This window comes from Corythoichthys intestinalis, chromosome 6 (genome assembly GCF_030265065.1).
Source record: "Corythoichthys intestinalis isolate RoL2023-P3 chromosome 6, ASM3026506v1, whole genome shotgun sequence".
NCBI lineage: Eukaryota > Metazoa > Chordata > Actinopteri > Syngnathiformes > Syngnathidae > Corythoichthys > Corythoichthys intestinalis.
Genome location: NC_080400.1, coordinates 44,844,628 through 45,421,343, shown reverse-complemented (window position 1 = coordinate 45,421,343; position 576,716 = coordinate 44,844,628). Strand labels below are relative to the sequence as shown.

The window sequence follows — 576,716 nt, the reverse complement described above, 5'->3', positions numbered from 1 at the left end:
TAGATCATATAACGTTTGCATGTCATTTGATCAGCCACATTAACACACCATTTAAAACAGATTTCTTCTTCCCATTCTCAACCCCCCACCCCCACCCCACACACACTCACCCAAACACACGCACACACAGTGTGGTTCTAGTGCTGTCTCCATCGTAACTTGAGACTGGAGAGGACTTTTCAAAGGAAAGCAGCTCAAAGCTAAGTGAGAGCAGCTGATGTTGCATCATACTTCAAACATTCTTCAATTTAACAATATGTCAAAGGGTATGGAGTGTTCCTTGGGGTGCAAGCATGCATACACGCACACGCACACACGCTCATGCAATCTTTAAGATCACATTTAAGATTAGAAATAACCCTGCCACCTTTACAAATAAATTCCCTCTGTGCATCAAGAGTATTGATTCCGATGAAGGGCTTCACAACGAAATATGACACATTAGTCTTTAAAAAAAAAAAGAATAAATAAGATGCTCTTTCTGTATTGTTAACCAATTCTGTTATCACAGGGATATGTTCTTAAGCAACAGGGGGGAAGATTCTCACCAGTGGTGGACATTGCAGATGTTTCTGGGATCTTCTGAAGCCATCTGTTGCAGTGTTTTCCCACCACATGAAGAGGCAAGGCCAACATCAGTATCAACTGCCCCACTGTGTCACGTGACCCACTTCATGTGACCAAGGATGGCCTGTACAGTGACCGTCACTGCAGCGGTCATCTCAACCGGCTCGGCCCACGCACGCCCGGGCCACTGATCTGAGGCGAAACGAGGAGAGGAGGCAACTGTCAGCAACATCAAACATATGAAACCTCCCACTCGCGAAGCATTTTGCTGGCCCACAGATACTGCACTGTTGGACAGATTCAAGTCAGTTGCACAACTGGACACAATACAACAATTCAAGCTGCCAATTGATGAAATTGTGTGCTATAAAATCCATTTCAGTATTTCTAAGTTTACAAAAATGAATTTGCCTTCTTTTTGGAAGCTTTTTGATCCTTTGGGTTCCGTGAGTACCTACCATTTATAGTTGACCAAAATATTAAAAGCGTTATAACCGACCTGATCTAGAGACTCATTGGCATATGCATGAATGACATATTTATTTGGGGGTTTTAATTGACTTTACTGTTTTAACCAATCTTTTTCAAGGAATGAAAGACTATAGATGTTTAAATGACAGGCAACACCTTTATCATGTGCATCCCAGAGGAAATAAAATCTTGTTTAATGAATTGAAAAACATAGAATTTTAGGTTAAAGGTTAAATAAAAGTCAGTATTTTGAGGAATCGGCCACCATTAGTCCAGACAGAAAGTTTTTCAATGCCGGTACTATTTTAGCCAATCATATGTAAGTATCCCAGATTATCAGTCCTTCCTGATGACATCAATAATTACAGATACACGATAATTTTTGGTCCGATAATTATCGGTCCGATAATAGGAATTATGACGTCATAACAATAAATCCAATAACATTATTGATAGGACCGATAATTTATGTATAATATTTTTGGCACTGTGTTGGCGTATTGGGATGTGTGCGTTTGTTTCCACTCCTGTTTTGCCAGTATAACGTATCAGTGACTGTTTGTGGTTTGGGAAGAGGGAGTTTTACAACAAATCGAGCGCTCCCTTTCTGTGGCGTAACGCTTAAATGACGGCAGTGTGCAGCAAGGCTGGCTAGTAAACAACAAGCATGGCGTCGGTTGTTTGGGATTTTTGCTTTAATTGTTGGTGAAGAACGCTCACTTGCAATTTGTAACACATGCAAAGCCTAAGTTCCACGAGGAGGGGAAAAGTTGTCGAGCTACAACACATCTTAATAAGCCACGTAAAAAATTATTAACATTTACCTGTAAGTATTTCTTTGCTTGAATCCTTGGCTTATGCAAAGTTTTGTTACTGTTCTAGAGGCCTTATTTTTCTATCATTGAGTGATGAACCTTACTATGGCAATTAGCAAATGTTACAGTACAAGTACATAGTACAACTTATTGACAGGCCTTTTGATTATTCATAGGCTTGCTGTCCCGTAATTGCCAGGTTAAGTTGTTTAATGGACCAAGACTACAAGTCTCCTCTCCTCTGGCACCAAGTGTTTTTATTTGATGACAAGGCACAATACATGTTGGGTTTATGTTTTAGTTCAGTGCTCATTGTTCATGGAACACCTCTTCAATGACATTGACTAACTGATTGTGATCGACTCAAATTATATTGATTGGAAAAAAAAAAAATTGGCTCTTTATTTGAAGTCGCGACAGTTCTTGTCTTTGTTTTGTTCATTATAATAATGTTCATGTCATCAGGACAAATCTTGTTAGGTCAAAGGCAAATCTCTATGTTGAATCCACTAGTTTTTTTAACCTCCAGGGGTTCAAACACTGAATTTACATTTAAGAATTATATATTTATAATCAGTTGTCGATATCAGTATCTGCTTTGAGGAGCAGGAAATTATTGATATCGGTTTCAAAATATGGATATCGTGCACCCCTGTCAATAATACACATCGCCTCATGCACTTGCGTTCGACTCTATCAATATTTATGTGAGTGGGTATACAAAATATCACAGAATGGCGGCACTTGATAGTCATGTCATTTTTTTTGTGTTTAAACATTATTTTCTCCATTATCAGATTTCGAATAAACTCGCGATTCGCATATCTTAAATACCACTCAACACGCAACCGTCTTTCAAATGAAACTAATTTATTATACAGTACGTGTTGTCTGTCCCTTTTACATGTTAAATGTTATATTTTGTTTTGTTATGATTTTTCTGCAAATAATTCAATGCAACCTAAATGCATACATTTACAATTATACATTATACATTAAGACTATGTACAGTATTGTACATAGAGATCATTTTTGGTTAAATGTCCTTTGCAAGTTTTAGTTCACCCAGACAGGTTTTTTTAGCCATCAAAAAGCTTCTGAAATCATTTTTGGATGAATACTTCGCCAATCTTCTAGTGCTTAAATCCTGTTTTTCCAGACTGACCCAGCCTGAATGTCAAGATTTGACTCCGTGCAGATTAGGCAAATTACAAAAAACAATTTAAATTTGTGCTCCCTTAGTTCTCATTTGTAAAAATAAAAATATTGATATGTTATATAATTCTTCCCCACATGTAAAACTACCCGTTGAAAGTATTTAAAAGACAAAAAAACTAATTTGACATTCATGTCCATAATAAATATTACAGTTATTTTACTACCTATGTTTATTCAATCAGAACCCACATAAGGTATGTGGTTATGTATTTTTTTTACTCTATTCCCCCTAATCATTTTACAGTATAGCATATTATATTCTGTTTAAATGACAGCAGACAGTATAGCATATTATATTCTGTCTAAATGACAGCAGACAGAAGGCTAGAGAAAGCACTATGATATGAGCAGTATGGGATGGCTTAGGTGGCCCAAATAGTATTTAAAATTTTCATAAAAATATTTGTTATGTTATCTTCCTAAATCCATGGAATATTTTTGAAGATGGGTTTTGACAAAAACATAATTACAGCTTCCTCATCCATAACTATGCTCTTTTACAGCTATCATGCTACGCATACAAGTGACAAAATAATTGCTGATGTTGATAATAAATTTGATTGACTCCATCACATTGGCATACAGTATGCCGTGTATAACATGCATGCATCATTTGTGAAAAGTTAATTAAATGCTGTAGGCAGAGAAAACGTAAATCCATATTAAGTCCTTTTTTCTACACAAAGTATAATGCATTTATTCAATTTATAAGATGTCATTCTTGGAAGCAAATTCTTAAAAAAAAAATCATAGTAGTTGAAATTGAATTGTGATATGCAATTGGTGAGTTTTAATCTATTAACTACATATATACATTTTTTTTTTTACAATTTAAAAAAATAAACATTTATGAATTTATTTATTCAATTTATAGATTATATAGGAAAATAACTTCAACCGGTGGACCATTGCAACCTCTTGTTGGTATCTGTGGAATTAATGTTGATGATCCACACTCTCCACACACTAATCATAATTATGATTACTGTGAAGGTAACATCAAGGCATCTGGGAAAGAAAGATATATAGAAATATACAGTATATACTGTATATCTTCATTTATTTATTTATTTATTTTTGGGCAAATATGAACTGATGTTCAATAGAATAATTCTTTAATCAAACATAAATATTTCCTTCCAATCTCTTTTGTTCAATTGCAGTTTACTGGGTAGATGGTTAATTGTCTTCACATGAAGGAACAAACATACTGTTGAGGAACATTCCCTGCCAAATGGCAACAACAATCGCTTTTAGCATCTCGCGTGTAATTCTGTTTCCTTCTCTGCATCAGCACCGCAGCATCCTCCATATTGTGCGTAATTCTGCCGTGACAATCATGACAGTTATAAATCACTTTTTCTTCCATTAGTTCCCCTTCTAGTGACAGGATGTGAATCTGGGGCCCTCTGGCTAAACATAGAGACTGGCTCAATCAACAGCCTAATTAAGAGCTAGAATGTCTGTGTAGGTTTGTGTGTGTGTGCATGGGTGTGCGCGCGAACACGGGTGTGCGTGTATCTGTGCGTGCACTGCGTGCTGCATTTCCTCTAATGGGACAAGGCTTCTGTTCTAAAATTCTTTCCACCTTGTTTTTAGAATGTTTATGCCAGTACAAAATGTATTATACATTAGTGGCATCGTTATCCCTCCTAATAATTACGGTCTCTCAAAACATCCCAAGCATCCCCAGTGGAGCAAATGTGACCTTTAGCCTCTTAGAAAACAGAGTATTAGCTTCCTTATCAGTGCCACGCTCCTCCTGTCACTTCATCCCTTGGTCAGCGCAATCTTAAATTATAAAAATAACAAAGTTAGCAGTAGGGAGGGGCGTTGGGCTGGCAGACAGCCTCTCCTGTTGCATGCAAACATGGTAACTCGGCCAGTTGTGAGTTTAGTTGGAAACAAAGGCAACGCTGAGGTCTTTCTTATGTGTTTGTCCATGATGGTGTGATTTTCAACTTGCAACATGGGTGAGAAAAAGGTTGTGTTAGTGTGTGCTTGTTCATGCCAAAGTTTTATTACAAATGTGGTGAAATTTAATATTGATAACATTCCATTTAGCGGATGCTGTTAGGGTTCCAATATGTTTAAATCATGATTTTGCATCATAAGAATTACTAATTTGTTCCAAGGTCAAACTATTTATATTGTAAAATATTTTAATCCATTAATCAATTTTCTACATATTATAAATTGCAGGAAAATACATATTTATGGGTAGTATGAACGAGAACTGGGATGGGATTTAATAAGTTGTCTTCATCCTACTCCTTTTGAACCATTTGTTTTGTTTGTTTTGTTAATTGTAATGCAAACCAGTTGAAAAGGGATGAATTGCATGCAATGTTGTTTTTGGCAGCCCTTTTACGTTTTTGTCTTAGTCTTTTGGACAAAAATGCTTCTTTACTAGTCATATTTTAGTCATTTCAAAATGTATTGGTTTTTGTCTATTTTTAGTTGATTAAATCTTGTACAAACTTAATCTAGTTTTAGTCAGTTGTTACTCCAAATGTTTTCATCTGTATTTTTCAAAAGTTTTTGTCCAAAAAAATAAACAAAGGTTTCCAACAAATCCGAATGAACATAGACACACTAGCACATACAGAGAGGAAAGTAAGTATTTGAACACTCAGTGATTTTGCGAGTCCTCCCACTTCGAAATAATGTGCGGGTTTGAAATTTTCATGGTAGGTGCTTGTCACTGTGACACTTTCAAAAGAAATCCAGAAACCACATTGTATTGATTCTGATGAAGGACTTCACAAAGAAATATAAAACAATTTTTAACAAATTATTTGTATTATAGTTCTACAAATAATTATTTGAGCGCCTGAGAAATTCAATGTTAATATTTGGTACAGTAGCCTTTGATTACAATTACAGAAGTCAAACGTTTCCTGTAACTTTTCACCAGTTTTGGACAGACTGCAGCAGGGATTTTGCACCACTGCTCCACACAGATCTTCTTTAGATTAATCAGGTTTCTGGACTGTCACTGAGGAACACGAATTTCTGGACACTGGTTAGGCCCCTCCAGAAACTTATTATGCTTTTTACAAAGCCACTCCTTGGTTGGCTTTTGGTTATAAGAAAACAAATCTTACCATGTGTTTCCAAACAAGCACGATGGAGCGCAGCCTCGCTTGAAACACATCCTAAACTCCGGTGAGGAGAGTAAGCCAGAGCGCAGCACATCTCACATGAGTGACACGACCCAAACACTGCTACAATGCAAGCTGACATACGCCATGTACAATATGAAAATGTCATGCAATGTGAACATAAGACAGAAACTACAGTATGATGCATTTTCATCTCGTTGTCATCTCATCAGACGAAAACTGGCATTCGTCTTATTATGTTCTAAGTTCCCAAGCTACGTTTTTAGCTCGTCACCGTAACGTCGTCATGAAAAAATTGTTCGTTATCGTCACTGATGATGAAAACAACACTGACTGCATGCGAGTCCATATGAATGCAACTGCCCTAAATGAATGAATAAACAAAATAAAATATATAAAATAACACACGTATCCTTGTCAGACTTGCAGGGTGCTGGAGAAAAGGCTGACTACACCCTAAAATGGTCCCCAGTAAGTCATAGGTAACACGCAAAGAGACAGACAAGCATTCGCGCTCAGAATCCCACTGCCACTGAGTGGGAAATCGAGCACATGCCGTCTATGCCAAAGTCAGCAACCCTGTTAAATATATTACTATATATGCAATGTGTTACATTATGCAGTACCTTGAAAGTAGAAATGCAAAAAACAAGTGAAAGTCCATTCATCGTCCATTGTCCTCAAAGGGTCTGATCGGAAGCTTTGTCTCATCTGACATTCACATATGGATATGTTAGTGCCTTTCAATAACCAATATACAGTACATGTTTGGGAATGTAGGAGGAAACCAGAGATTCCAATGAATATCCACAAAAGCACACGCAGAACATGGAATTTCCAGACATTGATGCCTGCATGAATTAAGTTTCCAACACAGGACACAACTGTGATGCAGGCTTGCTAACCACACACAGTTGGACCTTATTTTGGTGTGCTAAGCAAATGTAGACCTGTGCCAAATGAAGGGGTGTTTTAGACCTTACACATTAAAGCATGTATCACAGGGAAAGTGCAGGATGCACCTCTCATGGCGGTCACCACCACTGACTCTTCTGGACCAATAAGCATGCTTCTCACATTCCTTTTAAGATCAGTGTAAGGCCATCACCTTTGTTGGTGCCGCTCGTCCTCTACATTAGTGTTTTTCAACCGGTTTGCCGCGGCACACCAGTGCCATGAGAGATCGTCAGGTGTGCCGCAAAAAATGTCACTTTTTTTTTTCATTGGAAAGAAGGAATAGGTAGAAAGTTCTTGGTTGTGTGCAGATGAGCGAGGTATTGCTGGTGTCGCATTCAAGAACTGCTCGGATTTCTAGCCTTCAGCCACCTTGCTGTCCGCGTCAATGTGGACCCCATTACGTCTACTGCACATCATTTCATTAGACTCGTCAAGTGTCGATATACACGAAGCGTCCTTTCCAATTTATCCATATGTGATGACCAACAATCCTCCGCCTGTGTTTTATTCCAGCACATTGTCGAGGACAGCAAGGTGGCTGATGGCTAGAAATTCGAGCAGTTCTTTAATGCTATCCAACAGCGCCATGGTGCCAAGCAAGCATAAATGTCATCTACAAACGAAACACCCGTCGCTTCAAAACAAGTCAATGGACGATTTTGTTCGCCTTCGTGAAAACACAGAGAAACAGGCATTTTTTTGGGGGGGAAGAAAAACAAAAAAGGCAAATGAGAAAGCCCTCAAAGCCAGTTACCTTGTTGCCAAATCCAAAAGGTCACACACTGTGGCAGAGTCTTTAATACTACCTACCTGCAAAGCCATTGTCAGCGAGATGCTCGGCCCTGATGCAGTTAAAGACATTGCTAAAGTTCCTTTGTATGATAATTCAGAGCTTTTCAAGCCTAACTGCTATGAAAAAATAAAAAACAGAGAGAGACTTAGAGCTGTTGAAAAAGATTCCTGCCAGGATATCGGCTTTGTGTTCATCCAAACGGGCTCAAGTTTCACACTGAGTAAGTATAAATTCTGAGAAATTATTTTATAATTAAGTATACTGTGCAGAAAGTAATTTTGAGACATTTTTGGTTCGTGATGTGCCACGAGATTTTTTCCGATGTAAAAACGTGCCATGACTAGGAAAAGGTTAAAAAACACAGCTCTACATGACAGTAGGAGAAACAGGTAAGATAATGTAAATTTGGCAAGGGACATATGTTCTGTGATAATGACACTTGGAGACCGCCCTGCACCATGTTTGCTAATGTCGAAACGCTGTTTAAGTAAGCAGCATTTAGACAGTTGATGGATTACTTCCAGAATTAAGATCTTATTCTCAAGGCAAACAACACTTCAAATAGGGAATGTTACTTACCAACTACTTGATACTTTGTCTAATAGTACTGTATATATCAAGTAAGGCATCCTGATAACACAATCTGGTGCAAAATATTAAGGGAACAAAATTTATAATCAATTACCCGAACACTACAGAGTAAAACGCTAATTCAGTTTCAATCCCTCTGTTGCCACTGCTAGTGCATGATTTTTCTGAGAATCCAATTCTGTGTCACTTATTTTTCAATATGAAAACTTACCTCGCTAGGGCTCTGGTTTGCCAGTATAAAGTCACACACAGTCATCCTAATTTTAAAATGGCTTCAGAGGGATCTTTTGGAAGCCAGATGTACTGTACAGTAATGTCACTGTGCCCCCTAGTCCACCCATACTATCACCCCACTCTCCCCCTCACTGCTGCTATCATTGTGCCTCCTCTAGCCTTCAGTCTGCTCCTTCCCCATCCCCATCCTTCCTCCTGTATGGGGGAGGAGGAGGTTGGGAATAACACTGGCCTTGAGTGTTCACTCCCAAGCCACAACTTCTCACATGCAGGTGCATGGGCACACACCCTCACACTTTTTAACTCACAACCCACACTACGTATGGTGACAGAAGCAAGACTTTATCACTGCTCACTGCCACAGTCCCTTGGTGTGACCACACGTCAACCGATGACAAACTTAAATGAGAGTTTAATCAAATGCTCTTCCACATAAAAATGGTATGCATCCATTGTACTCCTTCCCTCAACCCCAAAACATGCATAGCAGGTTAAATGAACATTAAAAATTGTCTACTAGGTGTTAATGGAAGTTTGCCAATTGTACCCCGTGATTGGATAGCAACCATTTCATGGTGTGCCCTGCCTCCTGCCAATAGTTGCTGGGATTGATTCAGCACCCTCACGACTACCAGGAGGAGAAGCAGTGCAGATAATCGATGGATGGATTATTTGTATATCATAACCACCAAAATTGGTAGAAACAACATTTGAATAATTCAGTCGGTGTAATTAATTTATACAAAAAAACAAAAACAAAAAAAAAAAACAGCTTCACTATCTAAAATGTCTGACAAAACATATTGAACTTCTCACGATATTGGCGTTGTTGTTTTTCTTGTTGTTTTTTTGTTATTGTTTTTTAAGATGCACCTACAAATGCTTAATTGTCTATTTTTAAAATCTGTATTTTAAACAGGGAAGGGATTTCACCACATACACTTCCCTAGAGTGTCAAACTTACAAGACAATGTTAATTTCACATTGCACATGGCAGTTCCTACTTTATTGTTTGTATGGAAGAGCACTGTGTTGTTTTGAGTAAATTCTGTAGTCTCATCCCGAAATATAGCAAAACATTTGAGCACTTCAGAAATCTAAATTTGGGGGTAATTTTGAAGGACTAGTTTAAAACCAGTTCATATGCTCAGTACCATTTGGCATCATATGCAAAATTTTCTCATCCAATCTGCCCCCCTCCCCCCGCACTCTTTCACACACACTCACGCTCCCCATACACACGACACCTTTCCGTTTCACCCCTCTCTGAACCTGTTCTCTGTTCAACATGAAGAAAGCTAAATAAACAAAGGAGGCAAGTCAATGCCCTGCTACCACCACCACCGCTAACTCGGCTGCCTGCCCACCTACCATCCCACTGCCTTCCTTCTATGTTCCCCAGACCCCCATCCAGTCTCTCTTCAACACTCAGGTTTCACCTCTCAGCTTCCTGCTTCTCACAGTACTGTTGACACACACGCACCCCCCCCCCCACACACACACATGCACCCTCCCTCTGTGTTGCAGCGTGCGTGACTATGTATATAAAATATAGAAAAAGATTCAAAAGAGTCAATAAACAGCCAATAGTTTTATCTAGTTCGTATAAAAATCAGATATGAGGACACTTGCTTAAGGTTTGTTTGAAATAAATGCAAGGGGTTGCAGCGACACTTTATACTTTTGTTAAGAATTTGCAAGCTTATAGAAATGATTTCTTCTTTTAAAGCATGTTCAAAGACAAATCTATCTCTGTATTCATTTTATAATATTTTTGGTGTAAAATTACATTAAAATCATGTGCCTTAGTGGTGCTTTTGGAGCTAAGTCATAACGCCAAAAGTTGAATGTTATTTATTTATTGTTATTTAGTTTTTTAATGATTTTCAAAAAATCATGGTTTATAAACCTGTCATAACAGAAGTCTTATTGTGTTATGGTCCCCTTTTTCTTGCAAAATATTGACATATGATATATTTTGAGTTAATATGGTTTTTGTTTGCTATTGGCGTTTATTTTTGTGAATAGATTTTAGACAGCATTAGATAGAGACGACTAAAATGTGAAAAATTCTCATTTTAAAATGTTGCTTGATGACATATACATACATAGAAGATATACATATATACAAGTCATATTAGTTTTGTCTCACCCTGTTTTAATTCACTTCATAAGAATTCAAAGTGTATCGTTTCAGTCGTTTTAATTTTACATCTGGACTACAGATGGAATATAGAATAGCTTCTTGCTACGTCTGGTGTGACCAGTTCTTTTTGTTTTTGGTATTTATTAACATTTGTGCACATTGTCAATCAATATTTTATAAAATGAATTATCAAAAAAAAAAAAAAAAAAAAAAAACTCAGCCAGTTGGTACAGTTCTGAAATCATCCTCAGCATTTACAAAGCAGAATTTCTCAAAGCAATTTGTACGAATGGCAAAACACCATTAATGAATCAACAGCAACAGTCTGCCTTCTTTCTCAGAATTATTAGTTTATCATGTCAAATGTTATATTCAGTGTCAATGAACATGCTGGTACCATCAGAATACAACTCATTCATTGTGTCATGCATGATGAAACAGTCAAACTACTCTGTCCTGTGGTCGATAGGGACGATCTGATGCAAATGGTGGTTAATTTTTTTTTAGTGAAGACATTTATTGCAAATTGTAAATAAATTACAGTGTAGTTCACAATGTGGGAGCTTAACCACAAGATCACAGAATTCAGATTTTACTTTCTTAAAACTGGAGACACCGTAAATATTTTTCACAGACGTACCTAAACACTTGTAAGTTGGTAGACACAAATAAAGAAAGTGTGCTTTTATGATGTGCAAAAATGCCACACATATTGAAAAGTATCCATAACTTAAATTTTGATCGAAAAAATGTACCAAAGCCCTGAAATGTTAACACAGTCTAATTACAAGTTCTCTTGAAATAGTCAGGTGTATTTTGTCTCGCTAAGTATTTTGCTATCTGAAAATAAAAAGAAAGAATTGCGCCTGTCAGGCAAGTTCACAACCATTTCTTTTAAACTTGGTGGACAAATACACAACAGTGAACGTTAAAGCTGTGGGCATATGATTGCTTTTTGCATTTTTTCTTTGCAACTTGTACATATTCAAATGCAATGCCAATAGTTTATTCATTCAACACAACTATAAGTTGGTGCATTTGTACACATGCATCATGAAGGTATGCTTTTTATTTTTTATTTTTATTTACAAAGTATTTCATATCCGTTGGAATTAAATAGTTTAGAGAAAGCATATTCTGTGAATTTGAAATTAAAGGGAAAAATTACTGTCATTGGTAGCGTTGAAACATGCAGTGTGTCCTTCTCGTTGTGCAGCATCTTATGCAGCATATTGTACTTGCAAATTCACTCTTGATTGTCACACCGCTTTTGATGAATCTTTTCTTTCACAACATCTGCCGACTCAGCCACCTACATTGCTTTGACTTATACTAAAATTTACAACCAAGTGTTTGTATATTGCCCGTACAGATCCCTGTATTTTTTATCCCTCTTTAGAAGTATATGTTAATGTGTCAGATGAATATGTGGTTTTGTGTGGTTAATAGGTGAATAGTTTGTGATAGTGATGCAGGCACAGACCCCAGTGCAATGATGTGTTGAATGACCTGCAATAGGCCTCTACTACACTAACAGATGTATGCAGCTGTCACACTGTTGACGGAAGAAGACAAGTAATCATATGACCCCAAAGTCAGTTTGTCTGTCTGTGGGACTTATGTTTGTTTATTGTTTTCTTCTTGTTGCTCTTGTTTTTTAACCAGATTAACAATGTACAATACTGATTCATTTAATTGCATCCTCATAGATAAATTATAGGGAAAAAATAGAGGGATCTGTACCCATATTACATACTGTACAAACTGTCACATTAATATATATGTGTCAAGGTCTGTGAAGTAATGAAGATTAGGTATTATTTTTAGAGAAACAAAATTCTTGAGAAATTTTGTTTTTTATTCAATGTTGAGTAAATTCAATATTATAGACAAGTTTCCTGAGCGAAACATGGGCAACGCCATCTTTGACATTTTGTGCTACGGACTTCCGTTTTAGACATGCAGAACAACATGAAGTGAGGTTGAAGTAAGCAGTGTGTAGACAAACTACAAAATCAAATCAGATGAACCCACGGAATCTTCTAAAATGGATTCGGCACAATGCAGATGAAGCTCTGGGACTGTCTGCGTTGTGCATTTGTTCTTATCTCTTTGTTGATCGTTTGTGAACAAAATTCTAACACTCTGTGCAGCTTGTGTTAACATGAGGTGTAGATTGATACACCGGCCACTTGAGTGACCAAAATGAGGCAAAATAATAAATAATATTACAGTTGCCGAATGCAGAAGGGCTGACACAGATTTTGTTGTTACAAGGAAATACTACAAGGTATTGTTCATCTGGCTAGCATTTATGCGTTTACATTATTGTGCCATCCTACACACACCGATAAGAAGCAGATAGCATGTGTTGCAGCCACAGCAGTAGAATAGTTTTAGTAAATAATATTAAAGATCATCATAATTACAATCATCATCGTAATTTACAATATGAATCACAACAAGTTGTTTCATTCGTAAGATTTCAACTTTAGTATTTTTTGAGCACTGGACACATGAAAATGCAGGAATAGGAAAAACGTACCTGCCATAACACAATGGCAACATGGCTACATTAACACCCGGTCTTTGTGGTGGCACGCGCTTGGTTCCACATCTGCCTTCATGAACATGTTGTCCTCCCATGTTGTGATGATGGCAGATTAATGTGGTATTTCCAAATTGCCTTTTTTGAGGGATTTTGATGAGTGATGCCACTCAGGTTCTGCTGTTATTTTGGTTAGAGAAAGTGTAAAACGGAAGTTGCGAGCAGAAATGCGGAAGTAAAGCGGAAGTACCTCAGAAACTTGTCTATAAGCTGTATTTATTACATTCATTAAAAAATTTAAATATATATTTTTTAAATTGAGATTTTTTTTTTCCCAAGGCAAAAGAACAAAATAACAAATCTTAGTAAAACACAAATATGTATTGTGTTCGTTGCTGAAATGCTGATCTTAACCTCCAGTAATGTTTTAAGAACCATGGAAGATCTTACGGAATGCCAGAAAATTTATATGTATTAATTACAAATGAATATTTGCTGTTCATTTGATGTCACTGTTGTTGATGGCATAAGCACGCAGTGACAGGCAGAACGATTAAATGGTGTTCCCTGAAGTTCATTCATTCATTCATTGAATAAATGTGTATTCACCACCTGCTGTAATTTAATCAAGCCTGGGCGTCACACTGAGTATATGTAAATTTGTCGATAAAATGGGACGAAATTGTTATTACCACATTACTTATATTTTAGCGATTTTATTTGGGGGGGTCATATGGGGTGAGATTTTTGGAATGCATAATGTGAAAAGTGGCTCTCACTGTAGGTTGGGGAACGCTGGGGACGAGGCAACTGATTAAACGTTCAAATATATGGGCTTTACGCTCTCTTGTGACATCATACTGCCATCTTGTGGATAAAGTAAACATTTTTGGGTTCAATCAGTGTTTTATGTTTGTTTTTCGGCGTATATCGTTTTCTTTTCTATTTCAAAACGTTGATGTAAATTAAACTGTGTTAGTTATTTATTAACGCTGAGTTAATTTAACACAAACAGAGATGATGACTATTGGAATTATCTAACCCCATACACCAATATTCATATTAGTTCATATCTTTTTCTTAAAACAGTAAAATGGAAGTAAAATATCCTTGACAAGTTTCAATAAATGTGTGACACTTGCTTTGTGTTAATTCTTTTTTCCAGTTTCCAAAATAACCAGTTTGGTGGGGTTAAAGTAAAAAAAAAAAAAATACTAATGATGATAATAATAATGCAGTGATACCTCTATTTAGGAACGTCTTTACATACAGATTTTTTAGGTTAAGGCATGCCTCAACGGTCATTATTGCCTCTTGTTAAGAAAGAAATTTCAGGATACAAAAGGCAAAAATACAGTAAAGCTGGTACTCGAGGCTCCCGGAGTTTACTGAGTGTAACATAAGCTGCTCTGCCATTGGCTATTGCCTAGCATTCCTGGCATCCAATTGGCTAAGTGGGATCTCTACTGTATGTGTATGTGTGTATACCAGCGTCCTCTTCATTTGCCCCTTGTGTTCCGACAGCTTTACGTGAGTGTATTCACTTTTATTCTTTATTATTGGTTTTTTACATTATGCACAACTGAGATTTGATGACTATTGTGCAATTGTAACATGTTTTTAAAAGATACAACTTATTTTAAAAGATTCATGACTGAATTTTGGGGGGCTTGGAATTGATTAAGGCATTTACATGGAAAACGCGTCTGAATTACAGAATTTTCAAGTTAACAAACGACTTCTAGATCCAATGAATTTCGTAAGTAGAGGTACCAGTAAAAATAACAATAATAATATTACACAAATGCATTTAAAATGGATTTAACCTACAGCAGGTGAGCAATTGTTTTAGTTTGTCCATTTCAAACTATTAATTGGAGTTGAACTACATGAGCTTTAAAATAGAAATTAAAACCAATTTTCAAACAGGGGTGGCGCGGTGCTATAACTTTTGACCTTAGTTTTCCTTTGTTTCCTCTTAAAAACAAACAAACAAACAAACAAACAAACAAACAAACAAACAAACAAACCATCAAACAAACAAACAAACAAATAAAACAGTAAACATGATGAAAATACAGTAGGTAAATGCACCGTCCAAATGACTGAATGATCATAGTGTCATAAACAGAAATAGACGTCCCAAAACTCAAATTTTACTTACAGCCCAGTGGAACCCCTATGAGAATTTCTTTATTTTCTCATATTACATTTTATTTACTTCTTCATCATTTCCTTTTGAAGCATATTTTTCATGATTCTGTCTGCGGAATGGTTGTTCTCCTCCACAACAGAGGGTAGCAGTGATGTAACAATAACTATCTGTTGCGTCGCATGGCTTAAGCGAAGAAGAAGACTAATGCACGAAGAAGAAATAATTATGGCGGCGCTCGGCAGAGCACGGGGCTTACTTCGAGGATTCTCTTGGTTGCAAAATGTTCAAAGAAGCAAAAACAGGCTAGTTAAATGTAGCACTAGGACTTTTTGCGGCGATCCCCAAGACACTGGTATGTATATATTTACTCTGTATTTTATTACATGTAATTTAATAAACGATGTCAAGCTGACCTTGTGTTGTGTCGCAAGTAGATATTATCCCCATTCCGATTTTTTCTACAAATTATTTTGCACCACCGACCGCTGCTTCTGCCTTATTCTCTGTCGTTAAGTGTACGCAGTCGTTACCTCGTGTTGCATATATTTTTTACAACATTTTTACTTGCTTATCAGAAAATCTCACTGAAAGGGGCAGTTTTGCGTTGATAATGTTTAAGACGGCTAAAAATAAACCCTACTCGTTTTAGGCCATCTTAGGAAACTGATCACCTTGTCTCGTCAGTGCGTGAAGTAATAGTTCCCATATTCTTCTCCTCAGTGCAAAACAATGCAAAACCCCAGTTCACAGATCCAGTTGTGCAGGACATTCTCACCAGGATAACGGGTCTGGACTTGCAGAAGGTTTTCCGACCACTTAAACAAGAACTGAAGCCGCCTGTGTACAAACTCATGACTGATGAACAGCTGGAGCAGGTGCATTCAGTCACAATGAGCCTTATTTTAAGTGATAAGTGATGTGTTACTCAGTCACGGTGGTGTGCTTCCAGGCGGTGAAGTTGGCCACACAGAAGGCTCAGAATCTTTTGCAAATGCCGCCTGTTTTACCTGAAAGGAAGCCCATCAGTGATGTACTGTCTGTGGACAAGATTCTGGAAGGCATGGACACAGCTAAATATGTTTTCACGGACATTACTTACAACATTCCACACAGGGTAAGTACACTCAGCTTCATTAGGAAAACAAAACAATAAAAAGGAACATTATTATTATACATTTCATAAAACTACAATACAATACAATAAAATTCAGAATGATGCTAAATATAAAGAACGATGCTAAATATAAGAAATTGCTCGCCGAATTATATGATGTAAAGCAGTTCCACTTAAATTGCAGCAATCAGTTGTAGAGGTGGGAATCTTTGGGCACCTAACAATTGGATTAGGACAGTACTTCTCAAATAGTGGGGTGCGCCCCCCTGGGGGGGCGCAGAGCGATGCCAGGGGGGGGCGCATGTGTCCTCGGGGAACATGCTTTTTTCTTTTTTTTTTGCCGGACTGGAATAAAGTGTAGTTGCACATCCACTCAGTGGGTGGCAGTGGCGCTCTCATTTTCAGAGTGCGTGCAGTATTTTTGAACTAAGGAAGAGCACTCAGCACACAGAAAACAGATATGAAGAGCAGTGCGCCGCCGCCGTTGTCGAAAGCCGTTTTCCGACCGGACTCACTCATGCAGCGACCCACTGTCTTGTCCGGTTCTCACGACGCCGCCCGAGAAGTGCCATTTTCGGCTTGGGATCGTCACGACGACCGCCCTCACCTACGGTTCTACCACGGCCGCCGAGAATGCGCTTTTTTCGTGCCGTTTTTATTTTAGCTTTGACTTTTAATACAGTGTGTGATGAGGAAAGACTACTGTTTACTGTGTCTAAAAATAATTATAGCGGACTGCCAGAAGCCAAATCAATTAAGACGCCACTTAAAGACATTCGACCCCAATCTCATTGATAAGCCGCTTGATTGTTTTTCAGCGAAAACGTGCCAAATATTGCCAACAATAGTCCTGCTTTGTCAGTGTTATATCAGTAAACCAGTGAGCATTGTTAGCATGCTCATTGCAAAATGACTCCACACCATTGCAAAGGAGGTAATACTGAGTGTGAGCAGCAAAAATAAAAACTGTCCTTCTGTCCAAGGACAATCTTTTTTTCCTTTATTCATTTTTGTTTTTTCGGTCAAATTTTTTGGCGTATTGTCCTCATGAGTGAATGTTTCTAATCAATTTGAATTTGTTATTATTTACGGATTTTATTACATTTTATTTTTCTGTATCAAATGGTCAAAAATGTACCTTGAGTGTATTTTTACAGTTTGAATGTGACTTTTTTTTTTTTTTTTTTTTTAATTCAGGCAAATTGATGCACGTCAAGTCTTGTCTGTTACAAACAAAACAATGTTAATAAAGTTATACTTTATTATAAGTTGATCTATGTTACTTTTTTTCTTTATTAGAAAAAAGGACACAATGTTAGGCAGATGCGTATTTATAATAGTAATTTTATAGACAAATAATACTATTTACAGTGGCGGCAGAGAGTTTGGGGGGGCGCGAAACATATACGTCTTGCATGGGGGGGCGTAACAGAAAATAATTGAGAAGCACTGGATTAGGATTACGATTCAGAGGCTACAATTCGATTATAGATCGATTATTGATGCACCCCCGCGCTTAGCTGCTTCTAATGTTTCGTACATTGGTAACAAAAATTGTACAAAAATCCTCTCAAGCTTAAATAAACAACTATTTCAGTTTCAAGTTAACAGTTCAAAACAGTAAATAAAATACTCAAATCCCCATTCTGTATCAGCAGCTTTAAACTACATTCAATTAATTTAATGTGATGAATCATCTGTTAAAGCTGTTAAAATTGCTCCCGTTATTCCATAATTTCCCTTCTACTTTGGACATGTGAAAGTTTTAAAACTGTTTTAGAGATAGATTCAAGTCAAGATTTTGCCGATTTAGGAGTATTTTAGATAAAAAGTTAATTAGGTTCGCTCGGAAGGTTCCCTACACCAGCCTTTCAGAGAAGTCTACTGCTTTAAGATGGCGGCTGTATACAAACGCCAGCATGTCATTTCGCATCCAGTTCTGTTCACATGTTCTAACGCTGCTGAGTCTGTCATTTTGCATCTAGTTCTATATGCATAAGATATCTATGGTAGCATTATGTGGACGTAGTTTGTAGCGGCTGTCGGCAGCAGTCAGGTATTTTAGTTTTTTTATCTAGCGGCATAAGTTGAGCCAGAGCTGTGAGTTGAGCATTACCCGGGTGATGAAAAGCATGATGTTTACTCTCGGTCCATTCCGTTCCTCACTGCGTCCCGGAGACCGGGCTGACTGAAGTTCCACTTTACTTGACATATTTCAATAATCAGAATTTGGATGTTTGTGAATCGTTCTTGAATCTTCCATGGCCGAATCGCGAATAATCTAAGAATCGAAAATTTTGCACACCTCTAAACATTTGTATTTCTATTTTCTATAAAAAAATTATAGAGATTTCTCAGTGTATTATTTAATCAAAACAAAAGTATTTCAGACATGAACAGAAAATATTATGTTCAATATGGCATTATATTTTTTTCTTTCACCTAGTGTTAATTCTTTATGGAAAAACCTGTTTCTTTTCCCCTCAGGAAAGGTTCATAGTTGTCAGGGAGACAGACGGCACTCTGAGAAAAGCCACCTGGGAAGAAAGAGACCGGCTCATTCAGGTGTACTTCCCTAAGGATGGCCGGAAAATCGCACCACCTCTTCTCTTCAATGACGAGAACCTAAAGGTTAGAAACGGCTGTGTGATATACAGTATCAGTTTGGTTTCAAGTCTCACTGTGGCTCATACTGCCTATTAAGTAGTCATGGGCGAAATGAACTTCGAAGTATGTGTTGAATAATCAGTGCAGCCACAAAACGAAATATGGTCGAAGCCTGGATTAAGTTCTCCGTTTTAGTGATGGAAATTCGTAGGCAGGGAATTTTACAAACATTAGTGATAGTTGTTTTTGTCATGGTTTTTGTATTTTAGGTTTGTTGTGAAGTTACAGCCCTGTGTTGGGTTTTAGGTTTCTGATTCAGCTTCAATAATTAGGCTGTATTATTATAAACCTTAATTTGCAATTGAGCAGCAACAGCACTTTTCCTTGTTTTATTATTGTATAAGTTATTGAAGTATAGTATTGTTATACTGAAAACGTCATTGTAAATGTCCTATTAATAAAAATCGATTGATTTACCTAAACTGAATGTAGCACCTCGACAATATTGTCTCCCCCAATGTTTAGTCTCAGCTATGTTTAAAAAAAGTTTCAGTCAAATTATTATTTTTATTCCAACTTTAATCCATGCGTGCGCATTTACCTTCGCATTTTCCTGAAGCACTGTAGAACCTGACTGATTCAGGAAGTGGTTCGCTGGTTTGGGTTAGACCGCGTGTCATTTGAACCACAAAAGGCGCAGCTACACACTATGGAGTCCCTCGCACATCTTGTGTCGTTTTTCTTTCTACTGGCGATATTTGCATTTTGCACGTTTTAAAGTTGGACCAATGGGCGGAGCCAAAAAGAAGTATTCCCCGGTTTGGGAGTTTTTATTCGACCTCATCCGTAACAACAAGGTTTGTCTCATAAAAGTCAATCGTTTAAATAAAATTTTATTCACAACAGAGGAATTCACTATGGCAAAATTACTCATGGTCCACTCGTGTAGAATAGACATTTAGTGTTTTGATTTTCGTTTTTTTATTTACAACCACTACTACAATGTAACACAAGCACATTCCTTTACCCAATCCTGTGTTTCATGGTGGTCACAATCCTTGGGTGAATAATTTTGTCATATATTTTTCAACGTGATGGTCCTGTGATGGTCCACACGCATGAGCAATTCTACAATTTGACCTCTATATGGGATCATTGGGTAAATGAATATTTATAAATATGTACAGGCATTGTTGGCTGAAAGTGTGCTTCATGGGGCTTCATCCTAACATCCCGACAGACATCTAAGATACTAATTTCTGCCTAGGGTTGTAACAATTTAAAAAAATTCCATCTCTTGCTTTTAAGTTTTAATGCATTCAATTTATCTATTAGATGGTGTTCTCGCAAGACCGTCATGAGGATGTATTGGACCTTTGTCTGGTCCAATTTGAACCTGACTCCTCACAGTATATCAAAGTAAGATGAGTTTCCCTGCTCACTTACTGAGCTCCATCTCCTAGACTACATTAAAGTAAATAATGTTTCTGAGATTGAATTGCTTGCCTTTAACATTTGTGTCAGGTGCATGCTGCCACCTATGAGGATCTGGACAAACATGGGAAATATGAGTTTCTTCATTCTACCCGGCACTTTGGAGGAATGGCTTGGTACCTAGTCAATGCTCGCAGGATTGATGGCCTCATTGTGGACATGTTGAAAAAGGAATTGTGAGTACACTTCGATGTTGTATTATTAATTCCATATAGCGTTTGGGTGATATTTGATTTGGGCCACCAAATGAGTGCATATCATAATAGTTCAAGAAAACTTTAGTTTTAACATTATAGCATCCGACAGCAAGGAACACCGAGATATCAAATAAAGCTAGAAAGCTGTGGTCAGTGACATTTCCTGCCCCTCCCCTTCAAGGAACGGGCACTGGCAGTGCAGTCTCCCTCTCTGTCGAAGACTTTAAAAAACAGACAATTTTGCCATAGTAGAAGTGTTTTGTCTTTTTTTTTCCTTTTTATTTATTTTGAAAAATAATACTTTTAGATTGCAGAAACAGTGCATTTGTTTGGTGAAGGTATCCCACATTATAGACTGCTCGTCTCATCCCCCCCCCCCCCCCCCCCCCCCCACCTTAAACATAAACAAAGGTCGTGGTTTAGAGTAGTCCTGTGGTTGTTTTCCCCAGACCTCTCAACAATAATTACATTATGGTAATACTACAGAGGAGTACAGATTGTGCAATGATTTCTGTTTGAGGAAATGTTTCACTTTTGCCAAGATATGATAGTTTGGATCTTATATCTTTGTTGTGAGGATTCCATCGGATTTTGTAGTCACCAATTACCCGTAGGAATTTAATCTCTCTCTATTTTTACTACTTGGTCACATTTTTTAGCATTTACTAATTTTATTATTTTTGTTTATTAAGGTTTATGACTAATTTTTTTTTATTGTGCCACAATTTTAATTTCCTCAATTCAGAGGTAATCGTATCCAAAATATGCTGCATTTTCTCTCCCGAGTAGTTTCAGTAATAATTTCAGTACATTGTAGACAATGGAGGGTTTTCGTGAAGTCAAATGAAATGAATCCTAGTTTAATCTCCAGGTGTTGCCACGCTTTCAAAACATCAAGTGGAGTAGTATTAATATTTAATTCTGAATATTAAAAATGTGCGACCCATATTAGGTTGCCGTATTTATTGTTTTCGAGGAAATGTGAGTCCTTTACCATTATACACAGTAACACAAACAGTTTTGTGTGATTCAGAGTGCAGGATGCAGTAAGCCTTGTGTCCCTCTTCCACCTGGTCCACCCTCACAGCGAGTCGGCCCTGGAGGCTTCTAGACATCAGGCCACAGATACTGACCTTCTCAAGGTGAGAACACTGACATAATGATTAATCATGGTTAGGTGCATATGTTGTCGTCCTTTCCAGGGTGCTACTTACACTGTATATAATAAAAAAGTAATTTTTTACTGGCATATGAACATTTTGTAAAATCATTTTGGCTTTTCAATTTCGTTTTGGCTAATTTCAGTCTCATCATTTTTAAGTCTTCTCAGTGATGTTAATGTTTGTTTGTTTTTTTTTTTTTGTCAACCAGCATACCAAAACTTTTGGCTGGGACACAAATACAAAGAAAAGAACACTGTTTGGAAACAAAGAGTTATGGCCTTAAGTACGTACCACGGTAAATTGAGCAGATTTACCTCGATAACGATAAATGACAATAAATTCCCCCAAGCGGACTGTAATATAATTTGAAAATCTGAATCAATGAGTGATATACTAATTAACCGTTTCTCGTTGATTTATTTACCAGCTTTCAATTTAACAATTGTACATGTAGTCTAAACATTAAGTATATAAAAATTTCTTGTAAACAATAAGAATTCAAATGAACATTTATAACAGCTTGTATGACTTGAACAATGTACAACATTATATAAATCAATACGACGACTGTGCAAGCAAGCACATACATAAAAATAGGTGTGGCCATTAAACGGTCATATTATAGGCTTCACTGTCGGATTATACTTTATGCTGAATGCTTTACCATCATAAAAGCTATCAGAGAAATCACACGCACGCACACACCCACACACACACACACAGATACAAAATAACGCGACATACTGATTGCTAGATGCAGTTCGTGCCCAATCCCCTCATTTAGTTCAGCCGTTTTGACAAGGTTAGAACCGCTATCCGACTCATCACGTTAATTTGTAGCGTTAGCCGCTCGCATTAGCCCGGGGCCTGGCTACCAGTAACAAGCACAGAAAGCACCCTCTCCTAAAATCGTGACAACCAGGGAGGAAAGCAGGTGAAAGCCCATCTGCGGGCCATCAAGAGCCTACATAATGTCGGGTGAAAGTTTTGGCGAAGCTCCCTTAAGCCTTACTCATCACTTTTGCTTGTAGCGTTAGCTGCTAACGTTAGCCTACCGGGCTTCTGTTTGTTTGATTTCCTGATAACCAAGCGGGATGAAAAGACCATATTTTCATATTTTATTAAATTACCAAATTTACCGACATGGTCAAAATTACGCCGGTCATCGTGAAGAATTTCGGTAACGGTAAATTTTCGGTATACCGACCGGCTCTAGTTCCAATTGCTAAATAGCAAAATCTTCTGCCCAGTGTCAGAAGTTTTGGCCTGTTTTATGCAGTGACAATATCAGCTGACTTTCTGTGGTGTAGATTCATTGTCCGATGTTGCCGTTTAGTGGGTTAACAGACAGGTTTTCTGCAACATACATCATCTCTGTGGAGCAATGTCGACTCTCAACTTTGGATTTATTACTTGTCTTTGTCCTTTGGTATGTGTGACAGGGAATCTGTCTGGAAAAAAATGTAGGAGGATCTTCTAGCTCAGGCTTCTTGCTTGTCTGGCTTGCAAGGTTCTTGTCCGCAGCCTTCTTGGTCAATGATGCCTGGCACTTAAGGCGTACGTGCGGGAACTCCCCAGGATTTCAGTTCTGCACGGGGCGATTAGATTGCGTTAATAATAGATTTTGGGGGGGGGGGGGGGGGGGGGACTGCATAGAAAATAACCAAAAACTGGAAGCAAGTGAATCGAACATGCAAAACCGAAACGGTTCACTGTTAATAGTGAATGTGCTACAGTACCAAATGGATGATCTGTCACTAAGTAGGAATGCTTGTTTCCACATTTAAAAACTATATCTACACAGCAAAATCACGACTGTTAATATAACTCGGGTATAATTAAATGCAGCACTTTTTCTGAGTTTTTATAGTTCTCTAGGAGTTAGTTCCTTTAGAAAGTGTTGATATTTTAACTCATTAATTGTGTTAAATATATGACACTGTCAGTGTTGTTTCATAACAAATTAAAGTAGTTTTAACACAAAATTTAATTGTGGTACTCCTTTTCACTCTGATTGTTTCTTTTTAACATTCTTGGTGATGTTTTATGATGCATGAAACTGCATTTTTAATACTAAATTGTTTTTTGTTTGTGTTTTTGTTTTTTTTTCTTTCAATTGAAGTGTTGATTTTAATTCTTCATTGTGATGTGACACTGTGGCAGTCGCTATCGGTAACAGAGGGTCTTTGCATCGTTAAGTAAGCATAGGAGTCAAGCTCATTTTTTACACACCCTTTATTCAAACGAACACACCCCACCTATTTACAGAAAAAACTATTTCCAGTAGTGGGTTCACTTCACCCACAAGTTTTGGCGCCCGCGAACACACCAATAGCAGCGTCACGTTTAGGGAGGGGAATCGAAATCCGATTCCAATTCCGAACCGGTTCCTAGTGTATCGAGGCCTCGACATCACAATGAAAAAGCCTTAACGATCCCTTTAACGATTCCTAAAGACGCGTTTTGCGTCATCACGTGACGTGACGTGTCTTGTTGTCCAGACATCAAACTAGCATGGCGCCAAGAACCACTCGCTCCAAAGTTTAGCTACACTTCAGGAAAGAGGGTGAAAATGAAAGGTTACGATGGTTTAGCATGAGCACTGCAGCCGTAAACATAGCAATGACAGCACGTAGGTTCAAACGCTCGAAAGTGTGTCTTCACTTCACGAGGAAAAATCACAACAAAGCGACTTGCAGTCATTGCAAGGTGGAGATAACTGTATCGGGAGGGGATACGACTGTACTGTCCTCACCGAGATGCTAAGACTCAGTCCTGGCTATACAGCTAGCTAAACTCCCAAATGACGATGCAGAAGACGTTGGTATAATTTGCTGACTTTATTCAGCAATCACTTGAAGAGTGAAACTAAAAATAGAAATGAAACAAATCAATTTCATCCCCAATAACAAACAGGTTCGCATCAACATAAATCGGCGATGATTAGTTGCTAATACTGTAATAACACAAACGGTTAGCATGCGTTTGCTAGGATTAGCACATCGTTCAAACCAGTACACAACTGGATTTAAGTGTCCAGTCGCTACTGGAAAAACACAAGAACAACAACAACACAAAAGATGATACATACAGGCGTTGCCTCTGTAGATATTTTACAAACATTAACAAAGAACGTAGGCTCGTAGCAGTGTTTCCCTCTCTCACTAACTCGCTCTCTCGCTTAGATGCTTTGTAGCTGCACTTCTTCGCGTGTAAGTGCGCTCTTCTTCACTTGAGCACGTTCTGCAATGGCGCCCCCACTTGAGCATAAAAGCACACTAAAAACTAAAAGGCATGCATTTCAATATAATGGTAAATAATACACTTTAACACATATTGCCAAAGGCAGAACGACCTATATGCCAATATATACCATTTATTTTTCTATTAGAAAAATGTTTCAGTAAAATGTTACACATTCTTGTGTATTTGCCACTTATTTCCACAGCTAACATTGAGACCTTGGGCCTTTTTTGACCTCGTTGTGAGTTTGTAAGGTTGTGACTTCTGATTAAACAAACTCGATGCCAATCAAAACGTTTGTTCTTCTTTTCCCCAAATTAGAATCAATAAGAGAATCGATAAAGAATTGAATCGTTAAGCAATATCAATAAGGGAATCGGAATCGTAAAAATCGTATCAATTCCCATCCCTAGTCACGTTGGTACGGCGATTGACCAAGAGGTGCCAAATTGGCTGAATTGCCATACCCTTGAGGTACTGGTGTTCAATCAACAGAACAATCTACAATTGGTCCCAAGTTCACTTAAGTATCTGTCCAGTCCTGTAATCAGAATGTTGACACACCCACACACACACTGGGAGTTGGAGCAGTGCTGACAGTTGTTTCCTGACACATGCACTTAAACTGGGTATGGCTGATTAACTGTGCTAGGAGTACATTTAACTCTGCCAGGGGTGTCTGTGTTCAACTCACTTAATTGACAATGCACAGAGAGCGATCTTAACACTGCTGGTGTTAAAACAACACCTAAATCAAGTACATATGTGAATATGATCTCTAAATTCCAAAACCTCAGTGTAATGTTTTGCAAAGACGATGTATTTTTTTAGGGCTGTCAAAATTAGTGCGTTAACCGGCAGTAATTAATTTTTTAAATTTATCACGATAAAATATTTGACAAAATTAACACACATGTCCCGCTCAAACAGATTAAAATGACAGCAGTGTAATGTCCGCTTGTTACTTGTTTTTTGGTGTTTGGTGCCCTGTGCTGGCGCTGGGGTCCAAATGATTTTATGGGTGTCACAATGAGTGGGCATGGTGTAATTATTGACATCAACAATGGCGAGCTACTACAGGGATTCCCCTATATTCAACAGATTGTGGCGCACCGCCACACTAAAATGAAAGCCGCCACGCCTGGCAAATGAGATGTATTTTATTTATTTATTTAAATAAATAAAAAAAAAATTTTTAAGGCCGCTTCAAACTAGCGGCAGCCGAGTGGGAGGAGTTCAGCGGACACCTATTCATTGTGTATTGTAGCCTAATGTTTGTAACTATGCAGGCCCCCCCTTAAGAGACGCAAGGGGAACGAGTAGGAAGAATGGGAGGACGAGCGAGATAGCGAGAGATAGCGGTCGCATGTTGTAGCAGCCCGCTGTTATTTTGTTATTGTTTTTCTTTATTATTGTTACCACAATAAAGTGGGTAAGCAAATACAGACTTCTCTCCTTCTTGCCCATATCCGGGGCATTACAATAATTTGGATCGGACTTTTCGGCGAAAGTGAGCGGTGGACGGCCGTCTTGGACGGAAAGCAAACTTTGACTAACTTGCGCTGAGAGACTGCGGAGAGGCGGGGCCCAAAATAAAGCCTTGCTCTATTTTCAGAGCGTTGGTCACAGTAAACGATTTATCAGTTCAAGCAGAGTAAAATGATACATATTCACGGTACAAGAACGTCGTTTCTGTGTCCATCGATTGGTAAGAAAAGGCTGTTTGTACGAGTGACGTGTGGGCGCTCCCGTCAGGGGGGACATTTCACGTGGAGTGGCTATTTTTCGGCACAACACCGGCGCGCCAACTTCAGACAATTACGGCTGACAAAACTTTGATAAATGCGCCCCCCCACCCAAATTTCGCGAGCTCTGGGACACTCGAAAAATGACTCTCATACCTCTCCTTGCTAAGTTAATGGTACCTCGACGTGCCTTTGTGTGGAAATTTAGTTTACGAACAACGGGGAAAAAACTATTCACCTTCTCACCGAATCAAGTAAAACTCTTTACACGGCTATTAGAATTCCCCCAGTGCTCTAAATGGGTCAGTTGACAGAAGGACTGTTATTGTTGTGGTAATGTAGTACTTATGAGGGTCAAATAAAAGGAAAAAGGAGGACTACGACGGTGGTCTGCAACCCGCGGCTCTCGGGCCGCATGCGGCTCTTTAGCGATGCTTCGGAGCTTTTTTTTTTTTTTTTAATGGAAAAAGATGGGGGAGGGAAATATATTTTTTTGTTTTAATAGGATTTCTAGGAGGACAAACATGACACAAACATTCTTTCAATTCATTAATATTGTAATGAAGTTAAACTTGTGGTGGCATAGTACAACAGAGTAGTCACGTGGTGCGTCATTCTCTATAGGATCCACTGCAGGGAAAACAAACATTTAATCATGAAGGCTAATTACGTATTTCTATAGTAGGCTAATATAGCTAGTATTGATAATTATAAGGCTTGTAAAAGGCTTTTAATTTTTTGTGGCTGCAGACATACTGTATCAGTTTTTTTTGTGTTTTTTGGGGGGTCAAATATGGCTCTTTCAACAGTTTGGGTTGCCAACCCTGAGTCACTACGAGATGTAAGTCGTACTATTGCCACGAGAAAAAAACTCGCATTAGTACATCGGGTAACGTAGCTGTAATCAGCTACGCATTTCAGGGATTCCCCTATATTCAACAGATTGTGGCGCACCGCCACACTAAAATGAAAGCCGCCACGCCTGGCAAATGAGATGTATTTTATTTATTTATTTAAATAAAAAAAAATTTTTTTTAAGGCCGCTTCAAACTAGCGGCAGCCGAGTGGGAGGAGTTCAGCGGACACCTATTCATTGTGTATTGTAGCCTAATGTTCGTAACTATGCAGGCCCCCCCTTAAGAGACGCAAGGGGAACGAGTAGGAAGAATGGGAGAACGAGCGAGATAGCGAGAGATAGCGGTCGCATGTTGTAGCAGCCCGCTGTTATTTTGTTATTGTTTTTCTTTATTATTGTTACCACAATAAAGTGGGTAAGCAAATACAGACTTCTCTCCTTCTTGCCCATATCCGGGGCATTACAATAACTTGGATCGGACTTTTCGGCGAAAGTGAGCGGTGGACGGCCGTCTTGGACGGAAAGCAAACTTTGACTAACTTGCGCTGAGAGACTGCGGAGAGGCGGGGCCCAAAATAAAGCCTTGCTCTATTTTCAGAGCGTTGGTCACAGTAAACGATTTATCAGTTCAAGCAGAGTAAAATGATACATATTCACGGTACAAGAACGTCGTTTCTGTGTCCATCGATTGGTAAGAAAAGGCTGTTTGTACGAGTGACGTGTGGGCGCTCCCGTCAGGGGGGACATTTCACGTGGAGTGGCTATTTTTCGGCACAACACCGGCGCGCCAACTTCAGACAATTACGGCTGACAAAACTTTGATAAATGCGCCCCCCCACCCAAATTTCGCGAGCTCTGGGACACTCGAAAAATGACTCTCATACCTCTCCTTGCTAAGTTAATGGTACCTCGACGTGCCTTTGTGTGGAAATTTAGTTTACGAACAACGGGGAAAAAACTATTCACCTTCTCACCGAATCAAGTAAAACTCTTTACACGGCTATTAGAATTCCCCCAGTGCTCTAAATGGGTCAGTTGACAGAAGGACTGTTATTGTTGTGGTAATGTAGTACTTATGAGGGTCAAATAAAAGGAAAAAGGAGGACTACGACGGTGGTCTGCAACCCGCGGCTCTCGGGCCGCATGCGGCTCTTTAGCGATGCTTCGGAGCTTTTTTTTTTTTTTTTTAATGGAAAAAGATGGGGGAGGGAAATATATTTTTTTGTTTTAATAGGATTTCTAGGAGGACAAACATGACACAAACATTCTTTCAATTCATTAATATTGTAATGAAGTTAAACTTGTGGTGGCATAGTACAACAGAGTAGTCACGTGGTGCGTCATTCTCTATAGGATCCACTGCAGGGAAAACAAACATTTAATCATGAAGGCTAATTACGTATTTCTATAGTAGGCTAATATAGCTAGTATCGATAATTATAAGGCTTGTAAAAGGCTTTTAATTTTTTGTGGCTGCAGACATACTGTATCAGTTTTTTTTGTGTTTTTTGGGGGGTCAAATATGGCTCTTTCAACAGTTTGGGTTGCCAACCCTGAGTCACTACGAGATGTAAGTCGTACTATTGCCACGAGAAAAAAACTCGCATTAGTACATCGGGTAACGTAGCTGTAATCAGCTACGCATTTTACATACATGTACTGTAGCTGAGAGGTACAACATTAGCCTGGCTAATGAAATATTTCAAATATATCTTTGTTATGGTTCTTCTTGGGGGAAAAAATGAAGAAAAAAAAATTCGCTGTGGCACGACATGGTGAGGCTGTCCGACTCCGATGCAGCCCACCACCACAGCTTCAAAAAATCCTAGGGGAAACACTGTACTAGTTTATTTTTTGATTGAAAATGTTACAAATTTGAATAAAACGAAAACATTAAGAGGGGTTTTAATATAAAATTTCTATAACTTGTACTAACATTTATCTTTTAAGAACTACAAGTCTTTCTATCCATGGATCGCTTTAAGAGAATGGTAATAATGTTAATGTCATCTTGTTGATTTTTTTGTTATAATAAACAAATACAGTACTTATGTACCGTATGTTGAATGTATATATCTGTCTTGTGACTTATCTTTCCATTCCAGCAATAATTTACAGAAAAATATGGCATATTTTATAGATGGTTTGAATTGCGATTAATTACAATTAATTAATTTTAAAGCTGTAATTGATTTAAATTTTTTAATCATTTGAAAGGCCCTAATTTTTTAAAAATAGTTTGTTTAGGTAAGAAATAACTGCATTTTTTAGACCTGAAAAGGCCAAGCAACATTTTTTCAGGGCTGGAAATTTGTGCCCATTCTGAAAAGTCCTGACATAAGCCACGTTTACATGCTGACTTTTATTCATACCGATTCAAATCATTCCGAATGGAAATTTCACATCAGCTGTTTACATGTCACTTCATCTATTCCGATCCAGCGTTTACATGTGACTGCCTTTATTCCGAAAGGACGTTTGACAACTGCCGTCTGACATGCGCAGATTAATCAAAACAAAGCGTCACGTTGCAAAACATGGAGATCGATCGTCAGATCAGCTGCTGTTTTAACTTTTCGAGTGGAAACAAAACTTCAGAATGATACGCTGTTCATTTAAAAAGTTGTGTGGGTGCGCTGTGCGTGTGCTTGGAAGCCATGTTGCAAGTGACGTTACTTACGTCACCGAGTGACGTCACCACGTCAGTACGGAGCATGCGCAGAAAGAACGCAACCAGACACCATTCCGCTTCCCTGTTTACATGATATAATTTTACTTCTAATCGGTTTGGGAAAAGGAATATTCCACCTCTGTGAATCGGAATGAAATTCCATTCGGTTTGGGCCTGTTCATTCCGAATGAGGTGTTTATATGGAACACATTTATTTGGTTTGAACAAATATTCCGATTGTAATTGGAATATTTGGCTCCATGTAAACGTGGCAATAGACAAACATGGGCATTGTAAAGGAAGCCGGAATATCAAGTCTGGGAAAGGCATCCTTCAAATATGAGAAGGTAGAAACTCTCTCGCTCATCTATAGGGGCCAAAATACATTTTAGGAAATGCTTAAAAAGTGACCTCTCATTGGCTTCTCTGCGAGTAATGTTTACTCCTTGGTAATAATGTCAGTGTCATAGTCTGTAAAATACAGGTATTGTCACAGTGAAGTTTGTATGTATTTGCGGGTTTTCTTTCTTTTACAGAGACGAGATAAACATTTTTAGTATGAGTTTGAATAATGTTAAATAAATATACACACCTGTCTCAACAGATCTATGCCCAGAAGGAATCCCAGAGGTCTGGCTACATCGAGTTGGCCTTGCAGGCATATGAACAGACTGTATCAAACAGCACTGCTTAATAATCGACGGTTACCATTTGGAATTCTACAAATCACCAAAGGAAAATAACTACAAGCGAAAGGACAAGCTAATTAGCGCCCCATTTAAAGGCAAATGGTGTGCAGACCTCCGTCTCTGTCGTATAAAGTGCTCCGTAAATTAACAAGTTCATGGAGAAACAATGCATGCTAGTTATGATAAGAAATCCCAACATATTTGTGTACATAAATTAATTAAACTAAAATCACTGTAATAAAAAAGTCTTTTTACCTCTGACTCTGTCTCCAGGCCTGGCAAAGCCAATATGTCATTACGTGTTCATAATTTCGCAATTGTTACTGCACTTCTGTTAAAGGAATCCAATACATGACTGTTTTGTTGGGCAACCATGTGTCTTATCAAACTAGAAAAAGATTTCAGAGGTGATTGGAAATGGAACTAAGTGAATGACAGTGATGAATAAAGAATGAAATGAAAACATACAGACAGCTAGGATGAATAATATCAATGAAAGTAGAGCTGAAACGAGTACTCGAGCAACTCGAGTTTAAAAACTGATCCGAGTAATTTTATTCACCTCGAGTAATCGTTTATTTTGACAGCTCTCAGCATCACGTTTTGCTAGGACTACTTTTAATGCGGGACAACGCGCTGTCACGTGCGGAGAGGAAGAAGGGAAGAAAAAAAAAAAAATTACCGCAGCCGACAGCCGCCACAAACGACGCCGACGTTGCTAAATACTAGCCCGCACAATGCTACATTGGTAACAGGCAGCGTCTGGCGCGTCTCATTGAGATCACATGTATGTTGAACTAGATGCGCATTGACAGACTCGGCCGCGTCTGGGCAGCGTTTGTAAACAGCCGCCATCTTAAAGCAGTACAGCGCTAAGCGCTAATAAAGAGCGCTAATAAAGAGCGCTAAGCGCTAATAAATAAGATTAACGTTACTGTCGCTACTAGCTCACGGAACGTTAGCCCTGCGGAGGGCTAGGTTTCAATTAATTATGACCACTGTCGATGCGTGGCTAACGTGTCGCGTGGCTAACGTGTCTTACATACAGGCTTTAACATAACATAGCATTGTGGAGTGATGAGGGTGTAAAATAAAAACGTAATCATGCTAACTATCAATTTTAGCTCAGTAGTCATTTCTGGATAAAACACCAAGTAGCACTGGTCCCTAATGTGCTCCAATACAGCCTGTATCATACATTTATTTTGAACACTGCAAAAACTCAAAATCCTATCAGGACTTACAGTTTAGACTAACTTAAAACTTAACTAGAACTTAAAAATGGCTTGACACAATGAGAAATTCAATTGAAACACGTGGGAAAAAAACTTTTAAGTGATGTGTGTTATCAAGCGTAACGGCATTTTTAGGTAAGATATATATATATATATATATATATATATATATATATATATATATATATATATATATATATATATATATATATATATATATATATATTAATAAGATCTAAAAGTTTTTTGAGTGAAAGCAGTGAATTAGTCTTTTTTTTTTTATTCTAGTTACACCTGAGATGCAATTGTTGGCTGTTTTCAACAATATACAACGAAAATAAAGACATTGATTGACTGAAAATGGTTCAAGATTAGATGAAATGTCTTGTTTTCTCATGTATATGTATAATTGCTCTTCACCTAAAAATATATTTGTTTTATCCGATTACTCGATTAATCGATAGAATTTTCAGTCGATTACTCGATTACTAAAATATTCGATAGCTGCAGCCCTAAATGAAAGTGAAGGAGTTCAGGATGAGATGTTATGGATGAGATTAGAATGGTAAGTGATGACTTTTAAGGAATCTGCACTTTGAAGGGAGAAGACCAAGAGACTTTGTAAATGGGTTTGAACACTCGCACGCTGAAATATACAAGAAAAGAGAAGCAGTTTAACAGACTCTCTGTAATCTAAAATACAGTAAGCATTGAACATTTGGACCTTTATACAGTAATTCTCTTACTACGAGGCCTGCACAATATATCGTTTGAACATCAGCATTGCAATGTGCACATGCGCAATAGTCCCATCGCTGGACGTGCAATTGTTTTTTGTTTTTTAATTATATAAACTTTGTTTTTCTTAATAAAAGAAGCAACTGTGTTGTGACATGGCCTCCTGGATCCCTTTGATATACACCAGCCTTCATCATTCACAGATTAACCCATTAGCCTGGATTAATCGTTAGTATGAATACTAGGGATGTCCTGATTTCTTTCTCTCTTTTTGCGTCTGAGTCCAAGTCACCTGATTTTGAGAGTCTGCCTAAACAGTCTTTAGCCCATACCATTTTTTTTTTTTTTTACGCTCACACTGCCGAGAACAGCCTCTCACTTGAACAATGAATAATTGCCACAGTACACTTCAAACTGTACCAAACTTAATGATGATTAATGCATTTGTGCCTTTGATCATAGAACTACCAAGGCATCTCCGACCAGATCAGAGCTACAAACCTGTCAATCATCGTTAACTTTAAATACCAAACACCAAGTGCACTGGTGATCAAGAAAAGCAGTTCGGGGCACTGTTTTTTTTTTTTTTTAGGAGGTATGGTGAGAGGCTGTACGAGCGTGAAGCAGGAAAACTTAATAAAAAAACACTAAATAAATAAATACATAAAAATCCTATTGCTTTCACCCGATCCAATCCTCAGAAAAATGGCTTGATCGGCTCAATTTCCGATCATGTGATTGGATCGGGACATCTCTAATGAATACAATGTGGTCTGAGTCAACCAAAGTCTTCCCAAACAGCTATTCAAGTCTGGTCAAAATTCATCTAATTTTAATATTGCAATATATATTGCAACCCCCCTCCCCCCAAAAAAATTGCAATGTCAGTTTTTCCAATGTCGTTCAGCTCTACTTGCCACTAAATTGACCCTCAAAAACCAATGATGTAATGATTGCATGATGATTTTTCTTCTACTAAACTATCAAACAAAACAAATATGATGGAAGGAATAAGCTTTTAATATAAACACTTTAAATAGGTTGCGTCTTGCAACAGTGGACAGCTTGCAGTTTGGGTTCCTCTTACTGGGCCTTCTTAAACACTTGGTGGCAGACTTTGTCCAACACATGGATCTCCTAAAAGAAAGGTCACCAACCTTTAGACCACAATATAATATATTGCAACAGACCTTTCCCCTTATATAACCCATCAGATCTTTATCCATAATCTTCTGATAACATAGCATCTTTTATTGTTGTTTCCTCATGCATAGATTAACGTGATAAAAAAAATAATGAAATGAATTGAAGACAAATTTTGTTTTTATCTTTTTCATGTTTTGATCCTGATTTTTCTATGACACTGAAGATGACCATAATAACATTTTCATGTTTTTCCTGAGTTTGGAGAGGGGGAGTGGGGTTCTAATTTCTCTGTCTTACCAGATGTAGCAGATCTCCCTCGATCCAGTGTTTCCAACCACGATTTTCTTTTTCTCCCTTCTGAACACACACCAGTTTGTCCCCATCCCAGGTGACCAGGGTCTGTGACATTGCATAAACAAAAAAATATAAGCATCCAAACCCGCCTGTTACTTAGAGCAACAATAAGCGCTCATTCCTGACTTTGCTTACAAAAGCATTACAGGGTCACAAATTAGCCAGCTGTCCTACCATGACTTTCCGGTTGTCAAGACCCTTTGTCTGCTCCTCAAATTCCACCCCAACTGTAAAGTTGACTTCATAGTTTCTGAAGGTGCTCAATGTCTTTGTTTCAAACTTGTCTCCATTTTGAACAAGGACTTTTGTCTGGTGCAGATGGGAAGCGATCTTTCTGGTGGCAAAGTCAATATCTGCATGAATGAAGAAAGATTGATTGTCAGTTTGTTATTCACTTGGTTGAGACAAGTTTATTACTTCAATGTTAGAGTGTTGTGAACACAAACTTATTCTGATTCCATTTATTCACAGTATGCTTTGGAAGCTTAATGTGTAAAAGGTGCTACTTAAGTGTAAATGTTAGTGTATACGTACTCCATCTCTATTGTAAAACTATACAATTGAGTTCTGGGTCATTTTTATTACGATGATCTGTTATTTTTGTTAGATTTGCAAAGGATAATACGGTATGGGAAAAAATACTTTTAAAAGGAATGAATGATTATTGATGGAAAATAACTAAGTTGAGATATAATAACAGTTATAATAACAGGCTAGTCATAGCCTTATCAACCTGCAGCTGCAGTTAATATTTGTGTGCATATGGGTCTGAGTTTAAAGTTCACAAAGAGTTGTTCCTTTGATGAGACTTAACTAAAAGCCAATAAAATGTCATAAAATAGCCTATACCCCATACAAACTTGTATTCCTTTTTGTGTACTACTGTGGCCTATTTTGCACAAAGGAGGAATCCTACAGTGTTGCTTCATGGAATGCAGTCATACTGTAGATTTCAAATATTCAAGTGTTTCGTCGGGTTCAAGGTGTGGGGAAAAGTAGCGGTTTATAGTTAAAAGATTATAGTATCTTCAACACGATGCAACTCTAAAATTCTTTGACTCAGAAATCCTTTGTCTCCCTTATTGCCTGGATAAAATTAAAAATGTTAATGTTTTTATTTAGTCTATTTTATTATTATTTTTAATTATTTTTGACTTGTCCTCTGTCATTCTATTGCCATTCACCAGATTAAGGAAATTGAAGGCAATGACATAAATAAAAGGCCACTTACCCAGGGCTTTCATGACCTCCTCAAAGTTCTCATTGCTCACCATCTCCCACCGTCCATTGTAGTCGGCTGGCATCTTGAGTTTTTGCGTCGAGATAATAGTTATTCCTGGAGTTGGCGGTCACACCCAGAAAGAATTATCCATCCCAAACCTTTTATAGAGACTGTATGTGTGTGTGTTTGTGTGTGTGCGTCATAGGACAGGGTCCGCCTGATAATTGCCTTGAGTCAGTTCAGCTACATTGAGATATAAAGGCCATGGGCACACCATTTTATGACATACACTTCACACGCCACTTGAATCATTGTTAGATTTGCATGTACTTGCTGGTGAGCTTTCTAATCTCCACTCCATATCAGTGACCCTGCAGCTCTATTGATGCATTTTAAGTTTGAATCAACTATAATTTAATTTTCAACCACATTTGCACATAATTACAGCAATGTTTGCAAACACAGGTTGTAATCTTTCTTTGACACAGTAAACTGAAAAACTATAAACATAGGTATACTATAGAAAAACGAGTAACTAGAATGGAGCTGAAACGTGTAGTTATCTGTTCATGATAACTCAGTCATTTTTTTGCTGAGGCAGGGAGCAATGCTGTATTCATCGTCAGATATGAACGTATACAGAACTGAAATGCAGTTACAATTTCACACAGTGATAATGACAGCATAAAAATGACTTCCTGTCCACCTGACAAGGTTCATCTGGGCACATGATGTGGAGAATAATCACCAAAATTGTGTGAAAAATGTCTGAATGGGATTGTTTTTTTTCTTCTTTTTAAACACTTTCATCATTTGAAACTTTTTTTTTTTTTTTTAAACCATTTTCTATTAATTTTAGTAACAGGAGACCGTGACCAGTCAAGTCTTCCCAAAACAAGGCAGAAAATTAAGATTTTTTGGCTGAATGTAGCGAGACCACCTGTTCGGTTTTAAGACGGGCACTCAGCCTCTTCAGTGATGCACCCGGCACAACAACTATTTGTCCAGTTGTTAAAGAAAATGGGCCGCGGTTCAGTTTATTTACGCAACTCAGCCCAACAGTTGCCACAACTGGTCTGTGATTGGCCAAGAGTGGCTTTGGTTAAAAACGTCCTATATCATTGGTTCAATAAAAAGTAAACAAAGCTTCATGTGTGGCTATCTGACAACTTTATTTCCTCGCCGAGATTTTACAACAGTGCTTGCAAACATGCCAAAACTGCGGACATTTTTTAACATTGGATAGGCAAAAGAGCACGAGCAGTCAAGACTCGTTCCACGGTTTCTGCACGCTTTGCTGGTGTGACGTGGACGTGAGCAGCAGCGGTTAAGCAGCCGTAGAACGTAAGCCAGAGAGCGAGAAACATACTGTAAAAGAATGAGGCGAGAAGCAGGTGTGTTGACTTTGAAAAGGTTAGGGTTAATACTTTTGAAAAGATTAATATTGGATTTAGATGCAGTGTTTTTTTAAAATCATTTTCAATCAAGAAAAACGTTAGAGGACTGCTTAACATGACCATTTTACAGATGAGTGGTGGCGAGTTTGTATCAGGGCTTTGACCCTTTGAGGTGTTTGCATATTCCTATGCTTGAGTATTTCTCCCAGATTGTGCAGCTTCCTCCCACATTCCTAAAACACTAATTCTCTCTCAAACATTCCACACTGCACCTCACCCAAAGTTGGATAGGATAAGCTCCAGCTCACCAATTATAATGAGGACAAAACGGATGGATTGATGAGTCGCTATGGCATCATAATGGCACTCTCCATCTGTTGTTCATCCTCCACGAGCCAGGTAGTAACCTGCTCTCTAATGAGCAGATGGACAAACAAATGCAAATTAAACAGCCAACAAATTTTCACCTTTATTAGCGGTTTCACTGTGGAGGAGGGAAGTGATTAACACTACAATAAATAGCAAAATAAAAAATATGGAATGATGGCCTGACGTTTGCATAACATTTCATTCCCAATTGTGTATATAAAGAAAGGTTCTTAGGTTCTTGTTGCCTAAATAAAACACTTGAATACAATGTGCAGAAAGTGAACGTTTTTTGCTAATAGCCGTCTGATTTTTTTTTTTATTCACCTTGGCTCACATTCAGGAATGTAGCGTGTTTTCCCTTTTAACCGCACGATGGCACTGTTGTGATGCATGTGAAAATCCCTTGCGTTTAATGCATACGGACGACAAACTGAACCCTGACTACCAAGTCTAACAGCACTTCATCTTATCCTGTGATCAATGTTCGTATGACACAGAACCATCTGCCAACCTCGGACCAACATGGTGGAAATCTGTTCACTGTGGTCTGCTATTTGGTCTTATTGTAACTTCACTTGTGAGGCGAAAAGACTATTGATATGAAAACTAGTTCTTTTTTTTTTTTTTTTGCCCGAACCCGTCCCACCTGATTTGAAAGCTCTGCTGATACCAAGGCCAGTCTGATACGTCGACAATGTATTGAGAGGGTTAAAAAAAAAATCCCAACATGATTATATATACAGTGTATGTATATTTTATATATATATATATGTATATATATACAGTGACTTGCAAAAGTATTTGGCCCCCTTGAACCTTGCAACCTTTCGCCACATTTCAGGCTTCAAACATAAAGATATAAAATTTTAATTTTTTGTCAAGAATCAACAACAAGTGGGACACAATCGTGAAGTGGAACAAAATCTATTGGATAATTTAAACTTTTTTAACAAATAAAAAACTGAAAAGTGGGGCGTGCAATATTATTCGGCCCCCTTGCGTTAATACTTTGTAGCGCCACCTTTTGCTCCAATTACAGCTGCAAGTCGCTTGGGGTATGTTTCTATCAGTTTTGCACAATGAGAGACTGACATTCCTGCCCATTCTTCCTTGCAAAACAGCTCGAGCTCAGTGAGGTTGGATGGAGAGTGTTTGTGAACAGCAGTCTTCAGCTCTTTCCACAGATCCTCGATTGGATTCAGGTCTGGACTTTGACTTGGCCATTCTAACACCTGGATACGTTTATTTTTGAACCATTCCATTGTAGATTTGGCTTTATGTTTTGGATCATTGTCCTGTTGGAAGATAAATCTCCGTCCCAGTCTCAGGTCTTGTGCAGATACCAACAGGTTTTCTTCCAGAATGTTCCTGTATTTGGCTGCATCCATCTTCCTGTCAATTTTAACCATCTTCCCTGTCCCTGCTGAAGAAAAGCAGGCCCAAACCATGATGCTGCCACCACCATGTTTGACAGTGGGGATGGTGTGTTCAGGGTGATGAGCTGTGTTGCTTTTACGCCAAACATATCGTTTTGCATTGTGGCCAAAAAGTTCAATTTTGGTTTCATCTGACCAGAGCACCTTATTCCACATGTTTGGTGTGTCTCCCAGGTGGCTTGTGGCAAACTTTAAACGAGACTTTTTATGGATATCTTTGAGAAATGGCTTTATTATTGCCACTCTTCCATAAAGGCCAGATTTGTGCAGTGTACGACTGATTGTTGTCCTATGGACAGACTCTCCCACCTCAGCTGTAGATCTCTGCAGTTCATCCAGAGTGATCATGGGCCTCTTGGCTGCATCTCTGATCAGTTTTCTCCTTGTTTGAGAAGAAAGTTTGGAAGGACGGCCGGGTCTTGGTAGATTTGCAGTGGTCTGATGCTCCTTCCATTTCAATATGATGGCTTGCACAGTGCTCCTTGAGATGTTTAAAGCTTGGGAAATCTTTTTGTATCCAAATCCGGCTTTAAACTTCTCCACAACAGTATCTCGGACCTGCCTGGTGTGTTCCTTGGTTTTCATAATGCTCTCTGCACTTTAAACAGAACCCTGAGACTATCACAGAGCAGGTGCATTTATACGGAGACTTGATTACACACAGGTGGATTCTATTTATCATCATCGGTCATTTAGGACAACATTGGATCATTCAGAGATCCTCACTGAACTTCTGGAGTGAGTTTGCTGCACTGAAAGTAAAGGGGCCGAATAATATTGCACGCCCCACTTTTCATTTTTTTTATTTGTTAAAAAAGTTTAAATTATCCAATAAATGTTGTTCCACCTGACGATTGTGTCCCACTTGTTGTTGATTCTTGACAAAAAAATTATATTTCATATCTTTATGTTTGAAGCCTGAAATGTGGCGAAAGGCTGCAAGATTCAAGGGGGCCGAATACTTTTGCAAGGCACTGTATATCAGAGGTTGCGCTAGACTTTTTCGTTGTCTGTCATTTTGACTGACAGGATCATAAAAATCCGGTCATAATCTATTTTTACCCGTCACTTAAATTTTTAAAATGATGATAATGACATTGTGGTGACCCTTTGTTTGGCATATTTCACCTTCCGTACTTGTGTGTCCATTTGGCCGAGCGCGTTACCGGTGTAGGTTCAAGCGCCTACACCGGCTACGACAGTCACGTGACAGAGACACTTAAGAGCCGCGCGCGATCCCCTCACTATCCACTCGCTCTCGCTATATGATTGGCCGAAGAGTCGAAATGCTCTCCCGTGAAATGCCTGTTTAAAAATGTTCCTGTTGTTACTTCTTGCGTTCGCTTATAAGTGCCCATTTAAAACGGAAAAGCGATGGATGATACTACACACAGAGCGTATTATTAACAAATGTTAAAGTTGTATAATCATATAGCGAGAATAAGGAACGTCACTGACAAGCGCAGGCCCCCGCGAGTGGATAGTGAGGGGAATAGGATACTGCGCCTACAGCTAACAAGACTCTTAACATTGCATACCACTTCAACATATTCAATAGTATTTAGTTTTCATTCATTTTAAATTAATACTCTGTCCGAACAAGCTTAACAGAGAATCCACACCGTGCCATCACACATCAAGCAGATGAATATGTAACTTTTTCTCCGCAGTGACAAAAACAGCTGACTCTGGCCCCAGTAGGTAGGTAGCCTACCATATGTAGCATATGGAACAATGAAATTAACAGTTCACCTGCTGTGGCCTGAACGTAGTCTCACACTTTCCTCCAGGTGCGCATGGACTTGAATTGCGTGCCCGCTTGTGCAGTCCCTGTTTTTTCACCTCTTTTATCAACACCATCGTTGTTTTGGGGCTTTTTGAAGAAACTTCGGACACTCAGTTGCCTTGACATTTTTCCGAGTAAGGCCAACGACGTCATGCATCAAGAGAGACAATAGCTAATTAATATGCTCACTCGCCACCCTGTGGTCTGGGGTGTGAATTGCAACCGGTCAAAATGACGGATGGACTTCAGTTTTTTCCGTCACCGTTCTAAACAATTGGTCAACGACGGAAAATATTCGGTTAACGCGACCCCTGCTGTATATATATATATTTATATGGCGGAAAACACTCAGGTGACTTGAAGTTCCGCTCTGAGACCCTTGATTTGACCAAATTTCAAAATTGTCTGATATGCATGTGTGATACATCATTGGAAAGCTCAAAATCAAAATTTTCTGGGGGAAGAAAATTTTTGAACAGGAGGGCATTATTTTAAAAAAAAACAAAAAATTTTTAAACAGCAAAACCCTGTCTGGAGGTGAGAGCACGCGAGAGCAGAATTACAGACACCATGACTTTAACGAGGTATGATCGCATACATACCTTGTTTCGATCCAAAAAGTCCATGTCACCTGTATCACCGAGTGTCAAGACACAGCTGTGAATGGCCACAGCTGGATTTTTTGGGGATTTTATGGGTGAAACATGGTAATATAACAGGGGTCGCGATGCAGAAATTGTAGACATGAAGGAGTGGGCGAGATTTTCTTTTTCATATATTTACCCATTTAAACTTTTTTTTTTTTTTTTTTTTTTCAATTTTTCTTTGTTTGGATCAATTATTTATCATCTAATATATCGGGGAACATGTGACAGTAACAAAAAAATACAATTTAGTGATAGTTATGAGGTAGAAATCCATGACTTTTTTACAGACGCCATTTTTTTCATTGTGACTTCATTTGTTTAAAAGTTTAAAGTATGTGAGTGAATAATTATTTAAAGTCGTTTTTTTTTTTTTTTTTCATGCGTCATGAATCTGCTATGAAAGCATATAGATATATTGTTCAATCAAACAATAGTTTTTTTGGCTTAAAATACAGCAGTTTCTTTTAAAGAGGAGTGCAAGAGCAGAAACTGCTTTTTCAGTGTAGTCAGTGTTTTCCACCATATATACTGTATATATACAGTATATATGGCGGAAAACACTCAGGTGACTTGAAGTTCCGCTCTGAGACCCTTAATTTTGCCAAATTTCAAAACTGTCCAATATGCATGTGTGATACATCATTGGAAAGCTTAAAATCTCAATTTTCTTAAGGAAGAAAAATTTTGGACAGGAGGGAATTTTTAAAAATAGTTAGTTTTTTAAACAGCAAAACCCTATATGGAGGTGAGAGCACGGGAGAGCAAAATTACAGACGCCATGACGTTAATGAGATATTATTGTGTATTTACCTTGTTTCGATCAAAAACCTCCATGTCGCATGTATCACTGAGTGTCAAAACACAGCTGTGAATGGCCACAGCTGGATTTTGGGGGGATTTTATGGGTGAAACATGGTAATATAACAAGGGTCGCGATGCAGAAATCGCAGACATCAAGGAGTGGTAGAGATGTTCTTTTTCATATATTTACCCTTTTAAACATTTTTTTTTCTTTCTTGGATCGATTATTTATCATCTAACATATCGGGGAAAATGCGACAGTAAAAAAAAAATAGAATTTAGCGATAGTTATGCGGTAGATATCCGTGAATTTTTTACAGACGCCATTTTTTCATTATGACGAAATTTGTTTAAAAGTTTAAAATATGCGAGTGAATAATTTTTTGAAGTTTTTTTTAATTTTTTTTTTAAACAAAATATTAGACCAATGAATGATTCTAAGTTAAAAATGACAGACATTTTGAGTAATAAATATAATTACCTACTTTTTATGGCTGGGTTGAAACAAAAACAGTTGCGCAACGTCTGTGAACGGGGTTTTCCAGGCTAAAACGGGCAAATTAAAAATAGTTCAAGGGCTTAAAATACAGCAGTTTCTTTTAAATAGGAGTGCATTGTATGTATAAGTGTGTACAGTATGTGTGTACAGGCCAAAAGTTTGGACACGCCTTGTCATTTGCGCGTTTTCCTTTATTTTCATGACTATTCACATTGTTAATTCTCACTGAAGGTAATAAAACTATGAATGAACATGTGTGGAATTATGTACTGAGCAAAAAAAGGTGAAATAAATAAAACATACAATATTCTAGTATATTTAAAGGGATCCACAGAAAGAAAGACTTTTAGTTCTTGAAAGATAAACGTTTTTATGAGTTAAAATAATTTGACATTGAAACCGCTCTTGATGTTTGTTAGTTCGCTTGTTAGTTTAACTAGTTGGTCGCCTTTGTTGTTGCAGTGACGTCACGTGGTTATGCTGCCGGGCTTCCAGAGTATTACTCTAGCAACTTAAACATGTCATCTGTTCAACCCATTGAATTTGAACCTGAGAGGAACATTAATGAGCATGACAGCACTGTCGATAATTCACAAAACGAGCAGCAAAAGCAAAATGAACAGGAAAGATGGGATGAGACGAGAGTAAGAAAAAAAATGGTGAAAAAAAAAAAAAGCCAAAAAGTGCTACACCGGCTAAACTTCTTACAAGAGGCAAATTTGACACCCAGAGTGCTACTGTGCGCTTTGATTGTTTTGTTTAGATGCATTCATACAGAACATACTAAAGATACCTTAAGAAAATACTTAAACAAAGTAATATCAAATAAGGGTGGTTTAAATATGCTACGTGACTAATGTGGTCAGCAGACCAATAATCTGCTTTAAAACTACCACAAGAAAAACAACAACACTATTTTAATAGTATGAGAAGGAAACACATGCAAAAAGTATTTTGAGGAAATGAAAAGGTAATAAAAGACAAATAAAAAGAATAAAACACAAATAGTAAGTACTCGCCGCTTTTAACCAATGAGCGCATGTGTTGGATGTCTAGCCGTGTAGAAGGAACTGGAAGCCAGTAGGATTCGTCCAGTGACAGAGACAATCTACGTCATCACCCCGAATGTCCAAACCTGTACTAAATATTATAGATTTTAAAATCAATGGCAATATTTTATGTTTCTAATAAAATATTTTAGTACAAGAGAACAATTGTGGCTTATTAGAGTTTATACGTCTTTAAGTCCGAGGTTCCCTTTAAAGTAGCCACCCTTTGCTTTGATTACGTTTTTGCACACTTGCCATTCTATTGATGATCTTCATGAGAGAGTCACATAAATCGTTTTTGACTTCACAGGTATGCCTATTCAGGGTTGATTAGTGGAATTTATTGCTTTATTGATGGAGTTGGGACCTTAATTTGTGTTACATTGAAAGATGTGTGTCCAAACTTTGGGCCTGCACTGTATACAGTATATATATATATATATATATTTTTTTTTTTGCAAAACAGTTGTGCACCACAAAATAAGATTGCAAACAAATTACATGATGATGTATTTCCTCTCTGGAAATTTCTGGTATATGCTATCTTGTAGTATTAAATTGTTGTGATAAACACACAGAGGTGGGTAGAGTAGCCAAAAAACTACTCATTTAAGAGTAGCGGTACTTCGAAATAGTATTACTCAAGTATAAGTAGTCATCTAAAAACTTTACTCATGTACAAGTAAAAGAATATTTTGTGAAAAGAATACTAAATTAATAAGTAACTGCTTACAATGTCTGATTTTCTGCCCCTGCTTCAAATACATACAGTGTATCACAAAAGTGAATACACCCCTCGCATTTCTGAAGATATTTAAGTATATCTTTTCATGGGACAAAACTGATAAAATGGAACTTTGACACAATAAAAAGTAGTCCGTATGCAGCTTATATAATAGAGTTTATTTTAATAAAATCCCGCAAACAGTTTGCGAAGACATGTCAACAAAGCACGTGGATTACCGGAACCATGTCCTATGGTCTGACGAGACGGGCGGGCTTTCTTGTGTACCGTCTTCAGAAAAGGTTTCCCCCTAGGGTGACAGCCATGCACACCAATTTGATGTAGAGTACGGCGTATGGTCTGAGCACTAACAGGCTGACCCCCCCCACCACCACCACCTCTTTAATCTGCAGCAATACTGACAGCACTCCTGTAACGAGTCACTTTTGTTGCCAGGGGTTCAGATATTAATGGCTATATTTTGAGTTATTTTAAGGGGAAAATAAATTAACTCTATTATATAAGCTGCACACAGACTACTTTTCATTGTGTCAAAGTTTCATTTGTCATCGTTGCCCCATGAAAATATATACTTAAATATCTGCAGAAATGCGAGGGGTGTACTCACTTTTGTGGTACCCTGTATATACCGTACTTCTATAATACATTAACTCCTTGATACAAATATGCAAGTGTATATAAAGGTCTTTTTCTTATGCAAGCAACATGGAACAAAAATATCTCAAATTTGTTCATTTGTAATTAGAGTGTTCTTATAATGCATATACGGTTTCATTTTTAATTTTATCAGACAGGCTCCGAACAGCACTTCACGCACGGTCCTGCACTTCATAACCTTTTGTACCCCCCCATGTTGTGGTCTCCTGGGATTTTATCTTTTGAACATTTGATCTTATTTAATCAGTCAAAAGAGATGCTATGTACCTTTAATATCCAGTGTGATTGGATAAAATTCACTTCTTCAAAGCTGTGCATGACAAACACTTACATGTTTGTATCTCCTTTCAGATCCGACAGTGGCCTTGTCATATCTATCTCCTTCTTGTTTCGAAACATCAAAAAGCTCCATGAATCACTGTTCTCCAAGGAGACAAATGGGTGAGAGGCCTGCTCTTTGTTGTGATGGCGTACCCATAGACTCTCAGCAGTGTTTCAGTATAAATTTGTCACGTATTTTAATCCCACTCATGGACACTACTGGTGCACTACTTGGTTTTCCTGTATACTTTGATGTCCCCACGAGAATAGAACGAAGAGCCTCAGTGTCTTCATTCAGTTTAATGGCACTGCCTTTTATCTTCCTTATAGTAGCTAGTTTGAGGGAAAATGCACAGCATTATTATGCAGCAGTGCTAGATGGTGGTGGATATAGCATATGTGCTACAAATGCGAGCACAAAAGCTTTCTGCCACTTTACAGGCAGCTTCATAATTTAAGACAGAAGAGAAAAGATGAACTGAGGCTTTTTAACATTTGTCACCACGCCGTGGTAAAACATTGTCCCCGTATTGCACTGAAAGTCTTCAATGGATTTCAGTTCCTGGTACACCTACTGACCACAAAAAAACAGATAATGTATTGCTGTTCTTCTTCGGTGCAAATGGAGAGTGGTGCAGCCATAATTCCCAAAAATTCAAAAGTGCACTAAGGTGAGAATACAGAAACCTACCATGAGCAAGGAAGGTGGCTCTATCTAGAAGCCAACCTTGTATGCAGAGGTGGGTAGTAACGTGTTACATATACTCCGTTAAATTTACTTGAGTAACTTTTTAGAAATATGTACTTTTACTAAGCCTTGCTTTTACTTGTGTAGATTTGTGAAGAAAAAAAAAAACACTACTTTTACTCCCCTACTTTCGGCTACACAAGAGTCGTTACATTTTTCCTCTTTATTCATCATATTAGATTTATTTATTTTTTGCCAGCAATGCCAAGAGTAGCTCTACCAATTTTACCAATGAGAAACCTCAACAATAATCACATGACTCCATTACACTAATCTGATGCAAGTTTGCCGTTCTATGATCAGGATAACCTGTTCAATGGCGTGGTGTCTTACCGTAAAAAACGAAGGATTTGACATAGAGCACTGCCCTCAACATGACTCGAAAGTACGGATTTGAACCTCTCTCTCAGTTTTTATTTGGCACCAATTGACCACCGAAAACCGAAGATAATGATCCTTTTAATTTCAAAATAGTAATTATGAAGGAACTCTTCACTATTCAAACTCGGAACTACTTTCGCCACGAGAGGGCGCTCATGCTATTTGGATGAATAATGCTTCATTTCTGCCTTTTTTTCTCCTGCCGGAATTCAGCGATTTTTTTTTTTTTTGTATTTATGTAATGGGTTATTGTACAGTATCATTACAACAACAGTTCATATCGATAAGAAAAAAATACCATCGTTAAAACTTAAATAGGCAGTTACTCACAATGTTACTCATTGCTTAACTACTCTTTTCACTGGATTCGTGTACCTGAGTTTTTTGGTCGACTACTTTTACATGAGTAATATTATTTTGAAGTAACATTACAAACGTTTTGGCTACTATACCCACCTCTATGTATTCCTACACCAAGAAACTGAGCTTATAGTGATCACTGCTTGCTGAGCTGAACATTGCCCAAATCCTCTCAGCACAGTATGCAGTACTGTTGTCTGCATATTGTATCACATTTGCATAGTGTAAGTATAGGATCCACAACGAAAAGCCCTTCAGAATCAGACGCGCTCTTCTTCGTCCTCCTCACGCCCGCCGGTCAGCGGGGAAATAAACACTCTTGATGTTATATGTAATGTGGAAACGAAAATTTACTAACTTTAAATGTTATATCAACAAAACAAAGAAAATATAGATGTCGAAAATTGTTTTGGCTCTCTGCGTCCTGCCTGAGAGCATCTGTCTTACACAGCTCCTACCGCACACATAGTACGTCGCCAAACGTGACATCACAGGCCTGTTCCCATGAAATCAAATAAACAACTCACCATGAGCAGGAATAATTACCTAAACATTATTTAGGCTCCTACAGTAAGCATTTTTGTTACTTTACTTGCAGGAATCAGAAAAAAGTTACATGGAATAGTATTTGATTTTTGTGTGGTGTGTGGTTTAGGTGCCCTAAATACCCCTATATTCTGTCCATCCTCTCTTCTCACTGCTTATAAGCAGCACAAATCAATCCTATGTTCCACCTCTCTAGGTGCCATTCTATTCCCCTAGGATAAATGTTGCCATTCTAACCTCCACTAATGCCTGTAATGTGCCCTCACCTAACTGTTCTATCCTGAGAGTAACAACATCCCCATAATCATATAAAAACACACCCAATATAAACACTCACATATAATAGGTGTCCCCCCCCTTACACACACACTTTTTGAGGAAGTTTGAGATGGCGTAAGCAGTGAAATGCTAAATATTTTATGTTTTCTTCTTGGTAATTCTATTTGGTCGCAATGAGGCATCGTTTTTTTTTCTTCTTTTTTTTCCTCCCTACAGCAGCCATGGGACTGATTGCAGGAACCTGGGAAGAGTTTCTCTATTTTTGTGCTTCTCTGCTCTGAAATTGGCCTGGATAGTGATGCATTATGCATGGGGTTTCCTATGTGGAGCAGGAAAGGGCTGTAGGTCCTTAGGGATCTGCCAAGGAAAGGGTGCCCAGATTCACGTTCTGCTGTGTGCAGGGGGCATGCACGTCCATGAGAAAAGGATGAGGCATTACGTTACTGTTTTGCTTTAACTGTCATGATTTGGTTTTGGGAGGCTTTGGAGGAGAATGATATTTTCGTATTCTAGAAAAGGTGAAATGAGGAAAATACACAATTATTTTCTGGTGTTCAGATTCATTATTTGATGAATATAAACCGATACCTATTAATGCTGTATCAAAAATTCTTATATCTGTATAGAGCAGTTACACTTTATACAAAATAAACTATATGGACCCAACTACCACTATATCATAGTACTCTGTTATACAAAATGTTTTTTTTTTTGTTTGTTTGTTATATAACAGTAATGTTTCAATATTCAGCGATATGCAACTATAACTAATAACTATTTATTTATAGCATTAGAAATGCAGCGACACAAAGTCAACTGAAGTGCTAACAATTATTTTTTTCAATCAGTGATTTGCGTTGATGTTCTTAATATTTGCGATCCAGAAACATGACTACATGTCTGCATTGATTCCTTTATGATTTCCGATGTGTGGGTGTCACAATGAAAGTGATGCAAGCACTGCCTTGATATTGGATGTTCGTGATAACAGTGTCTCAAGACTGAAGACACATCTGCATTAATCTGATTTAAGATTTTACCGACTAGAATTGATGCTCCTATTGTGATAGAAAGATACAATAAGGAAACTAAAAATATGATTTTAATATTATCGTTGCAATTTAAAATGGTTTATAAACAAAGAGTACCATTAGGTAACCAAACATGCGCTGTTCTCGGTAACGAGTGCCACATGTGATCAAACATATTTTTGTTAAGATGCTTTACAGCAGCACATTTTCTTTTCTCAAATAATGATAATTTTCCCCAAATGTCCCCTAAATTGTACTTGGTGTCTGCTGGGTCCCTTAGATGAGACTGTAAACAGAAAAAAATAAATAAATAAACAACTTACCGTTATGTTAAATATTGAGCATATCAGTAACCCAGCAGACAGCATTATTGCTTTGAAGGTTCAAGTTTCATCAGACAAAATGTATGCAATAAAGAAGGTCCAAATAGGTTGTGACTTTTTTTTTTTCCCTCAGGCAACGTTTCATGTAATGATTAAAATATGTGATTCAGCCACATCTTTTTTGTTTGTTCTGTTTTGGTTAATGTCAGTACTTTGTGTTCAACCATATAAAACATTTGTGCGCAAATAAACAATAAATAAAAAAAATAAATTAAAATAATAATAAAAATACTTGATCCACTTCAGCCACCCATCACAAATATCTAAAATGTTTACTCATTTTCACACTTTAAAGACCAAATGTGAAGTAAGGGTGGCCAACCATGTTTTTGAATAATATCAATGGCTAAACAATTATAAGCATATTTTCGTTATTTTTTTTTTTATACGCAACCCTTCCAGATTCTTTGTTTAACCCATAGAAACGCCCTTGACAAGGACAATGCTTTTCTTCGACAATCTTCGGAAATCTTCGGAAATTACGTCACACCGAAAATGCGAGGGAAGTCCGCCATACACACAGTATTGTTGCATTGCTTCTCAGTAAGATGCCACAGCGGTGTGTGGCGATGTATTGTTCTCGATCTAAAGAAAAGTTGTATGAGTGGCCAAAGCATAGCAGGGCACGTAAATGGACATCTTTCGTTCGCACGAAGCGAATGAATTTCACGTCATCATCGAGTAGTGTTCTCTGCTATAAACACTTCGAAGATGTCTGCTTCCTCAACCGGTCTGCTTATGATCAAGGATTTGCAAAAAAGTAAGTGTGATTTTTGGATAGATGACTGATGACTTTGTCAAAGCAAAGCTTCCAACTGTTGTGGAATGAACAGTACAAGGTAGCAACGTTAGCCGAAAGGTAACTCGAGGCAAAACCCCTATCGTGTTGTGGAATTAACAGTAGAAGCTAGCGACGTTAGCTGAAAGCTAACTCATGGCAGTCCCCGATCATAGTTGTATTGAGTTCATTTTGCCTACACCTATAAATTCGTCAAAACTTTTCTTTTATCCCAGGCAGTAGAAGGTGGTTATTTACCTGACATGTTTCGGCGAACACTTCCGCCTTCGTCAGAGGGTCTGAAGGCGTAAGTGTTCGCCAAAACATATCAGGTAAATAAAAGCTAACATCGCTAGTTTCTACTGTTCATTCCACAACTTCCACAACATGATCGGGGATTCATCAAAACTCTTCTTTTATCCCAGGCAATAGTAGGTTGTTTATTTACCTGAGATGTTTCGGCGAACACGTCCGCCTTCATCAGAGGGTCCGAAGGCGGAAGTGTTCGCCGAAACATGTCAGGTAAATAAAAGCTAACGTTGCTAGCTTCTACTGTTCATTCCACAACATGATCGCGGATTCGTCAAAACTTTTCTTTTATCCCAGGCACTAGTAGGTGGTTTATTTACTTGACATGCTTCAAATCATAAAAATAATAACAGCCTTTATCTTACCAATCTTGTAATCTCGATGGATCTTGTCTCCATTCCATGTCAGGTAGTTTGGGCACATTGTTTGCATCCTGATTAGCGTCTGGCTAATACATGTACAGTCCAACATAAAATTCCTCCTCCTCTTCCTCCAAGTCTTCAAAAACTTGGATCTCCTCACTTGCGCTCGATCTTTCGCTTATATCGTTGTTTGAATCATTGTTTGAAGGGCTTTGTATGGCGGCCGTATGGAGTGCTGCCATCGCTGTCCTTGGTGGGACGTATCACTTCCGGGTTCGTTCCCTTTCAGGCTCGAACTTTGGAAACGCGATTATTTTGTCAAATATACAACATATAAATTATTTTTTCATGCTTTATTTGTTGGACAATGTTTAATTACTTTAATTGGGACCCTATTTGGCATTTTATGAAATTACTTCACATTTGGTCTTCAAGGCATTTATTTTTTGCTAGATTTCGCCCATTTGCCAAATTTCAAGAATTTCAAGAACAGATCGTTTCGTTTCTTGAAAAAAAAAAAAAAAAAATCTAAGACACATGGCTTTTCCTGGGTCAAATGAGTTTTTAATGTACTTAATTTACATTGGCAACAGTTTTAAATGTTGAACATATATAAACAAACTGAATACATTTAAGTAAACAAGGAAAGCCAACTAGATGAAAGTCAACATAAAAGAAAACTAAAATGTCGTTCAAAGTAAGAAAGGAAAAGAAAGTAGACTCATTCCTCCATAAGGCATGTGAACATCACCAGCACCACTGATGTGAGGCGTGGGAGCTGAATGAGGAAACTCTAGTTCAGGTTCACGTCTAATTTTTCTTACTTATTTGGCCTTTCCGCTTGCGAAGCTTTCAATCTTGCAGGCCTTTAGGGGGTCCAGATTATCTCTTTCGTTTGGAGGAAAATGAGCTGAGCTGAAAGCTACATTACCCCAGCCTTATGTGAGCTCATTTTTTCCACACCACCATTAGCTCACTAAGGCCATTTGGAGATGCACAGTCAAGTGTCTACATGTTCATCAGAGTGCCTGGCTTTCCTTCAGTCAATTACCATCCAAATGGTGTCTTGGTGAATATTCACTCCCCAGGCTTGTATCTCTGCAGCACAATTGGTATACAACACATATTCAAATGTGACTTTTGAGTGTACATTTTTAGTTTGAGGGTTTTATTCAGTCATCATTTCTACACACACGTTAAAATGAGCTGCGGTTCACTTTCATGGTTTAAGTGTTATCGGACACATGTGGAAATGAATGGATCTACAATTTTGTGATTGGCCGAATATGCAGTAAATGCATATTGAACCAGATGTAAACATATGTTGTGTGTGCAGGATGTGTGACCTAAAAAACAAAACAAAAAAAAACATACATACTGTATTTGACCAACTCTGGGTTTAATTTAGTTAGTTATTTTTATGATGTTTTATGGTTTAGCACTGAAGGAATATATTAATAGCATGTACATCTCTTGATGTTTTAACCAATCATTGGTAACCATTAAGATGAACTAATATTATTTAGAGCAAATAGTGCTGTTGATGTAACTATATAATTTACTGTTCTATCATCCCCAAAATTCAGAATGCCCTATTCAAAATCAGAACATTATTAAATTAATGGGTTACATATAGAGTGGCACCATCGATGAGCGGTCAGCACCTCTGACTCACAGTTCTGAGATCAAAGGTTAATTCCCGGGCTCTAGCCTTCCTGTGTGGAGTTTGCATATTCTCCCCTTGCCTGCGTGCGTTTTCTCTGGGTACTCCGGTTTCCCCCATATCTTAAAAAAATTTATGGTGGGCTGACTAGGTATGAGTGTTTGTGAATAAATGAATATTCTATTCTATTCTATTCTATTCTATTCTATTCTATTCTATTCTATTCTATTCTATTCTATTCTGTAGTCAGCCCATTTTATATTCTTACCAGAGTCCTATTCAAGCTGTTTTGGAATTGTAATATTAATCCTGCCAATTTAAAAATACTCTCCTTGTTATCATTGTATCATTGTTTTTTTTTTTTTTTTTTTTTTTAAAAAGAGGATGGAGAGCACTGTTTTGTATATCAACACTTTTGTCCTGTATTTTTATCCTTTTAAAACTACTTCTAACCTTTCTCTTCTGGCTGTCCCTGGCCCAGGCTGCACTGTTTCGGCTAACATTTATTGCCAGTTATGGACTCTATGAATAATTGATCCTGAATCTATTTAAGAACCTGACTAGGACAAATGGTACAGGGCAGCACTGGCCAATATCTCTCCCTCCACTGCACAAATAGGGGTCTTATATATCAGCACTACTGCGGTCAATTCCCCTGCATTTTATATTTTCTTGTAAGCTCATCTTGCCATTCCATTCACTTTCCCTTATCACATTTTTACTTATTTCAGTTGCCTTTTAAGGAGTGAAACCTTTTCAAAGCACATGTCAAGTATGTTCGTGGTGTTTCCACTTCATGCCAACATAATGCATCTTCACAAGATTTTATTTGAAAGAGAAGCAAGTCTTTTCTTTATGGACTCGCAACATTTGGAGATAACATAACAACTGAGTTCCACAGTGAAATGTATTCATAGTTGGCCTACGATGCTCAAAGCTGGAATCATTATTAATGCTTGTTACCCAGCACTGACTCAGCGTTCGTGGTGGTGATCCAATTTATTAGGTGAATGTTTGTGTAACAAATCAGACCTATGCAGTTTGCAAACAGCAAATCAGAGTTGGGATGATGCTTTTAAAAAAAAATAAATAAAAAAAATACAGTATATCAATCAAATGAACCGTAATAACTGTAATTGTACCACTCGACATGTGGCCTTATGATAGCGCTTTTTGAAAAATATATATGTATCAATCAAATGAACTGTAATAACTGTAAGTCTAGCACTCGGCATGTGGCCTTATTACAATGCTTTAAAAAAAAAATATATATATATATATATATATATATATCAATCAAATGAACCGTAATAACTGTAAGTAGCACTCAGCATGTGGCCTTTTTATCAGTTATGCACTGCAGCAGTGCCTTAGAAATTTGAGCGCCTCTAATTACGCACAAGTTATTTTAGATTCAAGCTATTTTTTGATGAAAAATGTGATATTTGAGCGCTAAATGGTGGCAGTCAACTCAACTCACTGGAGTACAAATGGCAGTTTGAAAGATAGTTTTATTTTTTGTGCCAACACTATTTGCAGGTTACTTTCAAACAAAGCCAAAACTGTGGGGTAAGATTTGTGCCATAATTTCATGTACTGAATGGAAAATACTGAACACACAAGCATGTACATGTAATGCAAATACATGTTCTTTGTGCACAGTATTTCATGGATAAGGGTACAACACATTTATCGACTACTGAGTCAAGTACACTACTGGCCACTGCAGACATTTGGCTACTGAAGCATTAACTGGCCCATACAGTGCCTTGCAAAAGTATTCGGCCCCCTTGAATCTTGCAACCTTAGGCCACATTTCAGGCTTCAAACATAAAGATATGAAATTTAATTTTTTTGTCAAGAATCAACAACGAGTGGGACACCATCGTGAAGTGGAACAACATTTATTGGATAATTTAAACTTTTTTAACAAATAAAAAACTGAAAAGTGGGGCGTGCAATATTATTCGGCTCTTTTACCTTCAGTGCAGCAAACTCACTCCAGAAGTTCAGTGAGGATCTTTGAATGATCCAATGTTGTCCTAAATGACCGATGATGATAAATAGAATCCACCTGTGTGTAATCAAGTCTCCGTATAAATGCACCTGCTCTGTGATAGTCTCAGGGTTGTGTTTAAAGTGCAGAGAGCATTATGAAAACCAAGGAACACACCAGGCAGGTCCGAGATACTGTTGTGGAGAAGTTTAGAGCCGGATTTGGATACAAAAAGATTTCCCAAGCTTTAAACATCTCAAGGAGCACTGTGCAAGCCATCATATTGAAATGGAAAGAGCATCAGACCACTGCAAATCTACCAAGACCCGGCCGTCCTTCCAAACTTTCTTCTCAAACAAGGATAAAACTGATCAGAGATGCAGCCAAGAGGCCCATGATCACTCTGGATGAACTGCAGAGATCTACAGCTGAGGTGGGAGAGTCTGTCCATAGGACAACAATCAGTCGTACACTGCACAAATCTGGCCTTTATGGAAGAGTGGCAAGAAGAAACCCATTTCTCAAAGATATCCATAAAAAGTCTCGTTTAAAGTTTGCCACAAGTCACCTGGGAGACACACCAAACATGTGGAAGAAGGTGCTCTGGTCAGATGAAACCAAAATTGAACTTTATGGCCACAATGCAAAACGATATGTTTGGTGTAAAAGCAACACAGCTCATCACCCTGAACACACCATCCCCACTGTCAAACATGGTGGTGGCAGCATCATGGTTTGGGCCTGCTTTTCTTCAGCAGGGACAGGGAAGATGGTTAAAATTGACGGGAAGATGGATGCAGCCAAATACAGGAACATTCTGGAAGAAAACCTGTTGGTATCTGCACAAGACCTGAGACTGGGACGGAGATTTATCTTCCAACAGGACAATGATCCAAAACATAAAGCCAAATCTACAATGGAATGGTTCAAAAATAAACATATCCAGGTGTTAGAATGGCCAAGTCAAAGTCCAGACCTGAATCCAATCGAGAATCTGTGGAAATAGCTGAAGACTGCTGTTCACAAACACTCTCCATCCAACCTCACTGAGCTCGAGCTGTTTTGCAAGGAAGAATGGGCAAGAATGTCAGTCTCTCGACGTGCAAAACTGATACAAACATACCCCAAGCGACTTGCAGCTGTAATTGGAGCAAAAGGTGAAGCTACAAAGTATTAACGCAAGGGGGCCGAATAATATTGCACGCCCCACTTTTCAGTTTTTTATTTGTTAAAAAAGTTTAAATTATCCAATAAATTTTGTTCCACTTCACGATTGTGTCCCACTTGTTGTTGAGTCTTGACAAAAAAATTAAAATTTTATATCTTTATATTTGAAGCCTGAAATGTGGCGAAAGGTTGCAAGGTTCAAGGGGGCCGAATACTTTTGCAAGGCACTGTATATTCATACTAGATTACCCTGTTTATGCAATCTCAATCTGGCACGCGCTTCACACTCTTCAATTGCACTTTGATGTTTTTTTTGTTTTTTTTTGCCTTTAGCAGTCGATAGTTGTGTTGCTGCCGAACTTGTCATTTCTTCCAGCCTAAATCCACTCGTCCAAAGGAAATCTCCAACTTCGGCAAAGCTGTCGTTAGGTCAAAATCACTCCCCAAGCAAGACATAGGCAGCAGATTTCCTTTAAACAATAGGCTTCTAATAGGCTAGGTCGGGGGTCAGCAACCCGTGTTTTGAGAGCTAGTGGCTCCCTGGAGCATTTTCAAAAATGTTTGAAAATGGACGAAGATGGTTGAGGGAAATAAGCTACGTGTTTTATATTATGTCAAATACTGGGATCATGGCGCACGTTTTAATAAGGAGGTGGCTTCCATTTTGTGGGCGAATGGAAAATATCGAGAAGGCCACACAGCCGACGACCGGCGTCTTGTCCCACATCATGGTCACTGGCCGATATAGGCGTGCCCGCCGAGAATGAGCTTTTCTCGGCTTGGCCACAAGCAACATCCCGCCGCTCCCGGTCAGGTCATATTCGCGTGCCCGCCGAGAATGCACTTTGCTCAGCTCGGCCACGAGCAGCACCACGCTCCGAGGTCAGCTGTTTTGGCTGGCCGATCCAGGCCGGTCGGTTTTTTCTCGTGCCCGCAGAGAATGTGCTTTCCTCGGCTTAGCCACGAGCAGCACCCCGCTCCGACGTCGGCCGGTTTGTCCACCGAGAATGGGCTATTTTCGGTGTTCATTCCCGGCGACGAGCACTGGCGTGGCTGCAGCAGAACGACACACTTTATCCCGTCTCCGAAACCAGGCCAGGGAAACGACAAAAGTCGGACTAACTCCAGTGGCATAAAATATCGTTTGGGAGAGGAAGAAGTTGCCAGTTTTGACCATTATGCAGTAATTTTGCCCTGACGTACTGAATAAATGCATTTTTAATATTTCATATTCCATTTAGCACACAACTGTTATTTGTCATGAGTCATGACCATACCATTTATTTAGCAATTGGGGAAACTACTTAGTTAAAAAGAATATCCTGTAAAAATATTGGAGTGGAGAGAAACTGGGGACGCTAGAGCGCTATACTGACAGCCAGGTCTAAAAGGCAGATTAAGAGAGTAATTTCTCGTCATCTGCGCTTTGCCAAATTGTTGTATAAAGTCGAATCATCTCGAAATATGATTCTACTTCACATAATAATGCTATTTAAGATGTTTTTTTTCTGTTGTCGCACGCACTTTAAGGCTTTTAATTTTTTGCGGATCCAGACATATTTTTTGGGGGCCAAATATAGCTCTTTCAAAATTTTGGGTTGCCGACCCCTGGGCTAGGTTCATACTTCAGGTCTGAATGCACAATTCCGATTTTTTTGTCATGACGCACGCACATAGCCTTATGTGTGTGCATCAGTTTGCCCCGACTCAGCCATGTAAGCAATACTGAAATATTGCTCATTTGGCGCACAGAAAGAAAATCGAGCATTATCAGCCTTATCATTTATCATTTATTTTTTATGTCTTGGGTCAAATCGGCCTCCTGCGTAAAAGCGAGTTCAAGCTAGGCACTAACGCTAATGCACAGCTACTGTACATCGCTGCCGACCTGCCTGCTACTCTTGCTCTTTGCTGAGGTAATTGCTGCATGGATTCTGATTTGGAAAACTTGACAGTTCAGTCCGCCGTCGCCACATTCTGGAAAAATGGAGCCCAGATCGGATTCAAACCACGTACGAAAGTGATCCAGATCGGATTTGAAATGTTCCACTTAGATGCGACTTGTCATGTTCAGACCCTCAAGTTAATGCCTCACTCGAGTCGGAAAAACAGGAAAAAATCAGATTTTGGCATTAAGACCTGGGGTATGAACCTAGCCATAGTGAGCTATGCATAACAACGACCATATACTAGTAAAAGGTCCACGCCACACTTGCGTATTCCCTATGAATTCTGCCTGGTTTCTTGCTAAATTTACAACCATTGGCACGTCAAAAGATGATCACTGTCAGACCTTAACATTTTTACATCGATCCGTGACCCAAAGTGACGGCATTCACTCAAATACCAAAATACTGCTTAGCGTTCTAGTCAGAAAAACACCTGAATTACGTGTAAACAATAGATGGCATGTTGTTCCCCTCGTATAATTTCACAGGTCAGTCAAAGAACGATGACTATCTTTAAAAAGTCTTCTTTGAAAAATAATGAAAATAAATATATATTATATGTAGATTACAGTATATATGTTTAGTACTGCTGTCAAATTTATCGCGTTAAAAGGCAGGTCATTAATTTTTTAATGAATCACGTTAAAATATTTGACGCATTTAACGCATGCGCGGAATGATCCGCTCATGCATTGCCTCAAACAGATTACAATGACGCTGTTTTTTGCACATTGAGAGCGAAGAGCCAGAGAAAGGCAAGTGGACACAGGCGTTCATCGGACCATGCCGCTTATTGGCATAAACTTCGGCAACTCCTTCACAACAAACATAAGTATCATTTAGTGAAAGCACAGCAAAAATAATATTCCTATCTCTCAAAAAATATAATGTTCACAAAAAGAAAATCTGTATTAATGAGGCTCAGACAAACTATTCAAACATTTCGTTTAGCTGTCATTTAGCTTGACAAATACAATGGATGGCAATATTTAGTCACAATATAGAGAGGTCTCGTACATTGTGAAGCCAGCACTCAAATGACCGTGAAGTACAATGGATGGACAAGTAAACAGGGAAATACGGTGTCAGTCAAGGGACAAAACACACTCATTTGCTTGTTTTCTAATTAATTTAAAACTTGCCATTGACATCTTGTTGTGTATTTCAATCACTACCTTACGTAGTTAAAGACACTGTGGAAGAACGGCAGGGAGCCCATGTGACGTCACCGCTCGGCGACATCAACAATGGCGAGCTACCATTTTATTTTTTTATTTGATTTGATTTTTTTTTTAGGACTGGCTTTCCCAATCAAAATAGCTATGCAAAATACACATAAATCTTACTCAGACTTTGGTCAAACTCTATTCAAACATTTCCTTTAGCTCAACAAATACACTGGATGGCAATATTTAGTCACAATATACAAACTATCAGAGGTCTTGTACGTTGTGAAGCCAACACTGAAATGAACGTAAGGTACAATGAACCCGGAAACTACGGCATCAATCCAGGGGCGAAACACAGTATTGGCTATTGAATTGATTTAAAACTCACCATTGACACCTTGTGGTGTATTTCAAACACTACCTCCTTTACCTTATGTAGTTAAAGACACTGTGGAAGTATGGCAAGGAGCCCATGTGTCAATGGCGAGCTACTAGTTTAATTTTTGATTGAAAATTTTACAAATTTCATTAAAAGGAAAACATTAAGAGGGGTTTTAATATAAAATTAGTATAACTTGTACTAACATTTATCTTTTAAGAACTACAAGTCTCTCTATCCATGGATCCCTTTAACTGAAAGAATGTTGATAATGTTAGTTCCATCTTGTGGATATTATGTCATAATAAACACTTAATAAACACAATAAACACAGAACTTATGTACAGTATGTTGAATGTTTATATCCATCTTGTGTCTTATCTTTCCATTCCAGCAATAATTTACAGAAAAATATGGCATATTTTAGAGATCGTTTGAATTGCAATTAATTACAATTAATTCATTTTTCAGCTGTGATTAACTCGATTAAAAATTTTAATCGTTTGACAGCCCTAGTGTTAATATAACATTTCTATAACTTGTATTAACATTTATCTTTTAAGAACTACAAGTCTTTCTGTCGGTGGATACCTTTAGCAGAAAGAATGTTAATAATGTTAATGCCATCTTGTGGATTTATTGTAATAATAAACAAATGCAGTACTTATGTACAGTATGTTGAATGTATATATCTGTCTTGTGTCTTATCTTTCCATTCCAACAATAATTTACAGAAAAATATGGCATATTTTAGAGAGGGTTTGAATTGCAATGAAATACGATTAATTTTTAAGCTGTGATTAACTCAATTAAAAAATTTAATTGTTTGACAGCCCTAATGTTTAGGCATTTTGTTTATGCATTTTGACTAGGAAATGTCAAAATTTATTGAATAATGCTGACAATGCTGTGGAAACAGGATGATTTACTAAAATACCTTCCAATTCAATCCAACCCAATTCAATACGGAAGCAACCTTTGAAGCAGTGGCAGAACAAATGCAGCCGGGTCATTTTTGACACCCATGTTTTTCTATGTCTTCCATAAATGCTGTATACATCCTCCAGCAAGCAGTTGTATGCACAACAGAAGAAGCAGAACAATGTCCAATGATTTGAATCAAGATTGAGGAAAAACATTCACCTTTTTTGAACTCATGTATTTACTAAATTAAAAGGGGAAAGCCAAAAGGAGTCGCGGCATGGTGGCTGAGTGGTTAGCACGTCTGCCCACAGTTCTGAGATCAAGGGTTCAATCCCAGGCTCCGGGCTTCCTGTGTGGAGTTTGCATGTTCTCCCCGTGCCTGTGTGGGTTTCCTCTGGAAACTCCGGTTTCCTCCCACATCCCAAAAAGGCTGATTGAACACTCTAAATTTTCAGTAGGTATGAGTGTGTGCGTGTGGTTATATGTCTTCTTGTGCCCTGGCAACCAGTTCAGGGTGTCCCCTGCCTACTGCCCGTGGTTAGCTGGGATAGGCTCCAGCACCTCCGCGACCCTCGTGAGGAAAAGCGGCATGGAGAATGTCAAATATCCTAGTGATGTAGTAGCACACTGGAAACATGTTTTTCTGTTGGTTTTTTTTTGGAAGGCTGAAATTCAAACATTTCCATTAATTTCAGTAGGGAAAATGCACAAGCTTACACAGGAGGTAAAGACAACGGATGGATGGGTAATGACATAACAAAAAAAATGATCTCTAACAATGTAATGAGCTAACAAACCTTTTTGATCTTTAGCTTAATTTTTAAATGAAGTATTTCACAAGGCTCAAAAGGCTTATGCATCCATCCCTATTTTAGCATGGAAGAACAGATCTGTATGACTTCAGTTTCAATTCATCAATAAGGCCTGATTACTTTTAATATAGCCTTACCTTTCCTGAAACACAACCTGAAATACTGCAGTATGTTGTTATTCTAAATAAGTACAATGAGAAAATATAAGGAAAAAACGTATGCCTGCACTGCTCTTTTTTCTTAAGCATGAGCCAGAATCACTGTTTCCTATTAGTGCACGAGAGGTTCTGTTTGGATTTGTTCTTACTCATGTTTGAGCCTCAAAACAAATATTGGCCTTACAAAGCTCTTATTTGTTTATTTTTTGCTGAAGCTCAGAAGTGAAATTTCCCTGATGAATAAGTAAGAGAGGCGACTTATAACAATGTCACAATTATTGAATTTCTTTAACCAAGTTATGGTCAGTTGCATGTTAATAATTTATTAATTAACCTTTTGCTCACGTTCCTTCTCTTAATTCTCTGCCTTAGTGCCCCTGTGAATCAAAGAAAGCTTTACATTACATGCAAAAATGAAGATTTTTGTTTTTTTAAATTGATGAGGTAACAGGGTACTAAAAGGAAGAATATGCTGAGGCCTATCACTGTTATTCTTTGCCACTGAACATTTTCGATGACAAAGGCTCCTTCTGTTCAGTTTTACCATACAACTGGGCAGAATAAGGTGACGAACATTTATACAACTAATACAGTATGCTGCAGACTAGAACCGTTTATTTGTATAACTGAACCTGTATTTTGTTTTCATTCTTTTTTTTTTCTTCCTTAAATTGAACGTTTATTTATAAAGGCAAAATCTTATTGAAACCCAAGGTTTCATTTAAAAGGGAGACCTGTTGGTGCAGTTTGTTTTAGCGTGAACACCATGCATAGGTATACGTAGTTCCTAACTAAATCTGGCCTGATTTTGTAAGAACGTGATCTCATTCAACTGCTAAAAGTAGTGGTGCCTATTAAACCAGTATTGTTTTTTTTACCCCAGCCTGTGCCTCAAAACTCTGCTATTGGAGCTTTGCAATGTAATTCACAAATTGGAATGAGTGGAAGGTTGCCTTTCAGGATTTTGCGACAGCAGTACTTTCTATCCCAATGGTCGTTCTCTCTTGTCTTGCCCACGGTTTTTGATAAACTTTAAAGAGAATTTTAATACTAAGGGGCTGTGATATATGATTAGAACCGTTATGTGGCAAGATAACAAATATTAATAAAGTTAACAAAAAAATAAATCACATTAGTGAGCAATTATCGAAAATAGATCGAAAATTACGAACATTTCCGAAAGTATTCCGGAAACAGCCGAATGGGGCTTTGACGTCACAGCCAGGAAACAAAAGGTCGAGGCACGTGCCATCGTTGTTTATCGACGAGAGAGTTGCCTTCATGTTTTATCAAAAAATCGCTAAAATGGTTCAAACCTGTCATGCTATGTGGTGTACAAATAGCCATTTGTCGCAATGTAGTAGTACCCATCAGTTCCCGAACTCAAGAAAAAGAGCTGGACTACGCAGACAATGAGTAAAGTTCGTCCGTGCAAAGAGGGCTAATTTTGCAGACCCAGCCTCCGGCACAATTTTGTGGAGTGTGCATTTTACACCTGAAAGCTATTTGAACTATGGACAGATGAAATCAGGTTTTGCCAAGAAATTGCTGCTGAAAGCAGATGCAGTGCCCACCATACATGCGCAGCCACCTAAATGTCCCGAGATATCAAGAAAGAGGACGATGACTGGCACTGATGAGACCACCCCAGGCAAAGCAAAGGAGGTGAGCAGTCAAGCTCGCAATGGCCAGAGTGAGTACTCTTTTATAATAAAAAATTGGATTGGATATAGGACTGGACACATGTATAAATTATTGCTCGTAAAATATATACAACAAATCCTCCAATCCCATTCATATTTGTGTCTGTTGGCAGAGCGAAAACCTATGATAGCACAATAAATGATAATTATTCTGTACATTATTTTGCGGTCACGGTGTATCAGCTTCACAAAAAGAAGTGCAAAACAAACCATTCGGTGTTTCCCGCACAATCTGTCCCCTCAATGATCGTTTCATTAGGCTGCATTGGCTTTCGTTTAGGCTCAAATTGATAACCCAAAACACCAAAGAAAGGTTCATAACTCTCCTCGTCACCATTAGAAGAACGTTCGTTACGTCGGATTCGTCGCTGCAACTAGAAACAAAATTGTCCGCCATCATCGCCGCCATTCAGTACTAAGCACTGAGCCGGGTGTTTCCTAGTTGTGAGGTCACGCACACAATATGCTAGATTTCCGGGATCTCGGGCGCCGGTCGTTTTAGCTTGACAATCGATCCAAATTTCTAGCATTTTCTTGGTGTTGCGATGTGTGTAATTACACGAAGGGGCATGATGTGAATCCAAAAGGCATGCGTTTATGGATAAATGATGGAATATTAGCATTTCCCCAGGTGTTGTAATACTCTTTAATAAGGATTTTTTCTTCAGGTATATAACATTTCTACAAAGTGAAAATCTTCACTGAGGGTACATTTTACAGGCATCCACCCACCCGTCTGTCCGTCTGTCCATCCATCCATCTATCCATCCATCCCTCCCACTTGCTCTCAACCCAATTTGTACACGGACTGAAAATAACAGAAAAACTGAGTGTTTTGATGTTTTTAATTTTTAACAAGGTCAACTATGATCTTGAATAATTAAAAGAAAATGCTGTATTCTGGGACTTGGCTGAATTATGACTGCGTTCTTTGTGCATGTCGAGAAAATGCAGCCATTAAATCTGAACTGCCAAAAAAGGCTCGTTAGCGCTATACAACAAAAGCATCCTTGTTAAGGGTTGCTTGTGCTTTGGAACAAGAGGGTTAAATACGGCTACTGCTACGTTAAAAACAATTAGGGATGGCTTAAACTAGATTTAGTTTATAAGGATGGTAATCTCTTTCATGAACACGGTGACGGTGTCATGACAGCTACACACAGGGCCACTTCCTTCTTATTCCAGGGACCACCATAATTGTATGTCTTCCTCCTCCTGACACCACTTTTTGCATCCCTTCATGTTTGTGCTCTGGATGTCTTTTTAGTGAGCAACAACAATGCAAAACAGTATGTAAAATCAAGAGGCCTGCTGCATGCCAAAGACACCGCAACATGACAGGCAACGTAGCCAAGGGCCCGGCAATAAGAACCGACGGGGGCCCCGAGAGAGGCCCACAACAATGATGAAACTATGACAATGCAATGACAATTTGTGAGAAATCCCCTGCATAGGGCCCTTATTAGCTGTTCCTGACTGGTGGTAACCAGAGGACCTGAAACGCGACTGATAAGTGCCCATACAGTTGTGTGACAAAATTAGGACACCCCATTCAAAATTAGGACACCCCATTAAATATTCACTTCTTCATTAAGAAATGTTCACATGTCAATGTCTGATCTTGTTATTCTTTATCTCTGGAAAACAAAGTGATTTAATTGCAGGTACACCACAAAAATTAACATAGTTTTACTCATGAACTCATTTACTCATTTAACACCGAACATGTCGGCGGCAACATTTTTACACATATCATTTTTGAAGCCTCGTCACGCGATAATTACATCACCCACGTGCCGCTGGTTGGTCTCATTTGAAAATGCAGAAGTTGAGGTCTACACCCGTTTTTACTTCAAGTCAATCGACCAAGTAAAACAGAAGATAATGTGTTTGAGTTTCATAGTTTTACTGCACTCATAAATAAGCATTAAAACTCTGCATGAACCATGTGTTTATGTCAACATTTCCATCATTTTTTGTCCTTTTATAATACCGAAAGCACTATGATAGACTACATATCCCAGGAGCCGTTTTGAGGTCAAGAAGTGACAAACCAAATGTGAACATTTTTAATAAATTGCGGAGCAAGGCGCCACCTAAGCAAAGGGAGGCAAGGGAGCGAGCGACATTACAAATTTTGAAAAACTATTTTGGGATTTCTTTGTCCTTTGGGGTCCAAAATGTTGATTATAATTGGTCAGTGAAGAAAACAACAGTTTGGACATAAAGGTTATGGTGTCCTGAGAAAAAGGGACCAAACCTGGCCATTGTGAACAATATTTTCTTTGAAATATGAAGGCAACATCAAATGCATGCAAATTCGGCCAAAATAGACTTAGATGTTTAAGGGGTTAAACCAAACACTAGTATATTAACAAAAATGTATATTCTAGCTGAGGAAAACGTTAGGTCACCCTACTACCTAAGCTGGTGTTACACCCTTTGCCTGAAATAACTTCAGTAAGACACTTTTTGTAGCCATTTACCAGTCTTTGACATCCGTGTGAAGAAAGTTTTGCCCCACTCCTCAACGCAGAATACTTTCAGCTGTGAGATGTTTCAAGGGTTGCATGTACAGCTCGTTTCAAGTCACCCCACAGCATCTAAATGGGATTAAGATCTGGGCTCGGACTTGGCCATTGTAGGACTCTACATTTCTTCCTTTTCAGCCAGTCCTTCATGGATTTACTGGTATTTTTTGGCTCATTGTCATGTTGTAGGGTCCAATTTCCCTTCAGCTGTAATTTTTTCACAGATGATCTCACATGTTCTTCAAGCACCCTTTGATACACGATATAATTCATGGTCAATTCTATGATGGTGAGCTGGCCAGGTCCTGCTGCAGCAAAGCATCCCCAAACCATGACACTTCCACTTCCATGCTTCACACTTGGTATGAGGTTCTTTTCCTGGAATTATGTATTGGGTTTATGCCAAATAATTCAATTTTAGATTGATCCGTCCAAAGAACATTATTCCAGAAGTCCTGGTCTTTGTCTACATCCACTCTGGCAAACATCAGTCTGGCGTTTATGTTCTTCTTGGAGAGCAAAGGTTTCCTCCTTGCACATTTCCCATGACGGTTAAACTTGAGAAGTCTCTTTGTGATTGTAGAGGCATGCACTTTCACATCAACAGTAGCAAGAGCCTGCTGTAGGTCCCATAATGACATTTTAGGCTTTTTGGAGACTGCTTTTAGCATCTTGCAGTCTGCTCTTGGTGTAAACTTGCTTGGACGGCCAGACCTGGGCAAGTTGGCAGTTGTTTTGAATGTCCTCCTCTTGGAGACTATTTTCCGGACAGTGGAATGGCTGATTTTATATTCTCTTGAGATCTTTTGAAATTCCTTACCAGACTCATAAGTGTCTACAATATTCTTTCTGAAGGCCTCAGACAGCTCCTTTGATCTCACCATGGTGTTTTTTCTCACTTCAACAGTCAGGGGCACACCAAACTAAATGTGAGTTATAAATAAGTCAAGCCTCCTTTAAAAAAACTGGGTTATGATGTTCTAATCATATGCACCTGATGTGATACCCCTGTGTGTGATTTTAGCCATTTTAAGTGGGACTGAATGTTTGGATGTCCTAACTTATTTCTTAACAGAAATTGGATTTATTTCAAATGACATTTTACAGAAAGTTATAAAAAAAATCTTTTTCTCAGTTTTAATTGTTTAGTTCTATTACTTGAATCTCTCAATATTGTTAAAATTGATATTAAATATCCGTATTACTAAATATGTTAGAAAGCACACAGGCTTCCATAGGGTGTCCTGTATTTTTCAGATGATTGTATTTCCAGCATTATCTCCTTAATGTGGATTTTCTTGACATGCGACCAAAAGAAGCAAAATAATCACTAGGGGCACACAACAGGTTAACAAAGGCGAAAAGCATGAAACAAAATCATGACAGTCTTTTGACTATTTTTTCTTTAAAAAAATGTTTCTATTCTGTTTCCTGTTTGTGCTTTGTATTTGAACCTGTATTTAACTAGATGCAACAACTGGATGCAGCTACTCATTTACAATGCCAATCTGACTGAAAGAATTGCAAATGTACAAACAAAAGCTACCTCTTCCTGTCTTCCTTCCTACCTTCCTGTCCACCGATAAGGCCACACGGCCGACTACCGGCAACTTGTCGCACACCATGGGGGCCGTTCGATAAAGCCGTACCCGCCGAGCATGCGCTTACCTCGGCTTGGTGACGAGCAGACCCCCGCTTTAACGTCAGCTGGTTTGGCTGGCCGATCCAGCCCGCTCGGTCCATTTTCGTGTGCCCGCCGAGAATGTGTTTTCCTTGGCTTGGCGACAAGCAGACCCCTGCTTTGACGTCGGCCGCTTTGGCTGGCCGATCCAGCCCGCTCGGTCCATTTTCGCGTGCCCGGCGAGAATGTGCTTTCATCGGCTTGGCTACGAGCACCTCCCCGCTTTGACGTCGGCCGGTTTGTCCACCGAGAATGACAGCGCGCCACTGTTTACGCTCTTTTCTCCGTCTCCGAAGCAGGGGCAGGGAAATGACAAAAGCCGGACTAACTCCGGTGGCATAAAATAACGTCCGGGAGAGGAATAATTCGGTAGTTTTGACCATTATGCAATATTTTTGCAATGTTGTACTGAATAAATGCATTTGTGATATTTCATATTCCATTAAGCACAAGACTGTTATTTGTCATGACCATACCATTTATTTAGCAATTGGGGAAACATACTTAGATAAAAAGAATATCCTGTAAAAATATTGGATGAGAGAGATCGAAACAATCATGACAGTTTGCTCTTCTCTGCCGTATTTTCCTTGCTCTAAATCTTCCCCCCTCAATGGGTTGAATTCAAAATTAGATAAAATCCTAACCCTGCCGACGTCATCCTCCGTTTGGGGACGCTGGAGCGCTATAATGACAGGCCGGTCTAAACAGCAGGTTAAAAGACTAATTTCTCGTCATCTGCGCTTTGCTAAATTGTTGTACTAGTATATGGTCGAATTTTCTCAAAATATGATTCTAATTCACATAATAATGCTATTTGAGATTTTTTTTTTTTATGCTGTCCCACGAACTTTAACTTTAATTCTTCTGTAACCTCACACATTCATGAAGATTGGTTCAAACTTTCTAGTCTCATCCAGTTCTCTCAAGCTCTGAACTTTCCAGCTGTCTCCCATTCCTCCTCTCATCTCCTGCAGGATGCAAACAGGGCTCGAAATGTGGTAGGTGTCAGGTCAAATCAGGTTCTACTCAACAAAAAATGAGGCTTATTCCAAAAACGCTACACTTTATGATGCAGAACAGTAATAATTAGCCATAATATCATATTACAACAATCCAGAAGCGTCGACAATTTACGCTCTCATTCACAGCAATGATTGCTTGAGGGGACATCATAACAAGTGGAGATTGTCTACTCATTTGATTTTCCAGCCAAAAAACATCTAAAACAGTTCACAACGTTATTGCAAAATGTATAATGACTATTAAATAACAAAATAGTGAAAAAGGTGAATGAAGCTCTAGATAACACGATGCAAACTTTAAAGATAACATTTTGATCAAGCTTTAGATCAAGATTTATATTGAAGGTATTTTGTGATGACAAAATGGCTAATTATGAGTCACATTATTAGTTTAATAATAGGACCCTTATTAAAAAATGTCTTTTGATCGACAGGCATTAAAACAAACCTACTATGTGTTCATTTTCAGCAACAGCTCACAAACTATATATTCCTCATTTTCAGCATCATTATTGGTTAGTAAACATGTTGAAGTAATGTCTCAGTGATAAGCACAGATCATTAGTTTTTTTTTTTTTTTTTTTAATTATACAATTCTGAAAAAATTCAAGAGAGACAGAGACAATGCTGTTTCTTTCAACAGTAACGCACACACAGAAGCAGTGTGCATACACTTTCGGGTCATATTCAACATGTTTTCTTTATATTCAATTAGATTTAATTAGACGATAGTTATGCTTTTTGGCAGGTGGGTGATTTTGATTAATTCAAAACTCAAACATTAGAACTTGAGTGTGCAGTTACTTGTATTGTTAAATCATCTTCGATCACAATAGTGATAAATTCACTGCACTTCATAACTGCTTTGTGTGTGCTGGCTCAGCGCATAAAAATTAAGCTTGAGAACGATAAACCGTTACGACCGGATATCCGGTTTTAAAAGGTGAGAGATACAGCTGTATCGATAGTAAAGTCACCATTTGACAGTCATTAGCCATTAAATATTCAATGAACTTATAGTAGAGATAGAATTCGGCTATCGCGAGCACAGGAATTGGCTTCTAATGCCGAGTTCAATGCATTGCTTAATATGATATTAAATTAGCTTTTACTTCACATGCTGCGCTTGTGTCATTCACCACACAGCGCACTTAGATTGAGACTGCACACATGATATAATATGGACAAGCACTACTCACAGTCGTGGTTGCCTCAACTTCACATGCATTTCGGACGAACCGCTACTAGTCGCCGTCATTACCCGATTGTCACGGCCGTGTCATAACGCTAGAGCTAACAAAACCACTGTAACGCACTCTCCGTTGTGTTTTCTTCAGAGCCCAAAACGAAACTAGTAGTGGCAACGAAGCAACATGCTTGTTACGAGCACCCCTGGTGGTCAGGGGCCGCGAGCGTAACATAAGACGGCAGGTGTGCAAGGAGGAGGCAGTGACAAATCAAAATTTAAATAAAAATAAATAAATAAATAAATAAAAATTTTATTTAACAGAAAAAAAGGCAATGGACACAGAGCACACAAACATTTACCCAACCCCCTGCACTATGCAGCAAACACCAAATCAACAGTTCCAAAAACAACCCACAAACTAAAGCACTACTGTGGCAGGCACCTAGTGTACCCCAAAATACATGGGTGGTGTTGCCGCTCTATCTAATGGACTAATACAGAGAGTTAGTACCTACGTGAGGTGGGAGACACGATGTATACCTGCAGGTGTCTAACTAAAGTCCCTACCTCTGTGCTCTGCGCCAACCTAAAGGAAAAAAAGACAAAAGAGATCATTAATAAACAAGTGGCAGAAAACAAACTTCACAAACAAAAACAGAGTCAAAACATAACAGGCTTCAACAAACCAAGACAACCAAATTTAGAGCCACCACCGCCTCTCCTGAACAGAGCAAACCATTCAACTTAAATAGTGGCAGGACGAATAGATGATTGGATGATTGGCTAATGAGGAAGTGGTTCCAGCTGGGGAGGCCTTCTGAGATCACACAGGTGGAAACTACTGCAAAGGAAAAATACAGGTGAAAACCAGCATAAACCAGTATAAAATGAAAGAGAAAACATACATACCTGAACAAAAAGATAAATTACTCTCCATCCGTAACAATGCTAAAACAATGGATCGTTTGATCAACAAAGCCAGCGACGTGCAGCGATTGATTTTCAACGCACCTCGGAAAACAAAAGTCGGCTTTTGAAGTGATGAAGGCAGCCAGATCTGTTTGCATGGGAAGGGAGCTTGTGTGAAGTGTGGAGCGGTGCAGAGATCGTGAGTTTTTTACCCTGAAAAATAACCCACTACAATGGTGGAAAGGGCGGCATATTGTTTCCACGAAACGCAGTCTACTTAAACATGAACATGTGGATTAGTTGATCTTCCTGAAGAAAAATCTGCCCTTCAAAAAAGATATGGACAGTGATGAGGAATAAAAAAATGTGGAAGCACAGGCATAAGTGAATGACTTTGCTGTGTATAAGGTTAAAGTAATGATTATTGACCTGTCTGTCTAAAATGCCATGTTTTTATTCCTCCAATTATATCAGTCGTAAAACATAATTTATTATTTATTTATGATAACACTAGCAGGTTTGATTCTTTTTTTCTAGAGCTGCTGCATATAATTAATGTTTTTTGTTTGTAAGATGTTTACGTTTAAAGTTTGCACTTAAATTACTTACCTCTTGTGTTAAAAACACCAGGAAATACAGTAATTGAATTACTGCACTTTATTGTTGTCTGTCACTGGATTTTTATTTTATTATCAATCCCATCCAACAAAATGACGGTCATCTAGTAAGCCTTATTTTTTTTTTTTCATAAAAAAATAAAACATAACATTGGAATGAAATTTTGTTGTTTAATTTTGCTATTAGAAATGTGGTCTTTTTTATATGTTTAAAATACTGTACAAGCACACACAACAAATGTTTACTACCGTATCGTTTTAACCCTGTATCGAACCGTATCGTTCTTAAACTGTATTGAATCGTATTGAATCGCTCGGCCTTAAAAATGTATCGTTTTTTAATCGAATCGTAACCTGTGTATCTAGATACATTTTGAATTGGCTTCATGCCAGAGATTCCAAACCCTAATAGAAACCCTGCGCAAAGAGCTAATACGCCATGTGCACACTTTGATGATGAACGCGCCACTGCCATCTACTGGAGTGAATGTAAAAAAATACTTTATTCTAATACAGTCAAAAAATTTCATGCTGCCCAGGGTCACACATGCGTCCAAGTCCCACTATTTGAGAAGGGCTGACTTCATTGAATGTCATAACATTTTTATGATTACCTATCTCATTTGGCAAAGTTTGGTCACCCCTGTTTTAACCAAGATAATGCTGGAAATATGTTCATGTCTGTGTTTTCTCCAGATTATATTTAGTTTGGTTTCATGCTGTCTTCATTTTTCTTGTCTACTTCTGTCTTAGGTTTTCTTACCCACGTGCCCTCATCAGTCCCGTCCCTTGGGTTAACTAATCGGCATTCTACGGAGCCCCTAAAAGGACATATACAGAAATAAAATAATTTTAAACAATCTGGTGCACACTAGAAACTATCAGGTGCACACCAGAAAGTTCCCTTTTATAGGCCACAAACTTCAGGCACAGCAGTTTCAGCGTGCTAAAAATGATAATACAGGATTTAGTTGAGCTTTACGTCAATCTTGGACGCAACTATAAAGATATTACTGCATTACTTGCACATCGTCACCATTACATTGTCTCGGAACGCACTTGAAACAGTCTGGAGCGCACCAGATAGTTTCTAGTGCGTGCACCACATACTATCTGGTGCGCCCCAGATTGTTTAAACTTATTTCTATCGATGTCCTTTTTGGGGCTCCGTAGCATTCCACAGCTACTTGTGTCTTTTCTGTGAGTGTCTAAGTATGTTCTTTAGTTTTGGTTCATTGTTTCTGTTACTATTAAGTTTTGTTGCACTCCATTGTCTGTAGTTAAGCTTAGAAAGTACATAACTACAAGTACATTTAGCATTTCAATTCTTGTGTATCTAAACTGAAATAGGGTGAGTGAATTGCTGTTAAAAGACCACAGTGTGAATACTGTATGTAAGTCCTGTGTTGTTGCATTCATATTTATCTTCAATGTTTTAGTTTTCCGACCAGTTTAGGGTGTAATTCGGCTTCCACCCGATGTTAGCTTGGACAGACTCCAGCACCCTAAGTGGTGTTGAACATGGACTGTTGCAAAATGTCTGGTTTCTTTATATCCAATTGTTGGCACCTTGCAATTGCATGCTTCAGTCTTGTTGTACTTGTTTTATAGTAAATAAATTTAATGTATTCAAATTTCCTGCAGGCTTTTATATGTACAGTTTAAAAAATAAAAAGCTACAATGCTCAAGTAGGTCGAAATCCAGCGTAAGGCTACTGCACCTTAAAACATGTTTTGTTTTCTCCTAAAGATACCTGTTGTTGCAATTTGTTTGTTTGATTTCTCAACAAACAAAAGTTGATTTGATTTTATTTGACTTAGAACACATCCATAACTGAACAGTATGGACATGCAGGTGACAATGTTTTTTTTAGGTAACCTATTGTGGTTCCTGTGTTTTACTATTATTATCATTATTATTATTATTATAGTTATTCTTTGTTCCGCAGCCCCTTTGAGCTCAATTTGACCCCTTCAGAATACTTCAAAATTCACCAAAATGGAAAGGCAGGTCAAGACAGGTGCCATCTTTGATACCGTGTAAAGACAAATTCCAAATACTCTATGTAGCGCCCCCTAGGAGTAATTCTTTCTCTCCCGCCGACGCTTTGAGCCCTACTTTGACCCCCTCAGACTGCTTCAAAACTCACTTAAATCAACAGCCAGGTGAACACTGGTGAAAACTTTGATAAAATGTAAAAATCAAAGAATGCGTAAATGTGGGTAGCGCCCCCTAGGAGCAAAACCAACATTTCATTTCATTTTTCTTATTTATTTATTTTTTTTCTAAGATGAAAGAGGAGGTAACAACGCAAAGGTTAAAACTTAGAACACATCAGTACTATATGAATGGCATACCATATGCGGTGCCCAGACTGCCGTTAATACTACATTCAGTTTTCTTTGGGTGGGCAGAGCGTGTCCGTGGGTGGGCACTGAACAAACTCCCCCCCCACCCACCACCCACCGGTAACGCCCCTGCTCATGAGTCACATTTCATTGTGTTAGGTGAGAGAGTTTATGTGTGTGTCTTTTTATTGATTTATTTACAAGGACAGTGCATATTAACATTATAACTCACTGTAAAATATGCCAGAATTTGCCAAAAGCCAGCTGTACATAGGCATCCTGGAAATGATAAAATATTTCATTAGTAATATTCACGTGATACAAAGATACAAAGCACAGCAGAAAACATTACAAAATATTTGGTAAAAAAAAAAGAACAACAATAACAATAAAAGCCAGATCAGTGCAAAATTACAAAGAAAGTAAGAAGAAAAAAGGAGAAAAACAAACATGCAACATGGCACAGGAGGTTGTGAGAAGGTGCAGTGCTGACTACTGTAGTAAGCATAGTGCTTAGGTGTTTGTGTATGAGAGAAGGATGGGGGGGGGAATTTAAAGAAACACAAACTCATAAAATCCTATAGGGTCTTCCTTAAGGTTAGGAGCACAGCCATGTGCTTTATAAGTTTCAATTTTTCCCTGCGAGTTCATCTGAATTGGTTTATTTATGGAGCCATCTGTGTAGACATATTGCTTCTGTGTTCTGCAACCCAACATTTGATCACGCTGTTCTAATTGTGCTGGATTCAAAACTATCAGAATAATTTGGGTTGAGTTATGACAAGCTTCTCTGCTTGCCATTCCATGTGAGATTGTATGTGTGAGTGTGCTTGAATGTTAATACATGAGTACATGTGTAAATCTGATGAAATAAATGGGCAGAGATAGCAAGGACAGAGAGAAAAGACTGCCTGAGCCAACCTGCTTCGAGTGAGGTGGATGAGGAGATCGCTTGCAGCCTGCCACTATGTAATTGACAATCCAGCCATCTTCTCCGCATAGATTAAAATGTTCTCTCTATAATAAATATTTTCTAAACCAGCAATAAAAAAAAAAAAAAATCAGAGGTCGTAGGGCTACTACATTGGTCTGATAATTTAAGAATGGCCAGTAAGAATATTATAATAATTATGAAAAAAATAAGAAATAAAAAATAAAAAAATTATACCTTTTTGAAACTGAGAGGTACTTCTTGTGTTCTAATTATTGCAAAGGCTAAAAAGTTTGGTACACAATACTTAAATAATAAATTAGGTCATATTGCTTTTTATAATGTTATGTAATAGCTATTAATAATCATATAAATGTATGTGAAGTTACCCATCATGCTAATGATTTTTCACAACATTTAAGATACAGATAATTATATCCAGTATGCAAAAATATGCAACATTACTTTATTTCTAAAAAAAAAAAAAAAAAAAAACATACCTTTTTAAACTGGCTTTTAATGTTTAGTTCTTTTTTATCCATTGTTTTGTTCTGCTCACGTTGTTTGCTGCTTTTCTTTGTTTTAACTGTAAAGCAAGGGCTCTACAAATAAAATGTATGATTATTAGTATTTTCTAGTGATCACTTCTACAAGATTCCTAGAAAGTCCCATTACTTGTGAGAGATGACACACAAAGTGGAATTGTAGAATTATTTTTCTGTAATGATATTAAAATAATTTAGCTAATAAATTCTTCTTGACTTACTCTGCTATTCTGTACCTAGTCAGATGACAACAACTTATCATAATGGGCATCCTACAATTACTCATAATAATACTAGTATATACTGGGGATGCACCAAAAACTTGGTGGCTGAAAATTTCCCACTTAAGTATGAGTAGGTTTAAATCGGAAATAGTTTTTCTCAAAATAAATGTGCCAAACTAGAGTTAAGTAACCCTAACCCTAACGCTCCGAGAATACAACACATTTCGTGTTTGTAATTACATGGATTTCCGCATGAAAATGATGCAGTGTTCATGCCAGGCCCTTGGGGGCAGTGCAGTTTTACAAGGCGACAGCCAATGATGCACTTCATTGACGACAACCTCCTCAGCCCGGAAGATAACATACCCTCCCATTCGAAGCAATGGCGTCCATGCGTTTTTTTCTTTTGGCACAAAAAATTAAAAATAAAATATATTTAACTTTAAAATATTATAAAAATGGTGGCAGGAACCGCTAGTCATTGGGGACAAGTCAATACTTGCCAATACTATATATGTGGAGTGCCCTTTAAAGTGTATGTATCGCTCATGAGGTGTGAAGTTCTTGTAAAGTTGGTAGTATTCAAGCGTCCATTTGAATTAGTATGCTAGCCTCAGCTACTTGTTGTGTTTAAGATGGAAGTCGCATTCCCGTGATAACTCAACTGGATATATACGAGTATGTCCTCTAAGGTGACACTGCCATCTGTGGGCATCTTCTCCACTAAATGTATTACAGAATGTACCATACATTTTATTGACTTCAGAGGAAGAAATTCTATAGTAGTGAATTTCAGCTTTCAAAATTAAATTGTAATCTTTCGACATAATTCAAGTAGCAAGGAGGGAGTTCATATTAAATGCATAACATTACAATTTAAATTTTTTTTTATTTTTTTATAAAGTGTGATGTATTTCAGTGTTTCAGTTTACCTCATTTTAGGATTTAGGTTAAGGCCTCAAATTTGGTACATCCCTACTATATTCTACTTTTGACTGAAGATAGAGACTCTGCTTTTGGTCCGTGATAAGACCACACATACAGTTACAAAGACACAATCTGAACTTGATCGTAACATAATTGTGAGCCTCGAGGGAGCAGACTCAACAGATGTGCCATTCTAAAGGTAGCAAGTGAAAGGAAAAAATGCAGTATATAGTAGGTACCTATGCAATGGTGTAACAAGAGTTTCATGATGTTGGAGCTTTCCTTTGTGAAGCTACTTTCTGTACAGTGTTAGCAATATGTAAATAGCATGCAAACTCTTAAATTGGTCATAAAATATTGTCCAATCCACTTTCACTCAAAAATAAACTGGGTCTGGTTGAACGGATACCTCACAAATACTCACAAATATATTTTTTAAAATTATTTTTATCATAAATGATATGTAAACATTCATAAGAAAAGGATGTACGGTAGTTGTTGCTCTATATTACATGCCAAAAATAAACAATGCCAAATAATTATGAAATGCTGAGGAAAACTACTGAATTCATTAGTGAACATGACCAAGATGCACATTACATTTTATATTGGTGGTGAAAAGTACTGAGATGGCAACAAACAAAAGTGTATAACAAAAGGTTTGCAGGGTTTGGCGGAATGTTGAAATGACACAATATGCTTAATGACATTCTCTGTGCTTGATGACGTTGCACTGTGTCATGTAGGTTTACCTAAAGTGGTGGCTGGTCAGCATTGATGAATTGTTCGTATTTTCTGGTTCTCACCTTTAACAATTTGTTATTCTGTGTTATGCAGTATACTTGACATCATTAGTCGTGACTCTTCTTCCTGTCACTCCATATTTCCTGTTCCTTCTATCACACTGACAAATGTCAGCATTTCTACTCACTCTTTAGTCGTAACTCATCAACCATTTGGCCTTTTCATGCATTACTATTTGTGCAGTTCTGTTCTACAGTGGTCATAATAAAATGTCTATATACCATTTTTCAAATGTCAGGCTTTTGTGATAGTTAAAATAAAATGGAACCAAAATAAATAATTTCTAAAACTTTCCCACCATTATACAGTATATGACACGTACAACTCAAATGCATTTTTGAGAGGTGAAGTAAAAATATAAAGCTGATGTACCTGTAGCAGTGATGGATGAAGTACTCACTTTTTTAACTTTAGTAAAAGTACAAATACAGTTGCAAAACATTACTTAAGGTAGAAACATCGAAGAAAATTGACTCATATATGGGGTATTTGATACACTGCCAATGGGAAAACCCATTGGCAGTGTATCAAATACTTGTTCTCCCCACTGTATATACTAGTATGTACACTGCTCAAAAAGATAAAGGAAACACTAAAACAAAACATTGTAGATATAAATGAATGAAATATTTTTATTAAATACTTTATTTGTTCCATAGTTGAATGTGCTGACAACAAAATCACACAAAAAGTATCAATGAAAATCGAATGTATCAACCGAAAGAGGTCTGGATTTGGAGTTCTACTAGAATGAAAGTGGAAGAACACACTACAGCCTTCAACTTAAACTTTCATGTAATGTCTTTTGAACAAGTCAAAATGAGTGTGGGTGGCCTCCACCTACCTGTATGACCTCCCTACAACGCCTGGGCATGCTCCTGGTGCCCAGATCTAGACCAGGGCAACACTAAGCTCATGGACAGGCTGAGGAGCAACCTGGCTCTGCCAGATAGACCTAAACATAATGTCCCTGAGGTGTTTTATTGGATTTAGGTCAGGTGAACGTGGGGGCCATTCAATGTTATCAATTCCTTCTTCCTTCAGCAACTGTTTCCATACTCCAGCCATATGAAGTTGGGCATTGTCATGGACCAGGAGGAACCCAGGTCCCACTGCACAAGTGTAGCTAATGACAATGGGTCCAAGGATTTCATCCTGATACCAAATAGCACTCAGGGTGCCGTTATCTAACCTGTAAAGGTCTGTGTGTCCTTCCAGAGATATAGCTCCCCTGACCATCACTGACCCACCACAACACCGGTCATGCTGAATGAAGTTGCAGGCAGCATAACGTTCTCCACAGCATCTCTAGACTCTTTCACGTCTATCGCATGTGCTCAGGTTAAACCTGCTTTTATCGGTGAAGAGCACAGACCCAGTGGCATAGTGGCAAATTCTGGTTGTCTGGTTGCAGATGCCAATCGAGCTCTACGGTGATTGGCAGTGAGCACAGGGCTCACTACAGGATCTCATGTCCTCAGGCCATCCACATGGAACCCGTTTCTGATTGTTTGGTCAGAAACAATCACACCAGTGGCCTGCTGGAGGTCATTTTGTAGAGCCCTGGCAGTGTTCATCCTGTTCCTTCTTGAACAAAAGAGTGGATACTAATCCTGCTGAGGGTTTAAGGATCTCCTACAGGACAATAGGTTGCTCCTCAGACTGTCCAGGAGCTCAGGGATGTGCTGGTCCAGATCTGGGAGAAGATCCCTCAGGAGAACATTGGCCCCCTCATCAGGAGCATGCCAATGCATTGCAGGGAGGTCATACAAGCACGCGGAGGCCAAACACACTACTGAGCCTCATTTTGACTTGTTTAAAGGACATTACATCAAAGTTGGATCAGCCTGTAGTGTGTTTTTCCACTTTCATTTTGAGTATAAATCAAAATCCGAACCTCCATGGGTTGATACATGTGATTTTCATGGGTAATTTTTGTCTGACTGTTGTCACCACGTTCAAATAAAAATATTTCATTAATTCAGATTCACAACATGTTATGTTAGTCGTCCCTTTATTTTTTTGGAGCAAAAAATAAAGGGATTTTTTTTTATTTATATATATTTTTAGCAGTACTTTATATACATGGCGGAAAACACTCAGGTGACTTGAAGTTCCGCTCTGAGATGCCCAATATGGTAAAATTTCAATATTGTCCTATATTCATGTGCGATACATCATTGGAAAGCTTAAAATCTCAAATTTCTGGGGGAAGACAAATTTTGAACAGGAGAGTATTTGGCGGGCTGGGGGGGGGGGACAAACAAGAGTAATGTGTAACGCAGGCAACGATTTGAAAAGTAGTGGAGTAAAAAGCACAGATACCTGCTGTAAAATGTTGTGGTTTAAAAGCAAAAAGGACCACTTCATATAGTACAATAACGAAGTACTTATACTTCCTTACGTTCCACTACTGACCTGTAGAAGCAGTGTTCACAATGAACACCCTCCTGTCACAGGAGAAACTGTCGTGTTTTTTGCAAACTAGTTGAAGCCTTGATGTTTTGAGATAAGATTGCTGTTTTGAACTGTTCATATTTCCCATCACCTTCCAAAATATCTACTAATGAGCATCATACATACAGTAAATTTCAATTACAGCTTACCTGTATAAGCAGGCCTTGGATGCATAAAAATGCATGGAAATACAATTGACATTTTTTCACCTTTTGAGTATGATTCAGAGTTTAGAATTATGATCACGCGAATTAGATCCTGCATGAAGACCTCATGCACTCGTGTTGGCACACCCTATAGTTCAGGTGGGAATAGTGAGAAGGGACTCATTAGTGGGCCGTTTACATGGTGGCGCTCTGGAATACGACACATTTCATATTTGCATTTACATGGTTCCGTTTCTATTCGAACGATATAATTAGTCAGTGTGAAAACGATGTAGTATTCATGCCAGGCTCTAGGGCAGTGCAGTTTTACAGGGCGACAGCCAGTGATGCACTTCCTTTACGACAACTTCCTCAGCCCAGGAAACAACTTACTCGCCCACTCGAAGCAATGGCGCCCATGCGTTTTTTTTTTTTTTTTTTTTTCAAATAATTTTTTAATTTTGCTTTAAAAGGGACAAAAACACAAACAAAAAATATATTTAAAATAAAATATTACAGGAACAGTAAATTACAGCTGATTTCTGCTGTTTTGAATGTTTAGTAGCAGCGACTACGCATGCCCAAAGTGACGTGTGCGAGTGCGGATGTCATCGGAACGAGAGCATTCTAATCATATGGTTGCAGAGCAATCCCCGCAATCGAACCGTTCTGCTTTGAAGGCCGGAATCTAAAGTTCGCGTCTTCGCCCTCCATTTTCGCTGTCACCGTAGAAACGCGAGGCCATTCCGCAACACAATCGTTGCGTTTTGGTGTCGCAGCCTCACCATGTAAAAGGCCCCTTAGACTCCCAACCCAAAACTAGACGATTCCAACAGGGGTGGATGAATCATTAACATTCTTTTTCATGAGGGTAGTTTGATTGAATCACACAATGGAGGACATCATTTAAACATGTCTAAGCCATTTCAAAAAATGAAAATGCGAAGTGCTTTAATCAGTGTCCAAAGTGCGTTACAATGGCTCACATTTCAAATACACATTCATTCACCAGTGGGTAGTGCTGCTGCCATGTAAGTCTTTGTAATGCCCACTGGGTGTACTGTAGGGCTCATAGTACTGCCAAGCACAGTTTGACAGTGCAGAGTGGAGAACGAGGATTTGAACAGCTAAACCTTCAGTCACTTGAAAAAAGGTCGCTGCACCAATTGCATGAAGGAAAAGTAAAAATTGACTAAATAGAATAGTAGGTCGTAATGGAGGAAAGAAAACTATCCGTCCGTCCGTCCGTCCGTCCGTCCGTCCGTCCGTCCGTCCGTCCGTCCGTCCGTCCGTCCGTCCGTCCGTCCGTCCGTCCGTCCGTCCGTCCGTCTATCTATCTATCTATCTATCTATCTATCTATCTATCTATCTATCTATCTATCTATCTATCTATCTATCTATCTAGAGTTTTCAGTGTTCTGGACCATATTCCAGCTGACTTCGAGCCAGATGGGGGATTCTTTTTCATGGACTGGTTGCCAGCCAATTGCACTAATAAAAAGCATCTGGATTTTAATTGAAGCCTTAAAATATCCCTCCCAACTCATCTAATCAAATTGAACCTTATTTAAACATTTTCTGACAGCACAAATCGAGGTTGATATGTTTCTCAGAAAATTCTACACTGTTTGGATTACTGTTATTTATTTATTATTATTTTTTTAAATCATTTGACTAGAGTCCTCTTTCCCATCTAAAAATAACTGATTTCATCCTTTTTTTCCCACTTTACTACCTGGGGCTCCCTTTCCAAATTCATGGTGGAGTATTGTCATGTGACCCAGATATTTTCAATCCACCCTTGTGTAAATATGCATACATCAGGACAGAAAATAACATTTTGTTCAACACTGTAAATTGTAAAATAATTTTGTATAAAAACCTCCTCTGACCAAGTTCCATCTCAGTAGCTTTCAAAACTCGAGCCAAAGTCTAAGGCCGCTTTCACTCTAGCAGTGTTTGGCCCGTTTTAAACGGACCAGAGTTCTTTTTGCCAGATAGTCCGCTTCGTTTTGTTAATGTGAACGCGCAAACGAACTCTGGTCTGCTTAAAAATCGTGGGTCTCTGTCCGCGCGCACGCTATTCAAAATCAACAATGGCAAGAGGACAGATTAGCCATGGCCAAATGTTGTTGTGCTGCGCTAAGCAGTCACATTTGATACACTTAGGGTGACCAAACATCCTCTTTTGCCCGGACAAATCCACTTTTCAGATCTTCTCCGTGACGTCCGGCCGGGTTTCATAAATTCATGAAAATCTCCGGTTTTCATGATTTTTCACGGGACCAATTTGAAGAGAATCCCTCCGGCTGCTGGTGGGCAGCGCCTGCCTGCTTTGACGTGGCTCCTGCTAGTAGAGGGAGAAGGAGTAGTTCTAAGAGACGTTTATGCTTTGTAAATGGCATTCCCAAGGGGCCGCTATCCTTTTTCAATATGACTGGCATTACAAATACAGTGGTACCTCGACATACAATCACTTCGATACACGATCTTTTCGACATCCGACGTAAAATTTGACTCGCCATTTGTTTCTACATCCGACGACATGCTCTAAAAACAGCGATCTATGACAGCACCGTAGTTTCTTTTCTTCTCTACAAGACGGACGCATGGCGGACGATTTTCTTGAGCGAGGAATCAACATGGGTTCCAACAATACTAGTGCAGGTGGTGAAAAAAAGGAAAAAACGTGAAGCTTACCGTTACCATTGACATGAAGATAAATATGATAGAAAAATATGAGCGTGGGGCGCGCATCCGTGATATGGCTCGCTCAACAATACAGCCGTAGGCGGTCTATGTCGGTCCTCCTCTGTTCGCCAGTTTTTATAAGTTAAGATGGCAGTTATTTTTGTGGTGAAATCGCCAAAGAAATCACCAGCTTCGTCAGGTTTCTAATCATTTATTCCATCAACTTGTGCCTTGTGTCCCCCACAGCAAGTAAACAAAGTGAAAGTGAAACTAAAAAGGATCACTCTGTCCAAGTCAGCCACGCGACATTCGGCACATTAGAACCCGGTTTGTTACATAAATACAGGTAATATTATTATTATTACTATTAATATATATTATTATTCCAATTTTTATTCATAATGCATTTTGTTTTGCTCTTTGTAAATGATATTTGCAATAGTAAAACCATTTTATTCAGAATTTAGTATAGGTTTTCGGGCTGTGGAACGAATTAATGGAATTATAATGTATTCTTATGGGAAAATCCTGCTTGACATACGACCATTTCAACTTACAAACAAGGTCCCGGAACGAATTAACTTCGTACGTAGAGGTACCACTTAATAGCGCAGAAGAAGAAATTGGGCAGAGCAAAAAAGAGAGAGAGGCAGGTGTTGAAGTTGCGCGGGAGCGCCGTGTTGAATGGCAGTGTTCCACGCTGGGTCTGTTTTGTTAATAAAACACTGAAAAAGCCATCTGACATGTCCATGAGTTTTATACACTTCGCCATCCACTTGAAGGAAGAACTGGATCTCTATGTTTATCTCCTATTAATGTCGATATATTGGGTTATGTGTGTACACAGAGATTCAGTACATTGTATTAGTCTTGTAGTAATTGTTCTGCGTTTGTATATTTGGTTGAATGTTATTACTATATTCTAAGTAGCTGTGTTTCTTATGCCTCATGGTTCCGTCATCTATGTTAATAAAAGAAAATTCCAAATTGACACGGAAGAGTATTTCTTAACAATTAGTGTTGAAATATGTTGAAATTGACTGACACTTTGCACAGAATACTAAGATGCTGTGCTGCCCAATTGTTAAGAGTTTTTTACGATCAAGACATACATATTCAAATGCTCATGTACCCAATAGAGTAATTAAGTTGAAAATACCTTTATTCTACTCTGGATACAAATTTGCTTTGCGCATGCGTGCATAGTCACAGACTGTATACATACATACAGTACAGTTCCATGGGTCTGCATTATATTATTATTATTTTGTTATCTAATGCTTTATTTGTTTTGTTTTATTTTTTGTTGGTTTTTATTGTTTGATTACTTTTTATGGAGAATAAAGCCTGTTGAGTAACCTGCAACCTGTTGAGCAAAACTATTATTGGCAAATAGTATATAATATATACTATATGGCAATAATAGTTTTGTGTATACATATATATATATATATATATGGCAGAAAACGCTCAAGTTCCGCTCTGAGAGCCCCAATTTGGGCAACTTTCAGAATTGTCCGATACGCATGTGTGATACATCATTGGAAAGTTTAAACTCTCAATTTTCTGGGGGAAGAAAATTTTTGAACAGGAGGGCATTTTAAAAAAACAAAACAAAAATTTAAACAGCAAAACCCTATCTGGAGGTGAGAGCACGCGAGAGCAGAATTAAAGACGCCATGATTTTAACGAGATTTTCACTGCGTGTCAAGACACAGCTGTGAATGGCCACAGCTGGATTTTTTGGGGATTTTATGGGTGAAACATGGTAATACAACAAGGGTCGCGATGCAGAAATCGCAGACATCAAGGAGTGGTCGAGATTTTCTTTTTCATATATTTACCCTTTTAAAGTTTTTTTTTCAATGTTTCTTGGTTTGGATCGATTATTTATCATCTAATATATTGGAGGAAATGCAACAGTAACCACACAAAAAAAACAAAAACAATACAATACAATACAATACAAGCGATAGTTATGAGGTAGATCCGTGACTTATTTACAGACACCATTTTTTTCATTGTGACGTAATTTGTTAAAGTTTAAAATACGCGAGTGAATAATTTTTAAAGTTTTTTAAAAATTTTTTACCAAAATATTAGACATCAATTAATGATTCTAAGCTAAAAATCACAGACATTTTGAGTAATAAATATAATTAATTACCTTCGTTTTATGGCTGGGTTGAAACAAAAGCGGTTTCGTTTGTAAATGGGGGTTTCCAGGGTAAAACGGTCAAATAAAAATACTTCGGGGGCTTAATGCGCCATGAATCTGCTATGGCAGCATATAGACATATTGTTCTATCAAACACAACTGTTCTTTTGGCTTAAAATACAGCAGTTTCTTTTAAAGAGGAGTGAAAGAACAGAAATTGCTTTTTCAGTCTTGTTTGTGTTTTCCGCCATATATACAGGACTGTCTCAGGAAATTAGAATACACAATATTCTATATACAGGACTGTCTCAGGAAATTAGAATACACAATATTCTAATTTCCTGAGACAGTCCTGTATATATACACAGGACTGTCTCAAAAAATTAGAATATTGTGTATTCTAATTTTCTGAGACAGTCCAGTACATATATAAATACAATCCTAGGGACAGCTAAGACAGCAGGACCCTCAAGCTCCCAGGCCTTTGGTAAAGGACCTGAGCTTGAAAGGAGATACCATACCGCCCGGGTGGGCGAGACGACGATTTTTTTTTTTATATATATTATAAAACTTAATTTTTCAATCCAAACAGAGGAGGCACACTTTAAATATATCACCTTTGAGTGAACTTTGAGTAAAATTCAGGTATCTTGAGGCCGGACCGAGTATCCTCTTTTTTGGAAATCAAAATATGTTCACCCCAGATACACAGAATCGGGTTCTACTGTGGCGGTTGTGTTCCATGCTGTTGCTGAACGAACCGCGTGAGAGTGACAGTGGCATAGAAAGGCGGAGCCTCTCAGGGTGGCCATATTGTGAGTCTCGCTCTCCTGGAAGTGGAGACAATTTGATAGTCCAAAAAGTCACAAAAGAGAGCAATTGCATGCCTATGTGACTTGAGGTACCATGCGGTTCCCTTTCGTGGTTTAAATATCCCCTATGCATTTCTTATATACTCCAGTTCACTTGGCATTGAGTCAAGAGGGAGCGACCCCACCGCTGCCCGACCAGCGACTTACTATGCTACGCTACATTGCTTTTAGTGTCACAGCACCACGCTGTGAAGCTTCACGCTCCCTCCAGGAGGGACGTATTTCCTCTTCTATTAGTCCAGTCAATGAGTGCACCTTTCGTGCACATGATGCTGCTATTCATAAAATTTGGTTGGTGCAGTGGGAATGCTGAAATTTTTCAACTACTCATTTGCAAGTGTTGCTGCGAGGTAGCTCTCCAACCGAACTGTGGTCTTCTTGGTCTAGTGTGAAAGCGTCCTAAAATACAAATCTTTGATTTATAAATTATGATCACTTTGTGCGGCAATTGATTTCTCTAGAGTATTCTTTATCTTTGTTTGACCAAGCAAGATATAGTCACACTGGCACACTCTCCATTGTTGAACCAATTTACCTCTGTTGACAGCTTTATCACCGCTTTTCACACATTTGCATTAGTAATCAGCTCACTGGTTCAGAACTTGTTCAGATTTAAGACGGCAGTAACTAATTGGAAAAGGGAAGACAATAAATAGTGCTATTTGAGCTTGTATTCTGAACTTTTTCCACTTCATGTGGTACTAATAAAGTGAGATTGGGAGGGATTAACTTGTTTTGTTTTTCTAGAAGTTTATGAAACATATGAAGCAGGTTAATTACCTCGGCCTGGCTGGTAATAGCAGAGATGTTGTCTGAGGTATTATAAGATCATATGCACAGCATTGCCATAATTGTCAACTTCAGCAGCCTTTTCCCAACCGCTATAGAAAAGAATGACAGGAAGTGAGAGTGACAGACAGCAGTCATGTTGCTGTATTGCGCTTTCAACACAGGCCTGGGCCCAAATGAATAGGCAGCGGGGGAGAAATTAATGTGTTTGTCCATATTCATAACAATTTATGTTCATCATTACTTGCTGCTGCAAGCTCACTTATAAACACCGTTGTGCAGGTCACTGTTAATTCATTTTCAACACTTAGACACGCACACACATACACACACATTGTGACTGTACGGGTGTCAAGGAACACAACTCTGTGAGCCACCCGCTGGTTAACAAATGGACATTTTAATGAAGTGTGCACAGCGAAGGATATACAGTCACCCTTCCTGGAGCGACAGAATGCCACTTTGGTCACACTGCGCCAAAATGGTCCAGTGATTTCTTAGAAATGGAAACAAATACTCCTGTAAACTTCCCGGGTATTAACCTCTGCTCTCCTTGTGTCCATAGATATCCTGCCAAGAAAATGTGTGAATAAAACCTCATTTGACCTCATTTTCTCCAGGCTCAGCTCCTATTTTCCCTTTTTTTTCTTTTTAGCTCAGTATCCTCTTACTGCAGTTTATTTGCACCCTTATACAAATGGACAACCTTGAATGTTTTCAATGCAAACTATTAAATTGTTTTTTTTTTTAGAGATTAGAAACAACAAGCTGTCACTGCAGCTTGTGAGGAGATCACACAATATCTTTGCCATTACATTTTACAGCTGTATAATTAAAACTAAATTACAATATAGTGTACATTTTTTTATAATGCAGTGATAAAAATTGAGGGAAACAACAGCGGTTAATTTATTTCTTACAGATACGTTCTCTGTGTGCAAATTTGGGAGAGGAAGACTGCTGAAATATTTTGAATCGATAAATGTACAACATCCGTAAGTGAGGGTTATAGCCAAAAGGCAGTTTATCAATCCACTGTAACAACTAGGTTTGACACAGCAGTACTTGCCCATAACCGGCCTTCAATAAATTGGGGGAAACACTGAATTAAAAATTTCCGATTTGTAATTTTGAAGAAAAAACAATCATTAAAAGTCAATATTTCCCAAAGTGGCAATTGTAAGTGGAAGTAGACATTTTCAAATGCCAGTGCTGTATTAGCCAATCAAATGCAAATCCCAATGTATCTACCCTGGTGAAGAAACACGCTTTGTAATGATGATCACAATCATTCATTGGCCGCTGTAAGGCACCGTGAAAACTATAAACAAATATACATGCAAATTTACATTATCTACAATCGTCAAGATAAAATGTGATCAGACAAAATAACATGCTGTGTGCACCTTGTTACACCAGAAGTAGATAAATCGTTAACCCAAAACATCGCTGTCATGAAAATCTCTCTTGCTTTCTCTGATGATATCTTTTAACTGATTAGCTCTCCCGTGCGCCATCCGAAAATGCCACGTAAACGGAAGTAAATGTTCACAAAATTCTCTTCAATAATAAATTACAACAATATTCAATAGAAACATAGGACAAAAGAGTAGAAATAAATACACATGCATTTCGGCAAATAATACATTTAAACAAAGACAACAGGTTTCTATGTTTTCATGGCAACCAAAGGTAATGCTGGACAAACGACCAGATTGTTCACCCTTACTCGTGATGTCAATAATACCCATTTCCCTAGCATGGTATACCAGACTCACCGCTTTTCCAGCTATTGAGTCTGGCCACCATTCAGCGGATACAATTTCCAGGGCGGAGCAAGCCACAGCAAACAGACAGCGGAGTGGACCAATCAGCGACGGGCAGACGTGACGTTAGTAAAGCGGCGAGGGCAGTACGAGGGACTTGCGCGCGGAAGTAAACATACGAGGAGAGCGGAGTTTATTCAACATGGCTAGCGCGAGAGACTGTTGTCATTGACTTGTGTCAATATCCATCCATCCATTATCTTCTGCTTAGTCCCAGGTCGGGTCGCAGGGGCAGCAGCTTTAGCAGGGAAGCCCAGAGTTCCCTCTCCTCAGCCACTTCAGCCAGCTCCTCCGGCGGGATTCCAAGGAGTTCCCAGGCCAGCTGAGCGACATAGTCTCTCCAACGTGTCCTGGGTCGTTCCCGGGGCCTCCCGCCGGTGGGACATGCCCGGAACACCTCTCCAGGGAGGCATCCAGGAGGCGTCCGAACCAAATGCCCGAGCCACCTCAACTGGCTCCTCTCGACGCGGAGGAGTAACGGTTCTACACCAAGCCCCTCCCAGATGACCGGGCTTCTCACCCTATCTCTAAGGGAGAGCCCGGACACCCTGGGGAGGAAACTCATTTCGGCAGCTTGTATCCGGGATCCTGTTCTTTCCGTCACGACCCACAGCTCCTGACCATAGGTGAGGGTAGGAACGTAGATCGACCGGTAAATCAAGAGGTTCGCCTTTTGGCTCAGCTCCTTCTTCACCACAACGGACCGGTACGCAACGGAGTCCGCATCACTGCAGACGCTGCACCGATCCGCCTGTCAATCTCCCGCTCCCTCCTACCCTCACTCATGAACAAGACCCCAAGATACTTGAACTCCTCCACTTGGGGCAGGATCTCATCCCCGACCAGGAGAGGGCATGCCACCCTTTTCCGGCTGAGGACCATGGTCTCGGATTTGGAGGTGCTGATCTTCATCCCGACCGCTTCACACTCGGCTGCGAACCGCCCCAGTGAGAGTTGGAGGTCATGGCTTGATGAGGCCAACAACACCACATCATCTGCAAAAAGCAGAGATGCAATGCTGAGGCCACCAAACCGGACACCCTCAACGCTTCGGCTGTGCCTAGAATGTGTCGATATGTTTTTGGTAATTTAAAACTGATTTTACCATGGATTGGAACATATTCTCGGCTCTCCTGTTCGCCATCTGTGTTGTTGTGGAGACGACTTCCGACGCGGAAGAGTGACGTTGCTCGTTAAGAACACGTCACGCAAATAGACGAATCTGATTGGACGATTGATTTTGTCCGTGCTCGAGAGGCCGTTAATGGGCTGGGTCCCAGACTATTCTCACAGTGTTTGAAAAATACATGGAGAACAGTCTAACCGTGCCAGGCAACCATTTCCCTATGTGCAGATGTACAGAAATAATACTGTTTACAAGCGAGCCATCACTTTCATAGTGCTTTCACACACTGATTTGCCTGAAAAACTGCAAAGAAAATGAAAATTTAGTATCAGTATGTCAATGTGTTAAGCTTTTTCGCTGTACGAACAGGAGGCTGAGGACGAGCTTTTATTGAGGAAAATGCCTTACAAGCAAAACGTGAAATGTGTTTCGTCTGTCTCAGACGGACAAAAGAGAAAGCCAGCAAATAATTTAAAAGATACAGTAATTATTAAGAGCTTATTCCTGTTTTTTTTTTTTTTTGCCTCTTCAAACCTGTGTTCAAGTTTAGTAATGTTTATATGCTGTCCAAGAATACGTATTTTGACATTGCAATCGTCATAGCAATGGATGCACTCAAAAGCGGTGTCATCATTGGAAATTTGCATATGGACATCGGACAAGCCATGACAAAAGAAATTATTAACTTTTTTTACCATTTCATTTCAACTATATGTATTACACTTGTGTTCTGAACGTAGATCAATCTATAACCTTGCAGAAGAGCTGTTCAGTCCCTTTTGATTTATTCGACTCACAATGTTTGTGAGACTTGACCAAACTAACCATCACAGGAGTACATTGTCCTCGTATATGCTTAGTGTGTTGTTGGAAAACAATGTAAATGTGATAGGATTGGGGCAACACAGTGATTTAGATTGAAACTGTTGCCAATTAACACCAAGAAAGACCTTCACAGTATGTGCTGCCCGCTGAGTCTACTCTAATACACGGTCTGGCAGACACTCCCATTAATTTTTCATACTGCTGAAATTATTTAGCATTTGCAGGTGCTTGTCCCAAAGCAGACGACACCCTGAACTGGTCGCCAATCAGTCACTGGCAGATTAGTGAGAGAAGATCCTGTGCTCCCTTAACTCTGAAACGGGTCCCCCTCTGTTGCCCCCCACTGAAAGTCCTTCTGCCTTTTTTACCGGCTTCAGCCAGTGACATTTCTGTTTTCCGAAGTAGTATCAGTGGCACACGGTAACAGCACCAGTGTGGTCGTGAAGTAGGAATATTAACCTCGAAGATTCACTGCCACATTCCCACAGATGGTGGTGGTGGTGATGGTGTCTCCTTATATAGCGCTTTTCCACCTTTCAAGGCGCTCAGATGTTGACATCCAATCTCAACAGCATCGAATTATCTACCTTCTTTATATTACACACAGTGAAAGTGTTCATTTATGCAAAAACCACTAAGAAAAAAAGGATACAACCTCTCATTCATGTGTAACCCTTCCACAATGACACCCCTATTAGAGCATGTAAAAAAATGACTGGAATGAGAAATTCTCATCAGTTAGCTTGACATTAAATGTCTTGGTGGGAGAAAAACTTAGCACAATTAATTCTGGAAACAAGTTTCCGGCTCTGTAAGATATCTTTCAAGTATATTGCTCCAGATGTGTCTGAGGTCATCTAAATTAATCTTCTTCCCCCACCCCTCTTCATCAAGATGGTACACTCTGGCGCTTTAGTGCTTTCAGTGTAAGCCCTTCCGGTAAAACATGGTTACCTTTCCAGGCCATCAACTTCATTTTCTATCAATATTTTTCCAACCTATACTGGACACAGGTTGTTCACTCCTAAACAAAGATCCATTTTGGATCTGTTCCTTCTTAATTTTTGACAATAAATGACCATCAACTTTCAAATTATAAATCTTTCCTACAGCAAACACATGCATGCAATAACCAACCCTCTTGATTTACCCCCGATTTCATTGTCAGGTCATATTCTCTCCTGAGAATGGATCACCCTCGGAACTTTTTCAAACTTTTCCTGCACACGCACACTCCAGCTGCCTCCCCTTCCCCATGAATAATCAGTATATCAATGGTGAAAGCATAAGGCCCTATAAACCATGAACACATCTCTTGCTCATCCACCCTTTATAACCTGACTGACTCTCTACTTTCTTGTATGATTCATCATCAGGTGTACTGTGGAGAATGATTCAATTTCAATTAATGTAACTGTAACAATTACTAAATTCTAATAATAATTATACCTTATCTTTGTTCAACCATGTATGCCAGAAAAACTCTCACTAAAGTTTGGGCAGGGATGATAAACCATTGGTGATTTGATGATTACATCTTTTGCAAAATGTACCAGAAATGTGAAGCTGCTTTGAAACTCATATAAATCCCAGTGATTACTTTCATGTTATGCTGCCAATGCTCCCTACAAGTAGTCCTCATCTAAGACAGCATTAATATCTAGCATTTAAAATGAATACAATTTAATGGCTTGGAATTTTGGTTGAAATGTGACCAAACGTGTTTTCGGTTTCGGTCCGAAACGTTTATTTCACTGAAATTATCGTACCGAAAATTGTGTTTGAAGCACTCTATTTGCTATTCAATCTATCTAATTCAGTCAATCTAATTCAATCTACCCCTGCCGCGATCCGACCTTAGATCAGTAGAAGAAAATGGATGGATGTACAGTGAATCACTAAAGTGAGTACACCCCTCGCATTTCGGCAGCTATTTAAGTATATCTTTTAATGGGACAACACTGACAAAATGACACTTTGACCCAATGAAAAGTAGTCTGTGTGCAGCTTACTGTATATAATAGAGTTATTTTATTTTCTCCTCAAAATAACTCAAAATATAGCCATTAATATCTAAACCCCTGGCAACAAAAGTGAGTACACCCCTTTGAAAAAATGTACATCCCCAAATGACCGAATTGAGTACTGCTTGTCATTTTCCCTCCAAAATGTCATGTGACTCGTTACAGGAGTGCTGTCAGCATTGCTGCAGAGATTGAAGAGGTCGGGGGTCAGCCTGTTAGTGCTCAGACCATACGCCACACTCTACATCAAATTGGTGTGCATGGCTGTCACCCCAGGAGGAAGCCTCTTCTGAAGACGGTACTCTAGAAAGCCTGCAAACAGTTTGCTGAAGACATGTCAACAAAGCACATGGATTACTGGAACAATGTCCTATACTGTAGTCTGATGAGACGAGCGGGCTTACTTTAACTTATTTAATTAACTCTATCATATAAGCTGCAAACAGACTAGTTTTCATTGTGTCAAAGTGTCATTTTGTCAGTGTTGGCCCATGAAAAGATATACTTAAATAACTGTAGAAATGCGTGGGGTGTACTCACTTTTGTGATACACTGTATGGATGGATTGGTTTTGTTTTTTTTCCTTCAGTTTTCTCCTTTTCAGTTATCATTTCGTTGCATCCCTAATATTTTTAATAACCTCCTTGTCGGATGATGAATGAATGAATGATGAAGTTATTGTTAAGCCTACTATGTTCCTGTTAGAGGAATTAAAAAAATATTATCATTATTACTGTATTTTTCCGACTATAAAGCACACTTTATTCTTCCCAAAAAGTGACTATCGGCCTTATAAACCAGTGCGTTTTATGTATGAATTTTGGTTGAACATAATGACCTCGAACTATTTTGTTGAAAATTAAGTGTACAGTATTCTACCACCATTGTAAAGTGATCAAGATACACATTCATCATTCATCAGGCTCATCACAAAAGAGAACAAATCATTTCAATAAACTAATAAATTTAACAATAACTACATTGTTGAAAGTTAAAATACAAATGACGAACGTAGTATACTGATGCACTAATGCGCCTAATCCAGTGTGCTTTATAGTCTGAAAAATATGGTATTATTATTGGTATTTTTGTGTAGATTATTACTGGTTCAAATCCTGCTCGGACAGTTTTCAACTCACATAAACATGTGCACATCAACAGTTGCTGTTTCTTCAATGGTCTCCCCCAGCCCAGTTCTTTTTCACTGCACAGTAAATGACTGAGAAGCTCCCTTCAGAGAACATAAAAAGTTGTCTTAAGGTCACCTCATACTTTAAAAACTGCTGATCTATATGGTTCATTGCAGCCAGATTATTCTTCATTGTTATGACCTGGGCTTTCTTTCGTTGGCCAAATCAAAGTTTAGTAATGTGGCCAAAAAAATTGATCAGCCTACTACCAGAGTAGGGTTTTCCCTATATGTTTTCTGACCTTCAAGTCCAAGCACGTGCAGGGGAAGCGGAGGGTGCTTGAGCACCTGCCCCTTTGCCCCTACATGCCCAAAGTGCCCCTTTTGACTGGGATTTTTTTTTTTATGTGTGCGTATGTGTGTGCTGTCCGACTGTGCAGGCATGTCACCGAGTACTTTACTTAAAAAACAAAAATACCTTAAATAAATAAATAAATAAAATAAAAGCCCTCTGTGTGACGCAGAGCCGGCGCATAACCCCTCCCCCTGCACGCTGTTCCTCTGAGACTGTGTTGTGTGGTGAGGAGTCTGAGGACATCTGATGATTGAAAAATTGGTGTTACCGATTAAACCGTGTTCGAGCAAATACTGTAGTGAAAATTCTTACACAAGGTTTATTCTGGGATTAAAAAAAAATAATAATAATGTGAAATTTTCTTTTATATAGTTTTCTACTTCAATAATAAATTATCCCCCACCCCAAGGCTATTTCGACCTGTGTGTCTCTACTTTCTATTGGCAACCATATTTGTCTGTTCTCTTAGTTCACATTATCTAGGAAGGTACACATCGTTAAGTTCGCCAAAAATGAAATAATATTTTTGAAAAACTGTGCTGATGGTGGCTCAGTAAACATCTAATTTGGTTTGTTCTCAAATGAACAACAAGTTGAGTAAGTAAGTTTTGATATAGAGGTTGAAGGAAGAAGAGAGGCAGACTGGCTGTGTTGATGACAGTGTTGATTTCTATTCACTGTTCCCCCTTCCCAATTAAAGTTTGGCACAGTCACAGCCAATTATACTCCAAATCTGGTTAAACTGGAAGTTATGTTGTTGTAAGGTGTATTAAATTTTTGTCCATGTGCCCCTTTTGATCTATGAACACCTGCCCCTCCATCGGTCTGCACGGCCGTCATTGTCATTAATTGTATGAGATTGAACAAAAACTGATTTTGCCAGACAAAGCTGCACATCAGTTAACACGATGGATTAAAGATAATTGGCCTGTATACGTACCTAGCCCAACCTCACCACTGAATGCAATGCATCACAATCCTCAACAAAATACTGTCTTAAAATATTTATTTTGGGGATTTTTATGTGCCAGATTTAAATTCTTCAGTAAATTCATCTTGGTAAACCTTTTCGCTTTTGACTTAACACTGCTAATTTGCTTTTCCATGATGGTCTGCTATTTTTTTCCTCTCAAACTTTTCTAAACATAACTGCTGATAACGAACAAAAACCTCTACGCTGCATTTTGACAAAAAAGTTGAATTTGATCAATAAACTCCATTTGCCTACAGTATGAAATGGCGAAGAACCGCATGAATCCTGGCTTGTCTGCTTCAGGATGTTTAAATCAGAGGACTGGGAAAAAAAAAAAAAAGTGCAAACCTCACTGCCATTTTCTCAGAGCTAACCGCAGTAGGGGAGGTTTTAACCTCAGCAAAAAAGAAGATAAGCTGATACATTAGTTTTGTATGATTGTTTTCAAATTAGGTGGAGAGGGAGAAGGAAGGAAAAGCAACTCGGAAAATGTTCCACATGAAAAGAGCAAGAAATGTCAGCTTCTTATTCTACTTGAGTCTTTAAACAAGTGTTGAAACCAGTAACACTGTAGACCAGAATAAACAGTACAATTTAGCATATTTATGTGGATGGTATGTTATCTGTTAGGGATGGGAATAGAGAACCGGTTCCTATAAAGAACGGGTTCCGTGTGTTTCAATTCCATGAAATCGTTTGGCAGTTTAACTAACGATCCACTTATCGATTCCAACCAGCACAAATTACGTCACGTAATTTACACGTTACACACAGTTGAGCCAGTAATACTACATGAATACTCAGAGTGACCACCCACCAAGTTTAATCTGAAGAGTCGTCGCCGAGTAATTATGGATTTATTTTTACAGGCCATGTCATTATTCATGAGACTATTTAAAGAAATGGTGATTTCTCCCAAAAAGTCTATTAATGGGTGTATCGTATTCCTCGTTGAATACTCTATAAGAAAAATGATATCATGTATGCTTCTAAAATAATCCTAAAGGATTGTATTAGCAATTTTAAAACTCCTGTCAGAAAGGTTCATTGGGTATGCGTTCGTTCCCATAGCAACCAAACATTTACTTCCTATTATTGTCCTACGTCACACACGCTGTGTATTCTGGGACCGAAAATATGCAACAGGTGCGTATTTCGGGCAAAGTGCGGTGACCTGCTAATCTGTGTGCGTCCATGAACGAATGTAAGTATTTCTTCTTCATGTCATAAAGTTCTTATAAGTTAGAGCCGTTATCAACGCGACCGTTTTGTGTTTTTATTGTCACGTCCGCTGGTTGCTCCCGCTTGTCCTTGCTGCGTTGAAGAGAGCGTTGTTTACATTATATTTGCGTTGCACATTTGTGTTAAGAGGGAATGTGTTAGTTTAGCATTTTAAGAGAATGTTAAACATCCATATGAGTGTAAAATGATTCGTTTTTGCCACTTTTATGGTCAAGATGACCGCACATGCATGCAGTGTGCTTCTGGGTTGTGTGCGCGCACTCGTGCCCCCCCACCTTTGTGTTCATTATACAGTTCGAGTCATGTATGTGTGTCATTGACTCCTGTACAGTCAATTTGCATTTTTTTATTGCACTAGCACTAATATGATGTAATTTTCTTTCCTTTCAGAACCACAAATATACCCACACATTCCAGTCTTCTTCCACATACATACAAATACATCAACATCTTTCCACGCATGCTCTCACCTGCTCATTGAGTGATTCTCATACCAAGTGCCATTGCCTGTATATAGTTGTGCCTGTTGCCAAGTTGGATTAAAAGTGCCAAAGACCAACTCCACTCTCCGCTCCTTGTGTTCAAACCGACACCCTGAGGTGAATGAACCATAAAACATATTGAACCCAGAACCTCATACAGTCCATTAGTCCAAATTACAATCAATAAGAGAATCGATAAAGAATCGAATCTTATCAATTCCCATCCCTGTTATCTGTGGCTGCAGAATAAATAATCTCCGGGATATTCATATCTTTATAAAAGCCTAGTCAATAGACAGCTAATCATACTATTTTCCTCTCTTTTTCAGTGAGAAATTAATGAAGTGTTGTAGTGTTTAATTAGCTGGATTTCCAAGTCTAATGAAATTCAAATTGAGATCTCTCTTTAGCGCAGATGTAAAGCGCTCCATACATTGTGCAAACAGGCTGATTTGACTAAATAAATGTTCTGTATCTCTAATGGAGGTATTCTCTTCTCTGATTAGTTCAGGGTAAGTGGGACTTTTTTCTACATGTCTGTGTTTCCTTGACACCACTTCAGACCAGACTAGAGGGACAGCAATAAGCTCATTGAGACATATCTGAGTGGGTTGCTGTTTTAAAGTGTGTATGACACCAAAAAGCATGTTTATTTAATATTTCACGCATTATTTTATGTTCCTGAATGATATGGACCGCTTGGATGTATGTGGAAGTGATCGTTTTATTTATTCATTTTTTTAATCCCGTGCCATTAAAATGAGTTACTTCTGGCTCCAGTTTCGGGTTTAGGATGAATGCGAATGTGACATCACCCGGGTCAGCATCTCACAATACAGCATTGCTTTATAGCATGGAGATGGACTGCGGATTCAGCTGATTTTGCAGATTAATTCATTTATTTTTCACATCACGCCAGCCAAACGTCTGCAGAAAATTTTTGCTGCACCAGAGAGAGTCGTGTGAGCCTTTTGGGAGTTTCAAAATGTTCCCATTCACCGGCGGATATTGGCCAAAACAAGCCCTACTACTGTGGGACCATTAGACTTACGAGGAAATAAGTAAACATCGTGTTTCGTATTATGTAAAATACTGGGATCATGGCACCCGTTTTAATATGGAGGTGGCTTGCATTTTGTGGCTGACATGCCCACCGAGACTGCCACTCTGCCAATGACTAGAGGTGTGCAAAATTTCTGATTCTTAGATTATTCGCGATTCGGCCGTGGAAGATTCGAGAAAGATTCACAAACATCCAAATTCCGATTATTGAAATATGCCAAGTAAAGAGGAAGTACAACACACTAAGCGCGCCGCGCGCTCTTCGGTACGCAATGAGGAAGAACGGAGCGAGAGTAGCTAAACATCATGCTTCTCATTATCCGGCCCCTCGGGTAATGCCAATGCTCAACTCACGGCTCTAGCTCAACTCATGCCACGAGATAAAAAAACACAACAACATACCTGACTCCTGCCGAAAAGCTGCTACAAGTACATCCACATAATGGATAATAGATATCATTTATATAGGACTAGATGCAAATTAGCTTCGGTAGCGTTGCAGCACATCTGCAAAAAGCTAGATGCTGGCGTTAGTAAACAGCCGCCATCTTAAAGCAGTACACTTCCCTGCAAGGCTGTTGTAGCGAACCTTCCAAGCAAACCTAATTACCTTTTTATCTAAAATACTCCTAAATCGGTAAAATATTGACTTGAATTTATCTTTAAAATAGTTTTAAAACTTTCACATGCCGAAAGTAGACAAAAGGGAAATTATGGAATAACAGGAGCAATTTTAACAACTTTAACGGTTGATTGACAACATTAAATTAATTGAATGTAGTTTAAAGCTGCTGATACAGAATCGGGACTTGAGTTTTTTATTTACTGTTATTTTTGTATATTTGTTTACTGCTATATGTTAACTTGATACTGAAATAGTAGTTTGGTTTAGCCTGAGAGTATTTTTGAACTATTTTGGAACTAATGTACAAAACATTAGGGGGGTGCATCAATAATCGTTTTATAATCGAATCGGAGCCTCTGAATCGTAATCGTAATCGAATCGTTGGGTGCCCAAAGATTCCCAGCTCTACCAATGACCGGCATCTTGTCGCACATCCCTTCGCCGGGAGAGCGCTATACTCGGCCTATTGACCTCTTCGTGTGCCCGGTGTTCTGTCAAAATTTTTTGGGTGTACTTGGTGTTAAAATTTTTTGTGTAAAACTTTGTGTTAAAAATGGCCGCGAATACAGCGATTACAAAGTAAACACTACAAACTTTCTTTAAATAAAGGACTATTTACTTACGTTTCATCATAGACAAACATGTAGAAAGTTCTCATCAGACACATTCTGCCATGTTAGCTGCACCTCAACTGCACGCCGTGTCTTTGCCGTGTAGTTAAGCATTAGTTTACGCCATATTCGTGTTGAACATGTGGCAGCTACGCACTCCTCTGACGTCGGCCAGTTTCTCCAGCGGTAATTCTCCTGCTGCTTCCCCGGCAAACATGCTCTCCCGCCTCTGGGCGGGTTGCCGATCAGCGAAGACAATGGAGAACCCCGCTGTCATGTGACATGATCCCGGGTAGTTTTGAGTGATTCTTCGCTTGGAAAGCCGAGAATAAACTTTAAAACATCACTCTGTTTGGGTTAGCATGTCGGCTAGCTGTCACGGCTCCTGGTTTGTTTACGCTCTCCAAAGCCGGGGGCAGGGAAATGACATAAGCCAGACTAACTCCTGTGGCATTAAATATAGTTTGGGAAGTGTAAGAAGTGGACAGTTTTGACCATTATGGAGTAATTTTGCCATGTCGTACTGAATGAATGCATTTTTAAACTTTCATATACCATTTACCATTGTCTTAATGTATGCAGGCTCCTGACCATAAGCTTTTAGTAGCTTCTTAAGGAGACCTGACTCACACATAATCTTGGCTCAGCACTGAGATATGATGTACACTTTGTAAATATGAATGTGTGTGTGAATAAATTGAAATTGAAATTGAAATTTAGCACAAGACTGTTATTTGTCATGACCAATTAGCAATTGAGGAAAAATACTTGGATAAAAATAATATCCTGTAAAAATAGTAGAGTAGAGAGACTGAGACATTTTTCGGCTCTCTTCGTCGCATTTTCCTCGTTCTGAATAATTCCCCCTCAGTGAGCTGAATACTAAATCAGATGAAACCATGACCCTTCCGATGTCATCCCCCTGTTGGGGACGCTAGAGCCCTATAATGGTAGGCGTGGCTAAACGGCAGATTAAAAGACTAATTTCTCGCCATCTGCGCTTTGCCAAAGTTTTGTATATAGTCGAATTTGTTCAAAATATGATTCTAATTCACATAATAATGCTATTTAAGATTTTTATCCTGTCGTACGCACTTTAAATTTCAGTTGTCAGAAATGAATTCCTATTTCTTCGTGCATGTGTGTATTTGCATCTTTGTTTTGTTTTAATGACGCACACAGCTGATGTTCAGCAATGGACAGTAGTATCTGGAAGGGTTTGACAATGTCTTGAAAGCTGGTGTACAGTTTGTTTGTCATGCTCATTTGCTATGCATATGGACGCTTTTGACTGACTGCTGTTGTAGAAAAGTGTGTGGAAAAAGTTGAGACATCTCTTATAGTATTTGCAGTTGTGAAATCTTGATGTGTGATTGCAGCATACTCGCTGTCCATAAACACTTCAATTTTTCAACTCGATCACAACAGTTTCCTATTTTTTATTTATCATTATTATTATTATTATTATTTTTTTTTTGATGGATGGGTATCTTGCAGTCCCTGTCATTGTTCATAGCATTAGTTCATGGGAGTACACAATGACAATTACTCCATACAAAACACAGTAATTCAGTAAGAAACAACGTAAACTGGCCTTGATTTTAAGACTATCTGCCTTTCCAGTAAACTCCCTTTTTTGTCAGACGTTTTCATATCTCATTGGATTCTGTACTGCCAAACCTTTGATTCTATATACTAACTGTTGGTCACCACTCCTATTCTGCCAGGGTTTGCGTTTTCACCTTGACCCTGAAAAACATAGACATCTTGATTTCAATTCACTTTCATGTGATTCCACCTCCATCGGCCTCTGCTGTGAGTGTCTGCCAATGGCTTGAAATCTCAACAGATGCTGTACTCATTTGGCTGTGGTTGTTTGGTGAACATCCCACACAGTGTGGCCTTTTCAAGATATCGCAGCAGCTTCAATAAAACAACCTGCTTTGAATTTCATGGGCTGGGACTGCATCAATCAGTGGTTTATTCTGAGCTTACATTAGTGTTGACTTGGCTGGCAGTCAATGCGGTGTCCACTTCTTGAGGTTCATGGACTCATTGAAAAGATCTGAGGGACACTTCGCAGATAGACAACAAGGTGAATGTTCTAGTGTTTGCTGTCTTAATTGACAGATATTCACTGTGTCTTATTTCAAAGGCTCGTAAATCAAAATATGCTACAAAGTTTGGATCTTGGGCACTGTTGGGTGTTCCAACAGGACAATGATCCCAAATACACCCAAAGTGGCAATGGAATGGCTACATCAAGCTACACTAAACATTTTAGAAAGTCCTGACTTAACTCGAGAACTTGTGGGCAGTTCTGAAGAAATATCTCCATTTTTAATCGAGTTAATTACAGCTTAAAAATTAATTAATCGTAATTAATCACAATTAATCGCAATTCAAACCATCTATAAAATATGCCATATTTTTATGTAAATTATATATATATTCTGTAAAATAAATTTTTGGAATGGAAAGATAAGACACAAGATGGATATATACATTCAACATACGGTACATAAGGACTGTAGTGGGCATTTCACTCTACTGTCATTTAAATCTGTCTATGCTGTCCTCACTCCGAAGCGTCTACTTTTTCCAAAGCTAGACAGCTAGTGAACGACGCCTTAATAATCAGACTTCTTCCTTTTTCATCTGATTTATTAATAAAATGGCCTCAAACCATTGTCCTCTTTAGACCGTTGTAAAACTACAAAAAAAAGTACACAAGCATTGCATTAGTAACAACGTTAGCATAGCACGCTATACAGGTTCACTAAACATAAACAAAAAGCGTCTCATACTAAAAATATAACATTTCGCTTACTAACATAATATGTACATTCTTTACAACAACCATACTTACGGACAAATCTTGTCCAAGGATCATATAAGCACAACATTACAACGTAGGCGTCAGCCCGAGACGTCGTGCAGCCATATTGAACTGGCAAGAACACAATAAACCATGTCGCAAAGCGACCACAAGAGTTCGCTGTTAGACAGCACCAAAAGCCTTGCTGTAAAACTTACCAAAAGGCAGAATACTGTTTGCCTGGTACACCAGACTCACCGCTGTTCCAGCTATTGAGTCTGGCCACCATTCAAGCGGGTACAATTTCCTGGGCGGAGCAAGCCACAGCAAACAGACAGCGGAGTGGACCAATCAGCGACGGGCAGACGTGACGTTAGTAAACTGATGAGGGAAGGACGAGGGACTTGCGCGCGGAAGTAAACATGCGAAGAGAGTGGAGTTTATTCAACATGGCTAGCGCGAGACAGACTGTTGTCAATGACTCGTGTCGATGTGTTTTTGGTAATTTAAAACCGATTTTACCGTGGATTGGAACATATTCTCGGCTCTCCCGTTGACCATTTGTGTTGTGGAGACGACTTTCGACGCGCAAGAGTGACGTTGCTCGTTAAGAACACGTCACGCAAATAAACGAATCTGATTTGTCGATTGATTTTGTACCAGCTCGAGAGGCCGTTAATGGGATGGTTCCTAGACTATTTCTCTCAGTGTCTGAAAATTACAGGGAGAATAGTCTGGCAGAGCCAGGCAAGAATACTGTCTGAGCGGGACATATGCGTTAATTGCGTCAAATATCTTAACGTGATTAATTTTAAAAAATTAATTGCAACGCGTTAACGCGATAATTTTGACAGCCCTAATAAAAACATTTAAAAATATATTTTAAAAGCACAATGGAGAAGGTTAATACATACTAATAATATTCTTTGTAAATATTTAACTTTAATTACACATGAAGCATTTTTCCAACTGGTATAATTCCCCAAAATTTGAGCTTCAATGCACACAGCACGAGCTGCTGGTGCATGACTCAATCCCCACAGCGACAAATTGCAGACAAAGACTGAATCCTATCACAACACAAAACACTCGGCAAGCTGTGTACAACATTCCTGTTTTTCTATATTTATATGATACTGATCTTGAAGGAACATTCTCTCATTGCAAAGCATAGGTAACAGCAGTCACAAAACGAGTGTAGTACATTGAATCTACATATAAGGCAGTGAAAGCAATTGAGTGTTATCACAATTAGGGGGCTACAAAAGAGTGTGGTACTCCCCAATATCTATTTCGACAAAATGTGACACTTATTGTGGCACTTATTGTGAGTGTTCAAACCCATATTTGATTCAAAGTCATCGTCTGTAAGCAATGGATCTCCTAAGTCTTTAGGGTATATTGAGGCAACGCATTTGCAGGAGCCAATCTGCTCAGCCAAAACCCTGAGGTCACTCACAAATTGAAGATTATGATTGAAATTGCATATGGCATAAAGTATATATTGTAGTAAATTCCCAGGAAGACACAAAGAGTGGCTCATTTTCATGTTATACTGTATGTTATAATAATACATTCGTTATTCTCATGTCCATAATATGTGAACGAAAAATATTGTATTTTGTATTTTTATATATTTACTTTTAAATATACAAATATTTTTACCAATTTTGTTGCTAAAACATTTCAAACATTGAGGGCCAGTTTACACGATTCCGTAGCCATGTCGATTGGATTGGCTTAGCCTTTACACAGTGACAATGCAAACGCAACGTAAATACGCAAACGTTTGAACAATTCGGTTGTGGGACTTGCTCCAATGCTGTATAAAGGCAAAATGCATTGGGCTCTCTTGCTCCGATAACATCACCACACGTCTCACATGGGCATGTGAAGTCATCGCAAATGCAGCTCCCTCTTTCTCTCCCAACATTGGTCGCGTTATGTTTTATGTTTTATAACACAAATTCCATGTTGTCAGTGGATAAACATTAATATATGCGGAAATATTAAAGGCTTTAAAGGGAACCTTGGACTTCAAGGCTTGTAGGCTCTAATAAGCCACAATTTCTTTCTTTTATACTAAAATATGTTATTAGAAACACATAAAATATTGTCATTGATTTAAAAATTTACAATATTTAGTACATGTTTTGACTTAAGGAGGGCGCCATGTTTTAAGCGCAAAATGGATGCTCGGGGTGATGACATAGACTATTAATGTCACTCGACAAATACTACTGGGTTACTGCAATTCCTTCTACACAGCAACATGTCCAACACATGCGTTCATCGGTTAAAAGCGGCGAGTACTTACTATTTGTCTTTTTATTGATTCTTTTATTACCTTTTGATTGCCTCAAAATACGTTTTGCATGTAATTCCCTCTCATACTTTTAAGCATTGTGTTTTTTTGTGGTAGCTTTAAAGCAGATTGTTAATCTGTTGACCACACTAGTCAAGTAGCTTATTTAAAACACCCTATTTTGATATTACAACTGTTAAGTATTTTCTTCAGGCATCTTTAGTATGTTCTGTCTGTATGCATCTAAACAAAACAACTGAAAGCGCATGGTAGTACTTTGGGTGTCAAATTCACCTCTTGTAGCACGTTTTGCCGGTATAGCACATTTTGGCAGAACACTATTTTTTTTTCCTAGTCTTGTCTCGTCTCATCCCATCCTTCCTGTTCATTTTCATTTCCTGTTCATCCATTCTGCTCGTTTTGTGAAATATTTACAGTGCTGTCATGCTCACTAATGTTCTTTATGGATTTAAATTGAAAGAGTTAAACATATGACATGTTTATGTTGCTAGTCATACTCTGACGCCCAGCAGCGTAACCATTTGACATCACCGCCCTGCGACGTCAACAACTATGGCGACCTACTAGTTAAATGAAGTATACAAATTGTAAAAGAATGAAAACATCAAGAGCGGTTTCAATATCAAATTATTTTAACTCATAATAACATTTCTTTTAAGAAGTCTTTCTATCAGTGGATCCCTTGAAGGCGGAAGCAAAATATGCTACTAGTAGTTTTGATCGCTTCTTCTGCCCTCAGCCGAGCGTATGGCTACTCGACTTTGGCAGCGAGCTAAACCGACAAAGAAACTTGGAGGCCCGAACTCCTTCCTCTCATTTATTTCTTTGTGTCAACGTGTGTGCGTGTGTGTGTGTGGCAAAAAGATTTTGTTTTGTCAAGGGTTCCCAACGATGTATGGTGCAGAGGAGGTGTGTAACGTCTTAACACCTCAAGGCCTCTTTTCCAACTGAAATAAAAAGTTCTTTCTGCCTGCTGCTTACAGCAAGTCGCCACTAGGGGAAGCCGAGCGCAAACAGCAATACCAAAGAAAAACTTAAGATTCTGAGTTAGAATAGCGACATCCTGTGGACGGATGAACAATGTACAATCTTAGAAAGAAATTAAACCCAAAAAGTAGTCAACATAAGACCAGAGGACATAACACTCCCCGCCTGACATCTGCAAGATGTCAGCTCTTAACTAATGAACGATACACAACAACAACTCGTTTTACATGCTACCCTTAGACAGCAAAAGCACAACTTCACGAATTGGGCGAATGTAAAACCTATTCTCGCCGTTTCGGCAAATCTTAACCTCAACTTTTCTGACATTACCGTCCTCACTTGGGAAAGATTTTGTGATCAGTCCGAGTGGCCAATTATTCCTATGTTCCAGAGACTCCCTCATTAAAACAACGTCGCCCATTTGAAGGTTCGGCTTTTTTATTTTCCACTTGCGACGAACCTGCAAGCCTGCGATGTATTCTTTCTGCCAACGACTCCAGAAAACATTAGCTAAGTACTGCACGCGCTTCCATTGGGCTTTGAATAGGTCACTGGTCTGAAACTGCCCTGGTGGAATCGGTGGTGTGCCAACCTTTTGCGTGAGTAGCATCGCAGGAGTAAGAATGACTGGGTTTTCGGGATCTGTAGAAACGGCTGTTAGCGGACGGGCATTTACAATTGCGGTAACTTCAGCTAACAATGTTACGAGTACTTCATGTGTGAGCTTCCCATATGGATGTTCAAGGAGCATTGCATTGAGGATTTTTCGGGTGACGCCGATCATGCGTTCCCAGGAACCAGCCATATGGGATGCATGTGGAGGATTAAACTGCCATTTGCACGCACTGTCTTTCAAGAATGTGCCTATTTTGTCATTGTGACAGCCTAGTTTGTCTATTTGGAGCTCTTTGCAGGCACTCACAAAATTTGTCCCACAATCAGATCTCAAGAGTTTGGCACCACCTCGGATGGCAAAGAAACGACGCAGTGCATTAATGAATGACGATGTGTCCATTGACTCAATCACTTCAATATGAATTGCACGTGTACTCATGCAGGTGAATATGACTGCCCATCTTTTAGCATCTGCATTAGCACCACGCGTTTTTCTCACTGTAACGGACCAGGGACCGAACACATCAAGGCCTACATTTGTGAAAGGAGGGTCCGTGGACAGCCTGTCTTCAGGTAGCTCAGCCATGATCTGTTCAGGTTGCCTGCCCCTTAATTTGCGGCATGTGATGCACTTGAAAATCACACTGCTTACTGCTCTTTTTCCTCCCACAATCCAAAAGCCCCCTGCTCTGACTGCTCCCTCCGTGAAATGCCTTCCCTGGTGACATAATTTTTCGTGAAAGTGTCTTATTATGAGCTGAGCAAGATGGTGCTTTCCAGGGATTAGTATGGGATTGGTTTCTTCTGCAGACAACTGTGCTTTCTTTAGTCGGCCTCCAACTTTAAGGAGCCCTTGCATGTCAACAAATGGATTCAGTTTGCTGAGTGGACTTGAGTTTTTTAAAGCTGTGCCTTTTTCAATGCATCCAATATCTTCTGCGAAGACCTCTCTTTGAACGGTGCGAATGATCGTGGTCTTGGCTAGTTGCAGTGACTTTTCAGTTAAATGTTTGTTGCAGTTGTGCCAGCCACGACAGGAAACCTCAGAGTTGTTCTTGAATGATTGAGCTATATGTTGGAGTTTGGCAATAGCCTTTTGCAGCACCTTCCAACTTGAAAACCTTTCAAATCTGGCACTATTAAACTGGCCTTTTGATAGGGTGGTAGTGCAAGTTGTTACCTCAGGACGCAACTCACAGTCAGTCTCTGGGTCTATGAGATCGAAGGTTTGACTTCGAACTTGACTTTGGTCCAACCTGGAGAGGAAAGCTGGGCCTCTGAGCCAGGTGGAGCTGGAGAGCTGCTCAGCGGGCAACGCTCGTGTGGCATGGTCTGCCGGATTTAAGTGTGTGGGCACGTAATGCCACTGGTGAGTTTGTGCAAAGCGCCTGATGCGTTCGACTCTGTTGTGCACATAAACGTGAAAGCGTCTCTTGGTGTTTGAGATGTACCCAAGCACTACCTTTGAGTCTGTGTAAAGATTCACCTGATCGACTGTGACATCCAGCTCCTCTAGAACCAACTCTGCTACTTCCACGGCCAGGACTGCTGCACAGAGTTCAAGTCGGGGTATGGTGATGTCTGGTTTAGGAGCTAAACGTGCTTTGCCGAGGAGGAATCCCACTTCGCTGTGTCCGTCCTCATTTGTGAGTTTGAGGTAGGCTACCGCACCTACGGCTTTTGTGGAAGCATCACAAAAAACGTCAATCTCTATTCTTTGGGCTGCAGACAGCGGTATTGAAGTGTACATTCTGGGAATTTCAAGATGTTGTAGGTGTCCGAGGGAACTTTTCCACTTTTGCCACTGTTCTAATTTGTCTTTTGGCAGTTCAGTGTCCCACTCTGAAACATTTGTGGAAATGTCTCTGAGTATGGTTCTACCCCCTACGATTACTGGAATAGCAAAACCAAGTGGGTCGAACACACTGTTGATAACTGACAGAACTCCCCTTTTTGTGAACGGCCTTTCATTTACTCTTACTTGGAACTTGAATTGGTCAGTCAACAGCTCCCATCCTAAGCCCAAACTGCGCTGCATTGGTGGGGTAGTCTGCCCAATGTCAAGACCTTGCATGCCTACAGCACGATCTTCGGTTGGAAAGGCTCCTGTTATGAGAGGACAATTGGATGAGATTTTGTGCAGGCGTATGTTACACTGAGCCAGCATCTTCTGTGCCCTACTAAGAACATCAATGGCCTGCTCTATGGAAGAGAATGACTTTAGCCCATCATCTACATAGAAGTGCCGTTCAATGAATTCTTTTGCGTCACTGCCAAATTCCATTTCTCCTTCTATGGCTGTTCTTTTCAGTCCAAAGATGGCGACTGATGGGGAAGGACAATTACCAAACACATGGACAGTCATCCTAAATTCTTGCACTTTTCCATCAAGGTCATGATTTTGGAACCACAAGAAACGAAGGTAGTTACGGTGGTCTTCTCGTACTATAAAGTTGTGAAACATATGCTCCACATCTGCCATAACGGCGTATGGGTCGGACCTAAACCGCATCAGAACTCCTACGAGAGTGTTGTTAAGATCTGGTCCCTTGAGGAGCACGTCATTGAGAGAAACATTGTCAAGTTGAGCACTCGAATCAAAGACTACCCTAATTTTTTCTGGCTTTTGCGGGTGGTAAACGCCAAAACTAGGGAGATACCAGCACTCTTGATCTGGCGCCAGTGCGGGCGCTGGTTCGGCATGGCCCTTGCTGAATATTTTCTCCATAAACTCAGCGTAATGCGCTCTCATTTCAGGTTTTCTTCTCAGCGTTTTGCGGAGCGACATTAAACGATTGTAGGCCTGCTGCCGATTGTCAGGTAGGCGCCGCCTAGGTGAGCGGAATGGAAGTGGAGCTACCCAGTTATTCGCCTCATCTTTAGCAAAGTTGTTGTGCATAATGTCTAGGAACAACGCATCTTCTGCCGAAAGTGCAACTTTGTCGTCATTTGTTGTTTGTTGGAAAATATGTTGTCCTAGTTCCGCTTGTGTGTTTAGTGGATCGTTTTTGGTGTATTTCTCTTTGATAACGATTGTGTTTTCGCAAGGACTGAGGAACGTGGGACGTCCACTGTTTAGAACGTTCGTCTTAAATGAGTTCAATGTGGGTTTATGAGCTCCAGAGAGACAGACATCACCTATGACAACCCATCCTAAATCGAGACGCTGGGCATGAGGTGCATTGTTTGGCCCATTTACCTGACCACGAACTTTATGAGCCTGAATGATGTCCCTTCCCAGGAGCAGAAGAATGTCTGCCGATGGGTCGAGAGGAGGAATCTGTGAAGCGATTGATCGCAAATGAGGGTGAGCTGCTGCTACCTCAGGGCTGGGAATTTCGTCTCTATTATCTGGAATCTGATCACATTCTGTTATTGTAGGCAGCATCATGGAGACCTTACCATCTACATCTTCTACAACAAAGCCATCAGCTTTACGACCTTGTGTCTCTGATAAACCTGCACATGTTCTCATGGTGTATGGGAATATGGTACCTTGCACATTAAACATGTCAAAAAACGCAGATCTGGCTAAGGATGAATTGCTCTGATCATCCAACATGGCATATACCCTCTTTTTCTTTTCTGGAGAAGTTCGGCGATATACATTAACTAAACAGATCTTTGAGCATGATTTTCCTTTTACGCCTTGCCCACATACTTCTGTGCAACTGGCTGTGTTCACAGGATTTGGGCCCTCAGACTCCCCGCCGTGACTCTGGGTTGGGGGATTAAAGTCTTGAGGTGTCCATGGAGGTGGACCGACATGCATGGCAGACACATGAGCATCGCTATCACATTCTGAGCATTGGATAATAGCTTTACAGTCTCGAGCCCTGTGATTTGTGGACGCACAACATTTAAAACAAATGGCGTGCTCTTTGAGAATGTTCTTTCTTTCGTCTAGTGTTTTCATTCTAAACCCCCTGCATTTGACGAGTGAATGTGGTTTTTGGTGGATAGGACATTGTTTGTCTGGATCGAGTGCTGTCAATTTAGCCGGACTGATCTCTATTTTATTCACCGCCAATGGAACTCTGTATTTGTCTCGTCTTACTGATGTCTTATCAACCCTTGGATTTATTACGTTTGAACACTGTAACATAAAGCTAGGGTCTGTTCTCATTTCAGCGTAGTCATTTACGAACCGCACAAAATACGAAAAAGGTGGATAGACTGCACCGTTTTCCCTTTTGTATTTGGTACCTTGTGTAACCCATGACTCCTGGAGTCCATATGGGAGTTTTTCAACTATCGGGTTTATGCCCCTTGGTGTGTCGAGAAAGCTAAGACCCGGCAAATAACTTTCACTTTTGGCATACGATAGCTCTAACAGAAGATCAGCAAGCTCCTGCAGTAAGTGAGTGTCTTTGTTGGAGATTCTTGGAAAAGTCTGCAACCGTTGGAAGAGTGAGGATTCAATTACCTCTGGAGAGCCATAAGTCTTGTCTAGCCGCTGCCACAGACGTTGGAGACCTGCCTGTGGATTACTCACGTGGACCGCCCTGATCCTCTGAGCGTGTTGAAGAGACTCCCCGCCGAGCCACTTGGTGAGAAGGTCGAGCTCTTCGCTGGGCTTGAGATTGAGGCCTTCCGTCGCGTTGCAGAACATGGACTTCCAGGACAGGTAGGACTCTGGCCGGTTGTCGAAAACCTTGAACCCCGATGTCAGCAGATCACGCCGTGCTAGATAGGCTGCTAAATTGGACAGTTCACTTTGTGGGGTTGCTGAAAGTGTAGGCTGGTGTGAGATGTCCGTTCTCGCACGATGAGATTGGAGATGCTCTTCGTCAGCGATGTCGATGTGACGCACATGTGGAAAAGCACCAGCTGATTTTGGGCTATTTTCTGGTTGTTGAGAGTCATTGTGCCTAACCAGGTGCTCATTGTTTGGCGTTTGTGTGCCATCTGCTTGGACACGCTGGTCGTCAAAGTGAGCATGCACATACTCTTGTGCACGCCTGATGGAGGGGGGTGTCTTGGAAAATACCCCTTGCTCGCTGAGGTCGACTTTGGCGCGCTCCTCTTCTTCGAAAGTCGCCTCCCAAACTTTAGCTGCGGCGAGCGCTGCTTCTGCTTCACCTTCCGTCTTCAGAGCGTGTAGTGTTGCCTCGATGCGTGCCTTCTCGACCTCCATGTCGATTTGGCGTTTGGCGTACCGTGCTCTGGCGTAGGCAGCTTCGGCGTCTGCTCGTGCTTGTGCAGCAGCTTGACTCGTTCTGGACCGGCGTGAAGAATGAGAATGACTGGCCTCCGACCTGGTGACCACTTGGCTGATAGGTGGTGAAACTTCTTGCTGAGACATCTTGGGTGCTTGATGTGTTGAAAATCTTTTTACTCTTCTGCCCTCAGCCGAGCGTATGGCTACTCGACTTTGGCAGCGAGCTAAACCGACAAAGAAACTTGGAGGCCCGAACTCCTTCCTCTCATTTATTTCTTTGTGTCAACGTGTGTGCGTGTGTGTGTGTGGCAAAAAGATTTTGTTTTGTCAAGGGTTCCCAACGATGTATGGTGCAGAGGAGGTGTGTAACGTCTTAACACCTCAAGGCCTCTTTTCCAACTGAAATAAAAAGTTCTTTCTGCCTGCTGCTTACAGCAAGTCGCCACTAGGGGAAGCCGAGCGCAAACAGCAATACCAAAGAAAAACTTAAGATTCTGAGTTAGAATAGCGACATCCTGTGGACGGATGAACAATGTACAATCTTAGAAAGAAATTAAACCCAAAAAGTAGTCAACATAAGACCAGAGGACATAACATCGCTTGACCCATGAGACTTTGGAGACACCTTACTGCATACGTGGAGATTGAGGGAAGGCAGGCGGGGCACTAAACCCCCCGCTGCCATGGTCGAAAAAATGTCATTGCCTGTAAATGACTTTCCTATTTATGAATTTAAAATAAAGACCTAGCCAGCACAATGTTGTCTAAAAAAGTTGTAAAGTAATTAATAAAACAACAAAAATGAATGGAATGAACAAGAATCTTACAAAGTATTTCATACTAGATCAAAATTATTTTTTGAACAGATCATGTGACTAGCACCTTAGAGACAATCCTTTGCTTTGCCAAAACTACACCTGGGCAGGCAGGATTGATATTCGGAATTTCTTTAAACCTAAATTTTCAAAAGCTTCAACAACAACTGAGTTTGAACAGAGGATAGAACAGGAACAGTGTCAAGATGTTGACCATAAACACTAGAAAGCAGCGCAGGGCCTGCCATATTCAATGGACAACAACGATCATGGACAAAAGCGTAGCTGTCCTAAGCAGCCTTCTTTATTAGAATTCCCCTAAAAAATGATTGGCAACACAAAGCGATCATTTTCAACTTAATTATAATTTTTCCTGGCTGGAATATTCAGTCAAAACGGACACCGTCTTGTTTTGCCTGCCGCCATTTTCAAACTGACCAAAGTTTTGAGGATTCGTTTCGCAAGGGTGTGAGTGACTGTAAAAGACTCGGCAGTAAATTGGATGAACATGCGAAATCTCAGGTGCATTGGATATTTATAAGCGTGACGCAAAAAAACGATGTCTACTTCTCCACAAGGTAAGACCGAAAAACACACACACAGCTGGGAAGCCTGTATTTTCGAGCATGGGCTAAGCTTCTAACTGAGAATATATCTTGGAAGTGGTTCACATCTTATTTACATGATAGGGATTTCTTTGTGTCAATCGGAAACCATCAGTCAGAACGAACCAAATTCACGTGTGGAGTCCCTCATGGGTCAATTCTTGGACCACTCTTATTTAACATCTATATGCTTTCCCTAGCTCAGATTATGGAACAGTATGACATCTCCTATCACATCTACGCAGATGACACACAACACAACTCTACATTTCTGTGTCCCCACATTATTATACTCCCTTAGTCTCCCTGAGTAAATGCATTAATCAAGTCAATGAATGGATGTGCCATAATTTTCTCCAGTTAAATGTGACAGAAGTGATCATTTTTGGTCCAAAAAAGGAAAGGTCAAAGATAAGCAGGCACCTTAGAAGAATGTCACTTACAGCTACAAATCAAGTCAGAAACCTTCGCGTAATTATTGCTCAGACCTAAAATTTGATAGCCATCTTAAGTCCGTCACTAAATCTGCTTTTTACCACCGAAAAAAATGTAGCCAGAATTAAGGGGCTTCTGATTTAACAAGACATGGAAAAACTGGACTATTGCAACGGTATATTTACAGGTCTTGATAAAAAATCAGTCAGGAAGCTGCAGCTAGCACAGAATGCTGCAGCCAGAGTCCTCACAAATACAAGGAAACTGGACCACATTACACCGGTTTTGAAATCGTTACACTGGCTTCCAGTGAGACAAAGGATAGACTATATAATACTACTGCTCGTCTACAAAACACTTAATGGCCTTGGACCAAAATACATGCTTGATTTGTTAGATTCCTATGAAACATCTAGACCCATAAGGTCGTCTGGAACCGGTCTCCTGTATGTTCCAAGAACAAGAACCAAGCAGGGTGAGGCAGCATTTAGTTATTATGCTCCTCACCTCTGGAACAAGTTACTTGAAGGTCTGAAGTATGCTCAAAATGTTACCTCCTTTAAATTAGGGCTAAAAACGCTTTTGTTTAGCACCGCATATCCATCACTGTCTATATATTTCATTCTATTTGCTTTCTATCCTAATCTCCATTGCTGATTTCAATTATTAGCAGTAGTAGTAGTATTTGTTTTATTATTTATTTATTTATTATTTGTGATTAAATGCAATTTTTATGTATCATTTTATTTCCTATTTCGATTCTCTCTCTTTTTTTAATGTTCTATTGATTTTAATGTGATTTTTGAATTGCCTTGTGTTGAATTGTTGCCTGGTACACCAGACTCAACGCTGTTCCAGCTATTGAGTCTGGCCACCATTCCCACGGATACAATTTCCAGGGCGGAGCAATTCACAGCAAACAGACAGCGGAGTGGACCAATCAGCGACGGGCAGATGTGACGTTATTCACTGACGACGGAAGCACGAGGGACTTGCGCGCGGAAGTAAACATACGAAGAGAGCGGAGTTTATTCAACATGGCTAGCGCGAGACAGACTATTGTCAATGACTCATGTCGATGTGTTTTTGGTAATTTAAAACAGAATTTACCGCGGATTGGAACAGGTTCTCGGTTATCCCGTTGACCATCTGTGTTGTGGAGACGACTTTTGACGCGCAAGAGTGACGCTGCTCGTTAAGAACACGTCACGCAAATAAACGAATCTGATTTGTCGATTGATTTTGTACCTGCTCGAAAAGGCCGTTAATGGGATGGTTCCCAGACTATTTCTCTCAGTGTTTGAAAAATACAGGGAGAATAGTTTGGCAGAGCCAGGCAAGTTGAATTGTGCTATATAAATAAATTTGCCTTGCCTTGCCTTGCCCTGCCTTGGAAGTTAATCTTTTTGCTGACACTGCATTTAGGGGTCATCAACATGGTTTTCTGACATTTGTGCATCTTAGTGTTTACTGCCCGCATCACAAATATAAACATATTGTACTTGCTCTAAGCTTGTTTTTTTAAAGATAGCGGTATTTAGGAACCGAGACTGTGAGAGATGAATATGTCATCGCAATGTGTGAAGAAATGGCCCAATCATGACAAATGATCTCCACGGCATTACCCGTTCAGTGACAATTTGTGCTGTGTGTGCAGCATGTGTTGCACAAGTGCCGCAGAGGTGCTCCGTGAGACAATGCGACGGTCATGTGATGCAATGCGGCCATTGTTGCCCACACAAACTCGAGTATAAAGAGGCCTTTAGGCCACTGAATATTCACTTGCGATGCAGACACATTAGAAAAAATGTGAGGATAAATCTGACTTGTTGGCGTATAGCTGAATTTATTTGCTACTTCCAAAAGCAACAGCTACGAATGCCCAGGTGATAGTTTGAATTAAAAGCATCTTTTGTTAGTACGACGTATTTTATTTGCAATTTTTAGGTTTTTAATATGTTATCAGATAAATAATGGTGGTGTGGAGAATTGGAGTCGAACGCTGTACTTAAAGTTGAATGTTTGGTTCACTATGGTTACTGGTTACTACAGTCAGAAGCCATTCAACATAATGAAAAGCAGTTTTTTCCAAGCAAAAGACATTCGTCAGTCATTAAAACTTTGGGATCAGTTGATAGCTGTTTTCAATGTACACCTATTGTATCAATTGATAACTGATTTCACTGTACTGCTATATGAACAAGGCAATAGGTTTAGAGCATAGGTTGGGAACCTATGGCTCGCGAGCCAGATCTGGCTGTTTTGACAGCTGCATCTGGCTCGCAGACAAATCTTTGATTATTAAAAAAAAAAAAATTGTTACACTCCTTTGTGCATTGCGCGAAACGGCGACGGTCACCGGCAACTAGAAAGCTGTTTCGCAGTAATTTTAGTGGGAAAGTGGCAAACAAACATGTCGTTGTATCTATCTATTTATCTATCTATCAATCAATCAGATAGGCAACGCAGGTGAGGCAGAGACACTGTTCATGTGGAGTTGCCGTACTTTGCTGTCGAAAATAGTGGCCGATGTGCACATTTGTGTGAGATCAGGAAGTAAACTTCCCTTGTTTTCAGTTTCGTTTTCCGCGTTGTCAGCTAATTTTCGAAACTCTTTTGAGAAGATGGCAAAAAGAAAAAACAGACAAGGAGTATTGTACTTTTCAGCAGGAATGGACAGGATAAAGACAAGATAACGGATAAAAGACATGCCTCTGTTGGCAAGAACTTTTCACGATTGTACCATTATAATATCAAATCAAACTGAGGCAACGCAAGTGAACGACATATATGCGTCACCGTTTTTTTCTCTCACTTTGGATGAGTCAACAGACGTAAGCAATTTATCCAAGTTCAGCGTGACTGCAAGGTTTTGATGATAAGCGGGACAACACGAGAGGAGGATTTATTCAAGTCCTTGACTGAGTTTGCTAAAGAAAAAAAATCTACTGATGGATAAACTTGTTTCAGTGTGGGGATAAAACAGAGGATTTGTGGCGCTTCTTTGTGAACATGAAAAGAGACTCATCCTAATGCCGGTAACACACTAGAAACGTCAACGTCGCGTCAACGATCCCGCTGCGATAACGCACTCGGCGTCAATTTCCATAGGACGCGTTTCACGAGCAGCGCGTCTGTGGAGTGGCTCGATCGGTTCACGCGAGGATTCCAAGATCGCGCGAGAATAGCGGGTATTTAAAGGTAATAAAACAACAACACTTTGCCTTTCAGACCCCGCGTATTGGCCAGCTTTCTTTTTGAAAGAAAGAAGGAAAAACAAGTCATGTGCTAAAGCAAAAAGCAATCCCAATGACAAAGATTTTAACGTATTTTACAAATTAAATGCCTCAATCATTTTTTTTTCTTATGAACATTTTTCTAAGCTTTATTGATGTTTTTTCTCAAGTTAAAGCACCACGCAGAAATTCATAAATTTAATTGTGTAGCAGGATTTGTGTATTATTTGTATTCATTACAGGTGTTTTAGCTCATTTCAATTTATTTTATTCATATAGTAAGTTACGATTGCATAATATTTTGAAAATCGACCGGATACACCGTATTTTTACACGAGTGACTTCCGGCCTGCCAGATCCTACCTAGTAGTATTGACGCAGGGGGGCCGCCTCTCGCGTCAAAAAACAAACTCTGCTGTTCTTTTCGCGTGCGACTTGTTGAGTGCTTCTGGGACGCGTCCAACACGCGGCCGCACTGTGCCTGGTGTTCATTGACTGATTGACTTTAACGGCCGCGTTTCACAGCGTTATCGCGGCGGGATCGTTGACGTTTCTAGTGTGTTACCGCCGTTAGCCACAAAGGTTCCCCAACCCTGGTTTAGAGGCTTGGGAGAAGCAAGGCTTGCTTGACATGAAAGGCGACTGCTATCTAACTGGGGAGACAGTGACAACAAAAGAACGTGGGTAATGTCATAAAATATGGAGATACTATACAGTATGTAAACGTAAGTTACATGACATAAAGCAATATTATTAAAAATATACTGTAAATTATGCACCAAAATTAGGATGTGCGTAGGGGAGAGTCGACAATGACATTGCATGGCCCAACAGTGTCATTTACATATTGTAAACAGTCGGGGTTGGAAGGATGGACAGGCAGGATGGGATCCAGATAGCTTGGACGCTTACGCCCCTTTTTTTTTTATTAAATCAATACCAAATGAGAAAAACAAAACAAACAAAAACTTCCTCGCCTCAGAATGCCACTTACAGGATTGCTCATTACTCCTGGAGAGAAAAAAAATAATGTTAGAACAGGTTCCCAATCAGGGATTCAAAATAGTGAGTAGAAGCGTCTTAGCTACCATCAAACGCTCCCGCATGCTGACGTCTCAGGGCCTCGCGTTGTGATTTTCTCCCTCCTTTTATACACTGGGAAGAGCCCCTTGATTGGTGACTACAGAACATATGTGGCCATATCACACAATTATTTGCTGGTTTGGTGGTCACCTCTCTGGAGAGTCGCTTTCCAGGGTGCTAATGATTCTTGTGCTTTCCGTGGTGTTCACAGTGAGGTCGCTGTCCAAGGTGCAGAATCTCTGTGGCGAGCCTTGTGGAACTAATCACTGGGGCACCAAAATATACCCACTCTGTCCCATATAGGGGTCTCATGCCCCCCCAAACGATTTAAGATTCTGTCTTGACTTTGCTCCTATGCTGAGAACTAGAATTTGCCTTAAATGCTGATCTCAAGTCAAGCAAACCACTTTAGGATGGAATACAGCCAGGTTTGCGAGCCAGGAAACCCTCTCCTGGTCCAACATCAGAGAAATTTAACATAACAAATGTCCTACCAGATGAATGGTCGTACAATCTGAGAGACATACTCCATCATATCACAGAAGGTTTTACAGGAAGAGTGGAAGTAAAGGTGTTGGTAAAAAAACTGTAAATCAATAGTATATTTATGTACTGTATATATTTAGAATAGTGTTTTCATGTTGTTAAGCAATGGGTTTTCATACCTCTTCATAATGCAGAGAGCACCAAAGTGGCACCACCCACACTTCCTCTAGGAGAGCTGGGGGCAAACACCAGGTGGATAATGTCTCTGCGTCTTTCTCCCTCCTTTCATCCGACCTCTCTCCCTTCAGCCTCGGCCAGCTGTCAGTGGGAGTATCCTGAGTCACTGCACTTTGTCACACACACTAACTAGAATGTAGGGTTGAAGAGGGGCTGATAGAGAGATGTGGATGCAGTGACAATGGGGGGGATTAGGCCATGTGTCAACTGCAGGAAAAAGCGGCTGCAAAACGAGATTCACGAAGAAAGATGGACCAAATAGAAATGGTGACTGGTGATCTCTTGAAAAGAATGACATTTTCTGTTAGCGGGATTTCTGAGGGGGGCTGAGGAAGGTTCTAAAGATTGAAGACGAGGGTTCAGAGATGGCGACCGGGAGAACAAGTCGACAAGAGGACCAATTTCAGCAGTGAAAGCAGAGGAGCACACGACTTTGACATGTCCTGTATAGTGAAGTTGATTTAATTTCCCAGCCATCCACAGAGGTTGTGTAAAATGCCTATAAACCGCTATGCAATGCAGCCAAAACTAACTCAACTGTTAGGCAGTGTCTGGAATTTGGTACACGGTTTCCTTGATCCAAAATTTGGAATAGCTGATAAATGCTAAAACAACATTGCCAAAACGTTTATCATCCAATCAAAATTGTAGATGGACTTAAAGAAAAAAAAACTTCCAATGCAGTGTTTATAATTTTGGAGGGGGGGGGGGTGAAGTGAACTGGGTGTATTTCATCATACAACTTTAAATAGCCTCATTGTTGAATTATTTTAGAACTCATTCCAGTTCCCTCAAGTGGGCTCCATGCTCCTCTGACCTCACACTTGACTTTCTTTCCGTGGCGCTATTGCAGAAGCAAGGTGATTGCCACTAAGCCCAGTGACCTGTTGGGCCTTCAGACAGAGGCAGCCAAAATCTGATTTTTAGCCCATCCAGATTGAAACTGGATGGCTCTTATGTAGTCTGAACGTTCATAAAGCACAAAAAATCAGATTTTTGCTAGATGGATTGAAGCACATACGGGAGGAATTTTCATATCCGATATGGACAAGCTGCTTCTCAGTCCGAACCGCTCAGATAATGTAGGTTCTGACTGTCTGTGACGTCACTTTATGCTGGATGACGCCTTCGTTGTCATGGCAAACTTTTCAAGCATGTCAATAATGTGGCCCTTTCTGAATAGGCCCAAATCTGATTTGGACACTTGCTAAAAATAGTGTGAACAATCAGCCCTGGTAATCAGATATGAGGAGGAATCTGATTGGAATCAGATATGCCTGCAGTCTGAACACAACCTTAGAGCTTGAGAAAACAATCTGCTCTGCTTGAGGCAAAATTGGGTGGAAAACTCTGCAAAATGTGAGGAAGCGTGTGTGCTGAGGTGGGTGAAGATTATCGAAGTGGTAGTGGTATTAATGAAGAGGTAGTTACCAAGCCTTTGAAGCATACTAGCTAATTTATTGAGTAAAACTGCAATCATTCTTTTATTGATGCCAAAATATGAAAAGACATAAGGGCCATTTACACGGTGACGCTGCGACACCAAGGCGCAACAATTGTGTTGCGGCATGGCTTCGCCTTTACACGGTGACAGCAAAAACAGAGGGTGAAGAGGCAAAATTTTGATTCCGGTTTTCAAGGCAGAACAATTCGACTGAGGGGATTGCTCAGCAACCATATGAATGGAATGCTCTTGCTCTGATGACGTCAACACTCGCACACGTCACTTTGGGCCTGCGCAGTTGCTGCTACTAAACATTCAAAACAGCAAATATGGAGGAACTTTAGCTTTAATTTACTTGTTTTTATAATTTTTAATGTAAATATGTTTTATGTTTGTGTTTCTGTGCCTTTTGAAGCAAAAGAAAAAAAACGCGTGGACACCATTACTTCGAGTGGGCGAGTATGTTGTTTTCCGGGCTGAGGAGGCAGTTGTCCAGGAAGTGCATCATTGGCTGTCGCCTTGTAGAACTGCACTGCCCCTGTCCTGGTATGAATACTGCATCATTTTCATGCGGAATTGCGACATCTTTCAAATGGAGACGGACTCAAGACGGAACTATTTAAATGCAGACATTAAATGTGTCTTTTTCTCTGAGCTACAGCATGTAAACGGCACCTTAGTTTCCTGTGTAATTTTTTCAGAATTTGTGTACAATGACGTTTTAAACACCAAATACAGTACTCAATAAGATAAAAATTTTGAATTTTACAATATGCTACATTCGCCTGACGTCATTGCACGCATGGTGGGATCAATTTACAACCAGTGACCGTGTGATTGTGAGTGTGAATGGTTGTTTGTATTTTTGTGTGCTCTACGACTGACTGGCAACCAGTTTAAGGTGTAGTCTGCCTTTCCCTCGAATGTTGAAAGTGAATGGATATACAAGATATGCCTAAAAAAGATGCCTGGTCACATGTCTAAAAGCTTCAACAATGCACGTCTTAGTATGAGATTTCGACAACAAACAATTGACGGAGTGTGGCAAAAAAAACAAAAAAAAAGAAAGCAGATGAATCAACCCACATTGGGCTCATTCACCTGTTTTAAATGAGTGATAGATTGCTTCAAAAAGAATCTAAAAATAATTGAATTTATAGGACTTGATTAGCCTTTCTCAGTGGCGATGTCATCATAAAAACTTATAGATTTCTGTGATTAGTGCCCTTATGAGACGTAATGCACCACCTGACTGTTATCTCCTCATATGTAAAGAGAATATTACAGGAGATTCTCCTCTGAGATCAGTAAAGTGTAAGAAATAGACTAATACTGCTGTATTTACTATAACTCATAAATGTAGCAAATCATTTAAAATATGTAATATGTGCAGCAGCAGTGAGACTACATCACCTACAGTATGTGACTCATTAAAACCTTAGTGCTCTGCAGCCGTTTATTATAATAAAAAGGTGGAATTTAACGGATTTACTTTTACACAAGAAAACGAGGCGATATAATGTTTCTTTGCTAATGAATCCAAATATTGGATATATTAGTTATATATTAGGTAGTGCCCTAATATATATTATATATTAGGTAGTGTCATAATAATAAAGATAATCTAACTATAAAACTCTAGAAAAACACATTCTCCTATTTGTGTGTGTAAATATTGTATGTATTTAAAACTTGTAACAAAATACAGGTATAGTAATCCAGGTATGTATTTCCCCATTGCTGTGGTATTGTATTTTTACAAAATCTAAGTAACCATGAATTCTTCATCTTATTATATATTTTATATAGAATTTCTGTATTTATTGTTCTCTTCCACTATAAATGAGTTTGGTAAACACCTCTCTCTACGATAATAATTCTTCACCTGCTGAGAGCAAAGTATTTTTAAGGCTGCTCATGAAAGTTGAGAAATGTAATGTATTATTAATCCTTCTGAGTGAGGTTGGGTTGTGCTGATACTCCCACACGCATGCCAATACAAGCCTACGCACACATTTAATGTTGAAAACGTCATCATTTATTAATGTGATTGCATACCTTAGAAAGCAATGACATGGTCTAAACGTAGAGAGCGTTCTAAGGTTCATTCCATTATATAACAAGATGCTAGGCTAAATAATCTGAGTACAAGAACTGAATGTTAATTATAGGGTTCTACGTTTCCTTTTTTTTTATTGAAAGGTTTTCCCGTCTAAAAGATATTTTTAGAGAAAGCTCAGTTTATAGTGTTAGCAGTGTTATTGAACTGCTGAGAACTGCACCTTTTAAAATATTTTTAATATAATTCCATTAGTAGACAAAAACATTAATGCACAATTCAGAATAATCAGAATCATCTTTCCATACATTTTCTGCTGCCATTTTCCTCATTAGGGTCATGAACACAGACGAGCTAGCACGTAATCCAGCTGGCACCTTAGACTGACTCAGTTGACCCTGAAGACAGACAATGTGTTAATGTTCACATCAAAGATATGACCATTTAGAATCTACAGATTCAGTGATTTAATCTTTAACCATGGTAAATAACACATGTCTATACCCCAATAGCAGATGACTTTGTGCCAGATCTGGCCTCAGCTCATAAGATCCACATAGCAATCACGCCCGCTGAATGTCAGTGCGCTAGATGCGGCACAGATTCCCAATCTGACAGTCCAAATGATAGGTTATGTACTGTTCCGGGGAAGACCGTGTGACATCCTGGCAGTGCTCACCCTGCGACACCAAACAGAAGAACACACAGGAGTCAGGACACAGCATCTCGGCAGACACCAAATTTTTATGGTAAATGCTTTATTCAAAGTCATAATTGCATTTTGAAGTCATTGAACGGTCATTTGAAATTATTCTTGTTCCAGCCTTCACCGTGTACAGATGCACTCTCTGAGCTCCTGAAGCACTCTCTTGTCTTAACCGATAAGCGCTCAGGGCCAGCAAGCTCGACTCCCAGTATGGCTCCAAAGAATTTGAAACCTGGAGACCTGGATGAAATAAAATCCTCCATACAGAAGTTGGAGGTCTCCTTGACTGGCTTGATTCAAAACCAGAATCAAGAAATCGTCAGAGAGCTCCAGTTAATTCGCGCTGAAAACGAGAAACTCAAGCAGGCGGTCGAGAAGAGAGATGTTTGCATCAAGAGGCTGGAAATTTTGGCTGACGATCTCGACCAGTGCCGACGCGCAAATGAGCTCATCATTTCTGGATTACAAATGACGCCTAGCCCAGGTGACAGAGTGGCGCAACTAGCAATTGCTAAGCTGAAAGAGTATGGAATAAATATGGAACCGCTGGACATCCGTCGCTGCTTTCGGCGACGGTGCTCATGAAGCTGGCAGACCACAAGACCAAGACTGCCCTGCTTAACCAGCGCCACCACCTGAAAGGGTCGAATATTTTTTTGAATGACAACTTGACTCACCGAAATGCCGAAATTGCAAGAAAAGCACGTAAACTCAAGAAAGCTGGGAAAACAGCCAACACCTGGGTCTCGGATTGCAGGATAATTGTCAAGATGCAAGATATGAAGATTAAAGCTATTACGAGTCTTGACCAGCTGACGAAAATAAATGATGACATCTGAAACCACACTTCTGGACCACAACTTCTACAATAGCTGGATAACTGTAAATACTCCACAGCGGACCAGTATAACAACTCGTGGATTTGGACGGTAAGCTGAAACTTATCAACGGCAGGAGTCTCTACAAGAATCTTGAACACATTATTTATCTGCTGTGTCTACCGAGCTCCTGATTCAAATGTCTAGTTTACTGAGTATATGGAAAAGATACTGTAAAAAACTAATAATAAGCATGTTTTTCGCTGTGGAGACGTTAATCCTCATACATTCATGTCTGATGAAATTGTTACAGTGATCTTTGTGTGCGCCAATTGTTGCCACCATGTACACCTGTTTTGAAACAATTCTGATACTGCTTATGATCAATCACAGTATCAATGAAAATGAATAGTAGCGAGGCTGATACCCAATCACCAGGCTACAATGGGTTAATTTGTCTGTTATATCCAATCAGACAACCATTCTCTGAGTAGACACTGCTTATAATCAATTACAGTATCAAATAATATAATAGTCACAACTCATAATCAATTGCTATGACTTATTATTAACTTCAGGATCGCGGATCGTCGGCGACTTACATGGACAGCAAACAATAACACTTCACTGCGTTAAACAAGCGGCACATTTTATTTAACCCACAGTATAAAGCGTACAAGCAAACAAGCAACAATTGTATTTCAGCTCATAGATTACATGCAATAACATAAATCTCATTACCGTGTGCTGGAAGGACGGAGAGCCGGGCGTCCTCAGTAATAGTGAGCGAAGAAATACCAAGGCTGGGCGTCCGCGCGTAAACCCACAGCAGACTCTGATTGTACTTGTCTCCGTCGCTTCTTTATAGCAAGTACCGCGCCCCGTAACTTCCCCTCCCGTTCGAGTGCGATTAGATGTTTCACACGGTTGACGAGAAAAACATGTTATGTTCACATTCCGATGTTTTGGGAGTCAGCTTGATAAGGTTGCCGATGTTTTGGGAGTCAGCTTGGTAAGGTTGCCGATGTTTTGGGAGTCATCTTGGTATGGTTGCCGATGTTTTGGGAGTCAGCTTGGTAAGGTTGAAAACAACACATTCCCATTTATGTTACCTTGCAGCTTGATGTCAGTTGATGAGGTTAAAAACAACATTCCTTTATATAAGGCTTTGGGGCCTTGTCTTACAACACCTTAGCAATGTATCTTTTTAAGACACTTATAAGAAAAGCATTTTGAGTCGCTACTCACACCAGCTGTGATAACACATAATCACTTTTGCCACACACATAGCCACAACAAAATGTTCCCACAGCAAACAGATGCAAAAATGTCAGGGACATGAGAAAGCCATAACCTTGTACGCCCTGAAATTAATCGAGCTGCTTGACTGGACGCTGAGTTACTAAACCCAGATTGTAGATTGTTTTATTGTACAGTTTTGTGGCCATCTGATGTATGTACCATGTCTGAATACAATCTTTAGTTGGGGGACGGGAAACTGATAAGCGTATGCTTCCTCCCGTCCGCCTTTGTCTTCTTCTTCGGTTCCTTCGGGCAAATCATATCACATTTTGTAATTGTCAATGATTGTCAGTGATACCGATGATGATGACAATAAAATTATTTAAAAAAAAAAAAAAATGTCACTGCTTGACTGTTAAACAAGTTATTCATTCGCGTGTTAACGTTACCCACATAGCAAAATATCACTGGAGTGGACATGGGCCAGATGTACTGCAAATTTCGACCCAATTTCATAAAATGAATCTGCCCCAGTGTCTATTTGAACAATGGGCCAAACTCTATGGATTCATATCTGGGAATCTGGACTACATCTGGCCCAGATTGGGTAACATGTGTGCTGTATCCAGGCCATACAATAATGTTGTGTTTGCTACTTTGGACCAGTTCTGGCACAAAACTGTTTGCTTATCCGGCAAGTGAAGCCATAGTGAGTGAGGCCCATTGTTCAAACAAACACTGGGGCGGGTCCGTTTCATGAAATTGGGCCTAAATTTGGTGTACATCTGGCCCATATCCGCTCCAGTCATATTTGGCCATGAGCCTCAGAAGCATGATATTGTCTGGATGACCCCATATGCATATGAAAAACCCAGGGCTCAGGGACCTGATAAGCCCACTGCGTATTGGGTGGCTCTCGATGGCAAATCACAAACCTGAAATATGTCATTAATTTCTGAAGGAACCTCGCAAATTGAGCCACTCAGAACTATAGTTGTTAAGTTATAAGTTAATTTTGGGAGTTTTTTTTTTTAGTTACGCAAGTACAAAATGAACTGAGAAGAGGCATCTTTCAAGAACAATGCTGGAATTCACACATTTGTGACTATCATCTAGAGTGCATTTTATGGATTTTCACGCTTGTGAAGTGTTTCAAAAATATTTTGTGCATTGCCACAAGGCAGTTCTAATAAAAAGGGGTCGAAATTCTGGAGTGGCCCAGGAATTCACCAGATCTCAACCCAAATGAAATCTTGTGGACAATTATAAAGAAGGTGTCCAGTAGCCATCCACCTAAATAGGGTGTGCTTAAAGCTGTAATTAGTACTCTTTGGTGCAATGATGTTGATAAATTATGTGTAAAAAACCTGGCAGATTCCAAGACCAGACACATCGGACATGTTATCGAAAATAAAGCTGTTTATGGACCATTGATGAAGTATACTTGAGTTTAAGATGATTTTTCCCCCCTAATGTTAATGGATAAATGTTTTTACCCCCAAAATAATAGAAACTTCACTTTTTTATGACATTTTTAAAATATTTTGGCCACCAATGTATAGGACTACTGCACTAATCATTTAGTCCCATCTATTAGGCGACAATAATAAAACTACTGCAAAATGACAAAAACTGAGTCAGCCCACTCACTATTGTTGTCTGCGGCCCATTACTTTCAATTTCCATAATGCTGAGATTCATTGACATGTGATCTCAAATTAGGTTATCCATCACATGGCTGTGTATGTGTGAGAATATGATGAGGCAAGTAAACATTTTACAGTACATGGTTCCATAACACTGGGCTTCCTGGGCCGCTGCCAGCTGGTTGTTTCTCTTTCGCTAAACCCCACTGATGGGAGAGATGCTTCTCCTCGTGTTCTTAAAGTCTTGCAGGCTTGGTAGATGGATTCTGTAGACATGGGAACCATCTAAACAAAGTATCATCCATACAAGCAATGGTAACAAGTTGACTTTTGTCACTTGGGTGAGGTCTGGTTTTTGAGTAAAGTCAGCGGACACGCCTACAACCTCTTCGACCTGATGGCCCGTCCCTATTTGTCCCCATTTTGAACCCATTGACTTCACTATCAGTTGACGGGACACGGGGCCGATCCTATTTTCAAAAACTTAAAATTCATACATTTTCAAAACCAAAGCCGCTAGCGACCTAAAACCAAAACACACACCTCCCTTAGGCATATATGAGTCTCCATTAGCAAATTCAAATTTGTTCCCTAATAAAATCCAGATAAATTTTTTTTTTTACACTTTCTAATCACCTATATTTTCAGGATCAATGTCAATATTTAACATATCATATGAGTTTTTGCCCAAAATAGCAACTTATTATATTTTTTATTTTTAGTTTTCAACAGCTAATAAATCACAAAGCATGCAGAAACGTCTTAATTTTACTCAAAAAGTAAAATTTGTATTTTTCTATATACAATCACAACTTGTTTAGGTTGAATTCCGATATTGCTGTTGCCTCAGCATGTCTTGCCGGACTTCTATCAAATTTCTCAGCCTTATAATATTTTGCTCTCAGAGCTTTTGTGGCATTTACATTCAATTTGATTCTGAATGTTATCCAAAGGTGTTAGATAAACAAGTTACATCATTAACATACATGTGCAACACGAAAATGATGTAAATTAATGTAAATTAACAGTTAACAGAGAGAACGCCATGCAGTTGTTGTGTGCAGCTAACATGGATGTGTCTGAGGGGAACTTTTTTTACATGTCCGTCCATGATCAAACGTAAATTCAATTCCTTTCTTCAAAGACAGTTTGTAGTGTTTACTTTGGACCCGCTGCATTCGTGGCCATTTTTAACATTACGTGCATTTGCAGAACCGCAAATTTGTGATTGGGTGCAAAATTTGACACAATACTGGCTATCTGGCCCTCGTCATTTTAAAATGAAATGTTGCACAAAATAATTATTTTTTTTTGTATGGAGGCAGAAATGTTTAAATTCATACATTTTTGCCAAAAAACAGGCATTTGGACGAAAACTACCTGATCATTTGAATGTAAAGTTATGCTACTGTGTACAGATACAACATAGCGGCTATGATTACAAAGAGCTTTTTAAGGTGAAAATTATCGTAAATAAATGCGTACATCCCGGAATTTCGATGAATATAAACATAGAACAGTTTAGATTCTTGATCGAAAGCAAAAAAAAAAACAAACAAACGGGAAGTTAGAATAAATTTTACGTAAATATTTCAAACTAAAATTATGCTATCGTGTGATTCAACGTGGTAGCTGTCACAAAACAAAGAGCTTTTTAAGTTGAAAGTGCATGCATGGTCCTATTTAATGTAATAATTACCTTGAATCCGCGACCAAATCACTCTTGAGACACTCCTTCCTGCTTGTATGCAGTAAAACGTTTCCACCTAAATCCGGGGTTAGAACGCAGCGTGGGCTTGAGTTCACAGTGAAAGCCAACTCAACGTTCTGCCTGGGTGGGCCCCCTACGGGAAGGCATGGCACATTGTCAGTAGGGGCTGTCTTATCAACTGATGGTGAAGTGTATGTTGAAACCTTATTAAATATAGTTTTAGAATATTATTGGGCCTTTTTTTATCATTCAAATGTACTGTGTACATTTTGTATACAATATATTGTACACAGAGGTGGGTAGTAACACGTTACATGTACTCCGTTACATTTATTTGAGTAACTTTTTGAGAAAAATGTACTTCTAAGAGTAATTTTACTTAGTTATACTTTTTGCTTTTCAGATGAGTAGATTTGTGGGGAAAAAAAAAAAACACTACTCCTATGCCCCTTTCCCACTGAAACTAGTGGGTCAACGCGCGTTTTTTCCAAGCCGATGCAACCCACTAGCAATTGGCATTTGGCACCTTTCCCATGGACAAAAAAAAAAAAGCTGTGTCTTTTTTTTTCTTCACCCGTCTAACCCCCCACCCCTCCTCAGCCGTGCATAAGGTTACGTGACGTCACAACGCTAAAATGCACGTCAACAAGTGCGACCGAATTCATTCAGTTCAAGGAAGTAAACAATGCAGAGCAACATGGAAGCCTCCTTTCCGTTTGTGTTGTCTGTTTTCATGCTTTTTACTTCCCTCAAAATGATCGAAATGCAGCAGATAATCAACACTCTGCTTGTGCTAAAGCAACGTAGGCGACGTGAATTCTTCTTCTTCTACTAGTTTTGTTATGAGCATCGACGTAACTATGTTTGTGGGGCGTGTTAAATGGGAGGCGCCTGGCACGTTGTTATGACGCATCACGTAAGAGCCTACGTCACCACGTAGATTAGGGTGTTGACTGTTGACCCGGGGTTTCACTTTCACACTGCATGACGTGGGTCGCTTGGCGGGTTGATTGACACGGGTCGAGGCGGGTCGCTGCACCTTTCCCACTGCCACTAAAGGTCGATTGTTAGGGGTTTGACATGGGTTTTTTGGCCAGTGGGAAAGGGGTATTACTCTGCTACTTTGGGCTATACAAGTCGTTAAATTTTCCTTCTTTATTCTTCATATTAGACTGATTATTTATTTATTTATTTTTTTGCCAGCGATGCAGAGAGTAGAGACGTGCCTGGTGTATTACCGGAGTAGCTCTGCAGATTTTACCAATGAAACGTCGCAACAATAATCATATGACTCCATTATACCAATCAGACGCAAGCTTGCCGTTCTATTTTCACGCAGACCTGTTCAGTCCTGTGGCATCTTTAAAGCATGAGCAGCAAGTATTTGATATAGAGCGCTGGTCTCCACATGACTCGAAAGCGCAGATTTTAACCTCTCCCCCAGTTTTTATTTGACACTAATTGACCACAGAAAAGTGGAGATATGATCCTTTTAATTTCAAAATAGTAATCATGAAGGAACTCTTCACTATTCAAACTTGGAATTATTTTCTCCACCAGAAGTCAGTCATGCCCTTTGGACACTTGATTGATGATGACTGATGCTTGATGTATGTAATTTATTTTCTCTCGTCGGAACTCAATTATTTATTTTTGGTATTTCTTTGGCTTAATGTGGTTATGTAATGGGTTATTGTACAGTATCATTTTAACAACCGTCCATATAGATAAGTTTGTGCCCAGAAAAAAAAAAACACTGTTATTTAAAAAAAAAAAAAAAAAAAAAATCCAACAAAAATATAAGCAGTTACGCACAATATCACTCATGACTTGAGTATTCTTGAGTATTCTTTTCACCAAATAATTTTCTACTTGTAGTTGAGTACATTTTTTGGACTGCTTTTACTTCAGTAATATTTTGAAGTAACGGTACTTTTACTTGAGTAAAAATTTGGGCTTCTCTACCCACCTCTGATTGTACATTTATATGGTAAAACACAGACAAGACTGAAAAAAGAGTTTCTGCTCTTGCACCCCTCTTTAAAATAAATTGCTACATTTTAAGCCAAAAGAACTGTTGTGTTTGACAGAAGAATATTTCTATATGCTGCCATAGCAGATTGTTGCCCAACGACAGCCCTTAAACATCACTGCTCTAGAGGAGATCTGCATGGAGGAATGGGCCAAAATACCAGCAACAGTGTGTGAAAAGCTTGTGAAGAGTTACAGAAAACGTTTGAACTCCGTTATTGCCAACAACGGGTACATAAAGTATTGAGATGAACTTTTGGTATAGAGCAAATACTTATTTTCCACCATGATTTGCAAATAAATTCTTTAAAAATCAAACAATGTGATTTTGTGGTTGAGGTTTACCCATGTTGACAATTACAGGCCTCTCTAATATGTTCAAGTGGGAGAACTTGCACAATTAGAGGTTGACTAAATACTTATTTGCCCCACTTTGTGTGTATAAGTGTATATACACACAAAGTGTGTGTATATATATATATATATATATATTTATTTATTTATTTATATTAAAGGAGAAAACGTGGATTTTGTGGTTCAAAAACTTGATAGAGAAAACCCGAGACCAGTTTTGCATTCTGCCCTCACAAAATAATTCAAATAAGGTTTAGAGCCAAAACAATGAAAAAACTGCCAAATAACGGCACTTAGAGGTGAGGTGGAAAAAAACCCTACAAACTGTATGATCTGCTGCGATAAAAATCAACTGGACACAGATAGTATGGAGTTTGGGAATATTAGCCCATTATATTTTTTTTTCAAGTGCGATTGTGGAGTTTCTCCTGCTGTACGCGTAGCTCTCTTTGCGATAACAATGAACAAAACAAGTACAAGTCAGAGTTCTTACTGAATGTAAGGTGTACAAGCGTGAGCAGATGTAATGAAGGTGGAGGATAAGGAGGCATGGCTTTGCATGGCGAAAGGTGGGGGAAAAACTAATTTCTCTCCTCCCTGTGACGTATACACCGGCACAGTCCCGGGCTAGTATCAGCTCCTGGTCCCGTTTGAGCAGAAATCTCTCCACTTGCTTCCTCTCCACCGCCGCGCACAGTGCACCGCGGATCCGTCTTTTACATTTTACAACACGCTTGCGAGCCTTGTCCTGCATCCAGTCAGCGACGTGTTCCGCACTACTCGGAGGGTGTGGGGAGTGACCGACCACAAGAGTACGTAAAGAGGAGGAAGAAAGAGGAAAAGAGCTCAAGATACAAAGCAAAGAAGAAGATAAAAGAGGTCTTCGCCGCGAAGATGCTGGCAGCAGCCGGTGTGTTGGCTGTGGTCGCTCTGGGTTTGAGCGCAGCTCACTCCAAAGGTAGGAAATACTATATATAAGTACTAGTACTGCATTTAAAGAAGCCATTGCTATATTGCGCTGTGGGACGCTAACTCGATGGCGCCTATGTTGATACAGGGATGCCCTTGTGATGCAGATTACTAATTGCTGCATGATGTTTGCTCTTTCCGCTTTCACCTCACTGCTCCTCAAATGAGTCGTTACTTGATGATAGGTACAGTGCTCTCTTGGGTTCACCTGCCAAGTGAAATACACTGTACTCATTAAAAATGTTTTATTTAAAGTTCTGTTATTTTTTATTTAAAATAATGATAGCGAGACCTACAATAATAATAATATCAATTATTATTATAATACAAGACAATACTGGGAACAGTTTAAATATTTTGGTGGTGTCATTCAGACAAATTCAAAATAAATGGTAGAGTCGAGTTCAACACCACTGCAAAACTATAACCGTAGTTGTACTCACATTGTTAAATCTAATAGCTAAGCAGGGCTTGGGTGATCTTTGTCACATTTTAAAATACCACTGTTGAATTCAATTTCATTAGATTCTGCAGATGTAAATAAAGTGTTTGAAATATACAGAGCTGTATTGCATCAGAACTGTAGTGAGCTGATCATGCCTTCATTATAGACCATTTCTAAGACTGATATCAAGCGTTGTATCATTTGTGCGGGCTTGAATATAATTTTGTAGCATAGCATTCCTGTTCAAAGTGAAATTTTTTGGTGCATTCCAAGACGATAATTTATTTCACTCTCACTTAAAATAGATAATAGTTATTTAAAATGTATAATCAAATACATTGAAAAAAAAATCCCACAATTCTTTATTTAACCTATTTAAATACCCAAGCATAAATCACTGCATTGTGCTCCCCTTTAATTTGTTCGAAATAATATGACATATACAGTAGTGCTATTAAATTGCACATGAGTGTGAATTTTTTTTTTTTTTACCTGTAATGAAGGGGAAAACATAAAATAGTTGTATTGTCATTATTTCTATGTCCATTCAATTTTAGTTTGTGATGGAACATTCAGTGCTACAGCGGAAAACTTAGACAAATGGAAACGCTCAAATTGTTCGTTGCAACGTTTGTTTGTTTTTTTCCTGTATCAGTCCATAATGCCTTTGGATTACTTTTAATTACATTATCAGTATACAGTATGTATTACCGGTAAATGAACTATAAAAACAATGCAAATGAAGCATTGATATGATTTATCAACACACTAATTCAATATACTGCTGTAATTAGCTCATTAGAATTTCAGAACAGATGACAAATACCCTAACCCTCAGATATGTGATAATGACACCCAGATGTCATAAATATGTGCCATGCTGTTGGCAGTCGCGCTTCATCGCTGAGCTAATTTTAGGTGTACCACTGTCCCCGATGCAGCATGTCTGCTCAATTCTCTTATGAGCTTGGCATTGTGCCGTGGGTAAATGTGGCAACAGGTTCTTGCTAATCAACTCCCTGCAGACTGAGCATGGCTGTAGCACAGGAGAAAAACAAGGTGACACCTGTCAGTTTGGCCTGACTGTCCTGACACACAACGTGTGTATAAAGATGTCATCCCTGGTGCCATTTGACACAGGTAAGAACTGGCTGTTGGTGCCTGGCAAGCTGTGATGAAAACACACAGGCCTTGACCTGACCTCCAGTTTAAGCTTTGACCTTATATCTATTGAACAAGCAACTTTAGAGTGATGTGTGCACACTATCCTCTGAAGTGCTATACTGTATATGTGAGCTTCCATCGGTGGGTGTATGACCTTGCTTGTAGGAAGGAAAATTACTGATAACTAACGAATAAGTTTACATTGTGACTGTCATATGATACAACATAATGAAAAATGAGAAAGAAAATACTTAGTACATATATATATATATACATTTGTGTTACAAATCACTTTCGAAATTAATATTTATTTTTTAAATCAACTTTCTAAAAGCAGTAATAATAGCCACTCCAAAGGTTCCAAAGTTGTGATTTCACAATTTTTTAATAGACTAAAACTCCGAGCACCATGCACAGTTATTGATTTGTGTTTTGGTGTGGGCTTTTTAGTTAATTTAAGATTTCTCATGCAAGTTATAATCTAGTTGACCTATTTAACTTTTGTGTATTCATACATTCCTGTGTATATTTCACCAATTTCCCTCAGGCATAAACAAAGTCCTCTGATTCAAGTCTTGGACTAAGATCAGAGATAAAAAGTTAGAAAGTTTACTCTAAAACTTTTACAAAGTAATGCGTGAATGAGTCTGCTGGCCAAATGTATTTAGTTGACACTTGACGTAGTTGGATACTAGTAAGGGTTTTTAAAGACTGATTGTTGTTGCTTTCTGCGGTCGTGATTGAAGAAACGGCAAGAAACAGGCTGCAAGAAAGTTGCAAACCTCTCATAGTTCATGAAGTCGAACTCAAAATAGTTCTTTCATGTCATATGTAGTGGAGGATCCGCCTTTGTAGCGCTAGTATGCAATGCTGTTTTCCAGATAACTTTGAAGAGCCGCTACTCCTGTCATTTTCTATTTAGCCACAGATTCGTTCCAGGAAAGCGTGGACGTGCATTCTCCTTTAACCGCTGTCACCCTCGAGTCATCCTTTTTAAGTCGGCGCGTGTGTCTAAATGTGTGTGTATCCACTTAGTATGTGCTTCGGAGTTGTCAGCAATCAGGGCTTAAAGAGCTAACATCCCGTGCTGTGCATTCGAGTGTGTTTAGGTGTGCTTGGCCACGCACATGCGGGAGAGTGACAGATTGCAGCCAACATGTTGACAGCCACCAAGTATGCAGAAAAGATGTTGGTTTAAACTAAAAATATTGCCCTGCAGATACATTCAGCATCTCAAACGCTTTCACCAGAACTGACCGTGTCGCCGTTTAACATGGGGAATGATCAGGCAGTCGAGCAGAAAAAGCTGCTGAAATTCAGCTAGTGCTGCCTGGAGCCACGCTTTTGTGTAATTCCGAGCAATATAAACTCTGAATTTAGATAGCTCATTATCGACACAGTGTATTTTAATTCAGCTTCCCACAGCTTCTCTTTGTTGGGTTAAGATTTTTGTGGCTTCATTACATCCAGATAAAAATACAGCACATTTCTACTCTCAGTCTACGTATTATGAAACAACATCCAGGTTTGAACAAGCTTTCGGTTGCCACTAAATAGTGGTGTCTGGAGATATCAGATGATGTTGGTATGGGGTTCCATAATTCAAAATTTAAACCCAGGGTTTCAGTATGTGTGGGTTTGTCTGTTGTGTTTATGCAACATGAAAAAAAGGGTAGGAAGCAAAACAAGGACATTTATCTTTGCTTATTGGAGAGGGAACATGTATTAGGGGGCATGCTATAAATCCTCCAACAAGGCTTTGACAAGATGTGGGCCAAATCCAAGCTGGGCTATTGCAGTCAGCCAGCAAGGCTCAGCAATATGGAAGAACATCACACATATTTATAACACTGCTTTGCCCTGTGCTTTAATGCTCTAGCCACTTTCATATTGGGTGCAGATGGTTGCTTTACAGTGACATGCCGTCAGTGAAAGGCAGGTGAGGCTTAGGCTCCCCTAACATAATTGAAAGAAAAACATATGACAAATAAAAAGTCAATTAAAATTAATTTACAAGGTAATATCAAGTTAGTTTATTTTGAATCATTTTTGTAAGTTTGGTATATAACCTAAATATATACTGTACATCAGAGACAATTGCCTAAGACTGTAAGGGAAGCCCAGCTTCCCCTGAAACGTCGCAAAAAATTCATTAAATTTATACTGTTGTGTGTACATGTAATTGACTAAATATGTGTTAGAACATGTTCATCTTTTCATCTTTTATGAAAATGTAAGTCATGCAACCATGATATACACTTTTCTTCATCGTTATGCATCCATTTTGGCAAATTTGGGGGCAGTTTAAATGTCACCCCCACATGCCAACTTTTGATGCTCACCTTACTGAGGGGTGCAGTGAAGCCTGGTGTGTAATAGGGGAAAATGCAAATGTAACTCAACTGTGTGCATGAACTAAGCAATATTTTCTTGCAGAATAGTCATATAATTATGCTTGCTTTGCATTCCATTTTTGTCATATAACTACAAACTGAATGGCACACATGAAAAGATAAACATAACACAAATTGTTGTAAACCAAATGTAAAATAACCCAACACATTAGGTTAATACCACATTTGTGAATCTGCCCAACCTTGAACCTTACAGCACATCACTTCTGCTTTGATGTTAAAAGGAAAAATGTACTCATAAAACAGTGTACTTGTGTAAACATTGTACTCATTCTAACCCTCTGCATTATCATGATAATCATCACCATAATCAGAATATAAAAATACCCTGATACAGTGGCACACCCCAAAAAGTACATGATCATTTTCGTCATGTATATTGAAATTAGTGTATCTTTGTGTTTCGCCTAGCATCGCTTTACTACACAAACATTTGGAAGACCATCATTAAAAAAAGCTATTTACAATCGCAATCAGTGCGTGCAATGTCGAAAAAAAACAAAACAAAAAAAACAAGTCAAATTAATTTCCTTAATGTTATGCCTTTGTTTTTATTGCTATGAAGGGGAAATTTGAAGGTAAAAACTGTTTATTACTATTATACTTGTAGCCTTCGTTATGATGGATTATACACTAACTGCGGGATTTGAGATTGAGGGCTGTGAACTCTGCAAGAAACCAACTAAATAAGGATCTGGCTTGTAGTGCAGAGATGAGAAAGTAGCCTTTTAAAGATTTTTCGTGTCATTACAAACCGCAATATTCCTGATGCTAAGATCCTGAGTAATTAAAAATTCATTTTCAACCTATTTGAACGCAATACAAATTAGAGCAGGGCGGTAAACCGAAAATTTACCGTCACCGAAATTCTTAACGATGACCGACGTAATTTTGACCATGTCGGTAAATTCGGTAAATTAATAAAACAAGAAAATAGTCTTTTCATCCCGCTTTGATTCTGTGTTGTTCGTCTATGTTCATTCCCCTTTAAGAAAGCAGTGAATGTGCTTACGTAGGGAGTCACGTGATCATCAGGAAGCCAATCAAACAAAAGCCCGGTAAGCTAACGCTAGCAGCTAACGCTACAAGCAAAACGTGATGGAGTGTGGCTTAAGGGAGGTTCACCAAACTTTCAACCGACATTTACTAGACTCTTGGTGGCATCCAGACGGGCTTTCACCCGCTGTCCTCCTTTGTTCTCACGATTTCCGGAGATGGTGCTTTCAGTGCTTTCTACTGGTAGCCAGGCTAACGCTAGCTAGCGGCTAACGCTACAAATGAACGTTATGGAGTCGGATAGAGGCTCTAACCTTGTCGAAACGGTTGAACTTAATGAGTGGATTGGGCACGGACTGCATCTAGAAATTACTATGTGGCGTTATTTTGTATCTGTCTGTGTGTGTGATTCCTCTGATAGCTTTTGTGATGGTAAAGAATTCTGCATAAAGTACAATCCAACGGCGAAACTTATAATGACCGAGAAATGGCCCCAGCTATTTTTATTGTGCGTGCATTTATGAAAAAATGCACTGGGGGGGAAAAAAACCCTTAAACCATAAAGTAAACACTTGTATTTAATAATTATATCACAGCAGCCATTAACAATAAGTTGTCTTTTTGAAGTGTACTGTTCAAGCTGCAAGTCATTTGTGTTACAATTACATGTTTGCACAGGCATATTGATTTTGACAATGTACATTGTTCAAATCATACACGCTGTTATAAATGTTCATACTTGAATTCTTATTGCTTACAATACATTTTTATTAGGGCTGTCAAACGATTACAATTTTTAATCGAGTTAATTACAGCTTAAAAATTAATTAATCGTAATTAATCGCAATTCAAACCATCTATATAATATGCCATATTTTTCTCTAAATTATTGTTGGAATGGAAAGATAAGACGCAAGATGGATATATATTTTCAACATGCGGTACATAAGGACTGTATTTGTTTATTATAACAATAAATCAGTTCTAAATCAGTTATAGAAATTTTATATTAAAACCCCTCATAATGTTTTCGTTTTAATAAAATTTGTTAAATTTTCAATCAAAAAATAAACTAGTAGCCCGCCATTGTTGATGGCAATAATTACTTACACTATAAAATCAGTCGCACCCAAACGCCAGCAGAGGGCAGCAAAACTCCGCAAAACACAACAGGTGGGCCTTTCACTCTAGTGACATTTAAATATGTCTGAGCTGGGCAAGTGCGTTAATTGCGTCAAATATTTTAACGTGATTAATTTAAAAAATTAACGCCAGTTAATGCGATAATTTTGACAGCCCTAATTTTTATAAATTTAATGTTTAGACTGCATGTACAATTGTTAAATACCGTATATCAAATTGAATGCTGGTAAATAAATCAACAAGAAATAGTTAATCTGTATTTCATGCATTGATTCAGATTTTCAAATTATATAACAGTCCGCTTGGGTGAATTTATCGTCATTTATCGTTATCGAGATAAATCTGCTCAATTTATCGTGATACATGTTTAAGGCCATATCGCCCAGCCCTAATACAAATACAAGATATTTAATGTACCCAAACTGATTATTGTTATTTCTCTTGTTCAAATGTTCTCTCATTTATGAATTTAATGCTTGTACATATCAAATAAACTGCGGTAGAGGTACCAAATGACTGCAAACGTTGAGGAATTTGAAACAACAACAACAACAAACACAATTTTAGAACATTCCAAAGAAAACCGATTTATTGGAACTGGTGAGTATCATTATCATAATTGGTTATATAAAGAACATCCCAAAATGCTGGCTGGGCTCACTACTTTGTAAACAACTACGTCAGCAAAAAAAAAAAAAAAAAAAGTAAAATAGTTAAAAAAAAAAAAAAAAAAAGTTTCTTGACATATTGTTTAGCTCAAGACCACTTTATCAATGACCCCTAGGCCCTATTTTCATACACTTTTTAAAACTAGTCATTTTTTGCCAGGTAAAGGGGTCTTTTAGAGTGGATTTTAGTAACTTTGTGGGCAGGCGCTACCTTGCACTTTTGAAAGCGGACGGAATTGGAGTGAACAAAAGTCATTTTTATTGAAAATGAACAGAACAGAGTACTTCAAGAAATTGAACCGAAGAGAAATTATATTTTAGTGTATCAATACACCTTTCCCTGAGCTATAAAATGATAACGATTATTATGGTCATCAATTTTTTGTCAACAGGAATAGTAAAAATGTTCGATAAAAGTCAATACATTTAAACTCTAAGTACACCACCCGATCACTGGAAAGAAGGGGGGTGCTGATGCAACATGAACACTAGCTCTGTAAGGGCATTCGGTATAGGAGGGAACATCGTGACCTGTCACAAGGCAGTATTAAAGCCTGATACTGTGGACAGACTTCTTTTTCTGTGCCTCTGGATTGGCAGACTGGGGTGGTGGTGGTGGTGGACTGGCGGGTGTGTTCCAATTGTAGATCGATCACACTCCTCAGGCTCCCAGGTAAGATATATTCAGGGGTGCTGGAGAGGAGGGTCCGTCACGAAGTTGAATCTCAGATTCAGGAGGAGCAGTGTGGTTTTCGTCCCGGCCGTGGAACAGTGGACCAGCTCTACACCCTCGGCAGGGTCATTGAGGGTGCATGGGAGTTCGCCCAACCAGTCTACAAGTGTTTTGTGGATTTGGTGAAGGCGCTCAACCGTGTGCCTCGGGCAGTGCTCTGGGGGGTACTCCGGGAGTATGGGGTACCAAGCCCCTTGGTAAGAGCTATTCCGCCCCTGCACAGTCGGTGTCAGAGTTTGGTCCGCATTGCCGGCAGTAAGTCGAATTTGTTCCCAGTGAGGGTTGGACTTCACCAAGGCTCGCCTTTGTCACTGATTTTGTTCTTAATTTTTAAGGACATAATTTGTAGGCGCATCCGAAGCGTTTAGGGGGTCCGATTTGGTGGCCTCAGCATTGCATCTCTGCTTTTTGCAGATGATGTGGTGCTATTGGATTCATCAAGCCGTGACCTCCAACTCTCGCTAGAGCGGCTCGCAGCAGAGTGTGAAGTGGTTGGGATGAAGATCAGCACCTCCAAATCCGAGACCTTGGTCTAAGGGTGGAGTGCCCTTACCAGGTCAGGGATAAGATCCTGCCCCAAACGGAGGAGTTCAAGTATCTTGGGGTCTTGTTCACGAGTGAGGGTAGGAGGGAGTGGGAGATCGACAGGCGGATCGGTGTAGCGTTTGTAGTGATGCGGACTCTGCACCGGTCAGTAGTGGTGAAGAAGGAGCTGAGCCGAAAGGCAAAGCTCTGGATTTACCAGTCGATCTACTGTACGTTTCTACCCTCGCCAATGGTCACGAGATGTATGTCATGACCGAAAGAACAAGATCGTGGATCCAAGCGCCCGAAATGAGTTTCCTCCGCAGGGTCCGGGCTCTCCCTTAGAAATAGGGTGAGAAGCTTGGTCATCCGGAGGGAATCGGTGTCGAGCTGCTACTTCTCCGCGTTGAGAGGATCCACTTGAAGTGGCTCGGGCATCTGGTTCGGATGCCTCCTTGACGCCTCCCTGGAGAGGCCCTGGGGACGACCCAGGACATGCTGGAGAGACTATGGCTACGTTCATACTACAGGTCTTAATGCACGAATCCGATTTTTTGTCATATCCGTTTTTTTGGCGTGCCCGTTCAGACTGCTTTTATCCATTGAGACCGTTCAAGTATTACGCATGCGCACTAATTCGCAGTCCGACACGCGCTAAGCAAGAAGACCCGCATGCGCAGAAGCATGAAAAACAAATGACACACGTCATCCGTCATTCCAGGGATATCATGTTTTGCTTTTCAAAAGGAGGACACAAATAACAGACATAAATAATCCCCGTTTAGGCTTATATTCAAAGTTTATATGGATCGATAGCATGCACGCACTGTCCGTGCACGTCACACACATATGGGCAGTTTGCCCCGACTCTCTCTCGGCCGTGTAAGCAATGTTGAAATATTGCTCACTTGTAACAGAGAAAACTGAGCATTCTCAGGCTTATCCTCAACCCATTTTTATTTTTTATGACTGTTGTGAAGCCCAGCCCTTCCCCGAAAGTCGTGTTCACTGCAATCTAGGCGCTAATAATGCACAGGTGCATCGCTACGGTAACGACTCTCTCGCTATTTGATGACGTAATTGCTGCATGAAATCCGATTTGCGGGACTGGACAGTACAGACCGCCGCGACAGTCTGGAAAAATGTGGCCCAGATCGGATTTAGACCACATACGAAAGTGACCCAGATCGGATTTGAAATGGTCCCGTTCTATGCGACTTGTCACGTTCAGACCGTCAAGTTAATGCCTCACTCGAGTCGGAAAAACACGAAAAAATCGGATTCGTGCATTAAGACCTGTAGTATGAACGTAGCCTATGTCTCTCTGCTGGCCTCAGAGCACCTTGGGATCCCGCCGGAGGAGCTGGTTGAAGTTGTTGGGGCTAAACTGGCTGGCTAAAGCTGCTGCCCCCACGACCCGAACCTGGATTAAACGGTAGATGATGGATGGCTGGACTGCATGTCTACCTTTTGTGCATTGTGCATTATGATTACCTCGTGTGCAATGTTCTGCAGTTTGTTAACTTTTAATTTTGTGCAATGTTCCTTATATTTGTGAAATGCCGTGTAGTAGTTCGTCACCATGCATCTTTGTTCTGACAGTAAAGTTGGTTAAAGCAGCAAATGTTTTCATCAACAAAAGAATTATCGATATCGACAGAGAAGAAAATTGTTATCGTGATTACAATTTTTGTCAAATTGCCCAGGACTAGTAGTTACCCTAGTAAAAAAGCCAACAAGAGAGGGCACCGCTTTCCCTATGTACAGTGCTGCTCAAAAGTTTGTGAACCCCCTCAACATTTTGGAATTTTCTATTATTTCAACCTGATTTCCTAATCAATCAATTCAGTAGTTTTTTTTTTTGTTTTTTTAACAGTTGTGTTGTCGAGACTAAATTAAAAAGAGTTTTCATCAACTGATGTAGGTGCAAAATTGAACTGTTTGGTCACAACCAAAACCGCCATGTCTGGCGAAAAGTCAACACTGCATACCACCAAAAGAACCTTCTCCCAACAGTGAAGCATGGAGGTGGGAATGTCAAGATCTGGGCTTGCTTTTCATCCTCAGGACCTGGACAACTCCATATAGTCCAGGGAATCATGAATTCTGAGGAATATTGTCAAATCCTAGAACATAACCTGACGCCATCTGTTTTGAAGTTAAAGCTTGGCAGAAGGTGGATCATGCAACATGATAATGATCCAAAGCATTCCAGCAATACAACCAAGGAATGGCTGAAAAAGAAGAAGATTCGTGTTCTGGACTGGCCCAGTCAAAGTCCTGACCTAAATCCCATTGAAATGCTGTGGCGGGACCTGAAGCGAGCAGTTCATGCCAGACGCCCATCAAACCTCTCTCAACTGACTGCGTTCTGCAAGGAAGAATGGGCAAAAATCCCCCAAAGTAGATGTGAGAGGCTGATTAGTCACTACAGAGACCGTTTGGTTGAGGTAATCTCTGCAAAAGGAGGCGCAATATCCTATTAACTGAAGGGGTTCACATACTTTTGCACACATGATATCTGAGTTTTTCTTAAATCAACCACTTTTGTTAAATAAAGAATGACAATATAACTATTTCTTTTGTTTCAGTCCATTATTTGGAATGTCAGTATTGTGGATTTGGGTATAACTTAACATTTAATAAGGTTATTTTAGTTTTTTTTACAAAAAATCTGACCATCGCTGTGGGGTTCACAAACTTTCGAGCAGCACTGTAATTGGTGCTCCACGATTTTTTTCTCTATTCAGAAAAACCACAGGCAATGTACTATTTAAGGCGCAAGATTTTTTTCCCCCCTGTCTTCACCTCCCTTTGTCATTTTAAATGTCAAAGCAGCGAAGCAGGGTGCCTTGCAACGACGTAACAATGTGTGCAAGCACATTGTTCAGAAGCTAAGAGTCCTGGGTGCACTGCAAAGAGGGTGGGTGTCTCCTCATCATATTTTCCTTTTGTCCATTCTTGGCAGCATATATTCAGACAGTCAAGCCAATTCATTTGCCGCTCAAATTGTAGAAGCGGCAGGAAGAGAGGCCACACTTAATTTTCGAGGTGCTTGTGCTGATTGAAGAAATAAATATTAGCTATCTTATAAATAGCTAAGTTGACATGTCAACCATCAACAAATTGATCAAGTATGTTTCATTTACTTCTTTCCCTACTTAAATTGAACATGAATTGTAGTCAGGTGGTGCCACATTTTAATAGTCATTGGGGATAGAAATCTTGATCACAGACAAATAAAGGCAATTTAATGATATTAAAACCCTTTCACAAATAATGCATCTTTGATCACTTCAAACTAAGATATGCAGAAGATGTGTGAGCTGTGTAACTGAACATATTTGCAAATGAAAAGGGCAATATCATTGATTATAGCCATATTATAGGGGCAGGGAAATAACTGTATCTTTTCCCATCGGTTTTCAAATCGAGGCAAACCTGCAGTTTGTAGTGCAAATGAAGAGGGATGAGAGAGGCTGAATGTTCCAAGTTGTGATTGTCGCCATTTCAAGTGAGTACTTGGACTAACTATGCCACTGGGACACATTTTGTGCCATCATATCTTAGTTATTTCCCATTTTTATATCTGTTTATTGTTACTGACAATTTATGTATTAGTAAAGGTGAGTACAGATTTTATTTGATGATCCCTCCCACGGCTGGCCACAAATTACTATGCCGATTTAGGCTGGATGGATCAGAGCTCCAATTTTTTTTGGTCCGTTTTATTGTTGTATTTATCTTACATACTCTTAATTTGACTTGAGATCATTGCCAATATACTTTTAGATGCAGATTTGACTTCACATATCTCTGCGATACAAGACTATTAAAAGTAATGGACTGGAGATATTTTAGGCTTGTTTAAAAAAAAACAAACAAACAAAAAAAAAAACAACATTGCAATATTTGCTTTGATTTTATAGAATAATGCCGTTACCCCTTTGAAATTGTGTTAAAATATTAAACAAACACTCTCAGTAGTATGTCTGAATGCACCATTGTAGGATTATACATGCATTTATAAATTATGCGTTATCACTGGAAACGTTTTATACTACATTTACGTGCGGTGTCTCATCGTGTATTGATTTCTTGCAGAAAATTAGTAAGTAGCTGGTTAACCAGACTATAGGTTTGGACAAAGATTGAGCCTGCTTTCTACTCCTAAGGCCAAAGTCAATTTTAGATCAGTCTTTCTTGTCTTATTAAATATCAGATGACCATTTCCTCCTTGAAAATGCTCGGTCTTCATTGACATTCCACACACACAACCCAAACAAAAACCATTATCGCAGCGTATTTGTTTAATGTTTTGCAAGGTTGATGATTATCCACAGATACTGGCAGCCTGCACAAACATATTCATCAAGCGTTCATTGTTTCCTTCTTATATGACATGAGCTCACACACACACATGGACGCACACTAATGTTGAACGCTCACACATTGTAAATCTGCTTCTTAAATCTGTGCTGCTGCGTTTCAACAAATTCATCAATTTATACTTAAAGGTAATTGTTGCTTTCTCGTATATAAGCCAATGATAAACTGAAGTGCCCTAGAAAAACTGATGTACTTGCACATCACTTATAATGCAAACCATTTTTTGCAATGATACATGCTTATACAAACATATTATAAACAAAACATTAAAGAACATAAATCATTGGTAAAGGGTTAGTCGGCAGTTAAATTTCCGCCTGCATGAGTCCACTTACATATACATTAAAATGATAAAATGCTATTTCATCATGATAGTAGTAATAATATGCATCTGTAATTTCCAAATGACATCTATCTACGTATTTATTTATTTTTTAGAAAACCATGCTACAGTGGGATAGTACACATGTGAATAATAGCTACTGCAGAACTGTTGAACGCTGTCCTTGGTGCTGAAATGCACCAGAAAACAGCAATGGAGCAATTCATTGTCCAAGCATAAGATAACTTGTGCTTTGCTGGGAGCGGCCATGTACTTACAGCAGTGTGCAAAATGATTGGAGGGGTGGAGATAAGTGAGAAAACACTCAGGACCTGACAGGCTGTCACAGATATGATCAGCTTCAGCAGTGATTGATGAGTGACAGATGGGAAGGCATAAATGGTCGGAGAATGTTCAGCATTTCAATGATGAAAAACATTTTTCTCTTAGAAAGTGAAAACACATGGTATTTGTTCTGGATCAGGCGTCCTCAATTATATTTTGGTTGGCTGCATGGGATTTCTCAGGGTAACGGTCTGGACCTCAAAATGTTTTTATTTGCGGGACCAGCACGTAAAACAATATGAACTTCCTATCACCTATAATTTATTTATGTAATATATAAAGGTGAACAATGCATTAACACAATTGCTTTACTTAAAACACAAAGTGTTTTTTTAAACCCACATCTTAACCCGTGAAACGGTTCACAGTGAAATACAAAGAAATAAACATGTTCCGATTTGATCACGTGATCAGAAATCGAGGCCGGTGACTTATTTTCAGAGGTGCGGAATTTGGTTAAAAAAAAAAAAAAAATCATAAAGAGTCTAATGTAGATATTTTTTGTCGAGCAGGATTTTCCCATAAGCATACATTTTAATTCCATTAATTCGTTCCACAGCCCAAAACCCTACAATAATCCTTAATAAATGCTGCTGGTACTATTGCAAATAGCAATTAGATAGAGCAAAAAAAATGAATTAAGAATAAAAACCGGAAAGATAATACAAAAATAGCAATAATAATAATAATACCTGTAATAATGTACCGAATCGGGTTCTAATGTGGCGGATGTGTTTTGCGTGGTGTACCTGAATACACCGCGTGGCTGACTTGACAGAGTGAGAGAGGACTTTATACTTTTAGCTGCAGTGAACAGCAAGATTGCTGTGCTGCACAAGTTATGAAATAAATGATTAAAAACCTGACAAAGCTGGCGATTTGTTGGCGATGTAATCAGAATAATAATTGTCACCTTAACTTATAAAGACTGGTGAGCGGAGGAGGACTGTCAAGATCGTAGGGAATCGTATTGTATTGCCGAGTCAGTTCACAGACGCACACACCACGCTCATATTTTTCTATCATTTCTATCTTCATTTCACTGGTAAGCCTCACCTTTTCCCTTTTTCACCACCTGCACTAACATTCTTGGAACCCATGTTGATTTCTCTCTCAAGAAAATCTGCCGGGCGGATACATCTACTTCTGCCCCTCTATGCGTATACTTCTCGTTATACACGTTTGGAGTTGATAAAAAAACGGTATTAGTCAATTTTGAGCTAAAACATAAGAGTTTAAGAGTTACTAGAAACAACAACTACTAATTTGATGAAGGGGTGATCATTAGGGTACAGTATATAGATACATATATAAAACATATATTTGCCCAGGAATCGAACTGGGACTCAATACCTGCTGATACTCTAAATCGGGTGACTTGGAATAGAATTGGGTGCAAAAAAAAGACAAGATCGGGACATCCCTACTAAGAACCACCAACTTCATCTATGTTAAAAAAATTTAAGTGGTAAGAGTACAGGCATCTCAGCCCTAAAATGCCTGTAGAACAGGCAAATAAAATATACGTATATAAAAAGGAAAACTGATCTGTGCACTTTTCAAAACACGAACAACAACAAAACTAATGGTTGTGTTAAACTTTTAGATACATTTTTGTAGCTGCATGTACGCGTTCCTTTAAGACTGAAATATTGCTAAACGCTTATTGATGTGGCCACAATATCAACCTTATCAGGAGGGAACATTCATTTGCTCTTTGTAAGCTTGTCAGAAACAAGTTTATTGAGCTTCCAGTAGGCACAATGATTTAATGATGGCAACTGCAAGAATATAAAACAAATCCAGTGTTTTTGAGTCAACTTCAAATACTTTGGAGCAAGTCATTGGACCACAATTCTATATTCATAGTCAAAACCAGCTAAACTAACAGATCCCTCTTCTACCAGATGAGTTTCATCAAAAGCACAAATTAACAACTGTTGCATACACAGTATACTGCCCTTTTGAATGTTTATAGTGACAATGATGACAATCATTCTCAAGCAATTAATTTTGTTTGAAGTCATCTGAAAATAAGAAATAATTATAAAAAATTATAAAAGACCTAAAGATACACAGGCGCATTTCATTCAGCCTTAGCAACAACTATCTTGAGAATCTGTGCACATTCATGCAAGCCAGAAACTGTGTGTGTGCGCACGCAACTAGCGCATCCCTATACTACCAGATGAGTTTCATCAGAGGCACAAAGTGAACACTGTTGCATACACAGTATCCTGCCCTTCATTTGAATGTTTATGGTGACAAAGACGACAATCATTCACAAACAATTAATTTTGTTTCAAGTCATCTGAAAATAAAACGAGCTATGCTTTTTATAAAAGACCTAAAGATACACCGCCGCATTTCATTCAGCCTTAGCAACAACTACCTTGAGAATGAAAGAACCTGCACGTAAAATGCTTGTGTTTAAAACTGCGCGCACACACGTGCACACACAGTTTCTTGCTTGCATGAATGTGCGCGCAGTTTCAAACACAAGCAAATGTCATTTTACATGCAGGGTCTTTCATTTTTATCGGCACACTAAACACCACATTATTCTCTCTGTGTCCACATTATTCTCTCTGTGTAGGTAACAGAATAATTTAAAAAAATAAAAAGACCCCCCCCCCCCAAAAAAAAAACAGATGTCAATGTAAGTATAAATCCTCATATTTTAGGCAGTTATAGAATTTGTAGGTGTAATAACATATGACATTCCTCTTTTTGTCATTGTGATCTGTTTGTTGTTCACCCTGTGTTATATGTTTTTTCATCCTGCTATATGCTGCTTAGACTCTACCACCATGCTAACGTGGAGGAATATCTGGGTCACTGTGTACCTGCTCCTCCCACTACTTTGCATCCATTCATTCCACTCATTTACCCTTTACACAACCATAACATAATCTATGAATGTTCCTTTTCTGTCTTAATTAATGATAGCCTATCATGAATCTAATCTCCTCCGTCATCTTTGGTGATCGTCTTCTTCCTCTCCCTCACTTGGTTTCTGAGAGGAGCATTAGTAAGAAGGCAATTACAGAGAGGAAGACTAACCCAGGTCTTATCACCGTTGCTCTCTTCCCCTAGGATGTCTCTCGCTCTCACTCTCACTTTCAGCCTTTCCTTGAGAATTCACTGATATTCTCAAGTTGGAAAGGTTTGGATTGAGAATACTTGTGAGGTTTTAATGTTTTAATCTGACTTTTGCCTTAGCCTTTCCCTCAAAGGAGCCACGTTTGATTTGTTTTTTCTTCCCGTTTTGAATGGTTGTAAAACAAGGCTAAGTCTACGTAGGATGTGAATGAGCCCCATAGACAGTCTCGTGTAAGTGAATCCTGAATATCCATCCACATGTGCAAACAAATCCTTGCAGTTTACATTATTAATCATTAAAACCGCAAACTCATACATTCGTCGATTATATTTGAAAGCATTCTCATGCAAATATGGTTTCATGATTCCCTCAACCGTGAATACTTCTCTATTAGTGGAGGCTTGCTGCAAATAATGTTAGAATTAACAATGGATGGAAAGACGCTCAAATAGATGGTTCATAAGACACGTACACAGACTCTGGCAGACCTCATCTTAAGCTTTATTTGAATGTCATTTCAAAGGATAGCCTGTTGTTAATCTGCCTTGATACAGTATGTGCGTGCGCGTATCTGGTTTACGTCACCTTTTTAATGCGTATTGTTTGAATGCTGTCGTGATGTTTTTGGCACATCCCTGCCTGGGCATGAGTGTTTGAGCCAGCTACCCCAGGAAATCCACCCCCACTGCCACCCCCGGATTCTCATTACAGGGAGTGTAGATGGCTGAGCCGAGCCCTTACAGAGTGCCCCACACCAGCATCGCTGAGAGATGTAACTTTTTGCTGCATATTAATTAATATGACTGAAGCCTTTGTCAAACACAAGTTTGTCCATGTAATTGAAATCCATTTCAATTCAGGTTTTCTTTGTTATTTATAGCATATGGCATGTTGTTAATATCACTGTCATCAACTGTTTTGACTATTTTGGCCCAATAGGATTACTCGTCCTGTTCTAAACCCCTTTTAAATATAAGAATGTTTTACATCTCATTGTTAATAAGCATCCCCGTTGGCTGCTTCAGACCCCTCAGACCCCATTTACTTAAGCTGTCGCTCATTTCGGAATATCACCGAAAGCTCCCTCAACCTTTCTTGAGATGGAACATTGTTTAAAACCTTCTGGAAAACATATCTTTCTGCTACTTAGGAAGCTAACTTATTCCACTCATTCGAGTAGGTATGTGTTGCTATTTTGAAATATCTTTTCAGATTCACACAAACAATGTTACAATGTGGGCAGCAAAGGGCAGGAGTGTTGCATCTGACACACACAAAAACAGCAAATCACTTTTGTTTCAAATGTTTCTGTATGAACTCATACTCATAGAAATGTTTATATTGAGTAGCACAGATTGAAAACTTTTTACTTTTTGTTTTCATGAGATCCTTTTATGTGTTTTTTTTTTTTTTTAAATCTAGCAAGGATATTCTTACAACATTATATCTGTTCATTAATTCCTATATCCACGGAAACTCAAAATGCAACGTAAAATGCAGTTTTCATTGTGTCGATAATATCCCGTTGTGTACAAGATGGTTAAATGGTCCTATTATGAAAAACTCATATTGCTCAATGAAATTATTAATGTGTTGTTTTTTTTTTTTCTTCTTCTAATGGCCCCTGCTGGCCTGGCAGGTAAAAGCAATATAACATGGAGGTGAAGAAAGCTCTTTAAAGTGTCATAAAGAAGCTTCCATCATTGTTTGTGTACCCTCTGGATACAATAACATTTACATGTCACGTGTAGTTTTATTCCCGCCACTTGAGTAACAGAGTGACACAAAAAAACAACTTTTTACCAATCCAATGAAACATAGAGATATTCATAGTAAATGAAACCTTAAAACATGCTAATTAAGAAACATTAAAAATTAAGTTTAAAAAAAAAAAAAAAAGCTGTTGAGATTCCTCATTGATTGCAGCAACACCTCAGCTGGGATAATGTCAATTTCATCCTACCATTGTTGCTTAAATGGCGTAGTGTTTACATGCTCAAGGTCTGCACACACTTAAGAAATGCCTTTGGGGTCACCGTGCCGAGGTATTCGTAAGTGTAACCACAACCACTTATAATAGTCATGGTGGACTTCTCTTTGGTTTTTCTTCTAAAATTAGACTCTTAATTCATTTAAAAGCAAATGAGAGGGCATGAGTAGGAAAATGTGCTCACACTATAACATACAGTGGGGCAAATAAGTATTTAGTGAAACCACCAATTGTGCAAGTTCTCCTACTTGAAAAGATTAGAGAGGCCTGTAATTGTCAACATGGGTAAACCTCAACCATGAGAGAGAGAATGTGTACAAAAAAAAAGAAGAAAATCACATTGTTTAATTTTTAAAGAATTTATTTGCAAATCATGGTGCAAAATAAGTATTTGGTCAATACAAAAAGTTTAACTTTGTTGGCAATAACGGAGGCCTGTAAATGTCAACATGAGTAAACCTCAACCATGAGAGACAGAATGTGGAAAAAAAAAACTGAAAATCACATTGTTTGATTTTTGAAGAATTTATTTCCAAATTAGAGTGAAAAATACGTATTTGGTCACCTACAAACAAGCAAGATTGCTGGCAGTCAAAGAGGTCTAAATTCTTCTAACGAGGTCTAGCGAGGTCTAACGATGCTCCACTCGTTACCTGTATTAATGGCACCTGTTTTAACTCATTATCGGTATAAAAGACACCTGTCCACAATCTCAGTCAGTCACACTTCAAACTCCACCATGGCCAAGACCAAAGAGATGTTGAAGGACAACAGAGACAAAATTGTAGACCTGCACCAGGCTGGGAAGACTGAATCTGCAATAGGTAAAACGCTTGGTGTAAAGAAATCAACTGTGGGAGCAATTATTAGAAAATGGAAGACATATAAGACCACTGATAATCTCCCTCGATCTGGGGCTCCATGCAAGATCTCACCCCGTGGCATCAAAATAATAACAAGAACGGAGAGCAAAAATCCCAGAACCACACGGGGGACCTAGTGAATGCCCTACAGAGAGCTGGGACTACAGTAACAAAGGCTACTATCAGGAACACAATGCGGCGCCAGGGACTCAAATCCTGCACTGCCAGATGTGTCCCCCTTCTGAAGAAAGTACATGACCAGGCCCGTCTGCGGTTAACTAGAGAGCATTTGGATGATCCAGAAGAGGACTGGGATAATGTGTTATGGTCAGATGAAACCAAAATAGAACTTTTTGGTAGAAACACAGGTTCTCGTGTTTGGAGGAGAAAGAATACTGAATTGCATCCAAAGAACACAATACCCACTGTGAAGCATGGGGGTGGAAACATTATGCTTTGGGGCTGTTTTTCTGCAAAGGGACCAGCACGACTGATCTTTGTAAAGGAAAGAATGAATAGGGCCATGTATCGAGAGATTTTGAGTGAAAATATCCTTCCATCTGCAAGGGCATGAAAGATGAGACGTGGCTGTGTCGTTCAGCATGACAATGATCCCAAACACACAGCCAGGGCAACAAAGGAGTGGCTTCGTAAGAAGCATTTCAAGGTCCTGGAGTGGCCTAGCCAGTCTCTAGGTCTCAACCCCATAGAAAATCTGCGGAGGGAGTTGAAAGTCCGTGTTGCCCAACGACAGCCCCTAAACATCACTGCTCTAGAGGAGATCTGCATGGAGGAATGGGCCAAAATACCAGCAACAGTGTGTGAAAAGCTTGGAAAGAGTTAAAGAAAACGTTTGGCCTCCGTTATTGCCAACAAAGTGTACATAACAAAGTATTGAGATGAACTTTTGGTATTGACCAAATACCTATTTTCCACCATGATTTGCAAATAAATTCTTTAAAAATCAAAGAATGTGATTTTCTGTTGTTGTTTTTTTCCACATTCTGTCTCTCATGGTTGAGGTTTACCCATGTTGACAATTACAGGCCTCTCTAATATTTTCAAGTGGGAGAACTTGCACAATTAGTGGTTGACTAAATACTTATTTGCCCCACTGTATGTGAAACTTCTTTCCACATTGTGATTCATTTGCAATAGTGTTTTAGATGCAAGATGTACAATGTGCAAAAGTCACTTTATAATCCTTTTGTCAACCTCTCACAGTTGGCCAGAAAACTCACAGCTGCCACCACATAAGCCTCTCCATACACATAAACCTGCACCATTTAAATATCAATGACCACTCTTTTTATGGCATCCTGTGGGTGTCCAAGATCATAGATTTTGGCATGCTGTTGTTTGACATTATCCTGCTAGGATTTTGAAAAACTCAAAACATATGAAATACTTACTAGTTTCAATGTTTTATTCATGAGTTTATGTTCAATGTGCGCTTTTGACTATGGAAGTGGTTGTTTTGTGTCTATTGGAATAAGGAAAATATCTCTCTCTCCCTCTGCCATCACAAATCTAATGATCAGTATGCGGAAAGCTGCTTCATAGTGATGTACACACAGGCAAAGAAAAATTCTACTCCAGTGGGCTGAGCTCTCTATAAAAGGCATTGGGTGATAGGTTCCGGCTTGACTTTATGTCTCTGATGAGTCAATTTTGCAGAAACTCCATGTGAAAGGGGTTTTCAATGTTTTCTTTGGTTATCCTTGTTTTCTTTGAGCACTTTTTTTGCCTTTATGTGTGTACGCAATGGCCTGGTGTTTAGTGCTCTGCTGTGAGTGTATGATTTTTTGGCATTGAAGTTTCATGCACGCCATGCACGTCTTTTTAGGCAGGATGTAAATGAAATGACATCGTAATCATACATTCCTTCATATTTCCAGCACCTGAGGGTAACAGCTATTATGCATATGGTAGAGGAAAAAAGATGACAATCTGTGACTGTTTCAAGAGGGCATAAGTGGCGACAAAAGAGAATTGGTGAGGTTGACTGACAGATTGAAATTGAAGGAAAGTCAGTCAAAACAGAGGGTTATAAAAAGCTTGTATAGAGTGTCTGCAAATTGGAGAGAGATTTAGTTGAATTACTTGAAAAGATGCTGTCTGTTGAATTTTCATATAAATAGCCACTTTGAATTATGTGCTACTGGTGTGAATAAACAGGAGATTCCTTCTCTTCTCCTCCTGCCGACTACCATTTGCACATTGAATGAATATTATTGTTTGTAGAAAATTACAAGTGCCCTCATTATTCCAAGTATACTCAGAGAGTATTTACACAAGAATATCCATACTCATATATTCATATTATTCATAAACTCATTTTATTTTAACATCTCTATCTGTAAATTACAAAGTAACTGACAAATCCAAAAACATTGGACTGAAAATGGTCCCAAGTTAGTATTCCCACCAATAGTCACAGAAGACTAAGGAGAAACATAACACTCTTCTTTTCCGGAGGATATTTTATTATAATTCTTCGGGGAAAAAATCTCAATATACTCATAGTTTAATTCATTATTGCACTTCCAAGGAGAACAACACCTCAAGCAACCTATGGTGTATGTGGACAAACATAATACGATAAAACAAAAAAGATCATTCATGTCGAATCACTTTTTGAAGAAGGATGTGAATTTTTTTTTCTTAGCAACTTTTGCAACCAAGGATTTTGCATTTGAATTAACCTGGTCTTCAAGTGATACTACTGCTGCCATCAATGAACCTTCAGCATGTTTAGCTACTCTTATTCATTTGATTTTGTCAGTCCTGCATTCCCTTAAGTCTCTGAAGCCCCACGATGAAATATTGAGGTGACTTTTGCAGTGTCAAGCAAACAATGCAAAGTAATACTGTTGCTATAAAAGCAGAGTGATGCAATCAAGAACCCATGATAATTAATCGTAAACAAAATGTTTCAGACCCGAGTTATTTATAACACAGTTATAATGCCTTATACCTGTATCTCCTCTGTCATGTGTATGGTTTACCTGCCAGTATACATTGCAAACTGATAACCTATATTATGGCAATAAAGTTAATACAACCACAACCGCACAGGCCTTTAGTTACAGATGTATTATTACTCTTTCAATACTGTACAATGGAAATTGCAGTCTATTCAGGTACAGGTACTAAAATGTCAAGAGCAGAAGAAAAATAGGGTTGGAGCTGGTATCATTCTTTATTTACAGGATCAGCCTTCTTAGTGCCTTTCTCCGTCCTTTTTCATTAGTGTTGAATGAACAGAGAAATGTCCTTAAAGTTACATGGGTGACTGAACCTGGCACGGTAGACTATTTCTGAGACACTTTGGGTGATAAGTGTCCACCCCAACTGCCCCAGAGTTCAACCTCAATACTTGTGCAAGATATTGACAGTCCTTCTTCTTCAGTCTTGCTGGGAACCAGTAGAATATTTCATGACATTATTCATTGCTCCTTAAAATTAAGGCAAAGAAAAATCCCGCTTCACCAGAATTGAATTGGTCATTTTACAAAATTTGTACATAAAATAAGTATGTGTTAGACAGCAAAAACTAAGAATACTAAGAAACCTAAGTCAAGTCCATAGATTTTGGGCCATCACCAAAATATAATCTTGTGGTTCCTACTTTTCAAGGGACCAACATTGAATGGGAAAAATTAACAATCATGAATCAAATTTTCACAGTTTGACACTTGCAAATACTGTAACACAATACTACTTAAGTCAGACTGGATCGTGAATTTTATTGCTCTGCCTGGTGTCAACTAAACTGGTTTTCATTTCAAATTCCAGCTTGTTCTTGGGACATTTTCGTTGTTCAATAGGTCTTTGTTAGATTCAGATAAGGTGATAAAGTTAACTTGAGAATTGTGTAACATTCAGTTCTTTTCCTAAAAAAAATTGCTTTCAGATTATTCTTAAATCATTGTCATCTGCACAAAGAAGCGCAATCCACTGATTTATGAAGATAATACTGTATACCCAAACCAGAGCTCGTCCTCCTTTTGGTCAGTAATCATTTCATCATAAAATAAAAGGAAACCAGTTCAAAAGGCAGACATACATGCCCACTTGGCCATAGAACTCACAATCACATGTACGTACAAACTGTTGTTAGCCCTACACCATGGATATGAATATAAATACCCTCAAATGCATCTGCAGTTCATCCTTTGAGTGCAACATGTGGTTGAGTGGATGGCATTGACTGCTTTTTGTTTTCCTTCTATGTTTAACAGACTGCAAAGGTATATTTACATGTCTTAATAAAAAAAATCAGCAAGGAAGCTAAAGCTAGTACATAATGCTGCTGCCAGAGTCCTTACAAATACAAGGAAACTGGACCACATTACACCGGTTTTGAAGTCGTTACACTGGCTCCCAGTGAGTCAAAGGCCAGGCTATGAAATACTACTGCTTGTCTACAAAACACTTAATGGCCTTGGACCAAAATACATGCTTGATTTGTTGGATCCCTATGCCGCATCTAAACCCTAAGATCGTCTGGAACCGGTCTCCTGTATGTTCCAAGAAATAAGAACCAAGCAGGGTGAGACATCATTTAGTTATTGTGCTCCTCACCTCTGGAAAGTATCCTGAAGATCTGAAGTGTGCTCAAACTGTTGCTCCTTTAAATCAGGGCTGAAATCGCTTTTGTTTATCACAGCATATTTATAACTGTTTATATATTTAAAATTTCAAGCTATTTGTTTTTATTCATTTTCTGCTTTATTTGCATTTCTGATTTCTATTATTATTTTTTTTTAAGTTCTATTTGTGATTTAATGTGAATTTTATGTATAATTTTATTTCTTGTTTCAATTGTCTTTGTTTTAACTTTTTTTTTATTTAATGTGATTTTTACAAAACATTTTATCTCTGCTCGTGGATCTTCATGTGATGTAAAGCACTTTGAATTGCCTTGTGTTGAATTGTGCTATACAAATAGATTTGCCTTGCCTTGCCTGTAAAGGGCCTGTGACAGCATTAAAAAAATCTTAACTAGCATTATTATGTGAATTACAATCACATTTTGAGACGATTCGACTATATACAACAATTTGGCAAAGCGCAGATGACGAGAAATGAGTCTTTTAATCTGCCGTTTACACCCACCTGTCATTATAGAGCTTTAGCGTCCCCAGCTGGATGATGATGTCGACAGGGTCACGATTTCAGCTGATTTGAGGGGGTGCACGCCAGTATTCAATTTATAATGATTTATTGATTGTGGTTAGACCTGCACTATATCGTTTGAACATCGCCATCGCAATTTGTGCATGCGCAATAGTCGTATCGTAGGACGTGCAATTGTTTTTTTTTTTTTTTTTTTTTTAAGCACTATGCACTAACATAACACTAACACTATCAACACCATGCATCTAGCACATCATTTTGATCAGAGCGATCATTTGATCAAATGATCATTTCTGATCATTTGATTCAGGTGTGTTAAAGGAGGGAGACAAGCTGGATAGGGGCTTTCGAGGACCGGACTTGGGCACCCCGATCTAGCAGATACATAAACATGAATCTCTGATACATAAATGAGTCTTTGCAATGACTAAATTGTTCAAAACAAATAAACCCCCTGCCCATTACGCTCATTAATGATATTACTTAACAATCCAGCCTGTATCATATATGCACAAATTTACGTGACATCATACAAGAAAAAAATAATTATGCACAGGAAATGTCACCTGCTTCTTGCACCGGGTCAGTTGGGAAAAGGCTCCATTACATCAGTGACCCTGAACAGGATAAATGGATAGAAATTTAATGGAGAATGCAACTACCGCCCAGACAAAGTTTTATGTTGACATATTCCTAATAAAACAAAACAAATAAACACCATAGTTGCACTCTCAGTTGTTGATAACACAGTGGCTTTTCACTCAATGTGATTTTTTTCTTCGCATGGGTTGTCACTGGGCAACAATTATGCTTCAATACCTTTGAGCCATGGAAGAACCACATCCAACAATGATTGCCAGGCCCAACTGTCAGGCTTCGTTGAATTGGAATGCAACCCATCATGTGTATGTGTGTGGGTGGATAACATAAAATTATTTGCTTGTTTACGCACTACATTTCACATTCTGAGTCCTGTAAATCCTTAACAATGCCTGTCCATAACCATATCTGATCTGGCACATCCCATCAAGACTGACTATAGGAGGTTCTACTGTATCTATCTATTTTTCGGTCTTTCTCTGTGTGCGTTAAACTAACTTGTAATGTGAGAAAATTGACACCATCAAATTTATCCATCTCCCCCCTCCCCGACATCACACATACTTTTGACGTCTGCTCAACTTTGAGCATCTGTATGAGTAAAATGGATATTGATCTGTTTAATAGAAGGCATGACGCCCCCATTGATGTGGTGATGTCACAGGATAATCACAGACACGTTCAATCGCGTTTGTCAGAAGAAGACACAGATATAATCAATCCATCACTTTGATGTCACTTCTTCCACCATCGATCTAGCCACCTTAAGCCGAGATAATGACCTGAAAAAGATGTGAAATAGAAGAGAAGCTTAGGGAACCACTTTTAAGCCAGCCTGCTAAATATTGTCCCTCCTTAACAAGCGCATTCGGGGGTCAGGGAGAGGCTAGGCCTGTTGACATGAAACTCTTGCTTCGTTTACTGAATACCATCTTGCCAAATGACAGTGATGGCTCCAACCAAAGAATCAATGCTGTTCCCTTTGGACAGAGTATCTCTAAAAGCATTTTATATCCTGGTCTACTGGCGCATGTATTAATCTTTTAGCAGTTGACTGCCCCCCTCTATTCCCGCATCTAGCATGAATCTTAAGTAGTTTTACGCTTCCTTCACCACGAAAAATCAAGCGGGAGAAAACCAACCTCTTAATCCTCATCTTTTGTTTCCAACCATAAGTGTTTTCATCATTTACTGTTTTCCTTGTTTCCTTTCAATAATGCACAACTTATTTTTGCTATTCTCCAGGTGAGAGATAGGAATAGGAAGTGTCAGTTTTTTTCATAACCTCAAAATACCCCACACTGTTACTGTATACGCATAACATATGCCAAAATCAGTCTGCAACATGATATAGGTTTGATATCCATCTCCATTTGATATCCCTTTTTCGATTCTATGCAATAACCTTTGAAAGCAAACAACTTGCGAAAGATTGAATTCCGTGACATACAAATACAAATCATTATGCAAGTACCAGACAGCTTCATGGGTGGCAACCACCCACCCAACTTGGCTGATAGGTGAAAATAACAACTATGTTCAATGTACCTTCCATCCATACAAACACCATATATGAAGTATGCATATAAATAGTTTTCCAAATATACTTACTTAAATTTTCAGACTATCGGGCAAACCTGACCCACAAAACTTCACAATTAAATTGCATTTGTTTACATATAAGTCACAGTGGACTATAAGCCACAGGTAGCCACATTGTGTTGTGGTATATTCAAACCGCAGGGTTCAAAGTAGGTGAAACAAGTAGCGGCTTGCAGTTCGAGAAGTATTGTAACAACCATTATAATTTCATATATACCTTTGGATGAATTAAGGATACTTTCATTCTGTTCCCAAAATGTGTGTGAGTGGCTGTATTGTGCATTTAAGTGAATGGGAGCGAGCTGACAATGTAGAACAGGCAATGGCATTGTGAATGCTTAGCCGCCACAAGCCAATTATCCCTGAGTCCATTTCCAATAGTATACCCCCACCCAGCTGTCATAATGATAGGTGGAGATGATGAACAATATAAATGCACTCCATTAACCATAGAAACCACAATTCAGACTAGGGCTGATTTCCATATTCAACTTAATGATCCAATATAATTAATTCTTTATTTACATGAAATGAGCTGCCTGAGAACTAACAGTTCAGTTCTGTGTTGAAAATGAACCAAACCGTAATACTTGGCAGATTTCCCATGGTCTTCCTCTCTTTCTATTGAATGCCTAGTTATGAATAGTAGGGCCAACTAGTCAGAGAAGCAATAGATATTGTTATTTTTATGTTTTTTCCTTTGACACTTATTTCAAGACTAAGTTATTTTAAGTAAAATCATTCCATCCGTCCTGGTTATTCTCACTGGGGTCCTGGGTGTGCTAAGGCTTATTTCAGATGTCTTGCACGAGAGTCAGGTAACACCCTGAAATTGTCATCAGCCAATCACAGATGACTTATAGACAAATACAGTACAGTATGATAATTATACATACAACTAGGACCTGAAAAACTTCATACACTTTCTCAATGTTTTAATTGTGAAGAGAGTGAGAAACCAGAAGAGACTCTCGCTCTGCAGCATGGTGGACTGGGCTATTTTTCTAACTTGTCGGATTTTTTTCGTTGATGAAGGGGTTTATTACTGGTGGGAGCAAGGATGACTCGCATCAGATGGGGGGGTGGCGACATAAGGGATTTTCTCAGCAACTGACAGGTGGCTACCGCTGGGCGACAAAATAATCCCGCGCCCAAAAAAAATTCATGAAATCTTTCGTGGAGAAAATCCCATGTTTACTTGGATATACAATTTGACAACCTCACTTTGAGGGATTTTGTTCATTGCCATGTTTTTTTGTAATTCATGTTCCTCTTGCTCAGTGCCATTTGATAAAGCTATCCAAGAAAATCCTTTTTTGGGAAACTAACCATGTTTTTGGGTTATTATTAATTTAAAGTGGAGTCACCTTAAACAAATGATTAAAGTACAAAGAATAAACAATAACTTATGGAGGTTTTTCACGTGACATCACTGCACTTCCACCAAATAGTGTGATGACATTTTGGCAGGGTCGCTACGCTTGTACACACGTTACACCTTTACAAGGCTCTAAAAGGTTCACCTTTTTCTGCGGCTTTCCACAAGTCATTCTCTATAAAATTCGAAAAGCACTTAATGTGGGATGTCTGTCTTGCAATAGGCCGCACAATTCAGCAGAATAAACACAAACATATGCACTTTTTCCGGGGTCTGAAAGAGAAGGCGCGGCATGAAAAGTGGTTGGCTGCAATCAAACTGTAAAACTTTGTGTGTCATCAATTCCAACAGCTGAATGCATGTACAGTAAATTGGAGTAAAAAATATCATACAATGGCAATGTCCCATGCATTTTATATGCCCCCTTAAGACTGACGTCAGGCGACGGGTCTAATTGACATTAATTAGCTGAAACGAATAACCGGGCAACTCGAGTAACTCGAGTTTAAAAACTGATCTGAGTAATTTTATTCGCCTCAAAGAATCATTTAATTTTGCCTGCTCTAAGCATCATGTTTTGGCCCGACTACTTTTAATGCGGGACAACGCGCAGAAGTCAAGTGTGTAGATGAAGAAGCAATAATACATGACTGCAGCCGACAGCAGCTACAAACTATGCCAACTTTGCTCAAAACTATGCCCGCATAATGCTACGGTGGTAGCAGGTAGCGTCTGCTGTGTCTCATAGATATCACATGTGTATAGAACTAGATGAGAAATGACAGAATGGGTTGCGTTAGTAAGCAGCCACCATCTTAAAGCAGTAGACTTTTTAGCGCTAATAAATCAGATTAACGTTACTGTCCCTTGCTCACGTAACATTAGCCCTGCGGAGGGCTAGGTTTCTATTAATTATGACTACTGTTGATGCGTGGCTAACGTGTCCTACATACAGGCTTTATTTAATCTGTAAAAACATAGCACTGTAGAGTGATGAGGGTATAAAATAAAAACATAATAAAGCTAACTGTCAATTTAAGTTCAGTAGTCATTGCTGGATAAAACACCAAGTAGCACTGGTCCCTAATGTGCTCCAATACGGTAGGTATCATACATTTATTTTGAACACTGCAAAAACTCAAAATCCTATTAGGAATTACAGTTTAGACTAATTTAAAACTTAACTAGAACTTAAAAATCACTTGACATAAATGGAAATTCAATTGAAACACATGGGCAAAACACCTAACTTTTAAGTGATGTGTCTTATCAAGCATAATGACATTTTTAGGTAAGAAATAATATTTTTTTATGAGATAAGATGTTTTTTTGAGTGAAAGCAGCGGATTAGTTTTTTTTTTTTTTTTTTTTTTGTCACATCTGAGATGCAATTGTTGACTGTTTTCAACAATGTACATCGAAAATAAAGACAGAGATTGACTGAAAATGTTCAATATTAGATGAGATGTATTGTTTTCTCATGTAAATTTATAATTGCTCTTTACCTAAAAAAATATACTGTATGTTTTATCCGATTACTCAATTAATCGGATCGAATTAATCGAATTTTCAGTCGCATTCGATTACTAAAATATTCAATAGCTGCTGCCCTAGTACAGTGTACTTAAAAAATGCACTCACCTTACTGAGGATTATGAACTTCTAAGGTGTTTTCTCACTGATAAAACCTCCATTAACCAATCCTTCTACTTTTCTAGGCTTTTAAACTTTGTTTAGTGTATGTCATCCTTGTATTTAAAAGGTATTGTTACAGATAATCCAAATTCAGCCCCTCGTTTCGGAAGACAACATAATGTCCTTAAAAAATGTTTGAGGCAACAAATATGGATCAGTCGAACCAATATTGATAATCTTGTCAATTTACCGCTCCAAATGAATAACTGAAAATTGTCCTATACGTTCGGATACAATGACAATTTCCATTCCATCTTGCTAAATAAATGGTACCGTAATTAAGTGAATTAATCAAAAGAAAACGGACTAAAAAATGTGTTTCTAAGAGAAGCAGATCGGATAGTGGTGTTTTTCTGTTCATAAGACACACTCTTCGGATAACAACAAATAAAATCTCTGACGTTAAGTTCTTGATGATGATTGTGTAAATTAGAATAAAGCAAAGAAGGGAAAGAAATACATTTCATTAGCATATTTCAGAATGGTAATAGTAAATAGTAAAGGGCATACAACCTAATGTCAGTGCAAGGATGTGAGCTGTAAGCTTACATTGTAACATTCAAATTACTTTGTAACAATTATGCTTTTACTGTACAAACCAAATACTTGTCTCCTCAGTGCAACTCACAGGGTCAGAGGTGCGATACGTAAAAATACAGATTGCGAAGTGCGCTAGCAAAACTCCAAAGATGAGTTTAAACTGTAAATACAACACTCACTTCTTTTAAAGTTCATCCTCTTTCTACCGTATGCCAGTATTTTTCTCCCTTTACGATATGGCCCAGTTGCAACTACTGTGGTTAATTTTTGGAGGTCAAACAGAATTTATTATTTTATTATTTCATTATATTAGTTATTTCGAGTTAAAGCACATACAGTATAACCTCATCTGTTTCCTGTTATCTGCGATGGGAAAAGATTTATATCTTACAAAAAGTGTAGATGTTGGTAAAAGTTTTACGTTATGACAGAAAATAACTGGAGACGTGCTAGCCTCCAGTTGTGATAATGTTTATCGTCAGGCTGACATGTGCATCCTTATGTATGGAGACACTTCAACAGTGTCATTGATTGTCATACCAACAAGCATATCATATTATATAATTCATGATAAATACTCCATATGTGCTGCGATGTAATGCATTCATGTAAATTAATGTCTGAAGGAAATTTGTGTGTGGGTGACAGCAGTATAGATAGCAGAGGCATCATCCTTTATCCTTCCCACCTCACTTGCTACAGTTGCTGTTGTCAGCTGCTTAGTCTTGCCCTCTTTTAGACATCCATGCAATGTTAGAACCAATATTCCATTCAAAGATTAAACACTTGCCTGAACACAGAAACAAGGCGAGTGTTCTGAGTCAAAAGAGATTCATCCTCAATGATTGGAGGCAAAGAGAATTGTTCCTTGTGATACAGCTTTTGTCAGATTGAAGCTGGCACAAACAATTCAACAGGATAATACATTCTTTATGATGATATTATGTTATAACCTGAAACAAGTTCATTACTTGTTCTTATATCCATCATCTCAGAGGAAGAATATCTTTAATGTGAATACATAGAAATGTATGACACAGTATGTTGTGAAGCTCCGTATTCATATATTCAGTCCAACTATTTAAAATGAAAATCAGTAACAAACACATCAAGGTCAAAGACGACTCCCATAAGGACCATTTTAAAATTCAGGTTTTTCTGCTTCTTTCTGTTGAGTTAAATGATTCATAGTTCTAATGCTTTAAAAATAGACAGCATCACAAGTCAGCTCTCTGAATTGTGTCTCCAGTACAAAAAGATCTTTATTTCATCAAAGTGTTTGTATCTCAGCAACCTACAGTCCCTTTTCTTGTTTCTTCCTCCCTTTTGTAAGCTGTGTGGGGCCACATCAGAGAGGAGGTTGTATAAGGATTGTATTTGTATTTGCTTGTGAATACAATTTACAGTGGAAGCTAGTTCTACTCAGAACAAGATTGTTGCATGTTGTTTAGCTGAGTTGTTAAGAAATATGCATGCCTGAGTGTGTATATCATTGTGGGCAAATTTTGGCAGACAGCCTGATGTTTCTTATTTGGCATTTACTTCTGTTGTTTCAGTTTCAGAGGCTAATCTAGTCTTTTCTGTGCCCTGCAGCATAAAAGGGCTACATTCCAGAAGAACTTTGCCAAAGCCTCGACAATGCTATCTACATTTAATGCTCTTGTCCACACATAACTGTGAACAAGAGCTCTGTAGTCACAAACTGCACAACTCTTAAGCCTTTTGACAAATACAGGGAGGAAAAGCTGGAGCCTCTGCTTCAGGCAGCATTCAACCAGAGCTTGCCAGCAGGCTAAAACCATCAGCATCTGGCATGGTGCAATGTTTACAGAGTCTATTACAGTGATAAGGGTCATTACACTGACTTCATAATGGAATTTGCCACCTCCAATGACAACTATTTGGGGCCATTTTGACTTCTGCCTCCACTGGCTCATGTTATTCTCTTGTGTGTCTTTTTTAATGCATTGCACACAATTATTTATTTCCACCGGCATTTCTCTTCAGACCTTCAGCAGCAGAGTGGTACGTTGGTGCAATGTGCTGTGAAAAATGAATTTACCACTGTTAAACAACATACTGCATAGAAGTAGTAGATGTCATTTTTACATGGGAAAATTGGCCTTTTTGTGTGGTGACATGCTCTGCTTGTGCTTGTAATGGAGGGGTGTCAAAACCGGTGTTCTAACATACAGTACCAGGATGCCCATCATATGAGCATCCCTCACATTATAGCGCATGCAAGGAAATTGTACATGAACTAGCTTTCCATTCATCGTGGTGGCATACCGGAGACGAATGGGAAGCAAAATAATGATTTTAACTAATTCACTCTCATTCACTCCCATTCATTCACTCCCTTCGCTCCCGGCCGTTTTACTGAATTTTGACTGAATTTGCAAGGCCCACAGAAAATTCTGTTCTATTGCTATATAAACATGGAACCCAACAAAAGAAATATTAGACTCTCTTCTTTCAGCAGAAAAAAAGTTAGTTAATCTTTTTCCATTCTTTACAAATCAGCATTAGAAAATAGCTTAGTTAAAGCAATTTTCCAATTTCCGATGAAAAAATGGAGAAATTGAGCTTTTTGTGAAAGCATACATTTCAAACTTAACTTTGACTTATACACAGCTATTGTTTGATTTAGTTACATCCCAAATATCTGAATAATGTTTTCTTTTTACAAAATAAGATAAACAACAAGACAAATAGAGCTTTTGATCGCAAAGTAACTATTTATTTACACATAACTAAACTATTGAGCTGTTGAATTATTTGCAACCATAACAACGGGAAGCAGCTCTCGGCTTCTCCCATGGCTAATCTGATGAGTCCGGATACAGATCTGTCTCACTTTTTTCATCATCTTCATCATTGTTTCAACCTCGGGCTAAGGAGTAACGCAACGTGAGCTCAGCAGAACGCGTGTGGAACCTGACGCTGTTGTGGACGTCACCGTCTGTCTCATCAAGATAGATTTTTTTTAATCCTTCTTTGACGTTGGTTTCGTTTTATTTTCAAAACACCTCTCCAGTGTCGATTGGCTTTTTCCCCCCGATCGTTCTCCACTTTTTTCTCAAATTCTCACGCGTCTTCACAAGATCCCTCCAACTTCTATTCCCTGACTATTTTTCTTCACTTCCTTTCTTGGCCCGAGATGAGTTCATACCAAATACGCTACTGACCTCCAGTGGCCAGTTTTATTGTTTTAAAATGGGTTTTGAGCTTTGTGCATTATATTTTAGATAGATCGGAACCTATAGACCCCAATCACCAACGTTACACAATGACGTGTCACTGTATTGTGCCGCCATATTGTCCGTCATTGTGTGTCCGTATTCTCAATGGTCTCAATTGATCTTGCAATTTATAGTGCAATTCATGGAAGCCCCGGTGCTTTCAGACGCTGTAAAGTCATTGGATGTGTTGCATAAAAGGCGTTATGTGGAAAAGCTTCGGTCGATCCATTCGCCAGATCCATATTTGATGCCTAAATCGATATTTTTCGACCTGCTGTCTTCGCCGTCTTTGCCTGACATCTGCTACCCTGATATCTACAACTATCTTGTCCACAGAAACTCAGCCTATACTCACGAAACTTTGAAAAACTTTAAGAGCAGCACTCTAAGCAACATTACCCCGTGTGACCCTTACTTCCAATTTTCTAAAATGGTGACAATCAATTAAAAAAAAAGGATAGGTGGATATTGGACTATTTCTTCAATAAAATACGCAACAACTGTGTATGCCTCATTTGCAAAGAGACAGTCGCTGTTTTCAAAGAGTTCGATGTGACGCGATATTACCAAACAAGGCACGCTGACATGTACGACAACATTACAGGGAAGATACGCAGCGTGAAATTATAGCAACTTGAAGCTAGTTTAATTTCACAGCAGCAGTATTTCGCAAGAGCCCGAGTGTCGAAAGAGAACGCCACAAAGGCAAGATTGTTGAAATTATGAATTAAAAAAAAATAAATAAATAAAGCAAATGTGACACACAGAAGGGCTTGCTAAAATTTGTTTAAATATATTGTTCTACGTAAATCAGCCAAGGTAGCCGCCCACATTTTTACCACACCAAATCTGGCCCCCTTTGCAAAAAGTTTGGACACCCCTGTTTAACTGATGATCCGTAGACGAGGCCAGCTTCTTTCACTCGGTACCAGCTAAATATTATTCAAAAAATAATGATGGCAGAAGAAATAAACATCTTGAATTTGAAACTATATGTTGTCGGCGATTAGCCTCGCAAGGATCTTAATTGTGGTTGTCAGCCCAAAACCCTCTAAATATATATTTAATGCATCTTACCAGGTATAAAATGACTACTATATAGTCTGTGGTGATCGTTTGGTGCCCAGTTTTCTCATTGAATTGCAGCAGTCCATCTCGCTCTCCTCTTCGGGTCTCTCGGAATACGGTAGAACTTCAAGTCCAACCGCCACACACGCCTTCACCATTTTGATTATTAATGTTAACGAGCTGAAAAACACGCCGCAATAGGAGGCATGTACGTAGCGGTAATGTGTAAACACGACGAGCTGACGGACAACATGGCGGCTCCAGTCAGGGGGGCGGAGTTGTGACGTCATGTGATTGGGGTCTATAGATGCCTCTTTTTAAAAAACAAAAAAACAAAAAAAACGCAAAAGACGTATAAATATGTTTTTGGGACACTGAAGCAACTAAAAATGGAACGTATTTATACGTTTTTGGGAGCAAATGAGTTAACAATGGTTTCATACTACATTTTATTGAATATGTTTTTTTTTAATTTTTTTTTTATTTACTTATAATTATACCCAAAAGGATCAAAGTGTTATCTGTTTTTGAACCGTTTTCAGTATTATTCCATGCATCGTTAAATTCAAACTATTTGATTATCGTCGTTGTAGCAGGCATACTTCAGCTGTAACATGATGTAGAATTGTTCCATATATTGGAACATTGTCATAACACAGTGTTTTTCAACCTTTTCTGAGTCACGGCACGCTTTTACATTGGAAAAAATCTCGCGGCACACCACAAACCAAAAATTTTCCAAAATTACTTTCTGTACAGTATATTTTACTTTGAAATAATTTCTCAATATTTATACTTAGTCAGTGGGAAACCTGGGCCTAGTTAGATGAACACAAAGCTGATATCCTAGCAGGAATCATCGTCAACAGCTCTCAGTCTCTCTCTGTTATTATGTTTTATTCAATAAAACATAATAACAGAGAGAGACAAGCCTAACTGCTTGAAAAGCTCAGAACTATCAGACAGGGAGATTTAGCAATGTCTTTAACCACATCAGGGCCGAGCAGCTCTCTGACAATAGCTTTGCAGGCAGGTAGTATTAAGGTCTCTGCCACAGTGTGGGACTTTTTTTATTTAGCGACAGATGGTTAATGGCTTTGAGGGCTTTCTCATTTACCTATGTAGTTTTTCTCAAAGAAGTTACCTGTTTCTCTGTGTTTTCACGCAGGCGAACAAAATAATCCATCGACTATATTTGAAATGCGGGGGTTTCGTTTGGAAATAACATTTAGGAGAGCTGCTTGTGTCACATTCAAGAACTGCTCGGATTTCTAGCTGTCATTTTGCTGTCCTTGACAATGTGTTGAAATAAAACACGGGGAGGATTGACGGTCGTCACATAAGGATAAAATGGAAAGGACACTTTCGAGTATACTGACTCTTGACAAGTCTAATCAAATGATGTACAGTAGACGTACTGTGGTCCACATTGTCGTAGACAGCAAGGTTGGTGATGGCTAGAAATCCGAACAGTTATTGAACGCGACACGAGAAATACTTCGCTCATCTGGACACGACTGCAACTTTCTATCCAATCCTTCCTTGCTACTGCAACTTGGCCCGTTGAATTAAATTAAAAACAAAACAAAAAATAGCGATATAGGATCATTTTTCGTGGCACACCTGACAATCTCTCACGGCACACTAGTGTGCTGTGGCACAAGACACCAGATTAGTGCAAAGGTGTCGTCCTGTTTTGTTGAAAAGAAATCCACGTATCGACTTTGCAGGTGCGATATAAGCAAATTTTAATAACCCCTAAATCGGACAACACGCATATGTAATGCTAGTTTATTCAAAATCAATTCAGGCTCACGTGGAAGTGACCTGTGGAAGTTTTCTTCTTTGTTGCTGGATTAGTTGTTGATTCAACCACGAAGAACCGCCCACCTTCGGTGGAAAACAAACTGCGTTCTCCCCGGCCAAGTTTTATTCTCGCGGCCTGATGGTTTCCTATACAAAGTCATTGTAACGCAACTGGCGGCCTGGCGACTGGCGATGCAAGTAGTGCAACGCGATGTTGCCATTTTGACTTAATAGGCTCCGCCCTACGATGTCGCGCATAGAGTGATTTCTCTGCAAGTGGATGGCTTGGATTTATTTCAGTGACAAAGAGGAAGCAGCCAATCATTTTTTTTTTACATCATAATGATAACCAACGGTTGCACCTCAGGCACAACAATATTTGGTTTTGCGGGCTTCAACTTTTGGTGACTTAAGGGACACAAAATGGCTTTTGGAGAAGAGCATGACACATTGCATTGTAGTACGACAGTTTACCTTCGTTGTGAATGCAGTTTAAGGACTTGGATCATATGACTTCAGTCACATGACCAGGGGATGTATTAGCTTATGCTACAACTTGCGCTCTTGCTGTGTAATTATTTGTGCCAATGTTCTGCAAACAACATAGTCTCGGGATGCTCACTGTTGTCCTAATAATTTAACTCATTAGAGAGTCAAACAGAACTTTTAAGGAAATGCTTTGTGAGTAATTCAAGCAAAGACACTTTGGATTATATTTCTTGTGGGGATCAGTCAGTCTTGCTCCTGGCATGCAAGGGTGTCCTCCCATTCATTGTTTGCATTGCAGTCTGTTTTCTTGCCATTAATAAACATTGAGTAATCTGTCCATTGTTTGATTTTAAGTTTATTTGTTTACCGCATAAGTGTAACACTAGTTTGTTTTAAAGAAATTGTACACAAAAGAGAGTGAATCAAGAAGACATGACTTTATTTGGCACAATATGTACATTTGCACAATGTATTGAATGGCCACAGAAGTGTATGTCCTGTTGACATTTTAGCCGAAACCCGGCTTCTCAGCGAATCAGAATTCACGCATTTTTGTCCATCTTTTATGTGAATGACATCCATATCATTTTGTCATCAGAATTTAAATTCTTTATCTTGAATGAAATAAAATTGGTCTTAGGCCAGTAAATATTTCTCAGTGGAGGTTTCCTACCACTCGCCTTTCTCTGATTCCTAATCAGTGTTTCACTGAATTAACCTCTTTATTTTGTTTCCTAAAATCCCAGACTACCTCCTGACTTTGGTTTGTAGTATGGCTGACAAATAGACAGCAACTTCTTCGTAACGAATGTGATAAGGATCCATGGAAAAGATACTAGCCTTTACAACAGGCAATAAAGCTTACAAAACGCTTAGGAATCAACCAAAATGCATGCATGATAACACACCCATTGAGTGAGAATGGTTTTATGTAAAAGTGTCAACTACTCTGTGACTAAATCATTATGTGTCCAGCATGTGGGCCACCTACCTTACATTTCAGGTTTACGTTTAAAGATTGAAGATTAAGTTCTGTTAAGCAAAAACAACTGGTTGGTTTTATCCTCAACTGTTTTGCGAGGAAGCCCTTGGAATGATTCTCATCAACAAAATTAGACTTTATGGCATTATTAATTAACTAGAAACTGCAATTTCGGGAGAAATTACACACCTTGGTCTTTCCTCTGTGGAGATACAGATCTTAGCCCCACTCAGGTCTATCAATAGAATGGACCATAATGCCAGTCAATGGCACTAAACAAAGTAAAAGCCATTAGAAAAGATTGGGAGAATTGGACGTCCATGAACGTCAATGGCATCACCCTCCATAAGCGTAAATGGAATTGGGGACGTTTGGGGTATACGTCCTATTAATATCTGTCATTTTCTGTTGATTTGGGGAAATTTAGTTTTTTCCCCATTGAAAATGAATGGGAAAATTTTTGGACGTCCATGGACGTCAATGGCAGCACCCCCTATAAGCATCAATGGAGTTCGGAACGTTTGGGGGAGACGTACTATTGATAACTGGTCATTTTCTGATGATTTGGGGAAATTTAGTTTTTTCCCCATTGAAAATGAATGGGAAAAATTTTGGACTTCCAGGGACGTCAATGGCAGCACCCCCCATAAGCGTCAAGGGAGTTGGGGACGTTTGGGGTATACGTCCTATTGATATCTGGTCATTTTCTGTTGATTTGGGGAAATTTAGTTTTTTCCCCATTGAAAATGAATGGGAAAATTTTTGGACGTCCATGGACGTCAATGGCAGCATCCCCTATAAGCGTCAATGGAGTTGGGGACGTTTGGGGGACACGCCCTATTGATATCTGGTCATTTTCTGTTGATTTGGGGAAATGTAGTTTTTTCCCCATTGAAAATGAATGGGAAAAATTTTGGACGTCCATGGCCGTCAATGGCATCGACATCCATATAGTCAATAGAATCCAAGTACATTGGCATCAGTAGATTCGACATGCATGGCCGTCAATGGCATCAATGCAATGTAAATTCCATAGAAATCCCATTGAAATGAATGGGAAATTTTCCCATTAGAAATGAATGGGATAGTTTTTGGCAAATTACCGGGGAACTGTAAATTTTTACCAAATTCTGTATACAACTTTTATGCCCCTCACCGTCCCGGAATTTTTGATACCCAAATTATGTGATTTGGTCAAAAATTGTAGGACTAGATACATTTTGAAAAAAAAAAAAAAATCTGGAAAATTGCCGTTTGCGGGAAAACGGAAAATTTTTCGGGGCCCTTTTTAAAAAAGCCATCGTCGCGCAAAAATTCCGGACGTTTCGATATCCGAACGGTGCCGATCGGTGCAGCGGTTCGGGCTGTGCGGCGCGCCGAAAAAACGCGGAGAATAAGATGAATAATAATAATAACTAGAAACTGCAATTTCGGGAGAAATTACACCTTGGTCTTTCCTCTGTGGAGATACAAATCTTAGCCCCACTCAGGTCTATCAATAGAATGGACCATAATGCCAGTCAATGGCACTAAACAAAGTAAAAGCCATTAGAAAAGATTGGGAGAATTGGACGTCCATGGCCGTCAATGGCGGCACCCTTCATAAGCGTCAATGGAATTGGAGAAGTTTGGGGGACACGTCCTATTGATATCTGGTCATTTTTTGTTGATTTGGGGAAAAAAAAAAAATTCCCATTGAAAATGAATGGGAAAAATTTTGGACGTCCATGGACGTCAATGGTATCAACTTACATAAGCGTCAATGGAATCTAAGTACATTGGCATCAATAGAATGAACAAACATGAAGAAATGCCATTGGAAATGAATGGGAAGTTTGGACGTCCATGGACGTCAATGGCATCACCCTCCATAAGCGCCAATCCAATCGGGGACATTTGGGGGACACGTCCTATTGATATCTGGTCATTTTTTGTTGATTTGGGGAAAAAAAAAAAATTCCCATTGAAAATGAATGGGAAAAATTTTGGACGTCCATGGACGTCAATGGTATCAACTTACATAAGCGTCAATGGAATCCAAGTACATTGGCATCAATAGAATGAACAAACATGAAGAAATGCCATTGGAAATGAATGGGAAGTTTGGACGTCCATGAACGTCAATGGCATCACCCTCCATGAGCGGCAATGCAATCGGGGACATTTGGGGGACACGTCCTAATGATGTCTAGTCATTTTCTGTTGATTTGGGGAAAAAAAAAAAATTCCCATTGAAAATGAATGGGAAAAATTTTGGACGTCCATGGACGTCAATGGTATCAACTTACATAAGCGTCAATGGAATCCAAGTACATTGGCATCAATAGAATGAACAAACATGAAGAAATGCCATTGGGATTTAATGGGAAGTTTGGACGTCCGTGAACGTCAATGGAATCACCCTCCATAAGCAGCAATGCAATCGGGGACATTTGGGGGCCACGTCCTATTGATATCTAGTCATTTTCTGTTGATTTGGGGAAAAAAAAAATTTTCCCATTGAAAATGAATGGGAAAAATTTTGGACGTCCATGGACGTCAATGGCAGCACCCCCCATAAGCGTCAATGGAGTTGGAGACGTTTGGGGTATACGTCCTATTGATATCTGGTCATTTTCTGTTGATTTGGAGAAATTTAGTTTTTTCCCCATTGAAAATGATTGGGAAAAATTTTGGACGTCCATGGAAGTCAATGGCGGCACCCTTCATAAGCGTCAATGGAATTGGGGAAGTTTGGGGGACACGTCCTATTGATATCTGGTCATTTTCTGTTGATTTGGGGAAATTTTGTTTTTTCCCCATTGAAAATGAATGGGAAGAATTTTGGACGTCCATGGCCGTCAATGGCATCGACATCCATATAGTCAATAGAATCCAAGTACATTGGCATCAATAGATTTGACATGCATGGCCGTCAATGGCATCAATGCAATGTAAATTCCAATGAAATCCCATTGTAAGTGAATGGGAACTTTTCCCATTAGAAATGAATGGGAGAGTTTTTGGCAAATTTCCGAGGAAGCGTAATTTTTTTCCAAATTCTGTATACAACTTTTATGCCCCTCACCGTCCCGGAATTTTTGATGCCCAAATTATGTGATTTGGTCAAAAATTGTAGGACTAGATACATTTTGAAACTTTTTTTTTTTTCACGGAAAATTGCCGTTTACGGACGAACGGAAAAATTTTCGGGGCTATTTGTAAAGTTTCCTGTGTCACGCGAAAATTCCGGTCGTGCCGATACTTGAACGGTGCCGATCGGTCAAACGGTTCGGGCTGTGAAGCGCGCATTTTTTTTCCATTCAAAATGAATAGGAAAGTTTTTGGCAAATTTCCGGGGAACCGTAAATTTTTGCCAAATTCTGTATACAACTTTTATGCCCCTCACCGTCCCGGAATTTTTGATACCCAAATTACGTGATTTGGTCAAAAATTGTAGGACTAGATACATTTTGAAACTTTTTTTTTTTTTCGGAAAATTGCCGTTTACGGGCGAACGGAAAATTTTTCGGGGCCGTTTGAAAAATTCCCATCGTCGCGCGAAAATTCCGGTCGTGCCGATACTTGAACGGTACCGATCGGAGCTACGGTTTGGGCTGCGCGGCGCGCCGAAAAAAACGTCAACAATTATTGAATAATAATAATAAAGAAAAAAAATAATAACTAGAAACTGCAATTTCGGGAGAAATTACACACCTTGGTCTTTCCTCAGTGGAGATACAGATCTTAGCCCCACTCAGGTGTAGCAATAGAATGGACAATAATGCCAGTCATTGGCATTAAACAAAGTAAACACCATTAGAGATGATTGGGAGAATTGGACGTCCATGTACGTCAATGGCATCACCCTTCATAAGCATCAAAGGAATTGGGGAAGTTTGGGGGACACGTCTTATTGATATCTGGTCATTTTTTGTTGAATTGGGGAAAAAAAAAAATTCCCATTGAAAATGAATGGGAAAAATTTTGGACATCCATGGACGTCAATGGTATCAACTTACATAGGCGTCAATGGAATCCAAGTACATTGGCATCAATAGAATGAAAAAACATAATTAAATGCCATTAGAAATGAATGGGAAATTTGGACGTCCATGGCCGTCAATGGCGGAGCCCTCCATAAGCTTCAATGGAATTGGGGAAGTTTGGGGGACACGTCCTATTGATATCTGGTCATATTTTGTTGATTTGGGGAAAAAAAAAAAAATCCCATTGAAAATGAATGGGAAAAAAATTGGACGTCCATAGACGTCAATGGTATCAACTTACATTGGCGTCAATGGAATCAGAATGGATCATAATGCCAGTCATTGGCAAAAAACAAAGTAAAAGCCGTTAGAAATGAATGGGAGAATTGGACGTCCATGGACGTCAATGGCGGCACCTTTCATAATTGTTAATGGAATCGGGGAAGTTTGGGGGACACGTCCTAATGATATCTAGTCATTTTCTGTTGATTTGGGAAAAAAAAAAAAAATTCCCATTGAAAATGAATGGGAAAAATTTTGGACGTCCATGGACGTCAATGGTATCAACTTACATAAGCGTCAATGGAATCCAAGTACATTGGCATCAATAAAATGAAAAAACATGAAGAAATGCCATTGGAAATGAATGGGAAGTTTGGACGTCCATGAATGTCAATGGCATCACCCTCCATAAGCGGCAATGCAATCGGGGACATTTGGGGGACACGTCCTATTGATATCTAGTCATTTTCTGTTGATTTGGGGAAAAAAAAAAAAATTCCCATTGAAAATGAATGGGTAAAATTTTGGACGTCCATGGACGTCAATGGCAGCACCCCCCATAAGCGTCAATGGAATTCCAAGTGCATTGGCATCACTAGAATGAACAAACATGAAGAAATGCCATTGGGATTTAATGGGAAGTTTGGACGTCCATGAACGTCAATGGCATCACCCTCCATAAGCGGCAATGCAATCGGGGACATTTGGGGGACACGTCCTAATGATATCTAGTCATTTTCTGTTGATTTGGGGGAAAAAAAAAAAATTCCCATTGAAAATGAATGGGAAAAATTTTGGACGTCCATGGACGTCAATGGTATCAACTTACATAAGCGTCAATGGAATCCAAGTACATTGGCATCAATAGAATGAAAAAACATGAAGAAATGCCATTGGTAATGAATGGGAAGTTTGGACGTCCATGGACGTCAATGGCATCACCCTCCATAAGCGGCAATGCGATCGGGGACATTTGGGGGACACGTCCGAATGATATCTAGTCATTTTCTGTTGATTTAGGGAAAAAAAAAAATTTCCCATTGAAAATGAATGGGAAAAATTTTGGACGTCCATGGACGTCAATGGTATCAACTTACATAAGCGTCAATGGAATCCAAGTACATTGGCATCAATAGAATGAACAAACATGAAGAAATGCCATCGGAAATTAATGGGAAGTTTGGACGTCCCTGGACGTCAATGGCATCACCCTCCATAAGCAGCAATGCAATCGGGGACATTTGGGGGCCACGTCCTATTGATATCTAGTCATTTTCTGTTGATTTGGGGAAAAAAAAAAAATTCCCATTGAAAATGAATGGGAAAAATTTTGGACGTCCATGGACGTCAATGGCAGCACCCCCCATAAGCGTCAATGGAGTTGGGGACGTTTGGGGTATACGTCCTATTGATATCTGGTCATTTTCTGTTGATTTGGAGAAATTTAGTTTTTTCCCCATTGAAAATGAATGGGAAAAATTTTGGACGTCCATGGAAGTCAATGGCGGCACCCTTCATAAGCGTCATGGGAATTGGGGAAGTTTGGGGGACACGTCCTATTGATATCTGGTCATTTTCTGTTGATTTGGGGAAATCTTGTTTTTTCCCCATTGAATATGAATGGGAAAAATTTTGGACGTCCATTGCCGTCAATGGCATCGACATCCATATAGTCAATTGAATCCAAGTACATTGGCATCAGTAGATTCGACATGCATGGCCGTCAATGGCATCAATGCAATGTAAATTCCATTGGAAATCCCATTGGAAGTGAATGGGAACTTTTCCCATTCGAAATGAATGGGATAGTTTTTGGCAAATTTCCGAGGAAGCGTAATTTTTTTCCAAATTCTGTATACAACTTTTATGCCCCTCACCGTCCCGGAATTTTTGATGCCCAAATTATGTGATTTGGTCAAAAATTGTAGGACTAGATACATTTTGAAACTTTTTTTTTTTCACGGAAAATTGTCGTTTACGGACGAACGGAAAAATTTTCGGGGCCATTTGTAAAGTTTCCTGTGTCACGCGAAAATTCCGGTCGTGCTGATACTTGAACGGTAACGATCGGTCTAACGGTTCGGGCTGTGAAGTGCGCGTTTTTTTTCCATTCAAAATGAATAGGAAAGTTTTTGGCAAATTTCCGGGGAACCGTAAATTTTTGCCAAATTCTGTATATAACTTTTATGCCCCTCACCGTCCCGGAATTTTTGATGCCCAAATTATGTGATTTGGTCAAAAATTGTAGGACTAGATACATTTTGAAACTTTTTTTATTTTTCGGAAAATTGCCATTTACGGGCGAACGGAAAATTTTTCGTGGCGGTTTGAAAAATTCCCATCGTCACGCGAAAAATCCGGTCGTGCCGATACTTCAACGGTGCCGATCGGTGCTACGGTTTGGGCTGTGCGTTGGCTCAAAAAAACGCGGAGAATTTATTGAATAATAATAATAACTAGAAACTGCAATTTCGGGAGAAATTACACACCTTGGTCTTTCCTCTGTGGAGACACAGATCTTAGCCCCACTCAGGTCTATCAATAGAATGGATCATAATGCCAGTCATTGGCAAAAAACAAAGTAAAAGCCGTTAGAAATGAATGGGAGAATTGGACGTCCATGGACGTCAATGGCGGCACCTTTCATAATTGTTAATGGAATCGGGGAAGTTTGGGGGACACGTCCTAATGATATCTAGTCATTTTCTGTTGATTTGGGGGAAAAAAAAAAATTCCCATTGAAAATGAATGGGAAAAATTTTGGACGTCCATGGAAGTCAATGGTATCAACTTACATAAGCGTCAATGGAATCCAAGTACATTGGCATCAATAAAATGAACAAACATGAAGAAATGCCATTGGAAATGAATGGGAAGTTTAGACGTCCATGAACGTCAATGGCATCACCCTCCATAAGCGGCAATGCAATCGGGGACATTTGGGGGAAACGTCCTAATGATATCTAGTCATTTTCTGTTGATTTGGGAAAAAAAAAAAAAAAATCCCATTGAAAATGAATGGGAAAAATTTTGGACGTCCATGGACGTCAATGGTATCAACTTACATAAGCGTCAATGGAATCCAAGTACATTGGCATCAATAAAATGAACAAACATGAAGAAATGGCTTTGGAAATGATTGGGAAGTTTGGACGTCCATGGACGTCAATGGCATCACCCCCCATAAGCGGTAATGCAATCGGGGACATTTGGGGGACACGTCCTAATGATATCTAGTCATTTTCTGTTGATTTGGGAAAAAAAAAAAAAAATCCCATTGAAAATGAATGGGAAAAATTTTGGACGTCCATGGACGTCAATGGTATCAACTTACATAAGCGTCAATGGAATCCAAGTACATTGGCATCAATAAAATGAACAAACATGAAGAAATGGCTTTGGAAATGATTGGGAAGTTTGGACGTCCATGGACGTCAATGGCATCACCCCCCATAAGCGGTAATGCAATCGGGGACATTTGGGGGACACGTCCTAATGATATCTAGTCATTTTCTGTTGATTTGGGGAAAAAAAAAAAATTCCCATTGAAAATGAATGGGAAAAATTTTGGACGTCCATGGACGTCAATGGTATCAACTTACATAACCGTCAATGGAATCCAAGTACATTGGCATCAAAAGAATGAACAAACATGAAGAAATGCCATTGGAAATGAATGGGAAGTTTGGACGTCCCTGGACGTCAATGGCATCACCCTCCATAAGTAGCAATGCAATCGGGGACATTTGGGGGACAGGTCCTATTGATATCTAGTCATTTTCTGTTGATTTGGGGAAAAAAAAAAATTTCCCATTGAAAATGAATGGGAAAAATTTTGGACGTCCATGGACGTCAATGGTATCAACTTACATAAGCGTCAATGGAATCCAAGTACATTGGCATCAATAAAATGAACAAACATGAAGAAATGCCATTGGAAATGAATGGGAAGTTTAGACGTCCATGAACGTCAATGGCATCACCCTCCATAAGCGGCAATGCAATCGGGGACATTTGGGGGAAACGTCCTAATGATATCTAGTCATTTTCTGTTGATTTGGGAAAAAAAAAAAAAAATCCCATTGAAAATGAATGGGAAAAATTTTGGACGTCCATGGACGTCAATGGTATCAACTTACATAAGCGTCAATGGAATCCAAGTACATTGGCATCAATAAAATGAACAAACATGAAGAAATGGCTTTGGAAATGATTGGGAAGTTTGGACGTCCATGGACGTCAATGGCATCACCCCCCATAAGCGGTAATGCAATCGGGGACATTTGGGGGACACGTCCTAATGATATCTAGTCATTTTCTGTTGATTTGGGGAAAAAAAAAAAATTCCCATTGAAAATGAATGGGAAAAATTTTGGACGTCCATGGACGTCAATGGTATCAACTTACATAAGCGTCAATGGAATCCAAGTACATTGGCATCAAAAGAATGAACAAACATGAAGAAATGCCATTGGAAATGAATGGGAAGTTTGGACGTCCCTGGACGTCAATGGCATCACCCTCCATAAGTAGCAATGCAATCGGGGACATTTGGGGGACAGGTCCTATTGATATCTAGTCATTTTCTGTTGATTTGGGGAAAAAAAAAAATTTCCCATTGAAAATGAATGGGTAAAATTTTGGACGTCCATGGACGTCAATGGCAGCACCCCCCATAAGCGTCAATGGAATTGGGGACGTTTGGGATATACGTCCTATTGATATCTGGTCATTTTCTGTTGATTTGGAGAAATTTAGTTTTTTCCCCATTGAAAATGAATGGGAAAAATTTTGGACGTCCATGTAAGTCAATGGCGGCACCCTTCATAAGCGTCAATGGAATTGGGGAAGTTTGGGGGACACGTCCTATTGATATCTGGTCATTTTCTGTTGATTTGGGGTAATTTTGTTTTTTCCCCATTGAAAATGAATGGGAAAAATTTTGGACGTCCATGGCAGTCAATGGCATCGACATCTATATAGTCAGTTGAATCCAAGTACATTGGCATCAGTAGATTCGACATGCATGGCCGTCAATGGCATCAATGCAATGTAAATTCCATGGGAAATCCCATTGGAAGTGAATGGGACTTTTCCCATTAAGTGAATGGGAACTTTTCCCATTCGAAATGAATGGGATAGTTTTTGGCAAATTTCCGAGGAAGCGTAATTTTTTTCCAAATTCTGTATACAACTTTTATGCCCCTCACCGTCCCGGAATTTTTGATGCCCAAATTATGTGATTTGGTCAAAAATTGTAGGACTAGATACATTTTGAAACTTTTTTTTTTTTCACGGAAAATTGCCGTTTACGGACGAACGGAAAATTTTTCGGGGCCATTTGTAAAGTTTCCTGTGTCACGCGAAAATTCCGGTCGTGCCGATACTTGAACGGTGCCGATCGGTCTAACGGTTCGGGCTGTGAAGCGCGCGTTTTTTTTCCATTCAAAATGAATAGGAAAGTTTTTGGCAAATTTCCGGGGAACCGTAAATTTTTGCCAAATTCTGTATACAACTTTTATGCCCCTCACCGTCCCGGAATTTTTGATGCCCAAATTATGTGATTTGGTCAAAAATTGTAGGACTAGATACATTTTGAAACTTTTTTTATTTTTCGGAAAATTGCCGTTTACGGGCGAACGGAAAATTTTTCGTGGCGGTTTGAAAAATTCCCATCGTCACGCGAAAATTCCGGTCGTGCCGATACTTGAACTGTGCCGATCGGTGCTACGGTTTGGGCTGTGCGTTGGCTCAAAAAAACGCGGAGAATAAGATGAATAAATAATAAGTACAATAAAGTTGCACAATAACAATACCTTGTTCTTTCTTTCAGAAAGACCAAGGTAATAAAGTTGTACAACAACATAACCTTGTTCTTTCCTTCAGAAAGACCAAGGTAATAAAAAGTACAATAAAGTTGTACAACAACATAACCTTGTTCTTTCCCTTGGAAAGACCAAGGTAACTAAGACAGTATGCAATTATAATGTGATTACTGGCTTAGGAAAAAAGACAACTTTGTTGGGCAATTGACTCATACCAGATGCCTTATCAGAATCATCAAGTTCGCCGATTTATGCAGAAAGCAGCAGGTTTTAGTTTTAACATCTGCCTTCCCCACTACTAACTACTTCACATTAATGACAGCAGCATAGTGGGAAAATGGAGAAATACGTAATTCTTTTTTCAAGAAAATGTCCCCACAGATTGCCATTAGAAATATATTTGTGAGCCTGAGCAAGAGTCAGACTGCTTTTTGCCTCAAGCAACAGCACTTGCACATCCAGCCTTTTTGATGTAGCTACATTGCTCCCCTTGGAGCAACTTTCAGCACGCTAATGTGACTGTTTTAGGAATCGTAACTGTTTGCTTGGGGAAAATACCCACACATAATACATAAACATTGTGTAGGTGTCACCTTTAAATGAACACGCACATTAAAATACTTTTAAGTTGATGTTATTCTAACTAATAAGGGTTTAAATAACACATATTAACTCATGGTTTTCCTTTTGGTGTTTGTTTCCCCTGAGATACATACATTATTGGATAGAAAATAGCATATTTTATGATGTTGAGAATATTCTAAAAAGACATGAAGCATGCGCGGCAGAAGAAGTAAAACATTAAACAATAGAGGGTGTTAGTACAAAGGACGCTATTTTAACAACTACACTATCAGTAGTCTTTTTTTTTCTTTCCTTTTTTTGGTGCAAAAATGACTCCACTCCACTCAGTTTTTCCAACTGAGGGTTCTGGACACCATGGGGGTCAAGTAATCAGCCAATCATATTATATATGTATATATATATATATATATATATATATATATATATATATATATATATATGTGTGTATAAACTTTTTATATACTGCTCAAACAAAGAAAAACTGAAGCCGTGAAGTTCTGCTTGACTATGTAGGTGTACGCGGTGAATTTTGTGGTATTAAGACTTTTGTATTGCAGAATGTCATTGCTTTTGCATTTATGTATTTGTGGCATTGCTGACTATTAAAATTCACAGTTCCAATGTTATTCCTTCCACTCGGGTGGTTGATGATGGGCTATTACTGCAACAAAGCTACCAACAATGGACAAATAGGCACACCAACATTTTCCTCTAAGTACTTGCACACCCCTGAGATGCTATCAAAGTCCTCAGAGGATGGGCTGTGATTAGCATGGTTACTATGATTGCTATCATCTAGGTCCATCACGGTCGTTATCTGCAGCACATTTCCCAGTGCGCTCCTTTCAGCTCAGTGATGTTTCCCTAATGTGAGCTAGGGGGAACATTGCAGTGAGGCATCTTCCATAAACACCTTGTTATCTCTCAGTCCTTCTCTAATTTTCTCGCCATTCAATCACTCTAATTCATTTCCCCATCTCTCAATGAGCTGCGTCAGGCTGTTCAGCACACAGGGTGAACTGCAAAAGAGCACATGTTGTATAAATATGCTTTTGTTTTGCCACTGTGTGCTTATAAAACAGCTTACAAAATTGGAATAAATCACTATCAACTTTGAGCTTGGTAGGGCATGTGGCTGTCACGTAGGCCTGTCGCGATAACAAATTTTGGTGTGGGATAATTTATCTCATAAATTATTGCGATATGCGATATTATTGCGCCCCTCCCCAATTTTTTTTTTGAAAGCAATTTACAATAACACAGTGAGAATACAGTATATATTAATAGATCAAGTACACCCATTTAAACGAGAATAATGTTTACTCTTAAATTCAAAATACTTTTTGAGAAATCACAACTAAAAACAATTGACCATGCCTGTGAAGTAAAAGACAACAATATTAATACCGCACAGAAACACAGAATAAAGCAAGAAAAAAAATGAAATCGCACTTAATAACTTAAGTATTTAGGCAAATGTAAACTTTTCCCCTCATAGCTTCTGCTATGGTGTTCCATAGGGATGCAACGATACAGTTAAGTCACGGTTCGGTACGATTTTCGATATGGGGGACACGATTTTCGATTCGATTCAATACATTTAATGCTCTGAAAAAAAAAAAAAAAAAAAAAAAAAAAAATGTATTTTTTGTTTCGTTTTTTTTTTTTTTTTTTTTCGCTAACGAGCAAATTTTAAATTGCCATCATATAAATATGCATTTTAGGGCATAATATTTATGTGCTTACTTCTTACTGATGTGAAGAAATTTTGTATAAAAGTGCTGAAAACAATCTTTACTGTTTGTAAAGTGAGGCGGGGCACACTGTCGATTGCTACAGCTCTCTTAGCAGCTAGGTTTACTACATGAGCAAAACATCCTATTTCTGCTCCGAGTCCATCTGTGTCACGTACTGAATTAACAATATTTGCAGCATTTATAGTCTCTGGTATGAATTGATTTGGCCTGCTTAACTCCGATTCAGTCATGGCGGTTTATAATTAATCGACGTAGTATATGGACTACGTGTCCCATAATCACTCTGGGCTAGCATAGCCAATGGCATAGGACGTAGCACATGTAGTTTGCTATTTCATGATATCTAGTGTGTGTGAGCATTAAAAAAAGTTAGCAAACGCCACAGAAGTCACATCTGCTCATTACTGCACAACACCAGCATATGACAATCGACTTTCATAAACAGGACGAGTTTGAAGCGCAGCGCTCTTAATTTGCCACTCAATGTTCATCATGCCCATTCAGCTGTCCGTAGTCAAAGCGAGGTTGTTCGTAGTAGCCAAGTCGGTAACAATGTTTTGGCGGACTTCGTTATAAATATCCGGAAGCGCACGCAACAGTGATGTTGTTTTGTTCGTGTGATGCGGGAGTGAGAAAGAGACGGTTTACCGAGAGCCACAGGTTGAGGAAGTTGTCAGCACGTCGTGTCTTAATAGGTCACTTTACAGCTTTCTTTTTAAGGCTGTCCTTATAATAATGATCTGCTGCATCATAAATCACTTTGTAACTTTCCACCTTCATGATGAAACGTTCTTTGTCCATGTTCGCTGGTGTTTAAACCGTTAATAAGACACTGGGCTGTTGACTCCAGGCTTGGATCCGCCCATTTTGACGGATGTGTCTCCAGCAAAAATAGAAAATCGCCTAAACCATTCGGTGGGCTCCGGCACACCGGAGATGGTCCGCAGTCAATCCAGAGCACTGACGTGGCAGATATACTGTTGAACAAAAGGATGTAATGGGAATGGATTGGCTCCGGCGCTATTTTTTGCCAGATGCGGAACGAAGATGCATTGTGCGTAGTTGGTAACAAGTAATCCGAACTTTTAAAAAGCCGATAAATCGCAGCGGAAAAATTACCGCCTTCATTTTTATTTAACGTGCGATAAATGGAATTATTGCATATTGAGACAGGCTTACTGTCACATCTGCCTCACAGTAACTTGTTCTGCATTTCGGGTTGACCTTTCTGTGTGGAATTTGTTCTATCCTGGCAAGTTTTCCATTCTAAATTCCAAAAACACTCATGCCCGGTGAATTTAAGATTCCGAATTGCCAATTGCTGGGAATGGTTGTTATTCCTTTTTAGTCCAGGCTGTACTCTACCTCTTTCCAAAATTTAGCTCAAATAAGTTCCATCTTAACGCTAGGTTTAGCAGTTGGAGTACATTTGCATATTCCGTGTGTTTTATCTTAAAAACCTTTTCTATTACTTAATCAGCATGCAGATGAAAACATGTTCAGGAAATACTAAGGATGTCCCCAATTCGATCATGTGATCGAAAATCGGCCCTGGTCACGTCATTTTAGAAGATTGGAATCGGATGAAAAAGATCGGGTTTTAAAATGTATTTATTTATTTATATTTTTAAGTACATATTAACTCATTGGCTTCCGTTGATGGCGTAAGACCAAATTGACCAATCCAAATTGACATGTGGGCTGACAGTGAAATAACAGTGAAACACAATCACTCAATACCAGCCTTGCCAGTTCAAATAAGTTTCACGTCTATCACTGTCAATGTCAGTGAATGAGTTAAGTGCTGCAAGCAACAAAATAATCCATAGTCCCCGATTCTGTCATGCCTCGTCGCTTCCCGTTTTATTTTGAAGGCTTCACCCTCTTCATAGTCTCGTACTTGCCCTTCCTCTTGTCATCTAATCACCTATTGTTTCCACCTGTTCCCCATTACCTTGTGTGTATTTAATGCCCTAGTTCCCCTTGTCTGGTGCAGAAGTGTCTTTCATCCAAGGTCAGTCACGTCAGCCTCTCGTCATAGCCTATCGTCATAGTCGAGTGCAGTTCTACTGAATGTTAACCTCCATTGGAGCGCTTTGTGTTTGAATTTTTTCATCTTCGCTATCTTGGCTTTTTCCTCCATTAGGAGCGTTTTGTGTTTTTGCCCTTTCCTCCCTTATGGAGTGCTTTTTTGTTTGAACCCTGATCGTGATTGCTTTTGACTTATTCCTCCATTGGAGAGTTTTTTGTTTGTGCATTTTTCTCATTCCCGCATGTCAGCGGAAGAACCTGTTTTTCAAAATAAAAGTTTTGCCTGAACCTCCGCAGCTGAGTCCGCCTCGTCATCCAGGTCTGACAGATTCGATCATATGATAGGAAATCGGGCCCAAGCATGTCGTTTTTAGAAGTGTTGTTTTTTTTTTTTTGCAATTTATTAAAGGGCCAAAAAGTAACAAACTAAAATGTACAAGGATATTATCAAAATAAACATGTATGTTTTGTACTATGTAGCATTTTTAGTAGATCGGAATCGAGCGGAAAAATATATTTTTTAAGATGCTTTTAATGAAGACAAGACAACAAAATACGATAGAAAAGGATATTGTAAAAGGAAATTAATAAAAACGTTTAATGTTTGAATGTTATGTAAGAAATTATTAAATAAATTAATAAATTGCCTAGGTACCAAAACGGTGCTTGGTATCGACAGATCCTAAAAATCGGGTAACTTGGATTAGAACTCTGATGTAAAAATATGTGATCGGGACATCACTAGTAAGTACAGTGCCTTGCAAAAGTATTTGGCCCACTTGAACCTTGCAACCTTTCGCCACATTTCAGGCTTCAAACATAAAGATATAAAATTTTAATTTTTTGTCAAGAATCAACAACAAGTGGGACACAATCGTGAAGGGGAACAAAATTTATTGGATAATTTAAACTTTTTTAACAAATAAAAAACTGAAAAGTGGGGCGTGCAATATTATTCGGCCCCCTTGCGTTAATACTTTGTAGCGCCACCTTTTGCTCCAGTTACAGCTGCAAGTCGCTTGGGGTATGTTTCTATCAGTTTTGCACATCGAGAGACTGACATTCTTGCCCATTCTTCCTTCTAAAACAGCTCGAGCTCAGTGAGGTTGGATGGAGAGTGTTTGTGAACAGCAGTCTTCAGCTCTTTCCACAGATTCTCGATTGGATTCAGGTCTGGACTTTGACTTGGCCATTCTAACACCTGGATACGTTTATTTTTGAACCATTCCATTGTAGATTTGGCTTTATGTTTTGGATCATTGTCCTGTTGGAAGATAAATCTCCGTCCCAGTCTCAGGTCTTGTGCAGATACCAACAGGTTTTCTTCCAGAATGTTCCTGTATTTGGCTGCATCCATCTTCCCGTCAATTTTAACCATCTTCCCTGTCCCTGCTGAAGAAAAGCAGGCCCAAACCATGATGCTGCCACCACCATGTTTGACAGTGGGTATGGTGTGTTCAGGGTGATGAGCTGTGTTGCTTTTACGCCAAACATATCGTTTTGCATTGTGGCCAAAAAGACCAGAACACCTTCTTCCACATGTTTGGTGTGTCTCCCAGGTGGCTTATGGCAAACTTTAAATGAGACTTTTTATGGATATCTTTGAGAAATGGCTTTCTTCTTGCCACTCTTCCATAATGGCCAGATTTGTGCTGTGTACGACTGATTGTTGTCCTATGGACAGACTCTCCCACCTCAGCTGTAGATCTCTGCAGTTCATCCAGAGTGATCATGGGCCTCTTGGCTGCATCTCTGATCAGTTTGCTCCTTGTTTGAGAAGAAAGTTTGGAAAGACGGCCGGGTCTTGGTAGATTTGCAGTGGTCTGATGCTCCTTCCATTTCAATATGATGGCTTGCACAGTGCTCCTTGAGATGTTTAAAGCTTGGGAAATCTTTTTGTATCCAAATCCGGCTTTAAACTTCTCCACAACAGTATCTCGGACCTGCCTGGTGTGTTCCTTGGTTTTCATAATGCTCTCTGCACTTTAAACAGAACCCTGAGACTATCACAGAGCAGGTGCATTTATACGGAGACTTGATTACACACAGGTGGATTCTATTTATCATCATCGGTCATTTAGGACAACATTGGATCATTCAGAGATCCTCACTGAACTTCTGGAGTGAGTTTGCTGCACTGAAAGTAAAGGGGCCGAATAATATTGCACGCCCCACTTTTCAGTTTTTTATTTGTTAAAAAAGTTTAAATTATCCAATAAATGTTGTTCCACTTCACGATTGTGTCCCACTTGTTGTTGATTCTTGACAAAAAAATTAAATTTCATATCTTTATGTTTGAAGCCGGAAATGTGGCGAAAGGTTGCAAGATTCAAGGGGGCCGAATACTTTTGCAAGGCACTGTACATTTGCAGTTTAAGAAGGAATTGCCACCCACAGTGTGTGTTGTTGAATTGAAAACTCTGGTGGAAAAAAACTGGTGACATTTCATCATGTTCCTACCCTGTTATCCACTTGTCAGTCCATGATGATGTGATACAACTCTTGAGAGAAACATGTGAAAGATTGTGTGACAGTTTCATTTCTAAGTGTGACATTTTGTGATGTCGCAGATGAAGTCTGGTTTGTGTCATCATATCACCTCATGTTGTTTTAGCACCAAGCTCTAGGTCCCTCTCACGTACACACAAGCACATACACTGACTCACACATGTACCCCATGCAACCTTTCTTGCCCAAAGCTTTTATCAGCAATTCATTTCTCATTATCTCAGCCATCAATCATACCCATTTGTCCTCAAATTCAGCTCCTAAAGATGAAGAGAGGATTAGATGTATACATAAGGAGAAACAAGCAGACAGGCAAAGAGAAAATGGGCTTTTTAATTAAGATTACAATCGACAGGCACTCTTTGGAGATGAAACTTTGCTCGTCTCCTATTGGGATTAGTTTGATCCCGATTTTTCAACCCAGCCCGGGGTCCTATTTGTCTTTGCAACCCCTGGTCAATTGTTTCCAGCGCTCTTAAGTATGATTTATTAAGCCTATTTATCACATGAATGTAATAAGTGACAATTGACTTTTAAATTAGTCGCTTCATTTATAAGCTTGATGAGAAGTCAGGTACTTTGTTACTTGTAGTTGTGAAACAGTCACGTGTGTATGACACGAAATGAACAATTATGTTGTCATATTATGTTCAAATTTAGCTTTTTCTTTCTCAATATCATATAAGCAATAATTGACTTTATAACTTGATGCTATTGATTAAAAAATTTATATATATATATATATATATATATATATATATATATATATATATATATATATTTGTGCTGTCAAATGATTAAAAAATTTAATCGAGTTAAAGTTGCTCTTCAGGAAAAAAAAAAATCTAGGAATATACTATAATTGACTTAAAATTTGTTTTAAGATTAAATGTATGATGTGTGAATGAATTAATACTTAACCAAATAGAGTTTTAAAATTTTATTTAACAACTCAGCACGTATAAAATAAAATAAATTGTCTGTATTATACAGCAAAGAGCTTTAACAGATTGAAATGCCTCAGACTAACAATGTAGTGTGGTGACCCTTCATTATATGACATAATTCACCCATGGAACTTGTGTGTATAGTTGGCCGAGCGCGTTACCGGCTACGTCACAGCCACGTGACAGACACTTAAGAGCCGTGCATGTTACGGCTGAATTCAGAGTTCACAGAGAGTCCCAAGCGGCCAGCAGGTGTTGTGCCGAAAAATAGCCGCACCGCGTGAAATGTCCCCCCTGACGGGAACGCTTATTTATAACGCTTCATTGAGGTGAAAACATCAAATGTTTTCATGGACGCATTACAGTAATGGATCTACGACTATAAAATCAGTTTTAAATAAATAAATTACACAAAATACCAATGACCCAATGACAATCACACAGGTATGACATTTATTAGTTCAAGCAGAGTAAAATAATACATATTCACGGTACAAGAGAATCGTTTCCATTTCCATCGATTGGTAAGAAAAAGCTGTTTGTACGAGTGACGTGTGGGTGCTCAATAATAAAATAAACAAATAAATAAAAATAAATAAATAAACGCTCAATAAAGCGTTATAAATAAGCGTTTCCGTCAGGGGGGACATTTCAAGCAGGGCGGCTATTTTTCGGCGCAACACCGGACACAGCAACTCGTCTGCTCAACGGGCCAACAAGACTCACTCAAGCATCGCATCCGCCACAGTAACTCAATTACCGTTTGGCATATTACCCAAAATGAACTGCCAACTTAAAGAGCAGACAAGCACAATACAGTAACAATAGCTAGTGTTTCAAAAAATGTGTAAACAACTTGTCTGTTAAATTGAACATTTCACACAAATAAATTCAGCTGTATCATGTGCGCAGCACAAGGCAAATGCTCAAATGGCAGACTCCTGCCTGCTGCCATCATATTTCGAGCGCTATCTGTTCCAATAGTAGTAACTTTGTCTGTTACCCCCCCCCCCCCCCTTTAGCAACATCCAGAAACTGACAAACACATGCTTCAGCGAAATGTCTTTCTTCTGTTTTCACAACACATAACGCCAGCTAATGCAGCCGCCAGCTATCATTGATCAAGTGTGCCGTTACTCCGAGATAATTATGGTTGCTTACCGATGTCCAGTGGGCTCCTGTCATTGCAACAAACGTAGCTCTGGCTAGTTGCTCCACCTTCGTTGCCTTTTCATTTTCCAAAAGTTGATGAATTTCTGTGCTTCGATGGAAGGACAGTTCATCACAGCAGTATGTGCACACAACTCTGGTTTTATCCAGATTTCCATTAGGCAGCTTTTTAAAACGGAATTTGCCATGAAGCAGTCCTGGGTCATCATCCTCACTCATAGTGGCTGGCTGCATTTTGTCCTGCATTGCCACGCGGAGAATGTAAACATAAGCGTGTGGGACTACGGGGGGCAGTTGTGGCCAAACTTAGTGTGAGCGGTAAATTGCGTTATTATTTTTTTTAATGCGTTAATATTTCCAGATTAATCATGCTCGTTAACGCGTTATTTTTGACAGGCCTAATATATATATATATATATATATATATATATATATGTATACATATATATATATATATATATATATATATGTATACATATATATATATATATATATATGTATACATATATATATATATATATATATGTATACATATATATATATATATATATATATATATATATATATATATATATATATATATATATATATATGTGTGTGTGTGTGTGTGTGTGTGTGTATATATATACTGTATATATATATATATTTTTTTCTTTCGCAAAATTTTCACTAGCACTGGGCGTGCAGAAATGCACCCTCGCTGTGCAGTATGCCTATATTGGCACAGAAACGCTTATTAAACTAAAAACAAGTGCAGCATAGTCTGCACTTGCGCGAAAATACAGCGATACGTCTACATACGACGTTAATTCGTTCCAGGACCTTGTTTGTAAGTCGAAATGGTAGTCTGTCGAGTAAGATTTTTCCATAAGAATACATTATATTTAGGGCTGTCAAACGATTAAAATTTTTAATCGAGTTAATTACAGCTTAAAAATTAATTAATCGTAATTAATCGCAATTAATCGCAATTCAAACCATCTCTAAAATATGCCATATTTTTCTGTAAATTATTGTTGGAATGGAAAGACAAGACACAAGACGGATATACTGGACTGTCTCAGAAAATTAGAATACACAATATTCTAATTTTCTGAGACAGTCCTGTACATTAATCCACCATTTAAAGCAGGGGTGTCCAAACTTTTTGCAAAGGGGACCAGATTTGGCGTGGTAAAAATGTGGGGGGCCGACCTTGGCTGACGTCCTTTACATAGAACAATATACAGGACTGTCTCAGAAAATTAGAATATTGTGTATTCTAATTTTCTGAGACAGTCCAGTATACATACAACATACTGTACATAAGTGCTGTATTTGTTTATTATAACAATAAATCCACAAATGGCATTATTAACATTCTTTCTGTTTAAGTGATCCACGGATAGTAAGACTTGTAGTTCATAAAAGATAAATGTTATATTTACAAGTTATAGTAATTTTATATTAAAACTAGGGCTGTCAAACGATTAAAATTTTTATAGATTTAATTACAGCTTAAAAATTAATTAATCGTAATTAATCGCAATTAATCGCAATTCAAACCATCTATAAAATATGCCATATTTTTCTGTAAATCATATATATATATTCTGTAAAATAATTTGTTGGAATGGAAAGATAAGACACAAGATGGATATATACATTCAACATACGGTACATAAGGACTGTAGTGGGCATTTCACTCTACTGTCATTTAAATCTGTCTATGCTGTCCTCACTCCGAAGCGTCTACTTTTTCCAAGGCTAGACAGCTAGTGAACGACGCCTTAATAATCAGACTTCTTCCTTTTTCATCTGATTAAAATGGCCTCTAACCACTGTCCTCTTTAGACCGTAGTGAAACTACAAAAAAAAAAAGTACACAAGCATTGCATTAGCAACAATGTTAGCTTAGCACGCTATACAGGTTCACTAAACATAAACAAAAAGCGTCTCATACAAAAAATATAACATTTCACTTACTAACATAATATGTAAATTCTTTACAACAACCATACTTACGGACAAATCTTGTCCAAGGATCATATAAGCACAACATTACAACCTAGGTGTCAGCCCGAGACGTCGTGCAGCCATATTGAACTGGCAAGAAAGCAATAAACCATGTCGCAAAGCGACCACAAGAGTTCGCTGTTAGACAGCACAAAAAACCTTGCTGTAAAACTTACTAAAAGGCAGAACACTGTCTGAGCGGGACATGTGCGTTAATTGCGTCAAATATTTTAACTAGGGCTGTCCAAATTATCGCGTTAACGCGCGTTAATTAATTTTTTAAATTAATCGCGTTAAAATATTTGACGCAATTAACGCACATGTCCCGCTCAGAAAGTATTCTGCCTTTTGGTAAGTTTTACAGCAAGGCTTTTTGCGCTGTCCAACAGCGAACTCTTGTGGTCGCTTTGCGACATGGTTTATTATTTTCTTCTTTTCTTTCTTCATTATGGCTGCACGACGTCTCGGGCTGATAATGTTGTGCTTATATGATCCTTGGACAAGATTTGTCCGTAAGTATGGTTGTTGTAAAGAATGTACATATTATGTTAGTAAGCGAAATGTTATATTTTTTGTATGAGACGCTTTTTGTTTATGTTTAGTGAACCTGTATAGCGTGCTAAGCTAACGTTGTTGCTAACGCAATGCTTGTGTACTTTTATTTTGTAGTTTTACGACGGTCTAAAGAGGACAATGGTTTGAGGCCATTTTATTAATAAATCAGATGAAAAAGGAAGAAGTCTAATTATTAAGGCGTCGTTCACTAGCTGTCTAGTTTTGGAAAAAGTAGACGCATAGACAGATTTAAATGACAGTAGAGTGAAATGCCCACTACAGTCCTTATGTACCGTATGTTGAATGTATATATCCATCTTGTGTCTTGTCTTTCCATTCCAACAATTTATTTTACAGAATGTATATATAATGTACAGAAAAATATGGCGTATTTTAGAGATGGTTTGAATTGCGATTAATTGCGATTAATTACGATTAATTAATTTTTAAGCTGTAATTAACTCGATTAAAATTTTTAATCGTTTGACAGCGCTAATTTTAACGTGATTAATTTAAAAAATTAATTACCGCGTGTTAGCGCGATCATTTTGACAGCCCTAATTATATTCCATTAATTTGTTTCAAAGCCCAAAAACCTACACTAAGTCCTTAATAAATATTGCTGGTACAATTACAAATGGCGATTACACATAGCAAAAAATAAATAAATCATGAATGAAAATCGAAAAATATAATAATGTAACGAATCAGGTTTTAAGGTGGCTGACGTTTTTTGCTGTACCTGAATGCACCGCGTGGCTGACTTGACAGAGAGAGGGAGCGGTGCAGTTGACAGTTCACTTTCACTTTTAATGTTCTGTTGAAAACACCGTCAACTGCGGCGGGCAGGAGGCGTATTGTCTTGGAGAAGTTCTGAAATAAATGATAAAAAAGCAACGAAGCTGACAATTTCTTTGGTGATGTTACCACAATAATAATTGTCACCTTAACTTAAAAAGACTGGCGAATGGTGGTCGGAGGAGGACCGTGGAGATCGTAGACATTCTACGGCTGTATTGTTGAGCCAGTTCACGGATGCGCACCCCACGCTCAGATTTTTCTATCATTTGCATCTTCATTTCAATGGTAATTTTTCCTTGTTCCACCACCTGTTTCATCCTTTTTGAAAACTTTGTTGATTTCACTTCGGATGTCGAAATGTATATACTGGACTGTCTCAGAAAATTAGAATACACAATATTCTAATTTTCTGAGACAGTCCTGTACATTAATCCACCATTTAAAGCAGGGGTGTCCAAACTTTTTGCAAAGGGGACCAGATTTGGCGTGGTAAAAATGTGGGGGGCCGACCTTGGCTGACGTCCTTTACATAGAACAATATACAGGACTGTCTCAGAAAATTAGAATATTGTGTATTCTAATTTTCTGAGACAGTCCAGTATATATAGATAGATAGATAGATAGATAGATAGATAGATAATACTTTATGTCATTTGTACTTGAAATTTAGGTTATGCTCCATCACGTTAGACTTTGTATGGACAGAAAGAACACTCACATCAATATACAGTTTGAATTGGTTATAATAGTGGTTCTTATTCATGCTGAAGCTATAAACAGTTCAAAGTTGTTAATTTAAGTTGGGAGCTTTCTGCAAGGAATATTTATGTAATATTTATGAATATGGTGCTTCTCTGTAGCACAAGAACTTTCCTGGCTGCGCCATTATAAATGGAATGAAAACTTTTTTTTTTTTTTTTTCATTTCAAATATGCTGTTTGTATCTTTCTATCAGTTTTTGAGTGTGTTTGCTGTGTTATGTGTATTTTAGTACCTTTTTGAAGTATTGCCTTCTGCCTCTTGTCAGATGTTACACAGCTTGGTGCTTAGAAATGTTTGTGTATAGTTGTTGCTGAAGCTCAATTTCAAGGTTTGAGTATGTTGTGTGTTATGAAAATATAACCGTAAAAAAAGTTTGTTGCTTGACATGGAGGTCACATTTCAAATAAAACAGTCTATTGCCCAGACCTATCAATCTTAGTCCTTTGTCAGGTAACAAAGGCAGTTTCCACAATAGTTGACGTTATTTGCATCTTTCTCCATTGGGTTACCCCTATGTATTCCTATCGATGTGACCGATATTCTACTGTTTTCCCTTTTTTTTTTTTTTTTTTTTTTTGTCTTTCAAGACATACTGCAATTTGAAGTCAGTTGCAAAATGAACCAGGATGTGTGGGTTAAAATAATTTCATTGGTGCCTGAAATATGAGTTCCATTTTTGTGAGTGATCACATCTTAAATAATCTTTTCTTAAATAAATGAATGAATGAATAACTGAGTCAGCAATCTGTTCACCTCACCCCCCAAAATTAAAACCCAACAATTGTCTCAAGTCTTTTGATCTATTGATCTTTTCAATCTATTAATCGACAATTAATCGATTAGCAAATTAACCGACAACTATTTTGGTAACAGATTAATCATTTAGGACCTTCTTCACCTTAAACCTGTTTAAATTCTTAAAATTATAACATATATATATATAACTTATCAGTTTAAAATATTATTAGACTTCTTCATTATATTTTTGTTAAGTCAAAGTAGGACATGAACAAAAAATTGCTATTACTTTGGAAAACAACAAATCACATTTTTGCCAGTTTTCGGACATCTTACCGTCTAAACTAGCATCTTAATAAGGCTGCAATACCAAATCGATTAAATCCAATAATAAATTTGTTGTCAACAAATTAATAATCGATACAGTTGAAAGAAATGGTCATCCATTTTGTCTTCATTGCTACTTACAACATGCTGAAAGCAACTTCAAGATATATTGTGAAGGTAATTGGAAGAACAACAAATTAACTCAAAACCCCTCAAGATTCGTGAGGCTTTTAAAAACTCCCAGCCTCGTTCATTACTCAAAACTGCAATCATGGGCAAGACTGCCGACCTGACTGCTATCCAGAAGGCCATCATTGACACCCTCAAGCCAGTGGTTAAGACAAAGAAATTTCTGAGCGAATAGGCTGTTCCCAGAGTGCTGTATCAAGGCACCACAGTGGGAAGTCTGTGGGATGGAAAAAGTGTTGCAGGAAACGCTGCACAACCAGAAGAGGTGACTGCACCTTGAGAAAGATTGTGGAGTAGGGCCCATTCCAGACCATGGGGGACCTGCAGGAACAGTAGACTGAGTCTGGAGTAGAAACATCCAGAGCCACCGTGCACAGGTGTGTGCTGGAAATTGGCTGCAGGCGTCACATTCGCCAGCTCAAGCCACTTTTGAACCCGAAACAGCGGGCAGAAGCGCCTGACCTGGGCTACAGAGAAGCAGCACTAGAATGTCGCTCAGTGGTCCAAAGTACTTTTTTCAGAAGAAAGCAAATTTTGCATGTCATTTGGAAATCAAGGTGCCAGAGTTTGGAGGAAGACTGTGGAGAAGGAAATGTCAAAATGCCTGAAGTCCAGTGTCAAGTACCCACAGTCAGTGATGGTCTTGTGTGCCATGTCAGCTGCTGGTGTTGGTCTACTGTGTTTTATCAAGGGCAGGGTCAATGCAGCTAGATATTAGGAAATTTTGCAGGACTTCATGCTTCCACCTGCTGAAAAGCTTTATGGAGATGAAGATTTCATTTTTCAACACGACCTGGCACCTGCTTACAGTGGCAAAACCACTGGTAAATTGTTTACTGACCATGGCATTACTGTGCTCAATTGGCCTGCCAACTCTCCTGACCTGACACCCTACAAAATCTGTGGGATATTGTGAAGATGGAAGTTGAGAGACACCAGACCCAACACTATGGATGAGCTTAAGGCCGCTATCGAAGCATCCTGGGCCTCCATAACACCTCGGTAGTGCCACGGGCTGATTGCCTCCATGCCACGCCGCATTGAAGCAGTAATTTCTGCAAAAGGATTCCCGACCAAGTATTTAGTGCATAGCTGATATAATTAATTGAAGGTTGCCTTTTTTTGTATTAAAAACACTTTTTTTGTATTGGTAGGATGAAATATGCAATTTTTTTGAGATTGGGATTTTTGTTTTTTCTTGACTTTTTTGCCAAAATCATCAATATTAAAACAATAAAAGGCTTGAACTACTTTAGTTGTGTGTAATGAATCTAAAATATATAAAAGTCTAATGTTTATCTGTACATTACAGAATATATACTGGACTGTCTCAGAAAATTAGAATACACAATATTCTAATTTTCTGAGACAGTCCTGTATATTGTTCTATGTAAAGGACGTCAGCCAAGGTCGGCCCCCCACATTTTTACCACGCCAAATCTGGTCCCCTTTGCAAAAAGTTTGGACACCCCTGCTTTAAATGGTGGATTAATGTACAGGACTGTCTCAGAAAATTAGAATATTGTGTATTCTAATTTTCTGAGACAGTCCAGTATATGGACGGCACGGTGGCTGAGTGGTTAGCACATCTGCCTCACAGTTCTGAGATCAAGGGTTCAATCCCGGGCTTCGGCTTTCCTGTGTGGAGTTTGCATGTTCTCCCCGTGCCTGCGTGGGTTTCCTCCAGGAACTCCGGTTTCCTCCCACATCCCAAAAACATGCATAGTAGGCTGATTTAACACTCTAAATTGTCCGTAGGTATGAGTGTGTGCGTGAATGGTTGTATGTCTCCTTGTGCCCTGCGATTGGCTGGCAACCAGTTCAGGGTGTCCCCTGCCTACTGCCTGTAGTTAGCTGGGATAGGCTCCAGCACCTCCGCGACCCTCGTGAGGAAAAGCGGCAAGGAAAATGAATGAATGAATTTATATATATGGCGGAAAACACAGACAAGACTGAAAAAGCAGTTTCTGCTCATGCACTCCTCTTTAAAAAAAAACTGCTGTATTTTAAGCCAAAACAACTGTTGTGTTTGATAGAACAATATGTCTATATGCTGCCATAGCAGATTACGCATTAAGCCCCCAAACTATTTTTAATTTGTCTGGTACCCTAAAAACCCCCATTTACAGACGTCGCGCAACCGCTTTTGTTTTAACCCAGCCATAAAACTAAGGTAGATAATTATATTTATTATTCAAAATGTCTGTCATTTTTAGCTTAGAATCGTTCATCGATGTCTAATATTTCATTTAAACTAATGATGTCACAAGAAATAAAGTGTAAAAAAGTCACTGATATCTACCTCATAGCTATCGCTTAATTGTAATTTTTTTTTGTTACCGTCGCATTTTCTCCGATATGTTAGATGACAAATAATTGTTCCAAAGAAAATTGAAAAAAATCCTTTAAAGGGGTAAATATATGAAAAAGATAATCTTGACCACTCCTTGATGTCTACGATTCTGCATCGCGACCCTTGTTATATTGCCATGTTTCACCTATAAAATCCCCCAAAAGTCCATCTGTGGGCATTCACAACTGTGTCTTGACATGGAGTTTTATATAATATGTGTGTATTAAAATTTTCGGTTGGAATTACAACTTGAATGAAATTCTTAAGCTTTTATCACAATGTCCAATTTCTTGGAGTCACATGTAATCTTGGAAAAAAAAAAAAAAAAACATTGCACACTTAAGCAGCTTTCGCTCATAGTGATAGCAGCATGGCTTCTTATTTCTCTGTAAGGTATATGTAAAGAAGACTTTAATACATATTATTTTCAGGAACATTTTGTAACTTTGTAACTGTAATTGTCAGCACATGCACTTTCATATTCCATCCTTCCAAATTCACAAGGCTTCTTGACATCAAAGGCAGCTAATAACAGTATCTGAATTTCAATCTGAAATTGTCCAGAGCACAAAGGAGGATGAGCAGTACCTCCAGTCTTCATCAGAGACAAGTATGGTGTGAATTTCTAACTGGCGGCTTAACAGAATTATCCTTATACTCTATGCTATACTATACTTTTTGGTATGTAATAAAGTACAGTGCAAATGTCTGGGGCCACTTCAAGATTTAACGACCTTGCACCATTGCAGTCATATTGATATTGTAACACAAAAATAGTAGTTAAATATTTTTTTCCATGTATTGAATGAAGATTCGGAGACAAAGTTCTGTTTTTGATTCAGATTCAGATTCAACTTTATTGTTATTGCACACGTACAGGTAAGGTGCAACAAAATGCAGTATACATCTAACCAGAATTGAACAGGTATGTTCTTTGAACATATATTACGGATGGGTATGTACATTAAATGCCTTAAGGTATATGTGACATATTTATGTCATACTGCTGTTGCCATAGTGTGCACTTCCTGTGGGTGTGGTATTACAGTATAACGGCGCTAACACACTAGAAACGTCAACATCGCTTCAATGATCCCACCGCGATAACGCAGTGAAACGCGGCCGTTAAAGTCAATCAGCCAATGCACACCCGTCGCAGTGCGGGCGCGTGCTGGACGCGTCCCAGAAGCGCTCAACGCGTTGCACGCGAAAAGAACAGCGGAGTTTGTTATTTGACGCGAGACGCGGCCCCCCTGCGTCAATACTACTAGGTAGGATCGGGCAGGCCGGAAGTCACTCGTGTAAAAATACAGTGGATCCGGTCGATTTTCAAAATAATATGCAATCGTAACTTACTATATAAATAAAATAAATTGAAATGAGCTAAAACACCTGTAATCAATACAAATAATACACAAATCCTGCTACACAATTAAATTTATTAATTTCTGCTTGGTGCTTTAACTTGAGAAAAACCATCAATAAAGCTTAGAAAAATGTTCATAAGAAAAAAAAAATGATTGAGGCATTTGATTTGTAAAATAAATGTTAAAATCTTTGTCATTGGGATTGCTTTTTGCTTTAGCACATGACTTCTTTTTTCTTCTTTCTTTCAAAGAGAAAGCTGGCCAATACGCGGGGTCTGAAAGGCAAACTGTTGTTATTTTATTACCTTTAAATACCCGCTATTCTCGCGCGATCTTGCAATCCTCGCGTGAACCGATCGAGCCGCTCCACAAACGCGCTGCTCGTGAAACGTGTACTATGGAAAATGACGCCAAGCGTCACTGGTGCGTTATCGCGGCGGGATCGTTGACACGACGTTGACGTTTCTAGTGCGTTACCGGCGTAAAAGGAATCTCTTTGATGTCTCTGTGACATATATGCTGAGAAGCACACTGAATAAAGAAGTGTTGTTCCATTCAAGTCTCGGCCTTACATGTACTTAGATTAAGGAAGTACATAACAGTTTAAGTGCAGAAACTATTCACATGAAGCAAGAGGAACTGGTATTTATCCAAAATTAACCACTTAAAGGGATCCACAGATAGAAAATATTTGTATTTCTTAAAAGATAAACGTTAATATGAGTTAAAAAGATTAAACCCCTCTTGATGTTTTCGTTTTTATACAATTTATAAAACTAGTTTATTTCGTACTGTAGGTTGCAATTGTTGTTGATCTCACAGGGAGGTGATGTCACATGGTTACATGGTCTTGCAACATAAACATGTCATCCGTTGAACCCTTTCAATTTGAACCCGAGAGGAACATTAATGAGCATGACAGCACTGTCCATATTGCACAACACAGCAGCAAACAAGCAGCTAAAGCAAAATGAACAAGAAAGACGGGATGAGACATGACAAGAGTAGGAAAAAAAGTGCTCTGCCAAAATGTGCCACACCGGCGAAAGAGGCAAATTTGACACCCAGAGTACAACCATGTGTTTTCTGCTTGTTTTGTTTAGATGCATACAGACAGAACATAATAAAGATGGCTTAAGAAAGTACTTAAAAGTAGTAATATCAAATAAGGGGGGTTTAAATATGCTCCGTGACTAATGTGGTAAACAGATCAACAATCTGCTTTAAAGCTACCACAAGAAAACACTATGCTTAAAAGTATGAGAGGGAAACACATGCAAAAAGTAATCTGAGGCAATGAAAGATAATAAAACACTCAAAAACACAAATAGCAAGTACTCGCCCCTTTTAACCGATGAGCGAATGTGTTGGACGTCTCGCCGCGTAGAAGGAATTGCAGTAACCCGGTAGTATTCAGTCAGACAGTGACAATCTATGCCATCAGCCCGAGCGTCCATAAAGCATGGCGCCCCCCGTAGGTCAACAGACGTACTAAATATTATATATTTTTAAATCAATGGCAATATTTAATGTGTTTCTGATGACATATTTTAGTAAAAGAGAAAAATTGTGGCTCATTACAGGCTACAAGTCTATAAGTCCAAGGTTTCCCTTAAAACTCTCCGTTAAACGTCTGCCTGCAATGGCTTGTGCTGTAGGAGTGACTTGTTGACTTAGAAACCGTAGCTAAGGGGGTGGGGGGTGCGTAGCTTTTGCTATAGGTCAACTGGCTTGTCTGTACTTTATTTACTGATGAAAACATTTCTTTTATAATCACAATTATTAAACTGGGCTTCTGAGGCTGTTAACTCTGGGCAAATCTGGTTTGTCAGCAGGGATTTTGACAGGGAGACAGAAAAGCTTCTTTTCCTGAAACCTCAATCACTCATAGAGTAGTCAGAAAGTTTTTGTACCAGGGCGCAATCTCATACAACTTCTCTATTTTCAGTGCAGGAACTGGGTGAGTGCGATCCCTTTTTTGATAGAAGAACAAGTTAATCAGCTTATTTTCCCCTTTGTGGATTGACACCATGATGGAAAAGAGGCAGGTGATAAACCAAAAGTGAAGAAATTCATTTGACTTTCTCCACTTCGCTGTTTCTTACTCTCCTTCTCTCGTGATACTTACTATAGCTGCTGAGGATTATCATGACACTCTCCATCTCACTGAATTCCGTTTCCCCCTGCTTTGGCTGGGGTCGGAAATGATTCCCTATTCCTGGACCTGCTGGAAAGGGGAACAAGGCCCTGCCAAATCTTCTGCCAGACCACGAATCTGTAGGGGGCAGATAGAGGTGTTATGTCTGTACATGTGCCCTGCTGTTTTCTTTTTGCTGATACAAATGACAATTTCAAGAAATAACGCTGGAAAAACTTACCCCATCTACTTTGATCAAATTAAAGGGCCTTCAAAAGTCTCGATAAAATTTAAGGCCAAATACAATAGGATAGTTTATTGTCATTTTTGCCGAATAATAAAATGCAGTTTCATGGCGCAATAGGTTAAGCAGCATATTCAAAGAAAAGGGTAGTGAGTGCACCACAGCTATTCACAGCAACATACTCTACTTACACATGCTTATATTGTGTAGAAATATATTCATTCTAGACAGATTTAACACTTAGAAATTAATTGAGATTGCAGTGCAATAATGATGACAAAACCTCCCTCTCTTCCTAACCTTGTTTATCTTGGTCAGAGTGCTTGGAGGGTATACCAGCTATCTTTGGGTGAAAACAGGATTACACCCTTAAATAGTCCCTAGTCGGTCACAGGACACATACAGAGACAAACAAATAGTCACACTCTTATTCACACTAGCCACGTTTACATGCTGACTTTTATTCATACCGATTCAAATCATTCCGTATGAAAATTTCACATCAGCTGTTTACATGTCACTTCATCTATTCCGATCCAGCGTTTACATGTGACTGCCTTTATTCCGAAAGGACGTTTGACAACTGCCGTTTGACATGCGCAGATTAATCAAAACAAAGCGTCACGTTGCAAAACATGGAGATCGATCGTCAGATCAGCTGCTGTTTTAACTTTTCGAGTGGAAACAAAACTTCAGAATGATACGCCGTTCATTTAAAAAGTTGTGTGGGTGCGCTGTGCGTGTGCTTGGAAGCCATGTTGCAAGTGACGTTACTTACGTCACCAAGTGACGTCACCACGTCAGTACGGAGCATGCGCAGAAAGAACGCAACCAGACACCATTCCGCTTCCCTGTTTACATGATATAATTTTATCGGTTTGGGAAAAGGAATATTCCACCCCTGTGAATCGGAATGAAATTCCATTCGGTTTGGGCCTGTTCATTCCGAATGAGGTGTTTATATGGAACACATTTATTCGGTTTGAACAAATATTCCGATTGTAATTGGAATATTTGGCTCCATGTAAACGTGGCAACTGTCATGCTCTGCCTGTGCAAAAAGTCAGGCCAATACACTAGGGACTGGGTGAGAGATATTCGAGCAAATTAATGAAGCCCAAATTACTCATTTATATATACAAAATACTCACATTTTTTTCATCGGTATAATGAATAGTTATAAACACCTAAATGTTCATTCTAGAAAATGTGACACCTGTGATATATAAAACCTTTGGGCATGACTTTTCGCATAAGGTTAACCTTTTCATAAAATAGAAAATAATCACATTTGATGCAATTCATCATTCCGTCACAGTGCTGACAAAACTATAGCGATTTGAGAAAGTATATTTGTAATGTCTGCATCATATATTAGGTTTACAGCTGTCAGAGAAATTATTTTTTGAGCACTGCTTCATAGCAGACACAAGATTTCTCATCCTGTGCAGACAAGTATTAATCTGCAGTTCTACGTTTTCATTGGTAAAAGTACCTTTGTTGGCTTGAGTAAGCATATTCCCTGTGCTATGCAAATTACTATCACTGCCATAAAATCTACCTCACTTTATCAAATAACAGCAGCATTACAACATCCTGTGTGGCTCTATTATGTAAACATTTATTTTAGCTATACCTTAGTCACAGGGATAACATAATATACAGTACATAATCACTCAAGTGGCCACTCAAATGAATAGAAAGCAATAAGCTATATTATAATGGAACCAGCCATCCAATAAATGCAAAGTGAGAGAGGAAGATATAGTTTGTGTTATATTTGTTGTTAAGAAGTTAGATGGTCACTTTGTGCCAATATAGGAATATACATCTATATTCTGTGGCGCAGGTTGATGGGCACCGAGTGTATGCATACTGTTCTAAAATCTCAACGCATGCAATAGGAAATGGTGGTGGAGTAATTCCACATTGACAACAGCAAGAAATATTGGAAAAGTTCTACAGTTAAAACAACCGAAAAAAGAAAGAAAAGAGAGAATGGAGCAATAAATTATTCATGTGGTTTCCCAGTGTACTGAGCTCGGGGACTAATGACAATGTACTGTGACGCTGTAAAAAAAAAAACTACATTGGAGGGAGATATAAGCTACTTTTGAAGTCACAGGTTGTTTGCATTATAAGCAGATCCAGGGCTTTCCATTCCAACAATGAGTGACACAATTTACGTTCAAACCAACAGCAAAATGCACTGGGACACTTCCTGTTTTTTCTTTTCTTTTTTTAAATTTTTTTTACATTTTTTTAACCTCGTTTATTATGACAAAACAGCGAACATGAAGGGGTTATGGGGGAACAGAAGAAAAGAAACACAAGAGATGAAAGAACAGAAACATATACAACAAGAAATACATTGAACGTCTACACAAAACTACTAACATGTTGGTGCTATTGTCAGCTAGATGTATTTCCGGTTTACACCATGTGGGGGGCCTGTTGACCAGGGAAAGAAGGGGACGGGGGTGGTGGAGTCTATAAGGTAAGTGACTGAAAGGGGAAGAGAGTACACAAATCAGCTCTGTTATCTAGAACCCAGTAATCGTGTGAATGCCTCGTGAGTATAAGCCTGTTGGCGACCGACCCTAAGCCACCGCCCCGCCAATCCCGGCACCGGGACCCCCCACCCAAGCGAGGCCCATCTCTTCCAACCGCATGCGAGCCCCACACGACAGCCACGCAGACAAGCGGAGACGCCACGCGGGCGCCAACCCAAGACCACGGCCCCCACCCAGCCAGCCCGGGGAGGGAGAGTGGGCGGGGAGGGGAGGGGAGGATTCAGCGCAGCCCATCCCTCCTCCTAGGGCCCAGCGAAGGAGCCGTCGTCCGCCCCCTGGGATCCAGGGTGGTCCCCCGGGCCACCCACACACCCATCAACCGGCCTTCAGGGATGGCGAGCGGGGACGCACCACCAACCCCACGCCCACCGCCAGACCTGCCTGCCCACCCGGCCCATGAGCCACAGCCGCAGCCCCCCAACCGGCACGGCACGCCACTGGACCCCCAGCGGCCCACCAAGCCCAGGGCAGGGCAGGGTCCCTCGCCGGAGGCAACATCCAGCTGATACACCGGCGCCCAGCCAGCGACCCCCGACAGAGCACAGGGCGGACATCCAGTCGGAAAAGAGAGGGGGAGGCGGAGGCAGGAGGACGCGACGCGAGATCGGAGCCCCGACCTCCTCCCACTCCCGCGGCCGGGAGCCCAGGCAGAGGGGAGGCCACGCCCCGGGAGCCACGGCATAGAAAAAAATTGTGGGACCCACCTACCTAGGGATGGGAATTGATAGGATTTTTACGATTCCGACTCCATTATCGATATTGCTTCACGATTCGATTCTTTATCGATTCTCTTATCGATTCTAATTTGGGAAAAAAGAAGAACAAACGTTTTGATTGGCATCGAGTTTGTTTAATCAGAAGTCACAATCTTACAAACTCACAACGAGATCAAAAGAGGCCCAAAGCCTCAATGTTAACTGTGGCAATAAGTGGCAAATACACAAGAATGTGTAACATTTTACTGAAACATTTATCTAATAGAAAAAAAATATTGGTATATATTGGCAGATAGGTTGTTGTTCTGCCTTTGGCAATATGTGTTAAAGCAGGGGTCCCCAAACTTTTTCCTGTGAGGGCCACATAACTTTTCCCTTCTCTGATGAGGGGTCAGTTTGTAACAGAAAAAGTGTGACGATTGCAGAAGTGCATAAATGTAAAAAAATATTGTTTTTCAGAAAGCCACAATCAAATAACCCTTTCTGGATTCTTTATAATAATAATAATAATAATAATAATAATAATAATAATTAATAATAAAAACATTATTAATTAAATAGATAATAACCAAATAACCCTCTCTGAATTCTTCAAGGAAAAGGCCAGGAAATAAATAACACGATTGAGAAAAAAAAAAATTCAAAATGGCCGGACCAAATGTGGAGGCGGGCCGTATTTGGGCCGCGGGCTGCCGTTTGGGGACTACTTGGTTAACGTGTATTATTTTACCATTACATTGAATTGCATGCCTTTTAGGTTTTGTGGCGCTTACACGCTCAAGTGGGGGCGCCCTTGCGCTTCCTCACGCGAAGAAGAACGCGCTCACGTGAAGAAGAAATGCCGCATCCAAGTGAGTGAGCGAGTTAGTGAGAGAGGGAAACACTTCTACGAGCCTACGTTCTTTGTTAATGTTAATATCTACAGAGGCAACGCCTGTATGTATCATCTTTTGTGTTGTTGTTGCTGTGTTTCCACTCGCGATCGGACACTTAAATCCAGTTGTGTAGTGGTTTGAACGATGTGCTAATGCTAGCGAACGAATGCTAACCATTTATTATTACTGTTATTAGCAGCTAATCATCGCTGATTTACGTTGATGCAAACCTGTTTGTTATTGGGGACGAAATTGATTTGTTTCATTTCTATTCTTAGTTTCACTCTTCAAGTGATGGTTGAATAAAGTCAGCAAATTATACCAACGTCTTCTGCATCGTCATTTGGGAGTTTAGCCAGCTGTATAGCCAGGACTGAGCATTAGCCTCTCTGTGAGGACAGCGCAGTCGTATTCCCTCCCGATGCAGTTATCTCCACCTTGCAATGACTGCAAGTCGCTTTGTTGTAATTTTTCCTCGTGAAGTGAAGACACACTTTCGAGCGTTTGAATCTACGTGCTGTCATTGTTATGTTTATGGCTGCAATGCTCGTGCTTACCCGTCGCAACCTTTCATTTTCAAACTCTTTCCTGGTGAAGTGTAGTCAAACTTTGGAGCGAGTGGTTCTTGGCACCATGCTAATTTGATGCGTCTGGACAACAAGACACGTCACGACGCAATACGCGTCTTTAGGAATCGTTAAAGGGATCGTTAAGGCTTTTTCATTGTGATGTCGAGGCCTCGAAACACTCGGAACCGGTTCCGAATTGGAATCGGATTTCGATTCCCATCCCTACACTTACCACCCTATTACTGTGGCTGCCAGGTTCCCGGCTGGCAGCCATTACCCAGCACCATGATGGGATTGTGAGGGGAGGGTAGTGCAATGTATGCATTAAATAGGAGAGCTTGGCTTGGGGCAGTTGGACCGTAGCATGGAATTTCTATCCAGCTGCCCGCCCCACCGCCCTTTGGCGGAGCTCTCCTTTGGAGTATGATGTGTGTGGTGCGTTAAAAAAGGTGCGTGGTTGGCGGGGCCAGTCGTGAGGAGGTAACCGTGAGGCACCCCCCCAACAGGTCCCAACCATCCCACAACCTCGGTGTGTGATGCATTAAAAACAGGGGGGAGCCGGCCCGGGACTGTATGGCCCTGTCCCAACTCTCCCCGGAGAAATGAATGAGTATGTAAGTGCCAGGCGGAAAGACTTCCTGTTTTGTCGTTATCAAGACTCGGAATTGGTGAAGATGCAATTTGAATGGTTGTGCCCTGAGATTGACCTGCAACTATTCCAGGGTGTTGCCATCTCCTCATCCAAATTGAGTGGAGATAGATTCAAGCTCACCCGTGTGTCACAACCTTAATGATGACAAGGCAATGTATACAGACAAGGAATAGAATAGAATAGAATAGAATAGAATAGAATAGAATAGAATAGAATAGAATAGTCATAACACAATGTACAATGAAATTGCACTTACGTGGGGCCACTCACGTGGCGGGGGGGGGGGGGGGGGGGGGGTGTACGATGGCTCCTTTGCTGGGCTGCGGGAGGAGGGATGGGCTGCGCCAACTTGGCCATTGTGAACATTTTTTTCTTTGAAATATAAAGGCAACATCAAAGGCATGCAAATTCAGCCAAAATAGGCTTAGGTGTTAAAGGGTTGAATTAGAATTAAAATGAAAACATACAGAGACAGGCAAGCATAACTGCTTGAAAAGCTCAGAACTATCAGACAGGGGGACTTTAGCAATGTCTTTAACCGCATCAGGGCCGAGCAGCTCTCTGACAATAGCTTTGCAGGCAGGTAGTATCAAGGTCTCTGCCACAGTGTGGGACTTTTTTTTATTTAGCAACACGGGGTCAATGGCTTTGAGGGCTTTCTCATTTACCTGTGTAGTTTTTGTCAAAAAAGTTGCCAGTTTCTCTGTGTTTTCACAAAGGCGAACAAAATAGTCCATCGACTAATTTTGAAGTGCAGGGGTTTCGTTTGGAAATAACGTTTAGGTGAGCTGCTCGTGTCGCGTTCAAGAACTGGTCGGATTTCTAGCCGTCAGTCTTTTGCTGTCCTCGACAATGTGTTGAAATAAAACAGGGGGAGGATTGACGGTCGTCACATATGGATAAAATGGAAAGGACACTTTCGTGTATATTGACTCTTGACAAGTCTAATCAAATGATGTACAATAGACGTGCTGTGGTCCACATTGTCGTGGACAGCAAGGTTGCTGATGGCTAGAAATCCGAGCAGTTATTGAACGCGACATGAGCAATACGTCGCTCATCTGGACACGACTGCAACTTTCTATGTAATCCTTCTTTGCTACTGCAACTCGGCCCGTCTAATTAAAAAAAAAAAAAAAAAGTGGTATAGGAGAATTTTTCACGACACATCTGACGATCTCTCATGGCACACTAGTGTGCCGTGGCACACTGGTTGAAAAACACTGCAATAGGGGATGGAGTTGTGGGAGGGTATCCCACACGGATGTAGGTAATTGAGAAGAAAGGCGATCCCCAAGTTCCTACTTCACTGTGTTGGTTTCACTGGCCAAATGAATTAGATCAGCTCGGTAAGTCTGCTGTACTTTGGCATGTGCTCATACCAAGCACAGGACAATATTGCACTGAGCAACTCCACTTCGCTACTGTTAGGCGTAGGATGAGATGCACCAACAAAAGTGCTGCAGTTAAAGGGACTGGAATGAAGGCTTCTCATTAGTTGCTAACATGTCTTTGATGTTCATTCCTAATCCAGTGCATTCATTTATCTTTTCAAAGAATGAACTTGAGCCTGTCCAAGAAATTGCCAAGATATGGACTGAAGAAAAAAAAACACAATTTCGTCTGGCGCAGACTCGCAGTTTTCTAGATTTAGATAAAGTGAAAATACTTGATGCCCTTACGGACCTTTGGAATTAGAAAAAAAAAAAAAAATATATATATATATATATATATATATATAATATAAACTCATAGGTACCACTGTAATATCTACATGCACAACCATATACATGACTCACTGAGAAGCAAAGTAAATTTTCTGTGATACTTGTCCTTGAAGTCTGTCCTCTAGTGAGGCTTATTATAGCTTGTTGATGGGTTTACTGAGACCTTTTCTATCATAAATACAATGTTGGCCAACTACCAACTTTTATGATAGACCGTGACTGCCTGTGTCCTCCATCATGCAAGTAATTCATCCATTTTTTCCCCCAATGGTGTTCCATGTCATGACTGACTTTGGGCAAGGAAGAAGGGTACACAACAAACAACTCACACTCATATTCACACATATGGTTACTTTGAGTCTTCAGTCAACCCATTGCGTCTCTATTTTATTTTACGTCCACCTAAGAGGAATCTATTATGTGCCCCCCACCCCCACCCAACACAAGCCCCAACACGCTCGGTCGTGAATATATATGGTACCATTTGTCGACAAAGTTTTATAGAAAAATTGCTGGCAATATTCAGCAAGTTTTTGCTTAAAAACCTCAAGCAGCTTATGAGCATGATTGGGGTTTAATGTTGATAAGTGACACCTTACTTTACTTGCTGTCTGCTCTAAATGGAGTAAAGCCAAAAAGAGCACATGTACGCTTTGTCATATAGACACGCCTTTGCTTTTGGGAGACTTTCCTTTGTTGCATGATCTCCTGCTCCATTTCCCTCTGCCTTTCAATTCATCCCTCTCATTATATCCACCGCACTGTGATGTTTGTGCACTGTGCAATGCATGCCCGTTGAATAAAAACCCTACACATAGCTAATACACCCAGTGCACACTCTGACAATAAAAGCGGCACTGCCATCTATTTTGGATGCGTGATTACCTTTAACATTACAAAATATACGAATAAATAAATAAAGGGTACCCTTTGGTATGGGACTGCACCCTGGTGCCTGCCCATCAGTATTGGAAAATTACTGAATTAGCGATTATGAATGTTTCCATTATATGGAAAGAACCCAGAGTAACATAGGCTAGGTTCATACTGCAGGTCTTAAAGAGCATACGACAGGAAAAAAAAAAAAGTCTTAAATGGCATTATTATGTGAATTAGAATCATATTTTGAGACGATTCGACTATATACAACAATTTAGCAAAGCGCAGATGACGAGAAATTAGTTTTTTAATATGCCGGTTAGCCACACCTACCATTATAGGGCTTTAGCGTCCCCAACAGGTGGATGACGTCAGCGGTAGACTGGGCTCATCGGTTTTACTATTCAGCCCATTGAGGGGGAATTATTCAGAACAAGGAAAACACGACGAAGACAGCCGCAAAATGTCATTGTTTCAGTCTCTCTACTCCAATATTTTTACAGGATATTGTTTTTATCCAGGTATTTTTCCCCAATAGCTATATAAATGGCTTGAGAAGGACCAGTCAGCCCGTCGAGGGGGAACTATTCACAACGAGGAAAACGCTACGAAGAGAGCTGCAAAATGTCATTGTTTCTGTCTCTTTACTTCAATATTTTTACAGTATATTCTTTATATCCAAGTATTTTCCCCAATTGCTAAATAAATGGCATGGTCATGACAAATAACAGTCGTGTGCTAAATGGAATATGAAATAATTTATTCAGGACGACATGGCAAAATTACTCCATAGGCTAATGGTCAAAACTGTCGACTTCACCTTTACTGTCGCACCTTCCGAACGATATTTTATGACACCTAAATCGGACATATGTCATTTCCCTTCCCCGGTGTTGTACAACACCGGCTTCGGAGAGTGTAAACAAACCAAAAGGTGTGACAGCTAGCCGACATGCTAACCTGAACCGAGTGAAGTTTCAAAGTCTTCGAAGCGGAAAATCACACATAACTAGCCTGGATTTATTGACATGACGACTGGGTTGTCGATTGTCTTCGCGGATCGGCAAAATGCCGGGCGGAGAACAATTTACAGTTCGTTCCCCGGAGGAGGGTGGCTGCAGTTGTTGTGCAGCTAACGTGCTGCTAATGTGCATGAGGAAAGAATTTTACATGCCTATCAATGATCAAACGTAAGTAGTCCTTTATTTAAAGAAAGTTTGTAGTGTTTACTTTGTAATCGCTGTATTCGTATTTGACATAATACAAAACAAGATGTTTACTCACTTCCTCGTAAATCCAATGGTCCCACAGTAAATATCTACGGTGAATGGGAACCTTTTGAAACTCCAAAAAGGCGCATACGCCTCTCCCTCATACAGAATGATTTTTCTGCAGCCGTTCGGCTGGCGTGATGCGAAAAATAAACGTATTAATCCGCAAAATCAGCTGAATCCTTCGTCCTCATACACAACAGTACGCTGTATAGTGAAGAGGACGTCTTCTACCGTCCACGTCACAGCGCCCTCCTCCTCAATGCAAGACCGAAGCCGGAAGTCACTCATTTTCATGGCGCGGGATTAAAAAAACTAAATAAATATAGCGATGGCTTCCACACACATCCAAGCGGTCCATATCATTCAGGAGCATAAAATACAGCATGTATTGTGAAATAAACATGCTTTTTCGTGTCACATGGACTTTAATGCACAAATCTGATTTTTTTTGTGTTTTTCCGACTCGATTGAGGCCTTTACTTGACGGTCTGAATGGGACGAGTCGCATAGAAGTGGACAATTTCAAATCTGATCTGGGTCACTTTCGTATGTGGTTTAAATCAATCTGGGCCACATTTTTCCAGAATGTCGCGGTGGTCTGAACTGTCAAGTCTTCCAAATCGGAATTCATGCAGCAATTACATCATCAAAGAGCGAGAGAGACAGAGTCCCACTGTAGCGGTGTAGCTGTGCGTAGGCGCCTAGCTTGCCTTGAACACGGATTTTGGGGAGGGGCCGGGCTTGACAACAGTCATAAAAAATAAAATGGGTTAAGGATAAGCCTGAGAATGCTTCGTTGTCTTTCTGCTCTATTTGAGCAATATTTCAAGATTGCTCAAATAGAGCAATCTTGAAACAGCTGAGAATTGGGGCAAACTGTCCGTATGTATGTGCGTCATGCAAGGACAGTGCGTGCATGATATTTATCCATCTAAACTTTGAATATAAGACCAAATGGGAATTATTTATGTCTGTTATTTGTGTCCTCTTTTCGGAAATCAAAATATGATCATCATTGAATGACGTTGAGCCAGCATGTGTGGTCATTTGTTCTGATAGTCCTGCACATGCGGGTCAGCTTCATCAGCGCATCTCGGAGTGTGAATTAGTGCACATGCGTGATACTTGAACGGGCTCAATGGACAAAGGCAGTGTGAATAGGCACGCTAAAAGGCACGCTAAAAAAAAAAAAGGCATGTGCATTCACTAGGGGTGTAACGGTACACAAAAATCTCGGTTCGGTACGTACCTCGGTTTTGAGGTCACGGTTCGGTTCATTTTCGGTACAGTAAAAAAACAAAATGCAAAATATAAATGGGCTAGTTTTTATTACACACTTTTGTGCTTTCAACAATAGGAACAGTAGCCTATACAAACCTAGAATTCTGCTCAAAAAGTAGCGGGTATTTAAAGATAATAATCCAACAACAATTTGCCTTTCAGACCCCTTTTTTCTTCTTTCTGAAAGAAAAGAAAAAAGAAGTCCTGTGCTAAAGAGAAAAGCAATCCCAATGACAAATAAAACATGTATTTTACAAATGAAATGCCTCAATGAATTTTTTTTCTTATGAACGGTTTTCAAAAGCTTTATCGGTGGATTTTCTTAAGTTAAAACGCCACACAGAAATTAATAAATTTATTTGTGTAAGCAGGATCTGTGTATTATTCTAATTATTTAATTACAGGTGTTTTAGCTCATTTCATTTTATTTTATTTAAATGGGCTATTATTTATTTTATTATGTGTTTATATTTTACAAATGTGGTGTAGTATTCATTTATATTGTATATTTGATGTTGTATAACTTTAGTTCCTATGTGAATATTAGTTCCTACTTGTTTTGTTTTGGTAGGAGGGTTTTGTATTGAACACGGGGCCGTGTTGGTTATTATTATAGCAGAGAAAACAACTGTAAATCAACAAAGACAAGTCAACTGTGCCCCGATCTACAACTCAAGAGATCTGATGGACTCAAAAAGTGGCTTACGATTGCATATTAGTTTGAAAATCGACAGGATCCACCGTATTTTTACACGAGTGACTTCCGGTCTGCCTGGTCTGCTAGCTAGTGGTATTGATGCAGGAGGGCCGCGTCTCGCGTCAAATAATAAACTCTGCCATTCTTGTTGTGTGCATCGCGTTGAGCCGCTTCTGGGACGCGTCTAACACGCGGCCGCACTGCGACTGGTGTGCATTGGCTGATTGACTTTAACGGCCACGTTGTCGCGCCTTTGACGTTTCTTACTGTCCTACCGTGTTCGTCCTCATTATAGTAGAGAAGACGGAGTAAATATAATCAACATAAAGAAACTGTAACCCGATCGACTCACAGCCCGAAAAGTAAGGGTAACATTACGTCAGAAACTCGTTCGGTACGACTCCGTTCCGAACCGAGCACCAAGTACTGAAACGGTTTAATACGAATACATGTACCGTTACACCTTTAGCATTAACTGAACCCTTTGGTATTAGATAGAACTTTTTTTTTTTCAAATTTTAAATCAATATATCTAAGCTGGTAAACTAATATCAAAGGCTAGGTTCATACCACAGGTCTTAATGCATGTATCTGATTTCTTTTTTTTTTCCAACTCGAGTGAGCCATTAACGTAATGGTCTGAACGGGAAAAGTCGCATAAAAGTGGACCATGTCGAATCCGATCTAGGTCACTTTCGTATATGCTAACAAATCCGACCTGGGCCACATTTTTCCAGAATGTGGCTGCGGTCTGAACCGTCAAGTCCACCAAATCGGAATTCATGTGGCAATTACGTCAGCAAAGAGCGAGAGACAGGGCGCTATGGTAGCGATGCAGCTGTGCGTTACCGTCTAGCTTGAATGCGGCTTTTCTGTGCTCCAAATGAGCAATATTTCCAGATTGCTTACTTGGCCGAGAGTCTGGGCAAAGTCTCCGTATGTGTGTGCATCATGCTATCAATCCATATTAACTTTAAATACAAGACTAAACAATGATTATTTATGGTGAGAACACACCTACAAGTAGATGCTGTAAACAAGAAAACTGAAAAGTCATAAGCAGTGAAGAGAACATTAGTCCATGTCATGTTTTCTTTCCATCAGTAGACATTATAATTGTCTGGCATTCTGCCAACAGTCCCGAAAGTCACACGTCCTATTTGCACCAGCCACTACGTGCATAATAGTTCTACACATATTTGTGGATACTTAGAGAGTGAATCTGTGAATACAGCCTGCAGGGAAAATGACATGTGAATACACTTACTGTGTGCCCTCAAGGTCAAAAGTAACACACACAACATGACACACTTGAGTTTCTCCTCTCATATACGCATCTTGAAACCTTGAGGGCCTTTTCTGTTAATGCTCCCTATTACCTCTCCCAGTCTGCTGTAGATGAAATTCTGTCGGCATACTCTCCCATGTGGGGCATTTGGGGCTAAGTAGTTCAAATACTATAGGCCTAAAAGCCTTGAGATCAGCTTTTACAGCTTGCTTGTATTTTCTGGCCACTTGCCTTCTCTTTTTCCAGGACACTTTAAGCCTTTTACTCACGTTGGAGGCTCTCTCTCATCATGCATTGAAATGTTCGAAATTACGTAGAACCGTCTTATTCATCCAGATGTGTTCTTAAGTACTGCATGTTTTCATGATTACTATTTTCAGAGAGCCTCGAGGTCGTCTTTCATCACGATGTTTCTCCCTTTACTTCTTGGTCTAACTTACACTTTTCTTCACTGGATCTGTGCTACTCTTAAAAGTGACCATGTTATATACTGGAATAAAAAAGGTAGTATTCACTATAATTGTCAAATTACAGTTCACTTGGTTACTGTTCAGCCTATTGCTGGTTGGGGCGTTTAGATCAGAGGATGTCATCACATTTTGTCAACTGTGAAGCCCTCTGTTTTGATTAAAGGGCTTGACTTCACTTGACCTTCACCATCAACATTTCTCTTATTCTTCCTTCAGTTCTTGATATTTTCTCCAGCGTTTTTTTCTCAATTCCATCTTTTAGATCCATTTTTTTCAGATGTTCCAGGGTTTCCCCTAGGATTTTTTTAAACTGTGGTGGTGGGCTGCATCGGAGTCTCGGCCTCACCATGTCGTGCCACGGGGAAAGGCGTCATATCATGACAAATGAGATTTTTTTTCTCCCCACATTTTTTTCCCACGAAGAACCATAACAGAGATCTATTTGAAATATTTCATGAGCCAGGCTAATATCGTAGCTCTCTGCTACGGTACCTCTGCGTAAAATGTGTAGCTGATTACAGCTACATTACCCTACGTTATTATACGATTTTTTTTTTTTTCTCATAGCAATAGTACGACTTAGATCTCGTAGTCCTTTTTCCTTTTATATGGCCCTAATACGTACTACATTACCACAACAATAATAGTCCTTGTGTTAACGAACCCATTTCAAGGAGTAGGGGGAAATTCTAATTGCTGTGTAAAGAGTTTTACTAGTTAGGGTGAGAAGGTAAATGTATTTTTTTTGTTATTCGTGAACCATGTTTCCAACAAACACACAACAAGATACCATTAACTTAGCAAGGAGAGGTGTGAGAGTCATTTTTCGAGTGTCCCAAAGATCGCGAAACTTGAAAAAAGCGCATTTATCAAGGTTTCGTCCCCTGTGATTGTGCATATCCTTCTGCCGAAACAGCCTGATAGCACAGATATAAGTACGCCTGGCCCGCTACTATTGGATGCGTTGTTGATGTTAGCGCGGCGGCGCTCTGACAATAGAGCAAGGCTCTATTTTAGGCCCCGCCTCCCGACGCAAATTCATTCAAACTTTGCCTTCCGTCCAAGACGGCCATCCACTGCTCAGTTTCCAAAGTCCAAAATACTGTAATGCCCCGGATGAGGGGAAAAAGGAGAGGCATCTTTATTGGCTTACCCACTTCATTGTGGCATCAATAATAAAGAAAAACAATACAAAAATAACAGGTGGCTGCCACGACATGCGCACGCTATCTCTTCTACTATTCTATTCTATTCTTCCTACTCGCTTCCCCCTACATCACAGCTCCCCAGTCCGATCATCTTTTAAGGGGGTCGCGCTAAGTTATGGACATTGCAATACATAATGAATAGGTTGCCACTGAACCCTTCACACTAGGCTGCTGCTGGTTTGAAACTGCCTTAAAAAAAATTTTTTTTAAATCTAATTTGCAAGGCGTGGCGGCTTTTATTTTGGTGTGGCGGTGCGCCCCAATCATTTATGTGTAGGGGAAACCCTGTGTTCATATTATCACTAAAACAATATACCTATGCAGCATAATATGAAAAAATATGTATTATAATCTACATGAATATTTTAAGTTGATTTATTTTTTAACCTGTCATGTTCAGATGCTTGACACGGAGAATGGGACTCTTTGAGTGTCCAATTGGTCTAAAAAGTTTTAATGTATCCCATTAGAGTGAGATATACTTCCATTCATCGTATTCTGTTTAGTAGGAGAAAGCAATGACCAGGAAAAGGTTATGGGAAGACAGAAAGGACAATAGAAAGGAGAGACTAAAAGAACAAACAACAATAACAGGAAATACATTAAAGCATTCAAGCTTAGTGTAAATACATTCAAGCTTACACTAGCGATGAATATAGTAAATGGTGTTATACTTGTAAAGCACCTTTCCACCTTTCAAGGCCCTCAAAGCGCTTTACATCGCCATCCACCTACTGGTGACGCAGCACCAGGAGCAACGTGGGGTTCAGTATCTTGCTCAAGGATACTTAGGCAAGTTCATCAGGGCGGAGAATCGAACTCACAACCTCTAGGTTGGGGGACAGCTACTCCTACCACTGAGCCATGCCACCCCACTAATTGTACTTACGGTTGATATCATGTGTTGGGCCTGATGACCAAGGAGAAAAAAGGGGGGAGTGAGAAAGAGTACTGATTAGTTGGGGTGGAGCGTACACAAATCAGCAATGTGAAGTGTAGAACCCAGTATTATATAAATCACTTGTACGTGTAAATTGTGTTGACATCCTATTCTATGCTGCGTGATCACTAATCCTGGCACCGATAGTTTCTCAACTTGAGTGTGTCTAATTGCTCCCAGTCATACGTGAATCCCATCAGATGTGTGATAGTCCTGCAGACAAGTGGAAATGCTGCGCGGAGGCCGCCCTAGGGCCACAGCCGCCCCCCAGCCAGTTGGGAGGTGAGTCAACGCAGCCCGTCGCTCCTCCGGTGGATCTAGAAAGGGGGCTGCAGTCATCCCCCCGGAACCCAGGATGGTTCCCAGGACCATCCGCGTCCCCATTAACTGGCCTTCAGGAAAGAGATTAGGGGACGGACACGCCACCGCCCCCCATGCCTGCCCACACCACCAACCGCCCACCAGCCATCACTTTTTTGTTGGTAGAGTAATTTAGCTCTCCTCTCAATCAGTCTCTCAACCTAGTCTGCCCCAGACCCACAAGGTTAAAAACTCCAGTTTGAAGTGAATTTTAATTTGATTTTATGATCACATCATCATTTTATCTCCTCTTTTAGGTCATTTGTGTTTTCACCTTTGGCTGTCTTGGGCTGGCAAACTGCCAGTAGGATTTTAATAGGTAGTGTGAATTGAGGTTCACATTTGAGAAATAAAGACAATTTCTATTCTTGATGTTATGTTAAATAGTATACAAATCTCTGGCACAGTAAATATACTGTATGTCAGAATGTTTATACTGTATGTAGTTCCTTGTTAAAACAGAATTATTCACCTTATTTTTGCTGTGAAACGTGTACATATTTGCAGGCATATTTTGTTTGAGTGCATGTGTGTAGGGGTTGGGGGGCATGGTGTTTGTGTGTGTGTTTTACCTCTAACTGAGAAATAAAATTGATCATGTAAACATTTTCTGTCATAAAATTTTGATAAATATGAATATATATATATATATATATATATATATATATTTTTTTTTTTTGTCTCCAACTATGGGGATTTGAAGTATGATAATTACGTGGAATCAAATATTTGTCGGACATGAGAAGTTGTTAGTTGTTATTGATTTATCTTGGCACAGTGTAAAGACTGTCACAGCATATCTGTGCTGCACTCAATCAAGTCCCAGCAAGGTTGCTAGGGATGCAAATGAGTTTTGTGAAACATTTAAAATAAAATAAAATAAAATACGCAAGCCTGCTTTTATAGAAATGGACATTACCTATAATATAAACACATTTACAAGTTAAAAATGTAATCGATAGTTGTCTCTGATGCACACATTAGGCAGTGGAATATGGACGGGTCCATTGCTATCAACACTACAGTATGCAGCTGAATGATTTGGTAGTGTGATTTGGGGGCCTTCTTAACCTTCTAGCACAAACATTTTCACTGATCTGCCTTTAAAGCTTGAATAAAATGGTATTAATTAATTTCAAACAGCCTTTTGTTTATAGTTCATAAAATGTGTCTTAAATGCTGCGACAATTTCTTTTTTGTCCAATCAGATTTCAGATTGTATATGCCGCTATGTACATGGAATTAGCCCTGAGCTCTTCTTTAACAAATCAGGGCATTTGCGAATCTCCCATCCTAAGATTAGCACAGAGCTGCTGAGAACACCAGGGTAAATGTCAGTTGGACATAATTGCAAATTAATCTTAAAATATGATATTAAAAAATGTACACTTTTTTATTTTTAGAATAAATCAGACAAGACTTGTAACTGATTGACTTGTTTCAACATTGCACGTCCGAGAGTGCCAACAGCTAAGAATGCGCCACAAAAAACGTAGTAAAGGGTGATGGAGTTTATTAAGCCTCACTGGTGAAAAGAATGCATCTTATTTGAGTCCCTAGCTTTTTGTCATTTTACTAAATAAATAATGACTTTGAATTGCTATTCTGTAGTGTAGAGATTTAGGATTTCAGTTGAATGTTGTACAGGAAGTTCAAGTGTTTAGGTCAAGAGACACTACTGTGGCTTCATTCCTCAGCCGTGCTCACCACTTGACATTTGCCAACCAACTATATAAATTTGTTTCCCCCCAAGCAAAATACATTAGCCATTAATAAATTTTGGTGACATTTGAAAGACGTTTTCAGGCAGAAAGCTATATCAATTATTTTAAACTGTATCGCTTCATAAGTTCAAGTCAAGCCTGTGTGAGCAAAGGGATGCGTTCAAGGTCTCGGAAAAAGCTGTGCTCACTCGACATGAAATTGACTGACTGAATGGAATTCATGCTTGTTTGATTACAGTTTAATAATAGTCAAGGTGTCACTTAAAAAGTTGTAATTATACTCTTACTAGCATCATAACTAAGGCAGCACAGTTTTTCTAAAACATTTTCTGCTGTTAAAGGTTTGCCTGATTAGCTAGATCAAATCCCAGATAAGAAAATATTGGCAAATATCAAAAGCATCACGTCTTGTTATTAGAATGAGCTGGAATGTGCTACTAAGATTGTAAACTATATTAATGAATCAAACGTAGACCTTGAGAACTTTCTCGTGAACAGACTAAAAAAAATAAAAAATAAGACATAAAATTTAATGGAGACACTCTGTCATCACTTCAGGCTAAGTAGAAAAAGGGAAGGAGGGTGATACTGTTCAGTGTAATTATTGTTGCTGCTTGGGAAGGTTACATGCAAAAAGTCAATTGCAGATACATTCCTCTTGATAAGGTAAATTACTTTAATAGCCGTCTTGGGTTTTCTAGTGAATTGACCTTTCTAGTTAATAAGCATTTAAACCATTTTAATAACTCGCATAATATTTCAAGGGGATGTATATCAGCTAGCATTAGCTGTGTACAGCAGTGCAGTGTACTTCATAACATTCGTAGATACTGTAACTGTGTAAACAACTACTAGTTGTAGTCAGTGCCTGATCATAGTCTTCAACAAACGAAGGTGGAAGGTGATTTCCAAACCAAATCAATGCAGTCTCTCTTTATGTAAGTTGGAGAAGCGATGAAAAGATGAGCAGTTTTTTTAAAGAAGCTTGCTTATTGGTGTGAAGAGTTGCAGGTGTTCCCACCTTTTAAAGGCACCTCACACCATCTTTTGAATGTGCATTCTTGGACTTGTCCACAAAATTACCAAAACTTGGTGTAAAATGGCTCTTTGCTTGAGGTGGACAAGCTGGTCTAGATTTAGATATTGTAAAGAAACACTCCAGATGTAAATAACTGGGAATTACAACTAAAATGTTGAGCTGTAGTTCTGTGTTCATATTGATGCAAAAAGCAGTATAGTACGGTGGCTGAGAGGTGTCAGGCAAAAGGTAAAGTCCAAACACTTTGCAAATAGAAAAACACGATCCCCAATTCCTAAAGCGCGATTGCAAATTGGTAAAAGCAAGAACCCCAATTGCCACAACACAACAGCAAATGGCTTGCAACATGACTGCAAATGGCTAGCAAGACCAACGCCACAGCTTGATTGTGAATCGAAACAGAAAGGATACAAAGTTATTCCAAACCCTAACAAGGAGTTTGACATATAGCCGAGAAAACAGAATATACTTCTGTTACTTTCAGATAAGGGAGGCTGCTTAGAACCATAACCTTCAATGTACACAAGGGGCTGTGAGGGTAGATGGCAGCTTTCCCAACACAGCTATTATTCTGTTATCTCACTGAGTTGTAACATTACTCTGGCAGGCATACCATGACCGCCACAATAGGAGGGAAAGCGAAACTATAACATTGTAGATGATAGGAACGTGGATGTATTCCTAGACTTGGGTGACCTACCCATCAAGACTTCGCGAAATTGCAAGTAAGTATTTATGTTTCTTTGGCAGGACAATAGAAAAGGAAATGTATGTTGTAAAATGTCAGCATTTTACTTTACCCAAATTATTAAATTATTGTATCCATGTCTTTGTCATTGGGTATATGAAGCTTTTTGGTTGCATGCATGTACTGAAAATGAGAAGTTATTTGCTTTTCAACGTAATAGACAGGATTGCTTTGTGCATGGCCCAGCTCAGGTTACATTGCATTCAAATGTAGACTCAACTAATGGATGAATGTGTCGTATTTACCATACTGCATTAATCTTTTTGTGTCTCTGTGAGGTGTTATCTATTGGAATGAATTATCTATTCAAATGTAAAAAAGATGAAAATTGTTGTAAAAGAAGAAGCTGTTTGCATTTGGCATTAGTCAGCAATACGTGATAGAAGAAGTCAGAGTGCCCGGAGGAAGATGGAGATCATTCAGCCTGTGCAGGCAGACATAAGGACATTTTTTTTGGAAGCTGAGCACAAAGATGGTGGTGTTTACAGCGCAAAATGTCTATTCATTATAGGGAATAGACATGGAAAAATGCCAACATTTCTTTAGCGACTGACCAATGAAGAATGCAGTTACCGAGAAACATCATATAATGAAATGGCCCATTACACTATGGGGTTATGTGTCTTGTGGTAATATTAAACATCAAAACCACAGAGCTTTACTTTTCTTCTTGATCCATATTAAACTCTAAAGGACTAAAATAACTGTAACAGATTATTTAGTATAGATACATAATTACAGTGGAACCCGAAGGTCAGTTGGCGGGATGAAGTTCCCCGTTGCTCTTCTGCTGCCCTATGGCCAGGCTCTCCTGTTTTTAACACACACAGATACAAAATTGCTAACCCCTTATCATGGCGAAAGGAACAGGCAATGATACTACACTTATCAAGCCAAAGTAAAAAAGAGAAATGTGGTTCTTTTAAAATGTATTGGCTTTTAAACCGAGTGAGATTTTTCTTTGTTTAGTTTTAGTTTTATTTATTTATTTATTTATTTGTTTTTTAAAAACAGCGGTTGTGCTGATCTTGTCAGCCTATCAGTTTCTTAAAGGCAAAACATTTCTTCATTGCCAGCAGCAATAATTAAAGCAAATATATAATAAACATCTTAATTAGAGATGTCCCGATCGATCGGCATCCCAATCGATCGGGTCCAATCACGTCATTTTCAAAGTATCGGAATCGGCAAAAAAATATCGGCCATGCCTTCTTTAAATATTATATATATACTGGACTGTCTCAGAAAATTAGAATACACAATATTCTAATTTTCTGAGACAGTCCTGTATATTGTTCTATGTAAAGGACGTCAGCCAAGGTCGGCCCCCCACATTTTTACCACGCCAAATCTGGTCCCCTTTGCAAAAAGTTTGGACACCCCTGCTTTAAATGGTGGATTAATGTACAGGACTGTCTCAGAAAATTAGAATATTGTGTATTCTAATTTTCTGAGACAGTCCAGTATATATATATATATATATATATATATATATATATATATATATTTATTTTTTTTAAAAATCGTTTTCTAATTGTATTTAACGTCACAGACATAATATGTTACACTCATCCAGAGTCTTTAGTTTAGGCTTAAGGTAGGGTTATCAAATTTATCCCGATAACGGCGGCAATTAATTTTTTTAAAAAAGTGTCACGTTAAAATTACTTAACGCAATTAATGCATGCGCTGCATGACCCTCTCACTCATTGTCGCGCTAACTCTGTAATGACGCCGTTTTACCTATATAGAGAGACAAAAGGCAGTGCTAAATGAGTAGAGTGAACTTTGGCAGCCTTTGGAGCCTTTGGAGCCTTTTATTAATTGGCTAAAGCCTTGCAATCCCTCTCCCTATGACTAGAAATATCATGGGAAGCAATGTGGGGAAGGAAGGTGGCAATTGGTCAATGTCTTAACACCTTATGTTATTTCCCAACGCAGAGAAGATATAGCAATTGGTAGCACGTTGCACAGTCATTGTTCCACTTCCCATCATGCATTTGGGATGTCCGCAGTATCATTTACTGAAAGCTCAACAAATACACTAGATGGCAATATTTAGTCACAATACACAAAGTCACAAGTCTTTCTATGCGTGGATCCCTCTCACAGAAAGAATGTTAATAATGTAAATGCCATCTTGAGGATTTATTGTCGTAATAAACAAATACAGTACTTATGTACTGTATGTTGAATGTATATATTTGTCCGAGTTTTATTCATTTTTTCGTAATGCATTGCCAAAATGTATATGATCGGGAAAAATTATCGGGAATGATTGGAATTGAATCGGGAGCAAAAAAAAAGCAATCGGATTGGGAAATATTGGGATCGGCAGATACTCAAGCTAAAACGATCGGGATCGGATCGGGAGCAAAAAAACATGATCGGAACAACCCTAATCTTAATAATTATTTCATCACCCCCCCACACTTTTTATTCAATATTTGTGACAAAAGCATAATTGAAAAGAACCTCCCAAAGGACTTTATTCAAACGAATCATTTCATTTATTGGCGCATATTCTAATAAACAGGAGGAGGAGGTGGTAGCTGGAACAGAGTTTCAGCAATAGAAAATCGTCATCATTACCATGTTTGTCTTTTTCATTTTCAATGGTCAAAATCAATTATATTTAAAGTAAACTAATGAAAATTGCTGCTGTTATTTCATTCTTTTAATAAGCCATGTTACTTGCTATGATCCAAGATTTGAACAGGCATGATACTGGTGTGTGGCCACATCATGCACATCTGATGTTGCTCACAGTGGTCTTCAGTGTGCTCAGGGAGCTTGTGTGTCTGCTCAGACATGTAAAAAATTGGAGGAAACATTGGTGTGCGGACTGGCGGATGGTGGTGGGTGTGAATGTGGTGGTGGTGTAGAGGGGAGTCAGGCGCTGCCTCGTCCTACTGACCAGGGTAAAGATGTCAAAACTTTCCGGCAAGCCTCACAGCAAGTACTGTCAGCTTTTCATCAACATTAATAATTTCTCATGTACTTGTCTTTTGTGTATTATGATTTCAGTCAGGACGCATTGAATGACCAGAAGGGATGAAGGCTCGCAGGTGGTGAGAAAGCGAAGCTCATACTTTGAGACTCTCACGTTCAATTGGCACAGCGCAGCTTGAATTGCCTGCCTGAAACACTCAGAAGCTCGGATCCATTATCCATTTCTTGGCCTCTCAGTTTTAGCCCCCTTCTGTCCTAACTGTCAGTTTCTAAATGTGATTAGTCATTGTATTAGATTGAGTAGCAGAAAAGAAAACAAAAGAAAGAAACAAACACAACCTGTAAACTGGAGCCAGACATGTGTTAGTTGCAGCTGTTCGATGTGAGCGCTATTGATCAGATGGTGAATAAGGTTCACGGAGGGTGAAAAGCTAGACCTGGAGAGATTAGTATTTCTGAGAAGTAAATGAGAAACTATTGTTTATTTGATTAGTTCTGGAACACAGGGGAAGCAATCCATAGAAGCGAGAGCACCAAAGATATATCAAACCGAGGAACAAGCATGTGAATTTTGAAGCAAGCTGAATGGTTTTTGCCCCAGGCTAAATGTGTCGAGCAAAAGTGATGATGCCAGGGTAGGCCACTAAACATTACGGAAGCTACCATAGCCTGGATTTCACATTTCAAGGTGGTAATATGAAATCAAATAGAGACTGATCAGCACACAAGAACTTGTGTGATTTCTCTGAATTGTTTGGAGTGGAATTCTCAAACAGATTTGAGAATACAATTTACTTATTTATATACTCATTCATTCATCTTCTATACCGCTTATCGTCAAGAGTCATCCTGTCATGTCATTCTTAACAGCACGTTCTCCTTCCGGTCACATATCAACGGCATCACCAGATAAGCCTACTTCCACCTTCGCAATAGTTGTCGTGTCCTCCCTTCTCTCACCTGCCATACCGCTTCCACTCTGGTCTGTTGTCTAATCACCTCCCAGTTAGATTACTGCAACTCACTGCTCTTTGTTCTCCCAAACAAGTCCCTCCAAAAACTGCAGCTCCTCCAGAACTCAGTAGCACGCCTAACCACACGGACCCCCACCACACTCCACATCGACCCCATCCTTCTTTATTGTGAAGGGTCTTTGTGGGGCTTGACAAGCGCTCTAGAAATAAAATGTATTATTATTTAGGGTCACGGGGTGCTGGAGCCTATCCCAGCTAACTACGGGCAGGAGGCGGGGTATACCCTGAACTGAATGCCAGCCAATCGCAGAGCATATACTGTATATTGTATATGTATTTAGGCCAATAATTTAAAGGGAATTCACCGTAACACACTACAGTATTTAATGATGATTTGGTGACATCATTACCGATATATTTTCATGAACACGTTTTCCGTATGCTGTTTACCATCACAGGAGTGAACAGACATCAAAAACACTATTCATGAATGTTTCCAATGCCCTGGAGCAAGTACATAAGCAATGCGTTGCTCAAAGAGAACACAGTTATTCCCTCATTAGCAGGGGAGTCAAACCTTGGATGGCACCGAAAATGTTTGTTACATATATTTCTGCTTATTTTAAATTTGTTAATATGTACGTTCTTCTGGTCTACAACAAGTGAAACCTCAGTCTTGGCAGTATACGCACTATTATCTCTGGTGTAAAACGTGACAGAAGTTGATTTTCGAGCCAGTGCAATACATGCCTCACATGTTTTGGAATTCGGTAGACTGCTCTAGGCTAAATTGGGTGTACTGGCTGGTCCAAGGTGATTTTTGTGTGCTTTGCAATCAATGTGGATGTGATGAGTATTCCATTGATAAATACAGTGTATGAATCGAACCTCCTAATTAATTTGTCATCATTATAAATATCACTTCAATAAACAATTTTTTAAAATTGTCAAACTTTATTTTATTAAATTTTACATTTTACTCATGTAAAATTAAAATTTATGTTGAGCACTTCCTGCTTGGGCCGTGGTTCCAAGAGGATCCATTCTCATTAATTATGTATAAACGTACTGTACATGCTTGCAACCTCCAGGATGAACACATCAGTTCATTGTCTTGTAAAGTCCAGTTGTCTGATCTTGTCATATCGAGACTGCTGAATTTAAAGAGGATGAAAAAAATTATCTTTGATTGCGTGCGAGAGCAATTAGTGTCTTCGTTTCTACAGTAGCACATCTCAGCCTCTTACCAATGCACATTGTTTTACATGTGACGTTGTCTCGGTCCTTCTCTCTCTTGTGTCATGCTTTCATAGCTCTTTGTTGCTATTCCTACACCCCAATATTCTATCTAACCTTTCCGTTGCAGGGAGCAATGTTGCTAAATTATTTAGCACCTCTGAAAATGGTGTTGAAAAAAAAAAAATGAAAGCCTAATTCAGGACTACACACACATACAATTAATCATGTAGAAAAACTAATAGTTAAACATATTCCCTCTGTATTTCTTCATGGCCTGGGGTGTGTTTTTTTTTTTTTTTGCTAGAAAAGTATATTTCTGAACTATGACCCAGGAAGGAGAGAGGTAGATCAATCAGGGGCGCTGAATACGCTGCCCCCATTCTATAATCACCATCCACAGTCCTGTCCTGGTTCTGATGGATGACCACTCTCTCATGCACCCCACTCTCTTTCTTACCTATAGGTACTCAACAGACATGTAGTTCACACACACACATACTCCTGTATACACCAACTTCATTTCCCTATAAATCAGATCAACACACACATAGTCCTTGGTCACCTCATCGAGCATCAATTTTCATTCGTGGGATATTTAGTATACTGAGGAATCACGCTGGGGTTCACTATTGTCTTTCCAGCAGAAGTTTGAGCAGGTTGAGTCTTATTAATGACATGAGAATCATTCTGCATCTGCTGGAGTTGCTGCGGCCTCTATGCTCATGGGATCCATTTGTACAAGTCATTATTTTCAGAGCCTGGCTGAAATTTACGAGGGAAAATGAAAAGCCTGGATGGTATTGCCCTGACTTGATCTGCAGCTACTCAAAAGGTGGCGTAATGATAGAAATACGCCTAAATAAGGTAGATATGAGGAACATGAGTAATGGGAGAAAACAAGGCTTGTTAGAAGAATAAAGAAAGGTCTTCACACAGTATTCTATTATTCATTGAACTTCAAGATTACTTTATCGTAAATTCGATATTATGAACATCAAACATTTTTTACCCTAAAAGCAAAACACCAGAACCTATCAAGTCAGCTTTTATTAGTCTTTGTTTTGAATTGGTGTCTCGAAATTCCAAACAAGCTTCAGTACAAAAGTGGCAAAAGATGTGTTGCTACTTGCTGAAGCATTCTTCTGTTTTCTTTTCTTTCTTTCTTTTTGTCTTTATCTTTGTTTTCTCTCCTCTCTATTATTTTTTTGCCTCCGCAAGTCACCATCACCAAAAGAGCCATGTCTCATCTTTGCTAAAATTGTAGTTCTTAAGTAAACCTCTAGGTGCTACTTGGACACATCATCAGTAATGAACCTGAGGTCATAGGGTGCCACCCTCACTCCGGCGACCCAGCCGGGGGGGTGATCAGCCCCCGACTTCTGTCCAAGTGGCCTGCTACTCCAAGGATCCCCCCTCCGGATCCATAGCCATCTTGAGGCTTTTTCCGCAGCCTCAGATATTAATTTGATGGCTCTTCGGCACTGCTGCCCTTTTACTCCAAGGAGTTTTCAGGGTTTGACATAGTGAGTGGCCAGCAAAACCTCGACACCCCACTTTAACTGGTTGGCAGTGGGCTTTCCAGCAATTGCTCCGGCACTACTCGTTTACCAACTCAGCATATTTGGCCCTCTTCTGTTCATTAGCCTCCTCCAGTCAGTCTTCCCAGAGGACAGTAAGCTCAACCAGGACCACTTCTTTGTCAGCCCTGATGGACTGATGACGACTGATCTGTGTAAAGGAAAGAATGAACGGGGCCATGTATCGAGAGATTTTGAGTGAAGATCTCCTTCCATCCGCAAGGGCATTGAAGATGAGACATGACTGGGTCTTTCAGCATGACAATGATCCCAAACACACAGCCAGGGCAACAAGGGAGTGGCTTCGTAAGAAGCATTTCAAGGTCCTGGAGTGGCCTAGCTAGTCACCAGATCTCAACCCCATAAAAATCTGTGGAGGGAGTTGAAAGTCCGTGTTGCCCAACGACAGCCCCAAAACATCACTGCTCTAGAGGAGTTCTGCATGGAGGAATGGGCCAAAATACCAGCAACAGTGTGTGAAAAGCTTGTGAAGAGTTATAGAAAAAATTGGCTTCCGTTATTGCCAACAAAGGGTACATAACAAAGTATTGAGATAAACTTTTGGTATTGACCAAATACTTATTTTCCACCATGATTTGAAAATAAATTCTTTAAAAATCAAACAATGCGACTTTGTTTTTTTTTTTCACATTCTGTCTCTCATGGTTGAAGTTTACCCATGTTGACAATTGCAGGCCTCTCTAATATTTTCAAGTGGGAGAACTTGCACAATTAGTGGTAGATTAAATACTTATTTGCCCCACTGTAAGTATCACATTTGTTGAAATCTCAAATAGCTGAAAAGGAGTATCATCACCTGATTGTTACAGAGGCAAAGATAGTATGGAATAATTATCTTCACTTTAGATTTAATGGTTTGGGATTTCACAAAGTTAGCATTTATCCATTCAAATATTATCCGTACCGCTTCGCATCACCAGGGTTGAAGGGGGTTGGCTAAAGCCCAGCTGACTATGGGCAGGAGATATGGTACTCCCTGAACCGATTGCCTGCCAATTGCAAGACACATATTAAACACATACAGTATGAACATTCATCTTTTTGTCTTCCGATTCGCTTGTCCTTACGAGTGTCTTAATTTGAACATGCTAAGCAGAATTGTTGAACAGTTGTTTTGCTTTCATTTTTTTTTTTTGTAATTTTAATCAGGGGGGGGGGGGGGTTTAAGTAATATTTGGAAGTGCTGCATAGAATCATGAGTTACTTAAAAACAGCTTTGATGTCTTCTAAAACCCATTTTTGGTAAAAATAAAAAAATAATAAAGCACACAAAGAAAACAAAACAATTGACATAATAAATGTCAGTAAGTTAATTGCTCATAGCTCATTGGTTGAATGGTTAATCAATATTCTACTTACAAGGCCACTAAAGGCTCAGATCAGCAAACCTCAGGAATAACAACCCCTATTTTCATTAATGAGACCATTTAGCCATTTACCTTTGATTGTTTAATTTGGCAAACAAAAAAAAATACCATCATGTTTTTGATCATGTTTGATGTTCTGATTTTGATGAGGAGAACTTGACGAAACAGGCGTTATACAAGTATAATTTTTAAACAAGGGAATTCTAGTTTGATAATTCTCATGTCATGTGTTCATTAGAAGCTTCTCTAATATACTGGACTGTCTCAGAAAATTAGAATACACAATATTCTAATTTTCTGAGACAGTCCTGTATATTGTTCTATGTAAAGGACGTCAGCCAAGGTCGGCCCCCCACATTTTTACCACGCCAAATCTGGTCCCCTTTGCAAAAAGTTTGGACACCCCTGCTTTAAATGGTGGATTAATGTACAGGACTGTCTCAGAAAATTAGAATATTGTGTATTCTAATTTTCTGAGACAGTCCAGTACTGTGTAGATGCACAACATGGACATCCTGCATTAGCAAACCAATTGAAGCCTCACTATTGACTCCTGACAGATTGAAGCCAAATGTGTGTGTATGCGTGCGTGCGTGCGTATGGCGAGCCTCTCCGAAGTCATCTGATTAACTCTCTGGAGCTCAGCGATGCAAACCACAATCAATAACTGGCCTCCAAAACCATCCTTCATGTACTCTGCTCCATCTGAGGCATAACCCTTTCTTTCTCTTTGCCTCCCAATTTTTATTCTATGGTCTCTTTTCACATGGGGACTAGCATCGTAAACATGTTCACTCAGCTGAGTTCATTGGAAACTTTCATTTATTTCTTTTATTATTTTATCATATGCTATGGTACTTTATTTTACGTTTCACGTTCTCTCCCCACTTTTTTTTTTCTCTAGTCACCTATTACTGATGAGTCGATTTCACGAACCATTGGTGCAGAGAGGGTACAGTAGAATATGTTGTGTGCAGGTATGAATAGCAATAGCTATGCCTCATAGGAGAAACAGTAATTACATTCATTGGCTCAAGGTTCTCATCTATACTGTAAAATGTGTCACTATTTCAACTGAAAAGAAAGTCTTTTGGTTTTAATGTAAATCATCCAATTTGAATAATCACAGACAAAATATCTGACGTATGAATTGTTTTGTCGGCATCATCTGTTTGCTTTCTTTTCAAGAGGTACAATGAATCCTGTTTGTTGCATTTCGAATCTCCAAATGCTTTCAAAGTACTGCATTATACTGTACATTGACAGCAATAAGCAAAGAAAACACTCATTTCTATATAGGATCACATTGATCATTTCTATTTGTTTCTTTTTGAGGGGTGTTGAATTCATAGTCAGTGTTCATCCATATATTTTTATGAACCTTTCTAATTTTGTGTGATATTTGGAGATACATTGCAATAGGTTTATCATTTATTGGGGATTTTCCATTTTTTTTCTTCCCACTACTGTGTATTTTATTGTATCCAAGAGTATCTATTCTGTCTCAAGGCTTTTTTTCTCCCTGTTCTTTTATCTTGCTTGCTCCACAGTATTATTATTGTTTTTTTTTTTTTTTCCCAACTAAGTCACAGCTTGTCATAAAAATAGATTACAGTGGTTCAGAAATATACAAGTGACAGAAGTAACCCACTAATGTAAGTACAATGGAAGGCCAATACGAAGAAGAACAATGTTTTCTTAAACTTTTATGGTCAAAAAAATAAAGCCCATGTCCCAATTCATAACATTGCAAAGAAGAATTTGATCCACACTGAACCTAGGTTTATGTTTACAGTTGTCACCAATGCAGAAAAATAGCTTGAACTGTCAAGCCCAAGTAGCCTTTTTCTTGTCCGTAGAAACAACAAACCAAGATTATACTGTGGCTAGTCATTAAACAATTTGAGATGGAGACTGTGCAAATTTGACTCTGGAAATTGTTTTCTAATATCAGACTTAGTAGAACACTGCAGTAATTAGGCGATAACAGATGACAGTGTTTACCACCATCATAATCTTCACTTGCTGCTTTTTAATGGCAGTCAGGAAACAAATAATTGTTTAGACGAAGACTAATCTCTCTCTAAATTCAATCTTCACTCCACCCAAATCCTACTGAAACACCCTAATGCCATTTTATACAGTAGCTCCTAATGGGAGATAATGGTTGTGTCTGTGCATTATTCCCCCCATGGTCACGTGTGGTCTTATGTCTAAGTTAATAATAGATATTTACAGTATGTGTCTTTATTTCTGACTGACACTAAACCGTTTGGCCATCAACTTTACCTTCTTTTTCACCCAGAATTCTAAATGAAAAAAAAACAAAAAACAAAACATTATATCCCATTATATACTTTTCTAACAGGTGAACATCAGTCACAACATTTCCATTCAAAATTCAAATTGTTGAGCACATTCAATTTAGATTCAAAGTGATTTTCATCATTCATCAAAATCAACCCGTCGAGCAAAAACAGTAAAAAAAGCTGGATCTTGTGTCGTCAGACAAAAAAATGAAAACGAAGCGGTAACGCAGTGTAAAGTACGTCAAGAAATTTTATTGGGGCTACACTCAAATGTGGTTGGAACATTTTTATATTGTTTAGCCACAATGGCGAATATGTTTCATGACCTAGAATCTGACCTGACTCCCATTGATTTTTAAACTTGGACCCACAAAAGGTTCACTTTTACTCTCATGGACTGTTCCCGATCAAAATTCCACAAATTATACAAACTTCAATATCTATCCACTTCATTAAACATTTTTTCCAAAGCATTCAGCATCATTTCACATTATACCACACTATTCACATTATACTTCATTCAACATTATTACTCTTATTTTTAATATCATTCCAAATTTTAGTGTTCACACACAATTCTACATAAATTACATTCTATCGTTTACCAATGTGACAAGGATTCACCAAGGACCCAAATGCACAAATGTTCAGTTTAAACAAAAAGGTTTATTTTCAGTTCATAGGAGTTCAAAAAGAGACAACAACAAAAAATCACAGTGCTTGTTGGGGCCGTGGCCCTGGGTTGGCGCCCGCGCGGCTTCTCCGCCCGTCTGCGTGGCTGTCGCGCGCCCGGTGGGGCCTGCATGCTGCTGGATGTGGTAGGGCATGCTCTGGTTGGGGGTCCCGGTGCCGGGATTGGCGATGCGGCGGCGTAGGGTTGGTCGCCAACGGGCTTACACTCATAAGAGATTCACACGATTACTGGGTTCTAGATCACAGAACTGATTTGTGTACACTCTACCCCTTTCAATCACTTAGCTTATAGACACCCCCACCCCCATTCTCCTCTTTCACTGGCCAATAGGCCCCCACATGGTGTAAACCGGAAATACATCTCGCTGACGATAGCACCAGCATATTAGTAACTAGTTTAGATGTTCAATGTATTTCTAGTTGTTGTTTGTGTATGTGTTTCTTTTCCTTCTTCTCTTGTATTTCTTTTCTTCTGTCCCCCCATAATCCCTTCCTGTTCGCTGCTTTGTCATAATAAAAAGGTATTTTGAATGATCACAATGGGAGTATGTCAGACTCTCAATGTGAAACATTAAAACTGTTCAGAATCCGGGCACTTAGACTTCCATTCTCTGTGTCAAACAGCTGAACAGGACAGGTTTAAAAAAAAAAAAAAAAAAAAAATCACAGTGCTTGCTGGATACCAAAAATCTGAGCAAAGTCAACAAAGTAACAAAAAGGGCATTTGAATCCAATATAAGTCTTAGTCAAGAAAAGGCTTACATGAGCTGGTAACATGGAACATGGCAGGGTACAAGATGAACCGACACAGGGCAAGGTTAGGTGGACACTATACTGGACTGTCTCAGAAAATTAGAATACACAATATTCTAATTTTCTGAGACAGTCCTGTATATTGTTCTATGTAAAGGACGTCAGCCAAGGTCGGCCCCCCACATTTTTACCACGCCAAATCTGGTCCCCTTTGCAAAAAGTTTGGACACCCCTGCTTTAAATGGTGGATTAATGTACAGGACTGTCTCAGAAAATTAGAATATTGTGTATTCTAATTTTCTGAGACAGTCCAGTATATACAATTAGGGTTGTTCCGATCATTTTTTCTTTTTTTTGCTCCCGATCCGATCCCGATCGTTTTAGTTTGAGTATCTGCCGATCCCGATATTTCCTGATCCGATTGCTTTTTTTACTCCCGATTCAATTCCAATCATTCCCGATAATTTTTCCCGATCATATACATTTTGGCAATGCATTAAGAAAAAAAAAAGAATAAAACTCGGACGAATATATACATTCAACATACAGTACATAAGTACTGTATTTTTTTTATTATGACAATAAATCCTCAAGATGGCATTTACATTATTAACATTCTTTCTGTGAGAGGGATCCACGGATAGAAAGACTTGACTTTGTATATTGTGACTAAATATTGCCATCTAGTGTATTTGTTGAGCTTTCAGTAAACGATACTGTAGCCATGCCCCAATGCATGATGGGAAGTGGAACCATGACTGTGCCCAGTGCTACCAATTGATATATCTTCTCTGTGTTGGGAAATAACATAAGGTGTTAAGAAAAAGAGCAATTGCTACCTTGGTTCCCCACATTGCTTCCCATGATATTTCTAATCGTAGGGAGAGGGATTGTAAGGCTTAAGCCAATTAAAAAAAGGCTCCAAAGGCTGCCAAAATTCACTCTACTCATTTTATGCTGCCTTTTATCTCTCTATATAGGTGAAACGGCGCCTTTTCAGATCGAGCTCGACAATGCGTGAGTGGCTCGTGCAACGCATGCGTTAATTGCGTTAAATATTTTAACGTGACACATTTTTAAATAAATTAATTACCGCCATTATTGGGATAAATTTGATAACTCTACCTTAAGCCTAAACTAAAGACTCTGGATAAGTGTAACATATTATGTCTGTAACGTTAAATACAATTAGAAAACGATTTAATTGAAAAAAAATATATATATATATTTAAAAAAGGCATGGCCGATATTTTTTTGCCGATCCCGATACTTTGAAAATGACGTGATCGGACCCGATCGATCGATCGGGACATCTCTATATACAATGGATCACAGGTGGATATGATCAGCCTTATTGGGAAGAGCAGGAAGTAAAGTTGGGAACCAGGTGGAACGCCACTACCAAAATAAAAGCAGGAAATTCTGCACCAACAAAATAAAAAACACTAACATGACTTCCGAGACATGACACAATGTAAATTAACATCTTGGGTTTTCTATTGGCACTCCGATTTCCTACATTCCCAAAACAGGCATGGTAGGTTAACTGAACATTCTAAATTTTCCACAAGTATGAATGTACAGGTAAATAGTTGTCTGTCGACACTTACCCTATAATAGGGACTGGCAACCCATTCAGGGTCTACAGAGAGTCAGCTGAGATAGACTGCAGCACACCCCCACAGTGAGAATAAATGGTACAGAGAATCGAAAGGTCATATTAAAGTTGGAAAGGGGTTAACAAGTCCATCCCACATTTCCGAGACTGACGGTTCAAATCTGAGCTTCAGCATTTCTGGGGGGAATGTTCATGTTTTCTCTGTGCTTGAGTTGCCTTTTCCCAGAGAAACCAGATTCCTCCCATACTTAAAAAAAACATGTGTTTTATTTCTATAAAACTCACTGCACAGAGGAATGGATGTAACTTTGGCTGGTTGTTTGTTAATAGTTGGCTTTTGACTGCAAAGGTGTACCTCACTTCTTGCCAAAGGTCAGCTGGGATAGGCGCCAGGTCATTTGCCACCTTAGTGAGGAAAAGTGGCCTAGAAATGGTAGGATGGTTTGAAGTCCACATCTTATACATATGCACCATGTCAGCAGCGGTGGAATGTAAAGAAGTAAAAGTATTTAGTTACTGTACTGAGGTAAAATACAGATACACTAAAATGTATTTGACTGCAAATACGAAGTGGTATTTTTTACTTTTACTTCCCTACAATTTACAGTGTGTATCTGTATTTTTCACTCTACTACTTTTCAAATTGTCGCCTGATTGATTGATTGATTGATTGATTGATTGATTGATTGATTGACCGATTGATTGATTAGAAAATGCAGAATAAATGAGATTTATTGATTACAATCCCACAAGAGCAAACAAACAAGTATAACAAATGTCAACGATGACGCTAGATTTGACTTTGTCAACCCCAGAATCCCCGCGTTACAGTTACAGCAAAACAAAATGTCCCTTTAGCAATGAAAATCGTTTACCGTGACAAGTGAGTGGAAGCTAGCAACACTCCAGTAAAGCGGCAAAGGAACAAAGCCAGGCGATCCATACGCCACCCGCTGGCGGACTTCATGGGTCGCCCGGAAATGTCCGGTTTTGTAAGGTTGCACCCCTCGGAGGCGGAGAGGCCAACTTCTGCCCCCGAGCGGCGCGGCCCCGTCCGATCACAAACACTTAAGCTACTTTTGGAAAAAGGGCTTTTCACATGGGACAAATGAGCTGTACTGCAACAGATGCAAGCAATTGGTAAATATTATGGGTGCAAAACAAGTTCTCTCTATGGGACCCAGGCGTGTAACTATGGGACTCAGGCATGAAGTAAAACAATACTATGGTGCAAAACAAGTCATCTCGTGAGATTCTCAAGCGCGTCTCCTAACTATGGGAACAAGGTGAAAAACAATAGAAGCTGTTACAATCTATGTCACAGAAGCAAACATACATTACAAAGGCATAATGTAATATTTTCCCCCATCACAACTAAACCATAATTGAGCACTAGAAGCAGCAACTCGAGTACAAGCAAGATAAGGCAGGCGAACAAAATATTGACCAATAAAAAACAACAATGAGAGCAGATTGTCTTCAGACGGGTGCTGCACACTCTTGTACAGTAGGTGGCGGTATGCATCTGATAGTTGCTTGCAATCAGCCATAAAGCTAAGTTTTGGAGTTTGGTAAGCTTCTGTTTAAAGTGCAGTCAATTATATTGCTTGTTTATTTACCATTCTGCACAGCTCTAAATAAAACTGAGCAGTCAACACATTTTCCAGTTCTTTCTTTGAATATTGACTCAGATCTCTGTATGTATGTATGCAGCAAAATATCCCCAAACCATGACACTTCCACCTCCATGCTTCACAGTTGGTATGAGATTCTTTTCCTGGAATGCTGTATTGGGTTTACACCAAACATGTCCTCTGTTCTGGTGTACAAATAATTTAATTTTAGATTCATCTGTCCAAAGAACATTATTCTAGAAGTCCTGGTCTTTGTCTAGATTCACTCAGGCAAACTTCAGTCTGGCCATCATGTTCTTCTTGGAAAGCAAAGGTTTCCGCCTTGCACACCTCCATTGAAGGTTAAACTCATGAAGTCTCATACTGATTGTAGAGGCATGCACTTTCACATCAACAGAAGCAAGAGCCTGCTCTAGGTCCCATGAAGACATTTTAGGGTTTTCGGAGACTTCTTTTAGCATCATACCGTCTGCTATCAGTTTGAACTTGCTTGGATGGCTAGACCTGGGTATGTTGGCAGTTGTTCTGATTGTTTTCACTTGTAGACTATTTTCCAGACAGTGGAATGGCTGATTTTATATTCTTTTGAGGTCTTTTGAAATCCCTTACCAGACTCATAAGCGTCTACAATCTTCTTTCTGAAGGCCTCAGAAAGCTCCTTTGATCTCACCATGGTATTTTCTCTCACTTCACCAGTCAGGGGCACGAGAAACTATATGTGAGGTTTAAATAAGGCAAGCCTCCTTAAAAACACTGGGTAAAGATGTTCTAATCAAGTGCACTCCATGTGATACACTTGTGTGTGATTTTAGCCTTTTTAAGTGGGATTGAATGTGGGGGTGTCCTAATTTATTCCTCAACGGAAATAGCATTTATTTAAAATGACATTTTACAGAAAGTTATAAAATATATTTTTTTCAGTTTTAATTGTTTAGTTCTATTAATTGAATTTCTCAATATTGTTAAATTTGATATAAAATATCCACATGACCAAATGTTGGAAAACACACAGGTTTCCATAGGGTGTCCTAATTTTTTCACATGACTGTATAGATATATTACATTTTTGCATCGGGAGAAAATACTAACTTTTTACTTGTAAAGTAAATTTTAAAGCAAGTTCTTTTGTACTTTTACTTAAGTAGGTTTTTGCACCTGTATCTGCACGTTTACCTAAGTCAAAAAAAGTGAGTACTTCATCCACCACTTTATGTCAGACAGGTTCCTAGTCATACATTGGCATACTACCACTGTGGGATGGTAAACACCACGTCAAATGGTGATGAGACAGTATCAGAGGAAACTGGGGTCAGTATCAGGCAAGTTTGGACTAGCCATTTAGAGAACTTAAGTTATTCCAATGGGCTTTGTGGCTCTTTGGACAGTCAAACTGAGCTCTCATTTTGAAAGCTGTCTCTGATTCTGTGATGAGCCAATGAGGGGGGAGGTCACTTGGCAAACCTACATTATATTTAAGCAGCCCTGAGTTTCCTACAAAGTAGATTTTACCTGAAACAAACATTGACTACTATGCCAGAAATTTGGAAGCTCCCACTTTGGGCACTCCTGTATTTAGAATACAAATCACTTGCGACTTGCTTGAGCTATTCATGGGGCTGATTCAGAAGGGTATGACCCCCACAAATCACAACAAACATTACATGCGACTTGTGTGCAGGCATTTGTGTGCGTAGCATAGGTAATGCCCATCTGACTCGTTTGCTGAGTCCACAGCTTCATCATCATTAGGCCGTTGCAATGATAAGACAAAGTGATAGAGGCCGAGAGGGATGAGGGGGTTGGCGTGGGTGCAGAGCGAAACGTAATGTGGTTCTGCTGGTAAAACATCAAGGGGATTATCTACATTACTCCCACCTACTTAATGGACTCTCACTCGGTCTGATGAAAGACACAGCTATTTTTTTAATTAACACTTGACAATGTGATCCGGGGAAATTTGATGAGAGAGGTAAAAGTTGAGGCAGTTTTTGAGATTCTCTTGCAAAACTTAAAAAAAGGGAAAAAAATGCATGACTTTAAACCCACCTGTTATCCCCTTTAGCTCCCCTTCTTTATTCCATCCCTTTTTTCCCTAATCTCTCAAAAATGGATTCAGCATGACGTAGATGAAGCTCCAGAACTTTCTGTGTTGTGTGTTTGTTTTTATCACTTCGTTGATCGTTCGTTGGACAAAATTCTGCGCAGCCCGTGTTAACATGAGGTGTAGATTGACACGCCGGTCACTTGAGTGACCAAAATGAGGCAAAATTACAAATAATATTACAGTTGTCGAATGCAAAAGGGCTGACACAGATTTTCTTGTTACAAGGAAATACTACAAAGTATTGTTCATCTGGTTAGATGATTATGAGCTCATCACACATGTGCATACAAACACAAATAGTACTGTATGTCATTCTTTTTTATTGCAAGTATTGATCGCAAAAAAAACTTTTGGACAACATGATTCCATTTCTTGTTTTATTTAAAACAATTGGTGCATGTGCAAAATAGGTCAACAAATCACAAATTACAAAATTATTAGAAAAATGCTAACGAAGGCCGAGCATTCCATCATCAAGGTAGAATGCACATGGTCTGGACATACTGTATGTCCATCAACATAAGTGTTGTTGTGAGGTACATCAAGTTGTCTTCCCTTTCCTAATAGTGTTTTCCACCTGTTAACAAACGAATAAAAAAACGTGCAACACTTGAATTTATACATTTAGGGTATAAAGCCCGTGTATGACTTGTAGCAGATGAGCGTTTGTTTTCCATTTATCGTTGAAGCTAATGCAAAGCTAATGATGTCTCAGCTGTGATAATTCTAGATAATTCTAGTCAAATTGAACATAATTGTACCTGTTATTGCTTTGTGGTGGCACTGTCTTGGTTCCATATCTGCCTTCATGAACACAAAACTCCCATATTTATGTATTAAGACAAATTAAACTGGATGCTTCGGAGATTTTGAGGTTCCTGATTGTGTTTCCATCCACTAACATTAAATCAATAAAATACAAAACTATTACTGCTGGTTGTGGCGACTCTTAGCCATTTCTTCATGTTGTCCTCCCATGTTGTGATAATGGCAGATGGTTGCGACATTTCCAAATTGTGTTTTTTGAGGGATTTTGATGAGTATTGCTACTCCAGCTCCACTGTTGTTGTGGTCGGAGAAAGTGTAAAACGCTTTTCTGCGAGAGCAGTTTCTACCTCTGGCTTGGTGCTAATCAAGGCTGCCACACAAATCAACAAACTCTCACATACTCCTCCACATATTGTAAAATAAAGGGATACCTCACAAACACACCGAAAGCAGAAAACTCACCCCCCTCCCAAAAAAAAAAAAAAAAAATCAATATCAGCTTCTTACTTACATGTTATCTCAGTATGACAGACAGATAGACAGACAAACATAAAACCTGGATTACCATATTTATCAAGGTTGCTTTAAGCATCGATTCTTGTCTCGTGTCATTTTGGAAGATCCATCTTCTAGCCTTTGGCAACAACCTCTCTGTCTCCGCTCGTCCTAAGTAGCAGTTCAACTATTTCATGCAAGGAGGAACAGGCAGCCAGAGAGATAATGTTTAGACATGCCATCACAAAGCTGACTGGCTGTGTTGCTTGACAGTGATTGGATTTTAATTGATTAGTTTCATGCTAATTGGCTGATAGGATGCAGCTTGATGAAAGTACGAAGACTGGGAAGCGTCCCTTGAAGTAGTAAAGTACCAGAAATGTTCATGTGGGCAGGGTTATGCTTCAGTATTTGTAGACTTTACAGGTGTCATTTATTTAATTTAGATCGGATTGATGAGGGAAAAAGTGGCTTTTTGGATCATGAGTTAGCAGGGGATAATTATTTACTTTTTTCCGCCTCAGAGCTAGAAATGATGGACTTGCATATAATGTGACTATGAAATTGCTTCTTCAAGAAAATCTGTTTACAAATAATGAAATAGGCATTGCTAATTTTTTTTTTCTTTACGCCTTACTATTATCAGTCTTCATTGTCCTTGCATGCTTAATATCACTCAAAACAATGCTGGACTGTTATATTATGCACCTTTGAAATCTGTTTAAATGTAAATTTGGCGTTCTTCAGGCTTCAAGATGGTGTGTTTTTTTTGTTGTTGTTTTTTTTACATACCACTACCAAATTGTATTTCTTAAAATACAAACTAAGGATATGTAAATGTTATAATAACTCATAACACACATCACACATATCTTTGAAATTAATTATTCACATTTTTCAAAAGATACAGTATACACGCATCATCACACTCTCTAAAAATCCGTTTCCTACCCTCCTCTAAAGTGGAGTTATATGCATGTACAGTGGTATGAAAAAGTATCCGAACCTTTTGGAATTTCTTACATTTCTGCATAAAATCACCATCAAATGTGATCTGATCTTTTTCAAAATCACACAGACGAAAAAACTGTCTGCTTAACTAACTAACACCACCCAAACAATTATAGGCTTTCATATTTTAATGAGGATAGTATGCAAACAATGACAGAAGGGGAAAAAAATAAGTAAGTGACCCCTCAGCCTAAGAAGACTTAAAGAGCATTTGAAACCAATTTTTACCAAACAATTTAAGTCAGGTGTGTGCCCAATCATTAATGAGTGGTTTAAAGCTGCCCCGCCCACTATATAAAAAAGTACACCTGGTAAGAATTGTCTTGATGAGAAGCATGTTCTGATGTACACCATGGCTTGGTCAAAAGAGCTGTCTGAAGACATGTGATCAAGGACTGTAGATTTGTATAAAGCTGGGAGAGGATACAAAATCATCTCTAAAAGTCTGGATGCTCATCAATCGACAGTCAGAGAAGTTTTCTACAAGTAGAGAGAGTTTGGCACTGTTGCTTCTCTCCCAAGGAGTGGCCGTCCACCAAAGAAGATGCCAAGAGTTAAGTGCAGAATACTCAGAGAGGTAAAAAAAAGATAATGCTACAGTGTCTGCTAAAGACTTTAAAAAATCACTGGCAAAGTCCAATATCTCTCTGCACACATCAACTACGTGTAAAACTATGGCCAAGAATGGTTTTTATGGTAGGAGTCCACGGAGGAAGCCACTGCTGTCTTGTGGAAAAATGGAACAGCTCACCAACATCAACACCTCAACCCCACCGTGAAGCATGGTGGAGGGAGCATCATGATTTGGGGCTGTTTTGCTTCCTCAGAACCTGGACAATTTGCAATCAATAAAATAAGAATGAATTTAAAAGTTTATCAGAATGTTTTGCAGGAAAACCTGAGGCCGTCTGTTGGACAGTTGAAGCTAAAAAGAAGATGGATGCTGCAACAAGACAATGTTCCAACACACAGAAGTAAATCCACTTAAGAATGGTTTCAGAAGAACAAAATACACTGTCTGGAGTGGCCAAGTCAAAGTCTTGACTTGAACCCCATTGAGATGCTCTGGCATGACCTAAAGACAGCGATTCATACCAGACATCCCAGGAATCTGACTGAACAACAGCAGTTTTATAGAGTGGAATGGGCCAAGATTTGTCCATGTGCCAGATTGATCTGCAGCTCGAGGAAGCGTCTGGTTTAAGTTATTGCTGCCAAAGGGGGAGCAAAAAATATTAAATGTGATGGTTCACTTACTTATTTTTCCCCCTTGTTATTGTTTGCATACTCTCCTAATTAAAATATGAAAACCTATAAATGTTTGGGTGGTTTTAGTTAAAGCAGACACTGTTTTTTCATCTGTGTGACAAAGATCAGATCACATTTGATGGTGATTTTATGCAGAAATGTAAGAAATTCCAAAAGGTTCAGATATTCTTTCATACCACTATATACACTTCTTTGTTACCATGATGACTGGAGAGTTCAAATGGTGGGATGAATATGGCTGTTTGCCAATGAAATTACATAAATACTAAATAAATAAATATTACTGAAAATTATTAACTTGATGTCATATTGGTAAATTTCTTTATTGTGTCTTTATTTTTTTAAATATTTTTTTTGCCTATAGTGGTTCTGCTCATGAAAGCTACCTTGTGTAATGTGTATCCACTGTATTTTACACAAATGAGGGCTCTTGTCCAGATAGTTTTTTTTTTTTTTTTTTGGTGGGGGGGGGGAGTCCTGTATATAAAGACATCTTTTATTTTTCTAAGGTATACAAGCAAATTTCATATTCCCCAGTCAACATTATTGAAGCTGTTTTTTTTATTTATTTATTTATTTATTTACCCCCAGGAAAGCATGTATTCTTAATCCTCTCATATTTCATCCGTGAAGCTGGGATGCATTGTCATTGAGGGATTCAACCTTAAGTCGTCAACTAAAGATGGATGCTGCTGATTAATCTGCAGGCTATCTGATAAATAAAGATCTAATATCTTGGTGGTAATGAAAGGAATCACTCGTTGAGAAATGAGTGAAATGTTGAGGCAAAAGAGCAGCAAGCAGGAAGCATGCTGCAAAGGATATAAACCTCTTGCAACACAAGCAGGTCTGGTTCAGTGAGAATGTGCTTTTCTGTGGATTTGTACAGATGTCTGTTCTTAAGTCTATGAGCTTGGCTGTACTAGAGATGTGACAAAAAAAAATAACATTCCAAAAAAGAGGTCAAACTAAAAAGAGCAATTGAAGCAAAACATACTACTAATCGCTTTATCATGAACTTGCTTGGTGGGTTTCACACATCATGACATGCCTACTTCCTGTCTGGGCCGATGGCTGCAAGGGGAGGAGCTTCTCTGCCTTAGTCAATTCCTCCTTTTCTCCCTGCTTTCATCCCTTCTGTCCTGGCGTCCTGGTTTGTTCACATTTGCCGGAAGCGGGGCTTCAGTTTGTCACTCTCCTTGGCGAGAGCTGTTCCTACTTTGAGACTTGGTGGTCGTGAGGGTCCCCTGGTTCTCATAGGTTGATGAAGGTGAGGATGTAGGGTTGTATGGGTTGGCAAGGTGTGGGCTTGTGCATCTGTTGGCGCGGTTCCCTTCTCCTACTCTTGAGAGTTGGTCATGGCACCTCAATGGGACAAGGGGACAACCCTGGGTCGTGGGGCTGAAATTGTAATCCTTGACTGGTAGCCCCACAGAGTGGAAGTGCAGCTCCCCTTGAGAGAAACTTGACGGTTCCTGCCCTTTCCTTTTGTGCATCAGGTCAGTACATTGCTTGACTAACTGGGTTGAAGGTTTGAAGAGGTAGATGATTGTGATACCGTGTCACCTCTTGGCCTCTTAAACAGTACATACTACAGTCAAGTTTATTGGTCACTGATTAATCCATAAATGAAATTACAAATACTGTCTGGCTATGCAAAAGGTCAAAATTGAGCAAAAATGCTAGATCATAGCCTGTTTTCCATTTTATGAAGAAGAGTAAAACCCTTAAAACTTGGTTTTAGCTAGCTCCCTATTCACTAGTAATACTTACCTTTTCTTTCTCCAAGAGGAGATTAGTGTTCCCTCTATGAAGTACATCTTGACCTTAACCCTCCCTCATTTTCTCCCACATCACCTCAACCACTCCCCTCATCACCATTTGATGTAAATGCAAATGATTCATTATCCTCCCGGGATACTGTATGAACAGTCTGTGACTGTGAAGGGGAAAATGACTTTTTATGGAGTGGTTCTCCTTTCTTGCGAGTCAAGCATTTCACATTGCGCCTTTTAAACATCATTCTGACATCATGTACTGTAATTTACTTACAATACATGCAATGAGGTATTGATCTAAATCAATATCAGTATACACCATCAAACCAGCAGCAACTGACTGAATTAACTTTAAAAATCAGAGCAAAAATAATAGTGCATTTCATCACTCCTCTGTATCTCAATGTGCCAATGTTTTTTTCTTCGGACTCTTTTCTTCCCATCTACAGTAACTGTGAGGACAGCAACCATTCTGTCTGTAATCAGTCAAATCAGCTGAGTGCTGCCACTTTTAGGCAACACTTGGGCAGAAAAGGGCTGACACTGTGGGATCTCTACTGAGGAGAATAGATATTAAAGATGATGAACAGCCCCGAAGGGGAAAGAAGGGGACCAAGATAAATGACCGATCAAAAGCATTTATTTTATTTTTTTCTCTCCTGTAAAACAGCCTGGAGATGATCTCTAGGTTAAAAACAATTGAATATTATCAAGCCAGCAGGTACATAATTTGGAAATGGTGCATTTTGACTTTGCTGGCAACTTTTCCATAGATGTATTAAAAATCAAAGTACTGTTTTTTTTTTTGGTCAGGAATTGTACTCACAGATAGGAAGGTCAGCATCTTTGTTGATCAATAGCTATGCCCATCCTTCATCTGCTTTGAGGTAAATACAATTTGAACTTTGGTGCTCCCTGCAGTTCTCATTATGTAATATCTCACCGATACACATTAGAACGGTTCCAAGGATTAATAGAAGACTTGAGACGCAGATGAGATGTAAAGATAATGCCTTTAATGCAAGACTAATTTCAAGGCAACGTAACTATTGATGAACTGTTCTCTGTGGTTTGGAACTTCTAAAGCTGTTACACCCTAGTCAGGGTCCAACAATTTATTTTCCAACAAATAGATAATTATTCTACACCATCATGCTGATCTTACACAAAGAGATGGTAAGTTTGTCTTTGCACCTCACTGGCTGTATGTCTCATGATGACATGGATGTAAACTGAGCAATGATTAGACTACCTGAACCAACCACCGTTCACACACACGTTTCATTTGACTAGTGATCAGGATCCCCCTTCTCCTTGGGGATTGTATAATGCAAAGTGGATACACAGTTCACAATGCCGGCAGAATATAAAGTGGAGGGCAAATACAATTCAGGCAGCAAATGAACTCTATGCATGTAATGTCTCAAAGTATAGGGGAGAAAATGTAGGCAGGGAGAAGTGGTGGAGGGGTGGATCTTGCTCGTTTAATGCATCTCATTAATAAGAAACAAGAGACGTTGTAATATTAAACTAGGAATGGGTGAAAGAAAGGAGATGGAGCGGAGAAAAATAAATGTGGGGAAGGTCTTAGCAGGTAATCATGTTTTAATTACATCATTTTTTTTCTAAATTCACACTCAGGGGTGTCCATTAGCACAAGAAGAAATAGGATGGCTTCCGTGGTTATGTGTGTACAACTTCAACATTTAACGGTATTAAAATATTCAGATGTTGTTAAAGGGATCCAAGGATAGAAAGACAAGAAGTTCTTAGAACATAAATGCTAGTACGAGTTATACTAATTTGATATTAAAACCTCTCTCCTAATCTGTTTGTATTTCTCATAAAGCTTCAGAGAGGAATTACTGAATGCACCAGTATTATTGTATTATTGCATTCGTATAAGAGATGTTTGCATTTATTAAAGGGAATCTTGGATAAAAAGACATGTAGTTCTTAAAAGATAAATGATAGTACGAGTTATAATAATTTTATATTAAAACCCCTCTTAATGTTTTTTAATAAAATGTTTAAAATTATTTTAACTAGTACGTCGCCATTAGTGTTGTTGACGTCGCAGGGCGGTGACGTAACATGGGCTCGCTGCTGGACTTCCACAGTGTCACTCGTGGACTAAATAAACATGTCGTCGGTTCTGCCCTTCCAATTTGAACCCGAACATAACATTAATGAGAAGGATAGCCCTGTCGATATTTCACAAAACGAGCAGCAACAGCAAAAGTAACATCAAAAATGGGATGAGAGGAGTAACTTACATGTGTCAAGTTCGTTAATGAAAGCTAGCACTCCTGCTCTAGTGACGGCACAGGGGAGTGATCTGAATAAATGTTTGCAGATTTTCACGGTAAACTATTGCGTGTCCAATTTATTCCAATATCATTGTAACGTCTACAAAGTGTCACCCGCTTAGTAAAGTTGTAATTCTTTATTTTGGGAACTTATACAACACACGGCTGCTGTGCGCCGCACCTCAGTAAGTCACGCGGTGCATTCAGGAACTCAGGCAAATACCCCCACTATAGTATAACCCGATTTGTTCCTTTATAATGGAGATAGTTCGCATCCAGAGCTGTTGTGTTGATGGCAATAGTACACACACCCCCACACACACACAGCGGTTTGATTATTTTTGCATCACCTTACCTTACTTTTTTCTCGTCAATGCGCCGTCCACGTCGTCGATGATCATCCTGCCTGTGTCTCAGTTTATCAGATGTTGCTCCCGAGAGTCCGGAAGCTTGCTTAAAAACAAATTAATAAATGTTTTAAATAGGGCTGCCAAACGATTAAAAATTTTAATCGAGTTAATCACAGCTTAAAAATTAATTAATCATAATTAATCGCAATTCAAACCATCTCTAAAATAACCCATATTTTTCTGGAAATTATTGTTGGAATGGAAAGATATATATATATATATATATATATATATATATATATATATATATACTGGACTGTCTCAGAAAATTAGAATACACAATATTCTAATTTTCTGAGACAGTCCTGTACATTAATCCACCATTTAAAGCAGGGGTGTCCAAACTTTTTGCAAAGGGGACCAGATTTGGCGTGGTAAAAATGTGGGGGGCCGACCTTGGCTGACGTCCTTTACATAGAACAATATACAGGACTGTCTCAGAAAATTAGAATATTGTGTATTCTAATTTTCTGAGACAGTCCAGTATATATATATATATATATATATATATATATGGATGGATAGAGATATATATAGATATATATATACATACATACATACATACATACATACATACATACATACAGTATATAATATATACATTCAACAAACTGTACATAAGTACTGTGTTTATTATAATAAATCCACAAGATGGCATTAACATTATAAACATTCTTTCTGTTGAAGCGATCCACGGATAGAAAGACTTGTGATTTTTAAAAGATAAATGTGAGTACAAGTTATAGTAATTTTGTATTAACTCATTTGCTCCCAAACAGGAGCAAATGAGCAAAATCAGGAAACACCACAATGACGATGTTATTTTTTTCTTCATCGATGGCATGCGTGTTGTTTATCGATCTATTAGCTGCCATCAGTAACTCAAGTCATCAGATGAAAAGCAACAAATGGTCCGTGAATGCGGAAGCGAGGCTTGACCACAAATTAGACAACAAATGCATAGGGGTTATGTACAATGGTTTATTGAACACACACAAAAAAACACGTGATCGCGAAACGGGAGGCAACAGAAAAAAAACAGAGTGAAAACCGTGGTGAGAAGCCGTAAAAGAAAGGCGAAAAAAATAGTGAACTCAAATAACTGCACATGGTAGAGGATTCCCATAACCAGGGCAGCAGGAATATGAAAAAACCCAGGCAAAGTCGCTTTTTGACCGGGAAGCAAGCTTCCGGCCGGACTCTCGGAAGCAACATCTTATGAACAGATCAGGTTGATCACGACGACCTGGACAGGGCCTTTACGTACAAAAATAAGGTAAGGTGATGCAAAAAAAAAAAAAAAAATCAAACCGCTGTGTGGATGCTAACTGTCTCCATAATAATATTGGAATAAGTTGGATCACACAATAGTTTACCGGGAAGATCTGCAAACATTTTTCACATCACTCTCCTGCTCCCTCACTAGAGCAGGAGTGCTAGCTGTCACTAGCGAACTTGACAAATGTAAGCTACTCCTCTCATCCCATTTTTGATGTTCATTTTGCTTTTGCTGCTTGTTTTGTGAAATATCGACAGGGCTATCCTTCTCATTAATATTACGTTCGGGTTCAAACTGGAAGGGCAGAACCGACGACATGTTTATGTAGTTAATGAGGGACACTATGGAAGTTCGGCAGCGAGCTCATGCGACGTCACCGCCCTGTGACGTCAACAACAAAAATGGTGACCTATTTATTTTTTGGCTTGAAATTTTACAAATTTTATTAAAACAAAACAATTAAGAGGGGTTTTAAGATCAAATTATTATAACTCGTACAGTCATTTATCTTTTTCGAACTATATGTCTTTTTATTCAAGGTTCCCTTTAATAAATGCAAACATCTCCTATACAAATACAATAATACAATAATACTGGTGCATTCTGTAATTCCTTTCTGAAGCTTTATGAGAAATACAAACAGATTAGATTACTTTCAAATTTCATGATCTTGAAACACTCCTATGTTTTTTATGTGTATGTTCGTGGTCGTATCAGCAACTTTTGGGTCAAACTGCAGAATGGCCTTTGTGGGATGGTTAGGAGGAAGCCGGAGGACATGACCAAACAGTGGATGTGGCGCTGTACAGCCAGGCGCGATGCTCTTGGCTGGCTGGTACGGGCTCTGAGCGCTTCGTCGGAAATCTGCTGGGGTCACCTGATTTTTTTGATAATCCTGAGGGCCCTGCTATCAATGTCATCTAGTCTAGCAGTCAATGTCATCTAGTGTAGCAGCAGTCAGGCAGGGAAAGTATGGTGGAATGGCTAACCGGCATCTTCCACAATATGTGGGAAACAGAGTGCCTTCCTAGCGACTGCCCTTCTGGAAACAAAAGCGTGACAGGCTCGTCTCTGGCAATCACAGGGGCATTACTTTACTCTCCATCCCGGGCAAGCTCTTCACCAGGATCCTGCTCACCCTTGCTCTTCCTGCCATTTTAAGCAGCAGCCGTCTCCAGCAGGCTGGCTTCATGCCTAACCGCTCTACAAACGACCACATCTCCGCCATTTGATTGCTGATAGGAAAGATCTATGAATTCCGTAAAATCAGTGTTTCTTCTGCGGATTTGTAGATCTTAAGGCTGTCTTTGACACCGTTTGCCACTCCTCACTGTGGTGTATCCTGCCGTCCCTCGGAGAACCACCTAAGATTGTTCCCCTGTTTAACCTGCTTTATAGTGACGCACCGAGCTCTGTCCGTGTGAACCATCATCGACCTTTTGGTGTCCAGGATCTGTGAACATATCTCCAGAATGTCCCTTGGCTGCTACCAAATAACTGACCTGGAGTACGCTGATGACACCATCTTATTCAGCACATCCAACAGTCTGCTGAATCTAAGCATATACAGTGAAGAGGCAAAGAAGCTTGTCCTTAATGTGGGCTGGACAAAAACTAAGTTCATGTATGTCAGTGATGGATCAGATCCACCTCCTCATGCCTTGGTAATAACTTCGTAGAGCCTGTCAAGCACTTTGTGTATCTGGGGTCTACAGTAACCAAAAAAAGTGACCTAAAACCAGAGATTATCCACAGAAAAGCTCTGGCAGCTTCAGCTTTGCAATGTCTCTGGAAACCACTTTGGTGGCACCAGACCATCTCCTGTAAGACAAAACTCAGGTTTTACTCCTCTGCCAAAGTTCTGTATTGCTATATGGCTCGCAGACATGGCCCTTAAATAAGACTTTGGCTGCGAAACTGAAACTTAATTTTATTTTATGTAATTTTTATGTAGCCTTCATTCTTATGATTTGTTGGAACAATTCATAATTAATTAAAATATATGCAATCTCATTGGCAGCTGAAGGAAATGACCTTAAAAAATGTGCTGTTCTGCTGTTTGAGAGACCATGACTGATGTCTTTCTGACATTACATGTGCAACGGACTGGATAATTTACGGTTGATGCATATGTGGTGACATTGGACAGTATATAATATCCATGCCACAATGTATCCTGTTTTTAGTGACATTAGATCATGGCTAACAGTCTATCCAGTCTGGCTTCGTCTCACCCGATCATATGTAGAGCCCTGAAGCCAGCGTACGGTTCACTTGACTGAAAAATCGTGGTGGAGCTGCTATTATAATTGAATTGAAATAAATAAGGGTTCAAGAGGACAGAAATGATACCTTCTGTTGAATAAAACAGGTAGGTACTGTACTTCCCTTTACCACATTTACCTCTCTGTAGATCAAACAGGTGCCATATGGCCACTTCTCACGTTATGCGTCCTTAACACAACAAAAATCACATACACTATACGTGAGATGTAACTACCAAAACTTCAAATATCTGACAGTCTTGTTTCAGCAATTTTGGGGTTATTTTATGTCAATATTTGCACACAAATGTTTTCCTTTCACCACCCCCCAAAAAAGTAAAAAATCTTAATGAGATTTATTTGGCAGAGCTAGAGAAAAGAGAAGAGCATACAGAGGAGACAGATGGAAATTTGACCTTTCTTTAATCAACCTTGTGTGTATGTGGTTGAATTTGATATGAGCATTTGCCTGAATACATTACTAAGAATAAGCCAAGCTGCTAGCTTCTAACCAGGGGCACACACGCTGATATTTATCCATTTTTACAGATGAGGAGTGCTGTGCTGGAATGAGCAAGTGGCTGACTTTGATCATTCTTTCTATTAACCAGAATGGCCTGCACTGGCTAACACAGCAGCATAAAAGTGATTGATGGCTACACACAATCCCAAAAATGTCTGACTCTTGATATATCCTTATAAAATGTCACTAAATTACAGCCCCTTTTGTTATTTGCACCCATTGAAGCTTGTGCGTGTTTCATTTAACTTCATGTCAGCTAAAATAATATGAAATAGGGAAAGTCTGATTCCCGACTGGGCTTTTCTTGCGTCTATCCGCTCTTCAACCTGCCATTGTACTAACACGTTATTCCCTTTGATGCTAAGGGGCCTTTGTGCTACAGCCAGCGGTACTACTGCTCTAGGTGGCAAGTTGGTAATCATGTCAATTATTCATGGGCATCGGGCCTCACCTGGAATACCGATTGAGTACTTCAGAAGCCTCATACTAAACCAGGGTCGTACTACTCCATGGAAACTTCATGTGAACTCTGTCAGAGTGCTGCCTGGTACCAAATTCTAACATATTTGCCAGTAAAATGGCTTATACTATTTTATTGCAGTCTATGAATGATACAGTTGTGATGCCCAAGGAGACCCCTTTGTAGCTCTGAAGGTCATCAGTCTGGCTCATTATTATAGAGGAGAAAGTAAATGCTGGATGACAGCAATATTTTCTATCATTAATTATGCAGTTCCTATTTCTCCAAGTTTCTTTTTCTACACATGCTGACCCAAGGAGAAGTTGCAGTTACACCAGAAACTGAGGGATTGATTAAATTCCCTTACACAGTTAAGCAAAGCTATCATAACGTGATATTAAGAGATGATCCGGAAATCCAATCGGTGAAAATCTTTTGCCGAAAGGTGACTAAAAGTATGGTTTTAGTTTCAGTCTGACACACATTTTTTCACTAAAAGAAAACCACCCAAAAGACCATTCTGCCGTAAACAAAAATCGTAAGGAAGCACACTGTAGGTTTAAGCAATCCAAATGCACCGACACTCTAGCCTACTGCCTTGCTGGCCAGCTTGGCATCAAAAAGATTTGAGGAAAAAATGATGGGGGCTTGCCAGAGAGGGCTCATGCTACATCCTTTATAGCAGTAGTGCCAAACCATTTTTGCAACATGGACGAGTGAATGAATAATATTAAAATGCTAAAAGTAAAATGCTTTAGTGGGATTCAACCCTTATTTGTACATTAACTGCTCTCACTTAGAATCATGTTATTTAATGTTCTTTTAGTGATGAATACCTTCTTGATTGCTATGAAGGCAAATTAATAGAGGTATTCAAATTTGAACATATTTCAAATTGGCATGAAATAGTCATAATCAAAGGACTATTTGATTGAAATTGCTCTTCTTTGTGTTGAGAATGGAACCCTAAAGCCAACTGCCGTGATAGCTTTTGTCGACCTGTCACCACCTATTCAAAATAAATGGAGGCAGGCTGTTATGGGTACAATTCAAAGTGAAGACATTCGTGGCACTTTTAGAGCACTGCAATGACGCTACGCAGTTCATTGCTAATTGTAGCTCTATCTTCCTTGGCTAATTACCAAAAGCAGTAAAAACACATTTTAACAAGACAATGACATGCTGGGCAACCGAATTGGTTTGACCAAATAGATTATATTCAGGGGTGCACATAATTTTTTTGCCCAGGTTCTCAGAGGAGGACCTGGAGATGTGACTTGGTCCTCATTGAGCTTGAGAGCCGACCCGCCTGATGCGATAAATTTATGACAAGCTTTACTTAGAGCCAATTAACTTTAATTAATTATATTAACAATTAATGCTTTATTAACATCAACTGGCACAACAAAATTGCCATTACTTTGAAGTGAAATGTAAAGAAATAAAAAACACCAATTCAAAATAAAGGGCATTATGCGGCTCCCACATTAACTCCAAGCCTTTTTAAAAGTGGGATGTCCTCCTCATAAGACCTCATTGAACGTGCATGTTTAGCTTTGTAAAATGCGAGCAAAAACACGTTTGTCAGTGCATGTCGCTGTTCATTACCTTTATTCCACCCTATTCCGCCACTTGTCCATAGGGCGAGTGGGATCCTGTTTAACATCGATAGTTTGCTTAATTGCCACATGCTCTCTGTTTTTTTCGTGCTTTTCAAAGTTTAATGGCTGAAATTCTTTGACCCTACATAAAATGCGCTGCTCTTATCGGCGACATTGGGATTCTCATGGCACATTTTGTACCGCATTTCCGTGTGAGCATCATTTGCTTCTAGCCATGGTACCTCCTGTAGCCACTTTTCAGCAAAAGTCCTTTTTTTCGGTAGCTCCGGTGACGTCTCTGTCGTCTGTCTGTCTTTTGACGGGGGTGGGGGAACACGGAAGTAATTACTCCGTGTGGCCTGCCTCTTCGACATTTTGAGAAGTTATTTTCTCGTGTCCGCCGCAAATTAACCCTTTAAACACATCAAAACACCCTCTAAATAAAATAAATAAATAAATTAATTAATTAAAAAAAAAAAAAAAAAAAAAAAAAAACTACCCAAAACATTTATTATACGTCGTTGCACAGTCCTCGCCAAGATGTTGGAGCTAAGTCCTACCTAGTCAGTGAGCTAAGCTCCAAAATGACAATGTCAGATGTCTGTATGCTTTGCTGACTTTTTTCAGCTGCTCATTACATCAACACTTGCAGAATGAAACAAAAATAAAATTAAATTAAATCAGTCTCACCTTCAATAACAACAATTCAAATTTGTGTTTTCAAGTAGCTGCTGATACAGCAATAACAAATGATAAGCATGTATTAATTAGAATCCGCACGTCATTAAAAATAGTCACATAAACTCGGCCCACAATTGAAAACGTAAAATAACCAGTGCAGAAAGGGTTATATACAGCCGTCGCCTCTGGATGCTTCACAAGCAACAAATGTGCGCGTAGGCTGTCACTTCTGTCATTCAGCTGCTCTGTGTGTGGGGTGGGCGCGTCTGTACATAAGCTCACTTCCTGTTCTACGCTTTCTGCGGCAAAATAAACGCATGCATCCCAAAACATAATTCAACATTTTAAAAAAAATGATGAGACTCAGCCGTCATAAAGTAAGTCGGTCGGGGGACTATCTATATGTATTTTTAGACTGCCTGGAGGGAAGTTTCAATTATTCAGATTCAGAAATGTATTTGTCATTGACCACCAGCTCTCACAAGATGACAACAGATGCAACGAAATTCCACGCGATGAGTTAGAATCGGGCCGTTGCACGCCGCCACTTCTCTCTCTTCTTCAGAAATTACAGAGCAAGTTACAGGTAGACACACATATATCATACACCATAGCATGGGTATGACACGATGCACAGGTCACATGCAGGGATTTTTTTTGTACGAAAAAAAGGACAACTACCAGTCATGGCTGGAGGAAGGGGGGGTGGGATCAGGCGACCAGCCTTGGGAAGAGCACAAGGGCAAAAGATAGGGCCATCTGCGTGGCTCTCTCCAGGAGAAGGGAGGGGTGGGGTAAGGGTGTTCGGGAAAAGTAAGGAAAATTATAATCGAATTAAGCCGAATAAGAATATGTACAAATATGGATGGTCGTCAGTCAAATTCGCGCTCCTCTTGGCGTTGGCGAGACCTCAGGTCCCTTAAGTAATTGCCACTGCCTCGACAGTTCAGTCACCTGCCCCGACACTTCCGTCACCTGGTGCAAGGTAGCATCCATTTTTCTCCATCCTTCCTCGGACCGAACCGTGAGTCCACGGAGCCAGTTCTCGATCCAAGCCTCGACGCGGTCTTCCAATGCCTTGAATCGCACCGTTTGATCTGTGGTCAATTTGTTGATTTGTTTAAAAGCTGACGTCTTGGAAACTTTCCGATAGAGCAGGGCACCTCTTAAGCTTGAGTTATACTCCCGCGTTGCGGTGACGGCGTAGCAACTACGGCGTCATTCGACATTCGATAGTTCTGCGGTGAGGGAACGCGTTGCTCTGTAATTCACCGCCAAGCCACTAGAGGGATGTGGCGTTATGTTTGTACGGTTTTGGGGCATGCTTGTTTACTTCCGCTAGTCGGAGAAAAATAAACAATGCAATATGGAACTCTTGAAAGTAAATATTCTGCTCATCAACACTGAATAAATATTGAACATACAAATGTTGAGGGGCAGGCGACGCAGAAGACGGTTTCGAGGCGGTCTGGCCGACTTTTGATGCCGCACAGAGTTTTAGACTCAGGTGGAGAGAGCTAGCTGTGGCGGCTAGCTTCAAACTGGCGTCGAGCACTGCGTTCAAGGTCTGCAAAGCCCTCCAGCCCGATTTGTTTGCCGTGTCCTACAACCAGCCAGTGGGAAGCCATAGCAGATTTCTGGCGTCTAGGGAACTTCCCAAACTGCGTTGGGAGGCTTGATTTTAAGGTTATCATAAAAAGCACCGAGGCACTCTCAATCAGTGATGATGTATCGTGTGTGTGAACTGTCTGTTATTGAAAATTAAAGATCAAAACAACTCTTGACACCAAATCAGTGCTTTATTCTTTATATACTTGAAGTGTGACACGTAAATAAGTCACAGACTCACAGCAAACATATGTACACAGTAAATGATGAAGTGCACCAACCAAAAATACGACATAAAGTGATAAAAAGTTGGCAGTTTTTGGCCGACTGGGTCACCGCTTCGTGTGGCCACTCGATTCCGACCACCCACGTCTCGGTGGTTCTTCCATTTATTTATTTTTTCGATCGCCGACCTTGCCATTTGGCAATCACAATAATAATTTCTTGACGAGACTTGCTCTTCAATGATACTCCCGTCGGCTTGGTCCATTTTTGCGTGTAGAAAACAATGTTTGATTCTATTGTACAATGGCGGTGTTTTCGCGGTAAACCGGAGACAACAGTCTGAGCGGACCAATCACAGTCGGTTTTCGCTACGTCATACGCGTCTACGCGACGCGAAGGTTACAAAAATCGAGAGGTGCGCGTCAGGCTACGGCGTAGGGTCGTAACTCGATTCTTCCTTGACGGCGTAGGTCTGACGCGGAAGTATAACTCAGGCTTTAATCCAAGCAGAAGGAACCCCACAACTGTCACGCCAAACAGCCAAATATCCTTGATATCTTCCACAGATAGGACAGTAAGACACGCTGGCTTCCAGTGATCCCATGAATCTCTCACATATCCAGCGGCGAAGGTCCCGTCTGGGCAAGACGGCTCTCCTGGTGCACCGTGTCTTGTTGAAAAAATCTTGTCAATTGCGCTGAGAGACCAGCTAATCAGATTCATTTTCGTTTCGTTTCGTATGAGAGACCAGCACAGTTGATCCACAGAGGAAATACAAAAAAAGCAGACAGACTAGACTGATGAAGATAGCAGCAAGCAGCAGCAGGGAGGAAACATGTCCGCGCCCGTCGAAGGCAGGAAGAAGAAGTATGATTATTACTATTAATATTACTTGTTGTTTCGGCTACGAACTAAAAGTACTCTTCCTCCGTTATTTGTGGACTGATCAGAATTGAAATTGGGAAGGCATATTCAAAGCATGTATACGCATTCATCCTCAAAGCCGATTGATCTTTTGGCTGAGTGCTGATTACTTAAATTATATTAATTGCGGAAAATAAAATTACCACCCGTCCTGTATTCGTGGATGAATTAGAACGCACGCAGGCTTGTTCTGAACAAACGGAACAAGAGGCTAGGACTGAATACGAATAGGGTATTTCTTATGGGTAAAAATGTACAAGTATAGTGAAGTACTAGACTCTGCTTTGAACTTTAAAGTGCAAGAGATTTAAATCTACAGGGGCTGGTGTGAAGAAAAGCACAAAAAAATTTAATTATCAATATCGGATTAACATCTTAATGCTAGAAACGCCACACCGGTTAAAACTCACAGCACACCCCAGCCCCAAAAACCCCGATAATTATACCAGCTACTGCACAAGGCCATTGATTATAGATAAATAAATAAATAAATAAATAAATACATAAATAAATACACAAACAAAAAAACATTACACCCATTGAGCACTGATCAAGGGGAAAAAACAGTGACATACAACATAGTAAAAGTCCTATAAAGTAGGCAAATATTTGCGGCGTTATGGGTGGCTGAAAGGTTCAGAGTTATTGTCTCAGGGGTGATTATTTACATTAATTAATTCATTGCCAACTTATGGTTGCATCTAGGTTAATTCCAGCAAAGAGAGCTGGGCAGTTGTAATTCATTGTGTCCACACTGACAGCCATGTGTAGTACATTCTTGGTAAGCCTGCTATTTCTAGAGTTGTTCCAATGTGATAATGAAGATGAGTACATTGGTGTATTTGATTTGTGGTAGTGATCTGGCTCGAGATGAAAATGAAATTTCCTGTTATTGTGCATTTTTGGATGGTACGGCTTATCCTGTTACAATTGATAGAAAATTGTGGTACAAGCAGCACAGATCTTATCAGCAACATTTAGTCCAGCATATTTTAGTAGTTTTTTGGGGAATTTCATGGCATTTATTAGCCAATTAGACAGTTGTGCAAAGACTAATTTTCTGTTGGAGCTTCAAATGAATGTCAAGCCATTCCAACTTCTGAGTGTTGGAACCCATTTCAATTTACTGCAACGGTTCTCATTTCAGATCTCATGCATTTCTGGCTTTTTATTTACTGGCTTAAACTGATAAAAATGCGCAGCCCTACTTTAAAGCTTAGCAAGGGGTAGCGGTCAGAGGTATAATACGCCTGCATTTGAATGACATGCTGTTCTCGCCACACTTTGAAATGTTTTACAATGCATTACATGTGTGTTTTCACAGTGTGAACAACACATTTCGCCACAAGCTGGCGTCAGGTTGAATTCATTAAATTTTATGCCGTATTTTTATTTTTTCAAACATAACTTCATGGTAACACCAACTTGAACTTTTATAAAGATTCATATTGTGAGGAAGACCTACGCTCAGCCATGAGCGAGCATGGCATGCTCTGCAATGCTATTTATTTATTATAGTGGATGAGGCTGTGGCTGGAGAAAAAGGCCTCTGGGGCGAGGAGGTTCAAGGGACTCTGGGTGCAGGATAACGTGCAGCTTCTATCAGACTCAATAACACCTGTGTCCATTCTAACAATTACAAACACAAACAAGGGAAATGCTGCACAGGATGCAAAGGTAGCAGGTCCGATAACTTTGCTGCTCATGCTTTCACAACGGCAACTGTGTACAAGTACAATATCAGAATGATTTCATAAATTATATTTTGTATGTAACACAGGGGACCAGTGGCAAACCAAAGCGCTGTTACACTGGAGACATAACAAAAAAAATTATATCTAAAATCTTAGAGCTCTTGTTTCTTTCAACACCTGTCAGTAGTTTTTTTTTTTTTTTTTTGCTCTGTAGCTGTATCCCATCATGCACGATGGAAGATTTGTGGGGGAGAAAAGCAGGAAGCTAGTAATGCCATATCAGAAATGGCACATACAATAATGGACTATGATGAGTGTTCAAAATGACACACAGAGGGTGACTGTGAAGTCATTTTGATAAAGAGAGCTTACAGCAGCCGGATGTAATGGCATCCAAACAGAATTTTCTGCTTACAACTCTACTGTCCATTTTGACAGATCCTTTTAGCGTTTTTATTTAATTTCACAATATGTTTTCATATTTTTCACGCACAACTTCAGTATATTTATCATTTTTTTCCGCATTCATCTCTTGGAGACTAAGAGCTGTAACATTCCCACACGGCTAGGAGCAGCTCAGAGGCTAATTTGAATGGTATCTATTGTGTGTGAGTTTTTTTTAAATCCCTGTCACAAGGGTTATACACTAGCCAAGAAGAACGGGGGAGAAAAAATCTCATGGTAAATGCCTGATGGTAACTGACCTTTGTCTCGGCTCTATCATCTTGCTGCAACGACAGTGCTGTGAGGTTGGAGGGAGAAAAATGCCAAAACAAAATGCCAAGTACAAAAAAAAAGTCATCTTTTGATATGTGGGGTAGGACTTCTTCCCTCTCCGTGTTTTCTGATGGCCTGTCATGTTCACAACAATCATTCTGCATTGTGTTGTGTTTTATTTGGTCTGAAAGGTCCAACTTCAGCTTCACTGGTCTGCAACAGCATCATAGCAAGATACATAAACCTGCTTTACCACTACATTTCTATGTTAAAGAACTTACAGACACGCACCACATACATTATAGTAAACGGGGGCAACTACGACGAGGGGCTGTGGGATGTGAGGCTGGGAAAAAGTTCTACGCTGTGGTCCCACTGCTTTCTCAGCCGGGCTCTCCTATTTTAATGCATACACAGCACTACCCTCCCCACACAATCCCATCGCGGTGCTGGTTAGTGGCTGCCAGCTGCCGGCCCTGGGGAGGCCCCCACACAGCACTTTGTCATTTCTGAGTGGGTTCACGCATGATTCGGTGCAATTAGACACACTCAGGTAGAGAGATTGTCGGTGCCAGGATTAGCAATCAGGTAGCATAGAATAGGATGTCCACATATCCACACATAATTGTGATTCACACAATACTGGGCTCCACACCCAACGTTACTGGTTTGAGTACGCTTCACCTCACCTAATCACGTCTCCTTCCGAGTCATCTCGCCTCCTCTTTCTCCTCGGTTACCAGGCCCTCAACAGGGTCTCCACAGGTATATACAATTAGTTAACGATGACATCACAATGTTTATAGTTAGCAAAGGCGTGTAACAATGTATTTCTTTTTGTTGGTGATTCTTCTCTTCTTTCTGTTTCTTTCCTTTCTGTCCCCCCAATAAGCCCTTCCTGCTCGCTGCTTTCTCCTAATTAATAAAGGCAAGGCAAGGCAAGGCAAGGCAAATTTATTTATATAGCACAATTCAACACAAGGCAATTCAAAGTGCTTTACCTCACATGAAGATCATAAAAATCACATTTAAATCAATACAACGTAAAAACCAAGACAAAAGATCTCATTTAATCACAAATAGAATAAAAATAAATAAATAAAAATAAAACAAAAATATGACAAAAACTACTACTACTAATAATAATTGAAATCAGCAATGGAGATAAGCACAAGAGGAATAGAAAGCAGGTAGATTGAAATATACAACCAGTTATGGATATGCAGTGCTAAACAAAGGTGTTTTTAGCCCTGATTTAAAAGAGCTAACAGTTTGAGCATACTTCAGACGTTCAGGTAACTTGTTCCAGAGGTGAGGAGCATAATAACTAAATGCTGCCTCACCCTGCTTTGTTCTTGTTCTTGGAACATGCAGAAGACCGGTTCCAGACAACCTTAGGGGTCTAGATGTCTCATAGGAATCTAACAAGTCAAGCATGTATTTTGGTCCAAGGCCATTGAGTGTTTTGTAGACGAGCAGTAGTATTTTATAGTCTATCCTTTGACTCACTGGAAGCCAGTGTAGCTGGCTGCAGCATTCTGTACTAGCTGCAGCTTCCTGACTGATTTTTTATCAAGACCTGTAAATATACCGTTGCAATAGTCCAATCTGCTGAAAATGAATGCATGCATAAGTTTTTCCATGTCTTGTTGAGTCAGAAGCCCCTTAATTCTGGTTATATTTTTTAGGTGGTAATAAGCGGATTTAGTGACGGACTTTAGATGGCTATCAAATTTTAGGTCTGAATCAATAATTACGCAAAGGTTTCTGACTTGATTTGTAGCTGTAAGTGACATTGTGCTAAGTTGCCTGCTTATCTTTGACCTTTCCTTTTTTGGCCCAAAACTGATCACCTCTGTCTTCTCCACATTTAACTGGAGAAAAGTCTGGCACATCCATTCATTGATTTGATGAATGCATTTACTCAGGGAGACTAAGGGACTATAATCATGTGGGGACACAGAAATGTACAGTTGTGTGTCATCTGCATAGGCATGATTGAAGATGTCATACTGTTCCATTATCTGAGCTAACGGAAGCATATAGATGTTAAATAAGAGTGGTCCAAGAATCGACCCTTGAGGGACTCCACACGTGAATTTGGTTCGTTCTGACTGATAGTTTCCGATTGACACAAAGAAATCCCTATCATGTAAATAGGACGTGAACCACTAAAGAATAGTGTCAGTAAGCCCTACCCACTGTTCCAATCTGCTGAGTAGTATGTTGTGATCAACCGTGTCGAATGCGGCGCTGAGATCCAATAGTAACAGAACAGATGATTTCCCTGCATCGGTATTCCGACGAATATCATTTAGGACTTTGATAAGCACGGTCTCGGTGCTGTGTTGTGGCCGAAATCCAGACTGAAATGAGTTAAAAAGATTGTTTTGCATCATAAAAGTCTGGATCTGTTCGAACACAACCCTTTCGATAATTTTCCACAGGAATGTCAGATTTGATATTGGCCTGTAATTGCTAATTGTTGAGGCATCTAGATTAGATTTAAAACATAATGTACATCCACAATGGGAGGATGAAAAACTCCCATGTGATACATTAAAACCGTTCAGACCCCAGGGACACTCAGATTTCTATTCACAATCAATCAATCAATCAATCAATCAATCAATCAATCAATCAATCAATCAATCAATCAATCAATCAATCAATCAATCAATCAATCAATCAATCAATCAATCAATCAACATTATTTGTATAGCACATATAAAAAATCCGCCAAGGAGTCCAAAGTGCTTTACATACCATAAAACAGCAAAATAAGTTAACTTCCAAAGATAAAACAAACACATAAAATTAAAATAAATAAAAGACAAGGTCATAAACAGCCATTGCACATTAAAAGCTGAAGAAAAATAAAATGATTTAAGGTGTGATTTAAAATCCGTAAGTGAAGGGGCCTGTCTAATAGTAAGTGGTAATTGGTTCCACAACCTGGGCGCCATCACCTCAAATGTCTAAGCAGCTGAACAAGACAGGTTTAAAAAAAAGAAAAAAAAACAACAACAACAAAAAAACAGACATATGAAAAAAGAAAAAAAAATACCAGAAGGTCTACAAATCACCAGAAGTTACAAAATAAATCAAAAAATCAAAAAATGCAGTTACACAATATTTACTGTACCGAACCTGCCCAGCACAATTTGATAATTATGATCAACTCTTTTGCACTAACAGTGATGTCAAAGAAAATTCCAAACTCATCACATGTGCAAAATACTTCTTAATCTAATCGCTGTGTGTATTCTTTCCCTGAAGAACGATTAGCACTCGTCACATAGCAAACTTGAACAGAATCCAAATCTTGAAACCTTCATCAATGAAGCTGACTACAAGTGATACTGAAGTATTTGTTTTTACTACATTACTAAGACTATCTTTAGATTGTCTAATGATAGTCTTAGTAATGCCTAGTCTTATGGCGCCACTGTCAGTGAGTGTTGCCAAATACCATAACTAGCAATTAATGGAACAACTCTGACAGTAATTGAATAAATAATTAGCACATAACATATTTAACAACATTCATAAATAATATGAATTTTGATTGTCATTTACATCTGGAACACTGCAATGCATGCTAGGAGGCATGTTGGACAACAACAGTGTTGGCAGCGGGAGGTAGCTGAGGTTGACTGTCTCCCCCAAGGGAGCATTGATGGCCAAATGAAGCTTCTTGAAGCAATGAAGATTTGCAGCCAATTGATTCAAAGCTTCATGGTGATTCATTTGGTCTTATGACAGTCGTATGATGCCGCTGTCAAATAAAGTGTTAGCGGTTAATATCTTTTGGTGTAAATATCCCATAATATAGTGAGGATCGCTGCAGCTTATAGTCCAGTGCGGTTTATCTATGAACAAATGCTGTTTTCATGTCACGTTTGGTGGGTGGCTGCTTATAGTCAGGTGTGCCTTACATTGTGAAATTTACGGTACCAATTGTGTTAATTAAACATAAACATTAATCAGAGAAGGAACTAAAAATATGAACTGGGCATTTGATAACTCATTGCTGGCTGAGACCTTGAGCACATGAATTGGTGGAGAAAGCGAAGGCAAAAATTGATTATTTTGAACTGTCAATAGCCGACTGACTTTCAAATAACAAATTATCACTCAATAGAGTGCATAACCCCAAGGTTATCGATGTTAGAGAAATGTTGCTGTTTTCCAAGAGCTTTCATAACCATAAATGATAAAAATAAAAAAATAAAAAAGCTTTATATATATATATATATATATATTTTTTTTTTATAAATCTGGTCGGGCCCTGACAAAAACAGTGTTCCATACACACTAAACCCACCGCACAAACATTCCTATGGTTTAAGATAATGTTATGGATGATCTGATGCAACAGCAACTTAAGTATGATGGTATAATACAACAGACTTTAAAAATGAATGACCCCAATAATTGCAGCCGTTCGTCCTTTTGACAATACTGTACGTGCAATTTACTCCAAGAACTCCAAGAAATTTTGTGATGACAGTTTTATTACCCCTTTGCGTACTGAACTTACAACAAAAGTATATTGGTCTATACCAGGGGTCGGCAACCCAAAATGTTGAAAGAGCCATATTGGAACAAAAAACCTAAAAAAAAAAAATGTCTGGAGCCGCAAAAAATTAAAAGCCTTAAATAAGCTTAATAATGAAGGCAACACGTTGTATGTATCTGTATTAGCTATATTAGCTTCCAATAAAATGACTAAGTCAGCTAAAAATACATAAAGAGCCTCCATGATTTCATGTTTATTTTCCCTGCAGTGCATCTAAACACAATAGTGTCTTACCTGAAGGAAGGCTGATTTTTTTATCTATTTTTGTTATTCCCGGACTACGAGGTTTTTCATCAATATTGAGTGGTCTTAAGACAAATGTTTATTTTTTTTGCATTCCTGGATAGTTAAGAGATTATTAACAAGTTTGTATTTATTGTGTATTTTAATATAGTTTGAGTTATGTTCCAATATTTAAATATAAATTTGCTAATTAAATCCAGACATTTATTATAGAAGTTTTCAAACTGTTTCTTTAGCAGTTTTTGAAAACAAAGTTCGAATGGAACAGTGTATCACCTGAACCAATACATATGAAAGTTAGTATTAGTCAATACAGATGTATTTTGCATTGATTTTTTTATCCTATCAATTAATTAAGTTTATATTTGTGAGAATTGTAGCTCTGACCCCCATTGTGCCGATCTGTTTGGATTTATTAATGTCCCGTCCCCAGCAAAAAGTGTACATGCAGGTTATGCTATTATATCGTCCCTACCAATGTTGAGACCAAACCTACGCCCTTGCATCCAACGCACCACGTGACTACTCTGTTGTATGGTGACACCTAAAGTTTAACTTCATTACAATAATAATGAATTGTTTTATTGCTTTTATGAAATTATAGAAATGCAATAAGGAAATCCGATTTTTGATGTCGTTTTTGAGTTTTCGAAAAGCAACAAAATACATAGCATGTCCTTATCTCGGCATGTCTTTAAATTTTCTTTATTATCTCGGTTTTGCTTTTGAAGTCTGCAAATAGGTGTTCTGATATTTTGATGAATGTCTCCTTCATGTACTCACCAACTGTGAACGGTTTTTCACGCTGTATTATCTTCCAGGTTGCAACAAAACATGCAGCAGTAATGGAGTTTGGCGATGCCATCCACTTCTTAAATCTATTTTTGCTCTCCTGTAAGTTCTTTAGAAATAATGGAATCACACTTTTTCTCTCACTCCCAACTGGGTACTCGGCTGCCGGTTTGTTTACAATAGCCACAAGCCTGGCATCCTGCCCTGCTGATAGAAATGTGTGTCGCAGGATATGACGCAAATCTTCGTCGACAGAAATGTCGAAATTTAATATTTATTGTACACATTTAAGCAGCATTGGAAAACGTTAAGAATGTTTGTGTTGTTTTTGTCGTCCTTCAAAAACTAAAAACAAAAAATATATTTCCATCAACCACCTTTGTCCATTTTCAAACATTTTTGAAAATGCTCCAGGGAGCCACTAGGGCAGCGCTAAAGAGCCGCTCTCAAAACACGGGTTGCCGACCCCTGGTCTGTAAAGGGTAGTGTTCTTTTTTAGGACACTAACTAAAATTGCTACTCTTTGGAGTATTTGTCAACAAATTGGAATGATATTCACTAGGTATAATTTCGGGATGTATACGTATCACTCCTCTGAATAAATTCACACCCCCGGCCAAGCCGCACGGAAACGGCGACAGCCGATCGAAGTGCCACTATGTCGATGTCGCCTCCGTGTGGGAGGGCTGACATTCCGCGCGTTCACTTCTGTTTTTAACCCTTTGTACTGAGTCCATGTTCCAAAAGTCTGAATAAGACTCACCGAAAACAGGTTGACAATTTTATTCGTCGACAATGTCAAAAACAAGGTAAAAACAGACGACGGAGGGACCAATGCTGAATCCAAAACAAGGCTACATAGAACATGTTTCCGAGCAGCGAAGCGTTTGTTATCTCAGTGTCCAGTGTTTTTGAAGGCTACGGTGGAGTGGGCCGGGCCGAAGGTGTGTCTGGGTGTTGTTTTGGGATCATCCCTCTGTGGCCGGTTTTGGGCGGTTAGGTTCGTGCGTCCTCCTTCGTGGCTGGGACGTGGTTGCCGCAGCGACCGATGCTGGTGTTGACGTCCCAAGCGCCCGCTATCAACTTTGTCATCCTGGCTGGTCGAGACGCTACTTGTTTTAGGATAGAGCGCCCTGCTCTTTGTCCTTGAAGTGGCCAGGAGAACTGATTGCGATAGTAGGTGCGTCAATCTTGCTCGTGACGCACACGTTGGGCTTCTGTGATAAGATGGCGTTGTGTATCTATTCTGCTTCTTTTCATTAAATTATGGTGTGGTATTTATTTAGGTGTTTTAGAATAGTACAAACAATCCTACAGTACCTTTGAGAAATGATACTATTCCCTGATTGATTGTATTACGTGTGTTAGAGTAAGGCAAACAGTTAGACGGTGCCTACGAGAAATGGTACCATTTTTTTCATTTCCCCCTCATGAGCCCCAATAAGCTGATTCACTTTACTGTGTCCAAGGGCATGGAGTGAAGTCTGCCTAAACTATAGTTAGATAAATGTGTTAGACTAATGCAAACAGTTATATGGTGTGTGCGAGAACAGTGCCTATTCCCTTCACCTCTGAGTCCGATTTTTTATCAAAAAAATTCTCAATTGCTAGACATGATGTAGCATTAATCACAAAATATTAGATCGAATGCATTACGCCCGGCGGTCGTAGTTTGTTTGGATTTGTTGATAAGATTGGCATCTTCCTAAATCATGCTTTTACAAAGAAAAAAAAAACATTTTAGGATGTGGGCTTTAATTAAGTTATGATGCTGTCCACCCCAGGTAAAAGCTCCATATCCTTGCTTGAACAGCAATTCTAACCTTTAAGTATAATGATAAATTTAAATATATATACTAGTATATCCCTCCCACCCTGATGGGGTTGTATCTTTAAGCTGGTGTCCTCTACAAGCGGGCCTGGGAGTTTGAGGGTTCTGCGCAGTATCTTAGCTGTTCCTAGGCCTGCACTCTACTGGACTGTCTTCAGCTCTTGTTCCTGGAATCTTATACATCCACTCTGACAGTTTGTGACAACGGTCAAGGACGGGCATAATTGCCCTAAGTGCTCTCACTACCTCTGGTACCACGCTAGCCTTCACTATAAATAGTCGCTTCATCTGCTCTTTCAGCTCTTGGTACATTTCTACTTCCTTATTTTTCTTCTTTCCGATGTTAGCGTCAGCTGGTATTGCCACATCTATCACTGACTTCTGCTGTTTGTCCATCACTAAGACAGTCGCTTAGTCAGCCAGGAGCTGTTTGTCAGTCCAGAAACTGAAGTGCCACAGAACCTTGGCCTTATTGTTCTCAGCCACCCTCTGTGGTGTAGCCCATTTGGATTTGGGCACTTCTATTTCATTATAGTTACAGGTGTTCCTGTAGTATGCTACAGTATGTCAGCTACTTGGTTGTGCTTCTCCACGTATGCTGATCCAGATTGCATCTTACACCCAGCTACAATGTGTTGGACTGTCTCCGGAGCATCTTGTCACAGCCTGCATCTCTGTTCTGATCTTCACTGATAGATATGCAGTCCTTGTACTTAAGGCCTGTTCTTGTGCTACTATGATAAGTGCCGCTATACTGTCTGTGACTCCAGCATGCTCCAGCCACTGATAGGATTTCTTGGTGTCATCAAGTTACCAACTTCTCCAACATGCTGGTGGTACATTACGAATTTGGAGGGGTTTGTCCCTTTACGTTGGGCTTCTTCTCCTCGTCTTTACTGCCATTGGATCTCTACTACCTCTTTTCACTTTGTGGTAGTATCAGGCTGCTGGACTTAGAGTGAAACCCTCCATGCATGCTTTCTGGTCTTGATGTCTGTTGCTTCTATCTCCTCCTTTGGCTAGCTTATGATCCCAGCGAGGTATCTGATGACTGACTGGTAGTTCAAACATGGCTTTTATCCTCTTACCATTCTGCTATTTCTGAAAAATGTGAAAAAAGGAAACTGTCCATTTTTTTTAATGCTCATGTCCAAATCAATCGATCAATCCATCGATAGAAAATAATGACAAGAATTTGGATATCCCAAATGTGCTGTATCTCGGCAAGACTTTTGCGAGTGCAGAGACTAGAGAACACTGAGTGCAGAGATGATTAGAGATTACAAAAATTTCAGAGGTTCAAAGAAGCCACGGATCATTTAAGTGGTGGTTGGTTGGAGGGAGAGTTTACATCCCATGATGTTAAAAAGCCTGAAGTGATAAACTGGTTTGGTCCATTGATGGACAGCTATGAGCTACCAGCTCTTTGTCATTATAATTACATGTTCGTTACTGTGTTATGGCTTACTGCCTCTACTGTGTTTACTTTTCATTATCTGTATGTTGATGTATTCATCAAAACCCCTTTGTTGACTTTATCAATCTCGGTTTCATTTCCTACAGATTTTCTTTTTTAATTACAACTGTTTCTCTTTCGACTTTGCCCCCTTGTGCATGTTCAGATTGCATCACACACCTCTGAGGATGGTACCCAGTGGCTCAGTTATGGTGACATATTGTAGTCCGGGTCAGAGATTAATCAGCCGTCATAGCACCTCTGCCATGCACAGAGCCTCCAGTCAAATTTGTGACTTACAGCTTAATTGGTTAGGAAATGGCAAAGGGAGATCGTCATGCTGACTGGCAGCGAAGGGCAGCTGGGCTCCAACATTTACCTTTCATCTGTCACACATCCTGATTATATTAGCATGTACTGGTTTAATAACTGTTTTGGGCCAACCCCTGTGGCTGAATTTAATTGAGCAACAAAAATGGATCAGTGGCCTTTACCTCCACTCATTTGTGTGAAGACTTATAGATAGTACTTACAGTGGGGAGAACAAGTATTTGATACACTGCCAATGGGTTTTCCCATTGGCAGTGTATCAAATACTTGTTCTCCCCACTGTATGTGTGGGGAAAACTTGTGTTTTGATAGTTCACTAAATAATTTAGTTAGTACTGCAGGGCATACACCTTGTACAACAAGTGGAAACAGTGGAACTAGTCATTGTTTAAACCAAAATAGTTGCAACTTATTTCAATGGATTGTTATGACAATGTCATAACACAGATCTAATCCTGTCATGACTCCTGTTATTAATAGGAATAAATGCTTATGACAGATGTCATTGAGCGTCATTATGTAAAACTGACTTTCATTCAAATGTCTTTGGGTTAGGTTTAGGAAGAAAGACATCAGTCATAAGCATTAATTCATGTTCATGACAGATGGCATAATCATGTCATACTACTTGTGGAGGGTTGTTGGGGCCAAAGTTTGTTAAATTGAAACATAAGAAACCTCGGAATCAGGGCTTGTCCCCCCCCCCCCCCCCCCCTTTTTTTTTTTTTTTTTTTTTAATGTATGCTGGATGGATTATCGAGCATAATGGCCCGGGGTTGCTCAGGTAAATAAGTGAAAATTGGCATTTTCTATGCTAATTTTTGGAGGTTCTAATTAATTTTCCGCACTAAATGGAGGCCTACAGAGATCAGACCCATCCAAGAACACCCCAAGATGCGAAAAGTACAACTGTGTAAAACTTCGTCAAAATCCGCTCAGCCGTTTTGGCGTCCATAAAACACAAACACACAGACAGCCACAAAGAAATTGTACAAATTGTACTTTTTTTTTTTAAACTCCAGCATGTTGTGGAGTACTCAAACCAACACTGTTTCATCACAGCACATTAAACCGTAAAGTTTAAAAGCAACATTGCAATCACAAGAGACGAGTCTTTTGTCCAAAAGATGGCGCTATCGCCTCCAATGTCAGGGGTTTTCAATGCTAAATTTTGGAGTTTCAAATTAATATTTCGTACTAAATGGAGGCCATCAGAGGTCAAACCCATCCAATAACACTCCCAATACATAGTTTCAGAGTCCATATAGGGAATGAATTCACACTCAGAGACAAAGTTCCATTTATATATAAGTATAGATCAGAGGTTGCGCTAGACTTTTTCGTTGTCTGTCATTTTGACTGACAGAGTCATAAAAATCCGGTCATAATCTATTTTTACCCGTCACTTAAATTTTTAAAATGATGATAAGGATATTTTGGTGACTCTTTGTTTGGCATAATTCACCTTCCGTACTTGTGTGTCCATTTGGCCGAGCGCGTTACCGGCTACAACGGCCACGTGACAGAGACACTTAAGAGCCTCACTATCCACTCGCTCTCGCTATATGATTGGCCGAAGAGTCGAAATGCTCTCCCGTGAAATGCCTGTTTAAAAATGTTCCCGTTGTTACTTCTTGCGTTCGCTTATAAGTGCCCATTTAAAAAGGAAAAGCGATGGATGATACTACACACAGAGCGTGTTATTAACAAATGTTAAAGTTGTATAATCATATAGCGAGAATAAGGAACGTCACTGACAAGCGCAGGCCCCCGCGAGTGGATAGTGAGGGGAATAGGATAGTGCGCCTACAGCTAACAAGACTCTTAACATTGCATACCGCTTCAACATATTCAATAGTATTTAGTTTTCATTCATTTTAAATTAATATTCTGTCCGAACAAGCTTAACAGATAATCCACACCCTGCCATCACACATCAAGCAGATGAATATGTAACTTTTTCTCCGCAGTGACAAAAACAGCTGACTGTGGCCCCAGTAGGTAGGTAGCCTACCATATGTAGCATATGGAACAATGAAATTAACAGTTCACCTGCTGTGGCCTGAACGTAGTCTCACACTTTCCTCCTGTTGCGCATGGACTTGAATTGCGTGCCCGCTTGTGCAGTCCCTGTTTTTTCACCTCTTTTATCAACACCATCGTCGTTTTGGGGCTTTTTGAAGAAACTTCGGACACTCAGTTGCCTTGACATTTTTCCGAGTAAGGCCAACGACGTCATGCATCAAGAGAGACAATAGCTAATTAATATGCTCACTCGCCACCCTGTGGTCTGGGGTGTGAATTGCAACCGGTCAAAATGACGGATGGACTTCAGTTTTTTCCGTCACCGTTTTAAAAAATCGGTCAACGACGGAAAATATTCGGTTAACGCGACCCCTGGTATAGATATAGATAAATGAAAGTGTGGCCACAGAAGGTTTTATTTGTATGAATGGGAAGTATGGGTAAGGGGCTTTACCGTTAAGGACATTCAGGCTACTGCTAGTGGTTCAACATTTCAAGGGACTCCCAAACAATTTCAGTTATTATCGTTTAAGTCTAGATGTATGTTTTCGAAATCATCTCCCTTCTTTCCCATACACCACACTAGTGAGAAGTTCATCTTTTCAATCCATGAGGGCAGACTTGATTCAGGAAGATGGTAGCAAACAAAAAACTTGATGCCATGCTGCAAGGAAAATTAGACCCAGTTCTCATAATAGGGTGAAGAAGAGACAAAGAAACTAATAGGAATATGGCTATAATTAAAACTACTGAAAGTTGCAGCCATATTCATACTGGGGTGTAATCCTCAACAAACAATTTAAGGACTTTATCTATCCCAGGAAATGTGATATTCTTCTTAAAATCACACTTTTTAGTTGTTGAAAGACATTAATATTCAAAATATTTGCAGTTCATAAAGGTGACTGGACCATGAATGGGTTTGGCTTGGGTTCCCTAAATGACTGTGTGTATGAATGTACTTGTGAGAGACAGAGTGAAGGATTATTGATTAGTATACAGTGGTTTTTGTTGTGCTTTGTCTCTCTGTGGAAGGTCACTCTTTGCTTCAGTTTTTAAATGAACACAGCAGATGTTGATTGACCATAGTCATTCACTTATCAACAGATAAAAACACAAATTTAATGACAACCAATGCCCAAAGGCCTCAGAAAATGTGCCCTCTATGCACACACAGAAGATGTTGCTTGTGACTTGCCCTTGAGCCACTTTGCGTTTCGAGTGAATGTAAAGTATTATAAATTAAATTGATAATTATTAATGTTATTAATATATTACTTCTACCACACTAGAGATGCATTTTTCTTGGCCAAAATCTATCAGCATATATCCTATTAGAGGCTTCTGGCGCCTCAAGGCTGCAGTGCAGATGAGCAGTGACTGGTTCAATCAAAATGTCAAAAAGACAAATATTCCCATCGAGGTGAGCCATTTGAAAAGAAATTCTTGACGTTGAATGCTTCTCCCACCTGTTCTCTTTGGCTTTTCTTGTTCTGGATGTTTATCATCATCGTCACTCTTATGTGTGTGTTTATAAAAGTTCTTGTGTTGTCAAGTTTTTGTTGGTTACCATTCCATGTTCATGCTCCCTGTTCTGGCTTCTGCTCAATTGTGTTGCCGTGCCTTAGTAAAATTTTAAAGATTTTAATACTTTGACTCTTTTTGCAATTTTGTGTAGTAATACATATATGAGTTTCGTATCTGCTCCCCAGCCTTGCCTGCCATTGGTCTACACTACCTCATTCCTGGTTCAGTTGCTATCCTCCAAATGTGACATGAGTAACTAAAAATGCATTCAGAATTTCCAGAATGTTCAGGTCATCTTCAGGCCCCCTTGTCAGTCAACCCACAAGTTGTCAGGTCAAGAATTAATAAAGAATCATCAGAGCTTCAATATTTGACTGAATATAAAAGTCCTTAAAAGCCCAAGACTCCACATTAGCTGTCACACTTTGTGATCCAATCTGCATCTCTTGTTTGCACAAAATACTCCCTTGGGCTACTTCATAACCGTTTTGTCTTACTGGGAGTTTTGGAGAAATAATTCATTACAATTCCCCGAAACATAACTGCAATGAAGCAGAAAGTTAATTAATCCCTAAATTACAAGGCTTGGCCTTTATAATTAAAACAAATACTAGTATCATTTTACCACTTACTTTTTGAGACAAACTTATGCATATTCATCTTATGATAACACTGTACACTAATGTGTTTAAATCTATGATTGAACTTAATCAGCGCTTTATAACTAATTATGTACATATTTTTGGCATATACTTGAAATATTTGTTGCAGTAGTGTTAGCAAGGATTTTTTTGCGTTCTCTTAGTAATTTTAAATGTCACCAAAAAAATAATAATAAAAGTAATTCCTAATTAAGTTCTTAACTCAAGCTGTATATCACAACATCGTGCCTTCTTAATCATGATACTAATATTTTTAGAAGCGCAATATATTGTTTCATTGCTTAGTTTTTGATATTGTGGAACTGTTATAACTAGTGTTGCACGATACCATTTTTGGCCCCGATACCGATACCTGGCTGTGCAGTATCGGCCAATACCGATACCATACCGATACCACCCCGTTTATATTTATATATATAATATATATATTAGGGCTGTCAAAATTAATGCGTTAACGCGCGGTAATTAATTTTTTAAATTAATCACGTTAAAATATGTGACGCAATTAACGCACATGTACTGCTCAGACAGTATTCTGCCTTTTGGTAAGTTTTACAGCAAGGCTTTTCGTGCTGTCTAACAGCGAACTCTTGTGGTTGCTTTGTGACATGGTTTATTTTTTTCTTGCCAGTTCAATATGGCTGCACGACGTCTCTGTTGTGCTTATATGATCCTTGGACAAGATTTGTCTGTAAGTACAGTTGTTGTAAAGAATGTACATATTATGTTAATAAGTGAAATGTTATATTTTTTGTATGAGACACTTTTTGTTTATGTTTAGTTAACCTATATAGCGTGCTAAGCTAACGTTGTTGCTAATGCAATGCTTGTGTACTTTTTTTTTGTAGTTTTAAGATGGTCTAAAGAGGACAATGGTTTGAGGCCATTTTATTAATAAATCAGATGAAAAAGGAAGAAGTCTGATTATTAAGGCGTCGTTCACTAACTGTCTAGCTTTGGAAAAAGTAGACGCTTCGGAGTGAGGACAGCATAGACAGATTTAAATGACAGTAGAGTGAAATGCCCACTACAGTCCTTATGTACCGTATGTTGAATGTATCTGTCCATCTTGTGTCTTATCTTTCCATTCCAACAATTTATTTTACCGAATACATGTATAATTCACAGAAAAATATGGCATATTTTATAGATGGTTTGAATTGCGATTAATTGCGATTAATTACGATTAATTACTTTTTAAGCTGTAATTAATTCGATTAAAAATTTTCGTTTGACAGCCCTAATATATATATATATATATATATATATTTTTTTTTTTTTTTTTTTTCCCAAAGAGCTACATAATTGGATGTGAAATCATTGCTATCAAGGCTTTGTCAGGCTGTTGCTTACCTTTGCAAAATAGGAAAAAGACTAGTACAAAGTGAATAGTCTACTAAACCCAAGTAGGCAATAGTTGAATAAAGCTTTGGCTCTCAAAGGCCAAAATAGTGTTACATTTGTGAAATTAATAAAACATGTATAATGCTAGCCCAACAGTAAGAAAGTACAAATAAATCCATAATAATAAACTCAGAATGAACTGAATAAACCTTTTTAAACCTCTCAAAGTCCAAACAGTGCAACTTTCATGAAATTATTGTCGGATTCTGCTACTGGTTAGATTGTGTCTTGTTGCTGGGCTGGTCGTGGGGGCTTTCCTGACGTCGCACCTGAATCCAATGCAGGCTCATCAGCGCAGCATTTAAGCACAGGTGATCTCAAACATATTTGCCTTGCTGATCGCCATTTGACATTTCGCACTATAGTCTCGCTACATTTGTTTGTTACGCACCTGCATTGGGTTTTTTTCTGTTAGTGTGCTGCTCTCGTTTGTAACCTCTACCCTGTGCAGGTATTTGAGTGTTTTATTTTAGCTTTTTTGCTCGCTGCCTATTGTCTTAGTTAACCTTCGAGTTTGCAGTATTGAGCTCCGTCAACCTGCTGTCACGGACTCCTTTTGTTATTTCTTCTATCCCGCGATCGCGTGTTATTTTTTGTTTGCAATCATTAAACCCTTGTACCTATCCCCTGCTTGTTGTCTGCTTCTAGTTCCAACCTTGTTTCCGCATTTGCGGACGCTAACAATTATAAGTAATAATAATTGACCACAGCATCCCGTCTCTCTATTAGCCTCCTTTTTTTCGGGAGGGGGGAGTCCCTTATTTCTATTTCTGAAAGGTGGCAACCCTACTTTGGAAACAGTCCCCAAATTACTGCGGCATTTCTTTCAGTAAAACACAATAAAAGTAAAGTAGACGTAGTGAACTGACCAGAGATTTTGCTCCGGTCCAGCGCCCTTCCTCTGGATAGCAGTCCTGCTCTTGCAGGCTCAAACTCGTTGTGTTCGTTCACATTTCGTCTTCAAATGTTTTATCAGGTTCGAGGTATTGAAATTGGCCGATTTAACTCCTCATGTTGAAACTTTCAGGCCGCAAATCTTGCATGCAGCCATTGATTTTAATCGACGGGATTTCTATTTTGAAATACTTCCCGACCGCCGCCATTTCTCCTGGTTTGTTTTTCCTCCATATGAAAAAGCGGCGTTTTCATTGGTTAGGAGTGGCTATTGGCCCGCTCTCATTGATCTGGAGCAGGCCAATAGAGATAGCTGCTTGGTGTTCACGTGTCATCACACAAAGCAGAGACAGAGTGTAGTGAGCGCCAGGAGGAAAAAAAGGCTGCAGTCAAATGTTATAATAATGGACCGGTAAATGGTATCAGCGATACCGATACCACCATTTCGGGCTGGATCGGCGCCCCCTGCCGATACCAGTATCGGTATCGGAGCATCTTTAGTTATAACATGTAGTAAACTACAGTATTGTATATAGACAACAATACTGGTATACCTGGTTATTGAAATAACAAATGAAACGATTTGAAAAATGCCCAAATCATTTCCAGTACAATGTATGCCAGGTTCCCTGTTTAACGATTAATTTATCAAATATTTTCTTGTGTTGGGGGACCAAAGGGTCGAGTCAGACCTTCAAGAGCATACGACATGAGAAAAAAAGTCTTAAATGGCATTATTATGTGAATTAGAATCATATTTTGAGACGATTCGACTATATACAACAATTTAGCAAAGCGCAGATGACAAGAAATTAGTTTTTTAATCTACTGATTAGCCACGCCTACCATTCTAGGGCTTTAGCCTCCCCAACAGGTGGATGACGTCAGCGGTAGACTGGGCTCATCGGTTTTACTATTCAGCCCATTGAGGGGGAATTATTCAGAACGAGGAAAACGCGACGAAGAGAGCCGCAAAACGTCATTGTTTCAGTCTCTCTACTCCAATATTTTTACAGGATATTCTTTTTATCCAAGTATTTATCCCCAATAGCTATATAAATGGCTTGAGAAGGAACAGTCAGCCCGTCGAGGGGGAACTATTCACAACGAGGAAAACGCGACGAAGAGAGCTGCAAAATGTCATTGTTTCTGTCTCTTTACTTCAATATTTTTACAAGATATTCTTTTTATCCAAGAATTTTCCCCAATTGCTAAATAAACGGAATGGTCATGACACAAATAACAGCCTTGTGCTAAATGGAATATGAAATAATAAAAATGCATTTATTCAGGACGACATGGCAAAATTACTCCATAATGGTCAAAACTGTCGACTTCACCTTTACTGTCGCACCTCCCGAACGATATTTTATGACACCTAATTCGGACATACTGTATGTCATTTCCCTTCCCCAGCTTCGGAGAATGTAAACAAACCAAAAGGCGTGACAGCTAGCCGACATGCTAACCCGAACCGAGTGATGTTTCAAAGTCTTCGAAGCGGAAAATCACACATAACTCGCCTGGATTATTTGACATGATGACTGAGTTGTCGATTGTCTTCGCGGATCGGCAAACCGCCCGGCGGAGAGCAATTTACAGTTCGTTCCCCGGAGGAGGGTGGCTGCAGTTGTTGTGCAGCTAACGTGCTAATGTGCATGAGGAGAGCTTTTTACATGCCTATCAATGATCAAACGTAAGTAGTCCTTTATTTAAAGAAAGTTTGTAGTGTTTACTTTGTAATAGTTGTATTAATATTTGACATAATACTAAAGATGTTTACTCACTTCCTCCTAAGTCCAATGGTCCCACTGTAGTCGGGCTTGTTTTGGCCAATATCCACGGTGAATGGGAACCTTTTGAAACTCCAAAAAGGCGCATACGCCTCTCCCTCATACGGAATGATTTTTCTGCAGCCGTTTGGCTGGCGTGATGCGAAAAATAAACGTATTAATCTGCAAAATCAGCTGAATCCTTCGTCCTCATACACAACAGTACGCTGTATAGTGAAGAGGACGTCTTCTACCGTACATGTCACAGTGCCCTCCTCCTCAATGCAAGACCGAAGCCGGAAGTCACTCATTTTCATGTCGCGGGATTAAAAAAAAACTAAATAAATATAGCGATCGCTTCCACACACATCCAAGCGGTCCATATCATTCAGGAGCATAATATACCGCGTGTATTATGAAATAAACATGCTTTTTCGTGTCACATGCACTTTAAATTGATAAATTGGACAATTCTTTCCTAATGTTTTTTAGGTATTTAGAACATTAAAAACATTTCTACACTGATTTTAACTGATTTGCATAATTCTTGGTTTAATTTCATTATTTGCATTGCAGTAGTAGAAAAAAATAGTGTAGTGTTGTGCCATTTTATTTTGGTTGTTTCGTTTAGTCATTTTATCCACGTTGTCTATGTTGATTATTTAATGTAGTTCAGTACAATGCCACTACAGGGCACTTTACTCAATTAGAGTTCTTAATTACGCCCTGAGCACAGGACCTTTGTTTCGATGTGGAGTTGTGCTGGAAGTGCCGTAGTAGTGATTGATCAAGCAAAACCCATTGCTTTGAAATTTGCTGGGGACGTCTGAAAGGAGGAAAAACAATGCGCGGTAAGATAGTTGGAATGGGGATTAGTAAAACGAGAAGTCATGCAGTTAAGAGAAAATAAGCAAAATGCAAATTAACATTTAGAAATGCTCGCTGGAAAATGCAGCCTGTAAAGTCTTGCCATTTCTGTTGGACCTTTCTGTTGTAGTTCATCACTCATGTTTCCTACTTTGTCTTCCACAGTGAATAAACACAAGCCATGGATTGAGACGTCATATCATGGGGTAATCACGGAAAACACTGATGTTGTTCTACTCGATCCTCCGCTGGTAGCCCTGGACAAGGACGCACCCATCCCTTACGCAGGTAGGAATACATTTCATACCTCTATTAAATATCAGGTTGGCAATACTAAGCATTTCTATACATGTATCCAAAATTTGCTTTGAAGTTATGTATTGGTTTTGTATTTAGAGTGAACGCATCATATTATGTCACATGACACATTTTCATTGTACTAATGAATTGTAAAGAGATAAACATTCCAACACAGTACAATACTGACTGATTGAACCTTTAGCCCTGTAAACAGGTAGAAAAATGTTCCTTATACCAATAGCAGAGCTCATGGGGTTATGCAGGCACCTAAAGTGTAACTGCTTTCCACTTGGGTTCCCAAACTGCAGCCCTGGGCCCATCTCCACTCAAGGCTGGCTGACTGACTGGCGGCTGGTTAGCTTGGAGTGAATGAACTTTGATTAGAAGTGCATCCAGTGATGAACAAGAATTACTGAGAAAGGCACCACAGTGATCGTTGACTTTTCAACCCTACAGTGCCCTATAATTCTTTAAATTGATGAACACCGCTCATCTTCAATTGACTATGAGCAGCACCTGAAAGCCTATGATCCTCCTGTGTGTGCTCATCAACTAGCCACAGTGTCTCTTCGCTTGCCTCAGGAAATTTGGAAGCAGTTTTAATACCGAACCCTGTGAATATACTTTATGCTGTATTTACTTTGTGTCACAAATCAGCCATGGTGAGTGCAAGAGGAAGAAAAGATGATGTGACTGGATTAGAGTATATCCACTTTGTGACGCTTCCAGCATGTCCAAAGGGTGCCAGCTCTTGTGGGAAGGGAAGTTTCTGCCAGACTGCAACCCTGCAACCCTTGCATATGTTTGGAACCCATTCAAGGCTCTCAAGCTGGGCACTACTGATGTGTACATGCATGTGTTTGAGTGTGCATGTGTGTGGTATGGTGCACAGTTGTACAGTACTGTATGATGGCCTGAAGTGGTATCTATCAAACCAAAGTAATGTTTGGTTACATACTGAATATTAAATACAAATCTAACCGTCTCATCTTCTGTCCGTGGAGAAGGTATCCTGGGCATTTCCAATCATCATCTTAAAAACTCAATAACAGGACATCAAAGAATGAAAATACCTGTAGGTGTAGCATGAAATCTTCAATATGCATAGTTTTGGATTTTTTTTTCTGCTGACACCACCGCTCATCCCCCAACAAGCAGCTTTATCTCGTTGGGGTTAATAATAAAGTTAACATGACCGTCCCGTGTGACAAAAATTGTTTTAATATTTACCTGTTATGTCACAATATCGTAGCATTGTCTGTACAAAAAAAACTCATGTTGGCTTATAGATCTAGTACTAAAATATAATGTGACAAATTATTCACTTGTCGTGCTGCCAACTCCTGCCAAGACTGCATGCTACCTGAAAGCGGCTAAGGGCTCAAATGAACAACTCGTCTCCTCTTGCATTTAGATTGTAATCATTTGTAATACTCTGAAATTTTAATTAATCTGATTTTTTTTTGTTACTCTAGCTTCCTGATGCCACCATATGCCATTGTGCTACCATGAACACATTTTTCTTTTTCTATTGTATGCATTTTTAAACTACCACATACAAAACCACAGTATTGTCCGTGCGGTGACAAATACTAAGAGGCACTCCTGTACATCTTTACTGCATTTGCAATTACAGTAAATACAGCACACATTTTGCACTGTATATATTCAAAATACGCAGACAACTTAATTATAGCTTTGCTTCTTACAATTCCAAGTAGTATGAGTTCAAGAGGGAGAATCTTTCCCATTGTTATTGTTCACGTGCTCAGTTATTAATGAAGTACTGAAATGCAATCTACTTCCTCGCTGAGCCACACAGATGAAGCAAATAGACTTTGTAATGAGATTTTTCAGGGCTTTTAAATTTTTTGTCTTTTGATGGGTAACATAATCAACGGAGGAAGGCAATCTTTGCTTTGCTTCAAAAGCAAGAGAAAATAATGTTCTATGTTTGCCATTATCTCTTTATTCCAGTATGATTGGGGTGGCTTCAAACAAAGAATTTGGTTTATTTTTTATTACCCATTATGTGAAAATGTGGGTGCCTATCTGCTGATTGAAGTTTTCATACACTACAAGGGTATGTCCTAATGACATGGGAAAGAAGATATGATACATGCAGTAATTGAATTAGAATAGATTATTATAATTATTATTGCTGTTGTTGTATTACTTATTGTTGTTGCTATTGTTAAGAGCTCTCGAAATACCTACACTTCAAATAGACACGGTAAACTTCCATAAAGCTGGAAATACAAATTGAGTTCACAAAAAAAATCTGGGAATAATGTATGCTCACAACCGTTTTGATAACAGGACATTAAAAAAGAATGGATCTCACTGGAGGACATCAAAGAGTGGGTCATTATTCTCCACTAAAACATTCTAAGTTTGACTGCTGCAAAAGTGTGCCTGGATATTAAACAACTGTATCTGCAAGTAATTGTGTGGTCAGATAAATTACAAACGTATAACATAAGCGCAAATGTTAAACCCAATCAAGCGTTCATTTATGTGTTAGTGGTTTAAATGATTTAAAAATATATCTATATATATACAGTGGGGAGAACAAGTATTTGATACACTGCCGATTTTGCTGGTTTTCCCACTTGCATGGCATGTAGAGGTCTGTAATTTGTATCATAAGTTCTCTTCAACTGTGAGGGACGGAATCTAATACAAAAATCCAGAAATTCACATTGTATAATTTTTAAATAATAAATTTGTATTTAACTGCATGAAATAAGCATTTGATACATTACCAACTATTAAATATTTTGGCTCTTAGTTCTTTTTGAAGAACCCCTCCTGTTCTCCACTCATTACCGGAAGTAACTGCACCTGTTTGAACTTGTTACCACATGCTTTGCAAGTGGGGAAACCAGCAAAATTGGCAGTGTATCAAATACTTGCTCTCCCCACTGTACATTTGGTTGGGAGTAATTTCGTAGAGCAGAGAAGAATTATGAAGGGATACAAAGGATGAGGAATAGCACTGCAGTCTATTTGAATGTTGTTGGCCAAGATGGTCTTGTCGGTCTCATGTTACGAAATCTTGTTGTAAGTCACTTGAAACATTACTGTACAAGATCGTCACCTAAATCCAATCTGCTCCCATAGCCCCAGTAATTTTGTAAGCTTGGGAACTTGTGACAGTCCAATTAAGTACAACTGCATATCAGGAAGCTTAAATTATTGTCATCCATCGGAGCATAAAATTGAGGGGCAACCTGGGAGAAGTGAGCGGAGATCTGCACATGCACGATTGACACGCATGATTGAGAGTAGTGTGCATGTGTGTGTGCGTGTGTGCTAGAACTGCAAAAGAGAAGAAATCTTTCACCTCACTATTACAGCAAACCCCCACATTTGTAAATTCAGTTTTACAGATTGTAATATGGAAAAAAACAACCAACCCTAAAAATATTTTATTTCATTGAGCTTTAGTTACAATTTATGCATGGCTTCATTTTAGACTTTCAGCTAGAAAACCTTGCTGATTCACCAGCTCAGGTTTTGAGGCTGTGAAACGAATTGATAACAGTAAATCATATTTAAAGTCAGATGAATACGTACAGCGTAGAGTTTTCATAACCCTAACTAATTAGGATAATGAAAAAAACAATTTCATAAACCTTTATCGTAATGATCTTTAATTTAGTTAAAGTAAATCAACATAGAATGTTACTTACCAATCACTGAGTGCAAACGATGGCTAAAGCACAGCAGTTAGTGAAGTCGATTTCACTATATTTATCCTACTGTTCGTAGTGAGGCACAGCATTTTTTTTCGGACACCAGGAAAAAAAATACCTTCCTCAAGCTTTCAGCTATTAGCGCTCCCGTGTGGTTTTCAGTTTGAAAGCACTTTGTTTTCAGAACAGTCTTTGTCAATTAAATGTATCGTCAAGCTGAGATAGGGCTTGCATGAACAGCTTGCTCACAGTTTATCGCAAAGTGCCTTGCTGACAGAATTTCCTTTTCCACTCATTCCTTCTACCATGCGTAAAGCATGGGATAGGCGTTTTGGAAGTTCTTTCTGCTGGGTAGAATGTAACGAGGACCAAACATATGGATAGGATACTTTTTTTTTTTTTTTTTTGAGTAGTTATTTGACTGTGCTTAGAGTTTTCTGGCTTGTCAAACAGAACACAGAACGATCTAATTGAAGCAATCCTCTCCATTGAGGCGGAGAGATTTTTTAAAGTAAAGGAAAATAAGGAGGACTTTTACAAAAAGGGCGTAGGTTTGCATAGGGACGGTAGGGACATAACACTACCAACTTTTCAGGATGCTAAAATTGTCCCCACCAACTTTTAAGCAGCCTTACCTTTTTTGCATGATATAATGTTCAGTTATATAAAGAATTTAGATCTTTCTATAGTTCCATATGTTGTAAGGATAGAATTGACCCTACCATTATTAAGTGAATTATTTTAATTATGTTTATGTTTGCTAATAAAAACCAGACATTTATTCAGGAAGTTTTCAAAATGTTTCTTTAGTATTTTTTGAAAACAAAGGTTTGAATCGAACAGTGTATCATCTGAACCAATGCACGTAAAAGTTATTATCAGTAGATAAGGATTTATTTTGCATTGATCATTTTGCCTATTAATTAAGTAGGTTCATATACATGAGAAATGTGGCCCTTTGACCCCTTCATCCAATCTGTTTGGTCTTATTAATGTCCCGTCCCCAGTGAAAAGTGTACCTACATGCAGGTTATGCTGTTACATCGTCCCTACGAATGTTGAGACCAAACCTATGCCCTTCCAAAGTAAAAAAAAGAGCTTAGACTAAGAAAAATACAATAGATTAATATTTAAAAACTAAATTTTGGACTTAAATAAAATATTCTTTGTTTTTCTTTTCACACTTTTTGTTTAGCAATCTAATAAATTGATTACAGTATCAGAATTAAAAGTTTTAAAAACAACTGAATATTTCACTAAAGGTCAGAATTGAATTCTGTGGGTTTGTACACCACTCTTTACTCTCATTTATGTTGCATGAATTATAGAATTGCGACGGCCAACACATTGAGGGTGTAGAGAAAATGCATGTTATTTTCTTACTTTTACTTATCGATAATATGTACCGTGTGTGCGTGTTTTGGGAAGAATGCTGATGAGATATGAAATAACCAGTAGCCAATTGAATAAGCTACCCTTTTTGGTTTATATATTTGGAAATCTGACACTAAAGGAGTCAGTGCCTCACCAACCATGAACCTCACCGCACGTCACTGTGACACACATACTGGGAACCAAAAGCTTAACCTTGTATTTCTTTAACAAGTATTCCTATTATTGTTGCACTAACATGTAATGCTACATTTGTTCTGTATAAAATGTTCTACTGTATGTATGTGCCTTGGCTGACATCAAACGTGTGCATTTAATCTTGTGATACCTGGGCTATGGCTTGTACAGTAAACAGTGGGATTTCACTGAGATGTGAGATGTTAGCATTGGTTGTTTAAATTACTTGGTAAAACTTTCCGGGCCTAAAAAGGCTTTGTTCCCTGTACAACTGAGCAGCACCACGTTTTGTTGCTTTTCAGAGGTACTGGAACTACTCGTATCTACCTATTTGGATTGTGTTTAATCCTGGGGCCATGAGGTATTTTGTACGTACTTACCTGTACATGCCAATGCAGGGTTTTAGCCTTTCATTCACCATATCCATTTTCCTCGCACGAGCACGCTCACTTCTGACCCCTCTCGTACCACTCTGAAATGTCACTGTATTAAACTTCTCTGAATACCCCTGCATGACATTTTGTATCATTGATATGAAATATTAATTGATGTATATTCTTCATGGAATGAATGTGTTTAATATTAGAGCAGCATAGTTAAGTAGCATAAAGCTAAAGCTTCATCTGTTTAAGTTATGCAAATTTAAGGGACCCATTGCTATGCTGGAGCTTGATGAATTGTAGGTGAAGTAGAGAGCAAGACCATGTAGGCACCTTAAAACAGTTTCCCTTAGGGGCATTGTTATGGTGTGCTTCTTTGCAGCTCCTTTATTATCTTGTCTCACTGTATATTTAGTCAGTTGGCTGTGCGGAGCCCACCTTGTGCTCTCAATTTTTTTGGTACTGTTTTAAATGTTAACATAAACATTTTGTGACCTTACAGAAGGTTGCCAATAGCCTACAAATTATTTAGACAAGTGAGTGTGTAACTATTCACATGGTAGAAGGAGATTTTGTTAATGATTTAGATTGTAAATGATGAAACAACCACAGTAAATATAAATATGCTTCTAGGAATTACCTTTTCTGGTTTTCTTTGTGTATCCTTGACTTTAGTCTATTTTACATAAAAGTGTCGGCTTTCACTGAAAACCACTGTTGCAGGCAGCCAATTCCTTAATCATTGTAAAGCTCTATTACAGTATAAAGGCATTGTTTCTCTGGGGGAAACAATCCAGTCCTAGCGTTAATTTTACTTCAGTAGGTCCTCAGTGTTGCTCTAACATTAGTTTAGGTCAATGTTTTTCAACCTTTTTTGAGCCACGGCACACTTTTTTTCCTTAAAAAAAAATCCCAAGTCACGCTACCAGCAAAAAAAAAAAAAAGATTGTGTAGACTATATTTACACCGGTGACAACTCGGTTTCTGTATTGGAGTAGATCACTGATAGTGGATCACTGCATCCCCGTTGAAAGTTAATCACGCTATATTCAGTTCTTCTTTACATTCTAGAGTAAATTCCAATGAACTAAAGCTTTTGCTTATTGCCTTACACCAGAGACTTTGAGAGGAAATGGTCTTTGCTTCCTTTTGACCACCTACAGTATATGAACCTCACCTCAAGCTAATTTCAAAATGCGGTTGTTTGAAGGACAAATGTGTGTGGAGAGTGAAAGGTTGAGGAGCAGTGGTGGATGAAGTACTCACTTTTTTTTTTACTTATGTAAAAATACAGATACAGGGGTAAAACATAATGAGCAAAAGTGCAAGTATCTAACAAGAAATTTACTTGAGTAAAAGTACCAAAGTACGTGCTTTAAAATTCACAAGTAAAAAGTAAATGTATTATCTCCCAATGCAAACATGTGAAATAATGTCAAAAGTATATAGATATATTTTTAGAACTTTGCAGAATGGAAAAAAAACAAGTAATAAAATTGACTGCACTGAAAATAGAAGTTTAACAAGCTCAAAAAACTATAAAACCTAGCTTAATGGCAGATTGCAAGCAACTATCAGGTGCATACCGTCTAATACTGTACAAGAGAGTTCAGCACCCATCTGAAGTAGCGCCGCTCACACTGTTGGTTTTTATTGCTCAATATGTTGTTCACCTGCCTAATCTTGCTTGTGCTCGTGTTGCTTCCTCTAGTGCTCATTCATGGTATAGTTGCACAGGGCTTTTCGTTTCCGTCTACTATCAATTCACAATCAAAGAAAAACAAACAAACAAAAGTAACGTGTAAAGCAGGCGACAATTTGAAAATTAGTGGAGTAAAAAGTACAGATACATGCTATGAAATGTAGTGAAGTAAAATTAAAAAGTACCACTTCATATTTGTACTCAAGTAGTCCAGATACACAAAAATATAATTAAACACAGAAATGAAGAAACATGGAATTAAGTACAGTTAGGAAGTACTTTTACTTCGTTACATTCCACCACTGCTTAGGAGTGAGGAGAGGAGTAATAGTACGGTAGTTGTTAGGATTGAGCCAGCAGGAAAGAGGAGGACTTCCACTGTTTGGATTTTTTTTTTGGTTTTTGAATAAAACTGAATAAAAATCCTCCCATTAAGCCTAATCTATGCCCCTTTTCAAGTTACACAAACACGTTTACTTCCTTCTGCCTGATTACGCTCATGCAATTTTAAGGAAAAACAATGCGCAACCTGCCATATTATGATAGTGCCATTTGGGGAATAATTTTTACACACACACACACACACTACATTTTAAAAAAAATATTGTGTCCACAGAGAATTTGGTCAGACAATATTTTGTAAATGAATTCCTTCCCAACGGACACACACAACTAAAATCAACAAATTACACGTGGTTGAGAGACAACTATGATTATACACTTGGCACAGTGCACACATGAAACTTCGATAAATGAGCCATTTTGTCAAACCAATTGTCTGAAGTGGATCCATGCCTCATGAGACTTCATGAGCCATCACTACTACTTTCATACACTGTAAATTACAATATTTTTATACTTTTATTACTTTTTTAGATTATATAGCCTTTAAAAATGATGCCTTCTTCATTGGAAGTGTTGCACACAAACACTCTCAAATCCTATGACCACAGGTGTACAGCATAAAAGGATCGAACCTTAGCTAACAAATAAACAATTGTGTGATACTTATGTGTGTTATTTTCATGCCCTTACCTCTTCCCTGCCATTCCCCTCTTGCCAGATTTCTTTTTAGATACTGACAGTTACACAGTCAGACAGAGTGAGAAATATAGTAAACACTCAGTGCTGTGCTCTCCTTCATTGACACTGCCATACTTCATTGATATGAAAAACCCAAGGGGGAGCATAAGAAGCTGAGCCAAAAGAAGGATAAAGAGGTAAAAATGAGCTAGTGAGGGGAATAAAGGGCTACCGTGTTTATCATCATATGCTCTGCACTGAAGAGAAGTGACAAGCGGTGGTGATAAGAGAAATATAGAAAGTGATATATGTGGCTTGAGTATAAACTTTAACGGCCAAACCTCAAAAGGGAGCAATTTGCCAAAATTTAATTAACTGTAACGTCATCAATCAGACTGCTAAAGGATGGAACCCCTCCAGTGGGGCAGGCTGCCAGCCTCTCATTCTATGCCTCATTTTACCTTCAATAAGCACCAAGGAAATGCAGAAAGCAACACATATAGTAGGTTTTCTCGGTACAGTATGGGAAATAGTGAGTTTTCCCAATCAGTGGCTACGTTTACATTTCTTTAATTCGATCATAGTTTGGATTAAAATTGTGCTTGAATGCACTGTTTTCGTGGACACTAAAAATATTGATCGAATTAGGATTTAGAACTAGGATGTTTAGGAACACATCCACAGATCCTCACACACTATTATTGTCGACCACTCCCTTGCGCTGCAGCAATAAACCATAAAAGGCTGATTCATGCTTCCGCCTTGCAGTGAAGGTGGACATATGTGACGGGTACACGCAGGTCCGCGCGTGTGAGGCGATGCGTGGAAACCTTCCCTAGCGTCCCTGCACTGTTGATATGGAGCGTGTCGTGCAGCGCGGCGTGGGTTCGTGTCCCAGCCTGGTCAGAGAGGTGGGAGCGGATCGCGTCGGGGCGCAGCTTGTGTCAGACTGGTTACATTGGTGCCGTGACCCGGATCGGCAGCGAAGGTTTTCTGGGGGGTGAGTGTGACGGGTACACGCAGGTCCGCATGTGTGAGGCGGTGCGTGGAAACCTTCTTTCCAATGCATTGAAGTTGGGACGCTGACGGCTGTGCCGTCGGCTTGAGCTTTATTGACGCAGTGGTTGGCATCCCTGCACTGTTGCTATGGTGCGCGTCGTGTAGCGCGATGTGGGTTCGCGTCCCAGCCTGGTCAGAGAGGTGGGAGCGATCGGGGCGCGGCGCGTCTCAGACTGGTACACATACGCCTTTAACACAGACCTCGATTTGGAACCTACACCATAGCCTGACGTTTGCCTCATCAATGTGTCATTGGTCCGTTCAGAACGTTGTTTCCGGTTCCAGCACAACAACGACACCATTTTCAAATATTCTTTAGCTACACGCAAAAATCGACCTAGCCAAAGAGAGGGTTATCGAGGAGGTCCACAAGTACAACCACCTGTACAACGTCTCTTCAAGACATTATAATCTCTGGTTCCAGTCCTGTCTATGACCTAAAGGAAACGAAAGAAATTCAACAAGTGTCCCCCCCAAACCGTATAAAGACAAAACCACACTTCTGTAGTGGCTCGGCGGTGAATTACAGAGCAACGTGTTCCCTTGACGCAGATCTTCAAATGATCAATGACGACGTAGGGTTTAAGCTGTTGCTTCACTGTCATCACAACCCAGAAGCATAAATCAGCCTTAACTGGATGTGGCATTTAAAAAAACTAGAAGCTTCCCTTTTGAAGAATTATTCTTTGATTACTAAATTAATTTGCCAAACGTGCCTACTTGAAAAAAAATACTGGTAGTCAACTGACCGTTTGGGATCAAGTAAAGTGCTCGGTCGTTCAGGGGAATATCCATGATGCAGGTCCCAATGGGGCTGCAGGGCCAAGGTCAGGCTCCAAATATGTGTGAAAATACAGGCAATGTGGAAGGGTGAACAGAAAAATTATCAGAAAGAACATTGGGAGGACGAAGGGACACCAGCGCAAGGGACAGAGAAAGCGAGAGACCTGAGATGGGGGTTGACATATTCAGCAGGCTGATGGACATGTTCTTCCCGCCGGTGGTAAGCCTTGGCGGACAGAGAAAGCCATGTTGGACTCCAAGGCAAGTAAGCAAAACAGGGAAATCAGGAGTGCATGCTTAAGACATAATATTAGATCAGGAAAAGCGTAGAGGAAAGGAATTGAAGCAAGATTCCAAAAACTAAAATTAACAAGTCCAATAACTGGCATACAATGAACTAATAAACACAGGGAAAGACTCACCACCACAGACAAGAGGGCAAGTGACATTTGACAATGGTCAGACACAGAATAAAGACAAACATTGAGAATTAAATCCACTGATTAGACGACACACGTGAACAGTATACAAGTGACTGGAGAAAGCAAATTGCCTCAGATAAGGAGAACAAGGCTGACAAGAATAAAGAAGGCAGGAAATAACAAAGACATAACGAGCAGAGAGGGAAGACACACAAAACAAACCTAAGCTAACAACCACAACTTTGGAAACTAAAATGATTTATATGTCAATTAGAAACCAAATTATGAGTAAATCAATTTGGTTTTGTCTCAAATTACAGGATTCACGGCTTGACTTTTGGTGTTTTTTCCTCCTTATAGTTACAGTATATAGTATTATTTTTCCATAGTGTGAGGCCTATGGAATACGTTTTTTTTCATTGCAGTGAACAAAGTATTAAGATTAACAACAGGTCAACAAATACTGTAGCTTGCTACAATTAATAACTATTTGTTCGAGTCTGTAGAAATCCACACATGGGAAAAGTTTCATTAAAAAAGGTAACCCACAAAGAAAAGTGAAATTCCAGTACAGTACTTAAAACGGATAAACTGAGTAACACATCACACGATAGTCATTTAACTTGTTAGAATAATTTTGTCTTTGTTTGCCTAGTGCCTTTTTAGTTAAAAAAATGTAAGTACATACATTATTACTTCAACTATGATATACATTAATGTGTGTTGACAGAAAAGAAACAAATATGGTCATCTTTTGTAAGTCCTTTGTAAAAAAAAAAAAAAAAACATTGTAGTTATTTAAAGTTCCTACAGTGCATTACTTGAGTCACTGGGATGTGTTTCAAGCACTTTTCCAAAAACAAAAGTCTATTGTGCATACCAGCAACCCTTCTCGGAATTTCTGTATCATACCTATCATAAAATACCCATTATAATGTATGTCACAAATATATTACATCGATAAAAATGCCCCTAGAACTCTCCATTAAAATAGATAAGAGTAAGGATATGTGAAAATGAGATTGAAATTGATGACACATATTATCCCTGCCTCATTCTTTCACTTGACCTTTATAACTTACGTCCAAGAGAAATGAACCACAGTTTTTTATACTTGGGTACCAATATGTCAGGGACAATGAGGGGAACAGTGAGGGTAATTCCTTTGGGAAAAATTAAAGGCGGTTGATAAAAAGGTTATTAACGTTATAAGACCAGTGAATGTGGAGCAAAGTAACTTATGGTAGGGTTTTTAATGAAACGGTCAACATGCAGTATGACTGTCTCGGATACATTTAAAATTAAAGGACTTTTGATCAGTTTATACTCAGCTAGCCTGAGGGTCCTAATGAACACATAAATAATTTGAAAGACCCTAAACCACTACACTTCCTGCACACATGCACTCACATACGTAGGGCACACACTATTACCTGAGCCAACACAACAAACACCGTAGTAAGTGACTCATCAGCACCGATCCTCTCCTTTCGTTAATCACAGAAACTTGATCGATAACCTCCACTAAATGATGACTCGATGTGTGTGCAAAGCCCTTGAAGGATAAGTGCAGTCTATGCACCTGCATGATGGATGTTGTGAGTGTTCTTGCCTTCAACACTGTTTTACAGGCAGTGAGTTGTGGTCACTCTGAGCCTGTGACAGACAGCCTGGGGCTCAGCCAGCTGCTGGCTGGCCTGGGAGCATCTGGAATAACGATGACAGCAGTAAACAGAGTGCTGATTAAAATGATCCTTTTATAAAGGCCGATGACTATTTATTCTTACTTTATTCAGAATGCGAACATTTCATTTATACACAGTTAAATACCTATATATAGGATCTTACATTGCATACAGTATTTTTTTTTTTTTTTTTTTGACAAAAAACTTACTTAGGAGGTGAGGCATAGCCCCCCGGAGCTGGGAGGACGCTGGCGCGCTTTTGGCTGCCGCTTCTCACTCCGCACTCCGGGTTTGCACCAAAAAGCTTGTTTGAACGGATCTTTCTCACCGTTTTTGCCTGCCTCTCCGCGGCTTTTGCTATCTCCGGCTCCGACTATGGCTCTCAGGTACATGTCCTCGCAGCTTCTCGGACTCAACCACCACGCACCTCTTTCGCCGGACATTATTACAACTCTGAAACAACACTGCCTTCTCCGCCGTCGCCCGTACATCCATCGAGGCTCCCGTCGAAAACTTTACTACAACTTCACCACCGAAAACAGCATTCCCTCTCTTTGGTCCGACCGCAGCTCTCACTCTCCTGGATGCCGGCTCAACAACAACTTCCGCATACGTCATCCGCGCACTCGTCACATGACTCAATACAACCTTCTGCCTGTTCCAACTTCCGTCACAAGGACTTCACAACAAAAGCCTCTCAAAACAGCTCTGTTCAACACAAGGTCACTTAATAATAAAAGCCTCCTCCTCAACGAATTCATAATAGACAATAACCTGGATTTACTCTGTCTCACTGAAACCTGGCACAAACCCATGGATTACTTTGCACTTAACCAAACCACCCCACCTGGATACACTTACTTTGAAAACCCCCGCTTGGAAAAACGAGGCGGAGGCATTGCTGTCATCCACCGCTGTGACTACACTCTCCGCCCCATCTCCATCCCAGCTGTATCGTCATTTGAACATTTAGCTTTCAGATTTCCCGGTTCTCAATCACTCACTGTTGCTGTAGTCTATCGCCCACCAAAAAACTGTCCCTCATTTCTGTCTGACTTCACCAATTTGGTCACCCAGCTGTCCTCCATGTCCCCGTCCATTCTGCTCCTCGGAGATTTCAATATCCACGTCGACTCCCCCACAGACAAATTTTCATCTGACTTTTTGGACATCTTAAACTGCCTCAATCTCACCCAACATATCACTTCACCCACACATAAACATGGCCACATTCTGGACCTGGTTTGCTCCACACCCTCCCTCACCATCCATAACCTGTCATTAACTGACCTCACAATTTCTGATCATCTGGCCATAACCCTGGACATTTGTATCCCTACCCCCACTAACAACCACGCACGAACAATCACCTTCCGGAATCTGAAATCACTCCCTCCCGATTCTTTCTCCTCCGCCTTGTCTGATGCCATTACCAGCTCTTCCCTCCCCTCAGACTCTACTGCTTTGGATCTAGTCAACTTCTACAACCACGCACTCTCCTCCTGCCTCAACCGATTAGCCCCTCTCAAAACAGCTACAGTCTCCTTCTCCACCTCTGCCCCTTGGTATACCCCGGATCTCCACATTTTTAAGAAGCAACGCTGAAAACTTGAACGCCTCTACAGAAAAACCGGTCTCACAGTTCATGCCCAAGCCTACAAACACATTGTCAATATTTACAACTCTGCACTCAAAACAGCCCGTTCCAATTTCTATTCTCAAATTATTCACTCTAACTCTTCCAACCCCCGTACCTTATTCTCCACTTTCGCAAAACTCACACAACCCAAGGACAATATCACTGCCACATTCACAACAGACAAATGCAATAACTTTCTGTCATCTTTTCACGCAAAAATCCAAACTATACACAGTTCACTTGCATCCACTTCCTTCAGTTCTCCTTCCTCAGATCTTAACAGTCCACCTCTAACATCTCACAGCTTTCCCTCCTTTTCTCCTCTTGCTCCCTCTGACATCTTCAAACTCATCTCAACCATGAATTTCTCCAGCTGCATTCTCGACCCCATACCATCCTCTCTTCTTAAAACCTGTATTCCCACTCTCATTCCTCTTATCATTAACATCATAAACACCTCTCTCACCACTGGCTCAGTCCCCTCCCCACTCAAACTCGCCACCATCACACCCCTCCTGAAAAAACCTGGCCTTAACCCCGACAACCTGGACAATTTCAGACCCATTTCCAATCTCCCACTTCTCTCAAAAATTCTGGAACGATCCGTCATAACCCAACTTCAGCACCATCTCCACTCCTCCCATATGTTTGAAACATTTCAATCTGGATTCCGCGAACACCACAGTACTGAAACAGCTCTCATCAAAGTAACCAATGATCTTCTCCTTGCCGCTGACTCTGGTTCCATCTCCATCCTCCTCCTCCTCGACCTTTCCGCTGCATTTGACACCATTGACCACAACATCCTCCTCCACCGTCTTCAGTCAATTGGGATATCTGGCACTGCACTCCTCTGGTTCACCTCCTATCTCTCCGATCGTCACCACTTCGTCTCCATCAATAACCATAAATCCCACACCTCTCCAGTCACCCATGGTGTCCCCCAAGGTTCGGTCCTCGGCCCCCTCCTCTTCATAATCTATATGCTTCCCCTCGGTCAAATCATTCGCCACCATGGACTCAATTTCCACTGTTATGCAGATGACACTCAACTTTACATTTCATCTAAATCCATCACCCCTGTCATTCTCTCTCACATCTCAAACTGCCTGTCCGACATAAAAACCTGGATGGACAATAACTTTCTCAAACTCAACAGTAACAAAACAGAACTTCTCATCACCGGACCCAAAGCTCTCCTCCCCTCTGTACAGAACCTCACTCTCCTCATTGATGGTCACCCTGTCACCCCCTCCACCTCCGTACGCAATCTTGGCATCATAATGGACTCAACACTGTCATACCAATCACACATCAGCCACCTCACTAAAGTCTCCTTCTTTCATCTCCGCAACATCGCCCGCATCCGTCCCTCCCTCTCCCAAGCCACAGCTGAAATACTCATTCACGCCTTCATCACATCCAGACTCGACTACTGCAATAGCCTCCTCTATGGTCTTCCATCTTCTCATCTCCAAAAGCTGCAATACGTCCAGAACTCTGCCGCCCGCCTCCTCACCCACACCCGCTCCAGAGAGCACATCACCCCCATCCTCCAACAGCTTCACTGGCTTCCAATCTCATACCGGATTCAATACAAACTCCTCCTCCTCACCTACAAGTCCCTCCATAACCTGGCCCCTTCCTACCTCACTGACCTCCTACAACAGCACTGTCCCTCCCGCCGCCTACGTTCTGCCGACTCTAATCTCCTCACACCCATCACTCGAACTAAGCTCCGAACCTTGGGGGACCGAGCCTTCGCCGCTGCTGCTCCCTCACTCTGGAACTCACTCCCAAAACCCATCAGGAACTCGGACTCATTACAAAACTTCAAATCACTCCTAAAAACCCACCTGTTCAAACTAGCTTTTCCCACCTCTTAATTCTTAATTCTGTCTTTGTGTTATGTTATGTAAAGCGTCTTTGAGTGTCCAAAAAAGCGCTATATAAGTTTGAGGTATTATTATTATTATTATTATTATTATTACATGAGACATTTTTTCCCCACAGCAGAACAAAACAGCTCCCGAGTGTTCCAGTGTGGCATGTTATTGTCAAGTACTCCATGGATCGAGAGTCATATATTTTCATAGCGTTATTTCACTTTTATTATTTCTTGATAAAACATGGGTAAAGGCAAGACAAGCCTTTTAAAATATATATATATATATATTTATTTATTTATTTTTAACCTGCCCTGTTCAGCTGTTTGACATGGAGAATGGAAGTCTAAGTGCCCGGGTGGTGTGAACAGTTTTAATGTTTCACATTGAGAGTATGACATACTCCCATTGTGATCATTCAACATACCTCATTTATTATGACAAAGCAGCGAACAGAAAGGGGTTCATGGGGGAACAGAAGAAAAGACAAAGATTTATTTCTGTTGCCCATTTCATACACCAGAAAACCCAATGTGCTTTACATGATTAAAAGTGCTTTCATTCATTCGTTCGTTCATTCATTCATCTTCTAAAGCCCTTGTCCTCACTAGGGGCCCGGGGGTAAATGAGCCCATCCCAGCAGACTATGAGCATGGGGCAGGGTACACCCTGAACTTGTCACCACCCAGTCGCAGGGCACATAGAGACGGACAACAATCCACCCACACACTCACACCTACGGACAATTTGGAATGTTTTAATTTTTTGTAATTGAATTATTCCCGGTCTAACCCATATCTGCACATGACTCCCGACAGTTTATTGAGCCGGATTTGCTCCAGTCAAAAACATAACTGATAGTTTTTAGGCTTGCACTGTTTATATCATTAAATTTGTTTGATTTGAGATAAGTGGCTGATCCCGAGACAAAAACTGTGGAAATGAGCAATTTCTGAGCTCCCCAGAGGTTTTTAATACTTCTCTCGAATAATTTTCATGGACTCACCCACACAACCTTGAAGCTTTATTGTAGTTTGGATGCAAATGAATTGATTCCTGGATAAATGAACTCATGATGCTAAGTGGCGCCTGTTTAATTTCATATTGATGAATGAATGCCTTGGCAAGAGCTCAGAATAATGGTTTCTAATAAGATCAACACTAATTGCAGACACATTGATTGTTTATTAAAGCATTCTTGCAAGGTCTGTATTGGAACAGTTAAAGAGCTGTTTATTAAGAGAGACTATTGAGCAGAGGTGATCGAAGTGCTGCCTGCAAAACATTTCAGGTTTGCTTTTTAATCTGACAAAACAGGTTTTGCTTGGCAAAAGTCCCACGTTTTTACCCTTGTTTACTTTTCTGGGAAAAAAAAAAAAATAATAAATATTGTAGCAAATGTCGTAGTTGTTATTGATACGGTAGATTACTCATTTTCTCTTAAGTCATTTATTTTTTGTTTTGTCTTTTTTTGCAGTGTTTTGGATCATTAATATTATTATTAGTGTTGCGCCGTCACCATTTTTTGGCCCCAATATGGATACCTAGCTGTGCAGTATCGGCCGATACCTTACCGAAACCACATTGTTTGAAATTTATATGTAATGGTATATATACACACAAAGTGAATCCAGTTGAACTTTTTATTACATACCTGGTATGGTTGACAATAGTTATATAAACCTTTGGCTCTCAAAGGCCAAAATAGTGCTAAATTCGTGAAATTAAAAAATGTATAATTCCAGCCCAACAGTGAGAAAGTAAAATTACAATGAATGAACTGAATAAACTTTTTAAAACCTGACTATTGGCTCTCAAAGGCCAAACAGCACAACTTTCCTGAAATTATAAACAATAATAATTGACCACAGCATCCTGTCTCTCTATTAGCCTCCCTCTCTGTGCACCAGCAGCGGGATACACTTAGCCACTTAGTTAAGCATACTTCTACAGCACTTTTGAATAAGCTTGCCACCCGTCCTTTGAAATAAGGAATCGTTCCGAGTTGGGAATTAAAAGTTGCGTTCCGTATTGAACCAATGCGGAATATATATAAATAGATACATTTCTATGCATTTTAGGAGTTTGGGGATGTCCCTTTTTTTTGTTGCCAGTATGGCTTTGTCCCTTATTTCTATTTCTGAAAGATGGCAACTATACGTTGGAAACTGGTCTCAGTTTACTGCGGCATTTCTTTCAGTAAAAGACAATAAAAGTAAAGTAGACATAGTGAACTGACTAGAGATTTTTGCTCCGGTCCAGCCCCCTTCCTCCTGCTGTTGCAACCTCAAACTCTTTGTGTTTGTTCACATTTTTGGTATTCAAATGTTTTATCTGGTTCGAGGTATTGAAACTGGCCGATTTAACTCCACCTCTCGAAACATTGAGGCCGCAAATCTTGCATGCACTTATTGTACTCGATGGAGATTATAAACTAAAATATGTCCAGACCGCCGACATTTTACTCTCGTAGTTTGTTTTTCCTACATGTGAAAAAGCTGCCCTGCCATAGGTTGAGAGCAGCTATTGGCCGCTTTCATTGGTCTGGAGCAGGCCAATAGCTATAGCTTATTGTTTGAACCCCCAGTATATTTTAGTGACATCTTTCTTTAAATGAAGTAATAAACCAGATTTTTTTTTTGCAGCTGACATTATTTATTGTATTAGTGACGATTTATGAGCCCATCTCAGTTTGAAAGGCATTCAATAATGTTGGGTTGTCCTTGTCGGCATGCCTCAGAAACATTACGTAGAAATCAAGTGGACTCTGGATTGATGGTGGTCCCCCTTTTTAAGAAGGTGAGTAGGAAGGTGTGCTCCGATTGTATCTGGATAAACCTCCCCAGCCTCTGTACTGTCGGGTTATGGTGAGGAGGGTCCATCGGGAAGTATAATCCCACATTCAGATGAGCAACGTGGTTCTTGTCCAGATGATGGACAGGTAGACCTGCACAATAAAAACAATTTTTGTGGGTACGGATTATGATCAAAGTATCTAAAGTAAGAAGCCCCTATAGTAAAAATATTTTTATGTTTTATTCCTGACTTGTGATAGCCATGCCAATTCCTGATAGCGAGCTAACAATGTTCTTCTGAGCATCACAACACGAGTTGCTGGTAATAATGTGGCTTTATTTTAACCAGCAACCTTATTTTCTAATTAACTTTCCAGTTATGGCGTACAGCATTGTCGAATGTGTCCTCCTTCAGTATAATTGAGTGGCACGTCCCCTTTGCTGCTGGGTGCCGTCAACAGCAGCTAACGTTACTGTTTACGTTGAATGACAGTAATGGTGGCAACCACTAGAGGCCACCACAACTCGGATTAGTCAATATGTATTAATGAACAACTCATCAGCAAACTATCCAATAGCCTGATAATTATCCTAATTATTTGATTCAGGTGTGTTGGAGGAGAGAGATGTAGAAAAACAGGCTGGATAGTTGCCCTCGACGAGTGGAGTTTGTGACTCCTGCTCTAGAAAGTATTTTCTGCTTATAATAAATTTCATTTACGTTTGTTTCTTAAATTTGCATCCAAATTTCATGAAACCATTTTGCACTTTGGTTTAACATGCAACAACAAAGCACTCCTGTGGGCTTCAAACATCTATGGCAGTGTTTTTCAACCGGTGTGCCGCAGCACATCAGTGTGCCGTGAGAGATTGTCAGGTGTGCCGTGAAAGCCGTGTTGCTCGTGTAGCGTTCAAGAACTGCTCAAATTTCTAGCCATCAGTGACCTTGCTGTCCGCGACAATGTGGACCCCAACACGTCTACTGCACATCGTTTTGGTTAGACTCGTCATGTGTCGATATACTGAAAGTGTCCTTTCTATTATATCCATATGTGACGATCGTCAATCCTCCCCCTGTGTTTTATTCCCACACATTGTTGAGGTCAACAAGGTGGCTCATGGCTAGAAATCCGAGCAGTTTTTGAACGTTACACGAGCAGCTATCCAACAGTGCCATGTTGCCAAGCAAGTTTAAACGTCATCTCCAAACGAAACACGCGTCGCTCCAAAACATGTCGATGACTATTTTGTTCGCCTTCATAAACACACAGACAAACAGGCAACTTTTTTGAGAAAAACTACAGAGGTAAATTAGAAAGCCCTCAAAGCCACTTACCTTGTTGCTGAACTTGTTGATAAATCCAAAAAGTACCACACTGTGACAGAGACATTAATACGACCTGCCTGCAAAGCCATTGTCTGCGAGATGCGCAGCCCTGATGCGGTTAAAGACATCGCTCAAGTCCCCCTATCTGATAATTCTGAGCTTTTTCAAGACTAACTGCTATAAAAAAAAATAATAATAATAATAAATAAATAAATAAATAAAAAAGAGAAAGACTGAGAGCTGTTGAAGAATAAGGATATCGGCTTTTTGTTCATCTAAACAGGCTCAAGTTTCACACTAAGTAAGTATGCATACTGAGAAATTATTTTATGAATAAATACACTGTACAGAAAATAATTTTTGAACAGTTTTGGTTTGTGGACGCCAGATTTTTTCCAATGTAAAAATGTGCCATGACAAAAAAGGTTGAAAAACACTAATCTAGGGTACAGCATTTTTGCCTTATTTGTATCTCAAACTGAACAATGTTTGATGCACTGGTGTTGTTAACTGTTTAGTTAAAACGTCTTACACTCATGTTGTTTGCATTTTACTTATTTTGGACTGATGCCCTCGTGTTCTTCACTCATCAGTTGATACTGTAATTAAACTCATACTATGAGGAAAAAATGTCAATTTGTTAAATTTAATGAGATAATTGTTAATAAAAAACGGTTAAAAATCAAATGTTTCTCTTGTGTGCAATTACTTTAGGGTAAAACAAACCTTATCTACAATAGTAATTAAGTTAGTATTTAAATTAGTATTTATTTTAAAAAAAAAATCAGTAAAATCTACAACACAAATACACAAAATAAATAATACTCCATTTTAATTGGTATTAAGTCATATAATCTGTTTCAAAAGCTTAAGTAAACCATACCTACATTATTTGAGTATATTATTGTTGACGCATTTAGGTACTATTTACTCAGTAAAACTGGCTAAACTTTACACTATCAAACTGAGTGTAAATTGTTACCACCATTTTATTGAGGAAATTCCATAGGCTGTTTTTTACAGTGTGCTGTTTACCCCCAGCAGGTTCATTGAGGGTCTATTGAAATTCACCCTTTTTGTTCATGTGCGTTACATATGTTTTGTGGATTAAGAGAAGGAGTTCCACCATGTCTTGGGAATTATGTGCAGGGTGCACTTGGAGTACGGGGAAACAGACTCCCTGATATGATTGTTTCGTATTTTGTATGATCTAGCCGCTTCCAGATGTACTATACCATTACATCACCAGGCAATGTCACCTGCAATCTACCCTGGTTGTGCCTTTCAGACATGACTGCAACCTAAACACTTCTTAGGAGAAGTGACTGATCAAGAATCATTAAACTTCACACACGTGCATTTTGACCTTCACTTTAATATGATTGGATGCATTTATTTTTAAAATTACTTTATACATTTTGAAAGTTGAGTGAGTTTGAATCCACAGGCATATATGATAAGTGTTGCTTCAGATTTATGCCAAACATCCTCGAGGAGGCTATATGACAGCATCTTGCTCAGAACTTCTTCACAGTGAAATCCTTTCTCTTTTCTTTCCTCATGGTTATGTCGATCAGGGATGAAAGAGACTTTCTCTCACTCTCACTCTCTCACCCTCTCTCATTTTTTCTTCATTTTCCACTAACCCTGTTATGATCTTTTATTAGTAATATCAACACTGAAGAAGCACAATGAGAGAAGAGCAGATTTTGCTTTTTCAAATGTCTAGGGAGATCTCGGGAGATTTGTAAGGGTTATAGCACTAGCAATACCGTCAAAATGAGACTACAGTTTAACATGTCTTTAAGCGGTCACGTTTCACTAAAATAGATATAAACCAAATATTTCTGAAATGGGACTTCTTTATGAAAACCTGGTGTGAAAGTAAATTTTATTCTGTTGTAAAGTTAGTTGATTTCTCTTTTAAATTATGTTGATTCATACTAGGGCCGCATCATTTCAATGTTTTTTCTGACAAATCGTGATTGCCATCTGATTTGTGATTTTTTACATTTCATACTTTTAAAGGCTTAAAAACAGGATTCTGAATAAAATGAGATGTTACTTTTACAACAGACTTGCATAAATCATGTTGACAAACATAAAAATATGTGACCGGCCACGGCTCCAATGTCCAATGCATACATTTCTTCAAAGCATCACAGATACTCAGGTGTATTGCAAGTGTATACTTTCATTACACAGATTTATTTACTGGCTCTTGTAATTCACATTTTATTAAACCAAACACCATGAAACAATGCATAACACTTTCATTCACTAAATGTACCCAAAATCACCTCATGCGCTTGCAAAGTAGCTACTCAGCGAAGGTAGCTGATACAACAGCTGTGAGCCTACAGCTATTACACAAAAAAATAAATAATTTTTAAAAATGCTCAAATGACACTAGAATGAACAATGCTGACAGTGCCCTAGGCTGAAAAAGGAGAGTTAGTCAGGAATGGCTTCACTCACTTTCATGTGACAACGATGAAAACAATAATACAGCGGGCTGCTGCGGAGTGCAACTTCTATCACTAGCTCCCAGCTAGGAGTGACCACTTCCATAAGGTCAAAATGGAGGACATATTAAAAAGGAAAAAAAGCCATCAGTATTGCGGTGTATTTTCATCAACAATGAAGTTTTGCAAAGTTTATAGATCATATTTGTGTAAGTAGTAAAAAAATGCCATTTTAAGGTCAAACTGTTTTTGACAATTGATTTAGTTTACAGTACCGTGTTTACGAATTGCAACGTGCCCAAGAACAAATCTTAATTTGAAACGATGTTCTGCAAAAATATCCTACACGGCGAAACGTCTACCAATGCATAACTCAACAGCAGTTAGTACTTATAATTTCGTTTTTATTGAGTCTTTTTTTATAGCTTACTATTGCTTCAAAATACTTTTGGCATGTTTCCCCCTGGTAGCTTTTAAGCATTGTTTCCTTCTAGTAGCTTTAAAGCTGAGTTTTTATCCGTTGACCACATTAATCACGTAGTGTATTTACAGTGTATCACAAAAGTGAGTACACCCCTCGCATTTCTGCTGATATTTAAGTATATCTTTTCATGGGACAATACTGACAAAATGAAACTTTGACACAATGGAAAGGAGTCTGTGTGCAGCTTATATAATAGAGTTAATATATTTTCCCCTCAAAATAACTCAAAATATAGCCATTAATATCTAAACCCCTGGCAACAAAAGTGAGTACACCCCTATGAAAAAATGTACATTCCCAAATGTCCAAATTAAGTACTGCTTGTCATTTTCCCTCAAAAAACTGACGGTACACAAAAGACAGTACACAAGAAAGCCCCCAAACAGTTTGAGAAGACATGTCAACAAAGTACATGGATTACTGGAACCATGTCCTATGGTCTGATTAGACGGGTGGGCTTTTTTGTGTACCATCTTCAGAAGAGGCTTCCCCCTGGGATGACAGCCATGCACACCAATTTGATGTAGAGTACGGCGTATGGTCTGAGCACTAACAGGCTGACCCCCACCTCTTCAATCTCTGCAGCAATGGTGACAGCACTCCTGTAACGAGTCACATGACATTTTGGAGGGAAAATGACAAGCAGTACTCAATTTGGGCATTTAGGGATGTACGTAGTTTCTAAGGGGTGTACTCACTTTTGTTGCCAGGGTTTAGATATTAATTAATATATTTTGAGTTATTTTGAGGAGAAAATAAAATAATTATATTGTATAAGCTGCACACAGACTCCTTTTTATTGTGTCAAAGTGGCATTTTGTCAGTGTTGTCCCCTATAAAGATATACTTAAATATCTGCAGAAATGCGAGGGGTGTACTCACTTTTGTGATACACTGTAACCTACCCTTATTTGATATTATTACGTTTAAGTATTTTCTTAAGGCATTTTTCACTACGTTCTTCCCTTTTGTATCTAACAAAACAAGCTGAAAGTGCACAGTAGTACTGTGGGTAACAAATTCGCCATTGGTAGATGTTTCGCCGGTGTAGGATATTGTAAAAACAATGTGAGCATTGAACATTTCAAAAGAAGTGGAACCTTTAAAAGAGGAACAAGTTTCAAAGTTCCGCTGCAGTTATTTTGTTAACCAGAGGCGATGAGGGGTTCTCTAAAAAATGTTTTCAAATGTCGACACACCTGCTGCTCGCCTCATTGTTTTGTATTTCGGGCACCCGCTGCTCACATCCACGTCACACTGGCAAAGCGTGCATAAACCATGGAACAAGTTTCCACTGCTTCTGGCGAGGAAATTGTGCTCTGTCATCCATTCAATGTTAAAAGATATCTGCTGTTTTTGCATGTTTGCTAGCGCTTTTGTGAAATCTCGGAAAGGATGTCATCAGATAGCCACACATGAAGCTTTGTTTACGTTTTATTGAAGCAATGACCTAGGACGTTTTTAGCTGAAGTCATTCTTTGCCAATCACAGACCGGTGGTGACACCTGTGCAGATGAGTTGCGTCACAGAAACTGAATTAATTAAATTTTCTTTAAAAGCCATACAAATAGCGTCCGGCTAATGGGTTGTTTCGGACGCCGGACACATCATTGAAAAGGCTGAGTGTCAGTCCTGAAACCGGACAGGTGGTCACCGTACTCCCATCCCATTCTCTCTCACTCCAATTGCTCGCTTCCTCCTACGTCACAGCCCACATGTCCAGAGCGTCTTTTAAAGGTGCCGCACATAATTATGGACATGACATTGTTATAGCTCAATATTTAGTCTAGTGTTTGCATGTTTAGCACTGCTAATACGGGAGAAAGTTACTGCTTAACAATAACTAATAGGAATCAAAATAAACACACACAAAATATATATATACTGTATATTTGAAACTCACCTGGAGGAAGTGAAACTGAGTGTGTGTAGTACTAAATGAATATGCTTCAAGAAAACTGTAGGCTCCCTCGTTTGAATATTGGAAGATACACTGTTATAACAACAATGTAGTTTTAAAGCAGTCTTTAAGCATCATTTATTTGCTAAATGCGAAACCATAAAATTAGCTGTGTAGTGTATGCCCTGTTGTAATGTCACCAAGCAAGCTTATTCATATTGGGGTTTTTTTCCACTTGCAGCAGCAATCATGCATCAAAAGAAAAGAATAGGAAAATTAAAGTGTTGTGTTGACCCTTGCTAGTTTAGAATAGGCTGCTATTTATTTAAATATATAAATAAATATTTATTTATGTAATACATCTGCAATGTTTTTTCTTTCTTTTATGAATTCACATTGTTCTTACGAGGTGGTTACATTCACTGGAAAAGGTGCCCTTTTTTCCCTCTGAGCACCTGCCCCCCAAATTGTCTGGCCCACCACTGAAAATAGATCTAAAGAGCAACAGATATGCCAAAACTGTTTCGTTTTGCTCCAGCAACTCACAGTGAATACGAACGACACAATGTGTGTAGTTATAGAGTATGCACATGTAAATCTCTGGGGATTACCCTTCAGTGCGCAAGCAGCGTGTGAAAACAGACACGCACATGCATTTTCTCTGCACGAATTGATACTGAAGGGCAAGATATCCTAATTGGCTAGTGTGATAATGTCCTCAGAGGAAAATGATTAAAAATGACAGGAGTGACATTTGCTCAGCCTTGCCCATATTAAACATCCCCATGATTATATTATCGCTGAAGATAGTTCCAGCCCCTGAATGTAACAATAGCTGCTTTGCAGGTACCGTACGGTGGTGTAAAAAAAGGGTTTATCATTGTCTTTTTCTATTGTATGTAGTTGCATGTAGCCATCGAACTTAAAAAAAGCATGCCGCTTGCATACAGTGACTTAAGTACACAATCTTCATCTTCATCTTGCTGACAATGTGTAATCTTAAATTAACCTACCATGCATATTTTTTTAATATGGGAGGAACTCAGTGCATCCAGAAAACATGTGAACCCCACAGATGGGGGCAAAGGCACCCACAACCACAACCTCTCAAATTTAAGGCAGATGTTCTAACCAGTCATCCACAGTGCGTATCGGCTGAAATCATGAGAATGCCAACTGTATGTAATGTCTTAGTCTATACATTTATACACAAATTATAATTACGTGTGATTAAGTACATTTAAAGAATATTTTGCTGTCATATCTAGCTATCTGTCCGTCCGTCCGTCCGTCCCTCCCGCCCTCCCTCTCTCTCTCTCTCTCTCTCTCTCTCTCTCTCTCTCTCTCTCTCTCTCTCTCTCTCTCTCTCTCTCTCTCTCTCTCTCTCTCTCTCGCTATCTATCTATCTATCTATCTATCTATCTATCTATCTATCTATCTATCTATCTATCTATCTATCTATCTATCTATCTATCTATCTATCTATCTATCTATCTATCTATCTATCTATCTATCTATCTATCTATCTATCTATCTATCATCTATCTCCATCCATCCATCCATCTTTATCGCTGGGTTGTTGGATCACGTGTGAGCTTGGAGGCTATCCCAACACACATTGTGCCTATTATAGACGGACAACCATCACACTCACACCTACTAAATTCCAGGGTTACTTTTAATTTAGGCATAAAACACAGTGTACCTTTAGAAAACCCAGGTAAACCAGAGACAAGATTGCTTTTGTCGAATGCACAGTAACGTATTTTTTCCCCCTAACGAAGTACCATTTTGTGATTTTAAGTTATACTAGAAAGGAATGCACAAAATATTTTACTGAATTGTCTTTGTGAATTCTGTTTGTTTGGAAAGTTGCAATCCAATGATGGGAAATTCACTTTCAATTCTGCATGCAGTCCTAGAATCAAATCCAATTGTGAGTTCAGGATAGTTAAAAAGTGTGCAGAAGGCTGTTAACACTTGTCAGGTTAAGTCACATTTTTGTATCCAACCCTTAATCACAAGTATTTGTTGAAGCAATACCTATAAAATTAGTATTTCCTCGAATGTGTGTCATATTTTGAGCTACTCAACGCACGGGTGGAGACTAATATTGTCAGGATCTGGTTGTTATATAATGATTCAATGGCACTGTTTAGCTCTAACCTTACAGACTCCACTGCAGTTCTCGCTAGTTTGCCAAACTGAGCCTGCTCTAATGTAAGCTCTCATGAAAAGCTCAAACAGTAATATACAGTACGTTTTGAGAAAGAGTAATGGTGTCTTCCATCTTAGGGTGAAGGCTATCCTCAGCAGGTAAGAGTGGCCTCAGAAGTTGGGCTAGTTATCAACAAATTGTAATTTACTGTATATTCATGACAATAGCAAGTTAGACAGTGGTTTAGCAAGAATAATCTGCTAGATCTTAATATCTATCATACCTCAGGGGAAGGAGACAACATTTTGATGCCAACTCTAGTGATATTGTCCTAGCTACTGCATATGATTCTCTGCTGGCCTCTGTTTGCCACATTCTGGAGTCGTTGGTGCAAACATGTATTACTATACTAGTGTTGTTAGTCTTAGTGATGGCGTAACCTATCACTAAAGTATGGGAGCCAGTAGACTGAGGTGGAATGGGACTAGCAAGCGGAATCTGTTAACTTTTTGAACAGGCTCGCCATGATTCGCAAATTACTTCGGGCCAGTGATAACCATGCTAGTCGGTTGGCTACAACCCACATCCCATGATTTCAGACTCATATTTGTTTGGGCGGCATTTTGTTATTGAGGGTGGTCAAATCTCACTGATGGCTGATAGTGTCTCAACCCTTGTATTGTCTTCGCTCACTCAAATCAGGAAAAAAAAAAGTCTCAAAGTAAAATGAGACATTTGAAGTACTGTGTAGGCTGAAGGAAAAAGTCAAACATACTCAAGGAACATCTCTTTGGAACATACAGTGCCACATGATTAAAGCCTTCGTAATTCCAAACTACTTATTAAACCTTAGCTCACCAAAGTATTGGTGCAGCATGTATATTTGCTGTCAATATAAAACCATGGGAAACTTCTTATCAATATTAGTGGAAATAAACCTTTTTATAGTAATTGTGTAGTGATCATGACCATAATACGATAGGAGTATATTCAGGGGTGCACATAAGTGGTCCGCATGCGCGCATGCGTACTGGACGTATACAAACGCGCTGGCCCTCAACGGCTTCCATACGCTTTTGCGTACCGATGGCTGACCACTGTATTTGTGGCGGACACGAGATAATCACTTCTCAAAATGTCGGAGGCAGGCCCCACTGAGTAATTATTTCCGTGTTCCCCCACCCCCGTCAAAGGACAGACAGACGACAGAGACGTCACCGGAGCTACCGAAAAAAGGACTTTTGCTGAAAAGTGGCTGCAGGAGGTACCATAGCTAGAAGCAAATGATGCTCGCACGGATATGTGGTACAAAATTTGCCGTGAGAATCGCTGATAAGAGCAGCGCATTTATGTAGGGTCCAAGAATTTCAGCCATCCAAACTTTGAAATGCACGAAAAAAACAGAGCATGTGGCAATTAAGAAAACTATCGATGTCAGGCAGCATCCCACTCGCCCTATGGACAAGTGGCGGAATAAAGTTAATGAAGAGCAGCGCCATGCACTGACAAACATGTTTTTGCTCGCATTTCACAAAGCTAAACATGCACGTTCAATGAGCTCTTATGAGGAGGAGGACATCCCACTTTTACAAAGGCTTGGAGTTAATGTGGGAGCCGCATAATGCCCTTTATTTTGAATTAGTACTGCTTTTATGTTTATTTCTTTACATTTCACTTCAAAGTAATGGCAATTTTGTTGTGCCAGTTGATGTTAATCAGGCATTAATTGTTAATATAATTAATTAAAGTTATTTGGCTCTAACTAAAGCTTGTCATAATTTTATCGCATCAGGCGGGTCTGCTCTCAAGCTCAATGAGGACCAAGTCACATCTCCAGGTCCTCCTCTGAGAACCTGGGCAAAAAAAATATGTGCACCCCTGAGTATATTACAATAGTAGAGATGTCTCGATCGCATATTTTTGCACTTCAGTCCGAGTCAGCTGATTTTGACAATCTGCCAATGCACAGTACCGATCTGATACCCCCCCAAAATAAGTCCAAAAATGTTGCAGTGCTGTACTGTTACAGTACTTCCTCGTCCGCTTTTTCTGGGAGTGTTGCAGAATATACAGTGGTATGAAAAAGTATCTGAACCTTTTAGAATTTCTCACATTTCTGCATATAATCACCATCAAATGTGACCTGATCTTTGTCAAAATTACACAGATGAAAATACACTGTCTGCTATAACTAAAACCACCCAAGCATTTCTAGGTTTTCCAATTTTAAGGGGATGGTATGCAAACAATGACAGGAGGGGGGAAATAAGTAAGTGAACCATCACATTTAATATTTTGTGACACCCCCCCCCAACCCCCCCCACACACACACCCCTTTGGCAGCAATAACTTCATCCAGACGCTTCCTGTAGCTGCAGATCAGTCTGGCACATCGATCAGGACTAATCTTGGCCCATTCTTCTCTACAAAACTGCTGTAGTTGAGTCAGATTCCTGGGATGTCTGGCATGAATCACTGTCTTTAGGTCATTCGACAGCATCTCAGTGCAGTTCAAGTCTGGACTTTGAGTTGGCCACTCCAAAAGGTGTAGCTGCAGATCAGATACTTTTTCATACCACTGTAACGTGTATATATATTTTTGTTACTTTTGGCAATGCCATTGTATTTCTGGATTATATTGTTTTGTTTGTATATATACATATGTATGATATTAAATACATTTTTTTTTTCAGTCCGTTTCCTGATCACCTAATCGGTACAATAGCACATTGAACGATGCGCTGTCCACCGCAATCGGTATACTAGTATTGAGCGGCTGGAGTCAGTCTTGTGGCTCTTAAACTGGTCCTTTTCCAGAATAGCTTACTTTATTTCTTCTGCAGTTAATGTGCCATTCAAACAGCTTCAGTAAAGATAATGTAAAGGGCCATAAAAGTCCAAAAGGTAATTAGCTCACTGGCTGACACATAGATAAATAGAGCAGAATGAGGGATGGATCAGTAAAATTAAGTAATAAACCTGGACCAGGATGTAAGATCAATTAGTATAGTTAATACAGTTGCTGAACTTACCAGTGATTGGCTGGCAACCAATTCAAAGTGTACCCCACCTCCTGTCTATTGCCAGCTGGGATATGCACCAGTGACCCTCATGATGATAAGCAAAATCGAATAATGAATGAAAACTAAATTTTAGAGTAAGAATTTGTTTAATAACTGACAATTCCATTATCTCTACTGCTTGTCTTGATGAGGTTCGCGGGATCTTGGAGCCTACTGGTTGACATGCCAATCGCAGTGCACATAGAGAAAAACAACCTTTACACAGTTGCCCCCTTTGACAACTTAGAATGTTTGCCCTTGCATGTTTTGAGAAAGTGGAAGGAAACTGGAGTACTTGGAGAAAACCAATGCAAGAAGGCAGGGGCCCAATGAAGTCTTGATTTCAGAACTTTGAGGTGTGATACTCAGTCAGACACTGTACCTTGGGATTAGCTAATCTGAATCTAATCCAATAATAAACTGTTTTATATACTCCTTCGGTTATTTTGATGATCATTTTTCAATTCATAAATTAGAGTACAGGTATAATAGCTTAATTACACAATACTACAAGGTGACCTTTTAGAATTAGTAGAGGTAGGTAAATCTGGAGAGGATTAAATTCAGTATATTCACCTCTATGGAATTAAACCTTCTACTACAGAGAATATAAATTCCACTGCACATCTTTCTATGCTTCATGTGCCACAACTAGCACAGAAAGATAACATTATTTTTATGGTTGGACGTTATTTTTTTGCTGATTGGCTGGAGAGATTCTATGCTGCTCTTGTATCTTAGTGAGGCATGTGATGTCCATTTCAACACTCACTTAGATAATTGTAAAATGGTCGATTTCCTTTACTTTTATTACGTTTACTATTATGTAATTGAATTATGAGAGACAATGAACCGTTTTCATGAAAAAGAAACCGGGTCACTCTCATGCATACACTGATGTTGGTTTCCCTTTATACAACCTCTAGCAAAAAGTATGGATTCACCAGTCTTGGACAAGCACTCACTCAGACATTTTATTATGTAGAACAAACTCAGATAAAAAGCTTGAAAAAATAATGAATTTGTTCAAAAGTGGAACTCCTTGGCATTCAAAAACACTAAAAGAAATTAATAAAAAACATTGTGGTGGTCATTAAATGTTACTTTTATAGTGCAAGTGCAGGGAAATAAATGAAGAATCGCTCCATTCTGAAGACAAATATTTGGAATGACTCCATTTTGAGTAGAAAATACAGACACACCCAGTCAATTTCCTTTCCTTAATTGGGCCCCTGCCTCAGATTAGATCTGCTTGTTAGTCATCAGTTAAAAACAGTGCAGTTATCACACCTTGGAGGGCTGCTGGACCAAGTGGATTCACAAGAATCATGGCTCAAACATGAGGGATGTCTCTTGAGACCAAGGAAAGGATTATCAAACTTCTTGAAGAATGTAACGCTACACGTATGGTTGCCAAAGATGTGGCCTGTTCACTGTCAGCTGTATCAAAAATCTGGACCAAGTACAAACAGCAGGTTGTTAAAGTTAAGCTCACTGGTAGACCGAGGAAGACATCCATTCGTAATGACAAACAACTAAAGGCCAAATGTCTTGAAAACAGAAGATGTACAACAAGACAAATGAAGAAGAAATGGGAGGAAGCTGGAGTCAAGGTATGTGACAGAACTGTGCAAAATCGTCTAAAGGAAATGGGATTTTAATACAGGAAAGCTAAAAGGAAACCATCATTGACACTTAAACAGAAAAGAACAAGACTGCAATGGGCTAAGGAGAGGCAATCATGGACTGTGAATGACTGGATAAAGGTTGCTTTCAGTGATGAGTCAAGAATCTGCATTGGACAAGGTGATAATGCTGAAACTTTTGTTTGGTGCCGTTCCAGTGAGATTACAAAGATGACTGCCTGAAGAAAACATCAAAATTTCCTCAGTCTTTGATGATAGGGGGCTGCATGTCAGGCAAAGGCACTGGGGAGTTGGCACCAAATTAATGAAGAACACTGTTTGTCACTCATCAAGTCCATGCCTCAGAGACTGCAAGCTGTCATAAAAGCCAGAGGTGGTGCAATTACTGTAAATACTAGAGTTGTGTTTTGATTGTTATTTCTTTGTTTGTTTCTCATGATTCCATATCTTTTTTCCTCTGAATGGAGTGCTCTAGAAAAGTAACATTTACTGACCACCACAATGTTTTTTATTCATTTCTTTTAGGGTTTCTGAATGTTAAAGAGTTGCACTTTTGGGCTAATTCATAATTTTTTCAAGCTTTTTATCGGAGTTTGTTTTACATAATAAAAAATGTGTGATTGAGTGCTCGTCCGAGACTGGTGATTCCTTACTTTTTGCTAGGGGTTGTAGATGCCTTTATATAAATATGACGTCTTCTATTTGTATGTCCTGGAGGCATTTCCTAGACCGAAATAATATTTTCTCTGAGGGTGTTCTCTATTATACACATGCTTGTCTTCCCTACGTTCTCCTCACCTACACCACCATCTTTTTTTCCTTTTGACTTCCTCCCTGAAGATACAATCTGCCAGAAGCAGTAGTAGAAATGTCACCTGAGGACATTGTTTTTGAGCCTGCGGCGTCCGCCACATAGCGGTGTCACCCACACTACTGGCTTACTGAGCCTGAGACCCCACACTTAACAATGTACGATATAACCAGATTTGATTTATGTACCGTTAACTAAAGTGGGTCATGTTTGGGAGAAATTTAACCTCACAAGTCCTGTATATACATTACAGTGCAAATATGCTTAGGACCTCCAGTTGGATCATGGCCACACAGCAGTTTTATAATGATTCCATAAATACAGTAAATTCAATGCCTAATCCTATGCCTTTCTATTTGTTCAAATATTTATCTACCTACGTATGTATATTATTTCACTCCATGATAAGTGCTTTTGTGTGAGATGACACATTTAATGGTTTGCTGCAGGTGTCCCCAAATCACGGGCGGTGGGCCAGACCAGGCCTGTCTGACCGTCCCCCAAGTAATTGGACCTTCCACCTCTTTAATCTTCAATTTAATACATTAAAAGGTCCCGGCCACAAAACTTCATCAAATACTTTCCAATGTAGGGGAGAAGGTTGCTTGTCTTCATGGGGTAGTTGTCAAACTTGCTATACTGTAACTTGACCACCACAGCTGTAACATATTTATGTCACACTGCTGTTGCCATAGTGTGCACTTCCTGTGGGTGTGGTATTACAGTATAAAAAGAATCTCTGTGATGTGTCGGGGATGCATATCCTGAATAAAAAAGTGTTTTATTCAAGTCTCGACCTCACGTGTACTTAGATAAAGGAAGTACATTACAAAAAGTGGCGACGAGGACATGTGGACCTGCGTCAGCTTGGGCGTTGTCATGTCATGTCATTTCCTATTTTATTTTGAAGGCTTCACCCTCCTCGTGTCTGCGTACTTGCCCTTCCACTGGTCACCTAATCACCTATAGACCCTACTCACCTACATCACAAAATGACGTGTCGCTGTATCCGGCCGCCATATTGTCCGTATTTTTTAGACTTATTCTATTTGTTTTCAATTAGTTGTGCAAGTTATAGAGCAATTCATGGAAGCCCCGGTGTTATCTGACGCTGTAAACTCATTGGATGCGTTGCATAAAAGGCGTTATGTGGAAAAGCTTCAGTTTATCCATTCGCCAGATCCATATTTGATGCCTAAATCGATGTTTTTCGACCCGCTGTCTTCGCCGTCTTTGCCTGACATCTGCTAGCTACCCTGACATTTACAACTATCTTGTCCACACAAAATCAGCCTATTCTCACGAAAGTTTGAAAAACTTTAAGAGCTTGGAGGCTTATAAATACTTTGTTGCTGGTTGGGTGAAACAGGTCCTCGTCCACGAAAATTCGGCAGGAATCTATCGTGTACTCGGGAAGATGAGTTACGAAATTTTCAATTCAAAATCTTTTGTTCTTGCTAACATCTACTGTCAAGTCTAATGTATTTCATGTCATTTGTCAATGGAGCTAGGGCTTTTAATGTTTATATGGTTTAGCGATAGCACTCTCACTACATACATATATAATATGTAATAAATATGAAGTGCGATAGCACTACTCCAGATTGTCCCTAGTTGAATTTATTTTTTGGCTTTTGACCTCAATAGTGAAATTGTAAATTAATTGTATGACAACTGTCTGATTATCCCCTTATAATTATATATTTTCAGGTAGTTCATTCACAACGTCTGAGTGTATGTTGTCGGCGATTAGCCTAGCAATTGTGGTTGTCAGCCCAAAACCCTCTAAATATATATTAAATGCATCTTACCAGATATAAAATGACTACTACATAATCTGTGGTAGTCGTTTGGAGCCCAGTTTTCTCGTCGAATTGCAACAGTCAATCTCGGTCTCCTCTCCGGGTCTCTCGGAATACGGTAAAACTTCAAGTCTCTCCGTCTATCTTCTCTGTTTTTGCAACCGACCGCCACACACGACTTCACCATTTTGATTATTAATGTTAACGAGCAGAAAAACACGCCATAATAGGAGGAATTTACGAAGCGCTAATGTATTAACATGACGAGTATACGGACAACATGGCGCGGGGGCGTGGCTGTGACGTCACGTGAGTAGGGTCTATTGTTTTCATCTGTTCCCCATTACCTCCTGTGTATATATTGACTTAGTTTCCCTTGTCTTGGGCAGAAGTGTCTTACAACCCATGTTGGTCACGTCAGCCTTATCTCATAGCAATCATAGTTGTCAAGATTTTATCCTCCATTTGAAGTGTCTTTTGTTTGAACTTTTGATCATAGTTATCTTGGCTTTTTCCTCCATTTGGAGCGTTTTACGTTTAGGCTTTTCCTCCTTTTGGAGTCTTTTGTTTGTACTTTTGATTGTGGTTATCCTGACTTATTCCTCCGTTTGGAGCATTTATGTTAGTACTTTTCCTCATCCCCGCATGCCAGCGGAAGAACCTTTTTAAATAAAAGTTTTTACCTGAAACTCCGCAGCTGAGTCCACCTCGTCGTTTCGGTCTGACAGACGTGCTGTTTTTGGAGTTTGCTGTGGGTCGCAGTACTCCAGGGGATAGACCTCCGCTTCCACGTTGTGACTTTGTGGAGAGGAGGACGAGCGGAGATTTCAAGAGGAGATTTCAAAGGACGAGCAGCCTGCACAACCTGTGTCAGATAACAGGCCCCAATTTGTGTCAAAAGAAATGGTTGAATTCCTGCAAGCCAATGGGGTTCAACACATCAAGTCGGCTCCCTATCACCCGGCAACGAACGGCTTGGCAGAGAGGTTTGTGCAGACCCTTGAACAAGCTCTCAAAGCATCACCATGGCAAAGTACACTCCATCAGAGACTACACAAATTTCTCCTCAAGTACAGAACATCTATGCATGCAACTACCAATGTATCGCCAGCCAGCCTAATCTTTTTTCAAGAGCTACGTACTGGCATGGACCTTGTGAAACCACCAACCCTGAGAGACATTGTTCAAATGAATCAACGGAAACAAGTCAAGTACAGAGACCTGCATTCCAAGAACCGTGTTTTTGCACCTGGTGACTCTGTTGTGGCCCGGAGTTATCAGAGTAAGGACAAGTGGGCCCCTGTCACCATCATTGCTCAGACTGGGCCTGTTTCCTACACAGTTCAGACAGCTGTCCTCGTATGTTTACTTCCGCGCGCAAGTCCCTCGTCCTGCCCTCGTCGCTTTACTAACGTCACGTCCGCCCGTCGCTAATTGGTCCACTCCGCTGTCTGTTTGCTGTGGCTTGCTCCGCCCTGGAAATTGTATCTGCTGAATGGTGGCCAGATTCAATAGGTGGAACAGCGGTGAGTCTGGTGTACCAGGCTAAATTATAGCAGTATGATTCTACCCGAAATGTCTGGCTTTCCTGATGTGTCAAAACCAAACAATTCTGCGGTAATTGTGTCTAAATCAAACCATGCAGAAATGGAATCTGAAACGGTATCGGAACCTATTTCCACATGTGGAAAATTTGAAGAGACTGTTGAACGTCGTTATCCTGCATATAACAGGTGACCACCTGCTAGATTGGATTTATAAGTATTAAGTAAGATGGGAAAAGCGGGAGGTTCTTTTGAGTTTATTTCTGGGACATGTTATGTAAGGGGGAGGAGATGTAACATAGGTATGTCACACTTCTGTATCTATATTGTGCACTTCTTGTGGGTGTTGTATTACAGTATAAAAGGAATCTCTGTGATGTGTCGGGGGCACATATGCTGAAAAGCACACTGAATAAAGAAGTGGTGTTCCATTCAAGTCTCGGCCTTACATGTACTTAGGTAAAGGAAGTACATAACAATGGCAACATCAGTAATTTGTGCATTATTGCGGTGGCATTTTTCTTTTTTGTCAAACTGCTCAAGGTTGATTCTATGATGATTAGTAAGTAGTTAATTAAGCTTTGACAAAAAAAAAAAAAAAATACAATATTACCTGCCAGACACACAAAAATGTTTTTACAAATACAGTATTATTTACATTTCTATAACTGCAAGCATTGCTTTATTGAAACGGTTGAAAAGGTAAATAAAAGGAATTCCTCCCGCAGTCAACTTATTGCATTATCAGAGTAACATTTAGTAACATGTTGATGATATTATGTAATTTTATGTCATGGTGGTAAAAGGGACTGTTCTTAGTGAACTTTACACCAAATGAAATTGTAAATCCAATCAAAATCAGATTAACTGCCCAAAGAACTGTAACATGATTTTTTTTCTTAAATCCCTCAGCTTTCGTATCAGTGGTAAAGGTTTCAATCTCTCAAGTTATGTGTCTGCCTTTAGGGAAAATATGACATTATTCACACCAGGAAAAGTCATAGTTCGCTTTCTTTCGTACACATCAAAATACGTTTGGTTCGTACTTTTTTGATGCGGTTCCTTTTCACATTACAATTTGAGCAAGCGATCCAGGATATACAGTATGACAGCCTATGAATAGCCTCACGATACCAGGTGTTCCAACCCACATGTATCTAATTAAGCAAATCCTGGGTCAGAGATAGCTGTAGTGTGGGAAAAGTATCTGTTTCTTTGTGAAGCTTAGCAGAGCAGAGAACATCCTTGGTGGAAATAATGTGGTCATAAACTGTCTTTTAAGGACATTTGGACATATTGAACTGATACTTGCATTACCCATTCATGGAAACAAACCTTCCTATGAGGCAATCTTCATCAACATAATTGAAAAATCAAACTATTAATGTGTACATGTAATTGTTTATGATAGTATGTAATATTATATGTATATGCTGCATTTATATAAAGTCACCCATTTAAAACCCCAAAATGGCAGTGACCCCCACAATTACATCTGTAAAAACATGTCATGAGAAATCATCAGAGGTGTGAATTCAGGATTTGCGTGAATGCTTGTTTCCATCATCGGTATTATAGTTTTTTTTTTTTTCCTTTTTATAAATATTGGGTGGCATGGTGAATGACTGGTAGCACGTCCATCTGACACTTCTAAAATCAAGTGTTCAATCCCAGCCTCTGGCATACCAGTTAACAATTTAATTGTCAAAAGGTTCACTTATAAAATGCTGTCCCAGACCCTCTGAAATATTGAAATATTGTATGAATAATTTCATTCATCTTCCATGCAACTTATCCTCACAAGTAGCATGGGGGTGCTGGAGCCTGTAACCTTAACCCTGTAGGTGGAATATAACTTGAACTGGTGGGGGGGTTGAGTGCGTGGCCCAAATTTAGCAAAATTAAGATGGCGATTATTTCAGTCAATACTATTTTTGTAAAATTTTTATTTAGTGGTTGGCCTTTTCTTCTATGAAATGAATGTGCTGGGCCCGTATCTGGGTAAAAGATGGAAAAACACAGAATAAATACAGTGGGGCAAATAAGTATTTCATCAACCACCAATTGTGCAAGTTCTCCTACTTGAAAAGATTAGAGAGGCCTGTAATTGTCAACATGGGTAAACCTCAACCATGAGAGACAGAATGTGGGGAAAAAAACAGAAAATCACATTGTTTGATTTTTAAAGAATTTATTTCCAAATGAGAGTGAAAATTAAGTATTTGGTCACCTACAAACAAGCAAGAGCTCTGGCTGTCAAAGAGGTCTAACTTCTTCTAACGAAGTCTAAGGAGGCTCCACTCATTACCTGTATTAATGGCACCTGTTTTAACTCATTATCGGTATAAAATACACCTGTCCACAATCACAGTCAGTCTCACTCCAAACTCCACTATGGGCAAGACCAAAGAGCTCTCGAAGGACAAGAGAGACAAAATTGTAGACCTGCACCAGGCTGGGAAGACTGAATCTGCAATAGGTAAAACGCTTGGTATAAGGAAATCAACTGTGGGAGCAATTATCAGAAAATAGAAGACATACAAGACCACTGATAATCTCCCTTGATCTGGGGCTCCATGCAAAATCTCACCCAGTGGCATCAAAATGATAACAAGAACGGTGAGCAAAAATCCCAGAACCACACGGGGGGACCTAGTGAATGACCTACAGAGAGCTGGGACCACAGTAACAACAGCTACTATCAGTAACACAATGCGCCGCCAGGGACTCAAATCCTGCACTACCAGACGTGTCCCCCTGCTGAAGAAAGTACACGTCCAGGCCCGTTTACGGTTCGCTAGAGAGCATTTGGATGATCCAGAAGATGACTGGGAGAATGTGTGATGGTCAGATGAATCCTAAATAGAACTTTTTGGTAGAAACGCAGGTTCTCGTCTTTGGAGGAGAAAGAATACTGAATTGCATCCAAAGAACACCATACCAACTGTGACGCATGGGGGTGGAAACATCATGCTTTGGGGGCTGTTTTTCTGCAAAGGGACCAGGACGACTGATCTGTATAAAGCAAAGAATGAATGGGGCCATGTATTGAAACATTTTGAGTGAAAATCTCCTTCCATCAACAAGGGCATTGAAGATGAGACGAGGCTGGGTCTTTCGGCATGACAATGGTCCCAAACACACAGTCAGGGCAACAAAGAAGTGGCTTCGTAAGAAGCTTTCAAGGTCCTGGAGTGGCCTTGCCAGTCTCCAGAGCTCAACCCCATAGAAAATCTGTGGAGGGAGTTGAAAGTCCGTGTTGCCCAACGACAGCCCCAAAACATCACTGCTCTAGAGGAGATCTACATGTAGGAATGGGCCAAAATATCAGCAACAGCGTGTGAAAAGCTTGTGAAGAGTTACAGAAAACGTTTGGCCTCCGTTATTGCCAACAAGGTACATAACAAAGTATTGACATGAACTTTTGGTATTGACCAAATACTTATTTTCCACCATGATTACAGGCCTCTCTAATATTTTCAAGTGGGAGAACTTGCACAATTAGTGGTTGACTAAATACTTATTTGCCCCACTGTATATAAAGAAAGACATGAAGTGAAACTGGAATTTGCTTTATTTTGTGATCTTTTTAAATTACACCGTATAATGTATACAGTGATCTCTCGCTACTTCACGCTTCAAACTTCGTGCCCTCAGTCATCGCAGATTTTTTTTTTCAATTAAAAAAATAAATAAATTTAAAAAAAATACAGATGAGGTGTCCAGATTCGATCATGTAGTCTCACTCTCCCTCCTGCTGCTTATCTTGGTCAGGCAGTGCACTAGAGTTGCTTGTTAACGTTAACGATGATTGACAGACGTTGGAAGCCGAAACTTCAAAGCGCTGCATGCGTTAATCATCATTTAACCTGTTAAACAGTTGCTGTGGCAACTCATTGTGTGTAAGTGAGCAGCTTGAGCGGATTTGAGTGGACTCAATCAATTAAACATTTAATAAAGACAACCATTCTTTCTACTTTATTCTTGTTTAAAAATAATCCGGTGGGACAGTAGCATGTTTAAAATGTATCATAATAATTACATTTGAAGTGCTTTAAAACCATTTATTATAATTTATTAGTATATACATGAAAGTTTTTTTTTTTTGTTTTTGGTTTTTTTTTTAATTATACTTTGGGGGGAAAAAAGGACATAAAATCATGCGTTATACAGTATGTATCTCTTTCCAATGCTAAATCTGAATAAATACATTAAACACACACAAAAAAATATTTTTTTTTCTTAACCGCGAAAGAACGAGGGATCACTGTAGATTTTTTATAATAAATAAATAAAGGTGGTTCAACAAAATGTATTTCATTTTCCATGCCGCTTCATCTTAGTTTTTAATTTGCATTCGATACTGTGTTTTTGACCAACAAGTAATGCAACTGTAGGTCAAACTATTAATTTAGTCCACATGAGGCTGAGTCATCTGCTCATCTGTGACGTGATTGACAAGCGTACAAGCTGCAACCTCCACACCAAAAATGCTAAGACTGTCATTAAATTTGTGAGAAGAGCCTTTAATGTAATTAAGTGATGAGAGGAGTGAAGGAGGGTGACAGGGTCGGCAAGCATGAGTAGATCATCACTTACACATGCACGCGCAGACTTTAAAGCATTTAGAAAAATGGTTCATCTTTAATTAAAAATGTTTTTTTTTTTTTTTTTTTTTTAATACTTGATATGCTACTTTTATACAGATAGTACATAAACAAACCACGCATAACATTCTCAGTCAGAGCGTGCCAGCTTAATTAGTTTTTATTATATCTGCAGGATGGACAGCTACTCATTTTTTTCTCTTTTTAGAAAGCTAATTTCATGAAGAGCATAATCAAAGTACGTATTTGCAGTTTTGTCATATTACAGCATTTACACGTCTTGACAGCCTATCTCTGTGCCGCAGCAGAAAGAGTTGACATCTCTGTCAAGTTATTGCATATCTGTGGATCCAAGCACACTTCTTGTGAATAAAATGAGAAGCTGTATGTGACTTCTTTGGATGACTAATAGCTGATTTAATAAATACTTGCTGAGTTTATGTTGGAAAAAGTAAATTCGTGACAACTGTGGAAAGTACTGACAATAAACGCCTCTGCAAATTGAACCGATTCACTAAAAATGGCACATTTTCATATACAGATAGTATTTCCTTGTTCATAATATATTTGATAAGGGTAATCTGATTTTCTCTCCTGTTTACTGCTGTGACATATGCCAGTAGTAGGAAGATGAAAGGAGTAATAACTAATTTGCGCTGCCAAACTGGCACATTTTAGTGTGTATCCATGTATTTGCATTGGTCACCCTCCAAAATACAGAGAGATCAGATCTTGCTTGAGGCAAGGGGCTGTTTCTAATCCTTCCTCTTCTCCTTTCCTCTTACTTTAAGGCCTATATAACTGCTGCAATTGGAGTGTAATCTGCACTTATTTGCAAGAGCGACACTTCAGCAAAGAAAAGCAGCTTACGTATGTATGTATATATCGACGCTGGCGGCTCATCATCGATGGTCTGTCAGGTTTGATAATAACTTGGAGCCTCGAGGTTCAGCGGCCCTGAATACTTTGTCACAGTCTTGCTACTCTGCAAACACCGTTGCCAGTAAAGCACTGCTGCCTTCGCTGATAATGAGCTCAGTGTCCTCACAGACACTCTAGTGTGGACGGGTGCCAGATTCCCATGAGGTGTCAAGCGCCACATGACATCAACGCAACTTGAGCACACATTGCCAATAACTAATATGTGGGCATTCATTTCGATGTGATTAAATAAAAATAATGATGCCCAAAGGGTAGACTTGACGCCACACAGACAGAGAATTAGCACATCAAAGAATGAGAGCGATAGAGGACATTTCATCTGAAAAGTCAACCGAGTTATTAGCAAAGTTTCTGTGTGCACTGGTGATAACGCAAATTACTAAATTGCTGCCAAAGTGATGAATAAATAGCAGCACAAAATCCATATCCATTAATATGCATCCATTAGTTTTGCATGGCCAGGCTTCAAAAAGACACATTTCCTCCATAAATTTACTTTTTAAAAGCCTAATGTGACAGGGAGACATATTTTGATAATCATTTCAACAAAGCAATTAGTTTGCAAGCTCTCCATCTTTGCCAAGTGCTAACATGTGTTCTTCAGCTCAGGCAGCTTAGCCCAACACTTTAAAAACGTCCTCCTTGTCTACTGCCCCTAGATGGGCGGCGTGCACTCATCGGGTATGGAAACAAGTGATAGGTGAGGTAGTCAAAACTGAATGGGCTTTTGCCCTTGAGTTGTTTGTGTCTCCGTTCTGGAGTAGGAGAGTACACCTCTCGCAATCAGTGCAGCTCACCTTGACCCTTCCTTCCCCACTCCTGTTCACTACAATTACTTCATGAGGGGGCTTTGAGGATTGCTTCTTCTCACTCGTGCGTTGACATCATCACCACACACTGGGCCTTGTTACATTTTAAAGAATACTTTATATTTATATACACAGTGGGGCAAATAAGTATTTAGTCAATCACTAATTGTGCAAGTTCTCCCACTTGAAAATATTAGAGAGGCCTGTAATTGTCATCATGGGTAAACCTCAACCATGACAGACAGAATGTGGAAAAAAAACAGAAAATCACATTGTTTGATTTTTAAAGAATTTATTTGCAAATCATGGTGGAAAATAAGTACTTGGTCAATACCAAATGTTCATCTCAATACTTTGTTATGTACCCTTTGTTGGCAATAACGGAGGCCAAACGTTTTCTGTAACTCTTCACAAGCTTTTCACACACTGTTGCTGGTATTTTGGCCCATTCCTCCATGCACATCTCCTCTAGAGCAGTGATGTTTTGGAGCTGTCGTTGGGCAATACGGACTTTCAACTCCCTCCACAGATTTTCCATGGGTTTGAGATCTGGAAACTGAATACTTATACCCCACTGTACATACAGTGGGGAGAACAAGTATTTGATACACTGCCAATGCCCATTGGCAGTGTCAAATACTTGTTCTCCCCACTGTATATATATAATATATTTTATATATACTGTATATATATATGTATATGTATGTCTATATGTATATATGTATATATATGTGTGTGTGTATATATATATATATATATATATATATATATATATATATATATATATATATATATATATATAAGGACACACCACGATGGCATACAGTGCAAGTTGCCATTTGATGTTTTGCTTTATTAATGCTCACAGAAGCAGAATTGTCATCTTTATTGGCCAAGTATGTCAAACACATGCATCGATTTGATCTTATTCCAAATTAAGCTGCAGCACACCCAAGAAACATAAGACCGTGTCGCAAGGGGAAAATATAGGTTCACTATTATTGTTTTTAGTCAATGCCAAAAGTATTGTCCTCTTAAAAAAGATATGGTTGAAAAAAATAATTGAAACAATGTTTTTTTTTTTTTCTTAAATCTTTCAAAACCTAAGAAAACTTATAAAGTTTAAATTTTCAGTTTCACATATTAACTTTTTGGTTTCAGTGATCTTATTTTCACTTTTTTTTTTTTTTTCTCTCACTTTCAGATCAGCCTATGAAAGCAACCCAAAATGATTATGTATTCAGGAAACGTGGGTACTATGATGGATAATGACTCCACACTCTCTTCACTTTATGTTTTTGATACCTGTAGATCGCGGTCTCTCCGTGAACCCATAATCTTAAACGTGAAACCAGGCGGCTCACTTGGAATGAACAAGCTGTGATGAGCTGATCGTGCATTCACACATTAATTCTGAACACTTCAAACGTATGTTGCAATAATATCCTTCAATTCGGTGCCCATTGGTGGTCCTACCATCATGGATTGCACAAAGATGGGCGTTATAGAGCTCACCTCATGCCTTAAGTCTCTGCTTAGTCAGCAGTGGGGCTAGCCTCTCCCAACTCATTGCCCGGCAAACTGGGGTATATAAAAATGCAGAGGGGAAAATTAAACTACGAAAATGAACTGTGTGGTACCCCAAGTCACATAGACATGTCATTGATTTCTTTTTCATGACTTTTTTGCCTGTTAAATTGTTGCCACTTCCAGGAGAGCGAGACGCACCAAACGGCTGCTCTCAGAGGCTCCACCTGTCTCGGCCACTGTTATGCACACAACCGTCTGGTTGTTCATGGTTGTGGTTTCCTCTTCCAGGAAATATATGCAATGCCACACCATGTCTCTCTTTGTTATTTACAAAGTGGTAAATGCGCAACTGACGAACGGTTGTAACATCCCAATTAACGATGTTCTGCTTTCGTTGTTGTTTGCTCAAGATTTATTTCAATCACACTTCGGCGACTGCTCATAAAAGCAGAGAATGACCTCACTCTTGCAAATGTGTTCACAAAAAAACAAGTGCTTACAAAACAGAGTCAGACAAGCTGGCAACAGAACATAGACTATACTAGTATACAATTATATATACATAGACACACACACACTGTATGGCTCCCATGGAATCACAATTTAAAATGTGTTGGGTATTTTGGCTCTCTCGGTCAAAATTGTCCCTGACCCGTGCTTTACATTAAGTAATGCTAAGAGTAGGGGGTGCTTTTGTAAGTCATTCTAGACCGGGGTCCCCAACCAGGGACGGCCCAGCCTATACACAGACTATGCAGCTGCTTAGGGCCCCTGAACACTAGGGGCCCCCCAGTCTGGCAATTGTTTAATTTATATCCTATTTTGTTAACTACAGTTTGCTTTATTGACTTGTGTGAGTGTTACTTGATTTCAAGCTTAAAAAAAATAAAAGTTCTTCCTTAACTTCTTTCTTTCCTCTTTTAGAAAAAGGTTTGGCGCTATCTACTGTAAGTTCTGACAATCATTTGGGGTGAGAGGTTTGAAGTATGCAGTGCAACAAAATCTGATTAATATACAAAATATGGACGTATGGGTTGGATTGCATGTATGGGTTTCACAGTACACTGTGACGAAATGGTGAGCCAAAAATATGGGCCCCTTTGCATTATTTTGCTTAGGGCCCCCAAATGGCCTGGGGCAGCCCTGTCCCCAACCTATTCTATAAAGGCCCGCTGTGGGTGCAGGATTTTGTTCCAACCGAACAAGATGACACCTTTTCACCAATCTAGTGTTTCACAAGTTGACTGCAGTCAGGTGCTGCTTGTTTTAGCAGAAACCTCATTGGTTCAACGGTCTGTGTTGGATCAGTTGAAACAAAAACCAGGACCCACAGCGGGCCTTGAGGACCGGTTTGGAGACCCCTGTTCTAGACCACTCTTGGTCAGTTTTGCTGAATAAAAAAACACGCCTTATCGAGGCCACGCCCGACACAGCCAAAAGTTTTGAAACTGGAAAAAAAAAAAAAAACATCTGAAAGTGATCAAAACATCTGAAAATGAAAACAATAGTTGAATATGAAATTTAAAAAAAAAACAAAAAAAACAGAAGAAATAGGATCTGAAAGTGGGAAAAAAAAAAGTCTGAAGGCAAAAATAAGATAACTGAAACCAAAAAGGTAGTATTCGAACCAAATATCAACTTGTAATTGAAAAAATAAAAAGGTTTTTTTTTAGGTTTTGAAAGATTCAAGAAAAAACTTATACATTTAGTTTCAATGTTTTTTTCTCAATCGTTTCTTGTTTCAGATTACAATACATTTGGCGTCAATTAAGAACCATGCGCTTTTAAGCTAGTAGCTAACAGTACCTTGATTCCTGAGAAAAGGTGAAAAAAAGTAAAAATTAACACATCCAATTCCCAGCTGGCGTAATGGTAGCAGCATGGGTTCACAACGTGAGTCGGGACTGCTCAGTATTGCCATCATTAAATATTAATAGGGTTAACAAGTGTAGTTTTAATACATTCAACCTTTTACACTCATCTTTAGGTTGACATTGATTTACTCTATCATCTCCAGGGGAGATCTGTGCATTCAACATCCATGGATTGGAGGCGCCATTCGAGGCAGTGGTGCTGAACGGTACGTCTGGGGAGGGCCAACTGCGGGCGCGTGGCCTGGTGGACTGTGAACTGCAAAAGGAGTACACCTTCATTATTCAGGCTCATGACTGTGGTTCAGGCCCAGGGGGCACAGAGGGCAAAAAGTCTCACAAGTGAGTAAAACAAATAATATGGTAAGTTGTGGATTTATCAAGTTCAAATATTTTAAACTTGTTTTCCAGAGAGGTTTTGACTGGTACACAGTTAATATTTACATATGATGCTGTACATCTATATACTGTATATCTATTTATAATACACTCAACAAAAGTCTAAATGTAACTATTTTGTTTTTGTTCTTTTTCATGAACTCAACTCAAACTAAAACATCTACCAACAAACAGTGGTGGGTGAAAGTGGGTAGAATTCCGAACTCCTTGACCTAAAAAGCTGGCTCCATGGTTACTGTATTTTTTATTTATTATTATGTTCATTTATTTATTTATGTATCTTTTAATATTTTTAGAGCTCAGAGATTAGAGCTAACGCCTAAAACCACTAAAATGCAAAGGATTTACACATGCATTAGGCTACTGCGTCACACTTACTGTAATAAGGCTTAAACGAGAAACTGATCTTCATTCAAAATTGTATTTTTTCAATGTTTTGCACAATCACAGTTGACAAAAACACCTGTAACCCCCACCTCCATCTTCTGATTTTTATATTTCCTCACATTTAAATGCAAAACCTCAATTTTAACTACTGTAGAACATAACTGAAAGACATAGGATATAACGTACATTGAAAAAAAAATTAAAGATAATGTAAACATCGCCTTATTTTTTTCAAATAATCAAGTTATTTGTAACATATTAACAAAAATAAGTATGAATGACTCTTACGTTATGCACATTGAAATGGAATATACTTTAAAGGGAACACAAACGTTGACTTTTTTTTAATTATAAGGAAATAAATAAGTAGCCCACATAAATGAACAAAATTAAGCCCAAATGTGCGCATTAACATGGAAGATATTCTGAACCTCCCCATCAGAGCAAGTAAAATAGAATAAAACAAAATAAAATACGCCTCTTCAGCTGTCTATGATCATCTGTCATCTGATCAGTTTTCCATTGCATTGCCCTTTTTTTAATAAGTTGTTCGTTACATACAGTGCCTTGCAAAAGTATTCGGCCCCCTTGAATTTTGCAACCTTTCGCCACATTTCAGGCTTCAAACATAAAGATATAAAATTTTAATTTTTTTTCAAGAATCAACAACAAGTGGGACACAATTTATTGGATAATTTAAACTTTTTTAACTTTTTTTAACTTGTGCAGATACCAACAAGTTTTCTTCCAGAATGTTCCTGTATTTGACTGCATCCATCTTCCCGTCAATTTTAACCATCTTCCCTGTCCCTGCTGAAGAAAAGCAGGCCCAAACCATGATGCTGCCTCCACCATGTTTGACAGTGGGGATGGTGTGTTCAGGGTGATGAGCTGTGTTGCTTTTACGCCAAACATATTGTTTTGCATTGTGGCTAAAAAGTTCAATTTTGGTTTCATCTGACCAGAGCACCTTCTTCCACATGTTTGGTGTGTCTCCCAGGTGGCTTGTGGCAAACTTTAAACGAGACTTTTTATGGATATCTTTGAGAAATGGCTTTCTTCTTGCCACTCTTCCATAAAGGCCAGATTTGTGCCGCGTACGACTGATTGTTGTCCTATGGACAGACTCTCCCACCTCAGCTGTAGATCTCTGCAGTTCATCCAGACTGATCATGGGCCTCTTGGCTGCATCTCTGATCAGTTTTCTCCTTGTTTGAGAAGAAAGTTTGGAAGGACGGCCGGGTCTTGGTAGATTTGCAGTGGTCTGATGCTCCTTCCATTTCAATATGATGGCTTGCACAGTGCTCCTTGAGATGTTTAAAGCTTGGGAAATCTTTTTGTATCCAAATCCGGCTTTAAACTTCTCCACAACAGTATCTCGGACCTGCCTGGTGTGTTCCTTGGTTTTCATAATGCTCTCTGCACTTTAAACAGAACCCTGAGACTATCACAGAGCAGGTGCATTTATACGGAGACTTGATTACACACAGGTGGATTCTATTTATCATCATCGGTCATTTAGGACAACATTGGATCATTCAGATATCCTCACTGAACTTCTGGAGTGAGTTTGCTGCACTGAAAGTAAAGGGGTCGAATAATATTACACGCCCCACTTTTCAGTTTTTTATTTGTTAAAAAAGTTTAAATTATCCAATAAATGTTGTTCCACTTCACGATTGTGTCCCACTTGTTGTTGATTCTTGACAAAAAAAATTAAATTTCATATCTTTATGTTTGAAGCCTGAAATGTGGCCAAAGGTTGCAAGATTAAATGGGGCCGAATACTTTTGCAAGGCACTGTATCTGGTTTGCTCTTTTTTCAAGTGTATTTGTTGTTCCAGAAACTATGTGCGTTGGAATCAATCAGAGCTAACTATCCATGCTGCTCACATGTTAGTCTGTCAGCTAATTGAACAGACAAATGAGTCCAGGGTGGTTTGCAGCGGGCATGCACACATCAACGCGACCCGTCAAACTCCGATACATTTGATAGTTGCCGTCATATTTTCGGGATGAAAGCAAAGTTCCAGTCTGTTCCGGCCCCAAATCTTTTACCGGAATGGCGTATTGGACCGTTTTGGCCCACTTTCACTCCTGCCTACTAAGCATATCACAAAGCATATCAAGATACTGATTACACATCATGATAATAACATCCTTTAGGCTGAACACAGTATAAGGCCACTCTTATTAAATACGCAGTTTTGCTTTATTGTTGAGATCCCAGAGGTCAGGAAACCAGTCACAAGAAAAAAGCAGATTAACAGAAAAACTGACTGAGTAAAAAAAAAATTATGAAAGATAAAAGAATGAATCCAATGTTCACTAAAAAGTTCAGATAATCATGCAATTTACCAAGGCCTCATGTCTTCAAATTTTACTCAGAGGAATGTTGAAATACCATTTCTCCATTAAGCAGTACAATTGCAGTGATCAGTCCGCAACATTTTTTGTGCAAAACCACATCATTGAGGAAAAATCCACTTGACTAAGTACGTGCTCTTCAAGCAAGCAGCTTTGTGAAAAAGTTTCAGTGTCTTTCACATCGGTCGTTGGAGAGTTTATGTTATGCTATGTAACGAAATTTTGCTTTATTGTTGAGATCCGGGGGGTCAGGAAACCAGTCACAAGAAAAAAGCAGACTAACATAAAAACTGACTGAGCTTGATAGTGAAAAAATTATTTAAAAAAATAAAAGAATGAATCCAATGCTCACTAAAAAGTTCAAATAATCATGCAACTTACCAAGGCCTCATGTCTTCAAATTTTACTCAGAGGAATGTTGAAATACCATTTCTCCATTAAGCAGTACAATTGCAGTGATCAGTCCGCAACATTTTTTTGTGCAAAAACACAGTACTGAGGAAAAAATCCACTTGATTAAGTATGTGCTCTTCAAGCTAGCAGCTTTGTGAAAAAGTTTCCGTGTCTTTCACATCAGTCTTTGGAGAGTTTATGTTATGCTTTTTGTCCTTTCCCTATCAAATTGCGTCACATCAGATAAAAATAACAAATGAGAAGAAAAATAGGACTTTTTAAAGAAGAGTGAAGAGGACCACATCATGAGTTAAAATTTTCTTCGATCTGATGTTCTTTCCTGCCTACTTGCCAATCGTCTGTTGCTCTACTTCTCCCTCCTTTTGTTCTTCTTTCTGGCTGGATGCAGCTGTCTGAATCTGTTCTCCTTCATTGCCGTCTCTGTCACTGTTGCCAATATATTAATATTTCATATAACCTACCTCTGTGATAACAAATGAATCATTCCTCCTTCCCATTTATATAAATCTATCTCAAGGTGTGGCTGAAAATAATCTTTGTCACATTTCTATCTTCCTTCGAGTTTAATAAGTAATACTTTTTTTAATGTGTGCACCTTAGTGCACATTTTGTCAGTAACATTGTGTCAACAGTGCCATATATTAAGGATGTCCCCGATCCGATCACGTGATCGGAAATCGGATCGATCGCACCAATTTTTCAGAGAATTGGCATCGGGTGAAAATGATCGGGTTTTTAATATTAAAAAAATGTTTTATTTAAGGGATAAAAAGTAACAACATAATCCAGAACTACAATGACATTGCCAAAAGAAACAAGAATATACATGTTTTATACTCTGCAACACTCCTGGAAAAACAGTACAGTACTGTAACATGTTTGTTAGGTATCGGAAACGGACTCTGTATCGGCAGATTCTCAAAATCAGGTGACTCAGGTGCAAAAATATGCGATCAGGACAGCCCTATCATTATATATAGATTAAATAGTGTGAAAAAGATAATATGTAGGTTTTAAAGCGATTACTGGCAACAATTGTGCACCCAACCTTCTGACAGAGAGGCTAATTGCCTCACCTGACAATTAGCTGGATGCCAACTATGGAGATAGGCGATCCAAGCATTCGCACGCAAACGCACACACACAGTTTCAATGTATCACTATTTTAAGGCAATTATGGTTACTACAAAACAACAGTCGTATACATGCACTAAAGATGTTGTCAGAAGAAGCCTGTGAATTTTATACAGGGCACACTAACAGAATAGAACAACATTACATCATTTTATAGTACAGATGCTTGTGCAGTTATCTATTATTAATATTACAATATTACTGCAGTATGTATTTGAGACAGTTCCAAACCAGATGCTGCTGCATTTAATACTGAGGTGACAATTCAGCTGTCAGTAGGTAATTACTGTAGTCATATTATTTTTCAACCACTCTGTCTGTTGACACTAGTCATAAGCCAAAAGCAGTGACATTTAATCTAAAACACTCATGATGAAGTCATAAAATGAGGGAGTTCAGCCAGTGCAAAAGTGTCATGAACACATTTAATTCAATCCAGAATATTAACCTGAGAAGCAATTGAAATGGATCCTCTTTCTGCCAAAATGAATTCATGACTGTAGGTATTACTTACATGCAGTTACCGTTGTCTCTGTGGGCTGTCAATTTGGAGGAGAAAAAGTATAATTCATTTATTTATATTTTTTTCAGATGCATTCTGATGTGTGCAGGCTAAAAAAAAAAATGCAGCTCCGCCTGCTAATCGGGGTCTGTATTAAGCCAAATATGCTACTAGATCGGTGCTGTGGTGGACCATGGATAAAAAGAGCAAGGGTGGAGCCGAAAAAATAAGAAAGAAATAAAAAGAGAAACGCGCTTGTGATTTTTTTATTTTTTTTTTACGACAATGAGCTTGCGGCCTCAAACTGTCAAGAATAAATACCAAACAAAAAAGTATAATACTGTAGTATTGAAAATGTGTAAAACCCGGACTGGACCAGCTTTTCTGGCCGGCCGGCCCACCGGGATTTGTCCCGATCCTCCCAATTAGCCACTCCGGGCCTGCTTGGTGCTCACTCACACTACGCTAGATTTCACAGTATTCCCTTCTGTTTTTTTTTTTTTTTTTCAGTTCATTGACAGGAACAATTTCACTCTCTGCGTCTTTCCTGTATTGTCAAAATTCACATTTCATAAATCATAACCCGTTTCATTAATATTTACATTTGTTTATTATTTAGTGTTGACTATATCTTGTTAAATTTGTACCGGTAGAGGGTGGGTTTAGGAAAATGCCAATCACAAAAATGTTGTACTGTAGGTCTTAAATTTGTATATATATATTTTTTTCTCTACTCCAATTTCAGCATTTGTGCACGGATTGAATTTCTAAAAAAATAACATCCTCGTCAGGCTGGAGTGAATTAATTTCTCCAGAATAAAAAAATTGAAGAGTATTGCCCAGTCACAGAAAAAGAGAGCATGTTGATGGGGTAAGATTTTGTTTTCACATGTAAATTGGTCAATGATATTGGAGGCTAGAACTGGACCAGCACATCGGTAAAGTGTGACCCCAAATGACACACATACTGACACACTACACCGGATTATAGCCATAGACTAATTTCCATCCATTGAATGTTCATACAGTATGATTCCAGACTATGAATCACTTATTTTTTTATGTTACTTATTCATAAAATAAATGTTTTGCATGTAATTTGACTTTCATACAGGCTTATCTACCTACATAACACTCGTGATTTAAGTTTTTATTTAAAAATCAAAATTCAAATTCGGTTTCATAAACAAACTCCCTACAGCATTAGGTTTAAAAATTGCCTATATGAAAAATCTCATTCCCTGTTTGTATTTAATTTCTTGTTTCTTGGCACATGTTCACAAGAGAATGTAGTCAATAATCAGCCTTTGCTTGCCTTAATTGTGATGGTTACATTTCCATAAGATAGTAATGACTCATTATAACCGTTAATTTACTTGCAATGCCTCCCTGATAATCCCATAAACCACAGTCATTTCAGCTCTTTGTTACCAGACACATTATTCTCAAACTCCCCAAAAAATATCATTCTTGTTCTTGCCTTACAAGGATAAATCTCTGTTTAACAATTTTAACAATAATCTGCCTTTTGTTGGCTATGACTCCTAAGTTTCTCTTTTTTCTTTTATCACACTTTTATACATATACGGTTCTTCTAAATGCACTTGGCACACAAAAGGTCCTAAAGCTTCCATTATTTATGTGGCACAATTATAAAGCATAATACCGAAATACTGACACTAGTAAACCCAAAGTAAATGTTATTCTTCCCATATTCTTTTTTTCCCTCCGTTTATAACTGTTTTTGACCTTTAACAAAGTAGACTAACTCTCAACCAATGGTGAATCAATATAAAAATGCCAGTTGTTTGTTGTTTTCTTTTGACATATGGTATTTTCCAAAAAAAAAAACATACCTTAATGTATTTCTTTGTAGGTGACTAATTTATGCAGATGAGTCATTTCCATTTCCTACACTTGTTGTGTGCAGGGCAGTGGTCCATATTCAAGTCAACGATGTCAATGAGTTTGCACCAGTGTTCCGAGAGCCTCAGTACCTGGCTGCAGTGACAGAGGGCAAAATTTATGACAACATCCTCCAAGTGGAAGCCACTGATCAGGACTGTTCACCTCAATACAGCCAGATCTGTAACTACCAGATCACCACAACTAATATACCGTTTGCAATAGACCGCAATGGTAAGTGGTTGATAAAAAAGAGGTTCCACATCTGACGCTTTATCTCGTTTATATACGATGATGAATACGATGATATATGATAAAAGTGTTCTACGTTTGTATGTGTTTATTCTTATAAGCACACAGTTTAAATGTGACATATAATTTGCAACTTCCCAATCAAAGGGGACACGTGCACACATGTATCAGGCAAACGATATTTTTTGATGCACCACAGCAGACAGCTTTACTAACCAATCTATCTTTTGTAAAGGCTTGTTCGGGTAGGTTTTATAGAAATTTATTTTGATTTTTCAAACTAGGACTTACTGGCCTGCCCTTTTGCCCATCATCATTACCTCCTGTCCTCCTAAATACTGTTCTCAATGAGTGTACCAAATTCTTGAACACAAAGTTAAACTTTTGTAAGACTTCTGCTTTTGAATGGAAGCTGCTATAGGTGCAATAAAACCAACACATAGTTGTTTTTTTTTTTTTTTTTTACTTCTTCTGGAGATCACGTGTACCAATAAGTGTTTGTGGTCTTACACTCTTTATACCATATGACCGTTTTAGCTTTTTTCCTCATGTCAGTCCATAATAGCTAACATGGCTGTATTTAGATTAACACTAACATACATACATACATACAGTAGTATGAAAAAGTACCTGAACCTTTTGGAATTTCTCACATTTCTGGTAAATGGTGTTACACTTGTATAGCACCTTTCCACTTTTTTAAGGCCTTCACACAGTCTCCTCATCTACCTACTAGTGACACAGGACCAGGAGCAACGTGGGGTTCAATATCATGCTCAAGGATACTTAAACGAGTGGGGAGAATCGAACCCACAAATTCTGGGTTGGGGAATGACTACACTACCACTGAGCCACGCCATCCCATTTCAGCACGTTTGTATATACAGTGCCTTGCAAAAGTATTCGGCCCCCTTGAACCTTGCAACCTTTCGCCACATTTCAGGCTTCAAACATAAAGATATAAAATTTTAATTTTTTGTCAAGAATCAACAACAAGTGGGACACAATCGTGAAGTGGAACAAAATTTTTTGGATAATTTAAACTTTTTTAACAAATAAAAAACTGAAAGGTGGGGCGTGCAATATTATTCGGCCCCCTTGCGTTAATACTTTGTAGCGCCACCTTTTGCTCCAATTACAGCTGCAAGTCGCTTGGGGTATGTTTCTATCAGTTTTGCACATCGAGAGACTGACATTCTTGCCCATTCTTCCTTGCAAAACAGCTCGAGCTCAGTGAGGTTGGATGGAGAGTGTTTGTGAACAGCAGTCTTAAGCTCTTTCCACAGATTCTCGATTGGATTCAGGTCTGGACTTTGACTTGGCCATTCTAACACCTGGATACGTTTATTTTTGAACCATTCCATTGTAGATTTGGCTTTATGTTTTGTATCATTGTCCTGTTGGAAGATAAATCTCCGTCCCAGTCTCAGGTCTTGTGCAGATACCAACAGGTTTTCTTCCAGATTGTTCCTGTATTTGGCAGTATTTGCATCCATCTTCCCGTCAATTTTAACCATCTTCCCTGTCCCTGCTGAAGAAAAGCAGGCCCAAACCATGATGCTGCCACCACCATGTTTGACAGTGGGGATGGTGTGTTCAGGGTGATGAGCTGTGTTGCTTTTACGCCAAACATATCGTTTTGCATTGTGGCCAAAAAGTTCAATTTTGGTTTCATCTGACCAGAGCACCTTCTTCCACATGTTTGGTGTGTCTCCCAGGTGGCTTGTGGCAAACTTTAAACGAGTCTTTTTATGGATATCTTTGAGAAATGGCTTTCTTCTTGCCACTCTTCCATAAAGGCCAGATTTGTGCCGTGTACGACTGATTGTTGTCCTATGGACAGACTCTCCCACCTCAGCTGTAGATCTCTGCAGTTCATCCAGAGTGATCATGGGCCTCTTGGCTGCATCTCTGATCAGTTTTCTCCTTGTTTGAGAAGAAAGTTTGGAAGGACGGCCGGGTCTTGGTAGATTTGTAGTGGTCTGATGCTTCTTCCATTTCAATATGATGGCTTGCACAGTGCTCCTTGAGATGTTTAAAGCTTGGGAAATCTTTTTGTATCCAAATCCGGCTTTAAACTTCTCCACACCAGTATCTCGGACCTGCCTGGTGTGTTCCTTGGTTTTCATAATGCTCTCTGCACTTTAAACAGAACCCTGAGACTATCACAGAGCAGGTGCATTTATACGGAGACTTGATTACACACAGGTGGATTCTGTTTATCATCATCGGTCATTTAGGACAACATTGGATCATTCAGAGATCCTCACTGAACTTCTGGAGTGAGTTTGCTGCACTGAAAGTAAAGGGGCCGCATAATATTACACGCCCCATGTGAGATGTGCTTTAATGCTTTTGCACACTAACAGTATTTAAACCAATTATGTGTGTTTAAAACTAGGTGTTATGATTATGTTTTCTCATGTAACAGTCTATTCGCTTGTGCTTTAGTGCTTACACAATGAAAAGAGTCATAATGTTTCCTTTTTCAGTAGACGTCACCACAATGTTTCTGTTTTCAGTAGACATCACCATAATGTTTCCTTTTCCAGTAGACGTCACCATGTTTCTGTTTTCAGTAGACGTCACCATAATGTTTCTGTTCTCAATAAAAGGCTGCGCTCCTCAGGGGTTAGGTTAGATAAGCTTGTTGTGAGCTACTCGCTCCGCATCAACCTTTTCTCCTGACGGCCGCCAGCGTAAAGCCTTATCACTGTCTCCGATCTGATCCATGTCTTCGTCCTCCTCTAGGTCTTTATTATTTTGCTAGATACAAGTAAGTTTAGACCTAACACCCCACTTTTCAGTTTTTTATTTGTTAAAAAAGTTTAAATTATCCAATAAATTTTGTTCCACTTCACGATTGTGTCCCACTTGTTGATTCTTGACAAAAAAAATAAATTTCATATCTTTATGTTTGAAGCCTGAAATGTGGCGAAAGGTTGCAAGATTCAAGGGGGCCGAATACTTTTGCAAGGCACTGTATACACTCACCGGCCACTTTATTAGGTACACCATGCTAGTAACGGGTTGGACCCCCTTTTGCCTTCAGAACTGCCTCAATTCTTCGTGGCATAGATTCAACAAGGTGCTGGAAGCATTGCTCAGAGAATTTGGTCCATATTGACATGATGGCATCACACGGTTGGTGCAGATTTGTCGGCAGCACATCCATGATGCCAATCTCCTGTTCCACCACATCCCAAAGATGCTCTATTGGATTGAGATCTGGTGACTGTGGAGGCCATTTGAGTACAGTGAACTCATTGTCATGTTAAAGAAACCAGTCTGAGATGATTCCAGCTTTATGACATGGCGCATTATCCTTCTGAAAATAGCCATCAGAAGTTGGGTACATTGTGGTCATAAAGGGATGGACATGGTCAGCAACAATACTCAGGTAGGCTGTGGCATTCCAGCGATGCACAATTGATACCAAGGGGCCCAAAGAGTGCCAAGAAAATATTCGCCACACCATTACACCACCATCACCAGCCTGAACCGTTGATACAAGGCAGGATGGATCTATGCTTTCATGTTGTTGACGCCAAATTCTGACCCTACCATCCGAATGTTGCTGCAGAAATCGGGACTCATCAGAACAGGCAACATTTTTCCAATTTTCTATTGTCCAATTTCAATGAGCTTGTGCAAATTGTAGCCTCAGTTTCCTGTTCTTAGCTGAAAGGAATGACACCCAGCGTGGTCTTCTGCTGCTGTAGCCCATCTGCCTCTAAGTTCGACGTATTGTGAGAGATGCTCTTCTGCCTACCTTGGTTGTAACGGGTGGTTATTTGAGTCACTGTTGCCTGTCTATGAGCTCGAACCAGTCTGGCCATTCTCCTCTGACCTCTGGCATCAACAAGGCATTTCCGCCCACAGAACTCAACCCATACTGATGCTCGGTTTGAACTGCAGGAGATTGTCTTAAACCATGTCGACATGCCTAAATGCACTGAGTTGCCGCTAGGTGATTGGCTGATTAAAAATTAAGCGTTAACGAGCAGTTGGACAGGTGTACCTAATAAAGTGGCCGGTGAGATTGCTGGGGAAGAAAGGTGATTTTGAGTGACTTTGAACGTGGCATGGTTGTTGGTGCCAGAAGGGCTAGTCTGAGTATTTCAGAAACTGCTGATCTACTGGGATTTTCACACACAACCATCTCTACGGTTTACAGAGAATGGTCTGAAAAAGAAAAAAATATCCAGTTAGCGGCAGTTCTGTGGATGGAAATGCCTTGTTGATGCCAGAGGTCAGAGGAGAATGGCCAGACTAGTTCGAGCTGATGAAAGCTGATAGAAAGGCAACAGTGATTCAAATAACCACCCGTTACAACCAAGGTAGGCAAAGAGCATCTCTGAATGCACAGTACGTCAAACTTTGAGGCAGATGGGCTACAGCAGCAGAAGACCACACCGGGTGCCACTCCTTTCAACTAAGAACAGGAAACTGAGGCTACAATTTGCACAAGCTCATCGAAATTGGACAATAGAAGATTGGAAAAACGTTGCCTGGTCTGATGAGTCTCGATTTCTGCTGTGACATTCGGATGGTAGGGTCAGAATTTGGCATCAACAACATGAAAGCATGGATCCATCCTGCCTTGTATTAACGGTTCAGGCTGGTGGTGGTGGTGTAATGGTGTGGTGAATATTTTTTGGCACTCTTTGGGCCCCTTGGTACCAATTGAGCATCGTTGGAACGCCACAGCCTACCTGAGTATTGTTGCTGACCATGTCCATCCCTTTATGACCACAATGTAAATGGTAAATGGTGTTATACTTGTATAGCGCTTTTCCACCTTTCAAGGTGCTCAACCCAACTTCTGATGGCTACTTTCAGCAGGGTAATGCACCATGTCATAAAGCTGGAATCATCTCAGACTGGTTTCTTGAACATGACAATGAGTTCACTGTACTCAAATGGCCTCCACAGTCACCAGATCTCAATCCAATAGAGCATCTTTGGGATGTGGTGGAACGGGAGATTGGCATCATGGATGTGCAGCCGACAAATCTGCACCAACTGTGTGATGCCATCATGTCAATATGGACCAAACTCTCTGAGAAATGCTTCCAGCACCTTGTTGAATCTATGCCACGAAGAATTGAGGCAGTTCTGAAGGCAAAAGGGGGTCCAACCCGTTACTAGCATGGTGTACCTAATAAAGTGGCCGGTGAATGTATATATACAGTATATAATATGTATAACCTATTATTGAAAGTTGTACTGATAAATAGCATATTCACATCCATCCGCAAACACTCCTGTGCTTTCAGATAAAACATAGTAAACATTAAGACGTGTACACAATTAAATAAAGAAAATGATGGCCACATTATGTTATGATTACCTGCCTTTGAACATTACGGGTTAGCTATCGCTCTCTCTTCAGGTCTCTTCAGCCTTACCCTTCACAATCTTCTGTTTTGTCAAACAATTGTGATATTGGTGATCTTTTTGTGACACACAATATTGGTTGGTACTAGCAGTACTCGCATTGGATGCATATCCGATTTATGGCCACATACAAATGAGGTCTTGCTATTTTTTTTTTTAAATAAACTTTTCACATTGCATGAAAAAAAAATCACATACTACTGTACATGTCACATTAGGGCAAAATAATCCAAATTTACCTGCAGTGGGAAGTTAGGGTCTGCACCCTTCTAGGCCTAGGCAAAACTGACTTTGTCAGGCGCTTTCGTTGCCCAGAGTTCCACAGCAGGCACTCCATCACTCACCTCAAGACACGGTTGAATTCTTATACCGAGTCCATGAAACACATCATCTACTGTATATTGTTTGGGCAAACGTTCATGCACTCAGCTACTTTCATGCACTGTGGAGTATGTCACACTGCACAGCTGTTCCAAAGCCAGGATGAAAATATTTTTCTCTAAAATTCTCAAACAAAAAGTATTGCATTTATATTTTTGTTCCGTATATTAACAATTGGTATACTCCTTTACAGTACCCAGAATATGTAATACGGTAATAATAATATCACAACTTTAAAATTGCTTTAGTGTTTGTTATATGCATTTATAAAATAAATGAATAAATAATGTTAAGGAAATAGACCAACCGAGAATTGTTATACATGGTAATTTCTGCATCAAGGCTCAATGGGCTATAAAATATACAGTAGTACACGGCCAATTGCTAAGAACCATGCAAAACCTGTTGTGACAAAATACCACAGTATTATTTAGTTATTTCTATCGATGTAATCATTTCATTTCACACGCTGCTAAGTGTTGCTTCGTTGATGCAATAAAAGTGAAGAACGTTTGGGTCAGGAGCCCTACCTAGCACTCAATGATGCAGGTAGAGACTATTTCAGGAGGTCTTGCTCAGTCCTTGTCTGCCGAAGAAAGACTAAGAGCTCTTGAGCTATACGCACTTGAGTGGAAAGGAAGCAGGAAAGAGACTGGAATCAGAATGATAGCAGTGAGTGCCGAAGAATTCAGGATTGACCTTTAAGCAGAGGATGAATACAAATAGGTCTGAAAAATGCCTTAGTTTTCTTTCTGTCCATAGGTTGATAAGCTAAAAAAAAATGCTCTTACTGGTGTGTGATGTGACAAACCATATATTTATTTCACAAATCCATTAGGGAAAAACTGGATAGAAAAATATGCAAAATGACAATTTGTTTAAAACTCGGAAGATGACTGGTCAAATATTCCATCTGTCCCACCACTTTTTGGCTAATTATATCAACAAGTAAAGGTGAAGAAGTCTGCACAATTCTGCAGTCATTTTACAATAGAAACGGGCAAGGGAGAGCAGGCAAGTATGATGGACAAGTGGATCCGATTGAAGGCAAACAGGGAGGCAAGGCAGGCTAGTGGTGCAAGGTTGTTGTTTTTTTTTTCTCCAAAATGTTCCCAAAAAAAAAAAAAAAAGATAACGAAAGAATGAAGAACTGCAAAAATACAAGCGTGCCAACCAAAAGACTGGGTATCAAAAATCAATTTTCTTCAAAAAACAGGCATGGAGACAAGAAAAGAAAGCTGTAAGGGGGCACAGAAAAGCAACAAGAAATTGACAATGGCACGACAAGGCCCGAACAAAATCCGGTCGCTTAAACACACGAGACGAGACACACCTGGTTGAGCACAAAAGGCAGCGGGTAAAGCAACAGGTGACATGAATAGGCAATCACCAGGACAAGACAAGAACACGAGGGGGCCGTTTACAATGTGACACTGTGACACCAAGATGCAACGATTGTATTGCGGAATGGCGTCGCCTTTACACGGTGATGGCAAAAACGGAAGGTAAAGACGTAAACTTTTGAATACGGCCTCCAAAGCGAAATGATTTGATTGCGGGAATTGCTCCACAACCATATGAATGGAATGCTCTTGCTCCCATCACGTCAGCATTCGCACACGTCACTTTGGGCATGCGCAGTCGCTACTAAGGAACATTCAAAATGGCAAACATGCTGGAACGTTGGCTTTAATTTACTGTTTTTTAATTTAAATATACGAGGGGGATTCAAAAAGTAATGCACTCAAGTGCATTGCTCTTACAGGATTTTACCAATCTTGTTTATATTTTGCACAAACATGATAGGACACACCTTTTTGCGATTGTTATATGTGTTTTTCTTATTTTCAGATTTTTAAAGCTTAACCCTCATGCGACATTGTCTACATTTTTTGTAAATTTTTGAATTTCTCATCTTTAAATCAAAGACAAAGCATATGGGAAAAAAAAAAACACCAGAGAGCTGCCATTTCCAGGGGGTGTCTAAAATGTCCTGAATTTCAAAATGCCACCTGCTGAGCTTTCTAAGGCATTGCAGCAATGAGATTTTACTTTTGATACTGAAACATAGCATTTTTACAATTTTTGTAGCATAGACATCCATTATAATTCCAATTTTTGAATGCATTGTAAACCTAATGTGCAAAAATGCATTTCCGGCAATTACCACATCAATTGCTTTATTTACACTTGTTCAGACGTATGCATGCCAATTTTTTGGGTTGAGAGCATTTACACCCCTTCACCATTAGGTAACGCCAGAGGCTCGCAAATGATTTTGCCTTTTTGCAGCCGGCTGCAAAATTTTGCATCTTTGTTCAACAATTCCGGTCGGGATTTTAGTAGGGCTTGGTGGGGACCTCCAGAAATGACTGGCCGAGTTCTTTTTCAAAAAATAAAGTGTTAGTTTGAATTTTGTACGTCTACGCAATACGCATGCGTGTGAGCGTCTTTAGTCCAAACGGATGTTCTGCATAGAGATTGGCTCAGATTTCAAATTCAAAGGTCATGTTTTGAGTTACGTTTTTGAATCTCAACTATGATTGGTCCGCCTCGTGTTTGGATTTATTAGCCCGCGATTGGTCATGCTCCGATTGGTAGAAAGAGGAGGCCCTCCTCTTCTTACACAGCGTCATCCTAGGGAGCGTCAGGATGACAGGAGTCATAATAGTCGGGTCGGATCCATCGGGCAGCGCCGATCATACTTATGGAACTCGGGAAAACAAAAAAGTGATATGGCATCCAACCAACGAAGTGGCTGGACATTACGTCCCTGCGCGAATCCCCACGCCTGGCCCCACGTTGTATGCAGTATGATGCCAGATGAGCAGTCGGGAGACGGCGTTTGCGTTGTTTGTGAACCAGGAGATCGTCGCGAAAATAGTAGCATTGAACAACATCCAAGGGCTCCGATCGCTCAAGAACTGGTCTCCCCTCACGCCTCAAGACCTGCGCGCGTACATCAGGCTGCTTATCCTGGCTGGAATGTACCGCTCCAGGCAGGAAACGACGGGCAGCTTGTGGGACGTCAAGACCGGGCGTTCGACGTTCCCCGACGCCATGGCTCATCGGGGGTTCATGGAGATCAACCGAATGCTCCGGTTCGATGATAAGCTGCTTAGACCACAGCGGTACCATGCAAGCAAACTGTCGCCGATTTAAGATTTGTGGATCAGCTGAATTTTCCGGCTGCAGGAAATGTATAACGTGGGACGTGACGCGTGCGTGGACGAACAGCTAATTGCCTTTAGAGGACGCTGCAGCTTCAAACAATCTATGCCGTCAAAGCCCGCAAAGTATGTCATTAAGATTTGGGCCCTCTGTGACGCTCGAACCTCTACGCATCAAAGCTGGAGGTCTACACCGGCAAGCCTCCAGGGGACACGCGCGAACACAACGTGGGATTGCTTGTGGTGCAGGGACTCACTGATTGATTGCTTTATATAAATTCTGTTATAAATTCTTCATAGCTGTTGTGACTTTCCTTTTCAAGGTTATAGTGTATGGATAGCTCTGACTCCAGAGAACATTTTGAGTGGTTGAAAGTAAAAAAATATTCATAAATGACTTAGTTATCACCAGTGTTGTTAATTTTACTTTAAAAAAGTAATTAATTAGTTACAAATTACTTCTCCCAAAAAGTAATTGCGTTAGTAACTCAGTTACCTGAATGTAAGAGTAATTAGTTACTTGGAAAAGTAACTAGTGGTAATTTTTTTTTCTCCAAAAAAACCCCCCAAAAAAACAGGTCACGCAATGTGAAGTTTAAAGGGTTTGGGGGACAATTGGCCCTAGCCCAATTCTTTACCCTCCACTTAACTAGACACAAGGGTATTGCGATAACTAGATAGTAACCTTTGCTATGTGTGGAAGTCATTTAAAGTTGTGAATCAACCGTTAAAGTTGTTAAAATTGCTCCCGTTATTTCATTAGTTCCCTTCTGTCTACTTTAAACATGTGTAAGTTTTAAAACTGTTTCACCATTTAAAGATAGATTTAAGTTAAGATTTTGCCGATTTAGGAGCATTTTAGATTTAAAAAAAAAAAAAAAAAAAAAGTTACTTGGGTTCGCTATGAAGGATCTCTACATCAGAGCCTTCCTGAGAGGTCGACTGCTTTAAAATGGCGTTTGTTTACTAATGCATGTAGTCCTTAAAACATGTTGTCAATGCAGCTGTGTCTGTCAATGGCATCTAGTTCTATAATATGATATCTACCGTGTCATGTGGGCGTAGTTTGTCGGCTATGGCTACAGTCAGGTATTACAGTACCTTGCAAAAGTATTCGGCCCCCTTGAATCATGCAACCTTTCGCCACATTTCAGGCTTCAAACATAAAGATATGAAATTTTATTTTTTTGTCAAGAATCAACAACAAGTGGGACACAATCGTGAAGTGGAACAACATTGATTGGATAATTTAAACTTTTTCAACAAATAAAAAACTGAAAAGTGGGGCGTGCAATATTATTCGGCCCCTTTACTTTCAGTGCAGCAAACTCACTCCAGAAGTTCAGTGAGGATTTCTGAATGATCCAATGTTGTCCTAAATGACCGATGATGATAAATAGAATCCACCTGTGTGTGGTCAAGTCTCCGTATAAATGCACCTGCTCTGTGATAGTCTCAGGGTTCTGTTTAAAGTGAAGAGAGCATTATGAAAACCAAGGAACACACCAGGCAGGTCCGAGATACTGTTGTGGAGAAGTTTAAAGCCCGATTTGGATACAAAAAGATTTCCCAAGCTTTAAACATCTCAAGGAGCACTGTGCAAGCCATCATATTGAAATGGAAGGAGCATCAGACCACTGCAAATCTACCAAGACCCGGCCGTCCTTCCAAACTTTCTTCTCAAACAAGGAAAAAACTGATCAGAGATGCAGCCAAGAGGCCCATGATCACTCTGGATGAACTGCAGAGATCTACAGCTGAGGTGGGAGAGTCTGTCCATAGGACAACAATCAGTCGTACACTGCACAAATCTGGCCTTTATGGCAGAGTGGCAAGAAGAAAGCCATTTCTCAAAGATATCCATAAAAAGTCTCGTTTAAAGTTTGCCACAAGCCACCTGGGAGACACACCAAACATGTGGAAGAAGGTGCTCTGGTCAGATGAAACCAAAATTGAACTTTTTGGCCACAATGCAAAACGATATGTTTGGCGTAAAAGCAACACAGCTCATCACCCTGAACACACCATCCCCACTGTCAAACATGGTTTAGGCAGCATCATGGTTTGGGCCTGCTTTTCTTTAGCAGGGACAGGGAAGATGGTTAAAATTGACGGGAAGATGGATGCAGCCAAATACAGGAACATTCTGGAAGAAAACCTGTTGGTATCTGCACAAGACCTGAGACTGGGACGGAGATTTATCTTCCAACAGGACAATGATCCAAAACATAAAGCCAAATCTACAATGGAATGGTTAAAAAATAAACGTATCCAGGTGTTAGAATGGCCAAGTCAAAGTCCAGACCTGAATCCAATCGAGAATCTGTGGAAAGAGCGGAAGACTGCTGTTCACAAACACTCTCCATCCAACCTCACTGAGCTCGAGCTGTTTTGCAAGGAAGAATGGGCAAGAATGTCAGCCTCTCCGTGTGCAAAACTGATAGAAACATACCCCAAGCGACTTGCAGCTGTAATTGGAGCAAAAGGTGGCGCTACAAAGTATTAACGCAAGGGGGCCGAATAATATTGCACGCCCCACTTTTCAGTTTTTTATTTGTTAAAAAAGTTTAAATTATCAAATAAATTTTGTTCCACTTCACGACTGTGTCCCACTTGTTGTTGATTCTTGACAAAAAATTAAAATTTTATATCTTTATGTTTGAAGCCTGAAATGTGGCGAAAGGTTGCAAGGTTCAAGGGGGCCGAATACTTTTGCAATGCACTGTATTGGAGCCACCTAGCATCGCGGTTGCAAAGGCGTCTTCCCCACTCCTGCTCTGCTCTCTCGTCTCCGTGAGTCCGTTTCTCTCAGACTTTTTTTATTCAACCAACTTAGTAACGCTTAGTAACGGACGCCTTTCCCGCCTCAGTAACGGTAACGGCGTTGCCAAGATAAGAAAAGTAATTAATTAGATTACTCATTACTGAAAAAAATAACGCCGTTAGTAACGCCGTTATATTCTAACGCCGTTATTAACAACACTGGTTATCACACCTCAAAACATTGACAATTATTGTAAAAATTGCGTGTTTAGGGGTATTATACACAAAAATCGCCATCGCAAAAAAATAGGCATGTATAAAAAAAATTATTGTTATAACTCATTGAGCTTTTCAAGGCTGTAATTGTGTGATATGAAATTTCCCAATTCGTGTTTCATATATTTATATATATATATATATATATATATATATATATATATATATATATATATATATATATATATATATATATATATATATATATATATATATATACATATATAATATGTATGCATGCAGCATAGTTTGTTTTGGTTATAGCACAGTACTGCTTTTATTGTCCATAGAGGGCAAAACATACAAATAAAAAAATAAAAACTATATATGTATTTATAGCTCTGAGGCCACTGAATCATTTTGAGTGTTGAATGTAAAAAAATATTCAGAAATGACTTAGTTATCGCACCTCAAAACATTTACAATTATTGTAAACAATTGTATGTTTCGGGGTATTATACACAAAAACGGCCATTGCCAAAAATGGGCATGGATAAAAAAAAAAATCTGTTGTTATAACTCTTTGACCTTTTCTAGGCTCTAATTGTGTGATCTGAAATTTTCCAATTTAATTTTCTTTTATACATATATATCCAACATATTTTTGGTCGTAGCACAGTACTGCTTTTATTGTCCACAGAGGGCAAAAAATACAAATAAAAGAATAAAAACTATATATGTATGGATAGCTCTGAAGCCACTGAATCATTTTGAGGGGTTGAATGTAAAAAAAAAATATTCAGAAATGACTTAGTTATCGCACCTCAAAACATTTACAATTATTGTAAACAATTGTATGTTTAGGGGTATTATACACAAAAACGGCCATTGCCAAAAATGGGCATGGATAAAAAAAATTCTGTTATTATAACTCTTTCAAGGCTCTAATAGTGTGATATGAAATTTTCCAGTTCAATTTTGTTTTATACATATATATCCAACATAGTTAGTTTTGGTCGTAGCACAGTACTGCTTTTATTGTCCACAGAGGGCAAAAAAGTACAAATAAGAAATAAAAACTATATGTGAATAGATAGCTCTGATGCCACTGAACATTTTGAGTGATTGAAAGTAAAAAAATATTCAGAAATAACTTAGTTATCACACTTAAAAAACGTTTACAATGTTTGTAAAAATTTGTATGATGCGTACTGTATTTTTTTGCTAACACAAAGGTTAAGCTAACTCATCAGCATAAGTTTCTTTGTCAGGATTGACAGGGGGCTTATCGGCTATGCTGGCTTTACACACCTCTTCATGGTCTTCAGTACTGTTTTTAAATTGCTGTACTGATCTTTTTACCGTACTAAAGTCTATGGTATCATCCTTGTACACTTTTTCTAGCCGATTGTGAATCCTCAGAGGGGTTTCTCCCTCTGCAACAAATAATTCGATTACAGCTCTTTGTTTCTGACGAGCTTCAAGAGGAGCAGCCATTTTGGCAGCTAGTTTAAGCTTTAAAATCTGAAAATAAGAAAAACACATATAACAATTGCAAAAAGGTGTGTCGTGTCATGTTTGTGCCAAATACAAACAAGATTGGTAAAATCCTGTACGAGCAATGCACTTGAGTGCATTACTTTTTGAATGCCACTTGTATTTTATGTTTTTGTGCCTTTTGAAGCAAAGAAAAAAAACACGTGGACATCATTGCTTCGAGTTGGCGGGTATGTTGTCTTCTGGGCTGAGGTTGTTGTCAAGGAAGTGCATCATTGGCTGCTTGTAAAACTGCACTGCCCCCTAAGGCCTGGCATAGATACAATATCGTTTTCACGCGGAATTGCGACATCTTTTGAATGGAGACCGAACCAACCAACCAACCAACCAACCAATCATGTAAATTCAAAAATGAAATGTGTCGTATTCTCGAAGCGTCATCATGTAAACGGCTGCTTAAATCACCCAAATAGGGAGATAGAGTATTAATATGCCACTTTCTGGACCCTGGTGTTTGGGTATCTTGCTGTAGATTATTTTAGAAGGCTTTAGTATTTGAAAGGAAAGGATTGTTCTGATGTCTTTATATTTAAATATACTGAATATTTGCATTGTTATCTATTAAAAATAGAAAAGAAAGTCAATTCCATTAAACAGGATTCATAGTCATTCTTAAGCATCCAACGTGTCAGCGGGTCCAGCCATACTATCTTATTGGCTGGCATGCTGGGTTGACAGCCAAACAAGATACTTATTGTTGCATAAAATAAGTACACATTGTTGCTTTGTATTATATTAAGAAATATCTTCCACAATAAATATCATTACCTAAATGAAGTTACACAAAAATACAAGGATTATTCAAGGTTGTACTCTCGCTAAGATTTGAAGGATTTAATGAATAATTCTCACTTAAGATATTTCTGGATTCATCAGTGCTTTACTATTTCATGAGAGCAAACCATTACTTTACTCTAAATTATTGCTGAGCTACCAAGTCATCAGCATAACACAATTTTAATAAAATATACAACTCAGGTGTATATGAATTATGTAATACACAAACATCCTGCTTATTGGAAAAATATCATCTGTGGTCAGTGTTTGCATGCTTCTTGTAACAAAATGTTCTAGCCCAAAAGGGAAGACTGTTTTTACCTTCAGTTGCTTTGTCCATCTGATCTCTCTTCTCCACCGAGCTTTATTGTTTCACACCCTAATATTTTTATATACAGTTTTCTATTTATCATAAACCAAATGCAGACTGTAAATATGTTGCCTAGTGCATTTGATTGCAAAACACATTTGTTTGTGACCTTCCTCTGACCAGGCAACATCCGAAACACAGAGAAGCTGAGCTATGACCAAGAACAGCAGTATGAGATCCAGGTGACGGCCTGGGATTGTGGCCAAAAGAAAGCCTTGCACAGCGCCCTCGTCCGAATTGACGTCAAGCCTGTCTGCAAACCCGGTTGGCAAGGTAAACTGCCTCTTGCCTCTTGTTTCTGTGCGCCCGTGCACAATAATTGTGATGTCTTTGCATTCATAAGTACAGATGCCTTTGTTTGTCTTAGAAATTTCTTTTTGTGTGCAAGAGGTTGTTGTCTGTTTTAGAAGTATGTGAAGAATGGTGGCACAAACAGTATGAGCTGTATGTGCTATTTTTCTCCTTGCAGAAACACAGATGAGATTATTTACATTATTGTGTGTGTTTCTCTGAATGCGGTTGCTGAAGTAAGCATGGCTCATTTTTCTCCATTTCTAATCCCTTTGCTGTCTTCCATCATTCTGTTTTTGTCTGCCAGACCCACAAAGCTTTTCTCTCTATAGCTCCCTCCTCTTCCCTAAAGAATTGTCCTGTCAAGTTTCTCTTCTGTGATCAAGAGCACTTTGGAAAGAGTAACCTGACACAGTCAAGATAGCTCTTAGCACATCACAAAGCTGTCATGACAGCTCTAACAAGAGTAATGCAAAATGTCTCTTTTGAGTGCCAGAACATTAAAAAAGTACACACCAGAACTGTAGATGTACTGGAACATTGGCGCATGCAACGAGAGACATGCTTATGCAACTGCGAATAGGTAATCACTGTTCTTCTTTCACTGAGTGAAGGATATCCTTTATTTTCTGGTTAAGACCGTTATGGATCATGGAACTTATATTTACAAGTGTAAAATGAGTGCCATGATACACACAAGGTAGCTTTTGCAATCTCTCGTCTCCAAACAACTACCAAAAAGAGACTCCAAACATGAATAGGAGAAGGATTCATTTATTTCACGTTAAGAAAAAAAAACTCTGTATTAGCTGTTATTACCTGTTTGTTTTGCTAAGAACGATAAGATGCAAAGGACTAGGTTTTGCTTTTAGAAACATAAATGACCCAATCAAACAGTGATTTGCAAAAAGAAAGAAACTATTAAAGAACGGTGAATCGTTCCTGTATTTGTTCTCAGTCTCAGTATGAACATCTAATTGGTTTCCTGTATCACAGTAACATCACTGAGCACCATACTGTGATATGTAACTATTTTTGTAGTCCATGCCAAAAGGTTAAGAAATTACAAACAAGCATTGTACAAATTGGAAAACAGACTTCAAAAGCATTCAAAGGATGCTAGTGTATGTTGCATACACTCGGGAAAATCAGCAATGACTTCAATTCAATGTGGATCACAATTGACACACATCAGACATCAAAAGAATCACTCTGTTCCAATCTAAATGAGAATGTCTGGGATCTGGTTATTGGAGAAAATACTCAGTGTCAACGAGCAACATGAAAAGTCTTAGGCCCCTTTTCCTTCGAGCTGGTCCTTGTTACGGACTAGAGCTTGGGTTAGCACCGGTTCTTTCTGGTTCGATTAACCAAGCACTGGCCAGATGGCTTGAAAACAGGTGCTTGGCAGAGGCCAAGTCATTGCTGGGCCAAACAAGGGTCAGTGAAGCATCAACTATTGTACATCAGGAGGAAGGGTGCGAAGTAATCGTGACAATAAAGAGCTGTGAGCGAGCAGCAGTCAAATAATGGCGGTCGAGTTGACCCCAACTCCAACTCTACTTGCAGCCACCATCCAACATAGAGTTATGACTGCAGCTGGTTAAGTCTCCGGCTGGCCCTTGTACACCTAAGCTCGGACCCTGTGACCTCGACACACTATGGTTGGGTCATGTGTGGCTGCAGATATCCCCGCCTGGTGTGTCCACGTCCCAGGCAAATTCTTTGACTGCGGGTGTAGACACTCACATTTGCCCATGGCAACCCGCTGGATTTTACCTGCAAACAAGGAAGCCTCCTCGCGGCGCGAAGAATATTCGACGTGGGGCTTGAGCAGAGATCTTTTCCAACTGTTTGTATGCTTCACATACACTTCATAAAATACATTTCTAGACCCTCAACCAACCACTCTCCCTATACACATCCCATTCTCTCTTACTAATATTTTACTACGACACGGTGACATCGCTCCAACTTTACTCAGTTGCAGATGGAAAACCAAACCAGTTCTTGGGAAGCATATAATTCGAACCAACTAAGCACGGCAGAAGCACCGTTACCGAACAGGCATGCTTGTTCTTTTAGTATAAAAGAGGTATTAAAGGCATGAAAAATGTTAATACAATATACAGTGGGGCAAATAAGTATTTAATCAACCACCAACTGTGCAAGTTCTCCTACTTGAAAAGATTAGAGAGGCCTGTAATTGTCAACATGGGTAAACCTCAACCATTAGGAAACAGAATGTGGAAAAAATAAACAGAAAATCACATTGTTTGATTTTTAAAGAATTTATTTCCAAATTAGAGTGGAAAATAAGTATTTGGTCCTACAAACATGCAAGATTTCTGGCTGTCAAAAAGGTCTAACTTCTTCTAATGAGGTCTATCGAGGCTCCACTCGTTACCTGTATTAATGGCACCTGTTTTAACTCATTATCGGTATAAAAGACACCTGTCCACAATCTCAGTCAGTGACACTCTAAACTCCACTATGGCCAAGACCAAAGAGCTGTCGAAGGACACCAGAGACAAAATTGTAGACCTGCACTAGGCTGGGAAGACTGAATCTGCAATAGGTAAAATGCTTGGTGTAAAGAAATCAACTGTGGGAGCAATTATTAGAAAATGGAAGACGTACAAGACCACTGATAATCTCCCTCGATCTGGGGCTCCATGCAAGATCTCACCCCGTGGCATCAAAATGATAACAAGAACAGTGAGCAAAACTCCCAGAACCACAAGGGGGGACCTAGTGAATGACCTACAGAGAGCTGGGACCACAGTAACAAAGGCTACTATCAGTAACACAATGCGCCGCCAGGGACTCAAATCCTGCACTGCCAGATGTGTCCCCCTGCTAAAGAAAGTACACGTCCAGGCCCGTCTGCGGTTCGCTAGAGAGCATTTGGATGATCCAGAGGAGGACTGGGAGAATGTGTTATGGTCAGATGAAACCAAAATATAACTTTTTGGTAGAAACACAGCTTCTCCTTTTTGGAGGAAAAAGAATACTGAATTGCACTATACCCACTGTGAAGCATGGGAGTGGAAACATCATGCTTTGGGGCTGTGTAAAGGAAAGAATGAATGGGGCCATGTATCGAGAGATTTTGAGTGAAAATCTCCTTCCATCAGCAAGTGCATTGAAGATCAGACATGGCTTGGTGTTTCAGCATGAAAATGATCACAAACACACAGCCAGGGCAACAAAGGAGTGGCTTCGTAAGAAGCATTTCAAGGTCCTGGAGTGGCCTAGCCAGTCTCCAGATCTCAACCCCATAGAAAATCTGTGGAGGGAGTTGGAAGTCTGTGTTGCCCAACGACAGCCCCAAAACATCACTGCTCTAGAGAAGATCTGCATGGAGGAATGGGTCAAAATACCAGCAACAGTGTGTGAAAAGCTTATGAAGAGTTACAGAAAACGTTTGGCCTCTGTTATTGCCAACAAAGGGTACATAACAAAGTATTGAGATGAACTTTTGGTATTGACCAAATACTTATTTTCCACCATGATTTGCAAATAAAGTCTTTAAAAATCAAACAATGTGATTTTCTGTTTTTTTTTTTTTTTCCACATTCTGTCTCTCATGGTTGAGGTTTACCCATGTTGACAAAAACAGGGCTCTCTAATATTTTCAAGTGGGAGAACTTGCACAATTAGTGGTTGACTAAATACTTATTTGCCCCACTGTATATCCTCTATGTCATGCCTTTCACCACCACCCTTTGCATGTCCACTCTCCTGGTTCCCATTTTCATCAAACGTACTGGAGCACCTTGTTGGCGACATGGCAGGCATCACATTCTGTCTTTCCTTATTATGCATCAATTGTAACTGTTCTCTTTGCCAGGGTGTACCTGGAATGACATCTCGTTGCTTTGTACTTGTGTGTTTCGCATTATTGATAATAAGGGCTATACTGATTTCCTATTGTGAACATGATTATTTTATTGGTGGTAGAAAGTACCAGTATATCAACTTTATAATATGAGCCAAAAGAAAAACATTTAAAAAATAAGTTAATTTAAAAAAAGTGCATTTGCATCATCGTGCACAAAAGATACTGCATATGCCAATTGATTTACTACCTCAACAAAATTTTGACCTTATCCTGAATAGTGTCTGCAAGTAAACTTGACCAATGACTCACTGTATCTGTGTTGTTTCTGACAAACCTGTCAACATCAGCCTTTTTTTCCCTCCATTTTTGGGAATTTCTGATACATACAAATACAGATTTCACATGTCTTGATGAAATGGCATTTGTCCCTTTGAGCCATGCGTAGCAGGAGGGATAGATGGAGAGGGAAAAGTAAATGTCACCGCCACAGATCAGAGGATTTTTAATAGGCCTTGGGGCTGTTGTATTAGAGGAGAAGTGCGACTTGCTCTATTCTGATACATTGTCTGAGCTCTCTTTTCTATTTTCAATCAATAACATGGAAAAATTGATTTCATTTCAATAAAAAATTTGAAGTCACTATCACAGACTGTTCCACGTTGACCTTTATTTGTTTAACTTTGCGCACAATGCTTATTGGTCCTTTATACCTTCAGCATACAAACAATGCTCAAACCTAGGTTTTGTGTCAGATCCAGATGTAAAAAAAGAAAAGAAAAAAAAGATGATCTGGTAACTTGATCTCTGAACCAAATGAATTCAGCCCAGAATAAATTTAAAGGGAATGGCCTCACTATGTACAAATGGTGTCCATTACAGTGGGAATAAAACTATTAAAGGAGTTATAACATAATTGTAATGATTTTTTAAAAAATGTATTCTATTTTCTGATTTTTATTTTTTAATATAGTCTTGTTTAAACAAATGTAATATTATCACCACCATATTTTGTTGACATCCAAATTAGTATTTCACAGATTCTGATTCTTGCCAATGTCCTTGAGCTTTGGGGAATGTAGGCCAGGGGTGCGCAAAATATTCCACAAAGTGCCCCACACTCAAAAAAAAAATCCACTGGCTCTACTTAAAAAAATTGTTGTAACAATTTGCATTTAATTTTTTGAGTAAATTCAACTAAGCAATGATTAAGTACTTCCCTTATAAATTTTCTGACTGGACTAACTCAATTATTCTAGTTGAACCATCATTATTTATTGTCCTCCACAAGCTTTATTGTGTAGAACCAACTCAATTTTTATAGCATTAATAAGAAATAAAACTACTTCATTTAGGTTGCTATAACTCCTTCATTTTAATTTCTCAACTCAAAAGTTGATGCAAAATGGTACTTTAATTTATTGAGTAAGAGCAACTCATTCATTTTCCATGCCGCTTTTTCCTCACGAGGGTCGCGGAGGTGCTGAAGACTATCTCAGCTAACTATGGGCAGTAGGCAGGGGACACCCTGAACTGGTTGCCAGCCAATCGCAGGGCACAAGGAGACATACAACCATTCAGGTACACTCATACCTACGGACAATTTAGAGTGCTCAATCAGCCTACCATGCATGTTTTTGGGATGAAACCGACGCGGGCTCGGGGAGAACATGCAAACTCCACACAGGAAGGCCGAAGCCTGGGATTGAACCCTTGATTTCAGAACTGTGAGGCGGACGTGCTAACCACTCAGCCACCGTGCCGCCTAAGAGTACCTTGTTTTTCAAAATAAATTGGACATGGCAACTCCAGTTTTATTTGGAAAAAAATACATATTTCAAAACTCAAAAGAATTGACAAAATGAAAGTGCAGAGCAAAACCAATATAAACATCCTAAACATTGTCAACAGTTCACTTCAGGTGCAGGTATAAACGAAAAGTGTACTTCCAGTACTTTGATTCACAGATATGGCACAACAACACACAGTGCAAAACAAGTGTACAACAAAATGTTTGCAAATGTACAAACAATATAGGGTGATTGAAAAGTAACTCCTGTTTTAAGATAATTTATTTAAATGTTGTAAACATTTTTGTAATTTTTTCGAGTATGCTGCTTGATGTATGGTAATGAAATCTGTTTTCATTTTCTTTCTGACTGCAAATATTGTAAGGCAGAAAATGGCCAATTCTTTTCCCGTGGTAATATGCACATGTGATGGGAATTTAGGAAGTTGCACGAACTTAATAATGGAATAGAAATTAAATTTCACTCACTTAATCTTTCCCTTTGTTACGTGAAAGCAGAAAAGCTTATTCAAAAACAATATACTTTTAAGTTAATACGTCTTTCTTAATATTTAACTTTGATTAACTCCATAAAAGAAGTTACCAACTTAATAAAACAATGAATAGTAAAAAAAAGGCATTTTTATGTTGAAAAAGCTCATGTTTTCAAGTCATACCAACTAGCCTCATGAATCATTTTTTAGAGTGCAGTGAGTGCTCGTTTCTGTTCTAACCCATCAAGAGGAAACCTTTTCACCAATCGGGTATCCTACAAGTGCAATCTGTTGATTGCAGTCAGGTGCTTCTTGTTTCAGCAGAAACCTAATTGGTTAAACTGTCTGTCCTGGATCAGTTGGAACAAAGACCAGAATCCACTATAGTCTATAAGGACCTGTTTACCCACCCCTGATGTAGACCATCCATTTGAGAGCAAAAGCCCTGCGGCATATATACTGAAGGAGATTACAGAGTATATCCCAACTGTGGCTGCTCCCTGGTTATCTCCTAAACAGAAAAAAAAACATTCCAAGTAGTCCACTTAGGCTCGGTTCATACTGCAGGTCTTAATGCACAAATCCGATTTTCTTGTGTTTTTCCGACTCGAGTGAGGCATAAACATGACGGTTTGAACAGGACAAGTCGCATAGATGTGGACCATTTCAAATCCGATCTGGGTCACTTTCGCATGTGGTTTAAATCCGATCTGGGCTGCATTTTTCTAGAATTTCGCGGCGGTCTGAACTTTCAAGTTTTCCAAATCGGAATTCATGCAGCAATTACGTCATCAAAGAGCGAAAGAGACAGAACGCTACTCTAGCAGTGCAGCTGTGTGTTAGCGCCAAGCTTGCCTTGAACACGGCTTTTGGGGAAGGGCCGGGCTTGGCAACAGTCATAAAAAAAATAAAATGGTTTGAGGATAAGCCTAAGAATGCTCGGTTTTCTCTCTGTTCCATTTGAGCAATATTTCAAGATTGCTTACACGGCCGAGAGTGGGGGCAAACTGTCCGTATGTGTGTGTGTCATGTACGGACAGTGCGTGCATGCTATCGATACATCTAAACTTTGAATATAAGACTTAATGAGGATTATTTACGTAATACGGTATTTGTGTCCTCTTTGTGGAAATCAAAATATGATCACCACTGAATGACGTTGAGCAGGCATGTGTGGTCATTTGTTTTGATGGTCCTTCGCATGCTTCCTCAGCACATCTTGGACTGCGCATTAGTGCACATGCATCATACTTGAACGGGCTCAATGGACACAGGCAGTCTGAATGGGCACGCCAAAAAACGTGACAAAAAAATCCGATTTGTGCATTAAGACCTGCTGTATGAACCTGTCTTAAGTCTTCTGCCATCATGAGAAGAATGTAGAAAAGAAAAACAGAATTTTCAATATCAAGTTGTTCAATGTGCGGAAACCCGTGTCCTTGAACTCTTACACACTCAGGATTAAATGTACCCTGTGTTTTCACTCTCCTCAAATGGAACCAAAGCAACTAACGAGAGAAAATAGGGTTTCATTTAAATTACATGCTATATATAATGCTGTTCAACTTAGTGTTGAAAGAATTTATTACCAGTGGTCACAAATATAATGCATCAGATTTTGCCTTCATCGTGTTGTATTATAACATAGCTCATAGGAAAGGAAATAATCAAATAGGAGCTGATTCTTGGCATCTTGCATAGACTGTCTAGAGAATGTTATGTTTTTAGATTCTTCAATAGCACAATGTGACAGCCATTCAAGCATGTTTTCAAAACGTTTTTTGTTAATGGTTTTGGGGTGTGTATGAAACTAAATTACCATATTGTTACTGTTGAAAATAATGCTTTGGAGAATTGTCGAGAAAAAGAGAAGTCAGCACGAATGATAATGTATTGTATTCAGTGAGGTGGAAAAAGGGACAGCATACTCTTTTAAATGGGAATTTTCTCTGTGGTCAGAAAGATAATGACAATCTTTCAGTGTACAGACAGCATGATGTCTGTGAACACACACACACACACACTAACACACACACAGTGCAAAATGAAACTGTTCACACACAACTTTCACAGCCAGTGACCACAGTTAAAGTGAGACAACACTATGAACAAGGAATGACAAATGATTTGATTTTTTTTTTTACGACCTACAGCGGTACCTCGAAATACAACTGCATCAACATAGTACGATCCTTTCGAAACCCTACGTAAAATTTGGCTCATCATTTGTCTCGACATGTGAAAACATGCTCGAAATACACAAATTACGAAAGCATCACAATTTCATTGTATTGCTACAAAACGGCAGTGTGGCGGATTTTTTTGTGAGAAAAATTAACATGGGTCCCAAGAGGTTAGTGCAGGTGGTAAAAAAGGACAGGGGTGACACTTACCATTGAAATTAAGAAGGAAATGATAGAAAAATATTAACGTGGTGTGAACTGGCTTGACAATACGGCCGGAATATGTCTCCGTATGTACGGTATTCTTTTTTTTTTTCTCTTTGTTGGTGTGTGTGTGCTATGGACCCACTGTGAGATTCCGGAATAAAGATCATATATATATATATCTACAATCTTGACAGTCCTCTTCCTTTACCACCACCCGCCCTCTCCTCCGACCTTCGTTCGCCACTCTCCATTAAGTTAAGCTCACAATAAAAATGCTTTTTTATTTCAGATTTATTATTATTATTATTATTATTATTTTGATTTGTATTAATAATAATAATAATATTAATAATTCATATGTTTTGCTGTGTGTAATTGCTATCTGCAATTGAACCTGCAGTAGCATAGGTTTTTGGCTATGGAACGAATTAATCAAATTATAATGTATTCTTACTGAAAATTCGTATTCGACATACCACCATTTCGATTTACAAACCAGGTCCTGGAATGAATTAAATTCATATGTAGAGCAATCACAGTACTTGTATTTTTTTTCTCACTCTCAATCAACTTCATTCGACAAGTGTTACATGAGTCTTAAAGAGACCCCCGATCTTAAAGAAATCTAGGCTCTAATAAACCATAAGTGTTCTCTTGTACTAAAAATATGTTGTTAGAAACAAATAAAATCTTAAATCATTGGCGATATTTTATAATATTTAGTACATATTTTGACAGATAGTTGGCGCCAGGTTTTGCGGGCTGATGATGATGATGTAAATGGGACGTTTCCAATTGTGTACAACAATTGTGTACTGCTGCCTAAACTCGCTAAGTAAAATTCCACGATGTGCTGCTTTTGGATGCAATTTCCAGTCAAATGGAAACAAGGGGAGTGAAGTGAGTCTCCACAGATTTAAAATTTAAGGTTTGGGAAAATGCCTGTAGACTGACAAATCTTCCCAAAGACCCAAGGCTTTGTTCTCGCCATTTTTCTCCTACCGCGTTGGAGGCTTTTAGTGGACGACAACTTATGAAAGCTGGATATAAGTGGAGACTAAAATCAAATGCTGTTCCAACTATTTTCCCTCACAAGAAGCCTCAATGCGCTTGGATAGCGAGTGAAATGCGCGCAATAAAGCGCCAAAGACAAGAAACTTTGGCCGCTCTCTTAAGCAGGCAAGCCGCTCCTGTCGCTACACCGGTAGGCAAACCTTCGGGCGTACAGCTAGTCACAGAGGAAGCCAATAATTCACCTCTACTGTCACTTCATCAGGCAATAAGTGTGTCTGTTCAGTATTCACCTAATATGAGTGATGCTGCCACTCAAACTGATCCGGACACGTCCGATGCAGCGGTACAGTGGCCAGCTGATGCGCGCCGAGCTAGATTTCGCAAGAAATGTTGATTGTGGAAAAAAAGCACCAAAACTATTTATATAATTCACATTGACAAAATATACTAAGAATTTACTCCAACAAATCTTTTTATCCATAGATATTACATTAATACCTACTGCATAATAGTAAATCACCATATTACGGTAATTAATTCCTGTTTCATGATGATATTTCTACACACCTTTTTAGATTTCCTTGAAATTTTTAACTGTTTTTGACTCTTTGCTTTTGGCTTGAGCAAGAAATTGATTTCATTAATTCATTCGTAATAATCATAGAGTTTGTTCCCTCCCGACCCTCGCTGAAGCACAAATGAATGAACGAACCTCTTATTGTGGCATATGTTTAACCTATATGAGATTCACAGTAAGCACCAAAGGGATCCGTTTGCGCATGCATATAATTGTTTTATTTTTTTAACGCAGCGGCTGGCAATTAAGCAGCAAACATCAGAATCAGTATCCAAGCGCTGGAGTCAAGAAAATGTGTGACTGCAGGAAAAGAGATAACGCACATGCACCCATCTGTAAAATGGGAAGAGGAATGTATTTGTAAAGTGTGTAATGCATGTATTTTAATTAGTACATGCATTTGAACCAGTAAGAACAAGTAGAGATTTTATTCAAGACTTTTTTTGCAGTTTCATTCTAAGATATAGCTAGAAATAAAGGTTACTTTTGTTCAGCATTGAACAAAATAAAAACGTGTTTAGTTTTTGCTGTCATTTGTGCTGTACTTATTGTCTCCTTTAAAAGGTTGGCGGGATTGCCATTCAACATTAACATGGCCTGTACATACAGTCTAAATATTAGAATGTAAAATTTCCAGGAAAAAAAAAGACAGGCATATATAGGAAACTAGGGCTGGGCGATATGGCCTTAAGTACTTACCACGGTGAATTGGGCAGATTTGCCTCGATAAGGATAAATGACGTTATATAACAGTCCGCTTGGGCGAATTTAATTTAAAAAAATCTGAATGAATGAAATACAAATTAACCATTCCTTGTTGATTATTTACCAGCTTTCAATTAACATATTTAACATTGTTCACAATTTAATTCATTATAAACATTAAGTACACAAAAATAGCTTGTAAACACTAAGCATTCAAGTACAGTGGTAAACTAAACATACGATCACTTCGACACACGATCTTTTCGACATCCAACGTAAAATTTGACTCGCCATTTGTTTCTACATCCGACAGCATGCTCGAAATACGACGATTTATGACAGCGCCACATTTTCTTTGTTTTCCCGCAAGACGGACGCACGGCTGATTTTCTTGTGAGAGAAATCAACATAGCATCCAAGAATGTTAGTGCAGGTGATGAAAAAAGACAAAAGGTGATGAACTGGCTTGATTATATGGCCATAAAATGTCTACGATCTCAACGGTCCTCCTCCGATCTCAGTTCGCCAGTCTTTATAAGTTAACGTCACAATTATCATTATTCTAACATCGCCTCAGAAATCACCACCTTCGTCAGGTTTTTAATCATTTATTTTAGAACCTGTGCAACACGCTTACTGTCTGCTGCAGCTAACACAAACAACAGAACATGAAAAGTGAAAGTAAAAACTCTAATGCACCTGTTGCTTACTCTGCCACGTCAGCCACGCGGTGCGTTCTGGTACACCACGCAAAACACAACCACCATATTAAAACCCGATTCGTTACATTATTACAGGTACTGTATTATTATTAATATTATTCTATTATCTATTATTATATAATGATTCTGATTTTTATTTATAATTTATTTGTTTTGCTCTGTGTAATTGCTATTTGCAATAGTACCAGTGGTATTTATTAAGGATTTAATGTAGGTTTTTGGGATGTGGAACGAATTAATGGAATTATAATGTATTCTTATGGGAAAATCCTGCTCGACATACGACCATTTCGACCAGGGCCGTTCCTGGTCAGTTTGGTAGCCTAGGCAACATTTTTGTTGGTGCCCCACTCCCCCTCTATTTTCACCACATACTGTATTTTTACATAAAAAAGACAACAACGAACAAGTGCAGAAATTCAAAGAAAAATGCTCTCGTAACTATTCAAAAACACAAATCAAAACCTTCAAAAACATAAATAAATTACAATTGTTATTACAATATGATTAACACCCACCCGCACAAACCTATATAAAGACACACAGAACACTTTAAAATGCAACTTTTTTTTTCACTTTGTCTTCACTGATGCAAAAGCATCTATTGCACTGTTATATGAAAGTTGTTTTGGAAGGTGCACTTCTTTCTCCACTGGCAGTTTGTGAGTCGGAAGGTAGTGGACTTGGTGGGCTTAGACTAGGTGCTGGTGTGGATGTGTGAAAGATGGCCCAGGATGTACAGAGGTGGATGGAAAATATTTCAGAAGAGCATCTAAAGAGAGAAGAAAGTGGAATGTTACATTATATTAGTCAAATAGCTGTTGATTGTGATTATGTGCATGACATAACCATAATAACGCCTAAATTCTTGCAGTCTACTCTACCTGTCTACTGCATCTAGCCACTATCTTTGATGGGTGTAGTTAAAAGAAAATACATTCTTGAAGCACTGCAACTACACAGGACTATCCAATAATAATGTATTAAATAATATATAATCGCAAAAAAATAAATAAATTGAATATATTTTTTTACATAAACGTGATCACCATTTTAATGAATTAATGACAGATTTAATAACATATGTTTGCATTTAAATCCACGGCACTTTTAGTCCCCCATACCACAGAACTGACTTTGAAATTATTCATTGCATATTTAATAGTGTATTTATTTTAATTGACCTTGGCACTTCTATATAGAGCTCCATACTTATAGGCAAGGCAAATTTATTTGAAAAGCACAATTTAACACAAGGTAAAAGTGGTTCACATCACATGAAAATAAGCAAGACAATTTTAGTGCCCCATACACTTTGTCCAACTTTTCTAAAATGGTAGGGGAGGGGGGTAAATTTAACTGGAAGTAATCCACAGCTGGCTGAATATTTCTAAAATAACAGCCTGGCTAATAATACAGTTTAATTTATCATTAGCAGTATGTCATATAAACTCTATGTAAATAACCGCTAACTTGCAGTTGCGCTAAGTATACAGTACGTGCTTATGCTTTTGAAAGTTTTTTTCATCACAACAAACCTCTGTCTTTCTTCTCATTTTTGCTCTTCTTTTTCTTCTCTCTAAAATGCGACCTGGAGGGCTTTTGTCTTTTCATGACGTTGACTCATCACTGTAACGTCGCTCAATTGCAGAGGCTAAAAATAGCACCTTCAGGCAGCTCGTTGGTCTGCTGGGTGGTGAGTGAAACTATGGTCTGTGGTGAAATTACCGCCTCACAGGAAATGGTGAAACGAGCAGAAGGCACACTAGAAAAAATATTATTATTTACAGACTTATTACGATGTTTTATTGTTCTATTGTTTTGTATACGTTTTTGAATACTGCTATCATCAAATATTATTTGAACATTTTTCTTGACACCCTTTTGGACACTGGGATGCCTCTAGGCATTTGCCTAGCTTGCCTTATGGACCACACGAGTACGATTTGGACTTTCGAAACAAGGTCTGGGAATGAATTAACTTCGTATGTGTTTGTATCTGATTGCCAGGTGCAGTCTGTGCCCAAAGCACTGCTCCCACACTCCTCCATCATGTTCACTTGTAGCGCTAGTGTAATGTTTGATGGCCTACTTCTGTTGTGTGTTTTATTTTCTGATAGCCACGTGACTTCACACGTTAGCACACTGACTGACATTCTTACAGGGGAATGAGCATAGCCTAACAACACATCGTCAATGCGGGCGGAAAATACTTCCCTTCCTCGTTTCATTAAAAAAAAAAAAAAAAAATTACCAACACGGTCAAAATTACGTCAGTCATCGTGAATCATCTCAGTAACGGTAAATTTTCGGTATACCTCACGCCTTCAAAAGCTTTCATGATCACCTTTATAGTACAGTCGAAGAAGTATTCAGCTCCACAGGACTGTTTTCATGTCTGCCTCGCTTCCTCGCCTTCAAATCTTTTCACATTAACAAAGAGAAAAATGTGGGGGTATGCTTTGTGAGTTTCTAGAAGTCTCCTGCAGGCAAGCACCCAACGCAGTAGAAAGCAAAACGCATCCTATTAAACCCACTCCGTGGCTCACTTCACATAATGGGTATCACTGTCTGACAGCATGTGGTAAAGTCCACTGTCTTCTCATTCAAATATACACTTGTAATTATCATATACAAGATTTGCTACCTATAAAGAGGCACTAGAGTCATTTTCCAATATTTGGCACTGTTTCAGCACAAGATTCAAAATTGGAGTGTGCACTGGATTAAGTGTATTATATATTGTAGTTTTTTGTTTCTTTGTTTTTTTGCGATGGTGTGTTTAAGTGATTTCTCGTGTTTAAGTGAATTGAAATTGGTCATGGTGTGACATCACCCCATGCCTTATTATGCAAGTACTATCTCTCTTCATTCTTCGTACACGCCCACTAATATCTAGAACACCGAGTGCTCACTACGAAATATATCATTTATTTGTAGAAATCTGTGCAAAAGACCAGCAAAATGCATTTTGGGAATCACTCATTGGCATTGAATTGTCTGGATTTGCCTGCCTGTACAGGTAGTCTCCGAGTTGCGAAGTACCAGATTTAGGTGATTTCGACTTTACGACGCCGAAGTCTCCAGTCATTTTTTTGTTGTTGTTGTTGACTTTTGTTTGTTTGTGATTGAAGATGATATAGGCCTTTTTCCATAACTTCAGTTGAAGTTCTTTTATTTTTCACAAATTGTTGATCTAAAAAAAGCTTAATAAATGTAACGCCTTAAATTTGTTCCATTTATCATTAAAGCATCCAGTGGGGCATCACAATACAATTAGTCATAATGTAATGTTAAGTCCACGACCGCATATATCGGTATTGGTTTGATATCGGTGTCGGATTTTTGAAGTTGCACAACATCACGATATCGCCTATCGGTTATAAAGTCATTATCAGACAACTTTACAAACAATCTTACATTTTAATATGATGTGAGTAAATAAACTGTATTTATGTAGCACTTTGCACAGACAAAAGTCACAATGCATTTCACACAACAAAATACAATATTACTGTGGTAAATAATACATAAAAGGAAAAAACATGTAAGCATGTTTGCTTTGGAGTGCCTGTAGTTGTGAAGGAAATTTTTAGCTGCTTTTTAAAAGCGACAGAAGGAGCTCATTCCAGAGACGGGGCACCATTGCTTCAAAGGATCTGTCTCATCAGATCTTGTAACAAGTCCGAGGGACCATCACTAAGTTCTGACCTACAGACCTTGAGCATAAGTATATGGCTACAACAGGCGGGCCAGTAATGTATTCGGGGGCCTGTCAACGAAGGGCACTAAATATTACGACCAAAATGTATGTGTATTTGCTTTGGTTTAGTACACTACTGTGGTCACATAACAAGTTTCAGTAAAAATAAGGAATATTTAGGCATTTTGGAATGAAGATGTCCTTGCAAAAGTTTGCGTCCTAAATGAAATGCATCTCTCCATATGTATGCGCGCAGGAACCCTGCTGAAGCGGGTGTGTCAAGTGAGTGATATTTTATTTTGTGTAATTGTGACATTGCAAAAGCATGGTATCATTTAGTGTTGTTTTCGTCAACGATAACTGTAACGAAAATAGCTAGTCAACAAACTTTTTTTTTCATGGTGATGATGAGACGATAACAAGCTAAGAACGTGTTTTGGGAGACTAAAATTATAACGGGCCGAGAACGAGACAAAAATGCGCAATAGTTTCCGTCATATGTTCACAATGTGTGAGAATTTATGTGTAGTTAGCCTGCTTCGTAGCAGTGTCTGGTTGTGTCACTTATCTAATGTGATGTGCTGCCCCCCCCCTCCCCCCACTCACCAGTTTCCTCTCCAGGCTTGCTTGTTTTAAAAAACATGCGGTAAGATTTGTTTTCTGATCTGGGCAAGACAGAATATGAAATGTTGCTTTAGCCTTTAAAAGTCTGTTCTGAGTAATCAGCGCACACTAAATAACTTGTAGCGTTACCATAGCATTCGCGTTCATGTTAGCATTAGGCTAATGCTAACGGTGAGCATTTTCTTAAACTTTTTTTGACTTTTTTTTTTTTACACACAGATTGTGGCGTCCAGATGGATATAACTCATTGAAAATAATGTACTGCTTTCCTGCTGATGTGTATTATCACCAAGTTGCTGTTGTCCTTGTAGACGCTGCAGTATGTGCTTGTCTATCAATTTTGATTCGAAATAGTTGGAAACCTTTATTAATTCATTTTTGGAGTAAAATTTGTTTGTTGTTCAGACGAATTTTTTTTTGTCAAATTAGTCTTATGTTTTCGTCCACAAAAACTAGATGAAGACAAACACATTTTGAGATGACTAAAATAAGACTAATATAGTATTACTGTCCAAAAGACTAAGATTAAAATTAAAAGGGCTGCCAAAAACAACACTGGTGTCATTGAAGAATGACTGTTTGGCGCATCTCCGCCTGCAAGGTGTCAAGTTGCTGCACCACACACATTGCCAATGCCCACAAGCTTCCCACCGACATTATTAGGCCATCACATCAGAGATTAATTTTAAAATTGAATATTTAAATTGGATCCAGACACATATTAATGTAAATCAAACTTTTGCAGAAATAAAACCACTTCTGAGCATATTTGATACATTAAATAAGATTGGCTTCAGATCACTGAAGACATTTTAATTCATTATTAAAGAGAAAAGCTTGCAGTTGTATATCCACAAATGCTTTCTTTTATTTTCATTTTAACGTCTACTATTTTGTATGACTTTATTTTGCCTCAGCAACTGTCTCCCTATGTCTTGCTGACATGTCTCTGAGATTGTGTCCTCAAAGAAAGTCAAATGCTGTGGATGTGCTATTGATCCAAGAAGTAAATGGGGATGGCATCGCAAGTGTCCCAGTAGCTAACCTGTCAGGCAATCCAATATCATAATAGTTCTAAACCTGTGCGCAGTTTCACAAAGAGGAACAAGTGTAAAAGGTCAATAATAAGTAGTTGTAAGGACATCATAATAAAGAATTAATTCTGTATTGAGGCACATGTGACTCAGAGTCAAGACAGTGAGTGGTTGTTCGCTTCTTTTTACTGTACATGTCCACATGTCTCTCTTGCCCAAAGTCGTGATTATACTTTAGGTGCTAGTTCAGCCTTACCTTGCTTGCAACCTTGGTGAGGACAAGTGATATAGAGAATGGTTGGTAAAAACAGTTTGTTCACTATTTTAGTTTTATATTTCTGTCCATTTTTGTGACATTAATAGTGTATAATTGTTCTGTTCAGCAAAACTGTTTGTTTTCATCACACCTCCTGACAAGCTTGTAGTAAGTTTGCAAATGTTAAATCAAGTAAAAGGCAGGTGCAGCCAGTCTATGAGCTAAGGCGTTGAAAGTTTGAAGTTGTGGACATGACACACTCACAGACTGATAATCAACAAATAGTCTTCTTTTCCACACTCAGTATTATCTGATATTTGTCTTTGAGCTTGGAAGTGATAATGCTCTCACTGGGTGGATGAGTGGAAGGATAAGTAGTAATTCATTTAGGTGATCTAGGTCAACTAGGTGAAACAAAAATAGAAAGAACAACCAAACCAATAATTTTTGGATTTGGTAGTGAAAATCTCCAGCGAGATAAGCAAAATGCAGCCACTTGAGTCAACATACTTTTCCATTTTATCCTTTTGTTGTTTCATGGAGATGCTAAGCTGACAAACACAAATGCTGGAATAAAAACAGAATAAAGGGATAAGCGAAAACATCAGTACAACATAGGATAAAAGCATGACAAGAAGGAAAAGGCAGGTTTATAGGCTCCAGCTCACCCAGAATTCCAATGAGGATAAGTGACATAGAAAATGAATGAATGGATGAAGTATTTCAGAGAGCATTTCGCTGAGAGAATAAGATAGCCATGAAATCCACAATTTCCTGCCCTACACTGGTCCCTTTCACTAAAATGTTGTTGTTGTTTTCCCCCCACTTCTGTTCATTGACTAATAGACACACAATCTCATCTAAGAGTTGTGAACACACCTAGCTGGTAATGGAAACGTAAACACTAAATTCAAAACCTGTTTACTTACCACCTTGGCAATAAATTAAATAATTGGTGTCAATAACACTATCTTTCTTTTCCTAGGTTGGAACCAACGAGTTGACTATGAGCCAGGAACCGGAAGTAAACCGTTGTTTCCTAAAATGCATCTGGAGACCTGTGGTGAGCCGCTGTCATCTGCAAGAACTACAGTGGAGCTGTTGACCAGTCACATCGGGAAGGGATGTGACCGTGAGACCTACTCTGAGAAATCCCTACAGAAACTATGTGGTTGGTTTTACTGTCTGGCATTGTTTATAAAGTACAGTGGGGCATTTTACTGAAATTCCTTTAAATGTTTTGTTAGTTTTACAGCCACCCACCCCCCCCAACTCCCCCCCAAAAATTGAATTGTGTAATCCCCACAATGTTCAACTTGAAAAATATTGCTATGCCGTAATTATGTAATCTGAAAAAGGTGTAATTTACTTTGAAATGGATCTAAATGCAACTTCTGTGCAAAGCTTATAATCAAAACTCATGTTGTTATCACAGATTACTAATCACAATGTGAAATGTGCTGCTGTGATCACCATTTGCTGATTCATTAGTTAGTTTATTAGATGAGAGGATAAATAACTACGTAGTGGTAAGGTGCATTTTTCAAGTAAGTATTATGAAATGAGCTTGTATGTTCAAACTGAATTTGCTAACCACACACGTCACATATTTAGCAAAGTGAACAATTAGGCCCACAGTATCAAGAGTAGGCTAAAACTATGTTAGGAAAAATATTTCAACTGTACCAACCTAAAGATGTAGCCAAACTAAACTGGACTAACATGTTTAAAAAAAAATAAAATCCCAATTCAACGCATTACGCCACTACAGTCCTTGTCCTAGCTGCCCAGTGCATGCATGGTTTACCACTAAATAGACATTTGCAGACGTCTTATAATAATTACACCATAGGAAGAAAAATACATTGCAATTGCCTTTTTAAAGCCTAATCAATTTGAGATTATGTCCAACAACATCGGGGAAAAACGATGCAGCAGCGTGCTGGGAAAAGCAATGCATATTAAAGGATTGAGGGTGTCTAATTAGCAGAGCATGAATGCTGAGGCTTGTCTCACGCATTCCGTGAAGAAACGTGTTGCGGGAAAGAGAAAGCATCAAATGTGATGCTTGTGGTGCAATCTCCTTCTTTTTTTAAACAGGAATTATCAGATCTGAATGATACATGTTTTATCTGTGTATGGCAGATATGGTTTATTAACATGCGTTTAACTGAACAGTAGGGGTGATTCAAATACTGTCAGGGCATGGCACAAATAATGTTTGTCAAGGTGACACGTACAGTCATGTAAAAAAATTAGAACACTCCATTAAATATTCAGTTCTTTATGAAGAAATGTTCAAATATTAATATTTGATGTTGCTTATCTTTATCTCTGGAAAAGAATGTGATTTAATTGCAGGTAAACAACAAAAATTAACATTGTTTTACTCATTAAACCAAACATATCAACAAATATGCATATTCTAACTGATGAAAAAGTTAGGACACCCTACCACCTAATAGCCAGTATTACCCACTTTTACCCCCTTAACTTCAGTGAGATGCTTTTTTGTAGCCATCTACTCGTCTTTAACATCGGTCTCAAGAAAGTTTTCCCTATTCCTCAACCCAGAATACTTGCAGCAGTGAGATGTTTGAGGGGTTACTTGCATATACAGCCCGTTTTAAGTCACCCCAGAGCACCTCAATGGGATTAAGATCTGATCTTTGACTCAGCCATTCCAGGACTCTCCATTTATTTTCAGCCAGTCCGTGGTGCATTCACTGGTACTTTTTGGGTCATCGTCATGTTGCATGGTCCAGTTTCCCTTCAGCTTTATTTATTTATTTTTTCACAGATGATCTCATATGTTCCTCAAGCACCCTCTGATACACAATAGAATTCATGGTGGATTCTATGATGGTGAGCTGGCCAGGTCTTGCTGTAGCAAAGCATCCACAAACCATGACACTTCCACTTCCATGCTTCACAGTTGGTATGAGGTTATTTTCCTGGAATGCTGCATTGGGTTTACACCAAACATGTCCTCTGTTCTGGTGTATAATTGAATTTTAGATTAATAATAACATTATTTCAGAAGTCCTGGTCTTTGTCTACATTCACTGAGGCAAACTTCCGTCTGACCTTCGTGTTCTTCTTGAGAGCAAAGGTTTCCTCCTTGCTCACCTCCCATGAAGGTTTAACAGAGGCATGCACTTTCACATCAACAGTAGCAAGAGCCTGCTGTCGGTCCCGTGATGACATTTTAGGGTTTTGGAGACTGCTCTCGGGGTGAACTTGCTTGGACTGCCAGACCTGGGCATAGCGGCAGTTGTTTTGAATTTCCTCCACTTGTAGACTATTTTTTGGATGGTGGAATGGCTGATTTTATATAATTTTGAGATCTTTTGAAATCCATTATCTCACCATGGTGTTCTCGCTCACTTCAACAGTCAATTACTGCTTAAGTGTCAACAGTCAGTCACTGCTGAAAGTACTCTGCGTTGAGGAGTGGGGAAAACTTTCTTCAGAGGAGGGTGTCCTTACTTTTTCCTCAATTAGAATATGCATTTTTGTCAATATATTTGGTTTAATGAGTAAAACAATGTTAATTTTTATTGTTTACCTGCAATTACATCACTTTCTTTTTCAGAGATAAAGAAAAACAAGATCAGACATTGATATGTGAACATTTCTTGATAAAGAACTGAATATTTAATGGGGTGTCCTAATTTTTTCACATGACTGTACAAAGGCATTTCAGGACTGCATATTAAGGTTACTGTCTCATGTGTGTTGATTATAGAGTTGTTTTTTTAAAGGGAATATTAAAATGGAATAAAACTCAATATGATGCAGCGATGATGAGTACTTACCGGGATAAACAAAGGTCAAGTAACAAAAGTAAACCATTTATGTGACTGGATTCTTCATCTTGTCCTTGCTGCGTGTCTTTTGTGTAACTTTACAACCCATAAACAAACTGCTGCAGTCTCTCATTACAGTGGTTGACTCACACCTCTCCTTTCGAAAGTCAATTTCATTTGCCATGAATCAATAGTCACATCCTCTATCAATCCCGGACCATTGATTGTGTATTAAGCTGCGCCATCTGCTTTACTCAGTAAAGTAATCATAGCCAAGGTTGGACCAATAAATGACAGCTCTATTGTGATTGTTCATGAAACTTCTCTTCCATCCTTCTGTTAAATCTTTTTTTTTTTTTTCAATGACAATGATTGCAGGGGCTTCATCGGGTAGCACTGACCTTTTGCCTGCTCCCTCCGCTGCCACTAACTGGACAACTTCACTGATGACGGACAGCGGGAGAGACAGTGACTTGATATTCAGGTTTGATGGTCACCAAGCGGCTAAAATCCCAGACTGGGTGGTGCCCCAGAACTTGACTGACCAGTTCACAATCGCAACTTGGATGAAGCATGGGCCTAGTCCTGGCCTCAGGGCTGAAAAGGAGACCCTTCTTTGTAATTCTGACAAGACAGGTAAATTTAAACACATTGAATCAGCTCATGTAGAGAAAACAGTAAAATATATTATAACACAGTATAATATATGTACATAGTTTTGTGCCATTATTTCTTGGTTACATTCTAAAGAAGGCATTTATAGTGTTTGCTACATTCATCACATTTAGCACATTTCCAGTGGTGAACAAAACATAAAATTATATTGTGGGCTCTTGCTAAAATAAAAACAGCCTGCAAATTTCATCATCACAGCTGTTTTCTTCAACTTTATTTGACATCTGTTTCAAATGTAAACATCTGTTACAAAAAGATGAAATCTTACACTGTAATACATCAAAATGACTATAATAATGCAATATCTGCTATAGGCAAATAAAAATATAAATGCAAAACTTTTATGGAATGTTTCCCATAATTATCTTGTTTTCAGGCTTATTCAATAGCTTACAAGTATTTATTTACTGTAAGAAAAGCAAGAATGAATAGTCCAAGATCTGCTCTTACATAGGGTGACCATATTTTGATTTCCAAAAAAGAGGACACTCGGCCCGGCCTCAAGATACTTGAATTTTACTCGAGGTCCACTCAAAGATGCCTATATAACTTTATATATATATATATATATAAAAAAACATTGGCCTATTGCCATATAGTATATATTATACTCTATATGAAAATATTTTTTTTACTCAACTGGTTACTCAACAGGCTTTATTCTTCCTAAAAAAAATAATCAAACCTTAAAAAAAATAAAATGAACGAATAATGATTAAATATATATATATATATATATATATATATATATATATATATATATATATATATATATATATATATATATATACATATATATAATGCAGACCCATGGAAATGTAGTCCAGTCAATACGCACACACAGTAGGCTATGTGCCAACTCAACATTTTTATAAATTACTATCACGACAATTGCCGCTGACAAATTGTTATTCCCACTCAATTTTTATTCTCATTCAGTGTTCTAGATTGTACGCAAACAATAACCGAAATAAACTGACAAGCTATTCAACCAGCATGTTTCCAGACGCAGCAGTTCAAAACTACATTGCCCATAATGCCTAGCGCGGCTGAGCGCACTGATAGCTACCCTGTTAGTGAGTACCGGGCGAGGCAAAATCAAACTTTGCTATAAAAGTTTACAATCATCGGCAGCGCAACGATGCGACACCAAACAGGATTTTCCAGATTATGTCAGTACAAATCTCCGACAGAAGTCAACAGTTGCCATTATATACGTATTTTTCGTAAAAAATTCAACTGGGCAGGCGCTCCTACATAAATATAATAATAACATTCAACCAAATACACGAACACAGAACAATTAATACGAGACTAATACAATATACTACATCTCTGTTTACACATATAACCCAATATTCAACACACATGATCGACATTAACAGGAGAGAAACCTACAGAAAGGTGTATAGAGCCACGTCTTAAAACTCCTTGCTGTAGTCTGATTTCTTGCCAAACTGTCAACCGTCGTTAGATTGTGGTAATTCCACATGAAACAAAGGGTAAACTGCCAACAAAAAACAAGAAGAAGATGTACTCCTTCTCCCGCCCCTACTAGTCGGAGCCACAGCAACGCAGGCATACGCTGCCTCCTAGCAGCCGGAGGGATTCTCTTCAAATTGGTCCTGTGAAAAATCATAAAAACTGGACATCTTCATGAATTTATGAAACCCGGCCGGACCCTCCGGAGAGCACTTAATAAGAGGACATGTCCGGGCAAAAGAGGACGTTTGGTCACCCTACCCTTACACAGACATGCTAGATGTTCACAAAATTTCACCACATATTACATATTATTATCACTGTAAACACACCAGTTTTGTTGTAGGCTATAAGTCTCTGAGGGATCTTCAGACATTAAATAGTGTGTTACTAACTTGACTATGTGTTTGCATTGGTGCTGCATAACAAAGTTAAGTTAAAGTAACTAAACTGCCGACTTTGAAATCTGTTACAAAGTGAGCAAATATGTTGATGGTCCAATCCTCTTATTCTTTTTTTCCGTACAGAGATGAATCGCCATCACTACTCTCTGTACGTCCACAATTGCAGACTTGTGTTCCTGCTAAGGAGGGACTTGACTCAGATGGACACTTTTAGACCTGCCGAGTTCCACTGGAAATTGGACCAGGTATGAAGCATTCAGCCGACAAAATAATTTGTGGGACACAAGTCTACTCCATAATAATGTCTTTAAACTACATACCGGTACATACTGCAGTAGAGTGTCTTGGCAAGTTGGATGATTACTGTAAATGCCCTTTTGGGGTCATCTTGGCACAAGCAAAGTTCCTCCAAAACGACTCGGTATTGACCTTGTGTTTGTTTTCCAGTGAGTTATTGATAATTTATAAAAACTCACATTTTCCTTTTACAAAGGAAGTATGATGTCGGCACTGAAGGAACAGATAAGCTTTTTCACCATAAAGTATCCATTGAACTTTATCCCCTTTTTGTGTTTGTTTTATGTAATATTGATCACCTTGTATAACTTGGGAACAAATCTCTTGACTCTTAATCAGCTTGTGTTTGTGAAGCAGCTCGGCCATTTCCTTGTTCTGTGGACCAAGTCACGGTGCCTGTAAATGCAAACTTAATTTCTCGCTATACTCAGGCTGCAGTCAGCAGTGTTTAGCTAATTCGTAAATTAACGACTGTTGTTGTGGACGTGCATTGGTCTGACTGCTGCTTGTCATGAGTGGTGATTTAATAAACAAATGCTAATTTACTACAGTACTCCAAGTTTCCAAAAGTTGGAGTGTAGCAGTGTACAAGCATTTCCAACACAACATTGTTCTAGTGACATCACACAAGATATTGGTGTTTTAAAAGCACATTTCAAACGCAAGTATTTATTTACAGATTGGTGCAAAATAAATGGATCTATTCATTTTCCCTGCTTATCCAAGGTCAGGTGGTGGGGTCAGCACCTTCCACAGGGATAGATTGTCACCTCTCAACTTCATGACCATCTCACCTCATTTCATAATACCATCTAGCAACATTTTCAATCCGGTTTCCGCCCCATTCATTGCAATGAATCAGCTTTCCTCAAAATAACTAACGACCTCCTTGTAGCTTCCGATTCTGGTTTACTCTCAATTCTTGTTCTTCTCGACCTCACAGATGCTTTTGACATAATCTCTCTTCTTTCTTCTTTCCATTAGTATCACCTACACACCCCAAGCATGGTTCACCTCCTATCTGTCCGGCCGCACACTAATTGTTACAATTCCAATCGCCCCCTGATCTCCGCTGGCGTGCCCCAGAGCTCTGTCCTAGAGCTGCTTCTCTTTACCATTTACATCCTCCCACTCGGTTCTATTTTCCGTAAATATATTATCAACTGATATTGCGATGTGGATGACCCCCATCTTCCTCTCTCACCCTCTGTTTATAAACATCAATTCATAATTCTCGTCAATACCTCAAAATCAGAAGTCGTTCTAATTGGCACCCCCGCCATGCTCAATAATTACAATAACTTCACTAATTTCATCAACAATGTGTCTATCTCTGCCTCTATTCAGGCTAAGAGTGTTGGTATCATCCTCGACAGCACGCTCTCCTTCTGCTCCCATATTAACGACACACCAAATCAGCCCACTTCCATCTTGGCATTATTTCTCATCTTCGCCCCCACACTGTCGCCACTCATGTTAGCAGTCTAGTCAACTCTCGGTTGGACTATTGCATATCATTGCTCTTCGGTCTCCCAAATAAATCCTTCCAGAAACTGCAGCTCCTCCAAAACTCAGCAGCACGCCTCATCACACTCACCACATCACCCCATCTGCCGTCAACCCTAACGGCTTCTGGTGTAACAAAGAATTAACTACAAGATCCTCCCCATCACTGTCAAAGCTAATCACGACCTGGCCACACCCTACATAACTGACCTCCTCACTGCTCCCTGACCACTATGCATCCTCTTCTACACTCAACCTTTCTGTCCCCAGTGACCGCCTTGCTACTGTCCAGAGCATTTTGTCACTCTGCCCTCCAGCTCTATAAAAACTCTATACCCCCTAGCTTCGTAATATAAATTCCTTCCCACTTTTCAAATCAAGACACAAAACATATTTGTTCGAATTATCATATTCAGTTTGGTCCGCTTTTCTGTTTTGTGTTATGACCTCTTAATTTCCTGTTAATTCAATGTCCCTTTTTAATCTGTCATCTGGCAACTTTAATTCGTATCTCTTGTAAAGTGTCCTTGAGTGTCTTGAAAGACAATTTGAAAGAAAATGTATTATTAATAATATTGATGATGAATCCCAATTTCATTTTCTGTGCAAAAATTATGCAGTTATCTTACAATTTAAGAATTGACCATCTTGAGAATGTAGGCCTTTTTACCTCTGTTAAGAGCTCTTTCAATTAGTGTTAACTGACGGTTAATTTGTTTTATTGTTTTAATTTGTTTTATTTAGACTCTGAGTAGCCAATTATAATGTATTTTGTGATTTAATGTGTTGACTGGGCATAGATGTGTAATGCATATAATGCTTTTTATTACTTAGTCACACTTGGAATTCTTACAATTGAAATAAAATAATATCATTTTACTTTACCTAAACAGTCACAGTATAGTCCATGCAGTGTCCTTGCTGATATACTATTTTACATTTTACAAAAAATGCTGGAAGATTTAGTATTGATTATTTGCATTTTAAACCAATACATTGCAAACACACCTATGCAGGAGTGGGTGTTCCATGACTGGGTGGGTGGTGGTGTGGTGTACTCTTGGGTGGACAGCAGCTGCATGATTATCAAAGATCCAATGGAAGTCAGATAGGTCACCTCAACACACCAAACAAGGATATCTGATCTGAAGGGAGATGCACAGCTGAGCCTAAACATCTAGGTGCAACAGCCAAGGCTAATTTTAACAGATCACTTCAAAGATCTGGCTTTTACTTATCAACTGTGTGTACATATTTCCTTATTAGGCACTTACTCTGATTCCACGCATAGAAAAGTCATCATTCCCATTATTTTGGCCAGGGTTCAAGTAGTTATTTTAAGAATTTCAAGTTTGGAAGCTCAAAATTAATGCAGCTTTACATAGCTCTGCTGAATGGGCAGAAGTGCAGTCTGTGATACGGGCAGTATTGCCACAATTACTTTGAAAAAGTAACTTTGTTTAGTTACAAATTACTTGACTTAAAAATTAACAGAAATGAACTTTAGACTACTTGATTTAGAACATGACTAAGTTAGAGAATAATTACTCTGCTAGACAATACTGACTGGATTTGCATTTTGAAGTGATTTTTAAAGACACAAACTGATACCACTACATCTGAATTTAATTCTCAATTCAATTTTTTTTTTCCCAATATATTTCTTCAGATTTAACAGCATTGGAAGAATTTCCCAAAAGTATATTTAAAAAACAAACAAACAAACAAAAATCCCTATGTGTATGTAATTTGTATATTTTTATAAATGGCTTTTAAGCACTACAAATGTAATAATTATTATAAGACATATACTGTATATCAAAGAAAAATTATGATTTGTACATGTAAACATGCATCGATTGTAAAATTTTTAAATAAAATAACACAGACTCCCAACTGCTCCTTCCTTGACTGACAATGATGATGAAGAAACACCCGTGCACTTTGTTGAAGATGACACAATGCACAGGTGTCAAGTGAGCCTTATACAGCTCCTCAAGAATCCGGGAATAACTGAAACTGCAAATTTCAAAGTGCAAATTGCCAAAGGATCTCTGTTATACATTAAACCTGTGTCTCTGGTTTACTTCATGAGGTGATAACTGAACTGCTAGGAAGCGACCAATTTGAGAGGTCAAAATGAGTGTGAGTGTTCAAACACATAAACTAGGGAAGTACCTAAAAAAAAAAAAAAAAAAAAAAAAAAAAAAAAAAAAAAACCTAACATTTCCACTGAGATGTTAGCAGTATGTCATACTTGGGGTTTGAGACCTTAAATTTGCAGGGTGCAATGAATCACAAGACTATCAATGTATTCTTGAACAAATGTTCATGCTTCATGACAGAAGGGTATTCTCAGTCACAGTTCTGGATTTTCCAACAGGATAATGACACTAAACACTGCTAAACACCCAAGAATAGCTAAATGAAAAAAAAAATCATTGCACTACACTGTAGTGTCTTCATATTAGCCCTGTGCTAAATCCTACAGAACATCAATGAACGGACCTAATAGGAGATGGTCCATTGTCTTTTCCATCTAAGCCTATTCATTTTTTTAACAGATATTATTATTAATATGTATTTATTTTGAAATACTGTAGTATTGTAATATACTGTACTAAAAGCTGCTACTTTCCCCCCTCTTTAAATCCTGCATCTTATTTCTAACCTTGTATAGTTTTATAGCGTTTTGTTTCTTTTTTAAAGTGCAGTGAGCCATTGCTGGTGACTGCATAATGACTATAATGATGTAAAAATCCTGGTCGCACATATTAGTTTGACCTGCTGGAAATTGCTGTGTTGTATCTATTAACAGCAGTAGTATATGGTAGCACAGCAGAGTGTCTAAAGGCTCATTGTATGTACCTTGATTCACTGCTTTTTATAGCTTGCTTTCTTTGCTCTGGGCATTGTTGCCACAGTTTTATTGAACTGCTTAAGCTTTTGCGTTCGAATTGACTGTATGCTTGGGGCCCAAAGTCTCAGTCTTTAAATGCATAATTCCTTTCAAGCATCTCAAAGAACTGGCTGGTCAATTGTTGTTGGCAATTGGAAGCACTGTAGAAAATTTTTGATTTAGTTTGCAGATTTAGAAATAAAAGCCTCTGGGACGTACACATACAAAGTCATACCAAAGGCTATGTGAACGGTACCTCAACAAAAATAGGTAAGCATCATTATCAAGGCACATTACAGTACAGCAGTGGGAAAAAAAAAAAACTGTTGTTATTATTTAAATTTGGTTTGCCGACAAATTCACATGATTCATTTCAACTGCAATTGTAATTGAAAAAAATGATAAAGGATCACAAATCTGCTGAAAGACTGTCTTGGCTAGGTTCTAATTATAGGAATAATGGATTAGTTTGACATGGGAAGGTTGGGAGGGATATTATGTAAAAGTCTCAAAGCTTTTTTAGCTTAGATTGATATTAAGCTTTCTAAACATTGTTAGTGCAACGTAATAATAATAATAATAGCTGCCTACATTCATTGATTTAAAAAAAATAATTAAACATAGGGTTTAAACATAGATTGCCTAAAACAGGGGTGAGCAAACGGTCCTCAAGGGCCATAGTCGGTCCTGGTCTTGTTTCAACTGATGCAGCACAGACAGTTTAACCAATGAGGTTTCTGCTGAAACAAGAAGCACCTGACTGCGATCAACTGTTGTGCTTTTAAGACACCAGATCGCTGAAAAGGTTTCCTCTTGATGGGTTGGAATGGAAACCCGCTCCCACTGTGGTCCTTTGTGGAATATTTCACCCACCCCTGGCCTAAGGCTTTGTTTTGTTTTTTGTTTTTTATGCTTTAAGCTACTGAAGTAAGATCAAATTTAACTGTTGTTCTTATCAAAAAACATGTATTAAAATGGCTAAGTATCAGCTGCCTGTGAATATTCTCATTCTAATTCAAGCAGGTCATTTCAATCTTAGGGCATTGAATCAATCGCAACAGGACTTAAGTTGTTGTCTAAGCAGATGTTTCTCTTCTCATCCAAGCAAGCTTCATCAGTTCAAGCAACAAGGCTTATTTATGACAGCACCAATCTGCTGCTCTAGAGATCACCTCTTGAATTAGATTATTTTTGCTATCATCATTATACTTATCCAAACAAATGTACCTTTAGTTACACAAGGCACGGAAGAAACAAAGGCTTAAGGCTGGTTTATACCTGACGCGTTGAATGTTCCGCGAGGTAACTAGACGCACAGAGTTCATCCAGCAAGCATTTCCAAAAAGTATATTATTTGCAACTATGCGAAGCTTTGTGCAGCTTGCCAAAGTGGTGAAACCAATACTCTCCAAGACTACAGGTTGCAGCAAAAATGTGTCTACCGCATACGAGCAACTTCATAGTATAACAGAAGTAGAGACAAGAGAATCTATTCTCTGCAACATGAGGAGGCTTGCGGCTCTCATCGAGGAGGAACAACTTCTTTGTTGTTAATTACTACTCATGAAGAAAAGAAAAAGGGGTTTGAACATCCTACTACTAAATAGGAATCGACAGACTGAAAGGGAATACGATTCACTTGTGAGACCAATGTGTGGCATTGACAAACTTTATTTTAAGTATTTTAGGATGGCTGCCCTCAAATTCGTGGACTTGTTGCAACTATCAGTCATGCAAGTACACACGCTTGCCGAGTAAAACCGGAAGAGAGACTTGCTGTCATTCTTCATTTGCTTGGTTTGGGGAACAGCCAACAGAGTCTGGCACATAGCTACAGTACATGTCGAGGGCTACAACAATCTCTCACATTGTCACAGAGGCCGGTGAGGCAGTATGGTCACTGTTATCGAGCGAATTTGTCACATTTCCAGATAAGGACAAGAGGACTGAGATAGCCAATGAATTCTGGCGTGTGTGGAATTTCCCAAATTGTTTGTGTTGCATCTATAGGGAGGACGTTACAATTAAAGTGCCTCCGGATACAGGCAATGACTACTTTGAATATAAAGGCCCTCTCTCCATAGTCCTCTTGGCCATTTTTGATGCCACTTAAAAATTCTGCTAAGTGGACCTCGGATCTTATGGAAAGGACAGTGATGGTGGGATTTTCCAGGATTGCCAATTTGGGAAGGAACTGCTTCAAGGCACCTTGGACGTTGGACCCCATGCCAACATTCCTGGTAAAAATCTCACACTTCCACAGTTGTTCCTGGGTGATGCAGCATTTCCCCTCCACCACAATCTCATGCGTTATTCATATGTTTACGAAAATATTTAAATTTTCATTATCTGTATTGCAAAAAAAAAAAAAAAAAAATCATAAGCAACAAATCCACAACTATCGGCACTCACGAGCCAGGAGAATTACAGAAAACAGCTTAAGCATTCTTGCCGCACTATGGCGAATCATGGGCTGTCAGGTAGAATTCCACTGTCAGGTAGAATTCCACCCAGACAAAGCTGTTAAAGTCGTGAAGGCATGTGTTGCTCTTCTCAGTTATCTCAGCAGCACAGATATCACCAACACCCGCACCACATGCTACATCCCACCCAGGTTCTCAGATTCTTTAACACCTGCAGATGATATTGTCTGTGAAGAGAGGAGGATAGTAGTTGGAGGGATAGAAACCTCATGGATACTGGATGGTTCAGCAGAGGATGGGCATCTCGGCCGCCCTCTCAGCAAGACAAGACTTTACTTCCTTTTATATGTTACCCCATGGTCTTGTCCAATGGTGGAATAAAGAAATTAAAACACTAGCTTGTATTCATAAACATTAAAGAAATTAGGGAAAAAACTTAGAGAAAAATAGTAACATTTCTGTTTTATAAAAAAAAAATTAAGTACTCAAGACATTTTAAATGTATGTGTAGAGCAGAACAAATATATGCATATATAGTATGCACTCTATATATACTTTACATGCAGTTACAGAATGTCACGTGCTTCACATTTCTCAATTGCCTCATAAAGTAGGTTATGGATTTAACATTTTTGAGTTTTTCTCACTTGGTGGTAATTTTCGGAGCATATCAGCAACAACATAGCCAAATAGCACCTCCTCATCATCTTTGCTAGCTTCATGTTCTTTCCCGCGAACAATCATATCCAGCCTCTGCTATACTATGTCTTCAATCCTTTGCCTCCTCTTGGGTTTTGAGCCTGGAAGATCTGCGGACGTGCTTTGTTGTGGGCCTGGAAGATCTGCGGAAGTGCTTTGTTTTGCGCATAAAAGATGGTTTTGTTAATATTTTGAAGACACATTTTAATGACCCCGTAGCAAAGTACAAATTCCCATACAACTGGTAGATGCAGGGGAATTGCAGGCTTGTACCGTGATGGTGATGGTGCGGCGGACGGTGCGAAGGGTTGATGTGTGTCTCCCTGTGATGACTCCTCCACAGCAAGCTTTAAAATAAGGTGATTATTTATGTACAGTATCACATTTTGTACACAATGAAATAGCTGCTGTACATTTAAAAGCAAAGTAGCTTTATTAAATTACTAAAAGATTGTACATTGACACCGATTTTAAAATGATTAGAGGACCTCGGTCATTGTAATATCAAAAGAAGCAACATTTTTAACCTGAATTCACACTCGGAGATGACTTCTGTTGCCATTTGCGTGAAGAATATAGGGTAATTATTCTACATCGGCAGATTGTTTTTCTTGATTAAAATCAATAAAATTATTTACCGTGTCACATGAAACAATTTTCTGCCTTTCCCGGTGTTTGATGTATGAGGAGAGCCAGCCCATTTCATGCAATATTTTTGATGAATTCCTTGGCCCGCCTGCATCGCCACTCTTTCCCTTTGCCCCTTTTTTTGCCTTCACAGAGTGGTCTTTTAAACTCTTTCATGATTTTTTGATGGCTTCTTCGTCCCTTCCAAGTGTTTTGACAATCTCTTTCCAAGAGTTGTTTATGGCATGTTGATCCCGGTGGTTTTATCGGCAGAGATATACTAGTGTTGGTACTTGCGAACCTCTGCAATAAGGAGTTTGTCCGCCATGTTCTTCCACGGGTGTTGATGAATCCTCTCCACTTGCGTCCGCCTATGGCAGTTCATTTATATCCCGTGAGTCTTGGAAATGTCTGCGTGGTTTAAACATTTCGGCAAGTGCGCGGTGCGTAAATCTGATGCATTTGTGGGCCACGCGGAAAGGAGTGGTCGCTGAGACATCATTTTTCAGCCTGAAGTCGCATCATGTGTGAACCTGCCTTTAGGCTTTTTCATGACTCTCCATCAGTGTATAATAATAGATTATTTATGGTGTTTGTTCATCTGATTACAGAAATCACTGTCTTGGCATAAGGTCTACTTCAAAATCGAATTGCTTATATTGCCAAATTTACAATTGTGACCACAGGTTTCTGGGCCTCGTTAGTCTAATAATCACCTGATCCAATCTTCCCTCCCATCTCTATTGAGAAAAATATCCTTTTGTGAGTGCTGAGCAATGTGCAATGGGTTTAGCAGCACTCTGCTGACAAAAGCTTCTTGCTGCACTGTGATCAGAGAGGTAAGACCAAAGCTGTTGGAGGCTTCAGAACTGAAACAAACGGTGGTATTTCTTTTTGTTTCGTTTGCTTTGATATATACGGTATATTTACAAGGGTAATCACATTTATATTATTTCATACAACAAAAGTTGCATTGACATCATGATAACATGGTCACCCTGCTTTTCAATGCACTTGGTCTATCGTTTCACAAGCTTTCTGATATGCTCAGAAAAAGACGTTTTTGGTTGAGCAGCAAGCCACGTATGCACCGCTTCCTTCCCCTGTTGTTCGGTGGCGAAACCACAGCCCTTTAAAGACTTTTTAACTCTTCAATCCACTTGTAAATACTATACCCTGGTAAAATATTGACCCCATATTGTACTGTATGACCACAAAATATTCATTACAGATCATTGTTCTTCTTAGTGCAAATGTAGAGTGGTGAATCTTTACTCCCCAACAACGCTAAGGACACTGAGGTGATAATGCAGAAACTTACCACAAGCAAGGAGAGTGGCGCCTTCTAGAATCCGACATAGCATGCAAAGCTTCACAGCCAAGAGACAGTGGGGCAAATAAGTATTTAGTCAACCACTAATTGTGCAAGTTCTCCCAGTTGAAAATATTAGAGAGGCCTGTAATTGTCAACATGGGTAAACCTCAACCATGAGAGACAGAATGTGGAGAAGAAAAAAAAAACAGAAAATCATATTGTTTGATTTTTAAAGAATGTATTTGCAAATCATGGTGGAAAATAAGTATTTGGTCTATACTAAAAGTTCATCTCAATACTTTGTTATGTACCCTTTGTTGGCAATAACGGAGGCCAAACGTTTTCTGTAACTCTTCACAAGCTTTTTACACACTGTTGCTGGTATTTTGGCCCATTCCTCCATGCAGATCTCCTTTAGAGCAGTGATGTTTTGAGGCTGTCGTTGGGCAACACAGACTTTCAACTCCCTCCTCACCCCGTGGTGTCAAAATGATAACAAGAATGGGGAGCAAAAATCCCAGAACCACACGGAGGGACCTAGTGAATGACCTACAGAGAGCTGGGACTACAGTAACAAAGGCTACTATCAGTAACACAATGCGCCGCCAGGGACTCAAATCCTGCACTGCCAGATGTGTCCCCTTGCTGAAGAAAGTACACGTCCAGGCCCATCTGCGGTTCGCTAGAGAGCATTTGGATGATCCAGAAGAGGACTGGGAGAACGTGATATGGTCAAATGAAACCAAAATAGAACTTTTTGGTTGAAACACAGGTTCTCTTGTTTGGAGGAAAAAGAATACTGAATTGCACCATACCCACTGTGAAGCATGGGGGTGGAAACATCATGCTTTGGGGCTGTGTTTCTGCAAAGGGACCAGGACGACTGATCTGTGTAAAGGAAAGAATGAACGGAGCCATGTATCGAGAGATTTTGAGTGAAAATTTCCTTCCATCAGCAGGGGCATTGAAGATGAGACATGGCTGGGTCTTTGTGTTTGGGACAATGATCCCAAACACACAGCCATGGCAACAAAGGAGTGGCTTCGTAAGAAGCATTTCAAAGTCCTGGAGTGGCCTAGCCAGTCTCCAGGTCTCAACCCCATAGAAAATCTGCAGAGGGAGTTGAAAGTCCGTGTTGCCCAACGACAGCCTCAAAACATAACTGCTCTAGAGGAGATCTGCATGGAGGAATGGGCCAAAATACCAGCAACACTGTGTGAAAAGCTTGTGAAGAGTTACAGAAAACGTTTGGTCAATAAAGGGTACATAACAATGTTTTGAGATGAACTTTTGATATTGACCAAATACTCTTTTTCCACCATGATTTTCAAATAAATTATTTAAAAATTAAACAATGTGATTTTCTGTTTTTTTTTCCACATTCTGTCTCTCATGGTTGAGGTTTAACCATGTTGACAATTACAGACCTCTCTAATATTTTCAAGTGGGAGAACTTGCACAATTAGTGGTTGACTAAAGACTTATTTGCCCCACTGTACAAGCAACTAGAATAAGGATTACCAACATTATTTAATTTTCAATGCCACTATAATGAGAGAAGTTTTTTTTAGAGAATTATATAATATTTTCTTCCAGGTCAAATGTGTACATGTATTTCCTTAGTATTTTGGTTTCCAAAAAGGTGGACACTCGGCCCGGACCCGAGATACTGAAATTTTAATCGAAGTTCACTCAAAGATGCCTCATCACTTTAATATAACGTGTGCCTCCTCCGTCTTGATAGAAAATTCAGTTTTATAAAAAAAAAATATATATATATGTATATTATTATTATTTATTATAATAACTATATAACCAAAGACACAAATTCAATTTCTCACAGGTTACTCAACAGGCTTTATTATTCCTAAAGTATTAGAACAATAATATAGATAAATTGGAGTTAAATTATGTTTTAAAAAAATTAAAAAATGCCTCTTCTGTATTAGCGAATCATCCTTGAATATAATAGCTGTACGAATAAATAGCCTGACATTTTCTAAGAAATACCTCTTTTGTAAAAAAAAAAAAATCCAGCTTTAACAAAAAGCTTTTTTCTCTTTCCAGTGAAATAATATAAATCAAACGGTAACTTCACAAAAATACTAATTTAAAAAAAAACAAAAACAAAAAAATCTCTTTAGTCTTTAGTTTTTCTTTGTTTGTTTGTTTGTTTGTTTAGCACTTTGACGATGGAACACCGCTCTGACGTCTGTTTTCTGTCTTACTGAGCACAGCAGAACCAACCACTGGACAGGCTCTTTGGGAACATGTTACAGGCAGCACAGTACCGTAGTATTGTGTGCAAATTTCAACACATGCTAATTGGTCCCGTGAAAAATAATGAAACATCTTCATGAATTTATTATACACCGCTGGATGCCCCGGACAGGATGTAAAATGTAGACATGTCCGGGCAAAAGAGGACTTTTCTTAACCCTACCTTAGTCTTGAGTAGCAATTCCTTTGAACTGCATGACTTGGATCAAATGTATTCAGTAACCTTCCACAAGCTTCTTACAGTCATCTGCTGGAACTCTGGTCCATTCCTCCTGACAGAACTAATGTAAATAAGTTAGAATTGTCGGTGAACGCCTTTTCAAATGTGCCCACAAACGTTTGATGCAAAACAAATGAGGGCTTTGTGATGGCCACTTCAAGACATTGACTTTGTTATCCTTAAGCCACTTTTTAACCATTTTGGCAGTATGCTTAGGGTCATTGTTTAATTGGAATACCCTTTTACACCCAGGTTTTAGCTTCCTGGCTGTTGTCTTGTTCATAAGGCTGTCTATTTTATGAAGAGTCCCAGTTCCCCATGCAGCAAAGACAGCCCCACAACAGATGCTGCCACTTCCATGCTTCCTAGTTAGTATGGTATTCTCAGGTCTGCAAGTGTCCTCATTTTCCCTACTGATGTAGCATTGGTCAATATGGTCAAACAGCTGTACTTTAGTTTCATCTCACCACAGAACATGTCTCCAGAAGTTAGGATATTTGTCAAAAGATGACTGGCCATTCGCATGATGCATTTACATGCGTATAATTTTTTAAACAGATGAACACGGCCCCTTCAAGTATCTGGAAAATGAACCAGAATTGTGGAGCTGCACGATTCTCTGACATTATTTGCAACAGTATATTTCTGTAATTATCTTTTTACGGGTCTAAGCTCATTGTCAAAATCTCCTGAGCACAATTTGGATTCTTAGCATCTGGCAAGTGGAAGTTGCCGATCTTTTGATATATGCTGCTGTCTTTAGCAACCCCTTGCCAGTGAACTTTAGGATAGAGGCCACATTAATTGATGAGATAATGTTAGTTTATTTATTTTTTTCAAATTGAGACAAAAATATAATGGTTCAGTGTATCACAAAAGTGAGATATTTAAGTATATCTTTTCATGGGACAACACTGACAAAATGACACTTTGACACAATGAAATGTAGTCTGCGTGCAGCATATATGAATGAGTTCATTTATTTTCCCCTCACAATAACTCAAAATATAGCCATTAATATCTGAAGCCCTGGTAACAAAAGTGAGTACACCGCATGGGAACTACGTACATCCCTGTCCAAATGTCCATGTCCAAATTTAGTACTGCTTGTCATTTTCCCTCCAAAATGTCATGTGACTCGTTACAGGAGTGCTGTCAGTATTGCTGCAGACATTGAAAAGGTGGGGGGTCAGCCTGTTAGTGCTCAGACCATACACCACACTCTACATCAAATTGGTGTGCATGGCTGTCACCCCAGGAGAAAGCCTCTTCTGAAGATGGTACACAAGAAAGCCCGCAAACAGTTTGCTGAAGACATGCCAACAAAGCACATGGATTACTGGAACCATGTCCTATGGTCTGATGAGACAAAGATTAATTTGTTTGGTTCCGATGGTCTCAAGCATGTGTGGCGACCAGGTGAGGAGTACAAAGTTAAGTGTGTCATGCCTACAGTCAAGCATGGTGGTGGGAATGACCCCCCCCCCCCCCCCCCCCCACCTTTTCAATCTCTGTAGCAATACTGACAGAACTCCTGTGACGAGTCACATGACATTTTGGAGGGAAAATGACAAGCAGTACTCAGTTTGGATATTTAGGGTTGTACGTAGTTCCCATGCGGTGTACTCGCATTTGTTACCAGGGGTTCAAATATTAATGGCTATATTTTGAGTTATTTTGAGGGGAAAATAAATGAACTCTATTATATAAGCTGCACACAGACTACTTTTCATTGTGTCAAAGTGTCATTTTGTCTGTGTTTTCCCATGAAAAGATATACTTAAATATCTGCAGAAATGCGAGGGGTGTACTCATTTTTGTGATGCACTGTACATAATGATGTGGATAATAGGCCACAATTGTCTCATTACATTATGAGTTATGTTTGGAGTCCTGTTTCAGGGAATGCTGTCTCAAAACAGTGTAGTGTAAGGAAAAACACTAGGGATTATTTCGATCATTTCGCAGTCAGTAAGCTATTCAATCGCAATTACCCTCCAATACTATTCAATTCACATTGCACAAGACACAATTAACTTTAAAAAAAAAATGATGACCTCGTACTTTACAGCATCAACACAAGTTATGTTTACATGCAGTCAGCAGTTGGGTTAAGTTGTATTTTTTTTTTAAATTTATTTTTAAACATTCGGAATAACTTGTTTACATGTGTGGCCACACAGTGGTGTGAACATACTGTTTTGTAATCAATCATGATATTCTCATGATATTCCAATGCAGACAGGGACATAAAAACAGCATGATTATGTACAGACAACGTCACAGCATAAATTGTGTCATTTACACATTCTACCTGCGTCTTGTGACTTTTTGCTCGGTGTCTTGTAAAACTTGCTATACCAGTATTTTTTTATTATTAATTTTTTTTTTATCACAAATAGAAAACAATGTTCAAGTCTTTCATTACACTAATTAAGTCAATAGTTTCCTTCTCATTTTGAAAGCTTTTTGTGATGTGTTTTGCCATAGATTTGTGCACCAGCAACTACTTTCTGTATTCAAAAGACCAACACTACTTTGAAAGGGACTCCTTGATAGTCGCATACATGCCTAGATGCCGTATATTTCTGTCGGAAAGGGAGTAACCCAGAAGTAGTATTAGGTGGTTGTTGTTCTTTTTGATTGTATTTAAAAGAATGTTAATATTACTGTTTTTTGAAAAAGGTTATTGGTGTTTACATAACTAATACATACAGACTTGTACATACTGTACATATCTAGTGTTATGCTCAAGAGGATAGTCGACCCAGACTAACCCAAGACCAGAACTCAACAAGACCAAAACAACAAGCTGAGACCATGAGGGGACCAGTACAAATAAAAACAATTGTAAAAGCTATGAAGAGGTTGAGACACTTTAATTTGAATTAAAGCCTAATGAATTTAAATTCATTAGGAGACAAAACAGTTATTGCATGTCTTTAAGAAAGGAAGCACAATGACATGTCAGCCAAATTACCAACAGCCAGACTAACCAACCTCTGTGCAGATGTTTACCATGTGTCACACTTGTTATGAAAATAAAGCCCAATTAGCATCTCTAGGCTTATACAATGTGGTGCACAAACTATTCATTTATAATAGAATAGCATGCACACACAGCTGCCTCAGGTTTTACAGCAAATTAATTAGCAAATGAAACATGAAATACGCATGAGGCATATGGCAAAGAGCAATATAAAAGTAACACTAAGTGCAGAACAAGCAACTCATCAATAGTCCCTCAACAAAGAAAAGTGCACTTAGTTATGGTATTCCTTCAGTACTATCTGTGTCCGTATCAAATCTCTCTTCTTTTTTGTTTTTTTTTTAATTAATATTTTAACATCTCACAAATAATATACATTATACTTACAGTGATGAGTAAATATAGTCCATTTCTTGATTCCTTACATTTTTCTTTTAAAGAAAACAAAAAAATACTAAACATAATTTAGAAAGAAAAAGATAATAAAAACACAGCAACTTAAAACATTTAGGAGCACACCAGGTATTGTTTTCTCACCCAACATACTTAGGAGGTACTTTCTCTTTGATCGTCAATTGAAGTCCATTCTAATTGGTAGGCTGTCCATTTTGACTGTATCAAATAACTACCACCAAACACCAAGAACGGACATGTCATCTTGAAAGGCAATTTAATATACAAGAGAGAACATCAGGCTGAATAGGTGTACGGTATGCTAACATTACTTGACCCTAGAAGTTAGATCGGGCTTAAAAATCCAGCCCGACCCGACTGGCCCGCGGGTATTAAAGCCCGACGCAGCCTGAGCCCGATCAATTACCTTGATTTGCTCGCGAGCCCGAAAAAAAACTACATTTTATGTTTATTGTTTTATTTGGAGGCACGACCCTGACAAAAAAACACAATTTTATGTTTTATTTGTGAGGACTCAGGAAAGGAGAAAATGCGGGGATGCAATGTGTGGTTGCGTTTTGTGTGATCACGTTTGTGATGAAGCTGGTGCATTTATGCAATAATGATAACAAATTAAAGCCTGTTTTTAGAAACAAATTCTCCCAGTTAAACAAAACCGTAAGATAGATATTCAATAAACATACATATTTTTATGATCATTATAAATGCATTTACACAACAAAATAACGCTGGAAAAGTTTGTTAAATATATTTCTCGTATGAGACCAAAGCGCCACATTCGTTTACATTCAGCGAAGCCGACACAGTTTTCTGTATAGCATTTTCAACAATCATTTTGAATCCTTTCCATATTCCACTCCTACCGCAGTTGTTTGCTTTTCAATTCCCTTGTCTTTAGTTTGTTTTTTACTTCTATAGCTGTTCCATATTGAAAAGGATATACTAGCATGCTCGCGGAGGGTGCAACGACGCGGGAGGGGAAGATTGAAAAGAGAGTGAGGCCACTGCGTTCACTTACGCAGGCATGCACAGTGCCTTCTCTGTTTTATCCAAATTATTTATTTTATTTAACATCCATACATCGTTTTAGTATAAATATATGAATACACAGTATATTATTTAAAAAAAAAAAAAAAAAAACAAGAGAGAAGTCGGCCCGACCCGATCGTAAATAATCACACATAAGCGAGAGAGAAGTCGGCCCGACCCGACCGTAAATAATCACACATAAGTCGCTCCAGAGTATAAGACGCACCCTCTGCCAAACTATGAAAAAAAACTGCAACTTACAGTCCAAAAAATACAGCAAGTGATTCTTTTTTAAGCCATCTCGTAGTAATAAATTTCTTAATGGCTGCTAATAAAACCTTCAACAGCTTTTTATCATTGGCTTTGCAATTTTCCAGCTTCAAATCACCCAGATACTGACAGACATTCACATTTAAAAGGGATATGTTGCCCGAAAATGTTTTCCAAATGTGCAGGGATTTCAGTCCAGTAGGGTGTAATAACATTGCATTTCCAAAATATATGTGATTGGTCCCTTCCATTTGTTCCAGTCTCTCCAGCAGGCGTCTCCTTTACCCAGCTGTCGTTTTTGGACTGGGTTATAAAGTATCTAATAATATTTTTCCAACAAAATTCCCGCCATACATTCGAGCCCGTAGTGGTCCATTGCACCTGGCACATGTTCTCCCAACTTTTTTTTTTTTTTTTTTTTTTTTTAATCAAGTGGCATAATTCCTTGCCCTTCCCATTTTTGTTTTATATAATGAATATTATTCAGCTTTGTTGACCTCATAATTTTATACAATTTGGAAGTAATTTTATTACAGGTCTCTGACCCGAAGAGATCTACAATTTAATGTAGAACCAGGGTTTCTTATCTAGTTATGTTCTTGGTTACATCATGGTGATAATAGTGTCTAACCTGAAGGTATCTGTAAAAATCATCTTTTTCTAGGTCGTTTTTGGATATCAAGGTTTCAAAATCCTGAAACTTATAATCTTGTGTGAATGAGTGATATGAAGTCAAACCTTTTCAAATCCACTATTTAAACCTGTTATCAGTTTTGTTTGGTGAAAATTCTGTATTGAAAGCACACCATCTTAACCTTTTCAATGAGTCCTCAAATCTACATTTTTTGCAGATCTCCTGTCAGACCTGCAATAAATGATGGGTCATGTTGCCACCTGCAATGTTCAAACCTTGCCACAATACAATGCCCGCCATCAAAGCAGACATTGGAGTTCCCTGCAGCCTTGTACATTCAATTTATTTCCAACCTGCATTGTATGTTGGGGAACATAAACAAACTAAGCTGGGCTGCGTAGTAATAATCTTGAAAATTCGGAAGTCCCATTCCACCTTTATCTTTACTAAATTGCAGTGTTTTAAATTTGATTCTAGCCTGTTTTCCTTGCAAAACGTATCTTGAAATTAACCTCTCCCATTCCAAAAATTGTTTCAATGGTATATTAATAGGGAGACATTGGAAGAGGTAGAGTACCCTAGTCGTGGAATTATGTTCATCTTAATTGATTCTATCTTAGAACTCAGACTCAAAAAGCGTGTGAGATTCCATCTTTGCAGATCTGCTTTCCATTTTAAATTTAAGGGATTATAGTTAAATTCGAATATCTGTGTCATGTCTTTTGGTATCCGAACACCCAGGTACTTAACTGAACCCACCTCCCAGTTCCAGTCGTACATTATCTTAACCTGTGGTGGAGGACCATAGTTAAATGTCAGGGCTTGTGTTTTATGTATGTTAATTTTATATCCCGATAGCCTGCCATATTCCTCCAACATAGTCATTAACAAATGTCTCTTCTTATCGCTGTAGCCTGATTTTTGATTCTTTGTATCTGGGCTTTTTAATTATGAATTCATTGTGCCTGTAGGTTCCGAGTTAGCCAGTCGAGGGTAAGCGCTCAAAGGCTTCAGTCGCAGTTTTGCCTGAAGGATTTAAGGTCAAAGACATTCAATTTTGCTTTTTGGGCCTTGCTTCCCACTTGGGGAGACTCCTCTGTATTCCCTGAATCGTTTGATAATGCTATGAAAATCCCTGAATTTCTTGAAATTCTAGCTTGTGAGATGTTCTTAAACTACTGGATCAGTTGTTTACACAGTCACAATAGTTTTTGAACTAAGCCTGTTGAGAAAGCGTCATTCCTCAACTTTCTTGATCATTTGTTCTCTCTATCCAACCTTTTTCGGAACAGAATGCAGGCATCAAATTAAAAATGAGAATATATTTATATATATATATTTTTTTTAAATTGATCAGTTTGAATATTAAATGTGTTTAATCGATCGTTTGAAAAGGATTTACAAATAATGGTTTTACATTATACACAACTTCCCAACTTCCAATTATGGTTTATCCTTGAAAACGTCAATTGCACCAAAACAAGTGACAACTAAGATAGAAGAAGGCAGATGAAGATGGTCAAACAACATCCGTTTTGTTTTGTCTACTGTAACAGTCATAGAACATTACCAGCCTCGTTGCTTGTATTATGAAGATATATTTTGCTACTTTTCACATTGTCCCCCCCCCAAATTATATATTTTACACAGACTTAATAATGTAATATTTTCACAGGTTTTTGGATGCGTTGGATCAACTGGCTAATATACCAAAGACGATAGGAATCAAGGAGAGAATATCTTTTACGTACTTGATTTAAAAAAGAATAAGTCACATTTTTCTAAGAAAATGATGTAAGCTAACCTTCTGAAATTACAAGTCGTGAAACATTGGATTTCCACGTATAAAACAGTTTAATGCTCCCTGCAAAGACAGTTGGAATCATTCCATGCTTCCAAGTTTGTGGTTACGGATTGGAGAATGTTATTTTCTGGCTTCAGTTCACAAACAATATTCATTAAAAAAACAAGAGTTCGGGGAAATTGAATAGTTGCAATGAATTTGAGCCTGACTGAGCTATAATAATAATTATGTTCATATAATATAGTTGATGATTATTGCCAGGCAGCATCACTTTAACAGTCTTGCCGATATTGGTTTACACATTAATACCCTGTGGGATAGATAACATAGAAAGATATTGAACTATAATTGTGCAACTATCAACATGCATAATCTGACTGACTGGTTTGTGTAACAGTCTTGGTGTGATATTTTTGACAGATGGAAATACTGTATCTCTACTATATATTATACATATGCACTCCCCCATATCCTCTATCACGGTGCGCTATTAAAATGGGTCTTTATTACAAAAACTTTCTAACGCCATTTTCCATGTTTTCCTTATCTCTTTCAAACATTGTTTTGCTCCATTCTTCAACATTGCGAGTTGAGACTCAGTTTTCTTTTATCATTCAATGAATCGCCTTAAACTCCACGTATGACTTTTGTGAAATTTCAATATCATACATGACAGAATTGAACTGGTAACTTGGCATCAACATCTCAATTACCAATGTCACCGAGATTAATCCTTTGACCATTTGCTTGTTCAGTCATCATGGGGCATATTTATACAAAATCAAAATATTCTATATCTGACTTAAACCTTTTTTGCAGTGTTGTTGACAACCCTGGCAAATTTGACAAAAGAATTGGCAAGCATGGAAAATGGGGCACAACATCCTAGATCTCAAATACTATAAAAGTGTCCGCTTACTGCATGGCACTGTCTGCCGCCTGAAAGCTATAGACCCTACTCACCAACGTCACAGAATGACGTGTCGCTGTTTCCGGCCGCCATACTGTCCGTCTCTGTTTAGCCCTATTCTCAATGGTTTCTATTAGTCGTTCAGTTTATAGAGCAATTCATGGAAGCACCGGTGCTTTCAGACGCTGTAAACTCATTGGATGCGTTGCATAAAAGGCGTTATGTGGAAAAGCTTAAGTCTATCTATTCGCCAGATCCATATTTGATGCCTAAATCGATATTTTTCGACCCGCTGTCTTCGCCCTCTCTGCCTGACATCTGCTACCCTGATATCTACAACTATCTTGTCCACACAAAATCAGCCTATTCTCACGAAAGTTTGAAAAACTTTAAGAGCAGCACTCTAAGCAACATTACCCTGTGTGATTTCTAAAATGGCGACAATCAAAAAAAAAAAAAAGTTGACTGTGATGGCCGATGCTTCAAGGATAGGTGGATATTGGACTATTTCTTCAATAAAACACGCAACAACTGTTTCTGCCTCATTTGCAAAGAGACAGTCGCTGTTTTCAAAGAGTTCGATGTGACGCAATATTACTAAACAAGACACACTGACATGTACGACAACATTACAGGGAAGATACGCAGCGAGAAATGATAGCAACTTGAAGCTAGTTTATTTTTTCACAGCAGCAGTATTTCGCAAGAGTCCGAGTGTCGAAAGAGAAAGCCACAAAGACGAGACTGTTGAAATTATGAATTAAAAAAAATAAAGCAAATGTGACACACAGAAGGGCTTGCTAAAATTTGTTTAAATATATTGTTCTATGTAAATCAGCCAAGGTAACCCCCCACATTTTTACCACACCAAATCTGGCCCCCTTTGCAAAAGGTTTGGACACACCTGTTTAAATGATGATCCGTAGACGAGGCCAGCTTCTTTCACTTGGTACCAGCTAAATATTATTCAAAATGTAATGATGGTGGAAGAAATAAGCATCTTGAATTTGAAACTGTATGTTGTCGGTGATTAGCCTCGCAATGATCTTAATTGTGGTTGTCAGCCCAAAACCCTCTAAATATATATTAAATGCATCTTACTAGATATAAAATGACTACTACATAATCTGTGGTAATCGTTTGGAGCCCAGTTTTCTCGTCGAATTGCAACAGTCCATCTCGCTCTCCTCTCCAGGTCTCTCGGAATACGGTAGAACTTCAAGTCTCTCCGTCTATCTTCTCTGTTATTGCAACCAACCGCCACACACGCCTTCACCATTTTGATTATTAATGTTAACGAGCAGAAAAACACGCCATAATAGGAGGAATTTACGTAGCGGTAATGCATCAACACGACGAGTAGACGGACAATATGGCACGGAGGCGTGGTTGTGACGTCATGTGAGTAGGGTCTATTGACAGCTGGAATACAGTATAACCCAGCGAGTTGTCACGGGGCCATGATCATGAAATGACAAGAGCACCAAAGAACTCACGAGCACACATAGCTTGGCCTTATTATAAACTGAGTAACTCAAAAGAATCCAGGCAAGTTCTAATGTTCTGAGGCAAAGTGCATCATTGGATGCTAATTTAGCCACACACAAATTATCTGAAAACTGAAATGCTGGAAAATATGTTTACCACTATGGCTTTACATCTTAATATTGCTTAATTCTCAGTTTTGGCACACGTTTTTATCAGCTATCTTAAAAGATCTACATTATGTATGAGGAAACATTTTTCTGAATAATCTTTAAAGGGTTTTTCATAAAAATACATTGCAGTGATGACCAAGAGCAACTTGCTGCAGAAAGCAAATGCATTGTAACATATTAAAAGGATAACTTTATGGTATAGAGAAAATAAACAAGTGGAAACCGCTGTTATGTGCAATTCTTCATGTTAAACTGAAATAAAGTACATCCTCTCCTTTTTAAGTTTCCATTCTTTCCTATCTTACTCACTCTTTGTTTTTGTTTCCCACACATTTGTCTTACTTTTGGGGCAAATGACAGTTCTAAACTTCCATTCCAGACTTCCCTTTCCACTCAAATAGTTTTTCACGAAGAAAAGTTGAGGTGCAGCTATAGTTTTGTTTCCAAATGGGCTGAAGCACTTCCTGGAGGCCTGCTGTCAAGCGTGTGCAGTGAAGATTTATTGTGCACATCCCACCCTGACCTTAAGCGTGGTTTGAGAAAAGGATAAGAACAGTTGAATAGAAGGCTGTTGAATATGGCGTAGGAGTACCAAAGGTGCATGTGTTGTCAGTGCTTAGGTAATCAAGAGCGGGCGTGTGATGGATGCTACATGTCAGTAGTCAAGCTTGCGCAATGTTTATCAGAGAGTCTGTCTCATTCTATCACTCTGCTTAAGAGCTCCAGTTTGTGTGTTGCAAGCCTGGAATTGTGTTGTCTTGATGGAACCTTGACTCTAAAATGCCATGTAGATGGTTAAATCTGCATGTTGAATGCTTTTTATAGCACTAAACATGAATTATAACCCAAAAAAATGTGGCAACAATATTCTCATTTGTGGCCTCAGTTTGGTTGTTGCAAGTGTGAAATTGTCTTGCCATGTCGGAACTTTGACTCTCAGACTGCATCCACATTAGGACCAGTTTTGTCAGTAACGCGTTACTAAGTAAAGCATTACTGTAATCTGATTACTTTCTTTCAGTAATGAGCAATCTAATGCGTTCGTTTGTCCAAGCCAGTAATCTGTCTAAAGTTAGTTTCCTCAGTGCCTGTGCGTTACTATTTTGTTGTTGCCTCATACTGTATGTAGAATGAAGAATACTGCAGTCATGTACGAAGAGCATTTGAATAGAAAATAATGCTCTTGAGTAGGGAGTGACATCACATCTCACGTTTTCTCATCGAAAAAAAAACTGGTCACGTGTAGTACCATGCCGTGTGCACGCCGTCTGCCACGGCGGTCAACAACATAGCCTGGCTACCTTGTCAGAATATACCACAAACGGCTGCATTTGCTCAATGGAAATACAGCCATTACTTCACATTTCTGTCCAGTAAAGATGACAAAAATATCTCCCTGCGTTGCAAACTCTGTACTGGCTCAGAAAGACTGTCAACCGCTAAAAACTCGACATCCAATTCAACAAGGAAACACTTGGGATTAGAGCACAACGCGAAAAAACTCGAAACAAAGTCGACAAGACAGACAGTACTTCTACAATTTGTGACAAGCCTTTATAATATGTCTAATTATGTACATGTAATAGTTAGAGTTTGTAATCATAGGCGGAATTTTACATTTGTGGGACTGGGGGGAGAAGCATGTTGAAGACTCTGAAACAAAAGTCAAAAGTTTGGACACACTTCATAATTTTTGCGTTTTATATATTTTCAATACTATTGTAAATTCTCACTGAAGACATCAAAACTATGAACGAACATGTGGAATGGCAAAAAAAGTGAAATAACTGAAAACAGGTTTTGTATTCTGCATTCTTCAAAGTATCCACCTTTGAGGTGTCTCCAAACTTTTGGCCAATACTGTATATATATATACACATCTTGACACTGTTCGAGTTCAATCAACTGTTCAAGTTGTTGTTGGAAGCGTTTGAAAGCTTAGGTTTAAAGAAATTCTAAATATCCATCCTGCCTAGGATCGCAAAGGATAGTCTCCAAGGTGGTAGTTACATGATCTGTTCGAAAAATGATTTTGACCCATTATGAAAACTACGTTGTAGGATTTTTGTTCATTTAATTAATTTTTGTTGTTTGTTTTATTGCTTTACAACTTTTATAGACAACATTTTAACGGCTAGGTCTTTATTTCAAAGGGGAAGTTAAGAATTTTTTACATTAGGCTTAATCTCAGAGTTAGTGGGGGTTTAATTAGTCGTTGGAGTTGATTTAAACACATTTTGTGCAGTTTGTCAGTTATTTGTTAGTTTTAGGGCTCCGGGATGGCTAAACTAGGGCGAGTCAATGGTGGTTTAAATCAACTCCATCGACTGATTAAACCCCCGCTAACTCAAAGATTAAGCCTTTAGCTGCATTCACACCGGCCGCGAAATAACGCGTGACAACGCGTGACGCGCGCGTTGCCGTCGCCAAAAGCATTCACACCGAGCACTAGAGAAGTCAGACCGCGAGACTGAACTACTTCCGGTTCAGCACTTGTTTTGTATCCGGTGAAACCATAGACGCATCGTTGAAAATGGCATAGAGAAGATGTCGATGATCATTCGGAAATCTTCACCAGGAACAGCTGAAACACCAAATGCCAAAGCTAATGTTGATAGCCATCCTCTCCCTGATGTTAGCAGACTTTCTGCCAACAACGCAACACGAGAGGCCATTGCAGTACAGGAAGCATTCACTGTATATTTCACAAATGAAGTTGCATTACAGTAGCAAGACTGTAAATTGTTTACAAAGTGTTAATCAATACCCCGCATGGACTACATTTGCCATGCCTGCATTTTCTGTAATGACGTGCACTTTTATTAAAATTCCCTTGTACTGGCAACTCTTGTTCTGTGTTTGCAGTAATTAGCCTGGAAAAGACAAAACATGGTGTTTGGCAGTTGTATGTTATTGATTTCAACATACAAGTTAATGATGTGATGTTAAAGTGTTTGTGAATTTCTTGTATTAATCGATGACAAGATCTGCTGGAACCCCTACATTAGCTATGTCCGAGCCAATCTATCACCAAGTATTTCAATTCTTGCTAAGGCCTATCCTATTTTTAACACACAATCATTACAAACTATACAATTCATTTACGTTCTTTGCTTTTAACCACCTGTTTGAAAACGAAGAGGTTAGTTACATAAAAATGTTTGTGTGGATAAATAATATTTGTAATCAAGTATTTATGTACTTATGACAGTTGTCAGCTAATTTGTTGGTGCAGGGGGGTTGGATTTTCTAAGTTTACATTTCATACTACTCCTTTATTCATTTTTTAGTTGATGCCTGATGTTTTAATGCGCATATAAATGGAAATAGAATTTATGGTATAATAAATGAAAACCCAAGTTGTAACTAACTATGAGTGCAGCTGTACAATACCCAACTAGGTAACAAATGAAGTGGGAAGGAATACAATTTTGAAAATATATTTTTTTAACAAACCTATGTGCGTAGAAGAATGCAAAAACCTATGTAAGCCATTTTTTTCAACTCCAATGCAAATCATTTAAGTCTGATTGTAATTAGACTCCTTTGATACACCATATATAATAGAGCAGACTGCAAGAGATCAATTCGGTACTAATTAAACTATAATTCCCCACTGCAAAATACACACAGTACAATAGTTGTAGAATAAAAAAATCACACAGTAAAAAAATTAAAATAGCTATTTTTTAGTTGATGCCTGATGTTTTAATGTTCATATAAATGGAAATAGAATTTATGGTATAGTAAATGAAAACCCAACTTGTAACTAACTATGAGTATAGCTGTACAATACCTAACTAGGTAACAAATGAAGTAGGAATGAATACAATTTTGAAAAGTTTTTTTTTTAACAAACCTATATACATAGAAGAATGCAAAAACCTATGTAAGCCCTTTTTTCAACTACACTGCAAATCATTGAAGTCTGATTGTAATTTGACTCCTTTGATACACCATACATAATAGACCAGACTGCAAGAGATCAATTCGGTACAAATTAAACTATAATTCCCCACTGCAAAATACACACACTACAATAGTTGTAGAATAAAAAAATCACACAGTAAAAATTTTTTAAAGAAAATAACTACTATTTTTAGTTGACGCCTGATGTTTTAATGTTCATATAAATGGAAATCGAATTGATGGTATAATAAATGAAAACCCAACTTGTAACTAACTATGAGTGTAGCTGTACAATACCTAACTAGGTAACAAATGAAGTAGGAATGAATACAATTTTGATTTTTTTTTTTTTTTCAACAAACCTATATACATAGAATGCAAAAACCTATGTAAGCCCTTTTTTCAACTACACTGCAAATTATTTAAGTCTGATTGTAATTTGACTCCTTTGATACACCATACATAATAGACTATAATATTATATTATTTTATAGATTATATTATATTAGACTATATATAATAGACTGCAAGAGATCAAATTAAACTATAACTCCCCACTGCAAAATACACACAGTACAATAGTTGTAGAAGAAAAAAAATCACATAGCAAAAAACATTCAAAGAAAATAACTACTCAGAGCTCCCGTGTGCCTTCACAAACGCAAACGCAAGCTGATGCAACTTTAATCGAAGCTCCTGCTGCTTCATCTTTGGAAGTGTGTCGATAAGCTCTTGAATTGCCAGAAGACAGTGGTTTATTTTGTGGGTTGGTGCATCGTTTCCGTGGAATTTGATGACTTGGATAATCTCATTCTTCTGGTCTCCCACGGAGTCTCCCACCTTTCGCTTTTTACCTGTATTAAAAAAAAAGTCCAACACAAACATCGGTTACGTCGATTAATAAACTTTATACATACCACGCGGCCATTGTGGTGTGACTGCCGGGGTGAGAGAGGAGGGGTCCTCAGCTAACTGTGGAAGGGGAGTAGCACAGAGCTCAACCACTGGCGTTTCTGCGATGTGAACCATGGCTGGTGTGCAGTCTGTCAGCGTGCTTCCAAGGCAGGTGTTCCATGAGGCCAGTCCATTGAGGGTGTAGTCGCAGGATAGATAGGCTCTATGCAAGGAGTGGAGTCCTCTATCAAACTCTGATGTTCGTCTTGACTCATGTTAAAAAAAATAATAATAATAATTAAATAAATATAGGTAAATTAAAAAAAAAAAAAAACAGCAAAACATAGTAACAATGCTGCATTTGTCAGTGTCATATAGGGATCACGGCATTCCTATGAGCAGATATGAATTTTTTTGTTCCTTATTAATTGCTTCCATGTCGCACAGAAACCTTAAATGCACATGCAATCGAAACTTTATGCACATACAAACGAACTGAAATTGGTAGAGGTCTTTCTCGATGCTACAAATTTATCAAGGAACGCCATTAATATCGTGCATTTCCACGTCGGCCGGTGTTGTGCCGAAAAAAAAAAAAAAAAAAAAGACCAGCGCCGAACCAGCCGCTGCTCCGCTAAATAATTGTAAACAAATAAGCATAGCAGTTTTCCCGTTTTGTCCGAGTTGTAGTAAGTTGTTGGCTTTAAGTACTGTAGCCCCTAATTTAGCGTTTGCTACCTTTTTTGCGTTAGCTGCGGCGTTAAGTACTTACCAGAAACATTGAGCACATCGCTTATTTCCCTCCAGGCAGCGTCCTTCTTGTTCCGGTCCTTCTATGTTGGCAACGTCGTGTTGTAAAGGACTTTATGGTCACTCACAGCAATTATCAAAGCGCCTTCCATTTTCTGAGTAGTTCGAAATGTTTGGACTTGTGTTCACCGGATGTGGCGGAAGGTTTCCGGCTCCGGGGCAGCTAATGTCACGTGAATGAGAAAACGTATTCGATTGGCTGCTTCCCCCTCGACGCAGAACTCTGCCGCAGAAAAGTTCAACCAAACCATCTCCTTGCGGCGCGTTAAATTTGACGCGCGTCAGTCGATTTGGCGTCATCGCGACGCGTGACGCGTGACGCAAGGCAGCTTTACATTGACTTTCAATGGAAACCCAACGCGCCACAAGCAAATGACGCGGCCGGTGTGAATGTAGCTTTATGTGAAAAACTCAATTACACGCGATGACATTTTTCTGTTATTTTTATGTTGCGGCATGAAAAGGAGAAAAATTGGTAAAAAGTAACTGAAAAGTTACTTTTAAAGTAACGTAGTTACTTTGATAATAGTGTAATCAGTAAAGTAACTACATTACTTTTTTGAGGTGTAAATTACTTTTTTAAGTAATCTCTGACAACACTGATTAGGACAGATCATGTTCTTAAACATGTAGTTAGTTCGATTATACGGCATGTAGGCTGCACTAATGTATCTCTTCTCCTTATACAGTGGTGGCTCGAGGATTTTTCTGAAACAGGTAGGGGCCAAGAAGAGGCCACATGTGAACCTCAGGGGCCAAGTGTCGCTGCCGTCTTTGTTCAGTGTTTGTTTTGGTCAACAAGGCAATACCCAGATTAACCTGCACATAGCAATAAAACATCTTTGCTTGACAGTGACCAGCAAAAGTTTGTAATAATTTGTATTTAATCATACTGTGTGCAAGTAAGCATACAATACATGGAACAATAATTTTAATCACTTTTTTTAAAAAGCCGTTTTAAACCAGAAAACAGCATTAATATTTAACATACTCTAGACGCAACATTATCTCATTCTCCCTATCTTCATAAAACAAGGATTCGCCGATTGCCATGCTTTATGCTAAAATGGGAACCGAGGCACTTCAGAGGCCATTCAAATTAGAGGTGGGGCCAGTGCCCCTGTGGCCCCACCCCTAAAACCGCCTTTGACCCTTAATTATGACAGATGTCTCCGTATAATAATCAGATACCAAGGAACTGACGTCACGGAGCGCGCCATTGCTATTTTTAGTGTGGCATTACGGCATTACAAACAAGGGAGGTGAACGATCAAGACGTGGCATTCCTGCTCCTTTTTTCTTTTTCACAGCCATTGCAGTTTATCCTCGAGAGTCTAGAACGGGGGTCGGAAACCTATGTCTTGCGAGCCATATCTGACTTTTTGACGTTTTGATGAGTGCATGTGGTTCTCTGCCAACCCATGATTTGAAATGCGGAACCGGCTGGCTCGCTTGATATGAACGAGCTGTCATGATCTGATAGTGCATTCACACATATTTCTTCGGCATTCAAACGTACGTCGCAATAATACGCTTCAATTCAATGCCCATTTGTGGTCCTCCTGTTGCAGATTGCATGGAGATGGGCATATTACAAATCTCGTCTCGCGCATTAAGTTTCAGCTCAACTGGCAGTGGGGCTGGAGTATATAAAAATGGGTAGGGATAACTTGGAGTACCACGAAGTGAACTGCATGGTACTCCAAGCCACAGAGGAACACTATCAGTTTCACTTTCGTGACTTTTTGGCCTGTCAAAATTGTTGCCACTTCCAGGAGACCGAGACTAACGAAATGGCTACCCTGAGAGGTTCTACCTGTCTCGGCCACTATTATGTACACGTCCCTTGGAAGTGAGTTCCACTTCCAGGAAATATACGCAGTGCCACACCATGTTTGTATTTGTTATTTTCCAAGTGGTGAGTGCTCAACTGAGCAACGATTGTAACATCGCAAGTAATGCTGTTAGGCTTTCAATGTTGTTTTCTAAAGATCTATTTCAATCTCAACTCTGCGACTGCTCCTAAAAGCCAAGCGTGCCCTCAGTCCCTTTACTCTTGCTCCAGCGTGATGCGTTCATGAAAAAAACAGTGCTCACAAAACAGAGTTCCCGACCCCTGGACTAGAAGGTGTAGTAATTTCGAAATTTCACGCCAGCAAGTATTGATTTTTCGGTTCAGAGATAAACCACGCTAACGAGGATGTGACGCATGAGACTGCTCCTTTCTGCGCATGCGTAGTTTGCGCAAATGCAGGCGTACCTTGCAGAAGCACGGGGCCCTTAAATGCACCGTAAACATTGTGCGGACAGGTATAAAATTGTCTGCAAAATAACCAGAAGAAAGTTATCCCTCATAGTATAGACGTAGACTCAAAGACTTTGAAGCTTGGTCAATCAGCATGTGAATGCTTTTTTTCTACAGCACTAGACCTGCTTAAAACATTAATTGGGGCAACAATATACTCATTGTGTGGCCTCAAAATAGTAGAGTGGCCAAACTAAATACTTTGTACCAATTTGTGGGTTTAGTATTATTCTCATGATCAACTTGGATATCAGACCAAGCAAATGTGTGATGTCCTTCATCATTACATCATGCCTCAGGATCTGTAGTTTTAGTGTTTGTGAAAAAAAAAAACTAATTTAGATATCACTGCATTTCATTGTGAATTCAGTACCTTATACTGTACACAGTTTCTTCATTCAGAAATTAACATTAATGAATGCTGCTTTCAAAAGTAACAGGTTTACTATATCACTGGGGGTGTAATAGGAGAAGATAATGGGTCTAATCTTAAATGTGACTTTCCATTATTTTTATTGTATAACCTTTGATGTAATTATATCATGCAAGGTCACCTTTAATTAAAACAACACAGGCCTGGATGGTTGGTATCTGATTTGAAGTCAACAGTCGTGATTTTATAAAAACTGAATGATAACAATGTTTTAAACCCATAAATTGAATGACCTAATGGAGTGGATGTGTGGAAAAATGTGGGCTAATTATTGTTCATCATGGGTCCGGTACAGCAGGGTCAAAAGGTTACTGTTACTGCGCACTGGATTTGTTTGTGTTTGCAAAATATACTATAAATAATGTGAATATGATGTCAATTCTGAGTTTGTGGAAAGATTATAAGATTATAATTGCCATAATAATGAGTTTCATTTACAAGCTAATAATTTATAGTCACCTTCAAATATATCTCCCTGACACAAACACACAAAGAAACAGCAGATTGGCTGTTGTGCTATCAACCCTGATTTAAATGTTTCTTCTATTTACATATTAATCAAGCATGCTAGCTCACTGCCAATTAGGTTTCTTTACTATAATTGATCCATTAGCTGCAAAAAGAATTGTAAAATCTATTCCCGAATTAGAACAAAGTTTAAATCCCACCTATGTAACAAATAGTTATGGAATATAGTCTGTGTGATTCGAAATCACATCCACTCAACGGTTGACCCAAAAAATATTTTGTTTTCCAGTTGGAGTTGCATTTCCAGTGACAAACCTTTTTTCAACACCATCTGCTTGTTCACTTCTTAAAGTCACCTGTTTCCACTGCCCATCAATCTCTGTTAATCAGACTCTGGCTATGCTCTATTGAATTTCTCCCTCTAAATCAGGGGTCCCCAAACTTTTTCCTGTGAGGGCCACATAACCCTTCTCTTCTCTGATGAGGGGCCGGGGTCAGTTTGTAACAGAAAAAGTGTGACGATTGCAGGAGTGCCTAAATGTAAAAATGTATTGTTTTTCAGAAAGCCACAATCAAATAACCCTTTCTGGATTCTTCACGGAACCAAAGTAAATAAAATAAAAATGATATAATATAATATAGTATAATATAATATAATTAGGGCTGTCAAACGATTAAAATTTTTAAGCGAGTTAATCACAGCTTAAAAATTAATCGTAATTAATCGCAATTCAAACATCTCTAAAATATGCCTTATTTTTCTGTAAATTATTGTTGGAATGGAAAGATAAGACACAAGACGGATATATACATTCAACATACTGTACATAAGTACTGTATTTGTTTATTATAACAATAAATCAACAAGATGGCATTAACATTAATATTCTGTCAAAGCAATCCCTGGATAGAAAGACTTGTAGTTCTTAAAAGATAGATTTTAGTACAAATTATAGAAATTTTATGTTAAAACCCCTCTTAATGTTTTCGTTTTAATAAAATTGGTAAAATTTTCAATCAAAAAAATTAACTAGTAGCTCACCATTGTTGATGTCAAGAATTACACAATGCTCATGGTGCATAAAATCAGTCGCACCCAAGCGCCAGCAGAGGGAGACAAAAAACACAAGTAACAAGTGGACATGACACTGCTGTCATTTTAATCTGTTTGAGCGGGGCATATGCGTTAATTGCGTCAAATATTTTAACGTGATTAATGAAAAAAATTAATTACCGCCCGTTAACGCGATAACTTTGACAGCCCTTAATATAATATAATATAATATAATATAATATAATATAATATAATATAATATAATATAATATAATATAATATAATCAAGGGTGCACATAATTTTTTTGCCCAGGTTCGCAGAGGAGGACCTGGAGATGTGACTTGGTCCTCATTGAGCTTGAGAGCCGACCCGCCTGATGCGATAAATTTATGACAAGCTTTACTTAGAGCCAATTAACTTTGATTAATTATATTAACAGTTAATGCTTGATTAACATCAACTGGCACAACAAAATTGCCATTACGTTGAAGTGAAATGTAAAGAAATAAACATAAAAGCACCAATTCAAAATAAAGGGCATTATGCGGCTCCCACATTAACTCCAAGCCTTTTTAAAAGTGGGATGTCCTCCTCATAAGACCTCGTTGAACGTGTATGTTTAGCTTTGTAAAATGCGAGCAAAAACACGTTTGTCAGTGCATGTCGCTGTTCATTACCTTTATTCCGCCCTATTCCGCCACATGTCCATAGGGCGAGTGGGGTCCTGTTTGACATCGATAGTTTGCTTAATTGCCACATGCTCTCTGTTTTTTTCGTGCTTTTCAAAGTTTGGATGGCTGAAATTCTTTGACCCTACATAAAATGCGTTGCTCTAATCGGCGACATTGGGATTCTCACGGCACATTTTGTACCGCATTTCCGTGCGAGCATCATTCGCTTCTAGCCACGGTACCTCCTGTAGCCACTTTTCAGCAAAAGTCCTTTTTTTCGGTAGCTCCGGTGACGTCTCTGTCGTCTGTCTGTCTTTTGACGGGGGTGGGGGAACACGGAAGTAATTACTCAGTGTGGCCTGCCTCATCGACATTTTGAGAAGTTATTTTCTCGTGTCCGCCGCAAATAGAGTGGTCAGCCATCGGTACGCAAAAGCGTATGGAAGCCGTTGAGGGCCAGCGCGTTTGTCTACGTCCAGTACGCATGTGCGGACCACTTATGTGCACCCCTGAATATAATATAATATAATATCATGTAATATAATATAATATAATAATACTGTATTAATTAAATAGATAATAACCAAATAACCATTGCTCAGTTCTTCACAGAAAAAAGCCAGGACATAAATAACTCTATTGAAAAAAAAAAAAAAAAAAAAAAAAAAAATTTTTTTTTTTTTTTTTTTTTTTTACAATTTTATTTTTTTTTTTGTTCAGGGGGCCGGACCAAATGTGGCTGCGGGCCGTATCCGGCCCGCGGGCCGTAGTTTAGGGACCCCTGCTCTAAATCATTATTTGTCATTTTGTTCATATGAAATACATACAGACAGACAGCATCAACACTTCTGTTCGTTTGTTCACTTTGCCATCCCCTTTTGTGCCCTTCAAAGCTATGTCAGTGTTTTGGTAAATGATGTTATATTTGTATTAGTGTTGCACCGATACCATTTTTTGGGCCCGATACCGATACAGATACCTGGCTGTGCAGTATCGGCCGATACCGATACCACTCTGTTTGCAAAAAAAAATAAAAAATACATATTTATATATATATACAGTATATATACATATAAGGGATGCAACGATACAGTTCAGTCACGGTTCGGTACGATTTTCAATACAATTCAATACATTTAATGGTCTGAAACAGAAAATACAACTGTTTTTTTTTTTTTTTTTTTTTTTTTTGGCTAACAAGCAAAAATAACAGTGCCATCATATAAACAAGCATTTTAATGCATAATATTTATGTGCCCACTTCTTACTGATCTGAAGAAATTTTGTATATAAGTGCTCAGAACAATCTTTTGTAAAGTGGGGCACACTGTTGTTTGCTGCAGCTCTCTTAGCAGCTATATTTACCATATAAGCAAAACATCCTATTTGTGGTCCGAGTCCATCTGTAACATGTGCTGAATTAACAGTATTTGCAGCATTATCTATAGTCACTGGTATGGATTGATTTGGCCTGCTTAACTTCCATTCAGTCATGGCGGTTTCTAATTCATCAATGTAGTATATGGACTAGGCGTCGCTCTGGGCTCACGCAGCTAATGGCATGGGATCTAATGTAGCACATCTAGGTTGCTATTTGATGATATCTAGTGTGTGCGCGCGAGAGTTGGCATGGGATCTAACATAGGACATCTAGGTTGCTATCTGATGATATCTAGTGTGCGCGCTGTGCTGCTTGAGTGTTTTCTGGCCACAGAAGTCACTTCTGCTCATTACTGCACAACACCAGCATAATATGACAATCGACTTTCATAAACAGGACGAGTTTGAAGTACGGTGCTCTTAATTTGCCACTCATTGTTCATCATGAAACCATGAGTATGCTTAGTCTCTCACGGTTTTAACCTTTCTGATCCCATCGGCGCTACTACAGCAAGCTTTAGCTTAAGCATGCGAATCGTTTGTGAAAGTCATGCAAGAAAAGCAGCGTAACATCGCGGATGTGCGTTATAGTGAACATCTTTAATATTGAACACGAAGGTGTTAATTCGTTTGGTACTTTCGAGACAAAACATACAGGTGTCATGCATCGGGATTTGGGAAGTTGGCTCATATGGGGAGGACAGTTCATTTGCGCTAAAGTGATGCCAGTAGATGGTATCGGCACCCTAAATGTTGGTACTCGTCGATACCGATACCACCAATTCAGGCCTTATCGGCACCCCCTGCCGGTACTTGTATCGGTATCGGTGCAACTTTAATTTGTATAGCGCTTTTCCACCTTTCAAGGCTCTCAAAGCGCTTTACACTTCATCGCCATCCACTTACTGGTGATGCAGCACCAGGAGCAATGTGGGGTTTAGGCGAGTTCATCAGGGCAGAGAATCAAACCCACAGCCTCTGGGTTGGGGGACAACTACTCTACTACTGAGCCACGCCACCCCCGCCATTGGGCATATTCACGCTTGCAAATTGACTAAACGTCAAACTTACAAGCTTTATCCAGACAAAAAAGAAGTTTTATAATTCTTTTTTTCCCCAATTCATTTCAAAAAGTCATATTAATTACAGTTTGTGAATTTAGCAGTGCAAGGTCATTATAAAAAGATTTATCCCTTATTAATGAAATGACAGATATTTTTGGGGTGTTTCATGGTCAGGATTGGTCTTAAAAAAGAAGTTAGATTTTTGTTCATTAAGCTATTTTTATCATGTATATATTTTTTGTTAGGTCATACATTTAGTTTTTCTATCAGTGTAACAGTAAATAAAGGCCGTCTTCTATAAACCCTTATAGAACATTGCTGCTTAATCATCAGGTAGTGCAGGTGCTCACTTTTGCTATGAAATTTTTACACCTTAGTTTTAATGTTCATTCGTTCAGCGTTATTTTCTTGAGTCAGCCTATTTGCCGATACGACCTTGAAAGAAATGCATATACATTTCTGTTTGCTGCCATGTGAATTTTATTTATTTATTTGTTAATTGTTGGACTGGCAATAATGTAAGGCACTATGTTGTTTCTATAAGCTTTTGTTTGAAGATATACTTTTGTGCTTTTTCAGTTTTATTTTGTGGTGGCTTAACATACACTACCTTGGAAAAGTCGTTTTTCATATATTTTATTGACTGTTTTCTGTTATTGTTGAAGTTTTCCTCACACACACCCCTCCTTTCTTTTCATCCGCACTCTACCCCTGTTTGTCTCTATCATCTCTCTGGGCACAACCTTTTCATCTCAGACCACCTTATCTATCTTTTTCTTCAATCTCTCTCTCCATCTCTCCTCTTTAAGTTAGCAGGATGGGTGCAGATAGACTTTGAACTCCAAAGGATATGAGGCAAGCACTTCCACAGTCAGGTTCTAATAGAGAGACAAGAATGAGGAAAGGCGAGCAGATAAACGAAAAAGAGTGAGATGGAGGTGGGCAGATAGCATTTCTGTTTTCTTCTCACTGCCAAGTGCCTCAAGAGATGATGAAAAATCTTTGATGTGCCACGCTTTTGTTCTCTCTCGCTCCCGTTCACTTTTTGGTTTGTCCTCTGATTGTTACCACTCCTCATTCCCCTTTGTTTGCAGGATTATTTATTTTGTTCACCCTTTTCGTCAGTAAATTTGCATCAGGCAGACACAGAGAATAATCAGGGAATACAAAAGTTTTTGATTCCGTAAGAAATACGATCCAGATATTCACCCCTGAACAACAACATGGGCTTTGAAGAGTTTTTTGCTGACAAGTAATCCTGCTCAATTGATGTTTACGTGTGGAAACAACTGCTGGTGTCTCGTATGTTATTAGTACACAAAAGTGTTCATCAAATCTGCTTTTGTGACATACCTTTTTGCTGACATATAATAATAAAAATTAACAAAACACTCACAGAGTGATCCATTCCTTTTGTAAAATGGATATGGCTTTTAACAACTCAGTCTTTTGCTGTTTACAAGTATCTGAATGTAAACTGCAGGAAAAAGAAATGAGTACAAAGGTTTCTTTGAGCCAGTTTATACTACCTGTCAGTAACGTGTTACTGTAATCTGATTACTTTCTTTCAGTAACGAGTACCATAACGCATTCTTAATCTGATTAAAGTTGGTTTCCTTAGTGTCTGTGCGTTACGATTTTGTTACTGCCTCATAATGTATGTAGAATGAAGAATATAGTAGGCATGTACGAAGAGCATTTTGAATACAAATACATGTTTTTATTCATTCTGGAGGGTATCAGCGATAGAAAATAGAAATAGAATAGAATAGACAGAATAGACAGAATAGAAATTTCTGTTCTATTGCTATATAAACATGGAACACAACAAAAGAAAGATTAGACTCTCTTCTTTCGGCTGGAAAAAAAGTTGGTTCATATCTTTTCCATTCTTTAGAAATCAGTATTAGAAAATAGCTCAGTTTGAGCAATTTTCCAATTTATGATTAAAAAATAGAGAAACTGAGCTTTTTGTAAAAGCATACATTCCAAACATAACTTTGACTTTAACATGGCTATTTTTTGCTTTAGTGACATCCCAAACATCTGAATAATGTTTTCCTTCTACAAAATAACATACACAACAAGACAAATAGAGCTTTTGATTGCAAAGTAACAATTTATTTACACATGGCTGGACTGTTGGGTTGGGAGATGCCGCTGTTGTGGCCGCCGTGGCTGACTCGGCGGACGGGGTGGGCTTTTCCCTCGTCACCGCCTGTGGTGTCTCATCAAGATGGATTTTTTTGAGTCTTTCTTTTGTGGTGACCACTGCCTCGTGGTGGAGTTGGACTGGGAAACTTGTGTGGGGATAGGGTTCTTGGAGGGGAATTGGTTTGGCCGTGCGCGTTTCCGGCTGAGTCGCGGGCTCTGCTCGGCAACCAGCACGGACTCAATGGCATCGACCGCTGCACTGGTGGTCCTGGTCATTCTGCTCGGTCGTCCAGCGCCTGGCATCCCGGGCGTCCTCCAGGTTTTTGTGCTCGGTCGTCCACTGCCTGGCATCAAGGACATCCTCCAGGTCGTCGCACTTGGCCGATCGTCGCCTGGCGTCCTAGACGTCTTCCCGGTCGTCTTGCTTGGACTTCCCGCACCTGGCGTCCTGGTCGTCCATTCGGTCGTCTAACGCCGACGCCCCTGTCATGCGGCCCGGCCGTTTGTTCAGTTGATTCGGGTTGCGGGTCTTACCAAATGCGCTACTGCCCTCCAGTAAGCAAAGTTGCATCAGAACCTAGAGATGTGTCTTTTAAGAAAAAACGTAAAAGACGTACAAATAACACGAAGACACTGAAACAAATAAAAATAGAACGTATTTATACGTTTTTTGGGAGCAAATAATTTAAATTACGAGTTTCCTTAATCCACTGGCCATCATTTGGTAGCAACGTATTGACAATTATGTGCTCTTTTATGTGTAAATCAAATAAAAAAACTTGGTAAATATATAAACATATCTGAATGGGGTTTGTAATTCTGCTTTTGTGCTAAAGAAGTCCTTTTTTAAATCATTTATTTTATAAGATCTACCAAATGCATGTGAAAGAATTGTGAGAAGATATTTACAGAATTAAGGTTGCATTTTTACAAGCCGAAGGCCTTTCAAGGTGAGGCTCATGTTGTTGGTGGTGTGGGTGTGTGCACTATCATTTTTTTTTTTTTTTAATCTTTTCCTTCATTTTTTGTGAATAGATCACAATGAATTTTGGTATAATAGGTATATTCTAGGGAAGTATACATATCCGTTTTTTTTTTTTTTTTTTTTTTTTTGTACCAGTGCTGATTATTTGTGGTCGATTGTTGTTAAGGAGTCAGGTTGTAGAGAGCATGCGTACTCTTCATCTCAGCCTTCAGCCTATAGTAGCACATTGTTTTCATCACAAGAAATTGATTTTTATGCAGAGGTTTGTAGACTTTTTGTATCCACTTTATTACAGGTTTGGCTTTATTTCACCTTTTTACCATTCAGTTACATGGCAGGTGCTGATGCAGGATAAGGGGTATGAAAAGCACTCTCTGTGAATTTACCATCTTGCGAAGTAATATTAGAGGTGTAACTGACAGAGTATGAAATTTAACACCCGAGACTTACTGCCCATTGCCCTATGAGCTAAAAGCAATAATCGCCCCTAATTTAATAATCTCATTACACTTGTGTGAATGCACGTTTCAGACACTGCAATGTTCTACTTCCATGAGTGCTTCCTAAAAGAGACAGACCAATGTATCCTTGCTCCATTGTTACACCTACCTATGAAAGCCCGAGTGTGGAAGTGACTGTCGATGCGGGAAGGTTTGATCTTGTATTGAACTACCAAATAAATTAATTAAAAAAAAAAAAAAAAAAAAAAACGGTTATAAATCCCAATCTTATCATGTAGATCATCCAGAGTTGTAAATGTATGCCTCACACAACCAATAACAACCTTATTGATTAGCGCCCATATCTGCTTTGCTTGCATGAGCTCAGCCTGAGGTCACTCAGGGTCAAGTGTTGAAAGGCTTACCCACCTTCAATGAGAGGAGCTGACAAGATGAGGTGAATCACAGCTCAATAAGAATTGACACTGCTGTGGCAAAACAGAAAACGAAATTATGGAAAACAGCAACAACAAGCATGAGTGTGCTTGTGAAATCAATTACATGGTAGAAACAAAAATGGTCAAGCATGCTGATGAGTGGCACAGTCAAGCTTTACTCAGGAGAAGGTCAAATGCTAATGCACTGCAATTAGCATCATCTTTTCATCACATTGCTCCAAGTGTGAGCCTACTACTATTTTACAAATGTTTGAGTTGTGTTTATGTACAGCACCTTGTTTTTGCTGTGCTCTCAAAGTAAGATTAAAAGAAGAAGTATTGAACATCAGGTTGTGAAAAAATAAAAAGATTAAAATATGCTATAACCTAAGGTAAATTCCATGGGTCCTAGTCCTTAAAAGCAATTGATCTTAGCATGCTTGTCAACCAAATACAAGACACATACAGACAATTATACATTCAACAATTCATCTTCTGAGCCATTTAACTTCACAAGGGTCACAGGGGAGCTTGAGCCTATCCCAGCCAGCAATGTTCAGTGGTCTGACTAGGTACTCTATGGCGACGATTTGTCATTTCTTTTCATGTTTTATTTTTTTCTGAAGATATTTCACATAATGTACTTGAACTTCATGAGTGCCAATAATTGTGAACTTGATTGAAATGCCTTTTTTTGTTTGTTTCTCACAGATCTGCGACAAGGAATGGCATTATTATGTCATCAACGTGGAGTTTCCAGCCGTGACACTCTATGTGGATGGAGTGACATATGACCCCTACCTGGTGACAGACGACTGGCCAATTCATCCATCCCAGATTGATGTGCAGCTCACAGTTGGCGCCTGCTGGCAAGGTGATCAAGTTTCTCCAGATCCATTCCAACAGTTTAATTTTTGGAAAGAGAACATCATGTACATCATCTACTCAAGTACAAGTAAAATTCATGATTTGGAAAAAATATTCAAAAAATTACCAAGTAGACCAAAAAAATGTGTAATGAGAGTACATAATTTGTCACTTTCAAGCTCTGGTCATGAAAACAATGAAAACAGGACACTAGAAATTAACATGATAAAAACAAAAGTAATGTAAAGTACAGCTACAGTTGATTAAAAAAATAAATAAATAAAACAGGCAATGGAAAAACAGCAACACAGGAACAAATTCAGGAGATGAGGTAAATTCAACAGTGGGTCAACATGAAATAGAGCTTATAATCTTTGGTCCGGCAAAGACTGTAACCTTTATGAAAAGAAATGAAAGTCTCTGAGTTAGAGTTTAAGTGCTCAAAAGAGCAGCCAATGCTGAAGGTCATGAAAAACAATGTGCATAACCTGCACTCTACTTAATCTATATAACGAAAAGGATCAGTTTAATATTTTTGTTAATGACCATTGCAATATTGAATCAGAAGTCATGCAATGACACATCATTTGATGCAGCTGACCCAGTGTGTTGTTGTTTGGCATACAGCCTTAATAGTGCTCTTGTGCAATCTATTCATTATGCATTTTTAACGTTAAAGCTGAAGTGTGATGTTAAAATGTCAACATTTGGAGAATAGCAAAGCGTTAAAATTATACTTTTTAGTTAGACTTCAATGAGAAACCTTCCACATAGAGGTACTGCACTCGAAGTGGGACATTGATCAATTTAATGGGTGATAGAGGGAGCTTTTGTCTTCTTTGTTGGCAGTCCAAGAAGATCAAACGGTTAGTAAAAAGCAAACTTGACTGTGAAAAACTTGGCTCATCAGATGGTTGAGTCTTCAATGCCACAATATATGACTAGCAAACACTCAGTAAATTAAAATACTCATATAATAATTATTGATATATTTACATGAATAAGTCCTGTCCAGTGAGCATGGTCCAACGACTCAACAATTATTTAACAATCTGTTTTGCTATTAAATTGCTTATTTACTGATGCAATATGTCTAGTGGCCATTTACCTGAATTTCTAACTTTACTTCCCCGGTAATGGGTAACTTACATATTACCCCATCAACATAACTCTGGTTGACAGCAAGGTGGTGGTGAGTATTTTAAAAAATGGCTGTAAGGCTTTACACAATATTCATGACCCCATCCCACTTTATGAAAATTTGCCATTCTTAATTACCCAGTTAGTATCCTGGGAGGGCTTTTTTTAATCATTGTTGCAGATCAAATGAATTATGTATGAATTACGGTTGTGAATCTCACTCCAAAAAAAAATTAGATTTATAACTAGGTAAACAGTCTACGGTCCAATAAATAATGGTAAAATATTCCAACCGATTCGATTCGGTTTAATACAAAGAGACGATTTAATAAATATACATAAATAAATAACAATTAAAAAACATGAATATTAATTACAAAATATTACTATTGTTTCATTTTTTATTATTCAGTGTCCAACGGGGCAATACTAATAAACAACATACTACATACACACAACATAAAAACCTTTACAATATACTGCACTTGGGATGATAATTGGTAAGTATGAAACACAAAACTGGCAATACAGCGTGTCTCACTTTACAGGTTTGAAAAACTGCTTATTCAAGGAAGACAATGTAACATTAATGAAAGATAAAAATGACAATGTTTTTCTTTAACTTGTCTTTCATTTCATGCACACACTTTTGGACGAAATGATGTTGTCTGTAACTTATACCTTGGCTCAACCGTCTTTACAATGTTCTGGACCCCCCCACCCCCCCACCTCCCCATGTATACATGCAAGACATGCAAATCTCGAGCAATTAAACGAGCGATAGATTCCATAGTTACCTTGGACCTTGCTGAGTTATGACTAAATTATGGAAAAACTGTAGTATTTTGTACTGCCCACTCATGTGATGGTCATGCTAACTGTGCTAGCCTATGTTAGCCTCCTGGTCACCTGCATCAGTACCACTATGCCGTCCTACTAGGTGAGTGTTAAAGTCTGTCGTGCTTCCGGTATATTAGATGGTCGCTCTGCAAACATTGCAAAAGGTGAGGCTTGCGTGGGACCTTCCCATGCTTCATAAAAAATCCAAGTGATTTCTAAATCTTCCATTTTAGATGACACTCTTCAGCTACACAACTGACGTCACTACACTTACAGATAAAAGGTCAACTGAAGTCTTGAGAGATTTCTCTTGCCAAGTGGCACAAAACTGATTCGTAGTTGTACTTGTATATCCTGGCCATCAGACAGTGGTAAATGGTGGTATGCTTGTATAGCGCCTTTCCTGGCCCTCAAAGCGCCTTACACTATCTCACCATCCACCTACTGGTGACGCAGCACCAGGAGCAACATGGGATTTGGTATCTTGCTTAAGGACACTAATGCTATGTTCATACTGCAGGTCTTAATGCACAAATCTGATTTTTTTGGTCATATCTGCTTTTTTGGCATGCCCGTTCTGACTGCCTTTGTCCATTGTCACCGTTCAAGTATTACGCATGCGCAGTAATTCGCAGTCCGACACGCGCTGAGCAAAAAGACCCGCATGCGCAGAGGCATCAAAACAAATGACTACAGATGCTGGCTGTCATCCGTCATTCCAGGGCGATCATAGTTTGATTTCCGAAAAGAGGATACAAATAACAGACATAAATAATCCCCGTTTAGGCTTATTTTCAAAGTTTCTGTGGATTGATAGCATGCATGCCCTGTCCGTGCATGTCACACACACATACGGGCAGTTTGCCCCGACTCTCGGCCGTGTAAGCAATCTTGAAATATTGCTCAAACAGAGCAGAGAGAAAACATCATTCTCAGGCTTATCCTCAACCTATTTTTATTTTTGTATGACTGTTGCCAAGCCCAGGCGGCACGGTGGCTGAGTGGTTAGCACGTCTGCCTCACAGTTCTGAGATCAAGGGTTCAATCCCGGGCTTCGGCCATCCTGTGTGGAGTTTGCATGTTCTCCCCGTGCCTGCGTGGGTTTCCTCCGGGGACTCCGGTTTCCTCCCACATCCCAAAAACATGCATGGTAGGCTGATTGAACACTCTAAATTGTCCGTAGGTATGAGTGTGTGCGTGAATGGTTGTATGTCTCCTTGTGCCCTGTGATTGGCTGGCAACCAGTTCAGGGTGTCCCCTGCCTACTGCCCAGCACCTCCGCGACCTTCGTGAGGAAACAGCGGCATGGAAATGAATGAATGTTGCCAAGCCCGACCCTTTCCCAAAAGCCGTGTTCAAGGCAAGCTAGACGCCAATGGGGAGCTTCACCCCTCCCATAGCGCGCCGTCTCTCTCGCTCTTTAATGACGTAATTGCTGCATGAATTCCGATTTGGGAGACTTGTCAGTTTAGACCGCCGCAACGTTCTGATCGGATTCATAACCTTAGGCTACGTTGATACTGCAGGTGTTAATGCACGAATCCAGTTTTTTCGTGTTTTTTCGTCTCCAGCGAGGAATTAACTTGACTGTCTGAACATGACAAGTCGCATAAAAGTGGACCATTTCAAATCCGATCTGGGTCACTTTTGTATGTGGTTTAAATCCGATCTGGGCCACAATTTTCCAGAACGTCTCGGCAGTCTGAACTGGCAAGTCTCCCGAATCGGAATTCACGCAGCAATTACGTCATCAAAGAGTGAGAGAGACGGCGCACTACGGTAGCGGTCATCTGTGCGTTAGCGCCTAGCTTGCCTTGAACACGGCTTTTGGGGAAGGGTCGGGATTGGCAACAGTCATAAAAAACTGATGATCGTTTTTTTCTCTGCTCTATCTGAGCAATATTTCAAGATTGCTTACACGGCCGAGAGTTGGGGCAAACTGCCTGTATGTGTGTGTGACATGCACGGACAGTGCGTGCATGCTATCGATCCACAGAAACTTTGAATATTGGCCTAAACGGGGATTATTTATGTCTGTTATTTGTGTCCTCTTTTTGGAAATCAAAATATGATCGCCCTGGGATGGAAACATTGAAACAACTCAATGGAAAAAGGCAGTCTGAAATGGCACGCCAAAAAAAACAGATATGACAAAAAAACAGATCTGTGCATAAAGCCCTGCGGTATGAACATAGCCACGGTCAGATCAAAGAATGGAACCCACAACCTCTGGGTTGTGGTACAATTACTCTACCACTGAGCCACACCACCCCATTTGTAATGCATTTTTACTGATCTAGGTCTTCACCGACCAATGCACTCGGTTCTCACACTTCACAGATCAATAACCAGTTCAAATCGGTTTGTCTTTATACCACTAGTTGTAATGTAGAGTATGTGTATCATTGTGATTTATATGACAGAAACACATTTTGTTAACAACTAATGCAGATAAAAAGGTTGGCATACTTTCACTTTGAATTCTATGCTCATAAATCCAGTACTTTCAGTTTAGATTAAAATCAGAACATTATAACTGGTATCGAATGTAGTATTAAATTGCTGTAATGCTTCTTTTATAGTAAGCACAAAGACATGACTATTTTTTGGTGCATCATTATTAAGGGAACCAGTAAGCATGGCATTTGCTCTATGGTTTTGAATGAACAGCTACTGTACAAAGGACGATTAGCCTCTTTTTCAGAAACGATTGAACCAATCTGAATAAAGTCATACAATTAAACTGTCCTCTAAACTGATAGCTGACACTAATCACACCAGGGGAATATAAAGGGCACTTGTTACCCAAGTGTACAGTTGATTTCATATCCCAAATGAGGCCTCACAGTGATTCTTCCCCTCAAACAAAATACTGACAAGGTTTTTTGATCACGTGAAGGCCATTCTTGTTTTTTTTTTTCCAACTGCAGCTATGTCCCTTCTTACTTCATTTTACTCTACAAATTATGTGATTGAAAACTGAAATCCTTAAGAAGGATTTAAAAAATGTGTGGTGTTGAGCCTCACTAAGTAATTGTAAAGCAATACTGAAATTTTAACAAAAGACATTAGATACCTAACATTGCCCTTTGGGAGCATTGTGCTTTGTTTGTACTGAAAGGGATCAGGTCAGTCTGTACCAAAATTAATCTCATCGCTGGAGAACTTAGTTCATTAGCAGCAAAATGTTAATAAATAAAACACGGAATTCCCCCCAATTGCGAATACAGTATATATGTCCAATGGCCAATCATTCTAAGACCTGGCCATTACGCATCCAGGACAACGGAAATACAGTATCTAGCTGGCATTCAAAACTTTCTTGAGCATTTTTTTTTTTTGCATGAGTCTATGGAAATTATTATTCATTCTTCATTCTCACAGAAAGACAATTGTGAGCACTGAGTTCATTGACTTGGGCTCACAATCTCTAGGAAGTTGAACAGTTTTAATTGAGTTGAAGTCAAGGATCTCTGCGGCACAGTCAAGTCCTTCCATACCATTATGGATAGTGCTTTGTGCACAAGGGCATGTTTGAAATATTTCTCCCTTAAATGTTTTCCATAAAATTCTTAGGAGAGGAAATTGCAAAGTAACTCACAATCGGCATAACAATTTGCCAACAGTAACAATAATATCACAATACAGGGAATTAAGCACTAATTTATATAATGGGGTAAAGGCTATTCTAAAGCTTTCCAAAAATTTGCTCTTCTTGATGGTGCCTTATTGTTCACTTAACCAAACAAACAAAAAACAGAATAGAGCGCCAACTAGCAGTGCAGTAGTCATGGAAAATTCATTAGCATCTGATTGTTATTTGGGTTACTGTTTGTTTGTGTATGCGTGCGTGTGTGTCAATATGACATAATGCTAGATCAATGTTTGTATTTACTCTTAAACGGAATCATAAATCGTGGAAAAATGTTTTTTAGTATTACTTTATAATAGGAATCACGGTAACACTAGTGTGAATTAATCTCCCTAATTGAATAAAATTTTAATTCAGAGGAGTGTCCCAAGACTCCTATGACTTTTGTCATGATGTGTTGTCAAGAGGAAAGCAAATGATGGGTGCAGAAAGAACAGAAAAGAAAATGTCACTTTAAAACAAGTTTGGTTGTATGCAGCAGTGACATTTTAATTATGTGCCTTAATGCAATTTCATGGCTCATAACCATTAACTGGCTAGTCAGCATTGTTTGATGTAAATAGTTTCTGTCATGACCACAGCAAGTAAATGTAATTGAGAATGATCTCATTCCTGATATTTGTACAATGAAACTTTGAGCTTGGTGGCACAAGACTATAGCTTTTCAGTTAGATGGTAATTAAATCTGTATCAACCCACCATTGGTCACTGAGAACAAGCATTAATCAGTTGCGCATGAATGTAAATGTGAAATAATGGCCTGCAATAAATTATTTTTATCAGATGATGAAAACGAATCGCATTCATCTCTAAGCCTGGCTTAGTAAAATATATTAATATAATGACAACATACATTATATACCAGCGTTATCGTGACTAATGAGTCTTTGCTCCCTGAGCATTTTCAGAAGTAACTTGGATTGCACATTGCCTAGATTAGAAATATGAATATAAATACTCAATTTTTTTTCATTTACCCATCAATACATGTAATACCACTTATTCTGTTCAAGGTCACGAGTGAGCCAAAACTTAGGTTTGCGTGTGTGTGTGTGTGTGTGTTGTGTAGGTGTATTTTCATCATCTGCGGTTCTGTTTATTGTCATGGTGCTGTGTCACCAGCAGTTAGATGAGGAGACGGTATAAAGCGCTTTGAGGGCCTTAAAAGGTGGTAAGGCACGATACAAGTGTAACACTATTTACCATGAGGGTCGTTGGGGTGCTGGAGCCTACCCCAGCTAACAATGTGCAATGTGTAGAAGGAGATAAACAACCATTCACGCACACATTCACACCTAGGGACGATTTGACGAGTGATCAGTCAGCCTACCATGCATGAGAAAAAAAACCCATAGGGAGAACATGCAAACTTCACACAGTAAGGCCGGCGCCATGAGTATACATATACAGTATATTTACTGTGTATACAGTATATAGTGCCAATAGTTAGGTGGGATAGGCTCCAGCACCCCCACAACACTCGTGAGGATAAGCAGTTCGGAAAATGACTAACTTGTATATACTCTGTGTGTTAGGGTGTAACGGCACACAAAATTTTAAGTTCAGTTTCTGTAAGGTTCGGTACCAAAAGGCAGAACATTTTTTTTACTTAAAACGCTTTTAGTTTTTAAATATGTAAACAATAGAACTTGTGTAAATAAATTAAAGCAAACAATTTGTGTCATAAGTTAAATGAATTGGACGCTTGAGTTTTTGAAATCTTAACAAAATTATAGATAAACAAGCAGAACTGGAAAAACTGTCAAAGGAAACAACTATATTTAATAATTAATAAATCTTATGCAGGGGCTGATTGGGTATGCGCACTTGAGCCGCGATGCTGCTATAGTGATTAATGTGGTAAATTCAGACATATAAAAACATTATTAATCCACCCGCATCACTTAGGGTCCCTACGGAGTGCTTGAATAGCGCTACTATTAAATTTTATGAGGAAATACATAAAACATAACTGAAAAGGTAAGCAAGTGAACTGAACCAAACATGCAAAACTGAAACATTTCAATACATTCGCGTGGACCGTTACACCCCTGTTGTGCATTTTTTTCCCAGTTTCAATAAATATGATGTTATAATTTCCACAAGAAGACAGAAGTCGCGATCACGTTTGTAATTCTCCCAAGCCTCTCCAATGTTAGCTTCTGCTCATAATAGATGCAAATGAAGCCGTGAAAAATGTTCAGTGAGCACCCAGAAGATGCAGCATGGGCTTAGGGAGTGATCGTCTCATAAATAAAAGTTTCTGTAATGTGAGATATTCACTTGTATCATTTCAGCCCTACAGAAGCTCAGTAATTCTCTCAATGCATTTATTTCTCTGTGGCCTGCATTGATAACATCTGTCAAAGAGGAACAGACCTAATCGTTATCTTAAGAGAGGCCGGGAAACAGGCAAGAATTTATTAACTACTCTTTCAGAGAGAGCACGAAAAGGCGACCAAAAAAATGAAGTCGGCTTACAGCGTTTTTTAGAAAACATTTGTTTCATGATAGTTCCCATACTGTTGCCAACTAGCAAAGGTGCCATCCATCCATCTTATCCAAGATAGTGTTATACAGGTACGATCTCCAGACCGAGGTAGTGATCCTCTTTTTTAAAAAGGGAGACCGGTATTAGTAGCTCACACACTTCAGCCTCACTGCTATTCAAGGATAATGGAGAGGAAGATCCTTTGGGAAGTCCAAACTCAGATTCAAGAGAAGCATTGTTACTTTCATCCTAGCAGAGGACCAGCCCTACATCCTCACCAGGTTGCCTGAGGGTGCATGGATGTTTTCCCGACAAGTTTACATGTGTTTTGAGGGCTTGAAGAAGATGTTTGAGCACATCCCGCATAGAGTCCATGTGGTTCAGCCCCTGTATGACCAGTGTCAGAAAATGATCTACATTGCTTAAAGTAAGTCAGATTTGTTCTCATTGAGGGTTGGGCTTGGGTTTGTAGCTGAGTATGAAGTTTTTGGTATAACGATCAGCATCTCCAAATCTGAGACTACGCCAGGAAAATTGTGGACTGTGCTTCCCAGGTTGGGGATGAGGTCTTACCCTAAGTGGAGGAGTTTAGGTATCTTGGGCATTATTCTTGAGTGAGGGAAGAACAGGCAGGTGGGATCGGTTTGGTGCCTTCAGTAATGCAGGGTCCGTATCGGTCGATCAAGGGCATCGCCTTTCGGCTCAGCTATCCATTTACCAGTTGATGTACTGTTAAAAAAAATAAAAATGGCCAAAATGTGTTTTCAACAAAAGTATATCAGACTCTCCCTCAGTCATTCGGAAGGGGCTTGAACTATTGCTGTTCCTTTTTGGCTTGGCGAATCCCACTTTGTTTTGATTTTCACACCAAATTCTATTGCTTTTGTTTGTTTTTATGTCTGAAATTCTATCATCACAAATTGCATGTTTTAACCTTCACCAAACCCCATAGACCAGGGGTAGCTAACTCCGGTCCTCGAGGGCCCCTATCCAGCTTGTTTTCCATGTCTCCCCCCTTTAAAACACCTGAATCAAATGATCAGCTCATCAGTAAGCTCTGCGGGAGCCTGGTAACCATCCTGGTTATTTAAGTCAGGTGTGTTGGAGGAGGGAGACATGGAAAACAAGCTGGATAGGGGCCCCCGAGGACCGAGCGTGGCTACCCCTGCCAATAACTATAGCAACTAAAATGCCGGGGTTCAGTCAAACCCAGGTTAGAACTACTGGTATAAGCAATCATTCAAGTTGTTATGGGGGTTATTAGAATACATTACAACATTGGGGAGACGCTAAAACTCAGATGTCTGCAGTATTGACAATTAGGTAGCTCACCTATAGCTTAATCCAATTCAAGCAGTTGAATAGGTCCGGCAACTCCTGGTGCACAACTGCTTAAGTTTTACCCACCAGGAAAATAAGAGTATGATAAGTTGTTTACAGTAGTGGTCAGCTGTGTCTCCACCTGCACAGGCTGATCTTTTGAGTTCACTGATACATCATTCTGAGCAGTGATACATGAGCCCATACTGTCAACTGGGAATTAGGGTTAAATGGGTCAAGCTGTGCATTGTCTGACAAAGTGCAGGTAACACTGCAATGAGGCTGAGGCTCCACTAAACTTGAATTGTTGTTGACCATCGTTGCTTCAGTTGTCATCCTGATTGCTCTTTTTAAGTCTCAACATTATTAGCCATTCAGCACTGAAAGCAAGACTGAATGTTGATTAGTTCGGCTACTTGATAATCTGTGTAGGTTAAAGCAATTTAACAGTGATATTGATAATATTCGCTGTCTTGAATATTCAACCACTGCCCTTTTAGTAGTTCAAATTCAACTCTCACATGCATTAACTCATCAAGAAGGAAACTCAGCAAATTTGCAATCTGAGAGGGAAACAAGTTCTGTGTTGGGTAAGGAGAATGAGTCATCTAAAGCTCACTGACATCATTTACCCTCTTTGCAGACCATTCTTTCTTGCATACAAACAAGAAGCCTATCTCTTATGTTTAAAATGACCTTACAGTTCAGCTGACTACTTGTGAATCAATTTTACTAGTATTGGCCTTGGACAGTTTAAAGAACAGGCTTAAAAGGTCTACTCACAGTAGTCAATCCATACTGTGCTCAAGCCCTTAAAATCTGTCTCATGCTCAAGTGTAATCCATGCCCAAGAGATGGAACTGAGGCTACGTCTACAATAGGACGGATAATTTTCTCCAGGATATTTTGCTGATTATTTTTATACCTGTCCACACTTATGTTTAAGGTGCATTTAAGCCCCCCCCCCCCCCCCGGCTTCTGCAAGGTACGCCTGCATCTGAGCACACTAAGCATGCGTGCAAAGGAGCAGCCTCATATGTTTCGTCAACGCCTGCGTGGTTTACCTCTGAACTGGAAACTCATTACTCGCTGGCGGCAAATTTCGAAATTGCTACACCTTCTAGAGTGTCATTATTTTGTGATCACTGTTATTTTCATGAACGCATCACGCAGGAGCGAGATTGATTTATGAGCAGTCGCCGAGTTGTGATTGAAATAAATCTTTACAAAACAATGAAAGCCTGACATCGATACTTGGAATGTTACATCAATGCTCAGTTGCGCTCTCACCACTTGGAAAATAACAAATAGAAGCACATGGTGTGGCACTGCGTATATTACCTGGAAGCCGCAACCAGTAGTGCTTGTGCAAAACACTGGCGATCCTGGTATAGTGGCGACAGTTTTGACAGGCAAAAAAGTCATGGACAAAACCTGATCGCGTGCCTCTTTGGGGGTACCACGCAGGTCACTTTTCGGTGTTTAATTTACCTCTTTGCATTTTTATATACTCATGTTCGATCGGCATTGATTTCGGAGGGGCCAGCCCCGCAGCTGGCTGATCAGAGACAGCGCAGTAGGCGAGCTCTGTAAAAAATGCTCATCTCCACATCATCCCCTATGTGAGGACCACAAATGGGCACTGAATTGAAGCATACTATTGAGACGTAGTTTGAAGGTCATGAAAAATGTGTGGAAAAGAAAAGAGGAGCAGGATTGCCACGTCGCTATCGTCCGCCTCCATTGTTTACAATGTCGTCATGCCGCACTAAAAATGGCGACGGCATGACGTCACTTTTTAGTATACGATTGTTGTACTGCGATAGCAGTCCATAATAATATTACCCGCCTACATTATCTGTCTAACAACTCATCCGGATAATAGGCATACTAATTTAGCCGACATGCCGTATAGTCCAACTAATCACACGTTTAAGGCCATTATCCATCCTAGTGTAGACGTAGCCTGAGGTACAGTACAGTTACTCGCGCGCTACTATGCAGGTGATCATTCTTTCAGACAGTTATTTACCCGTTCGCGTTCAACTTTTTTCATTGATTAGTTCCTCATATTAACAGCATGCTTCAGAGCATTTTCACTCTTCTGTCAAGATCCACAGATTTTGTGTTCTGTAAGGAAGCACCAAACACACCCACGTTGCCAGAAGTCGGATTCTGTTTTTTTCCCCCTCCGTTTTGTTGTAATAGATATTAGGACAAGGAATTGTTTCAACAAAAAATGCAGATTTCTAGCCTAAAGTTGCCAAATTAGTCAACATCAGTTGTAAAATCATGTTTTTTATGATCTAATGGTAATGCTGCATCTTTGTTTTTATCTCATGTTAACAAATATGCCAAAAATGTTGAAATTCATATTGTTTGCAGATCACACAACTATTCTTTCCTCAAGCTCATTATAATTAACCAATTCACACTTTTTATAAGGCATTTAATTTAAAAAAAAAAAAAAAAAAACTTAATTTTTGTCAGTCTGCAGGAGTACTGTAATTTTCACTCTATAAGGTGCACCATAAGCCGCCACCCACCAATTATGACACGAAAACGGCATTTGTTCATAGATTAGACGTGACTATAAGCCGCAGCTCTCCTCACTGTATTATAGGATATCTACACCAAAAGATATTGATTGGTAAAACTTTATTTGACAGTGGCATTATAAGACTGTCATAAGACCAAATGAACCACCATGAAGCTTTGAACCAATTAGATGCAAAGCTTAATCGCTTCAAGAAGCTTCATTTGGCCATCACTGCTCCTTTGGAGGAGACAGTCAACCTCTGCTGCCTCCTGATGTAAACACTGTTATCGTAAAACTTTCCTCCTAGCATGCATTGCAGCGCTACAGGTGTAAATAGCAAACAAAATTCATGTTCTGTGCTAATTATTTTTTCAGTTACTGTTCCAGTTGTTTCATTAATTGCTAGTTATGGTATTTGATAACACTTTATTTGACAGTGGCACCATAAGACTGTCATTAGACAATCAATTCTATGACATAACACTGTCATGAGCATTAATGAATGCTCATAACATATGTCATTTAGTGTTATCCGGCAAACTTTTGAATAGATGTAATGGATCCAAACTTGACATAAATGGCGTTAGTAACATAATTTACCGCATGCATTATTATTATTATGACACTTAATGACATCTGTCATAAGCATTCAGTTATACTCATGATAGTGTCATGTCATAAATATGACCGTCTTATGACAGTCTTATGACGCCACTGTCAGATAAAGTGTTACTAAGTACCATACCATGACAAGCAATAATAAAGTAATGATTACCACAGATATTCTGTAGCGCTGCAATGCATGCTAGGAAGCATGTGTTGCCTTTGAACCAAAATAAATCAACAAATAAGCCACACTGGACTATAAGGCGCAGGATTCAAAATGAAGGAAAATTGTAGCGGCTTATAGTCCGAAAATTATGGTAAATATTTGCAAAGTTGCAATACAAAAAGAAGATGTGAGTTAATCTTTAAGTCTTACTTTTTGGTGATCATCTTACCTGGAAACAACAAATTGCATGTTAACACACCCCTAAACACTCAAAATTCTGTACGGTGGCTTATTCCTTCGATATTGAAATTATTATTCAAAAATATAGAGTAAAACATATCCTACAAAAATACACAAAATGCTTAAAATTAATAAGGCAATCAGTATAGTTTGTATAAGGTAGGTAATACGAACATTCAACTCTTTCATTCGATAAATTGAGACTGTTAAAATTCCTAACTGATTTTGAGTGGGCATCTCACAGCCCCTGCGATTGGCCGTCAACCAGTTCAGGTTGTACCCCATGCACCACCTGCCCATAGTTGGCTGGGATAGGCTCCAGCACCCCCCACGGGGGCTTCTGTACTGGCAGTACAGAAGATGAATGAATGAATCTCACAGAACAGACATTAAACCCCTCTGATTTCTGTCTTTGGGAGTAGCTGTAGGACTGAGAGTATGCAACAAGAATCGGAACTTAAGGAAGGCATCAGGGATCTTGATATGAGCCATTCATATGTCTGTTTTAAAGGATGTTTTTAATTACTTTATGTTGCGTCTCAAGAAATGCACAGAGCAGAGGAGTGTTCATCTTGAGCACATGTTCCAGAATAAAGAAGAAGAGGGTAATGGCTATCATTTTTTAATATGATGTTCTGAAATAAAAATAACAGTTGAGTACATTTTAAAAGTACACTAAATTCTCACTGTATTTCAATGACAGGAATGACCAAGCACCGTACTTTAGTATATCACGTCCACTTTTAATTTTTTTTTTTTTTTTCAAATCCATGGTTATTGCAGGCTATTGCAATACAAATGGTTGATGAGAGTATACATTACACCTGTAAAGTGAACACCTGGTCCCCCAATATTCCAGACACCTGCATTGAATGTTGTCACGTTGTTATAAAAGTGTGTATAATTTATAAAAAATATTGTGGGAAAAAAAATCAAAATTTTAAATTAAGAATATTGTTATTATTCTCACAAAAAAGTATTCACTCTGTCTATTCATTTAAAATACTAGAGAATTCTGGAGCATGGGCATTTGTCTTGAGAAAGGCCAAATGAACCTCTGCCGGGCTTTCTAGTGTTTACAAAAACTGTATATTTTTAAGTATCATTCACATATCCACGAAATATTAATTGTAGGTTTATTGTATGTACGTGTGAATGGAAGTGTTAACAACTGTCTATTTGTGTCCTGCTATTGATTGGCAAGCAGTTCAGGATGTACCCCACCTCTCGCCCAAAGTCAGCTGGGATAGGCTCCAGCACACCCACAACTCTAGTGAGGAGAAGTGGCACAGAGAATGGATGAGTGGATTGTCTTGATTGCAAATAAAAGCAAGCGTAAATAACAGATGTTTAATATTTGCTGTTGACTTGATATGTGTGTCTGTTTGTCCATGTGTAGGTGGCGAGGTTACCAAGCCAAGGTTTACTCAGTACTTCAGGGGCAGTTTATCCGGATTGACCATCCGACCAGGAAAGATTGAGAGTCAGAAAGTAATTTCCTGTCTGCAGGCTTGCAAAGAAGGACTGGACATCAACTCCCTTGAAAGCCTGGATAAGAGCATCAAGGTAGTAATAGAGAGTGTCAGGCAGCAGTATCAATGTGAATTGAAACTGCTTAATTTTGATAACGCACTACTAATCAGGGCCGTGCAGAGACCGATGGAGGGGCAGGTGCTCATAGATCAAAAGGGGCACATGAATATGAATTTAATAGACCTTACAACAACATAACTTCCAGTTTAACCAGCTTTACAGTTTAATTGGCTGTGGCTGTGACAGACTTTAATTGGGAGGGGGGGAATAGTGAATAGAAATCAACTCTGTTATCATCACTTTTTGGCTGTGACTCTGTCAGTCTTTGCCTTTTTCATTCTTCAACCTCTATATCAGGGGTGGCCAACCCTGGTTCCCGGAAGCCGCAATCCAGCTTGTTTTCCATGTCTCCCTCCTTTAACACACCTGAATCAAATGATCAGCTCATCAGCAGGCTCTGCAGATGCCTGATAACAATCCTGATTATTTGATTCAGGCGTGTTGGAGGAGGGAGACATGGAAAACAAGCTGGATTGCGGCTCTCAAGGACCAGGGTTGGCCACCCCTGCTATATCAAAATTTCCTTCCTCAACTTGTTGTTCATCTGAGAACAAGCCACATCATATGTTAACTGAGCCACCATCAGCACAGATTTTTCACAACTATTATTTCATTATTATCCATATTTGACAACTCTAGCACATGATAAATAATAAAGTAATGACATAAAATGTTATAGAACAATAACACTGTAATTGTGTTTATAATTGTTGGATTTTATACCTGAATATCCTTGCAAACTGTGTTATTCTTACCTATTTGCTCTTCACCCAGGTGATGAGGGACCCACTGCCTTTAGCAGCCTCATCCAGCTCCTTTTTTATATATACTGTATATATATATATATATATATATATATATATATATATATATATATATATATATATATATATATACACGTGTGTATACTAGACTAGTCTTTCTCAAAAAATTTGTATATTGTGATAAAGTTAATTATTTTCTGCAATGTACTGATAAACATTACACTTTCATATATTTTAGATTCATTACACACAACTGAAGTAGTTGAGGCCTTTTATTGTTTTAATATTGATGATTTTGGCAAAAAAGTCAAGAAAACCCAAAAATCCCTATTTCAAAAAATTTGCATATCATGAAAAGGTACTCTAAAGAAGCTACTAACCTAATCATCTGAATCAACGAATTAACTCAAAACCCCTGCGAAAGATTCCTGAGGCTTTTAAAAACTCTCAGCCTGGTTCATTACTCAAAACCGCAATCATGGGCAAGACTGCCGACCTGACTGCTGTCCAGAAGGCCATTATTGACACCCTCACGCAAGAGGCTAAGACACAGAAAGAAATTTCTGAGCGAATAGGCTGTTCCCAGAGTGCTGTATCAAGGCACCTCAGTGGGAAGTCTGTGGGAAGGAAAAAGTGTGGCATGAAACGCTGCACAACCAGAAGAGGTGACCGCACCCTGAGAAAGATTGTGGAGAAGGGCCAATTCCAGACCTTGGGGGACCTGCAGAAACCTGGAAATGGGCTACAGGTGCCGCATTCCCCAGGTCAAGCCACTTTTGAACCTGAAAAAGCGGCAGAAGCGCCTGACCTGGGCTACAGATAAGCAGCACTGGACTGTTGCTCAGTGGTCCAAAGTACTTTTTTCAGATGAAAGCAAATTTTACATGTCATTCGGAATTCAAGGTGCCAGAGTTTGGAGGAAGACTGGGGAGAAGGAAGTGCCAAAATGCCTGAAGTCCAGTGTCAAGTACCCACAGTCAGTGATGGTCTGGGGTGCCATGTCAGCTGCTGGTGTTGGTCTACTGTGTTTTATCAAGGGCAGGGTCAATGCAACTTGCAATCAGGAGATTCTGGAGCACTTCATGCTTCCATCTGCTGAAAAGCTTTATGGAGATGAAGATTTCATTTTTCAGCACGACCTGGCACCTGCTCACAGTGTCAAAACCACTGGTAAATGGTTTACTGACCATGGCATTACTGTGCTCAATTGGCCAGCCAACTCTCCTGACATGAACCCCGTAGAGAATCCGTTGGAAATTGTGAAGAGGAGGTTGAGAGACACCAGACCCAACACTGTGGATGAGCTTAAGGCCGCTATCGAAGCATCCTGGGCCTCCATAACACCTCAGCAGTGCCACAGGCTGATTGCCTCCATGCAATTGAAGCTGTCATTTCTGCAAAAGGATTCCCGACCAAGTATTGAGTGCATAGCTGATATAATTAATTGAAGGTTGCCTTTTTTTGTATTGACAAACACTATTTTGTATTGGTCGGAAGAAATAGCTAATTTTTTTAGATAGGGATTTTTGGTTTTTCTTGACTTTTTTGCCAAAATTATCAATATTATAACAATAAAAGGCTTCAACTACTTCTGTTGTGTGTAATGAATCTAAGATATATGAAAGTCTAATATTCATCAGTACATTACAGAAAATAATAAACTTTGTCACAATATGCTAATTTTTTTAGAAGGACTCGTATATCCCTCATCAGAGGTGGGTAGAGTCGCCAAAAATGTTACTCAAGTAAGAGTAGCATTACTTCAAAATAATATTACTCAAGTTAAAGTGGTCATCCAAAAAATGTACTCAAGTACAAGTAAAAAAATATTTGGTGAACCGGTGCCAAATAAAAACTGGGAGAGAGGTTAAAATTCACGCTTTCGGGTCATGTTGAAGGCAGCGCTTTATGTCAAATACTACATTTTTTACGGTGCTTTAAAGACACCATGTGATTGTGCAGGCTGGCATGATCAGAGAATGGCAAGCTTGCGTCTGATTGGTATAAGGGAGTCATGTGATAATTGCTGTGACGTCGTATTGGTGAAATTGGTAGAGCTACTCTTGGCATTGCTGGAAAAAAAATCTTAATATGTAGAAAAGAGGAAAAAAGTAACGACTCTTGTGTAGCTCAAAGTAGCGGAGTAAGAGTAGCGTTTTTTCTTTACAAATCTACTTGAGTAAAATTAAAAAGTATGGCTTAATAAAACTACTCTTAGGAGGACATTTTTCTGAAAAGGTTACTCAAGTAAATGTCACGGAGTACATGTAACGCATTACTACCCACCTGTGTCGCTTAACATTTTCTTACGAGGCATGTCTACGTGATAAAATATAAATCTTAAATTTAAAAAATCTGATTCACGGTGGCTTTTATTTTAAAAAGTTTGTTAATTTCTTTCGCTTTCAATAACGTTGTGAAGAGAGAGAGAATACAGAACACTTAAGAACACAGACGGCTTCTTTTTTTTTTTTAATGTGATTTCGGTGTTCAAGTAAAGTACTCGGTGGCGTGTCTGCACAGTCGGCCACCACACACATACGCACAATAAAAAAAAAAGCCCAATCAAAAGGGGCACTTTGGGCATGCAGGGGCAAAGGGAGAGGTGGTTTAGCACCCCCCCAACGCACGTGCCTATTTTATTTTATTTTTTTTTTTTTTGAGAACATGTCTCTACTCTGTTATTGTATTTATTTAATTTAAACTTTGCACTATGCTTCATTCCTTAAAAACGTTTTGCTCTACCAGTTATTTTCAATGGTATTGATCAACACTGCCAACCTTCCCAGTTCAAATGGATTGGATGTCAATCACGTCAATGCCACTGGAACATGGCTGTCAATGAGTTTATGTATGATGATCGGTGAAAGTTGGCAATCATTTCAAGTAATTTTAGTAGGAAAATTAAAATATTTAGCCATATATTGGTATCGAATATACAATAACTTATATTGATATTTTAGATTTTTTCCATAATCATACAACACCGTTATAACAGGCAGTATATATATATATATATATATATATATATATATATATATATATATATATATATATATATATATATTTAGAGAGAGAGAGAGAGAGAGAGAGAGAGAGAGATTTTGTTTCCATCAGCTATTCCAACACTAAAACAACGACCACACATCTATCATGGGAATGAAACTAAAGCTCTTTCTCATGAAATACGGTAAGATACACCTGGAATGTGAGATTGGTGACCATGGAGAAGTTTATCTCAAGAGGTTCTTTACTTTCTACGCTGCCATCTCCCATAATTCTGAGTGTGGCTTAAAGATGTCATCTGGCTAACCTAGAATAGGGACTGGCACAGCACCATGAGATGTAAATAACAGTAAAAGAGGGACTAAAGGAGGGAAAGAGCAGCCACAGGAGTACATATAGGGGTGATGGCAAAAAAAAAAAAAAGAAAGGTTAGCAGCAGAAATAACAGGGGAATGATGGAGCTTGAAGACCCTCATGGTGCTTTTAAGTGCCCAAAATCAGCAGACCAGCAAACCCTCTTTCAAGGACGATTGGCCTCAAATAACTATGTTCAAGTTGTACATGCAGGAGACAGACCCAACAAAACTATCTGTCCCATTTGATGGGTCAACACTTTTTTGTTTGCATTTTATCTTTGTTTGTTTGTTGTTGTTTTTTAACTAAAGAAAAACAGGGATCTCATTTTGCTGGGTTTTCGTATCCGAGAAATGGGGAAAACATTGTTTCCAGTATGTTGATGTCCAATATATTCGTAGAGTTTTATTTTCAATATTCGGCCCATCAAATTGAATTCTCTGAAAAAGTAGTCAATCCTTTGAAATGATGCATGATCGAAATAAATAAACAGGTGAATGTGCATTTTGTGCTCTCAGGTTTCTAGCATGAATATCGTTATATTTAAAATATGAACAATGTGAATTTTAAAAGACCGTCTTAAAAGGATCTACGGATAGAAAAACTTGTAGTTCTTAAAAGATAAACGTTATTATGAGTTAAAATAATTTGATATTGAAACCACGCTTGATGTTTTCATTTTTATACAATATGCAAAATTAATTTAACTAGTAGGTCACCATTGTTTTTGACGTTGCAGGGCCGTGATGTCACATGGTTATGCTGACGGGCTTCCAGAGTATGATTAGCGACATAAACAAGTCATCTGTTCAAGCCTTTCAATTTGAACCCGAGAGGAACATTAATGAGCATGACAGCACTGTTGATATTTGACAAAACGAGCAGCAAAAGCAAAATGAACAGGAAAGAAAGAAGGAGACGAGAGTAGGAAAAAAACAATGGTCATCTGAAATGTGCTTCACCAGCGAAACGTCTATGAGAGACGAATTTGACACCCAAAGTACTACCGTGCGCTTTCAGCTTGTTTTGTTTAGATGCATACAGACAAAACATACTAAAGATGCCTTAAGAAAATATTTAAACGTAGTAATAACAAATAAAGGTGGTTTAAATATGCTACATGACTAATGTGGTCAACAGATCGATAATCTGCTTTAAAGCTGCCACAAGAAAACACAATGCCTACATGGATGAGAGGGAAATGCATGCAAAAATTATTTTGAGACAATGAAAAGGTTATAAAAAGAGTCAATAAAAACAAAAATAGTAATTAATCTCCACTTTTAACTGATGTGCGGATGTGATGGACATCTTGCCGCATAGAAGGAATTGCAGTAAGCCCAGTAGTGTTCGTCTAGTGACAAACTACGTATTCACCCCGAGCGTCCATTTGACGCATAAAATATGGCACCCTCCGTAGATCAAAACATGTACTTAATATTATAGATTTTTAAATCATTGGCAATATTTATGTGCTTCTAATAACATATTATAATAAAAGAGAACAATTGTGGCTTATTGTAGCCTATAAGTCTTTAAGTCAGAGGTTCCCTTTAAGGGAATAGACAACACTTAATGTGAGTCCCAGTAGAAAGAATCTTTTTTAATAAAGTGAAAAGACACAGACACGTTTTCCAATATGTAATAGTGGAGAAAAATGTGACTACAGTAAAAACCAGTATTTGAAAAGCTGTTGTCTGACATTTTTAAATGCCAGGACTATTTTAGCTAATCAAATGTGAGAATCTCATAATTCCCAGCCTGGCTACACACTGTACTACTCATGATTATGAAAAAAAAAAAAACCTTTACAAGACCCAGGAAGTGAAGCTGGCTTTGTCTGAGTCTTAGACTGAGAAAGAATAAAGACAACAACAGATTAGACTGGTACAGAAAATACAATCACACAATGGCTGAATGCAAAAATGTTGTTTTGTTACATACTTTTTTTGTGTGGTGAAATCTGCATGTACCCGGCGACATTAGAGCGCATGAAACTTCCAATTTGCCAATGTAGTATTCATGCCCAATGTGTAAGTGGCAGCACAACCAAAACTTGAATTCTTTAAATAAGTATTAAGTATATAAGAGACAATGCATTGAGCAGGTTGATTAAAAACTACTTTTGACAAATCTTATCTTGGACGGTAGGTTGTGATTCAGGCTGATTTTTATTGAACTGGTGGGTTTTATGGTGTCATTTGGCTGGAGACTGTCTTTCTGAGATTGTAACCCTGGAGACAGATGACACGAAAAGTCAATTTTGCGTAGAGCACAGTGTAGAAAAAGTTTTCAATTTTTAGGGTTTACGGCCCCAAAAACATAATCTCGGTCTAAACAATATGGAAATCTGGTAAAGATTTTACCTTTTCTATACTGTGTTGTCTATTTCTTTAACTCTACATTTCAGGTTTGTTGGGTGCCTTTTTCTCAGATATTTCCTCCTTGTTTAATTCGATAACTTCAACCATCCACTTACTAGGTCTATGGCCTCTAAATGGCAACATCTTGTGTTATTTGCTGTATAGTACAATCCCAATTCACCTGTATTTGGTCTGGTCAATCCAATGTCGAAGAACTCATCCCTGCTGCTCAAAAGTCAGTTATGTCAACTATTATAGTAATGACCTTTGTACATTCAAATGTTCACCCAAATTCAAATGTCAAAAGTGTATCTTTTCTAGTTAGTATCTAGTGAGTTGACAAAGCAATGTGTTTAGACATTTATTGAGTCTGAATTGAAGGTAAATGTATATTCAACATTAATCATTTAAAAATTGCCACACTTTCCCCTTATCTTAACCTAGCACGCCAGATTGATTGTTCCATATATCCACGATGAATATATTCCACATATCAATCTGGGAAAGATCCAAGCGAGACCTGTTTCATGGGAGGAACTTTCAAACCTTTGGCTGCTGATTAAACGATTGCTCTTTTCGTCACACTCATAAAAACATTATTTCCTGTCAAACAAAAAAATTTGTGCTGTAATTTGCTCCTCCTTTAATGAGGAAATGAAGTGTATTTCAGACAAAATTTAAGGAAACGCTTAGCACTCCAACATTCTATTCAACCAGCTAGTGACTTCCTGGTCATGTCCGCAGCTCCTGCCTCTTTCTCCTGATTGGCTCAAACATAGGATAACTGAGGAAGTGGTTGGACAGTCTTGCTTTCAAAGTTACCCTTATCTTTATCCCTCAGATGCGTTTGAAGTAGTGCTGCAAAGATTAATCGATTAACTTGAGTAATTTGATTAGAAAAATGATTTTAGTTCAATTTTCCTGCTTTGAGTGTTCATTTATTTAAAGCGGTGTTGTAATGGTTTGTTTTGAAAGTCTTTGCATTTAATTTTATTGATTTGGGTGGATACACTGCTCTCCAGTGGCAACAGTGAATATGATATCACTCATTTCACATGGCTGAATTCAGCTGCTCCCTGTTAAGACCAACATAAACTAGGTTTTTGTTTGTGCTAATGTTTTTTTTTTTTTTTTTAATGCATTCGTAATTTAGTCTACATGTGTATTTAACCTTTTTTTGTGGGAATATGTCTTTGAACCATTTGTTTAGAGGATTGGAAAACAAAACGCTAGTATTTTATTACATTTAAACTAGCTGACTTTGGTATGTAAGTTAGTCAGTTGTTCTTTTGTTGTGCTTAGATCTTCATTTATTTATTTTCTATACTGTTTGAGGCACAGCTCAAATATTTTAATTTTTTGTGCTCCTTATCCGATTACTCGATTTTTTGAACTAACTACTTCATTGATTAATCGACTACTAACATAATTGATAGCTGCAGCCCTAATTTGAAGCATACAGCTAGGTTTTTGTAACTTCAACGGAAATTCAAAGGGTAAACATTTTGTTTTAAAGTGAGTCACAGCCTTTTTTTTTCACCATTTATACAGTGTCTAAATGAATGCACTTTATTCACCTGGGCAGTAATGTACACTAATCATAACTTACTGGTGTGTTTTCATAGTTTCACTTTAACCCAGCTCAGTCTATCCTGGTAATGGAGGGAGAAGATTTAGAAAACATGAACACTGCAGTGAGGAAGGTCTCCTACATAAACTCTCGACAGTTTCCCACCCCAGGAGTACGACATCTTCGTATCTCTGCAACTGTTCAGTATGTACAAAGCCTTTTAATTAACACCTTTTGTTGATGTTCTCAAGCTCTCAAATTTCCAATTTGATGATTCATATTAACATTTTTGTAAGTGTGAAGACAAATCAATAAATAGTACAATTTACACTTCCTATGTTGTTCTCACAAATTGTATGCTGTCACACTGTTATTTCCTATGTTGTTTTCACAAATTGTACGCTGTCACACTGTTTAACGCCGTTGTGTGTTAAAAAAAAAAAAAAAAAATCATTAAACGGGTAGCAGTCAAATTGGCTCAGATTTGAAGTCAAACTGTCTCTTTGCACAGAACGCCATGACGTCATGTCCGTCGGTTTCCTCTTACAGCTGCCATTAATATTCTCGAGTTTCCACCTGAGCTTTCATGAAGATGATCATCAGTTCATAATTAGATAGCATTAAAAGTTGAAATAGGCTCGTTACAAATAGATCCCAGATCTGAAAATTCAAATTATATTTAGCTTGCAAAGGTTTGCGGATGCAATGATTTTGTCCACTCATAGAATAAAATTAAATAGATGAGTAGAATGGGGACAGGGAATTCGCCCAGTCTGTTCGACTTCATCATTATTGCCAAACACATATTTTTAATATTGTATTTTTCGGACTATAAGTCGCACCTGAGTATAAGTCGCACCAGCCATAAAATGCCCAACGAAGAGGAAAAAAACATATAAGTCGCACCGGATTATAAGTTGCATTTTTGGGGGAAATTTACTTGATAAAATCCAACACATAGAAGAGATATGTCATCTTGAAAGGCAATTTAAAATAAAAATACAATAGAGAACAACATGCTGAATAAGTGTACAGTATGATAATGTTACATGATGCATGAACAACGAAATACGAATATACTGTCCTCACGAGGACACCATGGCGAAACCATGACGATGCTGGACATCCGTATAATTTGCTGACTTTATTTTGGCCGTTTTTCTGACACCATAATTTGAAGAGTGAAACTAAAAATAGAAATAATACAAATCCATTTCGTCCTCGATACCAAACAGGTTCGCATCAACGTAAATAAATAATAATTAGCTGCTATTATAGCAATGACACAAACTGTTAGCATGCGTTCGCTAGCATTAGCACATCGTTCAAACAACCACACAACTGGCTCTAAGTGTCCAGTCGCGGGTGGAAAACGCACAACAACACCAGAAAAGATGATACACACAGGCGTTGCCTCTGTAGAGCTATTTTATAGTGTAAAGCGCTTTGAGCGCCTTGAAAGGTGGAAAAGTACTATATAAGTATAACACCATTTACCATTTACCATAGAAGCATAAACAATGAACGTAGGTTCACAGCAGTGTTTCTCTCTCTCTCGCTAACTTGCCCACTCGCTCAGAGCTGCGTAGCTGTCCGTCTTCTTCTGGCGTCTGAACAAGTACAAGTGCGCCCCTACTTGGGCGTGAAAGCGCCACAAACTAAAAGCATGCATTTCAATATAAAAAAGTCAATATACAATTGAACACACATTGCCAAAGGCAGAACGCGAACGTGGCTGGTATGTTAGCATAACATAGCTATTAAGAGTTATTCAGATAACTCTAGCATAAAGAACATGCTAACAAGTTTACCAAACCATAAGTGTCACTCCAAAACACCAAAAAAACATGTGAAATTATATAATAATGTGTTAATAATTTCACACATAAGTGGCTTCTGAGTATAAGTCGCACCCACAGCCAAACTATGAAAAAAATGACTTATAGTCCGAAAAATACGGTACTCATACTAATGTTGCACTTACAGTAAATAACTGGAAATGCTTTCAGTTAGATTACTATTACTATAACTTCAATATTTTAGACATGTAATTCTAAACCCTGTTTTTCAATCTATCTGACATGTAATTCTAAACCCTGTTTTTCAATCTATCTGACACTTTTACTTTAAATTGCGGATTTATAGCGCTGTTTGTTATACTGTCTAATTGCTGAGTGCTGACAGAGCATATAACATACGGATACTGCTGATACCAAGTGTGTATGCTCCAAAATTATTTTTCAACTCAAAATACATATAGCTACTGTTGAAACATTCAGTTCAGTTTTTTAGTCTATACAGTATTACTAACGAGAGGAAAGACACTAAACCATTAGAATCTTTTTCTGAATGATACGCAAGTGGGTACTATTCTTTTACTTCTGGCTGTATGTGCAAATGCATAATCTAAGTGGCACATCACAGTGATTGTCAGTCACTTAGTCTTGGTCTGACATCAGACTTTGTTCAATAGAATTATAGCAGGGCCTAAATGGAGTCATGTGGCACTATTTCAGCTCCACAAACAGCCATGACAGAACTTGTGAGGTTCGTGGACAAAACTGGAAAGGGCACAACATACGATTATAAAGCAATTATGTTGAGTGGAACAGAAGAGGCGACCACTATGTCATTCCTTTGATGCTCCAGGCAGGCTCTATCCTGGTAAAAAAGGGAGGTAATATGGAGCTTTAGGCAGTACTTAGCATTGTTGTTGTTGTTGGAATTATTCAAATGGATTCATGCAGTTGTTTGCGTAAGCAACAAAGCAAATACTTGCTTTAAAAAAAGACATTTAAAAAAAATTATTTCTCGAGTTCAGTTTGGAGGAACATTTTATGAATCACAGATAATTTCATATGAAACAAAAGAATAAAGTATGCAATAATAAAACCTGTAGTGCCTGTAATTCATGTGGTTGTTGTTGTAAGTTTAATGTACGCAATTTTTTTGTCTTCTAAATGAATATGCATATCACTGGATTGTTCCATTTTTTTCGTGCAAATGTCAGAATCGGCATCAGCCTAAAAAAAAAGTCTGCCTTTATGTTCTTTGATATGAAAAATGCTCTGTTTTTTGATTTACCTGACTCATGAGAGATATTTGCTCAAAGCATTATTATGGATATCAGATCAGGTATCACCAATACCATTTTGATTTTACTCTGTATTCAATCGAAAAGAAAAACACTACAACTGAAATGTGCATCAAAGGCATTACATCAGGTTACAAAGGGCTCTTCAACTTGAGAGCAAGTTTGCCTTAAATAGTCGGTTCTTAGCATTTATTTATTTATTGCCAGCCATCCTCCTTAATGACACGTTTTCCTCCATGCTCCATTTTAGGTGTTTTGGTGAAGATACTTGTATCACCATCCCTGATATTGAGACAGTAGTAATGGTGCTGCAACCCAACAAGCCCAGGATAACCATCACTGGATTGGAAAGACAGAGTCGGCCTGCTTCTGACCTCAGGGGGCCAGGAGGTGTTGTGCTTTTCCGGCAGATCCACATCATCAGCACGGTCAACAGGGTAGATGATGCTGCAGCCCATAATACAGGTAACGTAAGAGCAAATGTCAAACAGTTTTTGACAATAGTATCTTCATATTAACAAACTTGCAAGGTAACAATACAAAAATTCATGATTCGAGTTGTACCACGATTCTTTACCCATGATTCAATACACAAAATGATTTTTTTGTGAAATTTGAAAAGTATTTTACAGTGGGTAGCAAAAGTATTTATACCCAGTGTCGAAGCTCAATTTCTCAAGTAAACAAAGGAAAGGTGAATTTTACCTGTTTGCATGAAAGGAAGTAGCACATATGTAACAATCCATTAGTTTTTCTTCATAAGGTGTCTATAATTTAGATAGATTTCCTAATTCTGTCTTTCATTGTTGCAAATTATTCACACCATTGCGCTGAAATTGTAATTTTGAGTCAAAAATGATTACACACTACTACTACTACAACTACTGAATCGTAGTGTCACAGGCCTAAATTTAGTCATCTGTGACAGGTTTAGGCTTGATTATGAATGAATGGATTATTGACTTGATTTTGAAAATGTTCAGCATGTTCGACCTCTTGACTATGAGGCTCCTTGTAATATCATATCAATGTGAAATCCATCTTTGTTGCCTTTCATTAGAGTTTACCTGTGACAGCCACCCGTCAATTGATTTTGCGGCGGTGCTCTTTGCTTTTGTTGTAACAGCCTTTAAGCAAATTGCTTGTTGCTGTTGTTGCTCTCACTCTGCCACTATCTCACCATCACCTCGCGACCTGTGTGTACTAGTGTGTATATTAAAAAAAAAATCAAGCTCTCATGTCACTGTGGACATCTCATCCCTTCTTGTTATATGCTACCAGCAGATGGGAATATTTTGTTTGAAGATATGTCATGATAGTATCGTCTCACATCAGGAGACAGGATCGCTTTCTGAGTTTCACGATTTCCATACACATTTAGTTACAAGCTTAATAAACAGTAGGTTTTTATCGAGGTATTAGCATTGGTGGACAGGAGACTACATAAATAGACTGTAACTTCATGACAGTAATTAGCTAAATGACAAATAATACACATAATAGCAATTGACAGTTTGGGAGAATTAAATTTCAATAGTTTAAGCACAATCAAATTGAAATTGAACAAATCACAAAATATTGATATGCATTGTCATATTTTGCGGTTTGTAAAAAAAAATGACTTTCATTTAAGTGTCTGAAATGAATGAAAACATAACTGCCTTGGCTACATATTATTATATTTCATAGATTCAAGGCCCCTTAATCACATTGAATCAAATTGTGGCAGACCATGTAATATCGGAAAATAGCATATCGTTGTCCAAAGAATCGATATTGTATTTTCATGAAATTGGTGAATTACACCCTTACTCTCTTACAATATATTGTTTTGAAATATCAAAATGACTGGTGTAAAAAAATTTAATTGAAACTACAAAGCTAATTGTGAGCTTAAACAGTGCTATGCTATTGTCCTCATGGCAGTTGCAGTTGAGGACGAGAGCCCCTTACGCCTCAGCGGTCAACTGCAGTTTAAGCTAAAAGCCTTAGTTTGAATGCATATGTGCTTGCCTTGCTATTATATTCACTCACTCCTGCCGCAGCACTTTACAGGGCTCACCATTGGGGATACAGGTTAGCCTTGAGCTCCCCACTTCTAGTACATGATACACCCTCTCACGTGCTGATGTCAGTTTAGCAGGAGACTTGCACTGATCAGCTCGAAAAATCACTCACCTAAACCATTGAAAATGAGTATTTAAATCTTCTTGTCCCTGACCGCTGTGGCAGGAACATCCCGATTTGGCTTGGCCCAGAGCTAATTAGGAGGAGATAAGAGGGTGGGAGGTCTGAGCCTTCCATTGTGAATAAAGCAGCAAAGGAAGCAGAGCAAAAAGGAGCATTGCTACAGTACTTTAGGAGTTGGTGGAGCTCTTTCTGCCTGTGAAATAGAACCGGCAGCTGGGGGGAAGTGATTAGCTGGAAGCCAAAGAAAGAAACATAGTTGGAACGAAAGAGTGAAGCAGAGAGAATATGTTGGGGACTCACATGATGAAGTTCCCTAATGAGGAGATCTTGTGTTCTCATGAGGTTTGGAGAATTGAAAAAAAAACTTTTAAGGCCATGCAATACATTTTTTAGACCCATTTAATCATTCATTCTACTTGCTTTCCATGTCATTCATTTACTGTCGACTAGGCACTGATTCATTTCCCTTTTCCATCTCTGAATAGCTCAAGAGGCTTAGTCTGATACGTTTTCTCAAGGCCAGCCAAGGTCCTCAATTCATTTGTTAACTCATAATTGTAGTCAACATTTAGCCGCTCTTCATAACTTTGTTCCAAAGTCTTTCAGTTCAATGTGACGTCAACCCTCTTCATTTCCTTAAGCGTGGGAAGTTTTGTGCTACTTACTACGAGTGTTGTAGTAAACACTGTTATGGGACAGTAAGTTGTCCACTTCAATGCAGTTTGGCAAGAAACATGAAAACCATATTGAATCCTTAAATTACAATGAGATATTATAATAAATTGTGTAACAAATGATCGTACTGTATACAGTATACCTGTAGTTTACCATAATTTTCGGACTATAAACCGCAATTTTTTTACCGTGTTAAACCTTATGGCTTATACAGTAGTCCAGTGTGGCTTATTTGTGGGTTTTTAAAGGGTAAAGAACTGCATGTATTTTTGTGTAGATAGTAAATACCCCATGATACAATGTGGCCTCTGTGACCTACAGTATATAAAAACAAATACAGTATTGGGAACCTCAGGGCACCTCACGATACGATTCACGATGCAAGGCTCACAATAACGATAATCTCTCAATATTGCGATTAGAGCTGTCCCGACTAGTCGACATAGTCGACGTCATCGATGACGTAAATCCGTCGACGAGCACAACATCCCATCGACGGTTAATGAAGGGTTAAAAAAATATATGCGTGGAAAGTTCAGAATGTCGGATGCTCTGTATGCAAGCGGGGAAAGCGGCACAAAGCCAAAAAAAGCGCACCACAGCGTCCAAAACATTGACTTATTTCAAAGAACGAAAGAGGGTACACTCTTCTGTCTTGTCTCTTCAATGCCAAGCTTGGCTGCACGTTGGCCGTGAATAAACACCTCAAGCGCCGTCACAAAAACTTTTGTTTTTTCATTTTCTGTACACCAGAGGGTGCTGCCGCCTTACTAAATAATAATGTTTCATTGACAATGGGCCTATAAGTGCTATTAGTATTGTTCTTAATGCTAACTGAAAGGTTTCTTTCATGTTATGGTTTATTTTATGGTATAGAAAATTATATAAGGTTAAAAGGTCATAAATATATACAGTATATACAGTGATTGCACTCAAGGGAGAAATTGTCAATGATAAGGTAATAAATTAAGGTAAAGGCAATTCATATAGGCAATTCATTGATATATAAATAAGGTTTAAAAGGAAAAAGGTGAAAAGTTTTTGTTAATTTCTAATTCTGTTGTTTTATTTGTGTGCACCGTAGCTCTTACAGTGTGATTACATCAAGGATGGAATAAAAGTTGTACACCATCAGTTTAAGAGACCATCTTTTCAATCGGGATGCTACACTAGTTAATTCTACCAGCATTTGAACTCATTGTTTATTTGTGAATTATTTACGTGTTTATTTGTACTTTAATAAATAATTTAAGTGTTCCAATATGTTTTTTGTGAATTGATAAGTGTCAACAAAAATTTCATTGCTAAATTAGTGAACAAAAAAAAAAAAAAAAAAAAAAAAAAAAAAAAAAATTTTTTTTTTAAATTATTAGATTAGTCGACTAATCGTAAAAATAGTCGGCTGACTAATCGGGAGAAAATTAGTCGTTTGGGACAGCCCTAATTGCGATACAGCGATTATCAATTTATTGGTCAGAAAATGTACCGGTATATTATATTGTACGATACAATTGGGGATGGCGTGGCTCAGTGGTAGTGTAGTGGGTTCGATTCTCCCCCCGATGAACTCGTCTAAGTATCCTTGAGCAAGATACTGAACCCCACGTTGCTCCTGGTGCTGTGTCACCAGTAGGTAGATGAGGAGACAGTGTAAAGCACTTTGAGGGCCTTAAAAAGGTGAAAAGGCGCCATACAAGTGTAACACCATTAACCATTTACCAACTGTTGAAACGAAAAACAGGATATTTCAAAACAGAAAAAAATACTGTTTAAGTAGTTTATTAAATAGTGACACCTTTTCTGTGCAACGTTGCTGTAAAATATTATAAATCTACTGCAATTTTGCACCTGCACATATAGAGGGAACAAACCACAACTACTGATATCTCTTGGAGAGATCATGATGAATGTCACACTTCATTGCTTTAAAATTTTAAATCTTTTAAAAAGAAAAATAACAGTGCTATAGGTGTTAGCCAACAGTTGAGCTTGGAGTGGGGCAATGATAGAATTGGGGGGTCTCTTTCTTCGTATAGTTTATGACCTTTGTTGCCAGAAGCATTGTTTTGAGCACTTCCACCATCTGCTTCAGCATTCGAGATGTTGGACACAGTCACATTCTTCCTTACCTTAAAAACAACAACATTTAACAAACATATTAGCTACTTAATAGCTTTTGAGTTTAAATCCTGATTTTTTTTTGTGTGTTGGAAGTATTGAGTGAATTGAAAATATATTATAATTGAATAGAATTGAAAAATGCAGTATCACTAATTTTATGTAGGGTACATCAATCAGCAAACATGCACATCGCCTTATATATTTTGGAAGCTACTCAAACCATTTTTATAGCTTAGTGCAGGGTTCACTAAATCCGGACCTCGGTGCCACTTTTCCTGTAGTGTTTTCCATGTCTCCCTCCTCCAACACACCTGAATCAAAATAATCAGGATCGTTATCAGGCTTCTGGAGAGGTTGCTGATGACATAATCATTTGATTCAGGTGTGTTAGGGGGAGAGAGACGTGGAAAACACTACAGGAAAAGTGGCACCGAGGTCCAGATTTAGTGAAACCTGGCTTAGTGTATCAGAATGGCAGTAATAATAGTTCTTGTAGTAAATTAGATGTAAAGTGGTTCTCAAATAATATCAAAGAAATCAGTAAATTAATGTAGGCTTGTTTGGTAGTCATTTCCAGCCAATTTAAGGTCCTGGTTTATTTGATATAATTCAACACCAAATGTCATCGAAATAATACCTGTAAATTAAAAAAATATTTACTTTGCAAAACTTTCTTACCTCAGGTGATAAAAGCGAGGAGTGATGGCAGGTTTTTGCTAAAGAAATCCAGTGGCTAGTTCGTCACCAGCTGCAAGTGGATGTGCATATTCATTGTGAGCGAACCTCATTTTTGTGAGACAGTTCTTGCATACAACAAAGTCATCGTTCACCTTATTTCCTTCCTTAATGATGTAAAATTAAAAGTATGCGCACGTGTGATTTAAAGGAATATTTTTCTCGTTTTCTACCACCACCCTCGCTAAATTTTTTTCTCAATCTCACTTGTAGCTTCCTCTCTTCTTCTCCAGACTTGCGTGCACTTTACTTTCACCGCCCTTCTTGAGCGCCCCTAGTGGACCGCCAAGGAATTGCTCAACAAACATTGAATGAGCAGTTTACAGCATCCATATTCCATAGTATGGCCAATATGTCAAATAAAAGTTTCGATACTTGGTGGGATCATATCGATAACCGTTCGGGTTGCAAAATATCGCAATATATAGCCATATCGAGATATTGTCACACTCTTAGTACGGCTCATAGTCGGAAAATTACGGAACTTGCTTTGGTCACGGGGAAGGTGAAGTAAAGGAATGTGAACAATAAAGGTACTGCAGCACCTGACACAGAATAATATATCTAGTGCAAATTTTCTGGCTAAGAAGACAAGACAACTACTGAATGAAATTAAATTTGATTGTAAATGCAAGTTTGAGAGGGTTGACAAAAGAAGAATGAAAACACAGGTTTGAATTTAATTGATAGATGATGAAGACCAAACCATAGAACAAATGCTCAACAGAAATAAGACAAATACAAACTACTCTACAAATAAGGAGATTCAGATGAAAAATAGGGGTTGCCTATAATGAAAGTGTGACGAGACAATTTATAAATCACTCCAAATATAGACCTGAACATTGAGACACCAAGCAACAATACACCAAAAGCCAAATGTAGTCAGGTTTGTATAAATTATCTTGGGACATCAATACAAATCTCATCACTGGGCACTAAGTACTACCACAATGGATTTAAAATGAAACAAACAAGATATGCTTTACCTACAGCCTTTCATCATTCATTTGACGGCATTTAGTACATCCAAATCAGGCATGTAGGAATTGCCAGTTTTTATGTCTCGCACTTTTGAAGGGACCAAAATAATTGGTCATTTGACCGTTCAGCTGTGCCATGACCAGGTGGGCATTTAAACATTTAATTTGTATTTATTGATGATGTGAGAATAAATACAAAGGAGTATGATGAATTTAGAATTAGGAAAATGCTTCAGAACTCATTTGACGGTGCTTCAAAATACTGAAGGACAATGACTAAAATTGTGAAAGTAACCAAGAAGTTCAATTCATGACTGTTAATTTGTCCAATTACTTTTGGTAAAAATCGGGAGGCATATATAATTACTACTCTGTTGGTTTGATTAGTATGTAAACATTCTCAAATTTAAGATGAAAGACTGCAGTTGTTAGTTTCATTTATTGCTGTGGTTTTTAGAGCCAAAAGGACGAAAATGATGTCAGTCTTGCAATATTTATGGACCTGGCAGTCTGTGATATATTGAGGCTTATAATAATCAAATTGCCTGTATACAAAACCATGGAAAAGACATTCCACAAATCTTAGGGAAAGAAGAAGATGTTTTGGAACAGGAGATCGATTTCTTTTTAATCACAACTACCCCTCTGTGATCCTGCTGAAATGCACAGATTACCGGGGCAAAAGGAGTGTTAAAGCCAAGGAAGAGCTGCTTTCAGACACTGTTTCCTGCCAATCTCCATGTATTTTATGAGGATGGACCCAGCTCTAATAGACAGAAAATGAAGCAACTGGAGGCATAAAGGAGAAAGGGCAGCATGTCCACTGGATTATAGTAAAGGGGAATCTCGAAGCCATCTCCTTGTCCTGGAAAACAGTGAGGTCAGAATCAGCAGCAGTCAGAGTGGGAGATGGAGAGAAACATCACAGAGACTGCAGGATAGAAGACATCCCTTGCTTTGAATTTTGATCAACTTGACAAATGCTAGAAGTGCCCACTTAAATGACAATATATTCATTGTGAATGTTAAGTTGCATGAAGGATAAAGACGTGTTTCTGACATACCTTATATGTGCTGAAGGGGAGGTGGGAATTCCTAGGTCAGCAATACAAAGGTTCTATATACTGTAGCTCAGTATTGGTTACAGCACTGCTTCTCAATTACCTTCTGTTATGCCATCATTGGGAAGGGGAAAATATTTCATAGCCCCCTAGTGTCCATTGTGACTCTAAATCAGTGCTTCTCAATTATTTTCTGTCACGCCCCCCCAAGGAAGACGTAAATGTTTTGCGCCCCCCCAACTCTCTGCCGCCACTGTAAATAGTATCATTTGTCTATAATATTACTATTATAAGTAGGCCTCAGCCTAACATTGTGTACTTTTTTTTCTATTAAAAAAAGTAACATAGATCAACTTATAATAAAGTATAACTTTATTAACATTGTTTTGCTTGTAACAGAAAAGACTTAACTTTGCCTGAAGTAAAAAAAAAAAAAAAAGTCACATCCAAACTGTAAAAATACACTCAAGGTACATTTTTGACCATTTGATACTGAAAAATAAAATGTAATAAAATCAGTAAATAATAACAAATTCAAATTGATTAGAAACATTTACTCTTCAGGACAACATGCCAAAAAAATTGACCGAAAAAAACAAAACTGAATAGAAGGGGGGGAAAAGTGTCTTTGGACAGAAGGAAAGTTTTTATTTTCGCTGATTCACCACAGTGCTCACTGGTTTACTGATATAACACTGACAAAGCGGGACGATTGTGACTATTGGCAATATTCGGCACGTTTTTGCTGAAAAACAATCAAGCAGCTTATCAGTGAGATTGAGGTCTAATGTCTTTAAGTGGCGTCTTAACTGATTTGGCTTCAGACTCTCCGCTATAATCATTTTTAAACTCAGTAAACAGTGGTCTTTCCTCATTTCCCACTATATTAAAAGTCAAAGCCAAAAGGCAAACGGCCCGAAAAAAGCGCATTCTCGGCGGCCGAGGGAGAACCATAGGTGAGGGCAGTGGTCGTGACGATCCCAAGCCGAAAACGGCACTTCTCGGCCGGACACGTGAGAACCGGAGAAGACAGTGGGTCGCTGCGTGAGTCCAGCTCTGCATGAGTCTCTTCCATGTGCTCTTGCTTACTTCAAAAATACTGCACGCACTTTGAAAATGAGAGCGCCACTGCCACCCACGGAGTGGATGTGCAAGTACACTTTATTCTAGTACGGCAAAAAAAAAAAAAAAAAAGCATGTTCCCCTGGGGGGGCGCGCCCCACCATTTGAGAAGTACTGCTCTAAATAGTAGCATTTGTCTTTAAAACTGTTTTAAGTAGAGTAAGATTGTTAGCAACGTTCAGCTACGATGGAAACTGTCAAATGAAAGAATAAAATCCACTAAAATGAAAATACTGGCAGATTGTTATAAGTATTATTTCAGACCCTGGCTGAATTTTTAACGATATGTTCAGATACGACCTTATGTTAATATGATTAATAAATGTGAAGAAATTAGGAATTTTTTAAAAGACGAATCTTCAAATATTGATGGTAAAATCATTTAATGTGGAGGGTCTATTAAGTCTTAAAACATTCTCAACATCTTACATCAAAACAAAGTGGGAAACATTACATTCTGTATATTTGAGGTTAGTCTGTTGGTAATCTTACTTTAAAAACGTAATTAGTTACAGTTACCAATTACTTTTCCCAAAAAAGAAATTGCATTAGTAACTCAGTTACCTCATTGTAAGAGTAATTAGTTATTCAGAAAAGTGTCTGGCGTTACTTTTCATCTTCTATGCGTTATTACTAGGGCTGTCAAACGATTAAAATTTTTAATCGAGTTAATTACAGCTTAAAAATTAATTAATCGTAATTAATCGCAATTAATCGCAATTCAAACCGTCTATAAAATATGCCATATTTTTCTGTAAATTATTGTTGAAATGGAAAGATAAGACACAAGATGGATATATATATTCAACATACGGTACATAAGGACTATTTGTTTATTATAACAATAAATCAACAAGATGGCATTAACATTATTAACATTCTGTTAAAGCGATCCATGGATAGAAAGACTTGTAGTTCTTAATAGAAAAATGTTAGTACAAGTTAGAGAAATTTTATATTAAAACCCCTCTTAACGTTTTCGTTTTAATTAAATTTGTAAAATTTTCAATCAAAAAATAAACTAGTAGCCCGCCATTGTTGATGTCAATAATTACTTACTCAATGCTCATGAATGCCTATAAAATCAGTCGCACCCAAGCGCCAGCAGAGGGCGGCAAAACTCCATAAAACACAACAAGTGAGCATTTCAATGTGTACTGTCATTTAAAACTCTCTGAGCGGGGCATCTGCGTTAATTGCGTCAAATATTTTAACGTGATTAATTTAAAAAATTAATTAACGCCCGTTAACGCGATAATTTTGACAGCCCTAGTTATTACATTATACTGTACATTCTATAACATCTTTCACGTCAAAAATGCTTATATTAACTGGTTGAAAAACAAAAGCACTATATACAGTGTTTTAGAACATTTAGTATTAATTGGGATTAAATATATTACAGCCTGTTAAGAAAACAAAAATGTAAACTGGCCATTAACCAGTGTAAATCTCTGAAACTGTATGTTAGGCCTCCTGCACAATAAGAGAAACACTATCATTAAATATTCCGTAAAGTTTTAGAACGCTAACTTTGAAATTCTCTGGCTCGTCGCCATCATCGCTGCCTTGTTGTGTTTGCCAGAGCGCGTAGTGAAGCCGAGTATGATCCGCCCTACTAGCCAATCATCCTTGCGTTTGCAACGGCATCACCACCTCCTTCCCTCCTACCGCTCTGCTCTGTCCAGGCAAGCAGCTGAAATCAGACAACTCGCGCTTCATTCAACCAAATTGTAGTAATGTGCCCCTTCTTATCCACAGTAAAGCTAACGGCGTTGCAAAGATGGGAAAAGTAATTATTATTATTAGTAGATCACTACTGGAAAAAAAAAAAAACTGGTTACAGTGTACAAACTCAGTTTGTTCACTGTAACCATAATAATAATAACCGGATATGATCACTTCATAAACCTCAAAATGATATCATCCCTCCGTTATGTTGGAGGAAATATGAAAAACAATCAGTTTGCCAACTCCACTTGTTCTAATTTTGAATCCAGAATGCAGTGAACAGAGGTGGGTAGAGTAGCCAAAAAATTTACTAAAGTAAGAGTAGTGTTACTTCAAAATAATATTACTCAAGTAAAAGTAGTCATTCAAAAAATGTACTCAAGCAGGAGTAAAAAAGTATCCAGTGAAAAGAATACTCAAGTAATGAGTAACTTGTGACTAACTGCTGATTTTTGCTTTGATTTTTATTTTTATTTTTTAAACAATGGTATTTTTTTTCTCTCAGCACAAACTTATCTATATGAACTGTTCTTATAATGATACTGTACAATAACGCATTACATAACCACATTAAGCCAAAGAAATACAAAATAATAGTAATAATAATAATCGTTGAATTACGGCAAGAGAGAAAAAAAAAAGAATGAAAGAAAGAAAGGAATGAAGCATTATTCATCCATAGAGTATGAGTGCCCTCCAGTGGACAAAATAGTACCTAGTTTGAATAGTGAATAAGTTCCTTCATAGTTACTATTATGAAATTAAAAGGATCATATCTTAGGTTTTTTGTGCTCAATCGTTGCCAAATAGAAACTGGGAGAGAGGTTTAAATCCGCAGTTTCAAGTCATGTTGAGGGCAGCGCTCTATGTCAAACACTTCATTTTTTATGGTGTTTTAAAGACTCCAAGTGATTAAACAGGCTGGCGTGATCATAGAACGGCAAGCTTGCATCAGATTGGTGTAATGGAGACGTGATTATTGTTGCAATGTTTCATAGGTGAAATAGGTAGAGCTACTCTTGGCATCGCCCACAAAAAAATAAATAAATAAATCTAATATGTAGAATAAGGAAGAAAAATGTGACGACTCTTCTGTAGCCCAAAGTAGCAGAGGAATAGTAGCATTTTTTTTCACAAATCTACTCAAGCAAAAGTAAAACGTATAGCTTTGTAAAACTACTCTTAGAAGTGCATTTTTCTCAAAACGTTACTCAAGTAAATATCACGGAGTACATGTAACACATTACTACCCAACTCTGGCAGTGAAGGAATGTAATGAAATAAAGGTACTTCGAATCATGACGGTACTTAAGTACATTTTTGTATATCTGTACTTGACTTGAGTACAAATATGAAGTGCTACTTTTTACTTAACTACATTTTACAACATGCATCTGTACTTTTTACTCCACTACTTCTCAGATTATCACCTGCATTAAACGTTACTTTTATCTTGCTCTCATTGTGAATTTATATTTTAATTTTCATGCCTTCAGCACAATCAATAAGCCCCGTGCAACTTTACCGTTATCAAGCACTAGAGGGAGCAACACGAGTACATGCAAGATTAGGCAGGTGAACAAGATATTGACCAATAAAAAACAACAGTGAGAGCAGCACACCTCCAAATGGGTGCTGCACACTCTTGTACAGTAGGTGGTGGTATGTACCTGATAGTTGCTAGCAATCCGCCATTAAGATAGATTCTGGAGGGTTTTTTTTAGCTTGTTAAGCTTCTGTTTGCAGTGCAGTCAATTTTATTACTTTTTTCCATTCTACCCAAGTATATAATATATTTATATTTAAAATATATATGGCGGAAAACACTCAGGTGACTTGAAGTTCCGCTCTGAGACCCCCCAATTTGGCCAAATTTAAAAATTGCCCGATATGCATGTGTGATACATCATCGGAGAGCTTAAAATCTCAATTTTCTGGGGGAAGAACAATTTTGAACAGGAGGGAATTTAAAAATAAATAAATAAATAAATAAATAAACAGCAAATCCCTAACTGGAGGCGAGATCAAGCGAGAGCAGAATTAAAGACTATTTTAAAGACGATTTTAACAAGATATTATCGCGTATTTACCTTGTTTCGATCCAAAAACTCAAAGTAGCATGTATCACCAAGTGTCAAGACACAGCTGTGAATGACCACAGCCAGATTTTTTTTTTTTTTTTTTTTTTATGGGTGAAACATGGTGATATAACATGGGTCGCGATGCAGAAATCGCAGACAACAAGGAGTTGTTGAGATTTTCTTTTTCATATAGTTACCCTTTTAAACGTTATTTTTTAAATTTTCTGTGTTTGGATCGATTATTTATCATCTAACATATCAGGAAAATGCGAAAAAAAAACAAAAAGAAATACAATTAAGCGATAGTTATGAGGTAGAAATCTGTGACTTTTATAGACGCGCAATTTTTCATTGTGACGTAATTTGTTTAAAAGTTTAAAATATGCCAGTGAATAATTTTTTAAAGTTGTTTTCTTTTTTTAAACTAAATATTAGACATCAATTAATGATTCTAAGGTAAAAATGGCAGACATTTCGAATAATAAGACATTTTGAATAATAAATATAAACGCTTAACTTCTTTTTATGGCTAGGTTGAAACAAAAGCGGTTGCGCGACGTCTATAAATGGGGGTTTTCAGGATAAAACGGACAAAATAAAAATAGTTCCGGGGCTTACTTCGCCATGAATCTGCTATGGCAGCATATAGACATATTGTTCTATCGAACACAACAGTTGTTTTGGCTTAAAATACAGCAGTTTCTTTTAAAGAGGAGTGCAAGAGCAGAAACTGTTTTTTCAGTCTTGTCTGTGTTTTCCACCATATACATAAAAATTTTGCATCGGGAGAAAATAATTTTACTTTTTACTTGTAATTTTTAAAGCAAGTACTTTTATACTTTTACTTGATTAAATGTTTCCTTAGATACTTGTACTTTTACTGAAGTAATTTTTCCCCCCATGTATATGTAAAAAAAAAAAAAAAGGAGTAATTCATCCACCACTGCCAGAATGACTAGAATCACTACATCTCTGAGGTTGACGATTTTAAATAACAATAAACAGGCTTAATTGTCACATTAATGTAAAAAATAAATTAATTACTGTCAATAGTAAAAGTAAAATGTCCAATCGTAATGAATCCCGATTTGTTTACCATAAAAGGTTTCAATTAGAAATTCAGCATCTAGACCAATGTAATATCAATCTGTTTTTCTCACACATCTTATTCTCTCCTTGATTTTGGTTGACCCAACAAAACACACTCACAAACACACATTGCCATGAGATACTGTAGTAACAAGTCTTTTTTGACAGCAACAGCAATCTCACTACGTGTCTCAGTACTTGCATCATGACCCGGGCCTCTTTCACACCATCCCCTCCCAAGAGTAGGAAGCAGCTTTGCGCATTTTAACATGCTCTTAAGATACTCTGTGCATGTGGGTGCGTGCATGCGTGTGGACGAGTAATTGGTGTCGACAACTCGTTGAACGTGTTTCAATTTGTGTTGTTGGTTGTTCAGAGTGCGCATGGACCTCTCACCGGAAAGCCTCAATGCTGCATGACAGAATCCCAGAAAAATGTGCAAATAGTCCTGCCGTAAACAGTCTTTTCAATTATACAGCAGTTGTCGTTTCCCGAGGTCATAATTTAATAACTGCGTGTCTTTGCACATTGTGTATGTAGACCAAAGACAAGGAATTCTGGAGGAAATCATTCACAATTTGGACTACTGCGATATCCTGGTGTTGGGGGAGGAGTTAAGGCCTGACCAGGAGTCACTCCAGCTACAGCGCAGCATTCTTCTTGGAAAACACCTAGATGCCACTAATTCTACATCTGGGTTGTCCATATATGGTTAGTTATTATCTTTTTTGTTGATAAGGCGCATCATTTGCACTGTAGTTAAATTCCCCCAAACTTCTATGAGTTAGCTCCACTAATGAATTTCATCGGATTAAATTTGGATGTTGAAATATTCATTTTACTAGTAACTAGTTACTAGTAACTCATTTTCAAAATAGGAAGAATAGTCTTTATTTGTCATTGCCTTGACAACTATACCGGATGTGCAACTCCAGATATGTACACATACAAAATAAAGATAAATGTAAGAAAAAATAATAAAAATGGCAAATATAAAATTAAATAATTTTTTACAAGGCCAGTCCCTACCTAATGTCTCTCATTTTTTTAAAAATAATAATTTCTTGAGATCATGAATTTGAGATTTAAACTCTATGCCTATAATCAGTATAACAACATAAATAAATACATTTTAAAAAAGGTAATTAAATGTTTTATTCATTCTCTGTGTAGTGAGTATACTGTATTTGTAGAACACAGAATAAAATATTATATTTGCTCCCATTTTCATAAATTGAACTTAATACATCCAATAGACAAAACCCGTATATTGGTGAGACCACCCAAACAAGACCCTTCTGCCCACTATTGTTACTGTATGTACTTTATCCAAATCATGTTTTATCTTTTCTACAATTCTAAATAAACTCTCACCATAGAAATTTGACTCCTACTCTGTCTATTTTATGGCTCTCTACAGGTGTGGACTCAATGGCCAACTATGCAGATGTGATCCGGGAGGTGTATTACTACAACTCGCGACCAGGAGATCTAACCGAGAGAAGGTTCCGTCTTACATGCTCGGAGCTCAATGGACGCTACACCAGCAATGAGTTTAACACAGAGGTCAGTGTAATGATGGCAAGCCTGATCATTAATGAGCCAGAGGGGCCGATATTGCCTGCACATTAAAGTCGTAAAGGTAATATGAAGTTTAAAATCGATGACACGTTCTGTTAAAATGAGAACGACTCTGCCATAAAGATACTAATTGGGTTCTGAGGTCTAGTTCTACTTAAATTTGCTCAATGCTTTATAGATGGTGTATTGAACTCATTTTCTTCCCAGACAACATCAGCATTCAGGCTGGCCTGAGAGGCTTGTTAATATAAAACTATTCATAAAATGTTCTATGTACCCTGCTGACATTACTACAAAATTTCCACAGCTTGTTTATTATTGATTGCAGCAGAAAATCAATTAAAAACTACTGTTGTATAAATACAGAATTTGTGCGTCTGTGTCTCAGAGGTTGCGCTAGACTTTTTCGTTGTCTGTCATTTTGACTGACAGGGTCATAAAAATCCGGTCATAATCTATTTTTACCCGTCACTTAAATTTTTAAAATGATGATAATGACATTGTGGTGACCCTTTGTTTGGCATAATTAACCTTCCGTACTTGTGTGTCCATTTGGCCGAGCGCGTTACCGGCTACGACACAGTCACGTGACAGAGACACTTAAGAGCCGTGCGCGTTCCGGCTTGAATATGAATAGAGAGTTCACAGAGAGCAGCAGAGCTACAGCGGCTGGACACAGCAATTTGAGCTAACAAGACTCTTAACATTGCATACCGCTTCAACATATTCAATAGTATTTAGTTTTCATTCATTTTAAATTAATATTCTGTCCTAACAAGCTTAACAGAATCCACACCGTGCCATCACACATCAAGCAGATGAATATGTAACTTTTTCTCCGCAGTGACAAAAACAGCTGACTGTGGCCCCAGTAGGTAGGCTACATTATGGAACAATGAAATTAACAGTTCACCTGCTGTGGCCTGAACGCAATCCTCCTCCTGGTGCGCATGGACTTGAATTGTGTGCCCGCTTGTGCAGTCCCTGTTTTTTCACCTCTTTTATCAACACCATCGTCGTTTTGGGGCTTTTTGAAGAAACTTTGTACACTCAGTTTCCTTGACATTTTTCAGAGTAAGGCCAACGACGTCATGCATCAAGAGAGACAATAGCTAATTAATATGCTCACTTGCCGCCCTGTGGTCGGGGGTGTGAATTGCAACCTGTCAAAATGACAGGTGGACTTCAGTTTTTTCCGTCACCATTTTAAAAAATCGGTCAACGACGGAAAATATTCGGTTAACGCGACCCCTGCTGTGTCTATTACATATTTTATATGATAGCATATAATAATGGCTGATTTAAAACAATGAAATGATAGAGATTTGCGAAAAAAGTTGTTAAATTAAACAACGGCGGCATATAATGTTTTAAGAATATACAGACAGTCCATGCTTCTTTTGGTCAGCATAGTAACAGCATATACAGTATATGCTGTTTTGTTGTTGTTGTTGTTTTTTACCATGGATCACTGTAGCCCTGGTTTTTGTATACTGTACATACAGTGTATCACAAAAGTGAGTACACCCCTCGCATTTCTGCAGATATTTAAGTATATCTTTTCATGGGACAACACTGACAAAATGACACTTTGACACAAAGAAAAGTAGTCTGTGTGCAGCTTATATAATAGAGTTAATTTATTTTCCCCTCAAAATAACTAAAAATATAGCCATTAATATCTAAACCCCTGGCAACAAAAGTGAGTACAACTCTTAGAAATGACGTACATCCCTAAATGTCCAAATTGAGTACTGTTTGTCAAATATCTGCAGAAATGCGATGGGTGTACTCACTTTTGTGATACACTGTACTACCTTTCGGAAGGAAAATTGTTGACACTCCTGCTGTACATGATCTCTGATATTTGGTCTTGTCTTTTCACAGGTGAGCATCCTTCACAATTCAGAGGTTCGAGAACATGCCAGTCAATTTGTGGCTGCACCTCAGCACATGCAGTTAGTACACCATTCCTACATGATTGATGAACTGTACCCTGAGCAGACCTCAGGTAGGGGGAAAAAATCAGGAAATGCTGTGCATGTCGACACGTGTCTTGTCTCTGTTTATCTCTATTTATGTGTCATGGGTCAACACCTATGGCATTGAAGATTTTAAGCAAATTACAGTGATATGGCAGCACAGAGTAGTAGTCGTAGTCGGGGGAAAAAGGTTGATAGTCTGTTGATATTAAAATAATGTAATTCGAATCCTGTAATTCAAATATAGTACTACCAATTTCTGATAGACCTTTAATAATACTCAAATGAAATCAAGACGAAATGAGTGACCAATATAGATACAGTATTTCAGCTTTTTTTTTTTTATTGTTGTTTCATCAAACCATTTAGCCATTGCAGTAAAAAATATCCTCTTGATATTTTTGATATACTATATATTCTGTATATGGTTAACATAGTGAAATCTGATTGACTCTCAGTTCCTTATGAGACTGTTCATCAGATTTCTACTCTTGTGGTATGAAAGGCACATCCGAGTGCTCCTTAGTCAGGAGAACATGGCGAGACAGTCTTATGCTACCACACGAGCTTTAATTATTCATCAGACTCCGATTGATTCTACTTAGAACTGCAGATATCAGAGTGCTTTGTGTGTGTCAGTGTATCCCAGGGTGTGTGTCAGAGGTAAGAGTGTGAGCGAAAAGAAGGTCAGTCAGGGAGCCAAAGTGGGCAGGAGGTGGCTTATAAGTGAACTATGTGGATGTAATACAAAATAGCGGATGATTGGTAATTTCAACGTAATCATGATTTACTTAATGTGACACTTTCAGGATGTCAAATTCTTACTTGAAACCCAAACTTTTGCAGGCACAGTTTGACCGCAACTTGCGTATGATTGTGTGTATGCAAATAATTGAAATTGAATGAATCTATTTCATTTCATACCACCTATTTCAACGCGCCTGAAATGGATGTTCCTCTTTTTGTTACGTGTGAAAAGCATGATTGGCTATTTTTCCAACGCATGTTTTGAGTGGCTCAATTCAGATATTAATTATGTCATTGTGGATAAGAAATAGATTAATATCAGATATCTGCCCACTGTGAAAACACAGAAATCGGCTATATCCCCCAATGCAAATATTCAAAACCTTTGATCGTAGGTGTACATTTTCACCCACATCTGTCCTTAGAACACCAATGAACATATTACAGAAAAAACATACCTATAAAACTAATCTAAAATGGAAGCACAGGCCAATAAATATGATATATAGATGCGCTATATGCTACATTAGTGGCACATCCATCATTAAATATGCATAGAAATTGCCAATATAATGCCAAGATTGCCCCAATTTTAGCCATTGGGTGAAACACTCAGCCCAAGCTATCTAAAAAATCTGATATTGATATTAAATCATTTTCAGGCATACATTTTGTGGTTCTGCAATGTAAATCCAGCAGAATGTGTCTCTGCAAAAAAGTCTGCTACGTGCCCTAAATATGCTACACCAAGTATGGGGGGATGAAAGTCAATTTGTTTTAGGTTGGAATTCACAAGAAAGTCAAGTAAATAATCATCTGAGGAATGTTTTCTATGTGCGTGACTCCAAATGAACACACACAGCAAGAGCAGCAGGCTAGACTCCTAAATGTTGTGCTTTTTCATAAGGCTAAAGATCAGAGTATGAGAAATAAACATTTTAGATCAAGAGACTTGTGTGTGTTGTTGTTGTTGTTGTTGTGAGTTCCCTACTAAAGTGGGTTTATGCTCCAATTCTGCTGCTGCCAGATTTAAATGCGGGGACGATAATGAATGATAATAAGCGTAGAAAAAAGATGGATAGATGGATTGTCTAGCATCACTCTACAATTATTTACCGTCATTGTCATTTTTAGGGATGCCAAGTGCCGCCACAACAGTAATTGTGATGTGCATTGCCGCTCTGGTGGTGGTGGTGGTGTTGGGCATCTATCGCATCCATCTAACCCACCAGCAAGAAGTCAAGCTGTCTGAGACCAGCAATGAACAAGATGGGACCTGGGACGACTCATCCCTGACCATTACAGTCAACCCAATGGAGGTACAGTAAATAGCGGATGGTAAAGATTGTGGTGAATAAGAGGAAGTAGTAATAGGCATGGGTCCTTTTTTTATCCATGAGGATTTCAAAAAAGGAAATATGACTTTTAGAAGGATTGTCATTATCACCTAATTTGGTCAGAATCTGCAGGATCTCCAGGCCACGGAGGACAGCGAGGAAGAGGATGAAGAGGAAGATGATGAGGGAGAGGAGGATGACATCACCAGTGCGGAGTCAGATGACAGTGAGGAAGAAGCGGATGTCCAGCTGCCCAGGATGCAGGGAACGAAGCACCTGGACTACAAAAAAACATCTTATTGAAACTCTCAGTCGCAAACACACCCCATGATCTTTACGTCTGTAATAAAATATCAAATATGATGGCTGACACACACAAACAAAATCAGGTAGACATACACACGTTGAGGCATTGAAAAATGATGTTACACCTCCCCCTACTGGATTAGATGAAACAATGTATTTAAAAAAATAAAAAATAAAACTGGCAAAATCCTAATTTAGCAATACATCTTGAAAGTACAGTAACTACAGTATTTTTACTGTGATATGCAATAGTGAATTATTTGTTATCATTTCACAGTCACTGAATTGCATTTAATTAAATACTGCAGATTCCGGATACTAAAAAAAAGCTAAACAGTTGACAAGTTGTGAACATTTATATTATTTTGGTTTGTATACATTGTGCAAAATATTCATCTTTATTTCAGCCAATGAAGCAAAGTCAGTTGACTGAGCTGGAATATTTTCAATCAAGCTAAATAATAATAAAGTAACTGAAAATAACAAAAGAGAGCAAAGATAACAGATGTCATTTTAAACTCAAAAAGGGGTTCATGTTTTGTGTTTTAGAGATAGAAAGAAAACCTCCTTGTAAATTTTTATAAACTATTGTAAATAGAGAGTATAGTAAGTGATCCCCCACCCAAACTTTTCCATCCTTACCGTGCACATAAACACTGCTGACTGTCCCCTCCACTTGTACACAACAAATATCATCTTGAGATTTTCTATCCACGCTTGAGAATCTTTATTTTGCAGAAATAGTTGGTGGCTCCACCGTCCTTTCATGTATGTATTTGTTTCACCTCAATGTTGAGTTGGGTTTGTTTGTATGGATGTCCGTACGTGTCATCTCCATGGATACCAGGACAGTTAACAAAGTCCACTAGGCAAGTTGTACATATTTTCCAAATGCAGTCTTAAGTGCAAATGTGCACAATTATGGCTTCATGACAAAGCAAATGATTTAACATGTTTTGTTTTTTTGTTTTTTTAATACAATGATATGATTTGTACTGTTATGTCCTGCACACCAACAGAAATCTAAACACGTTTACTGTTTCTGTACTTTCAAACTACCACGCAGTCTAAAAACAGTGGTACAAGCTTTGGTTGACAATTCAGCTGTCAGCTCGCCAGCACAGGACAACTAGAAGGATGTCATGACTCATGGAGCATTTAATCTTTTTTGTTGATGAAAAGGTAGTACACCGACCACTTCAAGGAACATTTTACTTGATCTTGCACACAATTACTGTTAGTTCCTATTGCCGCGGATTAAGCCTGTCCCCAAAACAGAATTCTGTCTAAATTCAAGTAGAATTTTTCCAAATTTCTAACCCTGACAGCCAATGAGTGCCCTGTAAAGGGTTAATGGAGAACAGTAAGGAAGCTAAAACAAATGTGATGATTAACATTAGGTGTACATCCTTGGAAAAGCCCCACAATTGGGTGGCTTTTGCACTTCTCCTGCTCTTTTTCTGTAACACTTCTTAAATTGTATGACATATAAAACTAAACAGACACATGGAGAAGCTGATTTTTTTTTTTCTGCAACTGTTAATGACCTGAACTGAAAAAGAGTGTTTGTATACTGTAGCACTACTATATGTCCATGTAAATTACATGTTGTTTAAACGTTTATCACATTAGTCTTGTGTGATCATGCCTTCACTACATTTACTCATCTCCTCAAACCTTTTGGTGGGTTTTGCATCAAGCCCTAATGTTTACCTGGCGTTTGTATTAGAAGAGAAGGACAATGCAGTTAATATGGAAATCTTGTATATTGTGTAAAATGTTTTCATTTATTTATTTTTCTTTGTATCTTGACTCTTTGGTCTGATTTGCTTTCGAAAGGTCAGTCACTACAGCACTTTCTGCAAATTGGCCAATAAAATCTTGTTTTGGAATCTAGCCGTTCCTTGCATATAGAGGTGTGTGTGTTTTTCATGAATTGTCCATCCATCCGTTTTCTATATTGCACATTCTTGTTAAGGTCGTGGGTGAGCTGGAACCTCTCAGCTGACTTTAAAGGGGAAGTTCATATTTTTTTTACATTAGGCTTAATCTTTGAGGTAGCCGGGGTTTCATTAGTTGGTGGCGTTTATTTCAACAAATTCCGTGCAGTTTATCAGTTACTTGTTAGTTTCAGGGCTCCGGAGTGGCTAAGTTAGCATGAGTCAATGGTGCCTGCTTAGCATGCATACAAAAAAACCACAAAACACAATATTACCAGATGTAACAAATAAATAATCAAATAAATTCAAAATGCAAATCATTGTTCAAAATACTCATGCGGCCAAAACTGTCGCACCAAACCGCCGTAATTAATTTCATTCTAAAGCAGGACTTTTTTTTTTTTTTTTTTTTTTTTTAAGATGCGTGAAGCGACCCACAATTGTGCTTTGCGGTGAAAAAAGCCAATGTGATACCACTCAAATGTTGCTGTTCATACAATTTTTGACATGCAATTGTAAATTCTGATAACATTATCATGAAAACACAGCCAACCATATTGATTGCATGGGTCATCCGGGATTCTCATGCGTGCATATGTGGTTTTTATTAGCTAGTTTAGCCACTCCGGAGTCCTGAAACAAATAACTGACAAACTGCACGGATTTTTTATTTATTTTTTTTTTTATAATCAAAACTCCACAGACTAATTAAACCCGCAGTGGTAACTCGAAGATTAAGCCTCATGTAAAAAATTCTGAACTTACCCTTTAAAATGAGAGTCTGGTACTGGGAGCCTGGCAAGCCAGCCTGACTTTCGCCTTGTACAAGAAATGTGGCAAGTCAGTCTAGTCGGTTTGTTTTGGATTTCAAAAAGTGATGCTAGATGTGGGGCTACAACAAGCACAGACTGAATCTGAGAACCATCACAGAAGTGATATGATGTGACATAAACACAATGTGACTCGTGCTGTCGGTTGTAGTCAATTTGTAGTTCACAAATCATGGCATGGAGTCGAAATCAAATGAGCGCACTGGTTAACAATAACTGCAGTTTTTGTGTGAAAAATCTAAGAGTACATGGTTTATTGTGGAAATCAAATTGAAACCATGGAAGACCAAACTGATGTGCCATGTCTCTTGTACATAGCAAAAAAAAGAGCTGCCTTGGCAGGGTAAGGTAACGCCCAGCCAACGTCACTGCATAAATTGACAAACCAAACCGGTGGTGCCTCTAGAAACATTTCTCAGGGGGTGGGAATGGGGACATTTTTTTGTATGACAAATGTGTGTGTGTCTGTGTGTGTGTGTGGGTGGGGGGGACAAAAACTAAAGGCCAGCATTATAGCTATTGTAGTAAATCGGACAGTAGAAAACAGATTTTTCTATTAAAATAACATGCATGGTTTTCAGATGAGATGACTGGGAGGAAAAGGAATACCTTGCAACCAAACTAAACACTTGAAGGTCAGATTTGTGTGGCAGACGTGCTGACCAAAAAATACCCACATTACATTTTCTGTTATTCCCAAAGAGACGAAATATGGGTTAACAAAATCTGTAAATAGTTGTACTCTCATTCAGGTCAATTTATTCCCAGAGCATTATACAAAATAGTTAGCAAAAACCATACATGACCAAAAGATGGCAGCAGTACTGCGAGATCTATCAGAGTCAATCTCCCTGCCAAACACACTACAGTAGTATTTGGTACTTAGGTGCTGCTGTGGGTGTGGTGATCAGGTTTGGATGTAAATGTTGACGGACTTTTCCATACTCATTGAATGTCCTGCTTGAATTATAAATATTACACAATGAGGTATCGTTACTAATTATTAGACAAGTTTTTATTTTTATTATTAAATTGGTATTAATTGAAATGGAAATCGCTATTTCTGGGTAAAAACATCTACCTAAAAAATATCTACCATTTAACAATATAATCGTCCAGGCAAGAGCTTTGACAATATGCCATTTTCAATGTATTGCATAAATCATGGTGTTTTGGAAGTGGACAAAAAGCAGTTATGTACACACATTTCATAAGCAGTGGCACACACCCCAATATATCCATCACGTCAAACGTAGCAACTTGAAAACCTATATAATTACACCAATGTGTCCTAGTAATCATACTTTTAAATCTCTTCAACATTTTAGCAAGCCAGCACTAAAATCTTTTTCCAATCCATGTCACCACAGCAAGTACGATTTAGCCATTTTTATCTCTGAAGCAGATATTTTCAAAAATTTTGTAGGCCAGTGGAATTGACACTATTTAAGTAGACACGGTTAGATATATGTTTGGACAGGACCAGTGTTCAGCTTTTTTAGAGAAATGAGAGGGTTCATTGTCCTCAGTAAGAGCACTCTCAAGATGAAGGGGGGGGGGGGGGGGGATTCTGCAATCGTATGTTTGTGTGAAATTGTGTCATGATATTGAGAGAGCACACATTGTGAAGAGGTGTGAGTTTGGCCAAGTTTATTCTTATTCACAATCAAAAGACTCGTGTCCTGAAACTGATTCCTGCGAGACATCCTATCCTGCAGACAAATCCCAAAATATGCATTAAAAAAAAAAAAAAAAAAAAGTCCTAACATGTAAAAACTAAGGCTAAAAATTTTTTAAGAACAAGTAATGAGAAAAGCAGCATTTAAAAAAAAAAAAAAAAAAAAAAAAAAAAAAAACAGGAAGTGCCTGGTGCTTGTTCATGTTTTTAAAAAACATCTTAAAAGGCACATTAGATCTCAAAGTCAAAGACCTTAAAATCAGTCATTGAGGCGCAAGTGTGTCACATAGTCCATCCACGAGTTCATCAGGTCTCGAGGGGTTGCAATGAATGAGCCAATGTAAAATGTGGAAGGATTGCACATAGTGAAGACTAAATAGAGAAGGGGTAAAAAGCAATATTTGTCTGCCAGCAGGCAAGTACAGCTGTGATACATTAAATACATCCATGCATTCCAAATGTACATATATTTTGGACATGACTTGGAACCAAATTCCCTCTGAATTGGCTTTTTGAGCACCGCTTCTCACAATATTGCTAAAATCTGTTTCAAGTGGCTTGATGCCATTCTTGTCCAATTAAATTTTCCTATCATTAAGGCATTGAGGTACGTTCATTGAAACTCATTTGCATGCGTCTGTAAGGAGCAGAAGACAGATCTTAATCTCTATGGCATTTATAAACTGCTACAGTAAAATTATGTCCATGAAGAGACAAAAACCCGGACATTAAAAACACTGTTAGTATCATATTCATGTTTAACCTGTAGTCACCGTCAACATCCATGTTGACACCGCCGGCAGATACCTGGTGTTTAAAATTTAGCTGAGTTTGGGAGAACGGTAGTGTATGTATTTTCACTGGTATTGGAGGTAGTTCTTGAGAGTCTGAGGCAGCGGGAGCGTGTCAATGTGATGAATACGCTCTCTTCCCAAAGTCAGGCGAGTTACTCTTCTACATAGATCCATGAGGGGGAGGGGTTCCGCTGCAAGATGAAAAATGCATAGGATAACATGATGAGGTCCAAACTATAAATGTGTGATAATTTAACCAACATAGGACTGCCTGACTTAATAGCTGTTCCATCACTTAACAATTACGGTCATCAATTTTATGGCAGCGGTGGTCTTGAGTTGCAGTTCATAAATTCTTAAAATGCATTCATTAGACCTTTGGATTTTAGAGACAAACATAAGCTTACCTACATGGTGTCAAAATCAAATTAAACAGCTACTTGAGATCTGAGGCAACAAATCACATCACATTCTACATTAATGGCAATTCTAACAACACGTCTCCACAACCAGTATAAACAAAAACAAGAAAGGCTAGAAAAACCAGATTGGTGCTCATACAAAGGGAAACTAGAGAAAGCAAGTCAAACGTCAATTTGACATGACAAAAAAGCATGGGGCAGTCACCATTTGTGGAATGTTTCCATTCTCCAATTATTTTCTTTCAGTTTAGTAAAGTTGACTCAGTGTGTTGTCATTAGCTGAAGTGCCACAAGTCTTGTCGTCATTGAGAATGCTAATATAACAATTCAACAATAACAAATCGGGCTACAGTGGACTGCAAAGTCTCTTGGTAGCAGTCAGTATTGTTTCTTGTTCGGACAGAACAGATCTCACGCAGACGGGTCCTTACGATTTCTACACGTTCTGTTTAATTGTATAATATCAGAGTGTGCAAGCACAACTACATTTTTTTGTTGCATTGTGAAAAGAAAATACTACAACCATCAGCTAAGCGATTTCTCATCCTATTGTCCAGCTTTGGGAAAACTTTCTGAAGGCCCCTTAATGCCATAATGTCAGTGTTTCACTAAAGTTGCAGGGTTAATATTATATTTTCACACGCAGAGACCTACTATGTGGGTAACTGGCTGAGCCAAGAACAGCAAATATCGTCCCATAGACAACCATGGTAAAACAGATGTGTTTGCCCCTCGCTTCCTCATTTACTCATCCATGCCTAAGGCTACATGTAGAAACCAGAATTTAGAAATAACATGAACAACGAAAAAAACTGACAGGCTAACGGTCTCTGTTAACATCAGCCAGCTCAGATGTTGGTTTAGAGCTTTTAAGGAGTCTCAACAACAGGTACATTTATATTATTACCGTTAAGCATTTGCATGAAAAATCAATTTCCATCAATGAATTGTATGTGCATACTATCATTTTGAGCTTAAAGTGCAATTTTTAATTTGCAAACTAGTGAAGTGTACAATCCATGGGTGGAGAGGAAAAGCCTTTTTTGAAAGGTGATTTTTATTTATCGTTTTTGAATGGGCATACTATTCATGAGACAATATTTGACTCAGGTCTCACAACATATTTCCGGATTGCCCGGGGCAACTTAAAAGAGGGGGGAAAAAAAGCCACGGCAAAGTATAACATTCTCAATCAGATTAGCGTATGAAGAGAAAAAAAATCATATCTATAAGTTATGCATTAATTCTTACAAGCTATACCCTAACCACAATTTTTGTTTAGAAGAATAGTATATGCATTTTGATTTTCCCAAATTAATTAGCATACAGGGATTAAGTGTGGTTTATTTATATTCATTCATTCATTTTCCATGCCACTTTTCCTCACGAGGGTCGCGGAGGTTTATTTATATTTTATATATTGGTACGAATTTAAAGTTAATACATCAGAGCAATAAATATTCTTCATTGCTTTTATTTTACAATTTATTTTGATATCTAAGAAATATGTTTATTGGCTAAAATGTCTCATCAGGGCAACCTCAAGTTTGCTAAAGGATTTAGGGCACTTTCTCTTCAAGCCCCTGTATACCACAGCAGGTATATAGAAATAACTCATCTTTTGATAAGTTTTGTGAGAGTGGAACTTACGATCTAGTCCGTTGACGTAGTGAATAGTCACTTCACAGTGTCCCCACACAGCACTGACGATGGGATACAGACTCTTGCCTTTTAAGCCTCGAAACGCTACTCCAAGATACTGTCCATCTACCATAAAGCTCAGTGAGCCCTCATCCATATCTAGTATTACTGCCAGGGAGTCTGGGAGTACAAAGGTTTCATCTGGCTCCAGGAAGCTGGGGTATGTGGGTGCCGTCGAAGAATCCGGGCGATTTTTTTCATCATGGTACAGTCTGTTTCGACCCAGATCCCAGCCCCAAGACTCTGAATCTGATCCTACTAAAGCAGTATAACCCACCGAGTGTAAAGGTGCTTCAATCGTAGCCACTCCTACAACAGCATGGGTCCCTCTCTGTCTTGCTGGCCAATGAATCTTCCAAACATGGAGACCCTTGGTGTAACCCATTTTGCCTCGGATACAGTCTGTACTCTGTGCCACTGGGTGCCGGTGAAACGTCAGCTTCTCATCTTCTTTAACGAAGACATTTAGAGATCGATCATCAGGGTTCCAGGCATGGCGTAGCCGAATCTCAGGACTGGCTGGGGGCATGTCCAGAAGTAAATCCAGTCTAGGTGGCCGGCAGAAATCTGGCTCTTGTAATTCAGGTCGCAACGGCCCATATGAAGGCACCCCAGCTACATCCTCTGACTTAAGGCTCACTGCAATCTTCTGGCCCATTGTGATGTGATTTTAAGGGAAGGGGATGAAGGCAATGGATGCACTGTAGACCCTAGTGAGTAAGCGGTAAATCTTGATGTTAAGTCATTGGCAAAGATGCAGGTGAACACACTCATGCTCCACTACCAGGGAGAATGTGACTCCTGAAACAAAGAGCACACAAAGTGATCAAATGCAGTCAATACAAAAAACATTTTTTACAGTAATTACTGAAGTATAATGCACATTTTTCATATTATTTTTAGACAATGTTTAAGATATTTGCTGATTTTACAAAGTCTTACATTTAGGGCCCTTTAATTAGTTTAATATAATATTTTTGACACATTTAACACTCACATTTCTGTTAAAGCAGTAAAAAAAAAAAAAAAATCAATTTGCCTTCCTTTTTTTTTTTTTTTTAAATATATGGCTTATGCTTCATGTTCTCCGTACCGTCGGTGCCCTCTATGTCACCCATCAACTTCTGATGCCGCTGCTGTACAAGACTATCATTCAGTCCATTCTGTTGTATTGTTCCACTTGTTTTCTGTCATGCTGTTAGTCAACATTCGAAAAAAAAAAAACTGTATAAAATCATCTGCTCCCCCATGCCAAACATCATACAACTGAATAACTGAGCAATAGCCCGTCTTGCCAAATCAATAGTCTCGGACTCTAATCAGTCTTTCATTACCATTCTTAACAACCCCCCCCCATCTTTTTTGTGATTGTTCGTTTTCTGTGTGATGGTGGAATGTGGCAACCTGACATATAAGGCTGTGGAAACAAATGTCCCTTTCAATCGAGAATAAACACCTATTTATAACAATCTATCTGAAATATTTCGTACATTTGGATGAAAAACAGAACGGCACATCTAAAAAGATGACAATGTTGATTTAAGAACACTGGTAAAGCACTACACGAAGGAGACAAGTTCTCCATTGAAGATTTTTTTCTTCCTACCTTCATTTTTGTCTGTTCCACCATATTCAACTGCACAGTATGTATGTCCAAGTTTTTAGTTAGCACGTGAAACACAACGGCTTATCTGCTACTTCCAATCAGCTGAAAAAAAAAATGTTTTTTTTTTTTTTCCTAATAATAATATAAGCTAGTCAGCAACACTTAAACCAGACACTGAGCTGCTGCTTCATTGTTGCTGCATTCCTATTACACCGGTTGCCACACTCTGATCTCAACACAGTGTGTACTAATAGACAATCTAAAGGTTGGGCAGTATTATTTAGACAGAGGGCAGAGGAAAGTCAGTCCTACAAAAGCCCTATTATGTATGGACAAGGCCTAATAAATTCTGTCATATATTATAGACATTTAATGGTGCCTACCGGTTGTGGGGAAAGATGTACTTTCATTCCAATATGTAATGTCTAAAGTTACTAATGTATGAATTACATTTTTGCTACTCATTGGAAAACAAATTTATTGTGCGTGCCTCGTGTGTGCGCTTGCGTGTGCATGCTTGTGTCGATATCTGTTATCAGACTGCAATGTGGAAAAGGAGGGACGTGAAATGCATTCCATTATTTCCATGTTGGAAATAATTTGTAATTGTATCGTTGTACAGGTCCAGTGATATTTAAACCAAAAGAGTAATGGGAAACCTGAGAAAAGACCAAACACATCAGAAACAAGCACTTAAGAAGTGCCCATGTCAAACAACAGCTTACCATAAAAGCATTTCACCAAGCAGTCAGCAGTCTGTCACATACAAATGTGAACACACAATCACTGCTGTAACAGTGAGAGTAGGAATATTTATTCCTTAGTCCAAATAAGGTCAGTAAACAGTCAACAGCAAGATGATTGTGGAATAAGACAGACACAGCAAAGAGTTCTTATGTGCGTGTGTGTGTGTGTGATGAGTCAGTAAATTCCAGCTTGTGACGCAAAGGAGGAGAAAAACAGCCTAGCGTCCCAGTTACCACAAGAAAACAGCCGCTGCAAGGAGCCAGGCAGAGAGAAAAAGGCAAAGAGGAAGGGTGAAGATGAGGAGAGACAAGCACACTTTTGATCCCAATGGGAGCTACTTGATAGCCACTTCAAAATTGCCTTCTGTAAATTGGGTGTCGCATCCACGACAGTAGAGTCCAGATTTATTTTCCTGTCCTGGTCAGAATATACAGAAGCTGGAAATTGTGTTTTCTAAAGTACACATTTACAAAGACAAGGTGGCTCAAGCGCGCGAAGATAAATTAACACTAGCAGTGGGGTGTCGCAGAAAAAGTGGTAATGTATTCTTATTGGATCAGGTTGGAATTCCATAGTAATTCCCAGTATGATGTCAGAGGGATTTCCTAGTGACAGCATCAAATTTTTTTCCCTCTAATCAGTTGATTTTTATTTTATGTATTTGTATTCTTTAACTTTTATAACTACTTCAGTGGCTGTATACCACCTTAGGTAACAAATGAAAATATGGCCAGCTAAATTGAGGTGTTGCTATTGTCAGATTACAGCAGTGGTTCTTAACCTTGCTAAAGGTACCGATCCCCACAAGTTTCACATGTGAATTCGTCGAACCCTTCAGAATTCGATAATAAAGCAATTTTTTTTTCAAATTCTAAACCAATACAGCTTAGCTAGCAAGCTAATCATTTGGTAATTTCCGAACAAAATTATTTTCATTTTTACAGCATTTTTTAAAAACAGGTCAAGATTTGAGACCACGCGGCCCATTGGTCTGCTGTATTCCACCATACCAAGTGTGAGTCAACCTTCCACTGAGCAAACCAGTTCCTCCTCCCATCAGATCGAAGACGATCAGGTAAAGCAAATGAATTAAGCCTGTAAATTGTGAGCAAAACAGTCAAAAACCTGGTCTAAAAAGCCACTTTTCCTAGATTTGATCAGGATACGAAAATAGGTTCTGCGTTTCTTTACCTTCGCCAAACCCCTTAGACTTACTCACCGAATGCCTGGGGTTTGATCGAACCCAGGTTAAGAACCACTGGATTACAGTCTAGCCCATTATGATAGCAGTGCAGCAGCAGACATCTTTTAGAGATGGGCAAATCAATATCAAAGCTCCGAAGTTTATGTCACTCTAATGAACAATCGCATGTTAAATGCCGGGACCTCTATCAAGTGAAAATCGTCCCGTGACTGATGATGTCTGAAGCCTCATTTGCCCCAAAACGGTTCCATCACTTACTGTAGGTTTGAAATATGACAATTCATTAGAGTGACTGGAGTCAGTGTTGTTTTCCAACATCTACAAATATGGCAAGAAACAAAAAAAAAAATAACATCTTAATTCATATGTACCTGTGGGAATAAATCCGAAAACTAAACAAAATATGTTTTTCAACTCACATTTTAGAATAGCTATACAGGTTGACAGCAGAACTCAATTTGTTCATCTCGAGGTGAAGCCGGTCATAACCAGTTCATATAAAAAAATATTTTTAAAAATTAATGGTTTCGATTTTCAGCCTGGTTTATGTTTTGTCCATAACAATCCGATAAATGTATTTTAGCCAGGTAAAAATATAGCATAAAATCATATTATTTGTATTGAACGGAGTTTTACTAGTACCTCCTCAAGAATATTACACGAGGCATTGCTTCTATCATTAGTTTCTAAAGAGCAGTGGTCTCACTCAGTGGACATATTTGCCATGGTTGTATTTACAGCAGCCGAAAAGCACAATGGTACTGAAAACACGCGATTACTGGATCGGATCCAATCTTGTGGCTAAATTTGATACGCTCCAATACTCCAAAAATAGCCGTATCAGACATCACTAGTGAATACCTTCATGTTTTCCAGTAGAATTCTCAGGTCGAGTTCTGAATTCTTTGTGTCAGGATAGTCAGTCACCTTGGAACACATGCACAAAAAATATAGGTTTTATGATTTTCTGCCACATTTCACAGACTGCGTAATACTTTTAGTACCGGGTTACGAACAAGTAAGGTTCCTACCCTGGCGACCTAACCCGAAGTTCTACGTATGTCGGAATTAACCCTTTAAATACCTCTAAATCTCAAAATAACTATTCAAAAAGTCCAAAGGTATTGCATTTTTTTACTGATGTAGGATACACTTCCCTCTGGTGGCAGCTTTGGGTCTGACTAGACTGTGTCACCTTATGACTGAGGATCACACTCGTCTGACTAAGCTGCGCTCTGGTTTGGCCTTTATATGGCTGTAAGTTGTTTCGGCTAATATGATTGTGTATGCATTTGTAATTAAGTTTAGAGCTATAGTTTGTGGAGATGTGTGAGAACGATTTGCTATGAGAATTGTAAATACGTTAGCATTTGTAGCATTTATGCTAGCTGACTTTTGTTAGGCTAATTTAATATACTAAATTTACATATCAGAATAGATGGATGTTTGAACTCCAGTTGTTTTGTGTCAAGTGTTCTACTGTTAACATGCGTGTTGTTTTGAACATAAGTGTACATGTGTGTTACAGCTTTACAAATTATCAAACATGAAGGAAGTCAAAAGCTTCAAAAACCACAATTGCCTAATTTGCTGTCTGTCAAGCTGAACAACTTCACCTTTAGTGAGGACAGAACGCATCATATTAATAAAGTAAAGTAAAAAATAAGATGCTGTGAGATACAATAAGGCAGGGGTTTTCAACCCAGTCCTCAAGGCACACTGTGGGTCCTGGTTTTTGTTCCAGCCGATCCAGCAGAGACAGTTGAACCAATGAGGCTTCTGCTAAAACAAGCCACACCTGACTGCAATCAACTGATTGCACTTGTAAAACACCAGATTGGGGAAAAAGTGTTGTCATCTTGTTTGGTAAGAATGAAATCCTGCACCCACAGTGTGCCTTAGTGGAATAGGTTGGGAACCCCTGCAATAAGGTACTGTTTACGCGACTAAAAAGCAAACAAAATACGACTGGAGACAAAATGGCGGCCGAGACTCTGGAGTCGTAGTCGAAATGACGTAAGTTGAGTAAGTCATAACCTGGGGACTACCGGTATACTCTTCCGTTGCTTTAAAAAATGTGTAACTCAAACTTTTAATAAATGTATTATTGAAATAATGTGTTCAGTTCAGTTCAGTGTTCAAAATAAATGTATGATACCCGCTGTATTGGAGCACATTAGGGACCAGTGCTACTTGGTGTTTTATTCAGCAATGACTACTGAGCTAAAACGGACAGTTAGCTTTATTATGTTTTAATTTTACACCCTCATCACTCTACAGCGCTGTGTTTTTACAGATTAAATAAAGCCTGTATGTAAGACACGTTAGCCACGCATCGACAGTGGTCATAATCAATAGAAACCTAGCCCTCCGAAGGGCTAACGTTACGTGAGCGAGTGACAGTAACGTTATATTTATTAGCGATGAGAAGTCTACTGCTTAAAGATGGCAGCTGTTTACTAGCGCTGCCCAATCGTGGCCGAGTCTGTCATTTCGCATCTAGTCCTAAATGCATGCGATATCTATGAGACGCATCGGACACTACCTGCTACCACACTAGCATCATGCGGGCGTAGTTTTTAGCAGCGTCGGCGTAGTTTGTAGCGGCTGTCAGCTGCAGTGAGTTTTTTTTTTTTTTTTTTTTAATTGCTTCTTCCTCTACGCATGTGTCGTCAGCGCGTTGTCCCGCATTAAAAGTAGTCCGGGCAAAATGTGATGCTTAGAGCAGGCAAAATTAAACGATTCCTTGAGGTGACTAAAATTACACGGATCAGTTTTTAAACTCGAGTTGCTCGAGTATTCGTTTCAGCTCTATTTTATATATTTATATATATGGCAGAAAACATTCAGGTGACTTGGAGTTCCGCTGTAAGACCCCCAATTTGACCAAATTTCAAAACTGTCCTATATTCATGTGTGATACATCATTGGAAAGCTTAAAATATCTATTTTCTGGGGGAATATTTTTTTTAACATTAGGGGAATTTAAAAAAAAAAAAAAATTAAACAGCAAAACCCTAACTAGAGGTGAGAGCACGCGAGAGCAGAATTAAAGACGCCATGATTTTAACCAGATATTATCGCGTACTTACTTCTTTTCGATCCAAAACTCCATGTAGCATGTATCATCGAGTGTCAAGACACAAATGTGAATGGCCATAGCCGGATTTCTTGGGGATTTTATGGGTGAAACATGGTACTATAACAAGGGTCGCGATGCAGAAATCGCAGACATCAAGGAGTGGTCGAAATGGTCTTTTTCATATATTTATCCTATTAAACTTTTTTTTTTTTTTCAATTTTTCATTATTTATCATCTAACATATCGGGGAAAATGCGACAGTAAAAGAAAAAAAGAGAATATTAAGCCATAGTTATAAGGCTGATATCTATGACTTATATACAGACGCCATTTTTTCATTGTGACGTAATTTGTTTTAAAAGTTTAAAATATGGGAGTGAATAATTTTTTAAAGTCTTTTTTTTTTTTTTTTTAACGAAATATTAGACATCAATTAATGATTCTAAGCTAAAAATGACAGACATTTTGAATAAGAAATATACTTACCTTCTTTTTATGGCTGGGTTGGAACAAAAGCGGTTGCGCGATGTCTGTAAACGGGGTTTCCAGGGAAAAACGGACACATTAAAATTAGTTTGGGGGCTTAATACGCCATGAATCTGCGAATACAGCATATAGACATATTGTTCTATCAACCACAACAGTTCTTTTGGCTTAAAATACAACAGTTTATTTTAATGAGGGCTGCAAGAGCAGAAACTGCCTTTTCAGTCTTGTCTGTGTTTTCCGCACACACACGCACACACACACACACATACAGTGCCTTGCAAAAGTATTCGGCCCCCTTGAACCTTGCAACATTTCGCCACATTTCAGGCTTCAAACATAAAGATATAAAATGTTAATTTTTTGTCAAGAATCAACAACAAGTGGGACACAATCGTGAAGTGTAACAAAATTTATTGGATAATTTAAACTTTTTTAACAAATAAAAAAACTGAAAAGTGGGGCGTGCAATATTATTCGGCCCCCTTGCGTTAATACTTTGTAGCGCCACCTTTTGCTCCAATTACAGCTGCAAGTCGCTTGGGGTATGTTTCTATCAGTTTTGCACATCGAGAGACTGACATTCTTGCCCATTCTTCCTTGCAAAACAGCTCGAGCTCAGTGAGGTTGGATGGACAGTGTTTGTGAACAGCAGTCTTCAGCTCTTTCCACAGATTCTCGATTGGATTCAGGTCTGGACTTTGACTTGGCCATTCTAACACCTGGATACCTTTATTTTTGAACCATTCCATTGTAGATTTGGCTTTATGTTTTGGATCATTGTCCTGTTGGAAGATAAATCTCCGTCCCAGTCTCAGGTCTTGTGCAGATACCAACAGGTTTTCTTCCAGAATGTTCCTGTATTTGGCTGCATCCATCTTCCCGTCAATTTTAACCATCTTCCCTGTCCCTGCTGAAGAAACGCAGGCCCAAACCATGATGCTGCCACCACCATGTTTGACAGTGGGGATGGTGTGTTCAGGGTGATGAGCTGTGTTGCTTTTACGTCAAACATATCGTTTTGCATTGTGGCCAAAAAGTTCAATTTTGGTTTCATCTGACCAGAGCACCTTCTTCCACATGTTTGGTGTGTCTCCCAGGTGGCTTGTGGCAAACTTTAAACGAGACTTTTTATGAATATCTTTGAGAAATGGCTTTCTTCTTGCCTCTCTTCCATAAAGGCCAGATTTGTGCAGTGTACGACTGATTGTTGTCCTATGGACAGACTCTCCCACCTCAGCTGTAGATCTCTGCAGTTCATCCAGAGTGATAATGGGCCTCTTGGCTGCATCTCTGATCAGTTTTCTCCTTGTTTGAGAAGAAAGTTTGGAAGGACAGCCGGGTCTTGGTAGATTTGCAGTGGTCTGATGCTCCTTCCATTTCAATATGATGGCTTGCACAGTGCTCCTTGAGATGTTTAAAGCTTGGGAAATATTTTTGTATCCAAATCCGGCTTTAAACTTCTCCACAACAGTATCTCGGACCTGCCTGGTGTGTTCCTTGGTTTTCATAATGCTCTCTGCACTTTAAACAGAACCCTGAGACTATCACAGAGCAGGTGCATTTATACGGAGACTTGATTACACACAGGTGGATTCTATTTATCATCATCGGTCATTTAGGACAACATTGGATCATTCAGAGATCCTCACTGAACTTCTGGAGTAAGTTTGCTGCACTGAAAGTAAAGGGGCCGAATAATATTGCACGCCCCACTTTTCAGTTTTTTATTTGTTAAAAACGTTTAAATTATCCAATAAATGTTGTTCCACTTCACGATTGTGTCCCACTTGTTGTTGATTCTTGACATAAAAATTAAATTTCATATCTTTATGTTTGAAGCCTGAAATGTGGCGAAAGGTTGCAAGATTCAAGGGGGCCGAATACTTTTGCAAGGCACTGTATATATAGATAGATACTGTATATTCACAGTTGATAGTTTGAGACAAAATAAACATTTCCATCTTAATATAATCTATTATTAAAATCATTCAACTTATAGAATATATACTTTATACATATACAATATACATTTTCATTTCATGAATGCGTATCAAACAAATAGTCATAGACTATAATTAATCAGTAACCACGAAGAAATTCTCAGATTCAAAAGGATAGGTAACGCCTCACCTAAAGACACATTCTGAGGTTTTACTTGAGCTAATTACTCACGGCCAACTTCCTGTTCAGTTAGAACAATACAAAACACGCTTAACTGGTATTGAAATAAACAGCATTTTTTTTTTTGTTTTTTGTTTTTTACACGCCTTAAGTATAAATTGATTTTGGAAATCGGAAAACGTTTTTGCTTCGGTTGAGTTTCTGTATTTTTCAAAGGCCAAAAAGTGAAAATATGACTATATCTTCAATGGAATTTGGGGAAAGCTGCGTTTCATCCTGGAACGGCGCTAGCCTCCCTAGATAATCAGTAGCACGTTTGGAGAACGCTAATTCCCGCAAACTACATTAAAATGTTAGACATCTGATGAGTCGTCGTATCAACTTGAGTTTTTTTTTCTTATCTTACCGTAAGTAGACGCTGTCTCCCGAGTCCGACACAAACTGACAAAGCGGCTTGGCGAAGTCGCAACAAACCAATGAGTTGCTCAACAACAAAGCAAGCCTCAACACGCCCAAGATAAGTTCAAAATCATAAAATCAAACGTAAAACGTGATTGACAACACTTCCGCTGACCAAACAGACGTGCCAAGGTAATCAAGCGGTTTTCTTTGTTTCCTACGATCTCACGTCGTCAGTGGACGTAGATATCACCGTCTGTCCATGTGTGTTCCTCACTACCGCTGATTGGCTGCAGGTTAAGGTGTAAAGCCAGCTCTCTTATCCTCTCGCTATGTTTTCAACTTTTTAAAAACTAGTTTTTTTTTTATAATAATATTGTGCGACCTTCTCTTTAGAATATGAAGCACAAAGTATTTCTACTTCATTCATTCGGCTACATATTTCTCTATCAACGCACCACATCCGCTTTTGTTTTGTATAAGTACGTAAGCAACTTCCTGTTTGTGTCGAACCGAATACCGGAAGTTTTAATGTACATTTCGATGTAAACACACACAATACATGAAAATTGTTATTTAATCACACATAATTCAAATTTGCGTCACTTGAAAGTGTGTCTTAAATGTGCTACACTTTGAAATTAAAAACCCCGCCTCACATTGGCAGCGAGGCAGGATAGCAATCGGAGTCAAAGCTGCACAGTTGCAACAGTGTTCAACAGATAAGTTTACAAATCTCCATTTATAACACACGTTCATGTGATATGAAAAGGAACTTGACCAACATTATTACGAAAGCATTTAAACTACTAAGATGACCAATATTTTGTTCTTTTACTGATAAAAGTATTGTGTTTGTATAAAACATACCTTCTGGGATTTTTGCCCAAAAAATTAAAACATTGGTATCATCAGATACAATAAATGGTATTTTACACACGTGTGTGTGTGTGTGTGTTCGGGGTGTGGTTGAATGGAAACCAAACTTACTGACTTGATGCTTGCTTCACTTCAAATACCTTTGAGTTGAAGTTCCAATGAACAAAGCACATTTTATGTGAAAGGCCATGCTTATATGTAATAAATACGTGCTTGGCACCTTTTAATAATTACAACGAACAGTGCATAAACAGTAGTTTTGATAGAATTCTGAAATAGGAATACAGCATCCAGAAATTTAACTTCACACTTACATGTTTATTATGATGACATGCAAACTGTAAGCCTGCCTCAAGGATCTTATTGGTTACACTTTCGAACTTTTAGCAGGGTGCTTGTTTCCAAAACTGACTGACACAGAGTGCTGATAAAGGACACAATGTGGTGTGATATTTATATTAGCTAATGTTTATGCAATGCGCATGTTACTGAAGATGCATAGCTTAGCATGGGGCAAAAGGGGCATTAAAACCCAACTACCAATTAACTCTATAAATCTGCAGAATGAAAGATCATCGTATCATAAGATTCCTGACTAATCAAGGATTAGATGACAAAGTTTGTGACCTTGAGCTTGTAGTTCATCCGAATTTGGGGCCTAGTGGCCCTTGTTACCATGTCTCATCATTTAGAGTAGACAGAGAAGAATGCTGGACAACTGCTACCACCTTCTGGTTAAAAGCCCTATTACAAAACCAAAGCCCCGTCAAAAAATGGATAATGCATACTTTCACTTTTTTGAGTTTATTTGCTTGTTTGACCAAATATGGTATGACACAATGCATAGGCAGAGCCACACCAACGGCAGGCTCAACAACAACAACATGGGGAAAAAGGTCAGCAGGAAAAGGCAACAATTTATTTAAAAAGATAGACCTGCAGTTCCTTAACATAGTGCATTCAGAATTCCTAGTCTTTTACGTTGAAAACATGACAGAATGACATAAGATTTTCATTTAGGCCAGCACACGCTCACATACACATACACACACACACACAATGCAAACATGGGTACAAAACAATAACCATTGGATGAAGAGGATACTGGATGAACAGCAGGCATACATGCTGTATATTATAGCTGAAAAGGATGCATTCCGTACTGATATATTTGCAGTTCACATTAATTTCACTAAACGTAAGAGGCCATTCTAGTCATGGCACTGAGCAATACAGATATTTTCAAATTGTGATTTTCTGACACCTTCAACAGCTTCTGTATTTGAATGGTGGAGCCAACTTTTTTTTAAGATTTAGGTAAAATTAAAATCAGCCTACCTACATTACATCATTTGGTCTGACTGACCAACCTTAAATCCAATTCAGTCGAGCAAAATGAGCATGGTACCCCAATTTACTGGTACTCGAATCATGTGTTGGTGTTAAGTCTCTGTCGGGATGCTTACAACAAGGCTAATCTTATCTTATTCTCTATAGCCCTTCAAAAAGTTTTCGGTTCCCACGCCTAGGTGCCAACAAACATTAAGGCCAAAATATACCAGACGCGTCTGTGATCCGGATCCAGCAAGATATAGCGTCGGAGCCAATCAATTTTCATTCTATCCTATTGTTCAAAATGTACCGGCCGTGTCAGCGCGACGGATTGACTAGAGACCATCTCCGACGTGCCAGAGCCCTCCGGATAGTTTGGGCTATTTTCTATTTTTGTCGGTGACGCATCCGTCAAATTGGGCGGAGCGAGGCCTACAGTCAAGAAGCCAGGTGCTTATTCACGGTTTAAACACCAGCCAACATGGATGATGAACGATTCATTATGGAGGTGGAAAGTCGCAAAGTTTATAAAGGAATCTACATGGAACACCATAGCAGAACCTATGAGGATGGACAGTGAGTTATGCAAGTTATGTAATTTAAAACAGTAAATAGTAGAGAACGGCTTGTTGATGTGGTCGGGGTGTCACAAACCCATTGTAAACGCAAAAAAATTCGGGGAAAAAATGTTCAGTCAAATCAAGTCCACCTCTCTCTGCTTCTCTGTTGAGTACAGACTCTGTGTGTTTGTCGTTTTTAATGCCATATTATCGCGAGCGCTTGCGACGGGACAGAGCTGCAGGACTGCAGTTGTGCGCAGTTGGTATGTTTTGTCCTATTTTTGACATACTGCAGGGCACGCAGTCAACACGGAGCTTGGCGGAATTGTACCGTAGACGCGTCCGGTATAATCTGGCCTTTTACTTATTAAATGAAATGAATAAACCGTTGCTCCAAAATGATGCTGTGTATGCATTTTTAGGCCTACAAACACAGTAACATTACTTTCAAATTAATCAACACAAACTTAACCCTCGAAATCCAGATGATGACTGAAAGGATTGTCCTGAACAATGACCCTGGATTTTCAAGATCAGCTCAAAAAAATTAAGCGATGCTATGGAAACAGATAGGGAAAATGTTTACAGTATTCACAACTGGAGGTAAAATGCTTGCTCCAATAAAGATGCATGGATGGTTTGCATTTGCCTTACCAGTCACACAAATAGAATTCGTGTTTACACAAATTAATATATCAATATTATAATTTGTTAATCTAATTACTCTATTAACAAAACTGGGTGAGTGTTTTACTTCCTTAAACCTTCATATGTACATTTCAGTAGTTATAAAGTAGGCCAGTAATGTGGTTTTGCTTGGAAATTCAAACACACTATTCACAAATATTCTCATTACTGTGATCTTAACCTCAAGAATTAAAAAACCTTGACACTTGGTCGTTTCGTGTAGGGGTGCGAGAAGTCTAAATGCATGAAAGGCAAAGGTGTTGGATAGTTGTAAACCTTTGGTCAACTACTGTAGATTCACGATGAGTTTCATCAAATACCATAATCCCCACAATGTGTGCAACTACATTATTTGACATTGTGACCAATTCTGTCAAACAGATTCACATTCCCCTACAAGCATATGACACGCATTTCAAATCAACATCTTGTTTTTACAAGAGGCACATTTCTCACCATCTACAATTTCATTTTGAATTCCACTAGCATCAGTCATTTTCACTTTGCATCACTTTGAATTTGACAGCACGTATAACGAATTGAAGTTCCAGATTTAAAATGCAAGTGTGTGTTAGTTAAGTGCATCTACAATTTTCAGAAATACAGTAGTATTTTGGGAGTAGTATCAACAGCAATAAATGAGGGAAGGCTTATTTGTCCTGCTCCAACCTAAATCAGAGTGGGTTATCACTCAGTCTTTCCTGTGCCTTTGATGATAAATAAAAACATGGCATTTAAAATTACCGTAATACTCTGTTACAGTTGAGATGCTGCATTTCTCAAATGGTGAGCTTTTGTTATAACTTGTCAGCGTTTTTTTTTTTTTTTTATCTAACCCTGAAAAAGGGCTAGATTACGAGAATGAGTCAGAGTAAAGGAGGCGAAGACATTAACCATTTAGGATGTAGACCACCATCTCGTAGGTGTACATCATGATAACAGTGTTGGGGATCTGTCGTACCAAATGGGTGGTGAGGCCACGGTAGAGAGCGCGAAAGCCCTCTTCTTTGGGAACTTTTGTTAAAGTCTGGAAGAAGGAACGATACTTGGTTCCTTCCTCACGTAGCCGTGTGCGTATCACTTCTGCAAAGTGGAGCACAAAGAAATGTTAACAGGAGACCCAATGGCACGTTAGATGACTATGACATTTTTATTTGAATCACACTCACCATGAGGATAAGCAATGGATGTGGCACATGTCTTGGAAGTGGCGGCAGCAAGCATCATCCCAACAAAGTCTAGGGCATCCTTGGATACCTCCTCTTGTTCGTCCATGTTCTGGGGGGCTTTGGCCTCCATGATACGCCGTTTGATGCTTTCGTAGATCACAAAGTGGATCACAGTCTCTGAGATGCCGGCATAAGATGCTGACATGCCCCTGTAGAAACCTCGAAGGCCATCTGACTGATACACTCTCCGCACGCATTCAAGTGCACTAATCCTGCGCTCCCCTCGGTTTCTGGGGAGAAAAATAAAAAGACAGGAAAAAGTTACAACCAAAAGATTTTTTAATAACAGTCAGGGGAGCAAGAACAGGATAAAACTGTAGCCAGTGATGCAAACAAATAAAAATTGATTCACATCAGACATTCATACCATGATTACCATAAATGAGTAAAACCCAACAGATGTACAGGTAGGGAGTTTCCCTCCAGAATAAATACATTGATAACTACTGTATACTAAATGTGCTACCACAAATGTGGACCTCTGATTGTAATGAACCACAAGAAAAACCTTTAATGGAAGTAATTAATGTTCCAAAATGTAGACAACAGTCAGCATCTACCTCAGCCAAATTCCTTCTCAAGGCTGGTGTAGTCATTTTCAGTGAATAGGTCGAGTACTGCACATGCTATATTTTTCCTCTTCATTTTGAGTTCTGATAAGCGATGATGTACAGTGGGGCGAATAAGTATTTAGTCAACCACTAATTGTGCAAGTTCTCCCACTTGAAAATATTAGAGAGGCCTGTAATTGTCAACATTGGTAAACCTAAACCATGAGAGACAGAATGTGGGAAAAAAAAAAAAAGAAAATCACATTGTTTGGTTTTAAAGAATTTATTTGCAAATCATGGTGGAAAATAGGTATTTGGTCAATACCAAAAGTTCATCTCAATACTTTGTTATGTACCCTTTGTTGGCAATAACGGAGGCCAAACGTTTTCTGTAACTCTTCACAAGTTTTTCACACACTGTTGCTGGTATTTTGGCCCATTCCTCCATGCAGATCTCCTCTAGAGCAGTGATGTTTTGGGGCTGTCGTTGGGCAACACGGACTTTCAACTCCCTCCGCAGATTTTCTATGGGGTTGAGATCTGGAGACTGGCTCGGCCACTCCAGGACCTTGAAATGCTTATTACGAGGCCACTCCTTTGTTGCCCTGGCTGTGTGTTTGGGATCATTGTCATGCTGAAAGACCCAGCCACGTCTCATCTTCAATGCACTTGCTGATGGAAGGAGATTTTCACTCAAAATCTCTCGATACATGGCTCCATTCATTCTTTCCTTTCCACAGATCAGTCTTCCTGGTCCCTTTGCAGAAAAACAGCCCCAAAGCATGATGTTTCCACCCGCATGCTTCACAGTGGGTATGGTGTTCTTCGGATGCAATTCAGTGTTCTTCCTCCTCCAAAGACGAGAACCTGTGTTTCTACCAAAAAGTTATATTTTGGTTTCATCTGACCATAACACATTCTCCCAGTCCTCTTCTGGATCATCCAAATGCTCTCGAGCGAACCGCAGACGGGCCTGGACGTGTACTTTCTTCAGCAGGGGGACACGTCTGGCAGTGCAGGATTTGAGTCCCTGCGGGCGCATTGTGTAACTGATAGTAGCCTTTGTTACTGTGGTCCCAGCTCTCTGTAGGTCATTCACTAGGTCCCACCGTGTGGTTCTGGGATTTTTTCTCACCGTTCTTGTTATCATTTTGACGCCACAGAGTGAGATCTTGCATGGAGTCCCAGATTGAGGGAGATTATCAGTGGTCTTGTATGTCTTCCATTTTCTAATAATTGCTCCCACAATTGATTTCTTTATACCAAGCGTTTTACCTATTGCAGATTCATTCTTCCCAGCCTGGTGCAGGTCTACAATTTTTCCTCTGGTGTCCTTCGACAGCTCTTTGGTCTTGGCCATAGTGGAGTTTGCAGTGTGACTGACTGAGGTTGTGGACAGGTGTCGTTTATACCGATAATGAGTTAAAGTGCATGTGACACGAAAAAGCATGTTTATTTCATAATACACGCGGTATTTTATGCTCCTGAATGATATGGACCACTTGGATGTGTGTGGAAGCGATCGCTATATTTATTTAGTTTTTTGAATCCCGCGCCATGAAAATGAGTGACTTCCGGCTTCGGTCTTGCATTGAGGAGGAGGGCGCTGTGACGTGTACGGGTGAAGGCGTCCTCTTCACGAAACAGCGATGCTGTTGTGTATGAGAACTAAGGATTCAGCTGATTTTGCGGATTAATACGTTTATTTTTCGCATCACGCCAGCCAAACAGCTGCAGAAAAATCTTGCTTTATGAAGGAGAGGCGTGTGCGCCTTTTTGGAGTTTCAAAAGGTTCCCATTCACCGTGGATATATGCCAAAACAAGCCCTACTACTGTGGGACCATTGGACTTACGAGGAAGTGAGTAAACATCTTGTTTTGTATTATGTCAAATACGAATACAGCGATTACAAAGTAAACACTACAAACTTTCTTTAAATAAAGGACTACTTAAGTTTGATCATTCATCAGCATATAAAAAGCTCTCCTCGTGCACATTAGCTGCACGTTAGCTGCACAACAACTGCAGCCGCCCTCCTCCGGGGAACGAACTGTAAATTGCTCTCCGCCGGGCGGTTTGCCGATCCATGCAGACAATCGACAACCCAGTCGTCATGTCATATAATCCGGGCTAGTTATGTGTGATTTTCCGCTTCGAAGACTTTTGAAACATCACTCGGTTCGGGTTAGCATGTCAGCTAGCTGTCACGCCTCTTAGTTTGTTTACATTCTCCGAAGCCGGGGAAGGGAAATGACATATGTCCGATTTAGGTGTCATAAAATATCGTTTGGGAGGTGCTACAGTAAAGGTGAAGTCGACAGTTTTGACTATTATGGAGTAATTTTGCCATGTCGTCCTGAATAAGTGCATTTTTATTATTTCATATTCCATTTAGCAAAAGACTTATTTGTCATGACCATGCCATTTATTTAGCAATTGGGGAAAATACTTGGATAAAAAGAATATCCTGTAAAAATACTGAGGTAAAGAGACAGAAACAATGTCATTCTGCAGCTCTCTTCGTCGCGTTTTCCTCGTTGTGAATAGTTCCCCCCTCGACGGGCTGACTGGTCCTTCTCAAGCCATTTATTTAGCTATTGGGGAAAAATACTTGGATAAAAAGAATATCCTGTAAAAATATTGGAGTGGAGAGACTGAAACAATGACATTTTGTGGCTCTCTTTGTCGCGTTTTCCTCGTTCTGAATAATTCCCCCTCAATGGCTGAATAGTAAAACCGATGAGCCCATTCTCCCGCTGACGTCATCCACCTGTTGGGGACGCTAGAGCCCTATAATGGTAGGCGTGGCTAACCGGCAGATTAAAAGACTAATTCCTCGTCATCTGCACTTTGCTACATTGTTGTATATAGTCGAATCGTCTCAAAATATGATTCTAATTCACATAATAATGCTACTTTTTTTTCTCATGTCATATGCTCTTTAAAACAGGTGCCATTAATACAGGTAACGAGTGGAGCCTTGTTAGAGCTCGTTATACCTCGTTAGAAGAACTTAGACCTCTTTGACAGCCAGAAATCTTTGTTTGTAGGTGACAAAATACTTATTTTCCACTCTAATTTGGAAATAAATTCTTTAAAAATCAAACAATGTGATTTTCTTTTTTTTTTCCACATTCTATCTCTCAGGGTTGAGGTTTACCCATGTTGACAATTACAGGCCTCTCTAATCTTTTCAAGAAGGAGAACTTGCACAATTACGGTTGACTAAATACTTATTTGCCCCACTGCATATATTTTTGTCACAAGCCAACCAAATTTTTTTTTGCGCAACACTAAAAGGTCATTCTAACTGCAACATAATAACGGCGACGCTTTACCTGGCATCCAGTTGTAGACGAGTCTTTATAAGCCATACTGGATTGGTTGCTGTAATTGCTGTAAAACCTACACAAAGGTGGAAATATAATGTTTTAGAAGGACTATAGAATATCAGGATCATATGCAAATGACAACGTGATAACTGTCAGAAAACAACATCTACACTTAACTGTCAAACATTTATGAAAGTTATCAATAGCAAAGGCATAAACCTGACAGAAACTTCACGAAGACTATAGTTTTGTTTGATTTCATTTCATAGGTGAAAATGGATAAGTGTCTGTTAAAATAGTCCTACTGCAATTGAATAGCGGCCAATCAACATGTGCTTGCCCAAATTTAGTTAACCGGGGTTGGAGTTCAGCCCAACCATAATAAATAATACATTTCAAAAAGGACTGATGGAAATCAACCTCTCACCAGTCACTCTATCCCGCTCAGGTCCCACATTGTAGTTTGTTAAAAGGTTTGTCACCTGGGAGAAATTGTGATAAATGCTAACCTAGCTGCAAATAGCTGAGTCATGCTGAGCTAAAAATGGCACTGCAGTGTACCTGTGAAATTCAACTTTACACACACACAAATGACATTCAGGCTTTAGCTCCAGTTGCATGAATGACCCACATTGTAATGTTGTGCCTTCCCAGCTGGATCACAACTGCACATGAGTAGATGTTTCATTGACATATCACAATGAAATGATGTATACTAAGTTTAATTGAAATGTGTGTTTATTCAAAATGCATCATAAACCATGCATTATTACTGGTACCACGTTTCTTGTTATTTCCTCTAGAACATTGAGCGTGTGCTTGCGTATGTCGCTGCTTTTCACATTGGTTTACTTTATACTGTGTATAATGTATATACGCATATATAGGTAGTATTCTCTGTCTTTGTATATGGACATACTGTACACTCAACGTCATTTGCAGTGCATGCTAGTATGTTTTTTTTCTTAGTTTTCTTTTCATATGTTGTGATAGCTATCAAAGTTGTTTAACACCAATACCAATGCAGCTTCATCAAACCAGCTAGTTCACCTCACTCACTCAGGAATCCAGATGAGCACTATTGAATTGAAGAGGCCTTTTGGTTTGGAGGTGAAAAATGTACAAAAAACTCAATTAGACAATTCAACCTTTGAAGATCACAATATCACTAGGTAAGTACTGGTGGCCAATGCTATCACACCAGGTATTGTACATGCACATCAAGATTACCAACCTCACAAACCATATTTATGGTTTTCGGAGGCAAATTGTAGCTATGTGCTTTAAGATAAATACAGTATGCATTACTGTTACACAAGGTACAGGTTGGCAGGTCTGCTTTATTCAGGACTAGTCTTAATCTTGACAAGATTTCTAACTTTACTCACATGGTACCAGTACATTGCAGACGGCATTTCTCCACGTTTCATTTTTGTTTTGCATTCTGGAAACCGTCACACTGTTGAAATATATTGAAAAGTATTACCAAGTGAGGATGAGCGAGCTTGCACATATACCTGCCATTCCAGCCGAGACCATGTGAACAAGTGTGGAGTCTGGTTCCAGTACATTGTTCAATTTCTCTTTGGCTGTGGAATAAGCACCAAAGTAGATTGCTCTGTTGACAGAAGAAAAAGAGTGAGTTCACAGGAATTCACCTGGATGGTAGTTTTATGTCATTATTAGGTGTAACGTGAATTAGGCTAATTTAAGAATGTGCCTCCAAATGCTGCATAATACTGTGTTCGTATACTAGTATAGCATACTGTACTAACGGTTTGCTTAATGATTCTAATGTGACAAACATACCTCTTTAAACTTGCCCACATGTTTACTCATATTCTGTCATCTATTTACAATACATTTAATTTCAGGTGACCCAGGTCCCATCATTGTCTTCATTTACTCAACTAAAACATGCTTTAGTTTTTGACAACCCACATGTGCAGATGCCCACAATCTACTTAAATAAAAATGAAACCCAAGATGCATTTTTGTTTATATATTGTAGTTTATATCTTGTAGTTTAACCAAATATGCAAAGTATTAATTCTGTGTCATTTTCCTAGTTGAAATATGGACCAATATATCATATATTGGCCGACATTGGATCGGCTTTTTAACCCCAAAAATAATATGTGCCTAATGGTTCTATGAACCTCCAGAGATTTTACAAAACATTTATAATAAAAATGATAAAAACAATACATTCATAAAAAGGCACGTCACTAGTATACATGTGAAAACAGTTTTCACCCATCCTTGTTGTCAAGTCAAGGGGAGAAAAAATATTGTAGTCTGGCAAAATTCTGGCTTCTCACAAACGTTTTCATAATTTGGTAATGTCACACTTTACGAGTCGGCACACACTAAAAAGATCCAACCATTTGTATGCGACATATTAAAGTTAATTTTCCAGAATACTATATGTAATTTTTGTAACCACACCATAATAGGAGCATATTGTATTTAACTTAACAAACAGTTGTCAAATTTAGCCAAAAGATCATGACCCTGCAGACTACAGACAACGGTTGAGGAGGTTTGTCTTACAATCTCCATTCTAACACAGTCAAGTTCTTCAATGCTTAAATAATGGAATTATTCATTAAATTGGAGCAGTTACATAAACGCAAAAAATAAATCAATAAATAAATAAGACAAGCTAGACTGTCAAGCTGTTCCCACAAATGGAAAACACCTTGGCAAGCTGTGCAACGTGTATTTAATACTTTCAATATTTGCTAGTGCAGTTACCGCAACCCACTGTGCAGCCATTTGTTGATCTATGCCAAGTAAACACTCTACAAATGCTTAGCAATGAGACCTGCAGGCTTCTGTCATTAGCCACCACTTTGCTCCTACACTAATGATAATAAACGGGCATGGATGAATCTCAGTGATAGCAGTTGTGGTTGCGAAACACTTTCACCAGGATTACACATAACACATTTACTTTTAATGAAACATAAGATGAATATCAAATATATATTCTATGTACTACATATAAAATATTTAGTTATACTTTTTTCTGCTTTGACTGGCGAGCACAAAAAGCTGTGGTTTGCAAATATTAATTTTTTAAAAAGGCGGTGGGGTGGTGTCTCAATTTAAACTGTTCATTTCAAATTCCAGCTAAAGTTTGCTACCATAAAACTATCATAAATTTATGTTGTTTATTGAAAGAAAAAAAAAAAACATTTCTCTGGCTAGGTTAATTCTAACAAACACAAAAATGCCCGGGTCAGCCTAATAAATAGCGTGCGCTGCAAATGATGTCGGGTTTGTGTTCATACAAAGACTGCAAATACCATCAATGGAATGCAATAAAATTCAAGCCCTCTAAATTGTAATGGGATCAAATTGTTTGACGGCCAGGTAACCCCATGGCTAGCTGTGAATGTAAAGTGAAAGATGCTATGTTTTCATAAGCTCACCTGGAAGGTGCCACACCCACCAAATTTGGTCCCAAGCCTCTGAAGAGTGAGCGGGGTCCTTCTTTTTCTAATATTAATCTGAAAATAACAAGGAAAATAAAATGAAATAAGGATGGCCTTTTTAATCAGTACTGTATTAGGTAGTATCAGTTTTGCTTAATATTAAATACAGCCTCAAAATAGTTTTGCCAGATACAGGGGATTTTAAGATTATGTAATGATGGAATGTAAGGGCAGGATTTAGTTTAATTAGTCCACATCCTATACTAGATGGTATTATGTAACAACCAGAGGTGGGTAGTAAAACGTTACATGTACTCCGTTGCATTTACTTGAGTAACTTTTTGAGAAAAATGTACTTGTAAGAGTAGTTTTACTAAGCCATACTTTTTACTTGAGTAGATTTGTGAAGAAAAAAACGCTACTCTTACTCCGCTAATTTGGGCTACACAAGAGTCGTTGCATTTTTCTTCTTTAGTCTACATATTAGATTTTTTTTTTTTGCTAGCTATGCTGTTGCCACGAGTAGCGCTACTAATTTCACCAATGAGACGTCGCAGCAATAATCACATGACTCCATTACATCAATTAGATGCATGCTTGCCGTTCTATGATCACGCCAGCCTGTTCAATCACGTAGTGTCTTTAAAGCACCGTAACAAAGTATTTGAGATAGAGCGCTGCCCTCAACATGAATCGAAAGCGCAGATTTAAAACTCTCTCCCAGTTTTTATTTGGCACCGATTGACCACTGAGAACTGGAGATATGATCCTTTTAATTTCACAATATACCCTACCCACCGACGTCACAAAATCACGTGACCCGCCATCTTGGCCGTCTGTCTGTGGCTATATTACCATTAGTGTCAATGGAACGAGCAAATTAAAATGCATTTTATGGAAGACCCAGTGCTTTCCGACGCCGTAAACTCACTGGATGTTTTACACAAAAGGCGTTATGTGGAAAAGCTTCGTTTTATACAGTCGCCGGATCCATATTTGATGCCTAAATCGCTATTTTTCGACACGTTCTCTTCGCCGTCTCTGCCTGACATCTGCTATCCAGATATCTATCACTACCTAATCCACACAAAGTCGGCATATTCTCACGAAAGTTTAAAAAACTTTAAGAGCTTGGAGGCTTATAAATACTTTGTTGCTGGTTGGGTGAAAGAAGTCCTCGTCCGCGAAAATTCGGCAGGAATCTATCTTGTGCTCGGGAAGGTGAGTTACGACATTTTCAATTCAAAATCTTTTATTCTCGCTAACATCCACTGTCAAGTCTAATTTATTTCATGTCGTTTGTCAATGCAGTTAGGGGTTTTTATGTTTATATGGTTTAGCGATAGTACTAACTACATACATACGTGTATGTTGTCGGCGATTAGCCTCGCAGTGATCTTAATTGTGGTTATTTGTCAGCCCCAAACCCTCTAAGTATATCTTAAATGCATCTTACCTGATATAAAATGACTACTACATAGTCGGTGGTGATTTTTTGGTGCCCAGTTTTGGCGTCGAATAGCAGCCGTCCACATTGCTCTCCTCTCGGGATCTTTCGGAATACGGTAAAACTTTATGTCTTTCCGTCCACCTTCTCTGTTAGTGCAACCAACAGCCACACATGCCTTCACCATTTTGTTTAATCGCCGTTAAGTAGCAGAAAAACGCCGTAAATAGGAGGAATGTATGTAGCCTCAATGGGGAAAAACGATGTGTTGCCGGCCAACATGGTGCGGGGGCGTGGTTTAGGGCTGTGTGTGACGTCACGTGGGTAGGGTCTATAGTAACTCTGAAGGAACTACAGTATTCACTATTCAAACTAGGAAGTATTTTCTCCACTAGAGGGCAGGGTAATCATGCTCTTTGGCCGAATAATGCTCCATTACCATTTTTTTCTCTCTTGTCAGAATTTAATGATTTTTTAAAAAATGTATTTCTTTGGCTTACTGTGGTTATGTAATGGGTCATTGTACAGTATCATAACAACAGTTCATATGGATACGTTTGTGCTGAGGGGGAAAAAAAAACATTGAAAAAAAAAAAATTAAGTTACTCAAATGTTACTTATTACTTGAGTATTCTTTTCACTGGATACTTTTTTACTGGTACTTGAGTACATTTTTTGGATGACTACTTTTACTCTTACTTGAGTAATATTATTTGGAAGTAATGCTACTCTTACTTGAGTAAACTTTTGGCTACTTTACCCACCTCTGGTAACAACTATACAAACTCATACACATTTTCACATCTTTACAGTAGCCAAATATTGCTAACTGTATTATTTAAGGTTTAGTGCATTCTAGGGATGTCACATAATTTTTGCACTCGAGTCAGCCACTGGATTTTGAGAATCTGCCAATACAGAGTCCTGATCCGATACAGATTTTTTTTTTTTTTTTTTGAACAAAGTTCCAATCATATTACAGTACTGTACTGTTTACAGCACTTCGTCCTCCGCTTTTTCTGGGAATGTTGCGGAAAATAAAACGTATATACTTTGTTTCTGTTGGTTCTTCGTATTTCTGGATTATTTTGTCACTTTTTAGCCCTAAAACATATATATATATACAAAAAAATCGTCGTCTCGCCCATCTGGGCGGTATGGTCCTCCTTTCAAGCTCGGGTCCTCTACCAGAGGCCTGGGAGCTTGAGGGTTTTGCGTAGGATCTTAGCTGTCTCTAGGATTGCGCTCTTCTGAAGTGAGACGTCAGACGTTGTTCCTGGCATCTGTTGGAGCAATGCACCCAGCTTGGGGGTTACTGCCCCTAGTGTCCCCATCACTACTGGCACCATTGTTGCCTTCACTACCCACATTTTCTCCAACTCTTCCTTCAACCCTTTATATTTCTCCAGGTTTTTGTGTTCTTTTTTCCTGATGTTGCTATCGCTCAGGATTGCTACATCTATCACTACTGCTTTCTTCTGATGTTCATCCACCACCACTATGTCAGGCTGGTTGGCCATCACCAGTTTGTGTGTCTGGATCTGGAAGTCCCACAGGCTCGGTTGTTCTCGACCACCTTTGGATGTGTTGCCCATCTTGACTCCGGGGTCTCCAGTCCATACTCGTCACAGATGTTCCTGTACACTATGCTTGCTAACTGGTTATGTTGTTCCATGTATGCCTTGCTTGACAGCATCTTACACCTTGCTGTGATGTGCTGGGCTGTCTCAGGGGCCTCTTTGCATAGCCTGCACCTGGGGTCCTTGCTGGTGTGATAGACCCGGGCCTCTATTGATCTTGTGTTTGGGGCCTGTTCTTGTGCTGCCATGATCAGTGCTTCCGTGCTGTCTTTCAGTTCGGCCTTTTCCAGCCGCTGGTATGTTTTTCCCATGTCAACCACCCCCTCAATTTGTCGGTGGTACATACCATGCAGGGGCTTGCCCTTCCATGACAGCTCCTCAGGGTCCTCCTCCTGAATGGGCTTCTGTTGCCTGATGTATTCACCGAGCAGGTCATCACTGGGGTCCATTTTCATGATGTACTCTTGGAGGGATGGAGTTTCCTCCTGGATAGTGGCTCTGATGCTCACTCATCCCCGACCTCCCTCTTTCCGCTTTGTGTAGAGCCTCAGGATGCTGGACTTAGGGTGAAACCCTCCGTGCATTTTAAGGAGCTTTCTTGTCTGTCGGTAGCCTGCATCTCTTCCAGTGGCCAGGATACAATGCCAGCAGAGTATCTGATTACTGGTAGGGCATAGCTGTTAATGGCCTGGATCTTATTCTTGCCATTCAGCTGACTCTTGAGGACCTGCCTCACAGTCTGTAAGTATTTGGTTGTGGCAGCTCTCCTAGTTGCTTCCTCATGGTTCCCCTTTTTGCCTGTGGGATCCCCAGGTATTTGTAGCTGTCCTGCACATCTGTTATGTTGCCTTCAGGTAGTTCAGCCCCTTCAGTTGAGATCACCTTCCCTCTTCTGAATACCATTCGCCCACACTTATCTAGTCCAAATGACATCCCGATGTCCTTATAATCTCATGAGGAGAATCAGGGAGTCGATGTCACGCTTGTTCTTGGCATACAGCTTGATATCATCCATGTAGAGGAGGTGACTGATGGTTCTTCTATTTCGGAACTGGTACCCGAAACCACTCTTGGTGATGATCTGGCTAAGGGGGTTTGGGCCTATGCAGAACAGCAGGGGTGACAGAGCATCTCCTTGGTAGATACCGCATTTGATGCTCCCATGTGCAACTGGCTTTGAGTTGGCTTCTAGAGTAGTCTTCACAGCCTCCTTGAGTTCTGGAGGAAGGTCCTTAGTGTCCTGTTGATGTTATACAGCTTCAAGCATTCCAGTATCCAAGTGTGTGGCTTTCTTATAGTCAATCCAGGCAATGCATAGGTTGGTGATAATCAGCTGATTGGTCTCAGTGATGTTTACGGTGGGGATGTTCAACAGTGCTGTGTTTACATCCTCCAGTAGAGATTCTGATGGTACTTTGTTTGTTGGCCTTGGCAGGCAGGAGGTAGTTGAGTTCCCCCAGGACTTCATGATATTCTCTCTCAGGTCTGCTGCTCTCTCATTCTCTTCCACTGCTCGATGTGATGAAACCACCCCCCACTGGACCTGTCGTTCTAGCTCCCCCTTGCCATAGCATCTTTGTACCTTGGATGAGACACCTCACGCAGGGGTTGCTGCAGTAGTAGCACTCCATTAACACCCTGTTCTCCCTTCTACTCCATCTGTGTCTTGTTCCAGTTGCCCGCTTGACATCAGGTTGTCCTGGTCCCCCAACACCTGACGCGAACCTTGTTAACCCGGGCGACGTTCGAGCCGATATGACAATCATTGATTGTTTCGCTCATTCTGAGGTATCGGCATATATAGGCATATAGCGTGATTCAGTGATATTACCACTGAGCTATCCAGCCGCTACACACGCACACACACTGTACTTTTTTTTTTTTTTTTAAACCCGATCCCTTTCACCCGATTCCGATCCTCCGAAAAATGTCAGAATTGGGACATCCCTAGTATATTCTACAAATAAAATAGTGTCTCTAATACAAGCCAACATCATTTGTGCCAGGGCACAAAAGATCAAACAAAATCACAAGAAGTTGGAAATTTGACTCGTTGGACTGAAAAAGTCTAATATTAGACATGAACGATGGATTAAGCCACACAGTAAATTTATAGAAGACATCCCGATTTATTAAGGACTAAGAGTGTGACAATATCTTGATACAGCGATATATCGCGATATTTTGCAACCCGATGGGTTATCGATATGCTCCCGCCAAGTATCGATACTTTTATTTAACATATTGGCCATACAATGGAGTATGGATGCTGTAAACTGCTCAATGTTTGTTGAGCAATTCCTTGGCGGTCCACTAGGGGCGCTCAGAAGTGGCGGTGAGGGTAAAGTGCGCACAAGTTGTCTAGAGAAGAAGAGGTAGCTCCAAGTGGGTTGAAAAAATAAAAAAGCTCAGTGAGAACGGTGGAGGAAAAAATGAGAAAACTATTGCTACAAATCACACATGGGGACACATTTTAGATTTTACACCAACAAGAAAGGAAGTAAGGAGAACAAGGACTTCGCTGTATGCAAGAATTGTCTAAGAAAAATAAGTTTCACTGGGAGCTGGTGACGTAGTGGACACCGGAGTTTGTGAGCTTCGCTTTCATCACTTGAGGTAAGAAAGTTTTGCAATGTAATTGACTTTTTAATTTACATGTATTATTTTGATGACATTTGATGTTGAATGATATAAAATAAACCAGGACCCTAAACTGGATGAAAATGAATATCGAACAAGCCCACATGAATTTACCGATTTGATATTATTTCAGAACCACTTTCCATCTAGTTTACTACACAAACTGTTATTATTGTCATTTTGATACAATAAGCTATAAAAATGGTTTGAATAGGTTCCAAGATATATAAAGTGATGTGCATGATAATTAATGTAGCCTACATATTAAAAATATGTATTTATTGAATTTTTAATTTCTATACATTCAATTCATATTTTTTTTAATTCAATACTTCCAACACAAAAAAAATCAGGATTTCAACTCAAACACTATGAAGTAGCTAATATTTTTTGTTTTATTTTGTTGTTTTTAAGGTGAGGAAGACTGTGACTGAGCAAGTCTGACATCTTAAATGCTGAAGCAGATGGCGGAAGTGCTCAAACCAAGCAACAAAGGTCATATACAAAGAAAAGACCCACCAATTTTATCATTGCCCCACTCCAAGCTCAACTGCTGACACCTACGGCACTTTTTATTCATTTATTTATTTTTAAAGATTTAAAACTTTAAAGAAATTAAGGGTGCCCTTCATCATGATCTCTCAAAGTGATATCAGTGGTCGTGGTTTGTTTCCTCTATATGTGCAGGGGCACAATTTGCAGTAGATTTATATTTTACAGCAATGTTGCACAGAAAAGGTGTCACTGTTTAATAAATGACTTAAACAGTATTTTTTCTTTTTTTTTTTTTTTTTTTTTAATCGTTTCAACAGTTGTATCGTAGAATGTCATGTATCCAATTTCTGACCACTATATCGATAATCGCTGTATCGTGATATAATCGTTATCGTGAGCCTTGTATCGCGAATCGTATCGTATCGTGAGGTCCCCTGAGGTTCCCACTCCTATTAAGGACGTACTTGAGGCAGTGCAGGAGACCTGGTCGAGACATCCGAGCCACACTGGCTCCATTGACAGTACTCAGTTGAACTTCAGAAACATAGAAACCGATAGATGATGACTGCAGACGTGTTTTCACTACTTCCAGTGGGCAAGTCAGTATGGCTCCTACTGTGCCCCCACATCTGTCGTGAAGTGAAAATGAACAGAAATATGATTATTTAATTTGCATGCCATTTTAAACTGTGTCCCTAAGGGCGTATTCACACCAGGAAAGGCTATAGTTTGCGTTCTTTGGTCTGCACCAAAATAAATTTAGTCCAGACATTTTTCATGCGGTTCCTTTTCACATTGCAATTTGAGCAAGCGACCCAGAATTTGACAACAAACCTACACATGTTCAAAAATTGTTTAATCATTGGACAAATCGATCTGGGAGGGTAAACACAGTGAAATAAGGAAATAAACAATCACAGATCTCCAGAGTACTGCAAATGCGCTCATAATGATTTGTTTTATCCAATTACATGCGTTTTTGGGAAATTTGGAGCATCAGAGGCCTTTGATGCTACATTCCACTCCTCAATGCTCCACGTTAAACCAGACTCAGCAAACATATTGCTAATGACAACATCACATTTCCTTGCTACGAAAGCCTGTAACGTACAAAAATGTATGTTATTTTGGCAGTGGTACGGGGCACGGTGCACGGACCACTAGAGAGTTAACCGAGACCACCTCTCCGGCGAGGTCTCGCTGGTTGGTCCACATCAGAGTTCACTGGTTTGTATTCACACCGGTTTAAAAGGTGCACACCTTTTAAAAGGTGCGCAGCTATAACTTTTTTTTGTTTGGTCCGGACCAAACAGGGCAGGTGTGAATGCGCCCTAAAATTTCAGATGACGCACTCTGCTCCTAGTATAAAAAACTTTGTGTGGAGTCCTGTATTATTTACATTGTAAACATTTTCTTGGTGCACATTTCAACATATTTGTGTTCATTCATAATGTTCATATGTTGAATATTTCAACTGTTATATTATTAACAATTATAATTTGCATGCTTTGATAAAATGGATACAACTTGTGTGACAGTACTGGACTAATTGAAAAATGAGCCCAAAGTGGGGAAAATATGTAAAACTTGTTTTAAATTCATTTTTGTAATGCATTTATTCTATATATTTAATTGGAAGACCCGGGGAATCGTGTTTCATTGAAACTTTGATATTTTATTTTAGCCAGATTGCCCAGCTCTACATAGCAACAATAAAAAATCAGAAAAGAATACAATGAAGCACTGGGTTAGGTCTTACCACAGTAAAAACGTGCGGTTATTTTAGAAGGTCACTTTCAACACTAAAAGCTAAGGTAAGCTTTGTCAACAAAGTTTGTGGAATGGGGTATTTAGTGGATATTATCAACATTAAACGAAAGCCGCAAATTCACACGTTTAAATAAGTATAAAGAGGACATCAAAATATTTTGTTTGTTTTGCATTAGCAATACTGCAAAATACAGCAGATATTAGTGAGCCCCTGAAATAAACCGTGCAACAAAAATGAACATTCAGCGACAACGTTGGATGCATCCTAGTTGTTATAATTATAGGCAGTTTTTAAGAGCTACAAAATTCAGAGTTTGTAAATTTCACTTTTTTAGTGCCTCTGTTGTGCCAGTCTCATTCCAACGCGACGTTGTCTTTTCCTTCTTTTTTAAATTCCCAGCTTTTTTTACGGAACACATTACAATAAAAACACTTCACAAATATAGATGGATCTTTCGCATAATGGGGAAGGGTCTGCGCTCTACCCAATTCACGCAACTCTTGAACCTGACGTTTCATCAAAACATTGAAATGTCATTGAAACTTGGCACGACATCAAGGAGATAAACAGTGCCAAATCATGACCGAGAGAAGCAAGTTGACATACCGAGAACAGAGTATCAAAATACAAGAAAACCACGTCAAACTGTTTGACTAATGTGTGGCGCTAGCTCTCGTTCGAGCTGGTGTGAGAATACTGTATACTCACCCTCCTGCAAACAGATGAACTAGAGTATCTCTTTGACTCATTGTGTCTCATATTCGGGAACCGTCACCGGGCAGTCACGCGGGGACAACTGGAGAGGCGGGCCAGGAAAAGCCCCACTACCAAAAGATACTCAGCACGTCTGGGTGTTGTTGTTGTAGAGGTCAGTGGCTGTGTAAAACGATGGAATGTAATAGCTACCCTGCCTAGCTACCCAGCTAAAATGCAATGCTAGCACTATCTTCCGGTTGAAAAATTGATGTCAAAAGACAGCCCTGCGTAGCTACCTTTACAAATGGTAAAATGCTAATTATGCTATGCCTATATTGCTCATGGTTATTGCTAGGCTCCCGCGCGGGTAGCAAGTTAGCAACCGATGTTCATAGCAAGCTTGCCTGAGACTCGTGGGTGAAGTCCTCTGTTTATGGTTGCGAAACATAAGTACGGAAGCGGTGATTGGTTGAGAGCTTCCCTGGCCCCGCCTTGTCACCTTTTCTTCACGTGAAAATGCTTTCATTTTGTAGGGCAAAGAGCGACTTCCAATGTCAAAGGGTGCACAGTTGCCGTCTCCTGTTTGTATTTTTTTTTTTTTTTTTTTTTAAGTTTGGCTGTAGATTTGTCAAACATACTCCGCAAACATGCACATGTCACAGCCTTGTTCAATGGTCAAAATCGCAATGAAATACCTTGAGTTTCCTTATTTGAGTTAATTGGTTATAAAAAATGTTGCAGAATAATGACACTCGGTCTTACAATAAGGGGCTGAGCATTTTTCACACATACGAGTAGCAGAGCAATGATATGACTCATAGTTTTACCTCCGCCTTAGGTCATGTATTCTGTTTCATACTGTATGTCCGTCTGTCTGTTAGTTTGTATGTTTGTGTTCAAAATAACTTGAGAACGAATAAAGGGATTATTATTAAATTTTTAGGATATGTTTGTAATAAGAAAACGCACTATTCAATTTGGAGTATTGAGATCAAAGGTCACAGTGGTTAGATTTTTTTTTTTAAATAACTTGATAAAGGATTAGCATATTTAACTCAAATTTGCAGGGTATGTAATAAGGTTGGACCAGAAAGAGGGATGACATTTTGGCCCATGAGAGTAAAGGTGAAAGCGGCCATAAATGCTCATGAGGCCAAAAGTCATAAAGGTTATCTAACTCGAAATTCTACCTTAGAATAAAAACTAAAATTAAATTAAAATTAGATATGGCAATGCTTTGAATTTGGCTGCTAAGGCGGAAGTATGCTGTTTCAGATTACTCTAAAAACACCAGTTAAAGTTTATCTCTTTTTCAGGCATTGAGTTCATGTTACAGCACGTGGGTTGTGAGCCATCCGTTATTGGGGCCCATATTTGCAAACAGGCATTCATACCCTGACTGCACCCTGCCACTTGCCTTCAGTTTTTATTCATTCTTTCACTCTCCTCTTGGATTAAATTATTGTATCTTCATATACTGGGTGTTCCAAAATGGCTGACCCCATTCTAAATGCCCATATCTCAGAAACTACTCGATGGATCTTAATGAAACTAAATACACTTTATTTTGAAGGTCATACGTTTTATTGGTTAAAGTTACAAAGAAAAGTACAAATATTTGTTGATTGTCAGGTACGAGATGGAGGAACCAGTTGCATATCGCAGACACAGGATTTTATTGATGTTGACAGGCAAAGAAAATAATCAGGTCAAGCGGTAATGGCTAGTTGGCATGCAAACGTATGCTGAATCGCTGATGACCTGACACTGAATGCTATTTTTTCGTGCCTTGTATACTGTTCTCAGTTGTTCTTTGTAACATGTTAAAGAGTACACAGTCTTTGTGATGGAAGCTTTGCGATGCATGAGTGTGATGCAGTATGCCGGCAATATGCTGGTACATTGGTACATGACATTGATTCTATGCCACATTTTTATAAGTGTTCCAATATGAGCGCCGCCTGTGACTCTGCACACATCGAATCGGTATTCGAGCTCGTGCGAAACTCGCTGAAATTTCTTTAAATTTTTGGTGCCAAGTCCTAATTTGTTTTGTAGTTGGTGCCTTCTTTGGAAAATTTGGGAAGAAGGCACGCTGCACTATCTTCGGTGACTGAGTATACTCTAACACGCAAAATGCCTTTTCTTTTGAAGTGAACGGCATTTCTTAACCTGAAAAGGTAGAAATGCCAAACGTTACACACAAAAACTTAAAACGTTTCAACACAATCTGTGAAAATTTGAGGTCATTCCAACGAAAATTGTCAAAATTATTGGCCTGCGAAATGGGGGCAAACATTTTGGAACACCCTGTACATTTATGTAAATATTTAACCTAACAACTAAATTTAGAGCAATACATACATGAACATCAGTTTTATTAGCGCGCACCTATGGCCGTAGCTAACTTCTGCCCTAAATACTGTACTTTATGAGCATTACCTGTTTTTTTGTTTGTTTGTTTGTTTCTTAAGAGGTGACATTTATCAAGAAAGATGATAAAATTTGAAACCTAAATAAATATTAATACAAATGAGCTATTGTATTAAGTATTGACTTTTATTTATCGGAATGCACACTGCTTCTCAGCGAAATTCAGATAGGATAGGCTGTTGCACATCCATGACTGTGGTCAGGATAAGAGGATGGATCGATGGTTGATGGATGGGTGGAGGGATGGACAGATGGACGGACAGACAGACGGACAGATGGAAATTACAATGGAATGAAGTTTGGAAAGCACTGGAAGAACAACACAAACAAATCTTTAACTCAAACTTGATGAGAACGTGAGATGTATTGTCTGTTGTTGTTGTAGTTTGCTACCACAAAGGATTGTGCAATAAAGTTAAACAACATCTTAGCTGGGCAGTACGGTGGAAGAGTGGCTACCACATCCGCCTCACAGTTCTGGGATCAAAGGTTCAATCCTGGGCTCTGGCCTTCCTGTGTGGAGTTGCATGTTCTCCCCGTTCCTGCATGGATTTTGTCTTGCTTCCTTCCACGACTAACATGCATGGTAGACTGATTGAAAACTCCTAAATGTCTACAGGAATGAGTGTGTGCATGAATGGTTTTTTTGTATATATGTGCCCTCCGATTGGCTGGCCACCAGCTGAGGGTGTACCTCACCTCCTGCCCATAGTTTAAGTGGACTGGGCTCCAACACTCCCGTGACCCTCGTGAGGGTAAGTGATACGGAAGAGTAATGTATTAACATCTTAAATTGTTGTAAATTAGGTGGTCAAGTTCAGGACTGGCAGAGGTCCGCATCCAATTGAGAACAATTATACTTTTATGATCATGTTGGAGACCAGGTCTCATTAGTATTTTTCTGGTTGAGAATCACTGATATAGTATTTGAATGAAAGATAAGTTCCAGCAGAGATGTATTAATCCACTCTTGTGGTAATGCATGCCATTCCTACAGTGTATCACAAAAGTGAGTACACCCCTCGCATTTCTGCAGATATGTAAGTATATCTTTTCATGGGACAACACAGACAAAATGACACTTTGACACAATGAGAAGTAGTCTGTGTGCAGCTTATATAAATGCCCCTCAAACAACTCAAAATATAGCCATTAAAATCTAAACCCCTGACAACAAAAGTGAGTACACCCCTTAGAAACTACATCCCTAAATGTCCAAATTGAGTACTGCTTGTCATTTTCCCTCCAAAATGTCATGTGAATCGTTAGTGTTACTAGGTCCAGGTGTGCATAGGGAGCAGGTGTGTTCAAATTTGTAGTCCATCTCTCACACTCTCTCATACTGGTCACTGAAAGTTCCAACATGGCACCACATTGCAAAGAACTCTCTGAGGATCTTAAAGGACCTATTGTTGCGCTACGTGAAGATGGCCAAGGCTACAAGGAGATTGCCAACACCCTGAAACTGAGCTGCAGCACAGTGGCTAAGGTCATCCAGCGTTTTAAAAGAGCAGGGTCCACTCAGAACAGGCCTCGGGTTGGTCGTCCAAAGAAGGTGAGTGCACGTGCTGAGCGTCATATCCAAATGCTTTCTTTGAAAGATGGTCGCAGGAATGCTGTCAGGATTGCTGCAGAGATTGGAGAGGTGGGGTGGTGGGGGTCAGCCTTTTAGCGCTCAGACCATATGCCACACTCTACATCAAATTGGTGTGCATGGCTGTCACCCCAGAAGGAAGCCTCTTCTGAAGAAGGTACACAAAAAAGCCCGCAAACAGTTTGCTGAAGACATGTCAACAAAGCACATGTATTACTCGACCATGTCCAATGGTCTGATGAGATGAAGATGAATTTGTTTGGTTCCGATGGTCTCAAGCATGTGTGGCGGCGACCAGGTGTGTAGTACAAAGATAAGTGTGTTATGCCTACGGTCAAGCATGGTGGTGGGAATGTCATGGTCTGGGGCTGCATGAGTGCCCCTACAGGTGTTGGAGAGTTACATTCTATTGAGAGAAACATGAATTCCAACATGTACCATGAAATACTGCAGCAGAGCATGATCCCCTCCCTCCAGAAACTGGGTTGCAGGGCAGTGTTCCAGCATGACAATGACCCCAAACACACCTCCAAGATGACCACTGCTTTACTGAAGAGGCTGAGGGTAAATGTGATGGACTGGCCAAGCATGTTTCCAGACTTGAACGCAATAGAACATCTTTAGGGGATCCTCAAGCGAAAGGTGGAGGTCTCAAATATCCGGCTACTCCGCAACGTCGTCATGGAGGAGTGGAAGAGCATTTCAGTGGCAACCTGTGAAGCTCTGGTCAATTCCATGCCCAGGAGATTAAAGGCAGTTTTAGATAATAGTGGTGGCCACACAAAATATTGACAGTTGACATGTTGTATGGTAATATTGACAACTTTCACTAAGGGGTGTAGTCACTTTTGTTACCTGGGGTTTAGATATTAATCGCTATATTTTGAGTTATTTTGAGGGGAAAATAAATTAACTCTTTTACATAAGCTGCACACAGACTACTTTTCATTGTCTCAAAGTGTCATTTTGTCGGTGTTGTCCCATGAAAAGATATACTTAAATATCTGCAGAAATAAGAGGGTTCTACTTACTTTTGTGATATACTGTAATGGCACTCCCTGCCCTAGCTTATATCCCATGACTTAAATTGCCGGCGAGATTTGAGTAAATGGTTGCACGTTTACAGATCAGCTCATATGACTGCCATTTCTTCATCAATTACTCAATGAAAGGAGCTAACTGAAGACAATGACCTCCCTAAGGCCTCCAGTTTCCTGTGGGACGCCTTATTTATTCACCAATAATTAAACAACTGCTTGGAAAGGGATGCCACAAGGAGGAGAAACATGATGAACTGTCCAAAGGCCCGTGACTAATAGAAGCCTCATGAAACCCATCCTTTCATTTTCTCTGCTGCATATCTTCACAAGGGTCACGGAGGGGCTGGAACCTATAGCTATGGGCAGGAGGCTGAGTACACCCTTAACTGGTCGCCAATAACAGGCCAAAAATGAATTTACAGAAAACCATTTACACTCACAACAACAGACAATTTAAAGTGAACAGTAGAATAATATACCATTTACATTTTTGGGATGTGAAAGGAATTTGGACGAACATTGATAAAACCCACACAAATAACCTCAATTTGTCTAATGAGTAGCCTACTTGGGATTTTCATGTGACTAATCAGGTCTGTAATACCCCTTTCCCACTGCCCAAAAAACCCATGTCAACCCACTAGCAATCAGCTTTTGGTGGCAGTGGGAAAGGTGCAGCGACCCGCCTCTGTTAAAGCCCCACAGCAGGCCTGTATGCCTTTTCTTTTTTTTCCCCTCTTCCAGTCATCAGCACTCATTCCACACACCTGTCCTGCACACCTGTTCATTACCACAGCCTCCCTACATAAGCACACACAGCCCTCTGCTCCATTGCGAGTTTGTTAGCCCTCACTGCAACTTACGAGCGTTTCTAGATACCTTGCCTTCCCGGAGTTTGATACACTTTTTGACCTTGTGGATTTTTGCCTCTAGCCTGCTCCTCGTCTGTGCCTCTGCCTTTTCTCTGTGACCTGCAACCTGCAACAGGACTGGATCTAGACGCATCCTGCCTGGGCCTTCGCCTTGCTCGCCCCCCCCACCGTTTGAACAACTCTCCGGGCCTCGTCGAAAGTCAAGCCTTCTCCCTTTCAGGGACACTGTCAATAAAACCTTCTCTGAGCTCTGCATACTTGGGTCCGTTTGTTCTCTGAACTCTGTCAGCCTCGACCCGTGTCAATCAACCCGCCAAGCGACCCGCGTTAAAATCACCTCGGCTCTGATCGTCATGCAGTGTGAAAGCAAAACCCCGGGTCAACAGTCAACATCCTAATCTACGTAGTGACGTAGGCTCTTACGTGATGCGTTATAACAACGTGCTAGTTGCCTCCCATTTAACACGCCCCACAACCGTAGTTACGTCGATGCGTATACGTCGATCAAACCAAAATTCACGTCGCCTACGCTGCCTCAGCACAAGCAGAGTGTTGATCCTTTGCTGCATTTCGACCATTTTGAGGGCAGTAAAAAGCATGAAAACAGAGAACACAAACGGAAAGGAGGCTTCCATGTTGCTCTGCATTGTTTACTTCCTTGAACTGAATGAATTCGGTCGCACTTTTCGACGTGCATCTTAGCATGGTGACGTCACGTAACCTTACGCACGGCTGAGGAGGGGTGGGGGGTTAGACGGGTGGAAAAAAAAAAAAAAAAGACACGGCTTTTTATTGTCAATGGGAAAGGTGCAAAATGCCAATTGCTAGTGGGTTGCATTGGCTTGGAAAAAACGCGCGTTGACCCACTAGTTTCAGTGGGAAAGGGGCATAAGTGGCCCAGTCCATAGTAGTAATAATACATTTTGATTGACTGACTATAACAAGGGCAGCATGGAATCAGTCCCCAATTAGTATAGCATGAATGTATTCCTCTGTTTTAATGTGCCTTGTCGACCAGTACCGAGGGTAGCCACAGTATTTGTCTTTCATCTGAAATTAACTAGGATCGGCTCAAGGACCCAGTAAACCTGAACAGGATAAATTGTGATAAAACTTAATGAGATAGAGTTTAAAAGTGTTTGTAGCGGATGACATTGGTGAGTCTTGTCGCTCGTTGGATGAGTCGAGCTTGAGTTGTGATGTCAGCCGCGCTTGTCTCTCTCTGCCAGAAACCGTGTGACAAAGAGTTCCCCTCCAGAACACAACATCCCCAGCATTAGTTCCGTGGGTGAATTATGTACAGCGGAAATAGGGTCATTACATTGTATTTATTTGAATTTTCTAGAAAAAAAAATCACTGGATGGTAAAGGGGAAAAAAATAACTGGACTGGTAGATGAATAGGACTTGAAAGTGACAAATTTGACCTTATTTTTATAATTCTGACTGGAAAAGTGGAGTCACTTTCTGAAATTTCTAAAAAGAAAAAAATCACCTCATGACCAAGTGAAAGTGAAAAAGTCAGAATTATCGATTTAAAGTCACAATTCTAACTTTAAATGAAGAAGTCAATTCATCCCTCCAGAACACACAGAGAGAACATTTGAGTAGAGACTTTAACGTCATTAAGTTAAAGAGAAAATTTCAGAATTGAGAATTATGAACAACCGTTTTTTCTCTTCACTGGCTCTAAATGTGATAAATGTAGCGGGCTGGGAATCGAAATCATGCATTGGTACCAACACTCCACGAGATGGCAGAAGAATTAAGTGTGTTTAATGCGCTAACCACAGTGAAATGCTGAAAACATGTGCATGACCTGCTATCAAAGAAACTTAAATAATAAAAGCACACCAATTGTCCATGACAGGATTCAATAATTGATTTTATTTTCAATTCATTTTATTCCACGAGAGCTGTCGACAGCAACTTGTGGATTTCGTTTTATTTGTTTAGGATTATCCAGAGATTTTGTGGTTCAAAATAGTGTTGTTGCTTTATTATTTATTTATTTATGTATTTATTTATTTATTTATTTATTTATTACATCAAATTCGACATAATTGAAAGATGTTGACGGACTACCTTTGTTAGTGTTTCCACAATTAATGTGTGATATAATTATTCTGCATTATCACTGACTGAATTTCATTGTCTCATTGGTTCTAGTTGTAGGATACTCTGTGAAATACAAGAAAGTCGGATCAGATTCATTGAAAAAAAAAAAAAAACTACCATGGCTCAATGATCAATGTAGGAGTTTGATGAAAACTAAAGGCACCAGTTATTGGAAAAACTCTCTTAAAATTGCTTTGGTCTAATAAACAACTCCTTGCCTGAATGCGAAATAGAATCATTAAAACATTGCGCAAAGTTAAGACACGTTTTTACATGTCTGTTATGTTAACGTGTTTTATAACGAAAATAAATAAGAGTAGACTACATAATAAAGTTACTATGTGCAGTTTGGAATGACACTGAGCTGAATTCACTAAATTTGAATAATTTATTAATTACATTTTACTTCGTTATTTATTTATCTATGTATTTATTTATTTATAAATAAAATCAGCTGAGAAAAACTGAGTAGAATTTAATCATGTTCATCAGGAAAGTCCAAAGTTCGGAACATTGATTAATTTTATTTATTGGGGGGGTCTTAATTTTAAAAACCTACATTCCCACCCAAGGCATTTTTCATCACAAGGACGGATACCAAGTCTGCCACACATTTAATGGACTACCTTTGGCATAAAGTTAATTTGCACTTTATATAATCTGGGTTTTTTTCGTTGAGATCGGGATGCAGTGGCGGTTTTAGAGGTGGGGTTAGGGTACGAGGGGGCACTGGCCCAATATCTGCACAAAGCATTCTATTCTGTTTATCCGCAATATTTATTTGGTTATCGAGCACTTATCAACAGTTGTGGTTGTTTTTCCACGTGCTCGATAAACAAATTGATTCAAACGTACGCTACTTAGTATGACTGAATGTTTCATTATTACGTGTTTTTTTCCCCTCTATTGCTTCACGGTGAATGACCGATAATATAATATAATATAATATAATATAATATAATATAATATAATATAATATAATATAATATAATATAATATAATATAATATAATATAATATAATATAATATAATATAATATAATATAATATTAGCTATCGCATTTAATATATATCATATTGAATGCCTTAATATACTGTACATTGCTGGTCAAAAGTATTGGCACCCCTGCAATTCCGTCAGATAATGCTCAATTTCTCCCAGAAAATGATTGCAATTACAAATGCTTTGGTAGTAATACCTTCATTTATTTTGCTTGCAATGAAAAAACCCAAAAGAGAATGGGAAAATAAATAAATGATTATCATTTTACACAAAACTCCAATAATGGGCCAGACAAAAGTATTGGCACACTCAGCCTAATACTCAGTAGCACTACCTTTACACAAAATAACTGTGAACAACCGCTTCCGGTATCCATCAATGAGATTCTTCCAATGCTCTGCTGGAATATTAGACCATTCTTCTTTGGCCAACTGTTCCAGGTCTCTGAGATTTAAAGGGTGCCTTTTCCAAACTGCCATTTTCAGATCTCTCCACAGGTGTTCTATGGGGTTCAGGTCTGGACTCATTGCTGGCCACATTAGAAGTCTCCAGTGCTTTCTCTCAAACCATTTTCTAGCGCTTTTTGAAGTGTGTTTTGGGTCATTGTCCTGCTGGAAGACCCATGACCTCTGAGGGAGACCCAACTTTTTCACACTGGGCCCTCCATTATGCTGCAAAATTTGTTGGTAGTCTTCAGACTTCACAATGCCATGCACACGGTCAAGCAGTCCAGTGCCAGAGGTAGCAAAGCAACCCGAAAACATCAGGGAACCTCCGCCATGTTTGACTGTGGGGACCGTGTTCTTTTCTTTGAAGGCCTCGTTTTTTTCCCCCTGTAAACTCCTATGTTGATGCCTTTTCCCAAAAAGCTCTATTTTTGTGCCATCTGACCAGAGAACATTCATCCCCAAAATTTTTTGTCTTTCTCAGGTAAGTTTCTGCAAACCCCAGCCTGGCTTTTTTATGTCTCTTGGTCAGAAGTGGGGTCTTCATGGGTATCCTACCATAGAGTCCCTTTTCATTCAGATGCCGACGGATAGTACAGGTTGACACTGTTGTACCCTCGGACTGCAGGACAACTTGAACTTGTTTGGTTGGTAGTAAAGGTTCTTTATCCACCATCCACACAATATTTCGTTGAAATCTCTCGTCAATTTTTCTTTTCTGTCAACATCTACGGAGGTTAGCCACAGTGCCATAGGCTTTACACTTATTGATGAAACTGCGCACGGTGGACACAGGAACATTCAGGTCTTTGGAGATGGACTTGTAGCCTTGAGATTCCCCATGCTTCTTCACAATTTTGCTTCTCAAGTCCTCAGACATTTCTTTGGTCTTCTTCCTTTTCTCCATGCTCAATGTGGTACACACAAGGACACAGGACAGAGATTGAGTCATCTTTAATCCATTTTAACTGGCTGCAAGTGTGATTTAGTTATTGCCACCACCGCCTGTTATGTTATGTGCCACAGGTAAGTAACAGGTGCTGTTATTTACACAAATTATAGAATAATCACATGATTTTTCAAAGGACAATAATTTTGTCCGGCCCATTTTTGGAGTTTTGTGTAAAATGATAATGATTTCATTTTTTTCTTCCCATTTTCTTTTGTTTTTTCATTGCAAGCAAAATAATTGAAGATTACTACCAAATCATTTGTAATTGCAATCATTTTCTGGGAGAAATTGAGCATTATTTTACAGAATTTCAGGGGTGCCAATTCTTTTGGCCAGCAATGTATAGGTTACATATATAATCATACAGTAACAGAAATGGTTCGTGTGTGTTTTACTACTACGTTTAAAAGGGTGAGTCGGAAGTGTTGCATCGGAGGAAAGCCGTCTTGATATTATTTGTAGACACAATAGAGACCACGTATATAAGGCGAGATGTCTTATGCGGATTGCGAGCCAAACTGGACAGGCGCTGTCACATGTCGGCCATTTAGCGTCGGGGACATTCGCCATACTTAACATTCTAGTCACTGGCTATACGTTGATAAAATTTTAACTGATTTTAAACCAGCTTGATAAACGTCAGTGATGCACAAAATTATCTCAGACATAATCATTTTTCTTAATATATACAAAATCCAGCATGACTCGTTGCGAAGTGAATACGGTTTGTAATAAAGCAAACCGTGTGTAAATCCGTAAGAACTCAGCGAGGTAAGAGTATTTTATTGGAGAAAATCACTCCTTCTAAGTCCGTTTCAGGAGAAGCCCTCCGATGCAAGATGGCCACCCTTCACTAATGCGGCTGACTCCGCTCATAGCCATCTAGCTTTATATATGGGATTATAGTCGTCAGTTGATCGGTGAAAACGCTACACACAGCCACACACTAGTTCGCGTTGTTTCCATGCAGGGAAGACGTCCAGGTTGTGCAGGTAAAGTCCAATTGCCTTTATTCTCTTCAGTGATGTGCAAACGTTGTGTTAGGGTTCGTCTCCTGCAGTTAGAACATTATGTGGCATTTAAATCGACCGTAGCCTTACGCTTTACACTATCAGGAGTTTGTTCTGAACGTGTCGACTGTAGACGACCGGTGTTCTGCCAAAATTTGCTACAACGGCGAAACGTGCTACAGTAGTATGAATCGACAGTGTAGTCTGCCAAAATTTACTACAACTGCGAAACATCTACAGGTGTTCTGTAATTTGAGTGTTTGCAAAACGCTTCCCAAATTTTTTTATGTGGTAAAGACAACAACGATATGACAGCATAAAGTCGTGTTTTATGTGCGTCTTGAACATTTTTATGTTGAGATGCATACAATGATTTCACTTAGGAATCCATTAGGAAAATACTTACACGTAAATGCCAACAGGCAGGACGTTCTGGCAGTTTGTATTACCCATATAGAGAACACTTATACATGGATGTAAGAAGGGTAAAGTAATGGCTAACAGGTAAATCAAATTGAGTGGTTACAAAACGTTTTTGAAAAGTAATACTTTTTGTATATTGTTAAGAACAGTAAAGATGATATGACAGCTTAAATCGTGTTTTGAACATTTTTATGTTGAGATGCATACAATGATTTCACTTAGGAATCCATTAGGAAAATACTTACACGTAAATGCAAACAGGCAGGACGTTCTGGCAGTTTGTATTACCCATATAGAGAACACTTATACATGGATGTAAGAAGGGTAAAATATGGCTAACAGGTAAATCAAATTGAGTGGTTACAAAACGATTTTGAAAAGTAATACTTTTTGTATATTGTAAAGAACAGTAAAGACAACAACAATGATAGGAAGGATTGATAAAGTGCAGACAATAATCAGTAACTACATCCACGATGCAGATCCAAATTTTGATCTGGGAGAAAATGGAAGACCACACACAATAATTTTTGTTCACAACTATTTGCATTTTGTACAACAATATTCACTGTTGTTCTTGCCATCTTGGGGGAAATATTGGGCACATTCAAAATGGGCCCACCTGTTACACCTATGACACTGCACCTAGAAATGCGAAAAATAAGCACACATTAAAACATATTTAACAGCTAAACAAAAACACTATACTAAAGTATTATGACATTATCTATACCATTTCAATCACATTGGACTCTCCATCACTTTCGATCATGCAGCATAACACACAATAGTCTTCTGCGTTGCCTACAAAAAAACAAGTAGAGCATTTTGTTAATGTGTGTAATTACTTGATTGTTAGAACCCCAACTTTTTCTTTTTTTTTTCTTTTATAAATGCCATTATTTTGTGTCCCCCTGGCAAGGAGGTTCTACTTTGCCTTTGGGGCTATGCATGGCCAACCATAAAAGCTCTATAATTACCCCTATGATCTAGTAGGGTACAGGCTATCTGCTGTCGAGCCTGCGCAATAGCTTCATCTGTAGTTAGCACTCCCGTGATCTCACCGAAGAAGATGTAGTTTTTGGCAAACTGTAATACATGGTTTTGTGTCCATGTTATTATGGTATTCACCAACTTTTCAAATAATAGAAAAATAATCAGTTCTTCAGAACTTCTCAAACATTTTTTTTTTTTTTAAATACCTCAAGCACCAATACTCCACAACTACTGGAGTCCTGCTGTTTATGATGTTCCAGTGTCTTTAAGTGCCACGAGTCCTCTAACCTTCCCATCTTCTTTAGAAAGTTTCTGGTAAAAACACAACACCAACCAGTTTACAACCAAGCCAGAATATTACACTTTAAGTCATGACTTTAGCCTACAAAATTACCTCCAGTTGCGAATAATTTTCCTTTTATATGAGTCCTCATTTCCAATGGGATCTACGACCTCCATCGTCCTCATCGGTATGTTGATGATCTTGAAAATATAAGTTAAATTCAGTTAAAATAAGCATTATATTCAAAGCAAACTAAACTAAATTCACGGGGAACACTTACCACAAGAATCCAGTGTGAGGACAGGTTTACAGGGCACAACCATATGTCTTCAGCTGCAAATTTGATCTGTAGATGTTTCACACAAAGTTTGAAATTACAGACATATACCTCACATCAAACAAATTCAGAACCTTGCCGAGATGTCGAAACCTCCCCAAAAACAATGCCGAAGAAACAACAGCAGACATGTGATGAACAGATTTCTGTTAAAGGCAAAAACAAACATAATTGATTACATATGTATATATGTTCAGTACATATAAAAAGTTCCATCTGTGATAATAGATTTTCTACTTGCCTTGTGCTCCACAATGAGGCATTGCAGGTATGCATCAATGACCTACATAGTGAGCAAAGGAACATTAACACGTCATACTGCACAAGCATTGTTGTGATCAACTTAAAGAGCATACGACACGAGAAAAAAAGTCTTAAATGGCATTATTATGTGAATTAGAATCATATTTTGAGACGATTCGACTATATACAACAATTTAGCAAAACACAGATGACGAGAAATTAGCCTTTTAATCTGCCGGTTAGCCACGCCTACCATTATAGGGCTTTAGCGTCCCCAACAGGTGGATGACGTCAGTGGTAGACTGGGCTCATCGATTTTACTATTCAGCCCACTGAGGGGGAATTATTCAGAACGAGGAAAACGCGACGAAGGAAGCCGCAAAATGTCATTGTTTCAGTCTCTCTACTCCAATATTTTTACAGGATATTCTTTTTATCCAAGTATTTTTCCCCAATAGCAATATAAATGGCTTGAGAAGGACCAGTCAGCCCGTCGAGGGGGAACTATTCACAACGAGGAAAACGCGACGAAGAGAGCGGCAAAATGTCATTGTTTCTGTCTCTTTACTTCAATATTTTTACAGGATATTCTTTTTATCCAAATATTTTTCCCCAATAGCTATATAAATGGCTTGAGAAGGACCAGTCAGCCCGTCGAGGGGGAACTATTCACAATGAGGAAAACGCGACGAAGAGAGCGGCAAAATGTCATTGTTTCTGTCTCTTTACTTCAATATTTTTACAGGATATTCTTGTTATCCAAGTATTTTCCCCAATTGCTAAATAAATGGCATGGTCATGACAAATAACAGTCTTGTGCTGAATGGAATATGAAAGAATAAAAATGCATTTATTCAGGACGACATGGCAAAATTACTCCATAATGGTCAAAACTGTCGACTTCACCTTTACTGTCGCACCTCCCGAACTATATTTTATGACACCTAAATCGGACATATGTCATTTCCCATCCCCGGCTTCGGAGAATGTAAACAAACCAGAAGGCGTGACAGCTAGCCGACATGCTAACCCGAACCGAGTGATGTTTCAAAGTCTTCAAAGCGGAAAATCACACATAACTATCCTGGATTATTTGACATGACGACCCGGTTGTCTATTGTTGTCGCGGATCGGCAAACCGCCCGGCGGAGAGCAATTTACAGTTCGTTCCTTGGAGGAGGGTGGCTGGAGTTGTTGTGCAGCTAACGTGCTGCTGCTGCTAATGAGCATTAGGACAGCTTTTTACATGCCTATCAATGATCAAACGTAAGTAGTCCTTCATTTAAAGGAAGTTTGTAGTGTTTACTTTGTAATCGCTGGATTCGTATTTGACATAATACAAAACAAGATGTTTACTCACTTCCTCGTAAGTCCAATGGTCCCACAGTAAATATCCACGGTGAATGGGAACCTTTTGAAACTCCAAAAAGGCGCATACGCCTCTCCCTCATACAGAATGATTTTTCTGCAGCCGTTTGGCTGGCGTGATGCGAAAAATAAACATATTAATCCGCAAAATCAGCTGAATCCTTCGTCCCCATACACAACAGTACGCTGTATAGTGAAGAGGACGTCTTCTACCGTACACGTCACAGCGCCCTCCTCCTCAATGCAAGACCGAAGCCGGAAGTCACTCATTTTTCTGGCGCGGGATTCAAAAAACTAAATAAATATAGCGATCGCTTCCACACACATCCAAGCGGTCCATATCATTCAGGAGCATAAAATACCGCGTGTATTATGAAATAAACATGCTTTTTCGTGTCACAGGCACTTTAATAAAACAATAGCAGCACTTACGTCATCTGAAAGCCATTCATTTCCATGAAGTGTTCTGAATGATGATTCGTACAGTTTAAATGTACCGACAACTGCCTCAACACGACCATCATCAATTGATGTCCAGAGCCTGTGTACTACAAGTTATTATTAAGTTAGTTTAGTCAATAATCATTTCAGTAGCAATACTAGTTCAAGAAGGTGAACTCAAGGCCAACGGGCCAATACAGAACTTAAGGCCAACGGGCCAAAGAGGAATATGTCATGAACCTTTAGGGTTGTAAGGTTTTAAAAAAAAAAAAAAAAAAAATCCTTGTCATATTTTATGGACCTCCAATCACCTTTCATCCTACAAAACCTTAAAGGTTTAACATAGACCAATGTTTACATGCACACCCATGCAACTCATGCAAAAGGTAACCCAGTATGGCCAATCTGGCAACATGACTGAAAAGTCAAGGGCAAATATTTTTAAAAATGCCACCTTTGTCTTGGGTGCTGTGTTTAGAAAAAGTCGAAGAACCAGGGGGGAACTTTAATGGAGAGTGTACCACTCTACTTGGAGCAGCACTTTGAGGGGCAAACTGAATAACTGACGTTCTGTATGTGCACAAATCCTGCGCATCCTTAACTGGGCTTTTCGCTGTAGCACAGTGCTTTACATTGGGTCTTCTGTATGGTTTTATGTGGCTGATGTTGCGCTGTGTCTTCAGTAACTTTCCGCTAACATTCTGCAATGTTACGCGTTTGCCACATATGTTTCGAATAACATAGGGACCAATAAAATCTGGCTGAAGCCTTCCACCTTTTCTTGAACGCTTTTGCATATTAAGCAGAAGCACCTCATCGCCAGCTTTGTACAACACATTTTTGTACTTCTTATGGACCCTTTTAGCATATGCTTCCACCTGTTTCTCTTGACTTTTTAAAATATTTTCTTCAGCAGACTTCTTCACTTCCTGTTGAGCAAGTTTTCTGGACTCGCTGAACTCACCATAATAACTTCCCTCTGGGAGTATGATGGTAGAAATCTATAATTTAACAATCACAAAATGATAATTATCTGTAACATTCATCGATGTCACAATAAAGAAGAACAAAAGCAACAATCTGTACTTGTACTACTGTAGTAATACTTATGTTGCCTTGTTCCAAAAACAACACAACACCTAGGCATGACATTTCTACATTTGTGTATAATTGGGCTCCTATGATGAAACAGTACTTTCCAATTTCTGCTTACCTAAAAATATGTAATACTTTGATAATTACGGCACTTTAATTACATTGCAGTGACAGTACAGAAAGGACTCAAAAGACTCACTGGCAATTCAGCAGGAACCTCCGAAGGAAATCTTGCTTCCCTCCCATACATCAACTGAAATGGTGTATGTTTGGTTGTTGTGTGTACTTTGGATCGTAAAGAAAACAGGGTTGCATTCAAATAAAAATCCCAATCATTTTGCTGCTCATTCACCAATTTCCTGAGGGCTCTGAAACCACACATTGTGAAGCACGGAAAAATATGAATGTGCGAAAGCCACAGAGATTTGAGATGTAAAAATGATAAGCATACCTTTTTATGTTGTCGTTTGTCTTTTCATCCAGACCATTGGTCTGGGGATGGTATGCTGCTGTGACTACCCTATCTATCTTCAAAAGTTCACAGAGCCTGGTGTTGAGCTTCAAAACAGAATGCAAACAATTTTGTAAGTAAATCCCTCTCGGACAGAAATGAAACAGAACTGTTTGGCAGATAGAATTAAAAAAAAACAAAAAACACCCCCAACATTTTATGCATGTACAGTGCAGTTTCAAAGGTTTTGCTTGAAAAATGTCTTAGTCTAAAAATACACAACATGATGCAATTGATGGGAAAAAAATTCATGCACAGGGGAAGAAAATTTAATGTTGGCGGGTTCCTTTTAAAATCATTTGCTAAAGATGAGCATTTCTGATTAGAAGGCTTGCCTCATTGACGAACTCTCTGCCTTGGTCAGACATGATTTTTGCAGGGCACCCATGACTATATATCATGTCACAAAGTTTAAGACAAACATCAGCAGCAGATTTGGTTGGTAGTGGGTATGCCTCAACCCATTTTGAGAAATAATCTGTTGCTGTCAGTATGTATTGAAACCCGCTTGGAGTTTTTGGAAGTGGTCCAGTTAAATCAATGCCAATGAGCTCCCAGACACCTGACACCTGATAAGAGATTGTTTGTTTTAATTCTACAAATCCTTTTTGGAAATGTTTACATTGCCAGTCTTGTTTTAAGACTGTATTAAAACTCACCTTAATACATTGCAATGGCTGCGCAACAGTTAAAGGTTTGCCAACTTTTTGGCACTGGTCACATTCCTGGATCTTAAAGACAATGGTATTAGTGTTGGCAACATAATTTATCTTACGTTTTTAACTTTGTATATGGATGACTACACAGCATCATGAAACCTGGGTTTTTATAAAAGAAATCCCTTTGGCAAACTTCCCCAGTGAAATTAGGATTCAAATAGTATTTTGATAAGCAGATAAGAAAAAATATACACAGACAGACATACAAACACAAAATGTACATGTAGAAATATTGTAAATACAATAAAGTTGTAAAACCTGTGTACGGTAATACATACCCATTTATCAATGTCCACAGACATGCCATACCAGTAATATCTGGAAGTTATGGCACTCCGGGTTTTACGGATACCCGTGTGGCCTCCGATAGGAGAAGCGTGAAACTCTTCAAAGAGCCTCCTGGTCTCCTCTCGACTTTTAATTCCTCTCCTTGAGCCAAAGAAGAGCTCACCATCTATATTGGAAAATGTTTCAAGAATATAATTTTTAAATTACTAATGTAGTAAACTACACTCTAGACTGATTACAAAGAAAAAACTTACCCTTCAGATGAAATTTTGAGGCATACCTCCTTAGATTCTGCCTTTGGCTTCTGTCATACCCTTCAGGGTATGATCCAGTAAAAAGCAGGTTGTGGATTTCATCCCATTTCTCCTCCATAACTACAAAAACAGTTGCAAACATTTTTTCTGGCCCAGTTGACATTAAAAGGAAAAGAAGAGAACACATACATATCCATACTCAGCCAGGCGATATATGTGCAACGTTGTAACAGTACTAACTTGAACAGCATTATTAACATTAACTTAGTTTTTTTCCCAGCAAGACTTATACTCAGAAATAACAGTTTTTTTCTGCCAACATCAAACGAGGGTGGAATAACGTGGTCAATAAACAAGATGCATTGAATCTACCACTAGAAAACACACAATGCTTAAAAGCTACGACAGGGAAAAACCCCAAAAAGTATTATGAAGCAATGAAAAAGTGAAAATATTTAGTACTTACCGCTTTTAAGCGATGTTTAGCCAAAACGAGGTGTTACCGCTGTTAATTTAGGACAAAAAGTCGCATAATTCCCGGGAAAATCACTGTTGACGGTTTGCGCATGCGTGCGCATGCGCACTGAGCGCATGTAGGACGTTTCGCCGCGTAGGAAGGAATGGCCGAACACCGGGCGACCGGCCGGTGTTTGACAGACCACCAGCTTCAACACATAAAGTTACCTATTAAATGTATAAATTGCTGTTCACTGAGTCAATTGTGGAGGATCAGGCATGAATTTAAGTCATGGGTTGTGCTATGTAGTATTTCGTTGTGACAGTTCAAAACAAACAAAGGAATAAAGCAAACGTAATTGTCCTCTTCAAGTCAACTGTAGTACAGTACGGTGACGGTGTACCCACATAAACAGGACATTCATTTTCCTTCTTCCCCTCAATTATTAAAATGGGAGCACCACCGTAATTTCACTACTGCTGATTTAATTAAAAATGAGTAGTCCCAGCACAAAGTCGAACATTAAAACTAATGTTCTTACACATAAAAAAAAAAAAAAAAAAAAAACTCATTCTGACAAGCTATAGCAATAGAATTTTGCCATTTTCAATGTGTAACAGATGCATCTACTTTTGTTTACAGGCTTACTTGTTCCTTAACACTAGTGTTGTAACAATTATTTAGTCTCAAATGCTAAAGCGATTTTAAGAACAGTTAAAATGCAAAACACCATTGTCATATTTAGGGTGGGCTATTGCATTAAAGACAATTACTGTACTTTCACTCAAATGTCTGAAATGTGGACGAGTGGTTATCATGTCTGCCTCACAGTTCTGTGTTCAAGGCAGGGTTTCCCCTACATATTGAGTGTTAAAGACTAGTTAACAGATGAATGGGTCAGATTATTCAATGTACTTTAGGTAAATATTACTATTTGTTCTTATTAAACCCATGAATCTAAAGGTTGGTCATTTTTCACCAAAATCAAGGGGGAAAATGATTTCAAATAATGTTTTGAACAATATCACTTCTTGAAAGAAGAACATTTCTGACGGAAAAAAAAAAACTATTTTTTTTTTAAGATTAAACATACTCACTTTTTGCTTAAAATAAGAGTGTTAAGATTATTTTCAGATTGCTGTTTTTTTTATTTCAAGAAATCTGAGTAAAATTTACTTGAAACACTGGCAGATAATTTCACTTATTTCTAGTAGATTTACACTGAAAACAAGGGAATTTAACTAGTCATAAGCCAATCAAACGTGCGTTTGAGGGGGAAAAAAATTGTGTCATTGTAAGTCTGAACATAATGAAAGTAATTAACTTAATAATGGTAGGGTCAATTCTATCCTTACAAAATATGTGAAAACAATCTAAATGACCTTTATAACTTAACTCATTATATAATGCAAATAAGGTTGCCTAAAAGTTGGTGGGGACAATTTGAGCATCCTGAATAGTTCCTAGTGTTATGTTCCTAACATCCCTATGCAAACCTACGCCATTGGTCCATTAACAGAAGGACTAGTATTGTTGTGTAAATGTAGTACATTAAGGACTACGAGATGTAAGTAGTACTATTGCTACGAGAAAAAAAAAGTCATATTATTACGTAGGGTAATGTAGCTGTAATCAGCTACGCATTTTACGTACATGTACCGTAGCTGAGAGCTACGTCATTAGCCTGGCTAATGAAATATTTCAAATAGATCTTTGTTATGGTTCTTCTTGGGTAACAAAATGTGAAAAAAAAAATTGTCATGGTATGACGCAATTTTGCCGTGGCACGACATGGTAAGGCGGTCCGACTCCGATGCAGCACACCACCGCAGCTTTAAAAAATCCTAGGGGAAACCCTGCAAGGGTTCAATCCCGGGCTCCGGCCTTCCTGTGTGCAGTTTACATGTTCTCTACATGCCTGTGTGGCTTCTCTGGGTACTCCGGATTCCTCCCGCATCCCAAAAACATGCTTGGTAGGCTGATTGAACACTCTACCTAGGTATATAAGTGTGTGCGCGAATGGTTGTTCTTCTTCTCGTACCCTGTGATTGGCCAACAGATTCATGGCGTACCCCGCCTACTGCCTATTAGTCAGCTGGGATACACTCCAGCACCCCAGCGACCTTCGTGGGGATTAGTGGCTCGGAAGATGAATGACCAAATGAATGTCGGAAATGTTTAATCAACAAACTTGTCCAAAACATCAAAATTGCTTTGCATGTTTGACTGCTTTGTTATATGTAACTGATTGTATTAGATGGAACTCCACCTGTAATATAAACAGATTTACAAACACAATCACTAGCCTCTACTATCAATATATGGTCTTATAATTTTGTAAACATGTATTTAGACATAGGCCGATTACCGGTTTCAAGGTATACCGTGGTATGAAAACGTCAAGGTTTCAAAACAGCAAAAATTTTCCGTCATACCGTCCCTACGGTTGTGATGGCTATCAATCAAAACAAATTAACCATCAGCCCAGCAAGTGTGTAGAAAGAGTTGGTTCAACGCACCTCACTTAAAGTCTTGCTAGTAGTCCACAGGTGCTCTCGTCTTTTGATGATGAGTGTAATCCTTTGGCTCAGTCACGTTATGTTAATAGTCAGTGTGTGTATGTGTACATTCAAAGGAAACTTTAATAACGATATTTACAAAACTAAAGTTATATCAAGAGTCCCGTTGGCTTGTACATGTGCGCGTGTCCATTGTCAATTTGTTTGTCTTTGTGTGTGAGCGTGTGAGCATGTGGTTGAAAATCCGTATCGTCTTCCTCGTTTCTACCAACTCACTGAGCCCCGCTCTCCCGACAATCTCTTCCTTTTATCACTTTCGTACCGGAAGTGCGCCTCCGATTTAAAAATAAAAGTTTTCTTTCATAACTAACCAAAGTTCAATCCGAAGTCTTATTCATTCTTCATAATCGGAAGTCTTATTCTTCATAATTATTTTATTTTACAACAACACTATTTTTGGCTCCAACAACGGTGTTAGCTATTTTTTATGTTCCAAAAATGCAGGGAGAAATCCCTCGCTTGCAGCTCCACCGGTTGTTGCTCAGTGTCAGTAAGTCAGCTGTGCTACATTATGGCTGAAGGAGGTGAAACTCCTGAACTATTTCCCCCACCGAAGAAAACGAAATCGCTGGTATGCAAATACTTCTGCTACAGAAATAATTGATGGCCACAGCTTAGAGGAGGAGGGCCAACCGTCAAGTAAAACATGTTTGTGGAGGGTGGCTGCCGAGGCGGCAATACCTCCAATATGATTTCATATTTATAAAAAATTAAAGGTTAGTAAACACTGTCATGAACGTTTCCCACCAGCTACGAGAGTTAACTCGAGCGTGTTTAGCGTGTCTAGCGGTGGTAAAACGTGTTTTTTTTTTCTCTCTGGCAACTGTCTGTGTTGAGAAAGGGTGTGTGTATAATGTAAACATGATAAGAGTCATACACACATGCTTTTTATGGTAAATTATTCAATTATTTTTGTTCTGATAGTAATAACGTTGAGCTGTGGCTGTGGGTTTAGGCTCACCTAAAGGACTTGCATTACCTTATTTTAATGCTATTTAGATTATTTCAGTTATTTTTTGTTTTTATTTTAACTTAACATTATACTTGTGTTCCAATTTGCTAATGTTTTATAAAATAAAATTCCTGTTCATTGGAAAAGTTTTTTTATTTTATTTTTTTAACCCAGATATCTCTAACACATTTTAGAACTGTACCGTAATTTCCCGAATATAACGCGCACTTTTTCCCCTCAAAATCAACTTGTAAACTCATGGTGCGCATTATAAACGGGTACATGGATGGAGACAGAAATATATATGTATTACATACATATATATAAACTGATTTTTTTTCATTGACACGGCCACGTTGTGTTGAAGAAACGTATGCGGCGACCCGTTGCCGACCATTACGGTACGTGACGTCACCATTTTGTTTCGGTAACACTTCACACTAATCGGCCGACATTATCAATGACATTGATTAGTGCTCTAGAAGTGTAAACCCGAATCCATTTGACAGTACCACACTGGGCAGCTTTTAGATGCACTTTTCAGTCAAGAGGAAATAAAGGAAGAGAGGTAAGCTTCCATGCCTTTCCTAAAGACAAAAAGTTGAGGAAAAACTGGGGGCATGGGGTTGGATGAGTCAAGATCCCGAAGACCCTTGTTTGTGTTCAAACCACTTTAGCCCGGATGATTTTGAGGTTTATCATCACCTTGAGTTTATAAAAGTGCTCACCGGTGTTTGGCTACAAACAACGGCTAAAAAACAAATGTAGTTTAGAGTGTATGTTAGAGCCGGAAGGTTTACTGGAAATTATCTGTTACCGAGATGGTTGACGATGACTGACGTAATTTTGACCATGTCGGTAATTTTTATTTTTCATGAAACGAAAAAAATTGTCTTTTCAACCCTGCTTTTATGTGTTGTTCAGCTATACTCATTCCCCTTTAAGAAATTACAGCCAGTGTGCTTACGTGTGAAATCACGTGGCTATCAGAAAATCAAACAAACAGAAGCGTGTTGCTATCAACCGGTACGTTAACGCTAATGCTACAACTGATGGAGTCGGATAATAGTGAAACGGCGACCGATAGCCAGGCCACAGGCATGTCGAGTATGGCATTAGTCGACGCTCATAGTTTGTGTGTGTGCCAAGAAAGAACTCTCTGCTCTCTGCATGGGGCGTGAAGTTGCCATCATCACCGACAGCGACTCCAATCTTGTTGATGTTGCTGAACTCGATGAGTAGATGTGAGAGCAGTGCTTTGGGCACGGACTGCATCTGGCAATCAATATGTCGTGTTATTTTGTATCTCTGTGCGACTTCTCTAATAGTTTTTATTATGGTACAATCTACCACTTACAATCAGCTCAGCATTGAGCATAAAGTATAATCCAACAGTGTAGCCTTTATAACCATTTAATGGCCACAGCTATACTTCTGTATGTGCTTGCTGTATTCTGTTTCATTACTGCTATTATAAAATCCTAAATGTTTCATTGGCATGAGAGTTAGAGCAGTATAGCTTAATGTGTGTAAACACTTGTGTTGTGTGATCACGTCACAGCAGCCATTAACAATAAGTTGACTGGTAGTCGGTCCTCTGTTTGAAGTGCACTGTTCAAGCCCCTCTTGCTGTAAGTAATTTGTTACAATGACATTTTTGCACAGTGGCTGTTTTAGATGTTGATATTTGAATGTAGATGACATTTAATGTCAAACATGTAGCCTACCATTGACAACGACATGAAGTGGAATTCTTTGCAGTGGACACTCCCCATCTGCTTTAGCATCGTTGATTTACCACAGACGCACCATTGAACGTGATCAACTAAAATTTCCCCCCGCATGTTGGCGACATTTTCAGTTCGGGTTTCACTTTTTGCTTGGTCGGCCGTGCCGCAGTTGGAAGCTCGAGTTGTCCAGGGACCGAAGGGTCAGCGGTTCAATTCCCGGCTACGACTGCCTACTGTCGAAGTGCCCTTGGGTTGCCAGCGCCTTGCATTGCAGCAGCACCATTGGTATGTGAATGTGTGCGTGAAGGGGTAAATGTGTGCTAATGTAAAGCGCTTTGGGTATTGTAACAAAGTAGATAAATGTGCTATATAAGCACTCTCCATTTACCATTTGGTCATTCATTCATTCATTCATTCATTTTCCATGCCGCTTTTCCTCACGAGGGGACTTCATTATTATCAGTCTAATGCATGGGTCTTCTGAGAGCTACTTTACAAAACAAACAGCCTAAAGCCTTTAATAGCCTATTTAACACAAACCAAACTGAATAAGCTTCTGCCAGAATGTTGATAAGATCTTGGCTTTAACAACACAAATTTGGTGTGAAAACATAAATTTATTGAAATAAATCATGACACTAAACGAAAACTGGTATACAGAACCTTAAAAGTCCTCCAGCCCCTATGTTTGTGTCCACAGTCAGTGAAAAGGGTTGGTTTGAGGCAACCATCATTTTGTGGTGCCTCAATGAGACCTGTGCTATCTTTAGATCGACTAATGGTAGTTTTTTTTTTGTGGAGTGCTACATTTACTACAATTTGTCTTCCTCCTCTGTCTGCGTCATTTCCATCCTTCTATATAGCTTGTGCCGACTATTTGTAGATTCAGTATGCATGTGTGACTGTTGGGTTTTGAAAAGGAAATGGAAAAGGCCTCCTGTCCACAATTAGTGGAGTCATGAAGTGTAAAAACTATCGGGTGATTTTGTCAAGTGATATATAAGGCGATACAGAAATAGATATTTGCGTTCTTGTGGCGGCTCCCCTGGTGTATAGCCCCCTGCTTTTGTAATATGATTCTCAGCACTTTTGGGAGAAAATTCTCCGGAGTTACAGAAAGAAACGTTTAGCTTTTAGGATTGAGTGTGTCTCGTTACATGTGATGTAAATGTAAAAGTGTTTCTAAAAATGAACACCATATTATCAGGCAAATATGGTCGTGATCATGTGATAATCTAGGGTTGCAATTGGTGGAATCATAAAATTATACACTTTACTAGAGAATGATGAAAAATTTTTGGCTATCAGTTTGTCATCAAGCTAAAGCACACTTTGGTTCTCCAGCAGGACAACAATCCAAAAGACACAAAGCAAACCAACCTGTGAATGGTTAAACAAAAAAAGTGAAATTAAAGATTTGGAATAGCTTAGTTATGAAGCAGATTGTAATTGGATTTTTATTATTAATTTGAAAGGCAGTTAACTTGCTCTTTAGTAGCTCCATTAATTTTTCGCAAAAGTATTTCCGCTGAAACCTCATTGGTTAAACTGTCTCTGCTGGGTCAGTTGGAAGGAAAACCCTCTCCTCTCAGAAAACCTGCACCCAGTCCTCTAGGGGGCCCTGTTTGCAGGCTTAAAAGGGTGCCGGGTGGGCGAGGCTGGGGGCTAAAAATCATGTATGATGATGTACAAAGCAGGCGTAACAGCTAATATCTGTGGAGTTTGGAGCCCCAATGAAGCAAAGACCCAGCAATGGCAGCGGGCATTGATCTCTGAGCAATATGACCACTAGAACCCCCCTCCCTGGCCCCTGGCTGGCTGGGAGGGCCCCAGTCCTACTCATCCGGGCCTTGAACCCACTCCTGTATTGAAGGCTGTTTCCAAAAAAGCCTCATATCTTTGGTCGCCTACTGGTGACAGGCCGCTGCGCTGCCAATTCCCTGAGAGCTGCCTGAAAGACCCCAATGCAAATTGATTGCACTGATCTCATTCATTTTTGTAACAGACTGCTGGTACTGACTAGAGTTCTGCATGGCTAACGGACAGGGACGTGGACCAATCACATGACACTATGTTGGCTCGTAACTGCTTCCTCCTCCTGGTGGCGGTGAGTGGAGCAGCCCTTGCCATCGTCTGTTTCAGCCTTCAGTTCTGTAAGTATGCTCTTTAAGGCATTTCTAGAATTTTCTTGACCAATGATTTGCATAATGTTTAATGAATTTCAAATAAAAAATCCGAATGTTTTATATGTGTGGAGTTTAACAAAGTAAAATTGCATTCATTGTCCTAAAGCCATCTTTATTGTTTTCTCTCTTGCGTTGAATGATGTTCATTACTAAATAATCAGACTTAAAATTCAGCGATGCTTCAATTTAATTCAATTTTAATACTTTTTTAAAAATTTTATTTCTAACGTTTCCATTTTACAAAATATATGGTTTTGAATTGTTTACAAATGTGGTAATATATTACTACTGGCATTGCGTTGCATTTAGGAAAAAAGTATTTGGTATATTTTCCAAGGCACACTTATCCTCTTTGCCTTCTTGTTAAAGCGAGTCCATTCATGTCTAAACAAATACAACTCTCCTATAGATGGCCTAAAAATATTCAGCACTGTGAGAGAATCTCTAGGTGCTCTGAAACACTTGCAGAAACTGTGGTGGCTTCCTTTCTGAATTCTTTTTGTACACAGTAGTAGGTTTTCCGCAGTGAGTCATTGTTTAGCATTTCATTTACAGTTGGTATTGTTTTCAATAGAGTCAAGCTAAGGTAAATGCAAGGAAGCTTCAATTGCATACTGTACATAGAATATCAATATAACCACTGCGCTAGATAGAACCAATTGAGGGTGTATCCTGCTTACTGCCAATAGTTATCCCTGTGACCCTTGTGAGGATAAGCAGAATGAAAGAATAATTAATACTGTATATACAGGTTGTCCTTGGATTATAATTTCCATGACCTACCACGTTTCGACTTTACGACACCTGTACCTCATCCACCATTTAGTCCCCAGCACCTATGTTTCTGTTTAGCTAATGCATAGTGCTTGTCTGTGTTTGTGTGCCGACCGGGAGGATCTTTGCCTTTTTCACCACCCTTTTTTCACATAATGGCCTCAAAGAAGAAAGCTGGTTCATCTAGCTATGCTGGTCCAGTCTAAAGAAAATGGTAAATGGTGTTATACTTATATAGCGCTTTTCCACCTTTCAAGGGCACTTACAAAGTAAACAAAGTTTATATGAAGGTAAATGAAGGTAAAATAAACACCGGCAGGAGGCCCCGGGGTCGACCCAGGACACGCTGGAGAGACTATGTCGCTCGGCTGGCCTGGGAACGCCTTGGAATCCCGCCGGAGGAGCTGGCTGAAGTGGCTGGGGAGAGGGAAGTCTGGGCTTCCCTGCTAAAGCTGCTGCCCCCGCGACCCGACCCCGGACTAAGCGGAAGATAATGGATGGATGGATGGATAAACACCTTAATATTGACTTTTTAGAAAAATAAATACATCAAAAATATTTTAAAATGTATTTAAATACATACATCTAAATTATTTTAAAAATGTATTTATTTAAATTTGTTTCTGCCTCCACTGCTGAAAAAAAAAATCTTAGAGAAAACACTATACATGTACTACACACACACACACACACACGCTGTCTTACTCTAAAAATTTAAATAAATTGAGAACTCTGAATCCATGTTGTAGCTGAAAAAATATGCATGCTGTTTTCAGTTTTTAAAATTGTTTTGGCAGTGTTATGATTAGATGGCATTGATAGTTAAATTTCTTCCTTAAAGCCAATATTCAAATTGAATGAGTAATGGTTCAGTGTTTGTTAGCGATGAGAGTGAAGTTGTAGCCAGGGGTGCCACCGCCAGAGTTTTTGGGCTAACTGAAAAGAAATATTACTGAGCTCCTGTATTGTCGGTGTTATGGCTGGCGACATTTTTTTATGCTGTGTACATAAAACTGCTTTTTAATGATACTTTTGGCTATAATTTCCTACATTTGGGAAAAGAACACCATAGCATTTACTTTGTCGGGAAAGTACTTAAAATTGAATAATGTGGAATTTATATTCATTTATTTACTGCAAGACTGTCTATGAAAAATAATGACTTTTGGGGCATTTCTGCGTCTCTATTCTACGCGCAGACCGAATCACCGCTACAGATGAGTTGATTCAGTGGGAGGGCTGACCCATTATACATAGAAAAAAGGATTGGGTGGTAGGACTGTGTTTCCAAAGAAATATTTTTAGTGCGACCACTGCATTGTAAATAATATCATTTTTTGTGTGATTATAAGTTAATAATTGAGAATTATGCATTTTTTTGGTAGTGTATACAGTGGTACTAGGGCTGTCAAACGATTAAAATTTTTAATTGAGTTAATCACAGCTTAAAAATTAATTAATCGTAATTAATCGCAATTCACACCATCTATAAAATATGCCATATTTTTCTGTAAATTATTGTTGGAATGGAAAGATAAGACACGAGACGAAAATATACATTCAACATACTGTACATAAGTACTGTATTTGTTTATTATAACAATAACTCAACAAGATGGCATTAACATTAACATTCTGTTAAAGCGATCCATGGATTAAAAGACTTGTAGTTCTTAAAAGATAAATGTTATTACAAGTTATAGAAATTTAACATTAAAACCCCTCTTAATGTTTTTGTTTTAATAAGATTTGTAAAATTTTCAATCAAAAAATAAACTGGTAGCTCGCCATTGTTGATGTCAATAATTACACAATGCTCATGGTGGATAAAATCAGTCACACCCAAGCGCCAGCAGAGAGAGACAAAAACACAAGTAACAAGTGGACATGACACTGCTGTCATTTTAATCTGTTTGAGCGGGGCGTGTGCGTTAATTGCGTCAAATATTTTAACGTGATCAATTAAAAAAATTCAATACCGCCCGTTAACGTGATAATTTTGACAGCCCTAAGTGGTACCTCTACATATGGTAAATGGTGTTATACTTATATAGCGCTTTTCCACCTTTTCGTTCCAGGACCTTGTTTGGAAGTCAAAATGGTCGTATGTCGAGCAGGATTTTCCAATAGGAATACATTATAATTCCAATAATTCGTTCCACAGCCCAAAAACCTACACTAAATCCTTAATAAATTCTGCTGGTACTATTACAAATGGCATTCTTGTTCTAGCTCTTGCAGAGTGCGGACGCGTCCTCCTGTGCTCGCTCCCCGAGCAACTTATTAAAGCTGATAAGCGCTGAGGGCCAGCCTGGAATTTCGACTCCCAGTATGGCTCCGAAAAAATCTGCCGACTTGGATGAAATAAAATTATTTATTCAGAAATTGGAGGTCACCATGACTGACTTGATACAAAGGCAAAATCAAGAAAATCAAAGGAGAAATCAAGAAATCTTGAAAGAGCTACAGCTACTGCGGGCTGAAAATGAGAAACTCAAGAAGGCGGTCGATGAGAGAGATGTTCGCATCAAAAGGCTGGAGTTTCTCACGGACGAGCTTGACCAGGGCAGACGCACAAATGATTTCATCATTTCTGGATTACAACTGAAGCCCAGATCATTTGCCCATGTCACTAAAGGCACCCAACAAGGGTCAGACCCAGGTGACGCTACAGCGGAACCGCAGCACATCCAGCACTGCTTTCTGCTTCCATCTGGGGGGAGAGGATCGGCGATGGTGGTGGCAAACTATGGAAATTTTTTAATGAGATGATGAAAAATAAGAAGTCGGGACAATCTTACCCGGACTTCTTTTATGCTAATATCATGAAATTAAGAAACAAGGAAGTGATTGCAAATAAAATTAATGAGTTTTTTGTGACAGTCGGGCCGAAAGTAGCTGAAATGATGTACAAGGCCTATTCAAATTGTCTTCCGTACAATTTACAAATTCGCTTCCAAGCGAGGGAATCAAATTATGATTTGAGAGGGAACAATGTTTTTACCTATGGCCATGTTAGAACTACCTTAAAATCATTTTCGATTAACAACATAGGCGCTCGCCTCTGGAATGCTCTTGACCCAGCACTGACCAACATAGGGTCCCTAGCGGCGTTTAAAAGAAAATATAAGGATAGTATTCTTAGTCGCTACCGTGATTGACCTCCAGTATTGAAGAAAAAAAAAAACGCACGAGAGTCAAACAAAGGCGTTCTGCCAGACACACAGACACCACATAGTGTTCCTTAGAGGAGTTCCAAAAAATCGATTAATACATGCTTCGGGATTCGACACGTGATGATTCGATTACGATTCATAACGGTTAAAAAACGATGTTTTTCCCCCATAACTTTATGGCAGCCGCTCGTAGCAGAACGAAAGTCAGGACACGTCTGCCGCCGTTAGCAGATGCGCGCACGTTATGATGGATGCTGCTGGTTACTGAGAGAAAGACTTACTCCTTTTTAAAAGACTGTAAAATAAATTGGTGTTGAGAGAGGTAGAACCAGAAGTGCAACCTGGTGGTCGCGCTTTTGTGCGCAAGTTATTTTTTTAGAGCAAGAGGGGAAGAGAGGAAGTTCGTTGCTCCTTGTCATACAGTCCAGCATTAGTTTTAAGGCATTTCAATTGAAAAATGTCCTGAGTGCGTTGTTAAGACCCGTGTGCATCTAAAAGAGGTGAGTACACGAACCCTCTTGTACTGTTTAGCCTTTATTGTTGTTGTTTTTGAGATGTTAATAGTTAGGGCTGAGTGCTAAGCTAATTAGCTAATTCGCTAACGTGTATTTCATATGCAGAACGTGTAAAACCACGATTAAGTACAGCGGTAACACTACAAACATGCGAAATAGCACAGAATTCTGTGAAAACAAAGTATATTGGTTAAAATAAGTCTTATTTCTAAAGACACTTTGTTTCCAGAAAATGTGGAATTCATTCCGCCTGTGTAAATGTTATTGTATTGTTGAGAGAAATAAGTGCTCCCTTTAAAGTGGTTAATGTTTTTGCTCTTTCATGTAAAAAGTAAATAAATAAAAAAGCAGCTTAAGGGCAGCTTTTTGTTGTATGGGCATGTTGATTCAACGTTCCTGTTGAATCATTAGGACATTTTAAATAAATAATGGACATAAATTTGTTTGGCTACTGTATTAAGTAGTAATGTACGATTATCATTAATCGTGATAACCGCGATCATCGTAAATACCGCGATCATCGTTTAATAATCGGATCGTAGCACCCTGAATCGTAATCGAATCGAATCGTGGGGTGCCTAAGATGGCACACCCTTAGTGTTCCCATGACAAAAAGTGGAGGAATTTCAGAGGCTAAAGATAAGGTAGTCATAACATGCCCTAATAATCAGCTCTGTTGCAAAGACAAAACATTCAACTGCTGACCTACGCGAACGCTGTCCACCTTTGATTAAATCTGCAACAATTGTGTACAATGGAGCTGCTAAACTGGTCGCTAAGTACACTGGACAGGATTTTCTCAACAATGCGACCTACATCGAGCCAACGCCCATGTCCGGCCAACACTTTCACGTCTGGATTTACGGAGGATGGCTGGGGGAAATGGAGGCCCATATGAGGCGGAGGTGGGCTTCCATGTCTCCCTCGGCTATTCCTCCTTTAACAAATCAGACAATCTCACCCTAATCAATGAGCAAACGGATGATTGACAGGTTTACCCAGTGTTACGTCGAATCATTGACTTTTGGGAAGAAAATTCATGTGTGAAAAAAAAAAAAACTAGAAGAAAAAAATACTGTACATGTACCACAATGTGAAATGCCTACTCTATCATGTAATGATGTGCGTCCTTGGTCAAATGGGGACGGGATTTAATAAGCCCAGGCTTCTCCCGTCAGCCCTTGTCTTTTCTTCGGTTTTCTTTCGAGTTAATCTTATCACAGTGCTATCTTGTAACTGTCAATGATACCGATGATGATGACAATAAACAATAAAATTGAATTACACATAGCAAAACAAATTGTAAATAAAAATCGGAATAATCATAATGATAATAATAATTCCTGTAATAATGTAAGGTATCGGGTTCTAATGTGGCGGACGTTGTTTTGCTGTACCTGAACGCACCGCGTGGCTGACGTGACAGAGAGTGAGCTTGAATTTACTTTCGTTTTCAACTGCGGTAGGCGTTTTGTGTTGGATAAGTTGTGAAATAAATGATAAAAACGTGACAAAACTGGCGATTTCTTTGGCGATGTTACCACAATAATAATTGTCAGCTTGACTAACAAAGATGGTGGGTGTCGGAGACCGTGGAGATGTATTGTTGAGCCAGTTCACGGATGCGCACCCCATGCTCATATTCCTCTATAATCTACATCTTCATTTAGAAGGTTAGCGTCACCTTTTTCCCTTGTTTCACCACCCGTACCAACCTTTTTGAAACCTGTGTTGATTTCTCACACAAGAAAATCCACCGTACGTTCGTCTGCGGTGCTGTCATGTCGTCGTATTTCGAGCATGTCGTCAGATGTAGAAACAAATGGCAAGTCAAATTTTACGTCAGATGTCAAAAAGATAGTGTGTCGAAGCGATCGTATGTCCAGGTACCAATGTACTAGAGATGTTCTGAAAGAAAAATTCTTGGCTGAAACTGAAAACCAAACGAAAGGCCGTAAAATACACATAATTCATTTTTTATTTCATTGTCTAATTTTTAAAATTTCATGTCATTATTTTCCGATTAATGCCCTTTGCCTTGGTATTGCTTCTACAACTCTGGAGGCTTGAGAAATATAGTTTGAAAGGTGCTGATTCTCCCGGCAGCAGTGAACGTTTTGTGGCAAATTCTGAACGCATTCTATAGCAATGGTGCTGGCGTCGTCATAGCATTTTGTTCGGTGGACGTAGACTTACACGTCATGGCCGATGAAACTTTGATAAATGTGCTTTTAAAAGTTTGGGACACTCGAAAAATGGGGTCATTCCTCCAATTTCTAAGTTAAATGAGATCTCGATGTACGTTTGTGTGGAACTGTAATTCTCAAAAACTTTCGTTTTTGCCAAACTGGTAACGCTCTTTACAAGGCTATTACAATCTGTCCTACTCCTTAAATAAGGCTCTGTGTTTTCTTGTGCAACTAGTGGAATTGATTGGGAGCCATCAGAGTGCGACGAGTTCTAGTAGAGACGAAGCCGAGCGAAGTGGCTCCCAGCCGGATAAATGGTGACTGGCTGGCACCACCGGGTGTGGAAGTCGCGGGAAAAAATGTGAGAAAAAGAGGAAGTGGTCGTGAGATAAACGTATTGTAATAAACCACAGCAAATGCACATGTATGCATTTAAATAGTACTTTGTACTTGTATACTGTTCTCCTGATTAAACTCCAAAATATGGGCTCAAATAATTCGACTCGATGTGACGCGGGACATCAATAATGGAAAGCAACTTCAGAACGCGCGTGTAGCACCGATGAAGCAAATTAATTTTATTTTCCTTCCTTTAACAATTTACACATTTCTTTGATGCCTCTGAATTCAGTACTTCAAAATTGCGGACATGTTGGCCGTGAGCCAGTAGTTTTAGTGAGACAGCGTGTTTTGATTACGTCATCATAAGAGGACTATGGTTCTTTACACTATTTAGTGGAAAACTTTTGCTCTTTTAACCGAAAACCAAAAATGCAATTTTAGCTATTTTCAACCGAAGGTTTTCGGCGCCGAATTTTCGGTCACATCTCTAGTAGTGATGGGATTTTCGGCTCTTTTCGGTGATCCGGTTCATTTGGATCGGCTCAGTGAAAAGAGCTGGCCCTCTTGGCTCTCAAACGGCTCTTTTAACTTTATCTTTTCTTATAAATATTTATGACAAATTTAGCATATATTTTGATAAATTACTTGGTGAACAAAATATTGCGCTCTACTGACTGCAAATAGCAACAATGATCAAGCAAAGAAAAGGGTTTTTTACTTATTTTATTGAACATTAAAAAGGCTCCAAACAATAAACAAGCAACAAAATTAATGTCATATTTGTTTGAGTTCTCAGTTCTTTTTCCTGTATTCAGCACCTGATTGAGCCAGATGGGCGTGGTAATGCGACACACCTGTGCTGGATTAGGAAAGCTCAATATTTAAGGAAGCCTGTCACCATCTGCAAGTGTCGAACTATTACATGCCAACCTCCTTGCTTACCGCTGTGTGCATCGTCTCGAGTTCTACTTGCCATTTACGGTTGTATTCTTTGTTATCACGTTGTTGTAGTGCTAGTATTTTTGTCGGACTTTGCCATCACTTGTTTTCGCCTTTTTCCAGCCTTGTGGCTTCTCCTTAGTTTTCTTGCCGACTAGGTTCGTGCCATTTTTGTTTTGTATTTTGTCTCGCGTGTTCTGGCGTGCTCCCTTAGTTCTCGTTTTGTAATAAATACAACAAACTTCAACTTCTGTGTTTGGATCCATATATAACGGCTTGCCGTTTCATAACAATTAAACTTCAACCAACAACAATCAAACATGCTGCATCATAACAAAAATACTGAATAGTAACTGCAACAGCAGCAGCGAACAAAACAAACATAAGCTACTCCTTGCTTTATTTTAACAAACATAAGCTACTCCTTGCTTTATTTAAATTTGCATTCAAGAAAACTAAATACTTCAACTTGGACGGGCTGATCCGGCTCCTTCTCTCAGTAATTATTTGTCCAGCCTTTTAGCTAAATCCAGATTTTTTTTTCTCATGGAACCTGCAGATGCATGTGTTGACTTCATTTAAATTTTTTTCAAATTTCTAAATTGGAGTCTCAAATTAATGAAATTCTAAGTATATCAAATGTGATACATTAGGCTATAAGGGGTTAAGTTTGCAGACACGGCATTCTGCCCTATTGTCATGTGACTTTAACCAATTAAAATGTCTCCAAATGTTACTGTGTTTTCTGCTCATCTTGAAGGCCTACAAACCGCGTTCGTGTGTCGTCCTTTCCTATATAGATAGATAGATAGAAAAAGAGAGAGAAGGGAAAATGACCGAGCCGGCTCTCAAGGGAGGGTGCCAGCTCTCATCGTTCACTTCAAAGAGCCGGCTCTTTGTACCGGCTCGTTCGCGACCGACACATCACTAATCTCCAGTATATACAATATGTGTGATCAGGGTTTCCCCTTGGATTTTTTGAAGCTGTGGTGGTGGTGGTGGGCTGCATCGGAGTCATACGGCGTGCCGCAGCGAAATTATTTAATATCATGACTAATACGATTTTTTTTTTTAAACATTTATTTTATTACAATAAGAACCATAACAAAGACCTATTTGCAAAGGTTGCATCGTGCCTGCTCTTGATTTTCCTGGATTTTTTAAAAACAAAATTTGAGGGCTCTTTCATGAGGGAAATCATCAATCGGTGTTCATATTTAGAGTTAATGTGAGCCATGCTTCCAGTCACCCTGCAGCCAGTTCCTCAGGTCTGTCTTCACCCACATAACATTGAAAAAAAAAGGTCTAGAAAATGAACACTTATAAACATCTCTAACTGACAATGTACAGTTGTGTACATTGTGCAGTTGACCAAATGTCCTATTCTGTTTATTATAGAGAAATCTCTCGCAGATTACTGTTGAGATGGGCACTGTCAACGCAATGGCCGACCGTTGGTTGAAGCAAGGATAGAGCCCTCCCAATTCATTAGTCAGTGATGCTATCTTTGACATCATGAAATCTCATCTAGTCCACATCCTGAAACGCATTCAATGGATTAGCCATTCAGACTACACTGTTTCAATCCCATGTTTTCACAGATTACATTAAATCAATTCAATTTAAATTGAACCTGAAGTTTCTTTGTGTGAGTTACTTTTTGGATTGTTTTAGTTCGTAGTACAAACTGATATTTAAAAAAATGATTTGTTTCAATGAGAATAAAAATATTTACTTCAACATCTGTTTTGTAATTTTTTGATAAGGAATATCCCTATTTAACAAAACAATTAACCTTTTTCAACACAGTAGATTTACTAAAAAGACAATACATCTATGATTAATAAAAAAAGTATTTGCACAATTCTTAATACTCACCTTGAGTTGTGTGGTACAGCAAGGGTTTGAATTTTGCCATTTCTGTCGATGTTGCGTCCCAGCCAGATTCCCTATTGGCTTAGTTCTCCTTCCCTGAGTGTGCCTTCCTGATCTGCGTCTCCAGCTGTGATCTTGCCTCATTCAGTTTTTGAAAATGTTATCTCAACGTTAAAATACAATGCTTGCCATAACCATTTGGTTATTTCTACTCCTTGGAACGTGAGAGCTAAACACAATCGGAACCTGGGAGCATGAGCATCACATTCCAAAATATTTAATTAGCACGCTAATTAAATATTTCAGAACGTGACATTCTACATCACCACAACAATGTCTTTTTGTTACATGACCCTCCTCTTCAGGAACTTTCCAAAATACTTGAAAATACTCATGTGAAATTTAAACGAGTGACGTCAACAACGAACATGCTAAGAAGCGACGATTCGTGTAAAAGACGCCATAAAGAACTTAAACGTTACGTCGATGTCCATATTAAGTTTGTTATCAATTACATTAATTAAGTTGAAATACCTTTCTGTGGATTTTTATCCCTATTTTCAACTCTGCACGGACGAACTCATATCAAATACACATCACACACATCACATCAAATGAGGTGTGTAAAGGGAACAATTTTGTATTTGACGTGCTATTTCAGACGATTTATGGCAAATAGTGCGCAAATAATGAGCTACATATACATTATTTTAGACGTCATTTTAAATTATACAAATTAGAAATTAGAATATAGCTTTGCAAATGATTTGTTTTTAAGATTAAATGTGTGCGCCACAATCTTTTCTGTGTAGGGGAAACCTTGGTAATGACACTAGGGGACTTTCTTGCCCCCTGTCAATTATAGGTCCCTAACCCCCACCTCCCACCCCCCAAACACACACAATTAATCCACAATTAAAACAAAGTATAAGTATTTTAAAGTGCTTTGAGCAACATTTAATTTGTGGGAAAGTTCTATATAATCATACAGAATGCTAATCTTACAGAACACTGTGTTTAATCTCCTGATCGCCAGCAGCTATTTCATTCATTTTCCACAATTCTTTTCAGTGGCAATTCGAGATTATTATTATTATTTTTTTTTATAAATTAGGCCCCAAATGGGCTGTACAATCGACCACACAGCAAGTGTGAACTATCTGCCCACTAAATCCTCCTCCAAAAATGCAAAACAGTTGACCTCCAGGTAAAATACACAGTTTCTTGCCACACACCACTGTTATGCATCACGAAAAATATAAACAATGAGATCACAAAATATCCCCCGATTGGATGGACAAGCAACATTGTAAATTATAATCCAACGTTAGGAGCCAATCCTATCCACCACTGGCCATGTTGAGAAATGCGGGATTATTCAATTTGCATATATGAACACTTCAGCCTCAATGTGAGGGTTTTCATCCGCTCCACACATTTTTTCCTGGGCCCATTTGGTCAACTTAATGGACCTTGGCCACCATGGCAAGCGTGGGAAATATATTCACACTGCCAAATGCCATTTCAAATCACCACTGGTGATGTGGCGAATTGTGGGTGTGCACCCTGAGACTCATTCACAAAGTTTTTAACTCAGAACTTTGTTATAACTTACTAAACTGAACATTTTCAACACAACGGAAGTTCTATTTTGTTTTGTTTTTTTGTCCCACTTTTTTTTTTTTTTTTTTTTTTTTAATTTTGTGTGTCCTACAGGCCTTTACAAAAGCCCTGTTCTCTGTGTGCCTGGACAGAGCTGTTTTCTAAAGTTTTAGTGTGTCAATTGGTAGGTGGGGGTGACGGTGTATGGGGCTCTGAATGTAGAGCAAGACTGGCTGCGATTCTGAATGGACTACAGTTTGTGTGGGTGTGTGTTTGCGTGTGTGCGACTGGGCCTCAAGTCTCTGTACTGTCGACAAAATGGTCTCCGCTGTTGCGGCACACTTTTTCTTCTGTGTCATCGTGGGTAAGTTTGAGGAGAACATACAAATGCTAATCTTTCTAAATTACTGACTTGTAGGTAAGCAATGCTATCTCCTTGATTCAACTTTTGTAAATATCTTAAGAATTGTCAACACAGATTGCGAGTACTTCTGCTTTCATGCACTTCATAATCATTGTGTAATGCCTGCATGTGATCATTTACAATATTTGCAATTCTTTTGACATGCTTCAGCATAGCATTGTATCAACAGGGAATGTTTTCCTTTTGCATTTCATGTTTAGCTGTATCTCTGCGTTTCAACAAGTAGAGTATTTTCCTTTGTTAGGCTACTTTTCATCCCATTGGAGAAATTATCTTCTGTAAATGTGTTCACACTACAAAATAGACTACATGATTACTATTTTCACTTGCCCAGATTTTTTCACAGACGACAGAATCTTAGCAAAGTGACCTGCATTGTAATTATGTTCCGTTACCTCACCAGCTTGGGTTTTTCTGGCATGTAATTTTTTTCTCTGTAATTTATCTCAACATTAGAATAGCTAAAGTGGCATTGGACAGGTTCAGCTTCTCTTGATTCAGAAATGGGTCCTTTTTAATGGGTCTTGCGATTTGTACAATGCCTCAGGAACCGTTTTTGTTTTCTCACGGGGATCACTGCTCACTGGTATCCATCCGGGCAACTTGTTGGTTGTTGTTTCAGATTGTAATTTTCTCACGTATGGATTTGAGAATAAAGAATTGATTGTAACAAATGTATTTGCTTTTACTTTTGCTTTACCTACTTTTAACAGCGGGTTTGAATGACAAATTACAAAATTATATTACAAAATTATTGTATTAATTTCCACTCTTCTCAAGTTTCTCATTGATCTGTTCATTCTGTCTTTTGTGTGCCATCTTTGCAGTCAATCTAATCCCTACCACTCCTATTGTGGAGGAGAGACTTCTACAGGCTGCAGATGGAGACGTTCGGTTGACTCAGGGCAAGAGCAGAAAGCGGGTGTTCCCAAAGCCTCACACCCAGAAACCAAACCCCTTATCTGAAGCCTATGGCTACTGTAACACTCCCAGCCACAATGAACAAGCCTGGGAAGGTGCTCTCTGACACTGACAAACTGACAGTACTGTGTTTTTGCTAATTAAAGTAGCAATGTATATCATTTACCACAAACTAATCTCTCAGCATACCTTCAAGTTTTAGATGAGATGATACTCAGTTAATCCTTGTCATGCTTAATTTTTATTTTCTCGGATCATTTTATCTGAGAGAACAACAATTATTTTCTATTCGTCCAGCCATAGTTGTATTTTGCTGCAGATCAAGTAACAAGATTTTCAGATATTTACAAAAATAGCCATACACTTAAAGTAATGGATGTTTTCAGCTCTCTGGTTTGCAGGTGAAGAAGTTATTAGCTGTAATTCACAACCAAGGATATTATTTGCTAACTTTATGGTCTTGGGGACTGATTAATCGCAAACTAATCTTATTAGAACTGAGTAATTTAACACATAAAACCCCAAAATACAGTGTATATGTTACGCTATTATTGGGTAACTTCTTGTTGTATGCCTACTTGCAGGTCACATTCCAGCAGATTACAAACTGCTGTCAGTCCAAGTGATGATTCGCCATGGGGACCGTTACCCACTCTACACTATACCCAAGACCAAAAGGCCAGCCATCAACTGCACCCTGTCCATTAGCAGGTACATCACTCATCCATATGTCATTTTAATTAGCATGTCATAGACAAAGTATGTTTTAATGAATTCATCGTGACATTAAGATTTAGAGGGAGATGGTTGCGAATTTAAACGATTCGACCAGTAGGAGCCCTGTGAGGTTCAAGGTTCCTGTCACGTGAAATGTGCACACATTCAAAACAAGACGGCGATGGCAGATGGAGCAGGCGATCTCTTGCTATGGGGAGAAGGTGATGAAGCAGTGAAACAATAGTTTACAGCAGCAGCTAACAATATAAATTCAAATTGTGCTAATTTCCTAGTCTAATTTCTCCCAACTGACCCAGAACATTTGCTCGCTTACATATTTGTGGCATAGGAAGTTACTTAAATACTTCACAATGACTGATTAGTAGGGTGACCCAACATTGTCCTTTACCTGGAGATGTAGAATTTTTACATCTTTTTTTTTTTTTTTTTTTTTCTTCATTTTTTTTATTTTTGTATTGCAAGTGTGCACTTAGTCGTCTTTTAACTGCTCCTGAGATCCTGGTCGATTTTGCATGCTTTTGTTACTTCTCCGAGTTAGACGTTGCGCCATTTGTTGAGTCGTTGAGGCTCGTCTTTCACGACAGGCAACTTTAAAATTCGTATTCCCTTCGATTGTTTGCGCGATCAGCAGCTGAGGACGGTGCAGTTGACAACACTTGTGATCACTTGTGAATAGATCAGATAACATTTCAATTAGGGCTGGGCAATATGGCCTTAAGTACTTATCACGGTAAATTGAGCAGATTTACCTCGATAACGATAAATGACGATGAATTCGCCCAACCGGACTGTTACATAATTTGAAAATCTGAATCGATGCATGAAATACAAATTAACCGTTTCTCGTTGATTTATTTACCAGCTTTCGATTTAACATACTGTATTTAACAATTGTACATGCAGTGTAAACATGAAGTATATAAAATATCTTGTAAACAATAAGGATATCAACATTTATAACCGCTTGTATGACTTGGAACACTGTACAATATTAAAAATATCAAAATGGCCACTATGCAAAAATGTTATTGTAACACAAATGACTTACAGCAAGAGGGGGTTGAACAGTACACTTCAAACAGAGGACAGAGTATCTCCAGAGTATTTCCAGAAATCCGATGTCGAGTTCTTTCTTGGCACCCACACCACACTATGAGCGTCTGCTAATGCTATACACGAAATGCCTGTGGCCTGGCTACCAGTAGCCGTTTCACTATTATCCGACTCGTCATATTTGTTTGTAGTAGGCCTGAACGATATTGGAAAAAACTATTGTCGCGATTTTTTTTAGGTTTGCAATATATTGCGATATTATATTGCGATATTAAAAAAAAAAAGATCTTTTTTAAAGAAATTTTCACTAAATGACTTGAATAGGTGTTTGGAAATACTTTACATAACACACCGTGACCACAGTGTATTCATATAATACCGTTTAATTTGTTAATGATGAAGATTTCTGTATGAAGGTATCCAGGAAGTCATGTCTGCACAAAATAGATCATTTATTGAATACAATATTTTACACTTCAACAGCAGCAAATACATTAAATGATAAATAAAAGAGCAGGTGCATTAGTCCCCTTAGTTTTTGACAAAATATAACAAATAAAAACTTCTGTAAAATAACAACAAAGTTGTCAACATATTTGAACAAAAATATTAAATATGACAAATAAAAGAGTTGTTCACAAACTATAACAATAAATAAAAACCTCAGTAAAACAACAAAGTTGTCAACATATTTGAACAAAAATATTAAATATGACAAAAGAGTTCACAAACTATAACAATACATAAAAACCTCAGTTAAACAACAAAGTTGTCGACATATTTGAACTTAAATATTAAATCTGACTAATAAAAGTGCAAGTGCATTAGTCCCCTGAGTTGTTTACACAAAATATAACAATATAAAACTGCAAAACGGCAACAAAGTTGTAAAAATATTTCAACAAAAATATTAAGTATCAAAACTTTATGTGCAGCTGTACTATATATAGTTATTTGAAAAATACGGTTTACAATAAATTTAAATATAAAAGAAACAAACTCAATTGAACTTGTAAATAATTGAACTGAATAACTGCAAATAACTGTGATGAATAACAGAACCATTTTAACTCCCAAATTTCCTGCCTTCCTGATAGCTGTCACATTAAAAGAAGAAAAGACATTCCTTCAGCTGTGTGATGTATTTGTCTGCATATCGTCCACCTTCCTTGCTCAGCAATTCTCAACTGGGTCTCATAGGTTTTTGGCCAAGACTATTAGTTTATCCACTATAGCAGGCTTGAGACAATAACGTTGGCACGTAACAATGTTCCCACCTGTGCTAAAAAGCCTCTGATGGGGAGCTCGTAGCAGGAATGCATAGATACCTGCGTTTTAAATGGTCCCACATGTTTGACAGATTACTTCTTGTTGAGGCAACCATGGCGAGGCACTGTCGACAGGGCTGTTTTTTGTCCCTTATAGTCTTGTTCTTGCCAAAATACTTCCAAAACTCCTTTTGGATACAGTCTTCCTTGCTCCTCCAACGTGTTGATTGCTTGCTTTCACTTTGAGAACGGGCCCTCCTCCCTCCGCTCTGCTGTTCGGCCCCTCCTCCCTCCACTCCGCTGTTGCAGGGGGAGGGGGAGGAGCCGATGACTTGCTGGAGAGAAAGAGAAGCTGTGCGCTTTTTTTTCCCTCTCCTTCCTCAAAACAAACGTTTGTGGATTAAAAAAAATGAAATTAAAAAACTATCGCACGTCCTTGCGATGGGACTATTGCACATGCGCACATCGCGATGGCGATGTTTAAACGATATATCGTTCAGGCCTAGTTTGTAGCGTTAGCCACTAGCGTTAGCGTACAGGGCTTCTGTTTGTTTGATCTCCTGATAGCCACGTGAAGGGAATAGGTACTGTTCTCGCACACACCATATAATTCCAACACACGTGACTTCACACATAAGCACACTGGCTGCTTTCTTAAAACGGGAATGAGCATAGCCGAACAACACATAGTCAAAGCGGGCTGATAAGAGTTTATTTTTTCGTTTCATTAAAAACTGAATTTATCAACATGGTCAAAATTACATCGGTCATCGTGAACCATCTCTGTAACGTTAAATTTTCGGTTAACTGCCCGGCTCCAATTTCAATTAGCTTGTTCTTAGACCAGGCCTCCAGGTGGGTGAGGGTTTAGCAAGTCCACCTTGCAGTTCTGAGATCAAGGGTTCAATCCCAGGTTCTGGCCTTACTGTGTGGAGCTTGCATGTTCTCGCTGTGCCTGCATGGATTTTCGCCGGATAGTCAGGTTTCCTCCCACATCCCAAAATCATGCATGGTAGGCTGATTGAACACTTCAAAGGTTCATAATCCATAGGTATGAGTGTACATCAATTGTTGTTTGGATTGTTCACCACTGTTAGACACACTAACTAGTACTTGCAATCGCTATCTAATTGCTGGTATGAGAAAATTGAGCAGTTTTACAAACTGTGTTTTAAAAAGCATGGTAACCGTCACACTGGCAGCCTGCACATTCAATAGTAAAGGGATGCACGTTTGGTATGATAATGTACAAGCAGGCAAAACCTAAGCCCTTACCCTAGTAAAAGTGCGTCTTTTGTTGTCATTTTACAATATGACGCATTTTCTTGAATACACTTATGTTTTTTTATTAACTCCCCACCAACAATTTCTGATTTTTCTTTTGCAAAATAATATATGTATTATTTTTGAGAAATTGGAGTACATCACAACAAAATCATCTGCAGCATATATCAAGTGCATCAGAAATGTTCTTAACATTGCGTGATTCAATGACCAGTTATCTGAGGCAAAGCAGAAAGTTAGAAACACATGCGATTGTAACTACTGTCACAGTGCTATTCTTTGAACCAGAAGACTTTATTTTATTTTATATTACTGCCATTTGCACTCATTAACCATGCCTCTCATCCTCACAAGGGTCACGGGTGTGCTGGAACCTATCCCAGCTGACTACAGGCAGCCTGAATTGGTTGCCAGCCAAATGCAGCCTTTTTTTTACAAAATACATTTGCTCTCTATACAAGAGCTTAGATTAAGCCATTGAATTCATTTCACATAAACGTTTCATGGAATCCCACAACTCCGAACATCATTCTGGTTGTACTTAATCTTCAGAGCTGGCAGAGGTTGCAAGTGATGTGCATATCCATTACCAGCAATCATAGCTGCTATGAGTAAGGTACGTTATGGACTGTTGTTTACAGATCGCACAATCCCCAGAAATAATGTGGAACTGGCCTGAGATATACTGTAAATATGCCATTATTTCTTCGTCTGGGTTTATTTGTAAGCCTAGGTTGTAGGGCTGCAGCTATCGAATATTTTAGTAATCGAGTAATCGACTGAAAATTCTATCGATTAATCGAGTATTCGGATAAAACAAATATATTTTTAGGTGAAGAGCAATTATAAATATACATGAGAAAACAAGACATTTCATCTAATTTTGAACCATTTTCAGTCAATCAATGTCTTTATTTTCGATGTATATTGTTGAAAACAGCCAACAATTGCATCTCAGATGTAACTAGAATTTAAAAAAAAAAAGACTAAAAACTTTTAGATCTTATTAAAAAAAAAAAAAAAAATATATATATATATATATATATATATATATATATATATATATATATATATATATCTTAGCTAAAAATGCCGTTAAGCTTGATAACACACATCACTTAAAAGTTAGGATTTTTTCCCACGTGTTTCAATTGAATTTCTCTTTGTGTCAAGCCATTTTTAAGTTCTAGTTAAGTTTTAAGTTAGTCTAAACTGTAAGTCCTGATAGGATTTTGAGTTTTTGCAGTGTTCAAAATAAATGTATGATACAGGCTGTATTGGAGCACATTAGGGACCAGTGCTACTTGGTGTTTTATCCAGCAATGACTACTGAGCTAAAATTGATAGTTAGCATGATTAAGTTTTTATTTTACTCCCTCATCACTCCACAATGCTATGTTTTGTTAAAGCCTGTATGTAAGACACGTTAGCCACGCATCGACAGTGGTCATAATTAATTGAAACCTAGCCCTCCGCAGGGCTAACGTTACGTGAGCTAGTAGCGACAGTAACGTTAATCTTATTTATTAGCGCTTAGCGCTCTTTATTAGTGCTTAGCGCTCTACTGCTTTAAGATGGCGGCTGTTTACTAACGCTGCCCAGACGCAGCCGAGTCTGTCATTTCCCATCTAGTTCAACATACATGTGATCTCTATGAGACGCATCAGACGCTACCTGTCCCAACGTAGCATCGTGCGGGCTAGTATTTAGCAACGTCGGCGTCGTTTGTGGCGGCTGTCGGCTGCAGTAAGTTTTTTTTTTTCCCTTCTTCCTCTCCGCACATGACAGCGCGTTGTCCCGCATTAAAAGTAGTCCGAGCAAAACGTGATGCTTAGAGCTGTCAAAATAAACGATTACTCGAGGTGAATAAAATTACTCGGATCAGTTTTTAAACTCGAGTTACTCGAGTTGCTCGAGTACTCTTTTCAGCTCTACTAGGTTGGTTGGCTACATTGCCAGCAGTGTCATTTATAGGTTTGTGTGAAGGGCAATGTTTCTAAGTATGACAATTACATTTCTGTCTCTGATGTTATTTAATTGTATAAACATCTTCCACTCTTCTAAGGGAATAACAAAAAAAATCTACCTATGTCTTGAGTTATTCTTTTACTGATCTATTCTAGTGATCTATTGATCTGTGCTAGTTTATCCCAATGCGGTTTGTCTGTAATGGCACCAGTTTGCAGAGCCACTTAGCAACCACTCTCTTGCCCTCGCCTCACCAATACAATCATGCAGTCCTCCCATCAGCAATTGAAGTATTTACAGTACTTGTTTATAAAGCATAAGTCCTTACTGTCTTTTTGTACTGGTCCAACCAGTAACAAAAAAATAACTAATACAATTGGTTTTAGTCATCTTTGACTGGTTCAAAAGCCAAAGAGACAATTTGCAGGTCATGTTGACCACACAACTGCTGATAATTCCTTCGGTTATATATAGTTTAGTTGGAATTTTATATTCCATATTTATCCAGTTCGTTTTAACTTGTAAAGTGAATGTGTATATTTACAAGTTTCATAATTTAAACATACAAAACATGTTATCTATTTATGAGGAATATAATGTTAAATCGTGATAGATGTTTTGTATTCATCTTTTGAAGATTAAATTATTATTATTTCCTCTGCAATCATAAAGAATGCTCCCAATACATTCACATGAACTGTATAATTTACTTTGCTACAAATATAATAATCATGCTCTCAAAAGTGCTTCTAAAAAGAGCTGGTGCAGATTGCGGGCCTGATGTAAAGTAATAAAAGAGGATATGAGGTTTTTAATTGTATGTACGTGATCCGACCCGTGATCACTATTGAAACAGTTGTGTGCCTGCTGCAGATGCCCCGTTTTTTTTTTTTTTTTTTTTTTATATCTTTGTTCAGACAGATGTAGATCCTGCTAAACCGAACTGTAATCTCCAATCATTTATCCTAACAAATCAGCAACTGCTCCTCTTTCTGCCCTCATTGCTGTGTATGGCCTGTACGCACGTGCATACCCGAGCACACGCGGGTCTTTTGTTATTAGTAGATTTAAAGTAATAACACTTGTTGTTTAACCTTTGTTTGGAGCCTATGGTACCAGTAAGGATTGCCTCCCACTAGTGTTTATTAGAAAGACATCTAGTGGCGGGCAAAAAGCATGCCAATAATACAAACACATTGTATGATTAATTTTAAACTGTTGAAAATGTACTAGTTCTCAAAATTGATTTAATAGCTAACTGATAAAACACGATTGTAAAGTTTCATTACTTTATGTAAAATTCTTATTGTTTATGTTTGAATTTTAGAGATGGGGAATAGATGTGTGTAAGAAGTATTTTTTTCAAAAAAATATTTAAATTGTTGATTTAAGAGAAGTTGAAATCATCCCCTCTGCAAAAACATTTTACAGCATTTTAATTGCGATAAGCCTCTTTTGTGAGCAACTGATGTACGTGCCACAGCGAATCAGTTGACTCCATCTAACCCTGTCCTTTAAAAGTGAGCACTGAATTTCTGTATTGCATCCCTAGGAATCCCTCACACCCTCTGTTAGGAGCCTTCATAAGTCACATGGGCCTAGGAGGCCGTGGGCACTGGGAGTCTACTTTGGCCTCTCTCCCTCGTTTACCTAACCACAGTCCTTGTGAGATGGGAGATCTCACTCAAACTGGTAAGCAAGACATTATTTTCCTCTTTGACTCCAGAAAGCTTCTCAACTCTTTCAAGGATTTGGTGATGTTTTGAAATTGAATTTTCAAATCAATGTATTGTTTTTATGCTATTTGACATGCAAGCTACCAAAAGATAAACAAATGTGCAATTTTTCAAATGTTCCATGTAATCGCTGTAACAAGCCATAGATTCCACTATTTCCATTGTAATTGCATTTACTTCAAGTATACCCACAAAATTTATGCTTTATTTTAGGTGTGGTGCAGCAACTACGTAATGGAAAAATCCTCCGTCAAGCTTACGCGCCCCACAGTTTTGTCCCTTCCGACTGGTCACCTCAACAGGTATGGGTGGAGACCACGGGGAAGAGCCGCACACTTCAGAGTGGGCTGGCTTTTCTATATGGTTTCCTCCCAGAATTCGATTGGAAGAAGCTGACAGTACATCACCAGTGGAGTACACTGTTCTGTGGCTCTGCCTGCGATTGCCCTGCCAGGAACCGATTCCTAGAGGAAGAGCAGAGGAGGCAGTATCGTCTCCGAGTGGCTGATGAAGAACTAGAAAGAACCTATGCTGACATGGCAAGCACCTTAGGTATTCCAACACGCAACCTCCGGGTCGCAAACCCAATAGACTCTCTGCTCTGCCACTTGTGCCACGGCCTTCCATTTCCATGCATGTTCACGAAAGATGGAAGCACAAACAGATGTCTAAGTACAGCGCAGTTTGCCGTAATTCGCCGGCAACAGCTAGATGATGAAAAAGACCGGAAAAGAGTGGGATTGTATCGTAAATATGCAATCTTGGCAATATACCCCTACCTCAATCGAACCGCCAACAAAATGGAGCGAGTAGCCAAGGTTGCCGCAGGTAATCGGAAACCAAGAGCTGGAGGCGAAGAGGTGTTCACGGTCTCCTCTGCTCATGATGTAACCATGGCACCTTTGCTGAGTGCACTGGGACTGGAGGAGGCCAGGTTCCCACCTTTTGCAGCAAGACTGGTATTTGAACTGTGGAAAAGCCCCTCAGTGAAGCAAGGACAGCAGGAGCAGAGGGCTGGCAAAGGTGAAAGGTCAAAAGCAAAAGATGGAGGATTTTTTATCAGGCTACTGTACAATGGAGAGGATGTAACGTATCACACTGTATTCTGTAGCCCTCTTGACCGTCGCCCCAGTCAGCCTTTCTGCCCTCTGAAGAAGTTTCTTTCTTTTGTAAAGAGGGATATATTCAATGTCGTCAATGCGACTTCCTACCAGGAGGCCTGTTATAGTCACACTGGTTAACAAAAGGTAAAACATAGGATTTTTATTTTTTTTTGTACAATTTTTTTTTTTTTTAGTACAACATACGTTTCTTGGTTTTTAGATTTGTTCACTTGTAATGAAGAGTATAGCAAAGTTAAAGCAACACAAGGTTACTTTTCAACTTTTATAAAATATTTTGATAAGATTTGTGATAATATGTTTACTGACAACTAGTTGATTGACACCGCTTTTAAATCTTTAGGGGGTCTGTATCAATTTCACCCGCACCAATTAACTTTCAGGAGGGTGGCAGAGACCCTGCCACACACACAAAAAAAAAAACTACAAACGTGCTGACTGCTTCATGGTATACGTCACTTCCCCATTCATTATAAAGACAGAAGTCGATGTGAACACTTTCACGTGAATGGCAAAACACTACCGCTTTTGTCCACCGGAGTTGCTAAAATCGACCAAACTGAAAAGTTGCAAAGTGTTGCTTTAAATGTAGTTGTGGTTTCGCACAGATATAATTCCACTTATTTATGTACCATTCCATAGGGGAAAAAACAATTCTATAGTATCTTTTATAATTTTTTCTGTGTTTTTATGTTTTATTTAATATCTGACTGACAAAAATACAGCTATGGCATTGTTTTGTAGGTACAATTTTCACAGGAAAGGAAAGGCCGGGTACTTTACTTATTACTTGAGCAATAAAACCCTCTGATTTTTGTCACAACTTTTTTAGTCTTAAGGGAACCAACATAGCACTAAGACACTTTATTCTTACATTCCAGACATGGAACCAGAAAGGAAACTGTCATATCTAAATGCTTGAAAATGGATATTGGATATTGTATGCTGGATTAAACATTCCTAGAATTTATTTTGTGTTTCTGTGTATTTTTGGAGAGTTTGGTTCACAATTTGGTTAGATCTTTTTGAAAAGTTAAACCTGCTTTTTCTAATACCAATTTTGAGCTAAAATGAATCCAAAATGTGTACAATGTTAGTAAAGTAAATTACAGAGAACATGTAATTTAAATGCTAATTTTAGCAGGGTTACTGTTGTATTTCTTAACTGATTTCAATAAATGCTGACTCTAACATGAGAACTTTTCATATACTACCAGTCAAAATGTACCAAACCAGGTCAGAACCTGTGGGTGGTAGTGTTTATGTAGTGAAATAAATTACGAAGCACTCTCAAATGGTTGTCAGCTATTAATGTTCGAGGTAGCTACCAGTAGATGGCGCTAGAGTTCCATGTTATTCCATGTCACATCAGCCCATCTGCTTTTAACTTGAGTTCTCAACTGTGCTACTGGACCCTTGAACAAGTGGAAGCATTTCTATAAATGGGAAGAATCTTAGCTCGCCGTGAACAGTATATTCACTGCTCCACTACTTTTTATTTATTTATTTTTGTAGCACTGTGCCTTGGAATTGCAATACGTACGGACTCAGTGGACTTTATAACAAAACATTTTTAAAAAATAACAGCCTCGTTTGGACTTTATTTACTTGCTATTAGTGCAATATCAGGTTGCACGTTTGGATTTCTGTTGACTAACATGATACAGGAATTAAATTGCTGATAATGGTTCGTCGAACAGGCTTCTGGAGTTAAAAAAATGTGTGTGTGCGTGTATATATAAAAAAAAAATATATATATATATATATATATATATATATATATATATATATATATATATATATATATATATATATATATTACAGTGGGGCAAATAAGTATTTAGTCAACCACCAATTGTGCAAGTTCTCCTGCTTGAAAAGATTAGAGAGACCTGTAATTGTCAACATGGGAAAACCTCAACCATGAGAGACAATGTTGGTTTGATTTTGAAAGTTACAGAAAACGTTTGGCCTCTGTTATTGCCAACAAAGGGTACATAACAAAGTATTGAGATGAACTTTTGGTATTGACCAAATACTTTTTTTCCACCATGATTTGCAAATAAATTCTATAAAAGTCAATGTGATATTCTGGGGGGTTTTCCACATTCTGCCTCTCATAGTTGAGGTTTACCCATGTTGACAATTACAGGCCTCGCTAATATTTTCAAGTGGGAGAACTTGCACAATTAGTGGTTGACTAAATACTTATTTGCCCCACTGTATATATATATATGTGTGTATTAGGGCTGTCAAACAATTAAAATTTTTAATCGAGTTAATTACAGCTTAAAAATTAATTAATCGTAATTAATCGCAATTAATCGCAATTCAAACCATCTATAAAATATGTCATATTTTTCTGTAAATTATACATATATTCTGTAAAATAAATTGTTGGAATGGAAAGATAAGACACAAGATGGATATATACATTCAACATAGGGTACATAAGGACTGTAGTGGGCATTTCACTCTACTGTCATTTAAATCTGTCTATGCTGTCCTCACTCCGAAGCGTCTACTTTTTCCAAAGCTAGACAGCAAGTGAACAACGCCTTAATAATCAGACTTCTTCCTTTTTCATCTGATTTATTAATAAAATGGCCTCAAACCATTGTCCTCTTTAGACCGTCGTAAAACTACAAAAAAAAAGTACACAAGCATTGCATTAGCAACAACGTTAGCTTAGCACGCCATACAGGTTCACTAAACATAAACAAAAAGTGTCTCATACAAAAAATATAACATTTCGCTTACTAACATAATATGCACATTCTTTACAACAACCATACTTACGGACAAATCTTGTCCAAGGATCATATAAGCACAACATGACAACGTGGGCGTCAGCCCGAGACGTCGTGCAGCCATATTGAACTGCCAAAGCGACCACAAGAGTTCGCTGTTGGACAGCACAGAAAGCCTTGCTGTAAAACTTACCAAAAGGCAGAATATTGTCTGTGCGGGACATGTGCGTTAATTGCGTCAAATATTTTAACGTGATTAATTAAAAAAATTAATTACCGCGCGTTAACGCAATAATTTTGACAGTGTATATGTATGTATGTATATATATATGTATATGTATATATATGTGTATGTATATGTATATATATGTATATATATATATATATGTATATATGTATATGTATAAATATGTATATGTATATATATATATGTACAGTGCCTTGCAAAAGTATTCGGCCCCCTTGAATCTTGCAGCCTTTCGCCACATTTCAGGCTTCAGACATAAAGATATAAAATTTTAATTTTTTGTCAAGAATCAACAACAAGTGGGACACAATCGTGAAGTGGAACAAAATTTATTGGATAATTTAAACTTTTTTAACAAATAAAAAACTGAAAAGTGGGGCGTGCAATTTTATTCGGCCCCCTTGCGTTAATACTTTGTAGCGCCACCTTTTGCTCCAATTACAGCTGCAAGTCGCTTGGGGTATGTTTCTATCAGTTTTGCACATTGAGAGACTGACATTCTTGCCCATTCTTCCTTGCAAAACAGCTCGAGCTCAGTGAGGTTGGATGGAGAGTGTTTGTGAACAGCAGTCTTCAGCTCTTTCCACAGATTCTCGATTGGATTCAGGTCTGGACTTTGACTTGGCCATTCTAAGACCTGGATACGTTTATTTTTTAACCATTCCATTGTAGATTTGGCTTTATGTTTTGGATCATTGTCCTGTTGGAAGATAAATCTCCGTCCCAGTCTCAGGTCTTGTGCAGATACCAACAGGTTTTCTTCCAGAATGTTCCTGTATTTGGCTGCATCCATCTTCCCGTCAATTTTAACCATCTTCCCTGTCCCTGCTGAAGAAATCAGGCCCAAACCATGATGCTGCCACCACCATGTTTGACAGTGGGGATGGTGTGTTCAGGGTGATGAGCTGTGTTGCTTTTACGCCAAACATATCGTTTTGCATTGTGGCCAAAAAGTTCAATTTTGGTTTCATCTGACCAGAGCACCTTCTTCCGCATGTTTGGTGTGTCTCCCAGGTGGCTTGTGGCAAACTTTAAACGAGACTTTTTATGGATATCTTTGAGAAATGGCTTTCTTCTTGCCACTCTTCCATAAAGGCCAGATTTGTGCAGTGTACGACTGATTGTTGTCCTATGGACAGACTCTCCCACCTCAGCTGTAGATCTCTGCAGTTCATCCAGAGTGATCATGGGCCTCTTGGCTGCATCTCTGATCAGTTTTCTCCTTGTTTGAGATGAAAGTTTGGAAGGACGGCCGGGTCTTGGTAGATTTGCAGTGGTCTGATGCTCCTTCCATTTCAATATGATGGCTTGCACAGTGCTCCTTGAGATGTTTAAAGCTTGGGAAATCTTTTTGTATCCAAATCCGGCTTTAAACTTCTCCACAACAATATCTCGGACCTGCCTGGTGTGTTCCTTGGTTTTCATAATGCTCTCTGCACTTTAAACAGAACCCTGAGACTATCACAGAGCAGGTGCATTTATACGGAGACTTGATTACACACAGGTGGATTCTAGTTATCATCATCGGTCATTTAGGACAACATTGGATCATTCAGAGATCCTCACTGAACTTCTGGAGTGAGTTTGCTGCACTGAAAGTAAAGGGGCCGAATAATATTGCACGCCCCACTTTTCAGTTTTTTATTTGTTAAAAAAGTTTAAATTATCCAATAAATGTTGTTCCACTTCACGATTGTGTCCCACTTGTTGTTGATTCTTGACAAAAAAATTACATTTCATATCTTTATGTTTGAAGCCTGAAATGTGGCGAAAGGTTGCAAGATTCAAGGGGGCCGAATACTTTTGCAAGGCACTGTATATATGTATATATATGTATATGTATTTATGTATGTATATATGTGTATATATACTGGACTGTCTCAGAAAATTAGAATATTGTGTATTCTAATTTTCTGAGACAGTCCAGTATATATGTGTGTGTATATATATATATGTATGTTAATATGTATATATATATGTATATATGTGTGTATATATATATATATATGGCGGAAAAAACAGACAAGGCTGAAAAAGCAGTTTCTGCTCTTGCACCCCTCTTTTAAAATAAACTGCTGTATTTTCACCCAAAAGAACTGTTGTGTTTGATAGAACAATATGTCTCAATGCTGCCATAGCAGATTCATGGCACATTAAGTCCCCGAACTATTTTTAATTTGTCCGTCTTACCCTGGAAACCCCCGTCTACAGATGTCACGCAACCGCTTTTGTTTCAACCTAGCCATGAAAAGAAGGTAAGTAATATTTATTATTCAAAATGTGTTATTTTTAGCTTACAATCAATAATTGATGTCTAATATTTAGTACATTAAAAAAATTGTAAAAATTCACTCGCATATTTTAAACATTTAAACAAATTATGTCGCAATAAAAAAAAATTGTGTCTGTAAATAAGTCACGGATATCTACCTCGTGACTATCGCTGAATTGTATTTTTTTTTTTTTACTGTCGCATTTTCCCCAAAATTTTAGATGATATATAATCGATCCAAACAAAGAAAATTTGAAAAAAAACAAAAAACAAAAAAAAAACGTTTAAAAGGGTAAATAATATGAAAATGAAAATCTCGACCACTCCTTGATGTCTGCGATTTCTGCTTTGCAACCCTTGCTATATTACCATGTTTCAACCCAAAAAAACTGGCTGTGGTCATTCACAGAAGTGTCTTGACACTGGGTGGGACATGCTAGATGGAGTTTTTGGATTGAAAAGAGGTAAGTACTCGATAATATCTCGTTAAAATCATGGAGTCTTTAATTATGCTCTCGCATGCTCTCACCTCGTTAGGGTTTTGCTGTTTAAATTTTTTATTTTTATAAAAATGCCCTCCTGTTCAATTTTTTTCTTCCCCCAGAATATTGAGATTTTAAGCTTTCCAATGATGTATCACACATGCAGGAATCTTGTCAAGAGTCAAGAGTCCGCATTGGACAAGATGATGATGCTGGAACTGGTTTGGTGCTGTTCCAGTGACATTTAGAAAGATGACTGCCTGAGGAAAACATCAAAATTCCCTCAGTCCTTGATATGGGACTGCATGTCATGAAATCTTTAATAAATGCACAAGTTTACATTGAAATTTTAGACAACTTTCTTATCCCTTCAATTGAAAATATGTCATTTTCCAAGATGACAATGCATCATGCCACGGAGCTAAAACTGTTACAGCATTCCTTGGAGAAAGACTCAACCAGTCAATGTCATGGCTTACAAATAGCCCAGATCTCAACCCTATTGAAAAACAGTGGTGGAAATGGAAAAAAATGGTCCACAGCAAGGCTCCGACCTGCAAGGATGATCTGGCAACTGCAATCAAAGAGAGTTGGCACCAAATTGATGAAGAATACTAATCAAGTCCATGCCTCAGAGACCGCAAGCTGTCATAAAAGCCAGAGATGGTGCTACTAAATACTAGAGATGTGTTTTGATTTTTTTTCTTTTTTTGTTTCTCATGATTCCATATTGTTTTTCCCCAGAATGGAGTCATTCCATATAGATTTCCCTGCACTTGCTCTATAAAAGTAACATTTACTGACTACCACAATGTTTTTTATTCATTTCTTTTAGTCTTTCTGAATGCTAAAGAGTTGCACTTTTGAACTAATTCATTATTTTTTCAAGCTTTTATCCGAGTTTGTTCTACATGATAAAATGTCTGAATGAGTTCTCGTCCGAGACTGGTGATTCCATACTTTTTGCTAGGGGTTGTTTGTTGTATGTATATATATATATATACAGTGCTGCTCGAAAGTTTGTGAACCCCACAGCGATGGTCAGATTTTTTGTAAAAAAAACTAAAATAACCTTATTAAATGTTAAGTTATACCCAAATCCACAATACTGACATTCCAAATAATGGACTGAAACAAAAGAAATAGTTATATTGTCATTCTTTATTTAACAAAAGTGGTTGATTTAAGAAAAACTCAGATATCATGTGTGCAAAAGTATGTGAACCCCTTCAGTTAATAGGATATTGCGCCTCCTTTTGCAGAGATTACCTCAACCAAACGGTTTCTGTAGTGACTAATCAGCCTCTCACATCTACTTTGGGGGATTTTTGCCCATTCTTCCTTGCAGAACGCAGTCAGTTGAGAGAGGTTTGATGGGCGTCTGGCATGAACTGCTCGCTTCAGGTCCCGCCACAGCATTTCAATGGGATTTAGGTCAGGACTTTGACTGGGCCAGTCCAGAACACGAATCTTCTTCTTTTTCAGCCATTCCTTGGTTGTATTGCTGGAATGCTTTGGATCATTATCATGTTGCATGATCCACCTTCTGCCAAGCTTTAACTTCAAAACAGATGGCGTCAGGTTATGTTCTAGGATTTGACAATATTCCTCAGAATTCATGATTCCCTGGACTATGTGGAGTTGTCCAGGTCCTGAGGATGAAAAGCAAGCCCAGATCTTGACATTCCCACCTCCATGCTTCACTGTTGGGAGAAGGTTCTTTTGGTGGTATGCAGTGTTGACTTTTCGCCAGACATGGCGGTTTTGGTTGTGACCAAACAGTTCAATTTTGCACCTACATCAGTTGATGAAAACTCTTTTTAATTTAGTCTCGACAACACAACTGTTAAAAAAACAAAAAAAAACTACTGAATTGATTGATTAGGAAATCAGGTTGAAATAATAGAAAATTCCAAAATGTTGAGGGGGTTCACAAACTTTTGAGCAGCACTGTATATATATATATATAAATTATAATAACAGGAAAATATGCAAATTTATTCCCAAAACGTCTCCTGTACCTATTTCTGATGTCAGGAATAATGATAGTTCTCCACATGTGACCGACCAGACTTATCCCACGATTATCCTAGCTTCTCTGACCAACGCCTCCCCCTCTAGGCTTAGAACACCATCCACCACACTTCTGACATCATACTGTCAGAGCAAGGTCGCGCCACATCGTTCCACCGTTATTTGTTCATTCTTTGATGTTTTTTTTCACTGTGCCTCTGGCTTTGGTTACTGCAGTGGGACACATCAAGGTTAATGTATTGGGTGTGCCTGCCTTTTGCTTTTCTGTTTGTTTGGCCCCAAAACCATGTAAACATGAGTCAACTTGGCTGCAAAACCATAATGTTCACACACACTCAGCGTATATAAAACATCGCTCATAAAACAAATCAAGGGATAAAAATATTTGTAAGACTTCTCAGGCTTGAGGTGCATATTTTACATTTGAATACTCTCACGCCACATTATCAAAAATCATAGTAATAATAATCAAATCAATAATCAAAATCATAAAAAGCTGTGAAAATAATCAAAATATATTCTCAAAGGTTGGAAGAGCATTTAACTGTTCTTTCTGTCACAGCACTAGGGAGAGATTAGCCAAATAAGTGACATTTGTCCTATGGCACACTCGTTAGGAGTTTCTAAATTCAAAAGTTTAGAGTCAAAAGTTTTTGCGAAAAGCAGCCAGGCATTGACGAGGGAGAAACCTTATTATGTTTCTGTTGCCTAACCTCCAAATACTGTAGTTTCAGCTTTCATTGTTCCACAATAATTCACAATCAGTGAGCAACCTTAAATTGCTGTTTCGTTGCGTTTTTTTTTTTTTTTTTTTTAACCTTTTTTTTGGGGAGGTGTTGGAAACATTTGACACATCCTCCAAATATGAGCATGTACACTAGTTTCTTATTAGCAAACAACATTTATAACAATGAAAATTAGCAAGGCAGGTGTAGTGTAATATTCTTGGCACGTAAGGAGCATTTTAGAGGGAGTGACATGGCACAGGAGGCTGTGTATGTAAGGCTTGGGGTCTGCTAATTGGGGTCTGCACTGTCTGTGTGTGTCCTGTCTTTCAGTGTCTAGACTGCTGCTGGTGTTTTCTCAGATGTTATGCTTTATATGGCCCTTCACTTGTGGAAACAATGAGAGCACCGTGAATTTCTGTGTTTTAGTGCATCCATTCTCAGTCACAATATGAGGTACACCCACGCATTACCGTTTGATCCAATACAAGAGCTGTTTAAAACGTTTTGATTAACAGATATAATTACTGAGTAGTTGTTTTGTGCTGCGATGCACCATACAGTGGGGCAAATAAGTATTTAGTCAACCACTAACTGTGCAGGTTCTCCTACTTGAAAATATTATAGAGGCCTGTAATTGTCAACATGGGTAAACCTAAACCATGAGAGACAGAATGTGGAAAAAAACCCCAGAAAATCACATTGTTTGATTTTTAAATAATTTATTTGCAAATCATGGTGGAAAATAAGTATTTCGTCAATACCAAAAGTTTATCTCAATACTTTGTTATGTACCCTTTATTGGCAATAACTTTAAACTCCCTCTGCAGATTTTCTATGGGCTTGAGATCTGGAGACTGGCTAGGCCACTTCAGGACCTTGAAATGCTTCTTACGAAGCCACTCCTTTGTTGCCCTGGCTGTGTGTTTGGGATCATTGTCATGCTGAAAGACCCAGCCACATCTCATCTACAATGCCCTTGCTGATGGAAGAAGATTTTCACTCAAAATCTCTCGATACATGGCCTCATTTATTCTTTCCTTTACACAGATCAGTCGTCCTGGTCCCTTTGCAGAAAAACAATCCCGAAGCATGATGTTTCCACCCCCATGCATCCCAGTGGGTATGGTGCAATTCAGTATTCTTTTTCCTCCAAACAAGAGAACCTGTGTTTCAACCAAAAAGCTCTATTTAGTTTTCATCTGACCATAACACATTCTCCCAATCCTCTTCTGGATCATCCAAATGCTCTCTAGCGAACTGCAGACGGGCCTGGACGTGTACTTTCTTCAGCAGGGGGACTGGCAGTGCAGGATTTGAGTCCCTGGCAGCGCATTGTGTTACTGATAGGAGCCTTTGTTACTGTGGTCCCAGCTCTCTGTAGGTCATTCACTAGGTCCCCCCGTGTGGTTCTGGGATTTTTGCTCACCGTTCTTGTTATCATTTTGATGCCACGGGGTGAGGAGGAAGTTGAAAGTCCGTGTTGCCCAATGACAGCCCCAAAACATCACTGCTCTAGAGGAGATCTGCATGAAGGAATGGGCCAAAATACCAGCAACAGTGTGTGAAAACCTTTGAAGAGTTACAGAAAACGTTTGGCCTCCGTTATTGCCATCAAAGGGTACATAGCAAAGTTTTGAGATGAACTTTTGGTATAGACAAATACTTATTTTCCACCATGATTTGCAAATAAATTCTATAAAAATTAGTGTTGCACCGATACCATTTTTTGGCCCCGATACCGATACCTGGCTGTGCAGTATCGGCCGATACCGATACCATACCGATACCACCCCGATTTTATATATATATATATATATATATATATATATATATATATATATATATATATAAATGTTTCTTTTTTTTTTTTTTCCCCAAAGAGCTACATAATTGGATGTGAAATCATTGCTATCAAGGCTTTGTCAGGCTGTTGCTTACCTTTGCAAAATAGGAAAAAGACTAGTACAAAGTATAATACTAGCCCAACAGTAAGAAAGTAAAAATAAGTTCATAATAATAAACTCTGAATGAACTGAGTAAACTTTTTTTAAACCTCTCAAAGGCCAAACAGTGCAACTTTCATGAAATTATTGTCACATTCTGCTGCTGGTTAGATTGTGTTTTGTTGCTGGGCTTTTAGTGGGGGCGTTCCTGACGTCGCACCTGAATCCAATGCGGGCTTATCAACGCAGCATTTAAGCACGGGTGAGCTCAGAGAACGTTGCCGAGATATTTGCTTTCCTGATCGCCATTTGACATCTCGCACTATAGTCTCGCTACATTTGCTTGTTACGCCCCTGCATTGGGTTTTTTCTGTTAGTGTGCTGCACTCGTTTGTAACCTCTACCCTGTGCAGGTATTTGAGTGTTTTTATTTTGGCTTTTTGGCTCACTGCCTATCGTCTTAGTTAATCTTCGAGTTTTTAGTATTGAGCTCCGTCGACCTGCTGTCACGGACTCCTTTTGTTATTTATACTATCCCGCGATCGCGTGTTATTTTTTGTTTGCAATCATTAAACCCTTGTACTTATCCCCCGCTTGTTGTCCGCTTCGAGGTCCAACCTTGTTTCTGCATTTGCGGACGCTCACAATTATAAGTAATAATAATTGACCACAGCATCCCGTCTCTCTATTAGCCTCGTTTTTTCGGGAGGGGGTGGGTCCCTTATTTCTATTTCTGAAAGGTGGCAACCCTACTTTGGAAACACTTCCCAAATTACTGTGGCATTTCTTTCATTAAAAGTGAACTGGCCAGAGATAGTTGCTCCGGTCCAGCGCCCTGCTTCCTCTGGATAGCAGTCCTGCTCTTGCCGGCTCAAACTCGTTGTGTTCGTTCGCGTTTCATCTTCAAATGTTTTATCAGGTTCGAGTTATTGAAACTGGCCGATTTAACTCCACGTCTTGAAATTTTCAGGCCGCAAATCTTACATGCAGCCATTGATTTTAATTGACGGGATTTCTATTTTGAAATATTTCCCGACCGCCGCCATGCCGCCATGTCGCCATGTCGGCCATGTCATTGGTCAGAAGTGGCTATTGGCCCGTTCTCATTGGTCTGGAGCAGGCCAATAGCGATAGCTGTTTGGTGTTCACGTGTCATCACACAACACAGAGACAAAGTGTAGTGAGCGCCAGGAGAAAAAAAAAGGCTGCGGTCAAATGTTATAATAATGGACCGGTAAATGGTATCGGCGCCGTCTTTGTTGGTACTCGCCGATACCGATACCACCATTTTGGCCGGATCGGCACCCCCTGCCGATACTAGTATCGGTATCGGTGCATCTTTAATAAAAATCAAACAATGTGATTTTCTGTTTTTTTTTTCCCACATTCTGTCTCTGATGGTTGAGGTTTACCCATGTTGACAGTTACAGGCCTCTCTAATATTTTCAAGTGGGAGAACTTGCACAATTGGTGGTTGACTAAATACTTATTTGCCCCACTGTAAATGGTAGCCTCATTTGGCTCTATGAGGGGTACATTGTATTATTAGGGAACACCATTTTGTTTGTTTGTTTCTTTTCCCTTCAGGCATGACAAATCCAAACAAACATACAGCATTTATATGTGTTTACAATTAATTCAACCCGAAAAGAAAAGGGCTGACGGGAGAAGCCGAAGCTTATTGAAACCCGTCCCCAGTGTACCATAAAGCAGGGGTCCCCAACCTATTCCATTAAGGCCCGCTGTGGGTGCAGGATTGTGTTCCAACCAAACAAGATGACACACTTTCACCAATCTAGTATTTTACAAGTGCAATCAGTTGACTGCAGTCAGGTGCTGCTTGTTTTAGCAGAAACCTCATTGGTTCAACGGTCTGCGTTGGATTGGTTGGAACAAAAACCAGGACCCCCAGCGGGCCTTGAGGACCGGTTTGGAGACCCCTGCCATAAAGGACGCAGAAAATATCAAATATCAAATTTTTGACATTCAGATTTCTTAATGATCACAAGTTTTTTTTTTTTCCTCCATTTTCCATCCGTCTAAGAGTGGAAATTCACAAAATGACCCTTGTATTTTTCGTTCGTAAGGCATATGTAAAGTATGTACATTATTGGTTGATTCTGCATCTGCTCAATTATTTACCTGTTCATTAATTGGTCAATTCATTGTGCAGAAGATGGCTAAAACAATTCGTGAGTGATCTGACTGTAAAATAGTGGGCGAGGGGATTCATCCCACAGATATACCAAGCTAGGCGGCTACACTCTATTGCGTTTTAGACATTGCTGTGTAGTTCCTCTGTCTGGTGCTCACTGAGTCATTGAGCAGACTGTGACTCTTGCTTTGGTCTGTTTTATTTTATATATATATATTTTTCATTTGAAAAGTATTTGCCTTTATAAGCTGTGACTCTGACACAGCTCATCAAATCTGAATGTCAGGACCCTTCTCATCATTCCACAGGGAAAGCAAAATGGGCACACAAATCGGGCCATGCACAAGCCAAAGGCATCGGGGTAACAGAGATGCATACAAATGTACAGAAAATCAAACTAGAAGTGAGATTCAACGACTGGTAAGGGGGATAAAATTGTGTGGAAAATAGGTCAGGACTGTCTGCAATCCCAAACACATGCACAGTGTGCTCCCTCTAGAATAGAATCCTGACTGCTGCATACTGTTCAAGAACACAAAAGGCGAGATGAGGTGAAAAGAAATGCAACAGACGGAAGAAGCATTGCGGTCGAAGTGAAATCACAATACTTAATTTTAGTTGAATTTGTTGATGATGACAGGTTTTTCTCATCCCAAACACACGCACAGCCCCCAATTCTTTTTTTTTTTTTTTTTTTAATCGCTGTCATCAAAAAGCATTATGCCATGTTTTAAGATGGATTTCATCACCTGCAGTATTCTAAAAAGTACAATACTGCTTGTAAGATCATAGAATTGTTTCTATGAGGCTAAGGAGTAATGTATGAAGTGTAGAAAAGTTGTAAATTCTGAGCTGAAATCCCACTTGCAGCTCAGGTTGCTGCTGTGAAGGCCACACCAGTCATTTTTTATGCTATACTGCTCCCTGATGAAAGGACATGGTGAGTTTGTTCTGCATCAAAGAGTAAAGAAAGGAGGCTGAGACACACTGTCACTGATGTGAGAACTTGTCCACGGGTGTTTCGCTTGAACAGATGAAAGGGTTAATCTTATTTGACACGAAACAACACTGATTAATGAGTCCAAACCAGCGTCTATTCATGCCTTTGCTGTACTGTATGTCTCATGCAACTTTTTTTCCCCTCAAGCATGGCCTTATTTGCCTTGCATCCACAACAACAAGTCTTGCTTGCTTTCATTGTATACGTGTAATAGGCTGTTTCTTGCTCTCTTTTTGTCCCTATGTAAACTCATGTCAGGAATAGAAGCCAATCCATCATGGGTCTGTTCTCCCCAAGGTGCTGCTGTGCAGTGATATCAGGTGGAAGGGTTCTACTTCCTGTCTTTGTGGGCAAGTTCCTGGCCCTAAAGGGACAATCTCTTTATTGGTCCCCCGTGGATAAGCATAAACCTCAAGGGTTACAGTAACAGTACTCGTTGGCGCCATTAATTTCAGTTCATGATAATGTGGCATTCTGGCAGTACACTATACTAGTATACAGTACAAATGTTTGGACAAACTGGAATATCATACAGTAGGTAATATATCAGTGGTTAATTAGGCTAGGCCTCTTTGGATAAACGTTATGAATGTAATGGTACACGCAAGTCACAGTTCAGTACATACCTCGGTATGGGGGTCACAGCTCGGTACGGGTTTGGTACAACAAGGAAAACAAAAAGGTTTTTTTTAATCAAAGCATTGGAAAGTTTGTTTCTATTGGCTAAGACTAAAAAGCAGCTCTAATTAAAGTGCAAAATAAATAGAAGAAAACACAAAATTGTGAATTTGTGTATTTACTGTCCTAATATTCTTTAATTCACAGTTTATGTGCAAAAATAGAAAATAAACCCTTTTTCGTAGGAATCAACTGAGGTAATCATTAAAGTAAAGATGCGCTTAAAGACGCACTTGGCAGCTGGCACCCTTAGTAACTGATTTTTATAAAAATAAGATACTTCATTTTCAGTGTTGGACCACACTGTACTGTACACCATTACCAGTGAACATACACGCCCACATAAGATTATTTATATGTATGTATGTATGTATGTATGTATGTATGTATGTATGTATGTATGTATGTATATATATATAAATAGATATATATAAATATAAATATACAGGGGTGAAAGTGGCTAGAATTTCTTGCCGGAACTCCCCGATGTGAAAGTCGCCAAGGAGCCAGAAATTTTATTTATTTATTTATTTTTTTCTTTCATTTCTTTGGGGGGGGGGATCAAACCTCTTAAACTACTGAAAATGCAAAGAAAGCACAGTTATTTCTATAACATATACAAAAACTGATTTTCATTCAAAATTGTATTTTTTTTTCAATGATTTGCAAGGTAAAAGTTAACAAAAACAGCAGTAACCCCAACCTCCATCTCCTAATTTTTATTTTCCCTCCTTTACTCACATACTAAATGCCATATCTCAATTTTAACTACTTAAGAACATAGGGTGTATATTAAAATTGAGGTTAATGTAAACATTTACTTTTTTTTTTTTTTTTTTTTAAAATAACAAAGATACAGTATAAGTAACATACATTCAGAAAAATAGGTACAAATGACTTATATTATGCAGAGTAAAATGGAATATATTTTGAGGATTGCGCAAACATTGGCTTTTTTAAATCATAAGGAAATGAATAAGTAGCCTAATATAAATTAACAAATATAACTCCAAAGTGCACATTGACAGCGAAGATTTTCTGGACCTCTCCATCAGAGCAAATAAAACTAGATATGATAAATAAGCCTCCGCAACTCTTTCATTGCTCTTAAAGATTTGTCCATTTTGTGTTGCATTGCCCTTTTTTTGTCGCATCAATTCAACAACCTTTTTTTTTTTTTTTTTTTTTTTTTTTTTTTTTTGCTGTTCCAGAATACATGCACATTTGAACCAATCAGAGCTACCTATGTCTGCTGATCACGTGTATGTCAGCCAATTGAACGGATAAATGAGTCCAGGCGTTTTGCTTTGCTGCGTGCATTTGCACATTGACATGACTCATCATCGTCAGACTCAGATAACTGCAGCAGCTGGGGAAATTTCAATGCCGTCTGTGGAATAGAATAAATAATAAATATTGGTGGAAACGGATTACGCTACACAAACATTTTATTATGCTAGTTGTTAATTAACACTTGTGTATGTAAATCTGATGTTGGTAGATTGTTTTGTTCTTGGAGATGAAATGCATGTATAGCAGCTTAGCGTTTTGACAGTTGCCGTCATACTTTCGGGAATCAAAGCACCGTGTACTGGAACAGCATTCCGGCCCTGAATCTTATACCGGAACTGCGTTCTAGCCCTGAATCCTATACTGGAACTGCGTTCCTGACCGTTCTGGCCCATTTTCACCCCTGTATATAAATATTATATGTACAGTGGGGAGAACAAGTATTTGATACACTGCCAGTGTACCAAATACTTGTTCTCCCCACTGTATATACACTCACCGGCCACTTTATTAGGTACATCTGTCCACCTGCTCGTTAACACTTAATTTCTGATCAGCCAATCACATGGCGGCAACTCAGTGCATTTAGGCATGTAGACATGGTTTAAGACAATCTCCTCCAGTTCAAACCGAGCATCAGTATGGGGAACAAAGGTGATTTGAGTGACTTTGAATGTGGCATGGTTGTTGGTGCCAGAAGGGCTGGTCTGAGTATTTCAGAGACTGCTGATCTACTGGGATTTTCACGCACAACCATCTCTAGGGTTTACAGAAAATGGTCCGAAAAAGAAAAAATATCCAGTGAGCAGCAGTTCTGTGGGCGGAAATGCCTTGTTGATGCCAGAGGTCAGAGGAGAATGGCCAGACTGGTTCGAGCTGATAGAAAGGCAACAGTGACTCAAATAACCACCCGTTACAACCAAGGTAGGCAGAAGAGCATCTCTGAATGCACAGTACGTCGAACTTTGAGGCAGATGGGCTACAGCAGCAGAAGACCACGCCGGGTGCCACTCCTTTCAGCTAAGAACAGGAAACTGAGGCAGCAATTTGCACAAGCTCATCGAAATTGGACAATAGAAGATTTGAAAAACGTTGCCTGGTCTGATAAGTCTCGATTTCTGCTGCGACATTCGGATGGTAGAGTCAGAATTTGGCGTCAACAGCATGAAAGCATGGATCCATCCTGCCTTGTATCAACGGTTCAGGCTGGTGGTGGTGGTGTAATGGTGTGGAGAATATTTTTTTGGCACTCTTTGGGCCCCTTGGTACCAACTGAGCATCATTGGAACGCCACAGCCTACCTGAGTATTGTTGCTGACCATGTCCATCCCTTTATGACCACAATGTACCCAACTTCTGATGGCTACTTTCAGCAGGATAACGCGCCATGTCATAAAGCTGGAATCATCTCGGACTGGTTTATTGAACATGACAATGAGTTCACTGTACTCAAATGGCCTCCACAGTCACCAGATCTCAATCCAATAGAGCATCTTTAGGATGTGGTGGAACGGGAGATTCGCATCATAGATGTGCAGCCGACAAATCTGCACCAACTGTGTGATGCCATCATGTCAATATGGACCAAACTCTCTGAGGAATGCTTCCAGCACCTTGTTTTATCTATGCCATGAAGAATTGAGGCAGTTCTGAAGGCAAAAGGGCGTCCAACCCATTACTAGCATGGTGTACTTAATAAAGTGGCCAGTGAGTACAGTATATGTATATATATATATATATATATATATATATATATATATATAATATAATGTGCAAATTGTTCCAAAGCTGAAAAAGCATATCTTGAAGAAGTGCAAAATTTAAAAAGTGTGTTTTAATTACTTCAGCATAGGGCAAGAGCAAAATAAACATTTCCCGATTTGAAAATATAAAATAAATACCGCATTTGATCGTTCACACTCCATATATTCGCCATACCATTCCTAGTAGTTATCAATGATTCGTTCTTCCTCGTCCTTTTTGGTTTGTCTTCTTTTTCCCCTTAATGTCAGTTGTTGGTTTTGGCGCATCAAACTCTATTTAGTTTTGACATGGATTTTTATTTATTTATTTATTTATTTTACTCATACGTATTCGCTGTCTGACTGCATGCATCGAACTGTGATGCCCATACGAATACACATTCAGTTACACGCTTAATAAATTTATATTTGTCATTTTACGAACACATAACATTTGCACTCCTTGTGTCAAAATTTGTCAGTCTTCGACAGATTTAGCAGACTGCAGTATTGTCAATGTCCCTTAGGCTCCCCACAAAAACACACACACTAGAATGTACACACAGGATGTATGCTCCTCGGTAAACTGCACAGATTTTAAATTGAATCTCTCCTGTCCACGCTGTGGGTGACCTTCCCTTTCAGGGCTGATACGTCCACGTGAAAGTCATTGCAGCCTCTGTGATTTCATCCTCACTGAGCCAGACGGTGACAGCCAAGGAGATAGATCCGAAGGTACCAGGGACTGAGAGACCTTTATCATATTGCTTGTGTTTTTTTTTCCTAGCATGCTTTACAAAAACTGAATAACGTTTTTTAGTTTAGTACTGCAAGATAGGATGAAAAACCTGTGACACTTTCAGTCTTCAATTACTATATTGTTAGGCCAAACAGTTGTCTGAAATACATTATTTGCAATAAAGAGTCATAAATGCTACTTATTTATATAATTTTACTCCTCCCAGATCGACTAGGCCTCTTATTCAGCTACGCCAAATATAGCCTCTTTCACATATGCCTAAAAACTGTTAACATCCTGGGATTTAAACGGGCAGCCCTTGTATATGTAAGCAATTTCCTGGGTCGAATGACACGAAGAAGGGGGTGACATAATGACACACTTTTGAGAAGCGTTATGAGCATCCCCTAATTAGAAGTCTGTATCCATGCTGAGAGATGGTATTCACATACATCTTTACAAGCTTGGAACTTCCTATATTGTCAACGTAAACTAAATATAAGGAGTCCTACCGAAGATGCTGACTTGTCTAGCCTGTTGTACACCAGCTACAAACAGATTTCAAGATTGTTTTCTCATATTATCTTGAGTCCTTTCACCTTGCAAAGTTAATGAGTTAATCCTGTCATGATGCTCTCTGTTGGGTGTCAACACTGTAAATACAGGAGAACAGAAGTACCAGATATGAACAACACACTAACGGCAAACTGAGCAAAGGTAAATGGCAGAATTAAGACAAAAGAATTAATGCAATGCAGCAAAGCTTGTTTACCCACCTAAAATAAATTTTGCTGCTCTTTTGCTGCACCCAATGAAAAGCCCTGTGGCTGTAAGATCAATAAGTCTCTATTCTACTGTGAGCCTGCTGTTACAGTAAAAATCTATAATGCTGTTTTGAATCATTACAAATCCATTCATCTTGTTTTCCCCTGGTGCTATAAAAGAGGTGGCAAGGTTGTTTAAACAATGAGAGAAAATCAATGACTACGGCAAACAAAACACACCCTGTAGAGCCCTCAGCATAGGTCAAGTCATGCCATGTAGCATTATGATTAGTGCGATTCAATATTTCCTCCTTTGTCGAGTCTTCGGAGAAGTTCACACATTCCCCCGAGACGAGGCTGAGAATGAAAACTTGTGTAACTATTTTTCAAGAGATAATAGAGCCATCATCCACAGTAGGTACGTCCTTTTTTGCCTGCCCATTATGACTCATCAACCTGTCAAGCCTTTACCGTACCACAATCTATCCATGCCCCCAACCCGGCATATTCACAGTATGAATGTACCTCTAACAACAAATCATTGCCATGAGTATGACAGTCTTATGACAGTGTCATAAGAAGCATTCAAATAAAGTGTTACCGAATTGGTCTACGTTGTACAATAAAGGCTGCCATACTTTTCTGGCTGTGTGTTTTTCTTTTCTTTTGACACAACGCACAATATATACATGAACTATTCAGCCCAGGGAGAAACAAGTAACATTTCCTTTGTACACTTGCAGTCAAAAATTTTTATACACTTTCTCAACCTACTGAACGGTGAGGTGTCTCAGAACCTTTGAGCATTACTGAGACAATATTTATTGGGGGTGGGGGGTGGGGGGAGTGAATAATGCTACTGTGAGAAAAACAGGATGCATACAAATGTATTTTTCGTGGTTGTTTTGATTGTGTTGTACCGGAAATAGCATCACAAGATGAAAGATGATTCAAAGTCAAGAGAAAACACACAAGGTTGGACTTGGAAACATCCAGATGAGTCAGAGATGAGTAAGTGAAACATTTCTTTATTGATGGCCAGCACTCTGAGAGAATGGGAGGATCCTGGCCCGGGAATGATCGCAAAATATAGGACAGATGCTTTGGTTCTCCGAGTTAGCAACATTGTCATATTTGTGCAAAAGGAGGACTTCCACACCAAGATGACCTACATTTTCAACACAAGAGCAGGTCCAGAAAGCTGGTAGTTGTATGAATATTTACGAATTGTATCATCTCCATAATTAGGACACATTTAGGGAGTACCAAGTATTAATGCACCAAAACAAAACCTTCAGCATTAGAGTTTTGTGTTGAAAACATACAAGCCCATTTATACACAGTGGAGACAGAAACTGAGTAGGAGCGGTGGGGACACAAAATAAACTGTAAGTAATATAAGAACTGACTTGTTGGGCGTGTGAACTAATCGTAATGTGTGCTTTCCTCTCACAGGAATAGATATATAGCTTAGTAAGTATTGTATGACTGTAAAGCTAGCATTTTTTCCAAATGGCGTGTGCCCATGTGAATAAGCTCTCTAATCCTATTTCCTCTTGTCCAGAGTCCCTGTTTAATTGTGCAAGAACACAAGCAGGAAGAAAAGGCTTCATAAGTTTAGAACACAGAGGTTATACACATGCCTGCACATTCATTTCCAATGGTTGAACAATCTTTGGCTCAGTTAGCTAAGTACCTTAACAATCGCATGACACAGTATCATGTGGTTTTTGCAAGGGGCGGGGGGCATTTAACTAACTCAATGGTTTAATGGGAAAGTGTAAGGGGAGAGTGCAGTAATGAGCTGATAGAAATGAACTACAACCGAGTAAACAGCGTGTGTTGCTTGGCAAAACAAGTCTAACTTATTTCACATTTTGCATTTTTTCACAATTCAATACAGATCCCACTGAGATTTATAGTACACATGACATGACACACTTTATTTTTGTCTGGATGAAAATGACTTCTTTTTAGGGTCTAGCCCACACTGTTGCTGTGAACAAGCGTATACTCTAAGTTTGGAGACGACCAGTGGGCCAGGGGCGAGTCATTCATTGCCATGCTTACTGGTGTTGGCTTCTATTTATGGTGGCACACCCCAGAGAGTGAGGTGTTAGGAGAGCAAGCTTTTTCGACAGACAGGGATAGAGACAAAAAGGCAACTCACCATTACACAAAGTTGTAATTAGTGAAAGTCCATTGCCTGTTTTTTCTCTTACAAACTGACTGTCCCCCTAGCATAAGATGATTTCAATTTCAGGTGTTTCGATTTTTATTTAGGTATTTTAACTCTTTCACACGCAACTTTAATCACGCATATCATCTTTGAAGCTTCTTCACGCTGTAAATAGGTCACCCACGTGCCGCTGGTTTGTCCTATTTGAAAGTGTGGAATTTGAGGTCCACACCTGTTTATATTTGAAGTCAATCGACCAAGTAAAACAGGAGATAATGCCATTTGGGTTTTATAGTTTTATTGCTCTCATAAATAAGCATAAAAACGCTGCATGGACCATGTGTTTATGTCCATATTTCCATCATTTGTTGTCCTCTTTCAAAACCGAAAGCACCACGAAAGACTACATATCCAAGGAGCCCTTGTGAGGTCAAGAAGGACGGACAAAATGTGAACATTTTTAATAAATTGCTGAGCGAGGCGCCACCTAAAGAGAGGGAGGCAAGGTAGCGAGCGATGGCCGGTTGGATTAAGTGAGTGACTTTGAAACGTGTGGAATGAATCGACAACTAAATTCAGTTCAAGCTAATGCATTATTTCATCAACTCAAGGAAGAGGATGAGCCAGATTTGTTGTTGTTTTTTTCGGATGAGTCGGTGTCTCGGTGAGTGAGAAATAGGCTTGCCACCCGTCCCTTGAAATAAGGAACGATCGGTATTTGGGAATTATAATTTGCGTTTTGTATTGAACAAATACTGAATATATATGAATAGATACATTTCTATGCATTTTAGGAGTTTTGGGGATGTCCCTTGAGAAGTGACAGCAGCGCGCAAACGGCGGAAGAGTGGGCTTTGTGACGTAGTGTAGCTCTGTGTCCTGTTCAAGAGGAAACTGAGTGGCATTCCTGGAAAAACTGAACTGAACTACTTTATTGTCAATATTTTTAAAAGACTTTTTTTTTAATGTTATACTTGATTTTTTTTATTCACTATTGATCTTTTCAATTTGTATATACAGTAGATGTGCAGGCTCAAGAATCTAGATTGCATGTACCGTATTGGCCCGAATATAAGACGGCCCTGATTATAAGACGACCCCCTTTTTTTCAAGACTCAATTTTGAAAAAAGACTTTTTGAACACCAAATTAATTTTTATACAGAAAATAATTACAGTACATTTGAAACAAATGATTATAACAATATATTTGAGAGAAAAAGCATGTTATTTTGCCTCATTCAAATCTTAATATCTGAACATTTAAATATGTAGACTAAAGTGCAATCACATTCGTAAATGAATGGCTTCTGGTTTTTGAAATGTAAATTAACCAATCTATTGTGATAAAACAACAACATTTCAATAACTGCATTAATCAAAGTGAAGTGTAACTGTAACTGTAGTCTTGAAACAAATCTGAATAAGGAAAAACGTTGCAATAAAATAATGCAAACTGGTTAAACTTGAGAGTAGCTGAGATCTGTCATGACAAAACATCGCTTCAATGATATCTGGCGCCATCTAGCGTCGTGAATGGGTATACAAGACGACCATGTGTATGTGACCTGAATATAAGACGACCCCCACTTTTTCAGTCTTATTTCAATCCTAAAAACACCGTCTTATATTCGGGCCAATACGGTGTATACTGTATTTTGAAAAGAGGATGGGTACAATACCTAACCTCACAAAGAAATGTATCGCGTTAATGGTCGGTAATTATTTTTTTTAAATTAATCACGTTAAAATATTTGACACAATTAACGCATGGACGGAATGACCCGTTCATGCGTTGCCTCAAACAGTTTACAATGACTCCTTTTTAGTTCATTCAGAGTGAAAAGGCAGAGAAATGCGAGCGGACACAGGCGTTCATTGGATCGCGCCTTTTATTGGCTTAAGCTTTGGCAAGTCTTTCACAACAATTATAAGTATTGTGGCGTTATAATATTATACGTATCTTTTTCTCAACATGCTTAATTGAACACAACGTAGAACATACTGTATACCATTTGCAGCCACAACTGACAGTCATGGTTGCCCAACTTCCCATCATGCATTTGGGCGGAACAGTTAAGTCGCTACACTATCATTTAGTGAAAGCACAACAAAAATAATATTCCTATTTAAAAAAAAAATAATGTTCACAAAAAGAAAAGCGCTCACTTCAAAGAGAACTGGCATTCCCAATCAAAATAGCTATGCAAAATACACATAAAACTTACTCTATAGAAAAGCCCCTTATGATGTTTGCAGTGAGCAGTGAACTTCGGAAACTCTAAATTTAATCATAGAATCCATCCCTACTTTTATTTATTTAATTATTATTATTATTATTTTAGCCCTTTTCCATTTTCTCTTTCTTTTTAAATAGCTCCTCTTTGATGTTCCTGTGGTGTTGTGCATTGCTCTGTACAGACTCCCCTTGGTCCTGTTAGCTGGAATTGATTAAGTCATCCCAGCTTCATTCCCTTTTTCACCTTGTTGGATGCAGCCCCAGGGCAGAGCTCTTGTGCGGGTCTTGAAAGACATGCCCAAGTTACATGTAGATTCCTTGAATATTTAATTTTTCGCTGACTTACTTTCGCTTATCTACTCATTGCAGTCCGAGGAGTGTCAATGAAACATTGTCCTCCCATCACCCCCTCCATGGATTTACTTTGATGATGATGTGTCATAGAGCTACCTGGGGTGAAGACTCAATTTAGGAGAGTGTGCGTGCATGCCATTTGATTTCTAATGGTCCTGTTCTCTCGGTATATAGTAATATGACCTGTAAAAAAGGGTGATGGATTTCATTTTAATTTTGGTTTCACCCCATCCAATAGTGCACTTCCCAGTGTTGTTAATCTTACTTTAAAAAAGTAATTAATTACAGTTACAAATTACTTCTCCCAAAAGTAATTGCGTTAGTAACTCAGTTACCGGAATGTAAGAGTAATTAGTTACTTGGCAAAGTAACTGGTGATAATTTTCATGTCACACAATATGAAGTTTAAAGGGTTTTTGGGACAATTGGCCCTAGCTCAATTCTTTACCCTAAACTTAACTTGACATAGGGGTATTGCGGATATTGCGATAACTAGATAGTAACCTTTGCTATGTGTGGAAGTTATTTAGTGTTGTGAATCAACCGTTAAAGTTGTTAAAATTGCTCCTGTTATTGCATTACTTTCCTTCTGTCTATTTTTGACATGTGTAAGTTTTAAAACTGTTAAATCATTTAAAGATAGATTTAAGTTAAGTTTTGCCGATTTAGGAGCATTTTAGATAAAAAGTTACTTAGGTTCGCTAGGAAGGTTCTCTACAACAGAGCCTTCCTGAGATAAGTCTACTGCTTTAAGATGGCAGCTGTTTACTAACAACAATACATCTCAACGGTCCTCCTCCGACCACTGTTTGCCAGTATTTATAAGTTAAGGTGACCATTATTATTGTGGTAACATCGCCAAAGAATTAAAGTGACAATTATTATTGTGGTAACATCGCCAAAGAGATCACCAGCTTCGTCACGTTTTTATCATTTGTTTCACAACTTATCCAACACAAAACGCCTACCGCAGTTGACGTTGTTCTCAAGAAAACATTGAAAACTCAAGCTCACCGCTCCCTCTCTCTGTCATGTCAGCCACGCGGTGCGTTCAGGTGCAGCAAAAAAGTCCGCCACATTAGAACCTAATTCGTTATATTATTACAGGAATTATTATTCTTTTTATTATTGTATTATTCCAATTTTTATTTATAATTTATTTGTTTTGCTATGTGTAATTGCCATTTGTAATAGTACCAGCAGTATTTATTAAGGATTTAGTGTAGGTTTTTGGGCTGTGGAGCGAATTAATGGAATTATAATCAGGGGTGAAAGTGGTTAGAATTTTTTGCCGGAACTCCCCGACGTGAAGGTCTCCACGGAGCCAGATATTTTATTTTATTTTTTCAATGATTTGCAAAATAAAAGTTAACAAAAACAGCTATAACCCCAACCTCCATCTCCTAATTTTTATTTTCCCTCATTTCCTCACATACTAAATGCCAAATCTCAATTTTAACTACTTAAGAACATAGAATATATATTAAAATTGAAGATAATGTAAACATTTACTTTTTGTTGTGTTTTTTTAATAATAAAGATATAAGTAACATACATTCAGAAAAATAAGGACAAATGACTTATATTATGCAGAGTGAAATGGAATATATTTTGAAGATCGCGCAAACATTGACTTTTTTAAATTAATAGGAAATGAATAAGTAGCCTAACATAAATGAACAAATATCAGTCCAAAGTGCACATTAACAGCTAAGATGTTCTGAAGCTCCCCATCAGAGCAAATAGAACTAAATATGATAAATAAGCCACCTTAACTCTTTCCTTGCTCTTAAAGATTTGATCAATTTTTTGTTGCATTGGCCTTTTTTTTTTCCTGTTTCAGAAAACATGCACATTTGAACCAATCAGAGCTAACTATCTCTGGTGACAACATGTCAGTATTTCAGCCGATTGAACGGATAAATGAGTCCAGGCGTTTCGCTTTGCTGCGTGCATTCGCACATTAACGTGACTCGTCATTGTCAAACTCAGATAACTGCAGCAGCTGGGGAAAATTCCATGCCGTCCGTGGAATAAAATAAATAATAAATATCGGTGGAAATGGATTACGCTACACATGCAATTTATTATGCTTGTTGTTAACACTTGTGTATGTAAATCTGAATGTTGTAGATTGTTTTCTTCTTGGAGATGAAATGCATGTGTAGCAGCTTTGTTTGTTTGTTTTTTTTTTTTTTTACATAGCGTTTTGACAGTTGCCGTCATATTTTCGGAATCAATGCACCGTATACTGGAACAACGTTCCGGCCCTGATTCTTATACCGGAACTGCGTTCTGGCCCTGATTCTTATACCGGAACTGCGTTCCTGGCCGTTCCCGCCCACTTTCACCCCTGATTATAATGTATTCCTATGGGAAAATCCCGCTCGACACACGACCATTTCGACTCACAATCAAGGTTCTGGAGCGAATTTACTTTGATGTAGAGGTACAAGCCGCAGTGTTCAACACGGGGGAAAACATACAAGCTTGTAGTCTGAAAATTATGGTACATACTGTACATATGTATACATATGTACATACATACATACATACATACATGCAAATATACAATAATAATAATACATATAAAAGAAATGAAATTCATACTAGGGTAGCCTCATTGGGATATTATTAATGTGGCCCTTTGACAAGGATTGGGATTTCTGCAATAATAACAAATAATAATGCTGCTTATTTTCAACAACAGCATCATCTCCATCGCTCTCTCAGGCTAAAAATCTTGCTCTTCCCCTTCAATTCTCAGTCACTCCCTTTCATTTCCACCATATTCTAAAAGTGTCTGTGCATATTTAGTAATGTTTAATGTTAAGAGCCTCACTTGTCACGATGGTTGGGAGTGTATGAGTTGAGAGAGCTGGTTTGGTTTTCTAGTAGACTCCTGTTTATCTAGCTCCCTATTCCCTCAGTACTCCCTCAATGTTTGAACAGAACACCTTGCCTGCCTCATCAATCTCACATCTGACAGAAATGTGTGTCTATGAAACATATTTCATTGCTGCTGTATGGAGGTGCTAATATGGCTATAATGACATAATCCCTTTAATGTATCTTGGTAGTACTTGTCTTCATGCGTTCCTTCACATTTAACAAGCTCTCATTATCATTACACTCTTGTTGGTACATTCTACTGAAGTCAGTAGCCTATGTAGGAGCCAGAGCTTGTCGAAAGACAAGCTTTTTTATTTATTTATTTTTTTAACACAAACCTTTTCGTATGAACATCAAACTGAAAGAAGAAATAAAGCAGAATTTTCAGGATGGTCTGTCCTGTCTCACTTGCAATGGGAGTTTATTTACCTTTCACTTCTCATTAGGCAACAGACTGTGCGCTTGCTGCGCGGTGGCCATTTTGGATCATTGACGAGCCACAATCCACAAAGGCCTCTAATGAGTCAACTAGAGTTTCTGTCAATACTGCACACACTTGCGTTTTCGTTTGTCTCTGTTTAGGATTTTCTCTAATTGATATTGAATGTCGACTCGAATTTTGCCGGCCCTGTGTTGAGCTGCTTGCCACTCAAAATTAGTAGTTCTTAACAACCTGTAATGTGTTTTCTGAGCTCTGTTGTAATGGGGTGTTTAGTGTCATTATGCAGGATGTATTGGATACATTTTCTCTTTCTCAACATTTGGCCATGGTTGGTTAAAAAGCTTTTGCTTCTGTTTTATTTCTTTTGGAAACCCTAGAAACATATTTCAGTCTGCCTTTTGACTTTGGAGCCAGAGTTCTGTTTTTCTCATCAGGAATGGTCCAATGCCATAAAATCCCTGTGTTCAAGCTTATTTATTTATGTGCACAAATGTGTGTGCTTCAAGCAGACATTTGATTCGAATCCGCCATGGGCTGCTATGATGGGAGCATTTCAGTGCGTGTTTCTCTTTACCACTTCTGGTTTTTCTCACTCGTTACTCTGTCATAACAAACACTCTGGTGCTGTATGTCAGCTTACATATGCATCGCCAGAAAATACACACTGATTTTTTTCTCACCTCATCAAGCTTGAGTACCGCGTGTAGAGCTAGAAGCAAGCTGGAGAAGATGATCTTGTCTTTTAAGTCCTTCTTTCCTGTGAAATAAAAGTGCTCAGAAAGATTTCTCGGAAAGACTGAAAAGAAAGCCCCGGAAATTAGGGTGTCTGCGGGGACCTAAAAAATCTAAAAAAAAAAAAAAAAAAAAAAAAAAGTCGTAAATCCAAAAATTTTTATTTAAGGCTTTAAAATGTCTAAAATTGTCCTCTCTGTCCTTGTAAATCTCATAAATACACCCCTTAAACATCTACTGACTTTACTTTTATTTCGAACATGCAAAACTTCAGTCTCACTTTTAAATGTTTCGATTTTTGAGGATGCTATAACGTAACAACAAAGCGGAACTACCTTTGCTAGTCAAAATTTATCTAAACACCACCAGCTATTGCTGTGCATGCGCAGTGTGTTGACAGCTTAGTTAGCATAGCAGCGGAGAAAACAGAACAGAATTACAGTACTGTATCCATGGGTAAGTGGCCAATGGTCATTGGCTGTAGAGTTTACAAGTCTTGATTCACAACAGAGAAATTCCTCGTGCTTTCAGTTAGATTAAGCATTTTTAATTGCAATGGGAAAGAGCTATGAATAAAATCATATACTTTGCAAATAATTCCGGGCATCAATTTTTCCTTCAAGTCTTTTGTATTTTTTTTTCTCGATATTGATGTAAAATGGGTCTTAAATTGTATTCATTATGGTCTTAAAAAGTCTTGAATTTGGCTTGTTGAAACCTGCAGAGACCCTGGAAATGACAAATTCCTTTCAAATACTTTGAGAGCCATTATCCGCAAATTGAGAAAATACAGAACATTGGTAAACCTTCCCAGCAGAGTCCAGCCTACACAAATGACCTAAACGGCACATTGATGACTGAGCCAAGAGGACACAAAGAAACCCAGGAAAGCATCTAATTAATGTTTATGACTCAACAATAAGGAAATAAGGTTTTATTAAATCTGCCATAAAAACAAAAAAGATATTCAAACATGGGTACAGCTCTGTGATGGTCTGGGTCTGTACCATTGCTTCTGGACCTGGATGAATGACTGTCATACATGGAACTACGAATTCTGCTCTGTGGCATAAAATCCATAAGGAAAACTTTCGGGCCATCAGTTTGTGACCCCAAGCTGAAACTATCAAGCGTTCTGCCGCAGGGCACTGATCAAAATCACTTCTTGATTTACTAGACGCTTGATCCCAGTTGTTGCCGCTGGTGGTTGCCCAACCACTAGTTTTGTTTCCTTTGTGAGTAAAATTACCATTTTAAATCTGTGCAGCGGTACCCATACATACAAATTTAATTTGTTCTAGGACCTAGTTTGTAAATTGAAATAGTCGTATGTCAAGCGGGATTTTCCCATAAGAATAAATTATAATTCGATTGACTCATTCCACAGCCTAAAAACCTACGGAAATCCTGAATACATACTCCTCGTACTATTGCAAATAACAATTACACATAGCAAAACAAATAAATTATACATCCAAATCAGAATAATGAGAATATAATATGATGTAACAAATAGGGTTCTAATGTGGCGGTTGTGTTTGAACATACTGTGGGACTGATGAGAGAGTGAGAGAGGTGCAAAAGAGTGGGAAGTTTTTACTTTCTCTTTTCATGTTGGTGTCGTTGGCTACGGCGGACAGTAGGCATGTTGTGTTGCACAAGTTCTGGAATCAATTATTGAAAACCTGACAAAGCTGGCGACTTTCTTGCCGATGTTACAATAATAATAATACATCTGAAATTAAAAAGCGTTTTTATTGTCACCTTAACTTATAGAGACTGGTGAACGGATGTCGGAGGAGATTGGCCATATTATCGAGCCAGTTCACTCACACGCACACCATGCTCGTATTTTTCCAACATTTCCTTCTGAATTTCAATGGTAAACGCAACCTTTTCTCCCCACTTGCACTAACCTTCTTGGGAACCATGTTGATTTCTCTCACAAGAAAATCCGCTGTGCATAGTCTTTTGGGAAAACAATGAAATTGAGACGCTGTCATGAATAGTCGTATTTCGAGCATATTATGATGAGTCAAATTTTACGTCGGATGTCGAAAGGATCGTGTGTCGATGTGATCGCATGTCAGGGAACCACTGTGTTTTATACTTGGATTGCTTGGGTTATCTTTTTCTGATCATTACTATAGTTACATATTTCCTGGATGATCATGAATATTGAAATAGGGAAACATTGCAAAAGAATTGGAGAAGGTGGCAAATGCTTTTTCACGGCACTGCATGTAAAAAATAATGAGTCGAATCATTGGTGTGTTCAAATGTATTAGGGAAGATATTGTCAATGAAGGCAGTATGTGATGTATTTCGGCTAGGTCTACCTACAGTTGTGGTCAAAAGTTTACATACACTTGTGTAGAACAGTGTTTTTCAACCTTTTTGAGCCGCGGCACACTTTTTACATTGACAAAATTCTGGGGCACACCACCAACCATAATGACACAAAATGAAACTCTATAGCCTTACACAGTACATATTATAGAACACAGTTAGAAATATAGTTAATAAAAGCTTCTAAACTCACTCAGTGTGACCCCTGGGCCTGTTTAGATGAACACAAGGATGATATTCTGGCAGGAACTGTAGAAAGACATACACGGAGCTCTTCCTCAACAGCTCTCAGTCTCTCTCTGTTTTTAGTTTTTATCACGGTCAGGCTTGAAAAGCTCAACTCACATAGATATGTTGTGGAAAATGGGAGCAATGTTGAAACAGCTTTGTTGGCCAGAATGGGGAACTCCTTGGCAGCAGTTAACCAAAAACTGTCCAAAGGAAGATCAGCAAAGTTTAGCTTCAAACCACGATTTTGTTTCAGTTCAATGAGTTGCTCTTGCTCCTGTAAAGTCATGTCCATTCCAACAACTGATGCTGAGCTGTATGGGTCCCTCACCCAGTCGAGATGTTCTGTGCAGGCTGAGGGGAAATAAAATGACAACTTCTCCTGAAGCGTTTTCAAATGTGTGCCTATCACCTCGCACAGTGCAGCAGTGTTGACATCGCTCCGTTTCTCGGTGAGTGGGAACATCCCTAGGTTGCCACGCTGCACATGTTGTTGCCAGAGCTGTACCTTTAAACGGAATCCATTCATTTTATCTGTGCTTGTAAGCAGGTTTTCATTCCGGCCTTGCATCCGTGTGTTCAGTTCATTCAGATGATGAAATATATCAGCCAGGTATGCCAGTTTTGCACACCACTCATCAGTTGCAAGCAGCTTTGAGCAATCAGGCCTCTCATTTATCAGAAATAGTTTAAGTTCCTCTCGCAGCTCATACACACGGGCCAGCACCTTGCCGCGCGACAACCATCGGACCTCCGTATGAAGCAATAACGTTTTATGCTCCGCTCCCATTGTGACTTTTTTGATTTAGCTACGAGTTCAGCAACAAGGTAGCTAGCTTTAAGGGCTCTCTCATTTACCGTTGTGGTTTTCCTCAAAAAAGTTGCCTGTTTCTCTGTGTTTTTAAGTAAGCGTACAAAGTAATCCACCGGCTTGTCTTGAAGGGACGGGTGTTTTGTTTGTAGATGCCGTTTAAGCTTGCTGGGCACCATGCCGCTGTTAGCTAGCTTCTCGCCACACACCAGGCATAATGGCGACGGTGCCGTTGCATCCCCGGTGAAAGTGAATCCAAATGACAGGTAGCTTTCACTGTAAAGCCTTGAGCTAACCATCTTGTCTTTCTTCTGTTGTCCACCACGCATACTAGGGCCTTCGTCTGGGTCAGCATTTTGTCCAGAGCCCTGCTCAGAGTTTGCATTTCTCCTTCTTAGAAACTTCTCCATCACTGTCACTGTCGCTGTAATCCGTCATGCACAGGTCTAATTCTATTGTCTTTTTACAGTCAATTCGCCGTCTGCTGCCACCTGCTGACGTAGAAGAGTATTACTCTGCCACTTACTCGCAGCACAGACACTCTTCAATGGCACAATGGTACAATATTATTTGCGGATAATTAATTTTCAAACCTCTAATGATTATTTAAGTGAAATTTAATAATTTCCCGCGGCACACCTGACGGTCTCTCACGGCACACCAGTGTACCGCGGCACACAGGTTGAAAAACACTACACTGTAGAACATAATGTCATGGCTCTCTTGAGTTTCCAGTTATTTCTACAACTCAGATTTTTCTCTGATAGAGTGATTGGAACAGATACTTCTTTGTCACAAAAAACATTCATGAAGTTTGGTTCTTTTATGACTTTATTATGGGTGAACAGAAAAAAGTGATCAAATCTGCTGGGTCAAAAATATACATACAGCAGCGCTAATATTTGGTAACATGTCCCTTGGCCATTCTCACTTCAATGAGGCGCTTTTGGTAGCCATCCACAAGCTTCTGATTGAATCTTGGACCACTCCTCTTGACAGAATTGGTGCAGTTCAGTTAAATTTGATGGTTTCTGACATGGACTTGTTTCTTCAGCATTGTCCACAAGTTCTCAATGGGGTTTAAGTCAGGACATTGGGAAGGCCATTCGAAAACCTTAATTCTAGCCTGATTTAGTCATTCCATTACCACTTTTGATGTGTGTTTGGGGTCATTGTCCTGTTGGAACACCCAACTGCGCCCAAGACCCAATCTTCGGGCTGATGACGTTAGGTTATCTTGAAGAATTTGAAGGTAATCCTCCTTATTCATTATCCCATTTACTCTCTGTAAAGCACCAGTTCCATTGGCAGCAAAACAGCCCCACAGCATAATACTACCACCAACATGCTTGACGGTAGGCATGGTGTACTTGGGGTTAAAGGACTCACCTTTTCTCCTCCAAACATATTGCTGGGCATTGTGGCCAAACATCGATTTTTTGTTTCGTCTGACCACAGAACTTTCCTCCAGAAGGTCTTATCTTTGTCCATGTGATCAGCAGCAAACTTCAGTCGAGCCTTAAGGTGCCGCTTTTGGAGCAAGGGCTTCCTTCTTGCACGGCAGCCTCTCAGTCCATGGAGATGCAAAACACGCTTGACTGTGGACACTGACACCTGTGTTCCAGCAGCTTCTAATTCTTGGCAGATCTGCTTTTTGGTGATTCTCGGTTGAATCTTCACCCTCCTGACCAATTTTCTCTCAGCAGCAGGTGATAGCTTGCGTTTTCTTCCTGATCGTGGCAGTGACAAAACAGTGCCATGCACTTTATACTTACAAACAATTGTTTGCACTGTTGCTCTTGGGACCTGCAGCTGTTTTGAAATGGCTCCAAGTGACTTTCCTGACTTGTTCAAGTCAATGATTCGCTTTTTCTGGTCCATGTATGTATATTTTTGACCCAGCAGATTTGATCACTTTTTCTGTTAACCCATAATAAAGTCATAAAAGAACCAAACTTCATGAATGTTTTTTGTGACAAAGAAGTATCTGTTCCAATCACTCTATCGGAGAAAAAATTTGTAGAAATAACTGGAAACTCAAGAGAGCCATGACATTATGTTCTTCACAAGTGTATGTAAACTTTTGACCACAACTGTATGCTTATACATAGGTTTGCATACAGTACATCTTCCTGAGACATTCATCCCTGATTTTTTTTATTTTTTTTTTTATGTTAATGTTTTATGTAACAGCACCTCATGGATGCCATTTGTTGACCCATCTATTATGTTTTCCATCAGTATTAACATGAAGATTAAAGACCGGAAGTTATGAGGTTGTTTTAAAAATTAAGACTTGTAATATCCTTTGTTTGATGTGCATCTTGACAGTAAACTTCAACTGGAAGTGGCATTAAACATCTTGAAGAATCCCCACAAGTCGTATATGTATAAACCTGAAGGCCTGTACTTTTAAAAAATCGTAAATCAAATCCCTCGTATTTCAAGACACTACTGAAATGATCAATGAAGACTTGAGTGTTGCTCTTAGTCCTAAAGTATGTTCAATATTAGTCACCTTTTTTGTTAGGGAATTCCATTCCGACGGTGTCATACAAAAATAATGCCCTTAATCCCAGACTCGTATAATAAATATCACTGTGGCAGCTGTGTTACTTCCTGTCAGAGAGATGATTGTGCTGTTTTGGCAATCTGACAGGAGCCTTGGTAGGCAAGGGATGATGAGCCTGCAGCCTCAGGGTCTGGATGCCAATGCAAATGCCTTACCTGCCTGCTTCACCCCTGGGCTTTGCCAGCCTGACAGAACCAGCGAGAAAATAACGCATTCCTCTTCCTAGAGCCCATAGCAAGATAGATATATCAATTTCAATCTGAGCTACGTCTTGGCAGCAGCAGTGATAGACGTGTCATACTTCATCACTGTCAGTCAGAGTGGCTCTGATGAATGATGAACTAAATTACACTGATTAAATGAACTGTTGAGTAATTCAGACTGAGTAGTGCTGTCCTGTTGACCAGGGCCAAAAGTTATGGGCTGCTTGAATAAAAGGATGCTTGACAAGGGATCATTTTTTAGAGTACAGTTTTTAAATTTAAGTCACATCTAAAAGTCGATTTAATTCAGTGTGGTCAGTAAAAGCTTGCCACAATGTCGTTTAAGAATTGGAGGACATTTTTGCTTCAAAATGTTTTGAAAATAAAACCTTTTTTTTTTTTTTTTTTTTTTTTTTTTTTAATTTTTCGCTACAAATGAACTATCAAAGGCTCACTTTGATACATATTATTTTACAATGACAACTTCACTATCATTCTAAGATGTTCCTTCTTAAGTATGGCATGATGAGTCAGTTGAAATTATCAGTATTTGAAAATAGATTTAAAATATACAGTACTTTAATTTGAAATACTTTCAATGTTTTTAAAAATGAGAATAATCACCACTGGTGGATATAGGACCACAATTGAAAAATGGAATTTAATGCAACGATTACAGTAATTGAAATACCTTTATTCATTTTGGAGAGTGGAATGGGGGACCACATTATTATAACAATTATTATTTATTTTTTGGCATGAAATCCACATCCCTTTCGCTTTGCCAGTTGTTCCTGCATAAATCTTCCTCTTTGTTCCTATCATAAGTAGTGGAAAGAGTAGTGTAGGTTGGAGGACTAGCAGGCAGGAGCTGATGGATGACTTACTGTATCACATATCTCCTCTACCGCAGCTGCAGAAAGGAGGAAAAACAACAGGTTGCTATGAGTGAAATCAGATACAGAGAACCACTCGCATAAATATTAAATCTTAGATAGCTTGTAATGCCATTGCGCTACACTTTATGTTTTAAATTTGTGACACAGCTCTTAAATATTTCATTGATCAGTGACTACAGACACTTGATCATTATTGCCATTTCATTCATTTTCAATCCAGTTTGTCCTGTAAAGGGGGCTGAAGCCTACCTATGCTAAATTTAGATGAAAGACTGACTACACCCTGAACTGGTCACCAGTCAGTTGCTGGGAAATTATAAGCACAGGCAACCATTTGTTGTCACATTCATGTGGTGACTGTGGAAACAGGATATATTTATATATTTATTTAACATATACGTTATTAATAATTTTATGCTTATATTATGTATTATTGTCATATAAGCACAGGCAACCATTTGTTGTCACATTTATGTGGTGACTGTGGAAACAGGATATATTTATATATTTATTTAACATATACGTTATTAATTATTTTATGCTTATATTATGCATTATTGTCAATGTCATTTAATTTTTTTTCAGTTGTTAATAAGTATTTAATGTTTGCCTGGCACGGCCAGACTGTTCTCCCTGTGTTTTTCAAACACTGAGAGAATAGTCTGGGACCCAGCCCATTAACAGCCTCTCGAGCAAGTACAAAATCAATCGACAAATCAGGTTCGTTTATTTGCGTGACGTGTTCTTAACGAGCAACGTCACTCTTCCGCGTCGGAAGTCGTCTCCACAACAACACAGATGGCGAACAGGAGAGCCGAGAATATGTTCCAATCCACGGTAAAATCAGTTTTAAATGACCAAAAATACATTGACACAAGTCATTGACAACAGTCTGTCTCGCGCTAGCCATGTTGAATAAACTCCGCTCTCCTCGAATGTTTACTTCCGCGCGCAAGTCCCTCGTCCCGCCTGTCGCTGATTGGTCCACTCCGCTGTCTGTTTGCTGTGGCTTGCTCCGCCCAGGAAATTTTATCCGCTTAATGGTGGCAAGACTCAATAGCTGGAACAGCGGTGAGTCTGGAGTACCAGGCTAATTTAATGTCACTTATTTTGACAAAAACTGTTTATACCAACTATACACACACACGCACACACACACATATATACGGTGCCTTGCAAAAGTATTCGGCCCCCTTGAACCTTGCAACCTTTCGCCACATTTCAGGCTTCAAACATAAAGATATAAAATTTTAATTTTTTGTCAAGAATCAACAACAAGTGGGACACAATCGTGAAGTGGAACAAAATTTATTGGATAATTTAAACTTTTTTAACAAATAAAAAACTGAAAAGTGGGGCGTGCAATATTATTCGGCCCCCTTGCGTTAATACTTTGTAGCGCCACCTTTTGCTCCAATTACAACTGCAAGTCGCTTGGGGTATGTTTCTATCAGTTTTGCACATCGAGAGACTGACATTCTTGCCCATTCTTCCTTTCAAAACAGCTCGAGCTCAGTGAGGTTGGATGGAGAGTGTTTGTGAACAGCAGTCTTCAGCTCTTTCCACAGATTCTCGATTGGATTCAGGTCTGGACTTTGATTTGGCCATTCTAACACCTGGATACGTTTATTTTTTAACCATTCCATTGTAGATTTGGCTTTATGTTTTGGATCATTGTCCTGTTGGAAGATAAATCTCCGTCCCAGTCTCAGGTCTTGTGCAGATACCAACAGGTTTTCTTCCAGAATGTTCCTGTATTTGGCTGCATCCATCTTCCCGTCAATTTTAACCATCTTCCCTGTCCCTGCTGAAGAAAAGCAGGCCCAAACCATGATGCTGCCACCACCATGTTTGACAGTGGGGATGGTGTGTTCAGGGTGATGAGCTGTGTTGCTTTTACGCCAAACATATTGTTTTGCATTGTGGCCAAAAAGTTCAATTTTGGTTTCATCAGACCAGAGCACCTTCTTCCACATGTTTGGTGTGTCTCCCAGGTGGCTTGTGGCAAACTTTAAACGAGACATTTTATGGATATCTTTGAGAAATGGCTTTCTTCTTGCCACTCTTCAATAAAGGCCAGATTTGTGCAGTGTACGACTGATTGTTGTCCTATGGACAGACTCTCCCACCTCAGCTGTAGATCTCTGCAGTTCATCCAGAGTGATCATGGGCCTCTTGGCTGCATCTCTGATCAGTTTTCTCCTTGTTTGAGAAGAAAGTTTGGAAGGACGGCCGGGTCTTGGTAGATTTGCAGTGGTCTGATGCTCCTTCCATTTCAATATGATGGCTTGCACAGTGCTCCTTGAGATGTTTAAAGCTTGGGAAATCTTTTTGTATCCAAATCCGGCTTTAAACTTCTCCACAACAGTATTTCGGACCTGCCTGGTGTGTTCCTTGGTTTTCATAATGCTCTCTGCACTTTAAACAGAACCCTGAGACTATCACAGAGCAGACTTGATTACACACAGGTGGATTCTATTTATCATCATCGGTCATTTAGGACAACATTGGATCATTCAGAGATCCTCACTGAACTTCTGGAGCGAGTTTGCTGCACTGAAAGTAAAGGGGCCGAATAATATTGCACGCCCCACTTTTCAGTTTTTTATTTGTTAAAAAAGTTTAAATTATCCAATAAATGTTGTTCCACTTCACGATTGTGTCCCACTTGTTGATTCTTGACAAAAAAATTACATTTCATATCTTTATGTTTGAAGCCTGAAATGTGGCGAAAGGTTGCAAGATTCAAGGGGGCCGAATACTTTTGCAAGGCACTGTATATATACGTATATATATATGTATATATATATATATATATATGTATATATATATATTTATATATACTGTACCTGTACATATAATATTTTTTGACTTCATTCTTACGTTACGACACACTTTGTTCTCGCCGCGGTTGGTCACATGGTTCATGTATGCCGTGAGTAGTTCCAAGCACAAGCAGCGCTGTAGTGGTTTTCAATGGAACTGACGGCGGTAATTGCAACATTTATGGAAAAATGGAGAAAATCACGTATCTAAGTACTTGTTTGATTATGCCATTGCATTATAACCAGTGTTGTTAATCTTACTGAAAAAAAGTAATTAATTATAGTTACAAATTACTTCTCCCAAAAAGTAATTGCGTTAGTAACTCAATTACCTGAATGTAAGAGTAATTAGTTACTTGGCAAAGTAATTGGTGATAATTACTTTTTTTTCCCTTAAAAAAAAAAAAAAAAAAAAAAAACATTGGCCACACTATGTGTTAATGCTAAGTTTTTTTGTGAAGGTTTTTGGTACAATTGGCCCGATCCCAATTCTTTACCCTAATTTACCCTTCACCCTGAATCAACTGTTAAAAGTTGTTAAAATTGCTCCCATTATTGCATTAGTTCCCTTCTCTCTACTTTTGACAAATGAAAGTTTTAAAACTATTTCATCATTTAAAGATAGATTCAAGTCAAGATTTTGCCGATTTAGAAGTATTTTAGATAAAAAGTTACTTAGGTTCGTTAGGAAGGTTCTCTACAACAGAGCCGTAATAAAAGGTCTACTGCTTTAAGATGGCGGCTGTTTACTAACGCATCTAGTGCCGTGTCTGTCATTTTGCATCTAGTTATATCTATATACAGTATATGCAGTGTTGTTAATTTTACTTTAAAATAGTAATTAATTACAGTTACAAATTACTTCTCCCAAAAAGTAATTGCGTTAGTAACTCAGTTACCTGAATGTAAGAGTAGTTAGTTACTTGGCAAAGTAACTAGTGATATATTTTTTTTTCTCAAAAAAAAAAAAAAAAAAAAAAAAAAAAAAAAACAGGTCACACAATGTGAAGTTTAAAGGATTTGGGGGACAATTGGCCCTAGCCCAATTCTTTACCCTCCACTTAACTAGACACAAGGGTATTGCGATAACTAGCTAGTAACCTTTGCTATGTGTGGAAGTCATTTAAAGTTGTGAATCAACCGTTAAAGTTGTTAAAATTGCTCCTGTTATTGCATTAGTTCCCTTCTGTCTACTTTAAACATGTGTAAGTTTTAAAACTGTTTCATCATTTAAAGATAGATTTAAGTTAAGATTTTGCCGATTTAGAAGCATTTTAGATTTAACAAAAAAAAAAAATAAATACTTAGGTTCGCTAGGAAGGATCTCTACATCAGGGCCTTCCTGAGAGGTCTACTGCTTTAAGATGGCGGCTGTTTACTAACACATGTAGTCCTTAAAACATGTTGGCAATGCAGCTGTGTCAGTTTTTGCATCTAGTTCTATAATATGATATCTACCGTGTCATATGGGCGTAGGCGTCAGGTATTATTGGAGCCACCTAGCATCGCGGTTGCAACGGCGTCTTCCCCACTGCTGCTCTGCTCTCGTCCCCGTGAGTCTGTTTCTCTCTGACTTTTTTTTATTCAACCAACTTAGTAACGCATAGTAACGCACGCCTTTCCCGCCTCAGTAACGGTAACGGCGTTGCCAAGATGAGAAAAGTAATTAATTAGATTACTCATTGCCGAAAAAAAATAACGCCGTTAGTAACGCCGTTATATTGTAACGCCGTTATTAACAACACTGATTATAACATATATTTAAATGCTAGTTTTACATTTGGAGGGGTAAGGCGACAACTGAAAACTATGTAAACTGTTATTCAGAAGGGAACTTTCCCATGTTGTGGAGTTAAAGTATCATGTTTGTGTTAGCATTAGCAGTGGAAATCGACTTTTACATTAAAATGAAAGATGATTTAGGTTTTTCTTTTTTCACAACTAGAATACTGTTTTTCCAAAGAATGTCTAGATTTCCCTCATTCACCTACCTGTGGTAATTTATTAAAGATAACGCTATGTATAACATATTTTGTTCCCAAGTTCTAAGTGGTAGTTCCTAGTTTGTTTTGTCACAATGACATATAAAAACACTTTTGTTTCCCAAAAAGTTTGGGTTTGTGCTCATGACTTTTAAATTCTATTTTCCACTTTTCTTTACTGTTGCACTTTCTAATGCTTATATATATGAGTGTGTACATTTTCCTTTTTTATTTTATTGACAGTTGGACCTGAAACACAAAGAAATGGCATTTAATAAATATTTCCTGCATAACTTAACTAAATTTTAAATATAGCCTCTAATTTTAGCAAAACCAAACCTGTACCTCTTTAGAGGCATTTTTCATTTTGGACCCAAGCAACACAAAATGATTACAAGACAGGAACAACATTTTATTATTTTCCACAACATGGTGTAATGTATAACAATAACAATGTATTACACTTCGATAAAGAAAATCACATTTTTTATTGAACAATTGGTGAAATTGGAGTCATGGTTCATTACACGTAACATTTTTTAGATCAGTGACCTGTGATGGTTGCATGTGCAGCATGGTTTCCCCAAGGACCAAGAGCAGCAGAAAAAACAGATGGCAATGGTCAGTCGTCAAAACATGAAATAAAGTTTTTTTTTTTTTTTTTTTTTTTAAATTTAAAAATGGGCTTAGTGCCCACAGCCAGCGGTCACCATCAGCAGGCACCAGCAGCAGCATGATGTGGATCATGAAATTGTAACCTAAAAAAAAAAAAAAAAAAAAAAAAACATTAAATTAGTTTTTTAATTATAAATTTGTGTTTATTGTTTGTTTACATAACTTTTCAATCTATGAACATTTTAAAAAATAATGTCAAAAATTTAGTGTAAAGAAAAGAGGTTGTCATGCATTGACTTGGTACGCTTTCATGAGGGGGATACCTTAGTTCAAAGCTTACAAAATCGAGCAAATTAGCACGTGAAGGCCGGTCGTCTACTGATGCCCACAAATACAGATTAAATGAGTTTCTCCCTGGCGATACATTCCTAGTTAGCCGACTAAGCTTAAAAAGCAGGAGAAAATCGCTCATCAACCAAGATAAAATATATGTATAATTATGCCACGCACATACAAATAAAGCTCAACATAATATGATATAATCATAAAGCGCCTCTGATAGAATACAGACTGTTGAAAATTCAAAAGGGATCGTTTTTTTTCATCAACTTACCCCTGAATATACTTTACAGCCAGCCATTCGTATGAATACGGTCCGCCCTCGTCAAAGCCATGTTTAGAACTACCCGAGGCTCCATAACCCGGATGTACCCGGATGTAAAATCGTATAAGTGATCCCTATGGGAGTTTCGTAACCCTCCTAATATATGGCCCTGATCCCCCCCTCATAAATATACTACTATTTTCTATTTAGTTTGGCTCTAATAATTCCTAAAATTCCATACTGCTTTGCATTAAATAAACATTAAAATGCATGTGTGTAGTTTTTCTTTGCAATGTCATGTAGTAATTTAAACCAAAAAGAACGTAATAAAGTTTTTTCAATGGCACATTTTTGCCCTAGACTAAAGTAACCGTTCAACT

The 576,716-nt window shown here is 38.8% G+C and overlaps 7 protein-coding genes and 2 long non-coding RNA genes across 12 annotated transcripts; 3 read left to right on the top strand and 6 right to left on the bottom strand.

The window, feature by feature from the left end:
• The first annotated feature begins 15,821 nt into the window (after positions 1 to 15,821).
• mrps22 (mitochondrial ribosomal protein S22) lies at positions 15,822 to 31,902 on the top strand. Its single transcript, XM_057838054.1, has 8 exons — positions 15,822 to 15,972; positions 16,341 to 16,495; positions 16,570 to 16,734; positions 19,222 to 19,365; positions 20,677 to 20,760; positions 20,866 to 21,011; positions 22,066 to 22,174; positions 31,315 to 31,902. The coding sequence occupies exons 1-8, from the start codon at positions 15,825 to 15,827 to the stop codon at positions 31,402 to 31,404; spliced, it is 1,041 nt and encodes a 346-aa protein (XP_057694037.1). The 5' UTR covers positions 15,822 to 15,824; the 3' UTR covers positions 31,405 to 31,902.
• A 2,475-nt stretch (positions 31,903 to 34,377) lies between these two features.
• Positions 34,378 to 36,217, bottom strand: rbp2a (retinol binding protein 2a, cellular). The gene is made up of 4 exons (XM_057839270.1): positions 36,104 to 36,217; positions 35,047 to 35,225; positions 34,816 to 34,917; positions 34,378 to 34,509 (listed from the first exon to the last, which is right to left on the bottom strand). The coding sequence occupies exons 1-4, from the start codon at positions 36,174 to 36,176 to the stop codon at positions 34,456 to 34,458; spliced, it is 408 nt and encodes a 135-aa protein (XP_057695253.1). The 5' UTR covers positions 36,177 to 36,217; the 3' UTR covers positions 34,378 to 34,455.
• Positions 36,218 to 129,449: 93,232 nt separating this feature from the next.
• On the top strand, positions 129,450 to 451,574 carry LOC130917027 (calsyntenin-2-like). The gene is made up of 17 exons (XM_057838073.1): positions 129,450 to 129,796; positions 272,820 to 272,942; positions 318,700 to 318,895; positions 325,687 to 325,895; positions 340,671 to 340,820; positions 358,973 to 359,158; positions 362,175 to 362,432; positions 364,481 to 364,602; positions 404,048 to 404,210; positions 418,597 to 418,763; positions 426,903 to 427,051; positions 430,192 to 430,406; positions 444,270 to 444,440; positions 445,150 to 445,295; positions 447,198 to 447,321; positions 449,174 to 449,358; positions 449,500 to 451,574. The coding sequence occupies exons 1-17, from the start codon at positions 129,733 to 129,735 to the stop codon at positions 449,677 to 449,679; spliced, it is 2,808 nt and encodes a 935-aa protein (XP_057694056.1). The 5' UTR covers positions 129,450 to 129,732; the 3' UTR covers positions 449,680 to 451,574.
• Positions 436,346 to 451,215, bottom strand: LOC130917029 (uncharacterized). The gene is made up of 3 exons (XR_009063404.1): positions 450,325 to 451,215; positions 449,487 to 449,657; positions 436,346 to 437,510 (listed from the first exon to the last, which is right to left on the bottom strand). It is a non-coding gene; the product is annotated as an uncharacterized LOC130917029 (long non-coding RNA).
• Positions 451,575 to 454,026: 2,452 nt separating the features above from the next.
• On the bottom strand, positions 454,027 to 467,156 carry LOC130917028 (SPRY domain-containing SOCS box protein 4-like). Of its 3 annotated transcripts, XM_057838076.1 has the most exons (6): positions 466,703 to 467,156; positions 464,173 to 464,216; positions 461,466 to 461,531; positions 460,863 to 460,922; positions 456,997 to 457,848; positions 454,027 to 455,115 (listed from the first exon to the last, which is right to left on the bottom strand). In XM_057838076.1, the coding sequence occupies exons 5-6, from the start codon at positions 457,703 to 457,705 to the stop codon at positions 454,988 to 454,990; spliced, it is 837 nt and encodes a 278-aa protein (XP_057694059.1). In that variant the 5' UTR covers positions 457,706 to 457,848; positions 460,863 to 460,922; positions 461,466 to 461,531; positions 464,173 to 464,216; positions 466,703 to 467,156; the 3' UTR covers positions 454,027 to 454,987. The 3 variants fall into 3 exon arrangements, with proteins under 3 accessions (XP_057694059.1, XP_057694058.1, XP_057694057.1); XM_057838075.1 differs by lacking the exon at positions 460,863 to 460,922 and having other exon boundaries at positions 454,028 to 455,115; positions 464,173 to 464,285; XM_057838074.1 differs by lacking the exon at positions 460,863 to 460,922 and having other exon boundaries at positions 454,028 to 455,115.
• Positions 467,157 to 468,473: 1,317 nt separating this feature from the next.
• Positions 468,474 to 487,776, bottom strand: LOC130917776 (solute carrier family 25 member 36-A). Its single transcript, XM_057839459.1, has 7 exons — positions 487,348 to 487,776; positions 485,333 to 485,497; positions 478,704 to 478,781; positions 476,784 to 476,884; positions 475,273 to 475,339; positions 471,323 to 471,612; positions 468,474 to 471,236 (listed from the first exon to the last, which is right to left on the bottom strand). The coding sequence occupies exons 1-7, from the start codon at positions 487,386 to 487,388 to the stop codon at positions 471,043 to 471,045; spliced, it is 936 nt and encodes a 311-aa protein (XP_057695442.1). The 5' UTR covers positions 487,389 to 487,776; the 3' UTR covers positions 468,474 to 471,042.
• A 10,898-nt stretch (positions 487,777 to 498,674) lies between these two features.
• Positions 498,675 to 536,055, top strand: pxylp1 (2-phosphoxylose phosphatase 1). Of its 2 annotated transcripts, XM_057838969.1 has the most exons (6): positions 498,675 to 498,783; positions 513,483 to 513,630; positions 526,327 to 526,515; positions 527,005 to 527,131; positions 534,284 to 534,423; positions 534,681 to 536,055. In XM_057838969.1, exons 2-6 carry the CDS (start codon positions 513,549 to 513,551, stop codon positions 535,706 to 535,708), a joined length of 1,566 nt encoding a protein of 521 aa, XP_057694952.1. In that variant the 5' UTR covers positions 498,675 to 498,783; positions 513,483 to 513,548; the 3' UTR covers positions 535,709 to 536,055. The 2 variants fall into 2 exon arrangements, with proteins under 2 accessions (XP_057694952.1, XP_057694953.1); XM_057838970.1 differs by lacking the exons at positions 498,675 to 498,783; positions 513,483 to 513,630 and adding an exon at positions 525,211 to 525,439.
• On the bottom strand, positions 499,666 to 505,877 carry LOC130917077 (uncharacterized). Its single transcript, XM_057838163.1, has 9 exons — positions 505,760 to 505,877; positions 505,496 to 505,671; positions 501,082 to 501,123; positions 500,784 to 500,849; positions 500,615 to 500,703; positions 500,427 to 500,532; positions 500,205 to 500,313; positions 499,958 to 500,028; positions 499,666 to 499,869 (listed from the first exon to the last, which is right to left on the bottom strand). The coding sequence occupies exons 1-9, from the start codon at positions 505,875 to 505,877 to the stop codon at positions 499,765 to 499,767; spliced, it is 882 nt and encodes a 293-aa protein (XP_057694146.1). The 3' UTR covers positions 499,666 to 499,764.
• Positions 531,867 to 535,937, bottom strand: LOC130917501 (uncharacterized). Its single transcript, XR_009063480.1, has 3 exons — positions 535,247 to 535,937; positions 535,015 to 535,174; positions 531,867 to 534,931 (listed from the first exon to the last, which is right to left on the bottom strand). It is a non-coding gene; the product is annotated as an uncharacterized LOC130917501 (long non-coding RNA).
• Positions 536,056 to 576,716: the final 40,661 nt, after the last annotated feature.

Excerpts from the sequence above, each read along its gene's own strand:
- mrps22 (XM_057838054.1), top strand. The coding sequence starts at position 15,825 with ATGCACGAAGAAGAAATAATTATGGCGGCGCTCGGCAGAGCACGGGGC. Across the intron at positions 16,496-16,569 it reads CTGATGAACAGCTGGAGCAG|GCGGTGAAGTTGGCCACACA; the intron begins GTGCATTCAGTC and ends GTGTGCTTCCAG. Across the intron at positions 19,366-20,676 it reads TCAATGACGAGAACCTAAAG|ATGGTGTTCTCGCAAGACCG; the intron begins GTTAGAAACGGC and ends TTTATCTATTAG.
- rbp2a (XM_057839270.1), bottom strand. The coding sequence starts at position 36,176 with ATGCCAGCCGACTACAATGGACGGTGGGAGATGGTGAGCAATGAGAAC. Across the intron at positions 34,918-35,046 it reads TTGACAACCGGAAAGTCATG|ACCCTGGTCACCTGGGATGG; the intron begins GTAGGACAGCTG and ends GCAATGTCACAG. Across the intron at positions 34,510-34,815 it reads AGGGAGATCTGCTACATCTG|GAGATCCATGTGTTGGACAA; the intron begins GTAAGACAGAGA and ends CCTTTCTTTTAG.
- LOC130917027 (XM_057838073.1), top strand. The coding sequence starts at position 129,733 with ATGCTGGCAGCAGCCGGTGTGTTGGCTGTGGTCGCTCTGGGTTTGAGC. Across the intron at positions 362,433-364,480 it reads TTGTAATTCTGACAAGACAG|AGATGAATCGCCATCACTAC; the intron begins GTAAATTTAAAC and ends TTTTCCGTACAG. Across the intron at positions 364,603-404,047 it reads TCCACTGGAAATTGGACCAG|ATCTGCGACAAGGAATGGCA; the intron begins GTATGAAGCATT and ends TGTTTCTCACAG.
- LOC130917028 (XM_057838076.1), bottom strand. The coding sequence starts at position 457,705 with ATGGGCCAGAAGATTGCAGTGAGCCTTAAGTCAGAGGATGTAGCTGGG. Across the intron at positions 455,116-456,996 it reads CTACGTCAACGGACTAGATC|CGGAACCCCTCCCCCTCATG; the intron begins GTAAGTTCCACT and ends TTCATCTTGCAG.
- LOC130917776 (XM_057839459.1), bottom strand. The coding sequence starts at position 487,388 with ATGAGTCAAAGAGATACTCTAGTTCATCTGTTTGCAGGAGG. Across the intron at positions 485,498-487,347 it reads GTTCATCTGTTTGCAGGAGG|ATGTGGGGGCACAGTAGGAG; the intron begins GTGAGTATACAG and ends ACTTCACGACAG. Across the intron at positions 476,885-478,703 it reads GTGGGTGTGGCACCTTCCAG|AGCAATCTACTTTGGTGCTT; the intron begins GTGAGCTTATGA and ends TTCTGTCAACAG.
- LOC130917077 (XM_057838163.1), bottom strand. The coding sequence starts at position 505,877 with ATGGAGGAGAAATGGGATGAAATCCACAACCTGCTTTTTACTGGATCA. Across the intron at positions 501,124-505,495 it reads CTGTGGACATTGATAAATGG|GTCATTGATGCATACCTGCA; the intron begins GTATGTATTACC and ends CTCACTATGTAG. Across the intron at positions 499,870-499,957 it reads AGTCCAATGTGATTGAAATG|GTGCAGTGTCATAGGTGTAA; the intron begins GTATAGATAATG and ends TCGCATTTCTAG.
- pxylp1 (XM_057838969.1), top strand. The coding sequence starts at position 513,549 with ATGTTGGCTCGTAACTGCTTCCTCCTCCTGGTGGCGGTGAGTGGAGCA. Across the intron at positions 526,516-527,004 it reads CAATGAACAAGCCTGGGAAG|GTCACATTCCAGCAGATTAC; the intron begins GTGCTCTCTGAC and ends GCCTACTTGCAG. Across the intron at positions 534,424-534,680 it reads GGGAGATCTCACTCAAACTG|GTGTGGTGCAGCAACTACGT; the intron begins GTAAGCAAGACA and ends GCTTTATTTTAG.